General features: G+C 37.8%; 3 protein-coding genes across 4 annotated transcripts; 2 read left to right on the forward strand and 1 right to left on the reverse strand.

The window, feature by feature from the left end:
• Nucleotides 1–17,464: 17,464 nt before the first annotated feature.
• Nucleotides 17,465–156,438, reverse strand: LOC131067424 (uncharacterized). Its single transcript, XM_058002423.2, has 7 exons — nt 156,099–156,438; nt 155,884–155,924; nt 64,395–64,458; nt 38,946–39,143; nt 38,437–38,508; nt 18,046–18,224; nt 17,465–17,884 (listed from the first exon to the last, which is right to left on the reverse strand). The coding sequence occupies exons 1-7, from the start codon at nt 156,243–156,245 to the stop codon at nt 17,761–17,763; spliced, it is 825 nt and encodes a 274-aa protein (XP_057858406.1). The 5' UTR covers nt 156,246–156,438; the 3' UTR covers nt 17,465–17,760.
• Nucleotides 156,439–168,448: 12,010 nt separating this feature from the next.
• LOC131067423 (uncharacterized) lies at nt 168,449–277,517 on the forward strand. Of its 2 annotated transcripts, none has more exons than XM_058002421.2 (9): nt 168,449–168,854; nt 169,232–169,303; nt 208,838–208,905; nt 231,721–231,868; nt 231,988–232,068; nt 240,585–240,671; nt 255,673–255,758; nt 257,070–257,190; nt 277,138–277,517. In XM_058002421.2, exons 1-9 carry the CDS (start codon nt 168,501–168,503, stop codon nt 277,210–277,212), a joined length of 1,092 nt encoding a protein of 363 aa, XP_057858404.1. In that variant the 5' UTR covers nt 168,449–168,500; the 3' UTR covers nt 277,213–277,517. The 2 variants fall into 2 exon arrangements, with proteins under 2 accessions (XP_057858404.1, XP_057858405.1); XM_058002422.2 differs by having other exon boundaries at nt 168,664–168,801.
• Nucleotides 277,518–449,330: 171,813 nt separating this feature from the next.
• On the forward strand, nt 449,331–450,452 carry LOC131067444 (pentatricopeptide repeat-containing protein At4g18520, chloroplastic). Its single transcript, XM_058002458.1, has one exon. It carries the CDS (start codon nt 449,331–449,333, stop codon nt 450,450–450,452), a length of 1,122 nt encoding a protein of 373 aa, XP_057858441.1.
• The last annotated feature ends 126,264 nt before the right edge of the window (nt 450,453–576,716 follow it).

A 576,716-nucleotide genomic window follows, 5' to 3' on the forward strand; every position in this document is an offset into this window, starting at 1 on the left:
GTATATCACATCCTTACCTGCCACGGCGGGATTCATAAGGTATGTAGTACCAAAGTCGAAGAAATATCAAGATGTGGGCTAAATTTATCACAACTGGCCATTTGACCTTAGGGATAAAAAGTGTTTGAAGTGTGTTCGTTTTACAGACCTAGAGCAAATTGAGCCGACTTCAGGCTTTGGAATTATACCTTAAAAATAAATCAAAAGGAAGGGTCAAAAACAAGTCCAAAGATTGGGTTGATCTAGACCCATACTCATTTGTGCCTTTGAGGCTACAATCTTGTGTTTATGTGCTTGCTTTGTTTTCTTGTCAAAGAAAAATCAGAAAAATCAATCCCAAAAACAAAGTATTCATCCAACATCTGTCAACACAACCAAAAATACCAAAAACAAAGTGCAAACAAACAAAAAGTCAAAAATTTATGACCATTCTTCACATCTTGCGAAAGAAGAAGTGTCATCAGAATATCACCTTGAAAAGGAGACCACTAAGCTCAAAGGCTTTGATCAAAAGGAGGAAATTCTTCTATCTCAATAGACAAATTTTTGTCTCACATAGAGTCTTTCTACATCGCATGCGTCTATACCTTCAAGAAAAAAACAAACGAGTTTGATTCAGAATCATTGAACCGCAGAGCTTTTATGCAATATAGGGCTCTGAGTTATCACAAAAATCAAGGAGGAAAGATTAATCCCAACTTCTTCCCAAAACGTCTGTATCACCTACAACACAGCTCGAGAAATGCCACCAACTCCTGAAAGGGAAGAAGTAGAGTTTGTTCCATTTGTAACACAAAGTTTTTATTGAAGTTGAAAACAAAACATCCATCATCTCATTCATACATCATCACTTCATCATCAATCCGTCCCAACTCTCAAAACATTAAGAGGTTCTTGTCCCAAGTTCTCTTTTAGATATTGCTTGAAATCAAACACATCACATCACTTTTTAGATTGTTTCTACATCTAGGATAAGCTCATCCTAAGAGACACATCTACGCAGGTTAAAACTAGTTCATGAGTGAATCCTCTCATTGCTAGGTAGTCCAATCTGTAACACATCTCAGATTTCTCTACACCTTATCACATCAAATCTTATCAAAACAAACAAGCAATTCAAAGAAGGAATTTCGGTTACATCTACCTTAAAGTGCTAGAGATCCACATACAACACAAATCACCAATCATCAATCTTTCATTTCATCACCAACTCATCATCATCTTCAATCAACTTCAAAACAAACTTGCAAACAAAATGGCTCAAACCCGATCGCGATCAAGGCAACGAGAAATAGAAATTGAGGAAGAAGAGGACAATCTCAATGAATTTCAAGAAGCACTTGGAGGAAATGTAAATGATGAAAACCCAAGTACTCCTACTCCGTCAACAATCGAAAGGGTTCAGCATAACCCTCATTTTAACAAATTATTTGATGAAATACTAAGGAGCAATGCAGATGCTCACTTTTTACGACTTGCTCAAGAAGGAGCCAAACTCCCCTCTGACTTTGATCTTGCCCAATTAAGACAAGCATCAGAAAGACAAAGTCGCCATGAGGAGGAAAGACGTAGAGATCCCATCAGATATAACATCCCTCGAGGTAACCCACCACCTCCTCCTCCAAATGAAATGGAGATGTTGCGGCAACAAGTCGCGAATCTCGCCCAACAACTTCATAGTGGTGTTAAGACCAATCAATTTTCACTTAACGACATCTGTCCCTATCCGTTTGATAGGAATCTTTATATGCCACCCTTTCCACGCGGGTTTGAAACACCAAAATTTGAAAAATATAGAGGAAAGGGGGATCCCCGTGATCATGTCCGAGAATTTCATTCTGCTTGTCTTGAAGTAGCTTATGAGGACACATACCTAATGCGCCTTTTTCCCCAAAGCTTGGGAGGAACAACCACATCATGGTTTTCCCGACTTCCAGGTGGCATTAGAACATTTGAGGAACTCATCCAGAAGTTCCTATCTCATTACTCTTATAATATTGAACGCGACATCACCATGGCTGATCTATGCAACACCAAACAAAAACCAGGTGAATTATTCTCAGTATTCCTGCAACGATGGCGCCAAATGTCTAGCAGACGTTCTCTTCAGTTACCTGAACGAGAACTAGTGGAAATTTTCATTTCCAACTTAAACGAAGAAATGGAATTTCACCTGGATGTCAAAGATACCGATTCTTTTAACGATATGATCACCAAAGGTATAAAGTGTGAACGGGCACTCATCAAAAAAGGACTCATCAAAATCTTTAATGAACCAAAAGATGCTCCTCGCCCGCGCTTCAATAGCGATAAACCGAACTTCTGGAACAAGAATAAGAACATCGCCATACTCAAGATGAAAACCCAAGTACTCCTACTCCGTCAACAATCGAAATGGTTCAGCATAACCCTCATTTTAACAGATTATTTGATAAACCATGATGTGGTTGTTCCTCTTAAAAAAGCCACTTTTCCCGACCCCCATACGGAGAAGGAGAGATTACGGGAGGCAAAGGCCAATATTGAACGTGAGATGACGGTCAAACGACGGGACAACGAGGTGGCGAGTACATCATCCCGTACGGAAGCGGAAAATAACATCATTGGGAAAGTACTACAGATGGAAGTACCTATAAGGGTAAAGGACCTTCTAGAAACAATGCCATAATTAAGAACCGCCACTTTTAGTTCCATACAAACCACTGCGCAGGCACCTTTGCGGGCCACACGAGTGGAAGTTCCGGTCAGCCCCTTGGCTGACCCAATGTTGTTGGCCTTAAATAGTGGTCGGCATCCTGCTGTAGTAGAGATGGGAATTCTCGGGGCTATCCTCAAAGACACCATCGTGGACGGAGGTTCGGGGGTGAATGTACTGCCAGAGGATACGTGGAAGAAGCTGGGGAAGCCAAAACTATGGCCACCCACGTTCAACTTGGTAGGTGCAGACCAACACGGCATCAAGCCACTCAGCACCTTGATGGCCCAGCCGGTCACCATCGGCACGCAACCTTTCATACTAGACTTTGTGGTAATCCCACTCAAGAAGAAGGGGTACGACGCCATCTTAGGTAGAGGGTGGCTGGTTACAGCAAAGGTGAACCACGATTGGAAAAAGAACACCCTTTCTATGGAGAAAGGGGGCGGAAGTACACCATTGATATGAGGACCCAGGTTGTTGACAAGGAACTGGCATCATCTTCGGAATTGAAGGATGAAGGAAAAGGCTACCCGAGGGACGAAGGACGGGGCTACAGGGAGCCCAATGACGAAGGGATTCTCAAACTAGGAGAATGCTCCGAGGATGAGACAGGGTCATTGAACGGGCTCTTCCACTGGCAGATGGAGGATTATGAAATGTTCCAGAGCTACAGGCTCGAAGTAGAGGAACCAGAGCAAGTAACAGAGGAGGTGTACCTGCCAGAATACATAGAATATTGGAAGGGAGACGCCCCAAACCTCGGTGACGTAGATAACCCGAAGAACAATTGTGTCGACAACGATTGGAACCCTGTGTGGAAGGTCGCAGCCTTCAAAATCTTTATTATTCTTCTTCTTCTTATGTACGGGAAGGAGACCGTGGTCCCTGTAGAATTTGTGGTTCCAGGTCTTTGGATGGACATTGAAAATAGATTGGCCACCAATGGGTACAAATTGGAACCCTACCATGCGAAGCGCGCAAGGGACTCGAGAGGTCGGCCGGACAGTCGAGAGCCCGAAGGGGGACCTAAGAGGATGGAAGGGGACTCGAGAGGCCAGGCAGGCGACTCAAGAGGCACAGGACCACAACAGGCGACTCTCGGGCGAGGAAACTGAGAAGGATGAAGGGCAATCCCAGAGACAGGGGGCCCGAGCAGACGACTCTCTAAGACAACTAAATTAGGAGATGATAAAAATAAAAATAAAAAAATCCGTACAGTCGTACGACAGGTGACCGTACTGTCCAAAAAAAATTGAAAAAAAAATAGTACGGTCATACGAAAGCGATCGTACGGTCAAATTTTTTTTTTAAAAAATAAATTAAAAAAAATGGAACAGACCACCGTACGGTGGGACCACCGATGGTGGTAACACCGATGGCGACCACCGTGCAGTGGTAACACCGACGGTGACCACCATGTGGTGGGCCACCGGCGGTGGACACCGGTGGTGGTAACCACCGTCATGCGGTGGCACCCGCAACTACAAAGCCTGCACAGCCCCGTGCAGCGCTGCACAATGCCGCACAACCCGAAACAATCCCGCACCACGCAACCGCACAAACACACGCAGTCGCTTTGTCGTGAGTGGTCATTGTACGGTTGAACTGCATTGGGCGTGCGGAAGGAGGACCGTACGGTGTGCACAATTGAGCATGTTGTCCGTACGCTGGAGGTGTGTCCGTACGGTAAGGAGGGTGTCGACTGCACGGGAAGGTGGTCGTACGATTGGAGGTGTCAGTGATGTTGTTGACCGTACAGGGAGGTTGTAAAAAAAAAAAAAAAAACGACGACGACGACCTGATTGAAAAATGATTCGATGACATCTGGAGCTTGGACACTGAAAATATTGGAGTGTAGAAGAAGGGTTTTGACATCATAAAATATCACAGAAATGATGCACACCATGGACCCCGCGAGGGGCGCTGCCCCTCGACCCCGCTGGGGGCGTTGACCCCAGACCCCCAGTTTATTTTTGAGCTACAGAATACCACGAGAAGTGTTGTAGTTGTTCGTACTGTGAGAAAGAAGCCTGTAGCTAAGCATTGGCGGGGAAGCCACAAGCCGTAGAGGGAGACGGATTTGGAGGTTGTGAACAAATAGAGTTTGAGGGAAGGCATTGCAGGTACGTGCAGTTGTATGACACCAGGGAGTTATTCAATTCAGTTTTTAGCCTTTGGGGAGTGTGATGGAGGATTTGAGGTGTCTCCTAGCCTTTGTGCCAGCGGGTTGTGGCCACCTCCAGGCAGGAATGGTATGCTTTGAGGAACTTGGAGTAGGTCTCGGCTAGACGTGAGGTTGCCTTGGTGGATGCAGAGAGGGCTTGGGAGGAGCTGACCACCAGGTTGGAGGCAGTACTAGCGTGAGACATAGCTCAGCGTACCCAGGAGTTGGATGCCGAGAGGGCAACGCCGGCGGCTATCGAGGACAAATTGGCTAAGGAGACAATATCATTTGAGTAGCAATTGGTGGAGGCTGAGACTGAAAAGCGTGTTTTGCAGACAAGTTTGGTTTAGGCATAGGAGGATGGTGATGTCGAAGGAAGCCCTAATGGTGAAATCCGCACTTGAGCATAGGATGGTAGCAGAAAAGGGTTTTTAAGCGAGGACGCAACAGGTGTATAAGTTCCGGGCTCGATTGGCGTCAGCAGTTCTATTTAATGTCATCTCCATTTTGTATTAAGTCGTTCAGAGACGACTTCTTTTCTTTTGGGGGGGGTGATGTTGGCGGCAATATTGTACACGGAAATAAAACTAGTTAATTAAGTTGTAATTGTGTTGGTTAGTTGGCAGTCGAGGGGTGGTAGTTGCGGTGTGACGGTTGGCGCTCGCACCCCCTCGGCATCTTTATATACTTCCGAATGTAACTTGTGGAAGATGACAACGATTTATGAAGGGAACAACATCTGATATATTGCATCTGGTATCTATGGCATTATTATTCTGCATTATGTGTTTTATCTGTGTGCTTTAAGTTATTCACCCGAGAGAGTAAACAAGATGTTGATACCCTTTTAGTATGTGATTGATGAAGGAGATCTTACATTACACAACTTAATACATGTTAGTGTGAGACAAGGATATGGTTTGATTTGCAAGTTCTCTCTTTGGTCTTGTTTTTCTTCCTAGATGTTTCTATACACATGGTTCATTGTAAATAACTTGGGAGAGCTATGGAGACTAATGGTGAGAGAGGTATTGTAGGTTTTTTGGCTGTAGGATTTGAAAATGAATGTATGTTTTCTTGACACTATGTGATAGAGGAGTTAGCCACATCTTCTATGTGAAGCACTATAGATAGACTTCATATGCATTGATCTATTTTTTAGATTGGACACTACTCATGCAATGGAATTTATGGATAAATGCCTAGTTATCCTTGGTAATATCTTGTTTGTTGAAAACTGATGTGATGATGAGTTTTCATGTTTCATTGGATTTGGGTCTATGGGTTATGTAGGTTATGGATTAGCTACCAATTTGCTTGCAGTGGGATTACTCGAATGTGGATTCTATTTATCCACGAGATTATTTTAGTGGTGATGTATATTTTGCTAGTTGGCATTGTTTATGGTCATTTGTCCATTGGTATGTTACTTTGAGATAAGAGGATGAATATACAATGACTTGATTGCAAATTAAGAGTTGATATGTTGATGGCATGAACTCTTATCTATGTCGGTATACCTTGTTTTAAGGTATGGTTAGCTTGGATGAATTGAAGTTTTGTGTGGTTGTTATTCCAGGTGGTATGAGTAAGGCAGTTACTCAAAGCCTTTGTTATCATTTGAATATGATGCTTATGTTCATGTAGAGATTGGTGAAGGTTTAGTGATAGTCAACATATTTCACCTTGGCATGTTCCTTTTTCTTCTGTATGTGGCATGTTGGAGGATGTGAGGAGATTTTTTTACTCGATGGTGGTTATCATGGTTGCATTTGTAGGTATCCTATTGGAGCATGAAAGCATGGTGAAGATTAAAATGGTACATGGATGGCTAGGGGATGGTTTTCTCTTGTTTGTGATTCCTATTAGTATATTTACAATATATGATGTCACTTGTGGGAGAATGTTAGGATTAGGGTGCCATCTACCTTGTAAATCCTATGACATGGTTCCAACATCCTTGGAAAGTGCTCTAGGAACTTTCAGATATATTGGGAAAATAATTTATATATTTAATTCTCATAATTATTTGTAATGTATTCATAAGGGGTGATGGATTCCACTAACTACAATTAAAGTGGGTTGTGAACATAATTATTTAATATTGTTTTTCCTAGTTATGAATATTTGGAATAAGATATTTAATGACTTAATAAAATGGAAAAATAGTGACTTATAGGATTCTCCAAGTGGGATCATGGAAGAGGCAACAAGTGTCTCTAGGATTTATTTCATTTATTGTACTATTTATCTTGCAAGTATAAGTATCCATGTTAGAGGGAAGGTATTGGAAGCTAAACCAATGTCTTTCTAAGTTCTGCAGAGGCATTCTAAGGGTTGTGGTTGTGAGGAATGAAGAGTCTTCTTTGGGAACCTTTATTGGTGGTTTTGGAGCTCTTGCCATTATATAAATTCAACCTTTGGGTGTAGATTGTATGGAGTAACAAAATGTGCAACAACTAAATGTAGATTTGTCTACAAAATGAAGGATGGATGGGATGCATAAGGAGTTTGTCCACATGTGCATAGGTGTTGCTATGGTGGAAGAAAATAGGAGAATGGAAGTGATTGTATTGTAAGCACTTTTATTGTTGTTAATACAAGCTTGTCCTATCTTCTTGGTGGAGTTTTTTCCTGCAAGGGTTTCTCCACGTAAACTGTATTATGTGTGGATGCTATGTTGCTTATTTATGCCTTATTTTTGCTACCTCCTGTTGATGTTAATCATTATTTATTGTTGTCATAATTTCACATAAGATAGGTTTATTAAGCATGGTTAACAAGCTGATTTTTGACATCATAAAGAAGGATCTAATCATGGGTTTTCCACAATTAAGGCAACTTAATTTTTAGATATGCATATGAGTTTCACATTTTCATGTTCTATTATCCAAGCCTTGAATCTCATCCTTTGATTAGTTTATTGGATAGAGATTGATTTTCACAATCTTTGGCATTGGACTTGTTTATTTCCCAACAACTTCTTGCTTTTCTCTTTGTGCTTCTTCTCTCTTTTGTGGTATTCCTTCTACTAAAATTCTTCTACTCTTATTTGGATAAGGGGATGGATCTTGGTCAGGGGTTTGTGACTCTTCAAAATAATATTTCATTTGTTCACTTGTTAGTGATATTTCATTAGTTAATGACCTTAATTCTTCACCTAAATTCAACTTAGTTTTTTCCTTTTCTATTTCTTATCTTCTTAATCTTATTATTCTCCTATTAACTAACCCTTCTAAATATTCTTCTTGCACATGTAAGACCTTCGGAGATTTCAAAAATTTCATAAATCGATCGTTTAGTTTGATTGTTATATTTGACTAGTTTGGATTGGTTTAGGGTTTTTGTAAAGTTGTAGTAGGGTAGGAGCCTCCTTTCTTGTAAGTCCCATAACAACAACCTTCTAGATCTTTTATATTCATCAATGTTCTTCTTCAGACTATTTATTAATTAGCCTACTTCCTCCCAACATGAATTTGATCTTTCTGAGGTGTTCACACCTTTTTCTTTGTTTCCTTCCCTCTCCTCTTCAGTAGCACCCACCTTGGCATGCTCCACTCTTATCTTCTCTGTAATTTTCATCCTCTTGCAGTGTCTTTCTTCTCTTTCAATAATCTATCTTTGTCTCTTCTCTTCACCATTTGGACTATTGATTGCCACTTTCCTTTCAAATTTGATTTGCTCCTTAATTTCTCTTGTATTCCTTTTGTCTCCTCTTGCCATGGGTGTTTTCGTTTTGGGATTATATTAATGCTCTATTAGTTATCATGGCAATTACTAGTAACTATTCTATTGGTCACATCCTCTCAAGGATCCCTTTCGTACCTCTTCCCCCTTTCCATTGCCCATCCTTTTGGCACCTAACCCACTCTCACAAGGTAGACGTTAAGAGAATGGTGTTGCAAGTTTTTGTGTCCTTTTCATCTTCTCATTTTCTCTTCTATCTGGTTTCTAGTTTCAAGTTTTGAACATTTCCCTTGCTTACCTTAGTAAGCCCTAACCAAGGTCCTGATAATGGAACCAATATTAGCAAAAAATCTAGGGGACACAGACCAAAGTCTTAAACCCAAATGAGATTCTTGTGTTGTAGTTTATACCCTGGACTTAGTCATAGTAAGGAAATAGATAATTAGACCCAAACAATAGATTATCTATTTCACAAAATATTAAGAACAAACATAACACATCATATTGGAACCCAGACATCTATATTATTTATATTCATTCAGTACATCATATACACCCTTATGATTCTTTATATCCTTCTATAGATTCATATCATATATATTCCTTTCTCATAGTCTATCTCTTTCTATATACATCTACATACACCTCCTTACTAGTGATTACATCTTACAATCTATTTATATCATAGGATGGGATGTGACCCATACATGGTATCCCTAGTCTATATGCTATCTTTCGATTCTAAGGCTTTGCGGGCTTGATGTGGCATGTCCTTCAAAATTGTGTCTAAATTCTCATTTTACCTACCAACAATGGTAAACAATGTTTCTTGACTAACAATGCAGACTTCACATACTTCTTCATTGTCAAGCAAATTCCAAAATTTTGAAATGTTTGAATGTGCAAAAAATCTTTTACTTGTCTTGGAGATTTTGGAGGACAAGATTGAGCATAATATCCTTTCTTCTTAAATGCATAAATACATAATTCTAATAATTTTAATTTGTGTGTTTTTTGCCTTCTACGAAAGAATGAGGCATGAATTTTTTAGTCCTAGTTTGTTTGAATCTTGCTTTAGCCACTCTTATAATTGTTCTTCTACACCCATAAGTGGTCTCCTCCAAGTATATTATAGGCTTGTCAACAAATTTGAGGAGAACTCCTAGGAATGGAAACAATAAGAGATTGTTTTCTTATTTCATTTGTCATTGCTTCTATTTTATTCATAAAATACATTGTACACACATCTTTGCCCATGAACATTTTTCTCAAGACCAACCATCCAATGCTTTTACAAAGAGAATTCAAAATTTTAATTTTCAAAAAATTATTTCTCTATAGCTCTAGAGAATAGACTAGACAAATATTTTGTACATAAATGCTCAATCCTTGTCAAATCACACTACTTCATTTTACCTAGCAGAAGTTGGTCCCTATCCACTTTTTGCGCTTGCAAAAGCTAGATTTGATCGTCTCTGTCTACTCTGCTAAATTCCAAATTTACAGCTCTTGAACATATAACCTGCACCTAGAAAAGAGAGAAAAATGTTGGTAATAGGGGTTTGCCTAGGTCAAACCCTAAGTTTGGTATTAACCCTTATGAATTAAAATATTGAAGTAATGTTGAATGATATAACTTAGATCTATTGTAGATGATTGAAGGTTGATGATGCAATGCTCTTTGAATGTGATCACAAGTGGTGATGCAATAACATGACAGATGATGGAAGGTTGATGATGCAATGCTCTTTGAATGTGATCACAAGTGTTGATGCAATAACATGACAAATGATTGAAGGTTGATGATGCAATGCTCTTTGGATGTGATCACAAGTGTTGATGCAATAACATGACATCGCATGACAAGACATGAATGACCTAATCATAAGCACATGCTTGCATGGTGATTGACTTAATTTGATGCTCAATGGTGTATAGATCTTGAAGAATGCTTAAGGATGAAATGTTGCCTTGATGCTCAATGAATGCTCGATGATTGGAGTGCTTGAAGTGTATTGATAGTAGATTGATGATGATGTGAAAATGAAATAGAGGAATGCTCTTATATAGGGTTCTCAAGGTATTTTCCTAATTAGGCCGACCTCCAATTGTCAAATTGAGTCATACTGATCTAGAACCAATGGGTGGGAAACATGCACCAAATTATTTAAATTTGGGCACAAGGGCACATCGAGCGCCATTGTCCACCCAAAACAAGGTGAGCGAATCCAAGATGGTGTGCACATAGCCCAAGACAGAGGTACAAACCACCATGTGGACAAATGACATTAATTTCAAGGCAAAAGGCCAAAATTAGGCTTGGATGATTGCAAAAAAATGGGTCACACTAAGGTAGGGGCACAAAAAGTGTAAATTATACAGGGTTACAATTTACGATGCTACAATACTAATCTCTTTAATAAATCTACAATAGCATACTCATCTGATCTATTGATTTGTAGCATGTAATAGTAAGAATTTATCCGTACTGAAATTATGTCTAGTGGATTATTGTCTCCATCCAAATTTGACAATAGTAAGGATTTATTCATACTGAAATATCACACAAGCGGAACAATTCGCGATTGCTCTAAGAGTGTGAACTACCAACTATTTTATAATTGGCATGGGACATATTTACATGGCTATCTATATGTTCATTTTTCTTCTACTCTAGATAAAGTGGAAATCCAAATCTCTACCTTTTCTATACAATTTGGTACTTGACTCTGAAGGCTTTTTGAACAAGTGAGTAAAGACTAGTGAACTATGTTGTATAAGACTTGATTCTACAAGGATGGGTAATAATTATTTTAAATTTTCATGATGATTTGTTTTAGCCTTGTCACTCACTACTTTATTTTCCTTATATTTTTACCCAAGAAATAGCTATCGAATATACTATAATCGTTCTTGATTCTATTGATATATAATCCATTCTCCTCGATATTTCATCCACATTTTCTTCTACATACGCAATCCAATTAGTTGTATAATTGACCTACCTAATTTCTTCTTTCTAACCATTTGGTGTGGGTGTTGAATGTTCAAGCAAGAAAGAATGTATGACCAATTTGATGAACCAAAAGTGGTCGCAAAAGGGTGGCTATTTGTCACTTTTTACAAAAGTTTACCCTTGTGCTTCCACTAATATTGAGTTGATGCTCCAAGTTCTCAGTCTAGTTTGGATCTTCTCCTTTAAGCATTTTCACACTATAATTTTCAGTGATTTTGATGTTGAGATTAGGATCCCAAGAATGAATTATATTGTAGAGGATTGGTGATAAGATATAAACATATTAAGAATCATGATCAGCAAATAATGTTGATGTGCAAGAGGTATCAAAGATGCATGATCAAGAAGAATCATTAATTGGTGGTGCAAGTAATTTATGTATTAGTTGATTGCAATTGTTCGAGCACCAAATAATCTTTAATAATTTGTATGTGTGTATCTATGTGTTTGTGTGTGTGTGCGTAATGATTAATCTATTAACCTTCCACAATCAAATTTATTTTTTATCTACAGGGTAATGAACACCCTATAGAAACTTTTAAAAAGATGATACTATATCTAACACTCCAAAAATGTGACTCGTTGAATTTTAACACATAACATTAAACAATTTAATATGTCATTAAAAGACGACCTAAGATTATGTTGAAGAAACAACCATTTGTTTCATCATGTTTTAAAGAACTTTTAACCTGACACATTACATTTTTCCAAGTATCTTACACTAGGTAGTAAAATATTCAACCTTTGCATTCAAATAAACTAGAGATAGACTATAGCATCTATTCATCCATTATGCACATTAAAATATCCTCGAGACTTTCATTTTGTATTTTTCTAGACTCCTAAAATAGACAAATTTCCTGACAGACAAATTTCTTTTAAAACTTTTAGATTGGTTAACTTCCTTGTGTTGAATTTTGACTTTTTATACTAATTTAACATTCTTGATTTAAACCTTGACTCTTTATAATCATAAAAATAATCATATCCATCTATATATATTTGATATATATAATTCTTGTTAAAGTATAAATTAACATACTAATTTGAGTTTTTAGCACAAAAAAGTTGGATTGCATAGATTTGATGCTTGATACTCATTTCATTGTCCTAAGTATTATTAGAAATCAATATTTGTCCACTTCCTAAAGTCCATTCATGCTAGAAGGTATTTGAAAAATAGGGCAACAATCAAATTAAAATAGACTTTGATACCAAAAAGACATATTTACATACAAGGGGAGTTCTTTAGAACTCATTGCTCAAAGGCATAAAAACAATAAAGTTAATGTCAACTTCCTAAAGTTCATTCATACTAGAAGTTATTTGAAAAATAGGGCAACAATCAAATTAAAATAGACTTTGATACCAAAAAGACATATTTGCATACAAGGGGAGTTCTTTAGAGCTCATTGCTCAAACACTACCTTGTTTGGTACGTAAGGCATAAAACTTAATGTCAAAATTATCACCACAAAGGATAGCCATATTATAAGTTTTATGTTGGTGGATCATAGAACTTTGCATTATAATCTAACATAGGTACGTAAGTCATAAAACTTAATGTCAAAATTATCACCACAAAGGATAGCCGGATTATAAGTTTTATGTTGGTGGATCATAGAACTTTGCATTATAATCTAACATAAGTACGTAAGGCATAAAACTTAATGTCAAAATTATCACCACAAAGGATAGCCAGATTATAAGTTTTATGTTGGTGGATCATAGAAATTTGCATTATAATCTAACATGGCAAATAATTCCATGACTTAACATTTGATTTGTGAATTTTTTTAATCATGATGCACAAACATCTAGTGATATCATATCATGTTTGGTTACATATTTCCATTTGTTGCATAAATATGTGCTATATGATGTTTAAGTACATAAGGCATAAAACTTAATGTCAAAATTATCACCACAAAGGATAGCCAGATTATAAGTTTTATGTTGGTGGTACATAGAACTTCGCATTATAATCTAACATGGCAAATAATTCCATGACTTAAACATTTAATTTTTTTTAATCATGATGCATAAACATCTAGTGATATCATATCATGTTTGGTTGCATATTTCCATTTGTTGCAGAAATATGTGCTATATGATGTTTAATTGTAATTTTTCATTTGTAACTTTATTGTAAGAAACATTTCAAGTGGTGAACAAGAAATTCTTATAATTTAGGTGAAAAACACTTTTTATTTGATATCATCGCATATTTCAATTCCTTACAAAAGGTTAGGAGTCATTATTTTGCATTTTCTTGCCTATTATTTAGAGCCTAAAAGAAATAGGTTACGTAGATTTGAGATGACATAGTCAAGATGAACATTCATTAAATGATAATGACATTATACCAATGAAAGCAAAAAAATATCTACAAAACAAAGACAACAATAAACTTAATAGAACTACTTGAATAACTCAATGCATAAATGAAGATCTAATTTTCTTTATATGCTAAATAACAACGCAATGTAGAAAAAGTGGCTTAGTCATTTTTCTTGTATGATAATCACATGTGAACAAATATGGAACTAATAGGCCCATCATAACGAACCAAAACAAACAAAGGTCCATTGCAATCAATTATAATAGAGCATAAAGAATCTAATTGATTGTTTCTTTCTAGAGACTATAAAACATTGATTATATCTCAATACAAGCTCTCACTTGAATTGAACGGAGTTTAAAATGTTACTAAAGTGTCATTAGCTTGAAAGCAAACATGTATGAGAATTTGCTCTTCTTAATATGGGTTTTTGTACCTTACCTTAATGCAATTATTAATGCAAAATCATTTTGTCTAAATTCAATGATTATGCTTTACAATTGAAGGCAATAGGATAATTATTCATATATTTTAACATTGCAAGAAAAATAAAGCTTCTAAAAGAATAAATTAGACTCAAAACAAAGTTAATGATAAATCATGACAATCGCAATAATGACTAATTTCAACTTACTATGAACACAATGATTATCTTAAGCAATGGAAAAAAAAATCTTCGAATTTGTCTAGCTTGTACACATTGTTTCTCCCTTTCTTTGTGTAAAGTAAGCTTATTTCTCATATTAAAATTCATCATGTTTAAACTTTATAATTGAAATAAATGAAGAGCTTTACCAATATTGCATGATTATTTGTGAAATAAACTAAACATTAAAATATCATCTACTATGTGATCATCCATTACCTATCACCTAATAGGTTCTCATGTTATCATTGTTAATTTTACTTGTGTTGGGCCATCATCCAATCATAATCTCAACCTTGTCCATGTCAATACCTAATGCATAGAAGACTTTATTTCTTTACCTATATTGAGTGAGCATATGATTAATTTGATGACTGATTAGATCTTAAATTTTAATGTTAATATATGCGTTCAATTGTTATATTTTTGTGTTGACCCCAAAAAAATTTAAATGATTAAATTTGACTTATTAGTTGATTTAGCATTGAATATCATTTACATCATTGCTATTTTATCTATTTATGTTGAGGCTATTATTCTGCAGCCTATACAATACCTTTTTTTTTGTCTGTGTTGAATCAATCTTAGCTCATGTACAAGTTCGTTTCATATTCTTGTTTAGCCATTATGAAGAGTATAAAAATAAAAAGCTTAAAAGCTTCATTGTTTTAAGTTACTAGGGTAAAAGCAATTTAAAGAAATTTCTCATTCTTGCTAGACATTATGATGCCCTGAAAACTCATCTGCATGTACATGTGCATGCATACAAAACCAGACAGACATGCACAGCAATGTCCACAGACCAACATAAACATGCATAGAGATACACACACATCAAACTACCCTTTTACTCATGCATAGGCATGTGCGTGCACACATAAATTCACTCACCCTCTCACATACACAATCACTCACACATTGCCCTATGCACATGCAGGCTCACATACAATCACCACCAATACATGCACAACATGGTGCATACCACGTGTGTTTGTACACAGCCACACAATAATAAATAGCTTTCATAGAAACCTCTTTGTCAAAATCATTGCTCACCTTAAACCTACACTACTAAACATTGTTGTAGATGAGAAACTTCTCTCCAAATCTGTCTTTAATAATAGGAATCCCAAAACGGTTTACGTTTATTGTTTCTTTCTATTAGAATAATATCTTTCTCTTTGTGTTATTAATGGTCATTTAAGTTGTTTCTAATTTCGCCTCTAGTTAATGATTGTTTCTTTTAAAACATCATCTTTGTAACTCTATTTAAAGGAGCTTTGTCTCCTTGATTAATTGAACAACATCTATTCTTTGAAATCCATATGCTTTTGCATCTGTATTATGGTATCAGAGTAGAAAGAAAATTTTGTTTTTTCTAAAAATTTTCGAATGAAATTTTTCATCATTGAAAAAACAAATCTAGGGCCCGTGATTTTTTCAGAATTCGAAATTCAATTTTTTTTTTCTTAAGGGTTTTCTTTCAGGCGGTTTTTTCTACTATTCTTCATGTTTTCTGTGGCAGATTTTTTTTTAGCCAAACCTTCGTCCCGCGACGCCATTAATCCTTTGCGCGTGACGCGATTTTTTCCACCTGCAAAATTTTTTTCTGCCATTTTTGGACGAAAATCTGCATTTTTTATTAGGGTTTTTACCCTTCAAATCAAGTTGAAATTTTTTTCTGATTGCAGATTCTTGGTGGGTTTTTCGAGAGCTCAACTGGGTTATTTTCATAATTTTGTGGGTGCATCATTTTCCATGCCTCAAATTTCATGCCAACGGATTTCAATTCTAATTTCATATTCTTTCTGGGTTTTTCACAAGGATTTATGGGTTGTCTTTGGATTTTTTCGGGTCAGCCGTAAAATTTTCTCGAAATCTATGCTAGTCGTACTTCATATGTTTTTTGAAGTTTGTACCTGTATCTACCTCTATTTTCTGTATTGGAATTTGTGTCTGGACTTGTCTCAGTGCATTGAACCTCATACCTCAGGTTTTGTGCACTTAGCATCTTCTCAGTACTTTGGTTTTTGTGCCTCGAAAAGCGTGAAATGGCTTATGGGCATCGATGTTTGTTTCGGTTTTTAATATTTTTTTACCTGAAAAAAATTCTAATGGGTTTTAATATTTTTTTCCCTTAAAAAAGTCTCTGGTTTATAAATATTTTGTCCCTGTAAAAAAAAAATCATGGGAGGGTTTATGATTTTTTCTTCAAAAATTGTACTTTGTTGCAGTCTGTTTTTAGTCGCACCTGGAGTTGTTGTGCGAATATCTGCACTAGTCTCTTGTTTGCAGTCTATTTTCGAGCATCTTGCTCATCTGCAATAGTTTGGAGGGTTTGCCGATTTTTTCCTCGAAATCGTGACAACTGGTCTTGGTGTGTCTCTAGTTACAGGGAGGAACAGTTCTCCAACATCAAGTTGGACAGTTGGTGTTGTTTTGGGTATCTTCAGAAGTTCTGTAGTTTCTGGGAGGGTTGGTGGCAGACTCATCTCAAGGTGCAGAGTTAGTGGTAGGCTCTTGTCTTCTGTTGCAACGTGTTCTGGGAAGAAGGGGGCAACCTTCTCTGTTATTTCTCTTGGTAGTTACTCTTGGTAGTTACTCTTAGTAGTTAGAACGATGACCATTAAGGGAGGGTATTAGAATAATATCATTCTCTTTGTGTTATTAATGGTCATTTAAGTTGTTTCTAATTTCGCCTCTAGTTAATGATTGTTTCTTTTAGAAACATCATCTTTGTAACTCTATTTAAAGGAGCTTTGTCTCCTTGATTAATTGAACAACATCGATTCTTTGAAATCCATATGCTTTTGCATTTGTATTACTTTCCAAGTTTCAATATTGTCTGGCATCTTTCTATTGAATAATTTATTGAGGAAATCAACACCATAGTGAGTTTAAAGCAATGGTTTTCAGTATCAAACATGAAATATCTCATTATTAAGAAAAAATACCTACTTAAGCACTCAGGGAATACAATAATGAATAAATCCACTGTATCAATGCATTCAAGCAATCTGTAATATAAAAAACCATTACTGCAACCAATGAATGTGCTTGTTAATTTTATTTGGGTAGGAAATTAGCGTTTCTAGAAAACAATCACTTATAGATATTCAACAGATCATAGAAACTGCATCTGCATTTGTCAAATAATGATTATGCCTATAAGAAGCATGAACTGAATTAATCAAAATTCCAGCAACTATTTGCACTGCTCTTTCAGCAACAAGGATGTACATGTAATCATTGATGATACCTCTTCATCTGATGCTGTCCCAAAACCTTGCCAACGTATCCTGCCTTTGTTGTCAAGCAAAAAGATATACCTGTACAACATAAATAATATAACAGATAATCATTTAAGCGGTACAATTTATGTACAATTATGATATTTGGCAATTTCACATCAAATAGTGCAGCGCATGAGAAATTGCCATGTCTCCTCAAAAGGTAAAAGCTTGCCATTAGAGAGCAGTAAATATAATACCCTGTTAGGAGGTTCAATATCTTGAGTTCTTTCCGAAAGTCATAATTATCTCCAAATGAATAGACAATTTGTCTTTGAAAACCTTGAGAACCCTCAACAATTTCAGATTTCCGTAATGTGCGGAGAAGCAAACTCTTAATAGGCCTAAGAGATAACAGCCATGAATCTATAAAAGATACCTGCAACCACAGTTTACAGTAGCAGATTTGTAATCTTGATTTACAAGATAGATTTGAATCGTTGAGGAAAGACTATATGAACATCTGACAATGGGCAAATACCCATACCAATACAAATACTGTTCTTGATTTATATGTTAGTATTTGAATAATTAAGTAAGAAAAGACTATATAAACATCTGACAATGGACAAATACGCATACCAAGGCAAAGACTACAATTACTCCCTTTAAAGTTAGGAGAAGAAAAAATCAGATCATGATAAAATCATGTACATAAGAAAAATTTGTGAAGAAAAAATGAAGATGGATCAAGTCAACAGCATTATTATTTACAGTCATTTTCAAAGCTTTTAGGGAAGAATTCACAAATTTCATCTGTTAACCCAAAAGCAAAGACAAAAAGAAAACATCGGAGATTGTCTGGCAGTTATGATGAGGCATGTGGGCAGTTAAAATAATGAAAAGGTGCACATGAAAAATTATTCTCGTTGAGATAGAGATTTGACCCCACTGATATATGATCCAGAATAAATTAAGTACTGTACTAACCGAAAAACCAAAGTCCATGCCTCATTCGACAATAGAGAAGCTACATATGACAAAATATAGTGACTGATAAAAAGGTTCAGGAATGATAACAAGGAAAAACTTGAGGATGCTTGTTACTCACAATGCAAAACTTCAGAGCAAAGGCTACCATGGAAATACTCATGAATTCACAATGCTTTTGCATGGAGCAACCATGATCTAAAAGGTCTTTCTGCACAAGTGTATGTGCATCGGATCAACTTGATAATGAAAGTTGTTCCAATGAGACGAATTCTGCATCCCATAAATCCAATAGAGATGAATTCTCCATCTCATAAATCCAAAATGTACTCAATGTATATAGCAGGAAATCAAAAAAGATGTAAAATGCAAACATAATCTTCAATGCAGAAACAATGTCCTAGGATTCACATATTGTCATTAGATCACAAGATGATGTTCCTCAAATTCAAACTTTTATGTAGTGCCATGTCCTTAATACTCTCAAACCACACAAAAGAGGAGGCAGACAACAATGAAATGCATTTCTGTATAAATTCTCAGGGTCCAATAAAGTCGATACCGACGATGAAGGCAAATCAGGAAAAGAAATTGTGAAGGAAAAGAAGATAAATGCATACGAGAGCATCCCTTATGGTTTGTGTTCAACTCTCACAGCTTCTAATACATTAAGCTTTGCACTTTTAATTAGAAAGCTACAGGAAATTTCAACTTATTCTTGATGACCAGTCAATTAACTACAAAAGTGAGCCTAATGGTAATGTATGCTTCCTTGTTGGCCAGCCAAGTTACCATTCAGCAACTAATTCATTAATGGTACCCTATGAAAAATCGCTTCAATATAAAAGTCTATGAGGTTGGAGACAGATCCAAACAAGATGAGGGCAAATGTTAGCACGAGTTATGTAGGAATTGTGGTTGGAGTTCAACAATATTGAGGCCACTTCTGGATATTATCATCATTTCATTAAGAATTTTGTAAATATCTCTCACTGACCCAACATAAAAGAAGAGTAGACAACAGAATTGTAAATGGCCCAACTGAAAGTCTTTTGGACAAAAAGACTTTTAAGCTTTGGCTAAAAAGAAGAAACGGTACCATCCAGGCATTTACTTCAACAATACCAATGGAAGCAATATGTAGAAACCCAGCCATGAGAGCAAAAAAAATTATTTTTTTGATAGTAATATCAAATCAACATGTATTTAAATACATTAACCATATTCAAACAGCGACATAAAGATAAGTAGGTGAGATTTTCCACATCAAATCAGATTATGATTTTGCTATCAAGAATCAACTGTGTAGTTTTTGAGTCAAACTCAATGACCCATGTTTCATGGGTAGTGGTTCACAAGAACCCATCTCTCATGAGAATGAATGGTCCACTTACCACTCATTGCATATAGGAGATGCACACCGAGGTGAAGCATTGGGCCTTCCTGGGAGGTCACACAAAGGTAATGCACACAATGTTGGAGTAGTACTAGGATGGGTGACCTCCCGAGAAGGCCCAATGCTTCACCTCTATGTGCATCACCTAGATGCAATGAGTGCTAAGTGGACCATTCATTCTCATGAGAGATTGAGTTTGACTCAAACTACACAGTTGAAACTTGATAGCAATATCATAAAGCGACATAAAGGTTAAATTTACACAATTACAATACCACGAATTCAAATAAAAAGAATGAAAGATCCTAACTTTAGGTACCTAGAGATGATTATGAGATGGAATGGCCATGTTTAGCATCTTGGTTGTTTGTGTTCCCTTTTAGTGTCATCTAAGGTGCAACAACCCAACCAAGTGGATGCAGCAAACTATCCTGAAAACAATCTTGTAAAGGGCCGAGGTCATAGACTCAAGTGGTGATTGGTTTGAATCAAGGCTCAATTGTGAAGAGGTTCAGTGTACCCCATACTACACCAAGGTTCCATCATCAACATAGCAAGGTCAAGTACCCCTAATGAATGACTATCTACACACATGTGACTCCCTCCAACCCTTTTTAGTGCATCCTAGATAGAAAAGGAATGTCAATGTACTAAGCACTATCCGTGGGTCCCATCCTTTTCCTAGTCTTCTACACCAATTGGGATGGTGGCAAGCATTGGTCAATTCGAAAGAGAATTCAGTATCTTCCATACTACATCGAGGGTCCAACCTCAATCCCAAGGGTCATATAGGCTCAAAAGAGAATTCCCAAGTAGTGAACTTGCCTGGCTTGGTGTATTTCGACTTCAATCACCCATAGGCCACTGATGACAAGTTTGTCCACCTCGCAAAAAGTTTCTTCCAACATATATCACCTTGTGACCTTAGTGATATTGTCAACTATCTTTTTCACAACCCAAGGCTTTGCATCAATTACCCCAATGCAAAAGGTAGCCGCCAATGAACCCTCCCAATACAACGATTAGCTCCAATTACTGTTACCTGCACGGTAGAGTAACTACTCATGCAACCATTCTCATATCATAACAAGGGTAGCCCTTGGCAACCACCACCTCCGTGAACCAAGTGAATGATAACTAATCCCTAACAGTAGCCCAAACATTGATCATTGGCATGGTTCAATGATTGCCTATCACTACTCAAATATGCCTAAAAGGTTCACACTTGGGTCATCTCTAGCCCAAGGCTTATTGACATTATAAGTTACAATTGAATCAACTTGGCAGGCATTCTAAGTTGGATGGTCAATAATTTGATGTAGTTAAGCATTGCATATCCTTTTAGACACACATTGGCCAAGAACAAAATCAACCAACCCGCTAAACCCTCCAACTACAAACTTGAGGTCACAAGGGCACAAACTATAGATTTCTTGTAATGTCCCCACATTAGGATAGACTTGTTTTTGCCAAACTTAACAATTCCAACAATATAATTCATTTTTCCAATAGCATTCTAAAGTTAACTCGTTTAAAAGTTATTGCGCTTTAGAGTTAACGAACAATTAACATTATATGAAATAATAAATAAGTTTGCTACTAGAACCTAAACCCTAGCTTATTCCCCATAACCAACCATAGTAGAGTTTAGAGAGGAAAACCATGAAAGGGCGCCCAAAGATTGTTCAGCCCAATTAAACCCAAGAGCGCAAAGCATCCAACTAACACAGCTCACCCCTTGGCCCACAAATGGCAAGAACATCCAACTAAGACAATTTCATCCACTTGGGGTGGCCTACTTAATTCAAGGGAACTGATATGCTTCCTCTCCCTAACATATTTCCTTCTATTCCATGTATGATTGCTTGTGGGATAGAAATAAAGATTAAATCAATAATATAAGAGTTTGAGTAGTGTAGATGAGGGATATGAATTTGTTTCTTGGTCTCAAAACCCTTACAAGAAGCCAAAGACTCAAGAATCAAGATCCAATATCAAACAATATAGTTCTTCCCTATGAAATGTGAAACACCAAACAAACAAACATCTTTGACCACACATTCAACGGACGCTTGACTCCATTGCTTTCCTATCCTTCATGATCTTGCACACTAATTGACTTTGCTCTCAAATTTTTAACATGATGCACAAGAGGCTATGAAAGAATGGAAGAAAATGATGGAAATATGATTATGATTTCTCAAATACGCAAAATAGCATTATGACAATAACATTTCAAGATGTGAGAGATTCAAATGTGGGGGTGGCAAATGGTTTTATAAGCATCCTCATGAAGGAAATCCACAGTGGGGGCAATGTGGGATAAAAGAAGGTAGTTATGGCTAAACATTATCCCACATTTGTAAATGGATATGATGGATGGGAAAGAAAAGAAATAAATAGGATGATTTAGGGAGTGGGATTTGAGGATGAATAAGCATAAATTCATGAAATGGTACAGATAAAGAGATAAAACAAAGAATTGATTAAATGAATTAAATAAAGGAAGATAATAGTTATCCATTTAATCACTATAATGATTATAATAAAGCATGAGGATATTAGATTGAAATAATTTATGTGTCTACAAGTAGCACTTCCAAATTCCCATTACTGATCATATCTATGATACATAAGGGATGATTCAAACAATGTACTTATTCGTGTTGTGTACCAGTTATCTGTAAATTCTACAGCTATCTTTATTGAGTGCTATTTATATTTCTCAAGGTCTGATCTTGTTGTGTGTGTGTGTGTGTATGTGTGTCTATCTGTGTCTATATGTGTGTGTTAGTAAGTTTGTGTCTATGTGGGTGTGGGTGTACGGCGAGCAGGGATGTGTGCGGGTGGAGTGCGTGTGCATGCGTGTGTGTGCGCGCATGTGCGTGCGCGCGCGCGCGTGTGTGTTCTCTTATTCAATCTGCTATTTCTACCTTTTTCTGGATTCAACTCAGACTTCCAATTCTTCCCCCTGCATATTTCAGCAAGATGTCAGCATTGCATTCATAGATTCATATCATATTTCCACACATAGACTACTAATTTCAGGCTGATAGTATTGGATGAGGTTCTGCTCTTCTTTCCCTTATTTTCTGATTATTCACTGCTTATTTTCTTTGATTCCCTTTTTATCCTTTTTATATCCTCAATGGTGGGGGGCACACCTCTTCATAAGACCCATTGCCTAAAAAGAGTTGCACCTCTTGGATGCATGCCCGTTTGTTTTAATCATAGTTGGACTACTCGCAAAAAAATCGGGGAGTTTTTTTTCTGCTGGCGAGTATTCACACCATTGACTCGCCAAGATTACTCGCAGAGTTTTTGACAAAAACTCGCCAAGCTGTTGTTAAAAACTCAGCAAGTCTGTATTAAAAACTCACCCGTGCTGCACTATATGCTGAAAATGTCAAAATAAGTGTTCATTTCATCATTTTGTGTTTTATAATTTGTTGCTAAGGGGAAAAACGCCCTCCCAAGCATTTCCAATCTGATTTCCATCGATTCTTGTCAATTATAAGCAGATTTGAAGTAGATTTGAGGTAGTCTTCAAAGCAAAATCAGATTCCCGAGTAGGTTTTCTGATTTTTTTCCTATGTTTTTTTAAAACATTTTTTTTTTTTTCTTGCATCTAGATGAATAGAAAATCATTCCTAAGTAGTCAAAAATGATTTAGAGTCATATGAACAAGATTTAACACCATTTTTGACAATTTTTGTTGATTTTTTCATTGTTTTTTCAAGAATCTCTAGTTTTTCAAAATAAATCAAACCCTAAAGTTTTTTTATTTTTTTAACTTTCAATGATGTCTAAAATTATTTAAACTAATTTAGATATTTTGCTAAATTTTTTAAGTAAAATATTAACTTTGTCTTTTCACTTTGTATGTGTAGGTTAACAATTAACCATTAATTTATGATGGCAAATATAGGTGGTTTAGCTTCAGGGTCTACCTCGTCAGTAGATGCATGCCCATCTGGATATGTAGACACCCATCCTAAAGGTGCTAGAGATAGGGCTTGGAAGTATGTCTTTGAAGGATCGGAACCTAGGTCAATGCTATGCATTAAATGTGAAAAAATGTTTCATGGAGACATAAACCGCCTCAAATACCACCTTGCAAGCATCGAGAAGCATGATGCTAGGTATGTCTCGAGGCCACATAAGAAATAAAAAGAGACGTTAATGCCATACTTGCAGATGGGGAAGAGAAAAAGTTGCAAAGGGAGAGGGCAAAACTAGCCATAGCTGAATCTCAAGATGTTTCAATTAACCTTGAAGAAGAAGAAGCACTTTAGGGCATAGTGGGCTCTCGTCGTGGCCCACATATCTGCAAACCCAGCACCACCTCGACCACCACTTTTGCTTCTTCTAGTAGAACACCTACTACATCAGCATCAGTGGCATAGTCTATAGGTAATTATTTTGTGCCCAGGAACACATCTGGAGCATAGCCATCATTAGAGGCAATTGGATGGAACAGGGAGGTGCATGAGAAAACAGACATTGCATGTGTCGATTTTTGGTACTTCATCAACATCCCATTTAATGTGGCAAACAATCCTTATTGGCTTAATTTGGTTACCGCACCGACAATTTCAGGAAAAGGATATAAGCCCCCCTTCTCACAAGGACTTGGTGTTTGCCCTCTCGGGTGAATACTTAAAGCATGAAGTACGTAATGCAGAACAATGCCATAGATATTAGACAAGTATCAGATGTGTTATTCCATTCATCATTCGTGTCCTTTACAAGTTACAATAAGGAGTATATAAAGATACCGAGGGGGTGCGAGCGCCAATCGTCGCACCGCAACTGCCACCCCTCGATTGCCAACTAACAAACCCAATTACGACTTAATTAACTATTCGTATTCCCGTATACAATAATGCGGCTAACATCATCCCCCCCAAAAAGAAAAGTCGTCTCCAGGCGACTTACAACAAAATGGAGAATACATGGAGCTCGCAAAAATCCAGAAGAAGAAAAAAAAACTAAGGAAGTGCAGAAGGCATCCCTGATGAAGAAGGCGCCGGTGGTGCTGTAGCAGTGGACGCCAAGCGCCCACGGAGCTCATACACCTGCTTCGTCCTCCTCTTGAGATCCCGTTCCGCAACCATCTGCCGCTCCATAGCAGTCTTTACCATATAGGCTGCCTCCAGCACCTCCTTATCCTTCTTGTCCACATTTTCCAGGGCACTGACCAACCGAGTCTCCAACAACTCCCTCGAGGCCCTCTCCTCTTCCAACTGTATCAGCAAGGCAGACTTCTCTGCTACTAAAATGTCCACCGCTGCCTGGTTCTGTGCCATGGTAGCCTTGAGCTCGCGAAACTTGGTAGCCAGCTCCTCTCGAGCTGTTACTGCTGCCACCCTCAAAGCCTCAACTATAGTTGTCATCTGTTGTGACCTCCGAAGCTTCAGATAACCTTCACGGAAGGCCTGCTCTACCTCTCTCACCAATGACTGCATCTGGGTCTCGCCAACCCCCTCAGTGAGGCGCCAAGCCTCCAGCATCGCCAGGCTCTCCGTGTCCGGCCACCCAGCACACTCAAAACACCTCTCAAACTCAGCTCGGCATCCCGTGCGAGCAAAGGTCAACAACCCTTCCATCCGCTCAACCATGGTCGCATCGGCCTGGAGTGTGGCAGATGACACAAGCCGCTGTGCTCCCAGAGTCATCTCAGTAATAAATTGCTCCAACTCTCCACCCTGCTGACTTCCCACTAGCACCTCCTCTGCTCTGTACGGCCTGGTTACTACCACCGCAAGGGGTGAAGCAACCCTCTGAACTGCCCTGCTGCTCGGGGAACTCCCTTCCTCGAGATCAATGACATCCAAGGAATACGTGGTCCGCCCTGGGGATAGAGTGGCCTCTCCCGGTGCCATGGGTGCCATCTGGTAGCGGCTCAACCAGCTAGTGAGGTCATCATGAAGAGTGCCTGCTGCCGTCATTGCCTCCTGCATATATCCGGGTAACCCTAGCACATTCTGTCCTGTCACATCCGGCACTCCGTGCACCATGGAAGCCTCTGCACTCTCCAAGGTCTCCACCCGTGGTGGTGTCATGGCTATTGTCGCCCGAGGCTACCCGAAACTAGGAACTGGTACCGTGGTGACTACACTCACTGTCCCGAAGGACCGCGGCACCGCCAACTGACAAGTCTCTGGTAAGCGGGCTGGTGTAAAGTGGACCTGCACCTGTGATGCTACAGTAGACCCTACTGTACCTGCAGACTCCACTACCCCTTCTTCAGGCAACTGGTCGCCCCTTCTCCCTGTCAGTCGGAAACTCCCTCCGCTTACCTGGGAGGTGTCTGCGGATTCCTCCTTGCCACTTTCTGCATCCTTAGCCTCGGACTCTTCCGTGTCGAACTCCGTATTGGACATGGCGGCCTTCTTTCGTTTTGTGCCCAAACGTGCCTCCGTGCCATGTGCCAAGACGTCTAAGTGTGACCAATAGAATATGGGCGGCTGGTCTAGTGCAACACGGCCCTGTGGCTCCAATGGCTGTGAGCCCGGGGTGATCTGCGTGCGGACTACGTCCAGGAATAATCCAATGGCGTAATGCGGCATGTAGAACTTCTTGTATTGCAGCGTCATGAACTCATCCATCCTATCCGCCAATAGTGACGCCCAATCGTATACCACTCCATTGTGCAACCCATTCATCAGCACTATCTGTGCAATGGCTATGTCCGACGCGCGGGTGGCACCTGTGAGGCGACTCTTCACCACGGACAACAGGCATCGCCATACTCCCTTGGCAAAAAATTGTTTCTTCACTCCCCGACTCTTGCCTGCACTCTTGAGGCTATCTTTCTCGCCTTGGGTAAGGTTATCGCGCAACATCAACTGGAGCAATGTGGCACGATTCTCTGGGGATATTTTCTATGAAGTGTCTATTTTCTTTCCTTTTATCCCTGGTATGCCAAATACCCTAGTGAACTCGCCTGCCGTGAATGACACTGTTATCCTCTAATGTTGATAATCAAATACCGACTGGTGGCGATGTCTGTCATAGCTGCCAATCATGGCACGCAAAACCACCTCAAAGTCCTTTATCGAAAAAACTGGCATCTGTACGGCCCAGTGTACCTATGCCTAGTGAAGGCTTTTCTTTATTAAATCATCCTAAGGTGTCTTTGCCCACCAGTTCCGACAGTCGATTCCATTCAAACCCTCGAACATAATATTATCTGTCGTTATTTCATCTCTGTCCTTTGTCGCCAAGGGTTTGGGACGATGCTTCTTGCTTTTTTGACTGGTGCTCATACCGAGACTACCTGCAATGCGCACCCCAGATGGTAAAATCCGTTTGCCTGTGTCTGCACTGGTTCCTTTTTGCCCTCCCTGCAACTTGTCTTCTAACGGCTGCAACCATTTCCGCCAATCTGCCTTGTTCCTATTTATGTCCATGAGTACCAGGTTGCTTCTTCAATCCTGCTTTTATAATCCTTTTTTTCCAAAACTAAAACTCGGCTGTCGTAGCGGCACAGACTTGTGCGGCTTGGTGCGTGCAGGGTTGTGTCGGCTGCGCGTGTGGGTTGTGCGGCTGTGGGAGTGTGCGGCACGTGAGTTGTGCGGCTGCGAGAGTGTTCGGCGCGTGAGTGTGCGGGCGGGAGTTTTATTTTTTTTAAATGTTTGCCATTGCCGCGGGGTTTTATTGTGCGGTTGGCGGTGTGCGGTGACCACCACACGGTGGCATCCACCGCCTGTGGCCCCACCGCACAGTGGTTCCACCGTCGGTGGTCCCACCGTACGATGGGCCCGCTTTTTTTTTTTTTTTCTTAATTCTTTTAAGCATCCGTCATGGTCCGGGCTCCCTCCGTTTGTGGTAAATTTTTAATTTTGACCCGTTGACGGCATCTGGTATCTCTTCCCCATCCAGCGTCCACAACTTAATTGCCCCGTTGGTATTGACCTCGCGTACCTTGAATGGTCCTAGCCAATGCACTTTGAATTTCCCAGGTTTGATTTCGTTCCTTCCGTTGAATTTCAATACCAACTGCCTAGGAGTAAACTTCATTCACCGGAGATGCTTGTCGTGCCAAACCTTCCGTCTTTGCTGCGCTGTCTCTGTCGCCCATTGAGCCATCATCCTTCATTCGTCCAATTTGTTCAAAGCGTACAGTCTCTCCCTTAGGCTTTCCATGTCGCCAAGTCGATTATCGATGGCGATCCGGAGACTCGGCACCATGAATTCAACTGGCACCACGACTTCTTGTCCATACATTAGCTGGAAGGGATGCCCAAAGTACTGACGGTAGGCGCTCCTCCCAGTCATCCTTCTCCACTCCGCAAGACTTATATATCACCGACATTATTATTTTATTGGTCGCCTCGGCCTGCCCGTTCGCCCGTGGACAGTAGGGGCTTGATAAGGAGTGGAAGATTTTAAACTCCATTGTTAACAGTCGGATTATGTGATTTACAAAATGGCCTCCTCTGTCACTCATCAGTTGGATTGGAATCCCATACCGCGTAATGATGTGTTCATAGATGAATTTTGCTGTATTGACTGCCGAATTGTCGGGTAAGGCCCGTGCCTCCACCCACTTGGTCAAGTATTCTGTTGCCACTACAATGTATCTGCATCGTCGAGCTCTACTTGGTTTTAATGGTCCGACGAAATCCAATCCCCATCTCTCAAACAGTTCCTAGGCATTCGATGGGTTGAGGGGCATAAAATCCCTTTTTAATGGTGGTCCGGCCAGTTGGCATGTATCACAGCTTGTTACCCACTCCCTGGCGTCATTATGTAGTGTCGGCCACCATAGTCCTGCCAATAGAACTTTCCTCGCCGTGGTGTCGGGCCCCATGTGTCCACCTGCGGGCCCTTCATGTGCTTCCCTTAGGACGCCCGAAATTTCCTCTTCTAGGACGCATCGCCGTAGGATCTGATCGGGTCCCATTTTATACAATAGGCCATTAATGAGTTGGAATGTCCTGCTCCTCAGTGCCAGTTTCCTTCTTTCTCCTAGTGGCATCTCCCTCGGGAACCGTGATGTTGACAAATATTCCCCCACGCTTGTGTACCAGGCGGGGAGAACTGCGATGCGAAATAAGTGAGCATCTGGAAAATCTTCGTTCACTCCTTCGGCTTGTTCTCCTGACAGGATTCTCAACAGCTGGTCAGCTATCACATGGCTCTTCCCAGGTCTTACTATAATGTTGAATGTAAATTCCTACAACAATAGCAACCATCGGCTGATTCATCCTTGGATAATTGGCTTGTTTACCAGATACATTAAAGCCTGGTGGTCCACATAAAATGTGAGCGGGGTGGCGAGCAAGTAATGTCGAAATTTCTAGACGGAGTACACCATCCCGAGGGCTTCCCTTTCTGTGGTGCTATAATTTTTCTCTGCCTTCGACAGGAGTCTGCTTGCAAAGTAGACCGGGTGATCTAGCCCGTGGTCGCCAACTTGCGCCAGTGTGGCCCCTATGGCAAAGTTGGATGCGTCAACGTGTACGTGGAACTCTTTGTCCCAGTCAGGATATGTTAGGATTGGCGCACCCACCAACCGTGACTTCAATTCTTGGAAGGCCTCCTCCTGAGCCGTCCCCCATATATACCGTTCACCTTTCCTTGTCAGCTTGTCCAAAGGGCAGGATACTCGAACAAAATTTTTGATAAATCGCCTATAATACCCTATGTGTCCTAGGAAGGATTTGACTCCCATGACATCTGTGGGTGCCTCCATTTCCACTATCACCCGAATCTTGTCTGGGTCAATCTTGAGTCCAGCGTTACACACTATGTGTCCTAACAGCTTCCCTTGAGGTACCATGAATCTGCATTTTTGGGGGTTGAGTGCTAGGCGAGCTCGCCTGCATCTCTCCATGCATTCGCCAAGTGCGGCCAAATGTGTATCTTGGTTACTGTAGATAGACTAGTCGTCCAGGAATGCCCTAAAGTTCCCTACTGACATCTTTTCAAATATGTGAAGGATTATCCGTTGAAAGGTCGCTGGTGCATTGCATAATCCGAACGGCATTCGATTATACGCGTACACGCCATCCTCCACTATGAAGGTAGTTTTTAATTTTTCTTCTTCGACGATGGATATCTGGTTATACCCAGAAAATCCATCCATGAATGAATAAATTTCATGACCGGCCACTTCTTCCAAGAAGCTATCCGTAAATGGTATTGGAAACGGGTCTTTTATGGTGACCGCGTTAAGGCATCTGAAATCCACGTAGATTCATATCTGGTTTACCTCCTTTTTAAGGGATATCACTATGGGCGATACCCACTCGCTGGTCTGCACTTTAAAAATAATCCCGGCTTCGAGCATACGTTCAATTTCATCATTCACTCTTGCCGCATAGTGTTTATTCATTCTGTATGGCCTCTTCCGTACAGGTACGGCCCCAGGTACGAGTGAAATTTGGTGTACGCACAGTTCTGGCGGCACCCCTTTGAGGTCCTTATACGTCCAAGCGAATACATCCTTGTATTCCATGAATATTTTAAACGCGGCGGCTTTCAAAACTGGGTTCCAGTCGTCGCCAACCAGGATGTTTCTTGGCTCTGCTTCTGTGCCGAGGTTTGTAGGTTTTACGGATTCTTCGTACCGGATTGGTTTTGTCATGTCAAACCTGTGTGCTGGTACTTCGTTGACCGGGGCATCCCCTTCGGTGTATTCCCCGTACACTGGTGGAAATTCGTTCTCGTCCCGATCCTCGTCTACCTGCAACATGTTACACCCATACAACAACTCGTAGTCCTCCATTTGCCAGTGGAAAAGCCCATTAAGGGAATCGGTCTTGTCCTCAGAACATCCTTGGATTCCGAGAACGCCTTCCTCGTTCGGTTCCCTTCCGTACTTTCCTCCGTCAACTCCGCCTTCGTCGTCTGATTCTGACTCTGACACGAGTTCTTCACTGACAAGTTGTGTTTTTAGGTCGATAATAAATTTTCTCCCGGCTTTCTCCATTGACAACGTGTTACGCTTCCAATTGTGATTTACTCTGGCTGCCACCAACCACCCTCTGCCCAGAATGGCGTCGTATCCTTTCTTAGCTAGCGGAATCACCACGAAGTCGAGGACAAATGGTTGTGTCCCGATGGTCACTTGTTGCGCCATGAGTGTTCCAAGGGGTTTGATACCATGTTGATCCGCTCCCAGTAAGTTGAAGGTTGACGGCCATAGTGTTGGTTTGCCAAGCTGCTTCCAGGTTTCTTCCGGAAGCACATTCACTCCGGACCCGCCGTCGACGATAGTGTCAGTCAAAATGGTGCCCAGTATTCCCATTTCTACCACCACCGGGTGCCGGCCACTGTATAGTGTCAGGACCAATGGGTCTGTAGGTGTTCTGCCAGAACCATCCGTATTTCGGGTTGCCTGATTGTGCGGGGTTACTTGGACCGTACGTAGGAGTGTCGTACGTAATTGCGGCATCGTTTCCAGGAGGTCCTTCATTTTCACCGGCACTTCAATCTGCAGCATTTGCTTCAGGATATTTTCCTCCGCCTCAGATCGAGAAGTACTTACCGCTTCCTGGGTGCTCCTTTGTACCAACATTTCCTTCGCCACTTCCACCTTGGCCTCCAGCGCTCGCTGCTTCTCCGTGCGAGGGTCCAGGTATGTGGCCTTCTTTGCCTGTGACCGTGTGATTGCCAATACCCATTCCTCCGTCCTGTCGATGTTGAGCAGGTTCACTCCAAACTTTGGGCAAGTTCCATCATCGTGGTCTCCAGGCCCACACCATTTGCATAATTTTAGTGGAGTTTCTTCTGAGGTGCATTCTCTAGCAAAGTGGCCCCATTGATTGCAAGCTCGGCACTAGATCATTGGCCGTCCCTTTGCATCATATTGGATTCGGCTCCTATTATTATTATTGTTCCTCCCCCCTCGCCAGTTGTTCCGATATCCGCCAGGTGATGCATTATTGTTGGCGGTTTGCGAAGTTCCAGCGGCCGGCTGCTCTTGCGTGAAGAGGACTTGTTGGTTCCTAGTTTACATATTGTAGGGACATTCCTTTGTCAAATGTCCCGCAATCTGACAAATGTCGCAGAAAGCCTTCTTGGGACAGGACCCCTTGGTGTGTCCGTCACTCCTACAGTCGGTACACCACACGTCATTTTCTTACGTCTTACTTGTACTCCCTTTCATGGCTTTGAATTCTTTCAGCATTCGTTCCATGTCCTTTTGGAGAGCGTGCACCTTTTTACTCGATTCTCCACCGCTACTGCTTTCCCCATCAGAATCTTCATCATCGTCAGATGAATATTTATTACTTTTCTTCTTCCTTGATGTTTTGTATTCGCTCTCTAGGTCCATCGCCCTATTATAGGCGTCCTCATATGACGTCGTGGGTACAATTTTCATTTTTTTCCGTAGGGAGGATTTCAATCCTTCCACGAACCATCGTTTTTTCAAGCCCTCAGCCGGTTGGCTTTCCATTGTACCCAACAATTCCTTCAGTCTCTTGCTGTATGCCCGTACTGTCTCCTTGGTACCTTGTTTGGTACTGTATATCTCTGTTACAATTTTGTTGTCATCATGGAGCAACCGAAACTCTTCTGTGAATTCCTTCTGTAGGTTGGCCCACGTGGCCACTTTTTGCTTATCTACATCGAAGTACCAATCTATGGCAACTCCACGTAATGTGGCTGGGAACTGCTGTACCCAGTCATTCTGGTCTGTCACTCTGTTGGCAGACCAAATGGTTTCACATGTACGGCAGTGCCGTAAGGGGTCTTCCTTGCCGTCCCCTGTGAACTTTGGTAATTTTTGTTTACTGGCCATCCCGGGTCGTCTCCCTGGGGGCGGTTGTGTCTGTGTCTGTGGACCTGTGCTGCTTCCTCCGGTGGCGTTGGTGGTGTGTCTTGCGTGGGCGACTGGAGGTACGGTGTTTTGCCTGTCGTGTGTGGCACCTACACCCATACGGTTACCCTCCCCTTCGCTCTCACACGCGCCCACTCCTAGTTCCCGTTGGTGATCTTCACTCCGTGGCGTAAGGGATAAGTTTCTGAACTGATCCCGAGTCTCCTCGACTAGATTTCGCCGTAACCTTGTTTCTTCCAGAAACTCTTCATGGCTCCGCGTCCTACAATGATCTGGCGATGCATAGAAATTTCCGTCGGCCTCTGCACCCTCCGTGACACCTCCTTGGTTCCCCTCAGGCCCCCCTTCGGCAGGTCGTCCTTCGGTAAGTTGCCTCAGCCTCCGTCTACGTTCTACTTGCTGCTCTAGAATCAAGGCCCTCTGCCCGGCCTCCCACTCGTCCATTTCTGCTTTTTTATTTCTATTTTTATTCTATAGGTTTGGCATTAATTGTCGCACATTTCCATAACTCACAATTCATAAATCAAAACTTTCTTTATTAATTCATCTGCTTAAATACAACTCGTGACAATGACACTTTTATTTGAAAAATAAAAAGTTCAACGTTCAATTCCCTCTTGGCCCGGTGCCACCGTTTCCTGTTGGTTGTTTTCTTCGTAGTTGCGAAGGATCTGTCGGCGTTGCTCTTCCTGGGCAATCTCCTCCAGGTGAGCCTATTGTGCCAGCGATGCCTGTGCAAGCAACCGGGGGATGTGGTTCATCAACCGGTTTACTGTCGGGCTAACCTCCAGAGCTGTCCACACGGCACTTGGTGGGATTTCCGCCTCCGCCGCCTCTCGTCGGACATAGGTCTGGATGGCTACCTAGAGTAGAATTGAAAATTCTCTCGTTGCCGTGTCTTCTCCTTTGTAAAGTTCCGTTTGCGCGTCGTCCGCCTCTGGGTTTATTTCACCAACTGGTAGGCCCATTGTGTCTGTGCGCCATCCGTGTCTTCCGTTCCTGAGTACGTCTAGGCAACGACACCAAATGTTTGCCCTCTCAGGTGAATACTTAAAGCATGAAGTACGTAATGCAGAACAATGCCATAGATATTAGACAAGTATCAGATGTGTTATTCCATTCATCATTCGTGTCCTTTACAAGTTACAATAAGGAGTATATAAAGATACCGAGGGGGTGCGAGCGCCAACCGTCGCACCGCAACTGCCACCCCTCGGTTGCCAACTAACAAACCCAATTACGACTTAATTAACTATTTGTATTCCCGTATACAATAATGCGGCTAACACTTGGGTGGGAGGTTAGTAAATAGTCCACTTGATTTCATTTTTAAATGTTTTTCTTGTTTATTAAATCAAAATTGTGTACTAAGACCTAATTTCATTTTTGTACTTGTAGGTTGCTCACAAATGCAGTTGATAGGGCAAAAGAAGTGATGGAGGACCAAAGAAAAAAATGGAGAAAATATGGCTACAATATTCTTTCCAATGGGTGGACAGATGGCGAAAACCGCACCATAATTAATTTCTTGGTTGCTTGCAAGAACAATGTGGTGTTCTTGAAAACGGTGGATGCCTCCAACAAGGTGAAAAATGCTGAAACTTTGGCTCTAATGTTGGAGCAAATTGTCATGGAGGTGGGAGTTGAGAATGTGGTGCAAATAATCACGGATAATGCAGTAGCATATGTGGCAACAGGTAGAATCCTCCAAAATAAGCACCCCACTCTTTTTTGGTCACCTTGTGCAACACGTCCTTGACCTTCTTTTGGAGGACATAAGAAAACTTGATTGGGTGACTCCAGTTGTGGAAGATGCAAGGAGGATCACAAAATATATTTACAATCACCCTTGGGTTCTTCACTTGATGAGAGAGCACACCCAAGGGAGAGATTTGGTAAGAGCGGGTGTCACAAGGTTTGCATCAACTTTCTTGATGTTGCAAAGCATTTTTGGTGCATTGACTTCTTTGAAACAAATGTTTGTGAGTCAAGCATGGCTAAACTCACCTTATTCAAAGAAGCTTGAAGGAGAGGGTGTTGCATGCATAGTCTTCGACAACCTATTTGCACAAAGAGCTGCAAATATTGTGAAGGTAACTTCAAAACTTGAATATTTAATTATTCTTAATTCAAGTCTCTCATTATTAGTTTGTACCTTCAATAATTGATCTTTTTGTAATTTGTATTTTTCAATTGGTGTCAAAGCCCTTGGTTAAAGTTCTCCACTTGGTAGATGAGGATCAAACCCCAATGGGGTATGTTTATGATGCCATGGATAGGGCCAAGGAGTCTAACAAAAATTACTACAAGGGGGATAGACTCAAATTTGATCCCATCTTGAAAATTATTGATAAGAGGTGGAACAATCAGCTGCACCAACCCATTCATGCAGCAGGGTACTACCTCAACCCTTGTTTTAAGTTCGAGGATTCTTACTCAGATCCTAATGGAGAGGTCATGGAGGGCCTCACTACATGCATTCAGAGGATGATACCTGAGATTGAGGTGAAAGACCTCGTTGTGGCCGAACTCCAAAATTATGAGGAAGCAAGGGGTAAGCTATTCTCTTCAAAGCTGGTCAGGAGAGGAAGAACCACTCAAACCCCAGATAATGTTTGCCATTCGGATTTTGGGGTCTAAAGTAATTGATAATTTGATAAAATATGTTTTCACTTTTCACTTTGCTTTCTAACTTTTCAATATTATATTTTGCAGATGCTAGGTGGCAAAGTTGGGGTGGAAATACCCCAGATCTCAAAAAAATTGCCCTCAAAATCTTATGGCAACCTTGTAATTCATCCAGTTGTGAGCACAATTGGAGCTTGTTTGAAGCCATCCACACGAAGAAGAGGAGCAAGTTAGCTCAAAAACACCTCAATGACCTTGTCTTTGTGCAATATAATCTTCGGTTGCGCATAAGGAAGGTAGAGGAAGCACTAGCTGGTCCAATTGATTTGGATGATATAGATCCTTACAATGATTGGAAATTGCAGGAGCAGCCTCCATTGTTTACTGAGGATGACATCTATGATTTAGAGAGGCGAGCTATGGAGGAGGGTGCATTTGGATTCACACTAGATGACATTGAGGAGGATGAGGATGAGGAGTCATTGTCAATGCCAGGAGCAGCTAAAGGAGGAGCTACATCTACAATGGAGGTTGAGCCATAGCCTGAGCTAGTCATACTGAGCGAGAAGGCACAGCCACAGCAGACTTCTAGGACTAGACCCTCTATTTCTACCTCTCCCCTAGATTTTACTAGAGCTGGGAAGAGGAAGATGTAATTGTATTGATGTATTTACTTTTAGTTTTACAAAAACTATTTACTATTTTGCTTCCAGCCATCAGCATTCCTCATGAGGATACAATTTTGTACCCACTTTGCATTTAAATCAATTAAATATATCTAGACTCAGCTTGTTTCTTTTGTGTTCTCATTTATAGACTCATTAGATGCATCTCCTCATTGAATTTTGCAAAAAAAATATATTTCTAATTAAATTTAAGCAATTCTTTAAGTTACCGAGTTTTTTGCCGAGTTTTTTTTCGGGCCTTGGCAAGTTTTTGGTCTGGGTGAGTAGTTCAACTATGGTTTTAATAATAGCAACCAATAATTAAACTCAGTCGACTGTCTTAAATAAATCGCTGGCATCTTAATTCCTTTTAATTCAGGTCGGCCCCTTAAATAAATTGCTGGCAATTTGATTTTTTATAATTCAGGTCAACCTCCTTTATGTAATTGCTCATAATTAAATTCCCTATCATCTAGATTAGCCCCTTGCATTTATTTAATCATCCATATTTGATTATATAAATCTAGGTTTATGAGTGCTGCGACTAGGGTTTTTGACTGCTGCGACTAAAGTTTATGTAGGCTGTGACTAGGGTCTAAGACGGGCATGACATTTCTGCAACTTTAGAAGTCGTTAATATTTATGCCTCTTTAATTTCATAAGATTTGTTTACCAGACAAATTTTGGTAAGGACTCAATAAATCTTTCAAGCTGACAAACTGAATTTACTGCATAACTTCTACCTGGGTCAATATTTTGTCATGAAATTTTGCCACATTGCATTTAATAACATCATGAGCCTCCTTGCCAAGTGATTTGTCTCCAGAGCTGTGAAACCACAGATTTAATTGTTTCCATAAATCTCCTTACTGAAAATTGAAGTTTAAAATCTCTCAAACCAGAAGGCGCCTTGACCTACAAACTTACCACACTGGGCGAAATATTACCAGGAACACCCCCACAAAAGAACTTGCATCATATAGCATGAATTTCAAGACTTAATTATTTTCGTGATTCTCGACAAACTGCATCACTACTTCTAAGGGTTTTGATTGAAAGGATGGAGATTTTGTTTCTAATTGGCAAGAGAATCAGCATTTGAAGATGACTTGGGATCTATTTGACTAAGAGGTGGTCAATAAGATGCTTTTGATGCAAAATTTTAAAAGCTGACCAGTTTAAAAACAGGGCTAACAGGATTGAAATAAAAAATCAGTTTAGGAAGGCATATGGAGTTCTAATTGAATTTGTGGTTTCTGTTACAAACTCTTTAATTCTCATATCTAAAGCATATTTGCCATAGGGTTCATACTGTAATTTGGCATATTGCAACAATAGTTAATCAGGGACACTTCATTGACATCAGAGCATCAATCATGCCAGCCTGTGGACCAAATTATTGAATGCATGCAGTTGAGACAGGATTTGAGGGCTTTAGAAAGAGAGAGAAAGATTGGAAGCTGCACAAACAGAAATCAGTATTGGAATAGAAGGCAGAGATAAAAATAAATTGGCATATCAGGGAGACAAACGCAATGCCTTTATCCAAAAGCAGGAGCAGATAAATCAGCTACTCCTCCAAATGATAGAATGAATGAACATCACTTTAAATATCATCAGATCCACACAAAAATTTCACATGTGAACAGAGTAACTCAAATGGCCCAACCAGTCACAACATGGCTTTGGCTAGATCAGCAGCTAGATCATTTCCACCCACCTTTTTACCCAAAGAAGAAGCTCCACCTGATGGTGAAGAGCATAACTGCCAATAACTGCAAAACTATCACCAACACAACCCAACTATCGTTGGTAAAAGCTAACCACCAGTTTGCAAGGACAAAACTACAATGACGGCTATGTCACTGTATAACAGAAACTCGTTCTGATCCAAATTTTGTTGAAACTTCTAGTTGTTTGAGGGTGCCATTTTTCTTGATATTTTATGGATCATCAATTAAGTCAAAGGTCAAACCCAAAGTAGAAGAAATTGAAAGTGCTTCAACTGTTTACTAGCATGCATGCCTAAAAGTAAACCATCGTAGTAAAATAGAACAAAATTATGACATCACATATAAAAAAGTGAGTCACTCTTGTGATTAACAAAATGATCATAAGGAAACAACTAAAATTTATAAATTTATAATGCACATTATTCAAAATTCAAATAACTAACCTCGTAAAGCTGCAGATCTGTCTTAGTTTTGAAGGCTTCCAGAAATGGGGAACTCCAAGAGTCAATCATAGCCTACATATCCAACAAAAAAAGAAGTAAGAAATCTATTTGTAGCACATATTATAATACTAGTAACTGAAGATATGTAAAAGGTATAATATTATTCCATCAATAGCATATAATATAAAGAAAGAAATAATATTAATGTTCATGAGTAAGCATGAAAAGGTAAAAGTAATGAAGTTATCATTCACAAAGAAATAAAGCAACAAAAATATAAGGCGCGATTCTATTAAGAAAATATATATCTCGATCAAACTGATAACAGTTTTGGTGTCTTATAAATTTAATTGAGCAACAGATTACAAAAATAAAGTCATTTAAGTAAAACATTTCAATGCAAACTGTTTCTGTAAAATCAATGGTATTTTATCTTTCTGAGATCTTGAAAACCATTTTGGTAAATACTATAAAGCAAATACAACTTGAAAATGTGACATGTTACTAACCTGAGAATTGGCACGAAAAGAAAGGCATATGAGTGTTGCATTTGGACAGGTAGTTGTATCACTGCAGTGTATATGATCATTAGACTTTACAGCCTCACCAGGCAGAGAACATTTTCTACCATCTGTAAATTCTACAACTAACGTCGGAAAATTTTTAGCAGCAATTGTTGGAATGAGAGTTTTGTTTGCAAAGCCAATCTGCAGAAGCACAAGATGTTTTGAAGTTAACTGAGAGATTATCTATTTATTTCAATATCCATATTGCATGAAAAGAACCAAAACAATATAACTATACAAGAAGTATGAACCCAAAAAATGCCGCAGCTGAATTCTATTTACAATCACAAGCAAGAGATATGCAAACAGAATCCCACATATAACCAATAAAACTAAAGGGAAGGCTAGCAACTTCTCACTTTAAAGCTTGGTTCTACCACAAATTAGACATGCAAAAGAAAACAAATATTTTCTTAACAAGTAAATTGTTGAAAAAATATAGTTCCATATGTTGGCATAGTCTCCAAAGAGATGAACATGAAATTTAGTGATGAGTTTTACATACAAATAGAAAATTAAATGGAAATTTCACAGAAATGCAAAAAAATCCATGGATGTTGGCATGTTGCTAAAATGTACAGGTATCTTGATTGCAACATCATCAAAAGTCAGAGAGAATCAGACACAAGCACAGAAACTGCCTTTGAGCTCATGAGAATGACCCAACTGATGTCGGCTCCTCTTTGTTGTTATCTGTGACTCCATGTTGTACTTTTTATTTGACGACATGGATATCCTAATCCATGATTTTTGTAAACTAGAAAATACATGTGAATATTTATAAGTATTAAAATTTTGTTTCCTTCAACCCAAATCCACATTTATACTCATTTGTTTGATGTATAATTGTGTATGTGAGCAATGTGGCATGTAATTGATTAGTTTTTCATGTCTTTAAAGTTGATTTATAGAAGTGCATAAAGGAAAACATGTGCTTCTTTCAAAAACATCTATTTACTATTTTTTTTTTTAAATATTGAGTTTGTGTCGGGTATTCGGATTTGACGTTACCCGTGCAGTGGGGGTTTCTAGAATATATGTCAGGTTATCTTCTTTGATATCTTGGTTTGTTGATTACTAATGTGATGATGAGTTTGCATATTTCATTGGATTAGGATCTACAAGCTATGCAGTTAGGTGTGTTGGCCACCCATTTGGTTGTAGTGGAATAACTCGAATGTGGATTGTCTATATCCACGAGATTGTTTCAGTGTTGTTGCAAAATTTGTTAGTTGGCCTTGTCTGTAGTCAACTGTACATTGGTGCATTGCATTGAGATAGGAGGATGGACATACAAATACTTGATTATAGATTTGAGTTGATATGTTGATGGCATGAAGTTCTATCTATGATTGTATACCCTAGTTTGAGGTATGGTTAGCTTGGATGAATTGCAATTTACTTTGGTTGTTATTCCAACAGGCATGAGTAGCTACTCAAAGCCTTTGTTATCATTTGAATTTGATGCTTGTATTCATGTAAAAATCTACAGATTTTAGTTAACAGTTGATATGATTCACCTTGGCATGTTCCTTTTTCTTCCATAGGTGACATGTTAAAGGATATGAGGATTGTTTTACTCGATGGTGGTTATCATGGTTGTTTTTGCAGGTATCTTGTTAGAACATGAAAGCATGCTGAAGACTCGGATGATGTTTACCCTCTTGGGCAAATAACTTAAAGCATACAGATAAAACACGAGATGCAGAATAATAATGCCATAGACATCAGATAAAATATAAGAGATGTTATTCCATTCATAATCGTGTGTCACAAGTTACATTCGGGAGTATAAAGATACCGAGGGGGTGCGAGCGCCAACTGTTGCACCGCAACTCCTACCTCTCAGTTGCCAACTAACCAAGACAATTACAACTTAATTAACTAGTTTTATTTTCATGTACAATATTGCCGCCAACAGATGGTACATGATTAGCTAAGGAATGCTTTTCTCTTGTTTGTGATTCCTATGGTTGTATTTGCAATGTATGATGTCAAGTGCGAGAATGCTTGGATTAAGGTGTCATCTACCATGTAAATCCTATATCATATTACATGATTCCAACATCCTTGAAAAGTGTCTTTAGGCACTTAGGGTGTACTAGAAAATTAATTTATAATTATCTGTTCTCACTATTATTTGTAAATTGTAATACATTTATAAGGGGCAATGGGTTCCCTTAGCAGGCAGTAATGGTCACTTCTGGACATGAATATTTAATAGTTTTCCCTACATGTGGATGCCTAGAATGGGATGGCTGAGATTCTCCAAGTGGACATTTGGAAAGAGCCAACATGTGCCTTTTGGTATACCATCATTTTTTGCTTTTAATGTAATGTTTAATTTCCAAATTTGGGTGCCCAAGTTGGAGTCAAAGTATTAGAGCCAAAACTAGTGTCCTTTCACATTTCAAGGAGGCAATCCAAGGGGTTGGAATGTTTGGAATGACGAGTCATCTTTGGACACTTTGTTTGGTGCTTTAGAGCTCTTGGCATGTCTATATAAACGACTCCTTGGATGTAGAATTTATGAGGAATAGTTGAATGTAGGGTTACTCTACATAAACAAAGACAGGTTAAGGCACAAAGAGATTGTTCACATGTACACAAATGTTGTCATGTTGGAGGCAAAGAGGAGAATGAAAGTGAATGTATTGCAATCTCTTCTGTTTGAAGATAATGCATACTTGGCCTCTCTTTTTGGTGGAGTTTTTTTCACACAAGGTTTCCCCACGTAAATCCTGTGTTATGTGATACTCTTGTGTTGCTGATTTGTGCCTCTTTGTTGCTACCCTATGATCATATTATCCATTATTTATTGTTGTTATAAGTTCACATAAAGTAGTGTTGATAAAAATGATATGTTGGCTGATTTTTAGCATCATAAAAAATATGTATCTAATCATGGTGATTTTATATTAAGGCAAACTTAAAATTCAAATTTTCATGTTGTAGTAGTCCAAGTCTTGTATCTCATCCATTGAAGTCATAGATTGATTATTTGAATAGATATAGAAAATTGGAATTTCCCAAAATTTGGTATCAGAGCCTATATATTTATCAACAAGGCTTGGGTTTTTCAGTTAGAGAAATTATGTTGTTGTTGGCATCAAACCTGTCCGTACTTGATGATGAAGGAAAGTTATTAGCAAATACTTGCTACTAGAGATAAGTGTAATATCCCCTTCCTAACCTATTCAATAGGGTGGATCATTAGCCTATTCAGTTGGGTTCCCATAGGCTAATGAGTTAGGGTTAGGGAACTTTGGAGGCAGTTGACCCAGCAAGATAGCAGTACCAAATGTTTATTTGGACTCCAACAGTTATGATGAGTATAACACCCTTTTTTGGAGTTATTTCGAATGAGCTTTCCCATACATACTATTTTTAGTAAGTCTGTTTTAGGCACCAACTGAGCTAGTTGTCAGTATTTCTATTTTTAGACATGTCAGTGGAAGCAGTGGATATCATTGGCTCGATATTTGGTGTACTTTGGTGATTCTATTTTAAATAACAATAAGTTAATATTTTATAAAGAAAAATAAAGACTATTTGGGCACCAAGATTAAAGTGCAATGTAAATATTTAATAAAGGGATTCTTTTGGAGACTTAAATGCACTTAAAGAAATCTTCGATTTTATTTTAATATTTTAAAAAGGTTATTTGGGAGAGGCCGACTCCTTCTGGGAAAATATAAAAGAGAAGGTTGGAGCTCATTTCTCTTATGTTGGATTCGATATTTGATATTATTCTTGTTTTTGGAGGAGACTACTCTTCTCAAGGTTTGTAAGGATGAAATCCCTTACAAGAAACATTCTCTACGTTGTTGAAAGATACAATCAGAAGAATGTCTTTGTGATTTCACAAAGAGATCACGTCTGGGTTTTTAATGGTGTTTCGATATCTTCTTCTTCTTCTTCAGTTCTCAGAGCTTATTCGTGTTAGATGATTAAGAAGATTTTCAGAGCTTATTGCATATCTTTGGGTCTGATTTTTTATGACCATACCTTCTAAGGCTGGCTGTACCATTCAAGGAGGTTGAAGCTGTTTTAATAACTTCTTGGGTAGCGTTTGGAATGTTCCCATCTATTTCTATCCACCACACAGCCCTATTTCTATCCACAGTGCCAATTTACATATTTTGTGAACAGCTCAGGCTATTAATTCATTGCTGAATTTTGTGGGTATGTTGGAAATAGACATGTAATGCTATTTTATGAAATGGGTTGCTCTTACTTTGGATTAATATTGTATATTCAAATCAAAATTAAATCTGGAATTTTCAGCTTGGTTATTTTCTGTATATTGTCATTTTTTCTGAGTTGTTAGTTTGCTGCAAGTATTTATTTTATCTGCAAATCAAAAACGAAAAAAACAAGGCAAACAGGTCAGCATACTACAATAAGCAATTGTGGAATCAAATATGAACTATGTTCTTGGTGCAGTGGAAGGATTGCCTTGGGAGGATGCTTGAGAGCAATCAGGGAGGGAGGAGTTGTAATCTTCCCTTTTTACTATCGGTAAATATCAGTTCAGTTTGAGTTATAGTTTGAAACTTCATGTGAATGAGGACCAGCGTAGTAGTACAAATCTATTAAGTTTGTTGTTTCTATCTATTATATTGTTAATAATGCAAGTAGGCTGTTCTAGTGGCCTCTAGCCTTCCAGTTAACTGCCTTAATTTGAGGGACCAATTTGTCAGTTAACTACCCAGTTACTGCCAACATTTGAAAATTGTCCCGACTCTGATTGAGATTCACTCTGAAAGGAGAGCTTAGGCTATACAATGTGCTGGGAAGGGGATAAAATAGGCATTTGAAATCTGACAAGACAAAAATCATTTCTTTTCCTGGGCTAGATGTCATCTTTCAGCAGTTGTGACTTGAAGACAAAAACCTTAACAGCAGACTGGCATTCAGACTGACATTTAGAATACCCGTAAGGTCTCTTTGTGCTGCATGTGGCCATGTTTGGTAAGTTGTTTTAGTTTGATAAACTTCAATTTGTACTGTTTGAAGAAAAATAAAAAGATACAAAAATATGTGTTTATTAGAGTAGTTCCAGGTTTGTCTTTTGTTTGCAATTGTTTTCTTCTGGGATATCTTGTGTATGTCATTAGCAGAGGTCATTGCACATCCCAAGTTCAAGTCCAAATCCAAAATCAGCACCCACTGAATCTGTGTTTGACTTGAAGTCTGGTAACTATGGAACTTGGAAATCCTTAACTGAATTGATGACTTAGACGTTTACTAATAGCCATTCATTATGCAAGTCTATCAAATCTTACATATTCTTTGCTATAAGAGCTGATACGGCCCAACTATATTCCCTTTGAGACTCCTGACAATTCATTCAGTTTACTTTGGTCTCCAATAGAAAACAACTTCCAGTAATACTAAAATTGCGAAGGATCTTGATCTGAAGTGGCAGATACATTTATTAGAGCATATTCCAATAGACTGTTAGTTTTCATGATCAGATTATCCACAATAAACAGAAAACTAAAGTTGCACAGTAAAGCATACAAATAGAGGATCACACAACACAAGACTACCCTGGGAAAACCTCCCTCTTGGAGGAAAAACCCAGCAACAAATCAGATCTAGATCCTTTTATTAATTGTAGAATACAATGGCAATAAAGATTAGATTACTTATCTGATATAACTGTCAACCTAGGGCAGAATTAGAGTTACAGTCGTAACCCAGCTAGGGCACAATGTAACAGCAAAAGATAGCAGACTTATCTCTTTCTTATATCAGAATATCTGTAATGTCCCCTTTTTAGCGCAACATGATATGGGGTGTCGTTAGCCTATTCTGACACGGTCCCGAAGGCTAACAAGGACATTGGTGGGATCCTGAGGTGTTTTGGCCTAGGTGTTTTCAATTTCAGGCCAATCGGTGCTGCTCTGACAGGGTTTCTAGACACTTACTGTTTATAGTAAGTTAGTCTCCAAGCAGTGACTTGAAATTTTTAGTGTTTCCCTAGTTGGCATAATTATCAGTAAAAAAATATTTGAAGGCGACAATGATTTAAAGGGATTATCAACAATGTTTTAATATTTAACGATAAAGTGTTAAGTTAAATTAAATATTTAACTTTATCGTTATATTATAAGGTTGGGAATATAAAGTAATGTTTAAAATATTAAAAGTTCCCTTTAATGTGTGCATTGTGGGAAATAATATTTTATTCTAAAATGTATTATCCCACATTTAGAAAATGAAGTGTTTGCATCCAGGAAGAAGATATAAATTGAGGTTGAGAGCTCTCTTTTGGGGTATGCTTGGATGAGATTAATGTTATGCTGTTGGATTTCGTAGAGATCTGATTATTGGGCTTGGAGGATGGAATCCCTCTTTGCTAGCATTCTCTTCACTGTTGAAAGACACTGTCAGGAGGATTAATGGTGTTTTCATTCAGGAAACACATTGGGCTTCATCTGGTGCTCTCGCATGAAGTTTTTACAGGGGTTTGAAAGTGCATATTTGAAGATAGTGATTTTGCTACAGTTCCGCGTGAATAGTGTTTTTGCTACAGTATCGTGTGAATAGTGTTTTGCTACAGTACCACGTGAATAGTGTTTTTGCTACAGTGCTACGTGAATAGTAAAAATGCTACAGTGCCATGAATAGTGCTGCTATAGTGCATGAACAATGTTGGTATGAAATTTATTTGTTTTTCCTGCTGATTAGAAGTTTGGAAGGCTACCATTACATCTGCAGACCACTACAACATTCAATTCCAGGTTTTTTCTATCATATTTTCATAACTAAGCATTGTAATTGTTGAATACAAACCTGAATAATTGTCGCAGCCCATAAGGCAGTTGAATGTGCACAATTATATTGCAAATCAGTATTTAACAACAAATAAGAAGTTTCGGGTTTTGCATATATTGTTGTATGTTTGTCAAGTGTTTGATAAAATGCCATGTTGATTATTAAGCAATTTAATTGATATCACATAGTAGTTTGCAAGTCTCTTTCAAAATGAAAATAGGGGTGGTCATTACAGTGGTATCAGAGCTATAAGTCCTGCCATCCTGTGGAGGTCTTATAGAGACTTTGGAACAGCCAGATAGAGAGAAAAGTGTTTGACAAAATATCAAAACACTAAAATCATAAATTACTGAATTAAAAAACATGCTAAGCATGTATGTTTAAGCATGCAACAAGGGCCTTATAACTTCCGCCATACCAAAGCAAGACAAAACAGAAATTTGAACTCACAGAGCGAGCAGTCTAGTTCATCCGTGCAGGTGGACATAGAATCCAGTCATACAGACATAGAGGAGATATTCTTTGATCAGGACAGCAGTATGGGTGATCGAGATGATAGGAATACCGATCCAAATCAGGAGGAGGTAATGTTCAGACAGTTACTGGATACGTTAGAGCAAGGGCAGCATATGCAGCAGGAGCAGAATAGGCGAATGGACATGATGTTGCAGCTTATGGCTAGACAGATGGGCGTCAATATTAATCCAGGTGATGCCAACAATGGAAACAATAACAATGGGGGAAACGATAACAATAGGGGCAATAATAATAATGGAGGCCGAGGCAACAACAATGGCCCTGAGAATAACATTAATGGTAATAATGGACATGGCAACAATGGGAATGAGGCGGATAACTTTAGACACATTGCACGCCCAGCTCGAACAGCGAGCTCGAGACCTCTTCTACCCACCTTCCCACCTAGGGATCCGGTTCAACCAGTGAACGAACCGTAGATTACTGAGTTACAGGGTCAGTTCAGGAGGGACTGGGTGGCCAGTGGACCCGAGTTTCAGGCAGATATTTCCCTCAGAGATTATATGGACTTGAGGATGAGACATATGCCTAGAGCAGGAGGGAGGAATCAGAATTTTGAGCTGAGAAAGAAAGTTGGAAAACTTTCCTTGCCTTATTATGATGCTTCAGGGAAGATGACCGCACGAAATTGGGTGCAGAAGGTAGATACATACTTGCAGCTAAATCCTATGCCTGAGGAGGAGGCTATCAAGTATGCGGCTATGCATTTGGACGGCGTTGCGCATGAATGGTGGCATCATGGCATGGTGACTCTGGGGCATAATCAGATTACATCCTATGAGGAATTCACAGAAAGATTGATTGAGAGATTTGACACTAGGGATCCCGAGTTACATTTCAAGGAGCTAGCACAGTTAAAACAGTCAGGTTCTGTGGATGCTAACATTGCCGAGTTTCAGCGTTTGTCTGTACTTGTTACTGATATCTCTCCTAGGAGATTGGTGGTGTTATTTTGTGATGGGCTTGCTGATCCATTACGTGGTTGGGTGAAGGGAAATGATCCACTCACCTTAGCAGAAGCAACTAAAAAGGCACGAGATTTAGCCCCTTCGGTATACAAAGGAAAATACCATTCAACAGATTCTTCCTACCGCAAGGACAAAGACAAAAAACCATTTCAGAAAGAGTATAACAAACCCAAAGAAGGATCAAAAGGACTAGATAGTGAAACCTTGAATGAACTTCAAAAGAAGAAACTGTGCTTCCAGTGTAGAGAGCCTTGGGACTTATCTCATAAATGCCCTCTCAAGGCTAAGGCAAATCAAATGGAGTATTTTTCAGCAGAGGAGTCAGAGTCAGAGGGGGAGGATCAGCACTCCGATTCAGATGAGGGTAACACGATAGAGGAGAGCAACATTCCTAAGGATGATAGATCGTTGGCACGCTTGATAGGGGCCCAAAAGGCAATCACATTTAAGGTCAGGGGTACTATCCAGGGGCAAAAAGTGATATCTCTCATTGACACTGGGGCTACACATAACTTTATAGATACACAGTTGGTAGCCAGGAGAGGCTTACAGACAGAGAAGCATGATGGTTTTAGAGTCATGGTGGCTAATGGCCAAAAGCTATTATGTACTCAGAAGGTTTCAAATCTTCACATTAGATTTGGAGATGGCTATGAGTTGGAGGATGATTTCTATGTTGTGGACATGGGAGATTATGACGTCATCCTCGGTATGACATGAATGGCATCGCTGGTTGAGTTCACTTTCAACCTAGCGAAGTTGGAAGTGAGGTTTCAACATGAGGGTAGGACTGTTGTACTCGGGGGACTTTCAGATGGGAGTTGCAAGGTAGTCTCCTTGAGGAGAATGGAGAGACTTTTTCGGCATAATGACATAGAGTGGGCAACAGAGTGCTTAGTTAGGTCATCTTCACCGGAGCCTCGGGTGAAGAGTCATCCACCAGATATACAGGAGATTCTTGACAGACATGCCAAGGTATTCAGTGATATTCCTCATGGGGTTCCTCCTGACAGGGGTGTAGAGCATGTTATTGAGCTCGAGGAGGGAACCAAACCAGTGATGATCACTCCCTATCGTCATCCTAAGAAACATAAAGATGAGATAGAGAAGGCAATTAAGGAGTTGTTGGAAATGGGGCACATCAGGCCTAGCAAAAGCCCCTTTGCTTCAGCTGTAGTTCTGGTAAAGAAGAAGGATGGGACAATGCGCATGTGCATCGATTATAGGGCATTGAATAAGAAAACAATAAAAAACAGATATCCCATTCCTCGGATTGATGAGTTGATTGATGAATTGCATGGAGCATGCTTTTCCACCAAAATAGACCTACGGTCTGGATACCATCAAATCAGGATGAGGGCAGAGGACATTGAGAAAACTGCTTTCCGACATTATGGTCACTTTGAGTTTCTGGTTATGCCATTTGGGCTAACCAATGCACCTGCTACTTTTTAGAGTTGTATGAATCGGGCATTCCGGGGACAGTTGAGAAGATTCGTCTTGATTTTCTTTGATGACATCTTGATCTTCAGTAGCACTTGGGAAGAGCATCTGCAGCATCTTGAGGAGGTGTTGTTCATTCTGGAGAGGGAGTCATTGTATGCCAAGGAATCGAAATGCGAGTTTGGCATGACCGAGCTTCTCTACCTTGGGCATATCATTAGTACAGATAGTGTTCGGGTTGATCCCGAAAAGATTAGAGCTATAGTAGATTGGCCTACTCCCACGAACCTCACACTGCTTAAGGGGTTCTTTGGTTTATGCGGTTTTTACAGGAGGTTTGTTAAGGGGTTTTCACAGACTGCAGCACCTTTGACAAACCTCACTAAAAAGGGAGCCTTCGTATGGACAGAAGCAGCACAGTGATGTTTTGACCACTTCAAACAAGTGATGTCATCTTGTCCGGTTTTAGCTCTACCAGATTTCACGAAGCCATTTGAACTTCAGTGTGATGCTTCGGGTGATGGGATAGGGGCAGTATTGATGCAGGAGAAACATCCCATTGCATTCGAGAGTAGGAAGCTTCGAGGTGTTGAGAGGAGCTATTCTATCTATGACAGGGAGATGTTGGCCATAATGCATGCATTGGCCAAATTCCGATCATACTTAGTAGGTGGACGGTTTGTGATCAAAACTGATCACAATAGCATAAAATACTTCATGAGCCAGCGTGATCTTAATGACAGGCAGCAAAAATGGATCAATAAATTGCAGGCTTATGATTTTGACATAGAGTTTGTCAAAGGGAAGAAGAATGTGGTGGCCGATGCTTTATCCAGGAGACCGCATGTTTGCGCTCTAGTTGAGGTTTCAGGGGATTGGAGAGATCGGATTATAGCAGAGTATGCAGGGGATACTTGGGCTTCTGGGATAGTTACAGGTACCATACAGGATGATAGGTATATGGTGTTGGATGGGTTGATCAGATTTCAGGATAGGATTTATTTGATTCCTACATCACTGTTCAAGGGGGAAATTTTAAGGGCGTTCCATGATGCGCCTACAGCTGGACATCCTGGGATCTTCAAAACTTACAGGCAGATCCGTGAAAGGTTTACTTGGAGGGGACTTAAGGATGATGTGCAGAGATATGTGAAGGAGTGTGCAGTATGTCAGCAGAATAAGGGAGAGCACACTTTCCCTGCAGGGTTGCTTCAGCCTTTGCCCATTCCAGATAGGAAGTGGGAAAGCATATCCATGGACTTCATCACCGGACTACCTAGAGTGCAAGGGCGAGATTGTATATATGTTGTGGTAGACCGCTTGACAAAGTTTGCCCATTTCTTCACTATACCATCTACTTACACAGCAGTGCAGGTGGCAGACCTCTTTTACAAGGAGATATTCAGATTGCATGGGTTGCCCAGGTTTATAGTGAGTGATCGGGATAGAAAATTTTTGAGTGCTTTTTGGCAGGAGCTCTTTCGGTTGTGTGGTACGGAGCTCACACCCAGCACTAGTTATCATCCACAGACAGATGGTCAGACAGAGATTGTGAATAAGTGGGTTGAGGGTTATCTGCGAAATTATGTGACTGCACAACAGAGGGCCTAGGTGAGATGGTTACACATGGGGGAATATTGTTACAACACGACATATCATATGTCTATCAGGATGACACCCTTCATGGCACTTTATGGCTACAAGGTGTCGAGCTTTGTTGACATAGTCTTGGGGGATAGCAAAGTACCCAAAGCCCGAGACTCATTGCAGGATAGTCAGGACATCCTGAGGGCGCTCAAGGAGAATATACAGCAGGCACAGAATCAGCAAAAGTTGTATGCTGATCAAAACAGGGTGGAGCGCAGTTTTGAGGTTGGTGACATGGTGTATTTGAGGTTACAGCCATATAGACAGTCATCGCTCAAGAAGAGCGGAGCAGAGAAGTTGAGACCCCGGTTTTATGGCCCCTATAGAGTCATTCGCAGGGTAGGTGAGGTTGCCTACGAGATAGAGCTTCCAGAGGGTAGCCGTTTGCACAATGTGTTCCATGTATCGAGGCTTAAGAAAGCCATTGGTCAGGGTGTGGTGCCTTCAATAGATTTACCTCCATTAGACGAGGAAGGGAGACTAGTGTTGATCCCTGCAGCTATTCTAGATGTCAGGGCAAGGACACTCAGGAACAGAATCGTTAAGGAATACTTGGTGAAATGGAGAGACCTGCCAGATGAGGATGCTACATGGGAGAATGAGCAGGTATTGCAACATTCAGGACCGAATTTGCTTGAGGACAAGCAATTTCAAGGGGGGCAGACTGTAATGTCCCCTTTTTAGCGCAACATGATATGGGGTGTCGTTAGCCTATTCTGACACGGTCCCGAAGGCTAACAAGGACATTGGTGGGATCCTGAGGTGTTTTGGCCTAGGTGTTTTCAGTTTCAGGCCAATCGGTGTTGCTCTGACAGGGTTTCTAGACACTTACTGTTTATAGTAAGTTAGTCTCCAAGCAGTGACTTGAAATTTTTAGTGTTTCCTTGGTTGGCATAATTATCAATAAAAAAATATTTGAAGGCGACAATGATTTAAAGGGATTATCAACAATGTTTTAATATTTAACGATAAAGTGTTAAGTTAAATTAAATATTTAACTTTATCGTTATATTATAAGGTTGGGAATATAAAGTAATGTTTAAAATATTAAAAGTTCCCTTTAATGTGTGCATTGTGGGAAATAATATTTTATTCTAAAATGTATTATCCCACATTTAGGAAATGAAGTGTTTGCATCTAGGAAGAAGATATAAATTGAGGTTGAGAGCTCTCTTTTGGGGTATGCTTGGATGAGATTAATGTTATGCTGTTGGATTTCGTAGAGATCTGATTATTGGGCTTGGAGGATGGAATCCCTCTTTGCTAGCATTCTCTTCGCTGTTGAAAGACACAGTCAGGAGGATTAATGGTGTTTTCATTCAGGAAACACATTGGGCTTCATTTGGTGCTCTCGCATGAAGTTTTTACAGGGGTTTGAAAGTGCAGATTTGAAAATAGTGATTTTGCTACAGTACCGCGTGAATAGTGTTTTGCTACAGTACTGCGTGAATAGTGTTTTGCTACAGTACCGCATGAATAGTGTTTTTGCTACAGTGCCACGTGAATAGTAAAAATGCTACAGTGCCATGAATAATGCTGCTATAGTGCATGAACAATGTTGGTATGAAGTTTATTTGTTTTTCCTGCTGATTAGAAGTTTGGAAGGCTACCATTACATTTGCAGACCACTACAACATTCAATTCCAGGTTTTTTCTATCATATTTTCATAACTAAGCATTGTAATTGTTGAATACAAACCTGAATAATTGTCGCAGCCCATAAGGCAGTTGAATGTGCACATTTATATTGCAAATCAGTATTTAACAACAAATAAGAAGTTTCGGGTTTTGCATATATTGTTGTATGTTTGTCAAGTGTTTGATAAAATGCCATGTTGATTATTAAGCAATTTAATTGATATCACATAGTAGTTTGCAAGTCTCTTTCAAAATGAAAATAGGGGTGGTCATTACAATATCATCAGCATACAGCTTCCAGCTCTTCATAGTTCTTCACTGAAGATTGCAGACCTAATGATGTTTGTAGACCTTCAAGAGGAACTCGCTATCCTCTTCAATGTATTCACTGTCCAAGATTGCATGTATGGCAAATGCTGATGGCAGAAGTAATTCGCTGATTCCTTGATCAGAATTCGCATTGACCTTTTATTGCAGAGCACAGGGTCTTCACATTGATTGTCTAATATTCGGATTGCTTGATTGCATACTCGACTAGTGATATGCTTGTGCATATATACAAGAGGTGAGCCCTATCTTGGGTCAGCCCAATCCATCCTTGGGGCCAACACTATATTATTAGTTCCACACGCCACCATAAGCATGGGACCTAAACAATATAGTCTCCATGTTACAAGAGCCCACGCTACATAGAGATGTGCTAAAATAAGATACAGGACCACACGTTTGGAGAAGGAATGCGTCCTTTTAACAATACAATCATTTGGGCCCAGCCCATCATAAATGATCAATACATAAGACTATACGCCACAAAATGTGTGTGCTGGAGATAGGTCCACACGTTGGACCTAGAGATGCGCCCCTTTACATGTTAGGTCCAGCCCTTAATGGTTTTACACATTACATATAAATACAATAGATAGGGCCCTGCCCTATAAGGATTCGGATGATGCCTTAAGGCAATCCGAATCCTATTTATTTTCCTAACCTGGTTACAAAATCAACATAGACCTGCTTCCAAGTGAATAGGAAGTGATCAGACTACTTTCAAGCCCTTTCTTGCATATAGCATTGTAAGTTACATAGATTCAAAGACCGAAAATCTATTGAATGCTTCAAGAAAGATTACTAGACTTATCCAATTGTCTGGACCTTCCATTGAATATCTTAAGAAGGATTACTGGATTTATCCCAATGTGAACTTATCCCAATGTCTTGACCTTCAAAATTAAGTTTTTCCCAGCAACCTTCCTTACTGTAATCCTCGGTGCATCTGGTTTCATTGCTTTTTATTTTGATATAGACACATGTTTTGTTCTTTACTAATATACAAGTACTTTTAAATAATCTTCAGTTAATTGAGAAGCTGAAGATAATGATGATTGTTGCATAGAGAAGATAGAGCACAATAAAAAGGAAAATTGCTAGCACTTGATCTGCAATGGTTTCCATGGAAAAGGAAGATGAAACAATCTAAGTTATGTTTTTTCATTAGAAATTTGATGTCTACTTTGTACCTTATAGTTGAATGAGGGAATCACTACTGATAGGAAAAATTGCATTACCATTTAGTATTTTTTGATGTGAAATGGATTGCATGGAAAAGGCAGATGAAACAGAAGAGAATCCATTGGTGACAGAGGGAGAAGAGTTGTTCCAGATGGTAGTTCAACACAAACAACTTTAAGATATACACCTACCCCAACCAAGACATCCTTGTTTTCCCTTGCTCCCTTGGAAAAATATGATGAAAAAGAAGTGCATCCATTGGGGTTGGAGGGAGAAGTGTTGTTCCAGGTGGCAGTTAACACAGAGGCCTCTGAGGCACATACCTGCCCTGACCCAGACATACTTGCTCCCTTGTGGGGTTCAAGGGGTGGCATCCCTGACCTCTCATCCCCCCTCCACTTCAAACATTGAAGAGACAGTTGTTGAAACAATTTTTTTTAAGAGAGATGTTTATGTGTTTGGATAGGCTAAGTTACTAGATTCATCTGAACCTGGGGCCAAACCGATACCTAACAGGTCCAGGTACTGATCCAAGCTTTGGTTCCCACATTATATATACTAGATTCATATGGGAAAATCCTAAACATTTAAAAAGTGTTTTAAAAACAAAACCTTTTTTCCAGTGCATTCAAGCTCTGTAAATTTTCTTTTCATAGAAGTTTGAGTTTCTGAATCCTCGTTGTTATTTTCTGTGAAATGCCAAATGAAATTGAGAGGAAAAGAAGGAAGATAGAATTGGTGTAGCGATCAGGTCTGCTTAATTCTTCATCTTTGTGCCACTCAAAACAACCACTGATATTGTACAGAATAATTAGCTCTGCTCTTGATCTCAACCTTTTTATTGCCCTCTTACTATATTTCATTCAGGCCGGATCACTTTTAGAGTCCTTTATATTAATATTAAAAAGGTCCAACAGAATCTTTATTATTATTATGACTTTGTATATATTTTCAATATTATATTATGTATAGCATAGCAATGATTCAAACCCTGAACCTATACCCAACCCAATAACAAAACTCACAACTTAGGATTCTGGTGCCCATAAATCATAGAAAATAAAGTGAAAATGAAACAAAGGTCTGAAACTGACTAACTCCATCATTGTCATTGGTTGTAGTCGCCAGCCATGACAATTATTCTTGAGCAAAGAATCTTGTATTAACTTTGGCCCCAGTTAGAACACCAATCAGAACCATAAAAGCAGCAAAGCCATGCTGTTTATTTAACCAAAAGAAAATATCTCCTTCCATTATCTGACCAATGAACTGAAGGAAAAGCAACATCAAATCATCCTATAAGGCTGTTTCGAAGGCAGGAATGTAGTCAGACACGCAGGAGCTACCATAGCACATTCTAAGCATTATGAATCGCATTGTAATTGTTCCAAAGTTAACAGCTATCTCTGTATCTCTGACATATTTTGGCAGGAATAAATGTCGTCCATATTCTTCTCCATGGAGCTTGATACACCAACAGGATCTCTTCGTGTTAAATATTTATGATTTCATATGGACAAATGTTTGCTTGTATTTATGTTTAATGAATTTTAATATTTTATGGCTGTTTTCCTGCACACATGAACACAAAAATCCTGGTTTTTTTGTCCAATATAATTTCTAGATATTTAACTACACACAAAATGTCAAGAAAAGTGGAATGAAAAAAGTACTCTGGTTTCTTGTTTAAAACAAATATTTGGTAAGTTGTGCTTATTCATAGAATAGGCATTTAGGGTTTACAATCACCTCCAACAACAATCATGATCAGTAACTTGCTTATACAAATGAATCAATCTCCTAACAACTCCATTGCTTTGACAAAAAGAAAAAGTCAAAATAGCTTAAGAACTTTTGTAATAAATCTATAAATGAATATATAATCAAGCATCAATGTCTAACAATTATGTTCAGGTACAGTCCAAGGGATTGAGCTTAATTGGTTAAGACACTGAGTTCTCATTGTGGAGATCCAAGTTCTGTTGACGTGTATTTTGTACACAATCATACACAGAATAAAATACCCAAGGGTACCTTATCCTCTCTTGAATAAAGCCTCTGATTGCTGAAGATGTCGCAAAAAAGGATCAATCAGGGTGACTCCAATGTTCTTTTATGTAGGGTCTCTACGTGTGGATAAGCACCAGTGGTCGTTGTGAATGCTGTTTCATCAAGGGGCCTTACGTTCTCCGATTTGCAGGAACAGAAATTTCCTAAAACTAACAAGTTCTCAAAAAGATCAAAAGGTAGAGTTTACAAGGGATAAAATCTAATCTAATCCTATGAATGACTCAATGTAGGCTAGACTTGGCAAGATTCTACCAATTTCAATATTGCCATGAAATAACAACCCAACTGAAATTGATGCGATCTTCTAAGGTAACAAATGATTTTTCAATTCATCAAGGATCATGGACACTACCACAAAGGCACCTATCCAAAGCTCAATGACGATTGAAGGTTTAAGTAATTCAAGTATCTCCAGTTGACCACGCAAGGCGTTCCCACAATCAGTAAGAAGCTAGTGGTTTGGAACGTGAATCTCACCAAAATCAAGCCCAACACTTAGTCCTTCAAACTTAAATACTACTTCGACTGAGAATGATTCAAAAAAACGAACAACCATGAAGATAGCCACAAGAATTGCAATAAAACACCATAACTTCAATATTTTATTGATCTCAAAGCCAAAATAGACAACAATTGTTTGAAATCCTTTCTTCAAACTCAATCTTGCTACAAAATAACTTTCTTCTCTCCAAAAGCTCTAATCTTCTAACTATTTCTTACTTTCTCTCTAATCTCTAATTTTCTAATTATTTCTTACTTTCTCTCTAATCACTAATTTTCTAATGACAAAATGAAAATGAGTGAGGGTATATATAGCATCCTCAATTACAATGAACGGCCCAGATCAAAAGAAGATCAATGGCTGAGATTTTGACACCTAAACCCTAATTAGGGTTTTATTACAAAAGTTCCCTTTTTATTGCACAACATTAAATGCATAGCCAAATATTTAATTTGGCACAAAAATCTAGGAAACATAGACCAATGACAATTAAGGTGCCATGTCATTTATAACAACCTCTCTTCTAGAACCTTATTCCCTTTCCAATGTTCCTTTTTAGCATATGTAATGAATCTGGACACGATTCCCTCGATCTCAGCAATAGGAATCTCAGGAAGATTCCTCATTCGTTCCTCCAAGTGAATAATCTGATCAAAGGCCTTGAGAAGAGCTGCGTCCCATTCAGGTTCGAGTTCCTTAATTTTCTCAATCAGGAGCATAGTAGCAAACATTTGATCTCTTTGCTCATCTGTAATCACATTCTCATCTTTGCAAAAGATGACTTTGACCCTTTCTTCTAATTCTTGGAGATCCACATCTGTCTCAACTTTGATCCTTCTGCCAAGAATAGTGCATAAAACCCCAAATACCTTGTCCTGGATTGGATGGATGACCTCCTCCACTTGATTGCATTTGGCGCTGGTGTCCTCGAAAAGAACTTCCTTCATCTGGAGTAAAGTAGACCACTGGAGTAAATTTTGAGCTCCTCCATCCATTATCTTTTCTTGTGCTAAGGTCTTCCTCGATGTTTGCCTGATTACTTGAAGGACAGGAATGATAACATCTTTAGTATGAGCAAAGGCGGCTACTGTTATCATTAGGTTGTGGATGATCTCAAGGACCTGGATAGCCCGATGAATGGTCTGCATCATTCTTGTTGCAAACTCAATGGCAACTGTATGGGATTTGTCAATCCAAGAGCTCATAAGCTGGACCAAGCTCTTAACTTTCTCTGCTTCACCAACTGATTCAAGGGGAAGTGCTTGCATGGGAGATACTGCTGGATCCTGACGTCCCAAGGGCTGACTGAGGTGGCTAAAGTAGCTTCTCCAAGCACCGACCTCTCTCTCAAGTTTTCTACTCTTTTCCATTTCCTCCTTAAGTTTATCTTTAAGTGCCTCAAATGAATTAGTTGCCTCATCCAGTGCCTGCTCGGTGGTGGGTGGACCAAGCTCAATGGTTTCTACATCATATTCTTCTGCAAGGATTTCACCCTCGTACTTGTCCACTGCCGGTGTAGCTATCTGCAACTTCCTGGATCCAGTCTCATCTCTGATCATCTTGGACATTTTGGTGGCCTTCTTCTTTTTTGTTACTCTCTGAGAATCTCCAACAAGGCTATCTAAATCAATCACATTATCTTCATCTTCGATCATAATTACCCTTGTTAATCTCTCCTTCAACCAATCTGGAATGGCGGACCTTGTCTCTCTAACTTGTATTTCTTTAGGTAGTGACTCTTCTTTCCAGAGAGGAGACGTCGCTTCATCGTCATTCTGGTCTTCATGTAGCTCATTGACCTGGGGAGATTGACTTGATGAACGCTGAGATGCCTGTCCTTCTTCATGTTTATCATTCTGAACCATTTACTCCATAGACTCCTCAACTTCAAGTGTCCTCTTCTCTTGTCGAGAAGATGTGCCGGATGAGCGATCTCGATTGGCCTCTTGCTTCTTCTTGGAAGATTCTCTTTTCTCAGGTCTTTCCTTCCTCTTCGCACCTCTATGATGGGGATTGCCTTCACTTACGCTTCTGGAGTGAATATTGCCTTCGCTTGTGCTTCTAGGATGAGGATGGCCCTCACTTACGCTTGCTCCCTCTGCCGACCTTTCCTCCAAGGTAAAAGTCATCGATATATTCTGCTCTCTCAACTTTTGATGTTGCACATCAACCCATCTGCGAGTACAAGACAAAACTGGAGCCATCAAAGTTTTCAAGTCCACAACCTCAGGTTCATTCCAATCTATCTTTACTGCCTTGTCCTCTCTATCATAAGAGGATTGGAGGTGCCTGCCACTGTCCTGAGCTTGATCAGCCACTCTGTAAAACTTTGCATTTCCTGATGAAATCCAAAGGCAATCTGGAATGCATCTTTCTTTTCACTTCTAAATCATCTGAGAGATTCATCCAAAAGTCTTCTACCTGACATTCATGCTTGTATTTTCTACCAACTGTCTCTTCTATATGCCCATAAGGATCAAAATTCTCTCTCAATGAAAAGAATGAAAATGAATATAAGGCCAACTCCCTTTCTGCATCATCTAAAGCTGGAACATTAGGACATACCTCAACTGAATTTCCTAGTATGATAGGTACAGGAATCCCATTCCCATGCCTGTGTCTGAATGCCTTCGCATAAGCTGCCAGTTGCCTAGTCACCTCAAGTAGTACTATCCTGTCTGTCGGATATCTTGGCAACATATATGGAGGTGAAGGACACCCATGAACTCTAATATATGTAAACTTCTGGAATTGGATAAACCAAGCACCATACCTCTTTACAAGTTCTTGTGCCTCCTGAGATAGCCGGTTATGAATCCCGCCTTGCAGTGTCCTGGTGATGTTCATTGTGAAGGTATCATTGACTAACTTGTAATTACTCCCAGGTGGATGATGCAAATGAACATAAGAGTCACAAACTCTGACTTCTCCAGGTCCTCTTCCAATTGCTCCTCTGTGAGGTAGTCCTGCATATTCAAAACTCCTGATCAAGGCATATAGGATGTATGAGCTCATGTGAAACGACTTGGTAGCCTTCAATCTTCTCAACTGTACGTCCAAGCAATGGCTAATAATTCTAGCCCAATGAATTGTTCCTTTTCCTTGAACTATCACTTGGATGAAGAAGAACATCCACTTCTCAAAATAGAAGGCTTGAGGAGCGCCTGTAACTCGATTGAGTAAGGTTATCAAATCTCTGTACTCCTCCTGGAAGTCGATCCTATGTGGTGTGTTGGGAATCTTGCTCAGGTGAGGACGACTTTTGAGTAGCCAATTCTTGTTGATGATGCTCAAGCAAGTGTCTGGATCATCTTCGTACATGGATCTAGCTCCTTCCAAGCTTTTGTAAATCATATCTTTATGTTCTGGTAGATGAAGAGCTTCACTGATAGCCTCATCTGAAAGATAAGCCAAAGTGTTTCCTTCCTTGGACACGATCGATCTTGACTGTGGGTCATAATGGCGGGCACATTCGATCATCAGCTCATGGCACTGGACTGCTAGAGGGAAGCCGGCCGCTTTGATGATGCCACTCTCAATTATTCTCCTTGCGACAGGTGATGGCTTTCCAATGTAAGGGACCTCTCGAAACTTCTTCACACTGAAGTTTCCCAAGTTGGTATCTCCAATGTTGCTCCATTTTGACACGATCTTGGTCTCCATTTCTTCATTCCTTTGATCTTCCTTCATGAGGGCTGGACGACTGGTGGATGCTCCTACCTTTGGGGTCGCCATCTCGACACCTACACAACATTTCATAATGAGCAATATACCTTGGAACGTAAAAATATAGATTAAGATTAAGCTTTGAATTTAGGAAACTTCATGATAAATCTTTGAATTATCATTTCCTAAATATGACGATTATGCAATTGGAAATTCAAATTTTCAAAATTTCAAAATTAGGCTAGGAAGATCTTGCCATACCTTTCTTGGAGAATTAGCTCTAAAAAAGATGCAAAAATAAGGAATTTGCTAGGCAAAATGAAGATCGAAATCTTCTAGCAAAGGTGCCTCCTTCATCAACTTCACCACCTTGTGGGTCTTCAACGTCTTGAGGAACAATTCGCTCCACCTCCAACAAAATTCGCACTCCTCCTTGGATCAAAACTCGCACTTCTCCTTGGATGAGATTTCGCTCCTCCCCTTGGATCAAGATTTGCACCTCTCCTTGGATCAAGATTTCGCTCCTTCTATTGCTTCTCCAAATCGCACTTAAACAATGATTGAATGATGGATCAAAATGTTTCACAATACCCTTCTTATATAGGCGCTCACCATTATACTCTCCCATAGGCCGACTTGGTGGAAATGAAGCAAATAATAAACAAAATTAAATAGAAAGGAGGCCGACCTTTATAAAATATTTAAAATAAAACCTCAAGCGCACCCCTTTCATTTAATAATTTAATTAATTAATTAAATGCCTTTGCAATTAAATTTCGATTTTTAAAAGGCTAAATTAATTATTAAATACCATGCGCACTTATTAAATGTCAATTTAATTTCAAAATGTTTCAAGGTTTTATCGAACTTGGCATTTAATGCAATTTAAATGATATTGGCGCCCAAGCATGGTAAAACGATAGATATTAACAAGATCGCTCTAGTCCCTTGGAGAGGGACAGGAGCGCCCCTTCATTTTGGCCTTGTATCTCTCGCTTCTCACGTTCAAAGTCTTATCCTGGACGTTTGAAATAGCATTTTGCTTGGGAACCCTAAGCTTAATTCATTCCTTTTGTGGAAGGAGTGTGCCTTAAAATACTTTCGCCCTGGTCCCTTGGAGAGGGACAGGAGCGATCCCACACTTAGCCTTGGTTCGTGTCTTTTCCAACCGCCAATTCATGTTGCAAGGCAATAGATGATCTTCCTCCACCCATTCCATACATGCTTAACTTGCCCTTTGTAAGGCAAACTTGATATTCTAGAGATTTTCGCCCTGGTCCCTTGGTGAGGGACAGGAGCGATCTTTACTTTTTTGCCCTTGGTCTTTATCTTCCAAGTCGCCAAATCGAGTTGTGAGGCGGGCAACGATCTTTATTGTTTGCTTTGTGCATGTCCAATTCACCTTTTCAAGACTAACTGAGCTATCCAAGGATTTTCACCCTGGTCCTCCAGTGAAGGACAGGAGCGATCCTTAGTCCATGGCGCAAATCCTTAATCATATTGATATCAAATTGTCTTCAAGGCGTAAAATGCCATTGCTTACTCCATCTTGAATGTTTGAAACGAAAGCGGCATCTTAAAATTAGGTACTCTTGAATATTCCGCTCTGGTCCCTTGGAGAGGGACGGGAGCGCTTTGGCCATTTCCATCAAGTTCTCGTGGTTTTTGCAACTTTGTTCCTCTTCGAAGCGTTCCTAATATCATCTCCATCATGCGCCTTGGTTTGGATCCGACCAAACTTGGAAGGGAAATCTAGACAATCTATATTTCGCCCTGGTCCCTTGGAGAGGGACAGGAGCGTTTTTTTACAATTATAAGCTCAATCATCTTTTGCTAACTTTCAAAGCTATCTTCAATGGATTCATTATGCTTTCCCTCACTCATCTCCAACATGAAATTTGTTTTAACTTTGAGGGAAATTTGCCTTATGAGGAAATCGCTCTGGTCCCTAGGAGAGGGACAGGAGCGCCTTGGCCATTATGGGCTTACTTTGCGTTTTGCAACCTTCAAAATTATCTTCAATGGGTTGATTGTGCCTTCTTTCCTTCATCTCAAGCTTGAAATTCGCTTTACCTTGGCCCAAAACTTGTCTTGAGGGAAAATCGCTCTGGTCCCTGGGAGAGGGACAGGAGCTACCTTTGATATTCGCTTTGGTCCCTTGGTCAAGGACAGGTGCGCCTTAGCCAATTTGGGTTGATTTTCAACTTCGTAGACGGCTCAAGTTATATTCAATGAACAAAGCCTTCTTCTCCTGACCTCCTTAAATCGCAAAATCACTTAACTCTTGTGAGGACAATGCAATTTAGGAATTCAAGCTCCGATCCTTCAGTGAGGGACAGGAGCGATTTTGTCATTTTAGCATATTTCCTTGTTAGTTGGTCGCTCAAATTATATTCAATGGATAAAACGTGCCCTCCTTGACCTCTTCCAATCAAAAAAAATGTCTTGGCCCTGCAAGGACAGTGCAACTTTGAAAAACAAGCTTCGGTCCTTCAGTGAGGGACAGGAGCGATTTTGGTCCTTAGGGTCAAATCTTCACAATTTTCATCTCAATTCTCTTTTGCTGGGAAAGATATCATCATTTTGCAAGCTATGACCAAGACTCAAAATCCAAAAAAATGTCCAAGGAGATGTGTTTGAGGAAAATCGCTCTGGTCCCTGGGAGAGGGACAGGAGCGAACTTGCCTTGGATCTTCAAAATTCATCATTTTTGAGTCTTCAAAGTCTTCAAAATCTTCAATTCACACTCGATTGTCTCTCCTGGCGATCCTGCATAAAACAGATTAAGCAAGTCAATAACCAGTTTGCACTAAATATCAATTTCGCCCTGGTCCTTGGGTGAGGGACAGGAGCGATTTCACCTCTATAGGCCAGAATATCCACATTTTTGGTCTTCAATCACTTGACAAGGCAAAATTAGGCCATTTCCAAGGCCAGGGGCAAGTCAGTAAACTTTCCAAAATTTGGTCAAAATTCACTCGGACAAAATTGCATAATTCAATCATTGAAATGCTAACACTTAATCATAACTTGAATGTGCCTTCAAAATCTTAACTGGACCCATCCTGAGACAAACTTGTCCTCCTGGTAGGCTCATCCTATTTCAAAATTGCAATCAATGCGAGGGTGCTTAAAAAAACTTTCAAAATTGGACTGGACTCTGGCTTGAAAATATCAAAAGGCCACTCCTAAAGCTTAACCCTAATCCAGACGACTCACTCATTTAATTCAAAACCCTAAAGCAGAGAGAAGAACAGGCAAAACAAAAGCAAAAAAGAGGGGGTCCCCATTTTAATGGGGCGATGTGTGAAATGGTCACAACATCGCCTAGCAACTCCATTGCTTTGACAAAAAGAAAAAGTCAAAATAGCTTAAGAACTTTTGTAATAAATCTATAAATGAATATATAATCAAGCATCAATGTCTAACAATTATGTTCAGGTACAGTCCAAGGGATTGAGCTTAATTGGTTAAAACACTGAGTTCTCATTGTGGAGATCCAAGTTCAAAACCCAAAGGAACATCTAATATGAAATTCTAAGTTGGCTTCTAGTGTGGAGATGGTTTCTAAAATAAGTAGATTTCTAAGTTTTGACTCTTGGTCTTCCATAGGTCATTTCTAGTGTGGTTGCTCAAAAAGAGTTGATATTAGTTCCATTTGGTATTGTAAATGTTATTCAAATTTATGTTCAAATCTAAGTTGTAGGAGTTTAGATATTCTTTTACTGTTTCATTGACTGTTGCTTCTTATATTGCAGGTTGCTGTAGACGACATTAATTAATTTCGATGATAGCTACAGCATTCCACACGGCATATACTTATATGTGATGCCCACCGATCAAGGCATGGTTGCTGTAGACGACATTAATTAATTTCGATGATAGCTACAGCATTCCACACGGCATATACTTCTATGTGATGCCCACCGATCAAGGCATGCCTTGACCGGACATGTCTCTTGACATGCCCAATCAAGACATGTCTTGATCGGTTCACAAGCATCATTTCATTAAAGCGCTTTACCAATAACTATCGGGTCAAGTCAAATGCTATTTAATATTAACAACCGATAAAAAATTGGTATGATGCGAGATTAATATGATAACTATTTATAGTTATCATAAATCTGATCTGTTCTATTACAACCACAGCATATGAAATATGGTCATAGCACGATCAATTACATTTGATAATGATGTCCAAGTGTCGAACTGTGCAATCCGATGTTTGGATTGTGAAATGCATATTAAGATGATTATAACAAGTTTATTCATTCAATCATGAAGTCTACCATTAGCTTGTAGTTACATCGATAAGGTAGATGATTGAATGAGAGATAAATGAAGTCTCTCATTCAATCATTTATCTTACCGAAGCTACTTAGTTTCAACAGGTATGCTCACAAGAGCTTGTATTGGTCTAATATCGATGCTTGTATGAGCAGAATATTTGTAAACGATTAGCAATAAAAAAAAATTATGTTCACGTACAGTTCAAAAAAGTGTTGATGTTCATTATTTCCACCATAAATTCACATTAACACTACAACCCGGTTCAAATGAAGCAATAAGACTCAATATCAACCCATTAATTTGAGTGTAGCCCCCAGCACAAACAACCCCTACCTTACCACCATGCTTGTTTAGCTCAGAAATGTCAGCAAAATAGCCTCTGTTTAGCTCATCCCCACTGCACTACAATAGGTCCAAACACCCAAAATCAATACTAAAAATTCTGAAAAAAAAAATTTAAGATCAAAAGAATTAGCCTTCATGACTCCATATCTCAAAACTTCGACATTACTATGCTATCCCAAAAAATAAGAAAGATTTCACCAGAAATAGAACTTCGTGACATCCTATATATGCTCATTATGAATAATTTCATTTACTTGCCAAGATGGAGAATGTGCGTGAAAAAAGAAATAGATATTCTCAAAACTAGTGTCATGTTTGATGCATAACCCATTCTAAATTAGAAGCCTGATTTGCTTTGATTATAGACAACTTACACAAACTGTTGTATGTGAACATACTTAATGTCATAATGTATAATATAATACTAGAATTGCTGCCATAATTCATACATAACAACATCGGAACAAAACAAATTGCCACAAATTTGAAACTTTCAAAATCATAACAACCTTCCAAATGATATGCATAGTCTCCATGAAAAGCACTTTCTAATGTCTTATGAAGTCAATGATGTCTACAATTATGTATCAACGTTTTAATGTGTCAATAATAAATACACCAACATTCAGATAAATAATAAATAGACATGAACAACAGTAAGATCATGGACCATAGCTGAAATCATAAGGCACAATCTTCATTCTGAATTAAGCTCACTGTAGCCAATAAACACTTGCTATAGATGATTACTGATCATTTTTCCTACCATTCTTAACTTTTTACCATTGTTCTGCTCTCACAATAGACAATGGTACAATCAATTTATGGGGAGAACTCAACGCAATGATCAGTTATTAAGGGAGACCCATGCTTCATACTGTTAATGTATTAATCATTGTTAATGTATGTAAAATCTGTAATATCTCATTAATTATTGTCATTGGTTGAAGGAGCCTCCACAGGCCCAAATGGACAGATAACAACTAGACTCCATACATATAGGAAGTTAAAAAAATTGAATCTTATACCATGTGTTTGAAGGTTTAATCAGCTCTTGTTGTGATTGATATATGACAAAAGGGATAAAATCATGTATTAGATGTTGCTGCATCTAAACGGAACCTTAGGTAATATGTAACATGACTGTCTGCGTGATATTATATTATTATCCATTATGGAAAGGACCAAATGAGAGCTTTGAAACAGTGATGTAGCTTTCTGTGGAGGTTTTTGTCTTCCAAATGTAATGATACACTTCCATTTGCTTGGTGCTTTGGTATACATTCATGATGCAGCCGTAGTTTAAATTTTAAATACTCCGTGAGTAACTAGCCAATTTGCAGTTACTTGCAAGTGAAAAGGGCCCAGCAAGTCACTCACCACTGAGTTCAGGTGAGTACTAGCCGAATAACTCACCTGAAACTCAATAGTTCAGGCAAGTCTGCAAAAAAAACTTGCCTGCCAGTAGAAAATACAGGCAACAGGCAGCAAACTCAAAAAAAACTCATTTTTATCATGTTCTCATTTATGCTATTGTGCCTTAAGACTATTTGCCAATATTGCATTGATTTATCAAAGGTTAGTTAAAAAGAGATAAAATTATGAAAAAAAACATCCACTATGAGGTCCCTATGGTTTTGAAAGTCTTATTTTAATATTGGTGGTAGGCTCAGCACCCACACCTCATAAAGGTTGTTACTCCTCAACTTCACTAGGGGCTGCCACCCATAGACTCCACTCTAGTTTTAATAAATTACAATTATTTTGTGCATTCTTTTCCCTCTATTTGTCTTGAAATAGTAAAAACAATATTTTTCCCTGTTTTTATGAATATTTCAGTGCTTTTATATTTCCCATTTTTTTCCAAGTAATTGAATTCCATTTATTATTTTGATTTGTCAAGGTCGATCCTGATTCCAACTAATGATAGTATGATCAAAATAGACTCAAGTGTTCTCTTTATTCATTCTTTATGCTTCTCATGCATTATTTAAGTTTAATTTACAAATTTATCTAGTTTTTACCAAGTCTATGTAATGTCCCCTTCCTAATTTGCCCTCGAATTTGCCCTCAAATCCCAATTGCAATAAATTAGGGTTAGGGCTACATCTTACCAAATAATTATCTCATTACTAATGTGATTTTGGATTTGATTCCTGCAATCACAACATGAACAAAATATGCAAATATACATATATATAGGGTTAGGCAATATTGCAGTCATCATACATGAATAAATCAAGTCTGATTATGCGAATCTCAGTCATAGAAAATATGGAGTAAGGAGGCAGGGTAGGATGCCCTAAAATAGCTGTTCTCTCCCTTCATGCAATCCTCCTCCACACATTCATGGCTGAAGATCCTTATGTTCATTAACAGTCCCTCAAATGTAGGGATTGGAAGGGAAATGGCGATAGGGTGCCCTTAGTTGTTCTCTCCCTTTCACAGTGCAGTACGGTGCCTGTTATCACTTGAACCTGCACCCCTGTTTGCTAAGCTATCAACTCAGCAGGCTTGTGACACATGGGAACCCTCCTAGGCCTGTGGGTTGCCTAAAAAATGGAGTGAACCTCCAGAGTAAGCTGGTTCTTTTCAGATTCTGCACCTAAACTAACAATTTCTTCAGGGAAAAGAGTAAGGAGGAGAAAATGTAAAACTAAAACCTGAATCTAAGGTGATTGCACCAGATGGTATTCTTTTTGGAATCTATCTAAGCAAAAGACACACAGTACAACAATGATAATAAACCCTTTTTTACACTGACCAACAACTCATGACCCTTGCATCAATGCTTCATAAACAGGCTGGATAATCACAGTCCTAAGATGGAAAAAATCCTTTTTCACAACCTAAGACTATTAATCATTAAAACACAGCTTATGACCTGCAAGTAGCATATATGTTTCTGCATAAGGCATTAAAAGGAGATGTAAATTTTAAGGGGGGCAAAAGCCAACCACCAAAGAACTGACTAACCCTGAAGATGCAGTAACAAAGAAAGATGAGAAGTAGAGCAGCAAACCAAGCTATTATCCTTGCCAAACAGGTATCACCAAGCTTTATAAATCCTGAAAATGTGTTACAAAGACATCCATTCTTGCAGAGAGAACCAAAAAATTACAGTCTGCTCCAAGATGAATGAATCAGAACCCTTACAAAAATGAAGGCTCCCAGTATATATGCCTTTTTCCAAAGTTATCAAGAAGACTCCACCTCCTCATTTTTGGTCGAGCTAACTCAAAAACCATACTTTTTGGGCCTCAAAAATATCTCTAAAGGGATAAACCTGAGCCAAAAGGCTAAGTCATCCATTCTGCAACCATAAAACTTCATAAATGCAACATAAATGCCCCTGAAAAGTCTCTGACAGGCCTGCAAGCCCTCATAAATGCAAAAATATCCCTCCCTTTGCCCAAACAAAATATCTAATAAAGTGATTTTTCAAAAAAAGATTTATTATTATCTAGTCAGATATTTGTTTGACTTTATTTTCATTTATATTTAAAAGTTTTAATAATATAAAAATAATAGAATTGTTTTATTTAAAGTGACAAAATAAATAAATCACTTTAATAACACAATTTTATTATTTTTATTTATTAAATAATAAAATGTAATAAAAGATATATTTAATAAAAGTGTTTGATTTACACTTTAGTAAATAAAACTCTTTATTATATTTTATTATTTTTTAAATATAAAACAAAATAAAATCAAACCTATGTTTGATCAAAAAATAATAAATTTTTTAATAAAAGAAAAACTTTAAAAAATATTTGTTTACATGTCTTAGAGGGCGCATTTCTTGAGTTTTGAAGGTCATCTTGCTAAGAAAAATGAAGGGGAGACATTAAGTGATATGTCACTTAGGAAAAAGAAAGTTACAAAAATTAAAGTGATCAAAATCACTTTAAGAGACATGGCGAGTGGCCTCCATGGATAATGCGTGGCATAAGAAGGGAAAAGAAATAATTTTTTGCGAAGACATTTTAAGGGAAACAAAAACCCTAAAAGCTCATTTTGCCTCTTCACTTTGTCTTTCGAAAAATCTGGAAACTAGCTCTGCATCTTTCTGGGCGCCGCTTAGGGTTTGAGCTGGGCGTGGAAGAAGAAAAATGTCGATTTGCTCTCTGTGTTCTAGGTGCCGAAATGAGCGTTGGGCCCTCTTTTTGCTTGCGACCTGTTCTTCTCTCTTCGTATCTGCTAGTTTCGGGCTTATTTTGTGGAGCCGCTGTGGAAAACTGTTGCGTTTCTGAGCATTTTTGGGGTGTTCGAAGTGACTCCTTCCTTGCTGGGCGCATTTCTTGAGTTTTGCATCCGTTATTCTGCACAGGTCCGCCATTTTTATCGATTCTGGAAGAAAAAATGCCCTTTCTTTTTTTTTTTTTGTAATATGTATGGCCTTCCTCTCTGTCTTTCTGAAAAATTTCATGGCACGAACTTGCTCGACATTTGCTTGCATTTTCTGTAAAAATTGACTTATGTGATCTGTTGTATTTTGTGTAAGTTATTAACACAGCACTGCAAAATTATCTTTCCTTTTTCATCATAATTATGAGAAAAATACTTCGAACTGTTGCGTCCTTTTCCATTTTTTTTTTTTTTTTGAGTTATTGAAGACAATGGCTTATCGTGCATTCCTATTTATCCCTTAGGCAAGGATTTTGCATTAGCTGGATTACTTATCAGATTCAACTCTACCTGGCATGTTAGATCCTATATATTTGGTAATGCTGTAGCAAATTGCCATAACTGTAGATACTGCCTGATAAAACTGGTTCTGAAATTATATTTCACCACAATAGCCCCTTTGAACAGAATGAGCTTCCACAAACAGGCTCCTTTACTGGTTTGAATCTTTCAGGTTTCATCAACTTTAGCATTTAGCTCTGACATACGAAAAACATCTTCTGTGCCAGATAACTCTTTCCATTTGTTAAAGATGCTGCAGTTGAATGCAGTGCATTCTTGCTTGAATTAGGTAATTCTGGAAATGAACTTCAGGCAGTGTAACAGGACTATTATGATCTATTGTTAGTTTTGGGGCAGCAGCCCACTTTCCATATATCGTTCATCTGCTTGGGTTTGAGCTGCCCACTTAAACTCTTAATAATTTCATCTCCACTCTAACTAACATTCTCAATAAAAGGAAAACCAACTTTGTTTATCTCAGCTCTTTCAACTGCTTGATTGATATTATCTGACAAATCTTTCCAAAAATCAAAATTCTGAGCCTATACTGTTATCAGTCAGTTTCATTGTTCCTTTAATACCAGGACTACTTTTCCCTTTAGATGATTCATTTCGATCTGAAAACCCTGCATCTCCCACTGATTGCAAGAAAGTGTCGCCTTTCGTACCTTTCTTATGGGATGAGATTGTCTAGCATACTGATCTTTGAAGTCTGAAATGTCTATATTACAATCATAATGATCCTTATGACACAAATTCAGTGATTCCTTTCTTCCTTTCTGTGGCTTGCTTTCCGGAGTTTTACCACCCTTGCAATGAATTTCTTGAGGTTTGGAATGTCTCCTGAGAGTAGGATTTGACCACTGCCTTCTATGATTAGACTGCTGAAATTTCTGCTCCACATCTTCATCATTATTTTCAAGGTGATCATTGCTCTCAGGTGATTGAGAGCCATCCAGAGAATGTAAGGTACTGTTGACGTGTATTTTGTACACCATCATACACAGAATAAAATACCAATAGGCATCTTATCCTCTCTTGAGAAAATAGTCTCTAACTGCTGAAGATTCGCGTAAAGGATCAGTTAGGTAGACTCCAAGGTTCTTTTAGTAGGGTCTCTACGTGTGGACAAGCTTCCAGCGGTATGATGTGATTTGCTGTTTCTTCCAAGGGGCCTTACGTATTCCGAAAGTTCAAGATTTTACTAAACTAAGAAACTACTCAAAAATGACAAAAGAGTAGGGTTTGAAAGAGGTCTAATCTAATCTAACCCTAAGGATGACTTCGTGTAGACAAGACTTGGCAAGATTCAACCAACTTCAATTTTGCCATAAGATAACAACTCAATTGAAATTAGTGCGATCTTCTAAGGTAATGAAATGATATTCAATGCATCAAAGACCATGGACACTACCACGGAGGTACATATCCAAGATACAATAATGGTTGAAGGTTAAAGGGACTCAAAGTATTCTCCAGTCGACCACGCAAGGCGTTCCTACAATCAGCAAGAAGCTAGTGGTTTGGATTACGAATCCTACCAAAGATCAAGTCTCACACTATGTCCTTCAAACTAACACACTACTTTGATTGAGCATGATTCAAGTAAATTGAACAACCATGAAGATAACCAAGAAAGTTGCAACAAAACACCATAACTTCAATATTTTATTGATTTCCAAGTCATCATATACAACAATTGCTTGAATTTCTCTCTTCAAAACTCAATCTTGCTACAAAATAAAAATTGCTTCTAACTCTAATCTCTCTTCTCTATTACATCAACTATTGACTATTACTCTCTTAACTATTCTCTATCCTCAAAAGAAATGAAAATGGGGGTATAAATAGCATCCCCAATTACAATGAAAGGTCCAGATCGAAAGTAGATCAACGGTCAAGATCATGACACCTAAACCCTAATTAGGGTTTGTTACAAATGGCCTCCTTTTTACTGAACAATATTAAATGCATAGCCAAATATTAAATTTGGCACAAAAACCTAGGAGACATAAACCAATGACAAATAAGATGCCATGTCATCTATAACAACCTTTCATCTAGAATCTTATTCCCTTTCCAATGTTCTTTTTTGGCATATGCAATGAATCTTGTCACGATTCCTTCAATTTCTGCAATTGGAATCTCGGGAAGATTCTTCATACTCTCCTCTAAGTGGATGACCTGATCGAATGCATCTAGAAGAGCTGCGTCCCAAGTAGATTCAAGTTCCTTTGTTCTTTCAATCAAGAGCATGGTGGCAAACATCTGATCATACTGCTCATCTGTAATATTTACGTCCTTGCAAAAGATGATCTTGATTCTATCCTCTAGTTCCTGCATATCCACATCTGTCTCGACCTCAATCCTTCTGTCAAGAATGGTACGAAGTACCTCAAATACTCTGTCCTGGATCAGATTGATCACCTCCTCAACTTGGCTACATGTAGTACTGATGTCCTCAAAGAAAACATTCTTCATATGGAGTAAGGTTGACCAATGAAACAAACTGTGAGATTCTCCCTCCAAGATCTTCTCCTGCGCTAAAATCTTCCTTGATGTGTGTCTAATAACTTTCAAAACAGGAATGATAACGTCCTTGGTATGGGCGAATGCAGCTACTGTTATCATCAAATTGTGGATCATCTCAAGAACCCGGATAGCTTGATGAATAATCTTCATCATCCTTGTTACAAACTCTATAGCCACTGGATGAGATCTATCCATCCAATTACTTGTACGTTGGACCATGTTCCTGAATCTTTCTGCTTCATTGATTGATTGGAGCGGCAATGCTTGTACTGGTGATCTAACTGGATCCTGACGTCCCAAAGGTTCATTGATGTGACTGAAATATGTCCTCCATGCACCGACCTCTCTCTCAAGCTTTCTGTTCTTCTCCATTTCATCTCTAAGCTTGTCTTTCAATGCTTCAAATGAATCGGTAGCATCATCCAATGTCTGCTCTGCTGTGGGTGGCCCTAGCTCAAATGTCTGTATATCATATTCTTCTGCTAGGATCTCACCTTCATATTTGTCTACTGCCGGTGTAGCTATCTGCAATTTCCTAGATCCAGTCTCATCCCGAATCATCTTGGACATCTTGGTAGCCTTCTTCTTCTCTGTTACTTCATATGAGCGTCCAACAAGGCTCTCTAAATCAATTGCATTGTCCTCGTCCTCTACTACGATCACCTTAGTTAATCTTTCCTTCAACCAATCTGGGATATTCGATCTTGTCTCTTGAACTTGTATTTCTTTATGCACTATTTCTTCTTGTCTGGGAGGAGATGTTATTTCATTGTCTTCTTTGTCTTCATCTAACTCATAATCTTGGAGAGACCCATCTGGTGAACCATGTTGTGCCTGCCCTTCTTCCTACCTGCCATTCTGTACCATAGGCTCCATGGATTCTTCCACTTGAATTGTTCTCTTCTCTGGTCTAGAAGAAGTACCGGATGATCGATCTCTGTTAGCCTCTTGTTTCTTCTTGGAAGATTCTCTCTTTCCAGGCCTCTCTTTCCTCTTCGAACCTCTTGAATGGAGATTGCCCTCATTGGCACATCGAAGGTCTCCTTCACTTGAATTTCTAGGATTAGGATTGCCTTCACTCACACTAGCTCCACCTTCGGCAGGTTTCTCTTCCAAAGTAAAGGACATAGCTATGCCTTGTTCTCTCAACTTCTGATGCTGAATGTCAACCCATCTACGAGTACAAGACAAGACTGGTGCCATCAAAGTATCTAGATCCACGACCTCGGGCTCATTCCAATCTAACCTTATTGTTTTGCTTTCTCTATCATAGGAAGACTGGATATGTCTGCCACTGTCCTGAGCTTGGTCGGCCACTCTATAAATCCTGCATTTCCTGATGAAATCCAAAGGCAATCTAGAATGCATTTTTCGTTTCACTTCAAGATCATCTAAGAGATTCATCATAAAATCTTCAATCTGATACTCATGTCTAAACTTCCTGCCGACTGTCCCCTCTAAATGTCCATGTGGATCAAAGCTTTCTCTCAAAGCAAAAGATGAAAAAGAATACAAGGCTAACTCCTTCTCTGCGTCATCCATAGCTAAAGCATTAGGACATACCTCAACTGAATTACCCAAAATGATAGGTACTGGAACTCCATTCTGATGTCTGTGTCTGAATGCCTTCACATATGCTGCCAACTGTCTTGTTACTTCAAGTAACACAATTCTGTCTGTCGGGTATCTCGGCAACATGTATGGAGGTAAAGGACATCCATGCACTCTAATATAAGTGAACTTCGGAAACTGAATGAACCAAGCACCGTACCTCTTTATGAATTTCTGGGCATCCTGAGATAACCTGTTGTGAATTCCACCTTGCAACGTCCTTGTGATGTTCATTGTGAAAGTATCATTAACCAACTTATAGTTGCTCCCTAGCGGATGATGCAAGTAGGTATAGGAATCACAAGCTCTGACCTCGCCGGGTCCTCTTCCAATCATTCCTCTGTGAGGTAGTCCTGCGTATTCAACACTCCTAATCAAGGCATAAATGACATATGAACTCATGTGGAAGGACTTAGTAGCCTTGAGTCTCCTCAACTGTACGTCCAAGCAATGGCTAATCATCCTAGCCCAATGTATCGTACCTTTTCCTTGAACAATCACCTGGATGAAGTAAAACATCCACTTCTCAAAATAGAAGGCATGAGGGGCTCCTGTAACTCGGTTGAGCATGGTAATCAAATCTCTGTACTCCTCCTGGAAATCAATCCTGTGCGGTGTGTTCGGGACCTTGCTTAGACGGGGACGGCTCTTGAGTAACCAGTTCTTATTGATAATGCTTAGACAAGCATCTGGATCATCTTCGTACATTGACCTGGCTCCTTCTATGCTCTTGTATATCATGTCCCTGTGCTCTGGAAGATGGAAAGCTTCACTTATAGCTTCCTCTGAAAGGTACGCCAAAGTGTTTCCCTCTTTGGACACGATCGTCCTGGACTGTGGATAATAGTGACGAGCACATTCGATCATCAACTCATGGCACTGAACAGCTGGAGGAAAGTCGGCCGCCTTAATGATACCACTCTCGATTATTCTCCGGGCGACAGGTGATGGCTTGCCAATGTAAGGGACCTCTCGAAACTTCTTCGTGCTAAAGTTACCCAAGTTTGTATCTCCAATGTTGCTCCACTTGGACACGATCTTAGTCTCCACTTCTTCGGTCTTCTGATCTTCTTTCATGAGAGCTGAACGACTGGTGGATGCTCCCGCCTTCGGGGTTGCCATACCTACACAACATTTCATAATGAGAAGCTAGATTTTGCAATGAATAACATAGATTAGAGAGTAAATTTTAGGAAACTTCATGATAAGTCTTTGAGTTATCATTTCCTAAAATAAAACGATTGAGCAAGGAATTCAAAATTCAAAATTCAAAATTTAGGCCATGACGATGAATAAATAAAACAATAGAATCAAATCGCCATACCTCGATAGAGAGCTAACTCTAGAATGCAAAAAGGACAAAATTCGCCTAGGCAAAATCGAGGTATAAATGATCTTCAACGTGATCTCCTCAAGAAATCAATTTCGCCACCTTTGTCCTTGACGTGATCTTCAAATATCGCCTTTAACGTGACCTTCAAATCTTGGCAAATTTGCTCAATATAGATCTTCAAATATCGCACCACCTTGGAAGTATTAGCGCCACCTTTGGATGATATTCGCACTTCTTCAAACACACTTTGCACTTTCTTTGTCTTCCTCAATTCGCATGTAGAAAGGTAAAATGATGATGTGAAAATGACAATTTCACCCTCCATATATAAGCGCTTGCACCTCTCCATTTATTAAGGCCGACTTGGTGATATAAAACAATTTTTAAACGATTTTTAATTAAATAATAAAGGCCGACCTCCATGTATGAGCGCTCCATTCGATTTTTTTTTTTTATTAATTAATTAATTATTAAATGCCTTTTGTTTTTAATTAATAAATTTCGATTTTTAAACCAAGGCAAAATAATTAATAAATGCCAAACGCCATATTAAATGCTAATTAAATAGGATTTTCAAACTCATCGATCTTAGCATTTAAGGTAAATTTAAAATGTTCATTTGAGCGCCAAATTCATGAAAATGGAGTGGACGTACCTCATCGCCCTGGTCCCTTGGAGAGGGACAGGAGCGATTCACCATTTTTGTCATGATTCTTGTAACTTCCACGTTCAACTTCTTCATTTCCACGTTCAAATCAACCATTTTGTCGGGTCCTTCAAGTTAGATCGCCTTGCATGTGCGCATGAGTGGCTTTGGATGTATCATCGCCCTTGTCCCTTGGAGAGGGACAGGAGCGATCCTAAGGTTTTCGCTTGAAATTCTCCATCTCGATATGAACCTTTCCTTGTATCATCTTCCAAATGCCATTTAAAACCTTGTGCGTCTTTATCTTAACGTAATTTTCAAAGGATATCATGTGTTTTGGCTAACATCGCCCTAGTCCCTTGGAGAGGGATAGGAGCGATCTCCATGTCCTGGCTCAAATTCGTAAACATCTAACCTTTGTTCATCGTTTATTGCCTTCCAAATAGCGTCTTTTACCTTGTCCATCCTCGCCTTGCCTTGACTTTGAAGGAGTATGAGTGTTTTTGATGAAATCGCTTTGGTCCTTGTCCAAAGGACAGGAGCGATATGAGCTCTTTAGCTTGTTTGACAACATTTGGATGTTCCAAACCTTGATATATCACCTTCAAAAGACACCTTGAACCCCTTACGACCTTGTGAAGTCTTGTCTTAACGTCATTTTGCATAAATTGATCAATATACTCAATATCGCTCTGGTCCCTCCCTGAGGGACAGGAGCGAAGTTCAACATTGTGAGCTTGTTCTTGTTTTCTTCAACTTGCAATTATCTTCAATGCGTGAAATGACGTCCTTTCGATTCTCTTGGTAGCTTGACACTTGCTTGTCTTTTGAAATTCATGCCTTTATGGAAATATCGCTCTGGTCCCTTCCTGAGGGACAGGAGCGAACTGGGTCTTAGAGTGCAAATTCCTTCAATGTGATGACCTTGGTAACTTGTGCTTGATTGAAATGCCTTGAAACGTCCTTGCCTCCTTGTTCCTCATCTTGGAAGGTCTTGATTTTGGAGGAACGGTTTTAAACTTGAATAAGAAGCAATATCACCATCATATCGCCCTGGTCCCTTGGAGAGGGACAGGAGCGATCTTGCTCTTGTAGACTTCACTTTACTTCATATCCTTCAAAAATTATATTCAACGGATTCGCAATGTTCCATTCCATTTATTCATGCCTTGGGATCGATTGTAACTTGGCAAGAAAATCATTTACAACAAAAATCGCTCTGGTCCCTTCCTGAGGGACAGGAGCGAACTAGGCATTTTGGGACCCTTGCTGACGTTTCAAAATCTTCAATTTGTCTTCAATAGTTTCATTTCACCTCTGTCCTTGCCTTCAAACATAAACTGGACTTGATCTTTGCCTGAATCTGGCCTTATGAAAAATATCGCTCTGGTCCCTTGGAGAGGGACGGGAGCTATAATGTACTTCGCCCTGGTCCCTTCCGGAGGGACAGGAGCGATTTTAGCATTCTGGGTCATTCTCCTTCATATTTGCACTTCAAATTATATTCATCTGATAAAACATTTCCCTTTGGACCTCTTCAAATCGTCAAGTCGTCGAAATCCTGCAAGGACAAAGCAAAATTTGATTTGTAGCTCCGGTCCTTCACTGAGGGACAGGAGCGATTTTTCTCTTGGAGGCATTTCTGTGTTCATGAAAATCTTCAATTTATATTCAATGGAAAGATCTCGCCTTTCTCCATCACTTCCAATTCGAAATTCATCTTGACTCTGCGGGGATAGTAAGATATTTGAAAACGAGCTCCCGTCCTTCACTGAGGGACAGGAGCGATTTTGCTCCTACAGGCCAAAATAACATGATTTTATACATTTTATCACTTCACAAGGCGAAAACAAATCATTCTCAATGCCCGGGATCAAAAATCAAAAAAAGTCAAAATTTGGTCAAAATATTCAATTGGACAAAAATTCGCATTTCATCATCAACACCTAGACAAATTTAAGCTCTGCATTCAACATTCCAATTAAAAATAGACCAATTTGGCGAAAAACATTGCATTCAAAATTTGCATTCAACGAAAGGAAGCTCAAAAGCTCTCAAAACTGACTGGATTCTGGCTTGAAAAGACGCTAATTAAAACCCTAAGGCTTGACCCTAAATCCAGACAACTGACCGACTAACAAAATCCTAAGAGCGAAGCAAAAAGCGAGCGAAAAACGAGCAAAAAGAGGGGGTCCCCATTTGCAATGGGGCGATGTGTGAAATGGTCACAACAGGTACTATCACCCCTATGCTGCTGTAGCTTATATGGATGCATACCTACAGAACTGGAAGTGTAAGTTTTATCAATTTCATATAGCATATCTTCACCAGGATCATGTAGAGAGTGTAGGGTAGCTTCATCCTCATTCTGGTGTGGCCCAGGTGACCGATCTTTTATAAATCTAGCAATATGGATTTCCTTGCTCGGATAAAATATCTGTTTCCTAGAACTATAAGTCCCATTCGACAGTTCATCATTTTTAGATGGCTGGAAGCCATTAGATGTTTCATTAGACCTCTGTTTACCCATATTACTCTTGTCCTTATTACATACTTTCCTGATGTCATGTTCCTCCTCGAATGAACGTTGTCCATTTTCCTTTCCTCCTCTTTGAATGGTTTTCTTACCATGAAGCTGAACATATCCAGGAGATGGACAATCTCTTACCGGATAGATGTTTTGAGGAATGACGGATATTTCAACATCTGAATTTGAATCTGAGTCAATATAAAAATCAATCATATCATATGATGTCGGATGTCCATCTCTTGATACTGATCTTACTTTATCCTCAAACAATGGCTGCCATTACCCGAATATTAGTACCACAATCTGAATATTTTCTGACAGTAACCCCACCCTCTGTTTTGACAAAATCATCAGTATAGAATACCCCTGCTCTATTCTCATTTTTTTTGAAGAGACAGTCTTAAAATGACCTGGTCTATTGGGCATAGGAAAAGTACTATCTGCACTATTATCGTAATCAAGATAAAGACTGTTAATCTCAAATGGAATAATGACTAGAAATTGAATGTCTTCTCCCCTTTATCACCAGCCCTGACATGATTTGATTGTATGAAACCTTGATTTTCCTCACATGAGCTGGGCTCAACCCTTGTGGGAGCCGCATTCGTCTCCACTCATCTTAGTGAATTTCATAAACAGCAAGCTGTCCTTTTTCCTTTCCTGCACATGAAACAAACCTGTTAGCAAAAATGCATATGTATGGTGACTTTCCTTTGATCTGATTTTTTGCCTTTTGGAGATTCCTTTGTGATGCGAGCTATATGCATTCAATATACGTAGGGATCATATATATATATGCGTGCATTAGTACATATGTCAGAAATGCAGCCAGCTATTGCTTAGAACAAAATGTTCTAACACATTGTTTGTTTCAACTTTTTGCAGATATCAGGAGGAAAACATCAACGGACCAGGGTGGAGCAGCAAGACAAAGGCTACGACGAGCGTCTCTCAACTGTTCCAGTCATTCAGGCAATGACTGGTTCCATTTTTGACATGCCTTTGCCTCATTTTTTTCTTTGTACTTGCATACATATATGTATATTTCCTTTCTGCATTGGATGTACGTAGCTAGTCCCACGGCTCCTTGTGTGGGACGCAATTTTGAATATGAATAAAATACTTTTCTTTTGCAATGAGATGTTTTTCTCTTTGTTGTTACAGAATAAAAGTACTTAGAAACATCATCTTTAAAACACAAAAATAGAGAATAGGGTATACACTAGCTTTCTTTTGTTCATGCTAGCATTTCTCAACCTATTTTTCAGCCAGGAGCGAAAAATAGGTAACAGTGCCCTAATAGCTGTTCTCTCCCTACTAGTCACTATAGCAGGGTGCCTTAAGCTGTTCTTTCTAATTGCAGATTTCTTGCTTCCTTACCCTACATGATAAATTATTGTAATCATATCATTAAATGCATAGATGTTTAGATTAGACATTCAAATCTGTGCATAGAATTGATATAATTATATATCATATATACAGTCTACATATAATTGATATAAGTATATAGATACATAAGTATATAGATAAGCAATGTATCTATTTCTGCATAACACAGAGGTATTATTATACAGATTGGTCTGCTGTGAAGTGGAGGAATTCTACTGTTATTTGATGCTGGGAAAACGGATGTGTCTGATTCTTGCTAATGTGTTTGAAGATTTGCTTTTGTATTGTTAGATGATGATGTGTTTTGATTGCTGCTTTTCTGAAGATGTAATTTCCAATGATTGCTGATTGCACGGTTGCTGAGTCTACTTGGCGATTGCTGATCACTATGTCTTATCCGATACTCCCGAAGATATATTTTGGAATGATTCCTAATTGGTGATTGATTGATGATGGGTGCTTCTGTTGTGGTCTGATGTCTTTAGGACTATCTCTGCTGATGAATGAAATAATCCTTCTTCCCAAATCAAGTTCTCCTTATATATTTCTTTTTATACAGTGAGTCACACCCTTCCACCGTTAAAACCCTTTAAGGGTTACATCCCTTCATGTTACTTAACAAACAATTATTAATTATTCACCATCGCTGCCTCTTGCCCTTGGTCAGCCAGAATTGTAATCGCTACCTTGCTCATTCCTAATCATTGCTTTATTGGGATATACTAGTTATTATGCTTTATATTTCTAACCAGGCCAGATCGCTGCCTTATTATCCTCTGCTTCCTTTATTAATTTTCTGATGCTCCCCCCTTCTTCTTTTATTATTACTTCTGTCCCTTATATATCTTCCACGGTGGAGAGTCATGGCCCTTAGTTCTTCCATGGTGGAGAGTCATGTCCCTTAGTTAGGTTGACCCTCATAAATAAACATTTTCATTTTATTTTTCTTGTCTTAGACGCCTGGGTATATATGTATAATACTGCAATCTGTAGGAATCCTAGGTGGGGCATCACAGTCTAAGTTTTTGAGCTCTAACAAATCTCCATAGCTCTGTAAAGTAAACAAAGAACCTTATACCAAGCATTCAAAGGTTTAAACTGTTGATGATATGATAGCTATGGTCGGTGTAATGTCCCTACTATTTAGAGATCATTAACCTGCAAAACAGATTGTTAGAACACAACATATAGATATATATATAAATAAACCATTTTAATTCACAATCTATTTTTAACATTGAATTAGCATGTTAATAATTTTTATCTAAAAAAGGATACGAATGCCATACGAAAGTATGTCCTTAGGCGGCTATGAAGCTCGCCTTCTTGGAACCCCTTGGTTCCAAGCCCTTTAGGAAATCGAAGTTGCGTTCGAATCCTGTCCTCTTACACCCAAGCCCTTCAAGGAAGACCCTTGTCTATTCCTTGCCTTGGGTGATGCCTTCATCATCCAAGTCCTCAGAGGGGACCGGCCAGATCCGTCTCGTCTTAGTTGATGTTTAGTCAACTAAGCCCTATATATGCATATCAGCCTTCAGTATATACTGCCCTTGGGATTATTATAATCCCTCCTTAGACTATGAGAGTTTCCTCCCTATAGCCTCCCTTGTGTGATTTCATTCATAATACATTCCTTTGCATTTTCATTTACTATTTCCTATTTCGTAATTCACATGTACATAGTTTTGTATTCATTAACTATATTCATAAAATGTCATTAACCATTACTCACATGTATTCCTTACATACATTCCTATTACCCTGATATGTATTTTTCCTATCATTCTCTATTCAAGATTCATTCATCATATATGCTTACAACAAGTTCTTCCTATTTATTAATATATATATATATATATATATATATATATATAATGTCCCTATCTATCTTTATGCATTTGTACTTATTAATGTATATATATTAATTATAATAATTCATTACCTATCTTATATCTCTACATTCATTATTACATCCTATCCCTATTATCCTATATAATACATATAGAATAGCATTTATATATCTTAATGCAAAAACCATTATTATATTCGCTCCTTACCTGTCTGCACATATCCTCCTCTGCAGTCCCTCGTCACCCCTGCGCTTCCTCCTTTTCTTCCCTCCCCTCGGCAGCCTGCATTGGGTGGGTTAAATACCCTCCCGTGGGGAACGAGGTGACGGTTCGCAGCCTAAGCTGCGGCTACCGTCACACCATTTCCCTTCCAAAGGAAGGGGTGTGGCGGTAGACGCAGCCTGGGCTGCATTTCCCGTCCCACCGTTTCCCTACGGGGGGTGGGCCTTACCATGCACTTTATTAAAGTTCGTTACATAGTGCATTAATATTAATAATAAATTTTTAAATATAATAAATGAAATACTAATTATTTAATTTCTTAATCCTTAATCATTTAAAATATTAAATGGAATATATACATTAATACACCTTAAACTTTTAATTAAATTACATTAATTAAATATCAATGTTAACATTATGACCTCATTAGATAATTGATTTTGTCTTTTATTTATATATATATATATACTTTTTTATAAAAAGCAACCTTATATTATGCGATGCGATGGGGATATCACAGTCCCTCCGTCTCAACTTTGCTTGTCCTCAAGCATCTTTAAGTCCTCTTTTTCCCAAGTGGCATCCTCATTGGGAAGATTCCTCCATTTTATAAGATGTTCAATAATAGTTCGGTTTCTGAGCTCTCTTTTCCGTGTGTCCAGAATGATCTCTGGGTATAGTGTAAGTTTCCCTTCATCATCTAGGGGAGGTAGTTCGCTGCAAGGAACTACGTGTTGCCCGAGAACCCTTTTAAGTCTGGAAACATGGAACACATTATGTATTTTGCTGCTTTTGGGAAGTTCAATCTCATAAGCTACTTCCCCAATCCTTCGAATGACTCGGTAGGGCCCATAAAATCGAGGTTTCAGTTTCTCCGTCCCATTCTTCTTGAGGGATGATTGCTTATATGGTTGTAACCTTAGGAATACTAGATCTCCGGCCTCAAATGTCCGTTCTACACGTTTCCTGTCGGCGTAGAGTTTTTGTTGATTTTGAGCTTGTTGTAAATTTTCTTTCAAGATGTTCAGGATGTTTTTACTCTATTGCACAAAGTCTTGTGCTCTAGGTACTTTGCTTTCTTGGTTTGTTAGTTCCCCAAAGCTTGTGGCCTCATAGCCGTATAAGGCTTGGAAAGGACTCATCCCTATTGACATGTGGTGAGTCGTGTTGTAACAGTGTTCTCCTAGGTGTAACCACTTAATCCAAGCAGTCTGTTGTCCTGTAACATAATTCCTTAGATAGCCCTCTATCCATTTGTTTACTATCTCTGTTTGCCCATCGGTTTGAGGATGGTAACTGGTACTAGGGGTTAAATCTGTTCCCGCCATTCTGAAGAGTTCTTGCCAAAACTGGCTAATAAACTTGCTATCTCTGTCACTAATAATATTTAGAGGGAGGCCGTGGAGTCTGAAAATTTCTTTGAAGAATAGGTCTGCTATCTGGTGGGCTTTATATTCGGTGGAGACTACGAGGAAGTGGGCATACTTTGTGAGTCTGTCTACTACCACGAAAAATGCTATCCTTCCCTTGTATCTTTGGCAACCCTGTTATGAAATCCATAGAAATACTCTCCCACTTTTGATTAGGAATAGGTAATGATTGAAGCAATCCAGCTGGGTGGGTAAGTTCAGTTTTGTTGCGTTGACATGTTAAGCATTCTTGGACATATTTTTGGATATCCCTCTTTTGGTTCCTCCATGCATATCGTTCCCTAATATGCTTATATGTTTTGTAGTATCCTGGGTGTCCTGCAAGGGGGTTATCATGAAATTCTTTGAGAATTTTGTCTTTGAATTTGGTCTGAGGGGTCAGGTATATCCTCCCTTTATACAAAATGAGGTCTCCTTTAATCCTGAAATCTTCATTGAGTAGATTCCCGGCTAAAATTTCCTTTGTCTGGGGATCCTGGTCATATTCATTAAGGATCTCTTCCCTCCAGTCCTTTGAGATACTGGTAATGGTGTTGATATGAGCTCTCCTGGATAGTGCATCTGCTGCCCCATTGTTCACCCCTTTCACATATTCTATATCAAAATCATAGGCTTGTATTCTGCTCACCCATTTTTGTTGCCTGTCATTTAGATCCTTTTGGCTCAAAAAGAAGCGTAGACTGTTATGATCAATCTTTACACCAAACCTACCACAGACCAGGTATTGGCAAAATTTAGCCAATGCGTGCATTATGGCCAGCATCTCTTTGTCATAGACAGAGTAGTGTCTTTCTGCGTCGGTGAGTTTTCGGCTCTCAAAAGCTATGGGATGTTTCTTTTGCATAAGTACGGCCCCAATTCCTTCCCCTGATGCATCACACTGTAGTTCGAAAGGAATAGAGAAATCGGGAATGGCCAATACTGGACAAGAGCTCATGGTTGTCTTAAGTTGTTCAAAGGCCCCTTGGGCTTGGTCATTCCACGCGAAAGCCCCTTTCTTAGTTAGGTCGGTGAGGGGTGCTGCAATCTTGGAAAACCCTCTTACAAAGCGCCTATAGTAGCTGCATAGCCCCACAAATCCCCTTAATTGGGTTAAGGTTCTAGGGGTGGGCCATTCCTTGATGGCTTTGATCTTTTCTTCATCCACACTTACTCCTGCCTAACTAATTTTGTGCCCTAAGTAGATGATTTCTCTCATCCCAAATTCACACTTGGAGGCTTTAGTGTACAATGATTTTGACTCCAGAATACTCAATACCTCTTCGATGTGCAAGAGATGCTCTTCCCATGTTTTGTTGTAAATGAGTATATCATCAAAGAATATTAGAAGGAACTTCCTCAATTGTTGTCTGAATGTATGATTCATGCATGACTGAAAAGTGGTCGGGGCATTAGTGAGACCAAATGGCATAACCAGGAACTCGAAATGTCCATAGTGACATCTGAATGCTGTTTTGGGAATATCCTCTTCCCTCATTCGGATCTGATGATACCCTGACCTTAGATCGATCTTGGAGAAGTATTTTGCTCCATGGAGTTCATCCATTAGTTCATCGATCCTCGGAATTGGGTATCTATTTTTTATAGTCTTTTTATTCAAGGCTCGGTAGTCTATGCACATTCTCAGTGTCCCATCTTTTTTTTTTACCAATACTACCGACGAGGCAAAAGGGCTGCTGCTGGGTTGGATGTGTCCCATCTCTAATAACTCTTTTATGGTTTTTTCAATCTCCTCTTTGAACTTGTGGGGGTGGCGGTAAGGAGTGGTAATGACGGGTTTTGCTCCGTCCTCTAATTCAATGGAGTGCTCAAATCCCCTTTTTGGGGCTAATCCCAGGGATATATCCTCGAAGACCTTTTTGTGTCTTCTCAGGATAGGTTGTATATCATTCTAAATGATCTGGTCTTCGGTTGGGGATTTATCCAGGACCATGCATTGTGTGACCCACTCTCCTTGATCGTGTCTAAGAATTTTCTCCATTTTGTTGCATGATACTATTTTTGGAGAGCCGTCAGGAATTCCCTTCAATATTATTTCTCTCCCTTCATGTTGGAAGCATATCTCCCGATTTGGACAATCCATGGTAAATCGTCCCAACGAGTTTATCCATGGCATGCCCAAAATGATGTCATTCTCCAGGTTTACCACAAAGAAGTTTCTCATGATGGTATGTCCTCCCAGGGTGACTTCCAATTGGGGTATAACTTTAGTGCATTTGTCTATGACCCCGTTGCTCATGATCACTTCAAAACCTCCAAACTCTTGGGTTTTTCGTCTTCTCTTTGCTGCTAAATGTTTGCTAATAAAATCATGTGAAGCTCTAGTGTCTACTAATGCGATTACTTTCTGTCCCTTGATAATCCCTTTGAGTTTGAAACATCTATTCTCATTTCCTTGAGTGATGACTACCAGGGTACTGGGTGTGTTGTTTTCAAACCTGGTTCTTTTATAGGGTCTTCCTTCATCCTGCATTTCCTCGGTGTTATTTAGCTGTCCTCTTTTACACTCATGGCCTCTCACCCATGGGGTCTTACATTTGAAACATAGCCCTTTCTCCCTGAGCTCATCTCTTTCCTTGCATTGGTGATTATAACTCTAGGGTTTTTTGCACAAGTGACAAGGCTTTTCCCGACGGTCCCTCTGGGGTCCCTCATTCCTATGGGGAGTTTTGGTTGAGGTATTCTTGGGGGCACTAAATTCAACCATCCTAGTTTTCTTAATGGCTTCCCCTAAGTTTTGTGGTTCCAGGGGTTTAACAAAATTCCTAATGGGATCCTTCAGGCCTTCTAAGAACATGTAGGTAAGTCTTTTCTGGGATAGGTCGGGGACAATTACTGACAAGTTTTGGAATTGATCTATATAATCTTCAATGGTCCCTGCTTGCTTGAGGTGTGTTAGCTCTTGGAAGTACCATTCGGAGTCTTTTTGGTCGAAACGGCTGATGAGCCTTTGGGTAAACTCATTGTAAGTGGAGACCTTTTTATGTCCTAGGGTGATGAGACCGTTATGCCACCAATTATGGGTAGTTCTGGTTAAGTGTAGTATGGCAAATTTTATGGCATCTTCTTCGGTCATGGGACTCTACGAAAGGTAGGTGTCTAGTTTTTGTACCCAGGCTTGAGCAACATCCTTCCCTGATCCGTCAAAACAGGGTAGGGACATTTTGTTGACTTTAGCTTTGAGGTCTTTACCCATGGGTTTCCTTTTCCTACTTTCATTAGTCTTGGACTCACAGAAGTCCCTGAAGGGTACCACCCTCTGAACTTCTGGTTCCAATCTAGCATAAATTTGGGCGATTTCTTCTACCCCAAGTGTGGCTGGTTCCTCCTCCTCCCTCTCATGTTCTTCCCTAGGGAGAAATTCGGGAATTGTTTGCCTGGAACTCTGAGGTGATCGTTCATTGTCTGCGTGATTAGAGTGTGTTTCTCTTCTAGGGTTTGTCATATCTCTATTGTTGTTGTTGGTGCTTTGGAGGATTAACTGGCTCATCCTTTCAAACTTCTCATTGGTTTGGTCCATGAAGATCTGGAACTGTTTGGCCAATTGATCAGCCATCGCTTTTGCTCCTTTCTTCCTCTGATAGGTGATCATAAACTAAGATCCTTTCCTACAGGATGGCAGGATTATGCTCTGATACCACTGTAATGTCCCTACTATTTAGAGATCATTAACCTGCAAAACAGATTGTTAGAACACAACGTATAGATATATATATAAATAAACCATTTTAATTCACAATCTATTTTTAACATTGAATTAGCATGTTAATAATTTTTATCTAAAAAAGGATACGAATGCCATACGAAAGTATGTCCTTAGGCGGCTATGAAGCTCGCCTTCTTGGAACCCCTTGGTTCCAAGCCCTTCAGGAAATCGAAGTTGCATTCGAATCCTGTCCTCTTACACCCAAGACCTTCAAGGAAGACCCTTGTCTATTCCTTGCCTTGGGTGATGCCTTCATCATCCAAGTCCTCAGAGGGGACTGGCCAGATCCGTCTCGTCTTAGTTGATGTTTAGTCAACTAAGCCCTATATATGCATATCAGCCTTCAGTATATACTGCCCTTGGGATTATTATAATCCCTCCTTAGACTATGAGAGTTTCCTCCCTATAGCCTCCCTTGTGTGATTTCATTCATAATACATTCCTTTGCATTTTCATTTACTATTTCCTATTTCATAATTCACATGTACATAGTTTTGTATTCATTACCTATATTCATAAAATGTCATTAACCATTACTCACATGTATTCCTTACATACATTCCTATTACCCTGATATGTATTTTTCCTATCATTCTCTATTTAAGATTCATTCATCATATATGCTTACAACAAGTTCTTCCTATTTATTAATATATATATATATATATATATATATTAACTATTCCTCTATGTATTGACGTATATATATATATATAATGTCCCTATCTATCTTTATGCATTTGTACTTATTAATGTATATATATTAATTATAATAATTCATTACCTATCTTATATCTCTACATTCATTATTACATCCTATCCCTATTATCCTATATAATACATATAGAATAGCATTTATATATCTTAATGCAAAAACCATTATTATATTCGCTCCTTACCTGTCTGCACGTATCCTCCTCTGTAGTCCCTCGTCACCCCTGTGCTTCCTCCTTTTCTTCCCTCCCCTCGGCAACCTACATTGGGTGGGTTAAATACCCTCCCGTGGGGAACGGGGTGACGGTTCGCAGCCTAAGCTACAGCTACCGTCACACCATTTCCCTTCCAAAGGAAGGGGTGTGGCGGTAGATGCAGCCTAGGCTGCGTTTCCCGTCCCACCGTTTCCCTGCGGGGGGGTGGGCCTCACCATGCACTTTATTAAAGTGCGTTACATAGTGCATTAATATTAATAATAAACTTTTAAATATAATAAATGAAATACTAATTATTTAATTTCTTAATCCTTAATCATTTAAAATATTAATGGAATATATACATTAATAAACCTTAAACTTTTAATTAAATTACATTAATTAAATCAATGTTAACATTATGACCTCATTAGATAATTGATTTTGTCTTTTATTTATATATATATATATACTTTTTTATAAAAAGCAAACTTATATTATGCGATGCGATGGGGATATCACAGTCAGACTCCTTCTGGGCCGACAGAGATAATTTAATTGTCTAATTGGCCTATTGGCCTTAGACAATTACATATGCCGAATCATCAATGAGAAAATATAATTAATATTTATATGTGCCGTCTTAAACATGTGTGATTAATTAATTATTAATCATTTGTAATTGGGGCCGACTTGGAAGTCCACCAACCCTTTGCTTGTGGTCATGATGAATTGGAAATGTTGCGACCCTTGGTGAAGGGTCTCCACCAACACATATAAGGGAGATCGAGTCTCCTGTCTTTAAAAAAATGAAGATAAATACAAGTACGATAAGCTACAGCAGATCGATATCACATACTATATGCAGATCAACATCCTCACATAGCAGACTGAATCTACTTTGTGGCAAAACCAAATACATTCTGTGAGATAGCGAAGTCATCTTCAGGCAGATCAAATATCCTTCAGCAAGAGCGAAGTTATATCTTAGCATAGTGGAGTTATCCAATAGCAGATCGGGCCATTGCATTAGCATAGTGCATAACTCGAATACACTAGTGCAGTTCAGATTTCACATATAGCTGTGTATGGTCTAATCAGAGGAGATGTGCTCGGGAGTGACGATAGCAGTTCATCGTCTATGGTTGGGAAGGCAACAATGATCTGAGTCATTTCCCGTGGTTAAACGAGCACCAATTAACATGTCTGATTGCTAACATCTCTGATCATCAAAATTCAACTTAAACAGCCCTTGTACCAAGTGGTATATGACAAAAGGGATGAGATTGTGTACTACATGTTGCCTCATCTAAATTGAGCCTTAGGTAATATGTACCTTGACTAATTGTGTGATATTATCCATTAGAGAGAGGACTGAATGAGAGATTTGAACAAGTGAAGTAGCAAAAATTTGCAAGTTTGCTCTTCTCTACTTTACTTTCAATTAGCTTGCTGCTTCTATATACATGCATGATAAACTATAGCTTGAAAACTCAATAACTCAGCAACTCACAATTACTTGCAAGAGAAAGGGGCCTAGTGAGTCACTCACTGAAAACCTGTAATGTCCCCTTCCTAACCAATTGAAAAATTGGTGGGCTATTAGCCTATTCAATTTGGTTATCGTAGGCTAATGAGTTAGGTTTAGGGAACTTTAAAGGCAGTTTGTCTAGCAGTTTGGTAGTATTTGATGTTTAGTTGAGCTTCCACCATTATTATGAGCACAATGCCCTTTTCTAGAGTGTTTTTGGGTTTGTCTTCCAATACTTACTATTTTTAGTAAGTCAGTTTCAAGCATCAACTGAGCGAGCTAGCAGGGTTACTAATTTTAGTATTGTCAATGGATTCAATTTTGATGGTTATCTCAGCATTTTATATTCTCCAATGGTTTTAAATATAATAACAATGGTTTTAAATATAATAACAATGTTTTTTTAATTAATAAAGTTAAATTAAATATTTGACTATCATTATCTTTATTTATTTAATGAAGGGACTATAGGGACCAATTATAAAGTGAAATATGATTTATTTTAAATGAATGGGGCCTCTTTATATTTAAAGTTTAAACACTACATTGGGAGATTAAAAAGTGACTTTTATTAAATTAAGAGCAAAAAGTGAAGAGGGTAAAGCAGTTTTGTGGAGCTCATTTCTCATTCTGAATTTGATATTTGATATTGTCATTTCTTCATTACTCTTCTTTGGTTTGTGAGAATGAAACCCCTTGCAGGCGACATTCTCCATGTTATTAAAAGACATAATCTGGAGGATTCTTAGTGTTTTCATTCAGGTAACACAATTGAGCTAATTGAGGATTCTATTGTTCAGTTTTATTAGAGTTTCATTGTAAAATCTGATTGAGAGATCAATATTGAGGAGTTTGCTGCTGTTCTTGTTTCTTTGGGTCTGTCCATACTCTCATATGCTGGTTGTACCTCTTTGTGTTTGGCCATACTCTATATTTGTTGGGTAGTTAGGGTTTGGGGAGTTAAAAGCTGCTGTTTGGAGGCGATTTGGATCTGTTTTACCTTTTGCTTATCCTCTATGTAGGTTTTGGTGGATTTTTTGGCGAGTGGTGTCCACTTTTTATTAGAATAATACTTTATTATTTATTTAATGCTCAATTATGTAAATATTTCTAATAAGATCTTTCTGATCTTATTCGCAGTTTCTTTTTAGAAAATTGTTGTTTGTACATTTTGTAAATTTTTTTAATTTAGCGTATTTGCTCATTGTTAATACAACAAGTAATTTTTACCAATTATCTCTTGATAATATGGTATCAGAGCACTGGTTATTTTTGAAATAATTTTTCAATTAAAAATTCATCCGAATTTTTAAACAATTTTTTGAAAAATTTCTTTGTTCGAAATTGCTACTAGTTCGTGTGGATTGGTCGAGGGTTTTTTCGCATCCTTTGATGCGTTCGTGTTGTAAATCCCGATCATTCTTCGACGTCGGAATCTGTTTTTGCGCAAACTGCATTCTATGCCTTTCTCCGCATCGCGACGTGTTTGTGTCTGTGTGTTCGCGTCATTCTTTCTGCCTACGCAACTTTTGTCTTCTGCGACCCGTCGGTTTTCTAGGGTCTCTAAGCGATTTCTTCTGCGTCGCGTCAACTCTCTATGCGATTTAAAGGGTTTTCGCGTGACTTTTTGCGTCTTTTTCTGCTCACAACTTGCTCTTTTTTTTCGCGGATTTTCCTCCTGTGTCATGGCCTAAGTCTCTGCAACCAGCGCGACTTCCTTCTTGCAGGCCTATGCGATTTCTTTTTGCACGTGACGGCTCCATTTTTTGACACAAATTTATCCGCAATTTGCTGGCGACAGATTTTTTAAAGCCTTTGCTTCAGCCTGCAACTCGAGGGTTTTTTGACGGATCTTTTTCTGCAGCTTGCAATTTTTTGCCTAAGGTTTTGCATTTTTCGACTAGGGTTTTGACCCCTTAGTTCAAGTCGAAAATTTATTTTGATTGGAGAATCTTTGTGGGTTTTTTGAAATCTCAACTGGGTGGCCATCAATTTTTTTTAGGTGCATCGTTTTCCATGCCTCGATTTTTGAGCCATTGGATCCGCATTCAGATTTCAAATTCCTTGTGGGTTTTTCAAGAGCTCTTCATGGTCTTCGTAGGATTTTTTTGTGTCAGCCGGAATTTTTTCTCGAAATCTATGTCAACTGTACTTCATCTTTTTGAAGTTTGTACCTGTATATGCCTATGTTTCCTGCATTGGGATTTGTTCTTTGTATTCTATGCTATTGCCTCTTCTCTGATTTTTCGCTTTATGTGCATTGGGAAACGTGCAGGATGGCGTCATTGACCAACTTGATGTTGGAAGGCAGTCAGTGATTCAAAGGCAAAAATTATAACACCTGGAAGCAACGCATGCTGACAATCTTCAAATATCGCCGCCTAGATGATCTTGTCTTGGGAAAAGAATCTCGTCCTCCTGCAACCAAAGCCAATAAAGACAAATTTGATGACCGCAATAGGGAAGTTGTCATGCTTCTCAAGCTTTCTGTCACAGATGACCAGTTACCTCAGATTCCTTTTGGCCAGTTAGCCTCAAAAATTTGGAAGCATCTGAAGGAGTTGCATGAAACATCCGACAAAAGCCGAGCGTTCTTCTTGAAGAACCAGTTGTTCTCCATCATGATGGATGAACGCATGTCCTTACAAGAGCATCTCACGAAGATTAAGGACATTCGAGATCAGCTCGACACTATTGGTCGGCAAATGGAGGAAGAGGATATGGTAGTCATAACCCTCAAACGTCTACCAAAATCCTACGAGCACTTCATAGAGACTCTCAACATTACGTCTACGAATGTTGATCTGAAATTTCCAGAGTTATGCACCAAACTTTTGCAACGGGATCACTGGAAACAACAGTTTGCTCTAGTCACTCACAGGAAGACTCAAAAAAGAAGAAGGTTCAATGCAATTATTGTCACAAATATGGCCATCTGATTAAGGATTGTCGCAATCAGATAGCTTCCAAATAGCGGAAGCAGGGAGGGTCTCAGCCTAAAGCCAATGTCATTGAGCACACAGAGCAGAAAGAGTCTGCCTTTTACGCCTTCATGGCTAAAAGACCTGCAGACCATGTGAAATCTTCTGCTTGGTATATTGACTCTGGTGCTTCTCGGCATTTCACTCACAGGCGTGATTGGTTTACAAAATTCTCTCCCTATACTGATTCAGTTATTTTTGGAGGAGGTGAGGAGTATACGATTGTTGGCAAGGGCAACGTTCAGATACAATCTGGTGGGAGGAATCTCATATTCCTCAATGTGTACTACGTTCCTGGCATGGAACTGAACCTTCTCTCTGTGAGTCAGATTATGCGGCATTCTCCTTAGCTTGATGTCATCTTCAATGCACATAAGTGTTCTATTGTTGATCGTGCGACACGCATTACAGTTGTTGTTGGTATTGAGGATCATGGTCTTTATAGACTTGTGGATATAGGTGATTCTCTTGAGCATGCCTTCGCAGCAAAATCCTCCTCTATCTCCCGTCTATGGCATCAGCGATATGGTCACCTAAACATTCATTATCTTGCTTAGCTTGTTCGGGAAGATTTAGTACATGGCATACCTGAAATTCAAACTCATAGATGCATTTTGTAAACAGATCAAGCTATATCATTGATGCATTTGATGGGTATGTGTGAAATAGATATGTAATGTCATTTAATGGTTGGGTTACTCATAGTTTTGAAAAATATTGTCTATTCAAATCAAAAATAAAATCTGAAATTTTCAGCCTTATGTATTTCTGAGTTCTATCAAATTTCTAAGTTATTAGTTTGCTCCAATTTCCTCTGTTATCTGTACTTTATTTGTCAATCCAAAACTATTGCAAACACTTTAAAAAAAAAATGGCCAAACGATGGCAGCATATTACAAAAACTTGCAACCAAGTTTTAGATCGGTATTAGCTGGGTAATCACCTGAAACCTATGATACCGGTTCTCCCCTTTTTTGCCTGGGTCCTGGTCCTGGTCCGTGCCCGGTCCTGGTCCTGGTCCGGTTCGCCCTGGGTCCCACCCGGGTCCTGCCCAGGCGGCTGGGTTCCCTGTGGGTCTTGGGTCCCACCCGGGTCCTGCCCAGGCGGCTGGGTTCCCTGTGGGTCCTGCATGCAGGACCCACAGGGAACCCAGCCGCCTGGGCAGGACCCGAGTGGGACCCAGGGCGAACCCAGGAGGACCCGGGTGAACCCAAGCCCGTGGGTTCCCAAAAACGGGGCCCACGGGTTAGAAAGCATTTAAAAACAATAAAAAAACAATATTTTTAATCTTCTAAATACATCTAAACCCTAATCCGCCCCTCTATAATGCATTTCATGCATCAAAACATGCATTCAACCTATTCTACTTGCATTTTTGAAGATTTTTTCTCTACAATCAGGGTTCTTAGTTTTTGTATTTTTCTTCGAAGGTGACGACTACGAAGGTGTGAGACACGCATCAAAGGCATAGGAATCACTGGAGAAGAAAGATTTAGCCATTAAAGGTAAGTGAATCTGAATTTTTTTCAAGTTTTCAAGAATTTTTCCAAGTTTTTTTCAAATTTTTAAATTTTTTTTTAAAGTTTTTTGAAGTTTTTTTAATTTTTTTTAAAGAAGTCTTGTATATTTTTTTACACTTTGTATGCATAGTATGGGGTTATAATACCAAAATTTTAATAATTTTTTTCAATAATGTTGTGCATTCTCTTTTCATTTTAGGTGCACTATTCATATAATCATACATAATGGTTGGAACTGGAAGTGCAAGTGCAAGCTCTAGTTCAGTTGCAAATGTCCGAAATGAAAATACCCCCTTTAAAATTGATCAAGATTCACCACTTTGGCATTATACAACAATGATCAAGCCAGTGTCTGGTGGTGGGGGTTTTGTTTGGCAATGCAACCATTGTGGCACTGAGTATACCAGCTCATACTATCGAGTGAAAGGCCACCTTTGTTTCATCCCTGGGCGTGGAATAAAATTTTGTAAGGGATCAGATGGCAAGGGGCTGCCAAAAGCTCTAGTTTTGGGATATATTAGAGAACAAGAGGAAGCTGATAGGAGAAGTAGCAAAGCAAAGACTGATCATCCTCTTGTCCATCAAAGCTCAATGTCTAAGAGGCCTTCTAGTAGCATGGGCTCCACAAGACCAGCTGGTTCACATCCTTTCATGCAAAACCCACCAGTTGATGCAGTAGAGAATCAGAATGTTGTGGCTTCACGGAAAAGAGGCCCATTGGATTTTGCCTTCAAAAATGAACTGAGAGAGATTGCAGATTCCAAAATTGCACGTTGCCTTTATGGCAATGGGCTTCCTTTCAACCTTGTTAGATCACCTTACTTTCGGGACATGGTGCATACTCTTTGCAATACACCTTCTGATTATGTTTGTCCAGGGTATGAAAAGGTGAGAACCACCTTATTGGCAAAGGAGAAAGCATCCATAGAGTTACAGTTGAAGGTCATCAAAGATACATGGCAGGAAACAGGTGTGACCATTGTTTCTGATGGATGGAAAGATTGTAAAAATAGGCCATTGATCAATGTTATAGCAGTGTGTCCTAAAGGGGCAATGTTTTTGAAAGCAGTGGATTGTGAGGGGCAAGTGAAAGATGCAAGTTTCATTGCCAATATCTTGATAGAATGCATTGACATGGTGGGGCCTCAAAATGTTGTCCAAGTTGTAACTGACAATGCTAAAAATTGTAGGGCAGCAGGGACTATAGTGGAGGCTACATATGGTCACATCTTTTGGACACCATGCGCAGTACACTCACTCAATTTAATCATGCAAAAGCTTGGCACACAAATTGATTGGGTGAAAAAACTATATGCGGAGGGCGAGGAGATTCAAATGTTTGTGACTAATCATCATGTCACAAGCCATTTTCAGGACCTTCTCCAAGTTGGAGTTGTTGAAGGTAATTTATAATTACTAATTTTAAATTTTATTTTTTAATTTTTTAGTTTTAAATTTGTATTTTTTATAGACTTGCATTTGATATATGTTGTGTATTTTGTTATGTCATGTTAGGTTGCTGAAACACGATTTGCATCTCACACGCTCGTCTTAAGACGACTTCTGAAGGTGCGAGACGCCTTGAGTTCTATGGTCATCAACAGCTTGTGGAGTGTATGGAAGCAGTCCCACACAGAAAGAGCTCTAAAAGTAAGAGCATTGATCCTTAGTGAGAAATGGTGGGATGATGTGGAATATGTTTTGAATTTCACTGAGCCCATCATGAGTATGATCAGGTATGCTGATACTGATCGCCCATGTTTGGGCGAGATTTATGATGGCATGGATTGCATGGTGGAAAAAATAAAAGAAGTAATAAATAGAAAAGAAAATGACCCAACGGAAACATTTTTCAAAGTTGTGCAGAAAATTGTTGTTGACCGTTGGAACAAGATGACCACCCCCTTACATCTCTTAGCATTTGCTTTGACGCCAAAATTTTATAGTGCAGAGATGCTTGCAACACCAAGGAGGGTGCCACCATATAGAGATGCAGAGGTTGCTTCTGGCTATAGGGCTGCCTTTAAAAAGATATATCAAGATGAGGAGACAAGAAATATTGTCATGAGGGAGTTTGGCCAATTTGTATCTGCAAAAAATCATGATGTTGTAGCTCTTAATGCTAGATATGGGATGGATGCTGATGAGTGGTGGTATGTACATGGTCAAGGCTCCATTTACTTGCAGCCTCTTGCAATTAAACTTAACTCCCAAGTATGTATCTTTTTATTTTTTATTTTTATAGTTTTCCAATTCCATTTGATGCTATCATTTTTTTATTTTATAATTTTAATTTGTAAATTTCTAATTATGTTTTAACTTTTAACAGGTTGCAAGTTCTTCTTCAACTGAGCGGAATTGGAGTACATACTCCTTCATCCACTCAGTCAAACGTAATCGTTTGGGTGCAAAGAAAGCTGAGGATTTCGTCTACGTACACTCCAACCTTCGTTTGTTGTCACATAAGGACCCTGAATATAGTGAGGGTGTAACAAGGAATTGGGATCTAGCCCCTGAGTGTGCTGATTTAGATGCTACAGTTGCACAACTTTGCCAAGTCTCTATAGACGAGGCGGTTATGGAATTTGAGAGAGACATAGCTAGTGGGAGTGGCATTCCATTTGATATTGGTTCAATTGATGCTGAATTTGAACCACTTGATGACCGTGAGCTTGGGTTGGATGCTTCAGATGAAGATGAATATGGAATTTAAATCCCATAGATGGCTTGTAATTTGAATGTTTAACTTTATACTTTATTGTGTCATGACATTTTCACATTTTGAAACTTGAAACTTGAATATTATCTTTTTTGCAAATTATGAATATGATATTACATTTATGATTTATGATATATCAATATCAGAATATTTATTGGCATTGGCAATTATGGATTTATGATTTATTGATTTATGATTTATCTGTTATCATCTATGTATCATTGTATGGGAAAGTTACATTGTATGTTTGATGTTTCATATTTGTATGTTTGAACTGTGAACATATATAATTTTGATGTTTGAAGTTTGAACATATATATATATATATTAAAAAAAATTAAAATATATATATATATGTATGGACGAACCCGTACCCGTACCCAAAAAAAAAATTTTTTTTGCCGAATCCGCGAACCCGTACCCGAATCCGAACCGGAACCGGTAACTTAGCCTGAAACTCACAAAAAACTTAGAAAAATCTGCAAAAAAACTAAAACTCAAAAAAAAACTCTCATTTCTTTTCATTCTCTCATTTACATTATTGTGCTTTGACTCTTTGCCAACATTGCATTGATTTACAGACAAACAGTTAAAAGAAATAAAAAGATGAAAAACAAAATGCAACTTGAAGGTCCCTGTCATCTCAAAGATCTTATTTTAATCTTGGTGGTGGGCTCACCACACCCCATAAGAGTCACTGCCCCTTTACCCCACTAGACAATGCCACCCCCAAACCCCACTCTAGTTTTAAAAAATTAAATCGTTTCGGGCTGCACCAGATGGAAAAGCACCATATTCTTCCCTTTATTTAGCTCAAATGAGCAAAAAATAGCATTTTTTCCCTATTTTCATGAATATTTGTAAAATCCCTTACTAGGACTCAAGGCGTATAGATGTATTTGCCCAGATTACACAAAAATGTAGCATTCAATTTAACAGGTTGCCTATGAATTTAATAATATAACACATGTAATTCCAGATTAGCTTTCATAGCATTTATTGACAGTCATTAAGTAACATACAATAGAGTATTTTATGGTGCACCTGCTAATCTGCTGAGGCTGTTTGTGCTACTTCCGTGACTGCTGGCTATCTGGGAAATCTCCATGCATTCCCTGTGAACATAACTACAGATGACCCTCCGTAACAAATACATTACGAACTCTACTCCACGGCGTATATTTCACGTGTTGAATCTTGTCCCATCTCTTCTACAGCACCCGCTATGCATCCTCCATGAGTCGCGATAGCTCCATGAATGCAACGCTTATTTTGATACGTTAATATTGCAGGAACACGTCCAGATCACACCCGTTATCGGGTTTATTAATCCATACGAGCGGAAGGAACTGGTAAAACACGCTACACCCGATATCGGGTCTTCAGAAAATGAATGGAGTTGTGCATCGTTTCCATACACGAAGGACTAAATGAAGTTTGCGAGCTTCCTGCGTGCCTCTCCACCAACTTTCGCTACCCTGATATTGATGATGGAAGTTTACGTGCCAGGTGCTTATGCCTGATATCCACGAATGGAGTTTTGCGTATCAAACGATACTCTTACGGTCGGGTTCTGGAATTCGCGACAATGCACAGATGACGTGGTCCTTCTCGCCGAAATTTTGAGGGGCTTACCAGACTTGCAAACAATACTGCTCCATAAAGTTTCTACCAGACTTGCAAACAATACTGCTCCGTAAAGTTTCTACTTGAGTCACGATACCTCAAAGTTCCAATAGGCCAGATGCAGGCTGGCAAAAGGAATTATTCCCTATGTTTGATATCACGCAGATGATCAAACTCTTATCTCACGCAATGTGTTTTGTTTCATAATCCTCTTCCTGTCTCCATCGCAGATGTCCATTCTTTTATTAACACCACAATGGTTATAAATCCTGTAATAGTTAAGACTAGTTACGGTTAAACAAAATATATGTAATTAAAAGATATGCCTTATGCCTTGTAAATATTAAATATTTATATAGATGAATGGGGAATTTATAAAAAGTAATTAATATTTTTATATATTCGTCAATCACTTATAAGGGGACATGACAATATTTTAGTGTTTTTTTGTTTTCCACATTTTTCCTTGGTAATTGAAATCCATTTTTTATACTTTTGATCTATCGAGTCAATCCTCATTCTAACTAATGATACTATGATCAAAATAGACTTGCTCTCTAAATTCATTATTTATGCTTCTCATGCATTATTTTATTTTATCTTACAAATTTATCTAGTGTTTTAATATGTCAAGTTTTTGCCGACTAATGAGTCCAAGTCAAAATTTAGGCTTGACAAGATTTTACCAAGTCTAAGTTTTTGAACCATACCTACACCCACCATAATTCCTCAACCTTTGAAAGCTTTGTGCAAAATCGAAAATTGCATGCCTTGCAATTTTATTTATTGTGTTTTGTACTCATTTTAGTCATCATGTCACATGCATATTTTGACGCCTTATGTGATACTCTTTTTCATTATCCCAGGCCTAAGTCTAGTTTGCCTATGTAACCTTACCCCTTTTATTCGTTTATTGTTTTAATTTATTGTTCGTGTTCTTTTATCCCCTTGTACTAGTGTCTTCCCCTTTTTCATGACCCCTTACATTTCACCTTGCCACCCTAAAATCCTTCTAAAAATATTATTTAATGAGATCATGACTTAAATTTAGAGCAACAACCACATTTGGGCCCCTAAAATCTTACTTTTCAAACCTTTTCAAACTTAGTGACCACCACCCTTGGGTGCCAAACCTTCCCATCGAGTGGCCCCAAGAAATTAAGCCTTTTCAAGCCTCAAGATTTCTCCAAACCCCTAGTCACATGGGGAATGGTAGCATCCTTACCATCCAATCAAGCTTAATTTTTCATGACAGACAAATTTAATTATGCCAATAAGAGCCTACTACATTCCCAACCCAAATTCCCTCCCAGTCTCATTTTTTTTATAACTGAAATAGCAAACCTTCACTTTGAGAACAAGTTTTGAGCAATAGTTTCCAAACGAGAATTTCTATAACCAAATCAATCTAATGAAATACTATTTTCATGTTTTTGCACTAGCTACTCTAGGTATCTCTCTACAATAGTTTGACTTTCTGTAATGTCCCCAATTTTAGCGTTTTGGCTAACAGGAGGAATAAGGAGAAATTAATTAAATTAATTTCCTATAAAGTCATTAAAATAAAATAATTATTAAAAGGTGACTTTATAGTTAATTAATTTAATTAAAAGTGACTAAAGTATAAAAATAAAATAATAATTAAATTAGTCACTTAATTAAAATGAATAAAGTGTACCTACCCTCTTCTAGAAGGTATCTCATGACGGGTTGTGAAAAAGATAAATAGAAGAGGGTGATTGAAGGAAGGCAGACTGGAATTGTGAATTGTTGATTGAATTGGTTTTGTAGAACCTAGTAGGTGTTTGCAAACTAAGGGTCTTTGGGAACGGAAACTCCCATTGATTGCATAACTAAGAGGGTGAAAGATCTCTCAAGGGGTTCCATTGAGGAGATGATACTTCAGTCACCTCATATGAGCTAATTGAAGATTTTCATATCAGACCTTGATTGTGCTTCAGAATTTCAGACTTGGAGAAGATCACCTTTTTGAATGCATATTCTTGGGGCAAACTTGACAGCGATATTCCTTTGGCACCATGGCGATACCTATGGGAGATTTGTAGAGAAGTTTTGTGTAATGTTCCGGACCTGTACGGTGCCAAAAGGCTGATCTACCGTACGGTGGAAGGGACACCCGTACGGTGGCTGGGTGGTTGTACTGTGGCTAGGAGTCACCCATGTCTTGGGGTCGGACGGTGACTAGGGTCACCCGTACGGTGGCTTGGTAGCCATACGGTGACTAGGGTCACCCGTACGGTGATTGGGGTCACCCGTACGGTGACTAGGGTTTCTCGTACGATGGCTTGGTAGCCGTACAGTGACTAGGGTCACTCGTACGGTGGCTTCTACCCTTCCGCGTACCTTACACCTGCACCCCCCCTTTTGCTGCGTATTTGCCTTCGTCGATAATATAATTGCCAGGAGTAATATAGTTCAAGGTCACAGAGATGGTGTGTTGCGTCGAGAAGAAATGATGAACAAAAAAAGTAACCAGGGCAAGATAACACTTTAGATTAATAATGATAATACTTCAGATTTCAATAATGTCGAACTAAGAACAGAGCAGAAGAGGGTGAGGGATGAGTCCCACCGAAACTGCGGATACCAAATAGGGAGGGTATTTCACCTCCGAAATGGCGGAAACCAGAACTCCAATAGGAATTCGCACAAGAGAGAAAAATATCGAAATTCGCATAACTACAACTATGACAGACTCGACCATAAATATGGGCTTCGGGAAACTTCCCAAAGGATTACAAACGGGCCGACACAAACATAACTTAACTAATAAAAATAAAAAAGGGGGCCCGACAGATTTTATTATTAAATTTAGGGCCATACAATAATTAATATTATTTAATTATATCGAGGACATTACATTTTGAAGGAGCTTGGAGGCAAATAGAACCCCAGTATAGTTGTTGTCATTCAAGTTGCGGACTTCTCTTACCACATAATTTGATCATTCATCTCCATCAATTCGGCATTGGAAGACAGCACTGGCACATAGGACACAAGGCAATCTTCTAGGAATATAATGGTGGTGATTTCATGACAGTTCGGCCCAAATCAGACTTAGATCAGAATTGCACCTGTCTATCCTAAACCCACGATTTCTCTCATTCCTTCCCAAAGGTGCATCAATTTTCACAAGTAAAGACTCCAAAATACATTAGAGGCTGAGGCGATAATGTTGAGGTAATTTATTGAAAGTTTGGAGGTTCATTTTATTTATTTTGAAGAGCCGAACTTCTCCAGGTCCGTCCCATTCATACTCCATCAAAATTCATCATATGATGCCCTTGTTTTTCAAGTTCGCCTAGGATGATAGGCGATGTCATACAGTTTGGAGATCGGCACTTGGAAGGAGGAATTTTTGGGTTGTTTGAAACAGATTGCATTTGTGTTCTCAGACTTCAGACTTGCAGCAGTAATGGCGGCCTTGTATAAGGGACGACTTGGCACTCGGGAGGCTTAATGACAGTCATATACTGCACACTACATCACCACAGATTTCCAGGTTCTCCATTGTCCTATTTCCATTGCATTTTCAGTTGGTGGTAATAGTCATATGTCTTCAGACAAATCTGAAAAGTGTCCATGTCTATCTAGTCTATTGGTGAATGCTTTTGATGTAATTCGGCTAGTAAAAGTAGCCTATTTTGATTTATGAATGAAAGATCAATAAAGCTGTCCCTCTTATTTGATGTATGCCAAATGTTTGTCAAATTGTCACTTGGCTGTAAGTGCATATGTAACATTGTAAATTCATCTCTATGCATTGGTTAAGGGTCTAGAGTGTCATTTAAGCATTTAGATGATAATTTATGCATTGTAGTGTTGATTCCCAAGTATTGGAACTTGGAAGCCATCTATGGTCATTTTAATAATGACATATCAGACTGATATAATAGACCAGCAAGCTGGAAGGTCGCATATGAAGTGTTCGACAATATTCCTTGGGTTAGAGTACATCATTTTCCACTCCTAGTTGGACAAGGGATATTACACTTTCATTCCATTTTAGCTTCTAATCCGCATACCCTTGCTTTTTGGTCATCTTTCTCCCATCCCTATCTCTTTCCATCAAACCCCATAGCCATTTTTGCAATAATTTCTCTCTCCTTATTAGAATAACATCTTTAATGTTTATTTAATGGTCAATTATGTAATTTAGTGTAAAGATTAGATGTTTCTATTTTACAACTGTTTCGTTTTAGAAGCATCATTTTGTAAATCCTTTAAATGATCTTTCAATCATTCATTTAATTCATTCAATTATTTACCAATTACTTGCGTAATATGGTATTAGAGCCGAAATAAGAATTTTGAAAAAAAATTCAAAGTTTTTTTAATTTTTGGACCTATTCAAAACCCTTCTGCAAGTGTCGTTTATTCTCTATTTGATGGCTAGGGTTTTATCTCTCTATGACACCATTATTCTCTGCCCACATGACAGATTATTTTCACGTTTTATCGAGCGCCAATCTCTTTGCAGCTCGCAACGAGGGGTGAAAAACACTTCTCTATTTATCTGTGCGATGCGATTTTTGGGGATTGTGTTCTTCTTCGCATGAGATTATCGTGCGATTTCTGCTATTTCTTTTGACCGCCACCTGGGTTTCACGATTTTCTGACCCGTGAAATCTCCTTCCAAATCTGGGTTTTGGTGCAATTTATTTCACCCTCCTTTGTGTTTTTCAAAGCCCGACGACCTGCATTTTTGTGCAAAGCTATTCCGCCCGTCATAGTTTGTCTACATTTTATCACATTTTAACAGACGTGATTCTCTGGCAATGGATTTTGCAATTCAACAGGAATTTTTGTGGGTTTTTTTGCAATCTACGTTAGAAATATTTCTTTCTGCAACCTGACACGAATTTTCACAAGTTCCTTTCGATGACCTAAGGTTTTCCTTCTCCTAGCTAGGGTTTTGCCAAAAATCCTCCAATTTTTGGTTGGAAAATTTTTTGAACTATAGATTCTTTCTGGGGTTTCTACGAAGTTTTCTGGGCCTCGTCACAATTTTCTAGGTCTTCAAAAAAAATTAACTTGAGATTCGTGCCAGCCGTACTTCGTATTTTTCGAAGTTTATACCTGATTTTTTCTATTTTGCATTAGAATCCATGTCTTGGATTCCGTATTTAGTTTTAAACTTTTTCAGAATTTCTCATTTTTGTGCCTTGAAAAGCATGCAAAATGGCATCATTGACCAACATCACGTTGGAGGGCAGTCAGCAATTCAACGGCAAAAATTATAACACATGGAAGCAGTGGATGATGACCATCTTCGAATATCGCCGCCTTGATGATCTCGTTTTGGGTAAAGAGACTTGTCCTACCCCAGCTAGACAAGATCAAGATAAGTTTGACGAGCGCAACTTGGAAGTGGTCATGCTTATCAAACTTTCTATTACTGATGATCAGCTACCACAAGTACCATCCAAACCATCCGACAAGACAGTTGCAGAGATCTCGACTATTCTGAAGGATCTCCATGAGACATTAGATAAGAGTCGTTCTCTCTTTCTGAAAAACTAGCTATTCTCTATCATGATGGATAAGTGTATGTCCTTACAGGAGCATTTGACAAAGATTAAGGACATTCGAGATCAGCTCAAAGCAATTGGATGGAAAATGGAGGAAAAGGATATGGTAGTTATAACCCTGAAGAGTACCTAAATCCTATGAGCACTTCATAGAAACACTCAACATTATTGCAATGAATGTTGACCTGAAATTTCCAAAGTTGTGCACCAAACTTATGCAGCAGGATCATTGGAACAACAGTTTGGTAGCAGTGCCACTTCGTCCTCCACCGAGCAAGCCTTTGCAACCAAATCCTTTCACAAGGATAAAAGCAAATCTCATTCCTCTCAGTAGAAAAACCCTAGTCAGCCTCAGGATAGCTCGAAGAAGAAGAAAGTTCAGTGTAACTATTGCCACAAATTTGGTCACTCGATCAAGGATTGTTGGAATCGGATTGAAAGATCCCTGATGGATCTCTTTTGCTAATCTGCTGTAATTTTTATTATTTTAAATTGATTTTTCCCGTTTATTAATATTTTCTTTCAGAAATAGACAGAAGTTGCAGAAGGGTTGGATTCTTTTTGTGTTTTGATGATTTTTCAACAAGTAATATATGAAGTACAAGTACGTGAACAAAGTACTGAAAATGAAGTTCATATACAACCAAAACAAATTCGAATCAAGGCAGATTTCTGAATATAAAATCAAATATTTGACCAGATGAAGATTTCCAATAATTTCAGGAAGATTACAATCCGGAATGAACCCAACCTGGATGTTGAAAGAGTAATATAACCAGGAATGAAGTTGCGGCAAGATTCCAACCCTCCAAGTGTTGCACGTGGGAAGGAAAGTGGCTGCCAGGTACAGCCGTACGGCTGCCAAGTACACCCAACTGGATAGAAACCCCCAAACCCCACGCTGAACTCTGTCAGAATCACTGAAACCTTCAGAAAGTGTGTCGTACAATCTCCAAGATGCTAATAACTTCAAGCAAATCCAAACCACTGTATTGGGGGCTACGTCCCAAACAGGCAAGGCATTGGGGTTGGCGTCCCAGATGCTAAAAAGCTCTTCCAAAGCCAAAATCTCAAATCCAAGATGTAAAATGTCTCTATCATGATGGATGAGTGTATGTCCTTACAGGAGCATTTGACAAAGATTAAGGACATTCGAGATCAGCTCAAAGCAATTGGATGGAAAATGGAGGAAAAGGATATGGTAGTTATAACCCTGAAGAGTACCTAAATCCTTTGAGCACTTCATAGAAACACTCAACATTATTGCAATGAATGTTGACCTGAAATTTCCAAAGTTGTGCACCAAACTTATGCAGCAGGATCATTGGAACAACAGTTTGGTAGCAGTGCCACTTCGTCCTCCACCGAGCAAGCCTTTGCAACCAAATCCTTTCACAAAGATAAAGGCAAATCTCATTCCTCTCAGCAGAAAAACCCTAGTTAGCCTTAGGATAGCTCGAAGAAGAAGAAAGTTCAGTGTAACTATTGCCACAAATTTGGTCATTCGATCAAGGACTATCAGAATTGGATTGCTTCCAAACAGCGGAGGCAAGGAGGGTCTCAGCCTAAGGCCAATGTCGCAAAGCACTCAGAGCAGAAAGAATCTGCATTCTACACTTTCATGGCGAAGCGTCCTATAGATCATGTGAAATCTTCCGCTTGGTACATAGACTCCGGTGCCTCTCGAGTCTCGACATTTCACTCATTCGCGTGATTGGTTTACAAACTTCTCACCTTTCACCAATTCAGTTATTTTTGGAGGAGGTGAAAAGTATACTGTTGTTGGCAAGGGCAACGTCCAGATACAATCTGGTGGGAGGAATCTCATGTTCCTCAATGTATACTATGTTCCTAGCATGGAATTGAACCTTCTCTCAATGGGTCAAATTATGCAGCATTCTTCTCAACTTGATGTGATATTCAGTTCACACAAGCGTTCGATTGTTGATTGTGTGACTCACAGTACTGTGGTTGTTGACATCGAGGATCATGATATTTACAAACTTGTGGATACAGGATTCTCTTGAGCATGCCTTTGCAGCGAAATCATCTTCTATCAACAATCTCTAGCATCAGTGATATGGTCACCTGAACATTCACTACCTTGCTCAGCTTGTTCAGGAGGATCTTGTTCTTGGCTTACCTAAGATTCAAACTCGGAATCACCACGTTTGTGGAGCTTGTCAGGCTAGAAAGCAGCACAAGGCACCATTCAAGGATGGTGACTAATGGCGAACCTCAAAGGTATTGAAGTTGGTTCACACTAATGTATGTAGTCCAATGAATATACCTTTTGTTATTGCCAACTAGTTCCAGGTATTTCTTGCTTTTTGTTGATGATTTCAGTCATAAAATGTGGGTGTACTATCTTAGACAAAAATTAGATGTGTTTACTCTATTTTAGAAGTTTAAGGCCTAAGTAGAAAAAGAGTCAAGCTATTCCATGGTCACTCTTAGGTCAGATAATAGGGGGGAGTTTTGTTCTACTGCTTTCTCCAAATTCTATGATACACATGGCATCAAACGCCAGTTAACCACACCATACACTCCTCGGCAAAACGGCGTTGTAGAACATCACGACCATACTATAACTGACATGGCTAGATCAATGTTGGAACACAGGAATGTTCCTAAGAAATATTGGGTAGAAGCAGTGTTTACTGCAATCTATCTCCTGAATCGGTCTCCCACACAGGCTGTTAAGGGGAAGACTCCTGAGGAAGCCCAGATTGGTCACAAACATAGGATCAGACATCTTAAAGTTTTTGGCTCTTTAGCATAAGTATGGATTCTAGATGCCAAGCGCTCCAAGTTGGATTCCAAGAGTCAGAAACTTATGTTCACAGGGTACAGTGACAACCACAAGGCTTATCGGTTGATTGATGTAGACACTGATTATCATAATCTTTAGTCGTGATGTTGTCTTTGATGTTTGGTTCACTTGATGGGAGGGATGATGCAGACTCTGAATTTGATGATGCACTACCTGAATTTCCTTTGGATGATGTTGATCATCCTCTTGTTGAACCTGATCCAGATCCTATTCCAGTTTTCCTCCTAGACCTGATGTTGGTTCTTCTACTCTGCGGCCTAAATGGTGGGCTAAGACCATCAGTGATCTTCGCCTTGATGAGCTCATTGAGGGTAGATCTTCCAGAAACAAGAGCAAGCAGCAAAATGCAGTTAACTATGCTCTCATGGCCAACATTCACAGTATTTTTGAGCCTCAAACATATTCTTAAGCTAAAGGGATTCCTAAGTGGGAAAAGGCTATGGAAGATGAACATCATAGTCTTCTGAAAAATAACACTTGGGCCCTTTATGATCTTCCTCCAGGGAAGAAACCCGTTAGCTGCAAATGGGTGTATAAGGTTAAGTACAAAGCTGACGGAACTCTTGACAAGTACAAAGCTCGTCGAGTTGCTAGGGGGTTCTCATAGAAGGAAGGCATTGACTATCAGGAGACTTTTGCTCCTACAGCCAAAATCAGTACCATACAGCTCGTCCTTGCCTTAGCAGATCAGTTTGGTTGGAAAGTTCATCAGATGGATGTTAACAGTGCATTCCTCAATGGTGAGTTGCAAGAAGAGGTCTACATGAAGTAGCCTCCAAGATTTAAGGTTGCTGGAAAAGAACACGGTTGTGCAAACTAATGAAAGCAATCTATGGCCTGAAACAGGCTCCTTAGGATTGGTACATTAAAATTGACAAGTACCTCACAGATAATGGCTTTCAAAGGAGTCCATCTGATTCTAATTTGTATGTCAAAAACACTGGTAGTAATATTCTTCTCCTTGTTGTCTATGTTGATGACCTAGTTATCAGTGGTAGTTCGATAACTTTGATCAATTACATGAACCAAAGGTTGTGCCAATCCTTTGACATGACAGACTTGGGACTTTTGCACTATTGCTTAGGTGTTGAAGTTTGGTAGACTGAGGGTAGTATCTTTATATCTCAATCAAAGTATGCTCACAGTTTGCTAGACAAGTTTTGAATGCAAGACTGCAAACCTGCATCCATACCTATGGATAAAGAGCTAAAGTTGACAGCCAAATTTGGTGAATGAATCAGCATTCAAGAACCAAGGGGGCAGTCTCATCTACCTTACTGCTACTGAGCCTGATCTCAATTTTGCAGTGAGCTACATTTCACGCTTCATGACAGCCCCCAAGGTTGATCATTGGGTAGCAGTGAAGCGTGTGCTATGTTATGTGAAGGGCACTTTTGATTTTGGCCTTCTATACAGCAAAAGTCACGATCCTAGACTCTCTGGTTACACGGACTCAGATTAAGTAGGTTCCGTCGATGACAGAAAATCAACATCTGGGTATGTTTTCAGTTTGGGATCTAATGCAGTCACATGGACTAGCAAGAAGCAAAAAGCGGTGGCTCTTTCCTCGCCAGAAGCTAAGTATCGAGGAACAGTTAAGGTAGCTTGTGAGGCAATTTGACTTCGACAGATGCTTTCAGACATGGAAATGTCTTAAGCAAGTCCTACTCCCCTTTACTGTGACAATCAGGGGGTGCTTAAATTGGCCAAGAATCTGGTCTTCCATGAGAAACCAAGCATGTTGAACTTCATTGTCACTTAATTCGAAAGTTGGTTGAAGACGGATTAGTTCAATTGTTGTATGTTCTGATGGCGGATCAGACAACAGATATCCTCAACAAGTCTCTGAGCCCGGACAACTTTGTAAAATTTAGGGGGCAACTTGGTGTAGTTGATAGATTGACCATTAAGGAAGGGTATTAGAATAATATCTTTAATGTATATTTAATGGTCAATTATGTAATTTTGTGTAAATATTAGATGTTTCTATTTTACGATTGTTTCTTTTTAGAAACATCATTTTGTAAATCCTTTATATGATCTTTCGGTCATCATTCAATTATTTACCAATTACTTGTGTAATTGTTAAGGGTAAAAACGTATGTTAGTACAAATAATAATTATAAGTGTGTTATGTGTGTTTATGCTTTGTTGTTGCCGAGAGGTTCCCGTCGGCTAGTTGGGAGTTGGTGACGGTTGGCAACTTGGCCAACCGTCGGGTCTATATATTGTATGGTTGGAACCTCGGCAGGGGGAGATCATGTATGAACAATTCGGGACATTGGAATAAAGATACAACTTTCTGGTCTAATTATTATCATCTGTCATTTATGTTATGATCTACAATTGTTCAATTCTATGAATGCTTGGTACATGCAGGAACTACTGTGTTATCAATTATTCACCAACTATACCTTTAGGACCAAACATTTTGGCGTCGTTGCCTGAATAAACCTAGGGATAACTATGGCGGCAGGCGGAAGCAATTAATGAGCCGACCGTTTAACCAGCAATTAATTGTCGTGGACAGCGACACGCACAAGGAGAGTACCGCGGAAGAGGAATGAGAGGATCAGTTGACGGCAAACTTGCTGGAGTTGTGGGACGTGTCGGTCACGCTGTACGTGCAGCAAGAGGCTCAGGAGAGAGCCGTCTCGGAAGGCACGGTACGTGGTGAACTCACCGTCAGCACCCCCATCTTTGACCTACTCGGGAGCATTCCAAGGTTACTCGCCAGAAACTTGATTGCACGTCAAGACCAAAGAGAGGAAACAGCAAAGGAACTTCGGCGGCAACAAGTCCTTCGACGGTACGAAGAACAAAGTCGTAGGGAGGAAGAGGAGAGGGAAGCCAGTCGGCGTCGTACCTCTGGCACTTGATGCCCCTATGGCCGAACAAAGATAGACGTACCACTGCTACCAGAGGAGTAAACGAAGGAACCGTACGGAGATCCCTCCGTATAAAAGAACAGGCAGACAGGAGATGGCGACTAAGAGAGGTTGTCGACTCGAGGAGTCCGAAGAAACACAGCAGAAGTCAGAGTGTGAGTCGGAGTCGTAATCGGGAGAGGCAAAAACCGTGTACCTGGAAGGAGTTGACTGAGGTCGCCAGGAACCTGCCACTTCCAGACGTAGCGGAGGAAGATCTCGCCAACCGGGCCCCACACTCGACATCAAGTGACGAAGACTCCAGAACTAAATCACAAAGTACCCAATTGGAATTTTCCGAACAAGGAGAGGAGGCGGTACGAGACCTGCATGAGGAAATCGCCACTATTTTCGAAGCAATGTTGTCTGGCATTAAAAACTTGTCCTTGTCGAAGGGCATCAAAATAGGAAGATCGGATCCGGAAACCTCGGGAAGGAGGGACTATAGAAGTGAAGGTGACCAAAGCCCGGTTGGCAGGGGCCCAACCAGACCAGGAGCGTACGGTACCCTCCGGACACATAGTACCTTCCCGGCATATAACCATTTCCAGGCACTGCATAAAACCGCACAGAAAAGAACGATGGCACACACCCCAGAGAAACAAAAACTTCCAAAATTCATGGGCGATGGGTCAGAGGACCCCGTACAGCATTGCAAAACATGCGTCACCATTTGGGAAGCAAATGGCTAGGACAACCGAGACTACTGGGTAAAGGCATTTCTAGCCACTCTGCGAGGAATAGCTATTGATTGGTACACAGACCTTGATGCTCAACATAAAACATCCTGGAGCAATCTAAAGAAGGCCTTCGAGGAAGAATTCAAACTCCTACGGGATGACAACAAGATTGTGGCGGAAATTTACAACACCAAACAAGGAAAAAACAAAAGTGTACGCGCATATAACAGAAGGCTGAGGGAACTGCTGAACAAAATGGAGAACTAGCCGGCAAATGGCCTCAAGAAGAGGTGGTTCGTGGAAGGATTGGTACCATCCCTGAGAAGGACGATGAAAGTAGTCCCTCCACCATCGTACGATGAAGCATACAACCGCGCCATGGATATTGAAAGTGAAAACAAGACATCCCGGGGGAAGCGACGAACCAGCGATGGTGACAGCACGGACGACGACAGCGACATGGGATCCAAAACCGTGCAAGCACTCCGCAAAGATATGATGAGGATGATGAAGGAGTTAAAAGGTGACAAAGAAAGTGGTAGGGAAGGAAAAGAACTATGGTGTACTGACTGCAAGACCGAAGGACACACTAAAGGAGGTTGTCCTCGTAAAGTCTTATGTGACATCTGCCAAATAACAGGACATTCCACCAAGGAATGCCCGTACAACTTGAAGGCACGGAGCACACAAGTGCTCTACGCCCAACCCGACCAAACCACACCGCCAAGGCCAACAACAAACCCTGATGCCTCACCCGAAGGGTACAGAAACAATCGGCGGGGTAACAACAGATCCAATAATAACACACCGAGGAGCAGAATTCAATACGATGGGAAGGGGCGACCCATGATTCAGTGCAGGAAGTGCAACGAATAGGGTCACTTTGCCCGAGAATGCCAAAACGGAGGTGATGTAGGAAGTTTGTTGTGTAGATGGTGCGGTCCAGGAAATCACGAGGACATAGATTGTCCAAAGCAAAAAGGGGTGAACATGCTCGATGTGGAGGGATCAAGAGTAGACGTGCTGGCAATCACAAGGTTGCAAAACAAGAAAGCCATGTACCTGGATCCTCGCATAGAAAAAGAAAGACTTCAGGAGGCAAGGGCAGATATCTAGCGGGTGATGGCTGGAGAGCGGAGGGCCTTGCACCTGGCTGCCGATACGCCAGTCCGGCCGAAACCAGAGAAGACTATCATCAAGCAGATGTTACAAACTACAATACCCGTGCGGGTGTACGACCTTCTGTAGACCATGCCACAGATAAGGATGGCTTTGACAAATATAACCATGGACACTACCCTCGGACAGGAACACCAAACAGTGGCGGAACCATGTAGTACGGACCTGGTGAAGGAACATGGTACGGATGCCATGAATCCTATGCTACTCGCGGTAAGCGTCGGGCGGAAACCAACAGTAGTAGAGATGGATATAATGGGGCAGAAGCTTACAAACACCATTGTTGATGGTGGGTCTGGATTCAACGTACTACCAGAGGGAACTTGGCGAAGCCTCGGCAAGCCTACACTCTGGCCACCAACCTTCCACCTGGTTGGTGCCGACCAACACGGTATCAAACCCCTCAGTACCCTCATGGCACAAAAAGTGGTAATTGGGACGCAGCGGTTCCTTCTGGATTTTGTAGTCATCCCGCTGGAAAGGAAAGCGTACGACGCTCTTCTAGGAAGGGGGTGGCTGATCATGGCCAAAGCTAATCATAACTGCAAAAGGAATACGCTCTCAATCGAGAGTGACGGTCATAAGTATGTAATTGATCTCAGGAACCAGTCCATCAGCAAAGAGCTTGCGTCATCAGACTCCGACTTGGAAGATTCCAATCGATGGGAGTGGGGCTCTGAAGAAGGCAGAGGAGGGAAAGAGCTCGACGAGGAAGGAGTGTTGGAGTTGGACAGGTGTTTGGAGGATGGAGCCAGTTCAATGGCGGGACTTTTTCATTGGCAAATGGAGGACTATGAGGTCTTCCACCCGGAATGTCACATGCTACAAATATGTGAGTTAGGAGAATCAAGCGGGGGGACAGAAGAACAATCCTTTCCCCCAGAGTACGGTAGATATCAAGAAGGAATGGCAAGAGTGGATGACACGCCAACACACCAGTTTGAAAGGGATAAACCCATCAAGTACGAGGAACGAGACGTGGAGAAAATTAATCTGGGCAATGAAGCAGAACCCCAGGTGATACTAGTAGGAGATGATTGGAACATATTTCTAGAATATAAAGATGTCTTCGCCTAGACCTACAAAGACTTGAAGGGGGTACTGCCGGAGTTGTGCGTGCATCGCATAACCCTCGTACCAGGAGCCCAACCGGTACGAAGGAGGTCGTACAGGATGAACAAAAACTACGCAGCCAAAGTCAATGAGGAGATCAACAAAATGCTGGAAGCAAGGATTATATTCAAAGTGGAGACAAGTGACTGGGTCTCCCCAATAGTCATCTCCCTTAAAAAAGAGGCTAATCAGATAAGGATGTGTGGATTTCAGGTACCTAAATGCAGTAACCATAAAGGATCCATTTCCGATCCCATTCACTGACAGAATCCTGGAAGAAGTCGTCGGGCACGAGATATACACATTCCTGGATGGATTCTATGGCTACAATCAGATAAGTGTCGCGGAAAAGGATAAGCTGAAGACCACATTCGTGGTGGAGGAAGGAGTGTACGCCTATAACCACATGCCCTTCGGGCTATGCAACGCGCCCGCGACCTTCCAGCGAATAATTCTACACATTTTTGACAAGATGTCAGTAGGGAATTTCAGAGCATTCCTGGATGACTGGTCGATTTTCAACGATCAGGACACTCATTTGAAGGCTTTGGGGGAGTGTATGGAAAGGTGTAGGAAGGCTAGGCTAGCCCTGAATCCAAACAAGTGCAGATTTATGGTACCACAAGGGAAACTCCTGGGCCACATCGTCTGTACGGAAGGATTGAAGAGAGACCCAAACAAAATAGGAGTAATTGTCAACATAGAAAGCCCAACGAACGTAACAGGGGTGAAATCGTTCCTCGGCCACGTAGGCTACTACCGGAGATTCATCAAGGGCTTTGCGCAGGTGTCGTGGCCATTAGATAAGTTGACAAGGAAGGGAGAGCCGTTTGTGTGGGGTACGGAGCAAGAAGAAGCCTTCACGGAATTAAAAGACTGACTAGTGAGTGCATCGATATTGGTATACCCAGATTGGAACAAAGAATTTCACGTGCACGTGGACGCTTCCAACTTTGCAATTGGTGCTACCCCTGCCTATGTAGGGGCACAAGGACTAGACCATTCCGTCTTCTTCGCAAGTCGACTCCTATCAAAAGCAGAAAGAAACTATAGCACAACGGAGTGAGGCACTAGGGATGGTGTATGCAGTACAGAAGTTCCGACACTACTTGTTGGCTACACTGTTCACATTTTATGTGGACCACCAGGCACTAATGTACCTAGTGAATAAACCAATCATCCAAGGGAGGGTAAGTCGGTGGCTACTGCTTTTACAAGAATTCACCTTCACCATTGTCGTGCGGCCAGGGAAGTCCCATGTGATAGCAGACCAGCTATCAAGGATCAGATCAGGAGAACCGGCCGAGGGAGTAAACGAAGACTTCCCAGATGCACACTTGTTCCAAATTGCAATACTACCAACCTGGTATGAAAAGATAGGCCAGTACCTATCTACTTCCACATTTCCAAGTGAGATGCCTCCAAGGGAACGGAGGAAATTGGCACTAAAGAGAAAAACCTTCCAACTAATTAATGGACTTCTATACAAGATGGGTCCCGACCAAATCTTGAGGAGGTGTGTCATGGAGGTGGAAATTCGCAGTGTACTAAAGGAGGCACACGACGGATTGGTAGGTGGACATATGGGACCAGATGCAACCGCCAAGAAAGTGCTTATGGCAGGTCTATGGTGGCCAACTCTACACACCGACACCCGAGAGTGGGTGATCGGATGCGACACCTGTCAACGAGCGGGAAAACCTCTCAAGAGGGACTTCATGCCTCTCTTCCCTTCGCAGCCGCAAGAACTATTCGAACGATGGGGTTTGGACTTTGTGGGACCTCTGAAGCCAAGTAGCCTACACCGGTGCAAGTATATTGTAGTTGCCACAAAATACCTCACCAAGTGGGGAGAAGCTAAGGCCTTGCCGGATAACACAGCTTTGAGTACAGCACGGTTCTTGTACGAACAGATTGTCACCAGGTACGGGATACCACTTCAAATCACCAGTGACAGAGGAGTGCACTTTGTCAATCAGGTAATCCGTACCATGACCGTGGAATTTAAAATATTCCACAACCTATCCAACCCTTATTATCCCCGTGCTAATGGACAGGCAGAAGCAACCAACAAGGTGTTAGTATCAATAATCTACAAATCGTGTGGGGTAGAACAAGAGGACTGGGAGGAAAGACTACCAGCCGTGCTATGGGCCTACCGTACAACATACAAAGTCACTACCGGGCATACACTGTTTCAGCTCATGTACGAGCAGGAGGCAGTGGTACCAGTCGAGTACACTGTGTCGAGCCTTCGGGTGGCAGTAGAAAATCGATTAGGGGGCACTGAAAGTACGAATGCAAGGCTTGATGGGTTGATAAAGCTGGATGAACGAAGACTGATGGCACAATGGGCGACCGAGGTGGCACAACGTCGACGAAAGCATTGGCACGACCAGCATCTGCGGAAGGCCAACTTCCGGCCGGGACAGTTAGTTTTGAAGTATAATGGTCGGAACGAACTTCGACCAGGGAAGTTAAAGGTCTGTTGGCTTAGGCCCTATAAAATCAGAGAGGTCGGTAGGAACGGATCAGTGAAGCTCGCGACTCTGGATAACAATCCGATCAGGGACCCCGTGAACAGTTCCAAGTTAAAAATCTACAGAGAAAGATCAACATGCTAGGATATACCACGAGAGGGCATTGGACCATTGGTCAAAACAAGGAGGTCAAGGAAGACCCGGTAGTACAAGGGGAACCCTACCGGAGGGATGACGACTGGGCGAAGCCCTTGTCGGCCATGGAAGAACGACTTGTGCCAAAAAGGGTGGAAGGTGTCACAGTTCCCAGGATTAACAAACATCTCACGAATGCGTATTTCGGAGACCCAGCTATGTGGGTACGGGTTTCAGGATATTGGAAATAACGGGACCCATACGAGGGAGCTCGGGAGGGGTGAGTCGCATATGACATTGACGAGGAAGCAGAAGCTCGGAGGAAAACTGAGAATTTGCTTAAAGAGGTAGAGTCGGGGGACCTAGAGGAAAAACTCAACTTGGAAGAATATGGGGCAACCCTAGGACCATGTTTAAAAATGGTACTGAAGACAGAGGACCTATTTGTCATCGTGTCTGGAGCAGGCGAGGTGGACGCCGGACCTAACTCATTATACCGAGTGATTCCCAACCCGGCTGGACCATCGGAGATCGACGGAGAAAGAGTAAAATGGTACCACCAATACGGGGACCGATACATTGACGGCCACTACAAGGGTGTGGGACCCACCCCACTGGTGGACAAAATATGGGACCTAGAATACGTAGGGACCTGCTGCGCACAAGAATGCTACAAAAGACTACCACATGTGTGTACATCGTTGCACGACTCAGAAATAAAAATGAGGACGCCCAACAATACATCAGGAATAAAAAGGAGCAATGAGGAGGGAGACTCCGAACGGGAACTAAACAAGAAATGCAAGGAGGACAAGGCGAGGAACGACAAACCAGGGAAGAAAGGGAGGAAAAAGCAAGGTAACAGGCCAGCAAGATGGAAACAAAGGAGACAGGGAAGCTCTTCGGCCGAAAAAACAAATACAATAAACTGGCCAGTGACTCACAGAAGGTCAACTAGAGGGCACGATCAGGCCAAAAGGTACCTGGGCAAATTAAAGGCGAGGAAGCTAATATTGAAGAAGTCGTGCTAGATGAAAGAAGTAAGACGACTGGAAAAACAAGGGGCTTTGAAGGGTGAGGAGGAGAAGTACTGGAAAAAAGCAAGTCCAAGTCCAAATCTGCAGGCATGAACAAATTAAAAAATCAGGCAAGTAAAAATAATAGAGAAAAAGTAAGACTGCTGAAGAAACGATTATTTTATATTAAGTTTATAAGGCATTTTTACCTAACCCTAATTCTCGCAAGAGGAAAAGCTTATAAAAACCCCCACGAAGCCTCATTAGACACAACATAGGAAGATGAACCTGACAGCCAAACAAGACTGGGCGAACGAAAGGAAGTAGTATACCGTACGGACCAATGGCATGCTGTAAGGACAGAAGACACAATACGGAGCACGTGTACGAACACACAAGAGGGGACAATTTCGCAGGGTGTACGAAGTGCACAATCGGGAAGGAACGAGCGTCTGAGGGCTATACCTACGGTGTACGGTTTGCAGAGGATTGCCAGGTCATACCGTACAATGCACAGTTTACAGAGACCATACCGTACGACGTATGGGTACAGGGTACTGTTGACGTGTATTTTGTACACGACCGAACATAGAATAAAATACCTAAAGGTACCTTATCCCCTCTTGATTAAAGTCTCTGAATGCTGAAGATGTCGCAAAAAGGATCAATCGGGATGACTTCAAGGTTCTTTATTGTAGGATCTCTACGTGTGGATAAGCACCAGTGGTCGTTGTAAATGTTGTTTCTTCAAGGGGCCTTACGTACTTTCAGAGAAAGCTTGTCCGTGTTTCTTTCCAAATGCAGGAACAGGATTTCCCTAACACTAACAGATTTTCAAAAAATGTCAAAAGGTAAGGATTTCAAGGAAGAGATACTTAAACTATTCCTAAGAATGACTCAATGAAGACTAGACTTGATAAGATTCTACCAATTTCAGTTTCGCCAAGAAATTACAACTCTACTGGAATTGATGCGATCTTCTAAGGGGATTCAATAGTTTTTCAAATCATCAAGGATATAGATACTATCATAGAGATACATATCAATACTTCCAAGAATGATTGAATTCTTAATCAATCTCAAAGTTTCCAGTTGACCACACAAGGCGTCCTTACAATCAGTAAGAAGCTAGTGGTTTGGAATATGAATCTTATCAAAGATCAAGCACAACACTTCGTCTTTCAAACTTAAAACTCAAATGCTACTTCAACTGAGAGTGATTCAAGAAAATAAACAATCATGAAGATAGCCACAAGTATTGCAATAAAACACCATAACTTCAATATTTTATTGATCTCATAGCCAAATGGACAACAATTGTTCAAAATTCTTTCTTCACTACTCAACCTTGCTACAACAATAACTTTCTAACCTTCTTCTCTCTAAGCTCTCTCTCTTTTTCTAACTTTTCTAACTCTTCTAACTCCTTAAAATGAAATGAGTGAGGGCATATATAGCATCCTCAAATACAATGAATGGCTTGGATCAAAAGAAGATCAACGGCTGAGATTTTGACACCTAAACCCTAATTAGGGTTTGTTACAAAAAAGTCCCCATTTAGATAAACATCATTAATCCATAGCCAATAAAGAATTGGCACAAATACCGAAGAGACATGGACCAATAGGAATTAAGCTGCCACATCATCCTATAACAACTTTTCATCTAGAATTTTGTTCCCTTTCCTATGCTCTTTCTTAGCATATTCAAGGAATCTGGACACAATTCCCTCAATCTCAGCAATGGGAATCTCAGGAAGATTCTTCATTCGTTCTTCCAAGTGAAGGACTTGATCAAAAGCAGTGAGAAGAGCTGTCTCCCATCCAGGTTCAAGTTCTTTGGTCTTCTCAATCAGGAACATAGTAGTGTACATCTAATCTCGTTGCTTATCTGTGATGATGTTCTCTTCTTTGCAAAAGATGACCTTGACTCTATCCTCCAACTCTTGGATGTCCACATCTGTCTCAATCTCGATCCACCTATCAAGAATGGTACACAACACCTCAAACACCTTATCTTGAATTGGATGAATGATACCTTCAACTCGACTGCATCTGGTGTTGATGTCTTCAAAAAGGACCTCTTTCATCTGGAGCAGAGCTGACCACTATAGGAGGTTATGGGTTCCTCCATCCATTATCTTTTCTTGTGCCAGAATCTGTCTTGGTGTTTGTCTTATCACTTGTAAGACAGGAATGATAACATCTCTAGTGTGAGTGAATGCAGCTACAGTTATCATTAGATTATGGATAATCTCAAGGACCTGGATAGCTCGATGAACTGTCTTCATCATTCTTGTTGCAAATTCAACGGCTACCTGTTGTGCGTTGCACACGCCCCCTGTCGCCGACAGGGTCCCCCTTTCTAGTTTTGAGTTTTTTGATCGTCATCCCGAGAATCGAAGCAGAGTTTCTCGTGTCTCCTCGAGCGAGTTCGTGATCAGTTCGTAAGCTGATCGACGTTGGAGTAATGAACCAATGAGTCCTCTTGACTGATCTGGCTTTCGGGCGTAAATACCGAAAGTTTGTTCCAAAATTTCAAAGCTTAACGTAATGCAAACATTTCGGACCCCAGGTCCGAACTTGGCGAAAGTCAAGTTGAGGTAAAAGGGAAACATTATGCGCTCCCCTTTTTGGATTTAAGCGTCCGAAGGTGAAAATTCAAAATTTTGAAAGCATAAGGTGGCAATCGCATTTCGGACCCTAGGTCCGAAATTTCCAAAATTAAAATTTTTAAAACATAACACTACCCATCCATTTCGGACCTTAGGTCCGAACTTCAGTGAAAGTTGAGTTTTAACGCAGGCGAATGCCCATTTCGGACCCCCGCGTCCGAATGTCAACCAAGGCGAAATAAAGTTTTAACGCAGGCGAATGCCTACTTCGGACCCACGCGTCCGAATGTCAACGAAGGCGAGAGTTAGGCTTTAAAAGCAACCACAACAAAGCCCATTTCGGACCCCCGCGTCCGAATTTCAAAGGACAAAGTGTTAAGGTTTTTAAAAAAGCGATATCAAAACGCACTTCGGACCCTAAGCTCCGAAAAAGACCAAGTGTTAAGCTTTTAAAAAGCGATATCAAAACGCACTTCGGACCCTAAGCTCCGAAAAAGACCAAGTGTTAAGCTTTTAAAAAGCGATATCAAAATGCACTTCGGACCCTAAGCTCCGAAAAAGACCAAGTGTTAAGCTTTTAAAAAGCGATATTAAAATGCGTACTTCGGACCCTAAGCTCCGAAAAAAGACAAAGTAAGGTTTCAAAACATATTAAAATGCGTACTTCGGACCCTAAGCTCCGAAAAGGGACAAAGTGTAAGGTTTTAAAGCATATCGAAACGCACACTTCGGACCCCCGCGTCCGAATGACAAAGGCAAAGTGTTAGGTTTTAAAAGCGACATTAAAATGCGTACTTCGGACCCTAAGCTCCGAACGACACGCAGTGTTAAGATTTAACGCAGTGCAAAGATTTAACGCAGTGCAAACAAAACGCATTTCGGACCCCTGCGTTCGAACTTCAACAAGGTCAGGCGAACAACGTTTTCGGACCCTAAGCGTCCGAAATTCCAAGGTGAAAGTTTAAAACGAAGTCCAAAAAGCAAGCAAAACTTTAACGCAGAAGGCACAGTGTGTAACGCGGAGGCCAGGACGAACAAACCCGCGAAGGTTAGATTCGAAAACCTCCAATTTGTCAAAGTTCAAAGGATACAATTCAAAATTCGAAAGGAACTCTTAAATCCGAAAACAAGGAGGTAAGACACTGCATCATCCTCCCATCAACCATTTAAAATTCAGGTTGCTAGGCACAGAACCATGTGAAATTGATAAATCCTCTTTCATCTCCCAAACCACGAAAATTTAAACAGGAAGGATAACCATTGGGATTCAAATTTTGCAGGGTCATCCGCTCGCCCCGCGCAACAAGGTCAGGCAATCACCCATCATTCGCTCCAATCAGGTAAGTACGCCTTATCGCGTACGGTCATTTAAAATGTGTGAATCAAATAAGCAAATACGCAAAATTTGAAATGCTTAGAGTCTGCATCTCCGTTATTCGAACATCCAAAATTTAGGACTCATTCCCAAGGTTTGGCCGGAAACTGCATCTCTTTTCAAAATTCTCATGTTTTGCCTTTGTTAAAATTAATCCAAAAAATTCGAGAGTAAGAATGCTTAGTCATAAATCTTCAGGAATATGATGCTGTTGAAGTTAATCAGATTGTTAGCCCAGAATGATATTTAAACTAATCTCGGTCTGTTGAAACACTTCTGTTATTATCTAACCCGCATCGTCATTCTCGTATCACCTTGTAATCCATGTCTGGCTGTGCAGGATAAATGCCTAAATCAGCGGCAGAATCATCAAAAACACCCGCTGCAGCAGAAACCTCACGAGCATCCAAATCAGACGTCCCACGGAAAGTTGAAAGAATGAAGTATCAGTATCAGAGAGGAGGGTTAAGAGAGTCAAAGGTCCAGAGCATCTGGGACAACATTGGTGACACAGACCTTGGCCACATTGATATTCAGGATTTCAGGGATCGGGTCTTCTCGCCCAATGCATATGGCAGGCCTAGGCAAATGCTGGAAAGTGGCATCACCCAAGCAGCAGGTTTTCCTCCAGCAATCCAGAACTATGAATTAGTAGTGGAAGCTGCTCGGCATTACGAGCCAAAGTCCAGATTAGTGCTTCTGGAAGATATCACTATTGCCGACTTCTCCCCTGAGGCTATCGGTGATGCATTTGATATCCCCTTTCCAAATAATCCCATAGCTACAACAATGGACGAGGCACAGGGGGCGTATGATATGAACCCAGCCCGATGCAGGGCACTGATTAACGAAGAATGGTTCAAAGAAAAAAGGCCTTCAAGCACCAGGATTGTGAAAAAGACCCCCAGAAGTGACTTTCATAATGAACATGGCGATATGGTCACCTTACTTAGCCGAGTCATGGGACTTCCTAAGTCCAACTACTTTGAAGAATGGATGTTCTATTTTACAGAACAGGTCTTTGCCGGAAAGTCTAAGTTTGACTGGGCCCAGATCATAAGTGATAACATCCACGCTCAGTTAATTGAGCTTGAGACAAAGAAGTATTTCACCATGACCTCCTATTTGGTCTATATGTTCGCAAAGAATCAGCCACTGCCAGGATTAATAATGAAAGGTGAGATCGGGAATGGGCCTGGTCAGGTAAAGGTTTATGATTGCTACCCGCAGCTGCACTACCAGGATATAGCTCAAAGGGAAAAGAGCAGCCCGGCTTACGCGGTTGGACAGTACGAACGTATCAACGACGCCTTCACAATGCGCCTAGTCAGGCTAATGCAGGGAGGGTTACACATAAGGCTCTCGGAGCAAGCTACCATTTTAGTGTAGAGGTATGGGGCCTGGTTTATTCAGTTCCCAAGATTCTCCTACATCCGAATTGCTGGCTTTGAAGGTGCCCCCCTTCGACTTCCGCGGTACCCAACCGATAAAGTAGTCCTCATGGAGGTGGCAAGACAATCACGCCCTGCCGGCATATTGTTACGAGAGAGCAAGCAAGCTGGATTCGCATTTCCAATGATCATAGGCAACCATGATGTCCAATTGAGAACTCCCACCCTAGCAGAAGAGTCCCTTGCAGAGCTAGCCTCCTATGGCCTACAGGAACATTTTCCAAGAAAATGTTTTGATCATGACAATTTGGCAAAGAGGGCTTACGGTAGGCGCTACAGAGCAAAGGAGTCAATTGAAGATTACTAGAAAAATTGCTCCGATGACTACGGAGTCAGGCGACGGGAATATTCTAGATTGAGTGTGCAGCAAATGCGACTCTTTGAGTACCGTCGGGTCCCGGATCAGCTCACAGACTCGGGGAACTGTCTCCAAGTCCGAGAATTCGAAGCAGTAAGGCATCTCTTGCCAGGCGTTGATTGGTCTCAAGACCCAATCACGGATTTCGAAGCAGTCATGGCGGCCCCGGCAAGATACACAAATCAGTGGTTACAACACCAGATCGAGAGGCTAGTCCATGAAGGGGTCCAGTTTACTTACCATCTGATGGGCAGTTTCGACTCTCAGTCTTCCGAAGATGAAAGGACATCAGCTGAAAAACCAGAGAAAAGGAAGAAAGCTAAGGCTTGCAGAGGGACTCGGACGTCCAAGAGAACAAGGAGGGAGAAGATTCCCATAAGAAGGCCAGAGACCACTTCATCTTCAAGGGACCCCAGTTCGTCCGATGATGCCATAGATTTGGATTGCATACCTGCTCCGCCTTCCCAGAGCGACATAGAGGCATTCCAAGCCAATGACTCTCCTGCTCCAGATATGCCGGACACCGAGCAAAAGGGCCCCAATCCGACTAAGCCGGGTGACCAGATAGAGGAAGGAGAAATCCCATCCACCCAGGGGATCGAAGTGCATGAACCTACCCAGCAGAGCCGCCACGAATTGCTACTCCTCCATGCAGCCAAGGACGACTCAATTGTCTAAGGGGAACAAAGAACAGACGAGATCCATGAGCTCGAAGGAACCAAGGAGCCACCATCACAGGAAGATGTGAGACAATTATTCAGTGAAATAGGGGAGAACTCAGATGCAAACAAGGAGCTTCCTCCTTCTTCCACCCCTTCGGTGGCGGGACAGCTGCTAATTTGTGATCAGCCGGTTGAAAGCATGGGAGCACAAGGTGCTAACTTAACCCTATCCTCAACTCAGACAGTGCCTCAAGAGTGGCTGATCGCCAGAGCTCAGCGCAGGGCCGCCACCAAGGCACCCATTGATCTAGAGGACATCTTCTCACGAATGGATCAAGCAAAAGCAAAAGGGAAGAAGAAACCAAGAACATACTCTAAGATAACCAAGGATGAGCAAAGGAACCGCACTCTTCGTATTGCTACCCCGCCCGTAAACAAGCCAGCAGATCAAATAACCCTGGCAGATTATAGCATTACGACTGTCCCCATCGGATGAGCTACAAAAGAGCAAGAAAAGGAGGAATTTAAGGACTCAGTGCAGAACATACTCAGACAGCTCGAGGAAATCACGGCTGAAAAGGACATGTATCGGGCCCGTGCTGAACAAGCCGAGGGATACATCGATAAGCTCCTACGGCCACTACACAACCCCTCTGAATCCCATATTCCCCCAATGGCATTGGCGCAGAGGACCACAACTGAATTTGAAGGAATCCGGGATACCGCAAAGGCCGTTAAGGAATGGGTGCAGGACATCAAGAAAAAGGGAGAACAGATCCTCAAAGAAGTAAAGGAAATGGCTCTCCATCGAGAGCTCACTCTAGTCAGGCTGTTGGAAGTAAAGAGAGAATCCCTTCACATGCATGAAGTAGCGGCCTCTACCCTTCCCCTCCTAAGAGCTCTTTTCTGGACACATACACAAATTCCCACACTGCCTGACATCCTGAATCCCCATAGCATCAGTGTTCTCAAGGAATGGTATTGGACCGTCACCATGAAGAACGACGCCCAGGAAATTATTGACAAAGAAAATGACGCATGCGAGGCAATTCTGGGGAACATGCAAGAACTAGGCAAGACCATCCTCCGATCAATGGTTTCGGGGTGGATAAATGACCTGTCCGACAGTGTAATCCGGCCGGATTGGGAGGAAAGATTGGGAGTAGATAAGGTTTCTTATTCCATCGAAGACTTGAGTTTTGCTGGTCAGTTCCATTCAGACATATTGTGCTTCGAGCGTAATCGCTCCAGCTGGAAGGACGGTTTAAGGCACGTGGACCAGTATCTCGAAGGCATGCAATACAAAATTCGCCACCCTCCCATGCCGCCTTTTAATCCCCTCTTCCAATTATGCATCAAGTTTCAGGAATATGTCCGCGAGGAACGAGCAGCAGGTCGTGATTTATGGCGAGAATACCTGCATGGCGAAGACCAGTTTCTGCAAAAGGAATGTGAAACCAGGATAGAGAAAGTAGTTTCTCAAAAATGCCTCTTTCCCTCCAAGTCTTAAAAAGTGCACTTTTGTCCCAAAAAGGTGACAGTTGACTTTTGGTCAACATATTGTAAAGTTTTTTGTGCACCTCCCCTTTTTGGATTATTTCAAAAGTTGTAATTATCCTTTGGTAGTTATTGCTCCTTTTGGGGTAGTTGTAGATATTTATCCCCCTATTTATGAGTGTGGGTCCCTCTTTTTGTAAGGATGAATCTGGGCCACTTGTTTAGATTAGATCTTGGCCATTCATCCATTTTTGGAAACCTATTTAAGGGGACTGGTTTTCCCTCATTTAGGGGGAAGTTCTTGAATTGTTGCGAAAGCTCTGAAGAAATTTTGCAGGAATTAATACAATGGATTAAAATTACCTTCAAATTTCCTTGTGAGTGCATGGTCTCCTTCTTCATTCAAATTAGAAAGCTTTTAAATTATGTCTGTTCATTTTGCACAGCAGTTCTTACCAAGCATCTGATAGAACCTTCACAGTCCATACCATTAGAGGATAGCTGATTGCTTTTTCCTTTCTGCATGGTTAATCTGGGCTATTTTATGATTCAGTTCGATTATCAAATATATACATATCATGAATGTAGAAGTTCTAATATGGTATTTGGTAATATGAAAATCTGGTTTCTCCTTTGAAGATTGCACTAAGTTTATGCAAACATTGTGTCTAAATGACTGATGATGCTTAATTTAGTTTCCTGGAGGTGTCTGTCTGCTTGGGTAAATCTGTTGTCCTAGTTAACATTTACAGTTCTCTTTCTCCCTACCCTTCCTTTCTTTCCTCCCAATTTTATCCCCTTTTTTTAGAAATCTGCAGTCTTGCTAAATCAGCTTCAAATTAACCAACATCACCTGAAAGAAAACCAAAAGAAGTCCCTGGGAATTCGTACATGGAATTGCCAATCAAACGTAAGCCCCCTTGTGTTTCCAGCAAAAAACACATCAAACCACTGAGAGATCCCGCAGTCAAGACCTGACAAAAGAAACCTTGAGGTTATCCCCATTGATCAAATCGTAGAAAATAGCATTAGGGATTCCCTTATCTCAAGAGAGTAGGATAATCAGTCGGCTATTCTATTCTGCGTTGGCCGTATGGAGTTTGCAGCAATGCGATTTCATCCACGTCAACACTACCGTGTGGGATTTATCAATCCAAGAACTTATAAGTTGAACCAAGCTCTTCACCCCTTGTGCCTCACCTACTGATTCAAGAGGGAGTTCTTGTAAAGGAGATACTGCTGGATCCTGACGTCTCCAATTCGTCGCTCCTCTGATCTTCCTTGATGAGAGCCTGTCGGCTAGTAGATCCTCCGACTTTGTGGGTCGTCATTTGATGCCTACACAAAAATTTAAAATTAGTCTTTAAGCATCATACCTTAAAGCATAGAATTTAAGACCTTTCAAAGGGAATGATTCCAAAACATTAATTTGAAAAGGACATGATTCCTCAAATTAATTATGAATGAAAATTGGATTTTCAAGACTTAGACTTCAAAAAAAAAAATGCTATGAACATCAAAACAAGTCTTGAATAAGAACTTCAAAAAGGACTCTTCATACCTTCTCCTTTGAAAGCCTAACTATGAACCTTGAAAAATGAAGAAAGAAGATCAGACTTTGCTGGATAAGGATTGAATTGCTGGCCTTCTTGGATGAATTATGTCTTGATTAACCTTCAAAAGAACGTCACCTTCACTAGCCTCCAACACTTAGCAAATTCTGGAAATTTAGCCTCCAACTTGCTAAGAAATTCACCTCCAATCTGCTAGATTTCACTCCTCCAATCTGCTCCTCAAAATCACATTTAGAACAATGAATGAATGATTTGCATTTTGAAACAATACTCCTCTCTTATATAGGGCGCTCATCCTAATTGACTATGAAGCCGACCTAGTTTTTTAGCAACAAAACAAATAAAATTCCCTTTAGGAAGAGGCCGACTTGCTTGTAAAAGCAAGTAAATGCATTTTGAGCGCTCACCTATATTTTTTAAATTTTAAAATTGATTTTAAGGCTTCCAAGGTGGATTTTATATTTATATTAAGGCTTTTAAAAATTAATTAATTCAATTGTAATGGCCTTAATTCATGCGCATTTGATCTAACCTCCCCAAATGTCTTAATTTTAGTAAATTTAGCGAAAATTTGGGAATATGGAGGTTTGATTGAGGCTTAGTGAAGCTTCCTTTCTCTTTAGGCTTTGAAATATTTAAAGTGATAAGGTCAAGATTCACTTCAAGACTTGTTTGAACCCTTTATCCATGCTTGTTCCCTTGATGGAATTGAAATTTTCTCAACCAAAATTTGCAAATTTCCAAGTCTTTGTCTTTACAACCTTGCAATTTGCCCTAAACTTAATCAAGGTTGAATGATAGGTTTTTTGATGATTTCGCCCTGGACCCTTTGGAAGGACCAGGGGCGATTTTTCCAATTAAGACTTGAATACTTTATTCCCTTCACTCCAAAATCCCCCGGAAGGCGAGTTCATGTTTGCTTTGACCTAATCAAAGTCTTGCATTTCAAATTTTATCATTTTTCAAGAGGAAATTAGGTGAAAATGTGAATTTCGCCATGGACCCTCTGGAAGGGTCGGGAGCGATTTTTGCTTATTAGGTCAAAATTCACCTTAATTTGATCGTTAAACTCCTCCAAGGCAATCTCCAGGGTTCATTTATCTCCATTACTGGGTTAGCTCATCAAAACTTTGAAGGAAATATTGCATTTTTGGGAATTTCGCCCTGGACCCTCTGGAAGGGTCAGGAGCGAAATTCTCTCCTGAGCTCAAAATTCTCATTTTTGAAGGTCCAAAACCTCTTCAAGGCATTCCAAATAGGTTCTTTCATTGAAGTCCAGGCTTAGTCTCACTCAAATTTGGGAGAAAAAGGTAATTTTAAGGTTTTTCGCCCTGGACCCTCTGGAAGGGTCAAGAGCGATTTTTCTTGTTTAGGCTTACTCCTTCATCATTTTGTCTTGAATCCACCCCTCAAGGCTAGGCAATGGTCTTCTTCATTCACTCCATCCAAGCTTGGTTTGTTCCTGCAAGGTAAAATAGGGGAATTTGAGATTTTCGCCCTGGACCCTCTGGAAGGGTCAGGAGCGAAAATCCTTTTCTGACCTAGAATCATCATTTTTTGGAACAAACATCCACTCAAAGGTGGTCTCAAGGGCAATTTCTAGCTTGTTTAGCCTTGTCTTAGCACAAACTTGAAAGGAATGCACTGGTTTTGGATTTTTCGCTCTGGACCCTTTGGAAGGGTCAGGAGCGATTTTTTAGGTTTCAGGGCAATTCCTTCATCCTTTCATCTTCAAATCATTTCCAAGTGATAGAACATCGTAACTTACTCCTCTTTGAGTCCTGAAAACCAAAATCTAATCTTGAACTACAAGGAAAATAGGAGGATTTGGAAATTTCGCCCTGGACCCTCTGGAAGGGTTAGGAGCGAATTTCCCTCTTGGCATCAAAATTTGCATTCTTAGCATTCCAATTCCACTTCAAGGCAATTCAAATGTCTTCTCACACCCATGTCTAAGCTTGGTCTAATCCAATCTTTGGAAGAAAAGATAGGTTTTAGGATTTTCGCCCTGGACCCTCTGGAAGGGTCAGGAGCGAAAATCATGTTCTAGGCTTGATTGCTTCTTCTTGACAATTTCAATTATCTTCAAAATGCAAAACACTCTTCCTTACACCCATCCAAGCCATAAAAACTAAAAAGTTGCTTTGACCTTGCAAGGAAATAGGTGCTTTTAGGAATTTCGCTTTGGACCCTTTGGAAGGGTCAGGAACGAAATTGCCTTTCCTGGCCAGAATCCTTCATTTTCTTCACTTCTAAACATGCCCAAGGTTTTCAACATGCTCATTCTTCCTTTCACCATGCCTTTGACACTTCAATTTGACCAAACTGAGCAAGAAATGCCTCCTATAGAGTTTTTCGCCCTGGACCCTCTGGAAGGGTCAAGAGCAAAAATTAGGTTTTAGGCTTATTCCATCATCCTTTCAAGTTGAATTCACCTCTCAAAGGAAGAAAACACTATTCCTCTCTCATCCATGCCATAAAAACCAAAACTTGACCTGACTTTGCAAGAAAATAGGTGATTGAGGAATTTTCGCCCTGGACCCTCTGGAAGGGTCAAGAGCGAAATTTCTCCTTTTGGGCAAAATCCTTCATTTCTTCAATTTGAAACTTCTTCAGGAGGCAAAAACAAGCTATTCATCTTCCATTCATGTCAAAAACTTGACCTTCTTCATTGCAAAATAAGAGCCTTTTGGGAATTTCACCCTAGACCCTCTAGAAGGGTCAGGAGCGAAAATTCCCCTTTTGTCCAAAGTTCTCCATTTTTTTCATGCTTCCAAATCTCAAGGATGTCCAATCTTTCTCCCAAGATGCCCTGCACATCACAATTTAGCCAAAGTTAGTGAGAAATAAGCTCAAATAAAATTTTCGCTCTGGACCCTCTGGAAGGGTCAAGAGCGAAATCTCCATTCCAGGCCAAATTGCTCAGTTTTCAAGTTTTAAACCACCTCATAAGGCAAAGTTAGGTCTTTTTCTAAGCTAGGAACAAAATTGCAAGTCTATCCAAGGCAAGAAATAGTGTTTAGGATGAAATTCGTCCTGAACCTTCTGGAAGGGTCAGGAGCGATTTTGACATTTCCAGGCTATATATTACCTTGATTCGCTTCATCTTCCATTAAACTTAGTCAAACCACCTCCTTTTCTTCACTGGCTCTGCTCAACTGACTTAGGCAGGGAAACAAACAGGACCTTGACAAGAAAACTCTATTTCAATCTAGACCTGACCTGAGACCTATTCTCCCTATTCCTTGATATAACCAACTTGACTCTCCTGAAAGGCATACTTCATTCTTGCAATCTTGAGGCTTCAGGCAGACGACTAACAACCTCCTAAACCAGACTAGACTTAGTGAAAGAAACCCTAAAACGAGCTTCCAAGGTTTAGCCCTAATCTAGCTAGCCCAGGCAGACCACTCACTCACTCACTCAAAACCCTAAAAACAGAGAGAAAACGAGCAAAGAGAAAGCAAAACCTAAGGCAAAAAGAGGGGGTCCCCATTCTAATGGGGTGATGTGTGAAATGGTCACAACAAGTACAGACAAGACAAGAGATTGGAGCCACCGTACGGTGTACGGTGTACAGGAAGGGAAACATCAGGTTGTCGTACATGTACGGTATACAAAGTTCGTCCGAGTGGGAGCAAGTGTACGGCATACAAGCTTCGTACGGTGTACGGCACATGGCAGTTAGGATTGTGGCACAAAGAAGAGCAGACCATTCGCCGTACGAGTACGGCTTAGGAAAACCAAGGGGGTACCAATTTGAAGTGTCGTACGGCATACTGTGCTATCGTACGACCATAACCTTCGAGTGTATACCTCCACCGTACGGTATACGGCCCACACCCGCAAGCACGTGCAGAGCAATTTCAACAAGGCAAAGTTCGTACGGCATTCGGCATCAGCCAAGCAGACAGATATTTGTACGGCGTATGGTACTAGGAAGACAGACAGAGACATCCGTACGTCAGGCACTTGTCAGGACAATCAAAGGGGCCGTACAGCAGGGAAACTGAGAGTGACACAATGGGCCGTACCAACTGGCGAGACAATCTGTCAGACGGTTATAATAACGACTCAGGAAGGGGTATGGGCAGAAGAGCAGAGAAAGGCAGTTGTAGTACAACCATGACTGCCACAAAGCTTGCCAGCAACAGGAAAACCAGGAGCAGACCGAAGGCAACAAAGGACTCAGAGGAACTCACGGCAGCAAATGTAGCATTCGAGAGTGTGACCGGCAGTGAATGTCGTACTTGGTGGGAGGAAAACCCTCCAGACCATGTGATGAAAGAATCGCTCAAAAAAGCACAGGTCGACCACGTTGTGCAGATGCCCATATTCAACATTAAAAAGTTCGAGCCAGTCCTGCGGACCATGGTATCCGGCTATAACCCACACGAACGAGCTTCGGTCATCCAGTTTCAAGGGCACACAGTGCGGGTTTCATTCAAACCTGAGGATTTCAGGCGCGTATTTGGCATACCGGATAAAGGAGCATCTGCTGCCAAGCCAACCAAAAAACTCACCAGAGAAAAGAAAAAATGGTTGATAGACCTGGTGTGCAGAGACGACCTCACGAAAGAACAGTGGAAGAGCGTCTGGGTCGATAGCAGAGGAATGAAGCGTAGCTTTATCGCACCAGGAGAATGGAGGATGTTAATGGACCTGGTTAAAAGCCGCCTGACAGGGGCCAGCCGCACCTCTGACATCGCCATATGGATGATTGGATTAATGAACGGGATCAGATGCGGGAAAGTGTACAACTGGGGGCAACTCCTGGCAGAACACATCCACGACTTCTTCAGATTGGAACACAAAGCATTCTACATGTGCCATCATGCTATTAGCTTGTTCCTAGATGTCATACGCCTGCAGGTACCGCCGGAGGTTTGGGGGACGTTTGAACCTCACGGACGGGTTGAACCAAATAAACCCACCATGTACTACTACATTCACCTGGACATCCTTGGCGACATAGCGCAACCCACACGGAAGAGGAGGAAACTAGACACATCAGTAGAAATTGAAGAGGTTAGCAGTGTCGCGGATTCGGAGGAAGTGGAAGAAACAGGAGAACAAGAAAGTGGGGATGAAGGGTTCCATCTGTCAGGACACACCGCCATAGAGGAGGAAGAGGAAACATAGTCGTGGCAGCAGGAAGAAGATGAAGAAGAGGAGCAACAAGGGGGATTGCGGGCGCAATGGAAGAGTACAAGGGTAAAATTTACACCCTCAAAACTAGCCTCGGCACACCTGGTACCTCAAGAGGCGCTTGCAGTCGCCAACCTAGTAGGAGATGTACGACTAGTGGGGGTACTATTCCAGAAGATTAGAGAAGGGGAGTCGTCGGCACAGCGACGAGTATCGTTGCCACAGATTAGTCTGGCCATACTGGCAGCAGGAACAGAAACTGGTACGACGGCGGAAGGAACTAGCACGGTGGCAACAGAAATTGGTACGGCGGTAGCAGAAATTGGTACGATGGTAGCAGAAAGCAGTATGGTATCAGCTAACTTAGAGGCAGCCCTAGACACTATGACAGATGAGGATATAGACGCCTCGCTGGATGGATGGCTAGGATAGTTCGTGCTTGCCCCACACCTTCCCCCCTCCCTCGCACCACATAACGTGGCCATCGGGCCAAGCATGACTTCAAATAGAGAGATCACTGTCCCAGACGAGGAGAGATCCACTGATCAGGAACAGCAGGGAACGGACAAGCAGAGCAGTGGCCCGGAGGGAACTCTCACTGGACTCCATATCACACCACCTGATCCGAATGACCCAGCAGGCTCACTCGGACGATTCTTGGCAGAGCTACAAGGGCTCTCTGATGCCTTGGGTGATGCCTTCATCATCCAAGTCCTCAGAGGGGACCGGCCAGATCCGTCTCTTCTTAGTTGATGTTTAGTCAACTAAGCCCTATATATGCATATCAGCCTTCAGTATATACTGCCCTTGGGATTATTATAATCCTTCTTAGACTATGAGACTTTCCTCCCTATAGCCTCCCTTGTGTGATTTCATTCATAATACATTCCTTTGCATTTTCATTTACTATTTCCTATTTCATAATTCACATGTACATAGTTTTGTATTCATTACCTATATTCATAAAATGTCATTAACCATTACTCACATGTATTCCTTTATACATTCCTATTACCCTGATATGTATTTTTCCTATCATTCTCTATTTAAGATTCATTCATCATATATATATATATATATATATATATATATATTAACTATTCCTCTATGTATTGACGTATATATATATATATAATGTCCCTATCTATCTTTATGCATTTGTGCTTATTTATGTATATATATTAATTATAATAATTCATTAGCTATCTTATATCTCTACATTCATTATTACATCCTATCCCTATTATCCTATATAATACATATAGAATAGCATTTATATATCTTAATGCAAAAACCATTATTATATTCGCTCCTTACCTGTCTGCACGTATCCTCCTCTGCAGTCCCTCGTCACCCCTGCGCTTCCTCCTTTTCTTCCTTCCCCTCGACAGCCTGCATTGGGTGGGTTAAATACCCTCCCGTGGGGAACGGGGTGACAGTTCGCAGCCTAAGTTGTGGCTACCGTCACACCATTTCCCTTCCAAAGGAAGGGGTGTGGCGGTAGACGCAGCCTGGGCTGCGTTTCCCGTCCCACCGTTTCCTTGCGGGGGGGTGGGCCTTACCATGCACTTTATTAAAGTGCGTTACATAGTGCATTAATATTAATAATAAACTTTTAAATATAATAAATGAAATACTAATTATTTAATTTCTTAATCCTTAATCATTTAAAATATTAAATGGAATATATACATTAATACACCTTAAACTTTTAATTAAATATCAATGTTAACATTATGACCTCATTAGATAATTGATTTTGTCTTTTATTTATATATATATATACTTTTTTATAAAAAGCAACCTTATATTATGCGATGTGATGGGGATATCACATTTTGCAAGAGTTTTCTATAAAAAACTTATGTTTGCAGATGAAATAAAGAGAACTCCATGAAGAATTAGAAATGGTACCAATACAAAATTCTACTCAGGAAACAAAGAAGAACCTTTTGCAAAAGTTCAGGTCAAACAAAGGTACAAGACTTCTCCACACAAAGTCCTAGGTGGTTCTGTTGATGGGCCTTTTGAAAAACTCAACACAAGCTAAGTACTACTACTTAACTTCTCCTGAACGAGGTAGAAACAGGGATACACCTGACCTCCCAAGGTCTCTTTAGTTGGGTCACAACTGTGCAAAAATAGCTAAGTATTCATATCACCAGTTTTAAACAAGGGGCATGCTGGTTACAAGTTGAAAGCATAGGTCTGCTCGTCTGATTCCTAATCTAACGAATTGAAAGAAATGGCAAAAGATAGGACAAGGAAACAAGAGAATGAATAGCCAGCAAATTATCTAACGAACATTATCAACAAAATCCAAGAAGCATTAAGTATATAAATCATTACACATGTTAGAATCAACAATTCAAACATAAAAATGAAAACAAGTTTCCCAGAATACAGATTACTTCCCCATTTCACACATTCATTTTAACCTCAAACACCACTTTCATGCATAGATTGATTCATAAAATGAAGATGCTTGATAAAATTTAGACCTATCTTGGGTTAAGGAAGATGTAAGAAAGAAAGAATACCAGACATTCATAGAAAATACTCGTGAGATTGTAAACCACGAGCTCCATTGCATTCTCTTCGAAATATACCAGCAAATCATTGATATTTGAGTTCACAATGTTCACAATACACTTCTTCTAAAAGACTAAAATACAGAAAGCAAGAAAATGTCTACTACTGAAAGCTAAGGATCTCAAATCTGCAATTCTCAGATCCTCAAAATGACCCAAGAAATTACATTTATAGGAGGAGACATCCTCAAAAGCAGGGACCAAATCCTGCCAAAACACCTATTTTTTTAGAAGGCATAGTTAACACATAGATTATTGGCCATGAGAGACTATGAGTTTGCTGCCCAAAAAGGAAGATAAGCTTGCCAAAATTAAAAGTATGAGCTGTCATGCATTGGCACTGGTAGTTGCCACTCGAACCTGCCAAAGAAAGCTCTCCAAACTGCAGTTGCTTCATAGCAAAGGAAGAAAATCCAAACTACTGGAGAACAGGAAACTTTTTATTTCAAATCGAAGTTCACTTAGAGTTGATGAAGCCATTGAGAGATAAAAGTGGTGCTGCCATGTCATAACTGGGAGTTAACTTCCTCTTCTTTCCTCTTACCACACTTCGCCACCCAAACAATTGAATGAAAGAATTTTTGAAAAGAACAAAAGGATATAATTCAAAATTTGAAATCTCAATGTTACTGATTGCTTGAGCTTCTTATATTCTTTGTAACTTTCCAAACAATAATCCAAAGGTTCCTTGTTCGTTCCATCTATCCATTCAATACTGAATTTTGCTACCATTGTAGCTTCTTTCAGCTTCTTAGGATGATCTTCTAGGGCTGCCACAATCTCGATTGTTTGTTCTGCTGAAAGGATTAACTCCAGGTAATCATGCAAAACCTGCTCATCAAACTTCCTATTGGAGCCAATTTTATTTTCAACTATCTTGTCCCAATGAGAGAGCATAACATCTTTGCTCTCCAAGCGGCCCAATTTTGTCCTATGAAGATGACCTCCAAGCTTGAATGTTATAAAATTCTCATAAGCTTGGTGCTCTTGAAGCATAGGAGCATGGTAATTTATCATCTTTGTTCTACATTGCTTCATGACTACTATCTTGAACTCAAGCTTATCCTATTAGAATAATATCTTTCTCTTTGTGTTATTAATGGTCATTTAAGTTGTTTCTAATTTTGCCTCTAGTTAACAATTGTTTCTTTTAGAAACATCATCTTTGTAACTCTATTTAAAGGAGCTTTGTCTCCTTGATTAATTGAACAACATCGATTCTTTGAAATCCATATGCTTTTGCATCTGTATTATGGTATCAGAGCATTAATTTTTAATCTCTTCTGTACTTCGGATCTTCTGGGCTTGTTTCATGTTAGGGTTTTCTACAGATTTCGCAAGTTTTTTTTTTGCGGATTCTAGCTTCCTGGTTCAAAAACTTTTCTGGGCATTTGTTATTTTCATGGCTGCCTAGGGTTTCTGCGATTTTTGACTAGGGTTTTTGATTCTTTAGTTCGAGTCAAAATTTTATTCTGGTTGCAGATTCTTGGTAGGTTTTTCAAGACCTCGACTAGATCGTCGTCATATTTTTCTAGGTGCATCGTTTTCCGTGGCTCAATTTTTGAGCCCTCGGATCTGCATTTTGATTTCAGATTCTTGGTGGGTTTTTCGAGAGCTTTTTCGGGTTGGTCTCAAATTTTTTTGGGTGCCTCGTTTTTCGTGCCTCAAATTTTGTGCCAGCGAATTTGTCTTGGAATTTGTGTTTTTACTTGTCTCAGTGCATTGAAATTTGTACCTTGGGTTTCATGCATTCAGCATCTTCTCAGTACCTTGTTTTTCGTGCCTCAAAAAGTGCAAAGATGGCTTCTGGGCATTGACATTTGTTTCGGTTTTTAATATTTTTTACCTAAAAAATGTTCTGATGGGTTTTAATATTTTTTTTTCCTTAAAACAATCTGTGGGTTTTAATAATTTTGTCCTCAAAAATTATCTGTGGGTTTTTTAATATTTTTTGTCCGTGAAAAAAATCATGGGAGGGTTTATGATTTTTTCTTCAAAAATTGTACTTTGCTGCAGTTTGTTTTTAGTCACACCTGGAGTTGTTGTGCGAACATCTGCACTAGTCTATTATTTGCTGTCTATTTTCGGGCATCTTGCAAATCTGCAATAGTTTGGAGGGTTTGCCGATTTTTTCCTCAAAATCGTGATAGTTGTTCTTGGTGTGTCTCTAGTTACAGGGAGGAACAGTTCTCCAACATCAAGTTGGACTATTTTGATAATTTATTTAGATATATTGCTTATTGTTATTTTTTTTAAATTATGTAAGGCGAATTTAATGTCGAATTTTTTTTCGAATTTTTTGCCTTTGCCGAATTCGAAAGCGATGACTTAGGCTTTGGGTATCTCAAGAAGTTTTGCAGTTTCTGGGAGGGTTGGTGGCAGACTCATCTCAAGTGGCATAGTCAGTGGCAAGCTCTTGTCTTCTGTTGCAGCGTGTTCTGAGAAGAAGGGGGCAACCTTCTCTATTATTTCTCTTGGTAGTTAGAACAATGACCATTAAGGGAGGGTATTAGAATAATATCTTTCTCTTTGTGTTATTAATGGTCATTTAAGTTGTTTCTAATTTCACCTCTAGTTAACGATTGCTTCTTTTAGAAACATCTTCTTTGTAACTCTATTTAAAGGAGCTTTGTCTCCTTGATTAATTGAACAACATCGATTCTTTGAAATCCATATGCTTTTGCATCTGTATTATATCCAAGCTACTTTGAATGAAATCAAAATCTTCTTCTCAAAGAACGTTCGCTTCCTTAATCTCTTCTTCTTTCAATTCCTTGAATTTTTATAGCAAATCAATTTGTTTTTGGTATCTTTGGGATTCTCTATCCCATTGACTAGCTACAGTAGCCATTTCTACTTTAGCTCTACATGCTTCTTCATATGCATCAAAAGAATTCACCAAAAAAAATCTTAGCTTACCCAATTGTTGGGCAGCCCAATTGTCTATTACAATCACCTTGGTCTTCATTGCATACAAGGAATCCACTTTTGATTGTGGGATCAATGAAAGTACTTGTGTTCCTGCAGCTTGAGAAACCGAGGGTGTAGCAAGATCTTTAATAAATTGCCCATACTAAGCTAGCTGAATCTTGAGTTCTTGTTTTGATTGATGCCCCTTTTCAATCCTTGACTTGATTGTTTTCGTGGCAACAACCAATGTGGCAATCTCTCCCCATTTAGTTTGTTTTCGTAGATTAACTCGAGAAACTTGATAATCAGAGGGAGTCATTTCCCTATCATCTTTCTCTATGGCCGGTGCAGCAATATCTCCAATTAGATCTCCCTTATCATTTCTTGAGGTGGCATAGAGAGTTCTTGCTCTCTTGGGTTTTCTCGGAACATCAATCTTTGTAATCATTTCTTCTAAACTTACTCTCTTTAGTACTGTTTTCTTCTTCTTCCCAAAATTAAACTTTAACCATGTGGCGAAATCAGAAGCAGTCTCCCATTTAGTGGAAGGTCTCCCAATAGTAAGTGCCTGATCTTGGTCTACTGTAGAATCTTGTTCCCCACTATTTCTGTTTCAACTCTCGAAAGAGTACACGTAGGGGGTGACCTTGAAAGATCATCTTCTGCTGCTTCTTACATCTTTGCCAACTCCTCCCTCTTCTTTCTTTCTTGTTCTTATGCGGCCATGATCAAGTCATCTTGATCTTCTACTTTCAAGAGCATCCTTGGATTCCCTTGGTCTATATCAATGTCAACTCCTCCTTGGTCCTAACTCTGCTCTTGATCTACACGAGGTGTAATGGCAAGAGCTTGCACATATTCAATTACCTCTATGGTTTGCTCAATTGGACCTGCTTATGTCTACTCCTTTTCTATTGTTGCAAGGTTCTTATCTACCTCCTTATTAGATATTGATTCTATTGTGACCTGTGGAGGAAGAGTCTTTGGTTTGCTAACCTCAGGAGCTTGACTCCCCCTAATCTCTTCATCTGACTCAGTCTCATGATCATCATCATCATCATCAATCATATGAATCTCCACCTAATTTGTATCTCGAGGGGGTGGTTGTTGTGAAGATGTTGTTGCAGCAGTATTAGGGTCTTCACCTTCCTGATCTTGTGCTCCTTCTCCGGGAGTCATGTCAATTGTTGTTCTGGGCTGTGCTATTGATGCTTGTGCTACTGCAGACAATCTTGTTGTTATTCCTGCCTCAGCTGCCTTCTTGAGGAGTTGACATTTTTTCATTCCCTCATCTAATTTCTGCTTCAAGGCTGCCTGTTCTCCAGGGCTTACTAGAGTCTCTTCCCTACTTTGTTGTGCCTTTTCAACTTTATCCTTTTTCCTGTGATATTCTTTAGTGACCCTAGACTGGGGATTGTCCAAAGGCTTTCCTTTATTCTTTTTCTTACTCTGTGTCTTTGGGAGCCTCAAATTGATCCATTGCAAACCCCTCTGGATCACTCCAGTTGTGACCACCTCAATGTTTGTGTCTTCCTTTTCAGACCATCTAACAGGAGAAAGAGGTCTTTGATCAACCTTATGCTCTTCAAACACTGGGTCAAGAATTTCACCATCATCAAAGAACCCATCAAGAATCTCTTCTTCCACATTAAAAGCCTTCATCTGAAAGGCAGCTAGTCAACAATATCTCCTCTTTCTTGCTTCAAAACTGTCCCGCAAGCAAGCCCAAAAGTCTCCCAATGCAGGTTGATGACCTTGGTAAGTGTTGGGCATTATGTTCTTCAGTTTACAATAAGGTAATTTGGATTTGCAAGCAAATAATATTGTTTTGTCACCATATCATTTTTGAGGGTTTCTACATCAACTTTCAGTTTTTTCTCAATTTAAGTATTGGATTTGCTAACCCTGGCTGAGCGCTACACTAGAGGAATAAAATCAGTCATTTTAACATTAAATCAGACAACCCTATCTGAGATGGTCCCTTGGAGGAACAAAATCAGTTCATTTTTAGCATTGGATCAGTCATTTTCTGCTAACCCTAGCTGAGTGCCACCTTTTGTGGGGGCAAAATAAGTCATTTGTGCATTGGATCAGCCATATCAGCTGCTGGTTTACCTTGTTTTAGTCATCATACATCAGCAAATGGCAGTTAGGAGTAATTTCTAGGAAACTGCAATCAGATTTGGACATAATGTATATGTTTCTAGGGAAGATCAGCAATAATTAGTGGTTGTTATCAGCAATTTTTGGTGTTTCCAATGCTGCCATCCACCTTGGATCAGTCAAACACACCATTACTTCGGCCTTGTAACTGCTGCAAACGCTTTTCTAGCTGTCACACTTTGTATCAGCAATTGATACAGCTGTATGGCCTTGTGAGTGGCAAAAAATTGTTTTAAAGAATTCTGAAATTTAGATTCCAGCCCTATACTTACCGTGACTTCTCTGATGCCTTTGCCCAACTCAAAAGTGTATCGTAGCGCCAACACCAATTTAACACCTTCAAAACCACACGGAAGTCCATGGCGCACATCATTTTTGTGATATTTTAAGATGCCAAAAACCTGCTTCTCCACTCTAATTTTTCAGTGTCCTGGCTCCAGACTCCATCAAATGATTTTAAATCTGGTCGTCGTTTTTTTTTTTTTCACTTGCCATCACCACCGTTTATCCTTGTCGTGTCGTGGTATTTTTCCTTTCACCCTCTTTTAAACCATTGCCGTCGTCGCTGTGCTCCTTCAAGCGTCTCGAGCCCGTACAGAGGTTATCTGTATGGTGGAGTGGTCTGTCGTACGGTGGCTAAGCCGTACGGCAACTAGGGGTCACCCGAAAGCTTGGTGTCATACGGTAGCTAGGAAGGTTGTACGGTGGATGAATACCCGCCAAGTTCCGCCCTAGACCAATGACCTCCGTCGACGGTGGTGCACCATACGATGTCCCACCGCACGGGGCCTCACCGCATGGTGGTGCACCATATGGGGTCTCACCGCACGGTGATGCATTGTACGAGGTCCCACCACACGGAGCCTCACCGCACGGTGGTGCACCGTACGGTGTCCCACCACACGGTGGTTCCACTGCACGGTGGTTCCACCGTCCGGTGGCCCCCGACGGTGGTTACACCGTACGGTGGGCACCGACGATGATTCCGCCGTGGCCACCGATTATTTTCTTCTTTTTTTTTTTCTTTTTTTATACTTTTCAAATTTTTTTTTCAATTTCCTAATCTAATTGTCTACAGAGTCTTCGGCTCGGGTCCCTGTCTTTGGGATCGCCCTTCATCCTTCTCGGTTTGCCTTGCCCAAGAGTCTCCCGCTTTGGTCCCGTGCCTCTCGAGTCCCCTTCCATCCTCTCGAGTCCCCCTCCGAACTCTCGGGTGTCCTTCCGGCCTCTCGGGTCCCCTGCGCGCTTCTCGTGGTAGGGTTTCAATTTGGACCCGTTGATGGCAAGTCTATTTTCAATGGCCATCCGAAGACCTGGAACCATAAATTCTACAAGAACTACGGTCTCCTTCCCGTACATAAGAAGAAGAATAATAAAGATTTTGAATGACCCTGTCTCATCCTCGGAGCACTCTCCTAGTTTGAGAATCCCTTCGTCGTTGGGCTCCCTGCAGCCCTGTCCTTCGTCCCTCAGGTCGCCTTCTCCTTCACCCTCCGATTTCGAAGATGATGCCAGTTCCTCACTAACCAACTGCGTCCCAAGGTCTATGATAAACTTCCTTCCTCCATTCTCCATAGACAGAGTGTTCTTCCAGTTGTGGGTGGCCTTGGCTGCCACCAGCCACCCTCTCCCTAAGATCGCATCATACCCTTTTTTCTTTAGTGGGATTACCACGAAGTCCAGTGTGAAGGGTTGCGTCCCGATGGTAACTTGCTCGCCCATCAGTGTCCCGATGGGTTTGATTCCATGTTGATCTGCTTCCAACAAATTGAATGTAGATGGCCACAGCGTCGGCTTCCCCAGCGTCGACCAGGTTTCTTCTGGAAGAACATTCACTTCTGATCCACCATCGACGATGGTATCGGTTAGAATGGTGCCGAGGATACCCATCTCCACAATGGTTGGGTTCCTTCCAGTGTTAACTGCCAGCAGCATGGGGTCTATTGGAGACCCCCCAGGAACATATGTGCGGTGGTTGGTATTGGTGCGTGGTTGGAAGAGATTATTCAACAACGTCGTTCGTAATTGAGGCATCGTCTGGAGGAAGTCGTGTACCTTCACAAGCACCTCCAGTTTTAAAATTTGATTTAGTATAGCCTCCTCTGCCTCCAGTCGAATGGAAGTACCCGTCGTACCCTTCGCCTACGCCCCCTCTCGTATCTCTTTCTTGATTTCTTCCCGTGCTTCCCGTACCCTTCACTTCTCCGTCTTCGGGTCTGGGCACATTGCTTGTCTGGCTTGGGCGCGGGTTACGGCCAGCAAGTTAACGCCGGACTTTGGGCAAGTGGCGTCTTCGTGGTCTCCCGATCCGCACCATTTGCACAAATATTGTGTGGCCTCTCCCTTCGTGCAATCTCGAGCGAAGTGCCCCCACTGGCTGCACGCTCTGCATTGTATCATCGATCGGCCTTTGGAGTCATATTGGATCCGGCTCCTTGTATTGTTATTGTTGTTTCATCCTCCCCACCGATTATCTCGGTAGCCTCCCGAGGTTGCATTGTTGTTCGCCTAGGAGCTGTCGGTACCGCCCGATGTAGTTGGTTGTTCCTGCATAAGCAATACTTGTTGGTTTCGTGTTTTCATGTTGTAGGGGCATTCCCTGGTGGGATGCCCCATTAACTGGCATATATCGCAATAGGCCTTCTTTGGGCAGGAGCCTTTCGTGTGGTTGTTCGTCTTACATTCCATGCACCAAAGCTCCCCTTCGTCGATCTTACTCGAACCTCCCTTCATAACCTTCAGCTCTTTCATCATCCTCAGCATGTCCTTCTGCACGGCTTGCACCTTTTTGCCGAACTCGCCATCGCTACTGCTTCCCTCGAAAGAGTCATCATCCTTGGACGAGCTATCCTTCTTCTTTTTCTTCTTGGATGTCTTGGTCTCGCTCTTGAGATCCATCGCTCTATTATATGCATCGTCCTACAAGGTTGGTGGAACAATTTTCATCTTCTTCCGAAGGGAGCGTTTCAGTCCCTCCACAAACCATCTCTTTTTCAAACCATCTGCTGGTTGACTCTCCATTTTCCCCAAAAGTTCCTTGAGCCGCCGACTATAGGCTCAAACCGTCTCGTTCTTGTTCTGCTTTGTGCCATAGATTTCGGCTACTATTTCATTGTCGTCTCGAAGTAGGCGGAACTCCTTCTTGAAGGCTTTCGCAGCATGTCCCATGTGGCCACTGCAGTTTTATCAATATCCGAGTACCAGTCGATGGCAACTCCCCGTAATGTCGCTGGGAATTGCGTCATCCATTCGTCCTAGTTCGTGACACCATTGGCCGCCCATATGGTTTCGCAGGTTTTGCAATGCTTGACGGGATCCTCCTTCCCATCGCCGGTGAATTTCAGCAGCTTCTACCTATTGGCCATTGATGGGGGTTGTGTCCCCAAAGGTGGTTGTGTTTATGGGGGTCGTGTCCCTAGAGGTGGTTGTGTTTGTCGTGCACCCACGCCACTCCCTCCGGCGCCGATGGTGTTTCCTGCTTGAGTGACTAGGGGTACAGTGTTTTGTTTGTCGTGTGTTTGTGGCTCCTCCGCACCTACGGTCATACGGTTGCCCTCACCTCCGTTCTCACCCGCGTCCGCTACTGGCTTCCTTCGGTGGTCCTCACTGCACGGCGTAAGGGATAAGTTCCGGAATTAATCCCGGGTCTCTTCGACCAAATTCCTTCATAGCCTTGTTTCCTCCAAAAACTCTTCATGGCTTCTCACCCTACGGTGGCTGACGTTCCTATGTCATATGGAATGTTACTTGCCCGTAATTTTTGTAAGGATGTTGGAGGTGAACTCAACATGGATATGACGGAAGCAAGAATACCTGTCAAAGGTGTTGTGCAGAAGTTAATTCCTGAAAGAGAAACCAAGTACACGGTTGTCAAGTCTAATGATCCCCATGCTCAGATTCTATTTGAATCTTCAGGTTTCGGGAATTATTATCTCCATATAGATGAAATTTCAGAATTTGCTGAAGATTATCCTTCTAGCAGCTCTGACATTTCACTACTTTCAGCAAATGAAAAGTTTGTTGATACTGATCAGGATCAAGCGTCAGAAAATGGGTCTTCCAGTTCATATGTTATGATTGAAGAGGTCGTATCTCCTCTTTCTGATGAAAGTACTCCATTACCTTCTCGACAAGATGAGTTTCACTCTTCATCTACTCAAGAGGAAAGTTCATCTTCTCCTATGGAAGAAGATGACAACTTTTCTTTTCATAATGCACCCATCTCGGATGAAGGCAGCTCTAATCATTCCAATGAAAACAACAGTTCAAATGATGTGTGGAATCTTGAATTTGATGGCAGTTGCGCTACAAATGGATCCGGAGCTGGTGTAGTTTTCATATCTCCTAAGGGAGAGATCTTCCCTTACTCTTTCAAGTTGCAATTTGCTAATACTAACAATACGGCTGAATATGAGTCGCTTTTGTTAGGGATGAGCGTTGCATTGAAAAGAGGAATCAAAAATCTTCATGCCCAGAGTGATGCAAAATTAATTGTTTGTCAAGTGAGAAACATATATCAAACTAAGAATGATAGACTCAAGCATTACCACAATATGGTATGGGAAAATATTGAAGATTTTGATTCTTTTAATATCTCAGTTGTTCCTCGTGAATACAATGATAGGGCTGATTCTCTTGTTGTTTCAGCTACTTCGTTAATTCCCCATCTTGACTTCAGTCAAGATAAATATATTATTGAGATAATTTGCCGACCTAGCGTGCCTGACAATTGGGATCATTGGCAGATTTTTAATGATGACAAGCAGATCAATAATTTCTTGCAAGCAGAAGATGGTTTCAACAACCTATATCTTGAAGGAAGTAATTCTCCTACTTCTTTGTCTTCAGATTCAATGTCTGAAACATCATCCGAATCAGATGAAAATATTCTTCAGCTAAAAGGAAATAAAATTCCCAAGGGGTTGGTTTCTCTTGAAAAACTTTTCGATCAACATGATCGTTATATCAAGAGACGGCAACAAGAAAGTGCTGATTCTCCTATGGGATATGAGAAATATAATATTGGATCAGATGAAGATCCAAAGTTTGTCAATATTGGCAATAACTGCACTTCAGATGAGAGAGATCAGTTTATTTTTTGCGCCAATACCGTGATGTCTTGGCATATTCATATGATGATCTAAAATCCTTTCAACCCAAGGAAGTGCAGCATGACATTCCTCTCAAGCTTGGTGCAGAACCTTTCAAACAAAAGCAACGCCAGTATAATCCGAAGATTTCAGGTACCATTCTTTCTAAAGTTCAAAAAATGCTTGATGCTCGTATTATCTTTCCCATCCATCATTCAACATGGTTGGCGAATATAGTGCCGGTGCGTAAGAAGAATGGAGAAATACGTATCTGTGTTGATTTCAGAAATCTTAATCAGCTATCACTCAAGGATAATTATCCATTGCCAATCATGGATCAAGTTTTGCAAACAGTGACTGGTTCCGAAATGCTATCTATGCTAGATGGATTTTCGGGATACAATCAGATTGAGGTTAGTGAACCTAATCAACATAAAACTGCATTTACTACTCCATGGGGTACATTTGCCTACCGCAGAATGTCTTTTGGGTTGATCAATGCAGGGGCTACTTTCCAACGAGCTATGGACTTGGCTTTCCGTGGTACTGTGGGAAGGTATATTGTAGTGTATCTTGATGATCTTACTGTTTTTTCTAAAAATCGTGAGAATCATCTTTTTCATTTACAAGATGTACTTGAAAGATGTCGTAAGCACAGCATCTCTCTCAATCCCAAGAAGTCAGTTTTTGGGGTGACGGACGGAAAACTTCTTGGTCATATTGTTTCCAAGGAAGGTATAAAAGTTGATCCTGAAAGGGTTAAATCTATTCAGAATCTCCCTTTGCCATCCAACAAGACTGTTGTTCATTCCTTCTTTGGTAAGGTAAATTTTCTGCGAAGATTCATTCCTGACTTTGCAGAAAACACTCGTCATATTGTGGATATGATGAAAGGAAAGTCTGCCTTCCATTAGAATTCTGAAGGAAAAGCAGCATTCAATGAAATCAAAGATGCAATTGCTCATGCACCCGTGTTGGTTTGTCCCAATTACATCAAGGAGTTCATCATGTATAGTTATGCTTCCAAGCATACTCTGTCGGCTATTCCGATGCAGAAAAATTCAGAAGGGATTGAATCTCCTATCGCTTTCATGAGTTGTCCTTTGAAGTCTCATGAACTCAAGTATTCCTCTATTGAGAAGAATGCTTATGCGGTTGTTAAAGCAATTAAGAACTTTCGTTTTTACATCTTGAATTCTCATACCGTTGTGTTAGTTCCTGATACATCAGTCAAATCTTTCTTAACACAACAGGAGTTTGGCACAAAGAGAGGAAATTGGATTGCTAAAATCCAAGAGTATGACTTGGAGATTAAGCCTACAAAGCTTGTTCAAGGAAGAGGACTCTGTCAGTTGATGGTTGAAGGTATTCCAGAGAAGCAAGAATTGGATGATCCTGAACACCTTCCCAAGGTATTGTTTGTTAGTACTACTGATGAATGGTACTCTAATATAGCATTTTTCTTGACTTATGGTGAATGTCCACAACATTTGTCGTTCAAGGAAAAAAGAAGTATCAAGTTGAAAGCTGCGAACTTTATATTATGGGATACTGGTTTGTACAAAAGAGCAATTGATGGTACTTTCCTCCGTTGTGTTGACAAAGCACAACAAACCAAATTGCTGGAATCTTTCCATGACATGGCTTGTGGTGGACATTTTTCTGCACCAGTGACTGCTCACAAAATTTTGAGAGCAAAGTATTATTAGCCTACGCTCTTTCAAGATGCTTTCCAATGGGTGCGTAAGTGTGTACATTGTCAACAGTTTGTAGGAAAATCAAAGCTTGCAGCATTACCATTGAAGCCGGTTATTGTTGAAGAGCCTTTCCAACAGTGGGGCATTGATTTCATTGGTGTGATCAATCCCTCTTCAAGTGCAGGTCATTCGTATGTCCTTACAGCTACTGATTATTTCACCAAGTGGGTGGAAGCAATACCGGTAAAGAACGCTACTTCTGAGATAGTATGCAGATTCCTCAAGGAGAATATTATTTCCAGGTTTGGTGTTCCATTCAAAATCGTGACTGATAATGCAGCCACCTTTTCTTCCTCTGAAATTTCACAATTTTGCTTTGAGTATAATATCTTGTTAGCTCATTCATCCGATTATTATCCCCAAGGTAATGTTCAGGCGGAATCTAGTAACAAGAATTTGATCACTATTATTCGCAAGCTTGTGGAGGAAAATCAAAGGTCCTGGCATAGGGCTCTTTTTTATGCTTTATGGGTGGACAGAATTACACCCAAAAGGGCTATTGGTATGTCACCATTTCAGCTTCTTTATGGGATCAATGCAGAAATACCAATCACTTTGGAACTTCCTGCTCTCAAGTTGGTTAAAGCAATTGAAGATCAAACTTATGAGAATGCTTTAGACAAAAGGATCATGTATCTTTCTCAGCTGGAAGAACAAAGAACACAAGTGGTAGACCGAATTGCTCAACATCAGCAACAAGTCAAAGTCCTTTTTGATAAGAAAGCAAAGCAAAAAGGATTCCAAGTTGGTGATCGTGTTTTGCTTTGGGATAAGCGAAGGGAACCGAAAGGTTTACATGTCAAATTTGATTCTCTTTGGCGAGGACCCTTCACTATTCACCGTGTTGCTGGAGAAGATAGTTTTATCTTGGCTTATCATGATGGTACACCATCTGCGCTGCCTTATAATGGTCAGCATTTGAAGCATTACTTTGAATGAAGATTCGAGGTAACCTCTTGTAAATAATGTCTTTCTCTTGTTTGTTTTGCGTCTTTTGTTTGTTTGTTTTTGCTTTGTTTGACTCTGTGACCCAATGGATGAGAGGAAGGCACTTAGAGTTCTGGATTCTTTTCTTTCACAATCTTGAAGGATAAATGAAGGAATTCCCTAGTCAGAGCCAGTTGTTGTCCTCATTTTTGTTTCCAAAAATGAAGGACCACTACATGAAATTATTGTGAAAAAATGAAAAAAAATTACTCTATGGCACGCTTCCTGAGGCAGAATTTTGACTAATCCTTGGACTGGCTTAATCCTCAGTCCATCCTCGAACTGCGTTTTGAATTTCGTCAAATTCTGGATTCGTTTGCTATGTCTTTCCTTCAATTTCGGGTTTTAAAAACCCAACTGCAGGTGGAGATTTTTGTTCAAACTGCAAGTTTTAATGATATTCATTGTTTTGGTTGTTGTAGGGGAATTTTTAGCTTATTACATGTGCACTTTTATTAAAAGATGTTACTTGCAATTTGTTTTAAATTTCCCTTTCTTGTTTTTGTCTTTTTTATTGTTTTTTGGTCTTGTTTAGTTAAAATAGGGATTTTTTGGCTCAATTACAAGTAAACTTGCAGTTTGGTCTAAAAACCCCTACTTTAATGGTTTTTACATGTAATAGGGATTTTAAATCCCCATTACATATGTGCAAGCATTTCTAACTTGTTGTAAGGATTTTATTTCCCTTTTACAAGTAATTAAAACTTGTATTCCTCTCCAAAAAACCCGATTTTGCCTTGCAAGTGCATTTTTGACAATTTTAAACTTGTCATTTGTCTAAAAAATCCCGATTTTGGCTTGGTAAGTGAAAAAGTGAATTTTAAACTTGTCATTTGTCTAAAAAATCCCGATTTTGGCTTGGCAAGTGAAAAAGTGAAAATAAAACTTGTATTTGTCATCTAAAAACCCCATTTTCACATGCAAGGGTAAAATCGAACTTGTTCTTCTCTCCAAAAAACCCGATTTTCAGTTGGAAGCTAATTTGTTGAAGTTTTCAATCGATTTTTGTGGAGATCTTCAAGGAAGGAGAGGCGTTTTGGTTTCTACCCTATTCTCATGCATTTGAAACCACTTGTCACGCCATTTGGGGGTTGCATTGACTGGTTTTTCGCCCTAAATCAGCAATCACGTTTTTCTTTAATGCCACATTTTAGTTGATCAAATCTCCAACAAGCTGCAATCTCCTAAATCGTTTTGACCTCTCTCACCTAGGTGTTGAGTTTGGGAGGAGTTTCGAGCTATTTAATGATGCCATTGAAGATGCTTTTGGTGGCACGTTTTTCTTCACATGATTCCTTTGGCTGCGTTTTGCAAAGACTTGACACCATTTCTTCTTCTCCTCCTTAGGCGTTTTGCTATAACCCTCTTGGGTGTGCTCTCTCATTGGCATTTTGGCCCTCCAAATTTGGGATTGCTGCTAAATTTATCAGTTTGGAGCATTTTTGCAAAAACGTGTTAAGGGTTTGGCATTGCGGATTGCTTCTATTTATTGGTTTCTCTTCTTTCCAAAAATTGGTTGCATTTTTGGAGAAGCTTTTGCATTTTCCAGAAAGGTATGTTCTCTTCCCTTTCTTTCCTTCTTTTTGTTATTTTCTTGCTCCCTTAGTTTTCTTTCTTAGTTGCATTTTTGGCATGTGTTGTTCTTCTCCCAAAAATCGGTTTTTGTGAGAGAAATCTTCCCCTTGGTATGCAATTTTCGAATTGCATTGTTCTTCCCAAAATTCCCTCTTTACTCGTATTCGGGATTTTTAATCTCGATTACAAGTTCGCTGAAAATTCTTGTTCTTCCCCTACGGTTAAGGAATTTAACCATTTTTGGTTAAAATTCCAAGTTGAAAAGTGTGAAATACCCCTCCCTTGGAAATTCGGGTTTTGAAAACCGGATTACATGTTGAAGAGTTCTTCCCATTTTCATGATCATGAAAATGACTTTCCCGGATTTTCCCGTTTCTATCCATTCATGTTCCCCATATCCGTACTTTCCATTTCCGTCATTTTCCGCAAGTCAAAATCTCATCCTTCGTCCATTTCTCCATTTGCGAATTTACAAGTGTACTTGTATTCGGGTTTTAAAACCCCGATTGCATGTATGTTCTTTCCAACTTGTATACTTGCGAAAATTCCCCCAAGATCCGAAATTGGTCAAAATCAAGATTTTCCCATTTCTACATATTTCCCCTCTTCCTCTCACAAAATCGTAAAGTTCAAGAATCAAAGTTTTACCCATTTGGAGAAGGAAGAATGATATTTGCAGCTGACTATGATGTTGCCTTAACTCTTTTAAGTCTTCATCACAGCATTCCAGGTTCACAATCAATGTCAGATTTGTCGGCATCTCCAACTCCAAAGAAGATGAAATACAAATATGACAAATATCAAAACGAGGTTGCACCTTCCCAGGTTTCTTCTCCTTTGGATCGCATCAGAGACACGGAAATAGGGCACGTTGATATGTCGGAATTCGTCAAAAGGGTAGAAGATCCACAGGATAGCGGCTGTTGGACAGCCATATCCATCATGTATCTTCTTTCCCAGTGGCTGCCCTAGAACCTGAGTTCGTTCTTGCATGCGCCCATCATTTTGACAAAGAGTCAAGAGTCATCAAAAATGATGATGGCGAAGCTATAATCCGTCTTGATGCAAATATGATTGAGAAGGTCTTCAGAATACCTCTTGCACCTGTTTATATGGAAATCTCCAAAGAAAGTGCATCAGATTATTATGTGAAGAGGGAAAAAGATTGCAAGCGACACATCAATAGGTGGATCCAAGAGCCACAAGCCTCCTTCTCAAGGTGGGCGAAGTTGTACCGCTGCGATTTCAAATGGGAGATAGGAGACACCATAACCCTTCTCAGCAGAATGATGGGCCTTGAGCATTCCAATGTCTTTGAGCCATGGATGTATCAGTTCATCATGTTCATACAACAATCACATCACATTTCATGGGGAGAAGTCATCAGCGATGCCTTGTGTGAACAACTTGCAACAGTTCCTACCACCATGACCTTCTTCATGAATTCATATTTGGTATACTTAGTAGCATCACTTAGACACTTTCGAGGTCTTTCTACCAAGGGTGATCGCTCACTTATACCAGTTTGGGAGTATTATGACCAGTTGCCATTGAAACCCAGCAGACTGCATTTCAAAAGAATCCAAGATGCATTCTTTGGATATTTCATGTGTCAGTTTGACAGAAATCTCAGGAACAAGAGTATCAGATGAGGCATGGGACAAGGTGTGCGAGTATGGATGTTTGTTTCTACAGTTTCCCACCTTCACCTATATGAGGATCAGATGCTATGGTGGTCAGCCATACATGCTTCCCAGATACCCAACTGATAAGATCATTCTTATGGAGTTGGAAAGACAGATCATGGCTGTCCACACTTTTCAGTCTGCTAAGCACAAGGTTGGAATGGGGATCTCTACCACAAACCCATTGAAAATTGATCGGTACTCCCTTGTCACATCTGTGAAGGCTAAGGCCATGGAGACTAAATTGCAGGAAATCAAGCTCAAAAGGTTTAAACCTAGAGCTGATTTTGATTATAGTGGTATGAAGGAGAAGATCAATAAATCCTTTGTGCATGTTCATCGCATTGAAGATACTTGGGTAGATCTCCGCACAGAAGCCGAAGTTCTGAAGATGGATTACTGCAGGCTCACTGTTGAGCAAATTGTTGATTTGAACTTGGTGGATATCCCACAAGGGTTGATTGATGACGGGCATATACTTGATCCTGAATACACTTCACAGAGGGTTGAGGAAGCTCCACTTCCTTTGATCCAATGGTCACACAAGGAGTGCATATCCATCCTTGACAGATTTCAGCCTATCTTGGCCAACACCAACGCATGGCTGAAAAGTAATGCTGTTAGACTTATAAAAATCAAGGTTGGTAAAGAAGATGATTCTATGGGCCTCTTGGACGAAAATCTGAGATTCAGATTGACAACAAGGAGGGTGCTTCATCTTCGGGCACAAGGATCAAGTTGCGAGTCAGTCGTGCAGTAGTGCTTCCTCCTGAGGAAACGACTGTTCGTGGGAAGGAAAAATCACGATTCCATGTTCAGGTAATTGATCTGGATAATCCAGAAGAGGGGCAGCAATCTAATGATGCTCCCAAATCTCCAATTTCAGACTCGCCTCATGAGATCATTCCACTAGTTTCCATTGATACGCCTCTTTCTCCTCCTGATTTGCTTGTGGATGAGTCTCCTCAGAATGCAATTCCCATTTCAGCATACGAGTCATCTCCTGATCATCAACAAGAGTGTGTGTTGAAAGTTCCTGAGAATATTCCTACTTGCATCCAGTTATCAGAAATTGATACTTCCACTTTTGGTTTTGAAGAATTCATGAGGCAATCTTCATGCCCATTGGTAACTAAGCAAACCGTGGTCGCTGTCCAAACATATATTCCTCCCAAGATGACCACGGTGATTTAAACAGAAACTGCTTCTCCTTTGCCTACGGCTGCTACTGGAGGGGAGTTGATGACTTTGCCTCCATGGCTTAGTTCTTTTACCCCGAAAAGGAAGAAGCAAGAAATCTCACCTGATGCCTTTGATTACCAGCAACTCAAACAGTCCAGATCCAAAGTTGCTAAGAAGGCCAAGACTATCTCCAGAGTAACTGTTGACAGTAACAAGATGAAGGTAGCTGAAATCGTGGAACCTATTGCAGATAAACCACTTGATGAAATGTTAGCTGCTGATTATAAGGTTACAACGATAGAGTTGGGCAAGCGAACGCATGAGGTCATTAAACATGATGCTTAGGTTCCTATTGCTTCGCCGGTGCAAAGGTGTGATGATCTTCTAGCAAAGAAAGACAAGCTAGAAGAGGAAAACCGACAACTTATGGCAGTCGTTCATAAAATTACAAAACCTGTTGTTGAAGGGAGTAACTCAATAGGTTCTTCTAGTTCCCATGAATCAATTCGTGGAGTGGAAAGGGCTACTTAAAAAGTACAAGCACTGGATTCCTGGGTTGATCAACTTCACGATCTATGTGTGCAGGTAATGAAAGACATTTTTCAGATAATGTCTAAGTTGGAGACTGTTGAGGAGAAACTGGATCTAACTTCTAATACTTTCAAAAAGAATCTGGAAAGTGTTGAAGAAAGTTTGACAATCTGGCGTACCATGCCCCAACAACAGCCGAGTCTTCTACAGGAGCACGCTATCATCTCTTCCAGGGTCATGTACTTGGAATTTGAAGAACTCCTGGAAAACAAGACCCTTGTTCTTAAATCCCTCATTGAGGAGATCGGTTATGCAAGGAGATTCCGGGGTGAAGTTTTCTGAGATATTGTCTCACATTGTGAAAGGGCCTCTTGCAACATAGTAAGTCAGGATGGAGAGCTGATTCCAGAAGAAGAAGTTCTTGTTGATTTACAGATGAGGATTCATATTGAATGGAGGAGCGAACAATTCTCGGCAGCTTCAATTCAAGCATTGATGAAACACCAAGCCTTTCTGCATGAAATCCAGTCTATCCTGGATAAAAACAATTATGCGCTCCTCTGTTGTCACGACACTATTGTGAAGACTATGGTTGTTGCCAAGAACACCCATGAACCGAATCCCGATGAACTACAAGCGAGCATCCAGAAATTTCAAGGATTTGTGTCTTCACAAAATGCAACTTAAGTGTTTTTCAAAACTTAGTTGAATTTTCCCTCTTTTGTAATCTTTAGTTGTAATTTAGTTTTGACAAGTTACATGTAAAAGTATTTTTTGTAAAAAGCAAGTTACACATTACTTGCACTTTTGTAATTACATGTAAGGCAACTACAAGTTGTGTCCGATTAGGACTGTAGTTGGAATAAGTCTTAGTTAGTTGGAATAACTTTTAGTTAGTTAATGAAGTCTCAGTTAGTTATTGAATGAGTCTTGGTGGTTGAAAGAATCTCTCAAGTTAGTTAGGATCCTCCCACCTTTTTCTCAAGGCTCCTCTTCTATAAATACTTGAGGGGTCTATTGTAATTTTTATTTTTTGGAAAGCAAGCAAAAACTCTACCAAATTTACAGCAAGAAGTCTTTGAGCTTATGTATGTGAATTGAAGGTTTTGAAGAATAATAAAGAAGGATTACTCAATTTTTGAGTCTTTGAGCTACATGTTTGAGTTTGAATCTTTTTATTTCTTCCATGCAAAGTGTTTCTAAAGGAGCTTAGTCCAATCTGATTTTAAGTCTTTGAGCTGCAAGTAGAGAAGATTAATTAAAATAGGAAAATCTCTAGAAGGAGCAGCAAGTCTTTGAGCTTGCGTCTATTCTTGAGGAAAAATTACTGTTTGATAAGAAATAGCAACAAGTCTTTGAGCTTGCATTAGTTCTTATCTTTGTGTTGAAAGAATAGATTATTCCAGTCTTTGAGCTGTTGTCTTTTATTCATTGTAAAATTTAGTATAGCAAAGGGTAGATAGGACTTCCAATAGTCAAGTCTTTGAGCTTGATATTGCTGCCCCGTCCCGAAGGAAGTGACGGAAGTCTTTGCACTTTCAGGAAACTTCATTTCCTTTCTCTCATTTCACTTGAAAGTGGTTACTGTTGTTCATATTCAATCGCTATCATTTTCTGTGAAGAGAAAAGGATATTGTCTTTCTTGAAAAAAGAAGAAAGATTGCTGTCCCATCTTATTTTATTTTCAAAGTTGTAGTTAGATAGGGGGAGCCTTCCCTTAATTAGGAGAGTTTTTACTCGTGTGCTGTGGTTGAAACCACAATTTTGTATATTTCCCCAAGTGTACAAAATTTTCAACCAACAATATGACAACATAACATAATGATTATTCCCGGCAACAGTTGTTATCAGCAATTTTTGGTGTTTCCAGTGCTGCCATCCACCTTGGATCAGTCAAACACACCATTACTTCGGCCTTGTAAATGCTGCAAACGCTTTTCTAGCTGTCACACTTTGCATCAGCAATTGATACAGCTGTATGGCCTTGTGAGTGGCAAAAAATTGTTTTAAAGAATTCTGAAATTTAGATTCCAGCCCTATTTATATCAGCATTGTAATTTCCAGCAGTTGTAAATAAATTGAATATCTTTGGGAGGGTTTCAACTTTCAAGTTGCTGAAATTAAGCATTTTCATCATCCTAGAGTTTATGATTCATTGACGTCAACAAACAAGGATTTGAAATTTGTGATAAGATTGTGCACTTGCTGTTTGGTGTTATTTCTTTTCGAAAAAATCAGAAAATACAAATAAAATTGCTTGTTCCTAGGATTGTCCCATTGGGGACATTACAAACCACATCTGTTGTGTTGAATATTTTCTTTATTTTTCATTTCTTTCAAACCCAAAAAAAAAAATGGTTTGAGTTGTAAGTTAATAATTCATGGAAATGGCCTCTTAGACACAATGGTGGAGTTAGATTTGGCCTAGGAAGCTTCTAAAATATTCTACACCACAAATCTCCCAAGATGCCAACCTTTGCATGCAACAAGATCTCTCCAAAAAATGACTATCAATGACACCATGTAAGAATTTTCCTATAGCAAACCAAGTTCTCGAAGCCAAACCGAGGTTTGACCTAAAGGCAAACCCCCAATCCCAACAACATTTCCTCTCTTTTCTATATGTAGGTTGTAGGTGCGCAGCTGTAATTGCAGGTTTAGACTTCATTTTCATAGACGGAAAAACCCTTTTCAACACGCGGATTTTTCGGAGGACCAAGTACACTTTCAATCCAATCCCGACAACTTTCGCTCAAATTTGCAAGGGAGCTTCATCTCAACGTTTTACTGCTAATTCCAGGTGCACAGCTTCATCCCGCATCTCTATCTCAAGATATAATCATTTCTTTGTCATCTTCATACTTAGTCTCAAATTGCTTAATTCAACTTGTCTATTTTAAAAGAGGGTTACTTTACTTTCCAAATTCATTGTCAATTCACTTAACATTCATACTTAGTATCTAAGCTCCCTAGTACAATAATTTTCCCTCCTCGGTTTGGGTTAGAGAAGTAACAAGGATAAGACCTTGATATATAGGGTTACGAAATTGTATTATTAAGAAGTAAATGCCTACTAATCTAAACATTTAAATTAAGATGTAATGATGCATTCAATAATATAGATTAATTGTTGATAAACAGCCTGCCTCCAAGTAGGGGACATTACAACTCAACAGTCCTAATTAGTGAGATAAAAATATTAAATAAATTCTTGTGCAATACCAGATTTAGGACAGCAAATAAATAAAGACAAATACACTCTAAGATATTCTAACATCTCCTTTTGGAAATGAGTGGAAGTCCAAGGAGTGTGTGGTTTCGTGGAAGAAAAATTAGTAAGCACACATTGGTAGTCCTTATTCATTCCAACTATCAAGCTTTTCCTTGGGATACTGCATAAAGACAACTTTCAAATGTCTTAAACAAATGGACAAATAGGTGACCGTCTCTGATCAAATGCACTCAGCTTATTAGAGTTGTCCTTTTTGTCAATTCATGTCTATCTAATGCATTTTCTCTCAAGACCAAGTTGTTTTGCCTCTAACATCAAAAGGGCACAAAGAAGCTTACCATCGAGATTCATGGATCCTAGCTTCAAGCACCCCTTGGTGACATGAGAAACTATAACAGGGTCTAGGGAAGAAGCGAGGATTGGGCATCAAATTTCTTGAAATTTTCAATCAATCTCTTGCAATGAGACTTACCTGGAGACTATACGGCACATCCCAAGCTTCATGGGATTTCCAATCAACTATTTGAACACAAAAATTAAATTTCTTGAGCTGATATAAAAAAAAAGCAATGTAAGCAATAACAATAACTAGACAAATAAAACAAGGAATCATAAATATGAATATCAGCGTTCCACGGAAACGTGTTCCCCCGCCCCTCCTCAGACCCGTGTTTTCGAGACGGAGACATTTTCGAGACAAGGGCATGGTGCCTCTCGCCGTCTCGCCACCGCCATCGATGCTCTGTCGAAGACGAGGAAATGTCTCCACATCTCCCAAGGAGACGTGGAGATGCTAAGATGTCTCCAAGTCTCCTTGATAGACTCTCAGTGTCTCCACGTCTCCTTGGGAGATGCCTAGGCGTTTCTCGAGGAGCAGGGAGACGTCCAAACGTCTCTCATCGTCCAACCGTAAAAAAGCAAAAAATAATAATTTATAAAAAAGGGGACTTATTTTTGGGGTTTGTTGGTAGCCCTAATTTGACGTGAGCCCCACCCCTTCCCCCAAAACAACACAGTTTCACCACATTTGGTGATTTCACTCACATTTTCTAAGTCTGATTTTTTTTTCTAGCAAGCTGAAGATGAGGAAAAACTTGGAGAAGTCTGATTGTAGTGTTATCTTGTTATTACATTCTACTTTCGGTGGGTGATTCACCTTTAGTAGAATATTCTATTATTTCTCCTACCTACCCTTGTATCTCATTAGGCCACATGTCATGATCGTGTGCTCTCATTTCCCTATAGTGTTGCCTTAATAAGCAAGCTCATGTACATTGTACTTAGTTGGGTAATTTGCATCTTGATAGGAATACAGTTTATTCTTGTCACATTTATTCTCTCTTATGTGCTATTCGTTTGGCCTTCAGAACTTGGTTTGCTATAATAAAATTCTTACATGGTATCAGAGCCTATAGGGTGTCATTGATAGTCATTTTTTGGAGAGATCTTGTTGCATGCAAAGGTTGGCATCTTGGGAGATTTGTGGTGCAGTACATTTTAGAAGCTTCCTAGGCCAAATCTAACTCCACCATTGTGTCTAAGAGGCCACTTCCATGAGTTGTAAGTTAATAATCAAAGCTACAATTTATACAGCAGCTTGAGTTGAGGCCCGTAACCAGATAAGGTATCTGAAACCTTAAACTATCTTAACAGCTAGTATTAGCTTGCTCTGATAACGAATGAAGACTAGGAAGGCTCTCAAATTAAAGCACGGCAATAAAATAAATCTCAAATTAAAGCATTACCACAAAATAAAGATACAAAACACACCATACTACTATTTCCACAACAACATTTCAAAAATAACCCAAAACAAAAACTAACAGCCCGAAAAATTAAAAGATAAATTTAAACTGTCTGTATATATAAAATAATAACAGTAAAAATTAAATTAAAAAATACAAAGAAATTATTGGAAAAGAAAAGAGAGAGAAAGTTGGACGAAACATACAGTCTTGCACGCTCCTTCTTTATTGCTTCTTTGTCTGTAAACTGAGAAAACAAATAATTTTCAAGAAAAAGGTATTCACTTCCAAAACCTTCTATCAAATAAAGGAAAAAGTAGTCCACCATTTCAAGCAAGTGGGCATCTTTTGAATTTAATTGAGTAAAATTATTATTTTGAGTGGACATCAAAATCCTTACAAATAATTGTAATTAACTTGCCTGGTAGATATCGAGGAATCGATAATGATTAATTTGGAATGCTGGTTGATTTGAAGGTAGTCTGCAATTTTGTAACGATCCAGATGGGTATTTAGTAGATATAAATCTGTTGAAGTGAGTTAAGAGTCTGCTACTACTCGGACTCATTTTTGTTGAACTTTTCGTTAACCCAAATCCAAGGAAGAATCGGATAGTGAAAAAATTTAAATGAGAATTTTTTGAAATGATGACCTCCCGCTGAGATTGAAAATTGTATAGTTCAACCTAATGTTGTCTCCAAGGTAGTGCCCGGGGGTCGTTCTGTGGAAATCTCTTTTATTCTCAGTCGTATAAATTTGGGTTTTATGGGGATCTATTTTCAAATGTTAAAGTTGAAGTATTTAACTGTATTTGTAAAACAAATATTAATTCATTTAAAATATTTTATTGTATTTAAATTTAATGATGATAAAAGGTTAGTGTAAAAATCTGAATTTCTGTTATTATTTTTTATTCTAAATTGTATAGCGGTGGCTTTTAAAGGGATCTACTCTCAAAACAATTACATAGAGTAATATGTCAAAATAGAAGTAGTAAAAAAAATATTAATTCATGTAAAATACTTTAACCTATTTAAGTTTGGTGATGACAAAAATCTTTAGATTAATGTGTTATGTGCTTATTTTTTAATATTTTTCTTGTATTCTTCATAAAATTGTCATTTATTGTTTGTTGAGCATTCACATGTTTGTTTTGTCTAGAATTCATGTTTCTTGCTTCTAGTTATGAGTCGATCATTTAATTAGGAAACACATATTTGCTTAAACAACTTTTTTATTGTTGAATCAATGAATGCATTATGTTTATGTGTACACATGATTTAATCCAAAATCTCAAGCTTCCTTGCAATATATCAATCATTTTTTTTGTTCTAACCAATTATTATTTTTGAGTAATCTGATTTAATCTTTTTTATTGCTATATTTGGAGAATTTATTAAGAAAATCCACTTTGAAGCTCATTTGATTAAAACTAATTTTGATATTCACCATGCAAGTCCCAGTTGAGCAATGTTGTAATCCGAGTTAGGAGTATATTTTGTGAAAATTTAATTTGTTTGTACTTTCATAAATCAATGCAATGGGGTGTTCGTCTAGTAACTACAGGCACAAGTGGATAGAATATTCCAATGGACACGAATTATATGTACTTTCATGAAGTAATCAAATCGGATGTTTATGTCTTTTGTCCAACGTGGCTTGTGAATTGGATAGGTTTGTTACGAGATGGTGAGGTGGCGATTATACGAATGTTCAATGGTCACCTTAGTGTATTCGAATTCTTGAGAAATTTGTGAGATAAGAAGTACCACATTCAACTGATGTAATGGAAGTTCAAGTTGAGTGATCGAGGGGACCGTTGGTGGTCATCTAAGAAAGCACAGCACTAACGATATTTATTAAATGCTCTGTCCAAAGAAGGTGGGCAAAAAGGGTAGCGGTAGCAAAGGAACATGGCATTTAATGTGGGAGGAATTACAGTTTGAATGAGCATTTATTTGTATACACTGCCCAAAGATTTGGCAATCTTTTTTCTTGATGAATTTTTGAGCTAGCAAAGTGAGGGGTGACGGAAGAGTTGTAGAGAGATCATGGAAGCGAATTTCACGTTGAAAGCCAAGAAATAACTATGCCCATTCCTTGGAGACGTCGCAAAAAGAAAGCTCTGAGGAATGTTTATCTTTCAGAATGAGCAACTAATAAAGAGCTTTTCATTAATTTTGGGGAAGGTTTTAGGTAATCTCAGAAACCAGTATCGCACGAACATGGGCGTGTATCCATTGATCATGGCGTGGGGGCTAGACCTTGGCAAACCAGTGGAGGTGGTGAAAAAGGTGATGGAGTCAATTATGCATAGTGATTACTTGGTTGAGATGGACTCCATTACAAAATGGGTAATCTCAGGAGTAGGATTCGACTTAAGTGAGGGAATGGTAGTGGTGTCGCATGAAAGGTTTAAGAAACCCCTGTCTTTCATCCAATGGTCAGATGATTGTGGCAGAGCACATCAGAGGAAGGAAGTCAAACGTGGGTGGGAAGCATTGAAACTGGTTGTGAAGATTAAGGAGCTTGATGATGCGGTTCGACAACCCAAGAGGGAAGTTGGCATTGTCGAAGGTAGAGTGCTACAATCGCGCAAGAGGAAGAGGTTGTGCAAGATTCATGAAAATGCAGGGGAAGGGAGCTCTTAGGGTGCATGAACCTCCCTTTTTCTTTTTTTCGATTTTTATAGTTAATTGTTAATGGTTTGAACTTGTTAGCGGTATATTTTTCTCTGCACTCGAATTGTCTAGTGGTTCTATGAGATTTTTAATTTCCCATTTAAAAATTGATATTGTGAAAATGAATTTGCATTTGCATGTGGATGGTGGGTAATTTTGGGGCCTTAGTTAGAAAATAGATATCTGTTGGGTGTGTGGTGTTTTGGGAAGCGATTATTTTTGGCTAACAACTAGAAAATCCATGGATGTACTTCTTTCTTATTCTGAATAAAATATACTTATTATCGAGCAAAAAAAAAAATGGGATGTTTGTGTTGTAATTGGAGGGACGTGTGGATATATTATTCTCTTTAAAGACACTTATCAATATTTGTTGTAAGAGGGCATAATGTGGGAGGTTATATTGTGAGGCATCGTTGAACACTTGATGTAGACATTAAAAAAGGGTCAACACCTGTGTTTTCTAATTTTAGCATATCATGTGCATAGTCTTTACTAACCTAATTCTCCCAATTCTTCCCATTTTTGTCCAATTTGACTCAATTTGACCTAATTTGACTTAATTTGATCAAATTGAGGTTTTTGGATGTTAGTTTGACTAACTTGGCCTCTTAGATCTAATTAATTAAAGCCCTTTTACTAACAATTCTTCTAAGTCCTAAATAAATTAATTAAATAATTTATTTATTTGTCTCATTTGTCCTTTAATTAAATAAATTCATTTTATTTGATTAACTAACTCATAAATATGAGTAATAAATTAATAAGTCATTTTTATTAATTTATCATATTTATCTTCCTCGAAAATAAAGATAATTAATAAATTTTATTTATTAATTCATCTTTATCTGCTTTTTGTGAGGAGATAATTAATAAATCTTGTTTATTAATTATCAAGGATATTTCCTGCTTTTAAAAAAAAAAAAATTCTTCCATTTTATCCTCTTATATAAAGATATTTAATAATTTTTAATTATTAAATCTTTTCATAAAATCCTCCTAATTTTCGAATTTGGAAACTACTATCTTTCCTTGATTTTCAAAAATCAATCTTTTTGGCAATATCTCATTAATCTTAATTTTAAATTTCAAAATGATTTATGCATCTTCAAAAATCTACTTTTTGTGAGATGATATTTTATTTATTTTTAATTCTTCTATTTATCTTTTCGAACGAAGATATTTTATTAATTTTTAATTATTGAAATCTTCCTATATTTCCAACTTGCTAGTCTGGTATTCATGAGAAGATAATTAAAGAGTTTTACGCCGAAGGCATTCCCTGTGTGAACTTTACAAGCTCAATTGGACGATCCATGGTTGGTATCGTCTTAGAGGCTTGTAAGACGATTGAAACATTCACAACGATTAGATGTTAAAGCAACATAAATCCCACAAAAATTTATTAACTTAGATTTTTGTTTTAAAACAATTTCATTTGATAAAATACAATGCTTTTTTAAATTAGATACGTAAAATCTTTTTTATTTTAAATTGATTTTCTTGTTAAAAGTGATTTTTTTAAATAAAATAGAATGTTTTTTAGTGAATATATATTATTTAGTATTTGATATAATTAATTTTATTTAATTTGCTAATCATTTAAAATTTCTAATATGAAATGATTTGCATACAAAAAAGAATAAATTATAATTGAAAGTTAGTTTTAAATCTAGACTTTTGTCTTTACCTTATTCTAAAATTATAATTAGTCGTTGTTGATTTATTTTTTATTAAAAATTTAATTCATTTTTATGACATAATAAATTTTTAAAATTATAATTTATTATAATTTTAAATTTAATTTATTTGTATTAGATAATAAATGTTTATGAATTTTAAAAATTATAATTTATTATAATTTTAAAGTTAAATATAAGCTTAAAAATATTGTGGTAATTTGATTAATAATTTTAGATCCAATAATACCTAATCTCACATAGAAATGAAATTGTACTTAAACATACTTAAAATATTTATTCTTAATGTCAAATTTATAATAATCCTAACCATAACCCTTATAATACTTAATTATGGTTTAATTCTCGCCCAAGGTGCACACATAACCAATTTAAAAAGAAAAACATAATTATAGTTAAGTTATTAGAACAATACAATATCTAAAGATTTGATCTAAATAATGCAAGAACATACCCTAACTAACTACATTATCCATCATTTAAGATATGATAAATCTTAAGGTTAGGATTTGCATTGTGATTCAATTAATGTTAACGATGTTTGTAATCTATTAATTATATTTTTTAGGTACATGTTTTATTAATATTTTAGACCTAATAAAAAAAATTTTAAATAGTTTTATTTTTATTCAGTTATTTTTCAATTTAAAATATTCATTATTTATTATATAAAAATTTAAATTACTATTTTTATTAATATTTTGATTTTTGTATATTTTGACTTTCCATTTAGTTTATTCTATTTTGATTTTGATTTTAGATTTAAGTTTGAAATTTATTTTTAATTATTTATGTCTTTTTACGAAATTACAAATAATAATTAAAAGTTATTAGAGTTAATTTAATTTATAGTTATTTATCTTATTAAAATTCTAATTTATTTTAGAACAGTTATATTTTGAATTTTTCTTCTATCTATCTATCTATCTATCTATGTGTGTGTGTGTGTGTGTGTGTGTGTGTGTGTGTGTGTGTGTTACCCCCTCTTTCTATATATCTTTATTACTCTATCCTCTATCTATCTATCTCTCTAAATATTGTTCGCACACTCCTTGTTACTCCTCCCCATCTCTATCTCAATTTATCTCTCACACTTTCACGCACACTCCTTGTTTCTCCCTCTATATCTCTATCTCTATATCTCCTTCCTCTCTCTTCTTCTCTTTATTACCTCCTTTATCTCTCTCTTGATCCCTTTAGCTCTATCTTCCCATCTCTTTCTCTCCCTCTCTATCCATATCTTATTATCTCTATCTTTTGTTTTTAACTCATGTTTGGATCCCTAAAACTAGATGCGTAGTTCATTTTAATCTATCACTTCTTGATTGAGACCTTAGTTGCACAAACAACATCAATTTTTAAATGACCTATCAATTGAACTTCACTAAACAAATATTTACAAAATACACCAAATTTTTCCCTAATTGACCTTTCACACCTTTTCGACATACCCATTGCACACCAAAGTGTGATTGCTAATATAATTTATTCTCGTAATGGCTTCCCATCCTTCTTCAAATGGCAGCTTTGTCGTGCGCTCAATCGAGTCCGTCCATCTAACCATAAATCTTTTCAATCTTAGTCATCCAATCAATCCCAATTTTTTTATAAAATTCAGCTCTCATTGCTCATTTTTAACAACCACGCTTCGAGTAATCTCATGCTATGAATTTCACTTTGCAATCTTGCTTTACACTTGCATTTGCTTTGTAGGTGAGATCACAAACATCCATTTGAAGGAGAAAGAAGGACAATGGAGAATCATGGAGGAGGCACTTCGTGATGGTTTGCATTTCATTTTAAGTGCTTTGTCTTCATATCTTTATTGATTGAATTAGGAGTTCTTTCATAGCATTTTAGCTTTCGTGGTTAGCTAATCTTTATGCTTTGATGCATTTTCCTAAATTCCTAGTTACACTTAATATTTGCATTAGTGGTGTAAGAGAAATCTATGATGAGGACTTACATTTTAGTAATCATTTTAAGGGTACATATTTAACTTGCCAAGTTTGGCATGTAGGTGAAATTGTTTTATCTTATTCATGGGAATGTGGACCTATGTTGAGATTTGTAGGGTTGTTTTTTCCTATATAAAAACAACACTAATTTTGGAGGGAAAAGTGGTTTCACCTTCCAGAATGTTCTTTGTAATTCTCATATACATATCATCAGGTCTCTTCACATATCGATCACTTGGCTCATTGTTTTGAGTTGATGATTTATAATACCACTTTTTGGTTTTGTGACTTGTTTGGTCTATATAAGCAAGCATATAGCTAGTAGTTTTATAGATTAATAGGTGGATGTAGGATTATGTTGTCAAAATATTGTCAAATTTTTGTCATGATTGAAGAATATTGATCTCTTGTTGCTCTTAGTTGTGATATTATAGTAGGGAAATGGTTGTATGGTTGCATAACTTTGTAATAAGTTTCCAAAGTTGAGACATGTTGCTAGGTAGTTCACAATATCAAGAGCATATTAGAGAGAATCTGTTGTTCTCTTAATAAGACATAAATAAATTTATCATTGTAAATTGTAAACATGTTTTATTATGAATATGATGAGTAGTTCTTTAAAGGTTGGATATTTTACTCAAAAGAAATTTCTCGTGATATATGCAACTTGATATGCATAAAGGTTGCTTCTATTTATTCTTTCAATTCATTTCTCAATTCTATTTTTTTGTGTTGTTTATAAGGCATTTGCCACTAAATTTTGTTAGATTTAAAAACTTGTAACACACTCCTTGTCAAATTAATGGGAAAATATTTATTGTTTCACTTTAGTTGCTAACAAAGTGAAGTTTTTATATTAATTTTATTGGGTATTTAAGCCTAACCAACTTATGAGAGCTATGGGAAGAATGAGTTTGTTGGAGAGGAAGGTTGTTTTGTATTTTATTTTATTTTTTAATAAATAGTGGTTTGTGCTTGTAGAATTGAGAAGAGAAGATGTTCTTTTTTGTGTTAAACACACATGCCTTATCTCCAACAGGGTCCCCCTTTGTTTTGCAACAATCTTGCCTGTTGAGGTAGAAGAGAGAGAGGTCTTGCATATAAATTTAGTTTTATAAGGGTACGAGAGGAGAGACAAATGGGTAAACATGATACATCATTTGAACATGGAAAGTTAGAGTAGAAGAATAGGACTTCAATTAGGAAGTCTTTGGGAGTTGGACATTGAACCCTAGGACATCAAAATTTGTCCTTTGATTTGAAATTGAAGAAATGGGGTCTTGAAATAACTTACAATGCACATTAGAATCAAGTGAGGAGATGTGAAGTATGGATTGAGTGTGACCCTAAGAACAAGAGGGACAAATGAGCATAAGAGAAGAATGATATAGTCATTGTAATCAAAGAGTTTAGGTGTCAGTGAGGGGAATAGAATAAAATTCAAAGAACTCAAGAAATTGGAAAGCATAAAGGAAGAATGAAACACGATTCAAGAAAATAAGACAAGAGAACTCAAGACCAAACTCAAAGAAAACTTAGAAACAGAAATAGATGAAGAATTGAATGATAAAGCAACAAGAAAAGACAAGGGACTTTGAGCAAAGAGTACATTGCAAGATTAAAGAAAATTTGGTCAAATGGAATTATGTTGATTCACATCAAATAAGAAAATCGAAAAAATCTTATACAAATCATGCAAATAAGGAAGAGGGTGATAACTCAAGGCTAAAGTTGACTTAGGATAAATCCTTAGAATTAAGAGGCAATGCAAAGACATAACCGAATTCGGACTTAGGAGAAAGCCTTAGAATAAGGAAAAAATGCAAGAGACATAACCAAACTCAAACTTGGGAATGGTTTTTGGATTATTCCCAAAATACTTCTAACCTCCAAGTTTCATCAAAAAAATGCATTGCATTTTCTAGTTTAGACTTAGGAAGTAAAATTCCTAAATTGTTTCTAATATCTAGGTTTGGGAAATTCCCAAAATGTTTCTAATGTTCAGGTTTCAACCCAAAATTCCAAAAATGTTTCCAATGTCTAGGTTTTAGCCCATGATTCCTAAAATGTTCCCATTGTCCAAGTTTCAACCCAAAATTCCTAAAATGTGTCCAATGTTTGAGTTTGGAAAGAAACTCCAAAGCACATTCCTAACTCCGAGTTTCAAAGGTAATCTCCCCAGTCCATAGTAAAATCTGAAATCCAAAAATTATTTCAAGGTTTGAAATCTTATTGAAGTTTCATTTTAGCCTTCCTAAAATTGAGTTTGAGGTCAATATTCCCACACAACTTCCAAGAACTAAATTCTAGGAGTCAGTCCATGATTCAAGTTTGATACTCAAGATTCTAGGTTTGATTTGTAAGTTCAAGTTTGAGAGGTAATTACATTTGTTGTCTCATGTCTAAGTTTGCATACACATGAACTCAATGCATATACTCTAAATGAGCACAGTCCAAAACCTACTCCAATGTTTGAGTTTCTTCTAAGCTTTGAGTTTTCAAAATAACATTTTAAAAAGCTTTTCATGGTGAAGGTTCAAGTTTCCTAATCTTTTCTCTAGGTCCAAGTTCCTTCGACAATGAAGTTTCTCCAAAATCCAATGTACAATGATATCACAAAAATATCGGAGATACATCACAAAACAAATCACAAGAATCATCAATGTGTTCATCACAAAGTGTATACAATATAATAAAAAAAGGTGTGATATCTCATATGTCAAGAGGGGCAATGCATTGAACTTTTGTTATATCACCTCTTTGCTAAAGTTGTCAACAAACTCCAGTTAATCATATGCCGAGGCATATCGATCAACGAGAATAGTCCACATCTATTAATCAAATCGAGTTATGCCTGTGCCAAGCACATGATCAACTATTAGAATTTTGAAAATCTCTCCCAAGACTAAAGAACACCAATCTGTTCTCCTATTATCACATCAAATCAATGTATCAGTTTTTATTATCAATTTATTTGTCAATCAATCAATCAACCTAATCAGCTCATGTGAGATTTGATCAATCTCATTGAGCTTTCATAATCGACTCTCATTCATCATGAAGTCATTTTTATCTATCCTATCGACCTATTATCATCGCGGTAATCGAAACTGATCAACAATCTAATCAAATAGGAGAATCCAAATCCAAAATTTCATCACTCTGGCATCAAAACGCCAACCTCTCTCATCAAAACACAAAAATCACACAAGTTGGGGCAAAGTTTAAAATCTTTTATCGAGAGATCAATCGAAAAATTTAAAAATCTCTCAAAGTCCAAAAATCATTAAAAATTTTAAAATCACAAAAAAATCTTAAAAATTCAAAATTTTTCGATTTCTCTTGAGGGGGCATCCTCATATCCGTCATCTATTAATTAGTATCTGGGGCATCTTATCAAATCAAATCAATGGCAATGAGCCAATTTTCCATCATCTATCAATCAGTATCTGGGGCATCTTATCAAATCAAATCAACATCAAGCAAGCGAATATTTTTCTTTGAATCGACATGTTATCACACATCGCTTCAAAGAGGGGCAAATGTATACACTAAAAATTGGTCTAGAGAATCAAATTAATTAAATACGAAAATATTTAATTAATATGACCTTTTATTCCTCTACTATATAAATTAATTCAATAATTTATTTATATGGTTCATTTATTCTAATTCTTCCCACTTTAATCATCTTTTTCTATTTTTCCCAATTAAATATGCAAATTAATTAGTTTGTGTATTTAATTCTTCCTCCCCATTAAATTTGAATTTTAAATTCAAATTTAAGCACATGTGTTCTAACTCCTAACCACTCCCTAACCTAACCTTCTTCTAACCAACCCCTAGCCCAACCACAAGGTTTAACAAATCCTATCCCCTCTAACCTCCTATCCTAACCATTTTTGGAGTGTCCACCCTCTTGGAGACATGTGACACTTATGCCACATGTCTCTCATCTCCATGCCACTTGCCCCTTGTTGGCATATGGTTAGAGATTCTTTGCCACTTGTCTCCTTAGGAATGACAAGTGTCCATTTCCTCAGCCTCCTTCCAAATTGTTCAATCTCAACCGTCGATTTATCCAGACTGAATCTGCACTATTGATTCTTGCCACCTCACTTCTAGTCATGAAAATCTTATAAATACCCCTTCCTTTGGCTATGAGAGGGAACCTTAGCATCATTATCAACATTCTGTTAGTGTTACATTAGCATTCTTAGCAATCATAGCATAGCATCATAACCATAGTGTAGTATCAATGTAATTATATGGCTTTCATAGTAGTTTCAATGACTATAATGTAGAATTTACATTTAGAATAGATCTTGCATACTTTGCATATCAATTCCCATCTCTTGGGTTGTCACTTTGCTCAAATCATGCATTTGAGAGCCACCAAATGAACCGGCAAAGTCCTCAAGACTAGGGAGCGATGAGATGACATTGGGGAGTATTTTAAATTGTTTCTTTTTATTTTCCTTGATTTAATGTTTCATTGTGTATGTGTGTTTTGAGTGTTTATTAATGGAGTAATCACAATAATTTCACACACTACATCTTGGAAAAGGATTCACAAATTATCGTTAATGCTATTACCAACAAAGAGACTCAAGTGTGGAAGATTAATAGTTTCATTAACTTAATAAAAGCCAAATTATTCCTTTTTAATGATTTCAAAGTCACTCTTACATATATAAGTGGAAATGGGGTGGCAGACTATTTATTAAATTGGGTAGTTGCATTTAATTCAGACAATCAATGCAAAGTGTGGGAGGATTTTCGAGGGCTTAGCTTTGAGGACGAGATAGTACGGTGCACATACATTAGATAAAGGAGATCATTGTAATTGATTATGGCAGATGATTTAAGACAAGGCAAGCAGGGGATGGAGACTATTTGAAGGCAATAATAGTGGTCAATATCATTAATTCCTTCCACTAGTGTTTGTAGTGCGCAGGTGAGGAGAAGACCTAACATGGAGGAAAATTTCACATTGCGGATGAAGAAGCAACACTTTTCATTTCTAAGGAAGATTACTGATGAAAGATTGAGAAACATCTTCTCAATTGACAACCCCATTTTTTTCAAATGGTGAAAATGCTGCTTGGGGATGAATTCATGGGGGCAAAATATAAATATAGAATGAATGTAGAGTAGCATCCATGATTTTAGCCCAGTGCCTTGAATTGGGAGGCAAAGACGATGCACACTGGATAATGAACTTGTATGTTAGGGGGCAATAGTGCTATATGCTCAAAGCTTTCATTACCATAGCCATTTCAGGCAAGGGGTTCAAAGCTAGAGGCGGGGACTGACTTCATCCTACCAAATTTACACTACCATTGTAACCCTTTGTGCTACGGAGTGAGTCAGTTGACAAAGAAGACATAAGAGCTCAAACTCAGGTAGGATGGAGCCATATCAAGGAAAGCTTACAAGAATGAGAGGTGAAGCTAAAAATGGGGAGCAAGTCCATGTCAAGCAAGAAAGATGTGGTGGAAATTTGAAAAGAAAGATTAGTGGAATGAGTAGTAAGGATGAACAGTTTAATCATTTAAATATATTGTTTAAAGTATGAACTTTTGTTATAATTTTGATATTTAATGTATATTTTATCTTGGCTATTAGTCATATTTTAGTCGTGATAGGGTATGCACATTTAGATTTGCAATGTGTGGTTTTGATCAGTTTTCAGAAATTTGGGACATTTTTTTTTTTTTTTGTATAATTAGGGAAGGTAGGGGGTGTTAGGAGTCATGTGTATATTAGTGAAAAATAGTTACAATTCGTATAAATTTTGAAAATCAATATAAAGTTATATTTTTATGGATCAAAAAATAAAAATGTCAATTTATTAAAAGCAAGTGTTTTTTTCAAAAAAAAGAAGCTTGTAGCATTTTTAATAAGTTTTGGGATATATATATATATATATTATCTTTTTTCTAATTGATCAATATATGTTGTGTGTAGTGTCGTGGTTAAAACGCTTCATTAGTGAAGTAACCACTAAGCTTAAACTTACACCAAGCTAATGCAAGTTTAGTGGTCACTTCACTAATGAAGTGTTTTAACCACGACACTACACAAAACATATATTGATCAATTAGAAAAAAGATAAAATATTAATCAATCAGATCATTAATAATTTTTTAATTATATATTTTTTTAAATTACAATATAATTAAAAAATATATATTTATTTACAAATATAATTAATTAAAATATCTTAATCAAAATAGAAGGCTTAGACCGGAAACAATTACTAATTAAAATCATATAAGATAATTAATTTAGAGATTACATTTGAAGGGTCCATTTATTTCCCTTGACTAACGAAAGACTTGTCTAGTATGGATAACGACTAAATCAGTACAAAACCTGACTTTTCAAAGGCCGTCTAAATGCCACGTATGGCTAATAGAATTAAATAAATAAATAACAAGTGAGCCCAAAAATCCAGCTAAAACAGCAGACCTGCTCGATAATGGCAATCTCAGTGTCCTCAAGCATTTGTCCGTCACAGACATTTAACTCTGCCAACATATTCCGGAGAATTTCAATTACTTCAAACGACATAACCGTGCTTTCAAAGTTACGCCCCCTAAGCATAGAAGCCATAACATCGCATTCAAAGACACACCTATATAGCAGAAAAAGACGCCACCCCATAAATTCTGGTTGGCAGATTATTTGTTTTGGCTTACAGAGTCAACCGTCGGCAAAAAATGGTTTTCTGCCTCTGAAGTCAAGAACAAGAGAAGCTTTTTCTATTTGCAGATTTAGAGGTACAGGGATTGGTCGAAGATTGCTCTTTGGAGGTGCAGCTTTTTTGTTAGGGGTAATTTTAAGGAAGCTTATATTTTTAGAATTTCAGAAATTAAGGGTAATTTTAGGGAAGCCTCTATATTTAAAATTTAGAGGTAAATTAAGGAAACCTGCATTCTTAGAATTTTACAAATACCTGCATTCTTTTTACTTTTCAACTATGAATTTAAAAATCAACATTAATTTAAAAATAATCTTAATTAATGTTGTAAGTTTTTTAAATGGAAAATTGGTGAATTATGAAAGACAGCTTTGATTCATAGAAATTGGGTACTAATCTTCATTTTTTAAGATGTTTTGCAAATTGTGAATATATTTTTTAATCGGAGAAAATAATAAAATAGTCAACTGTCAAATTCTAGGCATTAAAATAGTCTTTACTTTTAGCAGGGGTTCCTCATGGCAGGAGAGAGAAGCTCCTTTTCGGCTATTGCCAGAATAAAGAAGTCTGAAATTGAGGAGGTAAGGCTGTTGGCAATAACGTATAGATTCTTTTCGTTTATGTTCTTACAAATGCTTAGGCTTTGAAATTGGGTTGTACATTACTCACTTGGATTGCCCCACGCATTGTGGTGAGTTCTCTAACTTTTCAGTGTAAGAGATGGTGAAAGAATCGCAATGTGAATAAACATTGCAAGAACAACAGTAAACATTTATGGTCGTTGTTATTCATTCAGAGTAAGACTCTTGTGTTTTTATGTATAGGTATACATACACACAGAAAACAGACTCATCACCCCATCAACTAAACAGGGGGGATGCATAATCAGGCTTAGAACTCCACTATGTAAAGAAGTTACATAATAGTTTTTTTTTACCATGCCAAAGTTCACCTGGGAACTTAGGCCACTTACAAACCATAAACGAAAAATAAGAGAACGCACCATATAGCGATTTGTTGTATGCCAAAATTCACCTGGTAACTTAGGCTACTTACCTAACCATCAACAAAACAAGGAGGATGCACCTTTAAGGTTGAAACAACTTTTTGCACAGAAACCACATCACTGGTGTTTTTATCCGGCCAAATTCTCTTGGGAAGTTAGGCCACCACCCAAACTATCAACAAAACAAGGGAAAATGCCCCATCAAGCTCAAAACACCTTTCTATTTAAAGCCACATCATAGGGGGTTTTATACTGCAAATTTTGCTTCGAATTTAGGTCACACATCACATCATCAGCAAGACAAGGGAATTCATGACTAAGGTTACCTTTTTGCCAAAATTTTCTTCTGAACTTAGTTCACTATCGCCAGACACATACACATGGCGCACCGTCAATGCAACAAGGGGTGTGTACTGTTCAAGATCATAACACCTTTTTGCATAGAAGCCACACCGCAAAACAGTTTTGTCCTGCGAAAATTTGTGTTGGAACTTATGTCATCATGGCAATCTTGGAAATACCCCATAAAACTCTTATCACCTTCCCACATAGTGGCCACATACTAGGGGTTTCTGTTCAGCCAAAGTTTACTTGGGACCTGTTGTGACGTTTTCACACATCGCCCCATTGCAAATGGGGACCCATGTTTTTTGCTTTTTAGGGTTTGTTTTCTAGGTCTTTTAGGGTTTTGTTAGTTAGCCTTTGCATTTTGAGTGCTGTCGGGGAGATCAATAGGATAGCAGGTCCTGTTGGAGTGGAGTCCTGATCCTGAAAATTGGCTAAGTCTGAAAGTCCTGATCCTGAAATTTGGCTAAGTCTGGAATGTCCTGATCCTGAATTTGACTAAGTCTGGAAACTGAAAAACCTCAAAAAACTAGATTTTGCAATATAACTCCTGGAGGTCTGAAACCACTCTCAAACATCCTGAAAGTTATATATGGAATATAACTTAAAGTATAAGAAAGAAGAAAGATAAAAGGAAATGTCACTTATACTTAAATGTTATATTCCATAAAAATTATCCTGATAGAGAGTTCAAAAAGTCAAATTTCGCTCCTGTCCTTCATTGAGGATCCAGAAGCGAATTTCGCTCCTGTCCCTCTCCAAGGGACCAAGGCAAAGTGCTCCTGTCCCTCACCAAGGGACCAGGGCGAAAAGACTTATTTGAGTCATTCCTGACCTTGTTTGGTCAAATTGGAACATCAAAGGCATGGTGAAGGACGAAATGAGCATGATAGAGCATCCAGACTTGACAATGAAATGATGAAGTTTTTTGCCTAGAAGGTCAAATTCGCTCCTGTCCCTCACTGAAGGACCATAACGCTTTTCTTTATATGCACAATTTTAGACCTTTTTTGGACATTAACTTTTATTCATAGCATGAAGTAAGGTGAAATCTTCACTAGCAAAGGAAATTTGAGATGAAAATTGTAGTGATTTGGCCTTGAGGACAAAAATCGCTCCTGTCCCTCACTGAAGGACCGGAGCTTGAATTCCGAATTTGCATTATCCTCGCAAGATTTAAGTGATTTCGCGATTTGAAGAGGTCAAAAGAAGTATGTTTTGCCCGTTGAATATAACTTGAATAGGCCACAAAGGAGAGAATCAACCCAAGTTGCACTAGCGCTCCTGTCCCTCACCCAGGGACCAGAGCGATTTTCGCACAAGACAAACTTCGGGCAAAGGCAAAGCAAGTTATATGTTTGAAATGAATGAAAAGGGGCGTGATTGGTACAATGAAGATAATTTCGAAGGCTAGCAAAACACAAGTAAGCTCATAGTTGCAAAATCGCTCCTGTCCCTCTCCAAGGGACCAGAGCGAAATCTTCAAAATGCCTAAGTGCCTAACATTTTGAAATGCTATTTCTTGTTGCCAGGACTCAAGATGAAGTGGGGAGTGATGTTCTACGTCTAGAAAGTAATTCGAGGTTGATATGATCAACAGTTTGTGCAATGAACCAAAAGTCGCTCCTGTCCCTCACCAAGGGACCAGGGCGAAAATGCCTTAAGGCAAGCTCCTTCCAAAGATCACATGAATTGAACTTAAAGTTCCAGATAAAATGCCATTTTGAATGTCAAGGATGAGGTTTTGAACGTAAAAAAATGAAGGACGGAGGACAAAAATGTAGGAGCGCTCCTGTCCCTCTCCAAGGGACCAGAGCGAAGTTATCAAAATTCATTATTTTAGTTTTTTTTGCCTTATTTTAGCAAATCGCACTAGATGCCAAGTTCGCCAAAAAAAAAACTTCGAAATATTTTTAAAAATTCTAATTAAATTGGCATTTGATGAAAATTGCATAGCATTTAATAATTAATTTTGAGCCTTGGAAAATCGTTTTTATTTATTAATTGAGGCATTTCGAAACTAATTATTATTAATTTAAAATTTAAAAGAAGAGCGCTTGAGGTATCATTTTTTATTGCTTAATTAAGTCGGCCTCTTCCTTTTTAGTTTTATTTATTTTTTTGGCCTATTTTCATCAAGTCGGCCTATGGGGAGGTGAAATGGTGAGCGCTCTATATATTTGGGGTGTGTTTTTCATTATTCAAATCATCCACTCATTGTTTCAAGTGCGATTTGGAGAAGCAAGGAAGGAGGTGCGAAATCTAGCTTGTGTGGAGCGAATTTCTACCAAGTGTGGAGGCTAAGGAAGGCGAAATTCATCTTGAAGGCTATTAGAGAGGCGTATTTCTTGCTAGATTGGAGGATAAATTCCAGATGTTTTGAAGGTATTTGAAGGCGAATTTCCAGATTTTTGAAGAGGAAGGTGGAGTTCTTTTCCAAGCTAAAGGAGGTGCATTTTATCCAAGGGAGAGCTTTGATCTACACTTTGCCTAGCAAAATTCATCTATTTTTGCATCATTTCTTAGAGTTTAAAACTCAAGAGGAGGTATGGCGAAATCATCTTGACACCCTTATTCAAGGTTTGATTTTTTAGACATTTTTTGGAAAAATCTAAGTATTACATTGTTAATCAGGAAATGATAACTCAAGATTTATCATGAGGTTTCCTAAATTAAAATCTTGAATCTTCCTTTTAAAGTTTAATTTTTAGATTTCAAGATATATTACTAATTTTGAAATGTTGTGTAGGTATCAAGATGGCGACTCCAAAGCCCGGAGGATCTACAAGTCGGCAGGTTCTCATCAAGGACGATCAAGCAAGGACAAGGACGACCTTCTTCGATCCAGCCTAGCATTGACAAGGGCGACCTCCTCCAGCCTAGCATCGACAAGGATGGCCTTCTTTGGACTAACGTCATCAAGGGCGACTTCTCCAATCCAGTATTCCAAGGCGAGGTACAACAATCATCTTGCACATCAAGGACACAAGAAGTTAGAACAAGGGTTCGTTGAAGAAGCAGATAGTTCCAGATGAATTAATTAAAGCTAGCTTCTCAACAACATCAAGTTGAATATCTACCAAGTTACAAGTGTCAGACGAGGTGGCATCCTAGTCATCACTTCTCCAATCAGTGTGGTCCACCTCAGCATTTCCAGATTCAATGTACCTAACTCATGGAAGGTGGCACAAACTCCGATGTACCTACCCCAGCTATCCATTGGTGGAATTTTCTAGAGAGGACATGTGTCAAAGCAATACAATTTTATCATTGATCAAGCATTAAATGTTATGTAATGGTTGTAACAAACCCTAATTAGGGTTTTCATTGTTGAATCTTGGCCATTGATCTCGAATGGATCTAAGCCATCGAATTGTATTGAGGGCACTATATAAGCCCTGGCATTTCATTTTGTAAAGGCAGTTAGTTAGGAATAGTTGGAAGCAGTTAAAAGATAGAGATAGAATAGCAATTAGAGTAGAGTAGAGAGAGAAGGCAAAGATTGTTGCCAAGATGTTGTTGTAAAAGACTTATAACTTCATTGAAGAAATGGTGAAATTTATGGGTCGATTCGACAATTTGCATGGTCTTTATACTTCTCATGTTTGATTTCATGTTATTAGATGAGTGGAAGAAATGTGCTTGATTGATGGTGGAATTCGTATATCTATACTACTAGCAGTTTGTTGATTGCAAACTTGCCTTGTGTAGTCAACTGGAATCATTCAGCTTAAGCTTAACTTCAATTGTCGCTTCTTCATTGATATGCATCAAACCTGATGGTGTCTATGTCTGCAGTGATGATTTGAACATCATAAAGCTTTCCTTCGAAGATCGCACTAACCTTGTGGAGAAGGTTCTGGGATGTCAAAACAAGACTTAGTTAGAATTCCATCAAAGATCATTCATTGCTCTCACATTCTTAGTGTTAGGATTAGATCCTTTCCTCGCCCTCATCTTTTTTCCTTTTTTCAAATCTAAGCTAGTAAGAGCCTGTGTTCCAGCAATATTCAAAGTAGATCAGACGTTCAATCATCAAATGTAAGTCCCCTTGTGATTCCAGCAAATCACATCATACCACAGAGAGCTTATCCACACGTAGAGACCCTACATACAAGAACCTTGAAGTCATCCCGATTGATCTTTTTCGCGACATCTTCAGCATTCGGAGGCTTTATTCAAGAGAGGATAAGGAACCCTTGGGTATTTTATTCTGTGTTAGGCAGTGTACAAAATACACGTCAACAGGACCTTAAGTCATCAAGGCAATCTTGGGAATGCATCATCAAACTAATAACATTTCACCATTGCGGACACATCCTAGGGGTTTCTATCCTGTCAAATTTGCACTGAGTGCCCATGGGGTTGGAGTCCAGTTGGTGAGAAAGCTGCACTCACAAAGAGATCACCATTGTTTGATTCCTGTCAGATGTGGCTGGGCTTGGCTGCAATCCCCGAGTGACTTTGATGAGATTGCAGCCTCAAAGCCGAATGGGTACAAAAACAATGTTACCCTCAAAAAAGATAAATTTTTTGCATTGAATCTTTTTTAATCACTATGGCAATCCAAGTGTGGCCCAAGGTCATAATCATGGCAATCCATGAGAAAATACATCATCAAGCTTAGAAGTTAGAACACCTTTTGTTATAGCAGCAATGCCCTAATGATTTTACTTTTTATTATGCCAAACTTTGTTCAAGATCCAATTCTTTATTTATGTTCATGGGCTTAACAACTTATAACCTATGCTCCTTGGGGATGTGTCCCTTTCCAAATGTGACACCGTTCCCCATAGAGGATGGAGGATGTTTCAAGGACATTGGGATGGGTAGGAAACATGCCCACCTCATCCCCTATTTTGCGTAAAATTCAAAAATGTCCCCAGTATGTGCAATTTTTTTAGGGGACGCTTGGGTATGGTAGGGGATGACTAGCCATCCCTATGGTCAAGACACATTTTAGTTCCTTTTTAGAAAAAATCTTTTCAATGAACATCCCTTGGCCATCTTGGAAACGGCTAGCTGTCCTCTATGGCCTAGGCATATTTTAGTTACTTAAAACAAAAACTTACAACCTTTCTATGCATGTTTTCTAATGACACTCTCATCTAAGATTTGTAGAAAATCAAGAAGCATATATATGTTTTTTAATCCTCCATCAATCAGGATCAAGTGCAAAGGTCATGCTTCCGCACTAAAGTATATCGTGGCCAGGGCTTTAACAATATTAACACTGAACTACCATTAGAAAGGATCAAAACCTTATTATCTGAAGTTTGCAGCCCTCATATTTATCTAACATTTTCAAGCCATTTGTCTTGAACCAAAGACAACTCACATTCATCTTTTATGCTGTAGCTATGCCATCAACCTTGATAATTTGGTTGTTATAGAGCTACACATCACTTAGCATGAGTCCACAACAATTGTAACTGTAAGGCTGACCAAATAATAGACCAATGATTAATCATAGTAACAAAATCTACAAAATACATATTTCCTGTCGCAGTTCTCTGCATCTTCACAATTGAAGTTATGGTCAAGGATTTTCATGTTTCATTCATTGGACAACCTGTTCAGTATACAGAGACTGTCACAGACAAAGTTGGCATGGTACAGTCATTATACTGTTGAATACAACTTAAATAGTATTCCAGCTGAGGTCAAAGTGGAACATAACCAGTTATCTTTTACTTAACCATTCATCTCTGTTAATAAGTTTGACAGCAGAACATGCTGTGTTAAACGCTTCAAGAAAACTTTAATTATAAATACTTCACTTGAATGCACACACCGGTCAGGAATGCATTTATTGGCTCATGCTCACGTGTGTGTACACACACACACTAAGAACATCACGATTCCTATTTAATTACTTAAGGTCACAAAGGTTCTGATCAATTTTGTTGCATGAATGTTTGAAATTTCCTCATGTCTTAAAATTTTGCATATTTTTTTAATACCCGTTTCCCTAAAAAATGACCTTAAAGAAATGCATCCCTATACCTTGCCATCCTCATCCCAGAAACTTGGGGAAACATAGTAATATATTACATTTATTTTGCTGTCAAGACATGTTCCAGGAAAATTCTATGGCCTTTGGCTTTTGGCCTATTGACTTTGCACACAAATTAGATTCGCCAATTAGCAAATTTTCCAAGAAAACCATTGGCCAAGTTTCATAAGGGTTGTATATAAATTTATCAAACTTGCCAAAAGTTTTCAAGTTTCATAATAAATTCCATGTTCTTTTTTCCAAAATCTGCCTGTAACGATTTTTCAATTTTTTAAAAGAAACGATTGAGCAGTTATTTTATGCGTGTAAGACATTTTCCATCCCTTGCACAAGTTAATGTGTTGTTCATCAGAGGCAATATTCAGAAAACAAGTGACGTGTTTGGAATTTTGGTACAAGAACATGAGGAAACCCTTCGAAGAATTCCATTTAAGGTTTTAACTTTTTTTAGTTTGTCTGTCAGATCAGTTGATCCAAGGGGATGTTAGTTCATCTATATGCTGGATTGGTCTCTCTCATTTACTGTAATATGGTAGGTGACTGTACACAATTGCAATTGTCATCCCAAGTGACTGAGTACATTGGGGTTTGAGTCTGCCATTGGAGCAAATGATAGATTCAACCCTTTCCAATCTATTGCTGAGCTTCAAACTGATTGTAAGATAAAGATTGATACTAGTTATGAAATGCCAAAATTAATTTGATTTAAGTAATTCAAGTTAATATCATCTTCGTCAAGTGATTGCAGAATCACCTTTTAGCCTTATGTTTGCTATGTCCTTCCCATGTCAGAGACATGATTGCTGATTAAGCAATATCAACTTACTGGTGGGATTCATTCACTCTCTAATTGATATCTATAAGGCTCTATAAATGCAAACCTCAATTAAGCTATTTCAACAACGGCTTCTCATTTGCACTAGTTATTTATTAACCTCATCCAAACTGTCATGTAGCAATTTAGCTATGTTAATCACAGAGTAATTTTAAACTCATTGTCTTTAAAGTGTAGCAGTAGCCAAGTCTTATATTGATTGACCAAAATTGACTGAACCTTGCTTCCAATATTGCACAAGGACTGAATTTTACAGTCCTTATGTCCTCAAAATTTAATCCGGTTAAAACATGTATACAACTTCATCTCTAAAACAGGAAACCATGAATACTGCATTTCGAAATTGAGCTCAAGTCTGTCTTCTTGCGGAAGAAACTAAATCGAGTTCAATAATTTTTTTTGGCAATTAGACATTTTGTTCTCTCAAAAATTTAAGCCTGTGAAATAGAGTAAAAATATTTTATATTGAAATGAGAAGAGCTCTGCATCGCAGCTCCAAAATAAGAAAAATCATTCAATGTTCAAGAAAACTGTGTAGCCAGAGGCATATTTGCTATTAAGTTATTAACATGAGATTTTTAGGCTGTATATTTGCTTACAAATACTTTGATTTATCTGAAGGATTCCTGGGAGAATCTGGATCACACAACCTACATTGCTGGTTATGCAACAGGATTTATTTATCTAATTAAGAAATCCCTTATTTTATGAGAAAACTGAGAGAAGCCTGTTCCAAGTTCTCTTTGTTTTCAGTGAGTGGATATGAAGCATTCTGAAATCATGTAGAAAAGGTCAAATAAGGATAGAAAATGATTAATCCTGATGATTTCTGAACAAGTAACGTGAGATGCACATTTTTTTAATGAAAAAATTAGATAAGAGTTTACTATTTAAGTTTTTGTTTCACGTATAACACAAATTCTATTAGATCTGTCTCAAGTTCTCAATGGTCCAGATTTCGTTTTCTTTGTAACTATGTTGACAAGAGCTTGATGGGCTTGGAAATATGGCTATATATGAGTTTTTATTGATCTGAATCTTGTCCACAATTTTATGGTTTTTGTCCACAAGTTGGGATTTGGTTAGTGTTAGAGTTAGGTGTTGTACAGCTTGCAAGTCCTACAAACAATTGTAATATTTAATACTTGCATATGTTGTAATGTTGGGGCCATATGAAATGGGGTGTCAAACATGGACGGAATTACAAGATTACTTGGTGGGCATACTTCTACATTTGGAAAATGTGTTATGATGGGTGTGAGAGAGCATTTGATATGGGGGTTACAAAATGGGCCAGGAAATACATTTGGACTATCTATTGGAGGCAGTGTGTAATATTAGTTTGGAAGATGAGTTCTATCTTCCAAGTGGAGCCTACTTTGAACTTTGAATAGTTGACTAGTCAAAAGGTGGTAGTTATACTTGCATGCATTAAGGGTGACACTTGGTTTTGAATGGTCTTTTTGACCATGACCTGGATGCCCCCATTGGAAACCCATGGTTTTGATGAAATTATTAATAGTTTCCTAGATGGTTAAATGCTATAGATATAGGCCTTTGGATAAAGGTTTGGTATCAATTCTGGATGGTATTTCAGGCTTTGCAAGTTTTTAGTATGGGTTTAGCTATTGGCATGCTATCGAAGTTTTGACATATACGCTACATCACTTGTGGGGTCTTTCCATTGTATTGTAAGATTTGTATGAAGTTAGTATTGGTGAGATCTACATTTGAGGACGGGTGTTTTTACCCAAAAGGGTTTTCTAAAGATATGTCTATTGTCATTTCTCGTTTGTTCTATATTCTCTGTTGATTTGAGCAGAATTGTACATTAGTTCATCAAGTCATCATCAACTTCTTACAAGCTTCTTTAGTGCACACTAGACATCAGCAACATAGTGCAAGCTTTGCGTGTGGCTCCTTGTAACATGCACTATGCACATAGTGCTTGGAACCATGGCATGCACTTGTGTGAAGCTCCTCCCTTCATTTGCCATTCACACAATGTTTGGAATCATGTCTTGCACTTGCATACAACTCCTTGCTTAATGCTCCATTTGCACAACTCTTGAATTATGCCATGCATTTGTGTGTAGCTTCAAGCTTTATGCACCATTGTAATGTCCCTTTTTCACCCCTAGTTCGGTATGAGGTTTCTATTAGCCTATTCTTGGGTTCCTGTAGGCTAAGTGGATGTAATTAGGGGACTCGGTGTCTTGAGGAGAGATCTAGTAGTGATTTTCAGAGTTTTTTGGCAAATTTTCTATTTTTAGCATTTGGCTATCTTTAGTAAGTGCTATTTTTAGCACTTGGTCTTGGCTGAAAACACTTTTGTAAAGGCTTACAATTCTTTTCCAATAGAACTCTTGATTGAAAATACTTTCCAATCCACTTGTGTGCATGCAAATGAAATAATGTGGTGGCTGATTTAATTGATGACAACAATAATAATTTCTGAAATTTTTATTTATAATTCTCTTTGGGAAATTCCTTTTGTTGCCACTAGCTTCCACTAAACTTTTTTGGTGATAAAAACTCAACAATGAAGTAGATCCACCATGCTATTGCTATGCTAGTCTGATACAACGAGACATTATTCTTTTATTGATCTGACAAACAATCTTCTCCAATTCTTGCTATCAATTCCACATTGATTCAACTCATTACAAGTGCCAATTTAAGAGATAAAAATGAATCAACATTAATATAAAATGAGAAAACTGTTGTTCTCCTAACTATTAAACTGTAATCTCTGTTTGGACAAACCTTACTTCTTAATGATAGATGTTTCTATTGAACACCTAGGTCCCATACTCTTATGTGAAGACAACCTTGAGCAAAGGGTGTAAGTATCGTTAGCTTCTCCAATCTTATGGCTCTTTTCACTATGATAGAAGTATTGCCATAAATTCCTGGTAACATCAATGCTGTCATACCATAAGTTACAATCATTAAGATGATCAAATTGCTTACCGTTTGTTGCTAATTTGAAAACTCCATCAAGTTGAAACCCACATTTAGAATCTAGTATAGTATCTATCTTATGTTTGAATCATCCACTTGCATCCCATATTCTGTTATTGTCACAAGCTATGTTATTGGAATCAGAAAATGTCTTTGCATTCACTACAAAAAGCAGATTATCAAAAGATGACTTTGCATTCATCTGAAAAAGTGGGTTGTTAGAAGATTGAAAGCTATTCCAATCCTCTTGCTCAAACCAATCTTCTTGTTGATCCAAACTTGTACATGCAACTTTTGATTTCTTTGAAAAATGCTCTAAATTAAAATCCTCCTAAAGACTATCAAGCTCATCAATTACTTGCCTGATTTCTTTTGCCATTGTTTCATTCCGTTGCTCCTTGAACTGTTTTGTAGTAGCAAATTGATCTTCTACCTCCAAAGGTGCCATTTATGTGTTTTCTAATCAGTCCTTTGTTGATTTAAGCTCAAGGGTGAGCTCATCAACCTTTACCTTCATTTTATTAGATGTAGTTAAGCCTTCATCTGCAATTTTGACAGCCATATCTTTATCTTTAATAATTTGTATATATGTTGACTTCATTGTTTCCATTGCACTCTTAACTATTTGTCAATTATCAATCGTGACAATTTGTTCAAGTTGTTCTTTCTTCAAATTTTGTGCTAATCCTTTTGTTGATCGCTAGAATTGTTCACTAAGTTACCTCCGGGATTTTAGAAGCCGTCTCTTCGTTCATTGCGGGGAGAAAAGGGGAATAAAGAAACATAAAAGCAAATCTACTCTAAAGCAATGCGCTGAATTGATTTTAATGCACTAAGGAGCACAAGGAACTTCACATACATGTCATTTTGAGGCTCAGTCAACAATCTATATGCCCAAAACACTGATCGAGATATAATCAAGGATCCTTTTAACATAAAGCAATATATACCATGCATCCAGTAGATAACAAGTCCTAAAACATAGTTTAATCAACAGAGTTTTAAGCATATATTTCTAAAGTTATGTCAGAATTTCAAAGATGCACAAAAAACTATTAATGCACACTGAAAAACAGTAATCATAAAGGCCGTAGGCACAGTTTGATTATCCCCTCTTTAGAAATACAATCACAGATTAAAGGCTCAATTCCTATCTAGAATACTTGTCTATATCCTTTAAAATAAAAGTTGTGAACCCTTTGGAAAACAAAAATTGCCCTTCTTATAAACTAGGACCTAACAACCTAGAGCTGGGAAAAACAAAAAAACATCTCCAAAAGGCATTGCTTGCACTTCCTTCGCATTCGTGGCAACATCAAAAACTTGCAAATGAAACCACTCTCGGCTTCTAGCGAAACTGAATCCGTTGTTCAGTTATTCAGATCAAAAAGGATTCCTCGGTGGTTCTCTTGCAACGACCCCCTTTAAAAATATCTAGAGTACAGTCCCCAAAAACAGTTAGTAGCTAAACGCGACACAACCCCTGCCAATTGAAAATGTGAAACCCTTTGGACCACTGCTACAGAAGACATGTGGCAACAGGAGGGAAAGAGGGTTGGGCTCTGCAAATTGCGATCTCATGACCTCCTAGGGAGCTGCCACATATCGTGATGTCCTTGGAAAACCGTGGGCCTAGCCCCTTTAGGTTTGTAAAACAAAACGCCACACATCGGGAGCGCATGGCTTATCAATAAGGCAAAGAAAGGGGCGCTAGGAATGTGCACTGTGCCAACGCATGGTGGGCGCAAGGTAGCCTTTTCAAAACTAGGCGTGGATAAAGTCCACAACTTTTTGGCGACTTCTGGGGTAATCCTGCCTGCAAGATGTCGAGACCCAAAATTACTGGTTTCAAGCCAGACTTATGCATATGTAGGATAGAGCCGGTTGAGGACTTGCTGCAAAGGGACCTAGTCATCATTCAAGAGTTGCCCTTGAGATTCGAGGATTTGATAACTTTGGTCAAGGCAGATAATTTCTTGAAAGGGGAGGTCACCGAGATCATTATTAACCAACCCGAGAGCTCTCCAATTTACAGTTGCAAATCGAAATATTCAGCCAAAACGCTATTTCCAGAATTGCCTTGGGTTGCGTACATCGCAGTCGTTGCTCTCTAGTCGCAGTTTCAAGGTATTGATTTGATTGTTTATGTTATACGCTTCATTTGCATTTGGTTTGGTATGATTCCATTAAGTTTTGAGAGAGTTCCAAGCATTTTAGTGGTTTTTGGGATGGCTGGTTTTGCGTTTCATTGTCTCTGATTTCAGAAAAGCAAGTAGTGTTTGTGGTTAGAATGTGTTATTGAATTCTTGAGATATGTACTTCATTCTATCTTCTCTCACATCTTTATCTTTGTAAGAATCGCTTCAGTAGTATTGACCAATTCATTCTATGCTGCATTTCCCGCTGAACAAGTGGAAGAGGAGCTTAGCCGCTTGTATGTTTTGTAATTCAGCTTTGTCCTCCCACTAAGCAAGTGGTTGAGTGATATTGTCCTCCCGCTGAAATATGTGGTTTGAGTGATAGTTTTATGTAAAAGTCCTCCTGTTGCATAAGCGGTAGAGTGATTTGGTTCAGTTATGCTCTTGTTACCTTGGTTGGTTTACCGCCAAGTTCTTGTTCTTCATCCGCTGAAAAGTGGAAGGGGCTTGCTTGCCGCCCAGCGTTGTATTTGCATTGTAATTTCCAGTGGATTAGTGAACTAATGAACCCCTTATCACCGTATGCTCTCACCTTCCCACATTGGGCTCTTGGTGACCAGAAAGTGGAAGGGTTACTTTTAGTAGTATTGGGATTATATTTCCTAACTTTAACGAGTGCATTGTAATATTTGTTGTGCTCAATAACCGAAAAAATAAGAGGAAATATTACAGTGGTATCAGAGCTGGTTTTCCTGTCAGCCTGTGAAGTCATAGTAAACAGAGTTCTCCATGAGTGACAGAGACGTCTGCTACTACAACAGAGAACAAAGACGCCAGCAATATCAGATTCCTGCAGTGCCTTTTGAAGAGACTTTTTCAGAAGTCTTGAGAAACAGAGATAAGGAAGTTGATTCAGTGGACTCATCAGATTCAATGGGGGAAAGACTATTGGGACAAAAAGAAATAGCTATAGCTATAGAGAAAATAGAGAAGAAATTTGACACTATGATGGACATGATGTCCTAGATGATAGCCACCTTTAGGCAGAGTGCTGGAGGAGGGCATAATCAAGATCCAAATCTGAATATGAGTGGTAATAATGTCAACATAAAAATCATCAAAAAATGAAAATTTTCTCTATGACATGCTTCTCGAGGCAAAATTTTGCCTAATCCTTGGATTGGCTTAATCCTCAGTCCATCCTCGAACCACATTGCAAATTTCGTCGCGTTCTGGGTTAGTTTGCTATGTCTTTCTTTCAATTTTGGGTTTTTTCTCCCTGACTGCAGGTGGGAAATTTTCCTTGAATTGCAAGTTTTTATGATTTCTTTTGTTTTGGTTTTTGTAGGGAAATTTTTGGCTAATTACAAGTGCATTTTATTGAAAAAAAAGAACTTGTAACTTACCTTTTATTTCCCCCTTGATGCCTTTTAGCTTTTTAAGTAATGATAGGGATTTTTTGGATAAGTTACAAGTTAATTTTAAATTGCATTTTTATAAATAGCTTGTAATTCTTTTCTAAAACCCCTATTTTAATGTCTTTTGCTTGTAATAGAGATTTTAAACCCCTATTACATATGTGCAAGTTATTAAAACTTGTTGTAGGGATTTTATTTTCCCTTTACAAGTAATTTGTAACTTGCATATCTCTCTCCAAAAGCTGATTTTGCATAGAAATGAAATAAAGTGACATTTTAAACTTGCTATTTTGCCCAAAAAACCTTATTTTCTCCATAAAGTGCAAATTGAGGAATTTTGAACTTGTAATTTCATTTCTAAAACCCGATTTTGCCTTGTTGAGGGAAAAGTGATAATTAAAACTTGCTATATGGGAAATAAAACCCGATTTTCTCTATTGCATGTAAAATTAAACTTGCATTCATTTTCCAAAAACCCGACCAGCCAAAGGAAGGCGATTTTATTGGAAATTTGAAGCATTTTTTGTGGAGAATTTTTGGGAGATAGAAGGCGTTTAGGATTCTTCCCTATTCTCATGCATTTGCAAACACATATCACGCCATTTGAGGTGTATGATTGCTGTTTTTTTGGTGTTGAATAAGCAAACACGTTTTTACCAAAATTGCGATTTTCTCTGCCAAGTTGCCACGGATCTTCAACCTCCTAAGTCGTTTTTGCTTGTTGTGCTAAGGCGTTGAAGTTGGAAGGAGATTTGACCCCTTCTTGGGCCATTTTAACTTGCATTTGGTGCCACGTTTTGTTGCTTATGGCGTTTTGGTAAAACGTGGCAAGGGTTTTCAAATGCAAGTTTATTCTCTATTTAAGAGTTTTTCTTCCTTCTTTCAAAGATTGATCATCTTTTGAAGAGACATTTTCAGATTGAAACAAGGTATGATTTCTTTTCTTTTCTTGTTTTCTTGTTTCTTATTTTTCCTTTCTAGTTGTAGATTTGTATATATGTTGATTTTTCCCCAAAAATCGGTTTTGTGAGAGAGATTTTTCCCTTTGAAAAACAATTTTTGAATTGCATTGTTCTTCCCCATTTTCCCTCTTTACTTGTATTCGGGATTTTAAATCCTGATTACAAGTTGGATGAAAATCATTGTTCTTCCCTTATGGTTAAATTTTTTTTTAACCATCTTTTGTTGAAATTCCAAGTTGCAAAGATGAAAAATACCCATCTTTTCAAAATCGGGTTTTTGGAACCGGATTGCATGTTCAAAGTTCTTCCCATTTTCATGAAAATGTCATTCCCAAAATCTTTCCATTTTTATCCATCCATATCGCTTATATCTGTACTTTTTGTTCACGTCATTTCCTGCAAGTCTAATTCTCATTTTTCACTCATTTCTCCATTTTCCATTTTACAAGTATACTTGCATTCGGTTTTTAAAAATCCGATTGCATGTGCATTTTTCCCGAACTTGTATATTTGTAAAATTCTCCCCAAAATCCGAAATCGGTCAAAGTCAAGATTCCTACCATTTCCCATTTATTTTCCCTCTTTCTCTCACAAAAATGTGAAGTGCAATGTTGGAGTTCTTCCCATTTGAAGAATTAAAAATGATGGTTGCAGCTGATTATGATGTTGCTTTAACACTTTTAAGTCTTCATCGCAGTATACCAGGTTGTCCTTCAATGTCAGATTTGTCGTCATCTCCAATTCCAAAGAAGATGAAGTATAAATATGATAAGTACCAAAATGAGGTTTCACCTTCTCAAGTTTCCTCTCCTTTGGATCGCATAAAAGATACAGAGATAGGGCATGTGAACATGTCAGAATTTGTCAAGAGGGTGGAGGATCCGCAGGATAGCAATATGCAGCGGCTGTTGGATAGCCATATCCATCACACATCTTCTTTTCCAGTGGCTGCCCTAGAACCTGAATTTGTTCTCGCTTGCGCTCATCACTTTGACAAGGAGACAAGAACCATTAAAAATGATGATGGTGAAGCAATAATCCGCCTTGACGCAGACACAATTGAGAAAGTCTTCAGAATACCACCAACACCTGTTTATATGGAGATTTCCAAAGATAGTGCAGCTGAGTACTATATCAAAAGGGAAAAGGACTGTAAATGTCATATTAACAGGTGGATTCATGAGCCATGAGCCGCCTTCTCAAGGTGGGCTAAGTTGTACTACTGTGACTTCAAGTGGGAAATTGGAGACATCCTAACTCTCCTCAGCAAGATGATGGGTCTTGAACACTCCAATGTTTTTGAACCCTGGATATACCAGTTCGTCATGTTCATAAGGTAGTCCCATCATATATCATGGGGAGAGATTATCAGCGATGCCTTGTGCGAGCAACTTGCAGCAGTCCCTTCCACCATGACTTTCTATATGAATTCATACTTAGTATATTTGGTAGCATCACTCAGACATTTCCCTGGTCTTTCTACCAAGGGTGACTGCACGCTTATACCTATAAGGGAATACTATGGTCAACTGTCTTTGAGACCCAACAAATTGCATTTTAGAAGAGTTCAAGATGGATTCTTCGGTCACTTCATGTGCCAGTTTGACAAAACTCTGAAGAACAGAAGGGTATCGGATGAGGCATAGGAAAGAGTGAATGAGTATGGGTGCTTGTTTCTTCAATTCCCGACCTTTACCTATATGAGAGTCAGATGCTATAATGGGTAGCCATTCATGCTCCCTAGATACCCGACTGATAAGATCATACTTATGGAGTTGGAAGACATAGCATGGTCGTGCACGCTCATCAGTCTGTCAGACATAAGGTCGGAATGGGGATTTCTACAACAAACCCATTGAAAATTGGCTGATATTCTCTTGTCACTTCCGTTAAAGCCAAAGCTATGGAGACTGAGATGCAGGAAATTAAACTCAAAAGGTTTAAGTCCAGAGCTGATTTTGATTACCCGAGGTATGAAGGAAAAGATCAAAAAGTCCTTCGTGCACGTGCATCGCATTGAGGATATCTGGGTAGATCTCCGTACAGAAGTGGAATTTCAGAAGATGGATTACTGCAGGCTTACTGTTGAGCAGGTTATTGATTTGAACTTGGTGGATATTCCACAAGGGATGATTGATGATGGGCATGTACTTGATCCTGAATATATTTCACGAAGGGTTGAGGAAGCTCCACTTCCTTTAATCCAATGGTCGCATAAAGAATGCACGTCCATTCTTGAAAGATTTCAGCCTATCTTGGCTAACACCAATACTTGGCTCAAAGGTAATGGTGTTAGACTCATCAAGATCAAGGTTGGGAAAGAAGATGATTCTACGGGGCCTCTTGGACGTAAGTCCGAGATTCAGATTGACAATAGGGAAGGTGCATCATCTTCTGGCACCAGGATCAAATTGTGAGTTAGTCGGGCAGTAGTGCTTCCTCCTGAAGAGGCGACAACTCGTGGAAATGAAAAGTCACGGTTTTATGTTCAGGTGATCGATCTTGATAATCCAAAAGAAGGACAACAATCTGATGATGCTCCTAAGTCTCCAACTTCAGACTCACCTCATGAGATTCCTTCCTCAGTTCCCATTGAGATGCCCCTTTCTCCTCCCAACATAATGGTGGAAGAGTCTCCTCAGAATGGCGTTCCTATTTCAGCATACGAGCCGCTTCCTGATCATCAACAAGAGAATGTGTTGGAAATCCCTGAGGATACTCCTGCATGTATCCAGTTTTCAGAGATTGATACCTCCACTTCTGGTTTTGAAGAATTTATGAGGCAATCTTCATGCCCATTGGTTACTAAGCAAACCATGGTCGCCATCCAAACAGATACTTCTCCCACGGTGACCACGGCTGTTCAAACAGAAATTGCTTCTCCTTTACTTGTAGCTGCTACTGAAGGAGAGTTGATGGCTTACCTCCATGGCTTAGTTCTTTTACCTCAAAGAGGAAGAAGCAAGAAATCTTGCCTGATGCCTTTGATTATCAGCAACTTAAACAGTCTAGACTCAAGGTTGCTAAAAAGGCCAAGACTATCTCAAGAGTAACTGTTGATAGTAACAAGATAAAAGTGGCTGAAATTGTTGAACCTCTAGCAGATAAGCCACTTGAAGAGATGTCAGCTGCTGATTACAAAGTCACAAGGGTAGAATTGGGCAAGCAAACACATGAAGTGGTTAAACATGATGCCCAGTATTCTATAGCCTCACTAGTGCAACGATATAATGAACTTCTAGCTAAGAAAGATAAGCTAGAAAAAGACAACCGACAACTTGTTGCAACTGTTCGTAAAATCACAAAACCGACTGGTGAAGTGAGTAATCCTACAAGTTCTTTCGAGGCACGAGAATCAATCCAAGGAGTTGAGAGAGCTGCTCAAAAGGTACAAGCACTGGAATCTTGGGTTGATCAGCTTCATAATCTATCTGCACAAGTCTTGAAGGAGGTTTTCCAAATGATGGCCAAGGTGAAAACCATTGAAGAACAACAACAATGGCAACAACAATGGCAGCAATAGTAATGGAATGCCTGTTGGATCGGTGACAAGGCCATTGCAACCCGTTTCCTTCCAAGGGAAACACCACCTCCTGAAGTGGAAGTTCTGGTAGCCGAGGAGATTCGGGCCAGTTTTGTGGTGTATGCAGCATTTCCCCAAGAGATTCGAAATGCTATGTCTCTTGACCAATGCATGAATCAAAAGAAGAGAAGGGAAGGGAGATATGATAATCGTTACTCCACTCCTAGAGATTTTCAACAGGCCCTTGGGAAGGTCACTCTAGCACACTTCGATGGAAGCAGTGTGAGCACGACTAGAGCTTGGGTGCAAAAGTTGGATAACTACTTGTCCTTGAGACCTATGCCCGAAGAAGAGGCCATCAAGTTCGCCACCTTGCACCTAGATGGAGCCGCTCATAAATGGTGGTACCATGGGTTGATCACCCTTGGTCATAACTTGATCCATACCTATGCTAAATTCACCAACAAGCTGATAGAAAGATTTGATACCAAGGATCCAGAGGTGAAGTTTAGAGAGCTAGCACAACTCAAACAACAAGGTTCTGTGGACACCTTCATAACTGAATTTCAAAGTCTTTCAGTTATGGTTAGTAGTATCTTGGAGAGGAGACTGGTGGTCCTATTCACTGAAGGACTTGAAGAACAATTGAGAGGTTGGGTAAAAGCCTTTGACCCGCCCACCTTGGCTGATGCAATCAAGAAGGCTAGAAGCATGGGGTTGGCTGCCCCTAAGTCTAGATTTCAGTCAAAGCTTTTCCCATTTCGTAAAGACAAGAAGAAATTTTCTAATCAGCCTAAGAAGTTCCCTCCCCGAATGGATGATGAGCTTTGTCAAGAACTTCGGAGGAAGAATTTGTGTTATTCATGCAAGGAACCTTGGGTTCCGGGTCATAAATGCCATGGAAAGGGTAATGCTCGGCAAATGGAGGCATATTCAGTTGATGGATCAGATTCTGAAAATTCAGAACAACAGCTTGATTCAGAGGAAAGTGAGTATGAAGAGGCTCCAGAAGGGCCTGAAAGTGATCAAGATGATAAGGGTATAGTTTCCCAACTCTCTAGCTTCCACAAGAATGAATCATTTAGAGTTCGAGGAGCATTGGGAGGGCACCGACTTGGTGCTCTAATTGATACCGGAGCAACTCACAACTTCATTGACGCTAGGATTCTTGCCAAGAGAGGTCTTATCACTAATGATGTTGAAGACTTCAAGGTCATGGTGGCTGATGGATCAACAATTTGTTGTAAACGGATGGTGTCAAACATGTCAATGAAGCTTGGTAATTATTAAGTCAAGGATGACTTCTATGTTGTCAATATTGGAGGGACCGATGATGTGGTCCTTGGCATTCAGTGGCTGCGATCTCTTGGTGAGATCACTCTTAACTTGCAAACCATGGAGTTAAAGTTCATGACTGAAGGGAAGAAGGTGGTTCTGCGAGGGATGTCTAATGGGGGTGCTCGGATTGTATCCCTGAAGAGGATGGAGAGACTGATCTGTCATAACCAAGTAGAGTGGGCAACAAAATGTGTGATAATGCCATCAAACCCATTAGAAGACAAGGGCAACTACACTACTGATATTCAAGCTCTAATCACAGACAAGAGCAAGGTCTTTGGAAATCCGCCACTTAGAAGATCTCCTGAGTGTATGGTAATGCCATCCCACTCATCTGAAGAAAAGAGAAGCTATCCTGAAGACCTTTAGGCTTTGATTTCAAAGAGGAGCAAGGTGTTTGAGACTCCATTCCCGGGTAGGCCTGCCTATGCCTTTCGTGCGAAATTAATTTTGTGGGTCACTATATTAATTGCCACCTTGATTGTACTAAGAAGTCACTCTCCAATCTCCACCGCCATTTCAAACATTAAGATAGTTACCTTGGAATATGCGCATCTTTATTTATTGCAATTAATATGGCCAGCTATGCCGACGCAAGACAAAGGCTAGCAGCGATTTACCTTGATTTTGAAAAGTACATACGGCGGGATGCATGGCGCATTCTCGTAGCTTGCACACTCTCTTGGACCCTGAACAACTTGATTATAATCCAACTCCATATTTTTTCACTTGCTGCGAAATGAATTCATGCGAAGCCTCAACTTGTGCAAATTTATGAAACCTCAACTGTCCCTTTATAGCTTGAAGACCTGTCACATCTATAAATATGACCGTGATGCATACTTATCACTGTCTTAACATTTAGCTTTCTCTACAGCATACTAGGAGGATGGACACTCCCGCTAGGCTAGTAGCAATAGGTCGCAAGTAGCTTTCTTAGGAAATATCTCAGACAGGCGCCTTCAGCGCATGATTTGGCGGGCTAGTTATGTGTTCATTGCTGCTATAAAATGGGTCTTGGGGGAAGATTTTGTTGGCGCAGAGGATAGATATCGCGTCAACATGAACATCTGCTCGCGTTTCGTTGCTTCTCTGTTGGACATTGGCATAGATGGGAAACTCATCACCCATCTTATTGAGGTGATCTTTCCTGAAACATACTTAGGTAGGTTGGATGAAGTGATCTGTTTTGCTGTGCCGCCTGTGGGGCTTCCCACAGCTCCAGACTTGAGGCGCTTCGTTGATCTCAATGAAAGGGTTCAGTGGCATCCATTTGTGTCTGGCTTTAAAACTATGACGCAGTCTCAACACCGCTATCGTGTTGAACGTTTTGTTGATTTCTTGCTTTGCCTACACCTCCTGGTACCCTCAGAGAGCACTGCTTGGTATTTTGACTTTTAGGATTACATATTCCCAAGAATTCTGACTCCCAACGAGCCTCCCCAGCTGATAATGGTCGCACTTCTATCTGACTCCGACTCCGACTACGTGGTGGAGGATGAAACTGAAACAAAAGAGTATGAGGAAGACGAGAAGGACGACTACTGAGAAACGCCACTGCCTGTTGTTATCTCTTTTGCTTTTCGTAATATACTAAGAATGGCCTAAGAGCCTCTTTTTGCCTGTAATTATGTAAAGACAACAATACATAATATAATATGATGTTTTGCTTTTGTGTCACCACGACTCTTTTGCTTCTAAAAAATGTGCTTGTTATTCTTGTTTCTTCCTGGCTCAAGGCTTTCACTTAAATATTAAAGGCTCAAAAGAATTTAAGATATTCCTAGCTAAAAGCTCATAACAAAGAACACACTGTTTACAATATTTACACAAAACTAAGCAACTAAGGTTTAATTGAAGAGTTTAAGATGGATCCTGTTGACCGGGATCTCCAATAGTTCACCTTGCATGTTTTCCAGCACAAAAGCGTTACATTCCTTGCACACGAGAATGCGGAGTGAACCTTCCCACAAACTATCGAATTTTGTATGTTGACCTGGCTTAGCTGCTCGTTCATTGTATTTCAAGACGAGATCTCTGCACTTAAAACCAAGATCCGAACTCTTCTCATCAAACCACTTTTTGACAATTTGCTGACGATTTTGGAGAGAATCAAAAGCTTTTTCCCTCTTCTCCTACAATTCCAGGAGCTCTGCCAACCTTACCTCCATGGGTTCATTTTCCTCTAACTCTAGAGAGTTTAGAAGTTGCAAGGCTGGAATCTCTAGTGAGACTGGGAATTGCGCTTCCTTTCCATATACGAACTCGTATGGGAAATTCTTCAGCACCTTTTTTGGAGTCACTCGATTTGCCCAGAGTGCATTCTTCAAGTGATGATGCCATTCTCTTATATTTGGCCCCAATTCTTTTAATGAGCCGAATCAAGTTTTTGTTAGTTGACTCGGCTAAACCATTTCCTTGCGGGTAATAGTTTGAGGAAGTTTTTAGGTAAATGCCATGGCTGAGAGTGAACTGGGTAACCCTGGACCCTATAAATGCTCTGGCATTATCTGATACTATGGTTTTTGGCAAACCAAACCTTGCAACCAGCTCCTCTAAGAAGTTCAATATCTCAATTTTCGTTGCATTCTTTAGCGGAATTGCCTCCGTGCAGCGTGTGAAATACATTGTCGTAGTGAGAGTCCATTTGTGGCCAGTGGGAGACAGCGGGTTGATCATTCCTATGAAATCTAACCCCCATAGAGCAAAAGGATCATCCACCACTATAGGCTTGAGCGACATGGTTGCATTTCTACGTTTCCCAACGTAAAATTGGCACTCCTTGCATTCCCGGATAAGAGCATGCGCATCTTTGAATAATGAAGGCCAGTAATACCCTGCTCTAGTAATTTTAATAGCAGTAGTTTGTAATGTCCCTACTAGTTAGAGATCACTATCCTGCAAAACAGATTGTTAGAATACAACAGATATATACATATATAACTAATCTAATTTGCAATTTATTTAAAAATACTTAATTAACATAATCACAATTCTCATCTAATAAAAAGGATACGAATGCCATACGGAGATATGTCCTTAGGCGGTCGTGAGGCTCGCCTTCTTGGAACCTATCTTGGTTCCAAGCCCTCCAGGAAATCGAAGATGAATTCGATTCTTGTCTTGGATGTAATTTCTTACATCCAAGCCATCCAGGAAATCGAAGGTTAATTCAATTCCTGTCTTGGGTGTAATTTCTTACACCCAAGCCATCCAAGGAAGACCCTATGTTAATTCCTTGCCTTGGATGATGCACCTCATCATCCAAGTCCTCAGAGGGGACCGGCTAGATCCGTCTCTTCTTGGTTGAACTTAGTCAATCAAGCCATACATATGCATATAGATGTTCAGTATATGTACTGCAATAGGAATTATCACAATCCCTCCCTTAGACTAAGGGGAGTTTCCTCCCTATAGCTTCTAACATGTAATTCACATTTATAATACATTACTATTTTCCATTTCATAATCCACATTTACATATTCCCGATTTAACTTGTATTCCCTAACATATATACATAAAAATGTTCATTAACCAATATTCACATTTATTTCTTTAACATATATTTCTACTATTCATTGATATGTATTTATTACTTATATTCATACATATTCATTAACACCTAAGAACCTTTCATTAACATGTGTATTCAGATGTTCATTATTTATATTAATATATATATTAACTATTCATTATATTCATTAATATATATATATATTAAATATTATTACTTATATCTATTTACACCTACATTCTGTGACACCTCTTACCTGTCTGCACCTGCAGTCTGGTCTCCAATCTGCAGTTTCGGTGCTGTCTCCCTTGCCTCCCCTTTCCCTTTGACTCTGCGGATAGCTTGGGTTTAATACCTGTGGAGGGGAGTGATCGTGTCCCTCCACGGGGACCCTTCCGTGGGAAGGGATGTGACGGGTCGCAGCCTAGGCTGTGACTACCGTCACACCACTTCCCTTCCGAGGGGAGGGGTGTGACGGTAGTCGCAGCCTGGGTTGCGGCTTCCCGTCCCACCACTTCCCGCGGGGGGGGAGGTCTACGTGAAATACATAGATTCTACTCTTACTACATTAACATATTTAATTAATTAAATATAAATATATTTAATATAATACAAGCACATTAACTATTAATTATTAATTATAAAGTGATTCCTATTTCCCTTTTTGCATAATTTAACATATTAATTATATTAAATCAATTAAATATAAATATATTTAATTAACTCTTTTCTAGCAATTTATTAGTATTATTTCCTCTTTAATATATTAACATTATTACATCATTTGATAATTGATTCTATCATTATTTGTGTTAAAAGGGCTTACATCATGCGGTGAGGTGAGGTGGGGTTATCACATAGTTTGAGCTGAGAAGTGACCCCTTGCGGGGCCGTTGTGGAATTCATGGAGAATTCTCTCAGCTTGCTTCTTGTCTACAAAACGGAGTAGAACTCCATCAAAATTCCTTTTGAACAAGACTCCTTTGAGCAATCGGTAACCGCCACTCTTGAAATGCAGATTTTTCTTTAGCATAAGAGTGATGGGTCTAACCATCCCAACAAAGTCAGATATGAAACGGCTAACGAAATTAATTTTCCCCAAGAAAGATTGAACACCCTTTTTATTTACTGGTAGGGGAAGGTCCTTGATAGCCTTTACACGATCTGAGTCAATCGATACTCCTTTGGATGCTACATGCCCTAATAGCTTTCCCTGACGGACTCCAAAGATACATTTCTTTGGATTTAAAGAAACCCCGAACTCTAGGCACTTTTGGAATACCAACTGTAGGTGGTCAAAATGATCTTCTTTATGCTTTGAAAACAATGTCAAATTTTCTAGGTAAATGAGAATGATCTTGTTAATCGGCTCTCGAAAAGCTATGCCCGTGGCTCCTTGAAAAGTTGCTTCGACATTAGACAATTCAAATGGCATCTTTTGATAGGCAAACGTTCCCCATTTGGTGGTGAACATGGTTTTATGCTTATCCTCCAGCTTGACAAGGACTTGATTATATCTGGAGAAGCCGTCAAGCATAGAGAACATCTCTGACCTTGCCACTGTGTGTAAAATTTGTTCCTTGGGAGGCAGAGGGTAATGGTCCTTTAAGGACGCTCTATTCAGGTTCCGAAAATCCCCGCAGAGGCGGATGTCTCCTTTCTTCTTTCGAACCGGTACTAGGTTAGAAACCCAAGTACTATGCTTGATCAGATAATGATCCAGGATTCTATTAGTTTCCGTAACTTCTGTGACATCAGGGACTCGATCTTCGAATTAACTGGATGTTGTGTTGACTTGTTTTTTATGACTACGTCGAACACAGAATAAAGTTACCTAATGGTCACTTCACTCTCTCTTGATCAAAGTACAATTGCATGCTAAGATTGCAAATAGTTCAAACAATCGACTCCAAGGTTCTTTTATGCTACGGACGTGACTCAGTTGGCTGATGTGTTTGCTGGTAATCCAAGGGGCCTTACGTTTGCATCTTTCTTTCACTTCTTTGTTGTGGCTGGAACTCCATCATCAGATATGGCAATTTTGTGATGCTTCTGCTTCAAATGGACTAAAATGAACTGAAAGTAAAAGGGAAAGGTTTTAGAAGGATCTAAATCTACTCCTAAGTGCAGTGATAACAATGAATAGTACTTTGGTGGATAAATTCCAAATAAACCAAGCTTCGCTTCGCCAAGATCAACTACAATTCCGCAAGAACCGGTGCAATCTTCTGGGGATGCTAGAGGATTTTCAAATCGAGAAAGAACATTTGAATACCCAAAAAACGGCGCAATCCAAACGACTATCCACAATCGAACTTAGCACAAATTTAGGGAGCTCAGACTAACTTTACATTGCAACTTACAATCAGCAAGATGCAAAAAGTATGAACCGTGGAAATTCATCAGACACCATTACATTCTCCATTGAAATCAAAGTGCTTTACTATTTCTAATCTAAGTGAGGAAGGTGAAACCATGCAAGTCTTGAAAAATAACTTAAGTGGACACCATCAGAGAACAATGTTTCATTGTTATTATCTCAAAACTTATCGCAACAATTTCATACAAAGCTCCCCCCCCCACAAATGAGGGGGGTCACCCCTTTATATAGGCTTCAAGCCCTGGCTACATTCAAAACCCTAATTAGGGTTTTCTCTAAAAGATTCTCCACTCAAGATGCAACAAGGTGGGAATCTCCAGTTAATAACCCCATCATGCCCATATACAACTAATTCCAACCGATTACAATTAATTACATTCTAGAAGTGCCCACTATGCAATGAATGTACCCTCATGCAAAAATCGCCCATGATGCCATAAATGCACCATCATCTTCTGAATGTGACGGCTGCATGCAGAAGGAATCTGTCATAATGCCATAAAAGTGACAGCTGCATGCAAAGTGATGCTTCATTAATTCAGTGTCTGTTGACTCAGCTGCCACTTGGTGGAAAAACCCTGGAGAGAGAAAAACTTCAAGAGGGAGAATCTCTGACGCTGGAAGTATTTTCTTGAAGTTTTTGAACTTGCCTTGCTCTGGAAAAGATTTTCAATGATTTTTCAACATCTCCTATTTTTTTAGGAATTTTGCACAAATTAGGGTTTCAAGTCGAGGAGGAAGAGAATTCTCCTACGAATCCAAATCTGTAAAACTTTTGAAATTTGGATGTGATTTGATGCCCGTGAATGGATTTTTCAAATTTTTCCCTGGGGGGGAAATTTCTTTTTTAGTTCATCGCTAATTCCTTCCTTGCCTTAGAAATTTTATCTTCAATTCATCCTTGGATGTGATTTCTTGTTGTGGAGGAATTCTCCTTTGGAAAGAAATTTGTTCCTTACCCCGAGGAAGGAAATTCTTCATACCTTAGCCAATTTTCATGATTTCCAAGAACATTATCCTGAAGGAAGAAATTTCAAACACTTAGTCAATTTTTCACCTTTCTTGGAATTTCTTCTTCTTGGGTGCAATTCTTCCCCGATGAAGGAATTCATCTCTTTGTGCACTGTCCATGAGAAGATCATTTTAGCGCACTCCTGTGTTCCTAGGCGACATTTTACACTTGGTGGTGAATTCTTTCAATTCCATGGATTCCTTGCATCCCTCTATCTGGCACTCCTTCTCTCACTTGGGCGCTAAAATGCCTTGGTCAAGGACTCTTGCAATTTGCTTGTTTCTCCATGCACTCTTCATTCTGGTGCCCTCCACAAGGTTGGGGTGGAAATTCCTCCTCAGGAAGGAATTCATTGTTTTGTGAATTGTCCATGTCTTCTTTTCAACATTCCTATTTTTTAGGGATCCTCCTAGAATTTAGGAGTCAAGTTCATTTGATGGAGAATTTCATTCTGATTCCGAATCTATAAAATTTTCGACACTGTCGAGATTTGGTGTCTAAAAATAGCAAATTCAAAAATTTGCCTGAGGGGAATTTTGCTTTTTATTCATCCTTGACTCCTTGGATTCCATGCCTTAGGCAAAATGTCAACTTTTAGTTTGGGCGCAATTTTCCCTATGCCATGGATTCATGGATTTTTCCACCTGCCCTTGTGTGACCCATGTTGGCGCCCAACTGCATACTTGGGCGCAATTTTCACTATGCCATGGATTCATGGATTTTTCCACCTGCCCTTGCCTGACCCATTTTGGCGCCCAACTACATACTTGGGCGCAATTTTCCTCTGGCCAAGGATTCATGGATTTTTCCATCTGTCCTTTTGGAATGACTTCCTGAACCTTGGTGAATTTTTGAGCTTTCCATTTTAGGCATAGGCTTCCAGCACTTGATCAATTTCTGGCTTTCTCTGTCTGCTATCTGATTCTCCGGAATTAGAAATATCTGCAAACGCGTGATCCTCGTCGCCTTGTTTAACTGACCCTGCCAGTACCGACTTTCCAAAAATAGAAACCTTCAAGGTGTCAGCTTTAGATCCCTAGACAGGGTGCAGGAATGACTTACTATAAATAGAAACTTACTAAAAACAGAAATTACTAAAAATTGTAAGTTTGATTTTTGGCAAAATGACGACATTCTGGGACTCGGAAAAATCCTTAAAAAATAGGGACTTTCTAAAAATAGAAAGTTGCTCCGTTTGGGCTCAAATTTTACTAGGAGGTTCCTTGAAGGGTCTTGATTCTAGTTGTATGTTCAGTTTTCCCAAAACCTTAACAGGAACGCCTAAAATCTAGGACTGAAGGCAAAAACCCTAAAATTAACAAAACGAGTCCTAGACTTCATCAAATTCACCCAAACAAAAGGCAGATTTAATCAATATGACCCCCAAACACTTGCAAAGTAGAGAGACTGACAAGACTGTTGTGAAAAGACCCCAAAACGCAAGCCAAAAGACTGGGAGGGCCTAAAAAGTAGGGGGTCCCCATTTGCAATGGGGCAATGTGTGAAAACGTCACAATACGTTGCTTTTGCCAAATGGGTTTTGCCCCTTCAGTTAGCTCAATGGTGTGTTGTATTACCTTTGGATTGTAGCCTTTGAGCTCGTCATACGACCATGCAATCACTCCTATATATTCATCGCAGAAATGAATCAACCTGTCCTTATCATGTTGAGATACATTTTTTCCCACCTTGAGCTTCTGCCCATCTTCGACTTGCATTTCGGTATAATCTCCCTTATCTATGGTGAATTTACTTTTGTCATTTGTTGCATCCTCGTAATCAAAAAGGTTTTCCAAAGTGATCAAACCTTTCGGGAGTTTATTTGATTTTAGCTGGATCACTTGATCGCCATATGCCTCGGTGACCTTGGGCTGTAATTGATCTGCAAATTCACCAGACTATTGTATGAACATGGCTACGTGTCCATCATTTTTGAAGACTTGCCAGTGTGTGTCATTATCTGGTATAGCTGGTCTGACGATCACCCGAACTGAGTGTTTATCCTCTAGCAACTCAGAGGCCGGATCAAACTGAGATCCTATTGAGGCCATACGATCAACAACTTCATCCTTCCTCCGAGGAATTCTTTGAATATTGAAAGCGTCGAAGCTCTCGATCAGATCCCAAACTTGATGGAGGTATGAACGCATGTAGACATGCTTTGCAGCCAATATTCCCTGGACTTGTTGCACCACTAGCTTGGAATCTCCCAAAACTCTTAGTTGTTTGACTCCGAGACGTTCTGCAAGACTCAAACCATGTACTAAGCCTTCATATTCTGCTTCTTTGTTAGAACAGGCAAATTGGAGGTGGAAAGAACCTCATAATCTGCTCTCTGGAAGGGGATATTAGGCAAATGCCCACCTCGAACTTGGTTTTGCTTCTTGCACCATCGAAGTGCAAGGTCCAAAGCTTAAAAGTCAGTTCTTCCTTTTGCTTTTCCGTATCTTGTGGATCTTTTGACACTTTAGGAATAATCTGATCTTCATCAAAGATCACATATGTTCCAATCTGAGTGGCATGATAATTCCCATATGGGTTTGCATCTATGAATTCATTGAGGAAAACTTCTTGCTTTGGAGACCAGTCTTCAGTTATTTCTTCATCTTCTGATAGTTCTACGTACTTCATTTCACCTCCTGAAATGGATGTATGGGTAGCTTCAAAATTGATCATGGTGTCGTCAGCTACATGCTCAACATGCAAAGGCTCGGACAATATCTTCAACTTGGCCCCATGTTTGGTTCTAATGATAAGGTGAGACCAATCTAAAGAGAGATATCCCACCACTTTTGTGGTAAAGTCTCTGCACAAGCAAAGGCCGAAAACAGGGGGAATATCGGTGATCGCTACCCTCTTGAGCTACAGTGATACTAGGACAATCGAATAAAGTGAGTGGGAGACTTTTTATAATACCCACAGTCTGGACTCTGATACCATCTAACTACATGACTCCTCTATTCACGGGCTCATATTCTAACTTCAAAATCTCTGCTATTTCTTTGGGCATCATAGTGGTGCTAGCACCGGAATCAATCATAGAGTTATGGAGTAACTTATCCCCAACAATAAGAGTCACCAAGAATGGATTGGGTTTCGACTTACCTTCCCTTATGTTGGCATGGGCGTCTGAGCTTTCATTGGTAAGCACTGCAGATATTCGTGGTTGGTCTCCCAACTTAGGACCTTTATCTTTTTTACGCACAGAGCTGGCTGAAGGCTTTTTTGTTTCACCAAGCGCTTTTTGTAAGCGATTTTTCTGCTCCAAGATAGCAAGAATATCCCATAGAGACACGTTTGCAGGAGCTCTCTTCAATTGTTCTACTACATCGAGAATTGTAGGTACAAGAGCTTTTGCTTCTTTAGCCTTGTACGGTATGAAATCTTTGGGTCTCTGGAAATTAGAGACCATCATAGGCTACTCTTCAGATCTCTCCATACTTGCTTTTGGCTGATGTACCACAGGTTCTCCTGTGAACCGACGTTTTGAGTGGAGGTTATAATCGGACTGCACTTGAGGCATTTTTGAAGATGATGCGGGAGCATCGTTTGTGAGTATTGTCTCTTCATCTTCCATCCATGAAAAGAGAGTGTGGTTTGGAGCAATTTCAGCTTCTTGCATTGAATTTGGCGTGAGAGATCTATACCAATCTTGGGATTTTCCCTTAAAAGAAGCTACGAGTAATCTCAATGCCACATTTTGTTGTGTGACATTATGTATAGTGCATATGTCGGCTACATCCTGCAAATGTTCCCCTGGAGTTTTAGAGTCCTCTCCGATGAATTTTGGCAATGCTTTTAATGTAAAAGTTGGAATGACATCCCACTGAGCGGGAGGAATAGGTGCAATAAGAGGACTGCCACTATTCCAAGTGACAAAATTCTTTTGAGGCTGTGCTGCCATTGGTACAGGAATTAATTAAATTAATTTCCTTCTAAAGTCATAAGAAAAATCTTCAAAAAAATCAGTGGTATAGTTCTTTGTATCAGCCCATGTATTGATGCTATGATTGCATTTTGCACTGGTTTATAATAAGATTTGAAAGGGGTTTTTGGCTGTAGTTTGTTTAAATCAAGTTTCTTGAGGTTGCTTGAAATCTATTTGACAAAAATGTCAATCTATTGTTGACTTGTTTTTGATGCTCCACTTGACATAGATTGCTGTCTATAGTCTACATTTGGTCCTCACATTTATTTCACATGTTATTTATGACATTAATAGTTGTTCTCATTGAAGATTCATGTGGCTGATAACCTTTATAACAAACTGAAAACTCAGAACAGCAGTTTAAGACCTTGAAGGACATTTGTTTGACAATATTCCTTGGGTTGAAATTCACCATAACCACACTATTTTGACTGAAGGATATTACAGTGGTATCAGAGCGGTTTCCTGCCATCCTGTTGGGGAGGTACAGAGAGAAGATGGATTTCGACAAAACCACTATTGATTTGATAAGAAACTTGCAAGCTTTGATGAATGATCCGGAAACAAAACATGGATTTCTGAGAAGGTTTGGGAAATCGGAAAGGGAGGAAATTTCTCAACCTACAAGTGATCATGGGAAAGCATTTATACATGAGCATAGTATAAGCAGGAATGGAATGAGAAGAAAAGGTCTGTGCTTCTCTTGTAGAGGTCCGTGGGAGTTGAATCACAAATGTATGGATGAGAGGATGGTTAAAGAGAATGAAGTTCATGTGTCTTCAACTAATGGGGAAATGTCTGAAAATAACGAGGTAATAGCAGCTACTTGTATGACGTCAATTAATGATGAATCTTCCAAAGGAAGCAAAGAGGAGAAGGGTAAAATTCTGATTTTGGACAGCAGCTGTTTACTTCCTCATTCTTATGAGATTGCTACTCATATACATGGAGGAACTTGTGAAGACAAGTCACCAAGTGTTAGCTCACCAAATGCTAGTGTTGAGGGTGAAAATTCCAATAGAGATGCACTTGTGAAGCTTGAAGAAAATGACAGGTATGCTGATGACAGCAGACACATCTTCACTTCATCATGAGAATGATGATACCTTGGAATCATCTATAGATGATACTCAAGAATTGGGAGTTAAAAATGAGCTTGGAGGGATGAAGTTAAATCATAAGCATTCTGATTTTTTATATCAGACTTGGGTAGATGTTGACCCTCTTCTTAGTGGAGCAGCCACTAGAGTTTTGACTACAACTGATGGAGGAGACACTTTGCAATGGCATGATATCATCATGGATTTGTTTGAGGACAGCAGCATTATGTTCTATACTTCTCACGAAGTTGCAGACCTTACACGTGGAAGAATTGATGAAAATGAATCTACAAGTAAAGAGGATGAAGCTTGCATTGAAGAGGTACTTGGAAAGGGTGAATGCAGTACACAATGTGGTGGTATGTCTTCACTTTCTCATAATATGGCAACCTTTGATTGTGGAAAAGGAAGTACTATGGTTAGTACACATGATGCAAGTAGAGGACATAAAGATTTTGAAGATGCATCTCATTTCAGGCACTTTGGAGCGGCTGATATGGAGCAGTCCCAAAGGTTGATTGATGGATGGCTAGAAAGGGCAAAACAAGCCAAGTTGTTAGCTCAACAAAACAAGCTCCATCTTCAACACGTTCAGGATAGACAAAGCTTGATTAATTTTGAAGGTGATGATTTTTGTGATGACACTTATAGTGGATCAGCTATTCAAGAGTTGTATCCCTCTTTGGATTCATATGAGATGGCAGCTATCTACTTGTTGATTGGTGATTTAATTTTCCTTGATTCTGCATGGTTTAGTGGCTGTCATGTTTTGTTTTCCCGTGTGCTTTCAGATTTGGCATGGTCTACATCAGCTATCCAGTGGCACGAAGGTGTGCGGGAGCATACCTATTTGATGTGGAATGAGTATGAGATGGATTCCTTTGATTTACAATGGATTGATAGATTGGTTTGGGATTCGAGTATTGTCAGGGCCGAGGCTTATATTCCTATGGCATGTGATGAGATGATCAAACTGATTCAGCAAATACAGTTGGCGTTACAAGAGCTTTGGCATGTTGACAAGGACATTACATAGTTTTTCATTTGGGATCCAGGTGGTGTTATTCTACAGGATGTTTGGTTGAGCAGCAGTGATTGCTTGGGGACAAGCAATTTCAGAGGGGCGGATTGTAATGTCCCCGATTTTAGCCTTTTGGCTAAAAGGAGGTATAAGGAGAAATTAATTAAATTAATTTCTTATAGTCATTAAATAAATTAAAAATTAAAAAGTGACTTAAAATAAAATATTAAATTATAAAGTCACTTAAATAATAATAATAATGTGTACCTACCCTCTTCTAGAAAGAATCTCATGATGGGTTGTGAAAAGGATAAATAGAAGGGGGTGATGATTGATTAGGGCGATTGGGAGATTTGGATTTGAAATTGAAGAACTGATGCATGGTGGCATTAGTTGAATGTCTGAGGACGCAAACCTTCAGCAAATTGAGGAAGGGTTGGACGAAACCCTAGCTTCTTCTTGAGAGTGAGGAGCACTTAGCTTCTGATATGGATCATAAGGAGAATTTGCTGCAGATCTCAGTTGTATTTCAGATTTTCAGATTTGGAGAGATCATTTGGTTGAATGCATATTCTTGAGCAAGAGTAGACAGCGATAGTGTTTACCTCACTGGGTAAACAGGAAGAATACAGAAACTGAACAGCAATGTACAATGCAAATATAAAAGAAGTACCAGCATAAGCTTTCCATTAATGTCAAAGGATGTTCATATTATATCCGTCGTTAACAATACATTACATCTGACACGGCTAACATTACATGTCTCAACACCCGAAGGTGGTACAATATATGGCTGCCGAAGGGGTGCGACCCAACCGTCGCGACTCCAACTACCTACCCGTCGGCTAACTAACTATTGATAATTAACATTATTAACTATACACTTTTTCCCGATAACATCATCCCCCCCAAAAAAGAAGTCGTCTCCGACGACTAACAACAAAATGGAGACAATGTAATATAAATACACAACCAAGTGGAAGTCAAGGAGGAGGCTGAGGAAGCGTCCCTGAAGTCGAAGGGTGAGATGCAGGTGTCTGGGCCGCCAGGCGGGTCTCATCATAAGTGCATCGATTTTGAGTTCTATTGGTACCAAACTTCATTGGGAGACATGGCGATCTTTTAGGGAACATATTTGGTGGTGATTTCATGACAGTTCGAGCCCAAATCGAACTTAGATCAGAATTGCACCTGTCTGTCCTAAACGCTTTTTTGATTCATATCTTCCCCCACATGCATCGATTTTCACAAATAAAGATTCCAAAATTTATTAGAGGATGAGGCGATGTTTTTGAGGCAATTTATTGAGTGTTTGGGGTGTCCATTTAATTACATTGGAGAAGCCGAAGCTGACAGGTCCGTCCTCCCTGAACTCCATCGATTTCCATCATTCAATGCTCATAATTGCTTAAAATCATATGGGGAGTTAAGGCGCTGTCCTTCTATTTGGAACCGAGTCATTTGGAAGGAGTTTTGAGGCACTTGAATGCAGATTACATTATGTTCTCAGATCTGCACTTGCAGCAGTAATGGCGGCTTATGACATAGCTCAAAAATGCACGTTGGAGCTTCCATAATGGCAGATGTTGATTGATCTTCATTTCCTCAATCAAGCGAATGCAAATCAGGTTCTGGAGCAACTTCTTTCGTTGTAACTTTGAGTTGAATGCTTCAGTTTAATGAATGCCCTATGTCTTCAGAAAAATCAATGGTATAGTTCTCTGTATCAGCCCATGTATTGATGCTATGATTGCATTTTGCACTGTTTATAATAAGATTTGAAAGGGGTTTTTGGCTGCACTTTGTTTAAATCAAGTTTCTTGAGGTAAATCTATTTGACAAAAATGTCAATCTATTGTTGACTTGTTTTTGATGCTCCACTTGACATAGATTGCTGTCTATAGTCTACATTTGTTCCTCACATTTATTTCAGAGGTTATTTATGACATTAATAGTTGTTCTCATCGAAGATTCATGTGGCTGATAACCTTTATAACAAACTGAAAACTCAGAACAGCAGTTTAAAACCTTGAAGGACATTTGTTTGACAATATTCCTTGGGTTGAAATTCACCATAACCACACTATTTTGACCAAGGGATATTACAGTTTTGTGTTCCTCCTTGTACTGCTGTTTGGACAGCTACTAGGAGTGGTAGTAATAAGCTTGGATCCAATGCAGTTTGGCTTCTAGTAATAGGTCTATGGCTCATACACCCTTTCTTAAATAAGCACATAAGGTCCCACCTGGCATGTCAGAAAAAGAACTATTGATCGTTAGAATTGCTCCCAAGAAAACAGCCTTCTGGTAAACTCAGTGATGGGGACCTGCGCGTATTCACTGAGTTACCTCTGGGGTTTTAGAAGTCACTGAGTTACCTCTTCGTTCATTGGGGGGAGAAAAGGGGAATAAAGAAACATAAAAGCAAATCTACTTTAAAGCGATGCACGAAATTGATTTTAATGCACTAAGGAGCACAAAGAACTTCACATACATGTCATTCTGAGGCCCATTCAACAATCTACATGCCCAGAACACTGATCAAGATATAATCAAGGATCCTTTTAGCATAAAGCAATATATACCATGCATCCACTAGATAACAAATGCTAAAAGATAGTTTAATCAGCAGAGTATTAAGCATATATTTCGAAAGTTATGTCAGAATTTCAAAGATGAACAAAAAACTATTAATGCACATTGAAAAACAGTAATCATAGAGGCCGCAGGCACAGTTTGATTATCCCCTCTTCAAAAATACAATCACAGATTAAAGGTTCAATTCCTATCTGGAATACTTGTCTATATCTTTTAAAATAAAAGTTCCGAACCCTTTGCAAGACAAAAATTGCCCTTCTTATAAACCAGGGCCTAACAACCTAGAGCTGAGAAAAACATAAAAACATCTCCAAAAGGTGTCCCTGGCACTTCCTTCGCGTTCGTGGCAACATCAAAAATCTGCAAATGAAACTGCTCTCGGCTTCTAGCGAAACTGCATCCGTTGTTTAGTTATTCAGATCAAAAAGGATTCCCCGATGGTTCTTCTGAAACGGCCCCCTTTAAAAATATCCAGAGTACAGTTCCCAAAAAACAGTTAGTAGCTAAATGCAAAACAGCCCCTGCCAACTAAAAACGCGAAACCCTTTGGACCACTGCTACAGAAGACACGTGGCAACAGGAGGGAAAGAGGATTGGGCTCTGCAAACTGCGATCTCATGACCTCCTGGGGAGCTGCCATGTATCACGATGTCCTTCTTGGAAAACCATGGGCCCAACCCCTTCAGGTTTGTAAAACAAAACGCCACGCGTCGGGAGCGCGTGACTTATCAACAAGGCAAAGAAAGGGGCCCTAGGAATGTGCGCCGTGCCAACGCATGGCGGGCACGAGCCAACCTTTTCAAAACTGGGCGTGGATAAAGTCCACACCTTCAATGAGACTTTTTGTGCTATTTAACTTAGTTAAAACTCGCACTTCATTCTTTTCTATTTCAAATAACTGTTCCTTCTAGTCAGTCTTGTGAAATCCAGATTTAAGCAATGCTATTGTGTTTCCATTAGAGTCAATGCAAATATCAACATTTTCTTCTAAAATATACATTCCCATAGAGTTATTTTAAACAATTTCTTCTAGGTGTTCTTTTTCAATTTCAGGTTCTTCATCAACATCGAAAATTTCTGATGTTGACTTCTCTTCTTCATGCTTTATTGTCAAAAAGGGTCTCAATTTTTCTTACATAGTTTAACAAGATTTTTAATTAACAAATGTGCAGCTGGAGAAGTATTTTGCTCTTGCCTCATACCAGCCAATAAAATGGAAAATAAATTGCTGGGAAATATCATCACTTTCATTCAATGCCAAAGCCATAATTATTTGCATAGAAGTCACAACATTTACTGCATGATTCACACTAATAGAAGCAGAGAAACGTTGAAACATCTTAAGAATAAGGTCTTAACGATCAAGATAAGGATATCAATTTTCCACAATCCTTACTGTTTCTTGCTGTTGTTTCTAGATTTGATTGTGTGTTTTTTTGCGTCAATGTTTCGGTGTAATATCCCACTAATTTTTTTTTTGATTTTTTAGACCAATAACAATTCATCCACAACAATTAACCTGTTAAGGTTAGAGGAATAAACCAAAACAACTGAAAGGGAACCCTTCCACCTTTTGTTCACCGAGAGCCCAGACTGGGAGGGTGAGCGCATACGGTGTTCCGGGGATCGTCAGCAGCAATAATCAAACTGAAAATTACAATGCATGGGCGGCAAGCCAGCCCCTTCTGCTTATCCAGCAGGATAGAAACCAAACTCTTGGCGGTAAACCGACCAAGGAGAAACCACAAGGAATTGAAGTACAATCACTCTACCGCGTATTTCAGTGGGAGGACATTACATTAAACAATCACTCTACCGCACATTTCAGTGGGAGGACATTACATTAAACAATCACTCCACCGCATATTTCAGCGGGAGGACCATAGCATTAACTTATCACTTGACCTCTTATTCAGCGGGAGGACTGAAAATTACAAATTTGTTGCATATCAGGCGGCAAGCCAACCTCTTCCACTTATTCAGCGGGATGAGAATTACAAAGATAGAACTGGTTAGTAGTACTACTACCTAACCTTACAATAATAGAGATGATAGAAGGAGAGTAATGCAGATTTCTACAATAAAGATATAAATTTCTACAACCAATCTGCAGGCTGAAAGTACAGACCAGCAGCCTAGAGAAATGCCAAAATACTCATAACTCCCTCATTTTACATCCAAATCAGCTCAAACTAGTCCCAAACCCACCGTACATCATATGCAATGGCAACCAATCAAAACAACACCCCAAATAAACCCTTATTTAATTTGCACGCATCCCAATGCAAGGCAGAAAACCCACGCCTAGCCTAGGAATTTCGATTTGGCATAATAAATTCAAAACTTAAACAAACATGCTATAAACTTACAAAGTTTATCGCTAGTGCTGGGAAGGAAGATAGGGCTGATACCCATAACTGTCAGTCGCTCCAGCAGAGAGGTGTGAGCAAAAATGTGCTTCAGCCACAGGCAAAAACAGCAAGTTTCCATAATCACTTCAACACCAAAATGTCTATGGCAAACTCTGAGAATGTAGAAGAATACAATGCACAGCTAGGTACTGTATTTCAAGTACGAAACCAGGTAGCACTAGGGAGACGCACTCCGAAGCCTCAAGTTCTGTCGCCAAACCGGCAGCATAACCTTACAAATTTTCAAGATATCCCAAATGAGAGCCCAAGGCTCTTATTTATAACTTCTCACCATTCAAATTCAAATGCAAATTCCACTTCCCATTTGCATCACATTTCATCTTCATGTGGACCCAGTGTAGCGCCCAATGCAAGGTCAAACCTCACGCCCAAGACTTGGACCCACGTTAACCACTTTTGGCGAAATTAGAGATAAGTTATAAGAAATATACCATCTTCCTCAATATTTCGATCTCTCTCTAATAAAAATGAATTTGCCAAGAACTTAGGAAAAATAGGCATTAATCCCAAGTTATAATAAATCAGTCGTCAATAATCAAATTGATTAAATATTAACCTTAGGATAAGGAATTAATATTCAATTATTTCGCATATGGCTTTGGTACTGATTATTAACACTGCTAGGATGAAACTGAGTTGGGACAACCACCAAACTCCTGCAGAATCAGAACCCTGTCTACTGCCAAAAATAGAATTGTGCCACACTGCCACTTACTAAAAATAGTAAGTCAAGAATTAATGCTCAGAAAAGCATGATCATCGCGTCTAGAGGCAAAACATGGAGAACTTAGTAGGACAGTAACACCAGAATGGTCATTCCCTGACTTACTAAAAATAATAAGTTCTTGTTTCATCAATGCCAGACCCTCATTCTTCATTCCACCTAGCCTACGGGTCTCAGGAATAGGCTAATGGACCACTGAAAGAGCATCAATGAGAAGGGGACATTACATTCGGATCTCACTTTATGATCCATATTCAAGATTTAAGAGAGCTCAAGGAGTAGAAAATCATATCTACTGTGGATAAACTGTGATCTTCTATTGGTTTATTGAGGTTTCTTTTTTCTGTTAACGTTATTGTTATTTTTTCATTGTTGAAGGATTTTGGAAGTTCTTCTGGTTGTAATGATTATATAAATTCATGTGTTGAGGTTTGAAGCTTCGCTTGGAGTTTTCTACTTTAAAAGCTAAGGATATGCCTTCATGGATTGTTGGATATTTGGGATCAGAGAATATTGAATATAGGTTCTAGTCCTTATAGACACACAAGTGTTTGGAATGTTTCTGGGAAGTTAGATGTTCTTGGATCTAAGTTTTGTATTGTCTCACAATACTCCATGCTGGTGACTGTTCACTTAGTGCTAGCACTTATTTAAAGGTTTCTAAAATGTCTCTCTATGATGCATGTGTTTTATATATGGTACCTCTTAAGTTTTTTAATGTGTCTCTAAGTTGTATGCTAATCTCAATATTGGTTTGATTATTATTGACCATGGAACTATGGATAAATGCAGATAAAATTTCAACTATTTTAGATTGTGTTACTTGGTATCAAATAAGAAATGGTGTCATGTTATAACAGGTATTAAAGAATGTAGATTGGCCAGAGCAGTTTCCTTTCAAGAAAGAAGGCTTTGAACGTTCTGATGAGTATGTACATCACATTTTCTTTTGTACTCGTATCACGTTGGGCTTTACCAATGAAAGCTAATTACTCAAATCCATTTGGGAGACAATATTTTTTCTAACAATCTCTTTCAGAATATTCAAATCCCAGTTTGGAGTATTGGATATTCAAGTGATTAGAGCCTTTGGTTTCAATTATTCCATTGAAAGGTTTATTACTACTGTTGGCTAGTAAAAATAAATGTATGATTTTTTAGTTTTCCTTAAAATTTCTTAAATGATATTGTGCTATACTATGAAGCTTCATGTAATAGTCATGGCATTAATAAAGAGTTATTGATTGATGGTAAGATTATTTTTCGCATCTCTTAATGCAATACTTACGTAAATGAGTTGTTTTTACAGTTCTAACTTTGAATTACTTGCTTGTATGTTTTAAATGTCAAAACAGGAAATTTAAGCTTCGATGATCACTTTAAACAAATTAATTGACAATTTTTAGATGAAAAGTGCTAGTTAAGGAGTGTTGCACTTTCTTGAATGAATATGACTTTTTTCTTAATGGACTTGCTATAAATGTTTTGTAATGTGTAACCCCAATATTTTTTCTAATTTGTTTGCCAATATGAAGGTGTTTTCTTGCCAACTATTTGAGTAAGTTATTGCTTTTTGAAAAAAGAGGTTTACATTCATTCCTTGTGCCATTTCAGAATGCATGAAGCCAAAAACAACAAAACTCATAGATTGCAAATTGAAAGAATAAACATTCAACCAAATTTCCAAAGATTGAAAATACCTTATTCACAGCTTCCAAAAAATACTTGCAAGTCTGATTACAATGGATCAACTATCACTCTAATTTCTGCCCAAAACTCCTTTGAATGAACAGCAATGTTAAATCGACCCTGATGGGTGATAGTTCTGTGCACACTTCAAGGGTGACTAGACATATTTTGGTTGAAATCTTTAGAAAATCCTTCAATCCTAACAACAGATAATTACCAATCTTTTGACATCAACTTTGAACTCAGATTTCTAAACCTCAAATGAGCAGGAGTATAGCGCACCTGCAAGGGGCGATTTTCCCTTTTAAAAAATAAATGTTGCAATTTAAACCCTTTATAGATGCTCAGATCTGAAAGCCTAGGTCTGGAGAGCTGTTTAAAACAAGACCCATCACCAAATTCACCTCAGACTTTCCTAGTCGAGCATTTGGGTTGATTTTTTCTTCCTTATTTGATGGGTGCTCGACCAGGAAGAATTTGTAGGAAGAATCCACAACAACCAAACTTTGCAAACACTTATTATAAGACAACACATTGAACTGGAAATAATTGGCATCAAAAGGACTGAGAAATCTTCATTGATTCATACTGAAAATCTCAAAAACACTTCACAAAATTACTGTCATCAAATACCAAGCTTATCCTCTGAATGAGAGTAACTGCAAATCACCCTGGAGAGATATTTTACCATTGGAGATGATGATCCCAATGAAGGTTTTTGTCTTCCAAGAGCTTTTGCAAAACCCTGCAATTTTCTTCTTCCAAGTTTTTACGTGCACATACAACAAACTGAATTAAAAATCCCTTTTAGAAAGAAAGAAAGAAATTTTTTTAACGCCCACAAGGCTAAACATTAAATAGCCTATGTGACATTCAGCCTTGCCATCTTTGACTTTTGCAATTTAGTTTTTTTTCTATACAAGATGATGATGAGCTCCACCAATTTTTCCAACAAGCCCCTCCCTAAAAAGGCTATATCAAGAACCAGCTGTCAAGATATTAACATAATTACTCCTGATGTCTTAGTAAGCATCACACTCCAAAATGAAGTGTCTTTTAGATTCAACTGCTTTAGAAGTGCAAGAAATATACACCCTTTCTTCCCAAGTTTCTTTCAGCCTTTTCCACCACCTTGTTTCGCATTGGAGTTGATGAGAGTTAGTTCTTAATTGAGCAATAAGAATTTTGACTCTCCACGGAATATAAGCCAAACACAAATTGAACTCACGAACAACATCAAATTACCTCTCTGACAAGATAGACATCCTCAAAGACAAGGACAAACACCGACAAAGACAAGGTCAAAGCCAATTGCATGCAAGGAAACCCTAATTTGGGGACATTACATGTTTTGTCATACAATTTAACCTATATCCTAAGTGTTTGGCTTGCTGCACTTGTTCCTAGACTTTAGGTATTAGTCCTTTGAGTCACGCTATTACTAGTGATCCTCATATGTTTTTAGATGCTTTAGGTATTTTTGAGTGGGATATTGCTATGGCTAAGGAGTATTCCTCTTTGACGAGGAATCATATTTGGGATCTTGTTGTCTTCCTAAGGGAAGAAAGTTGGTTCGTGCGAGTGGGTATATTTTACCAAATTTGTAGTAGATGGTTCTATTGATGAGTACAAAGGTCTGTCTTGTTGAGGGTATTGACGGCTCCAAGACCTTTGCTCCTATTGCCAAGATGGATTCTATTCATCTTCTACTTTCTATTGTTGCATTTGAGGGATGGTCAATGTATTAAACAGACATGAAGAGTGCTTTCTTGCATGATATTCTTCAAGAGAAGATCTATATGGAGTAGCCACTCTGTTTTGTGCAAGACTCTTCACTTGTTTGTAGGCTTTGCTATTCATTTTATGGTCTCAATCATACCCCTCGGGTTTGGTGTGAGAAGATGAATAGTTTCTTGCTTGCTTCCGATTTCACATGATGCCATTCCGATCTGATAGTTTATACTTAGAGACATGGGTAGGATCTACCGATTTTTGTGCTCTATGTGGATGACTTGATTCTCACAAAAAACTCTCTTTCCATGACTCAGAGTACTCAACGAGCTTTGTGGAGCATTTTGATATGACCGACCTTGGTCCCTTGCATTACTTCCTTGGTCTTCAAGTTCATCAGTCTTATAAGGGGATTTCTCTCTTCCAGTAGAAGCGTGCTCTTGATTTCCTCCAAAGATTTGGCATGGCTAATTGCTGTTAGTGTAGGTTTTTATTTTCTCTTATGTTAAGGAATATTTATTTTTCCTACACACATTATTAAGCTTGCTTAAGTTATATTAGAATGATTAGTATGAGGACATGTGGCATAATACTACATTCACACCCACATTTGGGTGGTTGAATGTCACAACCTCTTTTGGATTTATTTGCCACCTCCCTATAACCATTTCTTCTCTTTACTTGAGGTGGCATAACCATGTTTTTGACATTTACCAAGTAAGTAAAACTCCCTCCTATTTTGGGCTACAAGGAGTTATTATTCTTCTTGGTTTTATTTGCCCATATTTTTCTATATAAACAAGTCCTCACCTTTCCCTATGCTAAGTACTGAGAAAAGAACACTAGCTCAGATTATGAGTCCAGTTCAGTGCTAGGAGAGTGTTGAGTTTTGTTCATTTCTAGATTCTTGTCTTGCTTTCCTTCAGTCATATTGATCTTGGGTGGCTTCACAGCTAAATCTAACAATTGCAAGCTTGCCCCTACTCCTTTTCAGTCAAGTGTTGTGTTGTCTACTAGTTGTATCGCTCCTTCAATTGATGCTACTTTGTATCAACAATTGGTTGACAGCCTTTTGTAGTTGACCCACATTTGTCCTAATATTTCCTTTGTGGTTGGACTTGTCTCTCATTTTTGTCAGGATCCTTATGAGACTCATTGGAATGCAACCAAACGTAACGTGAGGTACATCCAAGGTGCTACACAATTGGCATTCACTACACGTCAGGAGCTTTTTAGATTCTAGGCTTCATTGATTCTAATTGGGCTGGTGATGTCAATGATTGGAAGTCTACTTATGGCTTTGCCTTTTGCCTTGGTGGTAGTTTGATTTCATGGTCTTGCAAGAAGCAAACAACTATTGCATTATAATCAAGAGAGACTTAGTATTGAGGTGTAGTCTTGGCTAGTTAGGATGTTGTTTGGATCTTTAGTTGATGGCTGAATTTGGCTTTCCTTCTTATCATCCCACTACTTTGTTGTGTGACAATCAAAGTTCTATTCACATATCTTGTAACCTAGTGGAGTGTTAGTGTACCTAGCATTTTGAGATTCACATGCACTTTATCAAGGCAACTCATCAAGGATGGTGTTTTTAGTTTGAAGTACTTGCTTACAAAGTAGTTGGTTGCAAACATCTTCACTAAACCTTTGGCATCGCCTCATTATCTTTAGTTGTGATTGATGCTTGGGGTGAAGTGGGGGGTATTCATGAGTCCTCCTTCCTTCACTTTTCAGTTTTTCTCTCTTTTTGGAGAGGAGTTTTCTTTTATAGGGTTTTTTGATCTTTTTCTCCATTTATGATAGATTATTTATACATGGATAGCTCATTTGTTCTTATTTTTTGAGACCCATCTTTTGTATTGTTTTCCTCCTTAAGTTGCACTTTAGGGGGGTGTTGGTGTGAAAAAGGTTATGTACCTGTTGATGTGTGTTTTATGCACATTCGAACACAAAATAAAATACCAAAGTATTTTACCCCCTCTTGAACAAAATCACCTCGGATGATAAATGTCTGATCAACTAAAATGATTCCAAGGTTTCTATGGCCAGTTCTTAACATGTGGGCAACTCAATGGCTGATGTGATTTGTTGTTTTCACTTGGGGACTTACACAATTGTTCTTTATCAAACTCATGATTATCATGGACATGAACAGGTTTTGCCAATAATTTATGATTTTGCAATTGTAGCTCTTGATCTATTCTGACAAAGATTTTCAAATAAATGCAAAAGGGATGAGGGTTTAGGAGTTTTAATCTAAAACCTACAATGCAGGACGTAGTGAATGATTCAATGAAATTCAACTAGGCAAGGTTTCACCATCAAAGAACAATTTAACACATGCTTAGTGCAATCATCTAAGGTAGATTTATAGACGTTCAAATTATTACCATCAAGGCAATGCATACCAATGGACGAACAACAATTGAAGTTAAGTTCTATTCAAATTCCAGTTGACCACACAAGGCAAATTTACAATCAGCAAGAAACCTAGTGGTATAGATTATACGAATTTCATTCAAATGCATTCAACACTTCTTTCATCCAATCTAAAATACTTGAAACAAAATTCTAATCGAAGTTCTAATCTAAATTTGGAGGCAATGAGAACCACCAATGCATACAAAATCTAAACAAAACCACCAAACTTCAATGATTGTATTCAAATTTGCAGCATATAGGCGTCAATTCTCAACAATATCTTCCTTTCAAATGAGAGGCAAATGGGTTTATATAGAGTCTCAAATGTAATGAATGGCCAAGATTCATTTAGAATCAAGGGCCAAGATCATGCCAACACAACCCTAAAATAACCCTAATTAGGGTTTGCACAAAAAGTGGAAAAAAAGAAGGTCCAATAGGATGACATCTAGTTATCAAGGAGGGAATCTTCTAGAAGATTTCGGCCTGCATCCCTCTCTCTAGCTGCATACTCCATGAATCTGGCCAAGACTGAATTGGGTTCCTCCACAGTGATGCTGAGTAAAGCTTCATGTTGCACATCAATTACATCCAAGGCATTGGAGCAAGTATTAAAGACACTGTCCCAATTCAGCATAAACTTCTACAAATTGTTGATGTGAATCACAAGAGAAACCAAATCATCCATCTGACTCTTCTTCAAAGATTCTAATTGATTGAAGTAGATAAACTTCATCTTTTCTTTCAGATCTTCTAAGTGTAAACTATTGGAAGCATGAACATCCATTCCCAATAATTCATCAATAGATGTAAGGATCTTGGATTGAATGTCTTGGATCAATCCTTCCATCTGCGTGCAATCCTGTCTTGCATGATCATAAGCGGATTTCCTCATTGCCAAAGAACTATACCATACCTGGAAATCATAAACATCACTTGCATGTACAACTCCCTCTTGGATCAACACAGGCATTGAGATTCGCTTCAACACTTTGAGGCGAGGAATTGTCTTTTCCTATACTGGTTGGAAATCATCCCAAACTCCTTCGATATACTGTATCCTGAATATGAGCATTGACGTCTTCTCAAATGCTTGGACAAACCTAGCTAGGAAATCATTCGCTTGATTTGAAATATCCTCAATCCATTTTCCAACTTCCTGATGTGCATTCCTTGCTACCTCATAATCAAAGGGGAATCCACGATCCACAACAATAGGTGATACAAAAATAGGATCCTCATGCCTTTGGGAGTTCATCCCTTCAATGTATTCCTCGAGTTTCCTATTCTCACTCAAGCATATCCTTCTTCTCAATAGTTATATTTAATCGCGCCTCAATCGCCTTGGCAGTGTCATTCAGCTCCTAGAACTCTTATTCCTTTGTAGTAGGCCAAGGTTAGTTGTGGTAACTTGATAATCCATAGGAGTGACCGCATCTCTGGTCTTATCACCCATTCGGACAGCCACCTGTGCAATACGCACATCTGCATCATCTCTAGTAATCTTCGAGAACACCTTAGCCTTATTCTTCTCCTTTTCTTTGTCTATCTTGGCTAAAAAATCATCAAATCTTCTATGGGTTGTACCCCTATCATTTTCTTCTTCTCCATGCTCTACAACAACCAATTGGGAATAGTAGAAATTTCCATCCCATCTTCGAGGCTCATGTCCCGATCAAGTCCTCTCAAGGCTGAAATAACATCATCATTTGTATCCTTGTCCTTAGTCAAATGACTCAAATCCATCATATTGTTGCCCAAATTGACCTCCATTTGGATTGTAGGAGATCTTGGCTGTTCTTTGTCATCATCTTGTGGTGCCGATTGTGTTGTAGCATGCAACTCCTGATTAATCTCCGATCAGATTTCCGTATCGGAAATCTGTCTAGACTCATTGTCCTTTTTCTGTTATATCATTTTCTCTCACTGATGAGGAACTCGTGGCGGATAAAGGAGTGTTAGACTTGTGTTTCTTCCGTTTTGATTTTTGACTAACAATCTCCTTGCCTTTCACTTGCGATTCTCTAAGCATACCTTTCCTTCTCTTGGGAGCTTGACTCTCTTCATCATCATGTGTCCTTACATTACTGATTGTCTTTTTGTCATCATTGAGGGAGGACTCCTCATTTCTCATCTTCTCATAGGTAAAGGTGACCTACTTCCTTAATTCATTGATATACTTGTCCACCCATTCCTTGGAGTAATCATTCACTTCTCTCATCAACACATTCAAATCCACCAACTCAGGTTGTGTCCAACTGGGTGACAAGATAGGACTGTCCTTCTCATTTATGTATTGCGGATGGACATGGTCACCATCATCTTGAACATGATTTGGAATGGAGAAAAGATTACATTCTTATGAAGTCCATTGACATATGAGACCACATCCTCTTCCTTCCTGCGACCTCATCCATGAGATTAGCCTAGTAGTCCTCGATGTCGATTTTGTGTACAAACTTTTCTCCCTTGATCTTTACAATTTTTTGGAATGGATCGAATAGATTGCTGCTCTTATAGGTTCCAAGGTGATAGAACTCTAGTTTCTCAATGATTGAATTTGTTGCGGCCATGGTGTGGGCTGTGGCATACCTCCAATGTCTTTCCAAGTGCAATTGGAAGAGTTATCCATGTTCTATACTTCTCCTTTTGGAGGAAATCATACTCCAAAAGTTGTCTCACTACCTCAAGTAAGATCATCTTGTTTGTCAGATACCTAGGGACCCTGTATGACCTTTGGATTGAAATCCTTGAATCCTTATGTATGTGAAGGTAGGAAACTGTATATACCACGATTCGTACTTCTCAACAAGTTTTGTTGCCTCCTTGGACAACCATTTGTGGATCCCACCTTGCAGCAATCTCATGATGTACATGGTGAAAGCATCGTTCACCCTTTTTTAATGCTCAATCTTGTGCATATGGAGTTGCGGATAGCACTCATAAACTCTATATTGTCTTGGCCCATTCTCGACTTCGCCTTTGCATATCAGTCCCTTGTACACAACAAATCTGGCTAGTGCGTATACAAGGTAGGAGATCATGTTGAATGTTCGCATTTTCTCCAAACCTCTCAATTGGAAGTCGAGGTTATCACTTATTATTTTTACCCAGTTGATCACTATTTCTCTTGATATATCTTCAATAAAATAGAACATCCAGTTCTCAAACAATGCCCCTTGAGGTGCTCTCATTACTTGATTGAGTAAAAATATCAAATCACAGTATTCATCTTTGAAGTCTGAAGACAGAAGCCTCTTGGGTAGCTGTTGATGTGTCTTTTATACACATGCGAACACAAAATAAAATACCTAAAGGTACCTTATCCTCTCTTGAACATACCGACTGCTGAAGATTTCGCCGAAGGATCAATCGAGGCAACTCCAAGGTTCTAATATGTAGGTTCTCTACGTGTGGATAAGCTCTTGTGGTATGATGTGATTATGATGGAATCACAAGGGGACTTACATTTGAATGCCTGAATGTTTGATTTGCTGGAACTTGATCATCTGATATTTCAATTGGGCGATGCTCTTTGTCCTAGGCTAACTTGAATTGAAAAAATGGCAAAGGACGAAGGGTTGAGAGATTCTATTCTAATCCTAAGAATGCAGGAAGATGAGTGAATGATTAGATGGAATCCTACCGAGCGAAGTCTCACCACAAAATGAACAATTTGACACAAGCTCAGTGCAATCTTCTAAGGACGTTTCAAAGATTTTCGAACCATTACCACCAAACATTGATCACTATTCAAGTTAATGCATAAACAATGACTGTAGGATGATTCGAGGTTAGGCTCATATCAATCCAGTTGACCACACAAGGCACGCTCACAATCAGTAAGAGGCTAGTGGTATGGACTAAAGGATTCCACACAAGTACATTCAACAATTTTTTCCATTCAATTTAATTATCTACCATCTAATATGAAGATCTAACAAGAAACCATGCGTATTGCAAGAAACGACACATTTCACCATTACCTCAATGAAAAAATGAAATTTATTTACAATTTTAGGCAACAATCTCTTGCCTTCTCTTCCTACTCTACTCTAATTGCTATTGAAGCTTCTATTCTTCTATCCTATTCACAAACTATTCACTATTAACCCTTTACAAATGGGGAGCCGGGGCTTTATATAGAGAACCCTTTACAAACAGACGGCTCTGATTGACTTAGAATCAATGGCTAGGATTACAAGATAAAAACCCTAATTAGGGTTTGTTACAACAAACTTCCTTAGCCAATGAGAAAATTACATTCCAAGAGTGAGGACCAATAGGGAGCAGGGGTAGGTACACCGAAGTTTGTGCCATCCCCGATGAGTCAGGTACATTGAATTTGGACATGTTGAGGTGGACCAATCTGACCGGAGGAGCAGTGACTGGGACGCCACCTTGTCTAATGCTTGTGACTTGGTTGATCCTCCTCTGTCTTTGATATGATGAATGATGTACTTCCTTTGCTCCCAAGTGCTTGATGAGGCCTTCTTATCGTCAAGTCTTCCTTCTCTGGTAGCATACCTTGCCTTGAAGTGCTGGCAAAGCCTTTCTTTGTCATCTTGTGATAGAATGAGGTCTTGAGGCTAACTTGAATTCCTTGAACACCCCTAGTCTTCCAACGCTTCAAAGCACCTTGAATCCTCCCTTTTTGCATGTGGAACGTCCTTGATGATGATGGACTGGAAGAGGTCGTTCTTGTCCTGGCCTGGTCTTCTTTCATCTGCAAAACAAACCATAAGATGATTAAGGACACATAATAAATTCATTCTAACATAGCATTTTCTACCTTAAATCATTAACAAGAAGACATCAAAATGAAGTTTGCTCAAGATTCTTCCCAGGGACAAGCCCTATAAGAATTTCGCTCTAGACCCTTTGGAAGGGTCAGGAGCGAAATTTGCATTCCTGGCCAATTTAGACCTCATTTCATCATTTCATAATCTCACAACTAGCCCCTTTGCCTAGCTCAAACAGGGTGAAAAATAGGTGTTTCAAAGGATCTCGCCTTGGACCCTCTGGAAGGGTCAGGAGCGAAATTCTTGACTAAGCTCAAATTCCATCATTCTCCACTCCAAAATGCCTCCCAAGACAAGCACATGCTATCCTTCTCTCTACCAAGGCTTAGGAATTCATACCTTGACCTTCATCATGGGCAAACTAGGTGATTTTGGGAATTTCGCTCTGGACCCTCTGGAAGGGTCAGGAGCGAAATTCAAGTTTTAGATTTTATCCTTCACTTTCTTCATTCCAATTCACCTTACAAGGCAAGAATATCTCACTCCACCTTCGACCATGCCATAGGAATCAAAGTTTTGGCTTCACACAAGGAGAAAATAGGTGTTTTGAGGAATTTCGCTCTGGACACTTTGGAAGGGTCAGGAGCGAAATTCAAGTTTTAGGTCTCAATTCTTCATCTCCTTCACTTCAATTCATCTTGCAGGGCAAAGTAACATCATTTCAACCTCAACCACGCCTTAGGACTCAAAGTCCTGACTTGACACAAGGAGGAAATAGGTAGTTTGAAGAATTTCACTCTGGACCCTTTGGAAGGGTCAGGAGCAAAATTCATGTTTTGCTTGTCTTCTCCTACCTAGCTCCATTCTTTTCACTTTGTTTCCTCTAGACTCCTTCATTTGAATCCACTTCTCAACTTGGCAACATTTGCTTGATCCTAAAAAGGCTTGAAAAGGAAAATTCGCTCAAAATCCTAGCCAGGGACAAGACCTATCCAAAATTTCGCTCTGGACCCTTTGGAAGGGTTAGGAGCGAAATTCATGTTTTAGCTCAAAACTTGCATTTTTGGTGATCAAAAATCATTCAAAGGTAATCCAAAGGGCTTCTCTCACCTAGATCTAGGCTTGACTTAGCACAAAATTTTGAAGGATAAGATGGATTTTAGGGTTTTCGCTCTGGACCCTTTGGAAGGGTTAGGAGCGAAAATCTTGTTTTAGGCTTCTTCCTCCATCGTTTCAACTTGAATCAACTTCAAAAGGCAAGAAAACACTTCTTCACACTCATCCAAGCTATAAAAACACAAAGTTTGACTTGTCTTGCAAGGAAAGTAGGTGATTGTAGAATTTTCGCTCTGGACCCTTTGGAAGGTCAGGAGTGAAAATCTTGGTTTAGCTCAATTCCTTCAAATTCAATGTTTTCTTAGCAACTTGAAGTCATTCCTAAGGACTTCTCCCCTCACAATTCACCTTAGTCTGCACTAGGCTTGGCACAAAATTGGGAAAAAAGGTGGTTTTAGTGAAATTTTGCCTTGGACCCTTTGGAAGGGTTAGGAGCGAATTTCCATTTCTAGGACAAAATCTCCACCTTTTTTTTGGTTTCAAACATTTCTTAAGGCAAGAACATGTCCATTCTTCCTTTCAACATGCCTTGGATATTGAAATTTGGTCAAACAAGGAAGAGAATGAGGGCTAGGTAGATTTTCGCTCTGGACCCTTTGGAAGGGTAAGGAGCGAAAATCATGTTTTGGGCTTGATTGCTCATCTTTCCTTCTCCAATCCTCTTTGGGAGGCAAACATAGACCATTCTTTTAGCATCTCCACCAAGGTCCTGATCTTGTCTAAGGGGAAAATGATTGTTTTCAAGAATTTCGCTCTGGACCCTTTGGAAGGGTCAAGAGCGAAATTCACCTTTTAGGCTAAAATCCTTCATCTCCTCCACCTCAAGTCACTTCCTAAGGCTAGAACATGTCAAACACTTCCATACATGCCTTAGAAACTAGGAAATTGTTTTGGACAAAGAAGAAATTGAGGTGTATAAGGATTTTCGCTTTGGACCCTTTGGAAGGGTCAGGAGCGAAATCCTCACTCTTGGCTAGTTTCTCACTTTCTTTCATCTCATTCTCCTCCAAACTTGATCAATTCAACTTCCTTTCATCCCAGTCAAAACAATCCACCATCCAACTGGCTCTAGGCAAGGTCAAACTAGGTTTTTAAGGCCAAAAGAAGGCAAAATGGAGGATTTCGCTCTGGACCCTTTGGAAGGGTCAGGAGCGAAATTCTCCTCCCAGGTTGATTTTCATCATCCCAAGGTCTAAAACCTCCTCTCCAAGGCGAATATACATCAAAACCTTCTCAACTTCACCTCAAAAGTCAAAAAACTTGATCACATCAAGAGCAAAGTGGAGAAAAGGTAGATTTCGCTCTGGACCCTTGGGAAGGGTCAAGAGCGAAATCCATGCCTTAGGTCAAAATCTTCATCTTTTAATGCTTTCAACCACCTCCTAAGCAGGAACATATCAAAAACCTTCACCACCAGACTTCTTGAGCAAACCAAAAAAAAAGGTGTCTTCTTGGAATTTCGCTCTGGACCCTTATGCCTTCTTGCCATCCACTTGGCTCAAAAATCTTCATTTTCCATGTCTTAGGCCAAAATTGAGGGTCAAATGAGGATTTCGCTCTGGACCCTTTGGAAGGGTCAGGAGCGAATTTCCCCTTCTAGGCTAACTTCCATCATTTTATCACTTCAATCCTTCTTCCTAAGGCAAAAATGTATCCAAGGCCTCCAAACCATGTCTTAGAAGTTACAAATTTGGTCATGTTAAAGAGAAAAATAGAGGAAATATGAATTTCGCTCTAGACCCTTTGGAAGGGTCAGGAGCGAAATTCTCATTTTAGGCTCATTTCTTGATTCCCTTCCCCTTTCCTTGGCTTGGACATAACTTGTTAGGCCTCCTTTGATCTTTATCAAGCTCACCTTGGCATCCATTTGGAGACTTTGTGAAGAAAAATAGGGTTTTATATGAATTTCGCTCTGGACCCTTTGGAAAGGTCAGGAGCGAAATTCCTCCTTGGGCTCAAATCCTGACTTCATTTTCACATTTCTTCATTCAAACAAGTATGTTTACCTTCATTCAAGCCTAGGATGGGTTAGCTGAAGTTTGGGTCAAGGTGGAGTGTCTTGTAGAGGAATTCGCTCTGGACCCTTTGGAAGGGTCAGGAGCGAAATTCCTCCTTCTAGGCTCAATTCACCTTCAAACTGACTTGACTTTGTCTTAGATTTGATCCTAGATCCATTTCCTTCCATATCCTTGCAAATTTGCTCGACCACTCTTTGACTTAGGTGAGATCTTGAGTCCTTGGTGAATTTTCGCTTTGGACTCTTTGGAAGGGTAAGGGTCAGGAGCGAAATTTGACATTTTAGCTTCTCCGTCAGGATTCATTTATGGAATATAACATTTAAGTGTAAGTGACATTTCCTTATATCTTTCTTCTTTCTTATACTTTAAGTTATATTCCATATATACTGTCAGGATGTTTGAGAGTGGTTTCGGACCTCCAGGAGTTATAATGCAAAATCTAGTTTTTGGAGGATTCTTCAATTTTCCAGACAACCAAATTTCAGGATCAGGATGACGTTCCAGAGTTAGCCAAATTTCAGGGCTTTTGAAGATCAGGATGACATTCCAGACTTTATCACTCACCAACTTGACCTAACTTAGACCTTCAAAGAGGATATTCACTCAACAAGCAAGACACAATTAACAACAAGAGCAAAACCAGGCCCTAAGGAATACTTTCAAAGAAACCCTAACCCGGAGCATCCAATGACTCACCTTTAGCTAAAAGAGAGCCCGTTCTCTTAATAATCCCTTTGGCAACACTTAGCATGCAAAGGCTAACAGACAAACCCTAAAAACCTAGAAAGCAAACCCTAGAAAGCAAAAAAGTAGGGGTCCCCATTTGCAATGGGGCAATGTGTGAATACGTCACAACAGTAGACTAGAGTGCTGACGCCTTGGCTCAATGACCCACTCATTGTTGATAACTGTCATACATGCCTCCGTCTTCTTCACAAATTTTGCTAAGGTTTCATCCTTAGTCATCTCTTGCATGTCTGTACACTTGGGAATTCCAAACACTTCTGCAATTGCCTCTTCAGCAAGGTATGCAAGCACTACCCCCTTAGGCGATTTGATCATCTTGGTTCTTGGATCATAGTGCCTTGGCACACTCAATAACAAGCTCACTGCATTGGATGGATGGTGGAAAGCCAGTTGCTTGGTAAATTCCTCTCTTCATGATATTAGCCATTAGGGTGGAAGGAAGATGATTCTTCAATCCTGTCTCATCTGCTTCATGTCCAGGTACTCCATGTTTGTGTTTGTGACCTCCTTCCATCGGGATGCTAACAACTACTCTGGGTAGAATCTCTCTTGTACAATCTTCAACTGGTTCTTTCTTGCTGCTATTCCCTCCTTAGACATGGTCCCTGTATGAAGCTCGAAGTCAATATCATGGTAAAAATAATTTGAATAACTTGTTTCCGGAATTTCCCAAGTTCTGATTTTTAATGATTTCATCATATTTAAAGGTCTAAAATCAGAAACTTTCATGGTAAGTAACATAAACTCTGAAGACAATATGAATTTTGATCAAAATGGGGTACAAAACCCCTCTAAAACCCTGATTTTCAGACTTATTTGAGGTCTGATCTTAAAATATAAGTCTGAAGACACCTTGGTAATTGGTATATTCAGAAAATGAAGAATTTGAAGCTCGAAAATATATACCTAGGTCTGAATACACTCAGAAAATGGAGTATTAAAGTCTGATTTCCTGATATTACGCTAGAATAACTTGGAGGTAGATTATTGTAGGGGGCTAGCCCTCCTCCAATTTATCAGCTTGCTAGAGTAACTAAAATAGTTCTAGAATCGCCCATAGAATTGTAGGGGGACCGCCCAATTAATTCGTAAATTCGAGAAGTGAATTAATAAACCTGCTATAATACACCCTCCGCAAGTCTGAAAACGGATGATCTTGGCTGCCCCAACATGTCTCAGTTCTAAATTTTGAGTTTGGAGGTCCGAACACACTCAGAAAATGACAAATTTCAGATGTCAATGTTATAACTAAGTCTGTCTTTTTGAGGACTAAGTCTGAATACGCCCTCCAAACGTTTGAAAATGTCTCCCAAAAGTCTGAAAATACTCAGAAAATGATCCACATTAATGGCTGGAAGTGGTCACAGCCATGGCACACCTCCACACTTGAGTTATTTTGCCTCTCCAAAATCCAAAATGACCATGCCTGGGCACAAACAAGTGGCTGAGAATGATATACCGGTCTGAGAATAATTCTAGAAATGGTGTTTCAGATTGGGCCAGCAATGGTGTCCTCACATAATGTCTTCAATCTGTCAATAATGGTGCCTAAAACACCTCTAGGCAAAATCGCCCCTTCACTACAATGGCGCCACATGCACAAATAACTCCAAGATCGCCCTCAATCAGCCACACATCAAGGTTGCAGCTCCCAGCTATGGTGGTGCCACACTCATAAATCACCCAAATCATCAATGGCGTCCCTCAATCAGCAATGCAAATCCTCCAAACATGGCGTACTTCCACACATGGACAAAAATTGCCTTCAATCTGCTGTAGTATACCTTCAATCAGCTCTTGGACTGTCACATCAAGGCAATATAATAATAATAAAGTGCTGAGCTGAGTGCTCTTATTCTTGTTTTTGCCTTGAGAGTTCACTACACAAGCAATGTGGGATAAAAAAATCACCTTATATCAGCCTGGTGAAAATCGATTTGCATTGGAATAACATATTTGACATTAAATGCATTTCACTTGATCATTAAATGATTGTGACAAGGCAAATTTTAAATTATTTAGGGCACACTTGTCATTAAAACTTTCACCAAATTTAATTCCAGCCACCTGGGGGAAAATCGATCCCTATTTGGACAGTTATTTGCATTAAAATTCACTTAACTTTCATATTGTGGCCTTGAGGGGAAAATCAACCCTCATCTGGACACTTAAAAAAATTCATCATTTCATTCACTTTGTCTAAAAATCTCACTCTGGGGAAAAACATGGGTCAAAAGGGTCTGGTGGAAAAACGACCTCCATCAAGACAACTGCAATGGAGAATCCAGATGCATCGGGATTTTCCCCAAAACACTTGGAACTTGGTGGAAAAACGCCCTCCATCGGGACAAAGTCTATTTTACCTTCAAAACTTGGTGGAAAAATGTCCATCAGGACAACCTGATTTTATGCCTTAATTTCATGGGGGAGAAATGTTTCCCATCGGGACTTAGGTGTTTTTCACACTGAAAAAGTCAAAACTTATCAAATTTTATCATTCTGCATCGTGACTTTCATCATTTTAACTGGATTTAGGTGGGGGAAAATAGGAGTCCATCGGGACTTTTTGCAAACTTGACCTAATTTGCCTCCTAGGAGTGGAAAAACAACTTCTAAAGGAACTCTTTGACGCTCTTAGCACAAAATAACACAAATTTGCAGCACTTCGACATATTTTGTGATGGCCCCGATATAATCAAATAATAAAATTAAAATACTTTATTGTATGGCCTCAAATTTAATAATAAATCTTTCGGGCCCTTTATTTAGTTAGTCAAGTTTTATTTTGATCGTGTCGGTCGGTTTGTAATTCTTCGGGAAATTTCCCGAAGCCCATATTTATGGCCAAGTCTGTCATTGTTGTAGGTAGGCGAATTTGATGTTTTCATTTGTATGTGGGAATTCCAGTTGGAGTTCAGCTTGTCTGCCATTTCGAAGGTGAGAGATCCTCTTTACTTGGCATCCGCAGTTTCGGTTGGAGTCTCTCCTCACCCTATTCTACTTCGGTTCGGAGTCTATGTAATCTATTGTGCAATCATTATCAATATAATTTCTCTTTGCATGTGCGAATCCTCAGATTATTTTTGCTGGCAAGTGTGAATCTTCATTCTGAAAATAAAGTCTCGTGTCTGGAATATTAATAATTCATTCCATTACCCTCTCTCTGTGCAACACCAAATTGTCTAAGCATTTGGAGGCCTCGAGGGGCGGGACTCGACAAATACTCACTCGCCATACGGCCCAGCACTACCATACGCCCAGCCCGTATGACCATCACCAACCGTACGGTCATAGTGCTTTGACCTGATACCACCACATACCACCATACGACCAACACTCACCGAATGGTCAAAGCCATTGACCCGTCACCCAACACCGACGTGCTGAGGGAGTATACCGTACAGTCACAATTGTACGTTCTAACTTGGGAGGCCGTACAAATCACACCGTACACAGATCTGAGAAAGGTTTTCCTGGAAGGGACTTAAGAACAACATTCTGCAGTATGTGCGGGAATGCTCCACCTGTCAGCAGAACAAATCTGAGCACGCCTTACCCGCTGGATTGCTTCAACCATTGCCAATCCTCGACCAGAAATGGGATAGCATCTCAATGGATTTCATTATTGGGCTCCCCAAAGTGCAAGGTAAGGATTGCATCTTCGTCGTGGTAGACCACTTGACCAAGTATGCCCATTTTTTTGCCATCCCGAAACAGCTCAAGTGGCCAAATTGTTTTTCTATGAGGTATTCTGCTAATAATGGTCTACCGTGGAACATAGTAAGTGACAAGGATAGCCGTTTTTTGAGTACCTTTTGGATGGAGTTATTTCGGTTGGTAGGAACCGAGTTGTCGCCAAGCACGAGCTACCATCCACAAGCAGACGGACATATCGAAATTGTGAACAAACAGCTGGAGGGTTATCCCAGGAACTATGTCTCAGCACAATTGAAGGCTTGGGTTCGTTGGTTACATTTGGGTGAACACTATTACAACACCCACCTGTCACATGTCGATAGGTATGACACCCTTCAAAGCACTGTATGGTTATGAACCTTTGTGATTTATTGATCTGGCATTAGGAGATAAGTGCAAGGAGGGCCAAAGATTGGCTTTAGGAGAGTTTGGATATCCTGAGATCTTTCAAGGATAACCTGCAGAGGGCTTAGAACCAACAGAAGATGTATGCTGACTGACACTGGATTGAGCGAAATTTTGAGGTGGGCGATCTGGTATACCTCTGACTTCAACCGTACAGACAATCCTCCTTGAAGACAAGTGGTAAGGAGAAGTTGAAGCCGCGTTTCTATGGACCCTGTAGGGTGGTTCGGAGGGTGGGCGAGGTCGCCTACGAGTTGGAGCTTCCTGAGGGGAGTCAGATTCACAATGTTTTTCACGTGTCATGTCTCAAGAATGCCGTCGGGCAGTGCGTCACAGTGTCCAAGGATCTGCCACCTATTGACGAAGAAGGAAAACTAATTCTGGAACTGGCGGAGATCATCGATGTCAGAGAAAAGAGGTTGAGATTGCACACAGTCAAGGAGTTCCTTGTGTTTTGGAAGGATCTACCAATCGAGGATGCCACCTGGGAAGGCGAGCAAATTCTGGAGCATCCAAGTCTGCAATTGCATGAGGGCAAGCAATTCTTGGCCCGGGCAGACAATGATGTCCCCGATATAATTATATAATAAAATTAAAATACTTTATTGTATGGCCCCAAATTTAATAATAAATCTTTCGGGCCCTTTATTTAATTAGTCAAGTTTTATTTTGGTCATGTCTGCCCGTTTGTAACCCATCGGGAAATTTCATAGAGCCCATATTTATGGCCAAGTCTGTCATCGTTGTAGGTAGATGGATTTGGTGTTTTCATTTGTATGTGCGAATTCTAGTTGGAGTTCAGCTTGTCTACCATTTCGGTGGTGAGAGATCCTCCCTACTTGGCATCCGCAGTTTCGGTGGGAGTCTCTCCTCACCCTATTCAGCTTCTATTCGGATTCTGTGTAATTTGTTGTGCGATCATTATCAATATAATTTTTCTTTGCATGTGCAAATTTTCAGATTATTTTTTCTGGCAAGTGCGAATCTTCATTCTGAAAATAAAGTCTCGTGTTTGGAATATTAATAATTCATTCCATTACTCTCTTTGTGCAACACTGAATTGTCTAAGCATTTGGGGGGCTCGAGGGGCGAGACTCGACAGATACTCACCGTATAGCCTAGCACTACCGTACGCCCAGCCTATACGACCATCACCAACCATATGGTCAAAGTGCTTTGACCCGATACCACCACATACCATCGTACGACCAACACTCACCGTGCGGTCAAAGCCATTGACCCGTCACCGCACACCGACTGGCTGAGGGATTATACCGTATGATCAAAACCGTACGTTCTAACTTGGGAGGCCATACAAATCTCACCATACGTGGAAGTAGTGTTTGAGGAGGACTGTACTGTGTACGAAACATTAGAACATTTCAAATCTGGGAAAGGTTTTCTTGGAAGGGACTTAAGAACGACATTCTGCAATACATGCGGGAATGCTCCACCTGTGAGCAGTTTAAATCTGAGCACACCTTACCCACTAGACTGCTTCAACCATTGCCAATCCCCGACCTGAAATGGGATAGCATCTCGATGGATTTCATTACTGGGCTCCCCAAAGTGCAAGGTAAGGATTGCATCTTCGTGTGGTAGACTGCTTGACCAAGTATGCCCATTTTTTTGCCATCCCCACAGGATACGAAGCAGCTCAAGTGGCCTAGTTGTTCTTCCGTGAGGTATTCTGCTTACATGGTCTACCGCGGAACATAGTAATTGATAGGGATAGCCATTTTCTGAGTACCTTTTGGATGGAGTTATTTCGGTTGGCATGAACTGAGTTGTTGCCAAGCACGAGCTACCATCCGCAGACAGACGAACAGACCGAGATTGTGATCAAATGGCTGCAGGGTTATCTCAGAAACTATGTCTTAGCACAACAGAAGGCTTGGGTTCGCTGGTTACATTTGAGTGAACACTGTTACAACACCACCTATCACATGTCAATGGGCATGCCACCCTTCAAAGCACTGTATGGTTATGAACCTTCATGATTTGTTGATCTGGCATTAGGAGATAATCGTGCACGAAGGGCCAAAGACTGGCTTCAGGAGAGTTTGGATATCCTGAGATCTCTCAAGGATAAGCTGCAGAGGGCTCAGAACTTGTAGAAGATGTATGCCGACCGACACAGGATTGAGCAAAATTTTGAGGTGGGCGATCTGATATACCTTCGTCTTCAACCGTATAGACAATCCTCCTTGAAGACAAGTGGTAAGGAGAAGATGAAGCCTCGTTTCTATGGACCCTACAGGGTGGTTTGGAGGGTGGGCGAGGTCGCCTACGAGTTGGAGCTTCCTGAGGGGAGTCGGATTCACAATTAATTCACATGTCATGTCTCAAGAAGGCCGTCGAGCAGCGCATCACAGTGTCCAAGAATCTGCCACCCATTGACGAAGAAGGAAAACTAATTCTGGAATTGGTGGAGATCATCGATGTCAAAGAAAAGAGGTTGAGATCGTGCACAGTCAAGGAGTTCCTTGTGCATTGGAAGGATCTACCGATCGAGGATGCCACCTAGGAAGGCGAGCAAATTTTGGAGCATCCAAGTTTGCAATTGCTCGAGGGCAAGCAATTCTTGGCCCGAGCGAACTGTGATGTCCCCGATATAATAAAATAAAATTAAAATACTTTATTGTATGGCCCCAAATTTAATAATAAATCTTTCGGACCCTTTATTTAATTAGTCAAGTTTTATTTTGGTCATGTCGGCTCGTTTGTAACCCTTTGGGAAATTTCCCGGAGCCCATATTTATGGCCGAGTCTGTCATTGTTGTAGGTAGACGAATTTGGTGTTTTCATTTGTATGTGCAAATTCCAGTTGGAGTTCAGTTTGTCTGCCATTTAGGAGGTGAGAGATCTTCCCTACTTGGCATCTGCAATTTCGGTGGGAGTCTCTCCTCACCCTATTCAGCTTCTATTCGAAGTTTGTGTAATCTGTTGTGCAATCATTATCAATATAATTTCTCTTTGCATGTGTGAATCCTCAAATTATTTCTTCTGGTAAGTGCGAATCTTCATTTTGAAAATAAAGTCGTGTCTGGAATATTAATAATTCATTCCATTACCCTTTCTCTGTGCAACACCAAATTGTCTAAGCATTTGAAGGGCTCAAGGGGCGGGACTCGATGGATACTCACTCACCGTACAGCCCAGCACTACTGTACGCCCAGCTCGTACGACCATCACCAACCATACGGTCAAAGTGCTTTGACCCGATACCACCACATACCACCGTATGATCAACACTCACTGTGCTGTCAAAGCCATTGACCCGTCATCGCACACCGACTGACCGTGGGAGTATACCGTATGGTCACAACTGTACGTTCTAACTTGGGAGGCCATACAAATTGCACCGTACGTGGAAGTAGTGTTTGAGGAGGACCGTACTACATACAAAACATTACATATTTACTTTTCTCAATTCAAAACTTGTTGCAACCTCAAACTTAGCAAAATTTAGGATCACTCTAACATTTTGACACTTCTAAAACATATGTTCCTATTGACTTCAAAATTCAAAATTCAAATCCCTAACTAAGACCTCGGGCACTAAAAGCTCAACATGGCCACCTATCTTCCAAAACCCTAAACTAACAAAGCACGAAAAGTAAGAAAGAGGGGGTCCCCGTTTGCAATGGGGCGATGCTTGAAAAGGCCACAACAGTACCTAGTGAATTCATTTGTGGGGACCTATTCACATGTTAAGTTTACTTAGGACCTAGGAATCTTTATAGAAGTCTTAGTTGTCTAGATGAGATATAACCTGTCTTATCTTATTTACTTTTGAGTCCTAGGCATTTAATATTTGTTTTAGTTAGTTGTCTCATATCTTAGGATTAAGACACATATCTTGTCCAATTTTATCTTACTCTTGCATCTTGTATTATATTGTCTTCTTGATTTGGTGGAATAGCATATTCTATCATTGCTTCTCTCTTGTCTTGTGGAGGTTATTTGGTGTTGCATATTGAAGATCTTGGACAATTCAACAATTATTGTGTCTTTAAGTTTAATTTATTAAAGGGTGCATGAAACAAATTTTAAATCTTAAAAAATATCTGGATTTCTTGTGTTTTTCAATTTGTGGAGTTTGAGTCCAAGTAAAAAACAGCATGCTGAGCCTGAGGCAAGCTCAAGTCTTGTAACACTGGTATTGACATTTGACAGATCACAGAATTATAAATTTACAATATTTTCTCTTTTTCTTTTTCGCACATTATGGATAATTATTTTAAAAGTTACTTTAGGCACTTTATATTTTAATAATTTGAATTTAAGTCATCCCTAAAATAAACGTAAAGTTACCTTTTGGATGACTTAATGATCAAATAAATTTTCCCTTTGCAACATCCCAATAGCCTACGGAAAAATTAAAAATAAGTTTTCTTTTTCTGGCCCATGTTTGGGAAGTGGACATGACAGATGAGCATCCTAATGTATATTGCTAGATAATATGATGCGAATTAGACCTGGAGTTTCCCCTTGTCCCCCAAGGTTTCTGTAGGTTTGTAAATCTTTTTAAACATTGAGGTGCTTGATCACATTCTAAGCTATAGGTGGTATTATGTGGGAAGGGGTCTATGAAATCATCATCTAGTTTGCCAATGAGACACCTTGAGAATTGTTTGTGATTGAATTGAAGAAGCTCCTTAGCCCTGAATTCTGCTTTTGAATTTTACTTTTTTTTTGAGGGATTTGTTTTGATTCTATTTGACATTTTTCTTGTTACATTCTTGTTAATTGTTTATTTGTAGATATGGAAGCTTCTATAGATTCTGCATTATAAATCTTCGGTCATATTTTTCTTTTACATTTGGTATGTTGGTTTTATAAATTTTAAACCTATAAAGAGCTAGTTTTATTTATAAGTCTTGTTATCATTTTTCTTTTGTTTATTTTTCCTTCCCATTTAAGTCCATAACCATTTTATAATTTGGTAATTTGAACTTTAGCCTTAGGGATGTATGTTCCACTTGGTAAAGTGACAAAGGTAATTATAATGCACATTTTGAAGTATTTCCTTTCAATATTAGTTGAGTATTAGAACATTATAGGTAGCTTCTTATAAGTTATTACAAAGTACTGTACTATTTTCCTTTGGAGTTACTAGATGACATAATGCCTGCCTTATATTTGCTAAGCATATATTGGGTAACATGCTTTCAGGTCACCTGATCAAACTTTTTATTCCACTCCACGATTTGTTACACACATTGACGATCCTGCAATTAATGCTATTACACAATTTTATGCTTCTGTTTTCCCTGCTAGCGACACTGCTGGTGTTACCTTGCTTGATATGTGCAGCAGTTGGGTAATAAGTAATACTGTCCTTCATATTAATGTTTTATATCTATTTCACTTATATTTTGATACTTCTGACATCTTGGTCCAGATTCATTTGTTTGGGATTATAATGATAATGATTTGCAGGTTAGTCATTATCCAAAGGGCTACAAGCAAGAAAGAATTGTTGGTATGGGCATGAATGAAGATGAGTTGAAACGCAATCCAGTAAGGCACTTTCTATTTATAGAAGAAATTCCATATCTTGCTTAAGGGGACATTACACTAAATATTAGAATGAGGCGATTCTATTTTAAGAATTGTTTTGCAACTTTATCAGTTGTTTATTTATTTAAGTCTAATGCTCACGATCTTGTATGTTGCGTTCAAACAATTAACCTAGACTAATGCTTATCAATCATGGAGCAGTTTATTGAAATGTGCCCCTTACTTTTTTTAAATTTTATTTTCAATTTCAAACACCACAATGCACCTGTTATGGTTAGGAAAGATAAACACAATATTGTTGAAAGATAACCCTTCCCCTTTCTGATCACCAAGAGCCCAATGTGAGAAGGTGAGAGCATACGGTGAGTACGGGATTGTTAGCACCAATAATCAACTGAAAATACAATGCTGGGCGCCAAGCCAACCCCTTCCGCTTGTCCAGCGGGCAAAGCAACTTAAAGAAGGATCACTCAACCAAAGGATCACTCAACCATTTTTCAGTGGGAGCACAATCATTACAATTCTAAAAAAGATCACTCTACCACTTTTCAGCGGGAGGACAGTCATTACAATTCTGAAATTAAGATCACTCTACCACTTTTCAGCGGGAGGACAGTATTTAAAATCATGAAAATAGATCACTCAACCACTTATTCAGCGAGAGGATTATGAAGACTATTGGAAGTAACAAAATAGGTAGCTAGGCCATCCTCTTCCATGTTTTTCAGTGGGAATACACAATGTAAAATGCAACTAAATAAAGGTTGATCAGTACTACTGAATTCAGCATTACAATGAGAGCATTAACTTGCAGATTACAATAGAAAAATGATATCTGGACACACCAAAATGTTAGGAATCAATCCTCTAACAAATAAGAACTATCCAACATATGAAAAGTACTTAAACAAGTAAATAACCCGGGTCTGATATGAAAAACAACAATCTGAAAATACCGACCAGCAAGACTAGAATTCACCTAAATGCTCATAACTTCCTCCATGCAGCTCCAAATGCAAAGGTGTAAGAACCCCTGTTCTCCCTAACTGAATTTTTGCACTGAAATTGTATTTTCTGATTTCTTGCCTTTGCTGATATAATTTTCTGAGTTTAAAGTTTTGAAAGTTTTTGCAATTTTTTTGATATATTTGCAATGCTTGATACAACAATATAATGTAGAAAAATAGAAGATATTGCAATGATTATTTCAACTCGAAAACTGGACATTACATAGGGAATATACAGCTGAAAATTCCAAATTTTTGCATCAGCTTAGATACTCTGCATTTTCACAAAATATCGACAACCCAGTTCATAAAATATCCCCTATTATCTAAATCAACAATTCCCAGAAAATCTAGGAGTTATATTTCATGAACTCACAGGTAAACATGCCTTGAAAGTTTGAAACCCTTCGAAAATGGATGCTAGGATAACGTGTAAAGTTGCAGCAGTCATACAGTAGAGAGAATAATCCTCACGCTACTGAAAATGGAGTCTTTGATCAGCTATTCTTCAAAACCCTTGTACAATCTTTCCAATCTGCACAACAATGACTCCTATGTGCCAATGAAGAGGGCACAACCTGCAAGAGAGATTTACCAAATAAGATTAACCCTCAATTATTTTTTGATCTGCAAATAGATGTTCTTTAAACCCTTCACAACTTCTAGATCTTTCACCAATGAAGCTCAAATGTGACCTCCGTATGAAGCCACCAGCACAATCGAAGAGAGGCTACGTTTTCCAAGATTGAAATTACAACGAAACCCTAGATTTCTTCTTCAAAGCCAAAGCTTCTTCAGAATAGACAAATATTGAAAATGATTCGAGAATGAATGAAATGAAATCCAAATCCCCTTTTATAATGTTTAATTTACATTTGTCTTCATCTCCTTTAATTTACTTTAATTTCATTTCTTTTTTCCCTTTTTTTAATGCACAACATTAAAATATAAAGTATACTTTATTAAACACTTATATCTCCCCTTTAAATAACACTTTATCACTTATAATAAAGTATACTTTAAAAGCGTTTAATATATAATCTCTTAAAGTGGGCCCCCGATGTAACTTAAATGCACTTTAGATAATTGACTTCATAATTCATTAAATAATCCCCTCATAATAAAGTCAATTAAATATTTAAATGATGTGCACTTTTAAATTAATTAATTAATTTTTATTATTAAAGTACAACTTTAATAATAATAAAAATGCCATAACTTCTACAATAATGCATATAATTCAATTCCGTTTGCTCTAGGAGGTAACCCACTGCATCCACTGTGCATCCAACTGCCTTGCTAAAAATAGTAAGGGTCCCCCCTTCTAACATCCATTGACTTAATATAAATAGTAAGTCCCTCAAAATGGAACCAGAAACCTTTGAATAGCCTAACCTCAGAATATACCAAGAATCTGGAGAGGAAAACACTGCCATCTGCCCTTCGAAGAGCTCCATAATGCCCAAACTAGACCCTCTAATCCACCATACTAGCTTACGAGGGTCAAATGATAGGCTAATCCTTCGAACTTTGATGCTCACGAAAATGGGGACATTACGAGAAGGGGCCCAGGAGACAAGGCGTCCACTTCCAAACCAACAGACCGTTGCAACTTGGATCAAATTATCACTCCACGCTTTCCAATACACTCTCCAGCATGGTACGACCTAGGAAGTAGGGCGATTTTCTTTAGAAAATCCAAATAAACTTAAAAACCCACGCAACTTAGCAAAATGAATCGCCTAACACAAAGGAAGACATAAGCAAAATACCGAGAAGCGGCAACTGGACTCCAAAGACTTATGAACAAATTTCTCTTTCATCTCTATGCAACCAGCAAACTCCAAAACTGAAAAGCACATTCCAAAATTCATAAGCCACAAATATCTTCGTCTTCATTGAGCTCAATCTGCTCCTCTGGATGAGGAACAGTCACAAGGTTCAGTTGGGCGCTATCTCTCAAGCACGAAACTGAAGAAGGCTAGGAGGTTTGCATCCCTCGAAGCAAGAGTCTGGAACAATTTCGACAACACTTAATTGTATTAGCAATGGATAATCTCAAATGAAGGCCAAGGCGCTTATTTATAACTTCCTCCCAACTCACCCTCTTTTTCCCTCCAATGTGAGACTAAACAATGACATTCAAATTCATTCTTAATTTGTAATTTGCATTTCTTTCCTCTTTTCCCAAAATCGCCTATCACATGGTGGCAAATAAACTTTATAAAAATACATCAATAAAGTGTATTATGGCGTCCAAAGTAATAAAGTGAATTATATTATAAAATTAATTTATTTTCCTCCTAAGGCGTCCAACATATAAAAATGACTTTTAAATAGAACTCATCAATCCTTTTTATAAATCGTCCATTATTGCTTTAAGTTTTAATCCAACTAAAAACACCATTTTCCATAAAAAACTAAACTTGCCAAAACAAGCTCCAAGAGTGTGGGAGATCAACTAAGAGAACTGCCTTGCTAGATATAGCCACTGTATTGAGTTGCAGAAACCCTGCCTAAAATAGCACTACTAAAAATAGAACTGCTAAAAATAGCATACTGGTAAAAATAGTGTGTCCAAACGCATTTTAACCACATTCTGAGCAATCGTCGCAACTTACTAAAAATAGTAAGTTCGGAAAAGTCTTCAGATTCATTTGCATGTCACACCATTGCGAAGCTCTCAGAAAACCCAAAAAAACCCAAAGAAATGAGCTGTCATCGCCCCCACTTACTAAAAATAGTAAGTTACCAAATTCCACTGCTTGTTATGCATGTACTATCATTGCGAAGCTTTCCGAAAACCCAGAAGGAATCCAAAATCAAATCTGTAAAACTGCAAAATGCAAGCCACCAAAACTGCCAAAGCATCCTCCTAGAAAATAGGAAACCATAATTATTGCTTTTGACTGACCAACGGGTCTCGGGATTGGCCAACAGTCCCTAAAACAAACTAGAGCGGAAAAGAGGACATCACATTTATACATGCAGCAAGAGAAGATTTTAAAAATTAATAAAATGGGGAAAATCTATCTAATAGTCACTTTTTTTTTCATTTGAAAAAGATAATTGATATCTTCAAAACATATCTAAAATAATAGAAAATTTCTAGTTTTGATTGTAAATTAAGCATGTGATTATCATTTATAACATTAAAATAATGCTTATCATTATGCATCCTAAGATACCGGTTCTTCCTCTTTTGGCTTGGGTCCAGGTCCTGGTTCTTGCCCGGTCCTGGTTCTCCCTGGGTTCCTCCCGGGTCCTTCCCAGGTGGCCAGGTTCTCAACACAGGACCCACAGGGAATCTAACCACTTGGGAAGGACCCGGGTGGAACCCAGGTTGAACCCAGGAGGACCCGCGTGAACCCAGGCCCGTGGGCTCCCAAAAACAGGGCCCACGGGTCAAAAAAACAATAAAAAACAATAAAAACAGACTTTTTAAAATAGTTTTTTTATAATAAAACTCTAATTCACCCCTTTATGACTTTTTAAAAAAGACTTGAAACTTGAATATTATCTTTTTTGCAAATTATGAATATGATATTAGACTTTAGTTATTAGTTTACTGATTACATTTGCGATATATGAAATATATATATATACGGACGAACCCGAACCCGTACCCAAGATTATTTTTTTTGCCGAGTCCGAACCCGAACTGGTAACTTAGTATGCATCTAAACTGATGCATATTGAGATTTTATTGTGTATGAAGTCAAATGGGTGGGGATCAGATAATGGCACAAACATTTTGGGAGGAAACAAAGGTCCTAAATGTCGGTGATCTAAACTATGTTCATCCAGAACTCATCTTTCTAAAGCATACTTTTGATGTTACTTTAATTTTGATCTTTAATAGGATTTTACATCCAAATTAAGAGATATAATTTTAAAACTTTGCAAACAAAGAGGATGTTGCAATTTATTCATATGCAAGTCGAGGAGAACCCATAGTAGGTATAGATAACAGCTTCAGTATTCAAAATAAATTTGTCTCCCTAGTCTTTACTTCCTCTGCTTAATGAAAATAAATTTTAAGATTGCATCATCAATTCATAGAGAATATACATTGTAAGCCTTTGTCGTTTTAGTTTATCGTCTTTGGGCATTAATTTTGTGGAAGAGTGTATGCGCTCTCGTGAACATGTTTCTGCATGCTTACATGGGTGTGGGCAAGGGTGGGCTTGATACAATGAGAACATATCCATGTATAAGCTAATCATGGGAATTGGTATCATAAGCAGTCTTGTGACAGGGCTTGAGAACATAGAATTGATTAAGTTGTGTGAAAGGGTAAAAGGAATTCTTCATGAAAGCTTAAGTTTGGAGGCCACCATCTTAAAACTCAGTGTCTTGAACTTTGAACTTCAACACTTGATGATTGATTTTGAATGCTTGAGTTTACCTTGTCTTCTGTACCTGCAACACAATTAGTAATGGAGGATTTTGTAAATATCTGACACTTGATAAGAGGCAGGCTTGTTACCATATGAAGAGGAATCTCTTGTGTGGTCAACACGAGGCTTTCACCTTCCTACAAACAATTTTTTCTTACGATATGTCCTATATACAAAAGTAGCTACCAGTTTTGGGTCACCCCCTAGCGACCATTCTATTGATTATGAGTGGGAATTTTGATTTAAATTATAAATAACAGCTACAATTCAATGCTGGAATTGGAAATATACCCGTGGACAGTGAATCAATCATCATAATTTATGCAACCTAGGATTGATATTTACCTTTAAGATGCTAAAATTGCAAGAGGAAGATTTGTGTTGATAGTATAGAGGGGGCTTTCTTATGTGGCTGACACAAAGTATTATCCTCCTGCAAACACAATATATCTTCTCACAAGACCTCAAACTGCTTATAGAAGCAGACACCAGCTTAGGGTCACCCTTATGAGATCACTTAGATGATCAGTAGGAAGCATGAAGTAAGCATAAATTATAGCCATAATTAACAATGGAAATTAGGGAGTAAAATTCATTATTTATTCATTTATCAAATGTTTTAGTAAATAAATGAAGAGAAGCAAGGCTACACTTTTCTCTTTTAAATTTTATAAATTTTTTCTTGTTTATAAGCTAATTGAAGCAGAAAGAGGAATAGAATTCAAGTTTGTATGGCAATGCAATAAGGTCCAATATTACAAGATGTGGAAAAGATTCTACTAGAAACCTGCAATTAGGAGAATGAATTTTAGTAAACAATTTTTTAATTTTAATTGGCCACAATCTTATTGTCAATACTACATCCTTGACTGTCGGCGTTGGTAGTGTTTCTGTCTCTGAAAGTGAGAACATTGCACTCTTTAGAAAGAATAAAAGTAGTTAAGGGTTTATTTTGCAAATTTTTATATCCTGAGATGGTTTCTCCATGTTAGATATTTGTATCTTTTGTGTGGATGCACGGTTTCATGTTAGATATTTGTATCTTTTGTATCTTTATATTATGGTTTTTCTGCACACAGAATCTTGAGAATTTTAAGAATTTGAGTCATCAGCATACTCTACTTTTCTTTTTATTTAGAAAATGTAGTGACCCACCTCGGATCACGGAATCACAACCGGTTGTAAGTCTGATTTTTTGTTTCTTTTTTCTGATTTTTTGGTTTTGGAGTTTATTTTTATTTTTGTGTTTTGATATTTTTTTGATTTCTATGTGATTTGTAACTGATTGAAAACAATGCCAAATTCTGGAAATGCAAAGTAAACTGAAACAAATGCTGATTTCAACTAGAAAGCATACAATGAAAATTCTGTAACATACCATTAACTCCAAAATATTTGCAATGTAAGTCCAATTGGCAGGAAGTGAAGGATCAGGTTTGAAAACTGATTTTTTTAACAGCATAACCAGGTCTGATACAATCAAATTCACATTCTCACTTGCTACATTTAATGACTTATTTGTGAACTAGTGCTGGAAATGGCGGATCACAGTCTGATATGATGTAATATTCCTGCTGGTAGTAGTTCGACCTGTCATAGAAGTGGTACAGTCTGTTTGTAAGCTGCTGTAACTACTGGATCTGCAACAGCAGGAGTCGGATCTGCCAATACTAAGGTCTGATCTGCAACTTGCCCCTTCGACTCTGCTCTTTACACTGACTGATTCACTGCTTCTTTCACCAAATAAACTGATAAAGAGAAATTGTCCTGTAGAATACCCTTAGATGGTCTCACACACCCCTGTAGGCATTCGATCTTCTGAGAGTGTACGTTCTCAAAAGCTCTGCAATCACTGCTGACACCCTGCACAATGCTCCAATACCAATTTTCTGCTGTAAAAATGAGTTCTTGAATGCCCAAATTTCCCACCAAAGTCACTTTATTAACTTCCCATGGAACGAATTCCCTCCAAAAGGCATTTTTGGCATTTCTTTGGTTATTCCTTGGAATATGCTCTCACTAATTGGTTCGAACCCTCTTGGAGATCCATAACTTAATTTTATTTCATTATGTTTTTAAAAACAACGTTATGTCTCTAGGCATCATGACTCCCAAGGGGGTCCACTTGGCCCCTTTTTATAATCATAATATAATAACTTTATTGAAGCATTTTATTTAAATAAATGAAGATATTAAAGTTATTATTTAAACATTCAGATTTATTCCCTGAAATCACACCCAATCACCCTCAAACTGAAACCTGATGGTGCTACTGGTACCCAAGGTGATGACTGGGTGTAGTGCTCCAACTGCCAATCTCCCCTAAAAATTAGGGATCCTCCTCAAATACTAAGGAACTGCACCTAATCACTGAAATTCACTCCATTGGCTCCCTGACAATTCTCCTGACATCCTGGTGGGTCCACTGGTGACTACTAGTCTACTCTTAAAAAATAGGAACCTCCCTAAAATTTAGGAGACAGTTCCAGAACAACTGGGGATGCTCCCAGTGTCCCCTGCTATGCTTCCCCAAGCTCCGGGTGAACTAACAGTCACTCCCTAAAAAATAGGAGCCCTTCCTAAAAAATAGGAAACGGGCTCAAAGCTCCAGAAACGACTCATATGCATCCCCAAAGTCTTCTGTTCCACTGTGTAAGTCCCTTGCCCACTGTATTAGCCCATGGAGACTCCTGTCAATAGGCTAACCCTTACAAAAGATACTGACCTAGGAAATGGGGACATTACAGAAAAGATCTGTTTGGTGAATTACGTTTACTCACATGATAGCCAATAACAGATAATTGGATTAAATTCAGACTTTAAGATACAATAATATTAAGTAGGTCTACAGTGGAGACAAGGTATAAGATAAAAGTAACAGGTGAGTAACAGATCATTGATCAATCTGAAGATGCCATTCTTTTGTTTATACCAGTTTGTTGGTGGTTAAAAGCTAAAAGCAATGTATAAAATCTCATAGAAATGATGCTTATATATTTTATTGTTTCCTTATATGCACTTCTTACTGTGATTTCAATGGCATTATATTCATTCTATTTGATATTTCAATGTATAAATACCAATGTTACTTGTTCCCATGATTATGTAGGTTTTGACTGAATATCTGGTACAAGATTTGAACGTGGATCCTAGGCTACCTTTTGAAGACAATACTTTCGATGTCATTACAAATGTGGTGGGTTCTACATATCCTCATATATACTATGTAGATTAGATGCTCACATATAATGAAAAATTGCATTGTAAGAGCTAACTATTCTAAACTTTTTAAAAATTGAGCACTTGCTTTAGCACTGCTAAATTAGTACAAAGCCTGAACATGAAGTGAATGCCAATAACATGAGTTGCCAACTAGTCAACAAAATGTAAACTGCAAAGTTATAAAATATCATCTTTTGAATATTTATAGCAACTTATATGTTTATCTTCAAGATATACACAAATTAGATTGCAACTTGATTGTAATGACCCTTGCCAAGATATGTGATAAATTTTCACCTTCTTCACAAACTTATTGAGCTGGTACTTTATCAAACAGTCGCATGCACATGAAAATGAAGTGACTTCTGTTTGCACATTTTCAACAGTGATACATTATGGTTTCAAATTCATTTCATGACACAATATCCATAAAGTGAACCACACAACAGAATCTAACATTTTTCTCAAAGGTCATTATAAAATGAGATTACAAACTGCTGTTCCAAACAATAATATACAAGAGACAACAAATGTAGATCTGACCTTAAATACTTCAGCAAGATTAAGTTTGAAATCTGCAACTTCCGCCCAAGGATCTCAATGCTACATCCAATGGGCTCCATGTACATTAATAGCATTGCCCTAAGAACTCCAAGCTTCTCCAAACAATGTCCAACTCTATACCAGCAATCTGAAAATGTTATCACCCAGCTAGGAAAATGTTACTGATCTGAATCAGCATTATGGAAGGCTTCCAGATCTTTGGAAAAATCCAAATTTATGGTAAAAGTTTCCATGCCAACCTACTATGAGGTATTGTCTAGCTATCTAACCCTAACACTACCATAGGAATGATCTTTAGTGTTATAGAACCCACGATTTGCATCTGGTTTCACATGCCTAGCCCAGCTGGCTTAAGGTGACCACACATGGTGTGATAATCGCTCCAATCCACAACCCACTCCCACACTTGGCTTAGTAGAAGATTGATGCCTAGAAAAAAGGCACAATTGCCTCCAAATCTAATTTCTCCTATTCAATCAGAAATCAGATAGGGAAGATATTTCACCATCGAAACTGATTTCCCTTAGGGTTTTTGTCCTAGGGTTCGCTCCACAAGAAGCTCCCGATCTACAAAAGAGAAAAATAAACAAGCATTCCCAAATGAGCTCTCAATTCATCTTTTTCTATTTTCTCTTAGGACATTCCCAAAGGGCTTTTAAAATTCTTGGTTAAATCTTTTTCTCTTTTCTGGAAACTACTCTTCAGTGTGATCATATCTTCAATCCACGTGCTGGATCCTCCATCTTTTGGCTCCTTTTAATCTGCAAGGGCGAATAGCTCATTAAGTACCTTAAGGATTTCTAGTAATTTAAATACCTTTCTCATTTATGTAAGTCTTGTGATATTCAAAATTGCTCCCACACACACACATCAACCTCCTCACATATTTTTCAATTGGTCTTCTTACTCATTAAAGGATTTGTAATGTCCCCTTCTTGATGATGTACTTTCAGTGGTCCATTGGCCTATTCCTGAGGCTTGTAGGCTATGTGGAATGAAGAATTAGGGTTTCAAACATTGATGAGGCGAGAACTTACTATTTTTAGTAAGTTAGTGGTTGGCTGTTTTGATGATACTGTCCTACTGAGCTTTCCATGCTTTGTCATTGGGTGCGAAGATCATGCTTTTCGGAGCAGTAGTTCATGACTTACTATTTTTAGTAAGTGGCAGTATGGAGTATTTCTATTTTTGGCAATGGACAGGGTCTTGGTCTTGCAACAGTTCTTTGGTCTTCTTCACTCCACTTTATCCTGGTTTCTGTTAATGATCAGTATGGGAGTCATAAGTAATTTAATTAAATATTATATCCTTGTCAAAGGTTTAATATTTAAATATTTGCAGTTACTGATTAATTGTGGAGATGACTTAGGAAAAAATTAATTAAGTAATATTCATTTGATCATCTCCTAAGTCAGAGGGTGAATTTGTGGTGGCCATTTAGAGGATTAAAACATCTTTGGTCTAATGTTTTTTATTACAAAAATGACGCCACCATGAGGAAGTTCGAACTTACCTAGGTAAGGTAAGTGGGCGCCAAGTTAGTGGGGAGACATAAGGTGAAATGAAGTTGAATTTGACAGAAGTTTGGCGCCATTTGCATTTGCATTGGGGAAGGCGTGGAGTTATAAATATGAGCCTTGGGCTCTCATTCTGGACATCTTGAAAATTTGCATTGTTATGCTGCCGGATTGGCGTCAGAACTTTGCGGCTTCGGAGTACGGCTCCCTAGTGCTTTCCAATTTCGTACTTGAAATATAGTACCTAGCTGTGTGCTGTAATCTACCATACTTTCCTTGCTTATCTTAGTCTTTTGGTGTTTGGAGTGATTTCTGGAGTTGCTGGTTTCCCTGTGGCTGAAGCACGTTTTTTATCACACCTCTCTGCCTGAGTGTCTGGTTATTCTGGGTACTGTCTCAATCATCCTTCCTGCTGTTGGCGATTCATACTGTAAGTTTTTAGCACCTTTCATTGAGTATGGAATTTAATATTGCAAATCGAAATTATCTAGTTAGGCGTGGGTTTTAGAAGGTGCATTGGGATGCATGCCAATTAAATGGGGGTGTTTTGATAGCTTACTTCTGGTTTGTCTTCATCGCTGCTGGTCTAGTGTTGGTTTAGGTTTGATTTTGGATGAATTGGGTGAGTATTGAGAGAGATATGAGTGATTTAGTGGGTTTATAGGCTGCTGGTTATGCATTTCCAGCCTGCAGTTTTGATGTTAGCAGAGTTTCAAGAGTATTATCTTTTATGTTCAGCATTGTTCTTCTACTCTCACTCTCTCTGTTATTGTAAAGTTAAGTAGTAGTACTACTAACCCATTCTGGATTGTAATTTCTCATCCCGCTGAAAAGTGGAAGAGGCTGGCTTGTCGCCTACATCAATTAAATTGTAATTCAGTGCTCCCGTTGCATAAGCGGTCGAGTGATGATTGGTTGTAATGGTCCTCCCGCTGCATAAGCAGTTGAGTTGAGTATTTTGTAATTCAGTCCTCCAGCTGAAATACTGCAGTTGAGTGATTTGTGTTTGCTGTATGGTTCTCTTGGCTGGTTCACCGCCAAGTCTCTTGCTTTCCCGCTGGATAAGTGAAAGGGGTTGTCTTGCCTCCTAGTATTGTATTTACTTTATCATTTCAGCAGATTTGTGATCTAACGATCCCCTCTTCACCGTAGGCTCTCACCTTCTCACATTGGGCACTTGGTGATTAGAAAGTGGAAGGGTTGCTTTTTCAGCAAGCTTTGAGTTTATGCTTTCTAATGTTAATGGGTTATATGCTGGGTGATGATTCTTATTGGCCTTAAAAAAAATAAAAATATCCGGGATATTAAAGGATTCATCTTCCCATATTACTATCTCTCTTTATTGGAATTTGGTGGATATGCTCCTTTCAAGTACCTTGGGCTGCATATAGACTCTAAAGAAACTTTGGACTTTGTAAAGCTTTGGACACTTGGCATGAGGAAACTAATTCAAACCTCTAATCGACAAATGCAAACATTGCAAGCTAAATACAACCTCATGGTGCCAACTTAGAGTTAGGAAGTGTAGAGTCAAAAATTACATACCCCTTTGCAAATTCCACCTACACTTTTGTAGCCGGCCCTAGCATCTGAGTAGGCCCATTTTAGCCTTGCACCAGCCTTTTCCCTCGCAGGGTGCTCAAGACACCTTTCTAGCAGCTACCTTTCAGTGTAAGCTTTGCATTAGCCACATGTCTTTCTTGTCACCTGTCATTTTTTAGTATGATTTGTCTAGACACTAGCACTCCACGACGCCACGTAGACGTCCGTGCGCCGCACAAATGTCCACGACATCTCAATGTTCAAATGTCAGTTCTAAGCATTTCGACACTTGTCACCTGTCCAGGTTGGTGGGAATGGCTCAAAATCTTCCAAACGACTCGCTAGCCTCTTCTTTCCCTCCTATTTTCTCTTTTAAATCCATCTCTTTCATTTATTCAATCTCTTTGACTCTCTCTTGTTTCTTTTGGCAATCTCTTGTATTCTCATAACTTTCTCTTGCTCTCTCTCTCTCTCTCTCTCTCACTTGCTAAACAATCTCTAACTTGCCACAATACTCTTTGCTTCTCCCTTGGCTTTCTCAAGCCTTGCTAGTAATATCTTTCTCTCTTGTGTCTTTGAGCATCTTGGGATTTATCACATCTCCTATCTATTTTATCAATTTGTCTCTTGTAATAGGGGTTTGCCTTTATTAAGCCTGATTTGTTTCCATTACGTTATCTATATACTGTTTTATTCAAATCTATCTGTCTAGTTGTTTGTGGAGGTGGAAACACTAAATCTTCTTTAATTTAGCTTCTAATATATCAAAATGCGTTTGTTATCTTATTTTATTAATTCAATTTCTAGTTTTATTCAAAATACTAATGATGTTCCTTTTCATGCATGTGATGGTGACTTGGATTTGCCTATGTCATTTAATGTCTTTGATCCCTCTTGTAAAAGTTCTTTTGTCTCAGAGGATATTTTGTTACCAGAGGATGAAATTATTGATACTTTTCTCAATATTACTCTACCTTCTCTTCATTCCAATGCACTCTCTTTTAGAGTTGATAGGTATTAATGGATGATGAATCTCATATCACATTTGATCACCCACAGGTTAAAGTTGAGCAAGCTCCTTCAACTAATTCTTCTTTAAGTTGTAATGAGTTCGTGAATGTCATTGTCTCTCTTGCCCCTGAAAGGCATATGAGACCAATCATTTATGCGATTGCAGCTAGTCCTTCTCCAAAGAAGGTAATTTCCATTCATGGCGTTCCCTTTGAAAGTGATTCACTAGATCTTTTTTACGAGATCCAACTAGTCTAAGGCTCCTTCTTACAAAATGGTAGCCCATACTTATAACACTTGTAGAAATAAGCAAAATGTTTCTCAATCTACTTCTTTACCACCTTCTTAACCAGATCTTCCTCAAGCACCTAAACTTTTAGTTAAACAACCAAGTGGTTACGATCTTATTGAGCAACTTCGTGTTACTCCACTAGGATCTCACTTTGGGATTTGCTTCAAACTGCTCCAAATTATCAGGGTATGCTTCAGGAAGCTCTTCAAACGATCTTGTTGCCTTGTTTTGCTTGGCCTTCAGATGTGAATGCACTGATGGATCATATTTGTGTGGATTCGCTAGATATTACTTTCTATCCATATGAACTTCCACCTCCAGAAGTGCGTAATCAAGTGGATCCATTAATGATGATAGTTTATGTTAATGGTGTCGGCATTAGATAGACTCTCATTGATACTAGCTCAACAGTCAATGTTTGTGGTCTAGACCTATTGCCCAAAATCAAAGTGGATTCGATTTCTCTTGTTGTATCTTCTTTGTTCATCTGTGGTTTTGATAATACTAGTAAAACTGCTTTGGGCACTGTTACTTTGCCTTTAAAGATTGGGCCAGTTACTATTCCAACCCTATTATATGCTATGTCAGGACCTTTACCATAGAATCTTCCCTTGGGTAGACCTTGTATTCACGATTTAGGAGTGGTCACTTCTACCCTTCATGGTTCTATTAAGTTTGTTGCCAACAATCAAGTAGTTACAATTAAGGCTGATCCTAATGCTATGCACATATGTCAAATAGAAACAGTTGGGCATGCCTTGGTTACACCTACCTTTGAAAATTATATTCAATCATTATCTTCTAATGTTTCGACAATTGTTCCTATGGTACCTCCTAAAGAGAAAACACTTGAGAATGTTATCCCTAAAGAAGATTCTCCTAAGAAGCAAGATCCTCATAATGTAGAAAGTCCTAAGTCTACTTCTACTCTATCTCCTTCAAATTCTTCTCCTCAATCAAATGCATTCCATGGTGATGATTGGGCTTCCTTAGACTTTACAAGCTCCTTCATTGGAGGATATAAAGTCAACCCTATTCGCCTTAACATTCCAAAAGTATCATTCACACCTGCTATCAAAGATGATTTGATTATTCTTCTATATCGCGGGATCATGTGAACACTATTGACTATACCATTAATGGTGATCCTCGCCCTCTTTATGCTATGGTCTAGTATTGAATATTCTTTCTAAGCATGGATATAAAGAAAATGGTCTTGGGTTCATGGGACATGGAGTTAAGGTCCCTTTGGAACCGAAACAATGCTCTTTTACAATGGGTTTAGGTTACAAGATTTCTCCTCCATGACCTACGCGTGCGTCCTTGGGCAAAGAGCTGTCAGAAGTCATCAGAAGATCTTTGTGACACATTTAGTGTCTTCTATGAGGTACTTGATAGCCTTAGGCTTTGTATTGATTCTGATTGGAGAGGTGGGCTAGTGAGTCCTCGAGAGGTTGTTATCTACCTATTGGTGCGGATTAAGGCAAAGACACCCAAACTCAATCCTAGGAAGAAATTTTGGACTCGGACCTAGGAACAATTTTGGGAATAAGGCTAATCTTGATTTTGACGCAAAGTCCGAGTTTGTGAAATAAATCCCCTCTCAGGGTAAAACTCAGAGTTAGGAAGGGGTTTGGGAAACTCAGTTTGAAACTCAAAGTTCTGAAACACTTTGGGAATTTCGGAGTTGGGAAACTTTTTGGGAATTTATGCTCAAAACTCGGACTTTGGAAGGAATTTAGGAAACTTAGTTTGAAACTTGGAGTTAGAAACATTTTAGTATTAAGATCCTATTCCTATTTTTAATGCGAAACCCGAATTTGCATGGGGGCCAATTTTTGAGGGTAAAAATGGACCTTAGGAAGAGTCCGAAAATTCTTCCCAAGTGTGAGTTGGGACAAATGGTATCCTCAAAACCCTACTATTTGTATTTCACCTCCCCTTAGTGTATTATCTTCAAAACTCGGCTCACAACTTTGAGAATCCTTGTTCCATGTTATCCTTACTTTGATCAGATGATAGTTTCTCATGACGATCTCTACCTAGGCAGTGCAACTCAATTCTACGTCTCTTTCACTCAATCCCTACAAAGCAAGGTAGTTGCAAAAATACTACCAAAGAAAGCCAAAAACAAAGGGGGTCCTTGTAGGAGATGAGGCGTGTGTGTGCAACACAACAAATGGCGACTCTATTGGGGAAATGTTCTTGAACATTTCAAGGATGATAATCTGTATCAAACCTAGAATCTCTAGTTAACACTCTACAGGCCAAGCCAAATGACAAAAGACACATTCATTGTGAAAATGAAATTACAAATTGAATCAAGCCACCTTTGTTTGGACTATCTAGTTTGTGCAATTGAGTTCATTCCAGCTTAAGGACGGTTGGGGTATCATTGTTCCATTATGACAAGCTACGTAGATGACTCTAACTCCAAAAGTAACTTGGACATTGCCTTGTTGCCAGTCAGACGTCTATAGCCTCAACAAGGTTATTGTCTCAATTTTTGTGGACATTGTTCTAATGCCATTTGGGTGTCCATAGCCATGATAAAATTGCTCCCATCTTCCCTTTATTGGATCGTTAATCCGTTTTTTATCTTTTCTTTTAAAAGAACAACTCCATGCATTTTCTTTTTGATTTTGCATTTTATACTCATAAGCAATGAAGCTTATCACGGGTGTGAGAATTGCAGTGGTCACTAAAGCAAAGCTTTAGATTTTTCACTTGGCATAACTTCCCTTTGATTGACCACAACAAAATTTAAGCAAATATTTAAATGTAAAATGTGCAATGATTGCCACGTTGATGACAAGACAATGAATAACGACATCTTCAAAATGAAGACACCTTTGAACCAAATGAGTTGGCTATAGGGAAAACCATTAACTAAGTGCTCTACTAGAGTTGGCATCAAAGAAACAAATTGAAGCATATCCTTGACCTCATACACCAAAGTTGGACAATGAACACATACCCTTTGCAAAATGACAGAGGACCAACCCTCCTGAAACCAAAAGAAATCTATACTAAGAACTGAAAGCAAACCAAGCTAAAGACAAAAATGGAACCTAATCTGAAACAGGAAGCGGGAAATCTAACCTAAGAACAAAAAATCAATCTTCTCTAAAACAGGAAAGCAAAACTAAACTAATTATGTACAAGGAAAGGTTGACTGAACAAATTGTGGACTACCTGTGTGAACCCTTGATCTAGGATAATTTCTTAGAATATGCAGTAGTAATAAGGTAAAGGGCATAGTCCTAAGTCTGACATGTTTGTCTTTGTATTCTGAAAGAAGTTTTTTTAGTGGGCCACTCTAATGCTCAACCAAAACATCAGGGAAGATCAACAATTGAGGTAATTCATTGGGTCCATAATTGATCCATATGTAAGTTGTTTTCCCCAAACAATCATAATCAAATTGATAACATTCAGAATTAACAGTAGCAAGGAAAGAGACGTGTTTCTAAATCATGCAACAAATCCTGTTTACCATCCAACAATGTGTCATGTGATAAGAGATTCTCAGTAGCTTTAGGAGGTCACAATTGGTGGTGCAACATCCCACTTGCATTTGCAATATGTAAATCAACATCATATTCATCATTGAGCAGTGCAGACTGAAAACCAAATTCAAGTTTGAACTTAGGAGCATGAAACATCTCATCTATTTGGGTGTCATCATATTGCATAAACCATACATCCTTGTGCAGCTCTGGAAGTATATCCTCAAACACTAAGGCCTCTTTGATAGGTTGATCTTCAAATATCATCTCACGATGCTCCTCTAACTTAATCTCCAAATCTTCTGCCATTTCTCCATCTTGAACAGTAGGCAGGTCTTTACTTGGATCTTATTCCTTTTTCTATTGCACGACTGGATGTCTATCAACAATGTCTCCTCCTGTAGTTTGTCCTAATCATCTTCTTCCCCACAAACCAATGGAGCAATGAGTAGTGATGGCTTAGGACATTCATCTAGGCTGTGCAATTCTCTGCAAAATTTTCAGATTCCTAGCTATCCTCAATGTTAACAACAGCAATTTCTTGATTATTATCATAGTCAAATGTTGCATCTTTTGCTGTTATTTTAACTTCTGTTGCGATGTAATTCTCTATTGTAAGGTATGTTTTCCAGATTCTGTTTGTAATACATTCCTCTTTTGTGCTTGACTGCTCTAGTAGGCACAATTGGACTTGAACTTGATTGATGGTCAGTTCATATAACGAGCAAGCAAACTCTGAGTGTGCTGTATTGTTAACCCTGCATCAGCAAGGCAGTAATATATTTTCCAGCCCGGGTCCATCTTCAACACCCAACTAACTCTCAATCCACCTTATGAATCTGGCGAATGCTTCATATCTAACTCCTTGAATATTTAAACCATCAAGTTTTGCGAATACCATTGGATTGGGTATGTCCCAAAATAAGATCTTTCCTTGTAAGGCTAACTCTAACCTTGACAGAAAAGTCAAACAATTCAGCTTATTATGTCAAGTCGTATCATGGATTCTGCATTTTCCTGTAGATGCAAATTCAGACAAATTCCTAGGATACAGTTCTGCATTCAAATTCCTATGAAGTTGAGGGATATTAATCATCAAACTACCCCTATAAATAGGGTTCAGGAAACGGTTGCCCACATATTTCGACTCAATTTTTTTTGGTATTTTAAATTTTTCTACTTTTTTTTTCCCTGATTTTTTTATTTTTCTTTGGATTTTTCAATATAGAAGAGATCTTACATATCTCAGATATAGCATTTGAAAGCACATACAAGATGCAGCTTATTACAGACTTGAAAGACTCTTCTAGCGCCAATTCTGTTGATGGGGAAGTTTGCTCTTCTATCAACATAGAATAACATAAACAGAGTACATCCTATCCTCTCTTGAATAAGGTGATCTTGTATGCCCTCAAATTGTCCAAACAAGATGACCACAAGGTTTCCAATGTCAAGTCTTGACAACACTTGGATAAACTCAGTGATGGTGTGATTTGTTGGTAATCACAAAGGGACTTGCACATCTGACAAGCTAGTTTGCATCTTATATGGCAATCTGATTGATGTTTCACTTCTCAAATTGATTAAAATAAAGAGCAAAAGGATAGGGTTTAGAGAATCTAACCTAAATCTATGGATAATGACAGTAATGGCTAATGTTGTAGATAGACAAATTCCTCACAAACTAATTCCTGTTTAATTAGAGATAAACTCACAATGCTACAAGAATAGTGCAATCTCCAAAGGAAAATGAAAGATTTGCAGATTATGAACATACATCTAACTATCTAAGTACTGAATTCTGGCTCAACTCAAACAAACATTTACAATTGGACTAACGACAATCATAGGCTCAAACTAACGATATGTAGAAACTTACAATCAGCGAATCCCCAATGGTATGAACCAGAAATCTATCAAATATCATCACACTTCACCATTAAAATCACTGAAATTCAACTAATTTGATGAAAGAAACCATGCAAATAGGAGAAGGAAACTTGTAAAACACCATACTTCAATGCTTTATTCATTTGCTTCATCCGTTGGTACAACAATTCCTATTTAATAACTTGTACACTACCACAAACTATTTGTAATTCTACTTTTCCTTAACTTTACCATGAGAGAGTTCATGGCCTTTCATAGATAATACATTTTACATCGACGACCAGGATTAAATCCTATGAAAGGCCCGAATTTTCCCTCTAGAAACCCTAACAACTTTAATTAATGATTCCAACAACTTTCTAACCAATTCCTAACTGTTTCAACTACATGACGAAAGTTACACGTTTCCCAACACAATATAACAACTTTTTCATAAAAGGACAAAATTGCCAATTGGATGAATAACTAACTTTTGGCTTTATTAAATTTAGCCAAAAATTTGTTATTTTTACAATGAATTAATTTTGTTTTTATAATAAACCATACACCATCTCATATCTAGCTGTCATCTCTCTGTTTTCGTATATTTCTTGTAGCATTCTCTGGAATTAGTCACTATTTTTCGGAATTCTGGAAATAACATTGTTTTAATTTCTATGCTATGTTGATGGTTATCAAATCTTCGTACCTTCTCTCTAGCTCTGTAGCATGTTCTTCATTCCCAGATTTTACAAATTGTTCTATCAAAGCCACTTCTGTGAACATGTTACTCTCAATCTTCTTTAGGAAGACATCATCTTCAGAATTTTGATCTTGTGTTTCCTCTTTTCATCTTAGACATCATGCGACACTTGGAAATAATATCTTAAAGTCCTCAAATTGCTAGCCCCTTTGGATGATGTTTCTCCTTTGGCTCTTTTTTGGAAAATGGAAACTACTCTTCACCGTGATCATGTCTTCAATCTGTGCATTGGATCCTCCATTTTCGGCTCCTTTTAATCTACAAGGACAAATAGCTCATTAATGTAAGTCTTGTGATATTCAAAATCACTCCCACACACACATATCCACCTCATCACACATTTGTCAACTGTTCTTCATACTCATAAGGATTCATCTTCTCATATTGCTGTCTCTCTTTATTGGAATTTGGTGGATATGCCCCTTTCAAGAACCTTGGGCTGCATATAAATACGCTAATGAAACTTTGGACTTTGGAAAGCTTTGGACACTTGACATGAGGAAACTAATTCAGAACTCTGATCGACAAATGCAAACGTCAGCTAAATACAACCTCGTGGTGTCAAACTCGGAACTAGGAAGCAGAGTAGTATTAAGGCAAAGACACCCAAACTTGGTCCTAGGAAGAAATTTTGGATTAATGTGGCAAACTCAGACCTAGGAACAATTTTGGGAATAAGGCTAATCCTAATTTTGATGCAAAGTCTGAGTTTGTGAAATAAAGCCTCTCTCAGGATAAAACTTGGAGTTAGGAAGGGGTTTAGGAAATTCAGTCTGAAACTTGGAGTTGGGAAAGATTTTGGGAATTTCAGAGTTGGGAAACATTTTGGGAATTTATGCTCAAAACCCGGAGTTTGGGAGGAATTTAGGTAACTTGGTCTGAAACTTGGATTTAGCAAACATTTTAGGATTAAGACCTTATTCCTATTTTTAATGCAACACTCGAATTTGCATGGGGGCCAAATTTTAAAGGTTCCGAGGGGTAAAAATGGACCTTAGAAAGAGTTCGCAAATTCTTCCTAAGTCTGAGTTTGGACAAATAGTATCCTCAAAAAACCTCCTAACTTGTATTTCACAACCTCCCCTTAGTGTATTTCATCTTCAAAACTCGGTTCACAACTTTGAGAACCCTTATTCCATGTTGTCCTCAGTTTGATCAGACGATAGTCTCTCATGATGACCTTTACCTAGGCAATGCAACTCAATTCCACTTCTCTTTCACTCAATCCCTGCAAAACAAGGCTGTTGCAAAAATACTAACAAAGCAAGCTGAAAAAAATAGAGGAGATCCTTGTTGGAGTGTGCAACACAACAAATGGTGGCTCTGCTGGGGAAATGGTCTTGAACATTTCAAGGATGACAATCCGGATCAAACCTAGAATCTCTGGTTAACACTCTACAAACCAAGCCAAATGAAAAAAAGACACATTCAAGGTGAAAATGAAATTACAAATTGAATTAAGCCAGCTTTGTTTGGACTATCTAGTGTGTGCAATTTAGTTCATTCCAGCTTAAAGAGGGTTGGGGTATCATTTTTTCATTATGACAAGCTACCGAGATGACCCTAACTCCAAAAGACATTGCCTTGCTGCGAGTCAGGTGTCTATAGCCTCAACAAGGTTATCGCTGCAATTCTCGTGAACATTGTTCTAATGCCAGTCGGGCATCCATAGCCCTGGTAGAATTGCTCACATCTTCCTTTTATCGGATAATTAGGGGATCCATACCTTGTGGGCGTCTAGAGGCAGCCACACAAACCTTCATGGCACATGCCATTTTCACAATTTTATCATTGTGTTTTTTGCTCTCACTTTTCCTAATGCTTGCACTTAATTGATGAAGGCTTGGTTAATGCTCTCACTCTTGTTATTTCTCTCGCTTTTCCTATCCCAATTCTCTCACTCTTGGAGCTTGTTGTTTCAACTTGCAGCCTTGCTAAATGCTATTGAAACTTTATATTGATTTGAAGTGAGGTTTTTATCTTAATTTATTTCTTTTTGTGAGTGCTTAAGGTGTGTGTAGGGTCCACAAACAACTAGGGTTATGGTTAGTGGCTGGAATATTAAAAAGTGCTTGATTTTCATTAAAAAAATGTTTCTTATTTCAGCTATTTGATGTAGGGGCTGGCTAGGAGGTTTTGGTGCATTTGAGAGATGTTGACAAGTCTCTTGAGACATCCTGACATTTCCTTTTAAGTCTCCAAATTAAGGGGACACCCTAGAAACCTCCCCTCTTTATGAAGATGTTTTGGGGATATCCCTTGCCTATAAGCAATGGAGGTGGCATGGTGAGGGACATTCCCAGAGTCTCCACATCCTAGAGTTGTCTCCATCCTGAAAATGACAGTAATTTGGTGGGGAATGTGTACTGATGGAACACTTAAATAAGTTGACTATGATATAATGACAACTACTATGGTTGGCTTACAATAACGGGCTACTTAGGGTTTCATAAACATGATATACAAACAAGATGATAGCATTATTATAAGTATAGTTGCAATTCTACTTGAGAGAACTTGAACAGAAAACATTAAATGCATCACGTATGCATAGATAATCTTATATATGTGTGTGTGTGTGTGTGTGTTATAAATACATGCTACTATACAAGAAGAGAACTTCTGCAAAATTAGATAAATAGGAATGTTTACGGTATTCTTATCTGCCATGTGTGTTGTGATCCATAAATTATGATGGCTAGACCATACAATAATCATCAACATACAATTATAAATGAAGGAAATAATTTTGGAGAACCTAAATTTTCTGAGAAAACTCCCATAAAAATGAGGCACATGACATCCCAATCCACAGTCTCCAATGGGAATTACAATCTCAGGCCTCTAGGGCATACGACCAGCCTGAAAAAACAATGTTCAGTACCTAAGATCAGTTACAAGTTATGACAGCTGTCTAACACACTCTCTGAGTTCTGTCCACCGAAATACAGTCTATTTGTTCACTTGGAACTCTTGAATCCACTTGGAATTCACTTCAATTCCCTCAATTTTCTGTTAAGATACATTTAAAATGTGTATTTATGCTTTGCAACCAGGAACAGAAGGCGAAAGGACACCAAGAAGTCCAAATGTGAAATTTCCACGGGCAGCTTTTTTGGATTTGTGATGAACTCACCGCTTGGTGTAGACTAGTGGTTGTGTAATTGCCTTGATAGTTATGAAACCACTGGTTTTTGGAACCGGTGGTTGTCAATCACCTCCTGTTCAAATTGGCGGTTTCCCACAATCACCAAAAATTCCTCTGTTTTCTGCCCAAAACACCTGCTTCCTCCAACAAAAGTGCTCTACAAGTTGTGCTCTATTTTGTTATGGATTTATTGTTTGATTGACTTGTTTACTTGATCCATTTTTAAATCACATTGCCTTATACATATTCAGGCCTAACATAGATGGAGATTAACAAGTGCATATAGCAAGGTATGTACAATGGTTGATCACAACTGCCTGCTGTTAACCATCATTAAATGCAAGATATAAAATATAAGCAACAAGTTTACTAGATTTTAAATTATCACTTCTGCATTGAAGACTCTTTTTTTCTTAACTATGTATATCTAAGTGCAACCCAACATTATGGCAAATTGTTCTCTAAATAGATTTAAATTTTGTATATGCATTTGCATAGGATTTTTCTTTTCTCTAATGGGCCCCAGTAGATAGTTCTCATAGTACTCTTTTGAATGTCTTTTATTGAAGCAATGCAATTTATTTTTAAATGCCTATCATTCTCTTTAGATTGGCTTTATTCTTTTGTATATTTAGTTTTCTTTGAATGGGGGCTAAAAAGTTGGAATCCAAGTTTTTTTTTCATTATATTATTAATTGCATGTTGATTCTATGTGAATGCTGATGCATTCTTTTCTTTCTAATGGTATCTTCATTTTTAGGTAAGTGTTGACTACCTTAAAAAACCACTTGATGTCTTTAAAGAGATGAGACGAATTCTTAAGCCTGGAGGACTTGCGGTTATGAGGTAAGCTGACATGTACTTCACAAGTTTTATGGTCGCTATTAAGAAAATTGCTTCCTGGATCATTTTTGTTGTTTCGAAGTTAGAGATTACATGTATGGTAATGATATTTACATTTTATGTTTTATTTTTTGAATGTAAACTTTTATAATACCTAGAGTTTCTTTGTTGCAAACTGTAAGTAAATATAGCTTTGATTTGTATGTCTTTAGTATTATTATCAGACACAGACTTTTTAGTGTTATACTTGTTCCTCTGTCAAACCTTGTAGAGTTGGTCCAGACCAAGTCATTAATGCGAGTATCAACAAAGGTGTTATGAAGGGTGTGTTCGAAAATTTTTTTCCGTAGTAGTTTCACATAGTTGCAATGTATAGTTTCCTTTTCCTTGTTTGAAACTCAAGCTGACAAAATACTATAGGTGCTCCTGAATTATAGCAAAGAAGCTATTGTGAAGGAGCCATAAGCATTGGAATTCACTTTTTAATTAATGCAAGTATCAACAAAGGTGTTGTGAAGGGTGGGCTTGAAATTTTATCTTCATAGTAGTTTCACATAGTTAGTTGCAATGTATAGTTTCCTTTTCCTTGTTTGAAACTGAAGCTGACAAAATACTATAGGCGCTCCTGAATTATAGCAAAGAAGCTATTGTGAAGGAGCCATAAGCGTTGGAATTCACTTTTTAACTATATAAGTAATGTCAAGTCTCTCCTGATCTTTGGGAAAAGTTCTTTTAACTAAGCACAATTAGGTACTTGAGGCACAAGGCATCATGCACCTGTAAAGACATTTCCTTCTAAAGTTTTTAACATCTCCGAGAGAGTAATTTGTTTGTTCTATTTTATTTGGGCACATTCCCATAGAATCATGATTTTTTGTGTTTTAGTCAATTTTTGACCCCTGGAGACCTATAATTGATTTGACAATCTTCATTCTCTTTCGAACTTTAATTTATGACTCCAAATACATAGCATTACTGAACAAGGATCTAAAAAAGTTACTTTTAACTCATGGATGCTATATGTAAGGTTGCAAAAATAATGATGTGTTTTTTCAAGTTGATCTTATTTTCACCTCATAGTTGGTATTTCTTTCCAGTCCTTACATTTATATATTTCTATGACGAGATAATTAGATAAACCTTAACTATTCTGAAGAGAATGGTTTGAATTGTATTGCTTTCTATTCTGAAGCCTTGACTAAAAAGGAAAACACACATGCTCTTGAAGAAAGGTGCTGTCAGTCTTCACTTGCCTTGCTTTACAGAGCAGCATATTTTAATTTTTTAATTCAACTAATGCTTGTCACTGTTCAGCTTTTCCAACCGTTGCTTTTGGACAAAGGCAATCTCCATTTGGACTTCAACTGGAGATGCAGATCACGTATGGATTGTTGGTTCTTACTTTCATTATGCTGGCGGCTTTGAACCACCTCAAGTAACTTCCATTAACTTCTAATCCTTCTTTGTTTTTTTGTACATATTTTTGGTTTCAATGGTAAGAAAGAATCCATGTGATATCATGTTCAATGATTTGATATTCTAAGGAATGTGAAAATAAAACCTAGCAATTTATTATTGATTTCTGACGATGTGGAACATTAATAAGTTTGTTCATTTTCCTTGCTATAGTACCCATGAAACTAGATCACTGTATTAGAATTTCTAATCATTATATTCAGTGATGAATATAGAAACACTTTTTTTTCTGATAAAGGAAAATTTTGGTAATAAAATAAGAGATTATAAAAACCTTCAGTGTACAAGGAGGGAAAAGTCACCTAGAAGAGCATTTCAGGAGAGAAATACATCTGATACACAAATGACAAGGAAAGTACTAATGGTTATATAGATAACAACACCCAGGGAAACTATATTTTGCTAACATAAGCAGTGCAAATTATCATAATCTAGTAATAAAGAGTAGTGATTCAGTACTATGCAAAGAAAGGAGCAGCATATTGTCATGCTGGCCTGTGGGGTGAATATGCTGCCTCTTCTACACTGCTCTTTTGTGTTCCCAGTATCATAGTTTTGGTGGATGCACCACCAGTTCCTCCCCACCACCCGCTCCCATAGTTGTTCATGTGTTGGAGGATGGCAGTGCATAGGATGCCTAGGGTAGTCCAAAAGGCAAACTATACCCATAGCATTAATAGAAAAATGGGCTGCGATTTGTCACCAGTTGATTTTTATTACCTCCTTCACTTCAATCCTTTGTCTTTTAACTGTGATTGTTTATTCTATGGCCTCAACCTTACTTTGAAGTCTACTACTGTTTTGCCTCACAAGGCATTTCTGCATCAATAACCAGTTATTTTTTATTTATTTTTTGTTCTCGAATTTAGGAAGTGATATATTTTTGTTCTCTTGGGCTTCCATTGCAGCTAGCAGCCCTCGTATTAAGTCATTGATATGTATCAGAACCTATTTGCAGAGCAGATTCTTTACTTCTTGAGGTTGTGCACTAGCCTTTGAGGAGGGCAGTTGTGTGAGTGGATGATTGCAATTGGGAATTTGACTTCCACCACCTTGTTAGCAACATAAATGGTTGGGGTAACACTAATCGCATCGGATGAAGAGGAGCTTGTTAACTGCATATTCAAAGGGTAAGGCCTTGTAGGTCTAGAGGAGAGAATTTTAGATTTTTGAGGTCCTTTGAAAAGTTCTGAAGCACACAAGAAACATATTGGGATAGCAGGGACTACCTAGCTATTAGAGTTTGAGATTGTGAATGCTTATTTGGTAGGATACTTCTCAACATGTTTTTGAAGAGATAAAGAGAAGAGAGTTGGAGAATCTGACCTGATTTGTCTTTGTCATAGTGCTGCCTTTTTCCATGGTAATGTGACTATAGATATGTACTGTATTACTTGTTGTGTTCTACTAAAGAGGAGAGGAAGATTGGCATTTCCATGGCAATGATGCTTGTTGTTATTTCTCTATTTCTCTGATAAGCTTACTGAGGGTTGTTACTCATATGAGGATGTTTACTTTTATAGTAATGGATCTCACTTTTTATGGATTTTGCAAGCAATATGTTACTCTATGTCATTTTTCTCATAGCAAACTAGGTACTGTTGTGACCTAATCACACATCACCCCATTCCAAATGGGGACCCCCTACTTTTTATTCCCTCTTGATCTTTTGGCTTTTGTTTGTTGGGTCTTTTCGCGGCAGTCTTGTCAGTCCTCTGAGTTTGCAAGTGTTTGGGGGTCAGATAAATCAAGTCTGCAAGTCGTTTGAATAAGCTTGGCCAAGTCTAGATCCTATTTTGTCCATTTTAGGGTTTCACCCTTTAGACTTGGATTTGAGGCAGTTTCTTTTGGGTTTTGGAAAAACTGAACGTTGCATTGGAATCATGACGCTTTAAGGAACCCGCAAGTGAAACTTGAGCGAATTTTGAGCAACTTTCTATTTTTAGAAAGTTCCTATTTTTGGGGGGATTTCATTGCCTCCTGGATTGGTCTAATTTTACCACAAATCAAACTTACTATTTTTAGCAGTTTCTGTTTTTAGTGTCTCTGTGTCTTGTTTTTCCCCAATCCTAACATTTTGAAACACTTTCTTTTTCTAGGAAAGTCTATTTTTGGCAAGTCCTTCACAGGCAGACACTGAAGACGGAGCATTCCTGAAGAATTGTCTAAATCCGGAAAGTTAAAAAGCAGGCTATTTGATCAAAAGGTGGCTAAGTGTGGACACCCATTCCAGAAGTGGAAAGCATTAAAAATCCTCTAAGTCTAGCAGAGAAATCCTCTTCAATTCAAAAAATGGCATCCTAGTCTACGCACAGTCGGATTTCTCCGCTCTTTTTCCTTACTGGAACTAGGTTGGCTACCCAGGTAGAATGTCTTACTGGAAAAATAATACGAGCAGCCAACAACTTTTTTACTTCTTGATAGATTAGAGGCTCCAGGTGTGCGTTTACTGGTCATTGCCTTTGCCTAAATGGTTTTGAGTCTGGCATTAGTGGTATAGTATGCGTTATGACTGAGGTATCATAAGTTTTAAGGTCCTCATACCCCCAAGCAATGATATCTGGGAATTCCTTCATATTTTTGAGGATTCCATCTCTTTCCTGAGATGTGCACACCTTCCCAATCAGCACATTCTTCTGATTTTCTTTCGTGCCAATATTGATCTTATCACAGACGCCTCCTCCGGAATTACCTTCCTTACGAGACTTGAGCTGATCCCAGTCAAAGATCCTTTCCAGTTGCACCATACCCCTAGGAATAGTGTTTGTCTTGAGATTCAAGACCCCTTCGATGTCGATCTTAGCTTCCTGAGGTTCTTCCTCATCAATAATTTGTGCTGCAAACACATTTGAGCTTGTGATGAAGTCGATGATGTGCCTGTCGTCATCGAACACCTGGTAATTAGTGACATTGTTTGGAATAGACGGGACTGATGTCAACTCAACCGTGAATTTCTTTAAACTCTGCATAGACAGCTTGCACCTTGTGCCAATGAATCAGCGACCTGATTTTGTGATCGGAAAATGGCTTTGATGTTGAAAGCATCAAAACTTTCCATTATATCCCACACACGGTTGCGATAAACATCGAGTTTTTTATCATGACATGTGTACTACTTCCTAACTTGTCCGACTACTACCTCTGAATCCCCAAAACAATGTAGTATCCGGGCTCCCCTTTTAATGGCCAACAATAATCCATGAACCAAAGATTCATACTCTGCTATGTTGTTAGTGCAATGAAATTGCAGTCTGTAGGCAGCCAAATAAGTTTCGCCAGTAGGGCTTATTAATTCTATTCCTCCCCCGACTCCTCGCTTGGATTTCGAACCATCGAACCTTAATGTCTAGGTCTGATTTGGGTCAGTCACCCTACTGGTTGGAATCTCCGAGTTCTACGTTCCATTCTTTCCTTGCTTCAAGACTCTTTTTCCAGGAACTACGGGCGAAACAGCATCTTCTTGGCTAAGTGTATGGGTCCCCAACTCCTCTGGGTGTTTCCTGCATACCTGGTTTAATGCTGTCCTACATAATGAACACACGATTTCAGAATGGGCAGCATTGTGGACCCTGCACCAATTGGGTAGAAGCAGGTCCTCAATGAAAATTTTGCAATCTAAGTGTTGTATTTGTTTTGCGCATTTGCAGAAAAGGTCTCTGAAGCTGCTAAACAACTTGTTTTCCTCTGGTGATGGTGTCACATCATCATGATCTTCTACAATTCCTTTCAGATTCAAAATTGGATTCGAGCATTGAACCAACAATACTTCATATGTTGAGCTTACGTCAGCTCTGTAAGTTCCCATATCAGACTCCAAAAACAGAGTCTCATTGGTTTGGTTATACTCAATAATCATTAGTTTAAGCTCGGGTTCAGACTCAATTCATACTTGGTTTGCCACTCCTCTCCATGGCAGCCACATATGGGTAAAGTTTGAATGCAGCCAGCCGTTAAGGACGTGGGTCCAGTCTTGGCTGAGCAACATACCATATGCTCCTGGAATGTCCACTACCTGGATATCAATGTACATCTGGATGCGCGTATCTGCTGTCAGCTGCATATGGATGTTATTTAACTCGCCCACCACATTTACCTCAGATTTATCTAATTTAGTCTTGGTGGGGGTTAGGCCTAAAGCAGTGCATACAGACAAAGGCATAACATTAGCTAAAGCTCCTGAATCTATGAGACAATTATGTAGATTTTTGCCAAAGATTCTAAGTGTCAGCTAGAAAGGTGGGGGTTCCAGCTTTTCTGTGAACAAATTGATGGTGGGTTCTAGCGAGACTGTATCATTGTTCATTATTGAAATATCTTGAGCTCTTCCCTGTGCATGCACTCCAAAACCAATTCCCATGGACTGATCAACTGAGAATTCCAGCTGTGCAACGTAATTCACTGTTGCACCTTTAGGATTTGTCGGTCCTCTTTCTCTTACCTCGTTATTGACCTTCTGAGGTTGTTCTGGTGGAGCTCTTTGTCTCGAGTTTTCATCGGTTCCTTTGGATTGAGCCGGTGATGACTCTCTAAGGTTGCCCAAGACCGTATCCCTCACCTCAGAAACCTTCATTAGTTCAGCAAGGGACAAACTAATTTTGACCTTCCTAAATTCATCCGCCACCAATTGGCCTAGCCTGATAACTTCTGCATTACTGGATGACTGCCCTACTTGAGAGGGTCTAATATTTGGGTTTTGGCTTGCAACAGTAGTTGGTTGATTCGGAAAAATAGGTACCCTTTGGGAAGCATGCGCCTTTTGCGGCTGACCCTGGCTTGCATACTATTGCGGTGCCTTGGGATAACTTGGGTTATTATTAGCGTTCTGGTCTGGGGGAACTTAAATATCCTTTAGAGGTGTGGAAATGGGCCACTATTGTTGTTTTGACTATTATTGTTATAATACCCCCGGTTGCCGCGCTGGTACTGTTGGAAAGCGTTTACATCTGCGGGCTAGTTTGGATCTGCCACTTCATTTTCGTCCTGATTAGGGAAGAAGAAGGGTGGAATGTAGGTTTCCAGAACAAGGGCTGTATCATACCTAGGCGACGGAACTATCTCAAATCCGGTAGGAGGAAGCCCTGGTTGAGATACTGTGTTTTCAACCTCCCTTTGGAATATGTTAGCTGCCACCTGAAATTCATCACGTTGCAGCTCTGAGTGTTGGTTGGTATTATGTAACCTGCACCAATTGGATAGAGTTGCCTCTGCCAAAAATACCTTGTCTGTCGGCCTGTTTTCTGGTGCTGGTGGGTTATCTAGTGGAGTAGGGACTCCACCATTGTTAGGACGGGTATTCCATGTTCTAGTAGGCCTCTGATAACCTTGGTTTTGATATTGATTCTGGTGTTGGCCTTGGTGTTGATTCCTCTGGTTACTCTGTAATTGATTATTCTGGTTTCGCAGATAAGTAACTTAAGAGGAAAGCTTCTTCATTTGATCCGTCAACTCCCACATCTCATCTTTTTCCTCCTGCATTCTAGAAGATACTGCAGTATTTTGTAGATATACGGGTTGCTTAGGAGGGATTTGAGATATAGGTGGTCTTGGATGGAGCACTAGCTAATTTGCAGGTTGTGGGGGCTGATATGCCAATTGCGGGATTGGATTCATGATAGGTGTTTGGTGGACCAAGGCCTGACTAATCTCTTGAATTTGATTGGGCATCGCAGGGGATCCCAATTGCAACAATGGCCCCACAATATTTTGGCCTAAACCTTTATTGATCTCCATGGCCTTAGCATATGCTTCTATTAATGTAATCAGTGCAGGTTGGGACTGTCGGACAAACATTGTTGTCAGATAATCCAGAGCTGAATAATAAATCTCCCTCGCCGAAGCATCACTTACCACATACGGATCTTGCAACTGGGTGAAGGCCTTATGAAACCTATTATTGAAAGAACTAATTGGCTCATGGCCCTATCTCTTCACTTCTACGAACTGTCTATAGAGCTCAGTGGGAGTTGTGGGAATACCATATTTTCCAGTAAAAGTTGTCTTCAGCTTTTCCCAAGAATCAATAGACAATACTGGCAAGTGGATAAACCAGTAAAATGCGTCCTCTCCTAGAGAGTAAGGGAAGAGTCTACATGCAACGTCTGCATACTCAATCTGTCTGTTACACAATGCATCTTCAAATATTTTGATATGCTCCATTGCTGTTCTGTTTAAATCATTTACATGAAAGATCGAACAAAACCTATCCGGACTTTTGGGCATATCATGGTAATTGGTGAAAACTATTGGTGATGGGTTGTCCACCAACCAGATTGCACCATTTGGAGCGGGTTGATTATGCGCCATCTGTGGCTGAATTAGTGGAACCAAAGGGGTAACTGGAGTTGTAGGAGATGGGGTCATGAAAACCGTGCTCTCTAGGGCAGCAAACTGTTGGTTCGACGAACTGGGCTCACTGGGGTCTACAACCCTACGGTAACTTTTACGCCTATAGAACTGAAATCCAACGAATCTTTCCTGTTCTGGGCTAGACTTCAAGACTCTTTCGAATCTCTCCGGAGAGAAAGATCCAATTCGTTCCAGCTTTCCCTCCTAGCGCCAATTCTGTTGACTTGTCTAAAGTCACAGAACTACAACTTCATCGGGCCAACGCAGAATAGAAATGCCAAGAATCCTATCCTCTCTTGAGATAAGGAAATCCCTAATGCTGTGTTAATTTCATCAATGGGGATTACCTCAATGTTTCGGTTGTCAGGTCTTGACTGCAGGATAGCTTAGTAGTTGATATGTTTTGTTGGAAACACAAAGGGGACTTATGGTTAGACGGAATTGGTTTCATACAGGTTCCCTAAAATTTTACAGTCCTATATCATCTGCTTTGCTTCTAATTAATGTCATTTCAGCTCGACTGGAGGGTTTCTTTAATAAAAAAGGAAAAAATGAGGGATAAGGATAAAGAGTGAATAAGAACAGCTAACTAATTTTAACTAAGACAACATATTTCAACACATAGACGGAAGTCTCAAAATAACTAGAAATTACTTTGCTAGCCAATTAGCACAACTAGGTAAAATCCAGTGCAATCATCTAAGGATTTTGGATTTTCAAGTTATTTAGATACGAATGATAGACTCTTACACCCATCATCCAAATCTAATAACCGAACTTAGCATAAAGGGGGCTCAGACTAACCATGCAGAGGAATCAATAATCAACTATTTCCTAATGGTATGAACCAAGATTTTCCATCAAATACATGCATAAATAATTGTCTGAAATTAAATACAGTTGCAGAAATATGAAATAAATGGAGAAGAGGACCATGCACTCACAGTAAAACAAACACAGCTTTAACATCCATTAAATCCTGTATATATTTTGCCAGTTTTTGCAACAATCTTTGTTTTCTCTCTTTACAAAGGAGGAACTAACTCCTTTATATAGAATTCCAAAAGTGGATGAATGGCCAAAATTAAACTTAAACAAGTGGGCCAGATTCATCTTATATCAAAACTGCCCATACCCGTAAATGGGAGGCAAAATATCAACAACAACAAAAGGAGAAACAATAACTACCCAAAAGGTAATCAATAATTACCCAAAAAGCTGCTCCAAAAAGTGCACATGCATGGAGCTCAAGATTTACAACAGTTTTGGTAGTTAGAAATGAACTTTATGTTTGAAAAGTGCTTTTTAAGATTTAAAAAGAAACTTGTATTTTAGGAAAGCACTTTCTCCTTTTCTGCTGTGGACCCCTTTTCCAAAAATTTGTTGTGGACCCCTTTTCCAAAAATTCATCCTCACTGTGCAAATATTCCTTCCAGATGTCTCGACCTGCTGTACGTTCTACCCGAACATATTTCTGAAATCTGATGCATAGCTGGAACAACACCATGCTTTGGGGCATTTGGGGATGACGTATTTTATATTGCATACCCTCCAAGTGGCGATCTACATGCTTTACCCATCCTTCCAGGTGGACCGATGAGCCTCAAAACTTAATATGTCCGAATGCAACCCACTGACAAATTCTAGGTCCTCCATGGAGTATGCGACCTTATCAATTCTCAATCTATCCTCCCAGTCTGGTTGTACTTGATCATCGGACAAACTATTTTTCCAGCCTAGAACCATTGATCTAAGGATCTCTCCACCAAGATCCCTCATGTTTTTCAAAATTTCCTCGCATTCCTCCTGCTCTTTATTAATGGTATCTTTTGTGTCATTCTTCATGTTGGTAGTCCAGTACCATTCTTTGAAAACGCTGATGTCATAGGGATCCAGGATAGCGGACAATGTGGGAATCAGCGTGTGGGTCCAGAAAAGAGCCTTTATGAGGGAAAGAATTGTACCAACCACCTCATGGACCTTAAAGGACTCCCTCTTTACTTCAAACAATTTGACAAGAATGGTCTCTTGGTGGTGGGCCATTTACTTTACGTCTTCAATGATCCGCTCTCCCTTTTCCTTAATGCCCCGAATCCATTCCCTAACGGCCTTGGCAGTATCACGTACTCCTTCAAACTCAGTTGTAGTCCTTTGTGCCAATGCCAATGGGGGAACATGGGACTCAGGGGCATGTTGCAATGGTTTTAGCAGGTGATCAATATATCTCTTAGCTTGCTCAGCACGAACTTGGTACATGTCTCTCTCAACAGTCATTTTGTCGAATTGTCGAAGCATATTCTGCACGGAATCCTTGAACTCTTCCCTTTCTTGTTCTTTGGTGGCTCGCCCTATCGAGATGGTTGTAATGCTATAATCAGCCAATGCAATCTGATCGGCTGGCTTATCTGTAGGCGGGGTAGCGATATGAATGGTGTGGTTCCTCTGCTCATCCTTAGTGATCCGGGAGTAGGTCTTGGGCCTTTTCTTACCTTTGGATTTTATCTCTCCTATGCAAGAGAAGACATCCGCCAAGTTGATAGGTGGCTTGACAACTGCTTTCTGTTGTGCACGAGCAATCAACCAATCTTGAGGATGGTCTATCCAGATGTTATTGCCAAATTCCCACTTTGTTCCTTGGAGGTTTCAGCTGGCTCACTGCCTATTTGCAATTGATCTGTCATAGAAGGAACAGATGCAGTATCCAATCCCTTACTCATAGCTGAGTTCTCCCCTACCTCACTAAACAATTGTCGGGTATCCCCTTGTGATGGTTGCTCTTCAGTTTTATTGAGCTCCTGGGTCTCATCTTCCTTTTGTTCTCCTTCAACAGTGGTGTCATCTTTGTCGACGCTATTCAATTGTAATTCATGCCGACTCCCCTATGTGAGCTCACGCTTACCAGCCTCTTGATTAGGTGGAATTTCTCCCTCAACTTGATTTCTAGGTTCATCGGAGCCAACGACCCTTACTTTTGCATCTGGCTCTCCTTGTGCCAGAGGATTATTAGCCTCGAACGCATCAACATCACTTTGGGAAGGCAGAGCAGGTATATAGTCAAGCTCAACTACATCATCCTCCGAACTAGGGTCTTTGGATGACGAACTGACTTCCGACCTCCTGATAGGGATCTTTTCCCTTCTAGTTCTTTTTGATGTCCGAGTCCCTCTATTGGCTCTAGCTTTCTTCCTCTTCTTTCTGGGTTTCTCAACCTCTTCTTTTGGTGCGCTTGAGGTTCCCTCATCCTTCGAAGACTGGGAACCGAGACTGGCCATCATATTGTATGTAAATTAAATCCCTTCATGGGTCAGTTTCTCAATTTGCTGGGATAACCAGTGATCGGTATACCTTCCTGGAGCCTCCATGAGTGCCTCAAAATCAGTAATTGGATCCCGAGACCAATCAGTACCTGGCAAGAGGTACTTAACTGCCTCAAACTCTTGGACTTGCAAGCAATTGCCATAATCTGTTACCTGATCTAGGACTCGACGGTACTTATAAAGCCGCATTTGTTGCACACAGCCTAGAAAACTCACGTCGTCGGACCTCATAGTCATCGGAACTGTTGCTCCAATAATCTTCAATTGATGCCTTCGCTCTGTAGCGCTTGCCATAGGCTCTTTTGCCAAATTGTCACGATCGAAACACTTCCTCGGGAAATGTTCCTGTAGGCCATAGGATGCTAATTCAGGAAGTGACTCATTAGCTTGTACTGAATTCTTGAAATGCACATCGAGGTCACCCAAGATCATGGGGAAGGTGAATCCGGATTGTTTCTTATCTCTGAGTAGGTTGCTTGCTGGGTGTGCCTGACTTGCGACTTCCATAAGGACTATTTTGTTTGTCGGATAGTGTGGAAGTCGGAATGGCACTCCCTGAAAGCCTGTTATACTGATATAGGTGAACCTAGGGAATTGGATAAACCATGCGCCATACCTTTGTATCAAAATGGCAGCCTGCTCTGAAAGCCTTATGTGCAATCCTCCTTGCATTAACCTGACTAGGCACATTGTAAAGGCGTCATTGACACACTCATATTGACCAATTGCGTAAGCAATGTTGTTCTTTTCTCTGTGAGCTATGTCATAGTAATGCAGTTGAGGGTAGCATTCATACACCTTGCCCTGTTTTGGACTGTTCCCGATCTCACCTTTCTTGATTAACCCTGTTAGTGGCTGGTGTCAGGCAAACATGTAAACCATGTAGGAAGTCATGGTGAAGTACTTCTTTTCCTCAAGCTCGACCAGCTGTGTATGGATATTATTGCTGATGATCTGAGCCTAGTCGAACTTGGACTTCCCGCCAAAGACCTGTTCAGTAAAGTAGAACATCCATTCCTCAAAAAAATTGGATTGAGGGAGTCCCATAACCCTGCTGAGTAAGGTGACCATGTTGCCATACTCATTATAAAAATCACTTCTGGGGGTCTTTTTACTGATCTTAATGCTTGGGGGCCTTCTTTCCTTGTACCATTCTTCATTTATAAATGTCTTGCATTTAGCAGGATTCATGTCGTAAGCAACCTGTGCCTCATCTATAGTTGTAGCAATAGGATTATCGGGAAATGGGATGTCAAATGCTTCCCCAATGGCCTCAGGTGTGAAATCAACTAGCACCATGTTTTCGAGGACCACTAATCTGGTCTCTGGCTGATAATGCCTGGCAGCCTCAACTACTAGTTCATAATTTTGCATGGATGGAGGGAAACCTGTTGCCTGAGCAAAATTGCTCTCCATCATCTGCCTGGGCTTGCCATAGGCGTTAGGATAATATACCCTGTTTTTGAAATCCCGAATGTCTATGTGGCCCAAATCAGTATCACCTATGTTCTCCCATATGCTCTGGACTTTCGACTCCCTAACTCCTCTTTGGTATTGGTACTTCATTTTCTCGCCTCTGCGGGGAATGTCAGATTTGGAGACCCGAGATGTTCCGGTTGCACCAGGTGTCTTAGAGGACTGTACCGCCGATCTAGGCATTTATTCTGCACAACCGGACATGGATTACGAGATGATATGAAGGGAGTGAACCGGTTACCTAGAATAGAGGATGACGTTAGCGGATAACACCAATGATCAATGGGAATATCAAATTTGAAAAAAAAAACGTGGTGCTTCAATAAAAGAGCTTGACTAACTGGAAATGAGATGCTTATTTGAAACAAGAAATTAAGTTGGCTCTATTTTAAAATTTGCCACTTGGTTGTAGTTCAGGGCTCGGGTGCTTAATGATTGCCAATTTTCGCACTCGGAGAAGAGTCTTGCTTAAGTTCAGTTTTTTCAAAATGTTCAAAATTTCCTTGTCTGAATTTTACATTTGAAGGTTAATTTTCCCTAGCTGGCTCTATCTTTGCGCTATGTTTAATGCTTTGCTTGATACCTCTCAAAAAGAAAATTGTGATCTACAAAATTTCACCATCTAATTAATTCTCCATCATTTGTTTAAGCACAGTGACCAGTTTTGCATTCATTTAATGACTTTAAAGGAGAGAAAAAAAACGAACTTACCTGGCGAACTGCCCAACGCAGAATGATCTTCGGCCAAAAACGATCTTCTGCAAAGTACGATTCTTGAAATTTCGAAGACCTGGGCGATTTTGCAAAGTCTAATGCCTTTCAACTTTTGCCTTTTCACGCGACTTCGGACTGCAAGGATAGGCGTTTGGAAAGTTTCTTTTATGTTTGAAAACCCCCCTTTGTTCTTCACGTGGTTTTGAATTTCGGCAAAATGAAGGGAATGCAACATCCAACGCCTTCACCATGCTCCCGAACTTCGCACTTTCGGCGCAAAGGAAGGCTCTGCAAAAATCGTGTGAGAAAAAAACCTCTCCATCAACTCGATTTCGGGTTGGGAGAGACATAGAAAAACCTTTTACGTTTTACGCTTTCACTTATACGCTTCACGATTCTCACGCTTGCCCATTTTCGGGCCAAAACAGACATTCACAAACTTGTTTTAGGTTGCGCCTTTCAACCTCTAGCATTTTCGGGTTAAAAGCACAAAATGTAAACTTTTAAAACGCCTCCGCTATACATTTCACGTGATTTCGAGTTTGCTTATTTTTGAGTTGAAACCGACTTTTAAGTTTAACACCCTTTTCGCTTGTTTTGGCATTTTTGGCAAAAAAGAAGGGAATGCAAAATTCGCGATTTTACTTGCTCTTGCCCAATTTCAGGCTAAATGTCACTTTTGCAAACTTTAAAACTTAATGCCTTTTTCAAAATATTGGTATTTTCGGGTTGGGAAGCGATTTTTTGAAAAGTGTTCTAAAGTTATATCGCCTTTTCAATTGATTTGCGATTTTCGGCCAAGAAGGGGAGTATGAAAAGTTTCTTTAAGTTTACACTTTACCTTATTTACAAACTTCGGGCTAAATGGCCTCTCTGAAAAGTTTAAGTTTTAACTTTTGGATGCTTGCCCAACTTCAGGCTAGAATGACCTTTTGCAAACTTTAAAACTTAACACCCTTTTCAAAATATTTTTTCGGCTAGATGGGGATTTTCGCGAATTTGGTGTTCTTCGGGTTGAAAGACTAAAATGCAAATGTTAAAACGCCTTTTCCCTTTTGGCTATTTCACTGATGTTTGCCCATTTTCAGGTTGGGAAGACGATTTGCAAACTTTTCATTTTTAACGCCTTTCTCCTTTACTTTCGATTCTCGGCTAAGAGAGACAAAATGCAAGAAATAAAAAAAAATGCCCTATTACTTAGCTCATGATTTTTCGGGGCAAGAGAGGCCTCTCTGAAAAGTTTTAAAAGTTTTCAAACTTAAATGCTTTGTCTTATATCGAAATTAGGCCTAAAGAGGCCTTTTGAAAAGCTTTCAAGTAAAACGCCCCTTGCAATTTCGGGCTAGAGAGAGATTTTGAAAATCTTGACCTTGAAACCAAATTTGGCCCTTAAAGCGATTTTGCAAACCCAAGGACAACTGACACCCTTGCCTACTCAGCCGATTTTCAGGCTTATGCTAAAACTAGTCTTCCTTGGATTGATTTTAAGCATAAGATTGCAAGATTCTCTACCCAAGACTCCCAGGCCATGCGACTTAAAACTAACAGACGCCCCATCTCCTAATGGTTATATAGCTTATTGCTTCACTACTACATGCCGGACCTCGAAATGGCTGATAAAGATCAAATTCGTAAACTTGGCAGGACGAAGGTTGGGAAATCAACGAGGGGGACCTTGTCGGCGACAGGGAGTGTGTGCAACGCACAACAGCTCCCTAGTACAATAATTTTCCCTCCTCGGTTTGGGTTAGAGAAGTAAGAGGGATAAGACCTTGATATATAGGGTTATGAAATTGTATTATTAAGAAGTAAATGCCTACTAATCTAAACATTTAAATTAAGATGTAATGATGCATTCAATAATATAGATTAATTGTTGATAAACAGCCTGCCTCCAAGTAGGGGACATTACCGCTCAACAGTCCTAATCAGTGAGATAAAAAATATTAAATTTATTCTTGTGCAATACCAGATTTAGGACAGCAAATAAATAAAGACAAATACACTCTAAGATATTCTAGCATCTCCTTTTGGAAATGAGTGGAAGTCCAAGGAGTGTGTGGTTTCGTGGAAGAAAAATTAGTAAGCGCACATTGGTAGTCCCTATTCATTCCAACTATCAAGCTTTTCCTTGGGAAACCACATGGAGACAAATTTCAAATGTCTTAAACAAATGGACAAATAGGTGGCCGTCTCTGGTCAAATGCACTCAGCTTATTAGAGATGTCCTTATTGTCAATTCATGTCTATCTAATGCATTTTCTCTCAAGACCAAGTTGTTTTGCCTCTGACATCAAAAGAGCACAAAGAAGCTTACCATCGAGATTCATGGATCTTAGCTTCAAGCACCCCTTGGTGATATGAGAAACTATAACAGGGTCTAGGGAAGAAGCGAGGGTTGGGCATCAAATTTCTTGAAATTTTCAATCAATCTCTTGCAATGAGACTTACCTAGAGACCATACGGCACATCCCAAGCTTCATGGGATTTCTAATCAACTATTTGAACACAAAAATTAAATTTCTTGAACTGATATAAAAAAAGCAATGTAAGCAATAACAATAATTAGACAGATAAAACAAGGAATCATGAATATGAATATCAGCGTTCCACATAAACATGTTCCCCCCCCCCTTCCTCAGACCTGCGTTTTCGAGACGGAGACGTTTTTGGGATAGGGACATGGCGTCTCTCGCTAACGCCACCGGTGCTTTGTCGGAGACAAGGAAATGTCTCCACATCTCCCAATGCTAAGACGTCTCCAAGTCTCCTTGGGAGACTCTCGACGTCTCCTTGGGAGATGCCTAGGCGTTTCTCGAGGGGCAAGGAGACGTCTCTCATCCTCTAGCCGTAAAAAGGAAAAAAAAAAAGAAAAAGAAAAGGGACTTATTTTTGGGGCTTGGGGGTAACCCTAATTTGACGTGGGCCCCACCCCTTCCCCCAAAACAACATAGTTTCACCACATTTGGTGATTTGACTCACATTTTCTAAGTCTGATTTTTTTTTCCAGCAAGCTGAAGAGGAGGAAAAACTTGGAGAAGTCTGATTGAAGGAGTAAAAAGATTGAATGCAAGTGTGAGAGGAGTGAGAAGGAGCAAGAAGAAGAGGAGGAAGAGGATTCTACAACATTTAGGAGAGATTTTTCAAGTACAAGGTAGGGTTTTTCTTGTTTTTTGTTTGTTTTATTTTCTGATTTTCAATTTTGTTTGTTTAAACTTTGTTTTTTTTAATCATCTCAAAATCAGATTTGATGTTGATTCTTGAGGGCGAAATGATGAATGAATTATTCATCATTTTGCCCTCAAGATTCAACATCAAATTTTTATTTTAAATAATATAAAATTATAAATTGCAAATTTTGTTTTCAAAATTGAAATTTCAAATTTGTATTTCAATTTTTTAAACTAGGCTGAATTATTTTATTTTTATTTTGTGAAATGCAGTATCACTATCACAATGAGCTCCCATGTCATGAGTGAGGATGAGGTGGAAATCCATTCTCATGGTGAAAATGATTCAGAATTTGAACTTGAGAATGAGGGGGGTGACCATGGGGCTAATCCTCGAGCCCAATCTAGTTCCATGGTGAGTGCATCAGCTAGTACAAGTTGGCCTTTAGAGTTGTTGGCACAATATGCTAGGGGTGCTTATGATCCTAAATCTCCTCTAAGACAGTTTGCTTCAAGAGTATAAGGCACATCACGTACAGGTGGGGTAACAAGGAAGTGGAAGTGCAACATTTGTGGGGTTGAATGGTTTGGGAGAATCACTAGAGTGAATGCACACTTACTTTTTTGGAAAGGAAAAGTTGTGGATCATTGTAAGTTTTTGGTAGAAACTAAAAATATAGAGTACAAAATTGAGATAACAAGCTTTGGGGCATTCCAGATGACAGAGATGTTTCAGTCCCTACTACTTTGTCTGCTAGTGCAGCTCTTCAGCAAAGCCAACAAGTGCAACATACTTCTCCTCATGCATCATAGACAAGAGGAATGATGTTTAGACCTTCATCCACTTCCACTTCCAGTGCCATGCCCCAATCACGAGAGGCTAAGGGGACTGGGAAACGTAAGTTGCACACATCGCAGGGTAACCGCATAGTTGATATGTTTAATGTGCAACTAAGAGATGAGATAGATGAATCCATTGGCATCTTCTTCTTTGCCAATGGCATCCCATTTCATGTTACATGATCTCCTTATTATATGGAGATGATGGCTATGGTGGGGAAGGGAGGAACATCATATGTGCTACCAAGTGAGACAAAATCAAGGACCACGATTTTGGATAAGAGCTATTCCAAGATCAATATTTTGATGGTGAAGATGAAGGCATATTGGGTGGTCTTTGGGTGCAGCATAGTGATGGATGGGTGGACAAACATTAGCCATCGTCCGCTCATCAACATCATGGTCACGTGTGCAGAGACCCCATACTTCTTTAGAGCAGTTAGTTGTACAGGGCATCTCAAAGATGCTTATTTTTAGTTTCAAGTCCTCAGGGAGGCTATTGAGGAGGTTGGGCCACAAAATGTGGTCCAAGTAGTGGCAGATGCAGCCCATGTGTGTAGAGCAGCAGGGAAACTCATTGAGGCAGCCTGTAGACATATTTGGTGGACTCCATGTTGTGTGCATGCCATGAACAATGCACTCAAGGACACAAGGAAGATTGATTGGATTTGAGGAGTGGTCAACGATGCAAGAGATGTGCAGATGTTTATCTGCAACCACCACACTTCACATGCACTCTTCAGGACCTTCACAAAGGAGTTCTTGAAACCAGATATGTATCCTATTTGATTCTCTTGGAGAGAATGATTGAGTTGCAAGAGGCGTTGCAACTCATGGTTATGACTAATGAGTGGAATAGGTGCTCCAAGGCCAAGACAGAGCAGGGGAGAAGGGTGAAAGAGATAGTGAAGAGTGATGTGTTTTGGACTGATGTGAAATGCATTGTCTCCATCATTTCTCTAGTATTCCAGGTCATCGGATATGGGGATGGGCATGCACCTAACCTGGGAGAGGTGTATGAGTGCATCAACTCTATGCTTGACCAAATGAGGGTGGTTGTGTGAGTAAAGGAACCCTCTCTAACATTCTACAATGAGCACATCCGGCCAATTGTTTAGCGCAAATGGGACAAGTTGAACACTCCTTTGCATATGGCTGCCTTTGCCTTGAATCCTAAGTGGTACAAGGCTAGACTGGGTAGATTAACACCGATTCGGGATGATGAGGTGAAGGCGGGTTTCTTTAGGTGCATAGAGAAGATGTTTGATTCTAGAGATGCCGGCATAATTTGCATTGAGTGGGGAAAATTTGTCACTCTTAGAGGCTATTTAGATGCGGCAAAGATGAATATAGGATCCACTTTTGTGGTGGAATTGTCATGGTCCGAAATCTTTGACCACCACTCTAGCTATCCGTCTGCTATCCCAGGTTTCTAGTTCTTCAATTGCTAAGAGGAATTAGTCTACCTCTAAGAGAGAGGAGAAGCTTGTGGCTGTACATAGTGCTTTGCATCTCATGGACCGCAAGACACTTGTGTACAAGGAGAGTCCAGTAGCACGATGGGATGCAGAGCCAAAGGAGCCTTCATAGATTGATGAGGATGATTCTACCACTTCAGATGCAGGGCTGGTTTGTGTGAGCTTGAGGGATCTTGACCTTGAGGTGTGCAGCAGCTCTAGTGATAAGGAGTTTGCAGATGATTAGAGGTCTCCCTTCGCTACATTTTGAGTTTTGACATTTTGGCATTTTGTCTTTTGTAATGCTATTGCTACTAGTATCGGTATTTGCTACTCATTGTAATGATGAATCATGTAATCATCTTTATAGACTTCGTGATATCTCATATGACATCAAATATTCATATTTTTCGATATAATAGAAATCTCCAATTTGACAATTTCATTTTTCAAATTTTATTTAGCAATTAGCATTCAAGAAATCTTTGTATTTAGATTTAGTATTTCAATTTTGCTATTTTATAATTTTACTAATTTCCTATAGTTTCATTTGAAATGTAATTCTTATACTGTTATACATCTTTTCAAAACTAGTTTTTCAAGTACTATAAGTATATGCATAATTATATCACCACCACCACCCTGCCACCCCCCCACCGTCGTCCCCCCGCTGTCCCCAATGACTGTGGAACACTAATGAATATCAAAACACTCAATGTTATTTGATTTAACGAGCCTTTAACATTTTTGTAGAAAGAAAATACATTTCATATTACACATGATAAAAGTAATATTACATCAGAAAGCATATAAAATGGTTTGCTGATGTCCATAAACATTTGTTTCCATAATAGGCAAGAAGGTTAACATGTCATAGTTGACTCCGAACTTATTAGCACGCATCATGACTAAATACTTGAAGAAAAAACCAGGCAGCAAGGTTCACTTTAAAGACCATTAACTTTCTTGAAGGTCATTTTTTTCGTTCAAAATCTTGCTTTGTATCTTCATCTCCAATCGAGTGTAATGTGAATCAATTGAATACTTGTGCATATTTTTGTGCTATGCTTCCATATCATCAGTGAATATCCCAAAATGGATTCCTTCTGCCATTGGGTTCAACAAATAGGATGCTATTATCCATAAGATCAAACCCCAAAAGGCTCATTAAGGACTAGATTTGCAAAAGCATGTTTGATTGTTACCTGCTAAAAAATAACATAATTTTCAATTGAAGACGCACACTATGAAGTCCAAATTTGACAGTCAAGATCATGATTGACAGTGATTGATTTCAAGACATGGGGTTTCAAGGTAGATTTTGTCTTTCATACATTCATATACCTCTTGATTCATTTATCTTTCATATGCTGAACTCCACATCTGCAATAAAGTTTGTTTGCAATTTGAAAACAATTTGTAAATTTTCATAGAGACAAAATGCTTACCATAATGGCATCTCCAAGCTTTCCAGATAAGTCTCTACACATCCAACTATGTTTTGGAAATCAGGATCATCTTTTACAGCTCAAGGAAAATGTTTTTGTTTAACTTAGGGTGAATCGGCTGTGAGCCATGACTTATCAGTCTAGCCATATATTCTTTTATTTGTCCCCATGATCTCCTACGTACAAGCCTTCTCTAGAGATTCTTTTTCCTGCAAAATATGGAAAGAATCCCAGCTAATTACAAGGAGATGGACACACACACACACATCCTCTTGCAATGTCCCAGTCAATTCTTGGACCCACACAGATCCGATGAAATCCCTAGAATGCCACCTAGGATGGACACCAAATCCTTCTTAGAGCTGCCGATTCTGGGAGCTTTAAGAAGCCATCACCCATGATTACATTATAAATGCCAAAAACTCCGGACACCTTCATTGTAAGTGACATTCTCCAGCTAATGTCCAACCAATATTTGCCAGGGTACATCTGCATTTGTTGCTATAAGCGCCCTTGTGCAGACAAAAATGTGCTTTGAGGCTGAGTTTTGGTTAAGAAAAGACACCTTGCTTCTTGGGATTAGTACACACATCCTATTTGAGCATTGGAACTTTCTATCTTTTCTGGTTCGAATTCATATTCATATTGGATGCAAATATGGTTTTGCAAATATATAGATAGATAGATAGACAATTGTTGAAGGCATGTTTTCATTCTTATTCCATATATTTGCCATTATTCAATCATAACATTTTTTGTATTATGAATAAAAAAAATCATAGTACTTAATAGATAGAGGACAAATATATTAAAATGTGGCCACTGGAAGACCATTTCTTTACAAAACAGATAAGGAAAGTGGATTTCCTCTTGCACTCACAGATAAAGGATTGCATAATTTGTTCTCCAGTTTCTATGTTTGGGTTTAATGCCTTGGGTTTTTACTTGTAGGTTCCCTTCCATCAATTTGATCATGTAGAGAAGAAAAGACTTATTTAGCCTATTGTTAATATTTTGAATGAAATTCATTTAGTTCAAACTCTTAATTTGTAGTATCATGCAATGCTTAAACCATTATATAGTTTTGCAGGGAAAATGAATGATTTAATTTATTTTTTAATCATGTTTTCTTCTGCTAGGCATTGGACATATCACCAAACCCCGGGCGAACAGATCCTATGTATATAGTTTTCTCAAGAAAGTTATCTGCATGATTCTATATCGTATTGCATCCTTTGAGGGACGAATTCCACTTTTACCCAGAGAAAATTGTAATTTATATATTTCTATGGATCTTTGAAATTGATATTTGAAGATTTATCTGCATCAATTTTTTGGTTGAATGAATGAGATTCAATGACATCCATGAGACCATAAGTCTATGGGACAAGAGCATCTTTGTTAATAATTTTTAAGTTCTTTTCATTGTTGATTCTTCTATTGTGGATCTTGATCAAGAAGCCCACTGTTTTGTGAAATCTTGCCTCCTCAAATAAATCGTTTCGATTACCCCTTCAAATTGTCCTCATATTGATTACGGATATCCTCATATGCAGCACTCAATTAGATTGTTTTAAAGATTTATGCTTGCTTCAATGCACAACTTGTAGATAAACTGTGTAACTTGATACGAACAAGATTCTCTTGTACAGCTGGCAAAGCAATAGAATTTATTAGAACCATTTGGGAGCACAGTTGTAAATCTGACTAGACTGTGAAGTTTTGGCTGTCAACAAAGAAGTTCTATAATGTACTGTCTTGACGTTGCGCTTTCTGAAGTATAAGTGTACAGGTAATTGTTTTTGTTGAAAACGTTTTCCCATATTCAAATTGAGTCTCAAAAAACATGCAATTTTATTCTGTCATCCATTGTACATTAGTGTGAAGATTGAAGCATGAAGTAACCGGTAAGATTATATGTATAAATTTATTTATTGAAAGAGAGAACAAATTTTGAGTAATGGACATATCTTTGCATAGCAACTTGGGCAGTGGTAAGATTCAAGTAAATGGAAATAAATTTATCTAGACCACCATTATTTATGAAATATTGGTGTGAAATCTTCCAGCGCAGATAATTTATTAAAATTTACTTTAATTTCTTAAATTATTATCTTTAGTTTTTATATATTTAATAAATATAATAATAAGGATTACAAAATCCAAATTTGTTAAGCATAATAAAAATCTATAACTTATAATAACAAGAAATACAATGCTTCAAGTTCTTGTCAATAGTTAGAGAGGAAAGTATAGAAATAGAACAAGAGGAAGAGGGAGAGCACAAAGGGATAAAAAGAGATGTAAGAGATTAAAGTTAGCATCAATACATGATAACAATATTCAAAAATTAAATAGTAGGATAATACACTTAGCTTTGGGTATAATGATGAAGAGAGACTACTAATTTCAAACCAGAATCATTTGTAAGAATAGAATTGATGCTCTCCTTCTGGAGGATGACACAATCTCTATGCAGTCTCAAAATTTGTTGTGGTTCATATTTGAGTCTCTTGGATTTGAACTTAAGCATTGTGACATTGATTTGATGCGAGGGAATGAACCTTGTCGCACAAGGATGAGTTAACAAATATGTCTTTATAATCATTAACCTTCACCTTTCCTGTATCTAAATCTATCATCGTTTTTATAAATACTTTTAAAGAGATTGTTGGATCATTAAAATCATTTTTTTCTAATTAGATTTTTAGATAAATCAACCTTGTCATTTTTGATAAATAGTTATAAATAACATGTGATATATAAATGACATATAATTTTGATATAATATATGTTTGTTAAACTTCAAACTCTTAAGTGTATCTAGAGTGATCCATCCATCCTCCTTTTGAAAAAGAAAATTCCGTAGAACATTAATATCACTTACAGCCTTAAATATTCTTAGCGAAAGAAAAATTGCGCACGGATAGAAGTGGGATATGGAAAATCATGGCAGAATAACTTTTTGACCTACAACAAGTGGTGAAGTGTAAGAGGTGAAGTGTAAGAGGTAAATAAAAATGCTTACCTTTTTATTTTAAAATTGAAATAATTTGAATATCAAAGAATTAAAATTTTGAACATAGTATTTAGTCCAAGGGGTTGAGCTTAGTTGGTTAAAGCATTGAGTTCTCAATGTGGAGACCCAACTTCAACTTCAACTCCCATGAAGGACACCTTTGTGTAGAATTCTAAGTTGTGAAGTGGATTTCTAAGTTGATAAAAATTTAAATTAATCATTTTTTTTTGTTTTTTTTGTTCACATGGACTTGTTTTGTTTTAATATTTCATGAATCTATTAGAATCTGTCAATAATTTGTTTTCATAAGAAAATAAATAATTTATTAAAATCTGGACAACAAATTTCATATGTATAATAAAATGGTAATATAATTATATATTTTAAGATGACTAAATAATTTATTAAAATTGTCAATAAAAAATACTTACACATCTACCAAAAGATCACTTAAGTATCAAAAAATATTTACTAGTGTTTTAGCTAGATGTAATTAAGGTTCAATATTAATATTTGTTTTTATGTTAAAAATTCTAAAAATAACATTTTAAAATTATAGAGAAATTTTGGTATGACTTATTAGATCAGGACAAGTCAATTACAACAAATCTTTCATATGTTTGCAAATTTGTACTATTTATTCTTTTTTAGTCATTGTATATTTTGTCTTTCTTAATATTGAAGATCCTCTATATTTATAAATATCTTGTAAAAGTTGGCATGCAATGTTATATTGTAACCTATACTTAAAGTGTAACTAACATTTCTAGAATGCTTATTTTTCTAATGAATATGTGATACTTAGATACTTTTGAAAGTTAAAATTACAACAACATTCACTCACTTCACTAAGTTTCATAATTAATGGTTTAGTAAATTTTTGATTAAACTTTTGATTATTTTTTATATATTGATTCATTATTTGTCAAGTTAAATTCTACTTCTTACACATTCTTGAAAAACAATAAGAAAAGTAGTCTTCTTTTAACTATTAATTAATATTCTACTCATATTCTATTTTATGATTGCTCAATCCATTTTATATTTATCTTTATTTAAATTAAAATTTCTCATAATTTTTTTTCATAAATTATTATATTTTTGCTTTTAGAATATTTGCATTGGATCAAATTATAATGATATAATTTGTTGACAAAAAATGATTCATATATATTTTTATAATTAATATATAGTTTGTTTTTTTAAATAAGCAATATATCTTTATCACTAACATTTTAAAACACTTTTTTATTTAATATTATTTCATTCCCTTTCAACTATGCATCATTTCCAACTTATTATCCATATTAAATAATTTATAAATGGCATGTATTTTTATATAGTCAAAAGTAAAAAAAAAAAATAAAAATTATGTGGGCTTTCATGCCTCACAAATATGCTTGTTTTATGGATAAAAATCTGTACTATTAATGTGTCAATGATGCCACTAGCAATAAATGATATACTCCATGCATAATAATCTATATTTTTTCTTGGAAAAATTAAAATTTTTACTTACATAAATCAATAAGAATACAAAAAAATGATATTTTTATAATCATATAAAGTAAAAATTAAATTTAGACTATAGAGTTTTTGATGAATATTTTTTAATTATGTATATTCATTGGATAAATTAATTGAAAAAAATATTCAATGAATGCAATAGTATCTTGTCTTTGATATTTATCTAATTGAATTTAAAATCACGTGCTTAAGATTTTTTCTACGTGATAATTATTTATTCTTTTGATAAAATATTTAATATTAATTATACATAATTTAGCATCAAAACCCAATGTTACTATTCTCCTCGCCTTTAGTCATTCAAATTATATACAAATACCTATAATTTAAATATCTCCTACCACATCCATATGACAAGAAATTACATACTTTTGTAATTTGATGCTACTTTAAAATGTAAAATAGGTAAAGGTATTTTAATGTTATGATAAATGAGGCACAAATTTGGTATATGTTACCCCTTTTCAAAAACATTTGAGGACAAAGTTTGTCATTGTTATTTAAGGTGAATTTGCATTGGTCAAAATGGTGAAGTTACTAGATTGGTGCCTCCCTTATCATAGTAAAAATTAATTTACAAAAGGTAAAGTAACATAAGTCAAAATGATTATCGAAAATGAACATAGTAAAAATTGACACTTCATCGTGACAATTAATAATATATTGATATTTCATCAATGTAAAAGTATTTTATACTTGTGAGAAATATTTTTTTAAGTGAATTTGAGACTTCAACACTCAATGACAACATTATACTAAATTATGCACAAACATTAGTATTATAGACAAACAAGTTGCATTTAATAGAATGAAAATGTCACTAACAATTTTATAAAAAGAAAGAGTATGCATCGACATTAATAATTTCACATAATTGAACTTTATGTCTATGGTAGAGACTTTTTCATTGTGTCCTTCCAATTAGAAGAGGATTGGTTGTGGGTAACGAAAAGTTGGGTTTGGATGTGGGATAAACTCCCTCTCACTCATCCATGCTTTACTTCAATATTTTAATTAAATCCTTAAGAATTATGCCTATTTGGGTTACACTATCCAATCTCCTTCAATTTTGGGAAGTTTCTATTTTTTATGCTCTTGATCATTTTTTGCAAGAGGATGCTTCGTCAACAAACTTTATCCATACTATTTTTTTCTCACATTCTTGTTGACATTAACACCTCAAAGGATCTGTCTGGGGATATTGTCTTGCTTGTTGAGGACAAATCATGGACTCAAACACTTTACAATAAGGGTCTTCCATTTCGTTGCAAGAGATTCTTTGCTAATGGACACCTTGCTTCAAATTGTTTTGTGCTCTCATTGCAAGAATGGTGAGGTGACTTGGTGGAGGAATTCCCTTAGTGAGAATTTGATTTATAGTGCTTTTTATTCTAAGGATGATGAGTCAACAAAGAACCCTACCCTTATTATCATTTAGACTTCAAAGATTTATGATGTAGGAGCATTCGGTGGTGCAAGGGCATCACCAAAAAATAATCGTTTTTGTTATGTTTTCTTTATTTTTTTTGCATTTCTGGATACCCATTTGGGCAAATAAGATATTTCAACTTTCAAAATTGACAAGCTGTTTTTTCTAGCCGACTGCCAAAAATAGGTTTTTTTTTATTTAAAGGTGAATGGAGCCTGAATTTTGCGGGAAGCTTGAGAATGGAAAAATAACCACTTTTGTGAAAGAATTAGGTTAAAATCATTTCCGGTTTGAAATTTATTTAAGTTTCAGTTTCCTGAAAAATCGAAAAAAAAATCTTCCGAGTTAGGTTTGAGGCATTAAACGACCTCGAATGGCCCCAAAAAAATGGTGGGATTCAACAGAGTCAACTCTTAGCATATTCTACACTTAGAGGGATTTCCAATGGTTCAAACGACGCATCAATCCGATTCTTGGATCAAAAGTTATGGCTGCCGAAATTTGGTCAATTTTTCAGAAAGTTTCCAGTTTTCAAATCTGGCTAAATTTTCAAATTTCCAATTTCAAGTTTTGGCATTTGTCCACCCAATTTTAGTTTATAAATTGTAATTTTGGCTCCAAACCGAAGAGAGGCTATTTAGGATTCATTTGAGGAAACTTGTAATAGTTTTTGGGAGTTTAGTTTATGGGTTGGAAAGTAGAATTTGTGAGACAAGTGTTTTCCAGAAAACTCTGTAAGTTGTAATGTGTTGCAACTAGTGAGGATTTATTGCTCTATATTGTAATTGCATTTATTTTTAGATAGTTTCATATAATAATAATATAATACTTTATTGCAATTTGTTGTGTTTTTTTGTGTCTCGGGTTTTGCCCTCATCAATTTCTCTCATTGGTTTTTATTCTCAAGGTCTAGTTTTGGCTACTTGACTTGAAAATATTTTGGTGACAATTCTTGAGGCTATATATCATCTTATTAAGGGCTCAATGCAAGTATTCAATAGAGGTCAACCTTCTCATCTCCCCTCATTTAGAGCCTTTGGAGGATGATGGTTCATGGAAGATTGTTCAAAAAGGAAAAGAGTTCTTCCTAAACATGCTCATGTCTCTAGAAACTCACAAAGGGTGCTCAAAATGATAGGAAGGGGCTTGGGGTTGTGTATAATTCCTTCCTAATTTGTTGTGTTGGTGGTTTGGTTACAAAAGTGTAAAAGGTTTCAAGTCCTTTCAAAACATGTTCATTGTTGGGTGGTAGCTTGGTTGTGATTATGTAGTATTTTGGCTTTATAATGGGTGAAATTTTTATTTAGGTGTTTGGAGCCCCTTTAAAACCCATTTTATCCTCAAAATTACTAAGTCATCCATCTACCACAATGACGAGTAACTTTTGTGTAGCATTCTAAATTCTTTCTAATAAGGACTTTTTGGAGTCTCACATATCAAGTGGACAAGCAATCTTTATGTAGTTTTAAATTCATTGGTACAAAGATCATTTGGAGTCTCTCACATACCAAGAACTCTCTATACAAGCATCCACAACCTTTATATCTTTTTTAATTTGTCTACACTTGTAAACATTTTTCTTATGACATGATCATATGACATTTTTTTGATATGAAGGGGGTGAAATGTTATACATCTAGAGACATGATATTAGAATGCATGTGGCTACAGATTATCCATCTTGTGCCCTTCAAACTCAAATTCAAATATAGTGGACTCAATACATAACTTTTGTAATATATCAAATTAAAAACTTGTGATGTAAGTTCTAAAATTGATTATGAGTTGGTGTAATGCGCATTAGATGGGTTTAGGGTTTACCCTAAGAACAAGACTATTAAAATAGGGGTTTGAAAATTATTGTAAATCATGATAGATTGCACATTATAATTTTCTACAACAATATATGGTAGTGTAGCAAGTTGGACACTCAAAGCAACATATCTTTTAGTTGTCCCTTTGGCAATAGTGTAGCGTGAAACTCGACTTTATTAATGTTTTTTCTTTTATCACATGTATATTGAAGATTGGGGCATTTCGACCTCCTATCTTATTAAGAATGTGATTTATGTCAATTTTTACCATTGGTGTTGTCTATTGGATATTCTAATCTTCACATTTGGTTTACGATCTCAAATTTTCTTTACAACCATAAAGTTTATTTACATGCCACCATTGTTTGCTTTTTTTCTCATGACACACTAGTCTTTTAACTTGACAATAATTCACAAAACTTGTATTTTGGTTTTAAGAGAATAATTCTAATTCTCATATATCTTTTCAATGTTTCATAACACCTTAAACCATTATATGGGCATGCTTATTGTCCCAATTAGGACACTTATTCTAGTCATAGCTTTTGTTCATATGTTCAAATGATGATAGGTGATCATTCCTAATTAGTGCTAACTTGTCCACTAAAAATGATTAGTTTACAATTAGACATATTGTCTACATTCATTGAACATTACTATGATTCCATGATGTGTTGGTCTACTACATTCTAGGCCATTTAATAATGCATTCATCTCCTTCAATGACAGTTAACTTTTCATTTGCAATTTGTAATGGACACCCTAGAATGCCCAAAAACTAAACCAACTGCTGATAGGAATTTAGTCAAACAGTTTGCATCCAACTCCTTATTTCTCCGTTTAATGTTTAAACCTCTTATGGCTTCAGAAATGAAATGTTTGTTTGTTTTTAAGTCTTTGCATAGGTTTAAAATCACATAACATGAACTAGAAGGAAATTACAATAATATGCAACATGAAGATTGAACTACTGCTGATATGATATTATTTCCAGAATTAATAAAGTCAAATACATAGTAGATTTTTCAACTCACTAAATACTCCAGCATTTTTGACATAATGTTCCAAAAATGACTTCCCATCTTGCTGCTACAGTAACATGAATAGTGTCGCGCTACAGTAGCGTTAATAGTGTTGTGCTACAATAATGTGAATAGTGTTGTGCTACAGTATTGCTTCAATATTAGTTAGTCTTCAATCAGTCCAATATCTTCATAAAATCATCCCTTCAGAATGGCATAAACATTGGTCAAGAATTGAAGAAGGTATGAGCAAAACACCAAATTTGCCTATAGCTGGAGATGCACTCAATTTGCCTGTTAATGAAGCTGATAGCAATGGATTCCAAAGGCCAAACCCCAAGGGAATGACATCTAGAATGTCACAAGAGAGGATAGACGTCCTCTAATGCCAAGAACGGATCTGCAACTCACACATCAATTTCTTCTCATATTCAACATGCTGAATGAAGCCACAAAAGCTTCCTTTTATTCTTTCTCCAAGGGTCGACCCAACTCACTTGAGCAATGTGGGATAAAAGATGTGCAATATAAAACATATTAAAATATTCACTTATGTCTCCCTTGGGTACCCCTTTGATTTGCACACATCCCCATAAAATAAATATTAAAGTAACACTTTAATATTTTACAATTAAATTAAATGTTACTTTAATAACACTTCAGGCATTAAAATATATTAGCAATCGGACTCCGAATAGCGCGAGTGATAGCTCATTGGAGAGCTCTCGCCGAGGAGTATCGAATCCAATCACCAAAACTAGCCTCCGTTGTGTCCTGCTGACTTACTAAAAATAGTAAGTATGCTTGAAACTAAGTAAATCAACTCCGTTTTGGCCCAAACTGGAAATGACTAGGCCAAAACACTCTAGGATCCCCTTAAACCCTTTGTTAGCCCTCGAGACCATGTAGAGCTAGGCTAACGCACATACACTTGGTCAACTACTAAAGTGGGGACATTACAGTCGCCCCCCCTTGAAATTGCTTGTCCTCAAGCAATCTCAGTCCAGCTTGCTGTATCACCTGCTCATTCTCCCAGGTCTCTCCATCTGACCAAATACTCCTTCACTATCCTGTTTCTGAGTTTCCTCTCTCTGGTGTCTAGAATAGCCTCAGGTACTAACACGAGCTTCCCCTTGTCATCCAAAGGGGGTAAATCTTCAGAAGGTACTACACTCTGGCCAATGGCTTTCTTAAGCCTAGACACATGAAATACATTGTGTACCCGACTGCCCTCTGGAAGCTCAAGCTCATAGGCGACTTCGCCCACTCTGCGAATCACCCTGCAGGGACCATAAAATCTAGGCTTCAGCTTCTCTGCTCCGCTCCTCTTGAGTGATGACTTCCTATATGGCTGTAGCCTCAAATACACCATGTCCCCCACCTCGAAACTGCGCTCTACCCTATGTTGGTCAGCATACAACTTCTGCTGATTTTGAGCCTGTTGTATATTCTCCCTGAGCACTCTCGGGATATCCTGACTATCCTGCAACAAATCCTTGGCTTTGGGCACTCTAATGTCCCCCAAAGCCAAATCCATGAAGCTTGGTGCTTCATACCCATACTATGCCATAAATGGAGTCATCCTGATGGTCATGTGATATGTGGTATTGTAACAATACTCCCCCATGTGTAACCACCTGACCCAAGCTCTCTGCTGCGCAGTCACATAGTTCCGTAAATAACCTTCCACCCATTTATTTACCATCTCTGTCTGCCCATCTGTCTGAGGATGGTATCTCGTACTAGGTGTAAGATCTATACCACACAGCCTGAATAACTCCTGCCAAAAGGCGCTCATGAACTTGCTATCCCTTTCACTAATAATAAATCTCGGTAGCCCATGCAACCTAAAAATCTCTCTGGAGAACAAATATGCCACCTGAGCTGCTATGTAAGAAGAAGGAATAACAAAGAAGTGATAAAACTTCATCAATCTGTCTACCACCACATAAATGCAATCTCTTCCTTGCACTCGTGGTAAACCAGTGATGAAGTCCATAGAAATGCTTTCCCATTTCCTGTCCGGAATGGGAAAGGGTTGTAGTAAACCTGCAGGAAATGTGTGCTCTCCCTTATTCTGCTGGCAAACTGCACACTCCCTGACGTACCTCTGAACATCATCCTTGAGCCCTCTGCATGAAAACCGCTTTTGGATCTGCCTGTAGGTCTTGAAGACCCCTGGATGCCCAGCTGTAGGCGCATCATGAAATACCCTTAGTATCGCCTCTCTCAACTGTGATGACAGAATCAAATAAACCATGTCCTAAAATCTGATCAATCCATCTATCACCTCATAGAGATCTCCCTATATAGCACCTGAAATCAAACCAGAAGCCCAAGTATCTCCGACATACTCTGCTATAATCTTATCCCTCCAATCTCTTGTAATCTCTACAAGAGCACAAATGTGAGGTCTTTTGGATAAGGCATCAGCTACTACATTCTTCTTCCCTTTGACAAACTCAATGTCAAAGTCATAAGCCTGCAATTTAGTGACCCACTTCTGCTGCCTGTCATTCAAGTCTCGTTGGCTCATGAAATACTTTATGCTGTTGTGATCCGTCTTGATCACAAACTTCCCTCCAACCAAGTAGGATCGGAATTTGGCCAAGGCATGCATGATGGCCAACATCTCATGATCATAAATAGAATAGCTCCTCTCCACACCTCAGAGCTTCCTACTCTCAAAAGCGATGGGGTGCTTCTCCTGCATCAATACTGCTCCAATCCCATCACCCGATGCATCACAATGAAGCTCAAAAGGCTTCATGAAGTTTGGTAGAGCTAGGACTGGACATGAAGACATCACCTACTTGAAATGCTCAAAACAACTTTGTGTTGCCCCTGTCCACATGAAGGCCCCCTTCTTAGTAAGATCTGTCAAGGGAGCAACTGTCTGAGAAAACCCCTTAACAAACCTCCTATAAAAACCACATAAGCCAAAGAACCCCTTAAGCTGAGTAAGGTTCGTAGGCGTGGGCCAATCAACAATAGCTCTAATCTTTTCAAGATCCATCTGAACTCCCTTTGCACTGATAATATGACCAAGGTACAAAAGCTCTGTCATCCCGAACTCACACTTAGACTCCTTGGCATACAGTGACTCTCTCTCCAAGATAGATAGCACCTCCTCAAGATGCTGCAAATGCTCCTCCCATGTCCTGCTAAAGACCAAAATATCGTCAAAGAAAATCAAAATGAATCTCCTCAAATGCCCCCTGAACACCTGGTTCATGCAACTCTGAAAAGTAGGAGGAGCATTGGTTAGCCCAAATGGCATAACCAGAAACTCGAAATGACCATAGTGACACCGAAAAGTTGTCTTCTCAATGTCCTCTGCCCTCATACTGATCTGATGATACCCTGATCTCAAATCTATCTTTGTGAAGAAGCATGCCCCATGTAGCTCATCTATCAACTCATCTATCCTCGGAATGGGGTACTTGTTCTTAATGGTTTTCTTGTTCAAGGCCCTGTAGTCAATGCACATGCACATTGTTCCATCCTTCTTCTTAACCAAAACAACTGCTGAAGCAAAAGGGCTTTTGCTTGGCCTAATGTGCCCCATCTGCAACAACTCCTTGATGTCTTTCTCTATCTCATCCTTGTGTTTTTTTTTATGATGACAGGGTGTGATCATAATGGGCTTAGCCCCCTCTTCTAACTCAATGACGTTCTCTATCCCCCTATCTAGAGGAACGCCATGTGGAATACTACCAAATACCTTGGCATGTCTATCAAGGATGTCCTACATATCAGGCGGATGACTCTTAGCCTATGGCTCTGGTGATGCTAGCATAATCAAGCACTCCGCTGCCCACTCAACATCATCATGTTTGAACAACCTCTCCATCCTCCTCAAAGAAACTACCCTACAACTGCCATCTGATAATCCTCTGAGTACCACGGTCCTACCCTCATGCTGGAACCTCATCTCTACTCTCTCCATGTTGAGAGTAAACTCTCTCAACGATGCCATCCAAGTCATCCCTAAGATAACGTCATAATCACCCATGTCCACAACATAGAACTCATCCTGGAGCTCATAACCATCTCCCAATCTGATGCGAAGATTTGTAATCTTTTGTGTGCATAGTAACTTGTGACCACTAGCTACCATGACTCGGAATCCTGAATGTTCTTCAGTTTGCCACCCTCTCGCAGCCACTAACTGTGGATCTATTAAATTATGTGTGGCCCCAGTGTCCAACAAAGCAACCACCTTTTTTCCCTGTATGGTGCCACACACCTTAAAAGTAATTGCCTTTTGAGCACCTGTCAATCTAGCTAGGGACTTCTCATCCCCTGAACCCTCCTTAGTGGCACTGCTCTCACCATCAGACTCTGACTGCTGCTCCTCATCCTTTGACTGTGACTCCTCAGTAGAGAAGTACTCCATCTGGTTGGCCTTAGCCTTCAGAGGACACTTGTGAGATAAATCCCACGGTTCCCTACACTGACAACATAGTTTTTTCTGCCTCAACTCGTTCAGTGTCTCATTGTCTAACCTCTTTGATTCTTTTTTCTGGGGCTGAGAATCCCTATGTAGAGGTTTCTTATCCTTATCCTTCTTGAAGTGTGGATCCTTAGGAGTGAACTTACTCTTAGAAGCGGAAGGTGCAAGATCTCTCACCTTCCTAATGGCATCCTGCAATGTGAGGGGATCATGTCCCTTCACCCAACCACGAAGAGGCTCTGACAATCCATCCACAAATAGTACAATCAACCTCCTCTCCGAAATGTCTGTAACCAACACTGATAGACTCTGGAAATTTGAGATGTAACTGTCAATAGGACCTCACTGTCTCAACTGGGCTAACTCCTTGAAATGGAGTTCTGGATCCTTCATATCAAACCTGTCAATCAACCTCTCAGTGAACTCTGCGTATGTGTCTATCTGGTTATGGCCCAATGTGACCATACCATGGTGCCACCACTCATGTGTACTCCCATCCAAGTGCAATCCAACATACTTAATCGCATCCTCCTCAAGCATGGGATTAAGCTGGAAATAAGTATCTAATTTCTGGACCCATGTCCGTGCTGAAGCCTTCCCTGTACCATCATAGTATGGAATAGACAACTTTCCCAACTTCTTCCTCATCTCATAATTCTATTGTCAGTTTCCTCTCATGGGCATATTCTTGAGTCTAACATCCATATATTCCCTGAATGTCATCTCAGCCTGTAACTCAGGGCTAGAGTCCCTCCAATCATCCATAATCATATCTTGAATCTCTTGCTGTGTAGGACCGACATTATTCTGGTCATTCTGTCTCGGAGGAAACTATGGCATGAGTGGTCTCGTAGTAGAAGAACCTGCCCTAGCATATGTCCTGGTTCCCCTGTTAACCGATGCATCTCTATTACCTCCATTACCCTGTCCACCTCCCTGGTTAGCATTATTACCCTGATTGGTATTATTACCTTGGTTGCCATTATTACCTTCGTTGCCATTATTACCTTCGTTGCCATTATTACCCCGGTTGGCATTATTGCCTTGATCTGCTCTCGTCAAATGTTGTGTAAATGTTATAGCCATCTGCTGCAATGTAGCCTGGAGCTCCCTCTGACCCCTAGCAAGATCACTGAGCATCTCCCTAGTGCTAGGTTCTCCCCTTTCCCCATCTCTGTCACCCATGGCTGGTGCTGAAAAAGGGTCACCCTCCTCTTCAATCTCTGGTGAATTCTGTAGGTTTGTGTTTGACCTGTTTCTCCTCAAGTAATGCTGATGTACTGGACGCATGAAACCCTCACAGGATGGCGGGAAAAACAAGCTCTGATACCACTGTAATGGACACCCTAGAATGCCCAAAAACTAAACCAACTGCTAATAGGAATTTAGTCAAACAGTTTGCATCCAACTCCTTATTTCTCCGTTTAATGTTTAAACCTCTTATGGCTTCGGAAATGAAATGTTTGTTTGTTTTTAAGTCTTTGCATAGGTTTAAAATCACATAACATGAACTAGAAGGAAATTACAATAATATGCAACATGAAGATTGAACTACTGCTGATATGATATTATTTCTAGAATTAATAAAGTCAAATACATAGCAGATTTTTCAACTCACTAAATACTCCAACATTTTTGACACAATGTTCCAAAAATGACTTCCCATCTTGCTGCTACAGTAACATGAATAGTGTCGTGCTACAGTAGCGTGAATAGTGTCGTGCTACAGTAACATGAATAGTGTTGTGCTACAGTGCTGCTATAGTATTAATTAGTCTTCAATCAGTCCAATATCTTCATAAAATCATCCCTTCAGAATGGCATAAGCATTGGTCAAGAAGTGAAGAAGGTATGAGCAAAAGACCAAATCTGTTTGTAGCTGGAGATGCACCCAATCTGCCTATTAATGAAGCTGATAGCAATGGATTCCAAAGGCCAAACCCCAAGGGAATGACGCCTAGAATGTCACAAGAGAGGATAGACGTCCTCTAATGCCAAGAATGGATCTGCAACTCACACATCAATTTCTTCTCATATTCAACATGTCGAATGAAGCCACAAAAGCTTCCTTTTATTCTTTCTCCAAGGGTCGACCCATCTCACTTGAGCAATGTGGGATAAAAGATGTGCAATATAAAACATATTAAATATTCACTTATGTCTCCCTTGGGTGCCCCTTTGATTTGCACACATCCCCATAAAATAAATATTAAAGTAACACTTTAATATTTTACAATTAAATTAAATGTTACTTTAATAACACTTCAGGCATTAAAATATATTAGCAATCAGACTCCGACTAGCGCGAGTGATAGCTCATCGGAAAGCTCTCGCCGAGGAGTATCGAATCCAATCACCAAAACTAGCCTTTGTTGTGTCCTGCTAACTTACTAAAAATAGTAAGTATGCCTAAAACTAAGTAAATCAACTTCATTTTGGCCCAAACTGGAAATGACTAGGCCAAAACACTCCAGGATCCCCTTAAACCCTTTGTTAGCCCTCGGGACCATGTAGAGCTAGGCTAACACACATACACTTGGTCAACTGCTAAAGTGGGGACATTACACAATTATGATGGTGGTCTTTTATTGCAATTCATCTTCAAATTTTTTTTTTAGTCTCTAACCTTTCCTTGTGTTTGCTTTTTTTGTATCATGATTCATATTTAACACTATACTTTACAATAGATTCATAGTTTCTAAATGTTTGTCTTGAAGACAAAGATCAAATATAATATGAAGGGTATATTTTGCTTCCCATGTTATCTACACCCATTAAATCTATCTATAGCTTTCATTCTCACATGCATGTCTCTAATACTTAAGTAGTTCAAATGGTGATCCTTTAGATATGGAAGACAAAATGAAATTTATTGTAACTTTGTGTTATCATTTTAATTGAAGTATAAGATTTTGTGTCTCAAAACATCTTTTCACATACAGTTTTTTTATTATTACATTGAATATAACCAAAAATTCATTCCTACCTATGTAGTATTTACTATTTTCTCTTAGCATTTATGTTCTGAATTCGCAGCATTAAACATAGTCTGTGATTTTTTCATCAAATTATGTTCATTCTTTTTGCAACTTCATTTTTTTGTAATTTCTCAAATTCTTTTAAGAAATTTTTTTCACCAACATTTTTATTTTCTTCTCTATTTGTTTTTTTATAAGATTTGTGAATTCCTGGAATATGTTAAAGAGTTCATATTTTTGTTTTAGGGAAGTATACCTATGTTTTTTACTGTATAAATCAACTTAAAAAATATAAAACAATCATATGTTATTGTAACATTAGTAAGAAACTTTAAATGACTGTGTTTACAATATGCATAATGTTCATAGAAATCAAAATCCAAAGAATAATTAAAAGTTCCTTTAGTCATACCTTTAGCATGCAAAGATCCAAGGATTTTTTCTCCAATATGCCTTTCTCTCATGCCAAAATATTGTATTCTACTTAAGTGACATATAGGTTCCAACCTTGGGAACAATTGAGTTATTACGTCTATCACTCAAAGTGTTTGCCTTAAGTTTGAATAGCGTTTTAGTGTATACTTTTCTTGCCAATACCATTTCTTATAGAACCATATAAAAACTATATCTATTAGATATTGTGTGCATAATTATTTCACTTATTTATGCACTTAAATTAGATTTCTAGGTAATCTTTGAATATGTGAAATCTCAAGGAGCATTTTAACCCTTACATCTTTCATCATTATTTTAACTCTTTCATGCTTTGTCTTATATAATGAGTTATCTCCTAAGGAGATATCATATCCATTATAGATTTCATATTCACTAAACCACTCCTTGTGAAGAATCATAAGAAGCACCCATATCAATCAACCATGCATCATGAAATGAGTGTGTATTTAAAAATATTAGGTATATGCATCCCTAATTTTCAATGGTCTTTGTTTCTATAGAAAGAGCATTTTCAAGCTTCTTACCCTTATTAATCACTTTACATTATACTTCTTAAATGTCTAGTTTATGTGAATTTTAATATTTCTTATTGTCATTTAAATAATATTAAATTATTATATTTTTGATTATATATATATATATATATATATATATAAACTTTTTTTTTAAATATAAATATGGGGGGGTGGGCATACCCACGTGGACCCCCTGGTAGCTCATGCTACCATTGGTAGCGTTGCTACCAAATGGTAGCAGGTCGCTACTCTTTGGTAGCAGACCACTACCATTGGTAGTGCTGCTATCAACTGGTAGCAGCCGCTACCCTTGGTAGCGAGCTACCTCCCCACGTGGTGGGGGCTTTCCCTGCCACGTGGGTTTTCTGTTTTTTTTTTTTTTTTTTAAAATAATTACTGTAAAAAACACACAGTAAGAAAAAAATACAGTCTCCCAGAGACTTTAAATTTAATTTTTTTTATTTTTATTTTCAGAAAGCATGGGTTTCTAATATTTTCCAAATACCCAGATTCAGGAAGGGAAATCTCTCCAAAACAATACCATACTGGCAAAATGATAAGGATTAACATCCATTATCCAAACCCAGACAGATTTCTCTTATTGAAGCTAGAATTGGAAAGCATTAATTTGGAATTTAACAAATTTTTATTGTAAACAGGCAACTCAAGTTTATTTTTTATTTTAAAACAACCAGAGCAACCATAATCTAAACTTGGAATGAAAATAGAACAAGAGGGGATTGGATTGGAATTAAAATTACAATTGTTTCATTTCCCCCAAATAGATGAGATTTATCGTAGATGCATGTATGCAATTGTCTTTAAAATACAGTAAATTGGATCGTGAAAGAATGTAGATTAGAATATTGAAATATATTCAGTTATTGTTAAGGTTGGTGACATAGTCCTCAAAGAAAATCCAAGAAACCAGCAAGATCGAGAAAAGAAAGGGAAATTTGAATCTAACTGGTTGGGTCCCTATTCTATCATATCGGTTTATGGATCAGGTGCTTATCAACTAACAACTTCTGAAGGAGATGTGCTTGACGACCCAACTAACAGCATTCATCTGTGAAAGTACTATACTTAAAATAGCCTAATGCATGGAAAAAGCCCAAAACAAACAAAAAAATCAAAAAATCTAGAAAAAGCAAAAACAAAGTACAATAAAAACAAAGGGTGAAAACCTGGTAAATAGGTGCTCTTGTGAAAGAATGGCTCCTCTATCTATTTCCATACCATTTTATCCATACAAACACTATCGGCCATCGCCCGACACTTAGCAAATATCCATTCAGGACATACTTAGCATAGTCACTATCTTGATCTGTCTATAAATATTCTCCTACCACTAAAACACCATGGCTTGGTGATCAGTGTGCATATCCATATCAAATTAGTATCAACAATAAGGGGCAAAATCCTGACCTCGCTAGGGGCATCTCGCCTTCAATATTTTCAACATCAGACCAAAAACGTAGCAAGACAACAAGGAACAAAACAACCAACAAATGCCAAACTACAATGCGAGAAGGCTAAACATCACAGACTTGAACTGATTTCAACTAAACAAAGATCTATTTGCAAGATGTTTTAATTGACAAGAATACATTTCCAATAGCATGCATGATTACTTATGGTTGTTAATTTTTGCTTATCATATCTCCTAAGTGACTCAAGGATGTCTTACGACTAGAGAAGCAAGGAAGGAATGTGATGTTTTATTTGTCTTCTATTTGTGAGTGAAGTCTTTTATCATGCAAATTTGTCCTATGAAGAAATCAGGTGGCATATCACTGAGGACATTTAGAATTTGTATGGGACAAAGGTTAACTCTTGTATGTTTACGCAATATGCACTCAGGTCGTCCTGGCTCAATTATACCTTGACGCTTGTGCTATCTTGCAAAATCAAATATCATGTAAATTTTTCTCAGGTCATTATGGTTCAATTATACCATTATGCTTGTATAAATTTTCAACATATCCTAAACAAATCAATGCTCAATGATGATATCTACAAAGAAAGCAAACAAATATGGCTATATCGGATGGCAAATGCAGAATGAGGATGCTACCAAAAACATAGTTGCATATCATTTTACACATAGTTACATATCATTTTACAATTAGTTGCATATCATTTTACAATTAGTTGCATATCATATCATACATCTCATTTTCACAATATCATTCATCATTCATCATTGCATCCCTCACATGCATATCTATCACATCATCATGGAATCTTTCTTCACTTTCATATCTTCATCATTCTTCTAAACTATCTTCATCATTCTTCCAACCTATCTTCATCATTCTTCCAAACTATCTTCTATCATTCTTCCAACCTATCTTCTATCATTCTTCTAAACTATCTTCATCATTCTTCCAAACTATCTTCTATCATTCTTCCAAACTATCTTCTATCATGTCTTATACAGGATGCATCTTTCCTGAAACCAGATGTTTTGGTCAGCTCTTATACAAGATATATCGTTCCTGAAACCAGATGTTTTGATCAGCTCTTATACAGGATATATCATTCCTGAAAGTAGATGTTTTGATCAGCTCTTATACAGGATATATCATTCCTGAAACCAGATGTTTTGATTAGCTCTTATACAGGATATATCATTCCTAAAACTAGGTGTTTTGATCAGTCTTATACAGGATATATCGTTCCTGAAACTAGACACTCGATCATCCATGTCTTATACAGGCGATATCATTCCTGAAACCAGACGCTCAATCATCCATATCTTATACAGGCGGTATCATTCCTGAAACCAGACGCTCAATCATCCATATCTTATACAGGCGATATCATTCCTGAAACCAGATGCTCGATCATCCATGTCTTATACAGGAGGTGTCATACCTGAAACTAGAATTGCTCTCAATCCAATCGATCTAATCAATCTTATCAAGTTTTATCAGCCCATTCTTCTTCTTTCGAGAGATCATTCATGCTTTGTGTGCACGAACGATCTCCCGAGGGGGCATTACATTATCATATCAAATCTCAACATCAAATCCAATATCAGTTTCCACATCAAAACAAAGATATCAAAATCAAACTCACATCAACAACATGAAACAACTTGCTCATCTACATCAAGTTCAAAATCCTATCATTTCATATCAACTTGTAAAACAACTCAAGTTATCAAAAACCATATCAAAACTTGTAATACAACTCAAGTCTCCACAATCACATAAACTTGTAAAACAACTCAAGTTTCCCACCCATATCAGCTTGTAACACAACTCAAGTTTCCAACCCATATCAACTTGTAACACAAATCAGGCTTCACACATTGAACTTGAAACAAGGTACGCAACTCATCATATCAAATCAAAAATTTCCAAAAAATAAAATTGATTCATCTCCCGAGGGGGCATCACCACCAAAATATCGAATCTGGGGCATCACACATCAAATCAAATCTGGCATCACCATCAAAATATCGAATCTGGGGCATCACACATCAAATCGAATCTGGGGCACGACTTACAAATCAAAAGAATGACACAAAATTGCATTGATCATAAATCATGATAAGACATCATTTTCTTTGAAATAACATGTGCACACACGTCACTTCAAAGAGGGGCAAAATGTAGATGTATAAAAATGACCATATTCCTAAATGAATATTTTATGTTCATTTCTCTATTTAATTAAATCCAATTTAATTAAATTACCCACATTCCTCTATTTAATTAAGTAAATTACTCAATTTATTTAAATTAAATTCACTATACCCATTTAATGAATAAATCATTTTATTCAATAAAACCCCCCCTATCCACTTTTAATTAAATTCAAATTTAATTAAATAGTTATCCTAAATTGAATAAATCTAATTTATTTAAATTCTCCAAATTGCAACCAAATTGAATTAAATTACTTTATTTCAATTAAATCCTATTATCCCTCCACCCACTTGCCTTCCCAAACCCCTTTCTAATCCCTTCTAGAATCTTCTAATCGCTTCTAATTAACCTAACCCCTCCTCTAAACTTTGTCACATTCCTAAGCAAGAGGAGGTCACTTCTCAAAACCTCAAAGTCTTTGATAACCATCAAAGGTTTTCAACCTTCAACCACTAAATGGCTTAAAGTCTTTGAAAACCATTGAAGGCTTTTAACCTTCAACCACTTAATCCCAAAAGTCTCCAATAACCATTAATGGTTAACTCAAACCCTCCTACATGGTTAAAACATTTGTTTTGACTCAACCTTCATCCAACCCAAGGGTCTTATCAGGCCATTAATGCTTTGACCATGATTATCTCTTAATCATTTGCACAAAGGTTTATCCTTGGATTAACTCTTAATCCAGTAGGTAAGCCTAACTTAGACTTGACCCTTAGCCTTTAGATAACCATGAGGTCTTCTCAGGCCTTTAATGCTTCCAACCCCTTCTCTCAACCCAATCCTATGTTGACACTTGTCACCATTTCATTGGTGCCTATTATGCACATGGATCCCCAACTTTCAAACCTGGCCCTTGATTAAACCTTTCAATATTGACCATCCATTGCCCTGTTTATGCTATAAATAGAGCTCTCATTCCTCCATTCTCAACAATCATCTTTCAAATTTGAAGCATTACACTTATGCTCAAATTCTTTCAAGCTTTCTCATTTCATATATGCTCCTCATTTAGCCTCTTTTAAATCAGGAATTAGTCTAAATATGCATGTTTAGAATAATATCTTTATCATTTAGCTCAATCATAGACTAAATATATCATGTTAGGATAGTACTCATACTAATCTTGTCATCTTATCATTTAGTTTATTGCATTTTAGAATCATACCTAGCCTATAACGCATCTCATACTAAAATCTATCAGAGCATCCCTCGTTCTTACATTTGCCATCCCTGAACCATTTTGCTCAGTGATCTAAGAGCAAAACATTGGTTTGAGGGACATTGTGAGATAGAGAACCATGGGACCCTCCTTGGGAAGCTGAGTAATACGTTATTACTCCATAGCTTGCACCAAGAAGTCCTGTGTGTGTGTGTGTGGACTAGTTTCTAATATATTTTCACATATTGAGTTTTATCAGCCCACTTTTCCCGCATACATTTCTGGCGCCCACCGTGGGGCCCGACCCCAAAAAATCGGTTTTTGAAATTAATCATTTTTGCAGGTCCGCGGGAAACAGGAATTGGCATGTGGGAAACATTTCCTAGCGCATCCAAATAACAGTCTAGCGCATCCCGCTCACTGTTTAGCACGTGAGGGCTATACTTTAGCGCGTAAAAGCAATCATTTAGCGCATAAACCCACTGATTTATTTCCTGTAGGTCTCGACGCGGGCGAAACACATAGTAGCGCATTCAATAACCAGAATAGCGCATACGATCCCCAATTTAGCGCTTATAGTCCATAAGCCAGCACGTAAAACTCAAAAGTTAGCGCATCCTATTTCAAATTTCCTGCAGGACTCAGTGCGGGAAAGAAAAAAAGACAGAACAACGCTTCCAACACACAGAGTAGCGCATTCAGAAGACAGAGTAGCACGTTGATCATTAATTTTAGCGCATCTAGATTTTATTGTAGCGCGTACAGTCCATTCTGTAGCGCATCGCAAACAAAGGATTAAAATTTTTATTGTAACCAAATTGAAATTTTAGACTTGTAGAAGTCCCCCAAATCACCTGACATTTTATCTCTTTTGTTTGCTTGCAGGATTCTAACGGTTTCTTGCAGGTAGAGCGAGGACTTTTATAAAAAAAAAAACGATTTCTTTTGTTGACCTCCAAATCAGAAAATTTGCTTTGTTGACCATTTCCTTTTTATAGATAAGAAAATCTTTCTTTTCAAAGATTAAAAAGAACATCATGCTTGTTGGAGCAACATCTCCAAATAGAAGTTAGAGAATCATTGTCTTAAAGGCTAAAAAGAACATTGATTGCTTTGTCTCGAAAGTGGAAGGAATATGCTCTCCCCTTAACTGGGTGATCAAAAATCCAGACCACTCTTACAGCTTTCAGTAATTCAAGCATTAAAACCTTTAGCAGGCCTGCCTTCCCGAGGAGTTGCAATCAACTCTTAAAGCCATTTATGGCCGGTGTGAAGGGAACGACCTAAGTGGGGAACGACTTTGACGCCAAGAATTCCAACCCACTATAATCAAATGTGGAAAGTGACGAAAGTCCTTTTCAACGGTTGCGCGCAGTGATTAGCCTTCCCCCAGTATCCTCGAGATACACAAAGCCTTTGTTCTAAAGGTTGGGAAGCCTCCTGAGGGAGTTTATCACTGACGGTCGAACGGGAAGCCTGATTACGAACCATAGAAATAGAAACCTTGAGCCGAGTCAGTAACCAAACATTTATAACATCATAGTGCAAGGGTGGGGAAGAATTCGCCCCCAAGATTACTCACCATATATCTCCCAAGATAACTACTCAACTGTGAAGCAATTCACTTTGGGTTAATTTCTGGCAAAAGGCAAAAAAACGGGCGCCCTCTAGGGGGTGACACGGCTGTTTGAGCTGACGGAGTATCGAGACTAGTGGGCTATGATGTTATTTATGACCCTTGAATAAAGAGTCTTTCTGAAGTGTATTACTTGTATCCAAACCTGTTAAAACATTGAGGATTTGAACACATCCTCGCAGAACATACACTTTTTGTTAGATTAGGCAAAATGGTTGTACTTTTTGTGCCGTGCTTGCATTTATTACTTTCGAAAATCATCCATCGCACTTGAAAATTTCTCAACAAAATTTAAAAACCTCAAGAAATCACCCAAACGGAAAAATCAGGGCAGTCTAGCGCATTAGAACAACATCTTAGCGCGTGGAAGACTTTTGTTAGCGCAACCAAACCTTAAAATAGCGCGTGAAGTTAAAACAGTAGCGTTTTATCATTAGGCAAAACAGTATACAATCCTTTAGCGCATCCGAAACATAGTCTAGCGTGTGGCAGCAACATCTTAGCGCGTAGGTGCCAAGAATTAGCGCATAAAGTCAAACAGTTAGTGCGTATCAGGCCCAGTATAGCGCGTAGCTTTTTCAAACAAATTCAACAACAATTTTCAACAGCCTGAATTTTAGCACGTGAAAGAAACAGCTTAGCGCGTGGAAACCAAATTTTAGCGCATAAAGTCGAACAGTTAGCGCGTAGAAAACCCAAGATAGCGCATAAACTTTTCAACTGTTAGACCGCCATTTCAGAAAGTCCAAACTTTAGCGCGTATCTAGGGGCAGCTTAGCGCGTGGGCTTATTCTTTTAGCGCATCAAGAAAATTCAGTAGCGCATGTAGACTCTGTTTTAGCGCGTGGTCCAAAACAGGAAAACAAAGAGCAAAAACTGAGAAAAATTTGAAAATTTCAAAAATATTTTTAGAAGCCTTTTTTATCAAAAACCATTTTTCATCAAACCAGAGTGACAAGCAAACCATTAAAACTATTTCTTGAGCTCAATTTGTGTCAAAACAAAAGTTGTCAGAATCCTAAACGAATCGCACAATAGAAGACGTCTCTCCTATCATAATCCAGAAAATTTCATCATCAGTATCAACAAAATCCTTTACCATCTTACAGATTTCTATCTCAAAACACTTGTTTAAAATTCTCAAATTGTCAAATCTAGTTTCCAGATCGGGAAGCTTTTATCCATATCATTTGACATGCTTTGTCATGAAGGGACATCTAAACCTTCACTCTGATAAAGTAAGATTTAAAATTTTCAAAAACAAGAATCAACTGAATCCAAACAAATCAAAGGAAACCATTGATCACTCATGCATGACTAATCCCCTTATTTTGAGAAGAAAGAACATTTATCGTAACATCACGTTGAAGAAACAACAACCTAGTTTTTCCAAATTCATCAAGAGAAATAAGTTTTTATACATCAATCGTCAACTCTTCAAATCTCATCGGGTATTCCTTCATCACGTCAAAAAGTATATCCAAAACAAATCTAGCGAATTTGACAAGGAACCCTTGAAGACAAGAGCATACTGTCAAAAGTCTGCTTTTAATCAAACCATAAACCACAGCGGAAAGATCAATCCAGCATTCTTGCCTGACGAGTGCATCACATATAACACATCTCGACCAGAACCACCAACGCCCGAGCAACACATCGAAGAGGCTTTTGTCTCTTTCATCACTGAAAGCTTCTACTAAAATGCCTGTTACTCGCTCTCAATGAGACAAACAAAGTGAGACACACGCAGAATCAAGTATGAATCGAAGATTATCAAATCCTTTTGAAGTTCCACCCGTAGAAGAAACTGAAATTACTGAAGCGCTTCTTCGGGAATGTCAAGAAAATCCTTCCTTCCAAAAACTTGTAGAAAAGCTCATGGAAAATGACAAGGAAAAATATCTGTTGATGCTTACAAGCAAAGGCGTTAAACTTCCCGAAGATTTCGACCCAAACATTTTTCAAACCGGGTCTCGACAATATACCTATCAAGAACAACAAAGAGAAGAAGAAACTCACATACCTGAACAACTATACCTGAGCTAGAAACTCCAGAACAACACATACCGATTACCACACCTTTTCAGCTAAGAACAAATACAAGGGAAGAACTCTTCCCTCGGCAAGATAATGCACCTTTGATTGTTCTTACTCAACAAATGCAAATGTTGCAAAGGCAAATACAGGATATGCAACAAGGAACAACAGTGCGGTATTCTTTAAACGAAATCTGTCCTTATCCATTTGACAGAAGCTTGAACATGGTGCCTTTTCGTCCAAACTCAGACGTTCCCAAATTTGATAAATATGATGGGAAAAGTGATCCCCGGGATCATGTTCACGAATTTTGCACACTAAGCCTTGAATTTGCTCATGATGACACCTATTTGATGAGGTTATTCCCCAGAAGTTTGGGAGGGCAAACCATGGAATGGTTATCCAAAATCTCGCCACCTGTCAGATCATTTGATGAGTTGGTTAACAAATTCATAACCCACTATTCCTACAACATCCAACATGCCATAACCATGCTAGATGTTTGCAACACCAAACAAAAGAACAATGAAACATTCATGGCGTTCCTTCAACGCTGGCGACGCATGGTATCTAGATATCCTCGAGATATTCCTGAAAAGGAGAAAATGGAAATCTTCATTGATAACTTGAATGGCGAAATGAGTTACAGACTAAAACTTCAATGCATACCATCTTTCGCTAAATTGATTGAAAATGGCATTCAAGTAGAGGAAGCATGTGTCAAAAAGGGAACACTCAAATTCTACAAGGAAGGAACAAACTCATCAAATTACAATTATCAGAACAACACCAACCTTGCCAAATCTCGATTTTGGACTTGAAACAAAAACGAAGGCAACAATGAATCATATGATCCCAAATCTAAGCAACCAGTGCTTGCATTATCCGGAAATCCTCAAAATCCTCAAAATCCTAAAAATGCTACCTCCAGTGCTAACACATATGCACCAAACAATGATCAAGGACAACTCAACACAAACAACACCAACGATTCTCAAAGCAAAAACATGAATCCAGGACCTAACAACAATTCACGCAGCAACACGAACAATTTCCAAAAGCGTATCTTCACACCACTGGGACAATCATTAGAATCCGCATTCAGAGAACTCTTGGCAAACAAGATTCTTTCTTTGCCTCCAATTAACAATTATGAACCCCCAATCAAACCACCTTGGTGGAATGATTCGCACTATTGTGATTTCCATCGTAACAAGGGTCATAGAACAAATGAATGCATGAGATTGAAACATATAATATAGGACATGATTGATTGAGGTGACTTAACGGTTGATGGTCTCAAAACAAATGGTGATCACGGAGCCTTTAAAAATCCTCTCCCAAATTACAACAAAGATGGAGCATCCACTTCAGATAATACATGCGGAGCTCGTATTAATCACATCTACAATAACACTATCAACCATATATCAGCTGAAGATCATCAAGTAAATGTCATCACCATCCGAGATCAGCGTGATCATGAATCTGTCAATGTAACAACCCGCACTCAGAAATATGTCTTGAAGGGACATACTGCACCTGCAACTACCACACCAAAAATCCAATATGACTTGGTTAGCCAACTACGCAAGACTCCAGCTCAGATATCTATCCTGGAATTATTAAAACTATCACCGAAGCACAAAAACATATTAAAACAAGCACTATTGGAAACAAATGTACCTCAAAATCTGGATACAGACAGATTTCAAGCCATGGTCGCCCATATGACAGGACCTCATAACCTCACCTTCTCCGAGCATGATGATGCTTCCTTGATCCATCCACATAATACTCCTCTCCATATTGAAGTCATTGTTTGCAAACACCGAGTCAAAAGAGTCCTAATAGATGGAGGAGCCAGCCTTAATATATGTACTTTAAAGCTTATCCGTGCATTAGGCTTCTCAGAAGAATCTATTGACCCTTGCAAGAAAATTACCATAAAGGCATATGATGATGAGGAAAGGTCCTCTAAAGGCACAGTGATATTACCTATTCAAGTAGGACCAGTACAAAAGGATACTATATGTCATGTCTTAGATATTGATCTCACCTACAATATCTTATTAGGACGACCCTGGATACATGAAATGCAAGCAGTACCTTCTACATATCACCAGTGTGTCAAGTTTCCTTATGATGGACAAAAAATCTCCATATCAGCTGATCACAATCCATTTCAACATTGCAACGCAATGGGGGCAGCCCAAGACAGTTTGGTTCCTCATAATAGAGAAAAGCAGCAATCCTTGACATCAGATCTGCAAACAGCAAAGCCCAACTCCTTATGGGGAGACTTCAAGCAGAAAATGCAAATCAAAGACCAAGGCATGGGAGAATACTCTTTGGAGCCTTTATGTTTGGCAAAATTGCCAACCTCACCTAGATCGCATGGTTTGCCTACTACATCAACACAACTGGCTACTCAGCCCATCACTAAATTTGATGGTACCTTCATCCAATTGGGTACTCTAGCACATGAATCGGAAGACAAAGATGTTCTTAGCTGGTTATACAAAGATGAAGAAGAAATTCATAGAGCACTCGCTCTGGACATTGTTCTACCAACACACATGTATGGAAAAGGCTACTTAATCATGAAGCAAATGGGATATGGCAGTAAAGGACCTATTGGAAAACGCAAAGAAGGAGTCATTGAACCTATCGATCTTCCTTCACAACCTAGTAGAAACAAAGCAATATTGGGTTCTAAACTCACATTCCTATTAAAACGGCCGCCACACACAACTACAAAACCTCAATGGAAGGAAAAGAAGAAGTACAAAGAAGAATCCTGGCAGGAAGCACTTTTTGAATCAGCAGAAACAATCCGCAAGGCATGGGAACGTCAAGATTAGAAGTTACATCAGGAAAAGCTTCTAAGTCACAAAAGGGCCCTATCTGCAGCAGTAGCTCATATTCAAACACCAATATCTCAAGAACAAATCAGGTCATCCCCAGATACTATTATTCCTCCCCGAGGAAGCACAGTCTATGAACAAATCCAGCAAGTGGAAGACGGATCTGATACAGAATCTACAAAAACCATCAAAATGGTATCCATCATCAAAGATTTGTTTTCACCATACAACACACCTGTTTATAGCACAGATAGAATCTGGGATGATGCCTATGAGATTGATTCTAATGAATATGAATGGGGTACCTGCTCCAATGCTACTACTGATATCCTAGATGATACTGATTCTATATCCCTTTCTCAGGAAGAACATAACGCAGAAGATAGACCTCTTGAATTTGGACCGCAAAATATCTATGACGCCCAGGAAAGTGAACAGAAACATTATGAACAAGTCTATGTGGAAGATGATACCATCGAGGACCTTGACGAAATCCTAAATTTATTTAAACCCAAGACCCATCACGATGAAAACTCTATCCTAACACTCACAGTAGCCGAACTTGATCCACCCAACGATTCCTTACCACTTGTCTTTCTTGACCTTATCGACTGGGATGAACCTGAAATCCATAAAATACCAATTTTCCCAAATGACGAATCTATTATCCATTACCTATGTGTCGTAAATCCAGAAACAGGCTCTACCAGTGAACAAAATAACGATATCTGTCCATCCGAGAGTGCCAAGTCTCTCAGTTGCAAAAATGAACCAAATAAAGAATCTGATGCTGAAAACCAGTCAATGGCAGCTCTAGATCATAAAAAAGTAAAAATAAAGGATGTATCGGAGGGTGAAAACCTTTTTAAGGCACCTAACGATGGGAGACTTGACACTCTTCCTGAGCACTTTCATAAGCGCTCGCCCATATTGATTGAGCCCACTCAATCAATCAACATTGGTACCACAGAAGCAGCCAGAAACATACACCTTGCAGAATCTTTGACAGAGGAAGAAAGATCGACATTCATCATCTTCTTTAAAGAACAACAAATCAACTTTGCTTGGTCATATGCTGATATGCCCGGAGTAGATCCACACTTAATCATGCATCACTTGTCCATTTCTATAGGAGTTAAGCCAGTCAAGCAAAAGCTATGAAAGATGAATCCATAGGTGGCACTCATGGTCAAAACTGAACTAAAGAAATTATTAGACGTTGGATTCATCTGACCCATTGACTATGCGGAATGGATTTCCAACATCGTTCCAGTATCAAAACCAGATGGAAGTATCAGAATCTGCACTGACTTTAGAGACGTCAACAAAGCTTGTCTGAAGGATGACTTTCCTTTGCCCAGTATCGACATCATTGTAGATCTCACAGCAGGCCATGCAATGCTCTCACTAATGGATGGTTTCTCAGGCTATAACCAAATTAAAATAGCCCCAGAAGATCAAGATAAAACCGCGTTCACCTATCCTTGGGGAACGTATTGTTGGAATGTTATGCCTTTTGGCTTAAAGAATGCAGGGGCCACTTATCAAAGAGCAATGACCACAATATTCCATGACATGATGCATACATTTATGGAAGACTATGTGGATGACTTACTAGCTAAATCCTTCACCAAAGCAGAACATCTTGGCATCCTAACAAAGATTTTTGATCGATTGAAGAAATTCCAAGTCAGGCTTAACCCTAAGAAGTGTGTCTTCGGGGTTACATCAAGCAAGTTACTAGGCTACATAGTCTCAGCTAAAGGTATTGAAGTTGATCCAGCAAAGGTACAAGCCATTATGGACATGCCACCACCAAAGAATATCAGTCAACTCAGATCTCTACAAGGATGACTTCAATCCATCAGGCGATTCATCGCTCAGCTAGCAGACAAAAGTCTACCATTTAATCATTTGCTACACAAAAATGTACCATTCAAATGGGAGGCTAAGTGTGCAACATCTTTTTATCAAATCAAATAGTACCTGATGAATCCACCAGTTCTAGTACCACCAGTCGTCGGAAAGCCATTTATTCTATATATCTCAACAACAGATATTTCACTGGGGGCACTATTGGCACAGGAAGATCAACAAGGAAAGGAACGCGCCATATACTACATCAGTAGGACATTGAATGGCTATGAGCTCAACTATACATTCATTGAAAAGGTTTGCCTAACAGTGGTTTTTGCATCTCAGAAGTTCCGACATTATATGCTAGCACACACTATAAAGCTAGTAGCAAAAATTGATCCTCTCAAATATTTACTCAGCAAAGCAGCTCTTATAGGATGATTGGCTAAATGGGTCATGATTCTCAGTGAATTTGACATCCAATATACAGAAAGACGAGCCATCAAAGGACAAGCAATTGCAGATCAGTTGGCTGAAGCACCACTCCCAGGCAAACAAACCATGGAGGTTGAATTTCCAGATAGGGATGTTCTTTCTCTTTCTACCAAACACTGGACCCTATACTTTGACGGATCCTATACACAACATGGTTCCGGTGTTGGCATTCTATTCATCACTCCTGAAGGACACACTATACCAAGATCATACAAGCTTATGTTTCCATGCACAAATAATGTAGCTGAATATGAGGCACTGGTCATAGGCATCAAAATGGCCGTAGAATGGAAAATCACAGAGTTAAAAGTCTATGGGGACTCGCAACTAGTCATCAATCAAATCAACAACAACTATCAGACAAAGGATGATAAGCTACTACCCTACAAACGAATGGTGGATGACTTCAAACAGTATTTTGTGCACATCACCTTCGAGCAAATACCAAGGTTGAACAACAAAGCAGCCGATGCAATGGCTACTATCGCTTCACTACTACAAATTCCAGAGCAACAGAGTCGTTATGAGTTCCTGGTAGAGCAACTGTTCTCCCCCGCCTATGACCACTCTGAATCCCATGTTATCTATGCCTTGACTGGTTCAGATTCTCCGTTATATGGACCAATATACGACTACCTCAAGCATAATATCTTACCCATTGACCAATCCCGTAACCAAAAATGTAACTTTATCCGACAAGCTTCCCATTACACCTTTACCGCTGATACTTTATATCGTCGAGGTCTCGATGGTACTCTTCTTCGTTGCCTCGATCATAATGATTCTGATTTTGCTTTACACGAGCTTCATGAAGGTATTTGTGGCACACATTCAAGTGACACTACTCTTGCTAAAAAGCTTCTAAGGATGGGATACTACTGGCCTACAATGGAGAAGGACTCATATCATTTCGCCAAGAAATGTCCTAAATGCCAAATCCATGGCAATCTAATACATGCACCAGCACAGGAACTGCAGCCCTTTACAACATCATGGCCCTTTTGCCAGTGGGGACTGGATCTCGTTGGCAAAATTCATCCTTCCTCATCAAATGGGCACAAGTTCATTATAACAACAATAGAGTACTTTACCAAATGGATAGAAGCAGTTCCAATGACCACAGTGACTGGGAAACAAATTGCCTCTTTTATCCTAAATTATCTGACCTGCAGATATGGTATTCCAAGTTCAATCATCACAGATAATGGACGGCCCTTCAAGAATAAGGATGTACAGGAACTATGTGAAAAATTCAAAATCCAACATAGGTTCTCTATACCATATTACCCACAGGGAAATGGTCAGGCAGAAGCATCTAACAAGACAATACTAAAAATCCTCAAGAAAATAGTGAATGATGCAGGCAAAGATTGGCATGTACAACTCAATCCAGCACTTTGGGCATACAGGACCAGCATCCGCACACCTACTGGAGCAACACCATACTCATTGGTTTATGGATCAGAGGCTATTTTACCCCTGGAGGTAGAGATCCCATCTCTCAGAGTCTCTTTGAAAGGTTTAATCCCAGATGAAGAGTATCGAGTTAACCGATTACAAGAACTTGAGCTATTAGATGAAAGACGCCAACATGCTTATACTCATCTCAAAGCATATCAGCAACGCATGTGAAGGAGCTACAATCACAAGGTCATTCCCCGCAACTTCAAGGTTGGTGACCTAGTCCTCAAAGAAAATCCAAGAAACCAGCAAGATCGAGAAAAGAAAGGGAAATTTGAATCTAACTGGTTGGGTCCCTATTCTATCATATCGGTTTATGGATCAGGTGCTTATCAACTAACAACTTCTGAAGGAGATGTGCTTGACGACCCAACTAACAGCATTCATCTGTGAAAGTACTATACTTAAAATAGCCTAATGCATGGAAAAAGCCCAAAACAAACAAAAAAATCAAAAAATCTAGAAAAAGCAAAAACAAAGTACAATAAAAACAAAGGGTGAAAACCTGGTAAATAGGTGCTCTTGTGAAAGAATGGCTCCTCTATCTATTTCCATACCATTTTATCCATACAAACACTATCGGCCATCGCCCGACACTTAGCAAATATCCATTCAGGACATACTTAGCATAGTCACTATCTTGATCTGTCTATAAATATTCTCCTACCACTAAAACACCATGGCTTGGTGATCAGTGTGCATATCCATATCAAATTAGTATCAACAATAAGGGGCAAAATCCTGACCTCGCTAGGGGCATCTCGCCTTCAATATTTTCAACATCAGACCAAAAACGTAGCAAGACAACAAGGAACAAAACAACCAACAAATGCCAAACTACAATGCGAGAAGGCTAAACATCACAGACTTGAACTGATTTCAACTAAACAAAGATCTATTTGCAAGATGTTTTAATTGACAAGAATACATTTCCAATAGCATGCATGATTACTTATGGTTGTTAATTTTTGCTTATCATATCTCCTAAGTGACTCAAGGATGTCTTACGACTAGAGAAGCAAGGAAGGAATGTGATGTTTTATTTGTCTTCTATTTGTGAGTGAAGTCTTTTATCATGCAAATTTGTCCTATGAAGAAATCAGGTGGCATATCACTGAGGACATTTAGAATTTGTATGGGACAAAGGTTAACTCTTGTATGTTTACGCAATATGCACTCAGGTCGTCCTGGCTCAATTATACCTTGACGCTTGTGCTATCTTGCAAAATCAAATATCATGTAAATTTTTCTCAGGTCATTATGGTTCAATTATACCATTATGCTTGTATAAATTTTCAACATATCCTAAACAAATCAATGCTCAATGATGATATCTACAAAGAAAGCAAACAAATATGGCTATATCGGATGGCAAATGCAGAATGAGGATGCTACCAAAAACATAGTTGCATATCATTTTACACATAGTTACATATCATTTTACAATTAGTTGCATATCATTTTACAATTAGTTGCATATCATATCATACATCTCATTTTCACAATATCATTCATCATTCATCATTGCATCCCTCACATGCATATCTATCACATCATCATGGAATCTTTCTTCACTTTCATATCTTCATCATTCTTCTAAACTATCTTCATCATTCTTCCAACCTATCTTCATCATTCTTCCAAACTATCTTCTATCATTCTTCCAACCTATCTTCTATCATTCTTCTAAACTATCTTCATCATTCTTCCAAACTATCTTCTATCATTCTTCCAAACTATCTTCTATCATGTCTTATACAGGATGCATCTTTCCTGAAACCAGATGTTTTGGTCAGCTCTTATACAAGATATATCGTTCCTGAAACCAGATGTTTTGATCAGCTCTTATACAGGATATATCATTCCTGAAAGTAGATGTTTTGATCAGCTCTTATACAGGATATATCATTCCTGAAACCAGATGTTTTGATTAGCTCTTATACAGGATATATCATTCCTAAAACTAGGTGTTTTGATCAGTCTTATACAGGATATATCGTTCCTGAAACTAGACACTCGATCATCCATGTCTTATACAGGCGATATCATTCCTGAAACCAGACGCTCAATCATCCATATCTTATACAGGCGGTATCATTCCTGAAACCAGACGCTCAATCATCCATATCTTATACAGGCGATATCATTCCTGAAACCAGATGCTCGATCATCCATGTCTTATACAGGAGGTGTCATACCTGAAACTAGAATTGCTCTCAATCCAATCGATCTAATCAATCTTATCAAGTTTTATCAGCCCATTCTTCTTCTTTCGAGAGATCATTCATGCTTTGTGTGCACGAACGATCTCCCGAGGGGGCATTACATTATCATATCAAATCTCAACATCAAATCCAATATCAGTTTCCACATCAAAACAAAGATATCAAAATCAAACTCACATCAACAACATGAAACAACTTGCTCATCTACATCAAGTTCAAAATCCTATCATTTCATATCAACTTGTAAAACAACTCAAGTTATCAAAAACCATATCAAAACTTGTAATACAACTCAAGTCTCCACAATCACATAAACTTGTAAAACAACTCAAGTTTCCCACCCATATCAGCTTGTAACACAACTCAAGTTTCCAACCCATATCAACTTGTAACACAAATCAGGCTTCACACATTGAACTTGAAACAAGGTACGCAACTCATCATATCAAATCAAAAATTTCCAAAAAATAAAATTGATTCATCTCCCGAGGGGGCATCACCACCAAAATATCGAATCTGGGGCATCACACATCAAATCAAATCTGGCATCACCATCAAAATATCGAATCTGGGGCATCACACATCAAATCGAATCTGGGGCACGACTTACAAATCAAAAGAATGACACAAAATTGCATTGATCATAAATCATGATAAGACATCATTTTCTTTGAAATAACATGTGCACACACGTCACTTCAAAGAGGGGCAAAATGTAGATGTATAAAAATGACCATATTCCTAAATGAATATTTTATGTTCATTTCTCTATTTAATTAAATCCAATTTAATTAAATTACCCACATTCCTCTATTTAATTAAGTAAATTACTCAATTTATTTAAATTAAATTCACTATACCCATTTAATGAATAAATCATTTTATTCAATAAAACCCCCCCTATCCACTTTTAATTAAATTCAAATTTAATTAAATAGTTATCCTAAATTGAATAAATCTAATTTATTTAAATTCTCCAAATTGCAACCAAATTGAATTAAATTACTTTATTTCAATTAAATCCTATTATCCCTCCACCCACTTGCCTTCCCAAACCCCTTTCTAATCCCTTCTAGAATCTTCTAATCGCTTCTAATTAACCTAACCCCTCCTCTAAACTTTGTCACATTCCTAAGCAAGAGGAGGTCACTTCTCAAAACCTCAAAGTCTTTGATAACCATCAAAGGTTTTCAACCTTCAACCACTAAATGGCTTAAAGTCTTTGAAAACCATTGAAGGCTTTTAACCTTCAACCACTTAATCCCAAAAGTCTCCAATAACCATTAATGGTTAACTCAAACCCTCCTACATGGTTAAAACATTTGTTTTGACTCAACCTTCATCCAACCCAAGGGTCTTATCAGGCCATTAATGCTTTGACCATGATTATCTCTTAATCATTTGCACAAAGGTTTATCCTTGGATTAACTCTTAATCCAGTGGGTAAGCCTAACTTAGACTTGACGCTTAGCCTTTAGATAACCATGAGGTCTTCTCAAGCCTTTAATGCTTCCAACCCCTTCTCTCAACCCAATCCTATGTTGACACTTGTCACCATTTCATTGGTGCCTATTATGCACATGGATCCCCAACTTTCAAACCTGGCCCTTGATTAAACCTTTCAATCCTGACCATCCATTGCCCTGTTTATGCTATAAATAGAGCTCTCATTCCTCCATTCTCAACAATCATCTTTCAAATTTGAAGCATTACACTTATGCTCAAATTCTTTCAAGCTTTCTCATTTCATATATGCTCCTCATTTAGCCTCTTTTAAATCAGGAATTAGTCTAAATATGCATGTTTAGAATAATTTCTTTATCATTTAGCTCAATCATAGACTAAATATATCATGTTAGGATAGTACTCATACTAATCTTGTCATCTTATCATTTAGTTTATTGCATTTTAGAATCATACCTAGCCTATAACGCATCTCATACTAAAATCTATTAGAGCATCCCTCGTTCTTACATTTGCCATCCCTGAACCATTTTGCTCAGTGATTTGAGAGCAAAACATTGGTTTGAGGGACATTGTGAGATAGAGAACCATGGGACCCTCCTTGGGAAGCTGAGTAATACGTTATTACTCCATAGCTTGCACCAAGAAGTCCTGTGTGTGTGTGTGTGGACTAGTTTCTAATATATTTTCACATATTGAGTTTTATCAGCCCACTTTTCCCGCATACAATAATCATTTATTATTATTATTTTTATTTAGTTATTATAATGGCAATTATTATTTAGCATTTACAACTAAAGAGTAGTGATTTATTAATTTATAATAATTTAATTACAATGATCAATGTGTCTTTAAGTGTCGCAATGTATTTATAAATTAGGGGTCATTACAGTCTTTCCCTCTCGACTTTGCTTGTCCTCAAGCATTTTAAGAGTCTCTTCCTTCTCCCAAGTAGCATCCTCATTGGGTAGTCCCTTCCATCTGATTAGGACCTCCTTCATTGTCCGATTCCTCAACTTCTTCTCTCTAGTATCAATGATGACTTCTAGTTCTAGGATAAGTTGTCCCTCATCGTCAAGTGGGGGCAATGTTTGACATGGTACATCTTGTTGTCCCAAAACTCTTTTTAATCTGGATACATGGAATACATTGTGAATGAGGCTATCCTTGGGAAGTTCTAATTCATAGGCTACTTCTCCTACCCTCCGTGTTACACGGTATGGTCCATAGAATTGTGGTTTGAGTTTCTCTGTTCCATTCTTTTTTATGGATGTTTGTTTATATGGTTGCAGCCGCAAGAAAACTAGATCCCCTATTTCAAATGATCTCTCCACTCGTTTCTTGTCTGCATAGGGTTTTTCCTGATTTTGGGCATGGTGTAAATTGTCTCTAAGTGCTTTCATGAGATCAGTATTCTTTTGGATAAATTCTTGAGAGCTGGGTACTTTTCTATCTTGGGTGTCCAATCCTCCAAACAATGGGGCCTCATAACTGTATAGTGCTTTGAATGGACTCATTCCTATAGACAAATGGTGGGTGGTATTATAACAATATTCTCCTAGATGTAACCATCTAATCCAGCTTGTTTGTTGGCTCGTGACATAGTTCCTTAAGTACCCTTCTATCCACTTATTTACTACCTCTGTTTGTCCGTCAGTCTGGGGATGGTAACTGGTGCTTGGTGTTAATGTTGTTCCTGCTAACCTGAAAAGTTCTTGCCAGAATTTGCTAAGGAATTTACTATCTCTGTCACTTACAATGTTCTGGGGAAACCCGTGGAGGCGGAAGACTTCTCTAAAGAATAGTTCTGCTATTTGTTGTGCTTTAAACTCTGAGGAGGTAGGGAAAAAGTGAGCATATTTTGTGAGTCTGTCTACTACTACGTAAATGTTGTCTTTCCCCTGAACTTTGGGTAACCCTGTGATAAAATCCATAGATATACTTTCCCATTTCTGGCTTGGGATAGGGAGTGGTTGTAATAGTCTTGCCGGATGGGATAATTTTGTTTTATTCTGCTGACATGTCATGCATTCCTGTACATATTTGTAGACGTCCTTCTTTAGTCCCTTCCATGAGTATTTTTCTCTTATATGTTTGTATGTTTTATAGTACCCTTGGTGTCCAACTAGAGGGCTATCATGATACTCCCTCAGAATGGTGTCTTTCATTTTAGATTTAGAGGTTAGATATACCCTACCTTTGTAGAGGATAACACCATCCCAAACTCTAAATTCCTCACTAGGCATCTTTCCTTCCATAATTTCGGCCGTCAGGGGGTCTTTGGCGTATTCTGCTATTATATCCTTTTTCCAATCCTTTGTAATTTCAATGATAGTGTTGATGTGGGGTCGTCGGGACAAGGCATCTACGGCTCCGTTATTCACTCCTTTAACATACTCTATATCAAAATCATATGCTTGGACCCTACTCACCCATTTCTGTTGTCTATCATTTAGGTCCCTCTGGCTCAGGAAGAAGCGCAAGCTGTTATGGTCCGTTTTCACCAGGAACTTCCCACATACCCGGTATTGCCGAAACTTTGCTAAGTCGTGCATTATGGCTAGCATTTCTTTATCATAGATGGAATAGTGTTTCTCTATTTCTGTGAGCTTGCGGCTCTCGAAGGCTATCGGGTGTTTCTTTTGCATAAGGACAATCCCGATACCTTCCCCTGATGCATCACACTATAGTTCAAATGGTATGGAGAAATCAGGAATGGCCAATACTGGGCATGAACTCATGGCTTCGTTGAGTTGTTCAAAGGCTTGTTGGGTTCTGTCGCTCCATGAAAATGCTCCCTATTTGGTCAAGTCTGTGAGCGGGGCCGCTATCTTGGAGAATCCTTTTACGAATCGTCGGTAATAACTGCATAACCCCACAAAACCTATAAGTTGTATGAGAGTTTTGGGTCTAGGCCATTCCTTGATGGCTCTGATTTTTTCTTCATCCACACTTACTTCTTCCACATTAATTTTATGCCCTAGGCAGAGTATTTCTTCATGGCCAAACTCACATTTTGAGATTTTGGCATATAGTGACTTTGTCTCCAGTATATTTAGCACTTCCTCAATATGTTTGAGATGTTCCTCCCATGTTTTGCTGTAAATGAGAATGTCGTCAAAAAATATGAGAAGGAACTTCCTTAATTGTTGTCTGAAGGTGTGATTCATACAAGATTGAAAGGTGGCTGGAGCGTTCGTAAGTCCAAATGGAAGCACTAAAAATTCAAAATGTCCATAATGACATCTAAAGGTTGTTTTTTGTACATCTTCCTCCCTCATTTTGATTTGATGGTATCCCGACCTTAGATCAATCTTGGAAAAATAACAAGCTCCATGTAGTTCATCCATCAACTCATCGATCCTAGGGATAGGGTATCTATTTTTTATGGTTTTCTTATTTAAAGCTCTATAATCAATACACATTCTCATGGTTCCATCTTTTTTTTTGACTAACACCACTGATGAGGCAAAAGGGCTGCTGTTGGGCTGAATGTGACCCATTTCCAATAGCTCCTTAATGGTCTTCTCAATTTCCTCTTTAAACTTGTGGGGGTGTTTATAAGGTGTGGTAATCACTGGTTTTGCTCCTTCTTCTAATTCAATAGAATGTTCAAAACCTCTTTTTGGGGGAAGACCGGGTGGAATGTCTCCAAAAACCTTTTTGTATCTTTCAAGGATGGGTTGGACATCTATATGGATTCCTTGTTCATCTGAAGGAGTTTTATCTAGTATCATGCATTGAGCTACCCATTCACTTTGATTGTGTCTAAGGATTTGTTCAATTTTATTACAAGATACTAGCTTGGGACACCCATCTGGCATGCCTTTTAAGATTACTTCTTTTCCTTCATGCTCAAAACATATTTCTAAATTAGGGCTATCCATAATGAAACGCCCCAAAGAATTTATCCATGGCATTCCAAGGATAACATCATTTTGTATGTTTTCTACATAAAAATATCTTCTGATTGTATGTTTCCCAAAAGTGATTTCCACTTGAGGGATTATTTTTGTACATTGATTTATAGATCCATCTGCAAGGGCGACCTTAAATCCTGGGAAGTTTTGGGTTTTTAGTCTTCTTTTTGCCACCAAGTGTTGACTAATGAAGTCATGTGAAGTGCCTGTATCTACTAAGGCAACCACTTTCTGTCCTTTAAGAGTTCCCTTAATTTGAAAGGGTCTATTCATGTTCTGAGTTATGACTGCCAGTGATCCCTCTGTTTCGTCGGTCTTAGCCCTCTTGCTAAATTATTCTATTTGGTTTACTCTGCCTCTCTTACATTGATGCCATCTTTCCCAAGGCTCTCTACATTTGAAACATAAAATTTTCTTCATTAATTCATCCCTCTTTTGACACCTATGTCCTGCACTCCAGGGTTCCATACATAAATAACATGGTTTCTCTAAATTATTTTTCCTTGAATCATCTCTTCAGTAGGATGGTTTGGAGGGGTAGACCTTTGTCTTTTCTTTGGATTGGTTAGACTCAACCCTTCTTGCTTTCCTGATAGCCTCAACTAAATTTTGGGGTTCGAATGGTTTCACTACATTTTTGGTGAGGTCTTTGAGCCCTTCTATAAACATATGAGTCAGCCACTTCTGAGATAGGTCAGGAATCATAACAAATAATTCTTGGAACCTGCTAATAAATTCATCCACTGTGCCGGTTTGTTTGAGGAGCACTAATTCTTGAAAGTACCATTCGGAGTCCTTTTCGTCAAATCTGCTAGTAAGTTTTTGAGAGAATTCCTCGTAGGAGTTTATCCTTTGATGACCTAGGGAAACAAGTCCATTATGCCACCATTCGTGAGCTGCTCCTTCTAGGTGGAGAATCGCAAATTGGAGAGCGTTCTCTTCTGTCATGGGGCTTAAAGTGAAATAGGTATTTAGTTTTTGTAACCATGCATGGGCTATGATTTTCCCTGATCTGTCAAAGTTGGGAAGGGATACTTTATTCACTTTGTGTTGGAGTTCTTTATTCTTATGTTTTTGGGGTGCTTCCCTATGCTTGTCCTCACAGAAATCTCTAAAGGATACCACTTCCCTGATATGAGGATCTAGATCGGCATATGCTCTGGCGATGTCCTCAATGCTAATTCTATGTTGTTCTATTCCCTCGTCTTCCTAAGATGGTTCATTGTGAGGTAAGAATTGGGGTTGAGGCACCCTGGATGTTGAGCATTCATTATTATTCTCTAAATGATTAGAGTTAGAATCTCCTTTATCAGTAATATGGCCTTTATTGGTTGAGTTTCCCATGGATTTCAAAGCTTGGAGGATGGCCTGATTGGATTCTTTCATCTCCTTACTCAAGGTGTGATTTGTTTGTTCCAAATAAGATCTCATCTCATTGGCGAATTCATTCATGTTGGGCTTATTTTTCCTTTGGTAGACTAACATAAACTCCACAGGGTGGCATGATTATGCTCTGATACCACTGTAATGTCCCTAGTGGGGAGTTGTCTATTTGAAGCTTAAGACTTGCAAACAAACGTTAGTACTCTAGAAATACGGAAGATAAGTAACATGTGTATTAAATGTGCTATTTATACTACTAGAAAAGACATGTTATTCTACACAATTAAATGCTCATTGATTGATTGCTAACTATATAAAATGGAAACATTTCTTAGGTTGATTTTACCTTGATTGACCCAACCCTCTATTGAGAAATTTTTCTTAGTTAGGACAACCCAGGTAATATCCGCCTAAGGTCTCTATAGGATCTCTATTAAATGAGTGAACTCATTAATGCTCTCAAAACTTGGCAGAGATCCCACCCCTGTCCAAGCTTCCCTATCTCTGACATGTGCACATGGTTAACCTCTACAATATATATATTGCCTCTAAGAGATTCATTATGAATCTCCCTCTGAATTCCTGAATTGGAACCATGACATTCAAGGAATGCCCTCTAGTCTCTTTGAGTTCTCTTAAGAGAACTCGATATTCCTGTTATATGTCTCTGTCGAGATCCTCCTTGGTCTCTTGGTACTCTATGGTATACTATTTCTCTAATAATTCCCCTAGCTACTTCTATACTACCCTTGAAATCATCCTCTATTACTCTTAGAATGATTATATTTGTTTAATGCTATATGCAAACTATAATTATAAACTTGTGATTAATAGTGATTCTGGGCAGGATTAAATATTATACAAATGATGGTATCCTAATCGTATGATTGATTTTAGCTCTGCATAACTATGAGTTGTTCAACGTAATTTACCTGTTGGTGTGTTGACTTCTTGCAGATTCTGGAGATTGCATACCCTTTGCTATTATATTCTGGCATTTACACCCTTGCGTGTCTCCCTCTGTAGTTTATTGGAGACGCAAAGTAGAGGCGTGACCACACACTCCCTGCTTGTCCGCCTGTATGATGGCGGTGCGGTTTACGTGACATTTCTCCTCCGTTACCCCTAGTTAATGGTGATCCCCTTCTCTGCTACGCGCGCTACTCCTTCTTCCTTTCCACCCCCTCGGCATTTCTCAGATGCATTATTCATAGGCATCTCAGTGGTTCCCTTTGCGGACATGGCTCGGGTCGTGACTTTTGGAAGTCACGTCTTTGGAAAAGATCGCTATGTTTTAAATTAAACTAATGCATATTTCCCTTTGTTTCCATAGTTCGATTAATGTTTATTTAACATCTTCTTATCCTTTACTATTTATTCGTTTATATTTTAATATTTGATTATTGTATTATGTATTAGTTATTTTAAGGGAATCATGGTTTTATTGTTTAATGATATATTATTTAGTATTTGCTTGGTTTACAATAATAATATTTATTATTTATCATTTATTTATAAATAATAATCATTTATTATTATTATTTTTATTTAGTTATTATAATGGCAATTATTATTTAGCATTTACAACTAAAGAGTAGTGATTTATTAATTTATAATAATTTAATTACAATGATCAATGTGTCTTTAAGTGTCGCAATATATTTATAAATTAGGGGTCATTATAGTCCCTCCCTCTCGACTTTGCTTGTCCTCAAGCATTTTAAGAGTCTCTTCCTTCTCCCAAGTAGCATCCTCATTGGGTAGTCCCTTCCATCTGATTAGGACCTCCTTCACTGTCCGATTCATCAACTTCTTCTCTCTAGTATCAATGATGACTTCTGGTTCTACGATAAGTTGTCCCTCATCATCAAGTGGGGGAAATGTTTGACATGGTACAGCTTGTTGTCCCAAAACTCTTTTTAATTTGGATACATGGAATACATTGTGAATGAGGCTATCCTTGGGAAGTTCTAATTCATAGGCTACTTCTCATACCCTCCGTGTTACACGGTATGGTCCATAGAATCGTGGTTTGAGCTTCTCTGTTCCATTCTTTTTGATGGATGTCTGTTTATATGGTTGCAGCCGCAAGAAAACTAGATCCCCTATTTCAAATGATCTCTCCACTCGTTTCTTGTCTGCATAGGGTTTTTGCTGATTTTGGGCATGGTGTAAATTGTCTCTAAGTGCCTTCATGAGATCAGTATTCTTTTGGATAAATTCTTGAGAGCTGTGTACTTTGCTATCTTGGGTGTCCAATCCTCCAAACAATGGGGCCTCATAACTGTATAGTGCTTTGAATGGACTCATTCCTATAGACAAATGGTGGGTTGTATTATAACAATATTCTCCTAGATGTAACCATCTAATCCAGCTTGTTTGTTGGCCCGTAACATAGTTCCTTAAGTACCCTTCTATCCACTTGTTTACTACCTCTGTTTGTTCGTCAGTCTGGGGGTGGTAACTGGTGCTTGGTGTTAATGTTGTTCCTGCTAACCTGAAAAGTTCTTGCCAGAATTTGCTAAGGAATTTACTATCTCTGTCACTTACAATGTTCTGGGGAAACCCGTGGAGGCGAAAGACTTCTCTAAAGAATAGTTCTGCTATTTGTTGTGCTTTAAACTCTGAGGAGGTAGGGATAAAGTGAGCATATTTTGTGAGTCTGTCTACTACTACGTAAATGTTGTCTTTCCCCTGAACTTTGGGTAACCCTGTGATAAAATCCATAGATATACTTTCCCATTTCTGGCTTGGGATAGGGAGTGGTTGTAATAGTCTTGCCGGATGGGATAATTTTGTTTTATTCTGCTGACATGTCATGCATTCCTGTACATATTTGTAGATGTCCTTCTTTAGTCCCTTCCATGAGTATTTTTCTCTTATATGTTTGTATGTTTTATAGTACCCTTGGTGTCCAGCTAGAGGGCTATCATGATACTCCCTCAGAATGGTGTCTTTCAATTTAGATTTAGAGGTTAGATATACCCTACCTTTGTAGAGGATAACACCATCCCAAACTCTAAATTCCTCACTAGGCATCTTTCCTTCCATAATTTCGACGGTCAAGGGGTCTTTGGCGTATTCTGCTATTATATCCTTTTTCCAATCCTTTGTAATTTCAATGATAGTGTTGATGTGGGGTCATCGGGACAAGGCATCTGCAGCTCCGTTATTCACTCCTTTAACATACTCTATATCAAAATCATATGCTTGGACCCTACTCCCCCATTTCTGTTGTCTATCATTTAGGTCCCTCTGGCTCAGGAAGAAGCGCAAGCTGTTATGGTCCGTTTTCACTAGGAACTTCCCACATACCCGGTATTGCCGAAACTTTGCTAAGGCGTGCATTATGGCTAGCATTTCTTTATCATAGATGGAATAGTGTTTCTCTATTTCTGTGAGCTTGCGCTCTTGAAGGCTATCAGGTGTTTCTTTTGCATAAGGACAACCCCGATACCTTCCCCTGATGCATCACACTGTAGTTCAAATGGTATGGAGAAATTAGGAATGGCCAATACTGGGCAAGAACTCATGGCTTCGTTGAGTTGTTCAAAGGCTTGTTGGGTTCTGTCGCTCCATGAAAATGCTCCCTTTTTGGTCAAGTCTATGAGCGGGGCCGCTATCTTGGAGAATCATTTTACGAATCATCGGTAATAACCGCATAACCCCACAAAACCTCTAAGTTGTGTGAGAGTTTTCAAACCATAAAAAAAAAAATATTGGCGATTTCAAGATATTAACTTTAAGTCATTAAAACACGTGGCACATAGTTGTCAACTCTCTGCCTGGAAGACTGCCCATTAGGGCATCTCGCGACCTAGCGACTAGCCCTTACGACTCTCTCTATCTCCAACTCGCAAGCTGAAAAAGCTAAGCCTTCATAACCTCGAGATCTAGCGACTGAGGGAAACTGAACTGCCACTCACCAATTCTCGACCGCAAAATGTTAAGTCCTCGTCACCGCAACGACTTGGAGATAGTGGTAACTTTAACCCTTGTCGCGTACTCGCCAACATAAAACTGTTTATCTCTTAACCGCTAGCACTTCACTCGCAAGCTCACGGCTTGATCAGGTCTTCTGACATTTAACTTCACGAGTTGGCGATAACCATTAAACCTAACCACAAACTGTCTAATCGCTAGCTCGTGACCTAAAAATGCTAACATTAAACAAACATGAGAGCTAGTGACAACTGTATGAAATGAGTTACTCACTAACTCTTGCAGCTATAATGTAACATAAAACGCTAACACCCAAAAAGCTAGAGACCTCACGATGTAAACCCAAACCAACTTGTCGCCAGATCACGGCTTGATCACGTCTTCAGACATTTTACCTCGTGAGCTGGCAATAACCATAAAACTTAACCATGAACTATCTGGTCGCTAGCTCGCAACCTAAATTTTTTAAGGCTTGGATACTGACTCATTCCTAAGGGACTAGTTTGAAGGTTTCTCTTGAGTTGAGGTTGATTAGACAAGCAAGGACGACAGTTTCAGAGGCATAAAAGGATTGGATAGCTTCTGAGTTAGAGATGGGAGATCACAGATTTCTCTGAGAAATAAGAGCTCAGGTTGCTTGTTGTCAAGGATTCTAATTTCTAAAGCAGAATTTGTCCAATCAAGGAGGAATAAAATCAGAACAAAATCGTTCACAATAGATGAGCCTTAGTAGGATGCAGTGGATTTGATAGGCATGACATGACTTCTAGAATCTATAGTCATGTTGAAAAACACCAAAATGATGATTTTTCACATGAATGAGCATCACCAAATGAAGTGTGAAAATGTTATAAATACAATGGAGTGGTGACTTAATTGGTAGAAGAGAAAAGAAACCTTTTTTATTTTCTGAGAGTGGTTTTTTCCTCAGAAAGGAAGATGATGTTTGAGCAGGATCGTCCATGGAGTTGTTGTGTGCTTTGTGATACCGGATGGGTGTTTTTTTGTTTTCTTCTATTTGAGTTTGTTTATTGTCAGAGGGGTTGTGAAAGTGAGAAGGGTTGCCAGAGGGAGTGTGAAAGCCTTTTCTTGTCAAGAAAGGCCAAGCATGGCACATCCTCTGCTTCTACTCTACCATAGGATAGCAAGGGGTTTGAAGAAGGAGCCTGCAGAGGAATGAAAGAAGGATTTGTTTGGGTGGGGAGTGGCTGCCAGTCATCTTTGTGATGACATGGAAGCTGTGACCCCTCCCCAACATATTACATTTACCCTAAAGATCCTGTTTCCACTTTTCCTGATCGTGGGCATGAAGGCTTCCTCCTCTATTTGGAAATGATCTGTTGGACAGAATGTAACATCTCACATTCCATCTGAAGCCATCAGGGTGATAATGGCATGGCTCAAGTAGTTTTGCAAGTTGTATGGTCATTGGGGTTCCTTTTCTGGTTCCAGTAGTGATTCTAGATTGTAGGTGAAGGGAGCAAATTGTATATTGTATAGTCATTTACAGAGCAAATGAAAAGCATTTAGTGTCAAGCTTTGTGCGGGTTCTTGAAGGAGTTATATGTAAATTTATTTTGTGTATAATTCCATCTCTTTCAAATGATCAAAATCATGAGTTTAACTTTTTTCATTTGTTGCATTGTTATGGTGTATGTAATTTTTCATTTAATGGTTCCTATTAATTATTATGCCCAGGAATGCAAAATTTTTGTTAGTCTGGAATCATATTAAGGATTCACCTCATTGTAATTGGTGGGCGGATTATAGTCATAGAACACCTCCATATATATTACATAAACATCCATAGCATATAAAATCATAAGAGTATTAAGAATGAAAGTATCAAACACCACAATAGATAGGAATACAATATAATTAGTAAAACATGCATGCAACTCAATTAAAGGGAATATCTTTTGAGGATCCAATTCCATGATAGATGTTATAGAAAAATCACAATTTCATAATCAAAGGCAAACAAAAAAACATACTCACCCACAATGAATCAACTATTATAATTGGAAGGTCACTTCACCAAGTCAACATCAAGACAATAGACCAGTGCCTTATCCTAGGGCATAGAGTCACTTACAATTCAAAGACAACTTGATAATAAACTTCAATAAGATTCATTTACAAATTAATAGGAATGAAATTATGAATAATGCCATTACATACACAACCCAGATTCATATGTAAACTGAAAAACCCTTGACCATTCAATTCATAGTGAAAACATAAATTCAACACAAAGACAATTATGTGAAGATCTCAAACTGCAAATGATATTGATATTACATTCATAATGAATCATGATATCAGAAAGTAAATTCATAATGCGATTTAGCTATGCACTTATCAAATTCTTGAACAGTTGAGCTATTATAATTATATAAGAGTTTTCAAGTTTCAACATCAATAAAAGTGACCAACTGACCATCCCTCTCTACCGATCAAAAAGAAAAAGTGGTCATCCCTCTCAAATTAATCTTGGAATCCTTTTATAAGATGAGGATTCAACAAGCTTAGAATTACTGTGAGGAATCTTGGGTAGAAACCTCAACCTGACATTTATTCTTTGGCTTTAGTATGGCTTGCCACCTATCCACCTCTTTGTCTGTTGGCCAACTGGATGCCTTTACCTCTTCCAACTTTGCAACTGAATTTGTCCATCTGGCATCTGTAACTGCCCTGGACTCAACAATAAACTTTGCATGGTCAACCTCAACCTTGAACAGTGAATCAAACATACCATTAAGGAAATCAACATCAACTTGTTCATTTATATGCTTGATTATTTCTTCTTGCTCCAAAATCAAATCAAATTCGTTGGTCAAATCAGAAACTGATTTCAAATCTCCATTACTACCATAAATTGAAGGCACCAATTTACTATAACCTTCCCCAAATGTCTACAATTTTCATTTATAAGCACATCCTTCCCTATGAAAAATGCATAAGCTGCATTCATTACCTCCACCATGTCTTTAGTGTCACTGATCTTGGGAGGGAACTCATCACTATACATCATTGTAGTATCTAGTTTATCATTTAATCTGCTTCTTCCTTACCAAACATTGAACAAAGGTCCAAGAAAAGCGACAGCCTCAAAGGATGTTTTACTTGCCTCTTTCAAAGAAATGTGCAAATCATGCACTACCATCAATTTTCCTTTCAATACATTAATCCTGTGTTTCAGAATTCCTGACACAATAGAGATAGCCTTGACATTTTGTTCCTTTTCAAGCTTTTCAATTTTCCATGTGTATTCCTCCATTTTTGCTATCACATCAACTAGTATTTCTTGTACTTGTTCTGTTACTTCTGTAATTTGTATTGGATGGGGCTCATTTGCAATTTTTTCTTTCAACTCCACTAACTCTTCCTCCAAAGCGCCCTTCTTCATCAGTGTGTCTTCATATTTTTTAGACAATGCAATCAATTTGGTATATGTTTTTGTGTATCTTCTTGACAAATCCTTTGTTTTTGATAAATTCATGAAAGAAACTTGAGTAAAAAATGAGGCAATCTCCGTGTCAGTTGTGTTCTGCAAGTTCCAGATCATTCTGTCAGCTTTCTTTTCTACTTGGATATTTAGAAGGTGGGGCTTTTGAGTGGAAGGGGCCAAAGACCAAGTAGCAAGTGTCTTTGACTTAGGATTAAATCCTGATCCTCTTATTACATCTCCAATTTCAAATTCAGTTTTAAACATTGGGTCCTCTTGCTTCCTAATCTGATCAATAATAAAAATAGACTGGATATCCTAGTCAGGCATCATAATCATACCAGTACTCTTAATCAATTGTCTTGCCTGTTCCATAGATATTTGCTCCCTGTCAAGATCATATTCATGTAGTGCCTTGATGATCTCCTCTTTCTTTTCTTCATTTTATTCCTCTATGATAAGATTTTGTCTGAATTGTTTTTGTTTCAACCTTGTCAAAAAACTTTTAAATTCATCTGACTTAATAAAGTCATCATCTTTCATGAACTCATTTGACAACATCACACTCTCATCAAAGCCTTGAGCAAGGGCTTTGTTTGTTTCTCCCTATTCTTCATTTTGCCCTGCTTCTCTGAGATGTGTCCTTATTTGATGAAAGTAGTGTCCTTGTTCTGTAATGATTGCTCTAGCAGGGTCTCTCCTCACAATTGTACCGACCTCATTGGTTTTTTGTTTCTTTGCAGTTGGCACTCGGGTAGATTGAACTTCATCCCCACTCTTTACATCATCAATAGACACACTAAGTGGCCTCTTTTCATGTGAATAATTCCCATCTTGGGGGTCTTGCTATTGAGAATCCACTTCTGGAATTTGAGGCATTTGTTCCATCAGAGTTTTGTATAAACTCGACATTTTGTTAATCCTCTCCAAGTACGGGCTATCAGGGCAAAAACCTGAGAAACTAGGGTCAGCAGCCTTCAATTCTACTTCAACTCTCATCAAATTTTTCCATTTTATTCTCCTTTCTTGTACTTCATCCTTTCTCAGAAAATTTCTAACCACATCTTCATCATCCAATGGTTGATGGTCCTTTATTGTGGCCCAAGGTCATTTTTGGCACTGCACATTTAATAAATTGTTTAGGATCACAGAATCTAGACACAACATTAACCAACCTATATTGTTTAAGGAAATTGTTTACTTCATCAAAGGAACTCCTACCAATGGTAAAATCAGATGCAACCCAAAGCCTAGGAAGAAGAGAACCCTTCCAATGTTTGTCAAGGTATTCTTTTTCAACTAGGGTCAATTGCCAGATAAACTCCATAAAAGCAATCCTAATTGGAACAAATTTTGGTAAAATATGGGGAGACTGAGGACACCCATAGAATCTGATCACAGTAAAGTTCTCAAAAAAATAAAAGTCCCCCCAGTTATGTGAAATAGATTAGTTTGGAACATACTGGGAAGGTCTCAAAACTCTCCTAACATTAATTGACAATCATTCCCTATTTATTCCTAGCATTTCCATAATTGGCGAAACAATCCAATTTTCTAAGAAAAGGAAAGAAGAATGGGGAGAACTACTGTCCCAAACTTGGGTCCATCTTTGTATTGGCATTAAGACACCCAATTCTTCTTTGAAAAGCTCCAATTCTTTATCCAAGAACTCAACATTATAGAACAAGATTAAATGCATCAGCAATGAACAATGCTTGAATGTAGGGCTGGGTGCACCACTCTAAATTTCAACTAGAGCATTATGAATGTGTTTAACCACATAGCCCACATAATCATAATCTTTGTTAACATCTAGGTGTTGAATGTCCATAGCCATCGTCAGTAATTTAGCTGACATTGTTGAATCTCCATCAAAACCCAAAACTCTACATAATCCATAGATTGTACAATGCATATAATGGTGGAAAGGTGTGATGTCAAATTGGTGTTTGATACTCTCTAGAATTATAAGTCATTTCCTATTCACCCTAGGCATGTATTTGGGCATTGCATGCTTCTTGATAACACCTTTGTATTTGTCATAATCCTCTGCAATCCGCTCCAAATCTATATATGTACATGCAACACTAGTAATCTGGAAAGCTTCAACAAAGCTAGCTTTGTTAATTGAAACTAGGGTAGACTGGTTCTTTCTTCTGATTACCCTAGATACTGGGCAATAGCGTTTGGCCAACTCTTTGATGAGATCCACATCAACATACACATCTGAAACAATTAAATTTGCCATATTTAAATCCCTAGGGTTTGACATCGGAACACCCTTAACCCTATTATTCCAGAAATAATGAAACGGAGCAAAACTAGTCATATTAAGTGTGGTAGAGTTTCTGTATTGGCTCCATAAATCTTTCCATGCTAAATCATTTGTATTCAAAGCAACGGAAGTCCCTGGCAGCAAATCTACAAATTCTTCTTTGTATTTCTTAACCGTCTTTTCCTCAGTGGCACTGGCCTTGGAACCTCTAGGTCCTACTCCTCCACTTGTTGTGGCCTTGGTCTTGGGCTTGGGCTTGGAACATCTAGTTCCACTCGTCACCTAGCTCATTTTAGCTGCAGGAGAAAAACTTAACCAATTTTCTGAAATTTTCCCACACCCAACACTCTGAATTCTCCAACGTTGTTGCAGAGCTCAATTCACAGGATTACCTCGAAGATAGAATGCATTAATGCAATTATACAAAATCTCGGCTTGATCATGCAATTTATGGTATTTGGGCATTGTCACTTCTCTCAAGTCTCATTAATTTCCACACTTGCATGAACTAGCTACTGTGGCATTAATTCAAAGTTGAAGTACTCGAGCGAAATTTGAATTCATGCCCTTCTATTTGATTGGCGATTTCCATTCAAAACTTTTACAGAACTCGGCAAACAAGTCCACATGTTAGCGAGTTAGCGACAATGCTACCAAATCCTCTTAATCGCAAGCTCGCAACCCCTTTTACGAATTTTTAAAGAATCTCGCGAGTGAGTGACAACCATTAATCTTCATCAAGCCCTTCAGTTGCAACCTCGCAACAACATTTGTAATATTCTTTCTTTACCTGCGAGTTGGCGACCACTCAAATCTAACAAAACAATTTATTTCATCGCAAGCTTGCAACTAGAAACTTAACTTGACTTAAACCCTTGCGATCCTGCGACAACAAGACACTTAACTGCCATCGCATGCTCGCAACACTTTTTGACTTAAGACTTACAAACCCGCGAGCATGCGATAACCACAAAATCAGACCAAAACTTACCTGTCGCCAGATTGCAACTTAAAATGCTAAACAACTTCAAAAACTATGAGCAAGTGACGAAACTAACTAAGCTGTGATACCAACCACATCGCATGATTGCAAATTAAAATGACTTAACTGCGAACACCTTGCGACCTTGCGATAACATAAAATCATACCCAGTCACAACCTCATAACATAAAATTTTGGGCACCGTCACTTCTCTCAAGTCTCACTAATTTCACACTTGCAGTTGGTTATAACAACCCAACAAATTTTTTACGCGATGTCGTCTACGTCTACCGCCATTGCCCTAAGGTCGTTTGTTGCTGCGAAGTAGTCTTCCCTAGCTAGTGATGTCATCCAGCCCCCTGTTCCCCCTGGTGCGGCTGGTGAGACTGCTTTGACTGATGTTGTGAATGGGGGCTCTGTGGGGGTTTCTTCTAAGGATGGTGATACAGTGCATCCAACGCCCTCTACTACTAATCAGGATGCCCATGTCTTGGGGCCTCTGGTTGTTACTATGTGCAAACCTTTGGTTTTCAAGGTGTCTGCTAATACTAATATGGAGATCATCCACACTTCCTTTGTGTTTGAAGCTCATGGTCTGATTTGCAGGTTTCGGGGTTTTTGGCCAAGCCTTCCTCAGCTGCACACTTGGATTTCCCAAAGTTGGGAATCGATCATAAAAGGTTCAGTTAACATTTTTCCTTCAGCCAAGGGTTTTTTCATTGCTAAATTTGAATATGTAGAGGATAGATCGAATATCTTAGGTATTAATCCTTTCAGTTGGGAGGACAAATTTGTTTTGATGGTTAAACCCTGGTTCTTGGGGTTTAACCCATCTACTGATTCATTTAATGAGATTCCTATTTGGGTTAGGCTCCCTAACCTTCCCCTTCATCTATGGACGGACTCTCTGCTAGAGGAAGTGGGGGAGGCTTTAGGTGAATTCCTAATGATTGATAAGGAGTCTTTCCAAATTTATCGTTCTACTTATGCTCGGATTTTGGTTAACATTGATGTCTCTAAAGGGCTTCCCACTGAGTTAGAGATTGAATCTTCCTTGGGATCTTGGGTCCAACCGCTCGACTTTGAAGGTATCCCCTTTAGATGTTGAAGGTGCTTCCAGACTAGACATGTTGTTGCACGGTGTGAAATAGATAAAAAGAAAAAAAATATTTGCTTCTTGGTGGAAGGGTGCATCCTCTAAACACTATTTTGTTAAAAAGAAAAGCTTCTCTTAGGTGGTGGCACAGGTTCCTCAGGCTAAAGTTGCGCCTCTGGTTGCTGCCTCTATTTCTGGTGTTGCTTTGCCTCAGGAATGTGTGGATACTTGTGGTGGCATCCCGACTGATTGTTTGAAAAAGGTTGGATCTTCTTCTTCGATGGATGACCCTCCCGCATCCCAGATTGTTGTTGGATCTTCTGTTGTCCTTGCCTCTCTAGATGTTGGCTCTATTCCTCCTGATGATGGGAGGTCCTCTATTCTGGATCCATCCTCTTGGCAAAAGGCTGCTGCTAGGGTTGAGGAGGGATGGATTACTGTTAAAAGTAAAAAATCTAAATTTTCCCAGTCCTCTTTTGATATGACCCTTCTATCCCACAAGGGTAGGACAAATTATTGATCCTTCCTAGTTGGGTTAGGGTTGCTGGTTTCTTGCAGCCTGTTGGTTTTTGGTGGGGGTTATGTTGTTCCCCTTCTTTTGATTGGTTGTGCCGAGTCTCTTTTGTGTTCTGTTTCTTTGAGTGGACTTTCAAGTTTATCTTTCGGTTCGGGTTGCAGGTCCTTCTAAAACCCATCTTGTATAGGGTTTCTGGTCCCTTAAAAACTTTTTTTCCTTAATAAAAAACAACCTAGCAAACAAGTCCACATGTCAATCCCCATCTTTAATCGCACACTCGCAACCGGTTATAACAATTTGGAAAGGAATCGGCGAGTTAGCGACAATGCTACCAAATCCTCTTAATCACAAGCTTGCAACCCCTTTTACGAATCCTCAAAGAAGCTCGCAAGTGAGCGACAACCATTGATCTTCATCAAGCCCTTCAGTCACAACCTCGCAACAATATTTGTAATATTCTTTCTTTACCTGCGAGCTGGCGACCACTGCAAATCTAACAAAATAACTTATTTCATCTCAAGTTCGCAACTTGAAATTTAACTTGACTTAAACCCTTGTGATCCCATGACAACAAGGCACTTAACTGCCATCGCATGCTCGCAACACTTTTTGACTTAAGACTTACAAACCCGCAAGCATGCGATGACCCCAAAATCAGACCAAAACTTACCTGTCGCCAGATCGCAATGTAAAATGCTAAAAAACCTCAAAACCTGCGAGCAAGCGACGAAACCAACTAAGCTGCGATACCAACCACATCGCATGATTGCAAATTAAAATGACTTAACCACGAACACCTCGCGACCTTGCAACAACATAAAATCACACCTAGTCGCAACCTCGCAACATAAAATGGTCAAGTGCAAAACATCTTGCGAGGTAGCGACAACTAAAATCTCCTAGTACTCACAAGCTCATGACTTAAACTGACTTGATGATAAAAGACCTGCGAGCTAGCAATAACCATAAAATCTCAAAACTTTTTATCTCTTGACCGCAGTGACCCAACGAGTACCAACAAAAATTGATGTTTTATGTTAATTTACCGTCATAAATAGGCACAAGCAGTGATACACAAACCATTAATGACTTAGTACTTACTTGCTAACTCTCACGGCTATAATTCATGGCATCAAACCAATTCGAGACCTCGCGACCAAAGCAATTTCATTAACAATCTCCAACTCGCTAACATAAAATGCTAACACTAAAAAAACTAGAGACCTCGCGATTTAAACCCAAACCAACACTCGCTAACTCGCCACTTAAATTGTTAAACATGAAATTTATCTACGAGTTAGAGATGAAACATTAAACATGTCTGATTGTCTCAATGTCTGACTAACCGTTTGACCACACTTGATGTTGACATGGATAAATAAAGAGAGGACAACTCAGATTTTCAACACACGACAACTTCGGTTTACTAGCCAACTATGACAAAAAACAAACACAAAACCCTAATCACCATGAACACCATGTTAAGCATTTAATGTAGAACAGTAGAAAGGTTCTAGCAGTAACAGTTATGCAATATGAATAATTTTATGGATCTTGTGACACAAATTGTTGCATTTCATGTTCAACATAATGTGGAACCAAATACCAATTTACTACTAATTCAATTGTTTACTAATAATTCAGAAACTAAATTCTAATTGTTTACTAATAATTCAAATTCACAATTAAAAATATGAAATAAGTATCCATTTTGATTGACAAATTCAAGGAATACAATATTTAAAATCATCAATGACAACTATAGTATTGCAATTTTGCAAAATGAAATTGTAATATGACTCAAGATCTATAGTATAGTTATAAATACCTATAAATTGACTGCTAATTCACTTCAGTGACTTACTCTGAGGCTTCTATATCCCAAATGGACTCAAAATCCAGAAACTGACTAGTACTAACAGGTTCATCTTCATTCTGAGTCGGGTATTCAAAAATTTCTTTGTCTTCATGTTGACTCTGAGTCTGCGATCCATCATTTGTCCCAGCACTAGCACTAGCAGTAGCACCACCAGCTTTTAAAATGTTGCACAACCCTCGTCTTTCACGCATGGAATTCCAGATTGCCAGTGCCCTATCATATGGAAAATATCTAACATTATATTGGGTTACAAACAACCTCAAGCAAGTTTCCAAATTGTTGTCTAATTTTTTTCTGATCTTTGATTTCAAAAGCCCTAATGCAGTGAAAACTCTCTCATCTTCCACCGACCCCAATATCATTGTTTGACATAAATCAGCAAGTTTCAAATATTCTGGTACTGCAATACACAATGCTTCACTTTGATCTATCCTTTTTCCAAAGCCTTGTGATTGATCTAGGTTCAAATGGATTCTCCAAGTTAACCAACTGCTATTTCATAAGCAATGCAAACTATTTACATTGTTTTTTAAGATGATCTGAATTTAAAATTCCTTCTATTGGCTGTCCATTGCAATATGCATCTTTTGAAAATGTCAATATCAATTCCTCTAGTTTTTTATGAAACATCTTTGCGTCATTTGGATTATCTCCAATTGAATGCCAAAATTAAGGATACACACAACCCATGGCTTCAAGTATTTCTTCTCGAGGGAATCTTTCACGAATCTCAGTTGAAAGTTCATATGCAATAGACTTCAAATTATCACTAGCAGATTTAACAATCCTGTCAAAATCTTCCTTTTTAACTAGTAGGTCTTTGCCTCACTTACCCGTCTTAGATTGGTTCATTGGTATCTGAAATCCTTTTACAAAGACACATAACTCATTTTTTGTATTTAAATGTAAAAAAAATTCAGCATGATTCAAATCTGTAATTATCTACCACCTAAAAAAATTTGGGCTTCGACCTGTTAGATCTGAATATAGACCATCCAAGCTCAAGCATGTCATTTTACGTAGAGTGCTATACTCATTGATATACATAGTTTTATCTTGGGCCTTCTTAAAAAGTTTGTTCATTGAATCCAACATGGGGAGAAGGCTAGCTAAAATTAACAGATCACTTAACTTATATAAGAGATCGGGAGCTTTGTCTATTGTGAGGCATTGCTCATACATTAGTCCGATCAAGGATTGATATTCTGGTAGAACTCGTTCCGCTGGTCCATGCAAGGAGATCCATCTGGTCTCAACATCCCTGAGGTGTGTGTTTCCTATTGTTACTCCCTCAGCAAAAATCTGAAATTCTGCAAAACGTTTAGGACTTTGGTAGAAGTATGAGTGGAGCTCGTGGACCAGATCTTCAACTTTTGACACTGTAGGGAAATTGCTTACAATTCTATATACTAAATTCATTCGATGGGCCATGCAGTGAATGTCAACCATGTATGGTGCAATACTAGTTTGTAATCTTGTGCAAAGATCGGTCCTTTGACCTTGCATTACTGCAGCTCCATCAGCTCCAACACACACCAACTTCTTGGCAATTGTCAAGTCATCCATACCAGCAATTTCATTCAAAGCTTTCTTAACTTCCAAATATAATTTTTTTGTTGTTGAATTGCCCCTCATTTTACAAACACAGAGTAGATGAGCTCGGCGGACGTGTTCTTTTACGGTATACACATGCATACAAACCCAAACAATGTTATCTACCGCAGTAACTTCATCTATGGATAATAAAAAGAAATTTGATTCTTTTACACTCTCTTGTAAATTTTGCTTTTCCACCTCAGTGAGATAGTTTGCCATTTCCCATCTAGCGTTTATTGACCAATGTGACATAAGATAGTGAGGAACATTCAAAAAAGATAATAAATTACTAAATTCTTGGAAATCTATCATAGGACACCCTCTCGACAGAATATGAAAAACAACACTCATCTGAACAGTCTTTGCCATGTTTGCATCTTTCACTACATGTTCAAGCCTAGCCTTGATTGTATTTCCAAATCCACTATTACCAATCAGTGTCGTTTTGTGGTTATTCTCTTCATATTCTGCAGAATACTTAACATGAAGACATTCTTCCTTTGATTTCCATCTTACTACTCGTGTTTCCTTTCCGTCTATGATTTGTTTTTCATAAACCTTACCAATATACTTTTCTATGGTGTCAAGCTTTAGCTGCATCTTCTTCTCTCTTTTAGTTTTCCAGCTACAAATCTTACACCTGCATTTTGTTGGTTGTTCATGATTGTTGGGGACCGGTTCAATGAATGGGTACTTTTCTACCCAATCAATCTTAAAAATCCTTGTCATCTCCCACTCTCGCCCCAGTTTTACTTTCCTTTTTCTTTTCTTCCTACCAACATCATCTTCAGTACTAACATTTGCATCCGAGTGAATTATCTCATTGTGTGTATCCCTTAGAACATCTTTTGTCGTGTCAGTATTGTCATCCTCATTTGATTCATTGAACTCAATGATAATCCCACCTTATGGTGGTGGTGAGCTACTGTGAAGGGCTTTTGCAACTACAGAAGTTGATGGACCAAAAACTTTGCCAATTCGAAAGAAAGACTTTATGGTAGTATCTTTAAGTTTAAGTTTTGGGTGTTTTGATGGCCTCTCAATCCCTTCAGTTTCACCGCCCTGAAGAGTCTTACCCTTGTCTGACATCCCAATCCCTTCACCACCCTGAGGAGTCTCAGTCTCACCCTTGTGTGACATATCAATCCCTTCACCACCCTGAGGAGTCTCACCCATGTCTGACTGTGACATCTTGAGTCTTGACCTCTTAGTACGAATTAAAAGTTAAAATATACTATCAAGTATGAAGAAATGATTACTCACCTTTATGCCTTCTCAATTCTTTGAATTAGGAATTAGGAATGCCTGGACCTGTATTGCAGGATTGTAACTTTGGCCCTCTGCCCTACAATGAACTTCAACTTTCCAACTCAATTTGTGGAATGTGAATCGAGACTTGAGAGCTCCCAATTTACTAATCAGACATGAACAAATTGTAAGAAAGAGTGTAAGAAAGAGTGTATTTATAGCAATCCATGATTGCATTTTTGGCGAATTGCGCGGGGCCTGGGCATCGCAATTGTCAATAAACATTTAATTTAATTGCATTTTTGGCGAATTGCATGGGCGTGCAATGAACATTTAATTTAAGAGGGGCAAAATGGGTCCTCGAATGCTTATAATGTTTTAATTGATATTGGCGAATTTGGCCGACGCGTGCAATGAACATTTAATTTACCATTGGCGAGTTAGGTCTTGGGTACGTGGTCATTTTACTATTGCTAGCGAATAATGGAGGTGATCTAATACCCACGTCCGAGTGATTCCAGGTGAATATTACGGGCATGCACGTCGATGGTGTGTGGTCAATGGCGAAGCCAGATTCTACAATGTACCGTTAACCCCAAAATTTTGGGTGATTTGACCATGATGTTGCCCCAGACTATTCATGCGGAATTCGCCAATTGGTGAAGATTCACCACTAAAAAAATCTCTGGTTTCAACCTTGCAAGTCATCTGTATCTTGCCCTAAGGTTGTGCACCTTAGTTATGTGAGTAATCTTAAGAGTAGAGTATTCGAGAGGAAATAATGTAACATATTATATTTATATTATGAGTTTTATTCTCACAATGGTTTCTCATTGATTGGGTTTTTCATGTAAATCTAGTGTTCATGTGTTTATCATGCTTCATGCTTTGATGATTTGTTATTTTTGAGATTGTATGCTTGTGGTTTAAATTTTCAAGATCAATATTGAAGTGTTTGAAGGTTTGGATTGATTCAACCCCCCTCTCAATCTTGTGGTGTGCTCAACATCTTCTTCAAGTTCTCCATTCAAGAATGTTGATGTGACATCCATCTGATGTACTTTAAAGTTCTTATATGCAGAAAATACAAGAAACATCCTTATAGATTTCATCCTATCTACAAGAGAAAAAGTCTCCTCAAAGTATATACCTTCAACTTATGAGGCCTTTAGAAACTAGTCTTGTTCCTTGTAACATCTCCATCCTTGTTCAGCTTATTTTGAAATAGCCACTTTTTTCCTATCACATTCTTGTCCATTAATTTAGGTACCAATTCCCATGTCTGATTCTTTTCTATCTAATTCAGCTCCTCTTCCATTCTTTCATCCAATCTTCATCCTTACTAGCTTCTACAAAAAATTTGGCTCAACCTAAGATAGGAAATAGAAATTTGCTTGTTCACTAGTCTTACCAAGTCTCCTTGTTTGAACTCATTTGTCTCTCTCTCCAATGATTTAATCTTTTGAATGGTTATTTCACACATACTTTGTTGTTGTCTTAGGTGCTTCTTCAAGTTACTTCTCTTCTGCATCTATTTCTTCTTTGTCTTTCATAACTTAGTTCTCTTCTACATCTATCTCTTCATTGTCTTTCAAAACTTCTTTGTCTTCTGCAGAAATAGGAGTGTCCTTTATCTCAACCTCAAGTTCAGGTGCAACATGATTTCATTCTTCACTTACTTTTACATTTATACTTTTCATAGTCTTCTTCAACCTTTTGTTATAACACTAGTAAGCTTTACTATTTGCAGATTTGGTATGTTGTAAATTGCACCCTATACAATTCCATGCTACACAAGCACCTTCATTTTATGCTAAATAGAGACCTTCATTTTTTTTTCCTTTTGTCCCCATGTCTTGCTCCATCACCCACTATTTTTTCTTTTCCCCAACCTTGTTGATTGTATGACTCATGGACACATGCACATCATGCTAGTATCCCGCAAATCTACAATCCACGGGTGGCCCTTTGGGTGTTACACTTGTGACTGGTAGAGTTTGCAATGCCTCTTCTTGCAACCACGAATATTGGTTTCATTCCCAGTATGCATATTTTTCCTTGGAAGCTTCATTTTAAGGGTCTGGCAACTCATTCTAGTAGAGTATCAATCTACAATCTCTATCTAAGATCACTAATCACTCCATTGAAGCCCTCTAGTGATATCTCTATCACTCTCAACATTCTTTTCTCTCTCACATCCCGAAACCATTGTCACACTTTGAGGAGGACTTCACACTTCATCTTCTTTAACTGACAAGTTTCTCACTTTGGGTGTGGAAGGGGAGTTCTCTTATTTTCCTTTATTATCTCCACTAGCATACTTCTATCATATTTAATTTCCATTCCATTGTCAATTTATCAAAATCTATCTATTTTGTTGTCCATGAAGGTGGAAACAACAAAACTAGGGTCTAATTATGGCAAACCTCTAAACACAACCCCAATATTTTTCCTTTATATTTTGTGTATAGGTTTCATTGGAGAAGAGTTGCTTTGCTGGAAGAATCAATCATTAACCCCTTGTGACCTCCTTTTTTTCGCTTCTTCACTCTTTTAGTTAGCATTTCTAGTCATTTTCATCTTCTATTACATATTTATTTAACATTAGAACTATCTGAAGCACATATATGTCACTTTGTGCACTCTATACGAAACTTTGTACTTTGTCCGTACAGGACACTAGCACACTACACAATTGTCTATGACCTGTGTGTGCATCCTCGAGTAGAGAGTTGGTAGAGGGAATCAAGAAACCTATATGACCCATTCTATGCTATCTATAGGGTACTTGATAGCCTTAGGTTTTGTAATCATCCCAAGTGGAGAGGTAGAATAGTGAGTCCCCAAGATGTTGTTATCTGCCTATCAAAGTGGTTCACATTTGAGGTAGAATAGTGAGTCCCCAAGATGTTGTTATCTGCCTATCAAAGTGGTTCACATTTTCCCCCTCTACATGTTGGTAAACTCGATGTGAAAGATTTTTTCCCTTGTTTATTTGGTTAGATATAAAGGCCCTTTAAGTAATTTTTCTTAAACAATCATTCTGAGTACCTATGGTGGGTTCCTTCCTCTCACCTTCTTTGGGGATTGTTGAAGTTTTGTAAGGATTGTCTATGAGCTTTATGGCCTAGACTACCTCTAATATTATTGTAAGAAGAACTTTTGGACCATGTATTCCTCCAAATCTCTATAGTCCTACTCATCTAGATCTGATGTTCATGATTACGGTGGATCCAAGTGATCCCCTTGCCTGTCGTCCCCTTAAAGGTGTTATTATTGGGGGCTCTTCTACAAGCAATTCGTAAAATAATTCTTAGAATAATAGTCTAAAAAATAGTCCCCCAAGGTCTCCTCCTATCATCGATCATGAATCTACTCTTGAGGTTTTGTTTGATCAGGTTCACTTTTTAGAGGAGGATTTGAGAGATTTCAAGGGCTTCATTGAACGAGAAAATGTTCTTCCCCAAGTTGGCTCTATTATTCACAACTTAAGAGATATGCTTATCTTGGACAAGAAAGGCCTAGAGGTGTTGAGAGCTATATCTATGATCATTAGGAGACTTGTACCGCTTTCTAAAATCCCTACACATGATGATAAATTTGGCACTACAGACCCACATATTAATGTCGATATCCTTGGGGCATTGGTCCACATGGTCAATACTATGCCTATTGTCAATCTATTTGTTGGTAGTGTTATACTTGGTGTTAGTATTTCACCAATACCCTTAGGGTATACTAGTATGGCTACTACTTCTATGACCTTTGACATCTCTGTAAGTGTTGGTATGCATATTGGAGATGATACTAGTGGTGTTTGTAGAGGTGGCATCGACCCTCATGGTTTTGTTTCTCTACCTCCATTTCCCTTCCCTAACAATCCAGTGTTGAATACAATTTTGTAAAATATCGGACACTTACAGTAGTAGCCTACTACTCTTACATCTATTGTTAATCAATCCCCATTGCCTTCTTATTATCATCATAGACCCCTCAATCTAATTATCTTGAATACGATCACCCCTCAAGAAGCATAATCATTAAAGCTTGATCGATAAAATGGAGAAGAATATCCTAACATTCATATCAATTCTTTCATGATTGTCTATAGTGACTATCACAACTTGGACCAGAGAGTTTTTTAGTGGTGATTCTTTGCCAATTGGCAAATTTCATGCGAATTGTCTAGGCAAAATCGTAGTCAAATCGCCCAGAATTTTGGGGTTAACGGTGCACTGTAGAATCTGGCTTCGCCATTGACCACACATTGCCGACGTGCATGCCCGTAATATTTATTTGAAATCACTCGGACACGGGTATTAGTTCACCTCTGTTATTCGCCAGCAATAGTAAAACGACCACGTACCCAGGACCTAATTCGCCAATGGTAAATTAAATGTTCATTGCACGCGTCGGCCAAATTCGCCAATATCAATTAAAACATTATAAGCATTCAAGGACCCATTGGGCCATTTCGCCCCGCTTAAATTATATTTTCATTGCACGCCCGCGCAATTCGCCAAAAATGCAATTAAATTAAATGTTTATTGGTAATTGTGACGTCGGGCCCCACGTAATTCGCAAAAAATGCAATCATGGATTTCTATAAATACACTCTTTCTTACACTCTTTCTTACAATTTGTTTATGTCTAATTAGTAAATTGGGAGCTCTCGAGTCTCGATTCTCATTCCGCAAATTGAGTTGGAAAGTCGAAGTTCATTCACATTGTAGGGCGGAGGGCCAGAGTTACAATCCTGCAACACAGGCCCAAACATTCCTAATTCCTAATTCAGAGAATTGAGAAGGCATAAAGGTGATTAATCATTTATTCATACTTGATAGTATTAGTTTTAACTTTTAATTCATAGTGAGAGGTCAAGACTCAAGATGTCACAGTTAGACATGGGTGAGACTCCTCAGGGTGGTGAAGGGATTGAGATGTCACACAAGGGTGAGACTGAGACTCCTTAGGGTGGTGAAGGGATTGAGATGTCAAAAAAGGGTAAGACTCCTCAGGGCGGTGAAACTAAAGGGATTGAGAGGCCATCAAAACACCCAAAACTTAAACTTAAAGATACTACCCTAAAGTCTTTCTTTGGAATTGGCAAAGTTTTTGGTCCATCAACTTCTATAGTTGCAGAAGCCATTCATAGTAGCTCACCGCCACCACAAGGTGGGATTGTCATTGAGTTAAATGCATCAAATGAGGATGGCAATACCGACATGACAGAAGATGTTGTAAGGGATACACACAATGAGGTAATTCACTCAGATGCAAATGCTAGTACTGAAGATGATGTTGGTAGGAAGAAAAGAAAAAGGAAAGTAAAACTGGGGTGAGAGTGGGAGATGACAAGGAGTTTTAAGATTGATTGGGTAGCAAAGTACCCATTCATTGAACCGGTCTCAAACAATGAAGAACAACCAATAGAATGCAGGTGTAAGATTTGTAGCTGGAAAACAAAAAGAGAGAAGAAGATGTAGCTAAAGCTTGACACCATAGAAAAGCATATTGGTAAGGCTTATGAAAAACAGATCATAGACAGAAAGGAAACATGAGTAGTAAGATGACAATCAAAGGAAGAATGTCTTCATGTTAAGTATGCCGTGGAATATGAAGAGCATAACCACAAAATGACAGTGATTGGTAATAGTGGATTTGGAAATACAATCAAGGCTGGGCTTGAACATGCAGTGAAAGATGCAAACCTGGCAAAGACTGTTCAGATGAGTGTTATTTTTCATATTATGTCGAGAGGGCGTCCTATGAAAGATTTCCCATAATTTAGTAATTTATTATCTTTTTTGAATGTTCCTCACTATCCTATGTCACATTGGTCAATAAATGCTGGATGGGAAATGGCAAACTGTCTCGCTAAGGTGGAAAAGCAAAATTTACAAGAGAGTGTAAAAGAGTCAAATTTCATTTCATTATCCATAGATGAAGTTACTGCGGTAGATAACACTGCTTGGGTTTGTATGCATGTGTATACTGCAAAAGAACATGTCTGCCGAGCTCATCTACTCTGTGTTCGTAAAATGAGGGGCAATTCAACAGCAGAAAATTTATATTTGGAAGTTAAGAAAGCTTTGAATGAAATTGCTGGTATGGATGACTTGACAATTGCCAAGAAGTTGGTGTGTGTTGGAGCTGATGGAGCTGCAGTAATGCAAGGTCAAAGGACTGATCTTTGCTCAAGATTACAAACTAGTATTGCACCATACATGGTTGGCATTCACTGCATGGCCCATCAAATGAATTTAGCATATAGAATTGTAAGCAATTTCCCTACAGTGTCAAAAGTTGAAGATCTGGTCCACGAGATCCACTCATACTTCTGCCGAAGTCCTAAACATTTTGTAGAATTTTAGATTTTTGTTGAGGGAGTAACAGGAGGAAACAAGCTTCTCAGGGATGTTGAGACCAGATGGATCTCCTTGCATGGACCAGCGGAATGAGTTCTAACAGAATGCCAATCCTTGATAGGTCTAATGTATGAGCAACGCCTCACAGTAGACAAAGCTCCTGATCTCTTACATAAGCTAAGTGATATAGAGACTTTGTTAACTTTAGCTAGTCTTCTCCCCATGTTGGATTCAATGAACAAACTTGTAAAGAAAGCCCAAGATAGAACTATGTATATCAATGAGTATAGCACTCTACATAAAATGACATGCTTGAGCCTGGATGGTCTATATTCAGATCTAATAGGGTGAAGCCCAAATTTTTTTAGGTGGTAGACAATTACAGATTTGAATCATGCTGAAATTTTTTTACATTTCAATACCAAACATGAGCTATGTGTCTTTGTAAAAGGATTTCAAATACCAATGCACCAATCTAAGACGGCCAAGCGAGGCAGAGCACTACCAGTTAAAAAGGAATATTTTGACAGGATTGTTAAATCTGTTAGTGATAATTTGAATTCTATTGCATATGAACTTTCAACTGAGATTCGTGAAAGATTCCCTAGAGAAGAAATACTTGAAGCCATGGGTTGTGTGTATCCTAGATTTTGGCATTCAATTGGAGATAATCCAAATGACGCAAAGATGTATCATAAAAAACTAGAGGAATTGATATTGACATTTTCAAAAGATGCATATTGCAATGGACAGCCAATAGAAGGAATTTTAAATTCAGATCATCTTAGAAAACAATGCAAAAAGTTTGCATTGGTTATGAAACAGCAGTTGGTTAACTTGGAGAATCCATTTGAACCTGGATCAATCACAAGGCTTTGGAAAAGGATAGATCAAAGTGAAGCATTGCATATTGCAATACCAGAATATTTGAAACTTGTTGATTTATGTCAAACAATGATATTGGGGTCGGTGGAAGATGAGAGAGTTTTCAGTGCATTAGGGCTTTTGAAATCAAAGATCAGAAACAAATTAGACAAGAATTTGGAAACTTGCTTGAGGTTGTTTGTAACCCAGTATAATGTTAGAGATTTTCCATATGATAGGGCACTGGCAATCTGGAATTCCATGCGTGAAAGACGAGGGGTGTGCAACACTTTAAAAGCTGGTGGTGTTACTGCTAGTGCTAGTGCCGAGACAAATGAATATGATGGATCATAGACTTAGAGTCAGCATGAAGATGAAGACATTTTTGAATACCCGACTCAGAATGAAGATGAACCTGTTAGTACTAGTCAGTTTTCGGATCTTGAGTCCATTTGGGATATAGAAGCCTCAGACAGTCGGACTGAGTCACTGAAGTGAATTAGCAGTCAATATATAGGTATTTATAATTATACTACAGTTCTTGAGTCATATTACAATTTCAATTTGCAAAATTGCAATACTATAGTTGTCATTGATGATTTTTGATATTGTATTGCTTCAATTTGTGAATCAGAAGTAGAACGGATACTTATTTCATGTTTTAAATTGTGAATTTGAATTATTACTAAACAATTGAATTATTAGTAAATTGGTATTTGGTTCCACATTATGTTGAACATGAAATGCAACAATTTGTGTCACAAGATCCATAAAATTATTCATACTGCATAACTGTTACTGCTAGAACCTTTCTAGTATTCTACAGTAAATGCTTAAAATGATGTTCATGGCGAATAGGGTTTTGTGTTTCTTTTTTTGTCTTAGTTGGCTAGTAAACCGAAGTTGTCGTGCGTTGAAAATCTAAGTTGTCCTCTATTTATTTGTCCATGTCATCGTCAAGTGTGGTCAAACCGGTTGGTCAGACATGTTTAATGTTTCATCTCTAACTCACAAATAAATTTCATGTTTACCAATTAAAGTGGCGAGTTAGCGAGTGTTGGACCTGTTGGTTTGGGTTTAAATTGTGAGGTCTCTTGTTTTTTGAGCATTAGCATTTTATGTTAGCGAGGTGGAGATTGTTAATGAAATCACTTTGGTCGCAAGTTTACGACTAGGTGTGATTTTATGTTGTTCGCACAGTCGCGAGGCAGAGCACTACCAGTTAAAAAGGAATATTTTGACAGGATTGTTAAATCTGTTAGTGATAATTTGAATTCTATTGCATATGAACTTTCAACTGAGATTCGTGAAAGATTCCCTAGAGAAGAAATACTTGAAGCCATGGGTTGTGTGTATCCTAGATTTTGGCATTCAATTGGAGATAATCCAAATGACGCAAAGATGTATCATAAAAAACTAGAGGAATTGATATTGACATTTTCAAAAGATGCATATTGCAATGGACAGCCAATAGAAGGAATTTTAAATTCAGATCATCTTAGAAAACAATGCAAAAAGTTTGCATTGGTTATGAAACAGCAGTTGGTTAACTTGGAGAATCCATTTGAACCTGGATCAATCACAAGGCTTTGGAAAAGGATAGATCAAAGTGAAGCATTGCATATTGCAATACCAGAATATTTGAAACTTGTTGATTTATGTCAAACAATGATATTGGGGTCGGTGGAAGATGAGAGAGTTTTCAGTGCATTAGGGCTTTTGAAATCAAAGATCAGAAACAAATTAGACAAGAATTTGGAAACTTGCTTGAGGTTGTTTGTAACCCAGTATAATGTTAGAGATTTTCCATATGATAGGGCACTGGCAATCTGGAATTCCATGCGTGAAAGACGAGGGGTGTGCAACACTTTAAAAGCTGGTGGTGTTACTGCTAGTGCTAGTGCCGAGACAAATGAATATGATGGATCATAGACTTAGAGTCAGCATGAAGATGAAGACATTTTTGAATACCCGACTCAGAATGAAGATGAACCTGTTAGTACTAGTCAGTTTTCGGATCTTGAGTCCATTTGGGATATAGAAGCCTCAGACAGTCGGACTGAGTCACTGAAGTGAATTAGCAGTCAATATATAGGTATTTATAATTATACTACAGTTCTTGAGTCATATTACAATTTCAATTTGCAAAATTGCAATACTATAGTTGTCATTGATGATTTTTGATATTGTATTGCTTCAATTTGTGAATCAGAAGTAGAACGGATACTTATTTCATGTTTTAAATTGTGAATTTGAATTATTACTAAACAATTGAATTATTAGTAAATTGGTATTTGGTTCCACATTATGTTGAACATGAAATGCAACAATTTGTGTCACAAGATCCATAAAATTATTCATACTGCATAACTGTTACTGCTAGAACCTTTCTAGTATTCTACAGTAAATGCTTAAAATGATGTTCATGGCGAATAGGGTTTTGTGTTTCTTTTTTTGTCTTAGTTGGCTAGTAAACCGAAGTTGTCGTGCGTTGAAAATCTAAGTTGTCCTCTATTTATTTGTCCATGTCATCGTCAAGTGTGGTCAAACCGGTTGGTCAGACATGTTTAATGTTTCATCTCTAACTCACAAATAAATTTCATGTTTACCAATTAAAGTGGCGAGTTAGCGAGTGTTGGACCTGTTGGTTTGGGTTTAAATTGTGAGGTCTCTTGTTTTTTGAGCATTAGCATTTTATGTTAGCGAGGTGGAGATTGTTAATGAAATCACTTTGGTCGCAAGTTTACGACTAGGTGTGATTTTATGTTGTTCGCACAGTCGCGAGGCAGAGCACTACCAGTTAAAAAGGAATATTTTGACAGGATTGTTAAATCTGTTAGTGATAATTTGAATTCTATTGCATATGAACTTTCAACTGAGATTCGTGAAAGATTCCCTAGAGAAGAAATACTTGAAGCCATGGGTTGTGTGTATCCTAGATTTTGGCATTCAATTGGAGATAATCCAAATGACGCAAAGATGTATCATAAAAAACTAGAGGAATTGATATTGACATTTTCAAAAGATGCATATTGCAATGGACAGCCAATAGAAGGAATTTTAAATTCAGATCATCTTAGAAAACAATGCAAAAAGTTTGCATTGGTTATGAAACAGCAGTTGGTTAACTTGGAGAATCCATTTGAACCTGGATCAATCACAAGGCTTTGGAAAAGGATAGATCAAAGTGAAGCATTGCATATTGCAATACCAGAATATTTGAAACTTGTTGATTTATGTCAAACAATGATATTGGGGTCGGTGGAAGATGAGAGAGTTTTCAGTGCATTAGGGCTTTTGAAATCAAAGATCAGAAACAAATTAGACAAGAATTTGGAAACTTGCTTGAGGTTGTTTGTAACCCAGTATAATGTTAGAGATTTTCCATATGATAGGGCACTGGCAATCTGGAATTCCATGCGTGAAAGACGAGGGGTGTGCAACACTTTAAAAGCTGGTGGTGTTACTGCTAGTGCTAGTGCCGAGACAAATGAATATGATGGATCATAGACTTAGAGTCAGCATGAAGATGAAGACATTTTTGAATACCCGACTCAGAATGAAGATGAACCTGTTAGTACTAGTCAGTTTTCGGATCTTGAGTCCATTTGGGATATAGAAGCCTCAGACAGTCGGACTGAGTCACTGAAGTGAATTAGCAGTCAATATATAGGTATTTATAATTATACTACAGTTCTTGAGTCATATTACAATTTCAATTTGCAAAATTGCAATACTATAGTTGTCATTGATGATTTTTGATATTGTATTGCTTCAATTTGTGAATCAGAAGTAGAACGGATACTTATTTCATGTTTTAAATTGTGAATTTGAATTATTACTAAACAATTGAATTATTAGTAAATTGGTATTTGGTTCCACATTATGTTGAACATGAAATGCAACAATTTGTGTCACAAGATCCATAAAATTATTCATACTGCATAACTGTTACTGCTAGAACCTTTCTAGTATTCTACAGTAAATGCTTAAAATGATGTTCATGGCGAATAGGGTTTTGTGTTTCTTTTTTTGTCTTAGTTGGCTAGTAAACCGAAGTTGTCGTGCGTTGAAAATCTAAGTTGTCCTCTATTTATTTGTCCATGTCATCGTCAAGTGTGGTCAAACCGGTTGGTCAGACATGTTTAATGTTTCATCTCTAACTCACAAATAAATTTCATGTTTACCAATTAAAGTGGCGAGTTAGCGAGTGTTGGACCTGTTGGTTTGGGTTTAAATTGTGAGGTCTCTTGTTTTTTGAGCATTAGCATTTTATGTTAGCGAGGTGGAGATTGTTAATGAAATCACTTTGGTCGCAAGTTTACGACTAGGTGTGATTTTATGTTGTCGCACAGTCGCGAGGTGTTCGTGGTTAAGTCATTTTAATTTGTGATCATGCGATGTAGTTTGTATCGCAGCTTAGTTGGTTTCATTGCTTGCTCACAGGTTTTGAAGTTGTTTAGCATTTTAAGTTGCGATCTGGCGACAAGTAAGTTTTGGTCTGATTTTGTGGTCATCGCATGCTCGCCGGTTTGTAAGTCTTAAGTCAAAAAGTCTTGCGAGCATGCGATGGCGGTTAAGTGCCTTATTGTCGCGGGATCGCAAGGGTTTAAGTCAAGTTAAGTTTTGAGTTGCAAGCTTGCGATGAAATAAGTTATTTTGTTAGATTTGCAGTGGTCGCCAACTCTCAGGTAAAGAAAGAATATTACAAATAATGTTGCGAGGTTGCGACTGAAGGGCTTGATGAAGATCAACGGTTGTCGCTCACTCATGAGATTCTTTGAGGATTCATAAAAGGGGTTGCAAGCTTGCGATTAAGAGGATTTGGTAGCATTGTCGCTAACTCACCGGTTCCTTTCCTAATTGTTATAACCGGTTGAGAGTGTGCGATTAAAGATGGGGATTAAACATGTGGACTTGTTTGTCGAGTTCTGTAAAAGTTTTGAATGGCAATCGCAATCAAATGCCACAGTAGCTAGTTCATGCAAGTGTGGCAATTAATGAGACTTGGGAGAAGTGACAGCTTGCATGATCTAGCCGAGATTTTGACATTTGTACAATTGCATTAATGACAAAGCCCATTCCCAAATACCATTTTATGTTGCGAGGTTGCGACTGGATGTGATTTTATGTTATCGCAAGGTCGCGAGGTGTTCGCGGTTAGGTCATTTTAATTTGCAATCATGCGATGGGGTTAAGTCGCTTGCTCACAGGTTTTGAAGTTGTTTAGTTTTGGTCTGATTTTGTGGTCATCGCATGCTCGTGGGTTTGTAAGTCTTAAGTCAAAAAGTGTTGTGAGCATGCGATGGCGGTTAAGTGTCTTCTTATCGCCGAATCGCAAGGGTTTAAGTCAAGTCAAGTTTCTAGTTGCGAGCTTGCGATGAAATAAGTTGTTTTGTTAGATCAATGGCTATCGTTCACTCGCAAGATTCTTTGACGATTCGTAAAAGGGGTTGCGAGCTTGCGATTAAGAGGATTTGGCAGCATTGTCGCTCACTCGCTAGCACATGGACTTGTTTGCCGGGTTCTGTAAAAGTTTTGAATGCCAATCGCCAATCAAATATAAGGGCATGAATTCAAATTTCACTTGAGTACTTCAGTTTGAAGTTTGAATTAATGCCACAGACTGTAGCTACTAGCTAGTTCATGCAAGTGTGGCAATTAATGAGACTTGAGAGAAGTGACGGCTCCCAAATAGTAAATACCATAAATTGCATGATCGAGCCGAGGTTTTGTATAATTGCATTAATGCATTCTATCTTCGAGGTAATCCAGTGAATTGAGCTCTGCAACAACGTTGGAGAATTCGGAGTGTTGGGTGTGAGACCTCAGAAAATTTCAGAAAATTGGTTAAGTTTTTCTCCTGTAGCTAAAATGAGCCAGGCGACGAGTGCTACTGGAGGTTCTAAGCCCAAGCCCAAGCCCAAGCCCAAGCCCAAGCCCATGACAAGTGGAGCAAGAGAACCTGGAGGTTCCAAGGCCAGTGCCACTAAGGAATTGATGGTTAAGAAATACAAAGAGGAATTTGTAGATTTGATGCCAGGGACTTTCGTTGCTTTGAATACAAATCATTTGGCATGGAGAGATTTATTTAGCCAATGCAGAAACCCTACCACGCCTAATATGACTGGTTATGCTCTGTTTAAGTATTTCTGGAATAATAGGGTTAAGGGTGTCCCGATGTCAAACCCTTAGGATTTAAATATGGCAAAGTTAATTGTGCCAGATGTGTATGTTGATGTGGATTTGATCAAAGAGTTGGCCAAACGCTATTGCCCAGTATCTAGGGTAATCAGAAGAAAGAACCAGTCTGCCCTAGTTTCAATTAACAGAGCTAGCTTTGTTGAAGCTTTCCAGATTACTGGTTCTGCATGTACAGATATAGATTTGGAGTGGATTGCAGAGGATTATGACAAATACAAAGGTGTTATCAAGAAGCATGCAATCCCCAGATACATGCCTAGGGTGGATAGGAAGCCGGTTATAATTCCAGAGAGTATCGAACCACCATTTGACATCACAGCTTTCCACCATTATATGCATTGTACAATCTATGGATTATGCAGAGGGTTGGGTTTTGATGGAGATTCAACAGTGTCAGTTGAATTACTGATGATGGCCATGGACATTCAACACCTAGATGTTAACAAAGATTATGATTATGTGGGCTATGTGGTTGAACACATTCATAATGCTCTAGTTGAAATTCAGAGTGGTGCACCCAGCCCTATATTCAAGCATTATTCATTGCTGATGCATTTAATCTTGTTCTATAATGTTGAGTTCTTGGATAAAGAATTGGAGCTTTTCAAAGAAGAACTCAATGTCTTAATGCCAATACAAAGATGGACCCAGGTTTGGGACAGTAGTTCTCCCCATTCTTCTTTCCTTTTCTTTGAAAATTGGATTGTTTCGCCAATTATGGAAATGCTAGGAATAATTAGGGAATGATTGTCAATTGATGTTAGGAGAGTTTTGAGACCTTACCAGTTTGTTCCAAACTGGTCTATTTCACATAACTAGGGGGACTTTTATTTTTTTGATAACTTTTCTGTGATCAGAGTCTATGGGTGTCCTTAGCCTCCCCATATTTTACCAAAGTTTGTTCCAATTAGGATTGCTTTTATGGAGTTTATCTGGCAATTGACCCTAGTTGAAAAAGAATACCTTGATAAACACAGGAAGGGTTCTTTTCTTCCTAGGCTTTGGGTTGCGTCTGATTTTACCATTGGTAGGAGTTGCTTTGATGAAGTAAACAATTTCCTTAAATAGTATAGTTTGGTTAATGTTGTGTCTAGATTTTGTGATCCGGAACAATTTATTAAAATTGCAATGCCAAAAATGACACCTTAGGCTGCAATAAAGGACCATGAACCATTGGATGATGAAGATGTGGTTAGAAGTTTGCTGAGAAAAGATGAAGTACAAGAAAGGAGAATAAAATGGAAAAATTTGATGAGAGTTGAAGTAGAATTGAAGGCTGTTGACCCTAGTTTCTCAAGTTTTTGCCCTGGTAGCCCATACCTAGAGAGGATTAACAAAATGTTGAGTTTATATGAAACTCTGATGGAACAAATGCCTCCAATTCCAAATTCTGAAGTGGTTGCTCAGCAGCAAGACCCCCAAGATGTACATTCTTCACATGGCAAGAGGCCACTTAGTGTGTTTGCTCATGTTGATGATGTAGAGAGTGGCGATGAAGTTCAATCTACCCCAGTTGCAAAGAAACAAAAAACCAATGAGGTCGGTACAATTGTGAGGAGAGACCCTGCTAGAGCAATCATTACAGAACAAGGACACTACTTTCATCAAATAAGGACACATCTCAGAGAAGCAGGGCAGAATGAAGAATAGGGAGAAACAAACAAAGCCCTTGCTCAAGGCTTTGATGAGAGTGTGATGTTGTCAAATGAGTTCATGAAAGATGATGACTTTATTAAGTCAGATGAATTTAAAAGTTTTTTGACAAGGTTGAAACAAAAACAATTCAGACAAAATCTTATCATAGAGGAATAAAATGAAGAAAAGAAAGAGGAGATCATCAAGGCACTACATGAATATGATCTTGACAGGGAGCAAATATCTATGGAACAGGCAAGACAATTGATTAAGAGTACTGGTATGATTATGATGCTTGACTAGGATATCCAGTCTACTTTTATTATTGATTAGATTAGGAAGCAAGAGGACCCAATGTTCAAAACTGAATTTGAAATTGGAGATGTAATAAGAGGATCAGGATTTAATCCTAAGTCAAAGATACTTGTTGCTTGGTCTTTGGCCCCTTCCACTCAAAAGCCCCACCTTCTAAATATCCAAGTAGAAAAGAAAGTTGACAGAATGATCTAGAACTTGCAAAACACAACTGACACAGAGATTGCCTCTTTTTTGATTCAAGTTTCTTTCATGAATTTATCAAAAACAGAGGATTTGTCAAGAAGATACACAGAAACATATACCCAATTGATTACATTGAATAAAAAATATGAAGAGACATTGATGAAGAAGGGCGCTCTGGAGGAAGAGTTAGTGGATTTGAAAGAAAAAATTGCAAATGAGACCCCTCCAATACAGATTACAGAACAAGTACAAGAAATACCAGCTGATGTGACAGCAAAAATGGAGGAATACACAGGGAAAATTGAAAAGCTCGAAAAGGAACAAAATGTCAAGGCTATCTCTATTGTGTCAGGAATTCTGAAACACAGGATTAATGTATTGAAAGGAAAATTGATGGTAGTGCATGATTTGCACATTTCTTTGACAGAGGCAAGTAAAACATCCTCAGAGGTTGTCGCTTTTCTTGGACCTTTGCTCAATGTTTGGTCAGGAAGAAGAAGATTAATGGATAAGCTAGATTCTGCAATGATGTATAGTGACGAGTTCCCTCCCAAGATCAGTGACACCAAAGACATGGTGGAGGTAATGAATGTAGCTTATGCATTTTTCATAGGGAAGGATGTGCTTATAAATGAAAAATTGCAGACATTTGGGGAAGGTTATAGTAAATTGGTGCCTTCAATTTATGGTAGTAATGGACGGTTGAAATCAATTTCTGATTGGACCAATGAATTTGATTTGATTTTGGAGCAAGAAGAAATAATCAAGCATGTAAATGAACAGGTTGATGTTGATTTCCTTAACGGTCTGCTTGATTCATTGTTCAAGGTTGAGGTTGACCATGCAAAATTTATTGTTGAGTCCAGGGCAGTTACAGATGCCAGATGGACAGATTCAGTTGCAAAGTTGGAAGAGGTAAAGGCATTCAGTTGGCCAACAGACAAAGAGGTGGATAGGTGGCAAGCCATGCTAAAGCCAAAGAAGAAACCTCAGGTTGAGGTTGCTACCCAAGATTACTCACAGTAATCTTTTTATTTTCGATCGGTAGAGAGGGATGGCCAGTTGGCCACTTTTATTGATGTTGAACTTGAAAACTCTTATATAGTTATAAATTTATAATAGCTCAACTGTTCAAGAATTTGATAAGTGCATAGTTGAAAACTTGAATCGCATTGTGAATTTACTTTTTGATATCATTATGAATATAATATCAATATCATTTGCAGTTTGAGATCTTCACATAATTGTCTTTGTGTTGAATTTATGTTTTCACTGTGAATTGAATGGTCAAGAGTTTTTCAGTTTACATATGAATCTGGGTTGTGTATGTAATGGCATTATTCATTATTGAAGTTTATTATCAGGTTGTCTTGAATTGTAAGTTTAAAGTGACTCTAGAGTCTATGCCCTAGGATAAGGCACCGGTCTGTTGTCTTGATGTTTTACTAATTATGTTGTATAATGTATTCCTATCTATTGTGGTGTTTAATAGTAATACTTTCATTCTTAATACTCTTGAGTCTTATGATTTTATATGCTATGGATGTTTATGTAATATATGTTGTATTCCTATCTATTGTGGTGTTTAATAGTAATACTTTCATTCTTAATACTCTTGAGTCTTATGATTTTATATGTTATGGATGTTTATGTAATATATATGGAGGTGTTCTATGACTGTCTATAATCCGCCCACCAATTACAATGAGGTGAATCCTTAATATGTATTATGATTCCAAACTAACAAAAAATTTAAATGGAAAATTACATACACCATAACAATGCAACAAATGAAAAAAGTTAAATCTCATGATTCTGATCATTTGAAAGAGATACAATCATACACAATAAATTTAATAATTTATATATAACTCCTTCAAGAACCTGCACAAAGCTTGACACTAAATGCTTTTCATTTGCTATATAAATGACTATACAGTATACAACTTGCTCCCTTCACCTAGAGTCTAGAATGAAGAATCACTACTGGAACTAGAAAAGGAACCCCAATGACTATACAACTTGCAAAACTGCTTGAGCCATGTCATTATCACCCTGATGCCTTCGGATGGAATGTGACATGTTACGTTCTATCCAACAGATCGTTTCCAAATAGAGGAGGAAGCCTTCATGCCCAAGAACAGAGAAAATGGAAAGATGAGCTCGAGCCTTCATGCCCACGATCAAGGAAAGTGGAAAGAGGAGCTTTAGGGTAAATGTAATATGTTGGGGAGGGGTTGTATCTTCCATGTCATCACAAAGATGACTGGCTGCCACTCCCCACCCAAACAAATCCTTCTTTCATTCCTCTGCGGGCTCCTTCTTCAAACCCCCTGCCATCCTATGGCAGAGTAGAAGCAGAGGATGTGCCATGCATGGCCTTTCTTGATAAGAAAAGGGTTTCACACCCCCTTTGGCAATCCTTCTCACTTTCACAACCCCTCTGACAATAAAAAAACTCACATAGTAGAAAACAAAAAAACACCCATCCGGTATCACAGAGCACACAACAAGTGCAACTCCATGCATGATCCTGCTCAAACATCATCTTCCTTTCTGAGGAAAAAAACCACTCTCAGAAAATGAAAAAGGTTTATTTTCTCTTCTACCAATTAAGTCGCCACTCCATTGTATTTATAACACTTTCACACTTCATTTGGTGATGCTCATTCTGCATTCACGTGAAAAATTATCATTTTGGTGGTTTCCAACATGACTGTAGACTCTAGAAGTCATCATCATGCCTATCAAATCCTTAATCCACTGTATCCTGCTAAGGCTCATCTATTGTGAATGATTTTGTTCTGATTTTATTCCTCCTTGATTGGACAAATTCTGCTTCAAAATCCCTGACAACAAGCAACCTGAGCTCTTATTTCTCAGAGAAATCTGTGATCTCCCATCTCTAACTTAGAAGCTATCAAATCCTTTTATGCCTCTGAAACCGTCGTCCTCGCTTGTCTAATCAACCTCGACTCAAGAGCAACCTTCAAACTAGTCCCTCAGGAATGAGTTAGCATCCAAGCCTTCTGGTTATCGCTAGCTCATGAGGTAAAATGTTTGAAGACGTGATCAAGCCGCGAGCTAGCGACCAGATAGTTTGTGGTTAAGTTTTATGGTTATCGCTAGCTCGCAAGGTAAAATGTCTGAAGACGTGATCAAGCTGCGAGCTGGCAACAAGTTGGTTTGGGTTTACATTGCGAGGTCTCGGGCTTTTTGGGTGTTAGCATTTTATGTTACCGAGCTTAGCAAATAAAACAATATAGATTGTTAGTGAAATTGCTTTGGTCACGAGGTCTCGAGTTGGTCTGATGTCATACATTATAGCCGCGAGAGTTAGCGAGTAACTCATTTCATACAGTTGTCGCTAGCTCTCATGTTTGTTTAATGTTAGCATTTTTAGGTCACGAGCTAGCAACTAGACAGTTTGTGGTTAGGTTTAATGGTTATCGCCAGCTCGCGAAGTTAAATGTTTGAAGACCTGATCAAGCCGTGAGCATGCGAGTGAATTGCTAGCGATTAAGAGATAAACAGTTTTATGTTGGCGAGTACGCGACAAGGGTTAAAGTTACCACTATCTCCAAGTCGTTGCGGTGACGAGGACTTAACATTTTGGGGTCGAGAATTGGTGAGTGGCAGTTCAGCTTCCCTCAGTCGCTAGATCTCGAGGTTATGAAGGCTTAGCATTTTCAGCTTGCGAGTTGGAGATAGAGAGAGTCGTAAGGGCTTGTCGCTAGGTCGCGAGATGCCCTAATGGGCTCTTTCAGGTAGAGAGATGATGACTACATGCCACGTGTTTTAATGACTTAAAGTTAATATCTTGAAATCGCCAATATTTTTATTTTTATGGTTTGAAAATAGCTTGAAATCGCCAATATTTTTATTTTTATGGTTTGAAAATAGGTTGAAATCGCCAATATTTTTTTTAATGGTTTGAAAATAGGTTGAAATCGCCAATGCAAATATTTTTCTGGTTTAAAAATAGTACAATTCGCCCATGCAAATATTTTTGGGGTTTTAAAAACATTACAATTCGCCAATGGAGATTTTTTTTTTTCTCCGTAAACCGCAAAAATTCACCCGTAAAATTAAAATTTTCCTCGGGAATTATACAACTTTCGCCAGGTTTTTACACCTTGTCCAAGGGGGGGGTTTCTTAAAGTTTTCCCTGACTTGGACTTTGTGCTACTAATTTTATTCTCTCAATCCCTTAAGGGAATTGTGATTTGAATGGTATAGTTCATTTCTTGATTACTCTATCGAGTCATTCAATCAACTTATGGATGCCTTTCATACATAGTTTCGGATGAACATGGGAAGAAAGGTCACTATAGTAGACCTAGTTCACGGAAGTAGAACCCCAATGAGAGGATTACAAATTTCATCTCTTGTTACCAGTCAATCTCCATAAAAATTCCTTTTGCCCTTCTAGATAGTGATTTACAAAGAATATTCATTGAAAATCTATAGTCTACACTAAGGGAGAAATTGCCTCTTAATTATTATTTAAACTTCACCAATCTATGTTTTGCACTCATTGACTATTAGCACATGATGACCCAGTTTAGGGAAACATCTTTCAGATCTCATGTTGATACTTTTAGAGGTGTGCCTTTTGTGGGAGGGTCTAAAAATAATAAGGCTATGGTGAATGCAGTGTCCCTTAAGCTACTAAGAGGTCTATGTAGGATCCACAATAGAATTAGGTCTCTATAAAGTTATTTTATTCCTACTTGAGCATAATGCAAAATATTTTGAAAGATAATATTATAACCCTCCCTAAGATTAGACCATTTCCCACAACAACAAACCATAACCTAAGTGGTATGATTGTTCCAAATTTTATCAATACCATTGTTTTCTTGGTAATTATGTTGGACGTTGTATTCATTTTAGACATTTAGTCCAAGATTATATGGACAACGGTGTCATTTGGGTTGGTGAGTGTAAACAAAAATCTAATAATTTTGTTGATAAAACCAATAGTGAGATTCAAATCTACATTGATTATTTCTTTCCTCACTCATCAAAGTTTATCTTTGCATCATTAGATCTTGAGCCAAGTGGTGGCCCATTTGTCAACATGGTCACTATCACTATGATCTCGGCCTATAGCTAGAGGCCGAGAAATAATGATATATCTTTCACACCTCGAGATGCTCCTTATAGTCGAGAGTGTACCCTCTTATACATCTCGACTAAGATAAATTATCACATTGTTATGGGTGTGATGGTAGATCCCACATGTAGATTTGATGTCAACACAGAGAAGACCTTATTCATCAATGATTTGCATAGGGAAAGATATGATGAGTGTTGTGCCTTTATTCGCACACATGGTGGGCTCTTTATAGTCGAGAGTGTACCCTCTTATACATCTCGACTAAGATAAATTATCACATTTTTATGGGTGTGATGGTAGATCCCACATGTAGATTTGATGTCAACACAGAGAAGACCTTATTCATCAATGATTTGCATAGGGAAAGATATGATGAGTGTTGTGCCTTTATTCGCACACATGGTGGGCTCTCTATTCCTCCTCTAGGTAAACCACTTTGACCATAATTGTAGGACCTAAGGTGGTGTCAACTACCTTTATCGTTATTCCTTATTCAAATCTATTTTTAGTTAAGATAGGTATCCCTTAGCTGGTCGCTATGGAAGTAGTTCCTTTGGTTGTGCATAAATGTTTGAAATTTCCTCACAAGGGCATAGTACATGTTGTCTAAGATACTGAATTCCAACCACTGATTTCTCATAGGGGTTTTACCTTGGATCATTTCTAGCCTACTCTTATTGGGCTTATGCTTCCCCATGGAGATCTACTATATAAACCTTATTATAGGTACAAGATATGGGAATTAGCCTCTACATCGGTCTAGCCTATAGTCTCATTATCTCCTCCTACATCATTTTTTGCTCTGTCTTCCCTATGTACTCATTTATTGTAGCAAGTTGTATCTCTTGTCCCTTTGTCATCAAGGGCTAAGGATAAACTTGTTCCTTAAGGTAGACCTCCTCACCCACCTAGGAATACGCAACCTCTAGTGGTGTCTTTTGTTCCTGTAGCTTTATACCTAGTGTAGGCAAGGGAATGATACCCACGTTGTCCAAGTTTGCAGTTTGACCTCCCTTTGATCTTCCTACCATGGCCAATATCCCTCGTCCCATCCGGTATAGTAAGGATACAAATTCACCCTAAGCTTCCTCATCACCTCTAGCTACTACATCATAGCCTTTGAGGATGCTTCATGTTCCTTCAACTGCTCCTAAAGGAAAATGAGGAAGGACACTAATGAATGTGTCTACAAGACCTATTTTAGTAGTACCTCCTACTCCATCGGTTGGGGCTTCTCCTTTGCTAAAAATGGCTCCAAAGGCCTCTCCCATAGAGTGCGATGTCGATAAGCCTTCTCATAATTTCATGCTCAATCCCCATTTACACTAGAACTAGCTTGCACATGAGTGTAAGTGTTGTCATTGAGAATTGACCTTGGAGTATAAGGCTGCCCTAAAGGCTATGAGTGAGTCATTATTACTTGCCCTTGCTCTCATTGTACTTGTGCCTAATCTCGCTCCCATTACTCCCGCTACCTCTACATCTACTATATTTCATGTTGCTACTGGTTGCTCTAGGGATTATCGATGAGCCTCGCCCCAAAAGGGTACATTTATTTTTTGCTCCTTGTTTGGAGCCACCCCTTGTAACCACCTTGTGTGATGTTCCTTTTGACATGTTGCATACACAAGTGTGTCCATATATATATATATATATATAATGTCCAATGCAATATTATTTGCCTTGCCTTCTTTGTAGCCTCTTTTGCATCAGAATTTTCTCGAGGTACTTAAACCTATGTGGGTGAAAATTTGGAAAATTAGAAAGGTTTACAAAATAATAGTTTCAACCATAATACATGATATTTAATCTCTCCTTGTAGAGGGGAGGCTACCTTTCTATTGTTTTTTTACCAATTAACTATCGACTAAGAACTAAAACTAAATTAATAATTTGGGTGTTACAATCATCAATTCCTCTTATTTTAGGATTGATGTTTTTCCTATCCTATTATTTCAAAATAAGATATCTCTTCTCAAGACTTACAAATAAGAATGGTAATAAACAATAAAATTTGATATCCATAATATTAAATGAAAGAAGAACCACGTGTGCACCAGTGCAATATATGATTTTAGGATCTCACACAAGCTCAAAGACTTTTGCAACGCTTTATACAAATTAGATAATAAATATGCAATATATAGCATTACAAAGACTTCCAAACTTATGAAGGAAATAAAATTTGCAGCTTAAAGACTTTAAACCTTCTCTAATTAAAATGTTTATCACTATCTCTAAATCCAATATTACAGCTCAAAGACTGTAAAAAATCAGATTTAAAACCTCTTTAAACTAAATAGCCACAACACAATACCTCAAACTAATTTGAGGTTATGTAATCACAATAACATAAGAACATTGTAATCCCATAAGAAAATGCTCCAACACAAAGATTGAATGCACAATTGCTCCTTTCTTTTCACTTGAAATTGATTTGCAAAATCAAATCAAATTCTTAAATTTCTACACAAACTAGCACAATTTTGTTTCTATGGATAAAGATCCTTATTTACAATGAGGCTTTCTCCTTCATATAGAGAAGAACATTGAGCAAAAAGAGGGAAAGTTACAACTAACTTTGACTTATTCAACAACAGAGTCCTATTTGACTTTGGACTTGTGTTGTTGTTACTTGTAATTACAATCTTACAAATTACATGTAAAATGTCATAAACAAATTACATAATGCATAATTGAAAACATGAAAACAAAATAAGTGTCAAAATACATAACTTCATTATCATCATCCTTCTTCAAAAAATATTCATATCATTGCAAGGCAGCCTATGCTTCAGAGTCACCTGGTCCTAGTGTGTGTAATCTGGCATCTAGAATGGAGTTACAATACTAAATTAAAGAATCCCTAGAGTTAAAAAAAATCTGACATAGTAGATCAAAAACTGCAAATTGGGATTTAAAAATCGATTTGCAACAAGAATGGGTCAAAACATGTAAATTGGGTTTCAAAACCCGATTTGCAGAAAAGGATGGCAATATATTGTTGGCTTGATGATGATTGTAATGTATTCATCACTTGTTGTCATTGATGAAACACTCTCACGCACATATATGATTACATTGACTACCGGTGTAACTTCAATTGGTTTACACTACCAATTGGTATGTTTAAGGTCTATCTCTAATCGGTACTTTGTGTCCACCAATATGTGCCTAAGAGATAACCTGTGGTAACACTAAGTCAACATCAAAATGAAGATGAAGATGAAGATCAAGTAGAAGATTCCAGGACAACGATTGACTAGTTTTATTCCAACCGGTATTGATTGTTCTAACCGGTATCCATTTGTTTGATGAGTTACCAGCACCGTTTGTTTGGCGGTCATTTTTGTGATGAGTTATGGTTAAATGTCTAGATACACTGTACCTAGTAAATTGTGTTCCTATGGCCGACATAAGGTTTGTATGTCTATTTAAAGACATCTTAGTGCATCATTTCAGAGAGGATGAAGAAGAGAGAACAGATATAGAAGAGGTGATCTATGCAAATACTTTTGTTGAAGAGTGATAAGTGTTTAAGATGGAGAGCAGTGTCGAATGTACTTAGAATGATCTGATCAAGCAAGTTTCGTGCTACTCAGAACAAATCAAATCTTTCTTGTTGTTTTATAATCATTACAATAGAATAAAAATCCCCTAGCCAGGTAAGCTCTAACAAGCTTCATTGTACAAATTCTCTAACAAGGTGATCCATTAGTTTGGATTCTAAAATCCTCCAGCAAGGTTACTCTTAATAGGGTAGTACTCTTAATAGGGTATAAGCTTCTAATCAAGCTTGGGATCTCTAACAAGATTCGCTCCTAGTAGAGCTCTTTGTAAGACCTTAACCTGTCAGCTTTCTATTACTGCAGATAGTTAACTTGTGAGTTCCATCTCACTGTGGTTTTTACCTATTTGGGTTTTCCATGTATAAACACTTGTGTTATGGTGGATGTTCTACTTTATGTGGATGTTGTTATTTCATTTTGGATAGCATGTATTTTGTTCAGATTCTTAGTTCAGTTCATCTACCTGTTAGTGTTTAAAGTTGTGCTTGTTTTGGTGTCACTGATTCACCCCCCCTCTCAGTGCTTTTCAAGACCATCATATACACAAATCAGGTTTTGAAACCTAATTTAAACTCAGGTTAGATAAATGTGTGTTACGGGTTTTAAAACCCAAAATGCATATCAATGGGAAAAGATATGCAGTTCAAGTTTTAAAACCTGAAATGCAAGTGACAATGCATACACATGTCATTCAAGTTTTGAAATCCATTTGAAATGTAAGTTGCAGTGAAGGTTATACATCAGGTTTTAAAATTTGATGTGCAAGTGACAACAATGGTGTGAGATGTAAATCAGGGTTTAAAACCTAATTTGCATGTGTGGACTCAAGACATGTACTTTGGGTTTTAAGACCCCAAGTGCATGTAGATAATGAGAAATATGCATTTCAAGTTATAAAACTAAAGTGCATGTGATAATGCATAAGATGTATTTTGGGTTTTAAAACCTAAAATGCATGAAATCAGAAAAACTAACTTGCCAATTTTTCCAGAGGAAAATTAAGGGACCCAAATGAGACAATTTACTAAGGGACCTGACTATACATGAGAGGGCTTGACAAGTGCCTCGACATGCATTCTTAGAGGATGTGGGCTATGAAATGAACAATTTTTTTAAGGGCTATCTCACAATTTGAGTGAGCTAAAATTGAGGATAACAACTGGCTACGATTGATCAGAAGCCTTCACCTTCACAAAAAACCAACCAAAATTTTGAGCAAGGTGTCATGCCTGAGTTCCATCATTGGAAGCCAACTCCAGTGACATTTGTTTCAATTTCTTGATCTATTTCAGTACCTATTTCGTTATCTACATTTTTCTATCATGTTAAGAAGGGTCCACCTTCTCTCGACCTTGTCTTCATCCTTCTTCCAAAGGTCAACAACCTGATTCATGTTTTGTTGCCTCAAGCCAAGTTACTTGCCTCTTTTGTTGAGGGGCAGTTGTTTGACTCTTTAGAGGATATCCTAACATTGTCTACGATCTTCACATGGTCATTGACTCTCACTTCTTACAAGCTCTAGGATGAGAATTTTGAAGTTACATCATCCTTGGCTCTTGTTGTTGGTGTCGTGATCGGTGCTACTGTAATGCCTCACCACGAAACCCTAAAGGATACAACTACAAACACTCAAAAAGAGTGTAAATTATTATTTTTTAAACAATATCGTACACATAAACGTATAAGATAAACATTACATTAAAGGTTGCATGAACGGAAGACTTAACTTAAACTCCTAAAGGGTTTCCCAACGTGGATTACTTAATTAAATTATCCTTACTAGAGGTAAATTAATCCACTTAAGATATATACATCTATTAGGAACTTAATTACACTAAACAATGATTGTTTCATACTTTGCATGAGATAACACTAACATTTCTATGCTTCATTCATGATAATACATTCAATTACATTACAACAATGATTTTAACTAAAGATATAAATCCTACCATCTAAATCTCATCATAATACATTTCTTTTACATTGCAAGGATAACATAACATTACAATTGCACTTAAATTACCAAGTCTCATAAAAATACATAATGGTTACATAAAATTACAACTTGCCATAAACGGATACATATAAACAAATGATACAACTAACCACATAAGGTCCAAGAGATACAAATATGATCCAAGAAGAACAAAGAGGATCCAACCGGTACAATGGAATGGAGTGAATCCAAGAGATACATCTGGAGCACCTACGAAGTTAATCCCTCGCAAGAAGGCACAAACAAAATACTCGATGGAAAGTGGCACTACCACCCGACCATGTGGCCCAAAAAGAACCACCCTACCATGCTAGGAGATAGTAATAAGGCCCTCAAGCAAACCACAATAAAGAATCACATGGTCTAACATGTACATCGAGTACTCACATAAGGAATAAGCATATAGATATGACTCCCACAACAATGCTCCATGTAAAGCCAACACAAGACTATACACTAGTGAACATAAGGGAAGAGTGTCATCGCATAGCTAGTATGGGTTATCCTGATATGCCTCCATAGGCCCAGCCCCCATCCTAGTTTATCTCGGTAGCCTCTCTCAAACCCCCAACCCCCATCCATGACTCATGCGGACCCAACAAACCTTTCATGAAGACAAGGTAGTTGGTTTTCCATTGCAGGCCTTCCCACTGCATCCTAAGTCTGTATTAGCAGTCAACCATGAGTGGGGCACAATTAATCTTGATTAATGTTTTAAAATCCAACCCCAGTTTATTAATTAAGTTATCACTTATTACTCAAACTTCCAAGAGGCTACCCTGGAAGCCACTTTGGGCCCTGGCCCCACCCAGAAGCCACTCTTCCTTATGACACTAGACAGCCTTCAAGAAACTCCAATGGCAAAACACAAAATCCAACCAAACACAAGGAGTTCAAGCAAAACTAAAGAAACAAATTGATTATGCAAACTGTGTGTGTGAAAAGTGAACCTGTATCTGCAAGCTGTAAGACACAACACTTCAATACACCATTATTTGCATGGGTTAGTTAATCAAAAGCGATAAAATGAAATCCATTGCAAGTCGGCTTATTGCCTTCTAGTAGATGCAATTTTAGATTGCTCTCAGATTGCTAAGCTATCCAATGACTAGACAACACGTAAACGAAGGATTTTTAAATCTACATGAGCATGAATATGAGCTAAATGGATGCAAGATTTAAGCTAGATATGCAAGGTTAATCTAACATGATTTAAGCAATATATGAATATTTAAGCTAAATGATCTAAACAATATGAAATAACTAATATGCAATATCTCAATGCAAATTCTCAATGAACCTAGAGCAAAAACAACATAATAAACTTATATTCTCCAGGATCTTTGATTGAGAGATGAGAGCCTGAATCTATAGAAAATTCAGAAAGAAACCAATGGCTGAGATCAAATGATGATGAGCAGTGAAAATTTTCCCAGAAGAAGCACAATCCAGGTGAATTGACGTGATTGGATGCTTTTCTTAGTTTAAAGGAAATTGAACTAAAATTAAGATAAAATCAGAAGAAAAAAAATTGATTTATTCTCTGTTTCATTCAATTTTAATATTTAATTCTTTTAATTTCTTTCTTTGAGATTATTTATCAATTTTTAATTTGTTTTTCAAGATTATCTCCAATTGATTTCTTTTCTCAATTTTTAATTGTTTTTGTTCCAATTAATTTCTTTTTTTTTATTTGTTTCCTTTTTTGAAGATTTGTGCTCATAATTTCCAATTCCTCTTTCTTGATTTATTTTCTTTTTTGAAGATTTATGACAATTTTTATTTATTTTTCAAATCAATTCCTCTTTTTGATGATTTAATAGCAAATTGATTTATTTCATTAAATATGCAAAAGATATTTAATTAAAATAAATAAGATAATTATTTAAAATGATTTACTTGGAATGATTTAATTAATTAATTAAATATTTAATTAATATTGAGTGATTAATTTTGCCATGTGACATTGATGATTTTAGAAATTAATTGTGTGCTCAAGATTTATTTAATTGCCTTTGGTTAGGACCTTGGTGACGTTGTCGAGATTAGGGGCTCATGGTTTATATGACCATTTTTAGGGTATTACACAAACCTTCTACCAAGGTTAAACCCACTGGAGGTGTGAAACGGACAACTGGTCTATTCACAAGACAAGACCATAACCAGAATAAAGCAAGCACAGCTAAAATCAAACTTAACAAATTAACTTGCACGATCGACTCGCATTCAACAACATACCAACATAAACACGAGAATGACTATTTTCAAATCAAACACCAAAATCCTCCAATCGGAATAAATACCCAAAAAGGTTCACTTGCACATTAAACATATCCATATTAAGGAATGATAAAGACAATTCAAAATAATTTAAAGCTATTATTATCTAATTGTAGCTCTTTCAATAAATTAATTCCTCCTACATAAGGAAATATACAAGGAAAACGCATGAAAAGGGCAAAAACAACATATACCCATATGACTTGTTCACTGACTTGATTTAAAAATCCACACCCACACACACATAAAAATCTTCCCTTTACGTAAAATTAAACCGTTAAGCTTCCAATCCAATAAATGGCTAAACACAGGTTTCACTTGCAATAAAAATGTCAAACAATCTTTTACGGAATAAAAGCAAATTACCATCTAAAGAGACCCTTATTTAATCCAAATATAGATCTATCCAAGTGAAGCCATATTGACTAAATTAATACATGATTACCAATAAGAACTTTTATTTTCCAATGTTATTACAAAAATATCCAATCAATTTAACATTTATTTGATACTTTCTAAATTCCAAACTTCACACACACACACACACACACACACACACACACACACACACACACACACACACACATAACAATACAATTATATTTATTTTTCTGTTTAAAAACTGATAATTATCATAATCCCACTAAACCCCATTCTCAATTAAAAAATACAAATATATATATATCAGATTAATATATTCCAAATAACATACTAACTACCAGGGAATAATATTTTAACGGCAAATAAATAAAAAAATGAACTGCAAATTTTGTGAGGCACCTGGTATATACTTTCCCATGTTGGGGGGCGGGGGTTTAACTCCCCACCCACAAAGTGGGGTGAGAGGAGCCCACGGTTGTGGGAGGAGGGGCGCCCACAACATGGGTAGTCTCTCCCCACAGCTGTGGGAAGAGAGGTGCCCACGGCTATGGGTCGCCTCTCCCCACAACGTGGGGTTTGGATCCACACCCCCCCCCCACATACAGCCAATTTAAAAAAAATAAAAAATAAAAAATAAACTTTTCTTTGTAAATTCAAACATAGATATAAATAAAACTAGGGAACTAGTGTTGTATGAGAACAGTAAAATCGACAATTTAATCTGATAATTTATATAACGAAATTTGAACAGCAACCAAAACCCTCTATCCAGATAAAGAATAAAATAGTAGGATAAAATAATTGCCCAGGGTAAATAATTTGGGCAATTTATTGAATGTGAATAATTCAATAATGTCATCCAAAAATATGCAAACAATGATTCAGAAACAAATTCCAAAGATATTTTCTATTCATCCATGTTTCACAACCCACTCCCTTGCTTCCAAAAATTGGAAAAAAAAATTGGAACAACCCCCATAACCCAATTTCTCAAACCAAGAATTTTTCCAACAAGAAAAGAAAAGAAGAAAACAATTTCAGTCACACACATTCTCAAATATGTAAACAAAAAAAAAGAACCAAACAAAAGTTTAATAATCCAACCTCTCGTTGCTTTCCTAGAAGAAAATTTGAAGGAGAGCTCCCAAAATACGAGAACTTCCAGCGAAACCCCCATTCCATCAAAGAGAGGGGAAAAATTTCCAGAATGAAAAAGAATCCCTCTTTTGAAAAAATTCCAAAACATAAAGGAATTTTCACCCCAAATATATCTTTTAGGACACAATACTTTATTTATGAAAATTTTTACTTTTCATAAAATTCAAATTAACTTTCTTTCTCAAATTTAAACATTCAAATTTTTAATTTACAAATTAATTCCCTCACACAAAAGCCATCAAGATTTTTTTTATTTTTTTTAATAGTCTTAATAACTTTTCTCAAATGGACAAGGCACAATAAAAATTTCGCTAATGAAATTAAAAAAAAACAATCAATTTAACTAAACAACTAAGAATGATTGATTGATTTATTTAACTGAAAAAAAGTGTCTATAATACTTTGTTCCTAATTTAATTTATAAAATCAATACACATTAATTATTAATAACCATAAGGTATTAATAATTAATTTTACATTAACTAACACTAGAAGAGAATTAATAAAGTCATAAAATGCATAACACACAAAACTCAACTACACAAAATAAAGACATGACTCACATACCAACGTTGGAAAAGTAGCCTACTTGGCGATTCGACAAGGTTGACAAGTGGCTGACAACACTCACAATCGAGCAAGGCTAGGGATGACATTAGGGCCTTAAAACCATCTCCTCCACTTCCATCAGGTTAATTAGGTACACTCAAACCTATGGAACCAGGTGAAGTTAGTACCTTGTACCTACAACTATTGTATCACCGAACCACACACACACACACACACACATATATATATAAACACGGTAAACATGTCGATGAAAGAGAATCGTGACTTTTCGCGTCTCACTGAAGTGAGTGACAGGAAATCATCTCCTCTCACCCCATACACTTTCCACACATACATGATGACATATACATAGTGCAACTCGCATATGAAGTAAATGTGTTAGTCCATCGTTAGTAACACATAAATAAAATTAACATTTCATCATTTATAAAATACAATGCATAAGGAGAATTAACATCTACTCATTCAAAGAAAGAGTACATAATCAATACCTACTCCTTAATAAGCAATAATGTTTAATCACATTCACCAAATCACACTCCAAAACATAATACCTGGATAAAAACATCACAATCATAATGTATCAACCATCCACATAAGCCACTAAAAAGTCAACCATGGTCAACAAGGTCAAAAAGAGTCTGATTAGGGAAGGGGTATTACATCTACCCTCTTGGTTGTCCCTCTTCAGGCTCATCCTCCCTCCCCATATGATCAATATTGCGAGATTGATGACCTATTGCCAGAAAACCTATAGGATAGTACATCCTTTTTTTCTTTACCTTTTAGATTAGGGTGTGCTTGTTTGTATTTCCTCAAGCTTACTTTTTATGTTTTGTGCCCCTTTAGAGGTCCCAAGTTACTCTATTGGTACTTTGAAATAGGGGGTGATGACTATCTTTATGTTTTGTGTGCTCTCTTGGAGGAGCTAAGTTACTCTGTAGGTGCTTGGAAATAGGGGATTATCTATCATGACTTTCTTCTATTTGTTAATCGCTCTTCTTCTATTTGTCATATCTTGATTTTTTATTTCAAATATGATGCAAAGCATTGGGGGAATTTAGGTTCTCTTCCATGTTGACCCAAATTTTTATTTTATCTTTGTTTTCATGTGCCTTCTTTGGATCTGTACACTTCGAGACCACGATTAGTAACTCGTATGTCGCCATACACATTATTTAATTTCTATTGTTGTGGATTATTCTGACGTCGAATTATCAGATCCACGTATCTTTGCATTCTTGTTGATGTTATGGGTTTTATGTGTCATTTGTTGCAAGGTGGAATTCTACAAAGACGTCTCATTATGTTGGAATGACACCACATCTCTTTTCATGGATACCATTCTGAGGGATGATATTTTTTCCTTTGTGCGGGCCAATCCACTTGATCTCATTATCGTTTTCTTTTTGTGGGGTGCAAACCACTATCCATCAAATTAATATAAGTTTTCCCTATCGTATGGCTATCTAGCATAATACAACTTGCTATCCATACTGGAAAAATCTTTTTATCACTTTATTGTATCATTTTATCAAAATTTATACTTTTTGTCTAACATTTTTGTCTACAACTAACATGTTTATGCTGAAATGTCCTAAAAGTATCTTACAAAGGCTCAAGTCTCTTCCCTAGGGGAAACCCCACATGGTTAGAAGATTTTTCCTCCCCTTCACATCTTGACAAAATCATTTTAACCTTTTTATCTCTACTTTATCTTCACATCTCATAAAAATGATATGCTCACTAAAGTGGGGGCAAAATGTAACATCGTAAATTGCATCATGTGCAATTCCACGCAAGTACCTTTGCTTTACGTTGAATGGAGACCTTCTTCATCTTTTTGTCCTTTTATCTACATGGCTTGTTTCATCACCCGCTATTTTTTCATTTTCCCCAACCTTGTTGACTATATGACTCATGCAAACCTATGCATCGTGGAGACGTTTGTGTGTCACGCTAGTGTCTCACAAATCTGCAATCCACAAGTGGTCATTTGGGCATTATGACTATGACTAGAAGACTTCATAACACCTCTTCTCGTGATTGTTGATGTTAGTTTCATTCCCAACATGCATATTTGGCCTTGGAAGCTTCATTTTGAGGTTATGGAAACTCATTATGGTAGGATTTTCACTCTATGATATCAAACTAAGCTCACTACTCACTCCATTGAGGCCCTCTAGTGATATCTCTAGCACTCTTAGCATTATTTTCTCTCTTACATCTTGAATACTATTGTCATGATTTGAGGAGGACTTCACACTTCATCTTCTTCATCAGAAAATTTGCTCGCTTTGGGTGTGGAAGGGGAGTTCTCTTATTTTCTTTTGTTGTCTCCACTAGCTTACTTGTTATCATATTTACTTTCCATTCAATTATCAATTTATCCAAATCTATCAATCTAGTTTTCCATGGAGGTGAAAACACCAAAATAGGGGGTCTAATTGTGGCAGACCTCTAAGCACATCCCCAACATTTTATCTTTTTGGCTTGTATGCAGGTTTCATTAGAGAAGAGTTTCTTTGCTAGAAGCTTCAATCGTGGACCCTTGAGAGCTCATTTATTTTCCTTCTTCACTCTTTTATTTAGCATTTGTAGTCATATTCATCTTTCGTTACACATTTATTTAAGTTTAAAACTATCTAAAACGCGTACCCATAACTTTGTGCTCTTTATATGAAACTTTATACTTTTTCTATACTGGATGCTAACACACTATGTTATCATGCATGACCCGTGTGTGCGTCCTCGAGAAGAGAGTTGACTGAGGGCGTCAAGAAGCTTTTGTAACCCATCATGTGTTATCTATGAGGTACTTGATAGCCTAAGGATTTGTAATTATCCCGAGTGGAGAGGTAGAATAGTGAGTTGTCAAGAAGTTGTTATCTTCCTATTGGAGTGGTTCACTTTTTCCCCCTCTACAAGAGTATTCCAAGAATATTCCTTCATCTAAACTTGCATCAAACTTTCCCAAATCTTCTTCATCCCTTATTATGTAGCACTTTTTTCAAAATATTCTAAAATACTTGACAATAGGTGATCTTCCCTGTCATATCTCATAAGGTGTCTTTATGTGATTCACTCTTACTTGTACCCTATTAAGAATATATACAACAATATGCACAACTTCTTTTAAATACACATTAGGCAGGTTAGCATCTTTCAATATTGTTTTAGACATCTTTCAACAATGTTTTAGACATCTCAACAACAACCATATTCTTCCTCTCAACAACTCCATTATGTTGAGGAGTCCTAGGTGTAGATAATTGCCTTCTAATATCATAGTCTTCACAAAATCTATCAAATTCATTCGATGTAAACTCTCCTCTTCTATCAACCTCAAACACTTTATTTTGGTATCTATTTTATTCTCAACCATAGATTTGAATATCTTAAATCTATCAAACATTTCAAACTTTTCTTTTAAGAAAGTAACCCATGTCATTCTAGAGTAATCAAAATAGTCCAAAATAATATATTTCTTACCAACCATCTTGAAAATTAAAACAACAATAATATAAAATAATATTATTACAATCTTCAACCTCACAGCCAATAATGAGATAGGGTAGGTAAAATAATAAATAAATAATGGGTAGGAAGAATAAACAATAATAAATAATAAATAAACCCATTAACCAATAAATAAAATAGAAAGGGATAATAAATAAAATAAATAAATCAAAAGCCCAATAAATGTTAAACCACAAAAATAATATTATCTCACAAACACAACTCGTAAAAAGGTCAATCATAACAAGGGGTAAGTAAATAAATAAATAAATAATAACAAATAATTAACCAATAAATATATAAGCCAATAATAAATAAATACATAACAAACAAATAATTAAATGTACAGATAGATATAAAAATACTATAGCTAATATAATTTAAACTCAATATCATTATATTTTCCACATACATATAAAATATAATAAATAAATAAATAATCTTTCATGCATAATTATAAATGTCAAATATTATGATCCACAAAATAATATTAATAAATAATAATCCCAATAATAATAATCTCACATTAATATTAAATATTAATATCAACTATTAAATTAATTTATTATTGTAAACTATATGAGCCAATTAATTAATTAATAATTAGTTAACCAATAATCACAATACCTCAAGACAACCCAACATAGGGTAACATAATTACCACAAGACAACTCTAAACATAAAACTAAGAATAACAAGGTAGCAACTTAAACCTAGAGTGTAGAATGGGATTTCATGTCACCTCCGATCAACTTGTCATTGGGATGTGTTAATCTTAGAGGATTCGGTTAATACTGAGAGGGGGGTGAATCAGTATTAACAACAAATTCAACTCTGAAACTCAACCTTATAAAAATTTCACTAAATCAAACAATAACCAACAAAAAAATCATTTACCAATACCGGTATCTGCTCATAATCATCTACTAATCCGATTTATCAAGTCTCCACATTAAGTGTTCATTAAGCATGCATTAACTGAAAATAAAACATAACAACACATAAAAACATTCACCATATGAACACCATGTTTTTCACGTGGAAACCCAAATAGGGTAAAACCATAGTGGGAATTGGTACCCACAAAAATTGTGCACTCTTTCGGAATGTGCCCTGTTAGAAGCCTAGCCCAGTTATGAGCTTACAAAGATGCCCGGTTAGGAGAAGACCCTGTTAGGAGTCACCCGATTAAGGGATTTAAATGATGAGCCATGTTAGGAGCTTTGACCTGTTAGGATCAACCTCGCAAGAGTATTTAACACTCAGATGTTGAGCTACCTGGTTAAGGGATTTACAATGTAAGGCCTATTAGGACCTACTCAGTTAAGGGATTTTGACTGTTGCAACTGTTAGGGAACAACAGTGAATGATTTGGGTATAGCACTTAATTGCTTTCTTGATCAAATTCAATTCTGCTCCAAAACTACTACACTCTAGTAGATCTCTCGCAATCTGGTTCAGCTTCACACTCTTCTCAAAACCACCGACACAACAAACATCAACTGTACCAACCTAAATAACCTTTACAAACTTAGGCGGTTACAAACCCCTAAGACTTACAACATAGATCATCACAGATCTTTACAACTCATTACAAATCATTATTAATCATTATTAATCATCATATGGATCATTAAAATCAATTAAAATCATTGAATGATCACTGCACCTCGATCTGATACTCTTTCAAACCCTTTGCTCATTCGACTAAGCACTTTGCAAATTCCCAAGAAATTCTCTCTTTGATCGCTAAAACATCATTCAAACACTTCACGTTGTTCTAGCCACATCATCACAAACATTTGAACTTGATGTAGATCACCACCAAACCAAAAATTATTACCGATTAAGAGAATTCTTTACCAGTCCTTAAACCCTAGCAAAAATACAACAAAAATCATAAACATGACTTTCGGAAGCCAAAACATGATGTGGTTCTAGTCAGATACATAGTACAATGATACAAACTCACATTTCAAACTGCAACACTTCAATCATCACCAATCGCCAGATCTAATCAAAACATTTCCTTGTTTATCGATTAAGGTCCTAATTCCCAGTTTCCCGATTCTTTACCAGTGGACTAAAAAGACTAAGATAACAAAATACAACATAGTAAACATCAGCTACCATCAATGACAACACAAATAACTGATCTCAATCTCTTCATCACAAACAGTCCTTTATCGGTTCAATCATCATTCTTCATCTGCATCAGTTATGCCAATCATGCCAACATTCTCCCCCTTTGGCATTGATGACAACACCAACATATTCAACTAAAATAATGTTGCTCAGTTCTAGAACTTCTCTACTACATTTCACTCTTCTGTTGGTTCTTCTCTTCTCCACCTAGAACTAAATCTTCATTTTTTCTCTCCCTTTCTGTTACACATCTTCTCCTCCTTAGGATAATATATTTCTTATTCTCCCCGTTTGACAGCAATGCTAAAGGTGCATATGCATCGCCGGTCATCAAATTTGTTGTTGTTATCTTCAATATCTCTATAAATCTCTGTTGGCATTTTGTATTAAGATTGCATTAATGATATGTTATGTTGTCATTGATGTTAATTGAACCAGTAATGGTATTTATGATATTGTTGATATTGTTGATATTGTTGATATTGTTATTATTATTGATATTGTCTTGTAACCAGTAGGATGAATTTTGTGGAAGATGTTGTAAACCGGTATGTAAGTTTGTAAGTTGAACCGGTAAACCGGTGTATAAGGTTAAACACTTTCTATGTTTTGTAATCGGTAAACCCTACCAGTTGTTTTTGTTAAACCCTAACCGATCAAGTTTGTTGAAATGGTTATGTTGGTTTAAGATCTGATGTTGAGCGGTAATGATGGTGACACGTGTGGTCATTGTATGAAGATTAGTTCAAATTGTTTTGGCACGTTTGTTTGTCTTGGGAAGGAGCAAAGTGTATTGCATCTAATGCATAGCGTGTGATGAGTTACAAAGTCCAATGAAGTGGTGATCAAGGAGCGGTGAGGTTTTCTTGATTGATGTGAAGAAATTGCTCTGAAATCTAACAGTCGTGCTTGTACCGATTTGTTTGTAATCTCGATGATGAGATAATTAGATTTTTGTTGTGTTATCGACCTAATTGATTTGTATTTAAGGTCGATGAAGTTGTTTTATTATGGTGTTGGCAAAAGTTGGCAGAAATTAGTTGAATGTGTGGTTGCCTAACCAGAGAATGAATCTGCAGTTTGAGTAAAGGTAGATTGAAGCTTAAAAGGATCTAATCAAGAAAATGTAGTGCTATTCAGACAAATCAAGAAAAACCTATTGTTTTCTAACAATTACAGCAGAATTAAAATCCCCTAACCGGATAAACTCGAACAAGCTTGGTTACTTCTTAAATCCTTTAACAAGGTGATCCATTAGCTTGGATTCTCAAATCATCTACTGAGGTTACTCCTAACAAGGTATTTTTCTTTTTATCAAGGCATTTTGTAAATCCCTTAATTGGGTGATTCCTAACAAGATCAGTTCTTAACAGGAATTATTGTAAAATCTTTAACAAGCTTGGCTCCTAACAAGGTGAACTTCAGAAGAGTTCAGATATCTATCTTGTGAGTCTCATCTCACTGTGGTTTTTACCTATTTGGGTTTTCCACATATAAATATTTGTGTCATGTGGTGAATGCTTTTGTGTTTTTGATCTTATTTGTTGATTTGATTAACTACTTAACTATTCTAATAAGGCATGATAACTGGAAGCATTGAGAGATGGAATATGTTGACATATGATTAAGCATTTGGATGTTTATAAGATTGAATTTGTTTAATGTTAAATTGCTATAACAGTCAACCGGTAATCTTATGAGTATTGATCTTGATAGAGTTATTTTATTGATAAGTTTGCTTTGTGTGTTTGAGTTTGGGAAGTTTGTATCAATTTTCCAGTTTACTGATTCACCCCCCCCCCCCTCTCAATAATCTACCGGATACTTATTCTTTCATCATACCATAAATCTCATCTAAGCTTGTCCCTCTACGGAGTAGCCATCATTTCATCAATCCATAGTGAAAATTTTTCAATAAGCATACTGGATTGATGCATCTCTTGCATCCTAGTTTTTCTTGTGTAGGAGTTTGACCCCTAATTTACCTTGGAGGTACTCAAAAGTAGTCTTCGGCAAGGTTTTGTGAAAATGTCTACTAGCTACTCTTTCCTTGTCACATACTCCATTCTGACTTGTTTTTCCTGTACTCTCTCCCTCAGAAAGTGATATTTCAATTCTATGTGTTTTTTCCTTGCATGTAACATAAGATTTTTCAAAATATCAATAACACTAGTATTGTCACAATAAATAGCTACCGATTTAGACATATCTTGCTTAAAACCTTCCAACACACGTCTCATCCAGATTACATGTGTGCAATTCATAGATGTTGCAACATATTCTGCCTCTGTTGTTGACTGTGAAACACAAGCTTTCTTCTTACTTGTCCAAGAAACCAATCTACCTCCAAGAATAAAAGCTCCACCGGTAGTTCTTTTTCAATCATCAATGTTTCCTGCCCAATCTACATCAGTAAACACTTCCAAAGAAAAATCATTTTTATAAGGATACCATAAGCCATAATCCATTGTGCCTTTTAGATATCTAAATATCCTTTTCATTGCTACCAAGTGAGTCTCCTTGGGATCCTTTTAAAATATAGCAACCAAACCTACAACATGTGCAATATCAGGCCTATTGTGAACAATGTAATGCAACTTACCAATCAAGGACTTGGATTCTTTTTCATCAACAGAGGGTGAATCATCATGTTTAGACAATTTACAACCTGTCACCATCAGAGTACCAACCGGTTTACAATCCTCCATGAAAAATGTTTTCAACACTTCCTTTACATACTTACTCTAACAGATAAATATTCCACCATCCAATTGTTGGACATGCAACCCAATGAAAAACTTACTCTCACCAATAAGAGACATCTCAAATACTTTCTTCATCTCCTCAAAAAAAGCCATACATAAATCATCATCACCTCCAAAAATTATGTCATCTACAAATACTTCAGCTATCAACACTCTGTCTCCATTAGTCTTAAGATATATGTTACTGTCCTCACTAGTACACTGGAATCCTATCTTGATCAGATGTGCATGCAATCTTTCATACCATGCTCTCGATGCCTCCTTCAATCCATATAGTGCCTTATGTAACTTGCAGGCCATATCTTTATCCTTAGACAAAGCAAATCCATCTAGTTGTTCTATGTACACTTCTTCCTCAAGGATGCCATTAAGAAAAGCAGATTTAACATCCATCTGGTAGACCTTAAAGCCTTTAAATGCGGCATAAGCAAGTAACATTGTTACTCCTTCCAATCTTGCCACTGATGCAAAGGTTTCTCCATAATCTTCTTGTGAGACATGGACCAGCTCTGATACCATGTGAGATGTTTCCAAGGTCAAGAGGCAATCGAAAGCACAAATAAGAGAGAACAAAATAGATAGAAATAAATTGTATTCTATCAAGAAAATATTGATCAACTGGATCATCAATCGTTACATATAATGAATATGAGCCTGCTTATATAGGCAAGGCTATATGGATATGTAAGCACACAAACATGACATGTGGCTCAATAAGAAACAAGGGTAGGTAGGAAATAGGTGTGGGTAGGTAGGAGAAACAATATAATATTCCACATGAGGTGGATTACCCATTGAATGTGGAGTGTAACAATAAGATAAGTCCACAAAAGGTGGAAATTCTCCTACACACACTATCCCAATGTGGCACAAACACCCAAGTGTCTCATACCCAAACTACTATGAAATGCATTTCCTAAGTAAACTTAAGTAAGGTGTAATAATATCCAAGATGAATAATTATTTACACCAACACCCCCCCCCCCCTAAGTGCAACTTAGGGGAATGCCCTTAGTCTACAATGCAACTAAGCAATGCAAGATGGGTCCCGGCAACTAGGCCATGTTAGGTACCCATGTACAAATTCAAATGCATGAAAACCAATGCAAGGAAATCTCTCACAAAGCGGGGAAAGAGAGAAAAACCCAATGGGAAAAAACCCTCCCCAAAAGAGAGATGAAAACTAAATACAAAGAACACTCATAGAAGTATGTGAAGGACAAAACCCCATGAGGAAAAAGTCCCCCCCATATGAGAGAAAAAGAAGAGAGACTAGGAAGCCCCCCCTCAATGTGGAATCTGCACCAATGATAGAAGCTCGAAGATGAATGAAGAAACTGCTCCACAAACGTTGAACCACGTTCCTCCCCTTAGGAAGAAACAAAACCAAAAGTGTATCCAAAAACTCTCCCCAACCATGAAGGGAAGATGTATGAAAAAACCTCATGATGAATGAAATCTCCGAAAACTGCTGAAGTGTCCCCATGTCGATGCTGAAAGATACCCCCTTCAAAGGTGGTAAACTGTGCCACACTGTTGAAAAAGGCACTCCAAGATCTAGTGGAGATGAATGTAGAACAATATCCAAAGACTCATATGTCTCCTCAAAAGATAAAGAGACCTCCTCCAAGTGTTGTACAAAAGTATCCACAATCATGTCAAACTCTAAAGATTGATCATGTAGAGAATGCACAAGAGGGTCAGAGTGATCCTTCGCAACAATCAAAGAAGGATCATCTTCATCAAAGAGAAGATGAATGTCATCAATGGTGTCTCCCAAATCTCCAATGTAGGATTCCACAAACAAACCTGCAATGTCTGTCAAGTAGAAAGCCCAATCAACTGAAGCTGGAAGACATGAAATATCCTATTGCACTAAATCATAAGAAGGCAAAAATGTTGCACTAGCTACATCATCGGGTGAAATAGGTGGTGTGATATCAATAGAAGGAGATGAAATGCAAGGCTCAAGAATGGGGTCACATGTGAGAATCCCCAAGTTCAAATGCCCAAAGTTCTCCTCAAAATCTGAATCATCAACATAGGAAGAATCAACCTTATCAATAGGACCGAAATATGAAAAAGAGTACAACCGAGATGCATGATCAACCACCCCAGTCGCAATGATAGCTCCATTCTCCAAGTTTCTATTGATAACTGAATTAGGTGTGAACTCCACAATTTTCCTAGTTGCCCTATGTGTGATTTGATGGATGGAAAGAAGATTGTTTGTAAAGTGGGGTACACACAAAACATCATTGAAGGAGTTATCCCCAATGGCAATAGATCCTTTCCCAATCACATCCATGTATGTATGATTTCCCATCAAAATATATGGCATGTGTCAAGGCTCAAATGTAGAAAACATAGACTGCGAAGATGACATATGATGAGAAGCCCCTGAATCTAGAAGTCATCTCTCTGAATCGGGACTTGTAGTAGCACAAGGAGCTTGTCCCTTTCCTTTATCTGTCCCAAAAGAGTGATCCTTTCCTTTATCTTTAGAAGAAGAATCCAATGTAGACATTCTAGAAGGTAGGTTGATTCTATTCTTCTCAAGAAGATTCTTCAACTCATCAATATCCTTCTTATAACAATGATTGATGCAGAGCATCTTGGAAAACCAACCAAGAACCCCAAATAAAACATGGAGTTAAATATTCAACACAATATCTTCAATATCAAAGGCATACACATATTAAAATTTCTCATATTGTCATATTACTTTCATCCAAATCCATTTCAAGTTCATCTAACACTCTTTATCAAGGTACTAAAACATCAAGCTCATTTACCATATTGATTTCAAGGTAATATATCGCATCTCAATATTCATACTTCCATGCATGCTACAGGAGTTCATTAATTTTGTCTCAAACATGTCCAATCATCTATACCTTTTCAAACCATTAAACATCATTGTTCATTGAAAGAATCTAATTCACTATCATCAAGGTGATTGTCATTCACATGACAGTTTTCTATACCTGCACTCAGTCATTAATAACTTTCAAAACCGAAATGATTTGGCTAATCTCTCCAGTTTAATTTTATAAAAATTTACTAAGAACAACATATCCAAAATTCAAAAAGATCCAACGGTGAAATAAAATGTTATCATCTCTACACTGAGACCAATTGTGACTGTCATAAATCTGGAAAATGTATACTTGTTTCCTGCTAGGGCATCATATTTCACAACAAATACTTAACCAAAAGAAAACAAGACCATACTCAAATGAAATCCCTCTGAGTTTTCTTTCATAATATTCAAGCCATTAATTTTTTCAATGGTGAAATCACAAGATAAGTACAAACCCTTTCCAACAACTCCATTTAAGACAGTTTAAAACCAGTTTTCACAAAAATCTTCATAACTTCCACAAATATAAACAAAAACGCCTAAAAAAAAAGGGATAAGAAAGAGGATTCACATATATTTCCAATAAATCTATTTAGAGGTCATAATCAACCCATATGATTTCATACCATACGCTGCAACGTGACTGTTCTCAGGAAATATCAAATCTGCAATTAACAACTTTCACCAAAAATTCCATATCTTCTTCATTTCTAAACAAAATCACTCCAAAACAAAAGGAAAAGAAATTAAATTCACATATATAACTATCCATTATACATATACAAATCTTTCTAGGCCATACATGGTCGTACAAGGCCTAGAACCAACACAAAAACTAGAAAGCCAATCAAAATAACAATAGTAGAATGCACCAAAATGTATCCAAAATGTTCTCCTTTCTTCCCTTTATTTTTTTTTTCTCTTTGGAATGACCATGAAATGCCTTTTTATATACTCTTGGTCATTTTTGACCTTACAACTGCCTCTCATAACCAACTTTTAACCCCTTTTTCAACTTTTGTTGCATTTTTGCAACTTTGTTTGACAACATTTTGTTGTCAAGTTGACAACTTTTACACTTTTGCACAAATGACTTTGTGGCTTTATAAAAACATTCAATATATGTCCAAATAACCTATTTAATTCCTTTTACATACTTTCTATCCTTCTCATGACCTTTTATACTATTTTGACCTTTTGACCAATCTAGGCCTCTAGTGGACAACTTTTGCAAATTGGCTTTATAGCCTTACATATGTTGGTTCAATTACCTTAGTAACATTATAACAATATCAAAAATGACTTGATTGTCTTCCAATATTCCTTTATTGAAAATGTACCTCCTAGTAGTGCTCTTGTGCCTAGGTGCTCCTGCACCAATGATGTTCATCATGTCCTGACTTCTTGCAATATCCACAAAAAAGATTGTCCTTGTATGATTTCCTCTTAGGTGAGAATGGTGAATCACCATTTGTGGAGAGGAAGATTGTGCTCCATCTTGTTGTGGTTTAGACTTAGGTTGCTTTTGATTCTTTCCTTTTCCTTGATTACTTTGATTCCCTTTATTAGCCACCAAAGCTTGTGATTTTGAAGATTTGAGAATCCCCATTGTGGTCAACTTAGATTGCTCAAGTATCAACATCTCCGTGAATGAATCAAATGAGGGAGAAGTGTATGAGGAACCTTGAGCTAACCTATGGGTGTGAAAGCTAGATACAAAGGTTGCATACTCTGAAGGAAGCTTGTCCAACAAGTTATAAACCAATTGAGCATCTTTTTTGTCAATTCCACAATCCTTTAGCTTTTCTCTTAGCTCAGTTGCTTTTGTAACATAATCTTGGATTGTATCAAAATCCTTGGGATCCAAAGTTATGAGTTCACTATCAAGCTTGTAGCCCTTAATCTCGTCAACTTGACCATACAATTTCTTAAAAATATCCCAAGCCTCTTTAATTGTTGTACACTTATCAATGTGAAAAATGAGGTTATCTGATACATACATTCTAAGAGTTCCAATTGCCATAGCATTTTTAGTGAGCCATTCAAGTTGAGCATTAGGATCGGGTGGTGTTGTAATAGTTCCATTTTATTAATGAATGAGTCCTTTTTCCATTAGTTTACACCATGCTTTAATCTTACATGATGCATAATTATGAGGAGTTAAAAGTGGAAATTTAGGAGAACCCATAGCACCAAAATGAAAAAACACAAGATAGAGAGAGGCACAATCACACAAGACACCCCCCCCCCAAAAAAGAAAAATACTCAATCAAGAAACCCCACCCAAAAAGGTGATTTGACACTTTATACTTAGTGCGTATACAATGGGCCACTTGCAAAACAAGGCAAAGTGGACTTCTGATTTCAATTTACAACTTCTCAAAATGAGATATAAGAGACTTCAACAAATACTGCTAGTGATCTAAACTGAGATCCAAGCAAAATACAAGTACCAAATATGCCAAAAATGGCCAAATACTGAAAGTACAATTTCTACTTAAAATCACTACAAACAAATGGTAGGTTATGAAAGTAGATGAAAAATTATGCACTTTCAAAACAAACAGCACCTGAAAAGGAGTCCATATGAGCCCAAATGAAGCCTCCAAAGTTGTAAAAAATGGGATTTCACGATTTCTGAAAAACCTGTATCCAAAAATCAGAAAACTTCTGCACCACTATATAGATCATGAAATTATACCACAAAATAAAACAAAAAATGCTCAAAAAAATGAGTCCGGATGAGTGAGATATGGCTATTTGAAAATTGCCTGCAAAATTATAATTTCTGGAAAATTTCTGTCGCAGCATCAAACTTCAAATGCCTCTAGATTTGGCCTCTGAAATCTGATTTGAATGAAACAAAAGGCAAAACTACCTTTCTTGGACCTCCTCAATCAAATGGTAACCTCATATTTGACCCATCAAGCTTCAATAATAACCTACTATAGAAAGCTCCAAAAATGCAAACCCCAAATAGCATCAAATTTCTCTCAATTAGCAAACCAATGAAACTCTAATGGCTCTGATACCATGTGAGACATGGACCAGCTCTGATACCATGTGAAATTTTGCCAAGATCAAGAGGCAATGGAAAGCACAAATAAGAGCGAACAGAATAGATAGAAATAAATTGTATTCTATCAAGAAAATACTGATCAATTGGATCATCAATCGTTACATACAATGAATATAAGCCTACTTATATAGGCAAGGCTATATGGATATGTAAGCACACAAACATGACATGTGGCTCAATAAGAAACAAGGGTAGGTAGGAAATAAGTGTGGGTAGGTAGGAAAAACAATATAATATTCTACATGAGGTGGATCACCCACTGAATGTGGAGTGTAACAACAAGATAAGTCCACAAAAGGTGGAAATTATCCTACACACACTATCCCAATGTGGCACAAACACCCAAGTGTCTCATACCCAAACTACTATGAAATGCATTTCCTAAGTAAACTTAAGTAAGGTGTAATAATATCCAAGATGAATAATTATTTACACCAACACTTCTCCTTCTTCTTGTGCATAGCCTTTGCATACCAACCTTGCTTTATTCCTCACAACCTTGCCTTCTTCATTCAACTTGCTTCTAAAGACCCATTTACTGTCAATCACGTTTTTGTCTTTTGGTCTGGGAACAAGTGTCCATGTATTATTCTTCTCTATCTGATCCAATTCCTCATTTATAGAATTAATACAATCATCATCCTTCAATGCCTCTCTTACTTTTTTAGGCTCAATAGTTGAAATCTGACAGGAGTTTTCTTTGATTTTCCTTCTTCTTTGTACACCAGCATTTTTATCTCCAACAATTTGGTCTTCTGAATGATTTAGTCTGACATATATTGGTATTGTCGGTTCCGGTGATGTGCCATTTGCTTCTTGTTCTTCATCTTCTTCGTCACTTTATTCATTTACCGGTTGAACACCTATTTCTACATCTTCCTGCTCATCATTCTTTTTTACTCCCGGTTCAATAACCACAAGTTTTTCTTCATCTTTCTCAGGTTCAGATATGTTCTTTTGTCCATTTGGTGAAATTTATTATGTGTTTCATTGATGTTTTATCATTGATGTCTACACTAGTTGTTTGGATGCTTTACCGGCACCCTTCTGGTCCCAGTAGGGTGAGCAATTTCTGGTTGGTTTGGATCCAACATGATCTGGTAGGCTCCGGTATGATTTGGTTATGGAATTGTCTTATTCATGACACTCATGTTCATATTCAATCAATTGGTTTTGGTCTGGTGATCAGATGCTATCATGTTTTCTTGAAAACTTGGCTTCTAGTTCTGGCGAGGGTTTCACCAGCAGAGCTTTTGATGAAGATCTTTGATATGCATAAGTGGTGTTGGTGTAGCTTCTGGTCGAGTTTCAGGATGTTTTTGGTGTTCATGTTCGAGACTTGGCAGATGGAGATCATTGCTTTAACGTGTGGACCTATATTGGGTCCCAGTTGATCTAGGTTATGGACCGGTTTAATGTAATGTGTAGATTGGACCTCTCGATGTGTTTCTGGGATGTCTTATGTGTTGGATATTATTTGTTTGGTCTAAGGCCGACATGTTTTGTAATTATGTAATTGGTTTATTTTTTGCTAGCCGACTTGATTGTGTATGGTCGAGGGTTTATATATATAGATGTAAGATCTCATTGTAGATCATCATGGTCATGGAAATGGATATGTACTGTGCGAATAATGTAATATCATTCAGGCAGAGGATTTGGTCGATCATTGGAGATCGAATTGGGTTTATGTAAGAGGATTTAGTCCTCTAGTATAGAGCTTAACCAGAACTATACTCAGGCATAGGAGATGTTATCTTTGTAGTTCAAATACTTCTCCGGATTGTAGTCTAAATTTCTATGTAGTCATTGAGACTCCTTTTGTGATGAGAAGTGCGCTCTAGGCTGTTGGCCTTCCTGCAAGTGCAGGCCCCTCAATTGTAATTCACATACTTACTAGAGAAGTATTATCTGACTATGGGTAGGCTTCCCACCGTAGTTTTTCCCTTTACTAGTTTTTCCACATATAAATCTTGGTGTCATGTGGATGGTATTTATTTTGTGATTAGTGTTTATGCTTAATTGGTTTAACTGCGGTATTTGGTTTAAGCATTCCAGTATTAATGTTTTGGGTTTCGATATTAATTTTTTGATTGCTAAATGTTCTGGTAATCTGTGACAATTGATTCACCACCCCCCCCTCCTCTCAGTTGTCTTCCGGTTATTTTAACTATCTAACAATTGGTATCAGATATTTGGTCCTCTCTGCAAAAAGCTTAACTGCTTGAGGAAGATCCTATGGTGACTAACAGTTGAAGTTCATCCAATTCATTTGGAGCTATCTTTCGGAGAGATATTCCTAGGCTTGATGGAACAAATTACATAGTATGGAAGATTCAGATGGAGACTCGTCTGAGATGTCTTCGCAAGGAGATTTGGGAGATCACATAGAATGGTGTCACACCTCATAATCCAGCATCTAGCAATCCTCCTTCAAAAAACCTGGATAAGGAGATTGAGAATGATTGTAGAGCGAGAGAAGTCCTCTTGTGTGCACTTTCTGATCAACAAATAATAGGATTGACCGACAAATCATCTGGAAAGGCTATATGGGATAGGTTGGAGACTCTTAATGAAGGTGATCCTACAGTGAAAATTGCAAAATTTGATGGTTAGCAGGTGAGATATGAAAACCTGAAGATGGAAGAAGATGAATGGATTACTACATTCATGGAAAGGGTAAATGAGATTTTTATGGGAATTCAATGTTGTGGTGGAACTATTAGTGAAGATGAAATTGTTTCTAAAGTTTTGAGAGTCCTATCACTAGCTTACAAGATGAAGGCTACTACTATTAATGAGTTGAGAACAATGGCTAATACATATGTTAACAGAGATGCCTTGGTTGGGAAATTATCTTCTTTTGAGCTTGAAAAAATTGGACCTTCTGGAGCTATGAAAATTGAACCTGTTTTTCATGCATCTACATCTACAACTGGTAAGCAAGATTGGAAATCTTTATATGTAAATGAATTGGATGATATGAAGAGAGAAGATGAAGAGTTTGAGTAACTTGAAGCACTATTTGCTAGAAGAGTTCCCAAAGGACCGATAGGAAGTAATTATGAAGGAAAAGAACCTATTAAATGTTTTGCATGTAATAAGATTGGTCATTTTGCATCTAGATGTCCTGAACGGAATTCAAGATTTGAAGAAAGAGTTAGAAGATCTTTTAAGCCTAACCCTGGATATCAGAACAAGTATAAGTACAGGAAAAACAGAGACAAGTCATGCTACATAGTGGATGAGGAAGGTGATGCCCTCCTAAATGGACAAGGTTAGTCAATGAAAAACAACACACAAAAACCAAAAGATCGTTAGTGTTAATCAATCAAAAACTAATCTAAAAAGACATACCAAGAGAGACACTAAAAACATGCAAGCATATTTAACTATCAAAGCAAACATGATGAGGCATCTCCAAATACCTCCTAACATGCTCTTAGTTTCTTTCTTCCTTGTTCCTCTCCTCTCCAAGTTCCAAAATAGTGTAGCTCTCAGCAGCTTTTTGCACTATGGATGCTTATGGAGGATTGAGATTGTAGTATAGCTCTAAATGTGAAATGAAAAGCTAATGCTATGCTATTGATACTAAAATGATATATTTTAACCAAAATAACAAGATATTAGATTGCCTATGCTAAAATGCTCTCTTAAAATGCCTATAGCCTAAATGCATACAAGTTTTTCAGGATCTGGATTATGAAGAAATGGGCTCTATTTATAGGAAAAATGGAGCAATGGATGGTTGAGATTGAGCAATCTCAACAAGGGTCAGGATTGAATGATTTCAAATCCATGTGAGGGCTTTCAACCCAACCCCAGGATGACAAGTGTCAATGTGAGATAGGTTGAGAGGGGAGAGAATAAGCATTAAATGCCTGATATGACCTTGGGAGTTAAAGTCAAGGTTGGTTGAATGAATAAAATCTTTATTCAAAGAATAAAGCTTTTATCCAATGGATAAACTCTTGTGCAAATGTGAAATGGATGAATATGGTCAAAACAATAAATGGTTATGTAAGAGCCATAAATGGTCATGTAAGAGCCATTAGTGGTCTTGGAAGACTTTGGGGGTTAATTTGTTGAACACACAAAGCATTAAATGTTTTTCAAAGACTTTGGAGTCTTTGAGAAGTGACTCCATTTTGCTTAGGAATGTGACAATAATTAGGGGATGGATTAGGCTAATTAGGAAGGGGTTAGAAGAATCTAGAAGGGGATTAGATTTTGCAAGTGGATTTGGTGGGTGAGGGAAAATAAGATTTTATTGAAAATAAAAATTCATTTATTTCAATATATATGTGCAAGTTGCATTTGTAGGAAAATGCAAGTGGGGGGGGATAATGATTTAAATAAATGTTTTTATTTAATTTATTTAAAAGAGGAAAAGGGGATTTAATTAAATAAATAGATTTTATTTATTTAATTGATTGAAATTTGGTTTAATGAATTAATTAAAATAAATTGAATAATTTATTTAATTAATAGAAGAGTGTTTGGGGATGAATTAATTAAATATTAATTTAATTAATTGATGGCTAGTGGATTTTTAATCAAATAAATAGCGAATATTTATTTAATTAAGTTGGACAGATTTGTGTGACTACATTTGCCCCTCTTTAAGACGGTGCGGTTTATCGCATCGTTTCAAAGAAAGAAAAATGGGTGTGAAGAAATATGCCCCATAAATGTAATTTTAATGGGTGGTATGCCCCCTCGAGAGATGGGCCGAAAAAGTTCGAAAAATCGGGCGATCTCTCGAAAAAGAATGAAAATTGGCGAGGTGGTAGAAGAGAATAAGTTAGCAACGTGGATGAAAATTAGAAGAAAACGGGGGAAATATGGAGAAAACGGGGGCTCGGGAAGTTCACGGGGACCACGGCGATGAGCGGGGGGGAAGTTACGGTGACGGCGAAGGGTATAAATGGGGTGAAAACAGGATCATTTGTGACTGCGACCATTTGAAAACGAGAGCTCTGATAGTGACGTTTGGAGGAGCGAGCAGCAGCTACGATGCCGATTCCGATCACCGAGCATAGATTCGAGCGAGTCTGACGGTTCCAGCACCCAGATGACTACGGACCAGCGGTACGCAAATTCAAAAACTTAATTTTTTGTGCATTTTTGATAGGTTTTTAGCTGAGTCCAAGTCAAGTTGGAGCAAGAGCACTGAAACTTTGGTTTTGGCACTTTTGCTCCATCAATTAGCGCTATTGTGCCGCAATAGCGCTATTGTCCCCTGGTTTGAGTGCTTTTTCCCTGCATTAGCGCTATTGTGTGCAAGTTTTAGCGCTATTGATTAAGTAGCGCTATTGCTGGGTTAATTGAGCGCTATTGTGTTAAAATAGCGCTATTGTATAAGGGTTTTAGCGCTTTTGCAATTTGAGCGCTTGTGTATAGCTGATTGAGCGCTGATGTTAGGGTTGTAGCGCTATTTGTTGAAAACTAGCGCTTTTGTTGGTAAAATAGCATTTTTGTTTGTTAAATAGCGCTTTTGCTTTAGGATAAAGAGATGCCCCAGTTTGTATGAAGAAAATCTTCCGATGCCAATGATGGATGGTTGGCGATGTGAAGTGGGAGTTGTTTTGAATCATAGCAGCCTGATGAGACTTAGGTCATTTTGTTAGGATAAAATGCTCGTTGAAGTCTAGGTGGCCATGATTGCTTACCTGTTGAGACCCGAAGATACTTGATCAAAGTATCTGTTGATAGTCTAGGTTTAAACTTAAGAAAGTTTGAAAACAAAACAACTGATAGTGATTGATGAATGTCCATGTGCAGGAGGATCTGCGCGTGTTGCAGTTACGCGAGCGCCATCCTGCGACATAGGGGTTGCGGGACCGAATGACTCAGGCGGAGATAGACTGCATTGTCGCGACTGGGTTATACGAGGTGATGCACATGCCCGTGACTCGTATGAAACACGGATTGATCACAGCATTAGCAGAGCGGTGGCACAGTGAGATGTGCACCTTTCATTTGGCACAGGGGGAGATGACTATGACCTTAGAGGACGTGTGGCGCATCCTTCAGATTTTGATTCGAGGAGAGCTGGTCACCTACGATAGATCCTGGGGGACTATCGCAGTGCAGAGGATTTTTGATGAGGATGTATATATTGATGATGGCTCGATCGCGTGGGAGGATATAGCGGCACTATATGAGCCTCTTCTAGCAGTTTTGTCAGGGATTATGGGAGAACTGCTGTGTCCAGACAAGCGGTCACATGGTTTGGCGGTGGGATGGGGACAGGTTATCGAGATGATGATGATCGAGGGGACCCGATTTGCATGGGGGTCGTGCGTGCTGGCGCACATGTACCAGGAGCTTCATGAGGTAGTGTACCGGGGGAGGGGTTCCTTGGCAGTGGGCATGACGCTGCTACATATTTTGGCTTGGGAGCACCTACCAGTGACTCGACCGGTGAGTCTTAGATTCCATGTAGTGGATCAGCCGTACATGTTTATGTACAGTGGCATGATGAGTCAGCCCCACTTGGGGAAGTTAGAGTGGTGGCGGCGGGCATTGGATGACTTGGATGCAGTGATATGGCGGCCATACTTGGAGTGTGAGCCATGGGATGATGACGCAGAGGCACTACCTTATGTCTTCATGACCCGATTCCTCATTGGGAGGACCTCATACCATGTAGAGAGACAGGTGCCCGGGAGGGTGATGAGGCAGTTCGGACGGCAGCAGGGACTGCCCAGTGGATCTGGAGAGTATGCGCGGGTGATTCGAGAGAGGTATGCATGGGGTCTAGTGCTACCTTATGATCAGGCACTGGCAGAGTTTCAGACACTACAGGCGAGGCCATGGGACCTATGACCGAGGGTCGTTGATGCAGGGGTGACAGATGAGTACACGCAGTACCGGGCGGCACACCCGATCCTACGGATATCGGATCCAGCAGAGCCGATCCCAGCTTTTGAGGATGAGAGGGGACGGAGACGGAGGGGGGCAGGAGGAGGAGGAGGAGGAGGAGGAGGAGGAGGAGGTGGTGGAGGACATGGAGGAGGTGGTGGAGGAGGAGATGGAGGAGGTGGTGAAGGTGGAGGAGGATTGGGGATGCGGAGTCAGCGGAGAGGGAGAGGTGGACTGCCTCTACAGATCTCACAGGGACCACTGATACCGAGAGGAGTTCAGCTGAGTGGGAGGGGGATGGAGAGGGAGATCCCGATGGACAGAGGGGAGGGGACTACTGGAGAGGGTAGTGCAGGGGAGGCAGCTATGGACACCGAGGAGGGAGCCACTGGAGATCTGCGGGATCATGTGATAGTACGCTTGCAAACACGGATAGAGGATTTGGAGGTGGAGGTGGCAGCTAGGGATGTGCAGCTATTTGCACGAGAGTCAGAGCTGATGGTGGTGCTGCGGGAGAGAGATACTGCAGTGGAGAGATTGGCAGAGCTGCAGGAGAGAGTGCGAATTGGAGTAGGAGCACAGGGGCCTATAGGGGAGGTGATGAGGGAGATGCGGCGAGCTCAGGCCCCTGGCAGGGGTTATATGAGCAGGTGGTGCCAGTGAGTCAGCAAGCTCTCAGTTATTCGTAGATGCGGCAGGCGAGATCAGAGCGATCACAGAGGATGCTGAGCAGTGGGGGAGTGATGGGTCCTTTTAGGCGGGAGAGATCAGGGGATGCAGGAGGGAGTGGTGGTTCGATGAGGCCTCCACGGAGAGATGGAGCAGGGGGTGCAGGTACTAGTGGTGGAGCAAGTGGAGGTGTTGGGACAGCATCTGGCCAGAGTGGCATTTGAGAGAGCATTTTTGCATGCATATATGTATTGTATCATTGTCTATTTGGACTGTATCTTGGATGGCTCTTGGTAGCCGATTTTGTAGACTTCATTGTACTCTGATATATGAGATGATATATATGAGGAGATCCCATATTTTGATGATATGTAGTTGATTATGTATGGATGTTTATGCAGGATGATGAGTTTATTGCTTAGATGGATATGTGTATATGTATGCATTGATGAGATGTTCCTTATATGTATGTTTTGATGATGATACTGACATATGAATGCAGGTTTATATACGTATGATTTGTTTGATTTTGTTGATGTAATGCTTTTATGTATGTAATGTCATGATGATGATGTATGCTTATGATGATTTATGAACAAGATTTTGGTGTTTCCTATTTTGATATAATGATGAGATGATTTATGTGATGATGTTAATGCAATGGTCGAATGAATGATATTATGCATCTAGATGTTTTTAGATGAATGTAAGATGGATAAACAAAATGTAAAGTACAAATGTTTATATGATAATGCCTTTTAAATGAATGCATATGTAAAAATGGATATAAAATGTTATGAACCAATGTTTAATAAACAAGTGGATTTATGATTCTAAATGTTTTAAATATGATTTAAGTATAAATGCTAATATGATGATATTATAACTTATGGGTTTAATAACTGCACCATAATGCAAAAAAAAAAGAGGATAATGAATGCAAATGTGAATGGTTTCTAAAATGAGCATAATAAGATACTTAGTTAATGGATGAACGAATGCACTTTTTCACTAAATGGATAAATGAATGTATAGCATAATAAATGATAAAGGATAATAAAATGATGATGGATAATCGACACTATATGAATGCTTAGTAAAGGACTTAATATAATCAAAGACAATTTAATCCCACGAATAAATCTACGTATTTATGATTGATGCAATGATGCAAATGATTAATGAAAACTAAATATCAAGAAAATGAACTATATGTAAAGTTAAAAATGACATGAATGTTTAATGCAAGATGCAACTAAATGTGAGGATGATATGATCATGAGGAATGCAAGGTTTGTAAGACTTTGCATGATGCATTGATGATGTATCAGAGCACTCGATCGTGATTGTATCCAAGACCAGCTTTTAATGGTCACTTTTTGCATAAAAAGCCTATATATGAATGAGGGGATGGATGGGTGATATGCAACGGAATGCAATATATAAACAGATTAGATGAAATGATGATCCATAGTGCTCTATTTTCATCATTGAGCTTTAAAATGTTGGAACAAAATACAAGCATCTTGACATAATCATTCAAGATGACCTGAGTATTCCTTTCATGGATTTTATATAGCAAGTTAATACAAGCAACTTGATATAATGGATCAAGTCGACCAGAGTATTGCTTGCGGAACAGACAAGGATTATCTCTGTTCATGCATGACTTGAATCATCCTCCTTGATCTTAGGCTGATCATATCCTGAGACAAGTGCATACCGTACTAAGAGATAAAAACCTTTATCCAGTTTGGATGAGGTAGGAGGAACCAAAGGAAGAGCATTGTACCTGCAAACAAACAGTATATACATAAAGAATAAAGAATAAGGATCCTTGGTAATGGTTCATGCTCATATGGTCGAGGTATATGCTGTAGTCAGCAAGCCATAGTGATCTATGACTGTATTTTGCATAAGATCACGTAGCTTGGTGAACTTCCCACGTAGACACCATTAGTACATGCCCCAGAACTTCATCGGAAATAATGTGCAAACGATACCAAACAATGCTGAAAGATCCCGATACAGATAAACGAATGATTGTACTCATAAATCAACCAAGTATTTGATAGCTTAACATAATTTTCTTGTCAAAGAAAACGTCACGGTTGTCTTTGTTTTGGTAAGGAAGGATGCATCCTTGTTGAAGACAGTTTTTGATGTTGATTGTGGATTGTATGGTCGATTGGTAAATGGTCATTGTGTGAGTATTTTGTCAATGTTTGTCTTGGTATCTGCACAGATGAGTATGTACAAGGTGTTGCCATGTTTTTGTGTGATTTTCGATGTTTTGTCAATGTTTTTGGATTTTGAATTGTTTTGAATGTTTTTTTTTTTGGATTTTGTGTTGAGACATTTATGAATGTTTTTGGTATTTTGATGATTGCTTGAATGAATAACTTGAATGAATCATAATACAATGTAGAATCCACTTCCATCAATAGGTTAAGGGCATTGCCCCCAGTTTTAGACAGGACTATGAAAAAGCGGGATGCTTAGATGCATGAAGTATTTATCATAATTGCAAACAAATAACAAGCCATGGTTTTCGGATGGATGGATGTATGTATGAAGTAGATGTGATCGCAACAAGTCTGAAAGACAATGGAGCCATAGCCTTTACGAGTGGCACCTGTTTGCCAGGTTTTCACCATCGTACTTACCCAAGGTGCCACCGGAGTGGTTATTCACCATTTGGATGCATGATTTTTCTTTACTTTTTTGAATGTTTTTGTATTTTCTTCAGGACATTTTTCTGAATGTTTTTGGTATTTTCTGGTATGTAGGGGAGCCTGATGCTCTGTACAGCTTAGGTATAAAACCGTTTTAGGTGCATGCTGTTGATTGGATCTGCAAGCAGTTCGCCCTCTGATGTAGCCAACTGATATGCCCCAGACCCGAACACAGCAGTGACAACATATGGGCCCAGCCAGTTTGATTCAAACTTGCCTTGATGTTCTCGATTTGGTTGGTTGCGAGGATTCTCTCATAGAACAAGATCACCTACCTCAAATGTACGAGGTCTAACTCGGTGATTGTAGCTTCTGCTCATGCGCTGCTGATAGGCTTTGAGATGGTTGTATGCAGCTTGTCATTTCTCATCTAGTAACTCTAAGTCCTGAAGACAGGATACTCTGTATGCTTCATCATCTATTAGATTATGCAAGGAAACCCGTAATGATGGTATCTCGACCTCAATAGGCAAGATAGCTTCTGCACCATAGACCAAAGAATAAGGAGTTGCACCTGTAGGGGTTCGAATGCTAGTTCGATATGCCCATAGCGCTGGATTTAGTTGAACATGCCAATCATGGCCGGCATCATTGACCATCTTCTTTAGGATTCTTAATATGTTTTTATTGGATGCTTCGGCCTGACCATTGCCTTGTGGGTAATAGGGAGTGGAAAAGTGGTGTTGGATATGAAATTTCTCACAAAGTTCATGAACATCCTGATTTTTGAAAGGAAGACCATTATCTGTGATGATGGACATGGGTACACCATACCGGCAAATGATGTAGTTGAGGATGAATGAGGTGATCTACTTGCCGGTGACTTGGGTAAGTGGAACAGCTTCGATCCACTTTGTGAAATATTCGGTGGCGGTAATAATGAATTTATGGCCATTGGATGAAGATGGATGGATCTTACCCACAAGGTCAAGGCCCCATTGAAAAAAAGGCCATGGTGTCGTGATTGGTTGCAGTTCCTGGGCGGGTGCATGTATCAGGTCACCATGAACTTGGCATTTCTTGCACTTCCTGACAAAGTAGTAGGAATCCTTTTCCATAGATGGCCAATAGTATCCATTGCGCAGGAGTTTCTTGGCTAGTGATGGACCACTTGAATGAGTCCCGCAAATGCCTTCGTGTACCTCTTCCAAAGCCTTTGTTATCTCATCTTGTTCCAGACATCGAAGGAGAGTACCATCAAGACCGCGTCAGTATAGGGTTTCGGCAATAATGGTATATCGAGCAGTTTGGTGAATGAAGGTTTTTCGTTGGTTATTCGATTGGTTGGGAGGAAGGGTATGATCATGAAGATAGGTGTAAAATTCACCGTACCATGGGGATTCAGAACCGACAAGGCGACATATCGTTTCGGATTCAGGGATATCATAAGCGGGGATCCAAAGCTATTCGACCAAGAACTCATAGCGTGTTGAATTTTGTGGAAGATCTAGGAGAGATGCGATGGTAGCCATAGCATCAGCAGCTCGATTCTGATCTCTTGGTATCTGCTCAAAAGTGATAATAGTAAATGATGTCTTTAGGTTATCCACCATTTGCTTATATGGCATGAGTTTATCATCTTTGGTCTGATATTCATCTGCTGCTTGTCGAATGACCAGTTGTGAGTCGCCATATACTTGTAGTTCTTGTAATTTTCATTGTACGGCTAACCTAAGTCCTGTGATCAAGGCCTCATATTCTGCTATGTTGTTTGTGCATGGAAATGTGAGCCTGTAAGACTTCAGGATGTTGTCACCTTGGGGTGTGATAAACAGAATGCCTGCACCCGAGCCATGCCTAGTGTACGAGCCATCAAAGTATAGTTTCCATGGTTGTGCTGTTGTGATCATGAATATCTCTTCATCTGAAAAATTGGAAATGAGAGGATGATCGCCTATGAGAGGTGCATTAGCCAACTGATCCGTAATTACTTGACCTTTGATAGCTTTACGGTCTACATACTCGATGTCAAATTCACTTAGAATCATCACCCATTTGGCCAAGCGGCTTGTCAATGCTGCTTTGTTGAGTAAATACTTGAGTGGATCAATCTTTGCAATGAGCTGTACCTTGTGTGTCAATAGATAGTGCCTCAATTTTGTGGCTGCTAAGATTACTGCTAGGCAAGCTCGCTCAATAGGTGTGTAATTGAGTTCATAGCCAACCAATGTGCGAGAGATGTAGTATACAACACACTCTTTGCCTTCTGCATTATGTTGTGCCAGTAATACACCTAATGTTGTACTTGTTGCCGAGATATAGAGTAACAATGGTCTACTTGGATCTGGTGGCATCAGCAATGGTGGATTCATGAGATAGTCTTTAAGCGTCTGAAATGCTTGCTGGCATCGAGCGTCCCACTGAAAGCGGATGTTCTTGTGTAGCAGATGTGTAAATGGGTGACACTTATCAGCCAATTGTGCAATGAATCTTCGGATGGATTGAAGCCATCCTTGTAATGTCCTTAGCTGACTGATATTCTTTGGAGGTGGCATGTCCATGATTGCTTTTACCTTTGCTAGGTCGACCTCAATACCTTTGCTTGAGACAATGTATTCTAGAAGCTTCCCAGAGGTTACTCCAAAGACACATTTCTTTGGGTTGAGTCGAACATGGTATTGTTCCAGTCTATCAAAGATCTTATCTAAGATGTGGAGATGTCCTTCTCTGGTGAGTGATTTTGCTAGTAAGTCATCAACATAATCTTCCATCATGGTATGCATCATGTCATGGAAGATGGTGGTCATTGCTCTTTGATAGGTTGCTCCTTCATTCTTGAGACCGAAAGGCATTACATTCAAGCAATATGTGCCCCATGGACATGTGAAGGCTGTCTTATGTTGATCTTCTAGTGCGATCTTTATCTGATTGTATCCTGAAAAGCCATCCATAAGTGAAAGCATGGCATGTCCTGCTGTCAAATCTACTTTGATGTCGATATTTGGTAGGGGGAAGTCATCCTTAGGACATGCCTTATTCAGATCTCTGAAGTCAGTACAAATGCGGATGCCCCCTTTTGGTTTGCCGATAGGCACAATATTGGAGATCCATTCTGCATAATCAATTGGTCTAATGAAACCAACATCTAGGAGTTTCTTGAGTTCTGTTTTGACTAGCACTGCAATCTGAGGATGCATCTTACAAAGCTTCTGCTTGACAACTTTGGCCCCTTCTGATACAGTAAGGTGATGCATGACTAAATCAGGATCAAGTCCAGGCATGTCTGCATATGACCATGCAAAGTTGATTTGACGCTCTTGGAAGAATTCTAAAAACTTAGGCTATTCCTTTGGAGTGAGAAGAGATGCCAGATGTATGATATGAGGATTTTCAGGAGTCCCCACATTGTATTCTTTGGTTTCCTTGATGAGAATCATTGATCATTCCTATTGTGTACTATCAGGGAGAATGTCAAACCCTTCATCCTTAGGCACCTCAGAGAGGTTTTCACCGTTGGATACGCTCTTTCTTTTTACTTTTGTTGGATCAAATAGTGCCACAGTGTGGTTTTCACTAGAAGATCCATGTTTTATTGTTATATTTTTGCAGCTGAAAGGTTTGGCATCCGCCCCGAAGTATGCTGCGCTATTAAGTTCAATGGCGAACCCAGCTTTGTGATCCCCGCTCGGTAGGTTATCCCTTAATTCCAAAAAGTCAATGATGGCCTCATCGTTTTGGAAGAAGTCAAGACATGGGGGATTTGGTTGGTTCCATTCGATGAGTTTAGGGTGGATAATGGGCATTACTTCATCGATTAGGTTAAGTTCGTTAGAGGTATCAGTGAGGGTTAAGATGTTATGGTAAAGGTCGTTGATGGTACTTTCCCTGTCAAAATCAGGCGTAGGATGAGACGTAGGGTCTGTGGAAGATGTTTCCAGCTCAGGAACCCAATTGGTCTTTATCTGTGCTTCTCCATAGACAGGGATGTCTTTGCGTGGCGGAGGTGGTGATGTGTCTTCCTCATCTGAAGTGTTAAGCTGTACTGAATCAAATTCCCATTCATGTGAGTCGATCTCTGAATCACTTTCCAGCATTCGATTACTATACCATACTGGGATGTCCTTTGAGTTAAATATTGCAGGTGTGATTGGTTGATGTACCTTTGTAATGATTGGTGTTGCAAGGCGGGTGATGGGGATTAAAGGATCTGGTACAGGGAGTATCGATAGTGTTGACTCAGTGGCTTCTGCTAGAACTGCTGGTGCCATAGATGCTATTGCGGGTTCTGATACAGTTGTTGTTGCTGATGGTGCTGCTGATGGGATTGCGAGTTTGTTTGGTGGGATGAGTGGCATTGGTGATGGTTGTGTTGGGGTTTTGAGCCTCAGTGGAGCAGTCAGGATGGTGCTTGATGCCGCTTTGATAATGAAAGGTGGCCTTTTGGCAGTAGGCTGACATAATGGTTTGCTGGGTTTTCCTTTGAATTTTAATTTAGGAAAAATCTCTTTTTCAAAGCCTAGGCCTCTATTACCTTTGGGCTTGAATTCCGGTAGCAGAGGTTCATGTCATCCTTGTTTGTAATATCCCAAAGCACTCTGACCATCATATCCCATTCGTTGCATAATGAGGAGACCTTTGCCATACTGATCCATAGGAAGTGTAACTCACGGTATATCAGTGGTGATGGGATCTTTATAAATCCATTCCGCTAGGTCCTCATCTTGTGTTTCTTCCTCTTGACTCTTTCCAAGAACGAAGGGTGTCAAAGCACAGGCTGGTATGTTTAGTGGTTGTTGGAGTACCTGTTGTGGTTTACTATGTGTTCTAGGAGAAGTGGGCATTTGTCCCACACAAAAGAGTTGACTCAAGTTGTATTCCCCAGGACCTTCCTCTGCTATCTTCATCTTAAGCTTTTCTTGCTTGGGTATAGTGGTGTTTGAACGGGCAAGAGAGGCGGGACTTATATATGATGTGGAAGAAATGGCTTCTCTATTATTAGGAACGGTAATCTCTGGTTGATGGCTGATATTATGGCAATATGCAAAGGATTTGCATCACCCAGGATTGTGATCTCTACACCGTTATGTGGGAACTTGATACATTGATGGTAGGTAGATGGAACGACTTGTATGGCATGTATCCAAGGTCTCCCTAATAATAGATTGTATGGCAGAGGAAGGTCCAGAACCTGACAAATGATGTGTTTTACCACGGGGCCCACTCGGATTGGTAGTACAACAACTCCTTTGGATGAACGCTCTGCATCGTCATAGGCTTTGATTGTGATGTTCTGACGAGGATCCACTGATTCTACTACATATCCCAATGCTATGACCAACTGTAGTGTACAAATATTTAGGCCTGCTCCATTATCGATCAAGACTCGCTTGATCCTATGCTGGTTAATAAATCCTTCGATATGGAGTGAGGCATTATGCGGTTGCTGGAAGGAAGAGTTGTCACTTTCAGAAAAAGTGAGACAAGGTGATGACTTTAGACTTCCAACCATGGCTTGAAATAGGTCTGTATTCAGATTTGCAGGGACCGACGCCTCTTGGAGTGCTTGATCCAAGATAGTTTTATGAGAGGGCGAAAGGTGCAGAAGCTCTAAAATGGATATAAGTGTAGGGGTTTTGTCTAATTGTTCCACAAGATTGTATTGCTTTGGGATGGAGGTGGTGCCTTGTGGAGCTGCCTTGATGGTAACTTTGCCGCGACGCGTAACAACATTGCAATTTGAGTTGGGATTTTTGAAGGTTATGGTTGCAACTTGTTCATTGGCATCATACAGATGATTTACAGTGTAATTATATGCAGCCTGCGTATAATCTGTGGTATCAGTGCCTCGCCTGGAAGTGGAAGGACCCCTTTGATCTTGTGATGGAAGTGGATTTTTGAACATCAGATGATATTATTTGTTGTTTTTGGGTCATGTCCTTCAATTTCAATTTCTCCTCGATCCATAAGATCCTGAATGAGATCTTTCAATTGGTGACAATTACTTGTCTTGTGTCCTCTTCCTTGATGGAATTCACAATGTTCAGTATCTCTCCACCATGCCGGTTTGACCTGAGGTTCATAGTTTGATAGTTTAGGCAGAGTGACCAAATTTTGAGAAATGAGTTGTCGCAATACTGTTTCAATGGGTTCCCCTAAGGGAGTGTAGGTGCGTTTCTATTTTTGCTGACGAGGTCTAGGTTCATCATGAGATGTGATGCGACCTTGATTAGAAGGAACATTTGTGTTGTTTTGAGGTGGAGGATTTTGTCCTGCAAACCGAACCACAGGTTGTGCGTTTTGGATAGTCCGGGCATCAACAACCCCATCATTGACGATATTCTTGTTTGTATTCCAGAAGTTTGGTTTATCACTATTGAAGCATGGGCGAGGACCATCTTTTGGTTCATTAAAGATTTTGATGAGTCCTTTCTTGATGAGTGCCCATTCACATTTTAAACCCTTGGTGATCATATCATTAAAAGAGTCTGTGTCTTTGACATCTAGGTGAAATTCCATTTCTTCGTTTAAGTTGGAAATGAATATTTCCACTAGTTCTCGTTCAGGTAACTGAAGAGAACATCTGCTAGACATTTGATGCCATCGTTGCAGGAATACTGAGAATTGTTCACCTGGTTTTTGTTTGGTGTTGCACAGATCAGCCATGGTGATGTCGCGTTCAATGTTATGAGAGTAATGAGCTAGGAACTTATGGATGAGTTCCTCAAATGTTCTAATGCCACCTGGTAGTCGGGAAAACCATGATGTGGTTGTTCCTCCCAAGCTTTGGGGAAAAAGGCGCATTAGGTAGGTGTCTTCATATGCTACTTCAAGACAAGCGGAATGAAATTCTCTGACATGATCACGAGGATCTCCCTTTCCTCTATATTTTTTGAATTTGGGTGTTTCGAATCCTCGTGGAAAGGGTGGCATATAAAGATTCCTATCAAAAGGATAGGGATAGATGTCATTGAGTGAGAATTGGTTAATCTTGACACCACTATGAAGTTGTTGGGTGAGATTCTCGACTTGTTGCCGCAACATCTCCATTTCATTTGGAGGAGGAGGTGGTGGGTTACCTCGAGGAATGTTATATCTGATGGGATCTCTACCTCTTTCCTCTTCATGGCGACTTTGTCTTTCTGATGCTTGTCTTAATTGGGCAAGATCAAAGTCAGAGGGGAGTTTTGCTCCTTCTTGAGCGAGTTTTAAGAAGTGAGCATCCGCATTGCTCCTGAGTATTTCGTCAAACAATCTGTTAAAGAGAGGGTTATGCTAAGCCCTTTCTATTGTTGCAGGAGTAGGAGTACTTGGGTTTTCGTCATTCGCATTTCCTCCAAGTGCCTCTTGGAATTCATTGAGATTTTCCTCTTCTTCTTCTTCTATTTCTATTTCTCGTTGTCGTGACTGTGATCGGGTTTGAGCCATTTTGTTTATGAGTCTTTGTTGAAATTGCATGAAAATGATGATGAGTTTTTGATGAAATGAGAGATTGGATGTTTGGTGGATTGTGTGGCACGTGGATCTCTAGCACCTTTAAGGTGGATGTAACCAAAATTCCTTCTTTGAATTGCTTGTTTGTTTGATAAGATTTGATGCGATAAGGTGTAGAGAAATCTGAGATGTGTTACAGATTGAACTACCTAGTAATGAGAGGATTCACTCATGAACTAGTTTTAACCTGCGTAGATGTGTCTCTTAGGATGAGCTTATCCTAGATGTAGAAACAATCTAAACAGTGATGTGAAGTGTTTGATTTCAAGCAATATCTAAAAGAGAACTTGGAACAATAACCTCTTAATGTTTTGAGAGTTGGGACGGATTGATGATGAAGTGATGATGTATGAGTGAGATGATGGATGAAAATGTTTTCAGCCTTAATAAAAACTTTGTGTCACAAATGGGACAAACTCTACCTCTTCCCTTTCGGGTGTTCGAGGTATTTCTCGAGCTGTGTTGTATGTGATACAGACGTTTGGGAAGAAGTTTGGATTAATCTTTCCTCCTTGATTTTTGTGATAACTCGAAGCTCTATATTGCATAAAAGCTCTGCGGTTCAATGACTCTGAATCAAATTCGTTTGTTTTGCCTTGAAGGTATAGACGCATGCAATGTAGAAAGACTCTATGGGAGACAAAGATTTGTCGATTGATATAGAAGAATTTCCTCCTTTTGATCAAAGCCTTTGAGCTCAATGGTCTTCTTTTCAAGTTGATATTCTGATGACGCTTCTTCTTTCACAAGATGTGAAGAATGGTCATAAAGGTTTGATTTTTTTTTTGTTGTTTTCACTTTGTTTTTGATGTGTTTGTTTGGATGAATACTTTGTTTTTGAAAGTGATTTTCTGATTTGATGTTTCTTTGACAAGAAAACAAAGCAATCACACAAACACAAGAATGTTGCCCCAAAGGCACAAATGAGTATGGGTCTAGATCAACCCAATCCTTGGACTTGTATATGACCCTTCCTTTAGATGTATTTTAAGGTGTATTTCCAAAGCCTGAAGTCGGCTCAATTTGCACTAGGTCTTTAAAATGAACACACTTCAAACACTTTTTATCCCTAAGGTCAAATGGCCAGTTGTGATTAATTTAGCCCACATCTTGATATTTCTTCGACTTTGGTACTACATACCTTATGAATCTCGCCGTGGCAGGTAAGGATGTGATATACTAAGTCTTGCACGAGCATAACAAATAGATGATCCCTATGATGGGGGAGTCACCACTTTTATCAAGCCACAAGTGACTTTTCAAAAAGCTATGTTTCTACTCAAGGAAATATGTATGGTGAGTATCTTGGGAGCAAAACCATCTATGCTCTTGCACTAAATTATATCGCAAATATTCTCAATCAATAGAACGGGTGGGCTACTACTTAAAGGTGTTTAGTCATGTTCGATGTTTTTGGACATAAGTTCATTCTGCAGTGACTCACTTAAGAGCCTTGTAACTGGTGGTGGGGCCCATTTGTCCTTTCAGCCAGTTACACTGTAGGAACAGCTATACCCAAGGCTACAGCTTTCGCTCTCACCTGATTTTTATAGCGGCTCGAAGGATTTACCGCTCGAGGTCATTCCCAAGAGTATCGATCCCTTGGCAGGCCTCTCTTAAAAAGATAAAAATTTTGAGTGTTACTAACACTTTTCTCTTGCACCTAGGACCACGAGAGCCAAGGGAGAGGATAGTGTGTGTTAGAGGTAGGACCACTCGACTGACTTTTGTGCACAAGCGTGCCAAACACGTAAAACACTTGTTCTTTTTAATTCATCATTTTAAAATGTGGTCTAACTATTTGGAGATGTTGCTCCAACAGCCATGGTGTTCTTTTTAACTTTCAAAGGCAATGTGTTTTGTAATCTAGAATTCGAAAATCCTTGTCAACTTAAAAAAACACGTTTGCTTAAAGTAAAATTTGTTTTGCAAAAATCTAAACAATTGGATTGTTCTTTTTATTTGCCCAAAATTGAAGTGTGGCTTGTGATTTTTAAGTTTGATGCAATAAAAGCATTTGTGTGTTGATTTTAAGCACCAAAAGACAATTTATCCTAATCTAGAAAGCAATACAATTTTGTGTTTTGTCAAGTTTTTAAGCACCAAAAGACAAGTTTGTGATTTTTAAGGTGAGTTTTTAACCTGCACAAACAAAAACGTGTTAGTAAAATCGATGTTCAAGGGGGGCTTCCACAAGCCTAAGAATTTCCATTTTTGTGGTTACAAGGCGATTTGGACGACACTCTGTTACAATAGTGCTAGTCTATGTTTAAGCAGAGGCGCTACTTAACACAAAAGCCCTTAAAGAAGGGGAGAGACAGAGAGGCAAAAGCGCTAGAAGTTTTCCAATAGCGCTAGAATAACTACGAAAGCGCTAAAACAGTTGCAAAAGTGCTGAAATTTGGTCAATAGCGCTATTGTAAGAACAATAGCGCTAAAAGCATAAATGACGGTAGCGCTGAAACGTGTTCAATAGCGCTAAAGCGCAACCTGTGTGACAATTTCAACAATCAGACATGTTAGTTAAAAAAAATGATATGTTTTTGGTGCTTGGATTCATGTCGGGTTCACCAAATGATGCCCTCCTAAATGGACAAGGTTAGTCAATGACAAACAACACACAAAAACCAAAAGATTGTTAGTGTTAATCAATCAAAAACTAATCTAAAAAGACATACCAAGAGAGACACTAAAAACATGCAAGCATATTTAACTATCAAAGCAAACATGATGAGGCATCTCCAAATACCTCCTAACATGCTCTTAGTTTCTTTCTCCCTTATTCCTCTCCTCTCCAAGTTCCAAAATAGTGTAGCTCTCAGTAGCTTTTTGCACTATGGATGCTTATGGAGGATTGAGATTGTAGTATAGCTCTAAATGTGAAATGAAAAGCTAATGCTATGCTATTGATACTAAAATGATATATTTTAACCAAAATAACAAGATATTAGATTGCCTATGCTAAAATGCTCTCTTAAAATGCCTATAGCCTAAATGCATACAAGTTTTTCAGGATCTGGATTATGAAGAAATGGGCTCTATTTATAGGAAAAATGGAGCAATGGATGGTTGAGATTGAGCAATCTCAACAAGGGTCAGGATTGAATGATTTCAAATCCATGTGAGGGCTTTCAACCCAATCCCAGGATGACAAGTGTCAATGTGAGATAGGTTGAGAGGGGAGAGAATAAGCATTAAATGCCTGATATGACCTTGGGAGTTAAAGTCAAGGTTGGTTGAATGAATAAAATCTTTATTCAAAGAATAAAGCTTTTATCCAATGGATAAACTCTTGTGCAAATGTGAAATGGATGAATATGGTCAAAACAATAAATGTTTGGGGGGACAAGTTTGAAATAACTGTAAATGGTTATGTAAGAGCCATAAATGGTCATGTAAGAGCCATTAGTGGTCTTGGAAGACTTTGGGGGTTAATTTGTTGAACACACAAAGCATTAAATGCTTTTCAAAGACTTTGGAGTCTTTGAGAAGTGACTCCATTTTGCTTAGGAATGTGACAATAATTAGGGGATGGATTAGGCTAATTAGGAAGGGGTTAGAAGAATCTAGAAGGGGATTAGATTTTGCAAGTGGATTTGGTGGGTGAGGGAAAATAGGATTTTATTGAAAATAAAAATTCATTTATTTCAATATATGTGTGCAAGTTGAATTTGTAGGAAAATGTAAGTGGGGGGGGGGATAATGATTTAAATAAATGTTTTTATTTAATTTATTTAAAAGAGGAAAAGGGGATTTAATTAAATAAATAGATTTTATTTATTTAATTGATTGAAATTTGGTTTAATGAATTAATTAAAATAAATTGAATAATTTATTTAATTAATAGAAGAGTGTTTGGGGATGAATTAATTAAATATTAATTTAATTAATTGATGGCTAGTGGATTTTTAATCAAATAAATAGTGAATATTTATTTAATTAAGCTGGACAGATTTGTGTGACTACAGAAGGCATTACTGATTTTGATGATGAAACAACAGAAGACTTTGCTAGTGGTTCCGGCAATGGGAAGGAATGGGTGTTCCTGGCTATCAAGGAAGATGTTTCGGCGCTGGAAGAGAATGTACCTGAAGAGAAGGCACTTGCTGCTAAAATTGAAGATAAGGATGAATGGGTAATCAACAGTGGTTGTTCACATCATATGACTAGAGATAAAGAAAAGTTTCTATCTTTGCAAGAATTTGATGGTGGTCTTGTTAGATTTGGAGATGACAAATCATGTATGATCAAAGGAAAAGGAACTATATCATTGGATGGTAAGAATAATACTAACAATGTTTATTATGTTGAAGGTTTAAGACATAATCTTTTGAGTGTAGGATAATTGGTGGACAAGGGATTTCAATTACAGTTAAAGGATGAAAAATGCAAAATCATTATAGATCTGGTTTGGAGATTGCAACCGGTACACAGACAAAAGCTAATATATTTCATTTGAATTCCATTGAGAAGACATGTTTGACTACATAGATTGATGAGAGTTGGCTATGGCATAAAAAGTTGTCATGTGAATTTTGATTGCATTGTGAAGATCAGTTCAACTAAGGCAGTTAGAGATATACCTAAGATTGTGAAGCCCTATAATCCAGTATGTAAAGAATGTCAAATGGGTAAACAAGTCAGAACCTCTTTTAGGAGTATACAAGATAAATCTAATGATGTTCTTGATCTTATTCATACTGATTTGTGTGGCCCTGCTAGAGTTAAAAAATTTCATGGTGATAGATATTTCATGCTAATCATTGATGATTATTCTAGAATGATGTGAGTTACTTTTCTAAGGAAAAAATATGAAGCATTTGAGAAGTTTAAAATCTTTAAGGCTAAAGTGGAAACTGAAACATGATTAAAGATTGAATGTTTGAGGTCAGATCATGGTGGAGAATTCACATCTGGTGAGTTTAATAACTTTTGTGAGAAGCATGGTATAAAAAGACAATTTTTTTCTCCCGGTACACCTCAACAGAATGGAGTTGAGGAAAGGAAGAACATAACTATCTTGGATGCTACTAGAACAATGATTATGGAATCTAGTCTACCTCATATCTAGTGGAGAGAATCAGTTAGCACAACAGTTTATACATTCAACGGAGTACATATCAAAGGAGAAACTGGTAAGGCACCTTATGAATTATGGTTTGGTAATACACCTACAGTTACGTATTTCAGAATATTTGGTAGTAAAAGTTATATCTAGAGAGATGATATCATTAGCAAATTTGATCCTAGATGTGATGAATGCATATTTCTTGGTTATTCTAATGAAAGAAAGGAATATAGATGTTATAACAAAAGATTTCAGAGAACTGTGGAGAGTGCTAATGTCAAATTGGATGAGTTGAATAAAGGTCAAATCAAAGTTTATGAGAAGGAACCGGCAGTGGAATTGATTATATCTGAACCGATAGCACCTTTACCAGAATAGAGTGTTGAGCCACTTACTTCGATGGTATCAGAAAATTCTACAGTGACTGAAGAACCAGGAAGAGGAACGGAGAGTCAGAAGACTCCTAGGTGTGTGAGATTAAATCATTCAGAAGATCAAATCATTGGGGATAAGAACAATGGAGTGATGACTAGAAGAAGACTGACAACTAATGAGGTATGTTTAATTTCACAAGTTGAACCGGTATCAGTAATTGAGGCATGTAAAGATGAATATTGGTTGAAAGCTATGGAAGAAGAATTACATCAGATTGAGAAACATAACACATGGACTTTGGTTCCCCGACCTAAAAATAAGAATGTTATTGGAACTAAATGGGTTTTTAGAAATAAATTGAATGAAGATGGTAAAGTTATAAGGAATAAAGCTAAATTGGTTTGTAAAGGATATTCTCATAAGGAAGGAATTGATTATGGAGAGACTTTTGCACCTTTAGCTAGGATTGAAGCTGTAAGATTATTTCTTTCCTATGATGCTCATAAACACTACAAGGTTTATCAGATGGATGTTAAGTGTGCATTTTTGAATGGGGATATTGATGTGGAAGTTTATATTGAGAAACCTAATGGTTTTTCACTATCAGATGATACAAACATGGTTTGTAGATTATGGAAAGATTTATATGGTTTGGAACAAGCACCCAAAGCTTGGTATGCAAGGTTGGATAAATATCTTTTGAAGCTTGGTTTTACTAAGGGTAATGTTGACAGTAATTTATATTATAAGATCACTGATAATGATATACTAATTATTGAAGTATTTGTTGATGACATTATTTTTGGAGGTGAAGATAAGTTGTCTAAGGAATTTGCTAACAATATGAAGAAAGAATTTCAAATGTTTATGATTGGGGAAATAAAAAATTTCTTAGGTTTACAAATTACTCAGACTGCCAAAGGTATTTTCATTTGTCAAACTAAGTATGATAAGGAACTGTTGAATAAATTTGGTATGGGAGATTCTAAACCGATAAGTACTCCTATGGTTACAAGTGAGAAATTGACAAGAAAAGATGTTTCTACACCAGTAAATCCTACTAGTGTAAAGATGTAAATTGTTCTATACGACATAATCAACTCTTTATTCATAAATAAACTCATAAATCAGTTAATAAGTGTATTTCATACATAATATAATCCAAGCTTGATAAATCGATATAAAAATAATAGATATCACTAGGAGTTAAAGAAATTTTCATAAACAATGGAAGGTACAAATATCTCATTACATATCTTTATACCATGCTTAGGCTTTCTATTTCCATAAGTATAATCAAACATAAAAGAAAGAGAGATGTATTTGTTGTTCTCCAATCTGAGTTTCTTCAATCCAGTCCTTCGAATGAAGACGAGAACAAGAATCAGACGCTTTTTCCACCCAACCTTGAAGCTTACACTTCCCCAGAATTCTTAGTCAATCAAGAATACCCGACCCTGCACAAATTTATTAGCAAAAAGAATTCAAAAGACAAGATGGAATCCGGTGCATGCCTAGATGATACATGCATTTTCATTTTTCTAATTCCATTAAGAAACAAGCAAGATCAAACAAGGATATGGTAGAGAGCATAAATAAAATAATTCCATCTATTTCAATAGTTCATTCAAATGGATTACTCAGCTGAGTATAATACCATGCATAGAAAAATTAGATAGTTTGGAAAAAGCAAACTATTCTCTCTAGGATTCCATATTCAGCACCTGTCCCGGAAGGTAACTTTCCCCATACACAAGCCTATCTAGCTTGGTTCACATAAATCAAGAATACAATTTCATAAAGAAAACAATCTTTTTGTCTAATAGAACTAACATCATTCCTAATACTTTCATTCATAAATATAACACTTTTTCACCGAAGTACTTTCACACATATTTGAAAACAATCTTTCATTGAATAACTGTTATGCAATTTTGATAAGGAAACATAATTTCATTTCTAAATCAAAAATAAATCAACTAAGCTTAAAATGAAAGGAGGTGTAGTGCAAGTATGAATCTCTTCATATAAATGAGTTATATTTGAGTACACATTCTTTAAATGATTAAGTATTGTAACCCATAAGCACTAAATACCATTCTTTAACAATTAACATTTGTTTCATAGTTATTTCATCCCATGTACCACATAATGTATTCCCCTATATGACTATTCAAAAGAATATTAAATCAAATTTAATCTAAACATGGAATGTCTTAATCAAATCCCATTCTACTAACCATTGCACTATTTTATGACTTTCTCACTATCATTTCTAAATGCATATTGACCAAAAATAGTTGTAGATCTTACCTCCTTATGCTTCGTTACTGGCTTGAGGTGAAGTCTCGCTTTCCTCCTCTATATCTGCCTACTCCTCCCTTGGTTGATGGCTCACAATACTCTATTGATTCTTCCACTATTCCTCTCTTATATTACCTCTCTATTCTTCTTTCTATCTCTATTCTAAAATTCCATCTCTAATCTCTCTTGTCGCTTTTCTACGTTCCACCTTTTTTATCTTCTTCCTATCTTGCTCTCCCCCCTTCTCTCGAGCCCTTGCTTCTATTTATACTCATTTCCTTTACATTATCTGCTACATCTTTGGCTTAGACATAGCCATGAGTTAGACACCTTAGCTATATTGTTGACAGGAAACAATGATTTTGAATTTTTGATGTGAACTTGGATATCATGTATGCTATTGTTATTATTTATATTTGAAACTTCATGTATGGTTAACATTTTATGAGATACAATTGCTATGTGCTTATTGATAGATAATAAGACATCGAGATGATGTCTCTTCCAAGAGGGGAAGGATGTCACAAACCGTATTTTCAATAATATGTTATTAGGAAAAATAATGTAGGCTTTTTATTATGGTTAGGTTGTGTAAAGATATACTTCAATCCTAAATGATCTATTTTTAGCTCAAAAGGCTTCCCTAAAAGGTAATGCCTCCACATTTGTAATGCATGAACAATAGCTAGAAGCTCTAAGTCATGTGGTGCATAATTTAATTCATATTGCTTCAGCTTCCTTGATTCAAATGCAACCGCCTTTCCCTCCTGCATTAACACTTCTCCCACACCTTCACCTGAGGCATCTGTAATTACTATAAAATGTCCATTGGGATCTGGTATATTTAAGACTGGTGTTGTTGTCAATTTCTTCTTTAAGAGCTAAAATGACTCTTCACACTTCTCAGTCCATTCAAACCTTTTTTCCTTTTTTTCAAGTGAAGTAATAGGTGTTGCTATCCTAAAAAATCCTTCCACATACTTTATGTAATATCCTACAAGTCCCATAAAAATTTGGACTTCTGAAACATTCTGAGGTGTTGGCCAATCCACTATTGCTTCTATCTTTGTAAGATCAACTGAAATTCCTTCAGCAGTTATAACATGACCTAAGTAATGCACCTTTTCCTGATAGAAAGCACACTTAGAAAATTTTCCATAAAGCTTGGGATCTCTCAATTGCTACAAGACTATCCTTAAGTGCTCCTTATGTTCTTCTTCACTCTTAGAATAAATCAAAATATCATCAATGAAGATTAGAACAAAATCATCCAGGTAATCTCTAAAAATACTATTCATGAGGTTCATGAATGTTGTTGGGGCATTGGTTAAATCAAAAGGTACGATTGTGAATTCATAGTGTCCATACCGTGTTCGAAATACAGTCTTAGGAATATCCTCATCCTTAATCCTTAACTGGTGGCATCCTGATCGAAGATCAATCTTGGAAAATATCATTGCACCTTTCATTTGGTCAAACAATTCATCTATCCTTGGAAAAGGATATCTATTCTTGATAGTCACTTTCTTCAACATCTTGTAATCAATACATAACCTTAAAGTGTCATCCTTCTTCTTTACGAAGATCACTGGTGCATCCCATGAGGATACACTTGGTCTAATAAAACCTTGCCTAAGAAATTCTTGCAATTGAGCCTTAAGCTCATACAATTTGGTAGTTGTCATTCTATATGAAGCCTTAGATTTTGGCTCTATTCCCGGTAAGAGTTCTATAAAAAATCAAACTCTCGCTTTGGTGGTAACTTAGTAAGGTCTTCTGGAAAGACATCCAGGAAATCTCTAAGAACAGGATAATCCTTAGGGCTTTCTCAACATTATCCAAATCACTTACCATGACAGAAATTATGGAACATCCTTTCCTTTGGGCTTTCTTGAGTTGCATTACTGAAATGTGTCTCAATTCAAGAGGCTTTTAAGACCCAAGAATTTCAACTCAATTCCCAAAAATCATCTATGCAACTAATGATCTTATCCTCACAGTTTACTACAAATTTATGCTTAGTTAGCCATTTGATACCTAAGATCACATCATATGATCCTAATGGGGCCACATAAAGGTTAACCTGAGTTTGGAAACTGGAAAGCTCTAGTTCACTACAAAATAGACAAGAATCTACCCTTTGTTCTGCTTGATTCCTATATTGGACCATCCATGCATTTGACATATAACCAGGTCTAAAAAATAATCTAGAAACTACTTTAGGATCAACAAAACATTCAGTAGCTCCTGTATCTATTAAGATAGAAACTGATTTCCAAAAAATCTTACCCGTCATCTGAATAGGTGAAGCTTGGAAATCAGCCTGACGGTTGTCAACCGATGTGTGAATCTGGTGTTGTGAGGCTCCTTGTTGACTTGTTTCTCTTTGTGTGGGGGTACATTGTGAACAATTTGAGGCATAATGATTCCCTCCATAGTTGTAACATCCATCCTTAGGTCTGGAATAACCACCTGACCTACTTTTGTCCAAGTTATGTCGGGCATTGTGGTTGGTGTAGTTGGTGTTACTATTTGCTCTCTTATTACCATCTTGATTCACTCTTCTCTTTTCTTGAGTGTTGGGTCCTCTCTTCAGATTCCTTATTTGTCGATTGTTGTTGTTGTTCTTCAGAAAATTCCTATTTCCAAAACTTGGTCTGGTATTTACATTTTTTCGGAAATTTACCAACTGCTGCAACTTTTTCTCTTGCTTGGTTTCTTTCTCAAATACTTCTTCCATAGTCAATAGATTATGAATATCCACTTCCACTCCAATATAAGTTCTCAAACCCAAGATGAACTTTCGGATGCGAAATCTCTCATCCATCTGATACTGTGGAACATACTTAAGAAGGTTGGTAAACTTCTCCTAGTATTGAGTCACTGACATGCCACCTTGTGTTAGGTTCTGAAATTTAGTCATCTTCTTATCAAAGAATAATTGAGGAAGCCACCTCTTCCTAAAGGATTGTAAAAATAATTCCCAAGTAATCCAGGTTGCAACTTCCTTTTAGACTTTTCATTATCTCACCAAGTAGCAGCTTCTCCAGTAAGCTGGCAAGCAACCCATATTGTTTTGGTTTTGTTGGACATGTTGCGGAGACCAAAGTACTGCTCCATCTCTATCACCCATTCCTCTACACCATCACCAATATTTTTTCCATCAAAATTTGGTGGGGCTATTCTTTTTAGGTCCTTAGCCAATTCTCCTTCAATCCTTGCTTGGTTATTTGGTTATTCCTCGACCCTAGGAGCTTCATTTCGGACTTCTTCGACCCTTCGAACCTCCTATTCAAGTTCATCCATTCTTGCACTCTATTGGTTCAGTAGATCAAGGATTTGATCGAGTCTTTCATTTCCATTACTAGACCCAGCCCTTGTGGTCCTTGAACCCATTGTAATTCAAAAATTTATGCATCAGGGAATGTTAATATTTCTTAGCGAAAAAGAAAGAAATATTTGCAAGGGTTATGATATCCATAACTTATACTTAATCAAAGCTCCCTATAAATCTACCTTTACAATATAGCCATAAAGATTAATATCCATATTTATTACTAGGAAAAAGCCAATATAGTCCTAATATAGGACATAGTTAGATAATTTGCACATCTATAGCATCCAAGTTTCATGATATCCGACATGGTTAAATGAACTAAGGTCCAAAGTACATATTTTATTATCATAGGAATCATACAAAAAAAAACATTTAACTCAAATTTATTATAGAATAACATCTTTATATATTGATAAATATAAGTGACATTACATAAATACATCACTATTCTGGTGGAGTCAAGGGAGTATATCCTACAGACTCGCTAGAACTCAATGGGGTATAACCCTCAGACTCATCAGCACTGAGTGGGGTATATCCCTCAGATTCATCATCACTGAGCGGGGAATATTCCTCTGACTTGTCAAAGCCAATCACAACTGGCCTAATGGGAGAATATTCTAACGCAGGCTCCTCTTCCTCTATAGGGACAATCTTATCCTCAAGGGACTCAGTAGGGACTACTCCTATCTCAACAATTTATTTTTCTTTTGGTTCAATAGAAACTTGTTTTTCTGCGGAAGGAACATTTCCTCCTCACTTATCCATCCTCCACTTGGATGATTATCAACAATAGGCCTAATAGGATATATAGGATCCTTCTTGACCCTTAGGTAGTGAGCATACCCAGCTAGTGGTTTGTGAGTCATTTGTTTTGTTCGCACAATTTATGTAAGTTTCAACAAAAAACTATTATTCTCAATGTTCAATTTGCGAAGTGACTCATAGGTCCTAGTGTTATACAACCTAGGCTCTAATACCAAAATGTAAATACGTAAATTATTCTATAAGACATAATCTACTCTTTATTCATAAATAAACTCTTAAATCAGTTAATAAGTCTATTTCATACATAATATAACCCAATCTTGATAAATCGATATAACAATAATAGATATCACTAGGAGTTAAAGAAATTTTCATAAACAATGGAAGGTACAAATATATCATACATACTTTACCCTTGCATTTGCACTTGGTTCTAAAAATGGGTTGTCTAAGATCATATCTACTCTCCATGTTGTTAGGAACTTCTTTCTTCAACTCTCACAACTCACAACTAATTGCAAGGATCTACTTCCTTGATCTGATACCAATTTGATAGGGAGAAACCCATAGGAGGACCAATTAAAGCTAAGTACAATCTTATTGTTAAGAGACTCCTTCAAATGAGAGTGGAAAGGTTTTGGTTTTCTTGATAAGGCCCACTTTCAATGTTCACAAGCTTCACTCAAACCCAAAACTTCCTCCTTGAGCTCTTCCCATCATTTGTTCATACATTTGCTCAACTCAAACTACCATGCTCTCCTTCCTTAACCCATCAACTTCAACATATGGATACCCCTGCTCATCACACATTATTTATGTTGTTTCTTGGTAGAATTTAGCTTCTTCAAAAGGTTTAGACAAGGATTTGAAGACTTGCTTTTGGTTTTGTTCTCAAAGACCTAGTTCAAGCTCACTTGCTCATGACTTACTCAAACCCTTACTATAGGTCTAAACCCCAAATATAGAAACTCTAATCATACTAAGGTGTTTTGAGGTTTCCTTGAGTGTTTTCAAATTGATTCCAATGGTTCTTCAAGACCATTCAACCTTGCACAAATCGGGTTCACACTTTTTGCAAAACAGGGCTAAAAAGGGCTACTAGTCGAGTAGGGCTAATTTAGGTGAAATTTGTTCATACTGTCCAACAATGGAAAAAGAAACCATGGATCTTGATTGGGATGGTCTATTTAAGGTCCTAGCTCATAAATTTTTCAATTTTTAAGTCTTGAGATGGTCAAATAGTGATTGTCCACATTTATAGCCATAAAAGTAGGGCTTCAAGAGGGTTTTCAAGCTTGCATTGGTAGTTACACAACTCCTTCACAAACCAAGGCCTAAAACTAACCATTGGGCTCTGCCACACCTTGGAGATAACTATTAAAACAATTTCCACTTGTCATTTTTCCAAACACTTGGCAAACAAACTCTAAATGAGCAAAATACACTATCAAATCATTGTTTTTTCTGATTTTTCACAGTTGTCCCTACATAATAGTTGATTAGGAATACACCTAGAACACCACCATTGCAAATATATGCTAACAAACAAGTTTTCAACTCTACTACAATATCAAGAATTATTTGCCAATATAAAAAGCGTTCATAGAGCAAATTTTGTAACAAAAACCATTATATTTCCCAAAACAGGGAGTTTGTTGCCCTTCACAAACAATGACACTTTATAATGCAAAATGGATAAATTTTGGTGCTCCAATCCCTTCAAAATTATTCATGGCATAGGTGCGGACCTCTGTCCATGTCTTGTTTCAATATCTGGTGCTTAGAACCCAAATTTTGAGCATAAAGGAAGAATACCAGCCAAGTTAGACAACTTGCCTAATAAGTGCTCAAACTCATCTTTTCCATCATGATTGACAAAAAAAAATTAAAATACAATATTTTCAAAGGTCCAAATTGGTCTCCAAGGTTCATTTTTTCTTGGTTACCCATGGAGACCAAGTGTTTCAACCCATTTTCCTCAAAACCCCAGTTCAGGGCAGTCAACTGGCAAAAACTAAAAGATTTTATTTGATAAACCAAAACACAGTAAAAACCCTAACACAAAGAATTAAAAACCTTCATACAACCATGACACAAACTCCCATGAAAGAACAGTATAGAAATATTTCTCTGTATGGACTGTTACAGCAGATTAAGCTTAAAAAGCATGAAAAACAATCATATTTCATTAATTTCCTCTTGCTAATACAAAGCCAACCCATTTACGATGTTTGAAGTGTCCTTACATAGGCACACTCAAACCATTCCAACCATTATGGTGTCCATAACTACCTTGTAGAGTGATTTTACAACTTTTCTCACGTTTTGTCAAAATGTTGCTTGACAACATTAGCAATTTTTTACTCTTAGTGCATTTTTGGCCTACAAGACAAATATCTTCCACCTAACCATTTGAGATGGTTTCAAATCAATAAATACACCTACTCCAATTCCTTTCTAGGCTTGTTACAAGGTTTTTAACACATTTTCACTATAATGCCATTTTTGGCTTACAAGGCACTATGGGCCAAAACTAGAAAGGAAACTTGAGAAAACTATCTAAACAACTCTAAGATAAACCTAAACCATAATGAAACCTAAAACACCCACTTGGACTCTTACAATAGTCCTTTATTCAATTCTTGATCCCATTAGGATCAAAAAGGCCAAAAGTGTGAAGGTGCTCTTGCACCATCAACACTAGTTGTTTGGATGCTTTACCGGCACCCTTCTGATCCCGATAGTTTGAATAGTTTCTGGTTGGTTTGGATCCGGCATGATCTAGTAGGCTCCAGTATGATTTAGTTATGGAATTTTCTTATTCATGATACTCATGTTCATATTCAGTCAGTTGGTTTTGGTCTGGTGATTGGATACTATCCTATTTGCTTGGAAGCTTGGCTTCTGGTTCCAGGGAGGGTTTCACCGGCAGAGATTTTGATGAAGATCTTTGATTATATGCATAAGTGGTGTTGGTGTAGCTTCTAGTGGAGTTTCGGGATGTTTTTGGTGTTCATGTTCGAGACTTGGCAGATGGAGATCATTTCTTTAGTGTGTGGACCTATATTGGGTCTCGGTTGATCTAGGTTATGGACCGTCTTAATGTAACATGTGGATTGGACCTCTCGATGTGTTTCTAGGATGTCTTGTGTGTTGGATATTATTTTTTTGGTCTAAGACTGACATGTTTTGTAATTATGTAATTGGTTTATTGTCTAGTAGTCAACCTGATTCTTTATGGTTGAGGGTTTGTATATATAGATGTAAGATCTCATTGTAGATCATCATGGTCATGGAAATGGATATGTAATGTGTGAATAATGTAATATCATTTGGGCAGAGGATTTGGTCGATCATTGGATATCAAATGGGGTTTATGTAATAGGATTTATTCCTCCAATATAGAGCTTAATCAGAATTGTACTCAGGCATAGGAGATGTTATCTTTATAGTTCAAACACTTCTCCAGACTATAGTCCAAATTTCTATGTAGTTATTGAGACTCCTTTTGTGATAAGTAGTGTGATCTAGGCTATTGACCTTCCTGCAAGTGTAGACCCCTCAATTGTAATTCACATACTTATTGCAGAAGTATTATCTTACTGTGGGTAGGCTTCCCACCGTGGTTTTTCCCTTTACCGGGTTTTCCATGTATAAATCTTGGTGTCATGTGGATGGTATTTATTCTATGATTAGTGTTTATGCTTAATTGGTTTAACTGCTATTTCAGTATTTGGTTTAAGCATTCTAGTATTAATGTTTTGGGTTTCGGTATTAAATTTTTAATTGCTAAATGTGTTGGTAATCCGTGACAACTGATTCACTCCCCCCCCCCTTCTTAGTTGTCTTCTGATTATTTGAACTGTATAACATGATGGTCTCGTCATATTTCTTAGAGAGTTCATCTACCTTCACATTTGCGCTCTCAATGATCCTTTTTGGTCTCTTGTTATAACATTTGAAAGCCTTACTCTTTGTAGAGTAACCAAGAAAAATACCTTCATCACACTTTGCATCAAACTTTCCAGTGAAATCATCACATTTAATGAAACATTTACTCTCAAAAATTTTAAAGTAACTTACATTAGGAGTCTTGTCATGCCATAATTCATAAGGTGTTTTGTTGTTACCTCTCTTAACAAGTACCTGGTTCAAAGTGTAAACAATAGTGCTAACTACTTCTCTCCAAAACATTTTTGATACTTCACCTTTGATCCACATGGTTCTAGCAGCTTCAACAATTGTTCTATGCATTCTCTCTGTTATCCCATTGTGTTGTGGAGTTCTAGGAGTTGGCATATGCCTCTTGATTCCCAGTTCATCACAGAATTCACAAACTCATCAGAAGTAAATTCTCCTCCCCGGTCAGATCTCAAACATTTCAAATTCTTCCTAGTTTCTTTCTCAATTAAATCTTTGAATGCTTTGAATTTACCGAATCCATCAGACTTTTCTCTTGGAAAAGTTACCCACATCATCTTAAAAAAATCATTAGTGAAAATCATGAAATATCTATCACCATAATAGCTCTTAGTCCTCATAGGACCACAAAGATAAGTATGAACAAAATCTAGAATATTTTTTAAAGAGAAAGACTTACTCTTAAAAGATACAGAAGTCATATTACCCATCTGACAGTCCTTACATAACACATTATCTGGTTTCACAAGCTGGGGCAAACCTCTCACCATACTTGATTTACTAACCTTTATCAAATTGTCAAAATTTACATGACAAAACCTCTTGTTCCATAACCAGTTGTCTTCAATCTTTGCCACCAACAACTATTCACATTAGTATTCAGATGAAAAATATTATCTCTTATCTGATTTCTAGTAGCAATCAATTCTCCTTTACTTCCAAGAATCATGCACACTCCAGTTTTAAATTCTAGAAGATATCCCTTATCATTTAATTGACCAACACTCAAAAGGTTATGTTTTAATCCATCAACCCAAAAGAAATCATTTGCATTTCCTTTTCCATTTAGTGAGATAGATCCTTTACCTTTAATCATGCAGGGTGAGTTATTTCCAAACCTTACTACACCTCTATCAAATTCTTCAAGGGATAAGAACTTGTTTCTATCATCGGTCATGTGGTGTGAGCAACCACTATCTATTATCCATTCATCACTTATATCCATGTGAGACACCAATGCCTTTTCATTAGTCAGATCTTCCTTCACAGCAACAAACACTATCTCCTCATTGTCATCTTCTTCTGATTCTTCATTAGTTACTCCTTCATCAACTGCAACATAGCAATGTTTATATCCTTTTCCTTTAAATTTCCTGAACTTTTCCTTTTTATCACCATTAGGACAATTTGCAGCAATGTGTCCAATCTTATTGTAGAAAAAAACACTTCAAAGGAATTTTACCTTTGTACTTACCATTGCCTCTAGGAAATCTTTTAGCCAATAGTGCCTCAAGTTCCATCAGATGATCTTCATTATCATCCCCAGTTTTGCTACCGCCATGACTAGACATGCAGGCATTATTATGACAAATATCCTTTCCTTTCCTTTCCTAATAGATGTACTGGTTACAGAAGCTTTAAAAGAAGATTGAGATGGTTTTGAAACACTATTATAAAAGTTTTTTAAACTCAAATACAGTCAAATTTCCAATAAGAGAATCAACAGTGACTTTATCTTTAGAAATAGATCTCAGTTCTTGAATTGCAGAAACTCTAATAGCATATTGTGGTAGGAGAGTTCTAAGAATTTTACTAACAATATCATCATCATCAATATTACCTCCAGCACTCTTAATACCTTCTACAACTTCCTTAATCCTTTGACCATATTGTGCAATGTTCTCACCATCAACCATTTTCATATCATCAAATTTGCCTCTTAAAATTTCTTCTTTAGCTCTTTGTACATGTTCATCTCCTTCATAAATCAAGTCTAATTTCTTCCATACCTCAAATGCAATTTATAATACATGAACATCTGTATACTCAAAATCAGATAAAGTACTTACAATTGCTTCCAAGGCTTGAATGTTTTCTTGTTGTTCTTTAAGCTAATCCAGTGTCAAGGGGCTGGTAGTAGGAGTGGCTTACTTGTTTACCATATGATTCCAATATTGTGCACCCAATCCTTTAATGTATATCTTCATCCAATCTTTCCATATCCAGTAGTTGTCCTTGGTAAGCTTGGGACCCTCCTTCTTCATCATCTTTCTTCGAGATCTTTCCCTCAAGTTGTTAATCTTTTTGCACACAGAGGACCAATGCTCTGATACCAATTGTTAATCTTAGAGGATCCGATTAATACTAAGAGGGGGGGTGAATCAGTATTAATAACAAATTCAACTCTGAAACTCAACCTTATAAAAATTTCACCAAATCAAACAATAACCAACAAAAAAACCATTTACTAGTACCGGTATCTGCTAGTAATCATCTACTAATCTGATTTATCAAGTCTGCACATTAAGTGTTCATTAACCACACATTAATTGAAAATAAAACATAACAGCACATAAAAACATTCACCATATGAACACCATGTTTTTCATGTGGAAACCCAAATAGGAAAAAACCACGGTGGGAATTGGTACCCACAAAAATTGTGCACTTTTTCGGAATGCGCCCTATTAGGAGCCTATCCCGGTTAGGAGCAGACCCTGTTAGGAGTCACTCGGTTAAGGGATTTAAATGATGAGCCTTGTTAGGAGCTTTGACCTGTTAGGATCAACCTCGCAAGAGGATTTAACACTCAGATGTTGAGCTACCTGGTTAAGGGATTTACAATGTAAGGCTTTTTAGGACCTACCCGGTTAAGGGATTTTGATTGTTGCAACTGTTAGGGAACAACAGTGAATGATATGGGTATAGCACTTAACTGCTTGTTTGATCAAATCCAATTTTTCTCCAAATATGCTACACTCTGGTTCGACTTCACACTTTTCTCAAAACCACTGACACAACAAACATCAACTGTACCGACCTAAATAACCTTTACAACTTAGTCGGTTACAAAACCCTAAGACTTACAACATAGATCATCACAGATCTTTATAACTCATTACAAATCATCATTGATCATCATATGGATCATTACAATCAATTACAACCATTGAATTATCACCCCACCTCGATCTAATACTCTTTCAAACCCTTAGCTCATTCCACTAAGCACTTTGCACATTCCCAAGAAATTCCCTCTTTGATCACACTAAAACATCATTCAAACACTTCATGCGGTTCCAACCACATCATCACCAACATTTGAACTTGATGTAGATCACCGCCAAACCAAAAATCATTATCGATTAAGAGAATTATTTACCGGTCCTTAAACCCTTCTTAAACCCTAGCAAAAATACAACAAAAATCATAAACATGACTTCCGAAAACCAAAACATGATGTGGTTCCAGTCAGATACATATTGCAATGATACAAACTCACATTCCAAACCGCAACGCTTCAATCATCACCAATCGCGAGATCTAATCAAAACATTTCCTCATTTATCAGTTAAGGTCCTAATTCAAAGTTTCCTATTTCTTTACCGGTAAGCTCCTTCCGGTAGACTATAAAGACTAAGATGACAAAATACAACATAGTAAACATCAGTTTCCATCGATGACAACATAAATAGCTGGTTTCAATCTCTTCATCACAATGTCATCACAAACAATCCTTTACCAGTTCAGTCATCATTCTTCATCTGCATTAGTTATGCCAATCATGCCAACATGATGAAGATACGCTCAGACATGTGAAGCTAGGTGGAGTTGATGTTTGGTACTTGCAAACCTTTCACCATCAATACACACACAACAACATATACAATAGCATATATCATGAAGTAAATAGACAAGTGAAGGGGAATCAAAATGTCATATCGTGCTCATGTGAATGAGTGGTATGGCATTGTCCCTACCACAAATGCAATAGAAGATAGTTACAACAGCCAAGCACTATCATAATCATCTTCATATCATGAAATAGTGTTAATACATAATATGATATCATTAAATCGTCATAAAGTAGACTAAGCTATATCAACATGATCCATTGATATACAAAAAGGCAATATGAATCAGGGAGGGGCACTACATCATCCCCCCCTTGAACTTGACTTACTCCTAGAAGTCGCAAGGGTTAAGTTGAAAACATGCACGTATTAATCCAAAACTTCCTTTTAACATACACGAATTAAATTCTTTCCTTTAGGACAATCACAAATGATATACCTAATCTTTCTTATTTAAGGATTCATCAATCAATAAAACATCTTAGTTTAAACATTTCCTAGCTCAAAATAAGATAATGACAACAAATTTTCCCTTCCTATGCTTCAATTATTCAAGGTAAATTTGTTGCACAAGAGATAAAACAAGTCACAAAACTCTTACCAGTTACATTGAGCATGCTAAATTATTATAATATCTTCAACAAAACTTCACTTAACCATATTTTGCAAAGACAATTCATAAATTCAGTCATCGAGCTAGCATCTATAAATACAAATCACTAAAATTTCATACTTCTTATCATGACAATGCTCCTTTAATATCTAATTGCATGCAATTAAGAAGACAAATATACATTTTATGCAACACTTTACAAATAGCACACCTTTATATTATTGAAGAATCCATGTCATACACCTATATGAGGAAAATTTTCCTTGAATGAGCTTCCCTCAAGACCAAATAAAATCAAAATAACCCACAATTTTCATAAATCGATATCCTATAAACTCAAGGAAAAAACAAGATTTACAACATTCAAACATCTCAATCTTCGCATCAAGCACCAAACATGAAGCACAATAACATCTTAACTAATAAGAATGAATAAATATCATGACTTGATACAAACATTTGATGCATCCTACATCCAATCCAAATATTCAAAGGCACCCTTCTCCATTAATTATACATGATATATATACACAAGCACTCATTAAATACAGAGAATAAGTAGTTCATTTTCATTTAATTATTTCATATATTACAAATTCCTCAAATCCAAATGCACTCCTATTTAATATTTCATAAAATCCAAAAAGTTACTAGTGCATTGCATCCTATTAACATATTTCATTTACTCAACTAATATCAACATCATCTAATTGTTTGCTAGGTCTAGTGCACTTCTCCTCGGTGTCCTCCCTCACACACACTACCAAAGGTTCGAAGTGAACATGATAGGTACTATACTTAACACAAAACAAGGGCCCACAATACTCATCATTCAAAATGACCACTATAGACATCAACAACAAAAGAGAAAGTCCAAAAAAAGGATCATCAAATTCAATGTTAAATCACGAAAAATTGTCAGCAAAATCAACAAGATATAAAGCGTGAAAAGTGCCACCACATAGAACAAAAACAGACGAAGGAAGAATTACAAAAAATCCAAGAACAAAATTAACTCCATCAATGCTTCACACAATTCACAAAATAACTCAAGGCGATATAGCCAATTCATCCATATCTACATCACAAGGTGACCATTATCAGTCACACCAAAGGGAATAACTGCTACACAACCTCCAAGGGTACAATGCCCTAGATGTGTTAGAGAGTGCACATTAGAAATTTAAGATCGTAAATTTATATACCCATATTTCTCCATTATCTTTAATGCAATGCAATCTCTTACGAAAGTCTAAGCAACTATTCTGAAAGAGATCATATACTAGGAAAAGATAAAGTGTCTCATACAAGTTCTTTAATTACACATCATAATGTACACTAAATAATTTTTATACACATAATACAAACACTTCAACTTCTATTCATAAAGAAATTAATATATTATTCCAACTTAGCAAGTTAATCCTATAAGCATAGCGTTAGTTAAGAGGATATACACAATTTCTCTTACTCTATAGTATAATCATCTATTTATTGCTAGCATCCAAAAGTCAAGCATAAGGAACAAATACACATGTTGCACACAATTATGATTACTAGAGAGGACTAGAGAGAGAGAGAGAGAGAGAGAGAACACAATGCATAAACATCTAAAATTTTCAAGGTTCCAATGTCCTTTTTCAAACACAAATATCAAAGAACAATTCAGGTTACAAAGAACATCATAGCACAAGACGCAAGACTAAGAGAAACAACCTAACCAAAGATCCCAGTGTTTGCAACATGGGCTCTAATACCAAATGTAATGCTCACCAAAATATCCTAGAGAAATATAATCAACTATCATGAAAATAGAGATAATGTTTTTTAAACATCTTCTAAGGCAACTTATACCACTAACTACTCATATACATTTAACATCTATTAACAAGACATACATGTTTTTAATCATAAACATAAACATAAAAGCACTATACGCAAGAAGAAATAAACATAAGTCTATAATTAATCTTCCCTAGGATATCTCAACGTCATTATTTACAATTTATCCACAAAACATAGTCACATCAAGAATATATCTACAAAAGCATAACATCATATTTACTATGATAATCCAAAGCATTCTAACTCAAATAACATTTATCTTTACATGCATACATAAGATACCTTACTAGCCTATATATCATGAGTCTATTCATTAGTAATGTAAATACCATTAGAGCCCTTAAGATTCATTTTGGAGAACCAATAACAAATGTTCACAATCCTAATCACTTATTCATCATCCTAGCATCATTATTCCATTTCCAATACTAATTACCACATAACTAATTCATTTCCTTAATCATCATAGACATTCACATAGTACTAAATACATATCCATAAAACCAATTCCATTAATAAGCATTATCCAGGATACAACAAGATACAACATTAAATTATCTTACAAGTATTATGATCATGGCTTAATACATCATCTACCATTACATATACATCAACCATTTACATCAAGGAGCATAGCTCTCAACTACAAATATAATTACATTATGAATTCTACACATACATGTCATATGAATCATATACATCAATTTCCTACAAGTATCCATCCATAAGATGAAGAGATGAGAATCCACATTCACGCACAAGAGCATCCAATGAAGAACATCCCAATGGAAGAAGGCATCAAACCACCCGACCATGTGGAACCATAAGGTACCATCCCCCATGCTAGGATATGAAATAAGATCCCACACACACACTAGATCTAGGTTGACACATAACAACCAAAGGATAACACTCCACACATCACACAACTAAATCAAATCTCAATATAAACATAAGACCTCCAGAGGCTTCTCACAAAATCAAGACTCAAGGTGCTAGGACCTACATGTAAGGAAGGAGTGTCATCACATGCAATCATCATGGGAACCTAGGATCCCGTCCTGGCATCCATAATGCCCATGAGGAGCCATCTCAACCTTGAAGGAGTAAGGGAGATTAGCTTACCTGGATTGCCAAGGTCTTCTCAACCATTCTTGAATCACTATAAATACCCCGGGGACATGTGTTGAGGCCACAAATCCATTTCTTATCTTATTATGGTGAATTACTATTACTCAACCCTCCTAAAATCAATTAATTAAATTATCACTTGATTACAAGCTAAACTCCCAATGAGATATTCAGGTGGTTTAGACTCTAGGTAACCTGGTTGTCTACTCCCCACGACCCTACTCACTCATTTGGAAGCCCACTCCCCCTAGCATGAACCTAGACCTTAGGGTGACAACAATCCACATCACATAAACATGGGATCTCAATACATCATAATTGAATAACCAACGTTATACATCAAATAATAATCTCCAAGAACATGATCATATGCTAAAATCATAGCCTTACATAGGCAACCAAGAATCATCAAACATCAAGAATCTAATTATCAAAAGCATCAAATATGAGCCCAAAGAATAATAGCAAGGCATTTCCCATCTTTCTTAATCTATTAGTGAAATTAATCATCTCAAATCAATAAATCATTCCCGGAACAACATCAAAAACTTTGAAAAGACAAAAAGATGGCCTCTAGACTAGCAAAACCAAAAGAACAGAAATCCAAGATGACTCAAAACATCAAACACGACAGTCTTGAGCCTACGCAGACTGTCTTAGAGCATATAAGAAATAGTGCAACGCTTATGCCAATAAAAATAGTGTTTTTGTTTAACAATTTAGCGCATACGAATAACATTACAATGCATTCACAAACTTTTGTAGCGCATATAGTAATTTAAACAATGCAAATGCCAATAAAACTAGCACATGTACACCATAGACTAGCGCATACAAGTAATACAATAACGCAAATAAGACAGAGCACAAAAAGGTCTTAAAACGGTCCAGAAACATTCAGCCAAGTCTGAAAAATAAATTAAACAATTAAGCCAAAGTTGGGACTTAACAAAAATTAGGCATAAATAAATTGAATTAACCAAAATAACAACAATCCATCTATCCAAAATTCACAACGAGCATTTTTAGAAAAGATAATCATAAAATATAATAGTCCCTATAATATATTATTAAACCATATAATTAATTTAACAGCAACATCAATTTCTTATCCCCGCGGGCAATCTTTTACAAACAATCCATTTCAATAAAAAAAGAAGTAGATCTCCAACTTGGTATTAGAATTTATAGAAGGACAAAAATTTGATGAAGCACAATTCCAACTCTAAGCTCCAAAACCAAAAATCCCAAAATCTTCAAACAATGCAAAATTTCTCCAACCAAGGAAACACCGCAACAATCTTAGAAAACCAAATAAATAGAATTCCATTGAAAATCCATGGAACATGTTGGCCAATCAAAAATAATTAGAAAAATAATATTTCATACCAACCCCTACCCAAATTCAAGGTAAGAATAATATAAAATAATATTACTTAACTTACTCGAATATCTCAACCAATAATAAAATAGGGTAGGTAGGCTAAATAATTAAATAGTAGATAAATAATTAAACCAAATGGAAAAATGAAAATTAAAATATAATAACCAATAACTAAACTATAAAGACTTAGTAAAATAAACTCAATAAATCAAAGGCCCAATCAAAATAGTCTAAAATAATAGATTTCTTACCAACCATCTTGAAAATTAAAACAGCAATAATATAAAATATAATTATTACAATCTCCAACCTCACAACCAATAATGAGAGAGGGTAGGTAAGATAAATAATAAATAAATAATGGGTAGGAAAAATAAACAATAATAAATAATAAATAAACCCATTAACCAATAAATAAAATAGAAAGGGCTAATGAATAAAATAAATAAATCAAAAGCCCAATAAATGTTAAACCATAAAAACAAGTGCCACATAGTGGCGAGTACTTGCCTTGTTAATTTGTAGTTGAAATAGTAATTTATTAATTGTCACTAATATATTGTTTAATTTAATTTAATTTATTTTATATTATTTATCTTTATGACAATTGTGTTGTCTTAAATGTATAATTATAAAATATTTCACGAATAACATATTAATAACTATTAACTATATTTTAATTATGGTATGTGAAGGTTTTATTGATCAAGAAAATATGTAATTATATCTTAGCCATATTAACTTTAATCAATCATAAACTTAATAGTAATTAAACCCTAACCCTATAACCCCAATTTAAATCTTAGGAACACCAACTCCAATCCTAATTGAACCCTATTATTAACTCTAACACTAATCCTAACCTAACCTTGAACTAAATTTTATTTTAGAATTCTTAATTTTATTTAATGTTGGTATATATTTTTTAATATTTACATTAGATCCATGATCCTAATTCAATTATTATTTAATAAGTACATTAGATTAAGAATTGTATTTCAAATTTGAAAACAAGGCTTGTAATAAAATAATATAATAAACCATTTAAATTTTCAAAAAAAAAATAAAAATTTAATAATCTTTTTTAATTTTATAATATTATTAAATATAACATGTAAATATAAGATTTTCTAAAATGACAATAGATAATATAATAAAATGAAAAATATCTAAAAAAATGTAATTAAATAATAAATTAAAGATCAAACACAAATTTCATTAGAATGGAGTTATAACTCTCATTAATATTTTTTTTTAGTTTAATATCGTTTATTATTTATTTTAAAGAAAAATATATATGAAGACATTTTTTATAATAATTTTAAACTAAAAAAAATCTTTTTAATTTTAATAATTTAATTATTATTTTTCTTTATTTTTTAATGCGATGAAGAGATGAATATAAATAATGTTCTATATTAACAATAAGATGATAGGGAAAAATCTAGAATGATATAGAAAACCTTACAACATTTGATTACTAATCATTCATTGAATAAATATTTAAAAAAATTAATACTCTTCACAACCCAATATGAATCAAATAAGAAAACAATTAAAATATATAATAATTATCATAATATTATTTTTTTAAATTATGTTATAATGAAAAAAAATTAAAAATATTTTTCTTAAAAATATGATTTTTTTTTTTTAAGAAATTACATCAAACAATAGTTCATTTTTTTTTAAAAAGTTAATTGACTTAAAAAAAAATTATTAAATATATATTTTAAATAAAAAGTATATTAGTTATTAAAACATATGAGACTTAAGTGCAAATGTAAAAATACTAAAAATATCATTAGTTAAACATGTGAAACAGTTTGTCTTCCGATTATTTCGTGTATAACAACTCAATTGCATTTGGCCAATCAGTGTGGAGAAAAATATATTTTAGAATTTATAAAGTTAAAAAATATGCATCTATATTTTATGAGAACAAAATATATTTTAAAAACAGAATAATAGTTGATTATAATTGGTTAAAATCAGTTTTTTTAATAACTATTTAAGTCTTAAAAAAAAAATCATTACAATAGTATTGCCTAACAGCAAGTACTAATAATATAAATAAATAAATAAACAATAAATAATATTATCTCACAGACACAACTTTCAAAAAGGTCAATCATAACAAGGGGTAAGTAAATAAACAAATAATAACAAACAAATAACCAATAAATAGATAAGCCAATAATAAATAAATACACAATAAACAAATAATTAAATGTACGGATAGATATAAAAATACTCCAACCAATATAACTTAAACTCAATACCATTACTATTTCCCACATAAATATAAAATATACTAAATAAATAAATAATCTTTCATGCATAATTATAAATGTCAAATAAATATTATGATCCACAAAATAATATTAATAAAGAATAATCTCACATTAATATTAAATTTTATCAACTATTAAATTAATTTATTATAATGAACTATATGAGTTAGTTAATTAATTAATAATTAATTAGCCAATAATCACAATACCTCAAGACAACCCAACATAGGGTAACATAATTATCACAAGACTACTCTAAACATAAAACTAAGATTGATAGGGTAGCAACTTAAACCTAGAGTGTAGAATGTGATTTCATGTCGCCTTCAATCAACTTGCCATTGGGATGAAGACACGCTCAAAACCTGTGAAGCCAGGTGGAGTTGATGTCTGGTACCTACAACCCTGCCACTACCAATACAAACACAACAACATATATAGTTACATATATCATGAAATAAATAGACAAATGAAGGGGAATCACAATGTCATATCGTGCTCATGTGAATGAGTGGTATGACATTGTCCCTATCACAAACGCAATAGAAGACAATCACAACGGCCAAGCATTATCATAATCATCATCATATCATGAAATAGGGTTAACATAATATGATATCATCAAATCATCATAAAGTAGATTAAGCTATATCAATATGATCCATTGATGTACAAAAAGGCAAGATGAATCAGCGAGGGGCACTACAAATCATCAATAAGAAACATAAAACACCTTTCACCTTTTAGTTGGTGCAGTCACGGTAAGGAGGGACCTCAAGGAGATCAATCTAGACTGTGCAACACAAGTAAACACAATGAAAACAAGAGAATATGATGGAGGCAATGCAGAACTGAATGAACTATGTAATAAAAACTGATTACAATTTGCTGACAACATTCGGGCTACAATATTCGGCTCAGTGGCATGCTTCATACATGCTTAATTACAAAATTGGTCAACTCCAGACCTCTAAATCTTGAGATCTATCTTCTATGTTCTAATGAATGAATTATAGTGCTCAAATATATCAATTTATATGATCAAGAGAGATATGTGTTGGCCCAAGAAGGATCAAATGTCGATGAACAAGATCAAACGTGTAAAACCACAAGGTCGGCCTCTGCCAATGAGAATCCTCAAAAAAACCCAGAGGATGAAGTGTAGACCAAAGGGAAGATTTTCCACATGACAAGGAACATTGGAAACAACAAATTAGAGTTCCACAACCAACAGAAATGATCTGCAAGACTCGTCAAAAGCAAAATAGGTCCAAGCAGTTCTGGTGTTCTAAGCCAGAAATTGTCTCAGATTTTGGAATCGATAACTTGCTGGAAAAGAATCCAAACATCCCATGGACTTATGATAAGGAAGATGATCATGTCCAAAAGCAAAATCCAGCTCCACAAGATTCGGTGAGCAAATGCAAGAAAATGCATAAAGAAATGTTGAACCTGTAAAGCTGAAAATAAAATGTGTTTGGTTGATGCGAGATTTCCAAGAACCAAGGATTCTCCTGCATCAAACATCTGAGGTTGTTGAAAAAGTGAGTCCCTCACGTTATTGGGGTCAAAAGAAAACCAAGGCGGTCTACTTCTACCTAAAAAATCCAAGATGAATCTTCAACTAGTTTGTCTTTCCATTTCATGAGATACTCCTTGTAATGGTTGCTCCGAGTGCTACGCCCAATTCGACTGTCCAAAATGTCTTCTATCAGATCTAGTTCCTTTTAGGGCATCTTCTTCCCCAACTCTGCAACATTGTCTTCACCGAATTCTAACTCATGGTACTGATGTAGATCTCCAATGTTGAATATAAGTGAAATACCCAAACTATCTGGTAGCTCCACTTCATATGCATTTCTAGAACTAAACATCTTCAAGATCTTACAAGGTCTAAATTTCCTCATCTAGAACTTGTTATAGGTTCCAACTGGAAATCTTTCTTTTCTCAAATAAATCATCACTTCATTTCCAACTTCAAATTCCTTATGTCTCCTCTTCCTATCTGCTTTCTCCTTATACTTGTTGTTCATGTCCTCTAGATGCTATTGAACCTGAGTATGCAATGTCTTCATATGATCTGCAAATTCTTATGCTTTTGCACTCCTCTTGTCCACATTACTGATATCTCTCAATTCTGATATACCTCTAGGGTGTACTCCTGTAACAATCTCAAAAGGTGTTCTTCTGGTACTCTCATTCACTAAATTGTTATAGGAAAACTCTTCTTGTGCAAGAATCAAATCCCAACTTCTGGTCTTCTCTCCAACCAAGCATCTCAACAAATTTTCCAAACTCCAGTTTACTACCTTTGTCTGTCCATCAATTTGTGGATGAAAAGTAGAACTAAACTTCAAATATGTCTTCATCTTCTTCCAAAGTGTCTTCCAAAAATAACCAACAAACTAGTATCTCTGTCTAAAACTATGCTCTTAGGTAATCCATGCAATCTCACCACTTCCTTGAAAAATAGGTCTGTAATATGCACTGCATCTGATGTGTTCTTACAAGGTATGAAATATGCCATTTTCAAGAATCTATCCACCACCACAAATATAGAATCATTTCTTCTATGTGTCTTAGGCAATCCCAGTATGAAATCCATGCTTATGTCTTCCCAAGGTCTCTCTGGAACTATCGAAGGTTTATATAATCCAACATTCTGACTACTACCTTTTGCAACTTGACAAACTCTACAGCTCTACACAAATTTCCTGACATTCTTATGAATCTGAGGCCAAAAGTAATGCTCACTTACCAATGCCACTGTTTTGTCAATACCAAAGTGTTTGGCTAATCCTCCACTATTCTTTTCCTTTATCAAATTCTCCCTCATAGAACTCTTAGGTATACATAACTGAAATCCTCTAAACAATATTTCATCGTGAATGAAATAGTCAATCCACTTACTTCTGTCTACTACAACTAGTTCTCTATATGCTTTCCAAGGCTCTACAAAATCTGGGTCATCATCATACAAGGTCTTGAAATCCTCAAATCCTAACACTGTCACTATCATCTCTATCAACAAAATCCTCCTTCTACTCAGCACATCAACAACTTAGTTTCACTTTCCACTCCTATGCTTCAATACAAAGGTGTAACTCTGCAAGAACTCTACCCATCTCATATGTCTCTGATTCAATTTACTCTAATTACTCAAATATTACAAAGCTTGATGATCGGTATACAGCACAAACTCTGTAAGCAACAAGTAATGTCTCCACTAATTCAAAGCTTGAATTATGGCATAAAATTCTTGATCATACACTAAATATCTCTTCCTTGCATCATTCAACTTCTCAGTGAAATACACTATTGCTCTCCCTTCCTGACTTAACACTACTCCAATTGCATTTCCACTTGCATCACAGTCTACTTGAAATACTTTCATGAAATCCGGTAAAGCTAACACAGGATTCTCAGTCACCTTCTGCTTCAACAATTCAAAGCTCCTATTTGCTTTGGTTGTCCATCTGAAGCCCTTCCTATCTTCTCTCATTGTCTCGATCATAGGGCTACAAACTGAACTAAAATTTCTGATAAACTTCTGGTAGAAACTAGCCAATCCATGAAATGATCTTACCTCCCCAATGCTTTCTGGTGTAGGCCACTCAACAATTTATCTTACCTTCTTCGGGTCCATCTTCAATCCATTCGTAGATATCACAAATCCCAAATAGACCAACTCTTCCTTCATGAAATTACACTTCTTAATGTTTATCAGTAACTTCTCTTCTCTCGGTCTAAACAAAACTTGTCTCAAATGCAACAAATGATCTTCCTTACTCTTACTAAATATCAAAATGTCATCCAAAAATACAATAACAAACTTACCCTGCAAGAATTTCTTCAATACCTCATTCATCAAACTCATGAAATTACTCGATGCATTAGTCAATCCAAAAGGCTTCACCAACCATTCATGCAGTCCTTCATTTGTCTTGAATGTTTTTTTCCACTCATCTCCTTCTCTGATTCTGATCTAATGCTATCTACTCTTCAAATCTATCTTGTTGTAGTATTTGGCTCCACTCAAACAGTCCATTATGTCATCCATCCTAGGCAAAGGAAACCATTACTTCACTGTGATCTTGTTTATTGCTCTGGAATCAGTACGCATCCTCCATTATCCATTCTTCTTAGGTGCTAACATTGCTATTATTGTACAAGGACTCAGACTTTCCTTGATCAAACCTTTCTTCAACAATTCCTACTCTTGTCTATTCAACTCCTCATTCTCTGCTAGTGTCATTTGATGTGCTACTTTCTTAGGCAAACTAGCTCTAGGAATCAGGTCAATGCAATGACCGATGCTTCTCACAAGGGATAACCCATCAAGTACATTATCTAAAATGATGTCTTCGTACTCTTTCAACAACTCCTTTATCTCCTCTGGTTGATCTTCTTCATGCTCTAAATTCTTAGTTTTCTTAGGAACTAAGGCAAAACACACATTCTCATGTCTCATTCCATCCAGGATTCTCCTCCCATCAACCAAACAATTCTAGCATTCATACAGACTTCACTCTTCAGGGGCTCCTCCAAGGGTAACAAGGTTTTCTTCATCCCATTCGCAACAATGGTGTATATGTTCTTTCTCCCATCATGTATTGCCTTTCTATCAAACTACCAAGGTCTTCCCAACAAAATATGACAAATATCCATAGGTATAATATCACACAAAAATTCATCATGATAATTTCCAATTTTCAATTTCACCAAACACTTCTCACTTACTAATATCTTATGATCATACTGAATCCATGCTATCTGATAAGGCTTAGGGTGTTTCAATCTCTCCAAATTCAACTTATTCACCATCTCCTTTGAAACAAGATTTTCCAAACTACCACTATCAATAATAAATTTTCAATACGTACTGGACACCTTACATCTGGTCTTAAACAAGTTCCTCCTCTGCAAGGGCTCCTCATCATCTCCGGTATGATACAAAGCTCTCATCATCATCAACAATTCTCCATCTTCCGATTTGTTAGTTGATCTGGTATGGTCTTCTTCTACCAATGTTGTTCTTCCAGTGTTTTCTGCTTTCTTGCATTCAAAATCACAATGTCCTTCTCCTCCACACTTAAAGCAGGTCCCTCTAAACACTCTCTTGTCTTGTCTTATATCATCTTTTCCATGACCCTCATTCTTGTATCCACCAAGTTCTCTCCTTCGGTAGAAATTTATGTCATCCTTCCATTATGAACTACCATCTCTGCTCTCTTCCTTGTCTTTGTTATGATCTGTACTCCTCTTCCTCCTTAAAATCTTCCTCTGGAAAACCTTCCACCTCTACCTCTCTGTCTCTACTCTTGTCCTTTGTTCAACTTCTCCTTTGCTTTCAGGACATATTGATAGGCTTCTTCAACACTTTGCAACTTGACCAAACCGATTTCATCTTGTATAGACATCTGCAACCCATTCAAATATCTCGCAACCTGTTCAACTTCATCATCAGTATGTCTGGATTCGATATTCAGCTTATAGAACGCTTCGGTATACTCCTTCACACTAAATTCCTTCTGCTTCAGGTTCTGTAACTTTCAACACAAATTCACTTGATAATCAGCTAACATAAACTTTGATTTCAACTTGGTAACCATCCGCTCTCGTGACTTGATCTTTTCTTTACCTCTCCTTTGTCTATCAACCTGCAAATATTCCCACCAAAGTGATGCATGAAATTTCAACTTAGTACAAGCATATCTTACATTTTTATCTTCTATGGTGCCTTCAAAATCAAAATACTTTTCCATCTCCATGATCCAATCTAACAATTCATCTAAATCCAACTTTCCATCATAATCTGGTGGACTAAAATGTGGTCTAGTATTTTCTCTTGACAATGCTCTTATAAACCTCTCTTCATCTGGATCATTCACCGGTGAATTTGCAATTTGTTCTCCAACTACTTCTTCTTCATCTTCGCTCACATCTTCAACATGTCGACCTCTTCTTTGGGTTGTTTCTGTAAAGTGGAAAATCGCGATCGAACCCTAGTTGCACTCCCCTCTTCCAACTCCAAGGAGAGAGAAGGGAGATTCACTAGGGTTGATGGTTTTCACTTAGGGGAGAGACTTTACATTCAAAAGAGGAGTTTGAAACCCACAAGATCCAATCCCACACAATGCAAGATTGGATGCTAAATGTGTTTCAAGGGTTAAGAAAGCAAGGCTACCCTCTTTTGTAAAGAATGTTGATAGAAGAATTAAGCTAAGCATGCATGGGAAGTGACAAAGATTCGCTTATAAACTGAGATAGGGATATAGGATGAAGCTGCGGACCTGGAATTAGTAGTAAAATGTCAATACGGCGCTGTCCTGCAAATTTGAGCAAAAGTTGTCGGGACGATGGTGCCCGGCGCCACGGTCCTCCGAAAAATCCGCGAAACGAAGGGGGATCGGTTCGTCTCTGCACAAGGATTCCAGATCTTCAATTTCAACCGCGTACCTGCAACCTACACACAGAAAAGCGAAGACGATTGGGGGGTTAGGGATTAGGGGTTTGCCTTTAGGTCAAACCCCGATTTTGGAATTAACCAAGAAATGAGAAATGCTGTAAATGTATGTAATGTAAAACAAGTACTAATACCTTGTTGTAAGGATGTTTGTATCCTTATGTGTGAAGGTATAGATGTTGTTGTTTGTTGTATTGTTGTATGTTGTATGTAGTATGTGATCTCCTCTTCAATGGTTGAATCCTTGTCTTGAATGCAACACTTAGCCTTGAATGGAGACTTAGAAGGAATGCTTGAATGCTTGAATGCTTGAATGCTTGAGTATAGTTTCCACGCTTGTACACATATGTCCTTCTTATTTCGTCTTACCAAAATGAGAGAGGAAAAGTAGTTTATATACTTGTCATTTAGGGCTGATAGACTGATTTTCCCGACCTTAGGCCGACCAGGAAAGATAATTTTCCAATTTGCAAACATAAAGACCCAAAGTCCAAAAGAGACCGGGCCCAAAATAGGACCCAGGGACCAGGGCACTGGGCGCTCTGGTCCCACCTCCCGGGACAGCAGGGTGCAAAGGAGGTTCAGGCCAGGGTGCAAGAAAATGCAGTTTTCAGTGTCATAATCAGGTTTCGGGGTCTCCATTCAGGTTGCGTATTGCGTCGCCATCGTGAAGACCGAAATGCAGTCGAAATTGCAAGTGTCGCAATTTTAGGATGCTACAGTTTCAACATCTTCTAACCGAGTTGCAATTCCTCTCAAAATATCCATCACAATAGGGTTTGCATTTCCATGTGCTCCACCATTTCTAACATTCCTTCAGGCCAGATGGGTCCTCAATCTGCCACCCTATAACAAAATATTACAAGACAATGCAATCTCTAGAATGAAATCTCGCTCTGATACCACTTGGTGCAGTCACGGTTAGGAGAGACCTCAAGGAGATCATTTCAGATTGTGCAGCAAGAGTAAACACAACGGAAACAAGAGAATATGATGGAGACAATGCATAACTGAATGAACTATGTCTTGAAAACTGATTACAATTTGTCGACAACATGCGGGTTACAAGATTCGGCTCACTGGTCTGCTTCATACATGCTTAATTACAGAATTGGTCAACTCCAGACCTCTAAATCTGGAGATCTATCTTCTATGTTCTAATGAATGAATTATAGTACTCAAATACACTAATTTATATGATCAAGAGAGATCCATGTCGGCCCAAGAAGGATCAAATACCGATGAACAAGATCAAACATGTAAAACCATAAGTTTGGCCTCTGCCAATGAGAATCCTCTCAAAAACCCAAAGGATGAAATGTGTACCAAAGGGAAGGTTCACCACATGCCAAGGAACATTGGAAATAAAAAATTAGAGTTTCACAAGCAATGAAAATGATCTGCAAGACTCGCTAAAGGCAAAATAGGTCCAAGCAGTTCTGGTGTTCTAAGCTAGAAATTGTCTCAAATTCTGGAATCAATAAATTGCCAGAAAAGAATACAAATGCCCCACATACGTAGGATAAGGAAGATTATCACGTCCAAAAGAAAAATCCAACTCCACAAGATCCGGTGAGAAAATGCAAGAAAATGCATAAAGAAATGTTGAAACTATAAAGCTGAAAAGAAAATGTTTTTGGTTGATGCAAGATTGCCAAGAACCAGGGATGCTCCTGCATCATTAGTTCTCTCGTCTTTGTAAGTTTGCATAGATTTGTATGATTCAACTTTAAAGGCCTTGTGGTATAATATTCCTTTTTCTTGAATTTATTCCTTATTTGCTTTCACATCTAACATTCCTTGCATATTGTATTAGTAAGTTTGATAATCTTTGGTAAACCTCTCATAGCATGAGTAGAAATGATCTTCACCATGTTGTCAAATTTTACATGCCTCAACCTTTTGTTTCATAACCAACATTCACTGCTTCACACCAACAAACAACTACTTCCTCTATTTTCCTTCACATAGTAGACATTCCCATTTGTTCTTATGCCTTTTGCAACTAATCTTATGGAACCTCATTTTTTGATCTCACATTCAGACCCATGAAATATTAGCTTGTATCCTTTACTACACATCTAACTCATGATCAAAATATTTTGTCTCAAACCTTTAACACAATAAACATCATCTATCTTATGCTTATCATCAATAGTTATGGTTCTTTTACCACCAATAGGTGTTGCCTCCTCACCAAAAAACTTTACTGATCCACCATCATATTTTCAAAAGTATATGAACTTCTCGTTTTCACATATCATATGATTTGAGTATCCAAAATCAATTATCCAAGCTTTAGGTTCCACTTTTGCATGCAGTGTAGTCTTCACAATTATTGAACTTTCACACTTATTTTCATCATGCAAAGTACCTATCCTTTAATTATCCTTTCCTTCTACGGCTAAAAATAATTATTTTTCATTTGAGTCGTCACCATCTTCATCTTCAAAGGAATAGATTTCCATTGAACAAAAACTCTTTGTAAACTTATCTTTGTCATCTACTCTTTTGTTTCCATCATCTCTCCTATCATTATATTTTCTCTTGTTGTCATTATTTGATCTCTTATAGTTATGCTCATTGAAAGTACATCTAGAAGCATAATGACCAATTCTTCTACTATTAAAGAATTCAAACAACAACTTGCCTTTGTATTTCTTGGATCCTTTCTTCAGTCTTCTCACAAATTTTTCTTCCACTTCATCCATGTCATTGCTTTTTCTAGGTTCATCTTCAATCTTCTTGGTAAATTTGAATGTTGCTTCCATCTTTTCATTGCACTACTCACTAAGTTCCAAAATTTCAAAGGTAGGGAGTGATCCATGGAGATGATCCAAAAGTATATCTATTCATATTCTGACTTTCTTCAAAAGCATACTCCTTAGGCAAATAGAAATTAGGCAGTGTTCTCATCACTTTTGTCACAACTTCACTTTCTTGCATTTTCCCACCAATACCTCAAATTGCATTGGTTATCTCATTCATTCAATACAGGTAACCTTCAATGTTCTTCTCTTTAGACACCCTTAGCATTTCAAATCTATACTTTAGATTCTACCTTTTGACTTGATTGGTCTTCTCATCTCCTTCATAAATGTTGCTCAATTTATCCCAAATGTGCTTTGAACTTGTGCATCCATTGGTCTTAAAAACTCTAAGTCACTCAAACTAATAACAAGTATATTTTCTTCCTTAGAATTATTTTCATGATTCTTGATCTCATCCAAAGTAGTACCCTAGGACCACCATTTGAAGCAATATAACTAGTTTTGATAATGTCCAATATTCCAAGTGGTAGAGAATTCAAATGATATTTGATCTGCAACTTCCAAGCAAAGGAATGTGTGTCATCAAAACTTGGTGACTTTAAATAGATGTCCCGTCCCATCTTGGACCTTCCTCAAGCAATTAAGCTTATCTTAGAGGAAGCTTGCTCCGGTACCAATTGTTTAACACACCACATGACTAAGAGGGGAGGTGGGTGAACCAGTCTGAACCTTAAAACAACTTACTCATAATAATTTAAAAATCAAATCAGAATTGACTTATCTCTACAAATATAAAACATGAAACCACAAAGCATAGCTCACACAAGAACACTAGATTTACATGAAAACCCCAAGAAGAGAAAACCCATAGTGAGAATCACGTTCACAATATGAATTACTAATTACAATGTTAAAGGCTCAAGGCAAGGACTCTCATTGCACCTAGTTGGACTTGCAAAACTAAGGTACATAACCTTAGGGAAAGATACAAGGGACTTACATTACTGAGACACGCAATATTAGGGCAAGATATAGAGATTACATATTCTGCAAAACGAATCACTCTCTTTTGGTAGGTATAATGAAATGATGATTGAAATGAAAATGATCTCCAAATCATAAAACTATCCTTGAACTACTATGTCAAGTGAATAATATCATGGAAAACACATCTCACTTCATTCATTGTCTCAAAACATTGTTACACTAAAGATATGATCATCAAAGTGTAGCGTCCTAAAATTGCGACACTTGCAATTGCGACTGCATTTCGGTCTTCACGATGGCGACGCAACACGCAACCTGAATGGAGACCCCAAAACTCGCTCACGACACTGAAAACTGCATTTTTCAAGCACCCTGGCCTGAACCTCCTTGCACCCTGATGTCCCGGGAGGTGGGACCAGAGCACCCAGCGCCCTGGTCCCTGGGTCCTATTTTGGGCCCGGTTTCCTAAGTGATATCGGGTCTTTTTTATTGCAATTTGGAAATATACTTCCCTGGTCGGCCTAAGGTCGGGAAAATCAGTCTATCAGCCCTAAATGACAAGTATATAAACTACATTTTTCTCTCTCATTTGGAGATAGAGGAGGAGGATATGTGTACAAAGCGTGGAAATTATACTCAAGTATTCAAGCATTCAAGCATTCAAGCATTCCTTCAAGCAATTGATCATTCCAAGTCTCCATTCAAGGCTAAGTGATGCATTCAAGACAAGGATTCAACCATTGAAGAGGAGATCACATACAACATACAACATACAACATCTAAACCTTCGCACATAAGGATACAAACATCCTTAGAACAAGGTATTAGTACTTGTTTTACAGTCATTTACATTTACAGCTCTTGCTCATTTCTTGGTTAATTCCAAAACTGGGGTTTGACCTAAAGGCAAACCCCTAATCCCTAACCCCCCAATCGTCTTCGCTTTTTTGTGTGTAGGTTGCAGGTACGCGGCTGAGATTGAAGATCTGGAATCCTTGTGCAGAGACGAACAGATCCCCCTTCGTTTCGCGGATTTTTCGGAGGACTGTGGTGCCGGGCGCCATCGTCCTGACAACTTTTGCTCAAATTTGCAGGACAGCGCCGTATCGACATTTTACTGCTAATTCCAGGTCCGCAGCTTCATCCTATAACCCGAACTCAGTTTATAAGCGAATCTTTATGACTTTCTATGCATCCTTAGCTTAATTTCCTTAATCAACATTCTTTACAAAAGAGGGTAGCCTTGCTTTCCTAACCCTTGAAATTCATTTAGCATCCAATCTTACATCGTGTGGGATTGAATCTTATGAGTTTCAACCCCTCTTTTGAATGTAAAGTCTTCCCCCTAAGTGAAAACCCATCGAATCCTAGCGAACCTCCCTTCTCTCTCCTTGGAGTTAGAAGAGGGGAGACCAACTAGGGTTCGACCGCGATTTTCCGCTTTACATTTTGGTGAACCCGACATGAACATCCTTTCTGATTTTTCATGCTTAGATCTGAAAAAATTGATTACATTTCCATGTTTGATCTTTTGCAAAGTTTTAGAGGTGATTGCATTAAAACCCTAAAATTTCTTTTTAGTAATTAAACTTGCGAAATGTCTAAATGTTAATGCTTGTTTCAGATCTGTCCTTCTATTACAAATTATCAATTCATATTTGTGCTTTAATTCTGAAGATTAAGTGGTTAAAAGTCAAAACCCTAATTTTTGAAACCCTCTTGATTCAACCTTTGTCCGACAATTTGACTGATCAAAACATCTCCAAATCAGCTGTAACTTTGGATTCCGCAATAAAATCACAATATCTTTCATCCCTGAAAATTTGGAAAAAAGTTGCGAGGACCGTGTTGCACTCCGAGCGCCATCGTCCCCGACATTTTTTCCAAAATTTCGGGAGCGAGATCTTGCTGTATTTTCCTGCTAAAATCCAGAATTTTGGCTGATTTTGTCAATTATAACACTTTCAAAATTACAGTCAAAGTTGGTCTTGTGATTGCTTGGTCTAAGGCTCCTAATCATTCAAAAATTATCGAAACTGAAATTTTGTGTCAAAATTGTGTTCTTACTATCTTAGATCTGAAAATTGTATTTGCATTCATTCGAAATTTCAGTGCTTTATTCAAATATTCGCATTTTGTGACTTTTGAAATTAAGTGCCTAATTACAACAACTTTGATTTCCGCTTTCAAAATTGAATTTTGCGTGAAATTGAGTCAATTTTCAAATTTCAAAATTTGCATTGCTCTTGACATTCCCTCTAAAATCATAAAATTCAAAATTTCAGTCTCCCTCTCTTTTTCAAAATTCAAATTTTGCATTTTTCGACAATCTTGATAGGGTTCAATTTTGAATTTGCAACTTTAATTTGGCCTATCTACAGATCGTAAAATCCCTCAATTTTTTCAGATTAGCTCTAAAATCATCATACCTTTCATCCCTGCAAATTTCGAAAAAAGTTGCAAGGACCGTGTTGCACTCCGAGCGCCACGGTCCCGAACATTTTTTCTGAAATTTCGGGAGACTGTTGTGATTGCATTTAACAGCTTAAATCTAGAAGATTGGCTGGTTTTACTGAAAATTGCTACCTCTAAAATCAAAATCTTCTCTCTCTCTCTAGTGCATGAGTTTTACAACAATAAGCCCTACTTACACTATTCCTGTTAGACGAAGCCGTAGAATTAAGTCTTTCTGAGGTTTAACTACTGAGGAAATGGAACCTAATTTGAGTAGTCTTTTTAACGAGGACATGGGTAATTCCTCTAATCCTCCTAATGATGAAGAAGCTCCCCATGAAGTTTCTGTTGAACAACTTTCCAAATTGGATAACCAATTTGACGATTTTCACCAATGGATGTCTCATGAGTATCCCGATAGTCAAGCTCTTCCTTTAATTGAGGGTCTAAAACGTATGCTTCAAAGTGATAAGAATGGAATTGATGTTTTACGTGGTATCGCACACATTGTGGATTCGAATGTGATGCCTATAAAGAGTTGTGCTGAATCTTTAGGTTATACACAACCTCCTACACAAGTCAATCATTCTATTCCTTTGACCACTTCTATTGCTAGTTTACCTGCCTTTACATCAAACATCATGGCTACCTCTATAAAAGACATTCCTCCTGTGATTACCAGTCATGGGGGCAATCCTCCTTCTTCAATTAACCCTATTCCTTCATTTAATCTGACTTCTTCATTCATTCCTTCAATAAGTGTTCCTATTACATCTTCACAAATGAACATGACACAAGGGGGCAATTCATTTAACCATTCCATTCCTCCTTGTAGTGTTCCTCCTATCCAATCATCCCCTATGGTTGACTATCATAGGGTCCCACCACCTTACTCTTTACCATCTTTCAATAACATCACACCTCCATCTCAATCTAACACACCTAATATGAACTCTTCGACTGAAGCTACCATTAATAATCTTGCACAAACTGTCTCTTCTTTACAGCAACAAATTGCCTCTATGAATCAATCTAAGTTTAGTGTGCCCACATTTGATGTTGCGAGCCCACTTTCTCTTGACATTGTTCGAGCTATTCCTCCTAAGCATGTTGAAATCCCGCATTTGGAGCTTTATAATGGTAAAGGAGATCCTCTAACACATGTTAAGACTTTTCAAACAATATGTACTGATTTTGCTTATGACCAAAGGTTGCTTGCAAAACTATTCACTAGAACATTAAGAGACAAAGCCCTACAATGGTATTGCTCGTTGCCTTCTTATTCTATTACTTCTTTTGAACAACTTGCAAATGCTTTCATTCAACAATTTCAAAACAACATAAGTCCTAAAGTTACTTTGATTGATTTAATGCATTGTAAACAAGGTGTTAAAGAAAAAGTGACTGATTTCATTGGTAGATATAAGCATTTGTATGCTCAAATTTCTTTTCCAGTGCCTGACAATGATATTCAAAGAATCTTTATTTCTAATTTACAAAAAGATATTCGAGACAAACTTCTGTTTTCTGAGTTTACTTCTTTCCAACAGTTGTGCGCCACTCTTCACAATTATCAACTGACTGTGAGTCAAATGGAACAATCACATCCTATGGCTCCGAGTGATAAGGGTGATAGCAGTCAACAACCATTTGGGAAGTTTAAACCGAACAGAGATTCCATCAAATTCAATGAAAACATCATCAACAACAATGTGAATGCAGCATCAGGTGTGCCTCCTATTTCTAAATTTTTCAAGAAAGAAAGAAAGTATACTCCTTTGAATGAATCATTGCATGATATTATGAATAAGTTATTGGGACAAAATGGGCTTACTCTTCCTCCTATAAGGCAAATTGATCCTGCAAAGATTACTTCACCTTATTTTGATCACAAATCTTTTTGTCACTTTCATCGTCAGCCTGGGCATGATACTGAAAAATGTTTTTCTCTAAAGGGTAAAATTCAAGATTTGATTGATAATAATACTATTTCTATTTCTGGAGTGAATGATAAAGGCAACACATCTGTAGCTCCTCCTAACCAAAATCTTCAGATTTTTACTGATCCATTACCTTCTCATACTTCTCATACTTCTAATGCAATTGAGGCTAATGATTCCTCTCTCTCATCTACTGGTCTTGTGTCTATGGCTCCGAATGTGATTAACTTTGTAGAGCAGCAAGAAAACCCTAAAGAACCTTCCATCACATTTGATTCCAGTGAAACCATTAGGGCACCTGATGGTCCTTTATACATAGTTGCAAAAGTCAAGAATATGCCTTGCCGTGGAGTGCTTATTGATCCTTCGTGCATGGTTAATGTTATTACTGAAGAATTTCTTTTTACTTTGCAATTGAATCAAGTGATCTATGACAAAACAGATGTGATTGTGAAATTATTTGATGCATTTTCTTCTCCTACAATTGGTTCTATTACATTGCCTATTGAGGTCCATAACAAATCCCTTGATGTGAACTTTGCTATTATTCCTTCTTCCGAACAATTTCGTGTGAAGCTTGGCTATCCTTGGCTATCTTCCATGAAAGCTATTGCTTCTCCTATTCATAAGTGTTTGAAATTTCCCCATAATGGTGAAGTTGTTACTGTCAATCATAGTCTCTTTAAACCAGTTGAAAGAACCTCTAGTGTTCCTATTGATTACTTTTGGCCTAAACAATTCCAATCTCTTCCTCCACAAAGTGATCATCTTTTCAAATCTTATCAAAAGTGGAAAACAGATATGATCCTATCTCTAAGTGAACCTAGAGCACCTAAACTTGACATTCCTATCATTCTTGAGAAGGAAATTCTTCCTTTGAAAGACAAAACTAATGTCTTTCCCCAAGAAGATTCCCAACCCGTCCCTATGGATGCGACTATGCTTATGCCTAATAAATCTTCTAAAAATAGACCTATACCTCCTCGTCATGATGGACTTGGTCTTCTTCCTAAACCAAAAACTCCTCCTTTATATGGAGCAGTTCCTCCTCCTGCCTTCTATAGAGAGAAGAGACCTTCTTCTTCTCCTATTATCCAGCCTAAGAGACCACAACCTAAACACCCAAGTGATAGGGATGAGAACATTCCTCCTCCTCTATCTTCTACACTTCCTACTAAGACTAGACGTAATCGTTCTGCACGGGAACGTCGACGAAAGCGTCGTCTTAGGGCTCAAGCAGCTGCTTCTCAAACTTTGCAATCTCCACAAACACCTTCAACAAGCATTATTCCATTTTCTCCTCAGCCGGATATTGAGCCTAAATCTCCTAAACATAAGATGCATGATGGTCTTGATCCTGTGCGAGTTAAAGATCCTATTTTTATAAATCTTGATGATGATATAGATGAAAATATTACTCCTCTTGCTTCTGATAGTGAATATGAACTTGTTGATGTTGATAACCATTTATCTAATGAATTTTCTAAAGCACTTATCCTAGCTCCTAGACAAGAACAATGTGGCTTGGAACATGAACATAGCCCTTGTTTGGATCTTGTGATAGCTCCATCTGCTGTGTTGGATGTTCCTCCTCTAGCGTGTTCCCTGCCTTCCCGAAACATTGATCAGCAAGATCGGGGGGTAGATGACATGCTAGACTAGTTACATTAGCATGGAAGATTCTCTCCCCCTCTCTTTTGTTACTTCTTCTATATGTTATTCTCATTCTTCTATTTGTCGTCCTTAGTGTTGTCTACTTGAGGACGATGCAAAGCACTGAGATCTCTTTGGTCTCTCTCATGTTGACTCAAAAGACACATGTGTTCCCTTCTTCTAGGTGACCTTCCTTGATTGGGGAATGAAGAACAATTATGCATACATACATATGATATATACATGACTTATCATACAGCATACTGACCCCAAGGAAAGCGAAGTCACCTCGTGCTTTGTGTTTTGTGTCTATTATCCTTGGGCTTATCTCACACTTGGGGGCTAAATCCTTGCGATAACGTGCTCCTTTTCCCTTTCTCATTTCTTATGTGTATCACTACGTTAAAACAATCACCCCCGTTGAGGCGTGTGCGATCGCTTTAACGTAGGGGGGCATACACCCTGTCTATCCTTTCAAAGATACTTGAAAATTTCTTGGCAAACTTAGCTTTGTCTTGAAGATTTTTGGTATTTCTTTTGCATGACTCATAGCGAGGGAACCTTACTACTGACAGTCATGGTTCTTCCTCGTGATCTTCCCTTTTACTTTGTCAATCGAAGTTGTAAGATCCTTAGTCCACTGGGGGCTTGGTGTATCTTGCCTCCTTGACGTGGTGAAAGTCTTTCAACGTTGTTTCCTTGTACTTTATCGGAAGTATGAGCATACATACTCCCGCTAAAGTGGGGGCTAAATGTAGCGTCCTAAAATTGCGACACTTGCAATTTCGACTGCATTTCGGTCTTCACGATGGTGACGCAACACGCAACCTGAATGGAGACCCCAAAACTCGCTCACGACACTGAAAACTGCATTTTTCAAGCACCCTGGCCTGAACCTCCTTGCACCCTGATGTCCCGGGAGGTGGGACCAGAGCGCCCAGTGCCCTGGTCCCTCAGGACCAGGGCGCCCAGTGCCCTGGTCCCTGGGTCCTATTTTGGGCCCGGTTTCCTAAGTGATATCGGGTCTTTTTGATTGCAATTTGGAAATATACTTCCCTGGTCGGCCTAAGGTCGGGAAAATCAGTCTATCAACCCTAAATGACAAGTATATAAACTACATTTTTCTCTCTCATTTGGAGATAGAGGAGGAGGATATGTGTACAAAGCGTGGAAATTATACTCAAGTATTCAAGCATTCAAGCATTCAAGCATTCCTTCAAGCAATTGATCATTCCAAGTCTCCATTCAAGGCTAAGTGTTGCATTCAAGACAAGGATTCAACCATTGAAGAGGAGATCACATACAACATACAACATACAACATCTAAACCTTAGCACATAAGGATACAAACATCCTTAGAACAAGGTATTAGTACTTGTTTTACAGTCATTTACATTTACAGCTCTTGCTCATTTCTTGGTTAATTCCAAAACCGGGGTTTGACCTAAAGGCAAACCCCTAATCCCTAACCCCCCAATCGTCTTCGCTTTTCTGTGTGTAGGTTGCAGGTACGCGGCTGAGATTGAAGATCTGGAATCCTTGTGCAGAGACGAACAGATCCCCCTTCGTTTCGCGGATTTTTCGGAGGACCGTGGCGCCGGGCACCATCGTCCTGACAAATTTTGCTCAAATTTGCAGGACAGCGCCGTATCGACATTTTACTGCTAATTCCAGGTCCGCAGCTTCATCCTATAACCCGAACTCAGTTTATAAGCGAATCTTTATGACTTTCTATGCATCCTTAGCTTAATTTCCTTAATCAACATTCTTTACAAAAGAGGGTAGCCTTGCTTTCCTAACCCTTGAAATTCATTTAGCATCCAATCTTACATCGTGTGGGATTGAATCTTATGAGTTTCAACCCCTCTTTTGAATGTAAAGTCTTCCCCCTAAGTGAAAACCCATCGAATCCTAGCGAACCTCCCTTCTCTCTCCTTGGAGTTAGAAGAGGGGAGACCAACTAGGGTTCGACCGTGATTTTCCGCTTTACACAAAGCTCATCACAAACTAAAATTCACACTTATTCTTCTACACTTGTGCTTGCATATCATTCACATCCAATTCACAACCATCCACCACACAATTCACACATCCGCACTTCTATTTATACATGATTATTCATTGAAACCCTCAACTAGGTCGGCCACAAATAAAATATACATGAAGTCAATCATTTGGACCAAACACACATAATGAGATCCACTCTAGGAGATAAAGAGGACCCAAATACATCACAACACATCTTCCTAAGTCAATTCCAACAAACCACATGTTCTAGAACATCTTCCAAAGTTGGCATCAAACATAACATGTAGAAAAATAATGAAACACATTAACCAGTCATCCCAAAATCATTTCCCAATGCAAATTACACAATGTAAGCCTGTACAAACCACAGTTAGACCCATACCAACATTCTAACTCAACCTCCAAAACATATATGGACCAAAAGAGTATGATCCAAATAAGATAAATCAACTAAGTCAACCAAAGACTAACACAACTAACACCATTGAATGTATATAATAACATAAATTCACTTGCCAATCAAACCATCACTAGAAATCTAAACTAGAACACTGCACAAACTATATTAACATGTCCACCAAGCTACAACACTTGAATCAACACAACAAAGGAATGCAAAGAATTCTCTAGACCAATCCTAACAAACAGGGTTTGTTAGCAAACCACCACAACCAACTTCATCATCTAAGTAATTGAGGATCTAAAAACATGATAGTACAACATCCATGGAACATGGACATTATATCCATAATTATAAGACATGATCATCAAGAACTAGAGGAATGCAAAGCATTTTTTCGTAAGGACATTAAATACTCTTTCCTGCATATTGTACTTCCACTGTTGTAGCCTTTCAAAAACACCTCATACTTACTCAATATCACTACTATACAATGTAATAACATGTGAACACTCATTTTCAGACCATATACAACATCCACACAACTAAAAAAGTTTAACATCAATGATAGAACAACTTAAGTTTCCAATGTATTTAAGTAGGATTTTTTCCATCGTGACCTAAAAGGTTATATTATGTAGCTTGTGTAGAGAATAAGGTTTTACTATATATTGTAGTGATACCACAATTAGAAGATTTATTTTTTAATGTGGTGACTTCTATGTCTAATTGCTCAATATGTCCTACAATGGAATAGTTAAAATTGGAGGATGAATACTTTATAGAACTTATATGGTTGATATTATTATTATTGGAAAATGACATTTTTCATAATTGGGAAAAGTATTTTGATATATGCTCAATTGTTCATTAGGTAAAGTTGATTCCCTTCAATTTGAATATCTTTATGATCTATAATATTTTAGATATATATTTAGCTTCATACACTTACTCATTGAGTGCCCTTTATCATGGTGGTATTCACATTATTCATTTTCTTTACACCCCATATGGTTGGGTTTATGTTAATCAAAAGATCTAGTGACAAGAAATATTTTTGTGCTTAATTTTTTTAGCTTTTGAAACTTAGCTTCCTTAGGTTCTCCTAAGGATGCATACTTATGCCTTGAAGTAGATTTTGTTTTGACTATCCTTGTGTAATTGTGATGTTTTTAGGTTTTTGATTAGTTTGGGCAACTTTAGATTATTGAGAGGATAGGTAGTTTGAATATGTTTAGAATTATTGACTCCATCACTTTCAAACAAAAGTATTCTTAGCGCAAAATTTAGGCCTAACATTAGATTGACTATTGTCTTTGGGATAGATTATGACCAGGCCTTTAACAAAATATTCTTTTAATATGACTCATTTGTCAATAATATTATCAAAAATTGAGACACAATGAACTTGGAGATGCAATGCAATTTTTACATTGAGAATTTGAAAACAACCATTGACAAGTTATTTTTTGGGTATGGCCTAAAGGAATTGACTTATGAAACCCCTCTATTGTAAATAGGAGGCATAACTTTCACCATTTTGTCAAGCTTATTATTACATAAATCTAGCATTGTAAGTTTGTGCTTATAATTATTAAAAAAAATAGCGCAACAAACTTCTTAGATATGCCAAAAAACACAGTAATAGATCTTGTAGGTTGGTGCATGAACTACTCGAGTGTTTGACCTCCTGAGCTCTTTGAGGAAAAAGTCCTAATGATAACATGTCACTATTAGAGACCTCTTAAAAATCCATGAAGAATTATTTCACATGATCACAAGAGTTTGGACCTTTCCTTTATATTTATCTAACTTAGGAACTTCAAAGGCAAAAGGAAAGGGTTTTATCATGATAATTCAATTGAAAGTATAAGGACAAAGGTCCTCAAATTTGTAGTGTTTTAATTTATTTATAATTCCACTTTGTAAACCTATAAGAATCATCTCCTATCACTCTTGATCAAAGTAATTTGTTGGATTTGTTGAATTAGGAGATCTATAGTTGATAGATCAAAAATGTGGGGATTGTTGAAGAGGAAATTGACCATGACTTGAAAATAGACTAGTTTATTGAAAACTTGATTGATATGATGATCATGATGGAATCATTCCTTGGTTGAATTTAATTGATATGATGTGATAGGTGAAATTGTGCTTTGAATGGATTGATAATTCGATCAATATTATGCCAGTGATAGTGTGTTTGTTTGATTGGATTGATAGTTTGAGGAATATGATGTAAGTGGAGAAATAGTTTTGTTGGATTGGTAGTAGGATTGACATGATATAAGCAGTGATACTATATAGTGGGTTGGATCATTTTGAGGAATGGTCAAAGGTGGAAGTGAATATATGGGATTTGAAATAGGTAGAAGTTAAGTTGAGGTGGATTTGATAAAGTGTGAAAATGTTGATGGGACATTTGAGATGAGATGGTCATTTGTGGGGGATATGATATGGATTGATTTAGATTTGAAACATGTAATTAATATCTTGTCATTTGATTAAATTAAGATGTATTTTATTATTTACCAAGAATGGACTGAAGTATTTGATTTTGTAGACGAGGATTAAAAGATGGAGTATGACCATGAGGTGAAGGTGAAGGTAGTGGAGGCACAATACCATGTATTTGTTGTTTAATGTAAGAATTAAAATAATATTGTGTTGATTTAGGCCTATATTTTCAAGGATATTCAATTGTAGGGGTGGTGGATCATGTTGAATGATTTGATCGAGTTTGTTCTTATCAAAGGTGTGAGGGAGTTAAGCTCCTTTAATGGTTATCAATTCAAATAGATGGTTTCTATAGTTGTTCACAATATGTTCTATTGCATCTTAAATTTTCTTGTCTTTCAAGGATTTTAAAAACTCATTGGATATTCAAGTTGATCTACAAGAGCTCCAATGTCACTTCCATTGTCAACAAATTCATGAGATAAAAAAGGTCCAACTTGGGAATCACATGAGAATGAGGATCCAACCTGTAGATCATGTGGCCAATGAGTATCTAACTTAGTCATATGCTAGTGAAAGTACAACTTGTGGAATATGTGTTTGGTAAGTTCCAACTTGGAGCAAGGAAGATCCAGCTTGGAGCAAGGAAGATCCAGCTTGTAAATCCAATCCAAGAGTAGCTTCTAGAAGATTCTAATTATCAAGATCTATACTTAAGATAGGCTAGGGTTTTAAGTAACATGAAAGTGGACTAGATTTGGATTAAGTTATACTTAAGATAGGCTAGGTTCTTAAGTAAGATAAGGTTAAAAGGTGAAGACTAAATTAAGATCCTAATTTCATGAATACAGATTTGGAATGGTTTTGATCTTTTTAGAGTAGGGCTTACTTATGGGCTCTTCAAAGTTTAATTTTCACTTGATTGATGTGTTCCCAATTTTTTTTGAGGTTTAGATGCAAAATTTATTTAATAGTTCGTAGCAATATAAGACACATTAGAAATAAAAAACACATTGGTTTAGGTGTTGATGTAAATGACATTTACTAGTTTATCAAATGAAAACACATCAAGCACATCAACAACATATTCTAGTCGTGTGTGTGTGTGTGTGTGTGTGTGTGTGTGTGTGTGTGTGTGTGTGTGTGTGTGTGTGTGTGTGTGTGTGTGTGTGTGTGTGTGTGTGTGTGTGTGTAAATGTTTGTGGGTTCACCAATATACTATCTTCCATGCAAAGGATAGCTATAAAACATAAGGTCACAAACCACCTATACACCCCTTACCATGGAGACAAAGCCTTATCCATGATGATTTATATCTCATCAACTGGAAAGTACAATTTAACTTCTCAATCCTAACCAATTATTGATGCAACACGAATAAAGATAGTTAAAAGGTCTTAACTAAGGTTAAAAATTAAAATTAAAATCACTAATGGATCATGTCTTTGATATACCTAAAGTCATGTGAGACCACAATATATGAAGTAAAAGTGAAAGATTTCAAAAAAATTGGTATGAGAGGGTAACCCACTCCCCTCCTGCATTATGCAAGGTGAAATTTTCATACAAGCTTAATACAAAAATATTTATTTTCAATGGACGTGTGTGTTGATTCACTCTTAAATTTATATACCCCACTAGAACATGAAGGTTAAAATTGTCCTCTTGGTGATGAAATCCAAGTTAGACCCATTAAAAGGAAAGAAATTCAAGTGTCAAGCTAATTCCTACATATGATCATTTTGCAATGCAAAGGAAGAAAATATGCACTTGAATTGTTATATTAACACAACAAAAAATAGAACTAAAAGTGTTCTTCATTTTCACTATCACCTTTTGGTCTGAGGGAAGAGCATGCACACTTAGAAGTCCTTGAAACACAAAATGTAAAGTCCATTCCCTTTTAAAAAAATCAATATGTAACTACTCCAATGATTAAAGAAAAGGTCTTTGATAAACATCTTGCACCAAATATGTTAAAAAAAATTCATTAATGATTTTTGGACCAACTCTTTGCAACAAACATATTAGTGGTTTGACAGATAGAAATCTTTGACATGTGGTTTTCTACAAGGATAATACATTAGAAATAAAATTTAAATCCCTATATAAAATAAGAAACATATGTTAGCACATAGAAAACTAAATGCCATTGCAATGTTCTTTGTGATTTTCCATGCAATTTTTTAAAAATATCAAATTTGACTTTTGAGTACAAAAGTTACGAGTATTTGAAGTTAGAAAATCAAAGGTGACTTTGAGTAATTCTATCTAAAAATTCGAGTAGAATCTACAAAAAATACCTTCACTACAGCTAAGTTCTCCAAGCCAACTTTTAACAACTATAGAAAATTGAGAATTTGATATGTGAGAGAAAAAACAAATTTGAAAAAATACTATTTTAAGAAACAAATGGAGGGGTGTCAAACCCTAATAGTCAGGATAACCACTAACAATCAAGGGAAATGTGGTCACATGTAATAGTTACTTAGGAATTAGTACTTAAGTTTAATATTGAACTACAATCATATTTAATATCATAGTTAACAAGAGAATTGGCTAGGCATTAGTCACATACATAGTTAGCACTAATTTGATAAGTGAAAAAAAAAAAAATTTTAAAAAAAAAATATACTATTTTAAGAACCAAATGGAGGATGTCAAAGCCTTATAGTCAAACTAACCACTCGTAGTCATGGTGAATGTGGTCACATGTAATAGTTACTTAGGAATTGGTAGTTATGTTTAATGTCGTAATCAAATTTCACATCATAGTTAAAAAGTGTTTTGTTTAGGCAGTGTTCATGTACATTGGTAACCCTATAATTATAGTCAATGATTTGGAGGTTAACTATCAATTGAGAACTAAATCCTAGTCACAATTGGGACCATGGGTGAGGAGCAAAGGAATTGCACAAAGGGTGCTTAAGCTCTTGGTCTATAGTATAATTTGGAGCTAGGTATAAGGGGTTAGAGATTAAGTGATAAACTTATGTTTTTTAATATAATCCAATGCTTGGTGCCAATGGTTGACATGAACAATTTTGTCCCCTCAACTATACAACTACCATAAACTATTGTAAAAGTTGATTTTTAACAAATTAGCAATTAAAGTTTTTGTAGGTTAATTATTTTTCCTTTTATTTGATAGCAATTTTTTTAATTACATAGGCATTACAGAATATAGCTAGTGTGGTACTATATGTACAATACAAAATCATACACATGTACAAATTATGTGCATACTCTAGACCTAGGACACACCCAAGACACTAATTTTTAATCCAAAATACCATATATTATATATTGATCTTCATCTCTTAACTTCATCTCAGACATAACCATTAACTTCATTTTGTCTTAGGAGGCTCTTCGCAAAAAACTCACTTCCATATTTTTTAAATATACTAATAAACCTATAAAATGAAAGTTAGAAATATACTACAAAAATAAGAGAGATTGTGGATACATCTCACCAAGTGTGTCAAAATGTGTAGCAAATACTGAAATCAAAATAAAATTTAAAAAAAAATATTAAAACCTATATTGACCTTAACTAGTACCTCATATTGAGCTAGAAACCATAAAACAAAAGTAAAACAAAGCAAGCATTTTACCAATGGTTTTGTTTCTATTGTACTACAAAGTAGATGTACTAAAAAATTGATTGTATGTGGTTGCTTATTTTGACAGTTTAATGATGCAAACAAATATGAATATTGAAAATTTCTTGAGAAAGATGAATATATATATTTAGATGAAGTGGGATCATTTATTAAGATCTTCTAAAAGATCAAGGAGGGTTGAATTGGTTGAGTAATTGTAAGATGCATAGTGAAGATTAAAAAACATCTTTATAATTTTTTTAATATTTAAAAGAGTTATGAAATGCATTATGTAGAATAAAAATAATTTCATAATTCATTTTATGTATTATAAGTGATTAAATGAAAAAATAAATAAATAAATAATGTTTTATTAAATCATGTGTAAAAGGGAAGAAGAGTAGATAATTAAAATTTATAAAAGTAGAGACCCGGAAATTTTTTATCTGCTGTAATTTATTTAATGTTTTAGTATATGTAGCGATAGGAGGAGTTTCTTTGGATTATGTTTCTGAAGAACAAGTTTATCTGGTAGCGACAGTCATGAAAGAGTGTTTTTTAGTTGATGCGTTCACGTCGTTTCTTTAAATGGCAACCATAAAGCCATTGCCTCCCCTTCACCAAGAAAATTCTCCACATGTTTTCAAGACCAACAGAAATTACAGCCGTTTTACAAAATCTAAGCACAGTCGAGGAAGGCAGATTAGTTGCGGAAAGAAAATGGAATTGACGCATGAAAAAGACATCGTGCGTCTGATGGACGCGCTTAACATCAAAACTGAGGAAACCCACAGCGCCAAAACTGCTACTTGCGTTTTCTTCGAAAACAACCAGCTTTCCATGCATGTCCGACGTAGAAATTTAACAGATGCACGGCATGTGTTTGACAAAATGCCCAAAAGAAACAAGGTGTCCTGGTCTGCAATGATTGCAGGATATGCAGAGAATGGCTTTGGCGAAGAGGCTTTGGAATTGTTTCGGGAAATGAGAGAAGAAGGCATGAAACCCAATCATATTACTTTTGTGAGCGTTCTTCAGGCTTGCAGGGAGGTTGGGGATTTGGAAGCGGGCATGCAGATCCATGGTTGGATCGTGAAGAATGGATTCCAGAGCAACAAATATCTGGTTACCACGCTTGTTGATCTGTATTGCGACTGTGGGACTTTGGATGATGCACGCCATCTGTTTGACGAAATAACTGAAAGAGATGTCGTTTCCTGGACTGCCATGATTGCAAGGTATTCGCAGCAGGGTCATGGGGAGGAAGCTTTGAGATTGTTTAATGAAATGCGGCAGACGGATGTGATGGCCAATTATTTTACAGTTCCATGTGTTCTTAAAGCATGCAGTAGTTTGAGGGATATCCAACAAGGTCAAGGGCTTCATGCTTATGCTATTAAAATTGGCGTGGAGTGCGATATGTTTGTGGGAAGTGCTCTTGTTGATATGTATGAAAAGTGTGGGAGTTTGGCAGATGCACGCAGAGTATTTAATCAGATTCCTCAGAGAGATGAGATCCTTTGGAACACCATGATTATAGGATGCTTACACTGGGGGCGGAGTGAGCAAGCACTTGTACTCTTAAGTCTTATGCACCTGGCAGGTGTGGAGCCTGAACAATTCATCATAAATGGTGTTATGAGTGCATGCGGAAGCGAGGAGTTCAACAAGATTAAGATGAAGATGGAAATGCAGATGAATCTTGATTGACAATATCAAATGTAATTGTTATTTGCATGCGGACTAGAACTTGTTTGAAAATGAAAGGCAAGGTTTCAGCAAGACGAAGATGGAGATGGAGATGAATTTTGATCCACAATATCATTTGTAACTATCATTTTGCATGGATCAGGAGTAGAACCTAGGTTCATGAACCTAGAACCTTCCTTCTGCATGTTGAGGCACTCTACCACTGAGATACTAGCCCTGTGGTATAGGGACCTTACTTGTGCATGCTGGTGTACTCTACCACTGATATACCAACCCTGTGGGACAGTACCTTACTTGTGCATGCTGGGAATCGAGATAGTAGACCTGCGGGACTGGCTCCTTTGCAGTTCGAGGTCTAGATCGTCTCTTTCAATGGTAACTACCAGTGTACGTAAGATATTAGGGATGGTGTGGAGTTGTTTTCTCAAGTCTGTCATTCTATTTCTACCTGAAATTCACTTGCAAATTGGACTGTAAGCACTTTCAGGCAAGTTAAATATCTATTTTGTCCAGGATATAAGTTTGTTTTATACACTGAAGAACATAATGAACAACCAAATGAACTTGATAAAGGCGTTGCTGCGGTGTAACCTTCTATGCCCGTACATGGAAATAAGTTTCATGTGTTACTACAGCAAAAATATTTTGCAATATATACTTTTTAGCTTGTTACAGAATTTCTGGTCCCTGGACTTGTAATTTTGCAGCCTCGTTCAAAATATTTGAAATCTTCTGTGGTGCATCTGTTTTATTGGAAAATCACACACGAATTAACTTTATTTATTGAGGTTTGGAGGCAGGCATACCCAAGCGATATGTGGGGAATTCAACCCTCAACAAGTGTGAGCTTACACACTCCTGTGCTTGACAAACTATGTAAATAATATTCAGTTCAATCACTGTTGAGAGCATGGTTGCTAAATATGATAACCACGGTAAATGAAACGAAGCTTTTCACAAACTTTTAACAAATACAGCCTCCAGTCTGAACTCTGAAGTTAAGTGACTTTTACTTGCCATTAGCATCAGTTTGCGAGGTAGCCTACTACTGCTTAAGACTTAAAAGCACCATTAGCATAGCAAAGACCAGCAGCTGTGTAAGTTGGATCAGTAGGTGATCAGCTTTAGAGTTTTATAGGGCTGCATTCAATTAGATATGAATGTTAGATGCAAAATTTCTGTCTCGGTAGCCATTTAAGGACAAGGAATCGGTTAAAATGCCAAAAGACTTAACATGGCCACTTAGAACATATTTCCAATTTTTCAGTAAGGAAAATGGCCGGAAAGGATACTAATTAGTACAATAGCCTTTGTAAAAGAGAATTAAATAATTGGGTACATTGGAAGGTCACCAGTTCGACAAAGGCTTTTTTCTCCTTCCAAGCAGCTACCATATATGAACTTTGCCATGTAAATTCCAAACAGCAGCTTGTCTAAAACGCTGTTGACTTCGTAGGGACCTTTTTGGAAGCATCCGGGATGGAGTTATCATAAAGTCCTTTGTAATAAGATTCTGGCATGAGAAGATTTGACTGAATTTGATGTTATGAGGACAGCAAGGAGAGTAAAAAAGAGTCCATTAAACATAGGATGTTTGATTTGTGGTGCCCCATTGAATTCTTGGTTCTCCATCCATGCTTGCCTGTCACATCAGATTGAATTAATTTAGTGTTAATTTTGGTTTAATGGTTCTCCATCTATAATTTTAATGTTGGTGTATGATTTTGTTCTTCATTAGTTTAATTATTTATTTTATTCTATTTCATCTGTGACTTGTATTTTCATGTTTGGTGATGTGCATACATACGACTACATCGTATTTCTTTCACATTGGTTGTAACCACCTCTTGTTTTCATATAAATAAATGTTATTGTATGATATAGTTTGATTAAAATATAATTTATTTCATTATATTGGTTTTTCTAGTTCTATATGTCTCCTTGATTTGGGTGGCTATCCTCGTAGCCAAACTATACATAGTATGAGAATGGTTGAAAGTTTTTGGTTATCTCTTTGGGAGATTTTAGATTGTTTTTGAGTAATTGAGTATGCTCTCCTTTTACTTCTTTCGATGATTTGGAGAATTATCAAAATGTGGTAGAAATGTTAAATTCTAAAGTTTTTTAATGATTTTGTATTGCAAATACATTTTAAAGAGTGGTGAAGCAAATCTAAGTTTACCATTACATCCAAAATAGTATATTTTATTTTTGTTGTGTTTCAATTGGACTTTGAAGATCAAATATTCAAGAGTTTTCATTTGAGATGTGTTTGTCAAATCTAGTAGGTAGTCATTAATTTAGATTAAATCTTAACTACTATTCTATCTAAAAAGCCTAAAAACCCATAGATGGACAATCAAATTATTTAACCAAAGCACTTTGCCCCAAGCCCTTGAGAAAAATTGTCTCACCAATTGTTCATAAAATCAATATGCTATCATATTGTGACAAAAACTAGCATTATCACTATGTAGGCACGAACATAGACAATTCTATGACAAGAATGAATTTTTTATTTTTAATTTAAAAAAATTTATTGCACAATAATTGCATGGTATTAATAGCAATTTTCTAAATCATGACCTCCACCCTGCTACATCTTATTGCTCTACCTTTGCTACCACTTGTTAGAAATCTTCATCAACCCATTACAACAATGTTGATTGATCAGTCCACTATCCAAGAACTCTACCCACACTCAACTCGACAATTGCACCACTAGCCTACCATTGAGCATATTACCCCTTCTTGCTACACTTTATAGTTAGATTAAAAAAAAAACATACAGAAACCTTTCTATTACATTTTTTTATTATTTGAGTCACTTTTTATGTGCTTCAAAATCATGCAATCAATTTTTTATTTTTGATGTATGAAATTTCTAAAATTTACAATTTATTATTACAACTGTTGCTACATGGTCTTTTGAGGTTCCACTTAGATTCATACAAACTTTTGTTTAGTGCAATTTTTTAATAATGTATATTTTTTCATGTAATTTGCAGTGATATTATTAGTTTGTACTCATTGTGATCTAAAATTGTAAATAAAAAACAGTATCATCTTTTTGCATTTGTAAAGCATTAAGATCAAGACCATTTTGTGTTTTTTAAAGTGGAACTCTAGATGTATTAAATGTAAAGTGTCATAATTGATTTCATTGGGGGGTTATTTGATAGAGTAATGGGTAAGTATGCTTATGTGATTGTCCTCATATTCTCTACTTTTAGTTTTCAAATGTACTCTTCTAATCCTACAACGACGCATCCTAATATCCCTTAAACTCCATAAAATTATGCAACATGAAAAAAAATAAGTGGTGTCACCTAAGGTTTATCTTGGAGTCTAAATTTGATCCAACTTGTTGGTACTCCAAGCTATAGGCCCCAAATCCTAAAGGCAAAGTAATCTCTCTAGTGCCAAAGGTATCAAATATGCTTGAAGATCAACACAAACTTGTCTCCAGGCTGGGCTACTAAAGACCAATTGCGAAGGCAAGTAATACCTCCTTCAGTTTTGGCTCTCCAATACCAAGGGGGGGTTTCTTAAGGTAATTTAATAGACTTTAATAAAAGTACACAACATTCACCCTAACACAAACCATACCCATTGCATAGTGCATGCCAATTATTGTCACTTTGTGCCTATATGTTGGTTTGGGAGACTTGACATTAAATACCTTCTTAAATAAACAATTTGTCATACAAGGGTTTGTTGTTGTGCACATTCAAACATGACAATAGAACATTCTAAACTAGGTAAAAATGAAAGATGATTCAATTTATGAATTTTGAATGTGTTGAGGATTATGGGGAGACAAAACCTATAATAGATCAATGTCTTCATCTTATTGGGCAACAAATTCTCCTAGTTTAAACAAAATATGTAATGATAACAACCAAGGTAATGCATCAATCAATACATCACAAAAGACTAGGTTTTCTAGAATGCACAAACAAGCTAGGCTCTATACATACATTTACATAAAATCCATAGATGGTTGCAGGCTATTAAATGAGTCTATTTAGTAATCCATGTACATACCTCATACATCTCTATTATTACTCTGAAAAGATACCTTGCAAAATCTTTCCAAGAATTTTATGATCATTCGGATGGCTGACTAATCAAAAACACAAATAAATGAACACCATGTGCAAGGAGAAACCCAATCAAGGTTTAATATGGATTAATCATCATTTCTACGATAGTTACATGGATTAGTAACCATGTATTTGGGATAAACTCATATCAATACAAAGCTAAAATGCTATAACCAAAAATGAAAGTATGAAAAAAAATTGTTAGCTCTACAACTGCTCTCTCCTCTTCAAAACTATTGTCCTCCCTTATTTAAATGTCTTTTTTTGTCAATATACCCCAATAAGGAGGCATACGATTTGTCTAAGGGTCATGCAAGGCAAGAAGCCCTAGCCATGACCTCCTCTAGTGCAGAAATGACATTTGTCACTAGCAAATCTGATCCAACTGCCCAAATTGCATGCAAAATATTATGTTGATTTGTGTCATGCATTTGCATTGATGAATTGCTAGTTTGAGTGTAGAGAGGAGAAAATGCACACAAAATCCACCTAAAAAATGTCCTTATTGTGTCATGCAATAGAAAAAAAGGGTATGCAAATGAATAAATGTAGCATGGCATCACATTCTACCCTTGGATCTACACCAATAAGAATAAAAAACTATCCTTAATCTATGCGAGTATAAATTTAGGTGGTTGCAATTGTAGACACATTAATGGTATTGAGGGAGAGGTTGGTGTAGAAGGTGGTGTTAGAGTTATCTTGTAGTAGCTAATAATTATTTATTTAATTATTAGTCTATTATACTCTACGCTTAAGCTAAACTTAGGAATTTAATAATATTGTAGGCATTTAATAATTATTCTAATGATTAAATACACATTATCCCTTTAGGGTTTCTAATATCCTTGTATAAGGATTGTATTGTACTTTTTCATTTAACTAATTCCCTCTCTGAATGATAATCTTCTTCTTCAGAACCATTATTGTGTTTTTGCCTCCAATCTTCTCTTGTGACAAGTATTTTGCTAACAAGTGTTCTTGGGATCTCTGAAGTTGCATTTTCTCAACTTCTTCATGGTATAAGAGCCTACATCTACTGTTGCTTGTTCTTGATTTTTTAGAAGATTTTTTGGAGGAGGGTTTCAAGCTTTTTCAAAGTTTTTTATTGGATCTGAGGTAGCTATTTTGTTTCTTATCATTTTCGGCTCAAACGGACCTCACTATTGAGCTCAAAATGCCCAAAAAACCCCCATTTCCATATAAAATTTGTTTCTGGACATTTTTTTGGTTTTGCCTTTTTTTTGGCACGAATTTCGTTAAATTTGTCAGAAAAATCATTAAAAAAAAAATTTAGAGTAGTTTGGGCCAAAAAAAGACCTCATTGTTGGCTTTCGAAGGGTGTTTCCGATCATTTTGATATATAATTCGACCTTATTCAATGACAAAGGCATCTGGGCCATGATTTTTTCATTGGCACATTTTACGAGGCATAAAAATCAGTACAGTTGTACCTGCATATGCGTCAGAAAATTTTCGTCAAAAAAATAAAATAAAATAATAATTTATTTTTTTAACCCTCTTTATGCCCTAAAAGAGGGATTTTTTTTTTTGGCCGTAACTTGGTCATACGAAGGTGCTTTTTCAAAAACCTTATATCGTCGAAAACCTCTTTCCAAGCTCTATCCAGATTTGTAGGTTTGAATTTTTTATTTTTCTTTTTTGATGGTGTTTTTTACTGTCAAAGCCAGAGGTTCTTTTTTGCACTCCGGGAGACATAACTTGAGCATCCAAACTCTGTTTTTCGAAAACTTTATATTGTTGTAAAGCTTGTTCTGTGCACTTTCCATTATATGAGTTTTATTTCCACATTCTGCTCCAGATACATTTTATTCATTTTTTTTCTTTTTAGCAGTCTGGTGAATATCTTGGATGTTTTAGGTCTTGGGATCTTTTTTTTTTAGTAGGATGTCTTATCTTTGGCGGTTCTTTCTGTTTCCAATATTATGTCTCCTATGATCATTGTAGAATTTTATTTATGCAAACGCACTGAGATAAAGTGCCACCATGCATTGTATACTTGGGATCTTGCACCTTATTGTACATGCACTACTTATAAAGTGTCATGGGGGGGTTGATGTTTGCCTTTGTTTGCCATCTACCTTTGTCACATGAATGTTCCTTCCATGACATTAGTCTCATGATGTGTGTCAAGTAAGTGTTCCTTCCATGACACTATGTACTTTCTCTGCACCTTCGATGTTCCTGGTTCTTCGTCATGCAATTCTTGTTGGCCGTTCTTTTTAGTGTACCTATCCCTCTCCCTTTTCAGCATTATGGGGAGGTTTGTCCTGTTGTTCTAATGCTTCCTTGGTTCGATTGATCAACTCTTTAGGCTTTGGTGTTTCATGCCATCTGTATCTTTGAGTTTAGTTATTTGCCTTTGTTTGTCGATTGATTCGAGTAGTGTCATTTGAGGGAACTCGTGTAGATTGCAATCTTCTCTATCTGATCATGTTCTATTTCAGTGGAAGTTCTTTAGATCAGCAATTACTCTTCGACAATGTTTGCAACTATTTCATGCTTCAGCGGTGCTCTTCATTCTCTTCTTTTTGTTCCTATCTTCTGGAACACTCTTGTTTGAAGGCTTCTTAGTCCTTCACTTGAGTTTTCATGCTTCAGTGATTCTCACCTAGAATGCGCAAGTTATGTCTCCTAGAATGCAAAAAAGAACTTATGGATTTGACAGCAAAAAACACCATCAAAAAAGAAAAATCAAAAGATCAAACCTCCAGATCTAAAGAGAGCTCGAAAAGAGCTTTCTGGCAATATAAAGTTTTTTGAAAAAGCACCTCCGTATGACCAAGTTACGGCCAAAAGAAAGAAAAAAAACCCTCTTTTAGGGCATAAAGAGGGCTTGACGAAAAAAAATTGACGCATTTGCAAGTACAGTCGTACGGATTTTTGTGCCTTGTAAAGCGTGTCAATGAAAAAATCATGGCCCATATGCCCTTGTCATCGAAATAGGTCGAATTATATATCAAAATGATTGGAAACACCCTTCAAAAGCCAATAGTGAGGTCTTTTTTTGGCCCAAACTGCTCTAAATTTTTTTTAATGAATTTCTCAAAATTCGTGCCCAAAAAAAGGCAAAACCAAAAGAAAATGTCTAGAACCCAAATTTTATATGGAAATGGAGGTCTTTTTGGGCGTTATGAGCTCAACGGTGAGGTCCGTTTGAGCCCAAAATGATCAGAAACAAAACAGTTACCCCAGATCCAATAAAAAAGCTCTGAAAAAGCTTGAAACCCTCCTCCAAAAAACCTTCTGAAAAATCAGGGACAAGCAGCAGCAGATGTAGGCTATGATACCATGAAGAAGTTGAGAAAAAACAACTTCAAAGATCCCAAGAACACGTTTTAGTAAAATACCTGTCACAAGAGAAGATTGGAGGCAAAAACACAATAATGGTTTTGAAGAAGAAGATTATCATTCAGAGAGGGAATCAATTAATGAAAAAGTTCAGTGATAATTTTAGGGTTCACTTTTGTGCATATGGGACCTCACTCTTCCCTTTCCCACCTATTTCCTAGTCACATTCATGTCTTTCCTATGTTGATTTCTCTATCTTTTGGGATCTAGGATATTGCTTTCCTTGGTTGCTTGTTCAATCCCATCGAGGGTTGAGGTTTAAATCTTCGTATGCTTGAAAAATAGGCGATATTAAAATTTCTGTAATGACCCACTATACTTAACCCAACAAAATTTTGACCTCTTTTTTTTTTTTTTTTTTTAATTCTTAATTTAATCATTTGTGTTTGATTCAATAGCATACTCTGGGCATCCATCCATTTGGATTAGGCACTCATTCATTTGGGATGAGCATCTAACCATGTGGGTTAACCATCTAACCATGCGAGTTAGGCATCTGTCCATACGGAACAGAACGTTTCATCTATCCAGTATGGGATAGGCATCTACCCATACAGGGTAGGCATCTATCCAATTGGGATAGGAGGTGCTCTGGCTAGAGACTTAGACTCATCGGGACCATTCGGGTCCTGAGTCTCTCACTAAGTACTACACTCCTCTAATAGGAGCGCACCAAGGTCGTCGTCCTTAGGAGAAATCAAAATAACATAATGCAAGCTTGAATTTCGCCTCGGAATTTGGCTTAAAGCCTCAGGAAGTCAAGCGAATCCATACGGGGTTCCTTCCGAGTATGCATTGAATTACTTTTACACTTATCTTTCAAATTAGGATTCTTCGTAATCCTTCTTCTTACCAAAACCTAGACCCCATCCACGAACGTCTGAGTACTAGGGACAACTTCCTCCCTAGACTACCTACATACCCGTTTCAGCACGGGATCAAGGCGTAAAGTATGTAGTTCTATTTTCTAATCTATGGTTTAATGTAAACCGTTTGGTGGGTACGCAACCCTTTCTAGGGTCAATGTCCCAGACAGTTTCTCTGCAGTTGCTACCCACGATGGTAGCACTTAAGCAAAGGCTCAAGATGGCCTATTGCTTGTGGCCTAAAACAACTAGATCCTAATACCTATCATAAGCGTCACCCTTGACCCAATTGTCAATCATCAACAACTCTTCGAGATTAAATCAAATTTATAAAAGTATTTCACTCAATCAACCCTAAAGGGGTTTACTATGGTTTAACTCAGCGGATGTAAAATCATTTAAGGATTATCTTATTAGATTATCGATCCAAGGGGGATTACCCTCCCCTTGGATTTTAACTTCCAAGTGTCCCTTATTACTCCCCGACGATTTATAGGGACGATGTCACAGACGTCGTTGATGCAGCTTTATTAGGCATTAAGTGCAGTAGTTCAACACGACAGCATTACCCGTAAACGTGACCCAGAGGCACCGTAAATATTGAATGCTGCTAGGTTTTTGTTTTCCAACTCCCTTTGTTTAGTTTTCTAACTAAAAGGATATGAAAACTTTTAATTAGCATCATACTTGAAACAATTATGAAATGAACGTGCATAATTAGACATTGCAAAGCGTAAATAATTGAAATAACTACTTCTAGTTATTTTTTGAACTAATGTCAATTCCTTTACAATATTATAAGGAAGTAACTAACTATAGCATCCACTCAATGTTATATTAACTTAATCCTATCAACATCAATTTCTTAGAAGTGAGCTAATGATTTCTCTATAATTTACTCCAATTTAACTCCCTAAGTGGTCAAAGGGCAGATTACTCAAACTCATATTAAGGTGATAATCCACTTATAATTTATTTCATCATTCAAGCTAAGTTTCCTTAAACATTCACAAAAGATGAGTACTAGAATTAAGATTACGCAAGATGAGGTCGAGTTTAACAACATCTTGTGAAAAGACAACAATTTTTATTCTATTTCCATTGCTAAAACTATTTGCTTTTCAATAATTTACTTACATCTTAATTAATACAAAAGTTCATCCAAAATAAATTATACCCTTTTAGGTTGTATGAATATTCAACTATGAAATTCACATCTAATTTCTAAACGCTAATTAAATTTATCTTTAGTTACTTGTAATTTAAATGTGCCTTCTCCCTTTTTCTAGTCTTAAGGTTCTTTTGTAACTAGAAGGTAAATGTTTTAGCCTTGTATACTATATTTTGAAATTTAAGAAACAATCTTCTCGAATTGAGGGAAAACTTTTAACTAAACTTTATTCCATATTTCTTGAAGTACAAAAGAGGATAATTATGAGTCTAACACATTCATTGGACAGGTAAAATCTTTAACCTTTAGTTCTTGCACCAATCAGAAATATTACAAGCGATTTTGATGACTCATAAGTAAGAGACTTAATTTGAATGTATTGATCTATCTACTAAAAATTTATCCGAGGTAAGCTAGTGATTCTTAATGAAGAGAAAACAATACTTTTTTCAATAATTCCATTAACTATGCAAAGCTTACCAAGGTGCATCATAAATACTTTGTTATCCTAATTCAAACTAATTTATTCAATAAGAAGGTTTAACCACTATATTAAGGTAAAGTGAGCCTCTTAATGTTGTTTATCCATCTAACTACCACAAGTATTAGTTAGTCATTTGCCTCTTGCAAAATTACTCTTTTGATATCCAAAAGGTTGTCTTATCCCGCATTAGGGAGATAATAAATTCTAAGAAATTTATTGAAGGAAAGGTCCAAAATTTACAATTTAATTCCCAAATCAATTTTAATTGCCAAATAGACAAATTAATTTAAATAGGATGAAGCTCTTACAACTATTAAATATAAATTAAGTCTAATGATATAAATCCTAAATTCTTAATTCTAACAAATATATTTTAAATAAAACTATAATTAACACCCAAATATAATTTATTTAATAACAAAATTAATGTTAAACAATTTTTTTTTTCAAGTATTAATAATCTATATTTATAAACTGATAAATCAATTTTATATTAACAATCTTTATTTATAAACTAATTTATAAAAATCAATTTCATACTAGCAAATCTTTATTCATAAACTAATTTATAAAAATCACATACATATTATTATATTAACAAATCTTTATTTACAAACTAAATCAATTTATTATATCCAACTCAAAAATATTTAATAAAATTTAATACAATAGTGGAGGAAGTTAGGGAAGGGAGTGGGGAAGTGGCCCGCCACTTCCTACCTATCGTTTACATCTTTTTTTGAAAAAGATTTCCCTATAAAACAGCCCCGTAAAAGCATTCATTGTTTTTTTTTGTTTTTTTTTTAAATCAACATGCTAAATAGAAATACATGCTAATATGCCTATATATATATATATATATATATATATATATATATATATATATATATATATATATAATAAAATTCAAACATTTTTTTTCCTTATTAATTATGCAAGGATAAATCATATTAAATTCAACCAATGAAAATGCAAAGATTATATGTGTCTATTTATTATTATTTATATGCATGGTTTTGTATTTTATTTCTTTTCTGATTATATACAGAGACAAAATTTCCTGATCTTGTCTTCCCAGAAATTCTAAACACGGGAACGAATTCACCAGATATGAATTATCCAGAATTTTGTAGATTATGTTTTTGAGAGGTAAAGGGTTTTTTTGTTTTTTTTTACAGAGAGAGATTCTCACAAATTCTCTTGAGAATTAAACCAGGGAGATGGATTTAATTTCGAGATTAAAGAATTTTCACAAGAAAAAAAGAAGAAAAGATTTTCATAGAGAAAAAAAAAAAAAAAAAACTATTTCAAAAGATTTTCACATAGAACTTATTTTCGAAAGATTTCCACAGAGAGGAAGGTTCTGGCAAATTTTACTTTGAGAAATAAAATAGAAAGAAAGAGACTCACAAATTAAATTTTGAAAAAAAATAAAGAAACACAGAGATAGATTTCAGAAGGTTCATTTTGAGAATACAAAATACATTTTGAGAAATAAAGATTTTCAAGAGAGATATTACTCACAATTTATAATTGGGGGGGGGTGATAAAGATTTTTTTCACAGAGAGTTGAACAACTCAAAAATTATGCATTCAAAAGGATATATTTTAATTCTTTCTAGATCTGATTACAATTCCACAAAGTTTGTCATTTCAATTTATCCTAATATGCATTCTATTAAAAAAAAAAATTCTAAGATTTTGAAATTTAGGATTTCTCTAAGAATTTAAAGTGAAACATAACACACAATCTCATTTCTTAAATCCATATTATTTCCTATTATGAGTCTAGTTCGATGAAGGAAAAAAAAAAATTAATAGATTTGCAAGAACTACTTAATTTTTGATAGAATAAATAAGTATGTGGTTGAAATTATTTTCCCTATAACTACTTAAAATCTACTACAGAAATTGCATGCATGCAAAATAGAAGAAAATTGGGTCTCCTACCCAAAAATTTCTACAAAAAAAACATCGTGCGTATAATAAAATCCCCTTCCTTTTTTCATTTGAAAGAAAAATAACAAGTGAACAAGGATTGAACCTGGATTGAATGAAGAACTTGTTGAATGATTTGCCTCCAAATCTCTCATCTAGTCTTCTTCATCTCCTCCTTGTAGCTTGATAAAATCTCCTCCAAAAGCGTTTGGAAAATCCTATCTTCTACCATACAAAGTACTCACAAAATCCTACTACTTCTAACATGAAAAAAAAAATTCAAGAATGCTTTCATCAAAACTGTCCTCCCTTATTTCGAAAACTGAAATCTATTATATAGAAAGGGAGTCATTTTCCCACTACTAAATGAATTAATTGATTAGGGATTCCTTTTTCCAAAATAAACTCCATGCATAATTAATTATTGACAAAGTGGGGGTTACATGCGAGAAATGGAATTTCAAAAGACTCTTCTACAAACTTCTCCTTTTCTCCTACGACATGTGCTCAATTGATATTTTAATGGATTTTTTTTTTTCCAATTAAGTTTATGACCTCATGTGTATCACCACTTATTAATTTTTTTTTTCCTTTAAAATATTTCAACCTTTTTAAATTTATAATTTCTAACTAACATTACTCTTAAATTTAATAATGAAAATAGTAATAATAATAATCAAGTCTTATCAAGTTGGGAAAGAGGGCTATGACATCCTTCCCCCCTTAAATTGTGCATCATCCCGATGCACTAACCTTAGAAGGAGTTTGTGAAAGCATCTATTGCATCTCATGTAGCATTATATTCATCAAATTGATTCCTTCGTAATTTCCCTTATTATTATTGTATCCATCTCTCGATTTTGATTAAGAGATGGTCTCCTTTCAGATGAATTATTCTTTGATTCTTGTTGAAGGTTTTTGTTCTCCTTGAATTCATGTTTCCCTTTGAATGAATGATTTTCGCTAAAATCCCATCTTGTTGTTGCTATTGCTTGGATCTTCCTTTCCTTGTTTTAAATATTCCTTAAGTATCTCATTCAATCTTGCCAGCACATCAATTCCTGATCTTATATTGGTATTTAGCCCGAAAAATGAATTTCTTGGTCTAACCATCCTCATATTTTACTACATAGTTACATAATTGGCGAACTTATTTCAATATTGTTGAATTGTCAAAGCCCCTTATTGAAGATTATAAGGTTATGTCGCCTTCTCATCAACTAATAATTGTCATAGCCAACAAATTGATCTCATGTGATTATATCTTCGTGTTAATCCACCAACTAGTTGCTTCCTTGATAGTTGATAGGGACCCCATAATGTCTTAGTTGATCATTAAAGTCCTTTAGTTCAAATTATTTTTCCTTTCCATTCAACCAATCTTCATCTCCTTCACCTATTGCTTTCCTTCAAACTTAGGTTGGGTAATTTCCTTTAAATCCTTAGATAGCTCCAACATATTGTTTTCCCTCATTTCCTCAATAATTTCCAAGTTTTTCAATCCTGCTTCTATTTACTTGATGTCATTTTTTCCTTTCTCTAAGGTCCTGCATTGATTGTTCCATGGAGTTGATCTCATCCTTTTTCTTAGTTAATATGTTGATTATAGTTTCGACTTCTTGTTTCATTATTCCCTTGGCCTAGTTTATTTCCATCATTGGTAGCTTCCCTTTGACTCCTTGAAGCGGTGGTATGCTTTCCTCTTCCACTTTATTTACCATCTAGGTCTTCTTAAATCTGAATTTCTTACTTAGTTCTTGATTTAATATATAACGATTTACCTCTACAATCTCCAACTACTTCCAAGATACTCTTCAAGCTTACATAAGTTGAAGTGAGCTCAAGGCCTAGACTTGAACCTTCGCTCTAATACCACATGTAATGACCCACTATACTTAACCCAACAAAATTTTGACCTCTTTTTTTATTTATTTAATTCTTAATTTAATCATTTGTGTTTGATTCAATCACATACTCTGGGCATCCATCCATTTGGATTAGGCATTCATTCATTCGGGATGAGCATCTAACCATGCGGGTTAGGCATCTGTCCATACAGAACAAAAGGTTTCATCTATCCAATACAAGATAGGCATCTACCCATACGGGGTAGGCATCTATCCAATTGGGTTAGGAGGTGCTTTGGCCAGAGACTTAGACTCATCGGGACCATTTGGGTCCTGAGTCTCTCACTAAGTACTACACTCCTCTAATAGGAGCGCACCAAGGTCGCCGTCCTTAGGAGAAATCAAAATAACATAATGCAAGCTTGAATTCAGCCTCAGAAAGTCAAGCGAATCCATACAGGGTTCATTTCGAGTATGCATTGAATTACTTTTACACTTATCTTTCAAATTAGGATTCTTTGCAATCGTTCTTCTTACCAAAACCTAGACCCCATCCATGAACGCCTGAGTACTAGGGACAACTTCCTCCCTAGACTGCCTACATACCCGTTTCGACACGAGATCAAGGTGTAAAGTATGTAGTTCTATTTTCTAATCTATGGTTTAATGTAAACCGTTTGGTGGGTACGTAACCTTTTCTAGGGTCAATATCCCAGACAGTTTCTCTGCAGTTGCTACCCACGATGGTAGCACTTAAGCAAAGGCTCAAGATGGCCTATTGCTTGTGGCCTAAAACAACTAGATCCTAATACCTATCATAAGCGTCACCCTTGACCCAATTGTCAATCGTCAACAACTCTTCAAGATTAAATCAAATTTATAAAAGTATTTCACTCAATCAACCCTAAAGGGGTTTACTATAGTTTAACTCAACGAATGTAAAAAAAATATAACGATTATCTTATTAGATTATCGATCCAAGGGGATTGCCCTCCCCTTGGATTTTAACTTCCAAGTGTCCCTTATTACTCCCTGACGATTTATAGGGATGATGCCATAGATGTCGTTGATGCAGCTTTATTAGGCGTTAAGTGTAGTAGTTCAACACGACGGCATTACCCATAAGCGTGACCTAGAGGCACCGTAAATACCGAAGCTGCTAGGTTTTTGTTTTCCAACTCCCTTTGTTTAGTTTTCTAACTAAAAGGCTATGAAAACTTTTAATTAGCATCATGCTTGAAACAATTATGAAATGAACGTGCATAATTAGACATTGCAAAGCGTAAATAATTGAAATAACTACTTCTAGTTATTTTTTGAACTAATGTCAATTCCTTTACAATATTATAAGTAACTAACTATAGCATCCACTCAATGTTATATTAACTTAATCCTATCAACATCAATTTCTTAGAAGTGAGCTAATGATTTCTCTATAATTTACTCCAATTTAACTCCCTCAGTGGTCAAAGGGCAAATTACTCAAACTCATATTAAGGTGATAATCCACTTATAACTTATTTCATCATTCAAGCTAAGTTTCCTTAAACATTCACAAAAGATGAGTACTAGAATTAAGATTAGGCAAGATGAGGTCGATTTTAACAACATTTTGTGAAAAGATAACAATTTTTATTCTATTTCCATGGCTAAAACTATTTGCTTTTCAATAATTTACTTACATCTTAATTAATACAAAAGTTCATCCAAAATAAATTATACCCTTTTAGGTTGTATGAATATTCAACTATAAAATTCACATCTAATTTCTAAACGCTAATTAAATTTATCTTTAGTTACTTTTAATTTAAATGTGACTTCTCCCTTTTTCTAGTCTTAAGGTTCTTTTGTAACTAGAAGGTAAATGTTTTAGCCTTGTATACTATATTTTGAAATTTAAGAAACAATCTTCTCGAATTGAGGGAAAACTGTTAACTAAACATTATTCCATATTTCTTGAAGTACAAAAGAGGATAATTATGAGTCTAACACATTCATTGGACAGGTAAAATCTTTAACCTTTAATTCTTGCACCAATCGGAAATATTACAAGTGATTTTGATGAATCATAAGTAAGAGACTTAATTTGAATGTATTGATCTATCTACTAAAAATTTATCCGAGGTGAGCTAGTGATTCTTAATGAAGAGAAAACAATATTTTTTTCAATAATTCCATTAACTATGCAAAGCTTACCAAGGTGCATCATAAGTACTTTATTTTCCTAATTCAAACTAATTTATTCAATAAGAAGGTTTAACCACTATATTAAGGTAAAGTGAGCCTCTTAATGTTGTTTATCCATCTAACTACCACAAGTATTAGTTAGTCATTTGCCTCTTGCAAAATTACTCTTTTGATATCCAAAAGGTTGTCTTATCCCACATTAGGGAGATAATAAATTCTAAGAAATTTATTGAAGGAAAGGTTCAAAATTTACAATTTAATTCCCAAATCAATTTTAATTGCCAAATATACAAATTAATTTAAATAGGATGAAGCTCTTACAACTATTAAATATAAATTAAGTCTAATGATATAAATCCTAAATTCTTAATTCTAACAAATATATTTTAAATAAAACTATAATTAACACCCAAATATAATTTATTTAATAACAAAATTAATGTTAAACAATTTTTTTTTTCAAGTATTAATAATCTATATTTATAAACTGATAAATCAATTTTATATTAACAATCTTTATTTATAAACTAATTTATAAAAATCAATTTCATACTAGCAAATCTTTATTCATAAACTAATTTATAAAAATCACATACATATTATTATATTAACAAATCTTTATTTATAAACTAAATCAATTTATTATATCCAACTCAAAAATATTTAATAAAATTTAATACAATAGTGGAGGAAGTTAGGGAAGGGAGTGGGGAAGTGGCCCGCTACTTCCTACCTATCTTTACTTCTTTTTTTGAAAAAGATTTCCCTATAAAACAGCCCGGTAAAAGCATTCATTGTTGTTTTTTTATTATTTAAAAATCAACATGCTAATATGCTATATATTCAAACATTTTGTTTCCTTATTAATTATGCAAGGATAAATCATATTAAATTCAACCAATGAAAATGCAAAGATTATATGTGTCTATTTATTATTATTTATATGCATGGTTTTGTATTTTATTTCTTTTCTGATTATATACAGAGACAAAATTTCCTGATCTTGTCTTCCCAGAAATTCTAAACATGGGAACGAATTCACCAGATATGAATAATCCAAAATTTTGTAGATTATGTTTTTGAGAGGTAAAGGGTTTTTTTGTTTTTTTTTACAGAGAGAGATTCTCACAAATTCTCTTGAGAATTAAACCTGGGAGATGGATTTAATTTCGAGATTAAAGAATTTTCACAAGAAAAAAAGAAGAAAAGATTTTCATAGAGAAAAAAAAAAAAACTATTTCAAAAGATTTTCACATAGAACTTATTTTTGAAAGATTTCCACAGAGAGAAAGGTTCTGGCAAATTTTACTTTGAGAAATAAAATAGAAAGAAAGAGACTCACAAATTAAATTTTGAAAAAAAATAAAGAAACACAGAGATAGATTTCAGAAGGTTCATTTTGAGAATACAAAATACATTTTGAGAAATAAAGATTTTCAAGAGAGATATTACTCACAATTTATAATTGGGGGGGGGTGATAAAGATTTTTTTCATAGAGAGTTGAACAACTCAAAAATTATGCATTCAAAAGGATATATTTTAATTCTTTCTAGATCTGATTACAATTCCACAAAGTTTGTCATTTCATTTTATCCTAATATGCATTCTATTAAAAAAAAAAATTCTAAGATTTTGAAATTTAGGATTTCTCTAAGAATTTAAAGTGAAACATAACACACAATCTCATTTCTTAAATCCATATTATTTCCTATTATGAGTCTAGTTCGATGAAGGGAAAAAAAATTAATAAATTTGCAAGAATTACTTAATTTTTGATAGAATAAATAAGTATGTGGTTGAAATTATTTTCCCTATAACTACTTAAAATCTACTACAGAAATTGCATACATGCAAAATATAAGAAGATTGGGTCTCCTACCCAAAAATTTCTACAAAAAAAACATCGTGCGTATAATAAAATCCCATTCTTGTTTTCATTTGAAAGAAAAATAACAAGTGAACAAGGATCGAACTTGGATTGAATGAAGAACTTGTTGAATGATTTGCCTCCAAATCTCTCATCTAGTCTTCTTCATCTCCTCCTTGTAACTTGATAAAATATCCTCCAAAAGCATTTGGAAAATCCTATCTTCTACCATACAAAGTACTCACAAAATCCTACTACTTCTAACATGAAAAAAAAAATTCAAGAATGCTTTCATCAAAACTGTCCTCCCTTATTTCGAAAACTGAAATCTATTATATAGAAAGGGAGTCATTTTCCCACTACTAAATGAATTAATTGATTAGGGATTCCTTTTTCCAAAATAAACTCCATGCATAATTAATTATTGACAAAGTGGGGGTTACATGCGAGAAATGGAATTTGAAAAGCCTCTTCTAGAAACTTCTCTTTTTCTCCTACGACATGTGCTCAATTGATATTTTAATGGATTTTTTTTTTTCCAGTTAAGTTTATGACCTCATGTGTATCACCACTTATTAATTTTTTTTTTCCTTTACAATATTTCAACCTTTTTAAATTTATAATTTCTAACTAACATTACTCTTAAATTTAATAATGAAAATAGTAATAATAATAATCAAATCTTATCCTTCCCCCCTTAAATTGTGCATCATCCCAATGCACTAACCTTAGAAGGAGTTTGTGAAAGCATCTATTGCATCTCATGTAGCATTCTATTCATCAAATTGATTCCTTCGTAATTTCCCTTATTATTATTGTATCCATCTCTCAATTTTGATTAGGAGATGGTCTCCTTTCAGATGAATTATTCTTTGATTCTTTTTGAAGGTTTTTGTTCTCCTTGAATTCATGTTTCCCTTTGAATGAATGATTTTCGCTAAAATCCCATCTTGTTGTTGCTATTGCTTGGATCTTCCTTTCCTTGTTTTAAATATTCCTTAAGTATCTCATTCATTCTTGCCAGCACATCAATTCCTGATCTTATATTGGTATTTAGCCCGAAAAATGAATTTCTTGGTCTAACCATCCTCATATTTTACTACATAGTTACATAATTGGCGAAATTATTTCAATATTGTTGAATTGTCAAAGCCCCTTATCAAAGATTATAAGGTTATGTCACCTTCTCATCAACTTATAATTGTGGTAGCCAACAAATTGATCTCATGTGATTATATCTTCATGTTAATCCACCAACTAGTTGCTTCCTTGATAGTTGATAGGGACCCCATAATGTCTTAGTTGATCATTAAAGTCCTTTAGTTCAAATTATTTTTCCTTTCCATTCAACCAATCGTCATCTCCTTCACCTATTTCTTTCCTTCAAACTTAGGTTGGGTAATTTCCTTTAAATCCTTAGATAGCTCCAACATATTGTTTTCCCTCATTTCCTCAATCATTGCCAAGTTTTTCAATCATGCTTCTATTTACTTGATGTCATTTTTTCCTTTCTCTAAGGTCCTGCATTGATTGTTCCATGGAGTTGATCTCATCCCTTTTATTAGTTAATATGTTGATTATAGTTTCGACTTCTTGTTTCATTATTCCCTTGGCCTAGTTTATTTCCATCATTGGTAGCTTCCCTTTGACTCCTTGAAGCGGTGGTATGCTTTCCTCTTCAACTTTATTTACCATCTAGGTCTTCTTAAATTTGAATTTCTTACTTAGTTCTTGATTTAATATATAACAATTTACCTCTACAATCTCCAACTACTTCCAAGATACTCTTCAATCTTACATAATTTGAAGTGAGCTCAAGGCCTAGACTTGAACCTTCGCTCAGATACCACATGTAATGACCCACTATACTTAACCCAACAAAATTTTGACCTCTTTTTTTTTTTAATTCTTAATTTAATCATTTGTGTTTGATTCAATCGCATACTCTGGTCATCCATCCATTTGTATTAGGCATTCATCCATCCGGTATGAGCATCTAACCATGCGGGTTAGGCATTTGTCCATATGGAACAGAAGGTTTCATCTATCCAATACAAGATAGGCATCTACCCATACTGGGTAAGCATCTATCCAATTGGGATAGGAGGTACTCTGGCCAGAGACTTAGACTCATCAGGACCATTCGGGTCCTGAGTCTCTCACTAAGTACTACACTCCTCTAATAGGAGCGCACCGAGGTCGCCGTCCTTAGGAAAAATCAAAATAACATAATGCAAGCTTGAATTCTGCCTCAGGATTTGGCTTAAAGCCTCGGGAAGTCAAGCGAATCCATACGGGGTTCCTTCCGAGTATGCATTGAATTACTTTTACACTTATCTTTCAAATTAGGATTTTTCGCAATCCTTCTTCTTACCAAAACCTAGACCCCATCCACGAACGCCTGAGTACTAGGAACAACTTCCTCCCTAGACTACCTACATACCCGTTTCGGCACGGGATCAAGGCGTAGAGTATGTAGTTCTATTTTCTAATCTATGGTTTAATGTAAACCATTTGGTGGGTACGTAACCCTTTCTAGGGTCAATGTCTCAGACAGTTTCTCTGCAATTGCTACCCACGATGGTAGCACTTAAGTAAAGGCTCAAGATGGCCTATTGCTTGTGACCTAAAACAACTAGATCCGAATACCTATCATAAGCGTCACCCTTGACCCAATTGTCAATCATCAACAACTCTTCGAGATTAAATCAAATTTATAAAAGTATTTCACTCGATCAACCATAAAGGGGTTTACTATGGTTTAACTCAGCGGATGTAAAAAAAATTTAAGGATTATCTTATTAGATTATCGATCCAAGTGGATTACCCTCCCCTTGGATTTTAACTTCCAAGTGTCCCTTATTACTCCCTGACGATTTATAGGGACGATGCCACAGACGTCATTGATGCAGCTTTATTAGGCGTTAAGTGTAGTAGTTCAACACGATAGCATTACCCGTAAGCGTGACCCAGAGGCACCATAAATACCGAACGCTGCTAGGTTTTTTTTTTCCAACTCCCTTTGTTTAGTTTTCTAACTAAAAGGCTATGAAAACTTTTAATTAGCATCATGCTTGAAACAATTATGAAATGAACGTGCATAATTAGACATTGCAAAGCATAAATAATTGAAATAACTACTTCTAGTTATTTTTTGAACTAATGTCAATTCCTTTACAATATTATAAGTAACTAACTGTAGCATCCACTCAATGTTATATTAACTTAATCCTATCAACATCAATTTCTTAGAAGTGAGCTAATGATTTCTCTATAATTTACTCCAATTTAACTCCCTAAGTGGTCAAAGGGAAAATTACTCAAACTCATATTAAGGTGATAATCCACTTATAACTTATTTCATCATTCAAGCTAAGTTTCCTTAAACATTCACAAAAGATGAGTACTAGAATTAAGATTACGCAAGATGAGGTCGAGTTTAACAACATCTTGTGAAAAGATAACAATTTTTATTCTATTTCCATTGCTAAAACTATTTGCTTTTCAATAATTTACTTACATCTTAATTAATACAAAAGTTCATCCAAAATAAATTATACCCTTTTAGGTTGTATGAATATTCAACTATGAAATTCACGTCTAATTTCTAAACGCTAATTAAATTTATCTTTAGTTACTTGTAATTTAAATGTGACTTCTCCCTTTTTCTAGTCTTAAGGTTCTTTTGTAACTAGAAGGTAAATGTTTTAGCCTTGTATACTATGTTTTGATATTTAAGAAACAACCTTCTCGAATTGAGGGAAAACTTTTAACTAAACATTATTCCATATTTCTTGAAGTACAAAAGAGGATAACTATGAGTCTAACACATTCATTGGACAGGTAAAATCTTTAACCTTTAGTTCTTGCACCAATCGGAAATATTACAAGTGATTTTGATGACTCATAAGTAAGAGACTTAATTTGAATGTATTGATCTATCTACTAAAAATTTATCCGAGGTGAGCTAGTGATTCTTAATGAAGAGAAAACAATACTTTTTTCAATAATTCCATTAGCTATGCAAAGCTTACCAAGGTGCATCATAAATACTTTGTTTTCCTAATTCAAACTAATTTATTCAATAAGAAGGTTTAACCACTATATTAAGGTAAAGTGAGCCTCTTAATTTTGTTTATCCATCTAACTCCCACAAGTATTAGTTAGTCATTTGCCTCTTGCAAAATTACTCCTTTGATATCCAAAGGGTTGTCTTATCCTGCATTAGGGAGATAATAAATTCTAAGAAATTTATTAAAGGAAAGGTCCAAAATTTACAATTTAATTCTGAAATAAATTTTAATAGCCAAATATACAAATTAATTTAAATAGGATGAAGCTCTTACAACTATTAAATATAAATTAAGTCTAATGATATAAATCCTAAATTCTTGATTCTAACAAATATATTTTAAATAAAATTATAATTAACACCCAAATATAATTTATTTAATAACAAAATTAATGTTAAACAAATTTTTTTTTCAAGTATTAATAATCTATATTTATAAACTGATAAATCAATTTTAAATTAACAATCTTTATTTATAAACTAATTTATAAAAATCAATTTCATATTAGCAAATCTTTATTCATAAACTAATTTATAATAATCACATACATATTATTATATTAACAAATCTTTATTTATAAACTAAATCAATTTATTATATCCAACTCAAAAATATTTAATAAAATTTAATACAATAGTGGAGGAAGTTAGGGAAGGGAGTAGGGAAGTGGCCGGCCACTTCCTACCTATCGTTTACTTCTTTTTTTGAAAAAGATTTCCCTATAAAACAGACCGGTAAAAGCATTCATTGCTGTTTTTTTTTTGTTTTTTTAAATCAACTTGCTAAATAGAAATACATGCTAATATGCCTATATATATATAATAAAATTCAAACATTTTGTTTCCTTATTAATTATGCAAGGATAAATCATATTAAATTCAACCAATGAAAATGCAGAGATTATATGTGTCTATTTATTATTATTTATATGCATGGTTTTGTATTTTATTTCTTTTCTGATTATATACAGAGACAAAATTTCCTGACCTTGTCTTCCCAGAAATTCTAAACATAGGAACGAATTCACTAGATATGAATAATCTAGAATTTTGTAGATTATGTTTTTGAGAGGTAAAGGGTTTTTTTTTTTTTTTAAGAGAGAGATTCTCACAAATTCTCTTGAGAATTAAACCTGGGAGATGGATTTAATTTCGAGATTAAAAAATTTCCACAAGAAAAAAAAGAAGAAAAGATTTTCATAGAGAGAAAAAAAAAAAAAAAAAAACTATTTCAAAATATTTTCACAGAGAACTTATTTTCGAAAGATTTCCACAGAGAGAAAGGTTCTGACAAATTTTACTTTGAGAAATAAAACAGAAAGAAAGAGACTCTCAAAAATTAAATTTTGAAAAAAAATAAACACAGAGATAGATTTTAGAGGGTTCATTTTGAGAATACAAAATACATTTTGAGAAATAAAGATTTTCAAGAGAGATATTATTCACAATTTATAATTGGGGGGGGGGATAAAGATTTTTTTCACAGAGAGTTGAACAACTCAAAAATTATGCATTCAAAAGGATATATTTTAATTCTTTCTAGATCTGATTACAATTCCACAAAGTTTGTCATTTCATTTTATCCTAATATGCATTCTATTAAAAAAAAATTCTAAGATTTTGAAATTTAGGATTTCTCTAAGAATTTAAAGTGAAAGATAATGTAGACACTTAAAAATAATTATTTTAATTATTTTTAATTCCTCACATAATTAATTAATTAATTATGTTAATTAAAATTCTTCTCAATATTAATTAAATATAATTAATATTGTCACTATAGCATATGATTTATTTAATAAATCAATCCCTTTCTTTATTCTTCTAAAAAATCAAATCCTCACAAATCTTCCTCTTAGAATTAATTAGTTAACCTACATGATTCCTACAAATCATCTTCTTAATTCATCATTAACCTAATAAATTCTTCTAGAAACTCCTTAAACTCACTTAACATTATTCTTCTAATTTTTTATTCCCTCCACTCATTCTCTCTCCTAATCAAATTCTTCTACAAATATAAATCCCACCTAACATTTCCTCTAATCCCCCTCCTAATGAGTCGTTAATGGCTAATCATCATGATTAGCCACAAAGTCAACTCTTTGTCCTTTCATCCAGCCACTAGCTTTAAATGCTCTTTTTCTAGATGAATGTAAGATTTTCGAAATCTCACATTCCTCTAGGCATTTCCCTCTCCCAAGAAATTTTTAATTCCTTTTTATTCTTCTAATCCCCATAATATCCGTTTTTGGAGAATTTTTAATTCCTCCAATGCATCTTGTAGAGTGTGGAGATACGAAATGCCTTTAAGGCATATTTCTTGGTCTCCACACCCTCTTTTGAAGCTTGTGTGATCTCACAAATAAATCTTAGCCCTTCATCTTGAATTCATCCTAGCCATCTATTTTTCTCTCCTCTTCCTATAAAATAGGGTTCCATCCCTTCATTCAAAACATCTTGAAATCCAGTAAGCTTATGCTGCCCTTTTGAGCCCAGGAAATCATCTTGGCAACTTGATCATCTCATCCTTATCATTCATCCTAATCATTTGTGCACAATATTGGAGAGCCATCCACATCCAGCAATCAAAAGAGCACATCAAGTGGAGCATTATCAAAGGGCGCCTTCACTTCATCAAGCTCAATCTGAAGGAGAAGGTAAAATAGCAAGGTGAAATGGTCTTTTTATGATATTTTAGCATTCTGCATGTTTATTTCGTTATGTTTTGATCAGTTTACCTTTTAAATATGTTTTTCCCTCTTCATTTTGGCATGCCTGATGGGACTCACGTCCCTGAGAACTAATGTTGTTGTTTTTTAGGTTTTTGTGAGTTGTGAGACGCAGGTTCCAGAATAGGTCAATTGCAGAAAAAAAAAAAAAAAAAAAATATATATATATATATATATATATATATATATATATATATATATCTTTTTCACAGGTTCCAGAATCGTGGCTCTGCATTTCTGCTCGACAACTCCTCCTTATTTTGTTTTGTTTCTATTTTTTTTTATGTTTCTGTTTCTGTTGCAGCACGACAGCTCTATTATCCGATTTGTTATTTGATTTGTTGTCTGTTCTGTTTTAGTATAATCTGTGTGAAAGTAGGAGAGTATGCTCTTGTCTATATAGACAATTAGAAATCCAGACCTTTCACTTTTCTATTCTGTTTAGCACGACTGTATGCTCTGACCATAGGAAAGTGTGAAAATAGGAGAGTATGCTCTTGTCTATCTAGACAATCAGAAATCCAGACCTTTGACACTTTTCTATCTGTGTAGTGCTACTGTCTGCTCTGTTAATCTGTCCGAAAATTTTAGGCGCTAACTATAGTCTGCATTTAATTTATTTATTTCCTGTTATCTGCTCTGTTTAAATATAATCTATCCGCCCATAGGAAAGTGTGAAAGTAGGAGAGTATGCTCTTGTCTATCTAGACAATCAGAAATCCAGACCTTTGACATTTTTATTTTATTCTGTTTAGTGCGACAATTTGTTCTGTTAAATCTAGGGTTTCTGTCTACTCTGTTAAATCTAGGGTTTCTGTTCTGTTAAAATTAGGGTTTCTGTTCTGTTAAATTTAGGGTTTCTATTCCGTTAAATTTAGGGTTTCTATTCCGTTAAATCCAAAAAAAGAAGAAAAAAAGAAAGTAAAAAAATTTCTGTTTTTTTGCCATATCTTCTTTATATTGACTCCATTTTCCTCCAAATTTCACCAGATTCTCAGCATTGCCATTTTCCACATTTTCTTCCTTGGGGGCCTTATCTCAAAAATCCACTTTTTGAAGCCCAAAATCTCATATTTCTCTATTTTTAGGGTTTGCCATAACTTCTTCCCTTTTCATCCAATCACCTCCAAATTTTTCCCATATTATCCATCTTCAACTTTTGTTTCTTTATCCCTCTTGGACAAATTTTCCCATTCCTTCATCCCTCCTCCAAAATCCCCATTTTTCGCTTGCCTATCCCTTGGAAAGTGGTTAAAACCTAGTCAAACCCCATTTACCCATCAAAGCTTTCTTCAAATCCACATTTGTCATTAGTAAAAAAGTTTTTATTCATGTTTTTCTGTTCATTCCAAAAAAAAAAAAAAATTAATATTTTTGTCATTTTGTTGATTTTTGCAGGACGCTTGTTGAAGACTATTTTTCCAAACTACTAATCAAGTTGTTTTGCAGGACGCTTTTTGAAGACTCCATTTCTCAAACTACTAATCAAGTGGTTTTGCAGGTTGCCTAGCTGATTCAACCAAATATTGTGCATTTATTTAAATTAGGCACCTAGATATTAATTAAAATGGAATGAACAATTGTCTTATGTGTCTTTAAGGAAAGCGTAAAGGTAGGAAAGTATGCTTTCGTCTTACTAGACGATCAGAAATCCAGACCCTCCAACCTTTTCTTGTTTGATTGTGTGTTTACCTCTAGCGAGCCTGCCCTCCCAACTTGCTCTTGAGAAGGTAAGAGGGGAATGACCCAAGTGAGTACACTCAGACCTGGGGTTCCCAACTCACTATAATAAATAGGCCGTTGACTACGAAAGGGTTAATGGTTGGAGCTATATGAGAGTTCACTCTCACATTGGGTGCTTAGTAGGATCCTAGAGATCTCAATCATGCTTGCGTGACTACTAAGTTCTTGGTGCTTCATTGGGCTATAGGCCTCAATTGCGCTTGCGCAACTTCGAAGGGTAGCTCCTAACGGGAAGACTTACTAAACACCTTGTTCATAGTGGCCAAAAACCCTCTAGTCATTGGTGCAGGAGGTCGGACCTCTGAAGCGGCCCATATTCTTACGGCCCTTAGTAGAGACACAAAGTTTGTCATGAGGAGTTTTCATGGGAATTGATGCTTGGCTACCTCGAGAAGTGAGTGTTGTGGAGGGGAGCCAGTGGGGTCAAGCATCTAAGTGTTCGCTCTGGGTAAGCTTAGATGGGAAACCAATTGGGATTCAATGACTATTGTCCTTGCCAACCTTAAGAATGTTGTATATGAGCATGAGTGTCTTTGAGATAATATGCATTTAATCATTGTGTTTGCTTTGTTTGATACATACTTTCCAAGAGTAGACTAAAAACACATCACTATCCCCAAACACTTTGCAAAAATATTTGTCAAGACACAAACAAATTGTCCAAGTCATTACCCACACCAAGTCCAAAATTGCGTCAAAACTTCGTCCGTCCCATTTTTCATAAGCCTAAAAGAGAAGCTAAGAGTTTATCCTCTACGTCAACATTCAAGTTTGTCCTTTGAAACACCTACTATCATCCAAATCAGGGTGGTCATTTCCCTTCATACAACTTGCCATTTAAATAGATCCTTCATGTTCATGCCAAAGACAACCTAGTCATCAAGTTTTCTTCTAAACCATCACTACCATACCTTCTTCATCAATCATCCTCAAATTTCTTAATTCCTTTCATCCTCAAATTTCTTAAGTCCTTTCATCATAAATTTCTTGAGTCCTTTCATCCTCAAATTTCTTAAGTCCTTTCATCACAAATTTCTTAAGTCCTTTCATCCTCAAATTTCTTAAATCCTTTCATCCTCAAATTTCTTAAGTCCTTTCATCACAAATTTCTTAAATCCTTTCATCACAAAGTTCTTAAATCCTTTCTTTCATCACAAATTCCTTAAATCCTTTCGTCCTCAAATTTCTTAAGTCCTTTCATCCTCAAATTTCTTAAATCCTTTCATTCACAAATTTCTTAAGTCCTTTCATCCTCAAATTTCTTAAATCTTTTATCACAAATTTCTAAAATCCTTCCATCACAAATTTTCTAAGTCATTTCATCACAATTTTCCTAAGTCTTTTCATCACAAATATCGCGTATGGTCGCAACTCGATCCCAAAAGAAAAAGATGGCTGATCAACAATATGGCATGCTAGACATTGGTCTCCTATATGAAGATCCCACACAAGATCATACACAAAGTGGGCAACCAAGCGATCAAGATCAAAGCCAAAATCTTGACATGGTTAACCAAGATGAACTTTGTCCGGAAGTGCAAACTTTCCTAGCGGATTCTTATAACCAAGAGATGATAGAAAAGTTTATTAAACACAATCTTACTGCACTTCTGAAAACTCTTCTTGAACATGGAGCTCAACTTCCACTTGAATTTAATAGATCCACTCTCGTCCAACAACCACAAGGAGACCTCGCTCCCACACAAAGTGTTGCACCTACTATTCAAACTCAACCAATTGCAGCCCCATCAATCATCCAAGCCCAATCAATGCCACCCGCGACACCTCCCACCACAGTCTCCATCCCACCTTCTTCCTCCTTACCATCCATACCACTATCAAAACCAATCTCATCCATTCTCCAACAAACTTCTATAACACCTCCTTCTATTCAACGACATATTTCTATTCCACAAACTTCCCTTTCTCCCAACAACGTCGCAAATTTTATCCAGACTGCATTCAATCTCGTCACAACAGTTGGCAGACCGCAACCAACTATCACACGAACCCCAGCAACATCGGTCATCACATCCCACGTTCCCACCTCCTCATCATATCAATATATTGGTGGTGGTGCACCTTCTTTAGTTCATCCAATTCTTGGGGCAAATACAATCCATCAATATCAAAGTCCACAACAAGACCTCATCAAGGAAATTCAAGACATGAAGAATATCATCAAAAACATGAAAGAAAAGACTAATAAAAGGAAAGCTTACTCATTCGAAAAGTTTTGCCCTTGTCCTTACGACCCATCTATATCAGTTGCACCGTATCCCCCGGGATTTGAGATCCCTAAATTCACCAAGTATGAAGGCAAAGGAGACCCCGCGACCATGTCCGAGAATTCCACATCTTATGCCAAGAAGTCTCCTATAGTGACCTTTATCTTCGCAGACTCTTTCCCAAGAGTCTCACGGGAGACGCCCTGGCATGGTTCGCATCTTTACCACGAGGTTCCATTGTCTCTTTTCCAGACTTGGCAGAAAAATTTGTGGCCCACTATGCATACAACATGGGTAATGATGTTTCTATGATGGACCTATGTAATACAAAACAAAGGCCTGGAGAAACCTTCCCCAATTTCCTACAAAGTTGGCGACATCTTATCAAAAAATTCCAGTGGGACATGCCAGAACAATATCAAATTGAATTATTTCAAAAGAACTTGGTGCCTGAACTTTCAAGACCTTTAATATCTCAATGTATCAAATCCTTCCAAATATTGACTGATAAGGGCCTCGCCCTTGAACGTGTCTTGTTGGAGGAAGGAACCTTGAAACATTACCAGAAGTCATCACAAAGTTCTTCCTCTTATCATAACGACAAGCCAAAATTCTGGGCTAAAAATAAAAACATGGTCAATGATGGTGTAACTGATGCAAAGCGGGTCCAAACCGTGGTCGCTCCCCTAGAATCCACCACCAATATTCATCAATTCAACAATCAAAACAATTCAAATCAATCTCAAAAACCTCACAACAATGTCTCAATCCAAGGACGACCACCCTGATCGAATAACAGGACTCCAAGAGATTTCACTACTCTTGCTGAGCCTATTGAAGTGGTGTTTCAAAAACTTGTCCAAGTAGGTATAGTGGTTTTTCCAATCACTCGCCTGTTTGATCCCAATCAACCTAAACCAAGATGGTATAATGAAAATGAGTATTGTGAATACCATCGTATCAAGGGACATGATACACGAAAGTGTATGAAACTAAAGATCTACATACAAGATCTCATTGATAGAGGTGAGATTGAGGTAGCAAATGCAAAACCTGGTAATAACAATGACAAACTCAAAATGTACCAGGAACCCTTCCCAAAGCATGATAAAGGAAAAGGCTCATCATCTAACGCAATGGATTATGACTACGCTAATCACATAACCGGTTTTATTTTTTTAGTAAGTCGCATTGAACCTGCAGACAATCATGTCAATGTCATAACCATCCAAGGAGTTAATCCTCCTTCTTCCCAAAGCAGACCAAATCCGGCTAGAATAGTCATTCAAGGTGCCACGCCTTCCACCTCCCATTTCCAGAATGACTGTAATGCAACTACACGTCGAGGAAGAGTCACCATCCAAGGAGTTCCTCCCCCACCAAACCCCCCACCCATGTCTTCCACCCACCGATATGACCTCCTTGATCAACTTGGGAAGACACCCACACAGATCTCCATTTTGGAACTTCTCAAGACTTCTCTAGTCCATAAAGAAATTTTGGAACAAGCCCTTCTCCAATCACGCATTCCTGATAACATCAACGCCACCCAATTTCAAACCCTCATTGGAAACCTTGCTGCCAGCAGCACATTGTATTTAACTCCCAAGATGCTCCTGTAGATGAGGACCATAACAAACATTTGCACATCGACGCTCTCATCCACAAGCATAAGGTCAAACGTATCCTGATAGACGGTGGATCCGGGATTAATCTGTTGTAGCGTCCTAAAATTGTGACACTTGCAATTTCGACTGCATTTGGGTCTTCACGATGGCGGCGCAACACTGAACCTGAATGGAGACCCCGAAACTTGTTCATGACACCAAAAACTGCATTTTTCAGCACCCTGGCCTGATCCTCCTTGCACCCTGCTATCCCTGGAGGTGGGACCATGGCGCCCAGTGCCTTGGTCCTTCAGGACTAGGGCGCCCAGCGCCCTAGTCCCCCAGGACCATGGTGCCCAGCGCCCTGGTCCCTGGCCCTATTTTGGGCCCGGTCTCTTATGGGGCTTCGGGTCTTTAAGTTTGCAAATTGGAAAATAAGGTTGCTATGTCGGCCCAAGGTCAGAAAAATTAGTCTTTCAACCCTAATTGGCAAGTATATAAACTACATTTCCCCTCCCACTTGGGGAGGCAAGAAAAAAGAGGAAGGATATATGTGTGCAAGACGCGGAAACGATATTCAAACATTCAAGCATTCAAGCATTCAAGCATTCAAGAATTCCTTCAAGCAATTGATCATTCTAAGTCTCCATTCAAGGCTAAGTGTTGCATTCAAGACAAGGATTCAACCATTGAAGAGGAGATCACATACAACATACAACATACAACAACATTTACACCTTCGCATGTAAGAATACAAACATTCTTACAACAAGGTATCAGTACTTGTTTACATTACAAACATTTACATTTACAGCATTCTCATTTCTTGGTTAATTCCAAAACTGGGGTTTGACCTAAAGGCAAACCCCTAATCCCTAACCCCCCAATCGTCCTCTCTTTTATGTGTGTAGGTTGCAGGTACGTGGCTGTAATTGAAGATCTGGAACCCTTGTGCAGAGACGAACAGATCCCCCTTCGTTTCGCGGATTTTTCGGAGGACCGTGTGCACACCGGGCGCCATCGTCCCGTCAACTTTCGCTCAAATTTGCAGAACAGCATCATCTCGACATTTTACTGCTAATTCCAGGTCCGCAGCTTCATCCCATATCCCTATCTCTGTTTATAAGCGAATCTTTCTTGCTTCTACATACATTCCTAGTTCAATCTTCTATCTACATTCTTTACAAAAGAGGGTATCCTTGATGTCTCAACCCTTGAAACTTAGTTAGAATCCAATCCTGCATTGTGTGGGATTGGATCTTGTGGGCTTCAACCCCTCTTTTGAATGTAAAGTCCCTCCTAAGTGAAAACCGTCAATCCTAGTGACCCCCTTTCTCCTTGGAATGGGGGAAAACACCTAGGGTTCGATTTTCCACTTTACATTTTGGTGAACCCGACGTGAACATCCTAATTCTGATTATTCATGGTTAGATCTCAAAAAAACAATTTGCTTCCTTAATTACATTTCCATGTTTGATCTTTTGCAAATTTTAGAGGTTAATTGCACAAAGCCCTAAATTTTCTTTTTAGTAATTGAGCTTGTGAAATGTTTAATTGTTAATGCTTGTTTCAGATCTACCCTTCTATTCCAAATTGTCAAATCATAGTTGTGCTTTAATTTTGAAAATTAAGTGGTTAAGTGTCAAAACCCTAATTTTTAAAAACCCTCTTGATTCAGCCTTTGACTGATGATTTCACTGATCAAAACACCTCCAAATCGGCTGTAACTTTGGATTCCGCAACAAAATCATAATATCTCTAATCCCTGAAAATTTGGAAAAACATTGCGAGGACCGTGTGCACCCCGGGTGCCATTGTCGCCGACATTTTTTCCGAAATTTCGGGAGCTAGATCTTACTGTATTTTTCTGCTAAAATCCAGAATCTTGGCTGATTTCATCAATTCTAACACTTTCAAAATTAAAGTCAAAGTTGGTCTAGCGATTGCTTGGATTAAGGCTTATAATCATTCAAAAATTATTGAAATTGAAATTCATGTCAAAATTGTGTTTCTTACTGTCCTAAATCTGAAAAGTGTGTTGGCATTCATTCGAAATTTCAGTGCTTTATTCAAATTTTTGCAATTTGTGACTTTTGAAATTAAATGTTTAATTGCAACAACCTTGATTTCCACTTTCAAAATTGAATTTTGTGTGAAATTGAGTCAATTTTTAATTTTCAAAACCTGCATTGCTTTTAGTATTCCCTCTAAAATCATAAAATTCAAAATTTCAGTTTCCCTCTCTTTTTCAAAATTCAAATTTTGCATTTTTCGACAATCTTGGTAGGGTTCAATTTTGAGATTGCAACTTTAATTTGGCCTATCTACAGATCGTAAAATCACTCAATTTTTTCAGATTAGCTTTAAAATCATCATAACTTTCATCCCTGAAAATTTTGAAAAAAGTTGCAAGGACCGTGTGCACTCCGTTCACCACGGTCCCTGACATTTTTTCTGAAATTTCGGGAGATTGTCCTGATTGTATTTAACAGCTTAAATCTAGGAGATTGGCTGATTTTATTGAAATTTGCTACCTCTAAAATTCAAAATCTTCTCTCTCTCTTTAGTGCATGAGTTTTACAACAATAAGCCCTACTTACACTATTCCCGTTAGACGAAGCCTTAGAATTAAGTCTTTCCAAGGTTTAATCACTGAGGAGATGGAACCTAATTTGAATGGCCTTTTTAACGAGGACATGGGTAATTCCTCTAATCCTCTTAATGATGAAGAAGCTCTCCATGAGGTTTTTGAAGAACAACTTTCGAAATTGGATAACCAATTTGACGATTTTCGACAATGGATGTCTCAAGAATACCCTAATAGTCAAGCTCTTCCTTTAATTGAGGGTCTAAAACGTATGCTTCAAAGTGATAAGAATGGAATTGATATTTTGCGTGGTATTGCACACATTGTGGATTCGAATGTGATGCCTATGAAGAGTTGTGCTGAAACTTTGGGTTATACACAACCTCCTACTCAAGACAATCATTCTATCCCTTTGACAACTTCTATTGCTAGTATACCTACTTTTACATCAAACATAATGACTACTTCAATACAAGACATTCCACCTATGATCACCAGTCATGGGGGCAATCCCTCTTCTTCAATTAACCCTCTTCCTTCATTCAATCCGACTTCTTCATTCATTCCTTCAATGAGTGTTCCTATTACATCTCCACAAATGAACCTGGCGCAAGGGGGCAATTCATTTAACCATTCCATTCCTCCTTGTAGTATTCCTCCTTTCCAATCATCTCCTATGACTAACTATCATAGTGTCCCACCACCTTACTCTCAATCAATACCTTCTTTCAATAACATAATACTTCCATCTCAATCTAACACGTCTAATATGAATTCTTCGACTGAAGCGACCATTAACAATCTTGCACAAACTGTCTCTTCTTTACAGCAACAAATTGCCTCTATGAATCAATCTAAGTTTAGTGTGCCCACATTTGATGTTGCGAGCCCACTTTCTCTTGACATTGTTCGAGCTATTCCACCTAAACATGTTGAAATTCCGCATTTGGAGCTTTATAATGGTAAGGGTGATCCTCTAACACATGTTAAGACCTTTCAAACAATATGTACTGATTTTGCTTATGACCAAAGGTTGCTTGCAAAACTGTTTACTAGAACATTAAGAGACAAAGCCCTACAATGGTATTGCTCGTTGCCTTCCTATTCTATTACTTCTTTCGAACAACTTGCAAATGCTTTCATTCAACAATTTCAAAACAATATAAGTCCTAAAGTTACTTTGATTGATTTAATGCATTGTAAACAAGGTGTTAAAGAAAAAGTGACTGATTTCATTGGTAGATATAAGCATTTGTGTGCTCAAATTTCTTTTCCAGTGCCTGACAATGATATTCAAAGAATCTTTATTTCTAATTTACAAAAAGATATTAGAGAAAAACTCCTGTTTTCTGAGTTTACTTCTTTCCAACAGTTGTGCGCAACTCTTCACAATTATCAACTGACTGTGAGTCAAATGGAACAAGCAAATCCTATGGCTCCGAGTGATAAGGGTGATAGTAGTCAACAACCATTTGGGAAGTTTAAACCGAACAGAGAGTCCATTAAATTCAATGAAAACATCATCAACAATGTGAATGCAACATCAGGTGTGCCTCCTATTTCTAAGTTTTTCAAGAAAGAAAGAAAGTTTACTCCTTTGAATGAATCATTGCATAGTATTATGAATAAGTTATTGGAACAAAACATGCTTACTCTTCCTCCTATAAGGCAAATAGATCCTACAAAGATTAATTCACCCTATTTTGATAACAAATCTTTTTGTCAATTTCATCGTCAACCTGGGCATGATACTGAAAAATGTTTTGCTTTAAAGGGTAAAATTCAAGATTTGATTGATAATAATACTATCTCTGTTTCTGGTGTGAATGATAAAGGCAATACATCTGTAGCTCCTCCTAACCAAAATCTTAAGATTTCTACTGATCCATTACCTTCTCATACCTCTAATGCGATTGATACTAATAATTCCTCTATCTCACCTGATGATCTTATGTCTATGACTCCGAATGTGATTAACTTTGTAGAGCAGCAGAAAATCCCTAAAGAACCTTCCATCACATTTGATTCTAGTGAAACTATCAGGGAACCTGATGGTCCTTTATATATAGTTGCAAAATTCAAGAATACACCTTGCCATGGAGTGCTTATTGATCCTTCTTGCATGGTTAATATCATTACTGAAGAATTTCTTTTTACTTTGCAATTGAATCAAGTGATCTATGACGAAACAAATGTGGTTGTGAAATTATTTGATGCATTTTCTTCTCCTGCAATTGGTTCTATTACATTACCTATTGAGGTCCATAACAAATCCCTTGATGTGAACTTTGCTATTGTTCCATCGTCCGAACAATTTCGTGTGAAGCTAGGCTATCCTTGGCTATCTTCCATGAAAGCTATTGCTTCTCCTATTCACAAGTGTTTGAAATTTCCCCATAATGGTGAAGTTGTTACTGTCAATCATAGTCTCTTTAAACCGGCTGAAAGAACTTCTAGCGTTCCTATTGATTATTTTTGGCCTAAACAATTCCAATCTCTTCCTCCGCGAAGTGATCATCTTTTCAAATCTTATCAAAAGTGGAAAAAAGATATGATCCTATCTCAAAGTGAACCTAGAACACCCAAACTTGATATTCCTATCATTCTTGAGAAGGAAGTTCTTCCTTTGAAAGATAAAACTAATGTCTTTCCTCAAGAAGATTCCCAACCCATCCCTATGGATGTGACTATGTCTATGCCTAATAAACTTTCTAAAGGTAGACCTATACCTCCTCGTCATGATGGACTTGGTCTCGTTCCTAAACCAAATATTCTTCCTTTATATGGAGCAGTTCCTCCTCCTTTTTATAGAGAGAAGAGACCTTCTTCTTCTCCTATTATCCAACCTAAGAGAACACAACCTAAACACCCAAGTGATAAGGATGAGAACATTCCTCCTCCTCAATCTTCTCAACTTCCTACTAAGACTAGACGAAATCATTCTGCACGTGAACGCCGACAGAAGCATCGTCTTAGAGCTCAGGCAGCTGGTTCTCAAACTTTGCAATCCCCAAAAACACCTTCAGCTAGCATTATTCCATTTTCTCCTCAACCAGAAATGGAGCCAAAATCTCCTAAACATAAGATGCATGATGGTCTTGATCCTGTGCGAGTTAAAGATCCTATTTTTATAAATCTTGATGATGATATAGATGAAAATGTTATTCATGATGAAAATGTTACTTCTTTTCATTCTGATAGTGAATATGAATATGTTGATGTTGATAACCATTTATCTAACGAATTTTCTAAAGCACTTATCCTAGCTCCTAGACAAGAACAACATGGCTTGGAACATGAACATAGCCCTTGTTTGGATCTTGTGATAGCTCCATCTGCTGTGTTAGATGTTCCTCCTCTAGCGTGTTCCCTACCTTCCCGAAACATTGATCAGCAAGATTGGGAGGTAGATGACGTGCTAGACTAGTTTCATTAGCATAGCAGACTCTTTCCTCCTCTCTTTTGTTACTTCTTCTATGTGTTATTCTCATTCTTCTATTTGTTGTCCTTAGTGTTGTCTACTTGAGGACGATGCAAAGCATTGAGATCTCTTTTGGTCTCTCTCATGTTGACTCAAAAGACACATGTGTTCCCTTCTTCTAGGTGACCTTCCTTGATTGGGGAATGAAGAACAATTATGCATACATACATATGATATATACATGAATGATCATACAGCATACTGACCCCAAGGAAAGCGAATTCACCTTGTGCTTTGTGTTTTGTGTCTATTATCCTTGGGCTTATCTCACACTTGGGGGCTAAATCCTTGTGATAACGTGCTCCTTTCCCTTCTCATTTTCTATATGTATCACTACCTTAAAGAAATCACCCCCGATGAGGCGTGTGCGATCGCTTTAACGTAGGGGGGCATACACCCTGTTCATATCTCTTCAAGATACTTGAAAATTTCTTAACAAATTTAGTTCTGCCTTGAAAATTTTTGATATCTTTCTGGCATGACTCATAGTGAGGGAACCTTACTACTGACAGTCATGGTTCTCCCTCGTGATCTTCCCTTTTACTTTGTCAATCGAAGTCGTAAGATCCTTAGTCCCTTGGGGGCTTGGTATATCTTGCCTTCTTGACGTGGTGAAAGTCTTTCAATGTTGTTTCCTTGTACTTTACCGGAAGTATTGGCGTACGCTTATACTCCCGCTAAAGTGGGGGCTAAATGTAGCGTCCTAAAATTGCGACACTTGCAATTTCGACTGCATTTGGGTCTTCACGATGGCGGCGCAACACTGAACCTGAATGGAGACCCCGAAACTTGTTCATGACACCAAAAACTGCATTTTTCAGCACCCTGGCCTAATCCTCCTTGCACCCTGCTGTCCCTGGAGGTGGGAACATGGCGCCCAGCACCCTGGTCCTTCAGGACTAGGGCGCCCAGCGCCCTGGTCCCTGGCCCTATTTTGGGCCCGGTCTCTTATGGGGCTTCGGGTCTTTAAGTTTGCAAATTGGAAAATAAGGTTGCTATGTCGGCCCAAGGTCAGAAAAATCAGTCTTTCAACCCTAATTGGCAAGTATATAAACTACATTTCCCCTCCCACTTGGGGAGGCAAGAAAAAAGAGGAAGGATATATGTGTGCAAGACGCGGAAACGATATTCAAACATTCAAGCATTCAAGCATTCAAGCATTCCTTCAAGCAATTGATCATTCTAAGTCTCCATTCAAGGCTAAGTGTTGCATTCAAGACAAGGATTCAACCATTGAAGAGGAGATCACATACAACATACAACATACAACAACATTTACACCTTCGCATGTAAGAATACAAACATTCTTACAACAAGGTATCAGTACTTGTTTACATTACAAACATTTACATTTACAGCATTCTCATTTCTTGGTTAATTCCAAAACTGGGGTTTGACCTAAAGGCAAACCCCTAATCCCTAACCCCCCAATCATCCTCTCTTTTCTGTGTGTAGGTTACAGGTACGCGGTTGTAATTGAAGATCTGGAACCCTTGTGCAGAGACGAACAGATCCCCCTTCGTTTCGCGGATTTTTCAGAGGACCGTGTGCACGCCGGGCGCCACCGTCCCGTCAACTTTTGCTCAAATTTGCAGAACAACATCATCTCGACATTTTACTGCTAATTCCCGGTCTGTAGCTTCATCCCGTATCCCTATCTCTGTTTATAAGCGAATCTTTCTTGCTTCTACATACATTCCTAGTTCAATCTTCTATCTACATTCTTTACAAAAGAGGGTATCCTTGATGTCTCAACCCTTGAAACTCATTTAGAATCCAATCCTGCATTGTGTGGGATTGGATCTTGTGGGCTTCAACCCCTCTTTTGAATGTAAAGTCCCTCCTAAGTGAAAACCGTCAATCCTAGTGACCCCCTTTCTCCTTGGAATGGGGGAGAACACCTAGGGTTCGATTTTCCGCTTTACATTTGTGTACATACAAATTAATAAAACAATTGGGACTTTCTGAGGATCTGAGACACATCAGGAAGGATCACAATAAAGGCATATGATGATGCGGAAAGAATTTCAAAGGGCGTGATCACCTTACCTCTTCAAGTGGGCCCCATTACAAGTGAAACCCCTTGCCAAGTACTCGATCTTGATCTCCCCTACAACATTCTCCTCGGGAGGCCATGGATTCATTCCTTGTAGGCCATACCTTCCACCTATCACCAATGCATCAAATTCCCCTATAATGGAAAAGTGATCATTGTCAAAGGTGATCCCCAACCTTTTCAATATTGCAAACTATTAGAGGGGAAGCATCTGTATCATTGCCCACTAAATAGACCTTCACCAACACCTCCATCTGACACATCAAATGTTGCCTCCACATCATCCCAACCAAATAATCAAATCAAGATCTTGGACAATGGCTATGGAGAATACAAATTGGAGGACGTCTTATTAATAGGCAACCTCCCTCTCTCTCCTAAGTCATTTGGTAAACCAAAAGAGCTAAAAAAGGACCCAAAACCAATAATGCAATGCCAAAACATCACCTTCCGGCAATGGGGCCCACTTGATAATGAGAACCTTGAAGCAGATATCTCTTCATGGCTGTACCGGGAAGAGGATGATGATCGAACAAGAATATACAAAGAAATGTACCCAAAAGCATTCGCCATAGTTGAAAAAATGGGTTACAAAGGACACGGTCTGGGACCAGAGGAGAAAGGAAGAAAAGCACCCATAAATCCTATCTCCTACAGATACAACAGAGGCTTGGGGTACACCCCAGTGCCTAAGATTACTATCGTCGGTGCTCCTTCTAGTCCTTCTTCGGATATTGAAAGCGCTGACGAAGAGGAATTCCACGAAATGCCTTATGAATACGAGAAAGATACCTTCTTCGATGCTTACATCAATACCATCACCCCCGTAACCCCTCCCACTTCACATGAGCTACATCTTGTCCATCCTAAACTCATTGACTGGGGCCAACGAGACAAACCCAATTTAGATATCTACGCCGACGATAATGCTCTCATTGCTCTCCTAACAACACAAAATATGGAAGACTGTAATAGAATTGAGGGTATTCAACTACACAAAAAGGGATACTTTGGTAGTCAGGTCAATGCCCTTATCCACAAAAAAGATAATAAAATAAAAAGATATGATTTCCTAGGTGAAAACCTCCCTGAGGCGCCTTTGGATGAACAAGAAATAAAAACAAAGGGCGAATCTGAAAGTGAAAACCTGGAAAAGGCACTTGACGATGAGGGATTTGACCTCCCTACCATTGGTTAACTTCCACAGGACAAATCAAATTTGTTGATAGAAGAAATAGACAGCATCAACATGGGCACTGAAGTCATTCCAAAAAATGTGCTCATTGCCAAATCCCTCACCAAAATCGAGAAATAAGACTTCATCAACTTCCTTACAGAGGTTAAAATCAATTTTGCATGGTCTTATTCCGATATACCAGGGTTGGATCCTACCTTGGTGGTTCACAATCTCGTCGTCCGCCCAGATGCAAAACCTGTAAAACAAAAACTCCGCAAAATGCACCCGCATATTGCTCTCTTGGTTAAGGCAGAACTTCAAAAGTTGTTAGACACAGAATTTATCAAACCCATAGACTACGCTGAATGGGTCTCCAACATTGTGCCTGTCGGCAAACCTACTGGGGGCATCCGCATTTGCACAGATTTCCAAGATCTAAATATAGCTTGTCCTAAAGACGATTTCCCACTCCCAAACATAGATATGATTGTGGATCTTATAGCAGGACATGAAATGCTATCGCTAATGGATGGGTTTTCTGGATACAACCAAATCAGGATAGCAGATGAGGATCAGCATAAAACTGCATTCACAACACCATGGGGTACTTTTTGTTACTGAGTCATGCCTTTTGGCCTTAAAAATGTTGGAGCTACATATCAACGGGCAATGACAACAATTTTTTATGACCTCTTGCACAAAATTATGGAGGACTATGTGGATGATCTGCTAGGCAAATCCAAGTCAAGACAAGAGCACATCCCTATTCTAAAACTGATCTTCGAAAGATTGGAAAAATACAAACTACGGTTGAATCCAAAAAAGTGTGTGTTTGGAGTCACATCGGGAAAACTATTAGGATTCATTGTTTCCCACAGAGGCATCAAGGTTGATCCCGCAAAGGTAAAAGCTATTATGGAAATGCCTCCACCAAAAACTCTCAGACAACTATGCAATCTCCAGGGAAAACTCCAGTCTGTCAGGCATTTCATTTCATAGCTAGCCGACAAGTGCCATCCATTTGCACACCTGTTACGTAAAGACACAAAATTCAAATGGGATTGCCTCTGTCAAAAGGCCTTTGAAAAATTAAAATAATATCTAGCATCACCTCCAGTTTTGATGCCACCTACCCCTGGAAAACCCCTCATTTTGTACATATGTGCTACTACAGTGGCGTTGGGGGCATTACTGGCGCAAACAGATGATCAAGGGAAGGAACATGCCATTTACTACATCAGTCGGATGTTGGTAGGATATGAACTCAACTACACCCCCATTGAAAGAGCATGTTTGGCATTAGTGTTCAGCACACAAAAACTACGACACTATATGCTAAATAATAAGACAAAATTAATTGCTAAAATTGATCCACTTAAATATCTTTTGTCCAAAGCTACTCTCACTGGCAGAACCGCCAAATGGGTCATGCTCTTAAGCGAGTTTGACATTGAATATGTGGATAGAAAGGCAATCAAGGGACAAATTATTGCAGATCAGTTGGCTGAAGCTCCACTTCCAGGTGGTCACCCTCTTCTCACAGAATTACCAGATGAGTTCATTATGACTGTCACCACATCCTCCACATGGCAATTGTATTTTGATGGCTCCTACACTCAAAATGGATCGGGGGCAGGAATATTATTGGTCACACCTCAAGGAGATGGCATCCCCAAATCATACAAGATAGCCTTTACATGTACTAATAACATAGTAGAATACGAGGCCCTCATCATAGGTTTACGCTTGGCTATCCACTGGAAAATAAAAGAATTACAAGTCTATGGTGATTCCCAGCTCGTCATAAAACAAGTCAATGATGAATACCAGACAAAAGATGATAAACTCCTTCCCTACCGTACCATGGTTGAAGGTCTTAAGCAACATTTCACGGCAATCAAGTTTGATCAAATCCCACGAACAAACAATAGGGTTGCAGATGCAATGGCCACCATTGGCTCCCTCCTTCAAATGCCAGCACACAATCAGAAGTGCGAGTTCTTGGTCGAGCAATTGTTTATACCGGCATACGACCTACCAGAGTCTGAAATGGTGTGTGTTCTCGTTGGTCCCGAGTCCCCTTGGTACCAAGAAACCTTCGCTTTCCTCAAAGACAACACCATTCCCCCACACCTCACCAAAACCCAACAGCAAACCTTCATCCGCCGATGTTCTCGTTACACCATCCTTGCAAACACCTTGTTCAGAAGGCATTTTGATGGTTCCCTCCTAAGGTGTTTAGATAAACAAGAAGCAGAATGGGCATTATGCGAAGTACACGAGGGTATCTGTGGGGCACACTCAAGTGGACTCACATTGGCTAAAAAACTTTTGAGAACAAGATACTATTGGCCTAAAATGGAAGAAGATGCATACAACTATGTGAAGAAATTCATCCCTTGCTAGCAGCATGGCGATAAGATTCATGCACCGTCACAAGAATTGTAGCCATTCATTACACCATGGCCCTTCTCGTAGTGGGGGCTCGATCTCATTGGGAAAATCCACCCTTCATCTTCCAACGGACATAAATTCATTATCACCGCCACTGAATACTTCACCAAGTGGGTAGAGGCTATCCCTCTTACTTTCACCACCGACAAGCAAATATCCAAATTCATCTTGAACTACCTAATCTGCCGATATGGCATCCCAAAAGTTATCATCACAGATAATGGTAAACAATTTAAAAACCAGGATGTCAAAGAACTCTGCCAAAAATTCAACATCCAACACCGCTTCTCCACTCCATATTATGCCCAAGGCAATGGCCAAGCTGAGGCTTCTAATAAAACCCTAATAAAAATCCTCAAAAAGACAGTCAATGAAGTGGGTCGTGATTGGAACCTCCAAATCCATCCTGCATTGTGGGCCTACCACACCTCCATCCGCACCCCTACAGGTGCCACTCCTTATTCCCTAGTATTTGGTTCTAAAGCTATTCTTCCCCTTGAGATTAAGATCCCCTCTCTAAGGGTATCGCTACAAAACATCCTACCAGAGGAAGAATACAGAATTGCCCGCTTACAAGAGCTAGAATTGTTAGATGAAAGGCGCCTCAAGGCCTTGAATCATCTCTGGGTATATCAAAACCGTCTATGCATGAGTTATCATAAAAAAGTCAGAACCTGAGAATTCCAAGTTGGTGATCTTGTCCTCATGGAGAATCAGAAAAATCTACAAGAAAGAGAAAAGAAAGGCAAGTTCGAGCCTAATTGGCTTGGACCATATGTAATCACAGCGAAATATGGATCAGGAGCTTATCAGTTGGCTACTCCTGAAGGCGATCCTTTGGATGATCCGATGAATACCATGCACCTCAAAAGGTTTTATGCTTAGTCCTCAGAAAGTCTTAAATTGTCAAAAAAATAAAAACATGAAAAAAAAAAAAAAAATCCTGAAAAAATTGTCACTTTGGTGCAAACCTGGCAAATAGGCACCTTATGATACAAAAAAATTTAAAAAAAAAAAATCAAAAAAAGAACGAAAAAAAATTTGTGGTGCTATGGGCAAGTATCTTGGTAAAAACCTTTGTGCAAGCCCCAAGGTAAATAACCGGATCCATTGTCTATCATGTCGATACTACAAATCATCTGCCATCCAGCCCACCCATGCACAACATTCCTTCTTTTCCGCCTCCCAATAAAACATGTGTATGATGATGAGTCTTCGCCTAAGTCATGAACAAGAAATGTCCCAGTGAAAATGAGCTTTTATGCCTCTGTATAAGCTTCAAGAAGTCTTGAGAAACAATCCCAAGTCCATCCTAGTTCTACTCTTGGCAAGAGGTATCATTTGGTCGCAAGGAAGAGACTTGTTAGATTTTGTTAGATCTTTTCATATAGGCTTGCATCTTTTGCCCTATGACTGCCACTATTTATGACTACCTGGGTTCTTCCATATCCAGGTATGTTATGATAGGTGCATACTGGGGCATATTTCATAGTATGGCATGTTTTGGATCCTTCTTGTATAAACCGACGACCTGGTACTAGTGTTTATCAGCACTTACCTTCTCGTGTACAAGAGGTATCGGTGTGTTTGAGGGTTTCATTGCACGAACCCACAACTTTGTATTAGTGTTTCTTAACACTTGCATTGTTGTGTGCAAGAAATTCCCGTTTGTCTGCAGAGTCAGTCCACACCCTGGGTTTCTCATGGCATCCTGATTTCTATAATCAGTGGTGCAAGTCACTCAGGGCAACATCAAACTAGGTTGGCTCTCCACATTTATTGTGCACAAAATCTCACCATCATTGCATCAAATCCTAAACTCAATAATCCCATGGAGTTCTCAATTGCCCCCATTTTCCTCCGTGGTCTCGCATCTCTTATTCTTCTTTCCAAATACCTCACAACTACTTCATATATCTTCCTCATTTATCCCTTCCACCCTAATTTTTCTTCCTCTATTTTTCTCTTCTTTTTTTTTTTCCTCACATAATCAATTCTGATTCTGATTCATGTCTTATACAGGATGTATCCCTCCTGAAACCAGACGTTGTGATCTGATCATGTCTTATACAGGATGAATCCTTCCTGAAACTAGACATTGTGATCTGATCATGTCTTATACAGGATGAATCCTTCCTAAAACCAGACGTTGTGATCTGATCATGTCTTATATAGGATGAATCCTTCCTGAAACCAGACGTTCATTGTGATCGATCATGTCTTATACAGGATGAATCCTTCCTGAAACCAGACATTGTGATCAATCATGTCTTATACAGGATGAATCCTTCCTGAAACCAGACGCTCTTATCATGTCTTATACAGGATGAATCCTTCCTGAAACCAGACGGACGTTGTGATCAATCATGTCTTATACATGATGAATCCTTCCTGAAACTAGACACTTTGATCATCTTTGTCTTATACAAGATGAATTCTTCTTGAAACCAGACTGAATCTAGATCTTATCAATCAAATCAAATCAAATCTATCGGGATATCAATTTCGCAAAACTCCAAAGATCAAAGACCTCAATTGATCTCTCGAGGGGGCAACACCATACCGTAATCTATAAATCAAGAGCTAGGGCATCCTATCAAACGAATATCAGCATCAAAACAAGATTATTCTTTGAATCAATGTGTCATCACACCTCGCTTCAAAGAGGGGCAAAATGTAGACACTTAAAAATAATTATTTTAATTATTTTTAATTCCTCACATAATTAATTAATTAATTATGTTAATTAAAATTCTTCTCAATATTAATTAAATATAATTAATATTGTCACTATAGCATATGATTTATTTAATAAATCAATCCCTTTCTTTATTCTTCTAAAAAATCAAATCCTCACAAATCTTCCTCTTAGCTAATTAATTTCAATTAATTAGTTAACCTACATGATTCCTACAAATCATCTTCTTAATTCATCATTAACCTAATAAATTCTTCTAGAAACTCCCAAAACTCACTTAACATTATTCTTCTAATTTTTTATTCCCTCCACTCATTCTCTCTCCTAGTCAAATTCTTCTACAAATATAAATCCCACCTAACATTTCCTCTAATCCCCCTCCTAATGAGTCATTAATGGCTAATCATCATGATTAGCCACAAAGTCAACTCTTTGTCCTTTTATCTAGCCACTAGCTTTAAATGCTCTTTTTCTAGATGAATGTAAGATTTTCGAAATCTCACATTCCTCTAGGCATTTCCCTCTCCCAAGGAATTTTTAATTCCTTTTTATTCTTCTAATCCCCATAATATCCATTTTTGGAGAATTTTAAATTCCTCCAATGCATCTTGTAGAGTGTGGAGATACGAAATGCCTTTAAGGCATATTTCTTGGTCTCCACGCCCTCTCTTGGAGCTTGTGTGAGCTCACAAGTAAATCTTAGCCCTTCATCTTGAATTCGTCCTAGCCATCCGTTTTGCTCTCCTCTTCCTATAAAATAGGGTTCCATCCCTTCATTCAAAACATCTTGAAATCCAGTAAGCTTATGCTGCCCTTTTGAGCCCAGGAAATCATCTTGGCAACTTGATCATCTCATCCTTATCATTCATCCTAATCATTTGTGCACAATATTGGAAAGCCATCCACATCCAGCAATCAAAGGAGCACATCAAGTGGAGCATTATCAAGGGGCGCCCTCACTTCATCAAGCTCAATCCGAAGGAGAAGGTAAAATAGCAAGGTGAAATGGTCTTTTTATGATATTTTAGCATTCTGCATGTTTATTTCGTTATGTTTTGATCAGTTTACCTTTCAAATCTGTTTTTCCCTCTTCAGATAACACACAATCTCATTTCTTAAATCCATATTATTTCCTATTATGAGTCTAGTTCGATGAAGGAAAAAAAAAATTAATAGATTTGCAAGAACTACTTAATTTTTTATAGAATAAATAAGTATGTGGTTGAAATTATTTTCCCTATAACTACTTAAAATCTACTACAGAAATTGCATGCATGCAAAATAGAAGAAGATTGGGTCTCCTACCCACAAATTCCTACAAAAAAAAATCGTGCGTATAATAAAATCCCTTTCCTTTTTTCATTTGAAAGAAAAATAACAAGTGAACAAGGATCGAACCTAGATTGAATGAAGAACTTGTTGAATGATTTACCTCCAAATCTCTCATCTAGTCTTCTTCATCTCCTCCTTGTAGCTTGATAAAATCTCCTCCAAAAGTGTTTGGAAAATCCTATCTTCTACCATACAAAGTACTCACAAAATCCTACTACTTCTAACATTCAAAAAAAAATTCAAGAATGATTTCATCAAAACTATCCTCCCTTATTTCGAAAACTGAAATCCATTATATAGAAAGGGAGTCATTTTCCCACTACTAAATGAATTAATTGATTAGGGATTCCTTTTTCCAAAATAAACTCCATGCATAATTAATTATTGACAAAGTGGGGGTTACATGCAAGGAATGGAATTTGAAAAGCCTCTTCTAGAAACTTCTCCTTTTCTCCTACGACATGTGCTCAATTGATATTTTAATGGATTTTTTTTTTCCAATTAAGTTTATGACCTCATGTGTATCATCACTTATTATTTTATTTTTTCCTTTAAAATATTTCAACCTTTTTAAATTTATAATTTCTAACTAACATTAGTCTTAAATTTAATAATGAAAATATTAATAATAATAATCAAGTCTTATCAAGTTGGGAAAGAGGGTTATGACAATTTCACAACCCCTACCACGTTTACCCTTGTAGGGCACTTTGTCTAATCTACATCTCTCCATTGCCTTAGTGTTATGATTCCCATCTTCCTTGTGTTACTTGGTCCTTGAGCCTCATGACCAATGCATGCCTTATGCCATGTTTACTCGCCCATTTGCATTACTTCAAACTTCCCTTGCACCTTTTAAACTTTGTATGTCAACAATGGAGTATAGGAGCCAAGAATCCATTAAGGTTCCTAAGGTTCCCACTCATCATGAAAGTGGCAACAACCTCTTCCAATAACATCCATTTTTTCTTTTGCAATTTAGGTATTTTAGCTAACATAATGAACAAAAACCAGAAGCATGAAAAGGTAATGAAAATCCACATAGAATATCTTGGATAAGTTATCAGTAATGAGAAATCAAAGGCATAGAGTAAACCAGTAGAGGAAAAAAAAATAACATCAGACATAAAATATTTGGAATACCAATATTGGCTCTAGTTGAAGACATGTGCCTCTTGTAGGCACAATGAGAATCCAAATCATTAAGCAAACCAAAATAGGAAAACTAGGGAATGGGATTGACTCACACCACATCATGGCAAACATGGATCATGACAACAAAAAGAAATCATATATACAAAGCCACAACAAAATCTCCATTAAAAAATCATTCCCTTATATAAAGTAGGGCTTGATGTGCTAGCTATGAACTCGCAACTCCATGATATATCCATCAAGACTCCTAAGAAAGAAAGTTCCTTGACCACATCATTCAGAAATTTGATTGGGCCCAACCCACAAGGCATCAAATTTTTCATGTTTACCTTTGTTTTCTATCTTGGAATCCCACACGAGGATAAGATCTCACACTTGAAACTCTCCCATGACATTAGTCTTATCAAAGCGATATGTAACCTTTCCTTGTTTTCAAAAATTTATTTCATAGGCATCCCTTCTGGTTTCTTCAAACTCAATCAACTCATGTATCCTTTGGGAGATGTCACTTTCTTCTTCCCCTTCCATTTGTTGCAGCAACTTGTAAACTAGTAACTCAGTGTTGATTCATAATTTAGCTTTAGTGTCATACACTAATTCAAATGCACTCTTCCCTAGCCCTCTTGTAAGTTTCCCTATCCACCCAAATGGAAAAAAATTTAGCTTATCATCTCACTTCTTGTTTGCATCTAAATTTATTTTTAATGATATTCATGACACTTTTGTTGCATGATTCAACTATTCCATTCCCTTGTGGATGACAAGGTGATGAATCTTTTAAAGAGATCACATACTCTGAACACACATCAACAAAGTTCCTAATTATAAAGCACATTGTAATTTTCAGCAAAAATCCTTGATGGCACACCAAATCTAGCTTTATGTTAATGAGTATAAACTCAATTACTACTTTTGAAGATGTATTCCTTGTGGGAAATGCCTCCACCTATTTTGTGAAGTAGTCAGTGGATACTAATATCTATTTGTATCCATTGTTGGACCTTTCAATTATTTTCCCTATGAAATAAATACCCCACTACTAAAATGTTGCTTCTATTGAAATGGTAGTGAGGGAAAGCGCACCTACGAACTTCAACAAGTTGGAAAACAATTGATAAGTATTACATCTATTAGAAATTTGGTGACATCTCTAAACAATGAAGGCTAACAACAATCCACTTTCATGATCTTATGAGTAGTGATCTTTATCATGTAATTCCCACCACACAATCATTGGTGGCATTCTTCAACAACTCTTATAATCTACTCTCCATCAAAACATCTTAAAAGTACATCTTTGAGGTTTCTCCACATTAGTTGTCCTTTTAGCAATGCATACCTCTAAGCTTCAAGTTTCAAAATCCACTTTTCCTTTTCATTCAACTTAGGAGAAGAGTTCATGTTTTCCAAATAACACACAATATCCTTGTAGAAAGGGCATTCCCTCGACTAACATGGGACAATAGTTGGGTGAGAATTTACTTGACTAACTTTAGCAACTTGTAAATTTTCCTTAGCCATTAACTTTGTAAGTCCCTAACCTCTAATCAACTTGGTTATTTGAGCCTTTATGTTACTCTTGGATCTTGTTGATCCATCTACACATTTTTCCTTATGCCTCTTGTTGCACAAAAATATCCCTAACAACCAAATGTTGCACAAAAGCTATTATTTTAGCCCCTTCAAGGTAAGGTCTGAAGAGGCATGCTTCTCCATCATAGAATAATTCAATTTAGCATATTGCAATGATTTTCTAAAGAAATATATTGGATGTTCATATCCTTCATTATTTTTTTGTAGTAGAACAACAACAGTAATGTAAAGATGCAAAGGGGAAATAAAAGGTTTAAAATAATTTGGGCTTGTCAATGTTGTTGCATTCTATATATAGAGAGGCACGATTTTTTAGTTTAAGCTAACTTAGGGCTTCTTGGATCTATTTTTAGATCCTTAATTGTAGATTAGGTTTTCTTTTACTTTTTTCTATAAATTAATCTTTCTTGAATTTTCATTCATTTTGAGGAATATTAACAATTTTTTCTTGTTGCTCTCATTTGTGGAAGTTGTTTTTATTTTTTGTTGTTAGGATTTAGGTAGATTGAAGCAATAAACAATATTAAAATAATGTAGAGTAAAAGGAAAAATAGCAATTCACAATAACACATTAATTTAATGTGGTTCATCCAATGTGGGCTACATCCATAAAGAAATAGTCATCCACTTTCTTCTATTATCCAATGAAGAAACAAATTACAATCTCATGGATTTTCACATCCCAAAACCACTTATATATCAAGCCTTTTTGATGTTTTACAAAGGTTAGTTTACATAAAAAAATAACAGCCAACTCTTTTATTAAATAATAGAGTTAAAATGTAACTGTTAAAGTCACCAAATTTACGTTTGATAGCATGATCAATCACCACATACCAACAATCTCCCACTTGGAGACCAATCTCAAAACAACACCATTGCACCTATAGCTCCCATTGGAGTGGCACACCTAGATTTGACATGTTTCTCATTTCCATTATTATCATTCTTGAAGGACAAAAAAAACTAAGTAAGAAATCAGTTTCACCTAACTTACTACCTTGATTAACATATGTGCTAGATTATGGCTACTGTGTATCATTTCCTATTTCAACTATCCATCTTCTAGAATTGATCATATAAAACATATGGTATTTGAGTTGTATATGTTCAATTGTAGAATGAAGGGTTGAGTTCTTTGCAAGATGAATGGTACTCTAATTATCATTGTACAACCTACTATTCTCTTACTACTTTGTGTATTCTTAACCAAAACATCTCTTTAATAGCCTTTGTAGCAACAACATATTTTGCATCTATTGTTGAAAGTGCAACAATCTTTTGTAAACATGAAATCCAACTAACTATTGCATGTGGTCTACAGTAAACATATACCCTATGGTGTTCCTCCTATCAATATCACCTACCAGATTTGAATCAATATATCCCTGTAGAGTAGAATGAGAAGTTCCAAAAAATAATGTGTGAGTAGTACTACCTCTCAAATACTTTAGAAACCACTTTACTATATTCTAATGCTCTTTTCCAAGATTGTTCATATACATGCTCACAAATCCCATTGCATGTGCAATAGTTGGCCTTGTACATGTCATGACAGACATCAAGTTGCAAATCTTTGAAGGGTATCAAACCTTATACTTGTAGTCCATCTACTTTAGTGTCTTAGGACTCATCTCCTTGGTAAATTTGAAATGGCTAGGTAAAGGTGTGCTAACTAGTTTTTCATCCTACATTTGAAACATTTTCAACACCTTCTCTATGTTGGTGTGAATATGGTGGGTTCCTAATTAGTTCTTAGTTGGAACTTATTTATGTATTAAGTTTTCATAGGTATACATGACACTTAATTGTCATTAAATGTCATTACATGTTAAGCTTATTTAGGCGTAGTTGGAATAGGTTAGTTATCATAAAGTTACTTTTGTGACTTGTCATTTAATATTGTTCATTAGATCTTGTTAGTTATCCTAGGTGGCATTCTAGAATATATCGGTCATGTCTCATTAGTTATTATTTTCTTTATTATTGTGAAAATTTGCCAAGATCTAGAGGCAATGGAAAGCACAAATAAGAGAGAACAAAATGCGACAAGAATAAATTGTATTCCTATCAATGATGTAAAATACTAATCAATTGGATCATCAAGATTGTTGCTATTGTTACATACAATGTAGATGATCATGCTTATAAAGGCAAGGCTAAGAGACAAGAGAGCACACAATGATGACATGTGGCTCAATGAGATGCAAGGGTAGGTAGGGGTAGGTAGGAGAAATAGTAATATATTCCACATAAGCGGATATCATAAAGTAATAACAAGATCACACCATAAAAGGTGGAAATTCTCCTACATACACACTCCCAATGTAGCACATTTCCCTAAGTGTCTCATATGCAAACTACAATGTTTTGCATGTACCTAAGTAAACTTAAGTAAAGTATAATTATATCCAAGATGAATAATTAATTACACCAATACCCCCCCCTTAAGTGCAACTTAGGGAAATGCACTTAAGTCTACAATGCAACTAAGCAATGCAAGATGGGTCCTGGCTACTAGGCCATGTTAGGTACCCATGTACAAATGCAAATGCAATCTCTCACAAACAGAGAAAGAGAGAAAAACCACATGGGAAAAAAACTCCCCCCAAAAGAGAGATAATGAAAGCACACAATGCTCTCAAAAGATCAAGCATGGAGACAACCTGCCTTGAGCATCAACTAGATACTCGTAAATGGCAGAAATGCTGGTACAATATAAGTCTCATGGGAGCCATGCACAAATGTGTACAATCTAAGTCTCAACTGGAGCCATGCACCAAGTCTCACTAGGATATTCCTAATCTAACTATACAAGAGGATTACATCAAATATTTCATCAAAGACAAGATACAAATAGGTGTGGCACTTTATGATAGTGCAAGTACACATTGCCCATGCAAGAGCATACAACATGATATAGTGCAAACAGGGAAACGTGAAAATGATGCCACCAAATAAGCCCTGTAGAATACTGCAGATGAAGACGCCTCCGATTGGGAAGTTACCAAGAGATATAAAGGAGCGAATCGACCCCCCCCCTTTTGACTGCCGATTGGAAGCACTGCAAGACAGGTGTGAAGGAGGACAAAAAATATATGTTCCCAATTTGACTTATTTAATGATATTTTTGTTTTTTAAAAACTTAATTAAAAGTTTAATAAAAACAATTTATTAAATCACCCATGAAAAAACTTTCTTAAAAAATATTAAAGAAAAAAATAATTTATTTTGATTTTTAAATATTTAAAAAAAACTTTAATAAAAAATTATTAAAGAAAAAAGTTTATTTTTTTTATTTAAAAAAAATAAATTAAAATTTTTAAGTTAAAAAAAAAAAACCCTACGAGGAGGGGCCCGCAAAGCCCTACGGATACCCGCAGGTACACTGCGAGGCCACAATGCCTGCGGTGTACCCGCAGTGCCTGTGATGTACCCGCAATGACTGTGGTTACCCGCAGGCACACTGCGAGGCCACAATGCCTGCAATGTACCCCCAGTGACTGCGGGTATTAAAAACCCAAAAAAACAATTTCCTTTCGATTTTTAAATTTTAAAAACCAAAACAAATATATCCCCCCCACCTCAATTTAATTCGGATTTGAAATTGATTTTTTTTTAATTTATTTAATGAAAAACAAAAAAAAAATTATATTAAAAACTTAAAAAATCGTACCTGCTTACTGCGTCCATACCAGCGACCAAGGGAGGGGGGTTTTTTTCAACTCCGGGTAAACTACTCAGATTTTGGCGAAAGGATAGGTGATCTTAGGGTTTTTTGGGCCTTCTGAGTGCGATGGCGATGACAAATTTGGCCAAAAATGCTCCAAAATTACAGATCACTCTTGGGACAAGTCACCACCCTCCACCTTCAAACAGCTCCAGATTTGGCCTCGGATGTCAGATCTGGACGAAACAAAAAGTGATTCTAACTTTCTCAAACCTCCTCAATCCAATGGTGATCTCAGATTTGACCCAACAAGTTCCAATAATAACCTGCAATAGAAAGCTCCAAAATACAAAACCCCAAATTTCTCTCAATTGGCAAACCAATGACACTCTAATGGCTCTGATACCATGTGAGAATTTGTCAAGATCTAGAGGCAGTGGAAAGAAAAAATAAGAGAAAACAAAATGTGACAAGAATAAACTGTATTCCTATTGATGATGCAAAATACTGATCAACTGGATCATCAAGATTGTTGTAGTTGTTACATACAATTTAGATGAGCCTACATATAAAGGCAAGGCTAAGAGACAAGAGAGCACACAATTGTGACATGTGGCTCAATGAGATGCAAGGGTAGGTAGGGGTAGGTAGGAGAAATAGTAAAATATTCCACATGAGGTGGATCACCCATTGAAGGTGAAATTATCACTCCATAATAAGTGGATATGATAAAGTAATAACAAGATCACACCATAAAAGGTGGAAAATATCCTACACACACTCCCAATGTAGCACATCTCCCTAAGTGTCTCATATGAAAACTACAATGTTGTGCATGTACCTAAGTAAACTTAAGTAAAGTGTAATTATATCCAAGATGAATAATTAATTACACCAACAATTATGCATCATGCATTTAGTGTTTGTTACAAGGTAGTTGTCATGTCACATAGGATCAAGACACATGTCCACATCTTGTGTACTCCTACCTTGCGCTCTTGCCTATATAAGAAAGGATCATTTGTACATTGTATCATATCCATTGAATAAATTTTCATATCAATTAATCCCATGTTCATGCAAGCTCATGTTGCAACATTCTCTTGTGGAAGGCGTATTTCTTGGTTGGTCCTTTGAAGTATGTGCAACTTCATTATGGGTTCTTTATCATTCCAACACTCTACTTACTTTGAGGCAATGTTAATGCGCAAATTTTCCTATCTCTTGTTATTCAGATAGAAAATGACTTCACTTATTTCTTCTTAATATCATTTATGTTTTGCATGTTACATCTAACAACAAGTATGTTATCAACATACAATAACAAGATAATATAGCTATCATTATCCAATATCTTAAAATAAACATAGTGATTAGAATGACTTTTGTTGTAACCTTGTTCTACCATAAAACTATCAATTTAAAATACGATTGCTATGGAGCTTTCTTCAAGCCATACAAACTCTTCTTTAACCTGCACACTAAGTCCTCCTTACCTTTGACCTCATATCCCATGTTTGTTGCATGTAGATTTCTTCCTACAAACCTCCATGGAGAAAATTTGTTTTTACATCTAGTTGTTCGCCATCTTTGTTAGAACGATACAAAAGATTCTCCTTGTCTTTGCTTGGTATTACACAAGGTCATCTTGTTAACTTCATGTTCAACATTGTAGGAGAAATGTGAGATAAACTTGTCAATTAGTTCCCCAAAGGACTTGATCCTAGGAGGTAATCATGAAAACCTCTCTATGTCTAGGCCACCTAAGCTACATAGGAAGAGGCACATGAGATAAGAACCATCATAGACCACCTCCATGCAAGTTGTGAAAAACGCTCTAATAGGGTCCTTAGGATCATCTTTCCCTTTGTATCTGTCAAATTTAGTCACCTTAAAATTTGGAGGAAAAGGTGGAATAGGTATGCTTGGATCAAAATAATAACAAAAAAATATCTTGATACAAATTTAATGAGGGTCCCTGATCTCATCATAACCATTTGTTGTTGTAATTCTCGTGCTTGTTGTGTAGAATCCCCATTAGGATATATCATATTTCCTTGAGTAACCCCTACGCTTGAGCCACCGAGTGGAGAAGGAGGAGGAATGTAATTATTGTGTTGACCACTAGGAGGAGGGACGTAGCTATGATATTGGCCATTAGGCGGAGGTGGAGGAATATAGTTATGGCACTGACCCTTGGGCAAATTGTTGGCCATTTGGTGGAGTTGATTATGTGTTGCATTGATGTTTTGTCATTGATGTCAACACTAGTTGTTTGGATTCTTTACCGACACCCTTCTGGTTCCAATAGGTTGAGTGGTTTTTGGTTAACTTGGATCCGACATGATCTGGTTAACTCCGGTATAATCTGGCGATGGAATTGGCTTGTTCATAATGCCTATACTCATATTTGGTCAATTTGTTTCAGTCTAGTGATTGGATGCTATCTTTCTTACACAAAAGATTGGTTTACGGTTCTGACGAGGGTTTCACCGACAGATCTTTTGGTGGAGATCTTTGATGCATTGCATAATTGGTGTTGGTGCAGGTTCTGATAGAGTTTCAGGATGTTGTTGGTAATCTTGTTTGAGACTTGGCATTTGGAGATCATTGTTGAAGTGTGTGGACCTATACTTGGTCCCGATTGATCTAGGTTATGGATCGCCATTAATGTAACGTGTGGATAGGAATTATTATTATATTTTCAGGATATCTTATGTGTTAAATATTATTTGTTTTAGTCTAAGGCCGACATGGTTTGTAATGATGTAATTGGTTTATTGTCTGGTAGATGACCTGATTGTTTATGGTTGAGGGTTTGTATATTTAAGATGTAAGATCTCATTGTAGATCATCATGGTTAATGTAAGAGGTCATGATCAAGGAATGTATTGTATGAATAATGTAATATCATTCAGATAGAGGAATTGGTCGATCATAGGAGATCGAATTGGGTTTATATAAGAGTATTTAGTCCTTCGGTATTGAGCTTAACTGAAACTTTACTCAGGCATAGGAGATGCTATCTTTTGCAATTCAACACTTCTCTGGATTGTAGTATGGATTTGTATGTAGTCAGTGAGAATCCTTTTGTGATGAGCAGTATGCTCTAGGCTATTGGCCTTCCTGCAAGTGCAGGCCCTTTCATTGTAATTCACATACTTACTATAGAAGTATTATCTGACTGTGGGTAGGCTTCCCACCGTGGTTTTTCCCTTTACCGGGTTTTCCACGTACAAATCTTGGTGTTGTGTGGATGGATTTTATTATGTGATTATTGTTTATGCTTAATTGGCTAAACTGCTATTCCGTTATTATTGTTTTGAATTGATAATGCTTTTGGTAATCTGTGACAACTGATTCACACCCCCCCCTCTCAGTTGTCTTCTGGTTATCTGAACTATCTAACAATTGGTATCAGAGCTTTGGTCCTCTCTGCAGAAAGCTTAACCACTTGAGGAAGATCCTATGGTGACTAACAGTTCGAGTTCATCCAGTTCTTCTAGAGCTATTTTTCGAAGGGATGTACCAAGGCTTGAAGGAACAAATTATGCAATATGGAAGATTCGGATGGAGACCCATGTGAGATGTCTTGGCAAGGAGATTTGGGAGATCAGACATAATGGTGTCACACCCTATAATCTAGGATCTGGCAATCCTCCTCCGGCAAACCTAGACAAGGAGATTGAGAATAATTGTAGAGCAAGAGAAGCCCTCTTGTGTGCACTTTCTGATTAGCAAATTATGGGATTAACAAACAAATCATCTGGAAAGGCTATATGGAATAAATTGCAAACCCTTAATGAAGGTGACCCTACAGTGAAGATTGCTAAACTTGATGGTTACCAAGTGAGATATGAAAATCTGAAGATGGAAGAAGATGAAAGGATTACTGCATTCATGGAAAGAGTAAATGAGATTGTTATGGGAATTCAATGTTGTGGTGGAACTTTGAGCGAAGATGAGATTGTTTCTAAAGTCTTGAGAGCCCTACCACCGGCTTACAAAATGACTTGGCTACTACTATTAATGCGTTGAGAACAATGGCTAATAGAACTGTCAATAAAGATACTTTGGTTGGGAAACTATCTAATTTTGAGCTTGAGGAATTTGGACCTTTTGGAGCTATGAAAACTGAACCTTCTTTTCATGCATCTACATCTACAACCGGTAAGCAAGATTGGAGAGTTTTATATGCAAAAGAATTAGAATATATGAAGAGAGAAGATGAAGAGTTTGAGCAAATTGAAATGCTATTTGTTAGAAGAGCACCGAAAGGACCAGTAGGAAGCAAGTATGAAGGAAAAGCACCTTTTAAATATTTTCATGTAATAAGATTGGTCATTTTGCATCTAGATGTCCTGAAAGGAATTTAAGATTTGAAGAAAGAGTTCAGAAATCATTTAAGCCAAATCAGAAAAAGTGTAGATTCAAGAAAAATAAATTATGCTACATAGCGGATGAGGGAGGTATTACTGATTCAGATGATGAACCTGTAGAAGACTCTACTAGTGGATCCAGCAATGGGAAACAATGGGTATTCTTGGCTATCAAGGAAGATGATTCGGAACTGGAAGAGAATGTACCTGAGGAGAAGCCACTTGCTGCTAAAATTGAGGATAAAGATGAATGGGTAATTGACAGTGTTTGTTCACATCATACAACTGGAGATAAAGGAAATTTTCTGTCTTTGCAAGAAATTAATGGTGGATTAGTTAGATTTGGAGATGACAAGGCATGCATGATTAAGGGAAAAGGAACTATATCATTGGATGGTAAGAACAATACTGACAATGTTTATTATGTTGAAGGTTTGAAGCATAATCTTTTGAGTGTAGGACAATTGGTAGATAAAGGATTTCAATTATAGTTCAAGGATGGAAAATGCAAAATCATTAATAGATCTGGCTTGGAGATTACAACTGGTACGCATACAAAAGGTAACATATTTCATTTGAACTCCGGTGAGAAGACATGTTTGATTACACAAATTGATGAAAGTTGGTTATGGCATAAAAGGTTGTGTCATATAAATTTTGATTACATTGTGAAGATCAGTCAACTAAGGTTGTTAGAGATATACCTAAGATTATGAAGCCCTATAATCCGGTATGTAAAGAATGTCAAATGGGTAAACAGGTCAGAATCTCTTTTAGGAGTATACAAGATAAATCAAATGATGTTCTTGATCTTATTCACACTGATTTGTGTGGCCCTGCTAGAGTTAAAAGTTTTTATGGTGATAGATATTTCATGCTAATCATTGATGACTATTCTAGAATGATGTGGGTTACTTTTTTGAGAGAAAATATGAAGCATTTGAAAATTTTAAAATCTTTGAGGATAAAGTGGAAACTGAGACATGATTGAAGATTAAATGTTTGAGATCAGATCATGGTGGAGAATTCACATCCGGTGAGTTTAATAACTTTTGTGACAAGCATGGTATCAGAAGACAATTTTCTACTCCCCGCACACCTCAGCAGAATGGAGTTGTAGAAAGGAAAAATAGAACTATCTTGGATGCTACTAAACAATTATGATGGAAGCAAATCTACCTCATATATATTGGACAGAAGCAATTAGTACAACAGTTTATACATTTAACAGAGTACATATCAAAGGAGAAACCGATAAGACACTTTATGAATTATGGTTTGGTAATAAACCTATAGTTAAGTATTTTAGAATCTTTGGCAGTAAATGTTATATCAGAAGAGATGATGCTATTGGGAAATTTGATCCTAGAAGTGATGAAGGCATATTTCTTGGTTATTCTAATGAAAGAAAAGCATATAGATGTTATAACAAGAGATTGCAGAAAATAGTGGAGAGTGCTAATGTCAAAGTAGATGAGCTGAGCAAAAGTCAAATCAGGATTTATGAGAAGGAACCGGCAATGGAAATGATTATATCTGAACCGGTAGCACCTTTATTGGAACATAGAGTTGAACCAATTACTCCAACAACATCAGAAAATTCTACAGTAACTAAAGAACGAGGAAGAGGAACAGAGAGTCAGAAGACTCCTAGGTATGTGAGATTGAATCATTCTAAAGATCAAATCATTGGGGATAAGAGCAATGGAGTGATGACAAGAAGAAGACTGGCAACTAATGAGGTATGTTTAATTTCACAAGTTGAACCAATATCAGTAATTGAGGCATGTAAAGATATATTTTGGTTAAAAGCTATGGAAGAAGAATTAAATCAGATTGAGAAAAATAACACATGGACTTTGGTTCCCCAGCCTAAAAATAAAAATATTATTGGAACTAAATGGGTTTTTAGGAATAAATTGAATGAGGATGGTAAAGTTATAAGGAATAAGGCTAGATTGGTTTGTAAAGGATATTCTCAGAAGGAAGGAATTGATTATGGAGAAACTTTTGCACCTGTAGCTAGGATTGAAGTTGTAAGATTATTTCTTGCCAATGTTGCTTATAAAAACTACAAGGTTTATCAGATGGATGTTAAATGTGCATTCTTGAATGGGGATCTTGATGAGGAAGTTTATATTGAGAAACCTGATGGTTTTTCACTATCAAATGATACTGATATGGTTTGCAAGTTAAGGAAAGCTTTATATGGATTTAAACAAGCACCTAGAGCTTGGTATGCAAGGTTGGATAAATATCTTTTGAAGCTTGGTTTTACTAAGGGCAGTGCTGACAGTAATTTATATTATAAAATCACTGATGATGATATACTGATTGTTGAAGTATTTGTTGATGACATTATTTTTGGAGGTGAAGATAAATTATCCATAGAATTTTCTAAGAACATGGAGAAAGAATTTGAGATGTCTATGATTGGTGAGATGAAAATTTTCTTAGGTTTGCAGATTACTCAGACTAACAAAGGTATTTTTATCTGTCAAACTAAATATGATAAGGAATTGTTGAAGAAATTTGGTATGGGAGATTCTAAACCGGTAAGTACTCCTATGGTTACAAGTGAGAAATTGACAAGGAAAGATGTTTCTGCACCGATAAATCCTACAAGATACAAATCTATGATTGGAGGTCTACTTTATTTAACTCAAACTAAACCCGACATTATTAATGTTGTTTGTATTGTTTCAAGATTTTAGAGCGATCTTAGAGAAAATCATGAGATGGTGATGAAAAGGATTTTTAGATACTTTCAAGGTACATCAAAATATGGTTTGTGGTATCTTAAGGATGATAACTTCACTTTATGTACATATACAGATGCTGACTGGGCTGGAGATGTTGATGACCGGAAAAGTACTTCTGGTGGAGCTTTCTTTCTTGGAAAGAAGTTGGTTTCATGGATCAACAAGAAGCAGTCATGTACTTCTTTATCTATTGTTGAAGCTGAGTATGTTGTTGTTGCTGATACTAATTGTACACAAGTTTTGTGGATGAAGCAAATGTTGAAGGATATAAAGGTGGATTGTGATGCACCGGTAGTTATTCACTGTGATAACTCTGTTGCTATTGATATATCAAAGAATCCAGTATTTCACTCTAAGACAAAGCACATATCTATCAAGTATAACTTTTTGAAGGAGAAAGTGGAAGAAAATGAAGTTAAACTGGTTTATGTGAACTAAAGAATAGATTGCAGATATTTTCACTAACCTTTATCCAAGGAATCTTTTGAGTACCTGAGAGACAGATTGGGGGTTTCTACCCCTCCAGTAGAGACTTGATTGATGCGATTTTGGTATCAATCCGGTATGCATTATTAGAGATACTATTCATTTCGGCACTGATGTGGGATGCTATTGCTCAAGGGGAGTAGTTAGCTTTGAGATCCAGAGGCTTATGTTTTTACTTTGATATTTCTGTCATATTTCTGGCATTGATGTTAAAGGGGGAGAGATAGTGATGTGAAAAAGAAAGTCATAACTTTACAGAGATATTATTCACAGGGGGAGAGACATTGATATTCAGAGCTATATGCAGGAGATTGTTAGTTGTCTTCCACGGGGGGAGACTTGTTTGGCATTTCTTGGTACTTAGATGTTTTTCACATCTAGTGTTGCCATCAATGCCAAAGGGGGAGATTGTTGTCCATTTGGTGGAATTGATTATGTGTTGCATTGATATTTTGTCATGGATGTCAACACTAGTTGTTTGGATGCTTTACAGACACCCTTCTGGTCCTGGTAGGTTGAGTGGTTTTTGGTTAACTTGGATCCGGCATGATCTAGTTAACTCCAATATAATTTGGTGATGGAATTGGCTTGTTCATAATGCCTATACTCATATTTGGTCAATTGGTTTCAGTTTGGTGATTGGATGCTATCCTGCTTACACTGAAGATTGGTTTCTGGTTCCGGTGAGGGTTTCACCGGCAAATCTTTTGGTGGAGATCTTTGATGTGTTGCATAATTGGTGTTGGTGCAGCTTCTGATGAAGTTTCAGGATGCTGTTGGTAATCTTGTTCGAGAATTGGCATTTGGAGATCATTTCTGAAGCGTGTGGACCTATACTTGGTCCTGGTTGATCTAGGTTATGGACCGGCATTAATGTAACATGTGGATAGGAATTATTGTTGTATTTCTAGGATATCTTATGTGTTAGATATTATTTGTTTTATTCTAAGACTGACATGGTTTGTAATGATGTAATTGGTTTATTGTCTAGTAGCTGACCTGATTGTTTATGGTCAAGGGTTTGTATAAATAAGATGTAAGATCTCATTGTAGATCATCATGGTTATTGTAAGAGCTCATGGTCAAGGAATGTAGTGTGTGAATATTGTAATATCATTCAGACAGAGGAGTTGGTCAATCAATGGAGATTGAATTGGGTTTGTAAGAGGATTTAGTCCTCCGGTATTGAGCTTAACCAGAACTGTACTTGGGCATAGGAGATGCTATCTTTTGTAGTTCAACACTTCTCTAGATTGTAGTCTGGATTTGTATGTAGTCAGTGAGACTCCTTTTGTGATGAGTAGTGTGCTCTAGGTTGTTGGCCTTCCTGCAAGTGCAGGCCCCTTCATTGTAAATTCACTTACTTACTACATAAGTATTATCTAACTATGGGTAGGCTTCCCACTATGGTTTTTCCCTTTGCCGAGTTTTCCACGTACAAATCTTGGTGTTGTATGGATGGATTTTATTATGTGATTATCGTTTATGCTTAATTGGATTAATTGTTATTCTGATATTCTTGTTTTAAATTGATAATGCTTTCGGTAATCTGTGACAACTAATTCACCCCCCCCTCTCAGTTGTCTTCTGGTTATCTAAAATGTCTAACAAGGCAGAGGAATATAGTTATTGTATTGACCCTTAGCTAGAGGTGGAGGTGGAGGTGGAACATAGTTATGATATCACTGATAATGCTAGTAATGTGGATTGGTATTTAAACTATGAGTATGACCAATGTTGAAAGCATGACCTTAGTTGTGATCATTAGATTGACCATGTTGTTGTCCGATATAATTATGGCCATAATTTTAACCATGGGTTGATAATTGGTATGATCATGATTTTGACCATGAGGTTGACTATTGGTATGATCATGATTTTGACCTTGAATTTGACCATGTATATGACCATGAATTTGATGATGAGTGACCATGAGTATGTGATTGGTTGTTATTTCGACCAAGCATATGAAGAGTGTTGACACGAGGTTGTCCTCGATCTTGTTGGGTATACATTTGAGCATCTTGTGCAAGAATAGTTGGCTTCTACAAAAGGGATGAAGGTGACTCGGGCATAAGAATTCCTCTAAATCCTTTTCCATTGGCATTGACATCATTTTGGTTGACATCCTTAGGTTTAGACACATTAAAATAATGAGGTAGTTTGTCATCATCTTGGGCAAGCATTAGAAAATAACATTGTGGGTCCTGGTGTAATACTACCTCAAGCATCCTATTATACTTAGCATTAGAAATGCACTCTTTGTCATATCTCAAGGTTGGAGAGTCATTATTTTAATCCTCAACACAACCCTTATATGTAAAAGATTTTTGGTTGAAGAATTCATCGTCATCATAATAGCAAGAATCCATGTTTTGAGATCTTTGAGCTTCCTGGGCTTCCTTTCTAAGATTTTGGGCTCTAGTTTCAACCATACAAAGGAAAGGTTTGACATAGGTGGTGGATTGGAAAGATGATAAAAAGCAATGATGGGGACTAAGCTAAAACCAGTGACTAGGATGAAGAAAAGTCAAAAGTTGTCTTCCAATGGTCTTAAGATGAAACTTTAACAATGACAAGATTAAGACTATGATGTATAGCCACAAACTGATAACTCAAACAAGATGTGACTTCCTAGGAGATCATAAATTCCAAGGAGAGCTAACCTAGCTCAAGAAACTAAGATGATCTCCTACTTAAATATGATAAATCAAAGCAAAAGACCACCTAGTGATGTCAAGGTTGATACGAGATACTAAGGACAAAATACAACATTTAGTTTGGAAGGATTGATTTTGGATAAGACTCTAAAGGAGATGATTAAAAATGGTTGAAAAGCTATGGTGAAACTGACAACTGACTTATTGGGAATCCTATAAAATTAGCTAGGAAGCTTTGAATCTCTCTAAAGAAAATACAAAGGATCAGATGATAAATACACGGGATGAGTTCTCAAATACGTAGTTTTAGCTCTCATATATGTGATTCTATCTCTTAGATACACAATTTTAGCTCTTAGATATGTGATTCTAGCTCTCAGATACACACTTTTGGTAAAATTTTACCTAAGTTTGTTTTGGTGTAAAAATTGTGACCAAATTTGAATTTCTGGAGATTAATGTGGTGAGAAGACACTGGAAACATGAAGACACAATGGTTATTGATTGAGTGAACAATAATAAGAGTATGGCCTAGGCTCCTCAAAGCCCAAATTTTTGTTGGTCTAGCACAAAAGAAGACATGCCAAACACTCTTTACACCTAAAGTTAAGGTCGATTACAACAAACTTAGGCCCACACATAGTATTTCATCAACTCAAATACACAACACCTTAAGGAGTGTTTTGCATTCTTATCTTTGCTAGAGAAGGACGGGTAGGGGGGCCTAGGCCTAGAGGCATAACCCAATCACTCTCTTTCTAGAAGCTTCAATTAGCTTATGCAACCCCCAAAAAATTCTCTCAACTCAAGGAAATATATATGGTGAATAACTTCAGGGTGTGATGCTCCAACCTTGCACTAATAATGCCACAAATACTCAATCAAAAGGTGGGGTACTACAACAAGGTTTCTAGTTGCAATTCAAAGACACCCACGTATGCGCATTTGGTGGTGAGACACTCAAGTCTCTATTCAACCCAACATAGCTGGAATTTATATTCGAATTAACACCATTGACATCAATTATGGGTACTTGGGCTCTAGCTTTCACTTTTGCTCTATTTATATAGTGACCCAAAGGAAAATGTGACTTAAGGTCATTTCTTTTGGAGTGATCACTTCTCTAAAGGCAGACCCTCTAAAAATGAAAAATAAGATATTGTGATTTCTCTTACACCCAATATCCATGAAGGTGAGGGGAGAGGATACATTGACAACACTTTAGGTTTTATCCTAAACAGAATGTGCAAGCACTCAAGACATGACAAACAAGGGTTCCTTTTAGATCATCAAATTCAAATGTGAGATAATCTAAGAAAGCACAAACACGACAAGCTACCCCTGCAAAACCACAAGTTACTGGTTGCAAAAAAAAACCCCTTTTTATGCTAGGTCCTTTAAGAAAGGTGTTAGTAGTTTAAGGGAGGCCTTCTACAACTGAAATAATGTTGCACCACTTTGTTAGTACCAACAAGGGTTAGTCAAAGATGAAACTAAATCTAAAAATGCAAAAGATGGAATGCAAAAATAATATTACAAAAACCATAGGTGTGGTTGAATAGACCTAACATGCAACAATAACAACCTAAGATGCAAACTAAATACACTTCAGAATTCACTAGATACATGACAAAAAGGATTAAAGACATGTTGAAAGCCACCAAACACATAAGAAAAATATAAAGTTGCAGACTTATCAAAAACCCTAATATGACCAAAGATGCAACACAGTTAGCTAGATACACACTCAAAACTACCAAATACGTGAAAAACAAAACATTTAGTAAGGGCAGAGATGAAACAGCCTTAGCATAAACCCTAGTTGTAGCATCGTAAATTGTACACCCTTAATTAGGGTTGTACAATTCCAAGCTTAGGTTAGCACCCACCTTATTGTGTTTCATTTTGCCTTTAAAAATCCCTTTAAGCATTTAATTATTAATTTAATTAAATCTAAAGTCCTCTCTTATCATTCCACACATTATAAAATTGGGCCCTTAACCCTAAGTGTGCCCCTTTTTTATTTTATCTTCTTTAATTAATTGATTGGTTTAACACTAATAAAGTCCTATTTTGACCTTCAAGGCTCAATTTGGCATATCTAAACACCCTGGATTGATGCACTGGGTTGGATTTGACATTGTAACCACAATACCTTGCATCCCTAAAAATTTGGAAAAAAGTCGTCCGAACCAGAATGGTACCATCTTGGTCCCAACTTTTTCTCCTTGAATTTTGGGATCATGTTTTGGTGGTATTATATTATTTAAATATGTATTTTATGTGAAATTTTATCAATTCTAGGTTGACCTATGATCAAAAATAAAGTTAGGGTTTCATATATATAACCTTTCCTTTCCTAATTTGAGGAATTCGAAAGATAGAAATTGAAGGAGATCATTTAAAAAGTGAAAGTGCATGTTTATGTGAAGTTTTCAATCACCAAATTCATTAACAATCCAGTCTTCATCAACCTTTTTCATCATCCATGGAAGCTTGGGAGATATTGAAGAATAATAAAGAGATCACCGACTGTTGATTGGTTTGTACCTTTCCATTAGGATTTGGTATGATTTCATGTTATTTTCGTATCTCTGTGTGAGTTTTCAGATCTACATATCATTCATTTTCAGATTTAGATTAATTCTTTAGATCCATATTGCATCTGTGATTTGAAGCATTCACATCATGTTCATTTAGGGGTTTTTTTACTCCAAACATGGTAGAACTATAGTTTGCATTCTAGCTCATAGGAATCTTACAAACACATGAGATTCTAGGGCACACACACTTTTTAATACATTATCAGTTATTTGTGGAGGTTGAAATCACTAAAACAAGGGTTTTGACTAAGGAAAAACCCTATATAGCCACTGTAGACACCCAAAATTGTCATGTCTAATTAAATAAATATTATTTATTTATTTATCTAAGCCTAATTCTTCTATTAATTAAATAAATCTTTATTTATTTAATTAATTCATTTATCTTCTTCTAGCCTTATTTCTCATTTAAATAAATACATTTATTTATTTAAATTATCCTTTTCCTAAATTAAATAAATATTTATTTATTTAATTGATCTTACTTCTTCTATTAATTAAATAAATCTTTATTTATTTAATTAATTCATTAGCTTTTTCTACCCATGACACATGTCATTCATCTCTTAATTCCTACACTACCTACCTCTTTCATTATTTTATTATTTCTTTTACCTACCCTCTAATCCTAGCCGACCTCCTTTTTTACACCTCTCAATCTTATCCCTCCATTTCATATTGTGTCTTCTATTTAAGGAGATGCCTTCTTCATTATCAAACCCTAATGGACAATCTTGAAGACTTGGATACACTACGATCCTACTTGCAACCACATTTCGTTCTTTGTTGAGCTCTTGTGCACATAAAATCTGAGAGCAAATATATCAAGCAAGATCAATGGAGATAGGAAGAATGGAGATCAAAATCCTATTGGACATGTGATGGTATAATATTTGTGATTTCATGTGATTTGCATTGTCTTAGGTAATCTTCATATGTTATGGTGGATCTTTGTTGTTGTTAGGCTAGGGTTTTGTGGTTGGATTCATTTAGCCTTTCAATATTGTTACTATTGTTATCCATTTTCACCATAAACAGCCACATACACACCATTTTTCAAATCACAGATGCAGGTACAGGTTTACATTGGAGCTGCAAGTTTCTGAGAAGTCATAATTTGCAGGCACGGGTCTAGATCCAAAATTCAAACCAAAACCTCTAGGACCAAGGCGCCCAATGCCCTAGTCCCAGGACCAAAGCGCCCAATGCCCTGGTCCTCCTCAGTCAGGTGCAAAATTTGGCAATTCAGATCCAGTGCACTTTAGTTTGTAGTTTCCCAATTTCTGTCTTAGTTCAGTAACAAGGACCAAAGCAAACAGTGCCTTGGCCCAGCTCAATCAAGCTTAGATTTCAATGGCAGCTACACATCATAATTCCCTTTCTAGCTTTGTACTCTGTATCTCAGTTTTAGTTTTGTTTTTGCCTATTATTTGTTGTGATCTTGGTTATTCTTATACTTTCACTAGCTTAGTTTGTTTGCATCCTATATTTAATCCATTTCCTTTTCATACCAATGAAGGAATAAAAACCCTAAAGATATTCCTTGACTCTCTTTCACAAGAGGGATTCAAAGTGAATCACCTCCTTAGGCTCTTTCGTATTCCAATGTATGGAGGAAAGTGGGGTTAGGTCCTAAACTACCCAATCTCATTTTTCACCATCACATTTTGGTGAACCCGATGTCTTACACCTTATTTTCTACTTTATGTTCTCAGATCTGAGTGACTGTGCATTTCAAATTCAAATTTACATTTGCAAGATTACTATCCAATTGAATTTCAAAAAATTTAAAAACCCTAATTTTTAAATTTAAAACTTGTGGGTTGTCTAATTTGGACCTCAGATTTGATTATTCATGCAATTTCTTGTTTGATCATAAGTGCATATGGAGTTCTTATCTTATTTTTCTAGTTCAATTTTAAGTTACATTAAAGATGTTCATGATGTTCCCTTTCATGCATGCAATGATTAATTAATTCTCCCTTTCATTCATAGCTATGATCTACCCTCTCCTAAAATTTGTCCTACCAATGAGAGCACATTGGTACAAGAAGAGAATATGAACACTTGTTTCAAAGATCTCCCTCCTAAATATGAATCTTTGGAAAATTATTTTTATCCTTCTCCTAAAAAGTACCTCCCCCATAAGGATTATTTTGTGAAAGAGGATGATATGGTGGCTACTTTTCCTAGCAATACCATACCTTCTTTTCATGATCTCCCTATTTGGGATGAACAATTATATGATGATATTGATTATTCTCTTAATTTGTTTCTCCCCGATGAACGTAGCTTGGTGAAAGAAGATGATGTTATGGTAAAAGAGGGTGATAAGATTGACAATTCCCTTAATAACACCTCCTCTCCCCAAATTGGCTCTACTCATGAGGATACCCTCATTCAAGAAGACATTGTTAATATTTCTTTCAAAGATCTCCCTCTCAAGGATGAAGCTTTAAAGAGTAATGTTGATCCTTCTCCTAGAGAGTATCTCCCCCATGTAGGTCCTTTGGTGATAACTAGGATTATATGATGGCTATCTTTCCTAGTGACACTATACCTTTTTCAATGACCTTCCCTTTAGGGAAGAAACATTAATGCCTAGTTCTAGTCCCTCTCCCAAAATTGATCCTATCCATGATAACATTTTGGTGCAAGAAGATACTATCAACACTTCTATCAATAATCTCCCTCATATGAATGATTTTTATCCTTCTCCTAAAATGTACACCCCTTGAATGTTCTTGGTTACAAGGGTTTGATATCATTAATACTCCTCTCTACGAGGATTTCTATTTCATCCAATCCGAATAAAATCTTATTCATGGAGAGATGTTTAAGGTTGATAATCCTCTTTATGAACCACTTGATGATTTTAGCTCTACTAGACCTTCCTCACATGTTCCCAAACCCTCTTTGATCAAGATGATACATGTCAATGGTTATGAAACACTCGATAAACCCCTCTTCATAGTTCAAGGTTCTAGTCCCTCTCAAGATTCTCAACCTCTTAACAAGCCTCTCTTTGTGGTTCAAGGTGGTTATATACTAATGATGCCTTTTGCACTCCTAACAAACCAATTATTATTGTGCGAGGATATCCCACTAATAGTGCTTATAAGTATGCTAAACAAATAACCTGAGAGATATATAATTCAATTTCCCACTCATATAATACACGAAATATTAAGCAACCTAATCCTCCTCTGATTATTCCTTCTTCACTTCCTGCTTCTCAACCTATTCTTCCATTGGCACCTTGTATATCACAAACTCTTGGTAAATAGTATGATCTTATTGAACAACTTAAAGCTACTCCTGCCAAGATATCTCTTTTGGATTTGATTCAAACTTCATCCACTCATGGAATGTTACAAGATTATTTAAAGAACTTAGATGTCCCACCTACAGTGACACCTAATAATGTGGCTTATTTGATTGATCCTATGAAATAATCTAAAGCTCAATTTGTGTTCACACAAGACAAGTTACCCTCTCATGAGATGCAACATCAATGTAATCCTCTTATGGTTGTTGTTATTATCAATGGTAATGCTATAAGAAGAACCTTAGTGGACAATGGCTTTGGCCTTAATATTTATAGCATTGATTTATCACATAAGATTAAAGTGGATCCTTCTCTTATTCAACCTGATAATTTTTCTATTCGTGGCTTTAACAATGTTGCTAAACAATCTTTAGGTACTATAACCTTTCCTATTAAGGTGGAACCTGTTATTTTACCTATGCCTATCCATGTCATGCCTAATATACTTACATATAATCTTATGTTAGGATGACCTTGGCTTCATAATATTCAGGTTGTCCCTTCTACTCTTCATCGTAGTGCCACATTCATTTATAACAATAAGATGTATTCTTTGTTTGTCGATACAAATTTACAAGCTTGTTTGCAAATTTCTAAATCTTCTTCAACTACTTCCAATTCCTCTCCAATTATTTTTACTTCTCCAATTACTCCCACTTCTTCAAGTACTCTTGATTATTCTTCCACTCAAATCGAATCACCATGTCCTCCTATAGATACTTCCTCATCTGAATAGGTAATCTTAGAAGATGATTGGGGGTCCTTAGATTTTACACCCACCTTTATAAGAGAATATAAAATCCCCCCAAGAGAGCCTAAGACTAAAAAGGAAGATGGTACATGTGGTGGATACTAAAAAGCAACCTACTTTGTCTAAACAACTTAGTAGCAATTTTGTGGTTGCTTCTAATTCAAACAATTATTCAAAATATTCTTCTAATGAACATCTAATTATAACATCGAGACCTATGAGGCCTCACCATCTCTTTCTAATATGGCATCCCTTTATGGTTTGTGTTTTCATATTTCAATTAAAATTGGATATAATGGCAATGGTTGTGGTGCAAATGAACAAGGGATTAAGGTTCCTTTAGAAAATAACATACATGAAACTTCATTTGGACTTGGATATAATCTTTCAAAGCTGACCAAAGCATCTGAAAGACCATCTCTCAATGTGAATGTTATATTTAGTAGTGATGATGACTTTGTCTCGATTGGATCATCCTCTACATCTCTCAACTATCTCACTCATAAGGAAATTATGGTGATTGACAAGTCTCTTATGAATTTCCCGAAGAAATTGCCAATTCCACTTATGAGGCTTTATCTTCTATTAATTCCAATATCCTCTCTTATATAAATGAGGTCGTAAAGAGTTATACTTATCCTCTCCTAAGGTTTCTTTTATGTATGAGGAAATTTGTGTGCAAGGGGAACATGACTTGGTGCCCTATTATTCTTCTAGATACTACTTTCTTGATCAATACATTTCATTATTCATCATCTTATGCATGGTTTTACCTTCATTGATTGTAGAGCCTTTAGCATATCGCTTTCAACTTCTTCATCCAATCTATCATATAATTAAATAACATTAGTGGGTACTATGTTACTTTTCATTATGTGACATTGGTAGCTTACCTATTGGGGGCTCATTGTCATTCATGATAGTACACTTTCATGTGCAATCATACTTTGGAAGCAACATAATAGCCTATTTTTGTCCCATCTCTAGTCTCTATGTATGGGGGCAAGAATGATTTCAAACATATCTACTCTTAAGATTATAACTCTCCCTTTTGTGAAGAAATGTCTTCTATAAGGATCTCTTATTAATTATGGAGGTGCATACCCCTATTGGGAGATCTTCTTCCTCTTATTTATCCCTAATGAGGATATTAAGTACATATTGTTAGCAGCAACAAAGAAGGAATACTAAGAGGGGGGGGGGGGGTTGTGAATCAGTATTCACTGGAATATAAAATTTTAAGCACAACAATAGATCTAACAAACTATAGCAATAAACAGATAAGAAAATTAACATCACAACACACAACACCAAGATTTTTGACATGTAAAACCTAGTTAAGGAAAAAACCACAGTGGGAACCTACCCATAGTAAGATGATACTTTGCAGTAGTATGTGTAAATATTACAATGGGGAATGCACATGCATTCAGGCACACTGCCTAGAGCTCACTGCTCAAAACATATTTACCCGGAAGGCTACAACCCTTAGGGAAGTCTCACTGACTTACAACAAGATTTGGACTACAATCCGGAAGAAATGAACTGCAATAATAGCATCTACAATGATAACAATTTCAGTTAAGCACAGTTGTCTACTTTGCAACACCAATCTCACCACAAACTCAACACTGAAGAATGAGTCACTTGTTCACACATTCACCTCTCTCTGGTAATGTAGAAACAACATCAACACCCAAATTACATGAATAACTCACCTATATATATAAATCATCAACCTTGATAACAAGGTCGGCTAAACCCTCAATTATAAAATTACATTACATGATACAAAGATCGACCATTGGACCAATATAATGATTTGCATAGCATAACATGGACCTAATTCAAATTCCCAAATGATCAACTCCACCGAAAATTACGCCAAGATCAATTGCAACACGCTACACCACCAGAAATACCGCATAACACGAAAATCATCACCGATTCATAGAAATCACCAAAAATTTGCACAACAATCAATACGGATTGCCAAAACAAATAGGACATAACTAGGAAACACCGGAAAGCATGTTAGAATCATCTGGAACAGTTGCACCAACACCACTTTTCAAAACTTCATCTATCAATGTCTATAAGCTCAAGAACACAACCAATCAACAACTATCACAAAGAAAGATAACTTGTAGAGCACCAAATCATGAACTATCTGAAATGAAGATACACAAGACCATCGCAAATAATATCCCAAAGTCTTAGTGCAAGATCTTATCACACCAGAATATACTAGAGGAAATACCAGACTCTGCAAAACAATGATCAACAAAACCAAACTACAAAATTGGATCAGAAAATCTTCCCAATCACACCGGATTAACTCACAGGAATATGGTGGCATCAATGACAACATATCCTAGCAGCATTAATGACCACCATATCCAACAATCTCCCCCTTTGGCATTCATGGCAACATATGAATGTGAAAAACAATCAATGCAAAGAAAGAAAATATCTCATCGAACTCCCCCTAAGATCAAGATAGATAAAGCAGTTTTTTCACATGATCTTTCTCCCCCTTTGACAACAATGCCAAAGATCTAAAAAATAGACAACCAAAATCACTCTCCAAAGTAGAAACATGAATCTCTCTCCCCTTGGGACACACAACCAAGTCAATAGACTACTCCAGCAAAGGAGCAGCACCAACTCATCAATCCAGATAGAAAGATAAGGCTTTTAAATCCACTAGATCGATGCAACTCAATGCATCTAGTTCTCATCAGGAGGGGTGGATACCCCTAACTTGTCTCTCAAATAGACAAATGTATCTGTAGGCAAAGGCTTAGTAAAAATACCAGCTATTTTTTCCTTTGTAGATACATACTCCAGCTTCACCTTCTCTTCACTGGCTTGCTCTCCCAAGTAATGATATTTAATTGATATAAGCTTAGTCCTCGAATGTTGCACTGGATTCTTTGACATGCTTATAGAACTGTAATTATCACAGTAAATGATAGTGGGCTCATCATAAATAACTCTCATATCCTTCAACATTTTCTTGATCTAAACCACCTGAGTGCAATTGTTAGCAACAACAATGTACTCAGCTTCAACGATAGATAATAGAATCTTGTTTCTTGCTAGCCCATGAAACCAACTTCTTTCCCAAAAATAATTCTCCACCGGTAGTGCTCTTCTAGTCATCTACATCACTAGCCCAATCAGTATCAGTGTAGGCACACAACATGAAATCATCATTCCTCGGATACCATAAACCATAATCCATAGTTCCCTTCATATATCTAAATATCCTCTTAACAACAGTGACATGACTCTCCTTTAGATCATCTTGATATCTAGCAGCCATGCACACAACATGCATAATGTTTGGCCTAGCCTGTGTAAAACAACAATCCACCAACCATAGATCTATACAAACTCTTATTAGCTTTCAGAGATTCATCGTAGGAGTTCCAATCAGTTTGGAATCATCTAACCCAAACTTCTTCAGTAGTTCCTTCACATACTTAGTTTGAGATATGAATATGCCTTTTCTTGACTGTGCAATCTGCAAACCTAAGAAAAAATTCATCTCACCAATCATAGACATCTCAAATTCTTTATGCATATCATCGACAAACTTCATGCTCAATTCATCACCACCACCAAAGATAATATCATCGACAAAGACTTCAACAATCAAGATGTTGTCATTTTCAATCTTGAAATACAAATTGCTGTCAGCAACACCTTTAGTAAATCCCAATTTCAATAAGTATTTGTCTAATCTAGAATACTAGGCTCTAGGGGCTTGTTTCAATCCATAAAGAGATTTCTTCGACTTACATATCCATCATCTGATAGTGAAAATCCATCAAGATGTTCAATGTAGACTTCTTCCTCTAGATCACCATTCAAAAAGGAAAATTTGACATCCATATGATACACCTTGAAATCTTTATGAGTATCATAAGCAAGCAACAATCTAACAGCTTCAAGCCTAGCAACTGGAGTAAAAGTCTCCTCATAATCAATTCTTTCTTGGTGTGAATATCCTTTGCAGACTAGTCTAGCTTTATTTCTGACAACTTCATCAGCTTCATTCAATTTGTTTCTAAATACCCATTTAGTACAAATCGCATTCTTATCCTTAGGTCTAGGCACAAGTTCCCAATTATTATTCTTTTCAATCTGATCTAGTTCTTCTTCTATAGCTCTCATCCAATTTTCATCTTTACAAGCTTCAACAACATCTTTAGGTTCAACTTTAGAAATCAAACATACTTCTTTGGCAACTAATCTTCTTCTAGTCATCACACCTTTATTCTTATCACCAATAATCTGATTTTCAGAATGATTCAATCTTACATACCTCAGAGTCTTCTAATTGTTCTAATCATCGATAGTAGCAGCAACCTCTAGATTAATAATCTCTACTGGATCATTCTACTTAGGCTCTTTAGGTTGAACAAGAGCTAAAACAACATGTTGACCATCATCATAACCGCATGCTCTGATCTCCTTCCCAAGGTTATCATCCACCTTCACATTTGCACTCTCCACTATCTGTCTCAATCTCTTATTGTAGCACTGATAGGCTTTTCTCTTAGTTGAATATCCCAAGAAGATACCTTCATCACTTCTAGCATCAAACTTTATTATATCCTCATCTCTCTTGATATAACATTTGATACCAAATACTCTAAAATATCTTACAGTAGGAACATGACCAAACCAAAGCTCATAAGGGGTCTTACCGGTATCACCTTTGATGTGAACTTTGTTGAATGTGTAAATGGTAGTGCTAACAAATTCTCTCCAGTAGATATTTGGAACATTTCCTTCAATCGGCATAATCCTTGCAGCATCCAAAATAGTTCTATTTATTCTCTCAACAACTCCATTTTGTTATGGGGTTTTAGCAGTAGATAATTGTCTTCTAATTCCATGCATCTCACATAATAAGTTGAACTCACTGAAACAGAATTCTCCACCTTTATCAGATCTCAGACATTTCACCTTTAATCCAGACTCAATCTCCATCTTAGCTTTGAATATCTTGAATTTTTCAAATGCTTCTGATTTCTCTTTCAAAAAGACAACCCACATCATCCTAGATTAATCATCAATTACCATCATAAAATATCTATCACCCTGTACACTTCTAACAATTGTAGGTCCACATAGGTTAGTATGCACAAGATCTAGCAGTCCATTAGATGTATATTGTTTTCTCTTGAAATAAATTCTTGTTTGCTTACCCAACTGACATTCCCTACATACCAGATTAGCAGGCTTAACAATCTTAGGTAGATCTCTAACAACATGTGTAGAACAAATATTAATCATTGAATCAAAATTTACATGACACATTATCCTATGCCACAACCAACTCTCATCTATCTTAGCAATCAAACAAATTTTCTCACCATCATTCAAATGAAAAATATTACCTTCAGTCTTAGTCCCATATGCAATCTCTATACCAGAGGCATTTAAGATCTTGCATTTTCCATCCTTGAATTGTACATCATAACCCTTATCAACCATCTATCCAACACTCAAAATATCATGCTTCAAACCTTCAACATACAAGACTATTGGATATTATTGGCATATGATGAACTGGCATGATGATATGATGATAATGTATGTTGTCATTGATGTCAATAAGTGAAAGTGAAACGGTATGTATATTGGAAGAAGACGGTGAACAGGTATGAAGATATGTAGTGAACGGGTGTCAGGGTTTTACTAAGTGTGACTACCGATTGGTAGTCTCAGCTCTAGGGTTTCCAGTTTGGCAATCCATCTTGTGCGATGCAACCAAAGACATTTTGTGATGAGTCAGCTAAGAAATGAGGATGAGATCAAGGTTCCATGTCAGTTTTGTGCGCATGAAGGATTTCCTTGAGGATCTTGCATGTAAAGATTGATTGCATTAAATGTCTACCTCGGGAATGAACATTCTTCTTGGCGGTATGAGAAGAGAGCGTGATGGGTTACTGATTCCCATATGTGGTGAAGAATGAACGATGCAGATTGTCTTGTGATCTATTTAAGGTTGTATTGCTCTATGCAAAGTGTTTGGATGGTCAGGATTGGACCACTTGTATTGTAAACCTAAATGCTTAGGGTTTAGGGTTTATGCTACCGATCTAATTGTTGTCTATAAGGTCAATGATGTTTATTATTGTTTGTTGTTGGCAAATTTTGTGTGTGTATCCAAGTGATGAGATACTTGCTAGACTAGTAAGAGGAAAACTGCAGAGTGTGATTGCAGAAGAGAGGAACTGAAAAGGATCTGCCTTGGCATGTAGTGCTATTATCATATCAGAGTTTTACCTATTGTCTTCTAACCATATCAACAGTTGGAAAATCCCTTTACCGGGTAGCTTTAACAGGATTATTGTAAATCCTTTAACTGGGTGACTCAATATCATTGAGTTCTTCAAATCCTCTAGCTAGGTAACCTTTAACAGGGTTTCAACCTTTAACAGGGTATATAGCCATCCCTTAATCGAGTGATCTTTAACAAGATTGGTTCCTAACAGAACCTTATTGTAAAGTCTTTAACCGGACTAGGCTCCTAATAGAGCGAGCTTCAAAAGAGTTCAAAACAAGTTTGTGGGTATTCATCCCCACCGTGGTTTTTCCCATTTGGGTTTCCACGTGAAAAAATTGTCATGAGTTGTGCATTTTTCATGTGATGATTAAATATTCTGTGTTTGAGTGATTATGCATGCAGAGCTAATAGGTTATGGTATTACTGGTATACCACATGCGTATGTTTATGGGTAAAGTTCTTATCAAGTATTGAATGTATTTGAAGTGATCAGACTTATCAGTTTATGTTGTTTGAAGGCTTACTGTGTTTAACTAGTATTGCCATGGTTAAGTTCAGTGATGAAGACAATAGGTTGGTATTGTTTTAACTTGATAAGTTGTTGAAAAAGTTTTTGTCTGTACTGATTCACCCCCCCCCCTCTTAGTACCGATTAGGGTATTTGTTGTTCATCATTATTCATCAAAGACATTATCAGGTTTATGCTTACCATCAAAAGAAATAGAACCTCTCCCACAGATTACATAGGTTTTGTCATCTCCAAATCTAACTATTCCACCATCATACCTTTCCATGCTCACAAATTTTCTTTTATCACCGGTCATATGATGTGAAAAACTGTTGTCAATCACCCATTCATCCTTCTCTTCTACCTTAGTTGCCAAAGCTTTCTCCTCGACAAAACAACTAGTGGAATCAATAGGCACAGGTCCATCTTCCTTAATGAAAATAAACACAACTTCATCTCCTCCTAATTCATCATATGTAACACCTTCATCTGCAACATAATAACAATTATTCTGGTTCCTAAACTTTCAGTTAGACTTATAAGGATACTCATACTTCTCATGCTTCTCATATCTATCATTCCTATCATGCTTATCAAACTTATCATGTTTGTCATACTTAGCCATTCTCTCTGGTCATCTAGAAGCAAAATGTCCTATCTTATTACAAGAGAAACATTTCAAAAGCAACTTTCCATCATACTTACCAACACGTTTAGGCACTCTTCGGTCAATCAGTGCTTCAAGCTCATCAAGATCTCTCTCTCTCTCTCTCTCTCTCTCTCTCTCTCTCTCTCTCTCTCTCTCTCTCTCTTATATGGATATTCTGCATTCGTCAGGATCATACTTATGCTTACCGAATACAGATGCAGATGCTCTAAATGTTTTCTTGGACTTTCCATGTGATTCTCCAAACTCACTTAGCTCAAATGCAACAAGCTTTCTAACCAACACATCTCTTGTCATAGTATTCACACTTTGGATCTCATCAATAACAACAATCTTGTGTTTATAAGAAGGAGGCAAGGATCTCAACACCTTAGCAACAATTTCATCTTCCTCAATGTTTCCACTGGAACATCTGATACGTGGGACAAGGTCATTCACCTTAGCCATAAAAGAGTGAATGTTCTCATCATCTCCCATCTTCAATGTCTCATACTTTCCTTTCAAACTTTGCAACTTAGCAACTTTCACCTGTTCATCACCTTCATAAAGAATTTCAAGCTTCTTCCAGATCTCATGTGCAGTCTGAAGTCCCATAAAATTTGTCATCTCTGAATCAATCAGGGCACTAAGCAATGCTTCCTTCGCTCTAATATTGTATTTTGCTCCCATAACCTCATCAGAAGTAGATGGTCCATTCTGAGGAACAACATAGGGAATCTTTGTAATCTTTCAGTAATCTTCCCCAAGACAGGTCAAGTGCACTTCCATACGGTTCTTCCATATAGTATAGTTGCTTCCATCAAACCTCAGACTGTCTTTCTTAAAGAGAATACCTTGAGCTGCCATCCCAGATCTCCTCAAGCGCTTAAGCTTTTACCGAAGGATCTAGCTCTAATACCAATTGTTAGCAGCAACAAAGAAGGAAGACTAAGATGGGGAGTGAATTAGTCTTCACTAGAATATAAAACCTTAAGCACAACAACAGATCTAACAAACTGCAACAATAAACAGATAAGCAAATTAATAGCACACCACACAACACCAATATTTTTGATGTGGAAAATCCAGTTAAGGGAAAAACCACGGTGGCAACCTACCCATAGTAAGATGATACTCTGCAGTAGTATGTGTAAATATTACAATGGGGAATTCATATGCATTCAGACACACTGCCTAGAGATCACTACTCAAAATATATTTGCCCAGAAGGCTACAAACCTCAAGGAAGTCTCATTGACTTACAACAAGATTTGGACTACAATCCGGAAGAAATGAACTACAATAATAGCATCTACAAATGCCTAATGATAGTTCCGGTTAAGCATAGTTGTCTACTCTGCAACACCAATCTCACCACAAACTCAACACCGAAGAATAAATCACTTGTTCATACATTCACCTCTCTCTAATAATGCAAACACAACATCAACACCCAAATAACATGAATAACTTGCCTATATACACAAATCATCAACCTTGATAACAAGGTCGGCTAAACCCTCAACCCTCAATTACAAAATTAAATCACACGATACAAAGATCAACCATCAGACCAATATAAATTATTTACATAGCATAACATGGACCTAATTCAAATTCCCAAATGATCAACTCCATCGGAAATCATGCCAAGATCAACCACAACACGCTACACCACCAAAAATATAGAATAACATGAAAATCATCACCAATTCATAGAAATAACCAAAAACTCGCACAACGGTCAATGCAGATCACCAAAACAAATAGGACGCGACTAGGAAACACCAACAAGCATGTTAGAATCATCTGGAATAGTTGCACCAACGCCACTTTTCAAAACTTCATCTGTCAACGTTTGTAACCTCAAGAACACAACCAATCAGCAACTGTCATGAAGAAAGATAACTTGTGGAGAACCAAATCATGAAATATCTAAAATGAAGATACACAAGACCATCCCAAACAATATCCCAAAGTCTTAGCGCAAGATATGATCACACCAGAATATACTGGAGGAAATACCGGACTCTGCAAAACAGTGATCAGCAAAACCAAACTACAAAACCGGATCAGAAAATCTTCCCAATCACACCAGATCAAATCACAGGAATATGTTGACATCAATGACAACATATCCTAGCAACAAAAATGACCAACCATATCCAACACATATCCTTAATTGGGACCTCTTCCTTAGTGTTGTAGGTCTCTAATCATTCATTAGATCCTTTTCTTTATTGAGTAGTATCTTTTATAATGAACCCTTTTATGTCGTGGGCGTTCTTATCCCTGATGAGGATCTCTTTCCTTCTTTTAGAAGAGTGTTGCTTTTATAAATGAACTCTCTTTGGTGTCCTTGTCTCTATACTTGGGGGGGGCAAGGATGATATTTCAATCTTCTATTCTTTTCTCCAAGGATTCACCTTTCCTTTGTTGAGTTGCATCTTTTATTTGATGTCATTTCTTGCATAGTTTATGACCTATTCTCTATTTTAACTCCTTAGTGGAAGTGTGAAATCCTTCACTAAGAATCCTCTTTTCATAAATATTGGAGAAGGTGTGTATTCTTCTTTTCCTTCTCTTCTTTTTAAAGATGTTATCTTTATTAATCATCCCCTTTATTCTCGAAGGTGGATGTCATTGGATAATGGTCTCTTTCTCCTTTTATTCATAAAAATATCCCTTGACACTTGTCATTTATTAAGAGGTAATTCTTTTTCCAAACCCTAAATCATGTATTTTGTAATTTTAATCTTTCACATCTTATGTTAAAGAGCTCATATTCTTGCACCATCAATTGCATTGTAAACATGATTTAGATCTATTTCTTACTAAATGATTCTCCATTAGTTATGATCTTGTATCAAACCTTGTTGTGAGCATTTGTCATCAATTTTTCTTCACAATTCGACGTGGTAAACATGATGCCCTGTTTCAAATCACTAATTAGCAAGCCAAAATAGGGGGTGCATATAGCTACCCTCAAATTTCATCACTCTTAGTAAGAATTTTAGGTGATTTTGTGATTTCAACTAACAATGTGGTTTTTGTAGGTTACGGTTCCTAAAGTTGCACTACAAATACCACTAGGGACTTCGTTCAACACCTTATGGACATATCCTTTTTCCCATGAATGTTTACTTTTCTGTACTTTAGCTTGTATGTGCATGTAGTGTCATATGACCGCTAAAGTGGGGGCTAAATGTAGCATTGTAAATCATACACCCTTAATTAGGGTTGTACATTTCCACACTTAGGTTAGCACCCACCTTAGTGTGTTGCATTTTGCATTTTAAAAATCTCTTTAAAATTTAATTATTAATTTAATTAAATCTGAAGTCCTTTCTTATCATTCCACACATTATAAAATTGGGCCCTTAACCCTAATTGTGCCCCTTTTCATGTGGCCACTAAAGTGGGGGCTAAATGTAGTGTCATAAATTATACGCCCTTAATTAGGGTTGTACGATTCCATGCTTAGGTTAGCACCCACCTTAGTGTGTTGCATTTTTCATTTTAAAAATACCTTTAAGCATTTGATTATTAAATTTAATTATATCTAAAGTCCTCTCTTATCATTTCACACATTATAAAATTGGGCCCTTAACGCTAAGTGTGCCCCTTTTTAATTTTATCTTCTTTAATTAATTTAACCCTAATAAGTCCCATTTTGACATTCAAGGCCCAATTTCGCATATCTAAAAACCTTGGATTGATGCACCGACTTGGATTTGACTTTGTAGTCAAGATACCTTGCATCCCTAAAAATTTAGAAAAAAGTTGGCAAGACCAGGATGGTATCTCCTCGAATTTTGCAATCATGTTTTGGCAGTATTATAATGATTAAATCGTGCTTTGAGTGAAATTTTATCAATTCTAGGGTGGCCTATGATAAAAAATAAAGTTAGGGTTTCAAATATATAACCTTTCCTTTTTCTCATTTGAGGGGTCTGAAAGATAGAAATTAAAGGAGATCCTTTATGAAGTGAAAGTGCAGATTAATTCAGGACTAAGGAAAATGAAAGAAATAAAAGAATACCAAGCAATCAAAAAAGACTACCAATAGAAAGGTTTTTGGATCTTGGACTTGGCGCTCTGCAACTCTGTCTTGACCTAGGGTTTGGACTTTGGCTGCAGGGTTGTAGGCTCTGACGTGGGGATGTACGCGAGCCTCCCACGAAGGTAAGTTCATTAATTGATTTGTGTGCAGGCTCCCCCAACGTCCTCCTCGCCATCGCTTCACACTGCCTTCCCTTGGCATTTAATGCCAATTAATGGAGGGCTCTTCCGGAGGTGCTATAAAACTCAACTACGATGCCACATTTAAACCTAAGTCCTTCAAGGATGCGGTTACATCTTCTTCTCCCTCTGTCGTCGAAGGTGCGAGGTTTGTCACGAACCCTAATGGCAACCCCCGTGGAGAAGGTAAGGACCCTCACTCAGACCGGGAATCTATTTCCATCTCTCCTAATGACCTAATGTGTAAAGAAATTAATATGGAAAATGATAGACTTAGAGACACTGCAATTTTCTTTGCTACTGTGGATTTGGATAAATGCCCTTCTCGTAAATTCATTGATGATTGGATTAGGAATGTATGGAATACTAAATTAGGTTATTTGGTATCGTTCTGTAGACTCATTCAAAAAGGATTGTTTGTTATTTTTTTTAAAGATCATAAAATGCAGAAAGAAGTGCTTAGTAAACAATACTGGTCTGTCAGAAAATGCAAATTCTGTACCCTAGAATGGACACCGGAAGTGGTCAATGAAGAAATTCTTGCACTCTCGTGCCCTAGATGGGTTCTAATCCGAGAAGTGCCTCCGCTGTTATGGAAATTCATACCCCAAATATTGGAACCGATAGGCAAAGCTATTCGGGTTGATAACTCATCCTCGCTTATTCCTCATTTAGATGCTAGGGTTTTGATATCACTTAATCTTGGGTATGATTTCCCCAAAACGGTTAATATTAATCTCGAAACCGAAGTCATGGTTTGCCCTATTGAAATCCTTGGTGGGGTGAACGCGTGCTTCCTTTGCAGGAAAGAAGGGCATATCCACAAGAATTGCCTGATTATTAATAAAACTAAGGGCTCAGATAGACCTCGCAATCAATCCGACAACCCGCCACCTGTTCATGAAATGCACATCCCGAGCATGGATAAGCTCAGTGGCATTAGTAAAAAAATCAATAACTTGCTAAAAGGGGAAAATTTTAAACCCCTGGAAGATGGAAAAATATTCAACTCGGGTAGCTCTGGTGTTGCCCTCACCCCCCATTCGGCAATCTCAAATGCTCTAAAATAGATAAATGAAAATCCGCAGGAGGAGTTTTAGATTGTAGGGAAAAATCCTAAGAAAAGAAGAAGGAAAAATGCACAACAATTAGAATTGGAAAAAATTAGGGCAAATGGTCCTAGTAATTTGACCAATAAGATTAATCTGGACAGCAATTTAACATCTCCTATGGAAGATGATGGTCTTGAGGTCCCCCCGGAGATGAAATTCTCTAGCCTAGTCTCTAATGGTGATAACCCTGGAGCTCATAACCCTAAGGATAGAGTCAGTGTGAATAGTGAGTTGAGTTTGGGAGGGGGCTAGGTTGGGTTGATGAATATAACTTCTCACAGAAGTTCGGCAGACATGGATGCCTCATTTGAGGAGATTTCATCAAAGGATCCTCCTTTCATCACTGAGGTTGAGCCCCCCTCTCAATTTGAACCCATTCCTGACTCGATCTCTGTCATTCCCCCTAAGAAGTTTGTAGAGATTGAAGATTCCTGTGTGATTGAGGTCATTGTTGCTAACCCTAAGGCTGGTGAAGCTAATCCAATATCTAGTGATGGTGTTATTCTAGACCTTCCAGATACTTTGAAGGCTTTGGAGTCTTGTGCTGAGACCCCAGAGACCCCCAATCAGGGGATCATTAGGAAGGAGTCTGAAATAGATGAGGAGGACCAGGGAGAAGAGTGCCTAGGAGAAGAAGGAGAGTGGACTTTGGATACTAAAAATCCTGAGGAAATCCCTAGGAGAAGAAGGGGTAGGCCTCTTGGATCCAAAAATAGGGGCATTATTAACAGAAGGAATAATGAGGAGAAGAAAGACCTCCCAAGATGCTTTAACAAGTTTAAAGCATCCAGAGAATAAAACAATACTCTGAACCTAGATGAAGTGCATCTCTTGGAACATTAAGGGTCTGGAATCTCCATATAGGAAACAAATGGTCAGAAGGTTTGTCAACCAGCATAAGAACGCAGACTTCATTATGCTTCAAGAACTCAAGGTTGTAAAGTTTACCCTGGATGTCAACTTAGAATATATATGGAAAGACTCTATCAAGATCTCCTCAAATCATGACAGAGGTAGAGGAGGTGTTGGAATTCTTATCAACCCCAGATGGAAAGAGAGTATAGTAAACCAAGGATGCTCACCGTGTAACAGAGTGGTCTGGGTGTCCCTAGATAATAATGGATTCAGATTTGGAATTTGTTCCATTTATGCCCCCAACGACTACAGGGAGAGAATTGCATTATGGGATTGGATCGCCACATTGCCAGATATCCCCTGGATGGTAGGAGGTGACTTTAACATGGTTGAAACTCGAGAAGACAAGTATGGAGGTATGCCTATGGAGTGGAAAGGGATGGAAAAAATTCACTGGGAAAGATTGAAAAACTAGAAAAAACTGTTTGACCCTCTATTCTACAAAAAGAAAGATAACTCTGAAATTTGGTATACATGGTGCAACTTCCAGAGTGGGAAACACAGGATCTTTTGTAGGCTGGATAGGTTTTATGCTAATAAAGACCATTTCTCTTTTGACCTAGGCAATAATGGCAGTCTTGTAATAGTTCTTCTGACCACTCTTTCAGATCATCATCCTATCATCTGCCAGGTTAGACTCAGGGACTACCCTGAGAACCAACAAACTCCAAAGGATAAGTTCTTTCTGAATTCCAGTCTTCTCTTAGATGCAGATGTGTTGAGTGTGGTTAAGATTGTCAAGATGTTTAACAAAAGGAATAGATTGTTGAACTCTTGTGTGGAAAGATGGAACCAAAATGTGGATAGCTGGCAAGTGCTGCTTCAAACCATAGGGCAAAAGAAAGCAAGGGATTTTAGATGGAAAGAGAAAAGTCTAGCTAAAAACTTCCACTTGTGTGAAGCTAAGATTCAAGACAATCCAAGCAGTATTGAACTTACTCATGAGGTAGCCTTGGCCAGGGATAGACTCAGAAAGCATCAGCAGACTAAGACTAGAGGGGCCATAATTAGGTCTCGAGCACACTGGATGCAATTTGGGGACAAAGGATCCAAATTTTTCTTTAATATGCTAAAGCAAAAACAGTGTAGAGAACAAATTGGTAGGATTTGGGTAGAAAACAGAGAAGTTAAGGACTTGGAAGATATCAAGGAAGCATTCTTCCAATTCTATAAAGGTCTCTTCTCATCTGAAGACTCTGCTAACTCCCAGGAAGCAAGAGAAAAGTGCAGAAGGATTATTCCTCCTAAAATCTCAGAGGCAGATGTTCAAGCATTAAAAGGGCCTATCACTCTACAAGAAGTAAAAACTCTCATCAACAACCTGAATAATGACAAATCTCCAGGCCTCGATGGGCTGACGATAGAATTCTATAAAGCCAATGAGGATTAGATGAGTCATGACCTACATGAGCTTTACACTGAGGCCTTTAACATTGGCTCTCTAGGGGAACGAATTAACAGTGGGATTATCAAACTACTTCCTAAGGATGGGGACAAGTCCCTTATCAAAAACTGGACACCGATAACACTCCTTAACGTTTCTTACAAAATATTGGCCAAAACTCTAGTGATTAGATTGGAAAATATTCTCCCTAAATTCATTTGTTCCACATAAATAGGATTTATCAAAGGAAGATATATACTGGAAAATGTAATTACCAGCTAGGAGGCCATGGAATGGGTGAGGACTTCAGGACAAAATGCAGCCATGTTTCTCCTAGATTTCGAAAAAGCATATGACAGGGTAGAATGGGGCTTTATTCTAACTATGTTAGAAGCTTTTGGTTTTCCAGCAGAATTCTGTAAATGGATTATGGTTTTGCTCAAAGATGCTTCAGCTCAGGTAGAAGTTAATGGATCCTTGACTCAAAATATTTCTCTAGGCGGGTCCATTAGACAGGGTTGCCCCTTAGCCCCTGCTCTCTTCGTTATTTCAGCCGATGCCCTGTTCTACATACTTAGAGACTCTACTATCTCTCCTAAAGTTTAGGGGATCCAACTTCCAAATGGGGAGGAATTGATAAATGCATAATTTGCTGATAACACAACACTCTTTCTAAATATCAGCAAACATAACTTGGAAGCCCTAAAAGGTAAAATCAAATTTCTAGGGGAGATTTTAGGAGCTAAAGTTTCACAAAGAAAATCTACCATGCTTGGATAGGAGGAGCAGCCTCCGGACTGGTTGCAACAGTTTGGGATCCAATGGGGAGGACCTAACAAGATAGTCAGGTACCTAGGAATTCCATTTGCAATATCCCCATCTCTCAAAGAAATGTGGCAATGGGTTAGAACCAAAATAGAAAAAAAACTTAACAGATGGGATAATAGATATCTTTCACTTGTCGGGAGAATGCAAGTTTGCCAAAAAGTTCTATCTTCTTACAACATTTATTACTCATCAGTATGGATGTTCTCTAATTACCAAATCCTAGAAATACAAAAAACCATCAAGAACTTCCTGTGGTCTGATGGAAAAGGTTAAAAAAAAATGCATTTTGTTAAATGGGAGTGGTGCCATAAGGACAAGAGACTGGGAGGGCTAGGACTTGAGGACTTGAGAATCCAAGGAATTGCTCTTGCAGCAAAATGGATTTTCCAAGCTCTTGATGGGAATGAACCATGGAAAGTACTGGTTAGGAATAATATTTTGAAGGCCATACCAAAGAAGGCCAAAACTTGGAAATCCCTCCCTTTCTGTGACCTTGTGGCTGGAGACTTCGAGGTATCAGTACAAGGGTCCAATATCTTCAAGTCTATCTGGAAGGCTTGGAGTAGTGTTAAGCCCTTCATCAGCAATTTTAAGTCAGCAACAATAAGTTTATCCATGGAAGTAGATCCATTTGGTGGAACCTCTTGCACTCATCCAAACCCTTGGCCCTTACTCAGGGGTGCTCTGCCAAAGCATGGTCGGCAAAAGGCATCTGTTGCTTTAAAGATATTATCAAGGATGATAGGCTGCTGGATTGGGATACCCTTAGAGCTAGATTTAACCTTCCAAGTTCCCATAAACGCACATATAGTATGTTAGAGAAAGCCCGTGAGAAGCTTTTGCCCAAGAAATGCAAAAATGATATAGAATTTTGTAAGGATATTTTGTGGAATAATGCCATCTCGGTTCATAATGTTAAAACTAGTGTTATTTATAAGACCCTAACATATGATGAAGCAATAATTTCCCATACTAACAAGCAATGGTTTGCAGACTTTTCAGTGAAACAATGGCAAAAGGTGTTCAATAGGCTCTGGAGCATCCCTGTCACTCCTAAAGAGAAATGTTTTAAATGGTTGTTGATTTTAAATAGATTACCAATCAGAAAAGATCATAATAGCAGTGATATTTGTAATATTTGCAGGGTTCCTGAATCAGTTAGACATATATTTTTTTATTGTAGCATTGCTAAAGAAATCTGGTTATTATTTGGTATTCATTTTCCTGTTCAATTTACTATTCTTGATGTTATAATCAGATATATTAAAGATCTAAAAAAGGACACTAACCTTTTCTGGTATGTTCTTACTTCTGAGATTTTATGGCACATTTGGAAATTAAGAAATGAAGATAAATTTCAGGGTTCAAGTAGGGCCCTTACTGAGTCTTTTTGTGGACTCACCCTTCATCGAATTCTCTTGCAGGTATCAGTAACGATAAATGTAGAAAAGAACAAGTTCTTCACGTTCATAAAGGATGGAAACACAATGATGTTCCTTCACGAGCTGGAAAATGGATATAAATGGAAGAGGACACTCAAAGGGAAGAAAGAGGTGGACCTGGCTCTGGAGACCCTGCAAGCAGAGGTGGCCAGAGCGCGAGACCCTATCCAAGATCAGATTCAAATGCTCACAAAGCTCCTTGACGGAAAACAAGTCATTTGGATGGAGGGCCCCAAGGGTTGGACCACATGGATGGATGCTCCGCAAGAGCAAATTCTTCAAGGATAATTGACATACTTCATGGATGGATGCTCCGCATAGTGGCTACTTTTTGAATTAAACATTAGAGTATCATATGTATAAATTTTTACATCTCTATTTATATTTCTTAGCAAAACTATTAAACTTGTGAAGTTTGGACCTGTTGTCCAGGTTGAAAAATGTTAGTGTAGGTTTTTATTTCCTAGTGGGTTATTTATTTTTTCCCTATATTCCTAGGTTTTTTCTACACTTCTTTTAATCTCGCTTAGGTTAATAAATCATGCTTAATTAGGTGAGTGGTTATGAGGTGTCACCTTCCTACATGTGTGCATCCATTTTCTATCTTGGGAAGATATTTGCTATCTTTAGTCCAAGTGATGGTTGCTCTTGATTGGTTGGTATTGCCACCTTTTCCCTCTCCCTGGTCTATAAAAGCATGCTACCTGGTTTGTATTTGGCATCTCTTGATTTTGCATCCTCTTAATGCTATTTTGCTTCTAGCATTTGCATTACTCTCTTGGAGACTAACTTTGTGTTGCTACTTTGATTTCATATCATTTGCATTCATAGTTTAGATATCTATTCATTTGCACTAGTTTTATGGGTTTATAATCTTTTCAGATTTTATCATGGTATCAGAGCTATTCTATGTGCAAGAGTAGATTTTAGTTTCCATTTTTGAGAGATTTGAGGGGGGCTAATAAATCTTATTCTAGTTTTTCAAAAAACTCAATATGCTCTTCTCTCGCATCTTTGGATGATCTTGAGAATCAGAAAAGTTTGACAAAATTTGTTTTTATCGTTGGGGTTTGCACATGTGTTTTATGAAATCTGGGTGGTTACAGCATTTTTGGTTATACTGGAAGCATCTGTGACTGTTCCAATGCGTCCAGGAGGCTTGAGAAAGTCAAATCTGGCTTTCGTTTCACCGAAATTAGAGATCGTCATACACAGTTGCAAAACTGGGGTTTCAAGATCAAATCTGACAACCATCTTGAATATTTGGTGTTTTCAATCAATATTGCAGGTTCCAGCATTCCTTCTCTTGACTTTGGTAGCTGATTCAGCCTTTGCATGTCATTTTTTGGTTGCTGGGGTCATTTTTTATATCTAAAGTCATTTTATTTACACTGGATCTACATTGTCTATACATAAAAAAGAAAAACGCCTTCTGGGTTTTGTTCGCAGCACAAAAAAACCATTTGGGTATCTTTTAGTCTTTGCATGCAGATTGTATATTTTTTAGAAATGCACTTAGAAAGTTACAGCAGAACCCCTCTCAGTTGGCTGTTGCAGTTTTGAAGGTCGTTTTCAAATGCTTCGTTCTTGCTCATATAGACTCCATTTTCCACGAATTTTTTTTTGATTCTAGATATTTTTTTGTGCTCTATGCACTAGTGCAACCATTTTGTGATTTTGATGCAGAGATTTTTCCGAAATTACAGATTCTCAGTCATGACACTACACAGTTCTCATTTTGTGAACTTCAGAGGATCATAACTTTCACATATGACCTCGTATCGAGGTGATTCTTTTTTTGAAAGTGCATTATTTTTTGTGTAGATTGCAGTGGTGCTGTTTATTTTTTTGGATATTGTGCCAAAAGTTCATTCTCAGCATATGCTTTTCATGAGGAGATTTTGAAGCCAAATATGTCCTCACATTCATTGATGAATTTTCTTGATATACTTGGGTGTACTTTCTCAAACAGAAGTTTGAGGTATTTGATCAGTTTCAGGACTTCAAAACTTTTGTAGAGAAGCAATTCGGGAAAACCATCAAATTTTTGCGCACTGACAATGGTGGTGAGTATGTCAACCATTGGGTTGAGAGGTTTTGCACTTCAGAGGGAATTGATTTGCAGCATTCAGTTCCATACAATCCTCAGCAGAATGGTGTGGCAGAACGGAAGAATAGGTCCTTGAAGGAAATGGCGAACTGCATGATTCACTCCAGATCTCTTGCACCACAGTATTGGGCAGAGGCCATTAACTGTGCTTGTTATATCCAGAATTGTGTTCCTCACCGAGCCTTGAAGGGAGTCACTTCTTTTGAAGCTTGGAGCAGTCGAAAACCATCAGTTAAGCACTTTCGAGTTTTTGGTTCTCTTGCATGGGCCCACATTCCTATAGAGAAACGCAAGGCCTTGGATCCGCAGAGCAGACCTTGCATATTTGTAGGTTATCCTGATGGTGTGAAGGGTTATCGATTGCTCCACCCTACTACACATGAGTTTTTCATTGAGAGGAGTGTTCAGTTTGAGGAGGGCTCTTCGAGCTCACTTTCTACCACTTCTCCAACTCCTTCTACTTTGTCATTGGAGTCACTTGGGATACATGACAGGTCCTCTGATGAGTCAGATTCACCTGAGCAATCTTCTACCTCCACTTCTGATGCAGAGAGCGATTCAAAGGACTCACCTCCTTCCTCTCTTAGTCATCATTCAGAGGTTGATGATTCTCCTCCAGATTCTCCATCTTTTGGTCCACTTTGGGCTAGATAGACCTTGCAATCTGCAGGTGATTGGGTTGGGGATCCATCAGATACCAGGCGGACTCGTTCACAGTTCCAGGGTGCTCCACATGTCTTCATTGCTACTGCCTCAGATCCACAGTCTTTTCATGAGGCTTCTGGTATTCCTGAGTGGGATACAACTATGCAGGAGGAGTATAGTTCCTTAATGAGGAACCACACTTGGGATCTCATCCCTCTTCCTAAGGGAAGAAAACTTGTTCGATGTAAGTGGATCTATCGGACAAAATTTGCAGCAGATGGGTCGGTTGACAAGTATAAGGCTCGCTTGGTCGCCAAAGGATTCTCCCAGGTTCCTGGGATTGACTACTCCGAGACTTTTGCACCAGTTGCTCGAATGAATTCCGTCTGACTTGTTCTTGCCATTACTGCAGCTAATCATTGGGAAGTGCACCAGATGGATGTGAAGAGTGCTTTTCTTCACGGTGACCTTCAAGAGGAGATCTACATGGAGCAGCCACAGGGGTTCCTTCAGGATTCTTCACTTGTGTGTTATCTTCGGAAGTCTCTCTATGGCCTCAAACAGGCTCCTCGGGCCTAGTATGCCAAGATGGACTCCTTCCTTCTATTAGTTGGGTTCACTCGATGCCATTCTGATCCCAATGTCTACATTCTGCAACAGGATGATTCAATCCTATTTTTGGTTCTGTATGTTGATGACTTGTTGATCATAGGGAGTTCTTCATCCACTAATGGGGCTGTCAAAATTGCCCTTCATGACAGGTTTTTGATGACTGACTTGGGCTTGTTGCATTACTTTCTCGAGATTGAGATCTACCAGTCTTCTTCTGCGATCACCATCAACCAGTCCAAGTATGCTCTAGATTTGCTCTCGAGGTTTCATATGGTTGATTGTAAGCCTGCTCCGACTCCCTTTCTATCTGGAGTCAAACTTGAGGCTCAGTGTTCTTCTCCACTTGTTGATGGCACTTTGTACCGACAGCTTGTTGGGAGTCTCATTTATCTGACTCATACGAGACTTGACATTTCATATGTTGTAGGCATGGTCTCTCGATTCATGCAGGAGCCTCATGAGCTGCACTGGAAAGCAGCCAAGAGAATCCTTCACTACATTCAAGGTACTCACAGTTTTGGGATTCACTACGCAGCGAGCATTGAGCTTGACTTGGTGGGCTACACAGATTCAGATTGGGCGGGCGATTCTCAAGATCACAAATCTAATTCAGGTTACAGCTTCTCACTTGGTTTAGGTCCTATTTGTTGGTCGAGCAAGAAGTAGTCTGCTATTGCTCTATCTTCTACTGAGGCCGAGTATCGGGGGGCTGTGAATGCCGCCACTGAGGCCATTTGGCTTCAAAATCTCCTCACTAAGTTTGGTATCCAGATCAGATGGCCATCAGTCATATTTTGTGACAACCAGAGTGCCATTTAGATCTCACGGAATCTGGTCCATCATCAGCGGACCAAACACATCGAGATCCACATTCACTACATCTGAGAGCTCATCCATGGCCACGTCATCGACCTTCGCTACTGTCCGACTTCTGAGCAGGTTGCTGATATCTTCACCAAAACCTTCACTGAGAGCAAGTTCCTTCATTTGCGAGCTTTGCTGGGGGTGCGGGATGCTTCATCTTTTGGGGGGGCTTCTTCCTTTCACTCGGAGTCCTGACTCTCTCTACTCTTGGGGGGGTCTCTTTTCTCTCTCTTTTGGGGGAATTTTATGTACATGGGTACCTCATCAGGCTTGATTTGTCGGGACCCATTTCTACATCCACCTAAGCTTCGCTTATGGGGGGGTGTTAGTGTAGGTTTTTATTTCCTAGTGGGTTATTTATTTTTTCCCTATATTCTTAGGTTTTTTCTACACTTCTTTTAATCTTGCTTAGGTTAATAAATCATGCTTAATTAGGTGAGTGGTTATGAGGTGTCACCTTCCTACATGTGTGCATCCATTTTCTATCTTGGGAAGATACTTGCTATCTTTAGTCCAAGAGATGGTTGCTCTTGATTGGTCGGTATTGCCACCTCTTCCCTCTCCCTGGTCTATAAAAGCATGCTACCTGGCTTGTATTTGGCATCTCTTGATTTTGCATCCTCTTAATGCTATTTTGCTTCTAGCATTTGCATTACTCTCTTGGAGACTAGCTCTATGTTGCTACTTTGATTTCGTATCATTTGCATTCATAGTTTAGATATCTATTCATTTTCACTAGTTTTCTAGGGTTTTAGGGTTTTTTCACTCCAAACATAGGGTAGAACTCTAGTTTGCATTCTAGCTCATAGGAATCTTACAAACACGTGAGATTCTAGGGCACACACACTTTTCAATACATTATCGACTATTTGTGGAGGTGGAAATCACCAAAATAAGGGGTTCGACTAAGGAAAAACCCTATATAGACGCATACGCACCATTTTTCAGATCACAGGTGCAAGTACAGGTTTTCGTCGGAGCTCTAAGTTTTTCGAGAAGTCTTAATTTGCGGTCACAAGTCCAAATCCAGAATTTAGACCTAGACCTTTGGGACCGAAGCACCCAATACCATGGTCGTCCTTAGTCAGGTGCAAAATTTGATAGTGTAGATCTAGGGCACTTCAATATGTAGATTCCCAGTTTTTGTCTTAGTTTAGTAACAAGGACAGGGCATCCAGCACCCTAGTCAGACTCAATTAGGCTCAGATTTCAATGACAAGTGCACATCAAAATTCCCTTTCTAGCTCTGTACTTTGTATCCCAATTTTAATTCTATTTATGCCTATTATTTGTTGTTATCTTGGTTATTCTCATACTTTCACTAGCTTAGTTTGTTTGCATCCTAAATTTGATCCATTTCCCTTTCATATCAACAAAGGAATAGAAACCCTAAAGGTATTCCTTTACTCTCTTTCACAAGAGGAAGTCAAAGTGAATCACCTCCTTAGGCTCTTTCGTAGTCCAATGTATGGAGGAAAGTGGGGTTAGGTCCTAAACTACCCGATCCCATTTTTCACCATCACACTAGTTAACCAAAAATGAGACAAATCCGATCACATACACACAAACAAAAGATTCTGACAAAAACAAAACAGTGACGAAAATTAAACCCATGGACACAACAAAAACTTTCAAAAAACCAAAATCATCATGGATCCAATAATGATTTTGGTAGAGTGTAGATATGATTTCTTGATTATGGATGACAAAATGGAAAGAGGAAACCTCTTTTATAGAGATCTCAAAGAGAATCAAGGGCTTGGATTAGGTGAAAGAGACTTGATAAGATTTGAAGGTAGCTAAATATAGAGGGAGGAGTTAAAAGGTGGAAAGGTTAAAGATAAGGGTAAATAGGATAAGATGTTAAATTGAAGTGAAGGGCTAAGATTGAGGAGTAGGTAATTTAGGGAGATGTGTTGTCATGTGGATAAGAAGAAAAAGGTAAATGGATTAATTGATTAAATAATAGTATTTATTTAATTAATAGAGGAAAGGGTTAGGTAAATTAAATAAATAAACTATTAAATTTAGGAGAGAGGTGGAAGGATTAAATAAATATTAAATATCAAAATAAATTAGAAAGAAGAGGCTTAGTAAATTAATTAAATAAATTAAAATATTTATTTTTTAATAGTGGAAGATGCTAATCAATTAATTAAATAAATAATAAATATTGTTTTAATTAAAGGACAATTTTAGGTGTCTACAAATACCATTACTATATTATGTCAATTCAACTTAAGAAAAACAACATAAAAAATTTATCAATAATAAACAAATTAACTAACATTAACATTAATAGACGCCGATACGAACCTAGCAGTTGCAAGGAGTGGAAGCAAAAGGAGGTGGTCTGGAACATACTACAGAAGGGTGGGTTTTCAAAATTTATGGAGAGGCTCCATGGACGAGACACCGCAGTCACCAATTTCTTTTGTAAAAACTGGAGAAAGGGCACTTTGAAGATGGGAGACCAGTCTATTGTCATAGATGAAGACCTTATTGCCCAGGCCACGGGTCTCTGAAGGGAAGGAATCAATTACTACAGAGACAAAAAAGTGAGCAAGGAGGCCATTGAAAGATATCCTGAAACTGAAAAGGAGAAAAAATGCCTGGTGAAGCTAAGTAAAACTTACTATCCCCCTAGGGCTTTTGTTAAACCATGGAGGGAGGTCCTTTTTGTTATAATGCGCTATATTACTTTGGATGGTAGATTCACTAAAGCATACGACTACCATTTTGTTTTGTTGAATCATTTTAGGCATGACGAGAAGGTTAACATTCCATATTTTCTGTTATGTGTTATGAATGCCACCATTAAGGCCTATAAAGAGAACCCTACGAGGGAAACTGCCATGCATCAAGGCTTAATGGTTCTTATTTATGACCATCTCAAGGCTAACCAAATAGCCTACCCGCAACCCTCTATTTCTGAGTCTGAGGATGATGGGTCGGACTCTGTTTTTCTTTTGGATGAGGGTTTTGACAGTGATCCAACGAGCGAGTCTTAGGAGAGTATGGATGACTCGGAAGTTGAAGTAGGTAAGAAGAGGAAATATTTGAAAACCAGGCCTTCCTCCTCAAAGGGTAAGAAATCTAAAGGCAAAATTCTCCAGATTAGCTCCTCGGAGGAGGAGGATGTCTCTGAAGATTCAGAGAAGGAGAAACCTCAGGGTTCTCTGAAAAAGAAAACTAAAGTCCATACACAGACCAGAAACAAACAAAAGAGAAAGGATGAGAATGTGAAGGAGCTGGAGGATCATAAGCAGAAAAAGATTTCGAAAGTTGACCAGAACTTGGAGGAGGTGACCACTAGAGAAGTTCATAGGGCTGATGACAAAGTTACTATTGGTGACACCCCAAATAAGGAATAGGACAACTCCGGTAAGATAGATCTCTCCTCAAACCCTCCTCCTGAGGGTATGAAAGGTTTTATGGACACCATGGAATGGTTAATCACCAGTTACAAGAAAGCTATGGATGACAACAAGAAGCTCAGCCACATAATCCAGATTCTGGAAACTATCAACACTGGGGAAGGGAAGACTATGGCAAATTATATTGAGGATTTGACAAATATTGTTGCTAAAGCTAAAAATATAAGAGACTCCTTCAACCCCAGATTTGAGCAAATCGAGAAATACTTGCTGGAGAGGAAAGCAAATGCTAATGCTATGGATTAAACTATGTCAAGAACTGTTAGTAAAGTCAGTAAAATTGAGGAATGTCTCAAAAGTATCGTAGAGCAAAGCTTAAATATTTTGAAGGTCTCTGTTGGAAATACCAAAACTCTCATTAGCAAATTGGATGAGGAGAAGGATACCCTAGATATTGACCCTGACACTGAAGGCACAGGAGATGTTCAAGGACCCAGAACAAGAACCAGAGGTAAAAAGAAGGAGAAGAAGCCTAATAAGGACTTGGATGAACTCAAAGTTGTTGCAGCCACCTATGACCAGTTGGTGATTAAGGCGGAGGACCTTCTGAAGACTCTTTAACTATGTAGTGTTTTCCTGGTTTTTGTTGTTTTGTTGTTTCTATCTTTTGTTGTCCTTTATGTTTACTGGCTTTTTTGCCAGTCGTTTTGTAAGCGGTTTTTTATGTTCTGGATACTCTATGATGACATTTCTTAATCTCCTATGTTAAAGGTTTCGGGTCCTGAAAACCTATTTTTCTTATTAATCAGAACATTAACATTAAGAATCTAAACTATAAAGAGGAATGCAATACCTCAAATGGTCCTTGCTAGAGTGTTGTAATATTTGATCACAAGGCTCAGTCTAACTTAGAATGTCATCAACATTTTACCTTTATTCAATATTCAAAATGGATACATAACTAATAACAATAATCTTCACTAGATTGATAAGAAAATCTAACACAATCTAGTAATTACAAATGACTGATACATTCTCAATAACCTTCAACTTTGACAAGATCTAGACTTTACACATGATCCTAAGAGTGGGTTACTTAAGACTAAAACAACCTACTAACATTTGTCGACCCTTTATGAAAATGAGGATGACTTATTCTCATACATAACTATAAATAACCATCTAACTAATAGGATAAATAGTTCTAATCGGGATATTATTACAATTTAAGAACATCATTTAGGTATAAAACATGCAAGAAATATAAATGCAATTACAAACCATGTATCATTATCCAACAAGCTTCGCCATTCTTTTTGAAAAGAATTTATTCTTTAATAACAAAATCAACAAAAAAAACATCTGATTGTTCCCTTCCTTGACAATTGCATTGCATTTGGCACCTCATTGGCTGCTACTTTATGTGTTGTAGGGGACACCATGTTACAAGTGGTTTGCTTTGGCTAAGGGTTGGAAATTGAACTTACAGATGCAAGGTAGTATCTAAAAAATAAACATTCATCCATATTACTATAATGGTAAAAATTTAGGATTTCCACCATAGAAAGAGAAAACCGCTAATTTAAAGCTTGGGGACCATTACATTAAAAGAGGTGTAAACCCAATAGATCTAGCCACAAATCAACAAGGATAGGGTTGAGAGTTCTTATTGGATTTGCTTTTGGGAGGGGGAATTGATTAAACCTCTTTTTAAATTGAATTGTTGAAATTAGGATAAATGTGCTAGAAATTAAGGTAAAAATGCATGAAACAATAAGCTACAGTCACCAGATCTAGCCACGAACCTAGATCTAAGCAACATGAGAGTATTTGGATCTATTCCTAGAAGGAGCTCCTGATTTTTTGAGACTAAGATGAGGCTCACCCTAGTCCTCTACACTTTTCGGACTCCAATGGGGGATCAATTAGTCACTATAAATAAGGTCGATTCAGAAAATTGCAACTTTGTACCTGCTCCTACACACACTCAGGAAGGGAATAAGGTTGGGAATAGGGGTTTGCCTTAGGTCAAACCTCGATTTTGGAATTAACCATGAAATATAAATGAAATATGATTGATTTTCAATAAATGGAAAGGTTCTCCTTTAGAGGGAGATGTTGAATAATGACTGAAACACGAATGTTATACTTCCTTGTGAAGTTTTGTTTGTCTCCACACAGAATTAGGGTTTCATGAAGTTTTCAACAACAAAGAACGTGAATGTCAACTCCAATGCTTGAACCCTGACCTTATCTCTGCTCCAATGCTTGAAGGAAGACTGATTGCTTGCTCACTTGAACTTGAATGCTTGATTTCTTGATGTGGATTGAATTGCATGTGTGTGGATTGTCAAAATAAGAGGGGTAGGCCTTCTTTTATACTTGCCCATTGAAAACAACTTAATTTTCTAGCATGAGCCGACACAAAGCTAGAATTCTTTCCCAAATCACATTACCATTAAGGGGCCCAAAATTAGGTCCTAATTACGAGGACCAGGGTTCCACGCCCTAGTCTGGCCTAATTAGAGACCAAAATCAAAGGGCAGGATGATGTGTGAAGTGAAAATGGTGTCAAATTTGCATAACATGAGCATTATTAGTTCCCTATCAGACCTAAAAACGCGAATGCCAAGTGAGGCCTTGAATGCTATCAAAATTATAAGGGAGTAAATTTTAGGACACTACAATTACTACCATTTACAACATCATGAGATCAAACATCCATAGATACTCACAAAACACATGCATGCATTATATCTTATATATCATTTATTAAACTTAAAAGGTATTAACAAAGCTCAAGACAAAGTCTTAAAAGCATATACAATGTCTTGTGGATTATGGAATAAAATAGGTAAAATAGTGTTAATTTTAAAGCCCATTAGCCGCTCAGATCAATCACCTTGGTACATGTGGACCAAATTATGGGCCAGTCTTGATAGAGTCTTAAAAGGGATAGATCATGCAATGAGTTCAATGCAATCCTTCTTTCATTTCGCTAGTTGTTATTCCTTACTTGTAGATCCATTAGTGGATGTTGTCTTGTTATACTACTTCCCCATACAATTATGCATCGAATGGAAAGTTGTAACTCCCAAACCTATGAAGGGACAATTCTTTCTCAACATGACTTTTCTCTCTCATAAGGCCACATCTTCTTATATATTGTGTATTTGGAATCTTAAGCCACATCCCATTCATGACATCGATTGGATATAGTGGTGGAATGATGACATAACTTGTACTACCAAATTTCTCCAAATTTTTGGGTGCTAGATGGCTTGATTACATTGTTCCTCATACAAGACCACCACATAGGAGCTCTAGTAGGCTAATACAACCTTGGAAGCTCAACCATTTGATCCTATTGCTAAACTTCAACTTGCTCAACTGCGTCAATAGAAATAGATTGTGAATGCATATGTTGTTTGTGATACTCATATCAAAGCTAGACTTCATTGGCTCAAAATTGGAGACAAAGTCTCAAAGGAATTTTTTCATGCCTCACCAGCCTGTCATACCCATCATTCCATCAAATTAATTGATGGTGGCAATCAAATCCTTTAGGAACCTCCTGACATTCTTTGGGCCTTTGTTCATCATTACAAAAATATTTTTGTTGCTCAAGAAAATGGGTTTATAAGGCAATCTACTTTGCAAAAGTGCCTTAAAGAGATTCCATGCTAGCTCACTCATTCTTAACACATTTTCTATAATCAAATTATTTTCGAGGAAGACCTCAAAGAAGTGGCTTTCTCCATGGATAAATTTAGTGTCATAAAATTGTGACCCTAGTAATTTACAATTGCATTAGGGTCCTCACGCATGCAAACTTGAATCCTCTAGCCTGATCAGAGACCAAAGAGTGCTCAGCTTGTGAAATTTGCTTCTTCCTTGGCCTCTGTATCACTCTGTCCACACTCTATCCTGGAGACAGGGGTAGGACAGGGGCATGGCGCCCCTGTCCATGCCTTATTTTAGGGCAGGACCTTTCTAGTGCAAGCATTGTGGGTTGTGCAGTGAGTGGGAAATCTCCCCGATGTCGGCCCGTAACAAAATTCAAATCCTTCAAACATGTATTTAAAGGGGTAGGTGCTCTCTCATTTGCATAGGTTGGATGAGTGGGAAATTCACAAGCGATCAAGCATTATTTTCCATCATTGAGCATTCTCAAGTCTCTCTTCAAGGCTAGGTGTTGCATTCAAGTCAGGGATTCAACCATTGAAGAGGAGATTGATTCCAACATACAATTCCACACAAGCATTTCTATCAACATTGCTACTACAACCTCCCTTGAGGTGATTTACAATTCAGTCTTTCATTTACATCTACTTGCAAGTACTTTCTTTCATTACTTGGTTAATTCCAAAACTGGGGTTTGACCTAAAGGCAAACCCCCAATTCCAACAAATTTCTCTCTCTTTTTTGTGTATAGGTTGCAGGTGCACAACTATACTTTTAGATTCAGGGTTCATTTGTAGAGGCGGAAAAACCCTTTTCATTTCACGGATTTTTCGGAGGACTGTGTACATTCTCGCCACAGTCCGGACAACTTTTCGTCAAATTTGCAGTCTCGACATTTTATTGCCAAATACAAGTGCACAGTTTCATCCCATATTCAGATCTCAAGTTATAATTGATTCTTGTCACTTTTGCACTACATGATTCAATCAATTTCCATTTCAAATCAAACAAAGGGAATAAGGGGATCATCATAACATTCTTAATTCATTCATAATTCAATTTATCATCTTTGTGTGGAGATTGAATCTAGTGATTTATCCCTTATCTCCCTAATGTAATGGTGAAAATTGCTTGAAGGATAATCAATAGTGAAACTCTCATCTCTCTTTTGAGGAAAGGGTTAGTTTTCCTTTCGATCTATCACTCATCATTTTCCCACCATCACATTTTGGTGAACCTGACGTCTTGCATGGTATCCTTTGAACAACAATGCATATGTGTCATTTACAAGTTTCAACTTTCTACAAACTCAGTGGTTAATTAATTAAAAACCCTAGTTTTTAAATTTAAAATTGAACTTGTGATTTGTAAAAATTGCTTGTGTTTCTCTTAGATCTGAAAATTGTTGTGTTTGTCAAATTCAATTTCCTCATTGTCTTGTTCAATTTGCAATTAAAATTTACAAAATTAAGAGGTTACTTGTTAAAATCCTAATTTTCAAAAATCATTTTAAACTTGTGCAAAAATTGGATTTCAACTTAATTTTCATATTTTTTATTATTCTCAGATTTGTCTTCAATCCCACAATTCAAATTTTCAATTTCCCCATTTTTTTCCCAAAATTCAAATTTCAAAATTAAGTGGTTAGGTCATCAAACCCTAATTTTTAAAATTAATTGGATTTTGTGTGAATTTCAAATCAATTTCAGTTACATTTAGATTCTTAAATATTTTCCAAGGTGTCCCTATCCATTAGGTTTGACCCTTTTCAAAATTGCACTTCAATTCCTCTTTTTCTTCAAAACCCTAATAGGGTCCTATTTTCACCTTTGTGCCTTCATTTCGCCCATCTAGAGATCGTAAAATTTGCCAATTTGGGGGGGTTAGTTTTAAAATCATCGTAATATCCATCCCTGAAAATTTCAAAAAAAGTTGGTCGAACCATGTGCGTTCCTGCCACGGTCATCGACTTTTTTCTCTAAATTTTGGGAGACTGTTATGACTGTATTTATTAGCCTAAATCTGAAAGATTGGTTGCTTTTATCGGTTTTTGAACCCTCTAGAATCATAAATACCTTCAAAATTCAACATTTCAACTGTCAAGAAAAAATTTAAAATTAAGAGGTTAATTATAGTCTGCTCTAATTTTAAAATTAAGTGGTATTTCCTTGGCCCTAATTTTAAAATTCCAATTTTCTCTCATTTTTTTTGGAAATTGTGTCATCCTCTTCCTCCAACAAAGTTCAAATCATGTAATCATTATTTTCTTAAATTTTGCATTACTCAATTTTTGCAAGCTTTGTCCTACAATTCAAAATTTTCCCTCTAGTGCATAAGTTTTACCACTATTAGTTCTACCTATCCTATCCCCATTAGATGAAGCATTAGAATTAAGGCATCCCAAGATTTAATTACCAAGGAGATGGAGCCTAATTTGGTTGACTTCTTTAATGAGGATCATGCTAATTCTTCTCATCCTAATCATGTGCCCATTGATGGATCTCATGATGATGAAGAAGCTTTAACTAGGGTTTCTTTAGATCAACTTTCTACATTGGACAATCAATTTGATAGCTTTCAACAATGGATGTCCCAAGAATACCCTAATAGTGAAGCTCTTCCATTAATTGAAGGTCTTAAGCGCATGCTTCAAAGTGATAAGAATGGAATCGATATATTGTGTGGCATTGCACATATTGTTGATTCTAATGTCATGCCTATCAAGAGTTGTGTCGAAACCTTAGGTTACTCACAACCTTCAATACACGTCAATTCCTCTATTCCTTTGACCAATCATATGACTAGTATTCCTACTTTCACATCTAACGCCATGTCTACTTAAACTCAAAATGTCATTCCTACAACCATAGGTCATGGGGGCAATCCCTCTTCTTCATTTAATCCTCCATTGTTACCTATGTCTTCCATAAGTGTTCCCACTATTCCTCAATAGGTGTGACACAAGGGGGCAATCCCTTCAACAATTTTATTCCTCCTTTAAGTGTCCTTTTTCCTACCCAATCATCACCAATGCCTACTTATCACAATGTCCCACCACCTTATTCTCAGTCCATGCCTTCTTTCAACAACATCACACCACCTTCTCAATCACTTATGTCTAACATGAATTCTTCCACCGAAATGACAATCAACAATCTTGTCCAAACTGTGTCTTCCTTACAACAACAAATTGCTTTCATGAGTTAATCCAAGTTTAGTGTGCCCACCTTTGATGTTGCGAGCCCACTTTCTCTTGATATTGTTAAATCCATGCCACCTAAACATTTTGAGACCCCTCAATTGGAACTCTATAATGGAAAAGGTGATCCTCTTACGCATGTCAAAACATTTCAAACCTTGTGCACTGATTTTGCTTATGACCAACGATTGCTTGCAAAACTGTTTACAAGAACATTAAGTGAAAAGGCTTTACAATAGTATTGCTATTTGCCTTCTTGTTCTATCACTTCTTTTCAACAACTAGCAAATCCTTTCATCCAACAATTTTAAAACAACGTTGGTCCTAAAATCACTTTGACTGATTTAATGCATTGTAAACAAGGTGTTAAAGAAAAAGTGACTGGTTTCATTGGTAGATATAAGCATTTGTGTGCTCAAATTTCTTTTCATGTGCCTGATAATGATATTCAGATAATTTTCATTTCTAATTTACAAAAATATATTAGGGAAAAGCTTCTTTTGTGTGAGTTTACTTCCTTTCCGCAATTGTGCGCAACACTCCACAATCATCAACTAGTTGTGAGTCAAATGGAGCAATCCACTCCTATGACTCCGAGTGATAAGGGGCAGAGTGTTCAACAATCATTTGTGAAGTTCAAACCAACAAAAAGCTTCATCAAGTTCAATGATCCAATCAACAACAACCATGTGAATGCTACAACGGGTGTGCCTCCTATTTATAATTTTTTCTAAAGAGAAAGACAATTTACTCCTTTGAATGAATCTTTTCATAGTATTATGTCTCAATTATTGCATAAAAATGTTATCAAACTTCCTCCTATAAAACAAGTTGATCCTTCCAAACTTGTATCTCCTTATTTTGATAACAATTCCTTTTGCTAATTTCATCGTCAACCTGGTCATGATACTGATTGTAGTCACATAAATCTGTCCACATAATTAAATGAATATTTTCTATTTATTTGATTATTTAATCCTCAATAATCAGTTAATTAAATTAATATTTAATTAATTCATCCTCAAACCCTTCTCCTATTAATTAAATAAATTATTGAATTTATTTAAATTAATTCATTAAGCCACACTCTAAAATCAATTAAATGAATAAACCATAATTATTTAATTTTAACCCCCCTTTCCTCTTTTAAATAAATAATTAAAACATTTATTTAAATCCCTAAACTACCCCCCACTTGCATTCTCCTACAAATGCAAGCTGCAACCACAATTGAAATAAATTAATTTTATTTTAAATAAAATCCTATTTTCCCTCACCCACCAAACCCACTTGCAATCCTAAATCCCCTTCTAGACTCTTCTAACCACTTTCTAAATTCTTCTAACCATTCCTAATTAGCCTAATCCATCTCCTAAATACTGTTACATTCCTAAGCAACTTGGAGTCACTTCTCAAAGCTTCTAATGTCTTTGAAAAGCATTTAATGCTTTATGTATTCAACAAGTTAACCTCTAAAGTCTTCAAAACCACTAATGGCTCTTATATGACCATTAATGGCTCTTACATAACCATTTATGGTTAATTCCACTTGCCCACATGGTTAGAGACTTTACCTCTAACTCAACCTCCATTTAACTCATGTGTCTCCTCAAGCATTCATTGCTTTGACCATGGTTATCCCCACTAACTCTTGCACAAGATTTTATCCATTGGATAAAGACATTATTCATTGGATAATAGTTTTATTCATTGGATAATAGTTTTATTCATTCAACTCAACACTAGCCTTACCTCCCAAGCTAACCTTCAAGTCATGTCAAGCATTTAATGCTTCTTCCCTCTCCTCTCAACCCATCTCATATTGACATTTGTCATCCTGGGATTGGGTTGAAAGCCCTCACATGGATCATAAACCCATCAATCCTGGCCCTTGTTGAGATTACTCAATCTCAACCATCCATTTCTCTATTTTTCCTATAAATAGAGCTCACATTCCTCATTTTCAAATCCTAAAGCATCTAAGATCATCTAGCGATTATCCAGAAATCTTGTATGCATCTAACTTATAGTGAATTTGAGAGAGAATTTTAGAGTAAAATCATAATCCACATTATCTTTTGGTTAAAATTGATAATAGCTTAATTAACTCATTTTCTCTCATTCCTAGCTAGCTTGCATTTGCATATTTTCATAATCATCTTCAATATTGAATCTCCATAAGACTTCCATAGCAGTGCAAAGCTAAGAGCTACACTCATGTGGAACTTGGAGAGGAGAGGAACAAGGGAGGAGCAGCTATGAGCATCTTGGTTAGCATTTGGAGGAGTGTAATTTATCTCTTTTATATTTGCATGCTTTCCATTTCATGTTTAATATCTCTCTTGATATGCTTACTTGGGATAATCTTTTGTTGCTAACACTAACGTTTGAACTTGTTTCTTGTGTTGTTGTGTTTGCATTACTATTCTAATCCTTTTTGCAGAGCATCATTTGGTGAACCCGACGTGAATCGAACACGCAACCTTCTGATCTAATTTTTGATAACTACTAACATTTTTTATTGTTTTAATTGGCACGCATGTCGCACTTTAGCGCTATTGAACAATCTCTAGCACCTTTGAAAGTTGGTGATTTAGCGTTATTGTTCATCAGAATAGCGCTATTGTCTTCCAATTAGCGCCATTGTCCTTCTTATAGCGCTATTGCTCATAAAATAGTGCTATTGTACCTAGTTTTAGCATTTTTGCGCTCTTTGTTTGACATAATTTTATTCTGTTTGACAGAGTCTTTTAGTGCCTTTGTCCATAGTTTAGCATAGTTGTCTTTCTTTGAGCGCTTTTGTCTGTCATATAACACTTTTATGTTAAATAACGCTTATGTTTTCACATAGAGTAGCGCTATTGTAACAAAGAGTTGTAAAAAAATTATTTGTAACTGAAAATCACAAAAATATAGGGTTGTAGAAGCCCACCAAAAATTCCTTTGTTACTAACTGTTTGCTTTTTGTGCAGGTTTTTTGGACTAATCCCATTGCAGGATTTGAAGAGTTAGATTAGGAGGTAGTATTTCTTTTGTTACTAACTTTGTCGTTAAAGTTGGAATAAAATGAATTCACTTTCTCTTTTGGCTTAAAAATTAACTTCATTTTATTTTGGGTCCTAAAATGAATTGAATTTTAGTTTGGGCTTTAAAAAGAACCTCACTTGGCAAAGTAAAAAGAACCACAAACTCAAACCCAACAAATTTCTTTTTCTTGCAAGTTAGGAACCATTTTCATTTTGGGTTTACAACAAGACAAACAAACTTTCATTTCTTCCATCAAACTAAAAATCACAATCAATTTTCATTTTGCAAGGTAAAAAGAACCCCCAATTTGTCAAAGTTTTGTTTCCAAATCGACTTTATTTAAAGCAAACATGCTTCATTTTTGTTGATCAGGATTTCAAGTTCCTAGATTACACAACATTTTGCCTTGGAAAGTTAAAAAGAACACTATTTTTGTTGGAGCAACATCTCCCAACAGCTTTTAGATCACATTGCTATAAATCAGTTAAAAAGAACAAGTGTTTTTGATGATTGGCACACTTGTGCAAAATTTTTGTAGAGTGGTCCTACTTCTAACACACACTATCCTCTCCCTTGAGTTTCGTGGTCCTAGGTGCAAGAGAAAAGTGTTAGTAACACTCAAAATTTTATTTTTAAGAGAGGCCTGCCAAGAGACACATCACTCTTAGGAACGGTCTCATGTGGTAAATCCTTCGAGCCGCTATAGAAATTAGGTGAGAGCGAAAGTTGTAGCCTTGGGTATAGTTGTTCCTACAACGTAACTTGCCGAAAGGACATATGGGCCCCACCACAAGTTACAAGGCTCTTAAGTCAGTCACTGCAGAATGAACTTATGTCCAAAAACATCAAACATTACTAGACACCTTTTATTATAGAAACCCACCCATTCTATTGATTGAGAATATTTGTGAGAAGTTCAGTGCAAGAGCATAGATGGTTTTGCTCCCAAGATACTCACCATACATATTTCCTTGAGTATAAACATGCCTTTTTGAAAGGCTACTTGTAGCTTGATAAAAGTGGTGACTCCCCCATCATAGGGATCATCTATTTGTTATGCTCACACAAGACTTATTATATCACATCCTTACCTACCACAATAGGATTCATAAGGTATCTAGTACCAAAGTTGAAGAAATATCAAGATGTGGGCTGAAATTATGGCAACTGGCCATTTGACCTTAGGGATAAAGTGTGTTTTAAGTGTCTTCATTTTGTGTCAGACCAGTAATAATTTGAGCTGACTTCAGGCTTTTGGAAAAACATACAAAAATATTTGAAAAGGGGTCAAAAAGTTCAAAGATTGGGTTGATTTAGACCCACACCTATTTGTGCCTTTTGAGGCAAAATTATTGTGTTTGCTCTGTTTTCTTGTCAAAAGAAATTCAAAACCAATTCAAACCAAGTATTCATCCAACACAATTTTCCATCAAACATTTGACCAACAAACATCAAACAAAGTGCAAACAAGATATCAAATTATATGACCATCATTCAAATATTGAGAAAAAGGAACCTTCATCAACATATCAACTTAAAGAAAAGACCATTGAGTTCAAAGGCTTTTATCAAAAGAAGGAAATTTTTCTATCTCAATAGACAAATTTTTATCTCACTCAGAGCCTTCTTGCGTCATATGCATCTATATCTTCAAGGAAAATCCAACGAGTTCCATAAAGAGCCTTTGAAAAACAGAGCTTTTACTCAGTATAGAACCTTGAGTTATTACAAAAACAAAGGAGGCAAAATCAACCCTGCTTTCTTTCCAAACATCTGCATTACATATAACATAGCTTGAGAAGAACCACCAACCCCTGAAAGATAAGAGGAAGTAGAAGTCCCCTTTGTGACACAAATTTTTTATTGGGGTCCATATTCTATCCACTCTCACATTCATACATCATCAATCCATTCAACTCTCAAAACATAAAAAGGTCTTGTCCTAAGTTCTTTTTAGATAATGCTTAAATAAAAACAACACATCACTTTTTAGAGTGTCTCTACATCTAGGATAAATCATCCTAAAAGGCATTTCTACGTAGGTTAAAACTAGTTTATGAGTGCATCCTCTCATTACTAGGTAGCTTGGTTTGTAACACATCTCAAACCTTGCTATACCTTATCACATCAACATTGTTGACAATACAAAGAGAAATTCACAAAGAAATTTGGTAACATCCAACCATTAGTGTTAGAGATCCATATTCTAAACACTTCACAAAACACTTATCTCTCATTCCATCACCAACTCATAATCACTTTCACCAACCTCAAAAATTTCAAGCAAAATGGCTCAAACCATATTGAAAACTAGACAACTAGAGATTGAAGAAGAGGAGGACAAAAACCTCAATGATTTCCAAGAAGCCATTGGAGGAGGTACAAATGATGAAGATCCTATTACTAAAACTCTTGAAGCTATAGAAAGAGAACAACACAACCCTAGGTTCAATTGGCTTTTCGATGAAATCCTTAAAAACAATGCAGATGCTCATTTTTTGTGACTTGCTCGAGAGGGTGCTAAACTACCCTCTGATTTTGATACCGCACAAATACGAAAAACATCAGAACACCATAGCCATAATGAGGGTGGAAGAGGTAGAGATTACTTTCGATATGACCTTAATCAAGGAAATCCCCCACCTCCTCCTCCTACCGAAATATACATGTTGAGACAACAAGTCGAGAATCTCGTTCAACAACTCCACAGTGGTGTGAAGACTACCCGGTTTTCACTTAATGATATTTTTCCCAATCCCTTTGATAGGAACCTACATATGCCACCTTTTTCGTGAGGGTTTGAAACACCTAAGTTTGAAAAGTATCGGGGAAAAGGAGACCCTAGAGATCATGTCCGATAATTTCACTCAACTTGCCTAGAAGTGGCTTATGAAGACACCTATCTAATGCGCCTCTTTCCTCGGAGTTTGGGGGGAACAACCACATAATGGTTTTCCCGATTACCAAACGGCATTAGGACATTCGAGGAACTAGTCCAAAAGTTCATCGTGCATTATTCACATAACATAGAACGCAATGTTACCATGGCAGATCTATGCAATACCAAACAAAAGTTAGGGGAGTTGTTTTCAACTTTCCTACAACGATGGAGGCAACTGTCTAGCAGACGTTCTCTTCATCTGCTTGAACGAGAGGTAGTGGAGATATTTATTTCCAACTTGAATAATGAAATGGAATTCCATCTAGACATGAAGGGCACAAAGTCCTTTGAAGACATGATCACCAAGGGATTAAAATGTGAACAGGCCCTTATCAAAAAAGGACTTATCAAAATATACAATGAACCAAAAGATGGTCCTCACCTACATTTTAACAGTGATAAACCCAACTTCTGGAATAAGAACAAGAACATCATCAATGACGGGGTCATAGATGCAAGGACCGTAAAAACTGCACAACCTGTGGTCAGCTTTGCAAGGCAAAATCCCCCTCCTAAATACAACACCATTGCTCAACCACCAAATCAAGGTCGCAATGCGCCGCAAGAGGAACCAAGACAACGACAACAAAACTATAAACCAAAACGTACATACACACCCTTAGGAGAACCCATCAAAACAATATTGTGTCAATTGGTTTTTTCAAATCTGGTGACCTTACCGAAGACATCTAACTATGAACCTTAGGTCAAACCTCCATAGTGGAGAGATAATGAACATTGTGAATTCAACCAAGGGAAAGGGTATAAAACGAGTAACTGCCATAGACTGAAAGATCTTGTTCAAGATCTTATTAACCGAGGAGAAATTAAAATCGAAGGATACGACCCAAAAACATCAAATGATGATCATCTAATGTTCAAGAATCTGTTTCCATCACATGATCAAAGGGGTCCTTCCACCTTATGGTGAAACAGAGATACAACTAATTTTACACAAGTTGCCTATAATTATATTGTGAATCACCTCTATGACATCGATGAACAAATTTTAACCCTTGCCATCAAAGATCCAAACCCTTCCTGCAATATTGTTGATGCCCTCCTAAATGGCACAAGATTAGTCTAAGATCAATCAACACAAAACATACAAAACATTAGTGTTAGTCAATCGAAAACTAATCTAAAAAGGCATACCAAAAGAGAGACTATAAGCATGCAAGCATATTTAACTATCAAAGCAAACATGATGAGGCATCTCCAAATACCTCCTAACATACTCTTAGTTCCTTCTCCCTTGTTCCTCTCCTCTCCAAGTTCCAAAATAGTGTAGCTCTCAGTAGCTTTTTGCACTATGGATGCTTATGGAGGATTGAGATTGTAGAATAGCTCCAAACATGAAATGAAAAGCTATTTTAATGCTAAAATGATATATTTTAACCAAAAGACAAAAGATTAGATTGTTTATGCTAAAATGCTCTCTAAAATGGCTATAGTCTAAATGCTCACAAGTTTTCAGGATCTGGATTATGAAGGAATGGGCTCTATTTATAGGAAAAATGGAGCAATGGATGGCCAGGATTGAAAGGTTTAATCAAGGGTCAAGCTTAAAAGTTGGGGATCCATGTGCACAATTGGCACCAATAAAATAGTGACAAGTGTCAACACAGGATTGGGTTGAAAGAAAGGGGTTGGAGGCATTGAATGCCTGAGAAGACTTCATGGTTATCCAAAGGCTAAGGGTCAAGCCTAAATTAGGATTACCCACTGGATTAGGAGTTAATCCAAGGATAAACCTTTGTGCAAATGATTAAGAGATAATCATGGTCAAAGCATTAATGACCTGATGAGACCCTTGGGTTGGGTAGAGGTTGAGTCAAAACAAATGTTTTAACCATGTGGGAGAGTTGAATTAACCATTAATGGTTATTGGAGACTTTGTGGATTAAGTGGTTGAAAGTTGGAAGCCTTTAATGGTTTTCAAAGACTTTGGGGTTTTTGGTGGTTGAAGGTTGAAAACCTTCAATGGTTATCCAAGACTTTGGGCCATTTGAGAAGTGACTCCATTTTGCTTAGGAATGTGACAATATTTAGGGGATGGATTAGGTTAATTAGGAAAGGGTTAGAAGAATCTAGAAGAGGATTAGATTTTGCAAGTGGATTTGGTGGGTGAGGGAAAATAGGATTTTATTAAAATAAAAATTCATTTATTTCAATAAATGTGTGCAAGTTGCATTTGTAGGAAAATGCAAGTGGGGTGGGGATAATGATTTAAATAAATGTTTTATTTAATTTATTTAAAAGAGGAAAAGGGGGATTTAATTAAATAAATAGATTTTATTTATTTAATTGATTTGAATTGGATTTAATGAATTAATTAAAATAAATTGAATAATTTATTTAATTAATAGAAGAATGTTTGGGGATGAATTAATTAAATATTTATTTAATTAACTGATGGCTAGTGGATTTTTAATCAAATAAATACGAAATATTCATTTAATTAAAATGGACAGATTTATGTGACTACATTTGCCCCTCTTTGAGACGGTGCAGTTTATCGCATCGTTTCAAAGAAAGAAAAATTGGTGTGAAGAAATGCTCCATAAAATGTAAATTTAAAGGGTGGTATGCCCCCTCGAGAGATGGGCCGATAAATTTCAAAAAAATCGGGCGATCTCTCGAAAAAGAATGAGAAGTGGAGGGGAGGTAGAATAGAAGAAATTAGCAACAACAGTGAAAGAATGGAAAAAAATAGAGTGAATACGAAGAAACAACAAGCCAGCGAGTACCCTGAGGTCATGCAAGAGATACATAGCAGATGTAGTGTGGGGTTTTGATTGATGCTATACAATTGAGCAAAATTGGTTGGACAATCTGGTGCAATCGGTTGAATTGCCCCGGTCAAGTCAAAGCGTGACAGTTGATGTCAGTTGGTCGCTTGGACATGATAAAGTCTGAGTAAGTGAATCAAAGTGACCTGATGGTGACTTAGACAATTGATGTAATTGCCCGATGAAGTCAAGGTATATGAAGCAAAATACTCGTTGAGACGTAGACAATTGATGTAATTGTTCGTTGGATTGTGTTTGATTGGTTGATCAATTGATAGTGTGTGTGTGTGATGGATGGTTGTGGGGAATCATGGCAACCCCGTTGAGACTAGGTCATTGTGATAAATGCCTGATGTAGTCTAGGATTACCATAATCGATTACCTGTTGAGACCCAAAGATACTTGATCAGATTATCTGTTGATAGTCTAGGTGTGTGTGAGTTGATGTACCTATGCAGACAGAGTAACTTGCTTGGCTTATTGGATGACTTAGCATAGGAAACACAATCCCTCCTATTTAGAGATGGATGGTGATGAACGTGGCTTGATTGGGTTGATTGAGAAACGATGTAGGGTATATGATGCTGATTATCGAGATGGGGAGGGTGAGGGGGGGGATTTGATGTTAGATAGAAGAAATGGAGGACCTATTACTCATTCCTATGGAAGAAGAGGAAAATAGAGTATGCATTATTATGACTATGTATGCATGATATGCAGCTATTATGAATGTATGGATGGGTGGAATGCAATGAAATGCAATATATACAGATGAGATGAGATGACGATCCATAGTGCTCTATTTTCATCATTGAGCTTTAAAATGTTGTAAGAAAATACAAGCATCTTGACATAATGATTCAAGATGACCTGAGTATTCCTTTCATGGATTTTATATAGCAAGTTAATACAAGCAACTTGATATAATGGATCAAGTTGACCTGAGTATTGCTTGCGGAACAGACAAGGATTATCTCCTTTCGTGCATGACTTCGATCGTCCTCCTTGATCTTAGGCTGATCATATCCTGAGACAAGCTCATACCGTACTAAGAAAATAAAACCTTTATCCAATTTTGGAGGAAGAGGAACAAAAGGATGAGCATTGTACCTGCAAACAAACAATATATACATAAAGAATAAAGAATAAGGATCCTTGGTAATGGTTCATGCTCATATGGTCGAGGTATACGCTGTAGTCAGCAAGCCGTAATGATCTATGACTGTATTTGGCATAAGATTACGTAGCTTAGTGAACTTCCCACGTAGACACCATTAGTACATGCCCCAGAACTTCATCGGAAATAATGCGCAAATGATACAAAACAATGCTAAAAGATTCCGATACAGATAAACAAACAATTGAACTCACAAATCAACCAAGTATTTGATAGCTTAACAGAATTTTCTTGTCAAAGAAAATGTCATCTTGTCTTTGTTTTGGTAAGGAAGGATGCATCCTTGTTGAAAAGACAGTTTGATTGTTGATGTTGATTGTTTTGGTCGAGTGATAAGTGGTCATTTGTGTGAGTATTTGTCAATGCTTGTTTTGGTATCTGCATGGATGAATATGTACAATGTGTTGCCATGTTTTTGTGTGATTTTTTGAGGGGTTTTCTGATGTTTTTGGATTTTGAATTGTTTTGAATGTTTTTTTGGTATTTTCTTCAGGACATTTTCTGAATGTTTTTGAGATTTTCTGATATTGTTTTTGAATGTTTTTGATATTTTCTGGGACATTTTTGAATGTTTTTGTAGTTTCTGATGATCGCCTGAATGAAGAGTGTAATGATATATAAGTCAATGTAGAATCCACTTCCATCACTAGGGTAAGGGTATTGCCCCCAGTTTGTAGACCTGACTATGAAAAGGTGGGATGCTAGATGTATGTGTGCATGAATGTGATCGCAACGAGCCTGAAAGATACTGGAGCCATTGCCCTTACGAGTGGCACCTGTTTGCCAGGTTTTCACCATCGCACTTACCCAAGGTGCCACCGGAGTGGTTGTTCACTGTTTGGATGCATGATTTTTCTTTACTTTTTTGAATGTTTTTGTATTTTCTTCAGGACATTTTCTGAATGTTTTTGATATTTTCTGATATGTAGGGGAGCCTGATGCTCTGTATACCTTAGGTATAAAACCGTTTGAGGTGCATGCTATTGATTGGATCTGCAAGCGGTTCTCCTTCTGAAGTAGCTAACTGATATGCCCCGGACCCGAATACAGCAGTGACAACATATGGGCCCAGCCAGTTTGATTCAAACTTGCCTTGATGTTCTCGGTTTGGTTGGTTGCGAGGATTCTCTCGTAGAACAAGATCACCTACCTCAAATGTACGAGATCTAACTCGGTGATTGTAGCTTCTACTCATGCGCTGCTGATAGGCTTTGAGGTGATTGTATGCAGCTTGTCGCTTCTCATCTAGTAACTCTAAGTCTTGAAGACGGGATACTCTGTATGCTTCATCATCGATGAGATTATGCAAGGAAACTCGTAATGATGGTATCTCGACCTCAATAGGCAAGATAGCTTCTGCACCATAGACCAATGAATAAGGAGTTGCACCTGTAGGGGTTCGAATGCTAGTTCGATATGCCCATAATGCTGGATTCAATTGAACATGCCAATCACGACCGGCATCATTGACTGTCTTCTTTAGGATTCTCAATATGTTTTTATTGGATGCTTCGGCCTGACCATTGCCTTGTGGGTAATAGGGAGTGGAAAAGCGGTGTTGGATATGAAATTTCTCACAAAGCTCACGGACATCCTGATTTTTGAAAGGAAGACCGTTATCTGTGACAATGGACATGGGCACACCATACCGGCAGATGATGTAGTTGAGGATGAATGAGGCGATCTGCTTGCCGGTGACTTGGGTAAGTGGAACAGCTTCGATCCACTTGGTGAAATATTCGGTGGCGGTAATAATGAATTTATGGCCATTGGATGAAGATGGATGAATCTTACCCACAAGGTCAAGGCCCCATTGACAGAAAGGCCATGGTGTCGTGATTGGTTGCAGTTCTTGAGCTGGTGCATGTATTAGGTCGCCATGAACTTGACATTTCTTGCATTTTCTGACAAAGTAGTAGGAATCCTTTTCCATAGATGGCCAATAGTATCCAGCTCGCATGAGTTTCTTGGCTAGTGACGGACCACTTGAGTGAGTCCCGCAAATTCCTTCATGTACTTCTTCCAAAGCCTTTATTAGCTCATCTTGTTCCAGACATCGAAGGAGAGTACCATCAAGACTACGTCGGTATAGGGTTTCAGCAATAATGGTATATCGAGCAGTTTGGCGAATGAAGGTTTTACGTTGATTATTCGATTGGTTGGGAGGAAGGGTATGATCGCTAAGATAGGTGTAGAACTCACCGTACCATGGGGATTCAGAACCGACAAGGCGACATATCATTTCGGATTCGGGGATATCATAAGCGGGGATCCAAAGCTGTTCTACCAAGAACTCGTAGCGTGTTGAATTCTGTGGAAGATCTAGTAGAGATGCGATAGTAGCCATAGCGTCAGCAGCTCGATTCTGATCTCTTGGTATCTGCTCAAAAGTGATAGTAGTAAATGATGTCTTTAGAGTGTCCACCATTTGCTTGTATGGCATGAGTTTATCATCTTTGGTCTGATATTCATCAGTTGCTTGTCGAATGACCAGTTGTGAGTCGCCATATACTTGTAATTCTTGTAATTTCCATTGTATGGCTAGCCTGAGTCCTGTGATCAAAGCCTCATACTCTGCTATGTTGTTTGTGCATGGAAATGTGAGCCTGTAAGACTTCGGGATGCTATCACCTTGAGGTGTGATAAACAGAATGCCTGCCCCCGAGCCGTGCCTAGTGTATGAACCATCAAAGTATAGTTTCCATGGCTGTGCTTCTGTGATCATGAATATCTCTTCATCTGGAAAATTGGAAATGAGGGGATGATCGCCTATGAGTGGTGCATCGGCCAACTGATCTGCAATAACTTGACCTTTGATAGCTTTACGGTCCACATACTCAATGTCAAATTCAATTAGAATCATTACCCATTTGGCCAAGCGACCTGTCAATGCTGCTTTGCTGAGTAAATACTTGAGTGGATCAATCTTTGCAATGAGTTGTACCTTGTGTGTTAACAGATAGTGCCTCAGTTTAGTGGCTGCCAGGATTACTGCTAGGCAAGCTCGCTCAATAGGTGTGTAATTGAGTTCATAGCCAACCAGTGTGCGAGAGATGTAGTAAACAGCACACTCTTTACCTTCTGCATTATGTTGTGCTAGTAGTACACCCAATGCTGTACTTGTTGCTGAGATATAGAGCAATAATGGTCTACTTGGATCTGGTGGCATCAACAAGGGTGGATTCATGAGATAGTCTTTAAGTGCCTGAAATGCTTGCTGGCATCTGTCATCCCATTGGAAGCGTATGTTCTTGTGTAGCAGGTGTGTAAATGGGTGACACTTATCAGCCAATTGTGCAATGAATCTTCGCATGGATTGAAGTCGTCCTTGTAGTGTCCTTAGCTGACTGATATTCTTTGGAGGTGGCATGTCCATTATTGCCTTAACCTTTGCTGGGTCGACCTCAATACCTTTGCTTGAGACAATGTATCCTAGAAGTTTCCCGGAGGTCACTCCAAAGACACATTTCTTTGGGTTGAGTCGAACATGATATTGTTCCAGTCTATCAAAGATTTGATCTAAGATATGGAGATGTCCTTCTTTTGTGAGTGATTTTGCTAGTAAATCATCCACATAATCTTCCATCATAGTATGCATCATGTCATGGAAGATGGTGGTCATTGCTCTTTGATAGGTCGCTCCTGCATTCTTTAGACCAAAAGGCATTACATTCCAGCAGTATGTGCCCCATGGACATGTGAAGGTTGTCTTATGTTGGTCCTCTGGTGCGATCTTTATTTGATTGTATCCTGAAAAGCCATCCATGAGTGAAAGCATGGCATGTCCTACTGTCAAATCTACTATGATGTCGATATTTGGTAGAGGGAAGTCATCCTTAGGACATGCCTTATTTAGATCTCTGAAGTCTGTACAAATGCGGATGCCCCCTTTTGGTTTGCCAACTGGTACAATGTTGGAGATCCATTCTGCATAATCAATTGGTCTAATGAAACCAACATCCAGGAGTTTCTTGAGTTCAGTTTTGACTAGCACGGCAATCTGAGGATGCATCTTACGAAGCTTCTGCTTGACAGGTTTGGCTCCTTCTGCTACTGTGAGATGATGCATGACTAAATCAGGATCAAGCCCAGGCATGTCTGCATATGACCATGCAAAGTTGATCTGACGCTTCTGGAAGAACTCTATAAACTTAGGTTGTTCCTCTGGAGTGAGAAGAGATGCCAGATGTATGATATGAGGGTTTTCAGGAGTCCCTACATTGTATTCTTTAGTCTCCTCAATGAGAATCGTCGATCGTTCCTGTTGTGCACTAGCAGGAAGAATGTCAAACCTTTCATCCTCAGGCGCCTCAGAGAGGTTTTCACCGTTGGATACGCTCTTTCTTTTTACTTTTGTCGGATCAAACAGCGCCACAGTGTGGTTTTCACTGGAAGATCCATGTTTTATTGTTATGTTTTTGCAGCTGAAGGGTTTGGCATCCGCCCCGAAGTATGCTGCGCTATTAAGTTCAATGGCGAATCCAGCTTTGTGATCCCCGCTTGGTAGATTATCCCTTAATTCTAAAAATTCAATGATAGCCTCATCGTTTTGGAAGAGGTCAAGACATGGGGGATTTGGTTGGTTCCATTCGATGAGTTCAGGGTGGATAATGGGCATTACTTCATCGATTAAGTTAAGTGCGGGAGATGTATCAGTGAGGGTTAAGACAGTGTGGTAAAGGTCGTTGATGGTACTCTCCCTATCAGAATCCGGCGTAGGATGAGACGTAGGGTCTGTGGAAGATGTTTCCAGCTCAGGTACCCAAGTGGTCTTTATCTGTGCTTCTCCGTAAACAGGAATGTCTTTGCGTGGCGGAGGTGGTGACGTGTCTTCCTCATCTGAAGTGTTAAGTTGTACAGAATCAAATTCCCATTCATGTGAGTCGGTCTCTAAATCACTTTCCAGCATCCGATTGCTATACCATACTGGGATGTCTTTGAAGTTAAATACTGCAGGCGTGATTGGTTTATGTACTTTTGTGGTGATCGATGCTGCAGGAACCATGATGGGGTTTAAAGGATTTGTTACTGGAAGTATTGGTAATGGTGACTCAGTGGCTTCTGCTAGAACTACTGGCGCCATAGATGTTGCTGCGGGTTCTGATACAGTTGTTGCTGCTATTGGTGTTATTGATGGGATTACTGGTGCGATTGGTGGTATGTTTGGCACTGGTGATGGTTGCGGTGGGGTTGTGAGCCTCGATGGGGCAATGGCAATATTGCTTGATGGTGCTTTGATTATGAAAGGTGTCCTCTTTACAGTAGGTGGGCAAAATGGTTTGCTAGGTTTTCCTTTAAATCTGAGTTTAGGAAGGACTTCTTTTTCAAAGCCTAGGCCTGTATTACCTTTGGGCTTGAACTCTGGCAACAGCGGTTCATGTCGTCCTTGTTTGCAGGATCCCAAAGCACTCTGACCATCATATCCCATTCTTTGCATAATGAGGAGGCCTTTTCCATATTGTTCCGTAGGAAGTGTAACTCGCGGTATGTCAGTGGTGATGGGATCTTTGTAGATCCAGTCCGCTAGGTCCTCATCTTGTGTCTCTTCCTCTTGACTCTTTCCAAGGATGAAAGGCGTTAAGGCACATGCAGGCGTGATTAGTGGTTGCTGGAGTACTTGCTGTGGTTTACCATGTGTTCTAGGAGAAATGGGCATTTGTCCCACACAAAAGAGCTGACTCAAGTTGTATTCTCCAGGACCTTCCTCTGCGACTTTCATCTTAAGCTTTTCTTGCTTGGGTATAGGGGTGTTCGACCTGGCAAGAGAGGCGGGATTTACATATGAGGTGGAGGAAATGGCTTCCCTATTATTAGGAACAGTAATCTCTGGTTGATGGCTGATATTATGGCAAAATGCAAAGGGATTTGCATCGCCCAAGATTGTGATCTCTACACCGTTATGTGGGAACTTGATACATTGATGGTAGGTAGATGGAACGGCTTGCATGGCATGTATCCAAGGTCTCCCTAATAATAGATTATATGGCAGAGGAAGGTCCAGAACCTGACAGATGATGTGCTTTACCACAGGGCCCACTCGGATTGGTAGTACCACAGCTCCTTTGGATGAACGCTCTGCATCATCATAGGCCTTGATGGTGATCTTCTTGCGAGGATCCACTGATTCTATTGCATATCCCAATGCTGTGACCAACTGTAGTGTACAGATGTTTAGGCCTGCTCCATTATCAATCAAGACTCGCTTGATCCTGTGTTGGTTGACAAAGCCTTCAATGTGTAGCGAAGCATTATGAGGTTGTTGGAAAGAAGAGTTGTCACTTTCAGAAAAAGTGAGACAAGGTGATGACTTTAGATTTCCAACCATGGCTTGAAATTGGTCCGTGTTCAGGTTTGCAGGGACTGACGCTTCTTGGAGTGCTTGATCCAAGATTGTTTTATGAGATGGTGATAGGCGTAATAGCTCTAAAATGGAAATGAGCGCAGGCGTTTTATCTAATTGTTCCACAAGATTGTACTGCTTTGGGATGGAGGTGGTGCCTTGTGGAGCTGCCTTGATGGTAACTTTGCCGCGACGCGTAACAACATTGCAATTTGAGGTGGGATTTTTGAAGGTTATGGTTGCAATTTGTTCACTGGCATCATACAGGTGATTGACAGTGTAATTATACGCAGCTTGCGTATAATCAGTGGTATCAGGACCTTGTCTGGACGTCGAAGGACCCCTTTGATCTTGTGATGGAAGTGGATTCTTGAACATCTGATGATCATTATTGGTTGTTTTTGGGTCATGCCCTTCAATTTCAATTTCTCCTCGGTCAATAAGATCCTGAATGAGATCTTTCAATCGGTGACAATTACTTGTCTTGTGTCCTCTTCCTTGATGGAACTCACAATGTTCAGTATCCTTCCACCATGCTGGTTTGACTTGGGGCTCATAATTTGATAACTTAGGTAGAGTGATCAAATTTTGAGAAATAAGTTGTCGCATCACCGTTTCAATGGGTTCCCCTAAGGGAGTGTATGTGCGTTTTTGTTTTTGTGGACGGGGTCTTGGTTCATCATGAGATGTGATGCAACCTTGATTAGGAAGAACATTTGTGTTATTTTGAGGTGGAGGATTTTGTCCTGCAAATCGAACCACAGGTTGTGCATTTTGGATAGTTCGAGCATCCACAACTCCATCGTTGACGATATTCTTATTCTTGTTCCAGAAGTTCGGTTTATCACTATTGAAGCGCGGGCGAGGACCATCTTTGGGTTCATTAAAGATTTTGATGAGTCCTTTTTTGATGAGTGCCCTTTCACATTTTATACCCTTGGTGATCATATCGTTAAAAGAGTTTGTGTCTTTGACATCCAGGTGAAATTCCATTTCTTCGTTTAAGTTGGAAATGAAAATTTCCACTAGTTCTCGTTCAGGTAACTGAAGAGAACGTCTGCTAGACATTTGGCGCCATCGTTGCAGGAATACTGAGAATAGTTCACCTGGTTTTTGTTTGGTATTACACAGATCAGCCATGGTGATGTCGCGTTCAATGTTATAAGAGTAATGAGATAGGAACTTCTGGATGACTTCCTCAAATGTTCTAATGCCACCTGGAAGTCGGGAAAACCATGATGTGGTTGTTCCTCCCAAGCTTTGGGGAAAAAGGCGCATTAGGTATGTGTCCTCATAAGCCACTTCAAGACAAGCAGAATGAAATTCTCGGACATGATCACGGGGATCCCCCTTTCCTCTATATTTTTCAAATTTGGGTGTTTCAAACCCGCGTGGAAAGGGTGGCATATAAAGATTCCTATCAAATGGATAGGGACAGATGTCGTTAAGTGAGAATTGATTGGTCTTAACACCACTATGAAGTTGTTGGGCGAGATTCTCGACTTGTTGCCGCAACATCTCTATTTCATTTGGAGGAGGAGGTGGTGGGTTACCTCGAGGGATGTTATATCTGATGGGATCTCTACGCCTTTCCTCCTCATGGCGACTTTGTCTTTCTGATGCTTGTCTTAATTGGGCGAGATCAAAGTCAGAGGGGAGTTTGGCTCCTTCTTGAGCAAGTCGTAAAAAGTGAGCATCCGCATTGCTCCTTAGTATTTCATCAAATAATCTGTTAAAATGAGGGTTATGCTGAACCCTTTCGATTGTTGAAGGAGTGGGAGTACTTGGGTTTTCATCATTCCCATTTCCTCCAAGTGCTTCTTGAAATTCATTGAGGTTGTCCTCTTCTTCCTCAATTTCCATTTCTCGTTGCCTTGATCGTGATCGGGTTTGAGCCATTTTGTTTACAAGTTTGGTTTTGAAGTTGATTGAAGATGATGATGAGTTGGTGATGAAATGAAAGATTGATGGTTGGTGGATTGTGTTGTATGTAGATCTCGAGTACTCTAAGGTAGATGTAACCAAAATTCTTTTCTTTGAATTGCTTGTTTGTTTGATAAGTTTGGATGTGATAAGGTGCAGAGAAATCTGAGATGTGTTACAGATTTAACTACCTAGCAATGAGAGGATTCACTCATGAACTAGTTTTAACCTGCGTAGATGTGTCTCTTAGGATGAGCTTATCCTAGATGTAGAAACAATCTAAAAGTGATGTGATGTGTTTGATTTCAAGCAATATCTAAAAAGGAATCTTGGGACAAGAACCTCTTGAATGTTTTGAGAGTTTTGGGATGAATTGATGATGGAATGATAATGTATGAGTAAGATGATGGATGTTTTGTTTTTAACTTCAATAAAAACTCTGTGTCACAAATGGGACAAACTCTTCTTCTTCCCTTTCAGGCGTTGGTGGCACTTCTCGAGCTGTGTTATAGGTGATACAAATGTTTGGGAAGAAGTTGGGATTAATCTTTCCTCCTTGATTTTTGTGATAACTCAGAGCTCTATATTGTATAAAAGCTCTGCGGTTTAATGATTCAAAATCAAATTCGTTTGTTTTACCTTGAAGGTATAGACGCATGCGATGTAGAAAGACTCTATGTGAGACAAAGATTTGTCTATTGAGATAGAAGAATTTCCTTCTTTTGATTAAAGCCTTTGAGCTCAATGGTCTCCTTTTCAAGGTGATATTCTGATGACACTTCTTCTTTCGCAAGATGTGAAGAATGGTCATAAAATGTGATTCTTTGTTTGTTTGTACCTTGTTTTTGATGTTTTTTTGGTTGTGTTGACAGATGTTGGATGAATACTTTCTTTTTGGGATTGATTTTCTGATTTTTCTTTGACAAGAAAACAAAGCAAGCACACAAACACAAAATTGTAGCCTCAAAGGCACAAATGAGTATGGGTCTAGATTAACCCAATCTGTGGACTTGTTTCTGACCCTTCCTTTAGATGTATTTTAAGGTGTAATTCCAAAGCTTGAAGTCGGCTCAATTTGCTCTAGGTCTGTAAAACGAACACACTTCAAACACTCTTTATCCCTATGGTCAAATGGCCAGTTGTGATAAATTTAGCCCACATCTTGATATTTCTTCGACTTTGGTACTACATACCTTATGAATCCCGCCGTGGCAGGTAAGGATGTGATATACTAAGTCTTGCGCGAGCATAACAAATAGATGATCCCTATGATGGGGGAGTCACCACTTTTATCAAGTCACAAGTGACCTTTCAAAAAGCTACGTTTCTACTCAAGGAAATATGTATGGTGAGTATCTTGGGAGCAAAACCATCTATGCTCTTGCACTAAATTATACCTCAAATATCCTCAATCAATAGAACAGGTGGGCTACTACTTAAAAGTGTTTAGTCATGTTCGATGGCTTTGGACATAAGTTCATTCTGCAGTGACACTTAAGAGCCTTGTAACTGGTGGTGGGGCCCATTTGTCCTTTCGGCCAGTTACACTGTAGGAACAGCTATACCCAAGGCTACAGCTTTCGCTCTCACCTGATTTCTATAGCGGCTCGAAGGATTTACCGCTCGAGGTCGTTCCCAAGAGTATCGATCCCTTGGCAGGTCTCTCTTAAAAAGATAAAATTTTGAGCGTTACTAACACTTTTCTCTTGCACCTAGGACCACGAGAGCCAAGGGAGAGGATAGTGTGTGTTAGAAGTAGGACCACTCGACTGACTTTTTGTGCACAAGCGTGCCAAACACGTAAAACACTTGTTCCTTTTAATCCAGTATTTGCAAATGTGATCTAACTATTTGGAGATGTTGCTCCAACAGCCATGGTGTTCTTTTTAACTTCAAAGCAATATGTTTTGTAATCTAGAAGTTGAAAGTCCTGGTCAACTTAATGAAAAACACGATTGCATGAAGGAAAATTTGTTTTTGCCAAAATAAAGACAAGTGGATTGTTCTTTTTACTGCACCAAAAATTTGAAGTGTGGATTGTGATTTTTAAGTCCCAAATGATGCAAGAAATAAAGTTTGTTTGGTTGATTTTAAGCACCAAAACAAAATGTATCCCTAACTAGAAAACAATGAAACTATTTTTTTTTGTGTTTTTAAGTTCTTTTTAAGCACTAAATAAAAAAATTTGTGATTTTTGTTGTGTTGTTAACCTGCACAAAGAAAAGAAACAAGTTAAGAGAATTAATGCTCACAGGGGAGGGCTTCCACAAGCCTAATTTTTGATTTTTCGGTTACAAGTCCATTTGGGCGACACTCTGTCGTAATAGCGCTATTCTGTGTTTTTACAGAAGCGCTGATTAATACAAAAGCGCTAGTCTGCGTGAGCAGAAGCGCTAATTTAAACAGTAGCGCTTAAAGAAAAGAAAATCCCGAGAAGACAAAAGCGCTAGAATTTTGTCAATAGCGCTGAAACGGAGACAATAGCGCTAGAATGTTGTCAATAGCGCTGAAACATTTTCAATAGCGCTATTTTATGGTCAATAGCGCTAAAAGAAATTTTTCAATAGCGCTAAAACGAGTTCAATAGCGCCGAAGCGCGACCTGTGTGGCAATTTCAACAAGAAAAAATGTTAATTTCAAAAATGAAGATCAGAAGGTTGCGTGTTCGATTCACGTCGGGTTCACCAAATGATGCCCTCCTAAATGGCACAAGATTAGTCTAAGATCAATCAACACAAAACATACAAAACATTAGTGTTAGTCAATCGAAAACTAATCTAAAAAGGCATACCAAAAGAGAGACTATAAGCATGCAAGCATATTTAACTATCAAAGCAAACATGATGAGGCATCTCCAAATACCTCCTAACATACTCTTAGTTCCTTCTCCCTTGTTCCTCTCCTCTCCAAGTTCCAAAATAGTGTAGCTCTCAGCAGCTTTTTGCACTATGGATGCTTATGGAGGATTGAGATTGTAGAATAGCTCCAAACATGAAATGAAAAGCTATTTTAATGCTAAAATGATATATTTTAACCAAAAGACAAAAGATTAGATTGTTTATGCTAAAATGCTCTCTAAAATGGCTATAGTCTAAATGCTCACAAGTTTTCAGGATCTGGATTATGAAGGAATGGGCTCTATTTATAAGAAAAATGGAGCAATGGATGGCCAGGATTGAAAGGTTTAATCAAGGGTCAAGCTTAAAAGTTGGGGATCCATGTGCACAATTGGCACCAATAAAATAGTGACAAGTGTCAACACAGGATTGGGTTGAAAGAAAGGGGTTGGAGGCATTGAATGCTTGAGAAGACTTCATGGTTATCCAAAGGCTAAGGGTCAAGCCTAAATTAGGATTACCCACTGGATTAGGAGTTAATCCAAGGATAAACCTTTGTGCAAATGATTAAGAGATAATCATGGTCAAAGCATTAATGACCTGATGAGACCCTTGGGTTGGGTAGAGGTTGAGTCAAAACAAATGTTTTAACCATGTGGGAGAGTTGAATTAACCATTAATGGTTATTGGAGACTTTGTGGATTAAGTGGTTGAAAGTTGGAAGCCTTTAATGGTTTTCAAAGACTTTGGGGTTTTTGGTGGTTGAAGGTTGAAAACCTTCAATGGTTATCCAAGACTTTGGGCCATTTGAGAAGTGACTCCATTTTGCTTAGGAATGTGACAATATTTAGGGGATGGATTAGGTTAATTAGGAAAGGGTTAGAAGAATCTAGAAGAGGATTAGATTTTGCAAGTGGATTTGGTGGGTGAGGGAAAATAGGATTTTATTAAAATAAAAATTCATTTATTTCAATAAATGTGTGCAAGTTGCATTTGTAGGAAAATGCAAGTGGGGTGGGGATAATGATTTAAATAAATGTTTTATTTAATTTATTTAAAAGAGGAAAAGGGGGATTTAATTAAATAAATAGATTTTATTTATTTAATTGATTTGAATTGGATTTAATGAATTAATTAAAATAAATTGAATAATTTATTTAATTAATAGAAGAATGTTTGGGGATGAATTAATTAAATATTTATTTAATTAACTGATGGCTAGTGGATTTTTAATCAAATAAATACGAAATATTCATTTAATTAAAATGGACAGATTTATGTGACTACAGTTGTTACGCATCGTAGCAAGATCACTATTAAAGTAGCTCCACAAGGAACAACATCCATCCCCAAGCAGTATAATCTTGTGGAGCAGATAGATAAGACGCCCACACTTATATCCATATTAGAGCTTTTGCGCTTATCCCCTTCACACAAAACAATCTTGGATCAAGCTCTCCAAGAAGCGTTAGTCCCCACCAACCTTAACACAGATCAATTTCAATCCATGGTTGGCAGTCTCTGGTCATCACCATGCCTCACTTTTTCTGAAAGTGACAACGCTTAATTCCAACAACCACATAATGCATCCCTTCACATTGAAGGATTTGTCAACTAACACATAATCAAGCGAGTCTTGATTGACAATAGAGCTGACCTAAACATATGCACCTTACAGTTGGTCACAGCATTGGGATATGTAGTTGAATCAGTAGACCCCTGCAAAAATATAACGATTAAGGCCTATCATGATGTAGAGCATTCTTCCAAAGGAGTAGTTGTGTTACCTATCAGAGTGGGCCCAGTGGTGAAGCACATCATCTATCAAGTTCTGGACCTTCCTCTACAATATAATTTGTTGTTAGGAAGACCTTGGAGATACGCCATGCAAGTTGTTCCATCCACCTATCATCATTGTATCAAGTTTCCCCATAATGGTGTAGAAATCACAATCCTTGGCGATGCAAATCCATTTGCATATTGTAACAATATTAACCATCAACCAGAGATCACCGTTCCTAACAAAAAAGAAGCTATCTCGTCCACATCATATGTTAGTCCAACCTCTCTTTCCAGCTCAATCACCCCTATACCAAAGCAAGAGAAGTTGAAAATGGAAATGGTAGAGGAAGGTCCTGGGTAATATAATCTAAGCCAACTCTTTTGTGTTGGGCAATGACCCACTTCCCCTAGAACTTATGGAAAACCTCAAAATTTGCTTCAACTACCATCGGCTAAGCAAGCATGCAATTTGGCGTAGTTCATCCCTGGTAAAATTCAGGAAGAGGAAACTAGAGATGAGGACCTAGCAGAATGGATCTACAGAGACCCTATCACTACAACAATCCCACAGGCTAAACTTCCTACTGATAAATATGACAAAGTCCTCACTATCATGCAAAGAATGGGCTATGATGGTCAGAGTGCTCTGGGACATTGTAAACAAGGACAACACAAGTCCTTGCAGCTTGAGTTGAAGCCCAAAGATAACATTAGATTAAGTTTTCACAAGGAGTCTCTTCCTAAGCTCATATTCAAAGGTAAGCCCAACAAATCCATGTATCAAACAGTCACTCCAAGAAGACCCTCCTTGATTATCATTGTGGAACCAACTAAACCCACTATACCAACAAAACTGATCATCAAATCAGCAGCATCAATCACACCAACAACATCAACAACACTGATGATTCCATCAGTAGCAATAGTAGCACCAACAAGACTGATAAAACCATCAGTAGCAGTAGCAGTAGCACCCACAACATCAACAAACCCCATAATTCCATCAGCAACATCAATACCATCGGCAACCTCAACAACACTGATAATTCTATTAGAAATAGCAATAGCACCAACAACATCGATACTCCCAATAGCAGATTCAATGACACCGATAATCCTACCAATAGCACCAACAACATCAACAACTCCTATAATCCTACCAGCAACACCAACAATCCCACCTATAAAAGTGCATACACCTATGACAAAAACACTCTTCAATACAAAAGACACCCCAGATTGGTACAGTAATAGGATGTTAGAGAGTGATTCAAAAACTGACTCACATGACTGGGAATTTGATACAGTGAATCTAAATACTTTAGATGAGGAAGACACATTGCCACCCCCACCTCGTAAGGATATCCTAGTTTACAGGGAGGCATGGATTAAAACCTTTTGGGCTCTTGAGCAAGAAGCACCTTCCACAGGTCCTACATCAAATCCAACACCAGAACCTGACAAGGAGAGTACCATCGATGAACTTCACTCATCTATATTAACCCTCACCAACGCATCCTCTGAACTTAACTTAATTGATGAGGTCATGCCCATCATCCACCCCGAACTCATTGACTGGAACCAACCAAATCCCCCATGTCTTGATCAATTCCAAAATGATGAGGCGCTCATTGACTTTTTAGAAATATGGGATCACATACCAAGCGGGGATCACAAAGATGGATTTGCCATCGAACTTAATAGCACAACATACTTTGGGGTAGATGCCAAACCTTTCAGCTGCAAAAATATCACAATAAAACATGGACCTTCCAGTGAAAACCACATAGTGGCACTTGTTGATCCCAAAAAAGTAAAAAGAAAGAGTGTATCCCACGGTGAAAACCTCTTTGAGGTGCCTACAGATGAAAGGTTTGACATCCTCCCCTCAAGTACAAATCAGGAGAGATCGACGATCCTAATCGAAGAAACAAAATAATTCAATGTGGGGACCCCTGAGACTCCTCACCAAATGCATTTGGCATCTCTATTCACTCCAAAGGAATAGCCAAAATTTGTGGAATTCTTCCAGAAGCATCAAATCAACTTTGCATGGTCTTACGCAGACATGCCTGGTCTAGATCTTGATTTGGTCATGCATCACCTCACCATGGCAGAAGGAGCTAAACTGGTAAAACAAAAGCTCAAAAAGATGCACCCACAAATTGTTGTGCTTG

This window comes from Cryptomeria japonica, chromosome 9, assembly GCF_030272615.1.
Source record: "Cryptomeria japonica chromosome 9, Sugi_1.0, whole genome shotgun sequence".
Classification (NCBI taxonomy): domain Eukaryota; kingdom Viridiplantae; phylum Streptophyta; class Pinopsida; order Cupressales; family Cupressaceae; genus Cryptomeria; species Cryptomeria japonica.

Bases quoted from the DNA above. Each gene is read 5' to 3' on its own strand.
- LOC131067424 (XM_058002423.2), bottom strand. From the start codon at position 156,245: ATGAGTCCGAGTAGTAGCAGACTCTTAACTCACTTCAACAGATTTATA. The intron at 38,509-38,945 runs GTTAGTAACATG...TTGGATATGTAG, and splicing joins CTTTTCGTGCCAATTCTCAG to GCTATGATTGACTCTTGGAG. The intron at 18,225-38,436 runs GTTAGTTATTTG...CTGTGGTTGCAG, and splicing joins CAGATCTGCAGCTTTACGAG to GTATCTTTTATAGATTCATG.
- LOC131067423 (XM_058002421.2), top strand. From the start codon at position 168,501: ATGGCAATCTCAGTGTCCTCAAGCATTTGTCCGTCACAGACATTTAAC. The intron at 240,672-255,672 runs GTGGGTTCTACA...CTTCATTTTTAG, and splicing joins TCGATGTCATTACAAATGTG to GTAAGTGTTGACTACCTTAA. The intron at 255,759-257,069 runs GTAAGCTGACAT...GTCACTGTTCAG, and splicing joins GGAGGACTTGCGGTTATGAG to CTTTTCCAACCGTTGCTTTT.
- LOC131067444 (XM_058002458.1), top strand. From the start codon at position 449,331: ATGGCAACCATAAAGCCATTGCCTCCCCTTCACCAAGAAAATTCTCCA.